This window comes from Ochotona princeps, chromosome 13 (assembly GCF_030435755.1).
Source record: "Ochotona princeps isolate mOchPri1 chromosome 13, mOchPri1.hap1, whole genome shotgun sequence".
NCBI lineage: Eukaryota > Metazoa > Chordata > Mammalia > Lagomorpha > Ochotonidae > Ochotona > Ochotona princeps.
The window spans coordinates 56686625-57154133 of NC_080844.1; the positions used below are offsets into that span (position 1 = coordinate 56686625).

Below are 467509 nucleotides of genomic sequence, written 5' to 3' on the forward strand. Positions count from 1 at the left end.
TGTGTCATACAACAGAGTTTCATTGATTTACATTGACTTACATTGATTATCTATCAAAACATGTTGGATCTTGAGGTTAATAGTGCTAAAATTTAGTTCACCTGATTCTTTTAATGTGACCACTAGACCTTCGAAAAAGAGACTGGCTTTGATTAAATTTCTCTGGGATAACACAATCTCAGAGACCACTATCCTCACTAGCATTGGAACTCACAAGGGCTGGGGCACAGGGGCAGCATGATGGCTCAACTGGTTAATCCTCCACCTTCAAGTGCTGAAACCCATATGGACACTGGTTTGTGACCTGACTGTTCCAATTCTCATCCAGCTCCCTGCTTATGGCCTGGGAAATCAGTGGAGGGGAGGATGGCCCAAAGTTTTAAGACTCTGTACTCCCCCATTACAGACCTGGAAGAGGCTCCTGGCTTTAGATCGGCTCAGCTTTGGCTGTTGTGGCCAGATAATATTAAAAAACAAGGGCTGGAGATTGGTCTCGCACATGAGCAGTAGGGCCCCATGTATCTGGGCTATGTTTCACGGATTCCCCAGGTGTATTAGCAGGGAGCTGGATTGGAAGTGTGGAGCAGCCAAGTCTCCAGCTGGTGCTCATAGGGGATGCCAGTTCCTGTAATCGATCTTGGACAATAGCAATGGGTTAAATACATGAGAAACATCTGTGGTAGCTGAAAGCCAGTTCCAGGAAGCGGAAAGTCTAATGTACAGATATAAAGCATAGAGCATGGATGAAACTGTGTGTGTGTAGAATGCTATTGGAAGAGCCTCCATCAAAGTGGTTTTTTTTCTTTTTCCTTTCCTTTCCCTCTCCCTTTCTTTTTCTTTTTAGGGGAGAGGGACTGGTTCATTCCCCAAAAACAGTTAGGGCTAGGTCAGGCTGAAGCCAAGGGTGAGAACTCCCTTTGGATCTCCCATGTGGGTCGCAGGGCTGGGACTACTGAGCCGGGACCTGCTGCCTTTCCAGGCACATCAGCAGGAAGCCTGACCAGTGGAGCAGTGGGACTGGAATGAGCACTCCAGTGCGAACGGCTGGGTGGCCCTCCTACCATGGTGTTAACAGTGATTGTGCCAAACTTGCTCACTAGCATTTTTTTTTTTTTGCCAGTGAGCATACGTTAATGCAGTTAGCACTTTCTTGATGAAGTGTTACAATTACAGATGATGCAACAGTCGGTGTTTTACAGTGCACAAAAGTATGTCACGCATTACGGGGTGTTGCTTTGTGGAGTGAAGAGTTTTAAAAAACAAGGCACCTTCTAGATTTAAACTGAGGTTCCCTTATTTATCACCCAACTGCAATCACAGGTCGGACAGGTAAACAAAGGCAATCTCCCTGACAAACAGAAATGATGCCAAAGTCAACATTTTCTTCTGGATCGAAGCCATAAACCCTGTGGTGAGGGCGGCCACTGCTCACAGCTGCGCCAATTGAGGGACCAGGGAGCTTCGCACGTGTGAGTACTTTTTGTTAATTCACTCACCTTGGCCCACGCCTCGCTGAAAGCCACGAGGGGCGAGGCGGGCGTGGCCCCGAGGACGCCCTGCGCTCCGGAGAGCGCCGGTGATCGCGCGGGGTCCTGCTTGGGGGTAGAGACAACCGGTGTCCCACGTGGCTGCAGTTCCCCTGCCCAAGCACGCGCCCTCCCGCCCAGCAGCCCGGGAGCTCCTCCCCGGACTCGCAGTCCCGTTCGCCCGCGACCCCGCTTAGCGGCCGCGGCGGAGTCGGCTGCCTGGTGATCGCGCTCCCGGGCCAGGAGCCCGCTCTGTCTTTGGGACGCCAGGCGCTCCGCCCCGCTTGGACGTGGCTGGCTTTGTTCGGCATTGTCTGCGGCCACCTGAGCGCGGCTTTTTCCCGGGAAGTTACCGCCCAGGGAAGGGCGCACCTGACGCGCGCAGCCTGCCTCCCGACTGTCCGGGGTCGGCCACGGGGGAGTGAGCGTGGGCCCGGGGAGAAGCCGGACACGCAGGTAAGGGGGTCAGGGTGCCGAAGGAGCGGAGGAGGGTGTGCATACCCTAGGAGAGCCGGTCGGCCGGGCGTGCCTCCTTGACCTGAGGCTGGGGAAGGGGACTCACCTTGTGAATGGAGGCCTCGTGGAGCTGCCCTCCGCTCCGGTTGCGGGACACACACGTGTATTCCCGGGACTCGGAGCAACTTTTCCAGCAGCTGCGAGCCCACAGCCTAGACTCCTTGTCCTGAGACTCGCCCCTGGCTGTGGGAAGCCTGTAATTTGTCGTTCCTGGGGACCGTGAGAGCTGGGACACAGTCCCCATCCTCACCATCCCCTTGCTGCCCCGCCTCCCAGCCCTCCAGCCCCCCAGTCCCTCAGACTCCCAGTCCACCATTCTTTCAGCACCCCCCTCTCCCGCTCCTGCTTCTCCTGCCTCGGCCAGGGCTCCTGTCCACTTGCTGGGATGGTATTTGGAGGAGAGAACTTTCCAGGGGCTTCGAGTTGGTATTATTAAGAACAGAGTGCACACCTGGCGGTCCGTGGTAAATCCCAGGGCAATGGAAATCCCTTCACCCCTGTGTGTCTACAGCTATGGCCGTCCAAATCCAGAGGCACTTTCCCCCTCACTTCCGCAGGCTGGTCTTCCCCAGAACAAGCCCCAGGCAGAGACGTAGGTTTTCACAGGTAAGGAAAGAGTTTCTCAGGTTTAAAGTAAAACTGAGCAGAAAGTACAGAGTTTTCCTGGCTGAGCTGCCCCTGCACCTGCTTGGCCCTCCCCCACCGCATGACCCATAGCGGCCACTAAAGTGGCACATTTGTAAAAAGTGATGACCAACATTCTGGCCCAAAGCCTATGGTTTGATCTGGGGTCCACTCTTGTTGATGTGTGTTTTGTGGGTCTGGACAAACCTAATGGCACTGTAATGTGGGGGTTCTTTCGCTGCCCGAAACTCCTGCTGTACCTATGCACCCCCTCCTTGGAGATACTTGGCTTTTCATCCCTCATTGTCGTGGTTAAAATCCCGCGGAACGTAGCCCTTCATATTGGCTTGTATTTTTTTTTTTAACTTAAGATTTGTTTATTTTTTAATTGGAAAGGTAGATCTACAGAGAAGGGAAGAGAGAAAGATCTCCTATCCACTGGCTCACTCCCTTAAGTGACTGCAATGGCTGGAGCTGAGCTGATCCAAAGCCAGGAGCCAGGTGCTTCTTCCCTGGTCTCCCACGCAGGTGCAGGGTCTCAAGGTTCTGGGTTGCCCTTGACTGCTTTCATAGGCTATAAGTAGGGAACTGGAAGGGAAGTGGAGCAGCTAGCACACAAACCAGTGCCGATATGGGATCCCGGTGCATGCAAGGCAAGGACTTGAGCAACTAGGCTGTCCTGCCAGGCCCAAATCTTTTGCTTAATATGAATTTGAAGTTCCCACTTCAGAAATTTTTTTTCCATTTTTTATTAGATTTTTGACAATCTTTACATAGTTAATTTGGGTAAAAAGGTTCAAGGGCTACAGGAAAGTGGCTAAGACTATTATTTCCATATTGTTTCCTCCATGTATCTGAGGTAAAAGGGGATTTTAAGGGAAAAGCCCCACCCAGTCTCCCAGCCACCCCAGGTCCTAGATGTGGGGCGTGCTCCCATTGCTCAAGTGGTTTTGATAGTTCACCAGTTACGAATCACTGCCAATCTCATCATTCTAAGCATGATGAGGTCGTTGAAGAATCCACTGGTTGACATAGTCCATCTTAGAGTCTCCGTTTGCCCAGTTTTTCACTGCCAATATATAGCTGAGTTGGTTGATTGACTTGTTCTGTCTTCTGTCTTTTCTTGGTTAGGGTTCTGAGTCCGGCATTTCATTTCAATTGGGGAGATCCCCAAAGAAACTTTGTCTGAAGTGTTCCCAGACCAGATTCTTGTATGTGCTAGCAAGTACTGAGCCTGGCACAGTCCATCGCCCTAATCAGCTGGTGGGTACAATTGCTGGGTTGGTTCTGTTACCAGCGCTGTCTTCCACTGGAGCCAATGGGTGTTGCAGTCCAGCCTGTTTCTGCCTAGCATACACTTGGCCCTCACATAAACCAGTGGGAGCTGCAGCCTAGTTGGAGAGACCCACAATAACCCCCACCAAGCCTGTCCCCTATCCTGGTTTGCCAGTTTGTGAAGCAGACTAGTCCAGTCTGTCCCACATCTCATTCAGTTCTCATACATGTCAATGGACATTGAAACCTAAGTCAACCCAACGAGCCCGACTATCCAGCCCACACACATGCTGTTGGGTGCCTCTCTGTCTAGCCACCTCAGCCCCTGTCCTGGTTTTCGTGCCCTCCAGAGGAAGTGGTAACCCAAGAGGGAGGAGCCCACTATTTCCCTTGTAGGCCACTCCCATTCCTGGATCATGCACTCTCCAGGTGGTTCTGCAGTTTAACTTGACAGAATTAGCCCCCTGTGCTAGCATCTGCCAGTTGATACTGCAGCAAAGCCCAACCAACCCTCACCCACTCCGATTTATGCTTGCACCAGTAGGAACAATCAGCCCAGCCTGACTTTTCCCTGATATAGTCCACATGAGGCACACAGGTGTTGTAGCCCTGCCTAGTCTGGTCTGCACCCATCCCAGCTCACACTCTCAGTGTGAGTAGCCATCTAACAGGGGAACTCCCCCTTACTCCCCCTGCCGGCTCCGCCCCTTCCCTTCCTGGTTCTCAGGTGTGCTGGTTGGGTACTGTGTTCACATCCAGACAGGCAACCTCACCTTGGCATTCCATATTGTGCATTGGTTTTTTTTGTCGCGACCGAACCTGCCTCAACCCACACTCTGTTCTGGTGCTTGGATTCTCCAGTGGATGATGTGAACTGATTCAGCCTGGTCTGCCCCTGACCCATGCCAAATGTATACCAGTGGGAAACTTTCTATGACCTGTTCTGGGCTGTTTCCTTTCATGCTTCTTGCGCTTACCTGCAGGGTCTGTGTCTTGCCAGAGAAGTTGCCCAAGCTCCTCCATCAGAATCCCTCCCAATGCCAGATTTTACACATACCAGGGGATCCATGAGCCAGCCCTACTCAGTTCATCTCCTGTCCTAGCAGGAACAGTGGCTTTTCCTGACTGGCCTTCAACCCAATCTGGTTCTTGCTGTTGAATGTTTCAGCCCAGCCATGGCTCGTCCATACCCACATACAGTTCACACATGGCTCAGTAGGGGCTGGGACCTTGCCTAGTCCATCCCACATCTACCCTGGTCCTCCAGGACACCAGATGGTGTTGGAGTCTAGCCTGGCTTGGTGCGTCCAGTCCCAGTCCACACTTATGCTAAGTAAGACTACAACCATATCCTGATCAGAATGCAGCCCCCATTCCAGCCCTGTGCTCCTTGGTGGGAACCTCCACCCAGCTAGGGTGTCCCCTTAGCTCCCCAACCGGGCCTGTTCCCAGCCATAGATCACACGCATGCTAGTGGTTGCTCTGACTCAGCTTGGCTCAGCCCCTCACCTGTTCCAGCCCTTGCCTTAGACGTTGTGGCTTAGCATCCCTGACTCACGCAGACCAGTAGGAGCAGGAGCCTAGCTTGGCATGACCTGTACTCCATTCTGGTTTCCAATTTTGCTTGTAGGCTAAGGTTTGCTCAGTCCTGCCCAGTCCACCCTGTTCCATTACCAATCTACACATTAGCCAGCCATTGGATCTACTTTGCCCAATTTGTCCAACCCCCAGGTCTGGACCATGTGTTCATCAGTGGGAACTATGACTCGCCAGGGGAATTTTCCAAGTTCCTCCTTGACCCACTCCCAGACCCAGTTCTCATACATGCCATTGGGTTTTAGGCCAGTGTGCAGCATAATCTAGCCTTCCTATTGGCTTTATATGAGCTGGTGAACGTTGCAGCCCGGCCCACCCCACGCCCTATTCAGGATGCACATTTGGGTGCTGCTGCCTTGACCAGTCCAGACTGTTGTGGGTTCCTTTACCTGTGAGTGATGGCAGACTCCTTGGTCACACCTAGTTTAGTCTATCACCCCTTCAACTCTTGAGCTAACCAGTGGGGCTAGTATTTCCATGGGGTTTGGCCCATACGTCCCCCACAGAATCTACCCCCAGATATAGTTCTCTCATGTGCTAGTTAATTTCCTGGCCCTGCCAAATACGACCTGTTTCCTGATCCATCAACATGTCAGATAATAGGATATAATCCTGCTAGACAAGCCCCGAGCCTTAGCTTTTGCATGGACTGGTGTTTGGTGACTACAAGTACTACACAGTATTTAAAGGAGTTTGGTATATCAGTCTTATCCATAAAGATCATCTGATCCCTCTCCTCCAACCTACTAGTTATCATTACCCTCTCTAACCTTCAAAGGAAAAGTTACTCTGTTGTTGGGATTCCTTAGGATTGACTGAAAGGAAGAGTTAGAGAGACATCTTCAATCCACTGGTTCACTACCCAAATAACTGCAACTGCTAGAGCTGAGCCAGTCTGAAGCCAGGAACTTCTTCCAGGTCTCCCATGTGGCTACAGAGGTCCAAGTACTTGGGGGCATTTTCTACTGCTTTCCCAAGGACATTAGCAGGGAGCTGGATGGGAAGTAGAGCAGCCTGGATTTGAACCAGGACCCAGATGTGTTGCCAGCATCACAGGCTGCAGCTTTACCTGCTACACCATAGCACCGCCTCCCCACCCCCACTGCTTCCAATTTTGTAATGAGTTGTATGTAGCAGAATCAGTGATGACATCGCAGTAAGGCTGCCTTGTGCTCCTCGTGGCCTCCCCAGCTCCTGGAAGGCTGCTGCATGTCACGTGCTTCATTCTTACTGGATATGTGAAAAGTCATGTAAATGCTGTCAGAGGAAGAGTCACCCAACGTTCTGTGTCCTAGAATAGCAGCAATATTCAAATCTGTGCCTTTCACTCACCAGGAAGTAGAAAAAAACAACACTTGGAGGGGGCTGCCATAAAATTGCTGATTTTCCATTTTGTCTAGGAATGTTATGTTAAAATTGGACTTCACCCAGCAGGCTGTCGCAGGACTCCGCACGTCTGTTCCCTGCCCTATTCCTGCCTCAGCCACTTCCCAGTCCAGCCCACTGGGACAACCGAAGGCACTTTAAGTGTCCCTGAAGTTGGCTCTTTGATCTTCTAAACGGCTCCAAACTGCTTCCTTGTCTTCTACCCACAAAACCACCTGTGGGCTTCCCCCGAATGTGATCACCACTCCCGGGACCCTTTCTGCTTTGATCCTGATCCTCTTGAACTTTCCTCCTGCTTTCAAATGAGGAAACTTGGCTCTGGCACAGGGGTTTCTTTTCCTGGGTCTTGCCATCCTTTCCAGGTAGGTAAGCTGAATGGTACTGCCCCTCACCATTTACGAGAGGAGGAAATGGCAAGATTGCACTAAAAAGTCTGGTGGAAAGCGTCGTGATGTTGGAGTGGTACGCTCTGGGTTTGTTCGGTCCTGCATCCTGCATGTCATGGCTGAGATGACATGGGGGGCTGGACACCAAGGTTGTGGTTTGGCGGCTCCTTGGCCTTGAGCCCTCCTGTCTGTTGACTGTCCCTCACCTATAAAAGCAGAAATGGTGAAAACCTACCTTAGCTACAGGGTTATGAGTGTTGTTAAACGAAGTTAATATAGTTGGTGTAATGGTGCTCCTTCAGCATGATGCAGTTTTTGTGTTGCTATTCATCAAGGAGTTCTCCACAGTGTCTCTGGGTCTTGGCAACACTAAGTGTGTGAAACCAAGACTCACCCCACTTTATAGATGAATGAACTGAGGTGGTGGAGGCTGCTACTTACAGAATCAACCAGCTGTCGGGCACAGAACTGGCTGGAGTCCTGTCTCTGAACTTCAGGGCTCTGTGTTCTCCCATACAACAGTGCTCCCTTGAACTTGATTCCTGATCAGCTTCAAGAATTGTCAACAAACATGGAAATCTTTCCTGGCTTACAATATTTTCAGGCCTGTGGAGTCTGGGAGACCCTGGGATTTATGCTCAGCTTTTGAGGGATTCCAAAAAATGTTCACGTCATGTTACTGACTTTTGGTCATCAGAGTGTTGAGTTCTGAATCTGGTTGGTTTCTCATTGACTTGAAACATGGAGATCTTCTATTGGCTGGTTCACTCTTCAAATGCCCCAGTCAGCCAAAGCTGGACCAGGCTGAGATCAAGAGCCTGGGACTGCATCTGGGTCTCCCAGGTGGGTGAGAGAGACCCAGGTCCTTGAGCCATCACCTGCTAGCTGCCAGAATGTGCCTTAGCAGGAAGCTGGAACCAGAAGAGCTGGGGTCCAAACCCAGGCCTTCCCAAAGAGGATGTGGGCATTGTAACTACAAGTGCCAAGTGCCCACCCTCAATTTTAAACAGTTTTTTAAAAACTTCTTTCATAGACCTCAGTCTGACACTTCTAGGAGCAATGTGATCCCCCCCCCCCGCCCCCGCCAGCAGCTTTTAAAATGGCCTGTCTGCCACATCAAGCTAGAAACGTGCCATATACTTGCCTCGACTCTCTGGATTTGAGCCAACTATCTTGCCACATAGATAAGGAAGGTGATTGTTAGAGTGGGGAAAAATGGCCAGGCTTTCCTGGCTGGTCGGTGCCTTTGAGCTCTGACGAGTCAAGTCTTCCTGTTCAGGTGCGGATCGTGCTTGTAAGGGACTCAGGTTTCCATCCCACTGGCTCCCAGGAGGCTGCCAGAGGCTAATCTAGTGGTGGGGTGGGAGTGGGGTTTCCTTTTTCACCCTACACTCATTTCATTTCCAGTCGCGTGGAGAAGATGGGCATTGTGCTGCAAAGCTGCTGGCAGCCCTGGCCCCTCCAGCCTACCCTTATCAAAGGCAGCCTTGTTCTGGCCTGTGTCTGCTCCTGCAGCCCACTGTCCCACATGCTGCCTGTGCCAGGTGGGACCAGGGCCTAGAAGTGAGGCTGGCTGCTGAGCCCTGTCAGCATGAGTAATGGAACAGAAAGGGAGAAAGGCAGTGGGCAGGTATTTGGTAATGGAAAAGGCTGGACCTGGTGTGTCTGGCTTGCACCTTGTCTCTGACCGCTTTGTACAGGAATCCCAAGGGTCCTGGCTGTCCTCTCATGTGCTGCAGTGTGGGGTCTGCTGGCCCTCACACTGAAGGGCAGATGCTTAAGCATGTTTTTGTGCTTGTCTGCATGCCCATGGCTTATACTCCTTTTTGTCTCGAGCCCAGACTTCTGCTAGAAGGTCCCACCTCCTGCCCTGTGCCTGCATCTATCCCTTAGCCATCCTGCCGTGGTACCTGGAGTTTTTCCCCACCTTCTGGAAGGTGATGGGTCAAACAGATCCCTGGGAGGACAAAATGGAGCCTGACGTAGGTATTGGTCTTTCAGGCTGGGGTAAAACATTTAACTTCTCTATGCCTCCATTTTCTCTTCTGTCAGGTGGGGATAGTGCATCCTCACTGGCTAGCTGTGAGGACCAGGAGGGAAGGCCTAGGTATATGGTGGCATCCATACAGAAGCTGCTCACTGGCTGGTGGTTGCTACTGATTGTTACTGTGGAACTTCTCCTTGTTTATTTATATATATATATTTATATATATATATATGTATATATATATCTATATATATATATCAAGGTAGTATTTTGAGGGTAGCATCAGTAGTGCAAGAAAGTTATGAGAAGTGAAGAGAAGGATTGAGGAATTGAGATGATTGGTTGGGAGGAGCCAACAGCAGGTCAAAGGATTGAAACAGTATTTACTACTACTTTTTGAGAGGGACACGGGAAGAGTATACATGCTCACTGCCCAAATGGCTGCAGGAGCTGGAGCTAGGCTAGAGCCGGACCAGGGCTGGACACCAGCAAATGAATCCAGGTCTACCATATGGTGGGTGGCAGGAATTCAATTACTTAAACTGACAGTGTTGCCTTTCCGGGTGTTGCCTTCTCCAGGTGAGAACCGGGCATTCTAACTGCTCCTGTTGCTTTTCTTTTGGCAAAAAAGAGAATGCTGATAAAGCATTGAGATGCACCAGAAGGACCCCTGTAGCTCATGGCTGTAGGCATTATTATACTGCTTTGTTTATTCAGCAAGCTGGTGCCTCACCTGGCGTGTCCCTGGGACAGGCAGATCCCTGAGGCTTCCCTGGAGAGGAAGACACAGTCCCTCCCATCATTTGCCTTTGTGGGCTGTGAGCCAGTAGCAGGGCACTGAGGGCCAAAGGAAGGCGCTGAGGCTGAGGTCACCAAGCCGGGCCATCTAACCCCAGCCCTTGGGAAGGAGATGTCTGAAGTCTTGCCTCCATTTGCAGGTCACCAGTATCAATTTTGTTTTAATGAGTGGGAACTTAGAAGATTCTGGAAAAGTATCCAGCTGGGCAAGAAGAGACAAATAACCAAACATGATGAGCGGGACAGGCAGAGCCTTGTGTTCTGGGCGTCTGACTGTGCTCCACCCTCCAAGCAGCCCCAGGGAGGTGACAGCATGAGCCTCATTTTTGGAGTGACAAGCCTGTGTCTCCTGCAATGTCTGGTCTAGGATGACCCCAGAAACTCATCCTAGACCTACGGACTCAGTGGCATGGAGCAGCCCTTTCCCTCTGTCTTGCTCAGCCCCTCATCCTGCTGCCTTGCCCCTGGCCAGATCCCAGGTGGCAGGTGAGGGCTTGCCCTGAAACCTGGTGTGTGACTAAGAGGCAAGAAAACATGTCCTTGGGTGAAAGGAAGGTCTGGAGTCTGCTTAGCTGGCAGGCGCCAGAGCTGGGAGCTGGCAGGAAACACCTGAGCCCCTCAGCAGGTCCATGTCGTTTCCTGCCACCTTCTCTTTGGTCGTGTGCAGTGGAGCTCCTGACTGCCTGGCTCTCACGGTACGGGGTGGCTGCTGTGCACGCAGGTAGGTGGGGCTTGTGATCGTTTGAAGCTGGAAGCCCCTGAGCAACAGTTGAGCTTTGAGGTGTTCTGCCAGGATGCTTTAATATCCAAGGGGCTGTTGTACAGAGGAGTAAGGTCTGTGGGTCTGTGATAGACAGTCTGTGACCGTCATAGGGAGGCAGGAGATTCTGAAAGCAATTTAAACATTTATTGTTTTCCTTGAAAGCTTGAGTTAGAGATGGAGGAGGAGAGTGAGAGAGGTCTTCCCAAATGGCCATGCTGGTCAGGGCTGGACCAAGCCTAAGCTAGGAGCCAGGAACTGCACTCAGGTCTCCCACATGTGCACCAGGGGTTCAAGCACTTGGACATCCTCTGCTGCCCTCCCAGGCACGTTAGCAGGAAGTTGGCTCAGAAGTGCAGCAACCAGGACTCAAACTAACACTCACGTGGGATGCCTGCATCACAGGCAGTGGCTTAACATACTTGGCCACTATACTGGCCTCACAGCAGAATTTTTAAAAACCAGAATGTACTCTTGCAGCATCTGCTGCCCCGTTCACAGTTTGTCATGGAGGGACCCAGGCTCCTCTGAGGCGGGAGGTGACGGGTGAGGAGGAGAGTCACAAGGCAGTAAGGTAAGAACCTGGGCTTGCCAGATTGTTGTTGTGGGCTGTCCGCCACCACAAAGGGCACAGGTGTGGGCTGTGCCTGTCCTTACAGCTGTCAGCGTGGTGGGTGGGCGGCTCTGTGGTTAGAGGGGAGTGTATGGAATTGGCACCTGTGTATGGCCACCTGGGGTTCCTGCCCTGCTGAGCCTCAGCCACCTCTTCTGTTCACTCTTTTCCATGATCCTTTTAATCCCTGTTCTGGCCCCATGAAGGAAGCCCAGGGTGTGTGCCCTGCAGGCAGACTGGCTCTGCTGTGTCTTCCTAGTTCCTGCAGTTCCCAGTGAGCCCGGCCAGCTTCCCAGTCTGAACACGGTCACTTCAGACCTGCTGGCCATGCTTCCTGGTGACGTCATACTCCATCCGTGTCATCCTGGCTCCTGCCTTGCCGTCCATGCTCTGGGTGCAGAGTGGTTCTTTTCTGCTGTTGAGAGGTTTCAGATTGAGATGCGGCAGGTTGCGGTGAGTGGCCCCCCAGGGTTGCATACCATGATAGCTAACCTAGTGATTCACCATTTCTCTCACCCCCTGGTCTTTGGAAACTGGGGGACTCCTGGAATCCTCCAGTATTCTCCATCCCGTAGCTCGGCCCTGGGTTCGTTCACTGAAATCAGCTGCTGAATGGATGTCTGCTCATTGTCCGGTGGAAGGAGAATTTTGTTAGGACCTACTGGTGGCACCAATTGTGACAGCCAAGTCTTTCATTCTTGTGGAAGGGAGTGAATGGAGATGGACAGAAAGTTTGGACAGTTGGCTGGTTCACTCCCCAAGCGTCTGTGACGGGTGGAGCCAGGAACGCGATCCAGATCTCCCATGTGGGTGTCAGGAACCCAGTTACTCATGCCATCACCTGCCTTCGGTGGTCTGAATTAGCAGGAAGCTGCAGCCAGGAAGCATATATGGAACCCAGGCACTGCGATGTGGCATGTGGATATCCCAGCTGGTCTCTTCCCTGCTGGACCAAATACCCCCCACCTTCTGTGTCTTCTCTGTGGGTCAGTTTAGTGTAGTGTCACGCTCTGTTCTGCATCCATGGATTCAACCAACCTCAGATGGACAGATGGACGGTATTCAGAAAAAAAATAAATCTCTGTCACTATTCCCTAAGCAATATGGTAGAACAGCTGTTTACAGGGCATTTATACTGTGTGTTAGATGCTGTCACAAACCTCAAGCTGATTTCTAGCATACAGGAGAGAGCAGGTGTTTGACCCAACAGTTAAGGTGCTGATTGCGATGCCCGCGTCCCACCTAAGTGTCTTGGATCAGTTTCCAGCTTTAGCTCCTGACTTTCCTTTCAATGCAGACTGTTGGCAGGCACCAGGAAATGCTGCACGTGGTTGGCAGACCTGGAGTTCCTGGAGACTGGTACCCAGTCATTTTGCACATTTGGGAAATGAGCCAGCGGATGGGAGCTTCCTTTCTGTCTCTAGCGTTACTTCCCGCATAAGAATTTTGAAAATAAACCCGGGGGGGGGGGTACATGCAGTTGTGTGTGAATGCTTTGCCATTTTATGTATATATGGGATTGAGCAGCCTCCAAGTGTGGCATCCACTGGGAGTTCCAGAAGCAATCCCCTGAGCATACCCAGGGACAGCCATATAGGGAGATGTTGGATCCCCAAGGGCAAAATAGAATTGTAATACTTCCAGATTTTCACCTGCTAAATGATACTGGAGATAAAAATATCCATTTCGTTCGGGCTGACTCCTTTCTGGTCTTCAGACTGCATGTTCACCTGCTCAACCTACGGCTACTTGAATTGTGCATCCTGTCTGTGATAAATGATAGTAGTGGATTTCCTGAGTCTCACAGCTAAAACTAGGAGATCTCAGATAGCCTGTGACTTCGGTCCCATAGGTATCATTTTTCACCAAATGCTCTCACTTCAGCCCCTAATGACCCCCTCAAAACTATCAATTAGGGAGTGGGTGTTTGGTGCAGTTGTTAAAATCTTTGACTTGTCAGTTTCTAGGTGCTCATGAAGAAATGGACAGCCTGGGTTGGGAATCATTTTGCCTGAAGTTCTGTGGCTTACCAGGGCCCAAGCAGCGCTAAAACCTGGAATTCCTGGCTGTGGGCCTGGCACCCCACCCTAGCCTGTGGAGGAGCAGGGCTGGTTTGGGGGCACGGGTGGAATTCTGGGGGAGGCGTTAGGTGGTTGTGTAAAAGTGCAAGTTGTGACAGTGAAGACCTCAAGGATTTTTGGGACTTTGTGTGTTTTGTGTCCTTCTGTAGTTGAGGAGAAGGGGCTGCCAGGGAGCTGTCTGTGGCCTGAAGAAGGGTGAATCCCTGGCCTGCTGTTAGGTGGTGTGGCCAGGGCCATCCACAGAGCTAACTGCTGCTGTTGTCTGTCTTTCCAGATCCTGTAACTGTGCCAGCATGCACTGTATCCTGTTGCTGGGAGCCTTGTACGTTTTCCTGTTTTCCGGAGGTAAGATTTAGGGGAAAAAGGTGGTGAAGTGTTGAGGTTTGGTTTTCCTTCTGATTCCCCTGGTTTTTGTTTTATTTCTTTATTTGAAAATTTGAAAGGCAGAGTTAGAGAGAAGAGAGAGATGTTTCCCAAATGGTTGCCATGGCTAGGCTGGGGCCAAGCTGGAGCCAGTAGCTTCATCTGGGTCTGTCATGTGGGGTGTAGGAGCCCAGGGACTTGGGCTACACTTTGGTGCTTTTCCCAGGTACATTAGCAGGGAGCTGGATCAGAAGTGGAGCAGCAGGGACTTGAATAGGCTCCCATGTGGGATACCAGCATTGCAGGTAGTGACTTAACTCATTACACCGCAATGCTGCCCCAATCCCAGTGATTTCTGAAGGCCTTGGATCCATCTGTCTTGTTGCTCTGCGGCAGTCCTCACTGATTCCAGCCTGTGACTGTCCATCCCTCTGCTGCCCGCTCCCCTACATCTTTTGTCTTGCAGTCCCAAATTCCCTTCCTGTCCTGCCTGTACCCTTGCTCTCTTCTGCTAAGTTCTGAATCATGGAGGCCATCTACCATGGTCACCCCAGCACTGACTTGCTGGTAAAGTACCCATCCTTGACTATCTGGTTCAGTTCCTTTGGACTCCCCCATCCAGCCCCCCACTCCCACCCCGATCAAATCGGGTCAGGTTCCCAGGGCCTCTGCTGTATAGCAGAGCAGATTGAATTTAAAGCAGGTGTTGGCAGTTGACTTTGAGGGAAGTGTTTGAAAAGTACGTGTTTTCCACTGTGTAGGCTGTGTGAGCAGTGAGCCTCTGCAGAGCGTATGTTCACCCTTGTGTAGTCTCGGTGCCTGGCACGGGAGCTAGGTACACCGTCAGTGCTTAATAGGTAGTTTCCTAAAGGAATCTTGGGGAAAACTGACTTCCTTCTTACTTCCCACCTTGTCCCACTTTGAAATCTGAGCCTGTAGGAAGGCGTCGCTGTGTCTGCAAATGGTTGTCCTGCCTGAAAAAGCAAGAACATCACATCAGGTGGCTGGGCTGCGCAGCCTGGCTCGGGAGTCTCCTCTGTACAACCAAGGCCTTGCCCTCTGATCTCCCCTGATTTCTTGCTTGCAATTCCTCCTTGGACTGTGTTTTGGGGAGCGAGGGAACTGCTATTTGCCGAGTTGGCTGCTGTCATCACCTTTTTGTCTTTAGAGCCTGGGAAGATCAGAAAGGCTGCAAGTAGGGTCTTGCTGGTCCAGCCTCACTGCTGTTGCTGAGCCATCTCCAAGTCCCGTAAGTGGGCAGTGTAAAGCAGTAGCTACAAGGCCAAGGGATAGGGCTTGGTGACGTGTGTCAGTGTGACAGGCCCTGAATGAGGTTGCCAGAGCCCCAGGCACAGTCAAGCTTCTACACCAGCATATCATGGAACTTTGCCTTCTGTGGCCCTAATGGAGCCCACCAGGGTATGCTCACATGCACTTGATCCATCAACCCCTGGGTTGGACCAGGGAGGTTGTGTGATTTGTCCATAATTACCCAAGTGTTGGGTGCAGAACTAGGATGGATCCTCAGATCTCCCTTAAGCTAGTCGTATGGCTAGATGCGTGTAGGGGTTCTTTCACAAAATTGGCTATTTCATCTATAAAGTGAAAGCTTTTGCCTAGATACATGGCTCTCAAACCTGCCTGTTCAGCTGCGCATCTGTGGCCTCCAGGGTTAATCGGCAAGGCTCAGCAGGTGGGAGGTAGATCTTTATGGGAGGCTGCTGGCAGCAGTGGTCACATGTTGCCGAGGCCCTGTCCCAGGGGAGCCCTGCAGAATCCCGGGCTGACCTCACTGGGAGCCTTGGGGATGGCTCCCCGAAGCCTTGGCACGGGCAGGAACAGCTGCTCACACGGTGCAGGGAAGGCCAGTAAGCAGGGAGTGTCATGGTGAGTGGCCTCTGGTCGTGGAGATGGCCTCCTGTCTCCAGCTGAAGTGGCTGGGAAGATAGGATGACATGGTTTTGTTCTGTCCCTGAGGGAGCCTCAGCTCTTGAGCCCTTTGCCAGTGGTTCATGGTCTTATTCCAGGAAAACCCTGGTGCTGTGTGTTGCCTGCAGAGAGGGGCTGTGCTTTGCAGAGGACAGAAACGCTCCTGTCCTCCCTGAGCTTCCAAGGACCCCTGGGAGCAGCCTGTGCTCCCAGTTGGGTGGCAGCAGGGTCTCCACACTACCAGAATGCAGCGAGGCAAAAAACACTTCAGTTGTGAATGGCTGTCCTGCTTGCGGGGCATCTGCTGTTGTTCATACAGGGCAACTAAAAGCTCCTTTCATTTGCACTGGCATCTTGTGAATGGAGAACAGCCCTGGGGGTTGTGGGTGATCAAGTTGACCTTGACATCATCTCCCCAAACCTGACTCCCCTGTGCTGTGTGAGTCCTCCTTTTCCTGCCAGCCCCTCTCCTTACCCCCAGCAAGCCGCTCTGGCTCATGACCTCAGTCTACCCCTGCCCTGGGCCCTGGCCACTCTGCTTTGTCTCCCTTGTGCCTTGTCAGTGGACATCGGTTGCTGGAAAGCATCGCCGTGGTCATTCCTACTGATTGTCATCTCTTGTGCACAGTTGCCAAGGGTGCTGGCTTCTCAGAATATGCCTCCCGGGGTGGCTGTTGGGTGTAGAAGTCAAAATGCCATTGGGATGCCCATATCCAGGTCTGAGTACCTGGGTCCAGGTCTGACTCCTGATCCTGCTCATGCCTACCCTGGGAGGCGGCAGGTGATGGTACAGGCAGCTGGGTCCCTGATGCCCATGGGGGAGAGCTGGATTGGGTCTGGGCTCCTGGCTTTGTCCTGGCCCAGCCTGGCTATTATGGGCATTTTGGGGAATGAAACAATAGATGAGAGATCCCTGTCTGCCTCTGCTTTTCAATTTAAAATAATAAAGAAAAAGAATGGAAAATGCATCCACAAATTTCCTATTCTAAAACTTCTTAGCCCTGTGTGTATTAGTCATACTGAACAACTACATCAGTATACAACTTTCTTTGTGTATTCTAAATCTAGCATTCCCCAGCATCCAAAAAAAGTTGGAGAGTCTTAATGTAGACTTTCCCTTCTCTTAAAAAAAATGTTTTTAAGCCCTAGGTGCAGTAATCCAGAGGGTCGAAGGTATAGGCACTTTCATGACTCTTAATTCATTTGGCCAACTTTTTTTTTCACCAGAAGCATTATATTAACTTGTGGTGCCACCACTGGAAAAGTACTTGCCCCAGTTGCCCTTCAGCTTAGAGTTTGACCATTTCAATGTCACATTTAAAGTGTTGTCTCAATATTAAAGCATTTTGTCAGCCATTTGAACATTTTCCCCTATGCTTTGCTGGGGCTCCGTTCTACCAATGTTCTGCCATGTTCACGTGCATGGTGATTGCTTGTAGCAGCGATGCCTTACCTGCAGGATCTGCTGGGTGGGCTGGTGGGGGGGCACTTCCAAAGATGTACCCAGGCATAGTACAAGGAGGCCATCCCCAGGGGACACCCCATAATGACCACTGACGTAGGAAGGACCACTAACGTAGCTGCTCCATGTGTATTTTTACAAAAGAGATTGTAAAGTGAAAGTGATTCATTGATTGACTCACCTCCCATCCTCCAATTGTGTCCCCAAAGGGCTAAAAGAGCCGGGACTGGGAAGGCTGAAGCCAGGAACTCCCATCTAGATCTCCCACATGGGTGGCAGGGGCCCACATACTTGGGCATCCTCTGCTGCCTTCCCAGGTGTGTTGACAGTCAGCGGGGCAGTGGAGCAGCTGGAGCTTGGATTGATGCTCTAGAATGAGATATTAGAGTTGCAGGTGGTAGCTTAACCTACTGCAATTGAGCCACTCACTGCACCATACAGCTGGATTCTGTGACTTTTAAAAATTTTTCTCAAGATACCCAAGGTTAGGTACAAAGAGACCCCATAGTCGTGGGGCACTCAGGTGTTCCTTTATGCCTCCGTGTAATTGTTTTTGAAGTACAGATGTCACTGGACTCCTTATCCGTGTTCACTCCTGTTACCTTTCATTTTGGTCATGTGATGTGGACATGTGGCCACTACCTCACTCTGCCTTGTGATGACCTCTTCTGATGTTCTCTTGCCTAGTGCCTCCAGTCCACCCTCTTCAGGAAGTGCACGTGAGCAGGGAGACCCTTGGGAAGATTTCAGCTGCCAGCAAAAGTAAGCCTTGATGGATACTCCCAACCACCCAAGGGAGGCACTGTCCCTTCCAGGCCTTCTGTCCTACTCCAGTCCTCCTTCCACACCAAGGGCAGGCCTCACCAAGTCCTTCTCCTTGATTTAGAAAGAAATCGTGGAGCTCTTCAGCATGAAGTTTCTAGGCTGCCTCTCAAAGTCTTCCTCACCTGACTGCAGTCTACCCGGCTGCCCTCGTCCCCTGACTTGTTTGTTCTCCCACTCTGAACAGTGTCACCTCCACAGTGTCCCAGCCACAGCATGTGTTCCCCAGGTGCTGCCTGCCCTGTCTTCGCTCTTGGGCTCCAAGGCTGCCTTCTGGACCGTGTTTCTCTGACTCTGCTCCCTCCCACCCTCTGGTGTATATGGAGTGGGGGAGGAGGTTGCTAAATACTTGAGTTTGGTTCCTGGCCCTACTGTTTACAAGGGCGTTGGCCTTGGGAAAGTTAATGGAGTTTCTTCATCTGTGCAATGGGAATAGACAGTAAATCTGGCTTGGTGTAGCAGTGGGTAGGTGCTAGAAGATACCAAATTTCCTTAGAGATAAGGGAGGATGTTCTAAAACTAGTGCAATGACGGAATGTGTTCGTGAACACACAGCTTCAGCATCACTGATCTGAAATCAGGCGTGTTTGAGTGCTGTCATCCATGGAGGAAATGTCACACAGGGTGTCACATAACTGACTGGAGTACTGATGCGCTAAGCATACTGTATAAAATTACGCATCACTTGCATGTCTATGAAACATAAGTTTCATGTTGAGACTTGGGGCCCATCCCCAAGGTATCTCACTATGCATATGCTGATATTCCAAAGGTTTCCAAAGGATGGAAACTTTTAATCCAAAAACATTTATGTTCCCAAACATTTTGGAAAAAGGAAACTCAAGCAGTACTGAAAATTAATTGAAAGATATACTTTACATGGGTGAATTGTGAGGTGTGTAAATGACCTCACCATTAAACTTGTGAAGTCACTAAAAATAAGTAGTGATAGGTTTGGGGGTGGTGGTTAGACTGACAGCAATTTGCACACCCGTGTGTTCACAGCACCTATTGTCCTATAGGAAAGGCACAGTCGGTGCTGGCTGGGATTTGGGACTGGCAAGGGGCTGGCAAGGGGCATCAAGACTGGCATCAAGACTGCTCCATCTCACTCCCTGGCCCAGGAGACTTCACGGAGCTCTGGTCTAGTGGAGGGACTTGTCCCACAATCAGAGCCATGTGAGGGCCGGTCTGCAAGCATTATGCCTGTGGTGGGTGGGAACTTCCTGCTGTGGGGGATGCTGCCTCTGGCAGGGGCCTTCTATGGCGTTGCCTTTGCCGTGTCTCGCTGAGGGCAGCAGCCTGGCCCACTGCAAGGTTCCTGCCCCCACCCTGCTGAATTGCTGCTAAATGGCACAGAGGTTGATTGTCGCTGTCTGTCCTGCTCTCCCCAGTGATGCGCTGCTCGGCGGCAGTGGACGTCCTGTTTCTGTTGGATGGCTCACACAGCATTGGGAAAGCAGGCTTTGAAAGGTCCAAGCACTTTGCCATCACCCTCTGTGATGCCCTGGACATCAGCCCCGACAGGGTGAGTAGAGGTTTTTGTATTCGAGCATGTTTGATTGCAAGTGGCAAAGTGAGTCTTAGGCAATAGCCGGCATTCGCTGGCCTGAGGAACCAGGAAGAGGCAGGGAGTGACTCCTGGTCCCAGGCTTGGTGTGGCTGCTATGCATTCCTCATGGCTACTGCTCAGTTCTGCTTGCCTTGGTTGGCTTCTTTCCCTGTCTGGCTTCACTCACAAGGTGAAAGTGTCCTGCATTGTCTTTCAAGAAAACAGAAGACTTCTTTCCTTGTAGAGCAAAAAACCCCCAAAAATCCCAGAGAAGGTTCTGATTGGACAGGCTAAAGTCACACAATAATGGCTTGACCAATCACAGTAGTCCAAGGGAAGGATCTGGCTGACTTATGCCACAGTGCATCCACATCGTAGGTCAGGAGTGAATACCTGGGTTTGGTTTCTCACTGAAATGATAAGTAGTGTATGCAGAACAGTGAGACAGGGTGAGCCTGCTGAGCAGACCCAAAGTGAAAGCCCATCAGCAGCCTGGAGTCTGCCCATGGAGCTCACCTCCCACCGTGTTCACAGCAGAGGCACCACTCTGGCCCCGGGGCAGGCAGCCAGCATGGGCATTTCCTAGTTTCTAAAAGAGGTGTTTGAACAACCCCACAGAAGAACAGGTGGTCAGGGCCCAGCGCGGAAGCCTAGCAGCTCAAGTCCTCACCTTGTACGTGCCAGGATCCCACATGGGTGCTGGGTCATACCCTGGCAGCCCAGCTTCCCATCCAGCTCCCTGCTTGTGGCCTGGGAAACCATTTGAGGACTTTCCAAAGCCTTGGAACCCTGCACCCATGTGGGAGACCCGAAAGAAGTTCCTGGCTTCAGGAATCATCGGATGGAAGATCTTCCCCTCTGTTTCTCTTCCTCTCTGTAAATCTGCCTTTCCAATAGAAATAAAAATAAATCTTTAAAAAAAAAACAGGTGGTTAGCACAGATGTTGACTGGTCGGGCATGTGAAGATGCCCAGTGCCAGTCCAGGTATTAGTGAACCTCTTCCTTGCCATACCAGTATTTTATTTCCTGGTTAGCAAAAGTCCGAAGTTGGGTGAACACATCTGCAGGAGATGGGAATTCTCGTGTGTCATAGGGAGATGGGCAGGGGGAGGTGAAACCATCACAGTCTATGGGAACAGTACATTGGCCTCCGTGAAAGTGATGAAGGTGCAGACCCCTTGATCTGTTCATTCTGCTTCCAGGAGCTTATTCTATTGATACTCCCACCCATGCAAAGTGACATCCACATAGAGTATCTGTCACAGCAGTATTTATGGTTGTATATGATGTCAAGTTGCCCAGGTGTCCCTTGGTAGGGGAGAGACAAGTCCACGGCAGGTACTCCTATACTGAAATAGGAAACTCCTGCATGGAAAGATACCAGAACTTGTTGAGTGTAAAAAGAAAGTTGTGCGTGGTACGCAGAAGATGTGGCTTTGAGCCTGTATTTGTCTTTCCATGCACACCGAGGGACTTGTCAGTGGTTTCCCATTAATAGGAGGGAACTGAGCAGACAAGGCACACATTCAAGGAGAGATCATCTGTACAGATGTTTCAAACCTGTAGGTTTTCAACCTTGTGAACTTACTCAAAAACAAATAAAAAAAAATTGAAGGAATGCTTTGGTCTGGAAAGCCATAGTTACCTGAATATAAGATGAGGTACTTACAGATCAAGACAGGAAATGCTATTTTTGGAGGGAAACCTCACAAACCTCTAGGTTTTAGAAGCAAATGTGACTTTAAGAGGACCAGGTGGTCTCTTAGAAGGGCATGACACTGGGTAGCAGGTGCACGTTGCCCTGGACCAAGGGCGGTCTTTTGTAGTCATCAATAGTTACTGTGGCCAGTACCATTCAATCTGGTCTGAGAGCTGCTGGATCTCCGTTGCCCTTGCTGCCCAAAGGAGTCCCTGTGAAGTTGCAGGAGCTCTACACAGAGGAAGTGGTGCAAAGGTCAGACACTGTTGACTTGGTGTGTGTTTGGGGGATGAGGAAACACACTCAGGGAGGGTAAGCGACTGCCTGGAATCACATGGCAATCTCAGGAGATGGCTAACTGGAAGAATTGAGGTTCTTGACCCTGAGCCCAAAATTTGCTTTCTTGGGCCTTTTGTCTCCCTTCTAGCAGGTAGCTTTCTGGGCAATAAATGGACAGCCAGCATTGTGGCGGTGTGTGCTGAAGGGAGGTTAAGAAAGCCATCCCAAGAAACTTTCTGGGTGGTGTTGTGGACAGCAGACACCCAGAATTCATGGAGCTTAATCTCAGTGTTGTGATTGGGTGCAGCCAACTCATAGCTAGAACCTGCTTGTCGGGTCCAGTCCGCTCTGGTCCCTCCTGCCTCCTGTGCCATTCAAGTAAATTGACAGCGTGGAAAAGCACCCGGCCCGTCCTACCTCCTGTTGTGCTATTTTAGATAAATAAAACCACAGGGAAACTTGGGGCTTCGGAAGCTCCCTTCCTGCCACTTAATTGAATGCATGGAGACTTCATCCTGTACAGCTCTCAGTCTGGTTGGAGGGTGCATGGCGCGGTAGTTCCTAGAGCTGCTGTCGCTAAGCTTGACCGACAAAGACTCCTAACATCCCACACTTGTTTTGGGTGTGGTCTCTCACACTCCATAACAGTGTTGCTAGACCACATCTAGGCTGCAGCGCTGAGTGCTGGGGCTGATCTTCAGATACTGGTCAAGCAGACACTGCTAATGATAAGGACAGCGAGAGGCCTGGGAACGTCCATAGAGAAGAGAACCTGCTTATCATTTTTATATGAAAGAGGATTCAGAATGGCCATTTATCTTGTAGAGATCTGTTTACTAGAAAGGCAAAGTTCTTCCATCTGCTTGATCCACCCACCAAATGGTTACAAGAGCTGGTAGGCCAGGCTGCAGTCGGGAGCCTGAAGCTCCATCTGTATCTCTCTTGTAGAGGTAGGGGACTTGGGCCATTCCCTGATGCCTTCCAGAAGCATTAGCAAGGGGCTGAATTGGAAGTGTAACAGTCAGGGCTTGAACCAATGTCTATGTGGGGTGCCTGTAATGCCAGCTTATCGTGCTGTGCCACAACATTGGCCTAGAATGGCTTTTCTTAAGAGGGCAGAATGTAGGCATTCAGGAAATCAGAAATGCACTTACCCTGTGGGGGCTGGGGGCGGCTTTTAACAGCTAGATTGGGGGAGCAGAGGGCTTGGGTGTCTATTTGGATGAGTAAGTGAGCACTGGGGCTCCTGACCAAAGTGCTGAGTCCATCGGCATGCTAAGTGAAGGGTTTGCCCTGGGCCATCCCTTTGGTGACTTCAAATTGTATGCTTTTGCAGCTGTGTCTTTTTGTTGCATCCAAGGGATTTGGTGACACCTCTCAGTGCTGTGGTTCTCAAGGAGAAATTGTCATGTAGCTGAAAATTAAGGCTTTCCCTGGATTCCCTGCCATTGAGTTGGATTTTAAGGTGTTTGAAGCTTTCTTTTTGAAAGCTACAGACTCCGCTTCCTGCCTCTGATTTGCGCAGGGGTGATTACAGTGTGTGAAGAACAAGAGGCTGGCTTCTGAGCCCAGGGTAGACTCAAGATAAAAGGCAACTATTTTGCTTGCAAACCATCAATTAAACGAAATGCCTTAACAATTGATTTCAGCTGTTGGACTCTTGTTTTCAAGTTGCACATTTCCTGTTTAACGCCAGTCCATATACCCAGCTGTTGGTCTGTAGGGAGTTGTGTGGGTTTTTTTTTTTTTTTTTTTTTACCCAAGTAACTCACGTGACTTCATAGCAATATGCACAGTGAGGTGTATTCTTCCCACACACACATTCTCGTCTTTCCTCAAACCACCCCTGCCTGTTTCCTAGAGTCTCTTTCCAGAACCACTTCATGCAAATATTAGTAGGATACACATGTTATCCCCTCCCCTTTACACAAAGGGTAGCCCACCACATGCATTGTTCTTCTCTTGCGTTTTCCTCTTTATGGTATCTTAGAAATCTTTCCATATATGTATGTGCTATAGGTAGTTCATTTTTCAGACATAAGGATTTACCAAGTTCTAATTATTGCGAATGTACTCTGACCTGGTAAATGTGTCATCTTGGGGAGTGTATCTGTAGGATAAATTTCCAATGGCTCTGTCTTTTAAGAGTTTTATTTATTTGAAAGACAGAGTGACAGAGATGGATGGAGGGGAGTGAGAGAAACATAATGAGAACATGACTAGTTCATGTCCCAGTATCCTCACAGCCAGGCTCGGCCAGGCTGAAGCAAGGACCCAGTATCTCCATCTGGATCTCCTTCATGATGGCAGGGACCCAAGCACCTGTGTCGTCCCCGATTGTCTACCCAGGCACATTAGCAAGGAGCTGGATCAGATGTAGAGCAGTCAGAACTTGAACCAGTGCTGAAATTGGATACCAGTATCAAGACAAGAACTTGCTAGACCATAACACTGGTCCCAGTTATTGATTTTCAGCAAACACTGACATACTGCCCTGGGTGGATGCTAAGCCAGTTTGCATTCTTGCCAGCTATGGTAGAAGATGCTGGTTGTTACCACATCGTTGTATCTGACATCTGGCTACTCTGAGGTGAAACAAATGGCATCCGTGTGTGAGCAGGTCAAACACCCGCCTGCCCCCACATGAAAGAGCCTTCTGCATGTCCTGCTGTGCTCTCTGCTCGTTTCCTTTGCTTCCTCTTGGATCCCTGGTCTTGCACATATTGATTTCAAGAAAACCTTTCCCCAGTGGAGTTGCAAATAATTTGTCCAGTGCGCCTTCCTTTTTGGTTGTGCTAAGATGTGTTTGGTTCTGTTGAAGTTGCTCCCTCCCTCCACCAATTTAGTCAGATTTACTCACCTTTGCTTTGTAAGGCTTCTGGATTTTAACTCTTTTGCCCTCCCACCCTCCTTTTCACTCTGATGATAAAGTGATTTCCCTACAGTTGACACAGGATTTTCATGACTAGGTTTCTTTAAGATTTATTTATATTTTATTGGAAAGGCAGATATATAAAGAGAAGGAGTGACAGAGAAGAAGATATTCCCTCCAATGGTTCACTCCCCAAGCAGCTACAATGGCTGGAACTGAGCCGATCAGAAGCCAGGAGCTCTTCCAGGTCTCCCACATGGGTGCGAGGTCCCAAGGCTTTGGACCATCCTCAACTGCTTTTCCAGGCCACAAGCAGGGAGCTGGATGGGAAGCAGGACTGCCAGGATTAGAACCAGTGCCTATATGATATCCCTGCGTTTTCAAGGCAAGGAATTTAGCTGCTATGCTATCACGCTGGACCCTAGGTTTCTTTTTAAAAGATTTTTTTAGTTTTTATTTTATGACACAATTCCACAGGCTTTGGGATTTCCCTTACCCCCTCCTAAATTCCCTTCCCCCACCCTAATGTCCCTTGTGTCACCATAGTAGTAGAGTCCTTCATAAGCAGTCGTAAGTCCATCTGCTATTTAAGTGTATCCTGAGATTGCTAGTTTGGACAATGGCAGAGTCCAGCATCCCATTGTCGAGATATGTCTAACAGTCTCATTGGGAGTCCATCTTTGGTTTGGAAGTAGAAATGCATACTGCATTGTATCTTCACATCTCAATATGATAGTCTCTTATTTACACACTTACTATACATTTCCTTAAATTAAAAGCCATAAAACAAAATCAGCAACAGCAATAAAGTTAAAAAAATTACAATGCAAAAAAAAATTACAATGCCATGAAGTTAAATAACATGCTACTGAATGACCAATGTGCTTGACTAGGCTTCTTACATTTAAATCTTGAATATCCTTTCAATTTATTGAGAGCACCAGGGAAGCAGTGTCCCTTCCCTGAGGATGGCGCAGCTCAGCTGAAGAACTGTCCAGGGTAATTGCCTTGGGAGCTGTGGGTCAAAAGATTGAAGTGCAGGCAGCATGATAACAGGCTAATCTTCTGCCTGCAAGAGTCCCAGCCACTCCATTTCCAATCCTCCCTATTTGTGACCTGGGAGAACAGCAGAGAATGACCCAGGTCCTTGGGCCCCTGCACATAATGGGAGACCTGGGTGAGGCGCCTGACTTCTTACTAGCTCAGCTCTGCCTCCATCAGTAGAGGGAAGATCTTTGTCTATGCTTCTCTCTTAAATTCAAGTAGAAATAAATACTTTTTTTTTTTTAATCGAACTGGGGTTGACAGTGCAGGACATAGCAGCTTTGACAGATCCTTCTAGAATCTTCCACTGATCTTGGAATGACTAGCACTGTTTGAGTGGTGGGTGGATGGGTCATTCATCTTATCTTTGTTTTTTTCTTGGGAATATTTTTAACTTGACCTTGTCTTGGGCTCTGGGTCCTCTTTCCTGCTGCAGGTCCGAGTGGGAGCCCTGCAGTTTGGTTCTGTTCCTCATCTGGAATTCCCCTTGGATGCATTTCTCACCAGACGGGAAGTGAAGGCAGAAATCAAGAGGATGGTTTTCAAGTATGTATGGACAGACGCCCCTGTGGTCAGGATGAAACCAACTGCTCTTAGTCTGACCCTGCCCTTGGTGTCACACTGGGGAGAGTTTCTAGGCCCCCAACTATGCAGAGGCAGGGGCAAGAATTCCCTTTTCCAGGCTATGCCTCTTCAAAGTGATAATGTGAGAATTCAGCTGCAAAGAAAAAAAATAGCATTGTTGATGTTCTGTGTGGTTATGAGTTGGCTATGAGAAAGGCCTGATAAAAAGTCCAGACCAGGGTGAAGAGCCTGCAGTGGTTGGGAGACATGTACCTGTAAGTTTTCCTACACACACACACCATCTAAAGACCTGGATGAGGTAGTGTCATGACTCTTAGGTATGTATATGTGCATGTGCTTTTTTTTCTCATGGATAATGCATGTGTGCATGTATTTGTGTTTAAATATATACATGCACATCATGTATGTGTGTTAGTGCATGTCACATGCATTTGTCCATCTATGAGTGTACATATACATGCACCTACTACGTCCACCACATCCTCCACAAGTCCTCACCAGAGAATGACGTTGACACTTTGATCTCCGATCTACTCTGGTTTCTGTTGTCCCACAAACTAGTGTCCCCTGAAGTCCTGCTAGGGTCCATGGTCAAAGTTATTCACGGTCATTGTTTGTTCTTGCCAAGTACCCAAACCCTGAGGTCGTCCTTCCAGCCACAAGCCTGTATGTCTGTCCCTGGTACTCTTCAGGCTACAGCAAGACCTCTCAAAGCCCTTTAGCCTTGAGAGAGACCCTGGAGACCCCTAAAGACGTGATCACAGACTGTTCATCCCCGCCATTTCCTCTGCCAATGAGTGTCTGGAATGGGGTAAGTCATGTGCAGGAAAGCACAAAAGGAAAAAGCACTAATTTTAAACTCCATTTGTGCACACCACTGGCCTTTAGTTCTTCCCTAGGAGTCTTCTGCCACTGGACTCTTTGGGAACTGGTTTCCTGTACAAGATGATTTCAGCCTTGTGCCATTTCTTGAGCCCAGACACTCAAAGCAGCACACATGGAGAGAGCTTTTAAAGCCACATGGGTCAGAATTGTGCAGGGAGTGTGTTCATGCAGTTGCCTGGGCTCTCTGCCAGGTTGACTGAATCCTTCTCTGGCCTGGGCAGAGACACTCAGGGATCTACACCTTTACGAGATATCCCCACCCCTACTCCACCTTGTTCCCTATGCTTGTTGAGCACAACAACTCTAGCAGCTTTGTTGAGATATAATTTATACACCATGAAGTTCACAGATTTAATGACTATAATTCAGTGGTTTTGAGTCACAAGTTTTACAACTATTACCATAATGTAACTTTAAACATTTTCATCATCTCCAAAAGTAACCTTTAAAATAGATGCTTCTCCAAAGATGGTAAACAAATGACCAGTAAGTGTATGAAAACATGCTTAACCTCTTCAGTCATAAAAGAAATACAACTCAGAAGCACAATGCAATGTCAGGCTAAAATGAAAGACAATAGCAGGTATTGATAAAGATGTGGAGAAATTGGAACCCTCATGCGCTATAGAGTAATATAGCCATAACTCCTGCTTCTATCCTTTTTAAAAACAGGACTTGCTTGCCCTTAGTACGTTTATTTTATTGCAAAGGCAAAGCAAGAATAACAGTATGAGAGCAAGAGATATTCTCCATCTGTAGATTCATTCCCTAAATTCCAGCAATTGCCAAGGCTGGGCCAGGTGGAAAGCAAAAGCGCAAGCTCCAATTAGAGTATACCAAGTGTGAGGAGGCATCCAAGAACTTCAACTATTATCTGCTGGTTCTGAGCTTTGCATTATCAGGAAGCTGGAATGCAAGGAGAGGGGCACTTAACCAAGGGCACTCTGTGTGGGATGTGGGTGTCCCAAACAGTGAATAAACCAGCTATACCGCAGTACCTACACCTGCTTCTGACTTCCATCTAAAGAAAAAGCTACACTTGAAAAAGCATAATTCTTTGACAGAGCCTATTTTCAATTATTTATTGTGACATCAATAAAATAACATATAAGGATTTCACAACTCAGTTGGATAGCCAAAAAAACTCAGGTATGGTAGAACTTTCACTAAACCTGGAGGTCATGCAGGGACAGAGGATGGTAAGAGGCCAGCTGGTCATCTTAGAGGCATGTAGCAGCTGAGATTGTTCACAGACCCAATGGTCAGGATGGAAGCCAATGGAGGAGCCTAGGGTTGTAACAGCCCTGCTGGACAACGGGTGGACCTGTGGAGGAACCTAAGTTGTTAAAACAAAAAATACCCCAGTGGTTACCCTACATCCATGTGTAGCAGCCTAAGGTGGTAAAAAAAAAAAAATGTTACCATTGCAGGCCTTTGGAGGGGCCGAGGGTAGTAAGAGGCCTGCTGGTTACCAGGAAAGCCTGTGGAGGAGCCGAGGGTGGTAGAGGCCTGCTGGTCACCTTGCAGGCTGATCCAGGAGCCCAGGGTGGTAAGAGGACTGCTGGACACGGTGCAGGCCGTGGCAGGAGCCTAGGGTGGTAAGAGGCCTGCTGGTCACCTTGTAGGCCTATGCAGGAGCCTAGGATGGTAAGAGGCCTGTTAGAGAACCGGCAGGCCTAGGAGGAGCCTAAGGTGGTAAGAGGCATGTTAGTGAACCAGCAGGCCTATTGAGGAGCCTAGGGTGGTAAGAGGCCTGCTGGTCTCCCTGCAGGCCTATGCATGAGCCTAGGGTGCTAAGAGGACTACTGGTCATGCTGCAGGCCTATGCAGTAGCATAGCAAGGTAAGAGGCCTACTGGTCACACTGCAGGCCTATTCAGGAACCTAGGATGGTAAGGGCTTTTAGTGAACCAGCAGGCCTTTGGAGCCTTGGGTGGTAAGAGGCCTGCTCGTCACCTTGTAGGCCTATGGAGGAGCGTAGAATGGTAAGAGGACTGCTGATTACTAGGGAGGGCTATAGAGGAGCCTAGGATGGTAAGAGGCCCATTAGTGAACCAGTAGGCCTATGTAGGAGCCTCGGATGGTAAGAGGCCTGTTAGTGAACCAGCAGGGCTAAAGAGGAGCCTAGTGTGGTAAGAGGCCTGCTGGTCACCCTGCAACCTATGCAGGAGCCTAGGGTGGTAAGAGTCTTTTTCGTTACCAGGCAGGCCTGTGGAGGAACCTAGAGTCCTAAGAGTCCTTTTAGTGAACCTGGAGAATTATGGATCAGCCTAGGGTGGTAAGAGGCCTACTGGTCACTCTGTAGGCCTATACAGAAGCCTAGGATGGTAAGAGGCCTGTTAGTGAACCAACAGGCCTAGGAGGAGCCTAGTGGGGTAAGAGGCCTCCTTTTCTACTGCAGGCCTATTCAGGAGCCTTGGGTGGTAAGAGGCTTGCTGGTCACACTATAGGCCCTTTCAGGAGCCTAGGATGTTAAGAGGCTTGTTAGTGAATCAGCAGGCCATGGAGGAGCCTAGGGTGGGAAGAGGCCTGCTGGTCACACTGTAGGCCTAGGCATGAGCCTAGGGTGGTAAGAGGCCTACTGGTCATGCTGTAGGCCTGTGCAGGAGCCTAGGATGTTAAGAGGCCTGTTAGTGAACCAGCAGGCCAAGGAGGAGCCGAGTGTGGTCAGAGGCCTGCTGGCCACACTCAGGCCTATGCAGGCCTATGCAGGAGCCTAGGATATTAAGAGGCAGGTTAGTTAACCAGCAGACCTATGGCGCCTAGGGTGGTAAGAGGCCTGCTGGTCACCTTGTAGGCCTATGCAGGAGCCTAGGGTGGGAAGAGGCCTGTTAGTGAAGCTGCAGGCCTATGGAGCCTTGGGTGGGAAGAGGCCTGCTCGTCACCTTGTAGGCCTATTGAGGAGCGTAGGATGGTAAGAAGCCTGCTGGCTACTAGGGAGGCCTGTAGAGGAGCCTCGATGTTAAGAGGCTTATTAGTGAACCAGTAGACCTATGGAGGAGCTTAGTGGGATAAGAGTTCTGTTAGAGAACCAGCAGGCCTATGCATGAGACTGGGTGGTAAGAGGCCTGTTAGTGATCCAGCAGGCCTATACAGGAGCCTAGGGTGGAATGAGGCCTGCTGGTCATGCTTCAGACCTATACAGAAGCCTAGGGTGGTAAGAGGTTTGCTGATGACCTTGCAGGTTAATGGAGGAGCCTAGGATGGTAAGAGTCCTGCTTGTTACTCGGGAGGTCTATTGAGGAGCCTAGGATGGTAAGAGGCCTGTTGGTCTCCCTGCAAGCCTTTGCATGAGCCTATGGTGTTACGAGGCCTACTGGTCATGCCGCAGGCATATGGAGAAGCCTAGGATGGCAAGAGGCCTGTTAGTAAGCCAGCCGGCCTAGGAGGAGCCTAGGGTGGTCAGAGGCCTGTGAGTGAACCAGCAGGCCTTTGCAGGAGCCTCGGGTGGTAAGAGGCCTGCTCATCTCCATGCCGGAGTATGCATGAGGCTAGGGTTATAAGAGTCCTGTTCGTTACCAGGCTGGCCTGTGGAGGAGCCTCGGGTCCTAATAGTCCTTTTAGTGTACCTGGAGCTCTATGGTGCAGCCTAGCATGGTAAGAAGCCTGTTAGTGTACCAACAGGCCTAGGAGGAGCCTTGGTGGTAAGAGGCCTGCTGGTCACGTTGCAGGCCTATGCAGGAGCCTAGGGTGGTAAGAGGCCTACTGGTCATGCTGTATGCCTATTAGGAGCGTAGAATGGTTAGTGAACTAGCAGGCCTAAGAAGGAGCCTAGGGTGGAATGGGGCCTCCTGGTCATGCTGCAGGCCTATGCAGGAGCCTAGGATGGTAAGAGGCCTGTTAGTGAACCAGCAGGCCAATGCAGGAGCCTAGGGTGGTAAGAGGCCCACTGGTCACCCTGTGGGCCTTTGGAGGAGCCCTGGTGGTAAGAGGCTTGCTGGTCACCTTGTAGGTCAGTGCAGGAGCATAGGATGGTAAGAGGCCTTCTGGTTACCAGGGAGGCCTATAGAGGAGCCTAGGATGGTAAGAGGCCTACTGGTCACCCTGCAGGCTTGTGCAGGAGCCTAGGGTGGTAAGAGGCCTGCTGGTCACACTACAGGCCTATGGAGGTGCCTAGGATGGTAAGAGGCCTGCTAGTCATGCTGCAGGCCTATGGAGGGTCCTAGGATGGTAAGAGGCCTGCTGGTCACGCTGCAAGTGTAGGTAGGAGTCTAGGGTAGTAAGAGGTCCGTTTGTTACCATGCATGCCTGTGGAGGACCCTGGGGTCGTAAAAGACCCGCTGGTCACCCTGCAGGGCTTTGGAAGAGCTGAAGACGGTGAAATCCCCTAATTGTATCTTGGAGAAATATTGCAAAATAATGTTAGGAAAGGCCATTCTTGTCAACACTGAGGCCTGTGGAGAATCTTAGCGTAATGTCAGGCCCTCCTGTCAACTATGAAAGCTGTGGCAGTATGAATGGTGTTGCAAGGCTCTGAGGTAAACCTGGAGGTTCATGGAGGCATGGAAGTTGAAAACGGCACATGGGTGAATTAGGAGGGCTGTGGAGGAGTCGATGATAGTTTAAGTCTCTCAGTAACCAGAAAGGCTGTGGAAAATCGAGGGTGCCAAAGGCCAACAGGAAAACCAGCAGGGCTGTGGAGGAGTCCCTGATGGTGTAAGACTCTCCAGATACCTGAGAGGCTTTGGGTAGGTCAAGGGAGGTATAAGTCCCTCCAGTAATTGTTTACCTGTTATATGTTAGCAAAGCCCCATGAATCGTTCGAAACAGCTGGGGAATTGTCGATGGAGGAGTAAATTGTACCGACAACCAGGAAGGGTGTGGAGGAAAGTGATGGTAGTGCAAGTCCTTCCAATAACATGGCGGGCTGTTAAGATGTAGAGGATTAAAAAGGACACACAGGTCAATCAGGAGAGCTGCGGAGGAGTTGATAGTAGTGTAAATTGCTCCAGGAACCTGCGAAGATGTGGAGGAGTTCATGGTGGTGTAAGTCCCTCCAGGAACCTGGAAGGACGAGGAGTTGATGGTCATGTAAGTCTTTCTGAAAACCTGGTAGTTGGAGGAGATGATGTCAGAGTCTGTCCCTATGGGAACCTGGAAGGACGAGGAGGAGTTGATGGTGATGAAAGTTGATCCAGGAACCTGGAACGATGTGGAGTTGATGGTGATGTAAGTTGATCCAGGAACCTGGAAGGACGAGGAGGAGTTGATGGTGGAGTCAGTCCCTCTTTGAACCTGGAAGGACGAAGAGGATTTGATGACATTGTAGGTCTTTCCAGAAACTGGATGTATGTGGAGGAGTTGATGGCAGTGTCAGTCCTTCCGGAAACCTGGAAGGATGTGGAGGTGTTGATGATTGTGAAGAAAGGGCAATGGGTGAACCAACAGGGCTGTGGAGGTGTCCACAATCTGTTTACTATGGTTTAAGGCTGTGGATGTGCCGATAGTGCTGTAAGTCTCTGCAGTGACTTCCAGGGTTGTGACTTGTCAAGGATTAAATAGGCCCACGGGTCAATCATGAGAGCTATGGAAGAACTGATTGCAGGTTTTGACCTTATGGACCTGGAAGGCTGTGCAGGAGTTGATGGCTTATAAGTTTTCTGGGTGCTTGTAAGGCTGTGAAGGGGTAGAGGGTGGTATAAGTTCCTGTGGTAACTTGGAAGGTTGTTTACTTGTCGAGTGTTATGAAAGGCACACAGGCAACCAGGAGGGCTGTGAGGGAGTTGATGGTTGTGTCACAATTCACCTCTGGTAACAATTCAGGCTGTGGAGGAGTCATGGATTAAAAAGGCCCATGGGTCAGCCAGGAGTTTTCTGGTGGAGTTTATGGTTATGTAAATCCCTTCGGTATCTTTGAGGGCTGTGGAGGTGTCGAGAGTGGTATAGTTCTTTCCAGTAACTGGAGGGCTGTGGAGATGTTGAGGGTTGAAAAGGCCCAGAGGTCAAGCAGAAGTTCTGTAGAGGAGTCGATGGTGGTGGTATTGGAAGTCACTGTGGTAACCTGCAGTGCTTTAGGGTGTTCAAATGGTAGATATTTATTATGGCTAACTCTCAAACTGTGGTTCAGCAGCTCAGAATGCTGCATATGATCATAGAAAGTACACAGGAATAAAATTCTTAAGCTTCAAAACAGAGACCCAAGGCCCTATCTGGCAGGCCTGCTGGACACTCAGCCTGTGTGGGTGATTTTGACCCTAGTGTCTAAATGGACTCTGAACTTTGATCTGTACTTTGCCCATGTCCTTTGCTCCACCCTCCAGTAACACTGAAACTTCCGCCCACATTGGATTTTCTAGTCCCCAGTCTGTGTAGTAACAGCCAGGCATTCAGATCGAAGGGACTTTGCTGGTGAAGGTATACTGATACCAGTCTGCCCTCTCACCCAGTCTCCAGTTAACCTTCTACAGGTTCTCCTGTTCTGTTTCTTTTTTTAAAGATCTATTTATTTTTATTGGAAAGGCAGATTTGCGGAAATAAGGAGCTAGAAGGATCCTCTGTCTGCTGGTTCGCTCTCCAAGTGGCCACAACAGCCTGAGCTGATCCAAAGCCAGGAGCCAGAAGCTTCTTCCGGGCCTCCCACATGGGCACAGGGTCCCAAACCTCTGGTCCATTTTCTACTGCTTTCCCAGGCCGCATCAGGGAGCTGAATGGAAAGTGGAGCAGTCAGGGTACAAACTGGTGCCCATATGGGATCCTAGCGCATGCAAGGCGAGGATGTAGCCACCAGGCCACCGTGCCAGGTCCTCCTGCCATGTTTCTTGCTGATGCAGCTATCCAGTGTTAAGGTCCCTCTCAACCTGTTTAGTCACTCACTGTCCTGGACCTCATTCTGTCACATCCCAGATCACTCAAATGGCACCTATCTGCTATGATACCTCACATCATCACACACTCGTCTGAACCACGTTAAGAAATGCTGATAGGTGAAGTGAAAAAAGTTTGTACATATGGAAAAAATTTTTTTGTTTTACCAAGGAAAAAGGATACAAAAGCGTACAACATAATACAAATTTGTATTTGAGAAGACAGAAGAAATAATAATCCTCAATGTACATACACCTAAAAACGGGGCACTAAAATACAGGAAGCAAGACTGATCAAACCACAAGGAGAAACAGAAGAATCCATGATTACAGTTGAAGACTTCATTACCCTTTTCTCAGGAATGTGCAGATTTAGCAGGCAGAACATTGGCAAGTTGCACTCAATATCACAATTTACCACTACAGACCACTTCATCCAACTAGAGGTGCATATACATTCTCTTCAAATACAAGAGAAAAATACGCCAAGATCACTTTCTCAGCCATAAAATATTTCATAAAAAGTGTAAAAGGGGGGCTGGCACTGTGGCGTAGTGGTAAAGCTGTCATCATTTATGCTACTGCCATCCCTGTGTGCTCACTGTATCATGGCAGCTGTTCCACTTTTGATCCAGCTCCCTGATAATGCTGTGGCAAAAGCAGCAGATGATGGTCCAAATGTCTGGGCCCCTGCCACCTGCGTGGGAAACCTGGAATGAGTTCCTGTCTCCTGACTTCAGCTTGGTCCATCCCTGGCCACTGCAGTCATCTGGGGAGTGGATGGAGGATCCCTGTCTCTCACTCTCTGTAACTCTGACTTTCAAATAAATAAATAAATAATATATATATATTTAAATTTAAAGGAATAGAAACCAAATAATGCCCTATCTGCAAGGAAATAGAAATAAAATAGAAATAGAAAATAGAAATCAGTTCCATAAATGTAATTGCAAAACTCCAAAATATTTTGAGACTAAACATCACACTTCTAAATAACACATGAAGCAAAGAATCTCAAAGAAAGTTTAAAATATTTTGAACTAAATTAAAGATGAAAATAAAATTTATCAAAAATTTTGGAACATAGCCAATGTAGTGCTTAGGGTTAAATTTATGGCATTGAGTTAATTTGTTTAAAAAAAAAAAAAAAGGCTGGGGGCCCAGTGTGTAGCCTAGTGGCTAAAGTCCTCACTTTGCATGCGCCAGGATCCCATAAGAGTGTGGGTTTGTATCCCGGCTGCTCCATTTCCCTTCCAGCTCCCTGATTGTGGCCTGTGAAAGCAACAAAGGATGGCCCAAATCCTTGGGAACCTGCACCTGCCTGGGAGACCTGGGAGATCTGGAAGAAACTCCTGGCTCCTGGCTTCAGATCAGCTCAGCTCTGGTCATTGAAGCCACTTGCAGAGTGAATCAATGGATGGAAGATCTTTTTCTTTGCTTCTCCTCCTCTCTGTAAATATGACTTTCCAATTAAAAAAAAATATCTTTAAAAAAAGAGGCCTAAAAACCAACAGTCTAGGGCCGAGCGTGGTGGCCCAGCAGCTAAAGTACTTGCCTTAAAAGCACTGGGATCCCTTATGGGCACCAGTTCTAAGTCAGACAGCCCCACTTCCCATCCAGCTCCCTGCTTGTGGCCTGAGAAAGCAGTTGAGGATGGCCCAAAGCCTTGGGACCCTGCACCCATGTGGGAGACCCTGAAGAAGGTTCTGGCTCTTGGCTTCAGATTGGCTCAGCTCCAGCCTATGTAGCCGCTTGGGGACCGAGTTATCAGACAGAAGATCTTCCTCTCTGTCTCACCTCCTCTCTATATATTTGACTGTGCAATGAAAACAAAAATAAATCCTTTTTTAAAAATCAATAATCTAGGCTTAAATCATACAAAACTAGGAAAATTGTGTTAAAATCACAGTAACCAGGAGAAAATTAATGAAAGAGCAAAAATCAACTAAACATTGGAAACATTGGAAATTGATAGGGAAAAATCAATAAATTAAAAATGTGGTTCCTTAAAAAGTGAAAAAATAAAAATTACTAATCAGAAATGGAAAAGAGAAATCATAAGCTTTAGACATGAAATATTCAGACTTATATTAAAAAGTTTGATGATGGGGCTTGGCAGCGTGGCCTAGTGGCTAAGGTCCTCGCCTTGATCCCATATGGCCGCTGGTTCTAATCCCGGCAGCTCCACTTCCTCTCTGTCTCTCCTCCTCTCAGTATATCTGACTTTGTAATAAAAATGGAGTAAATCTTTAAAAAAAAAAAAAATTTGATGATGTGGGTGAAATGCACAGATTCCTAAAAATACATAATTTAGCAAAATTCACACAGGAATAGATAATTCGAATAGATCTACATATTTTTGAAACTGAATAATTAATGCTCTTCCAAAAGAGAAAGCACTAGGCCAAAATGGACTAACTAGTGAATTATTTTAAACTGTAAGGGAGAGATTATACTACCTGTCTACAATCTTTTCCAGAAGATGCTGCTTAATTCATATGATGCCTACATTACACCAATTCTAAAATTAAAGACATACAAGAAAAGTACAGATCAATATATCTAATAAATACAAGAAATGAACAGCAAATTATTAGCCAATTGAATCCAACAATGTATCAAAGAATTATAGCCCACAGTCAAATGAGACTTATCTCATGTGGGTAAGTTGTATTCAAAATTTGAAATGCAGTCAGCATAATTCATCACATTAATAGGCTAAGAAAAAAATCACATGATCATGTCAACAGAAACAGAAAATGCATTTGATGGGGGTCTAATGCCCATTTACAATAACAATTAATTTAAATTACTCTGTGCAAACTAACAGAGGAGCTTCCTTAGCTTCACACCAGTATTCACTAACAGCTAACAACAAGCTTAATGAGAAACAAGAAGCATTTCTATTAAGATTAAGAATGAGAGGGTCCAGCACAATGATTCAGTGGCTAAATCCTCTCCTTGCATGCGCTGGGATCCCATGTGGGTGCTGATTCATGTCTTGGCTGCTCCACTTCCCATCCAGCTCCCTGCTTGTGGCCTGGGACAGCAGTAGAGGACAGCCCAAAGCCTTAGGACCCTGCATCCACATGGGAAGCCTGGAGAAGATACTGGCTTCGGTTTGTCTCAGTTCTAGCCATTGTGAGCACTTGGGGAATAAAACAGTTGAAGGAGGATCTATCTATTCTCTCTGCAGATCTGGCTTTCCAATAAAAGTGAAAAAACCATGAAACTCAGAGACACATGGAGAAAGGAGAAACAGGGAGACCCTGGGGGCAGAAAAAGCCTCTTCATGTGGCTGGGAAAGTTCTTCCCGGGATGGCTGCAGGGGACCGCAGAGGAGGCAAGGGGACAGAAACTGAATGTTGGCTGCAGTGGTGGGGTCACTCAGGTCACGGGAAATGAGGGCAGGCACCATGAATCAGAGCTGAGGAATGTGGCTGACTGGGAGTGAGGGCTCCTGTCCTCCCGCAGCCCTGGGGCGTTTTTTTTTTTTTTTTTTTTTTTTTTTTTTTTTTCCCTTTGCGCTGAAATTTTCAGTGCTGGTCTGGTTGGCATCACTGCCTACACCTAGGACACTTGCCTTTCCAGATCAAGGCCATCCTCACCCTCCACCCCAGCAGATTATGCTTTGAGATGCTTAAGAAGCTATTTTGACAAAGACCATGTTGAAACTTTGCAAGAAGGTTAGAAAATATTACAGTGAAGCCTCCCGTTGTTGCTTCCCAGGAGGACTTAGGAGCAGATAAGACACAGCTGCTGCTGAGATCCACTAGAAGCTCACGGCCTCTGGCAGCTGTGCCTGGGCGCCCCACACACTCATCTCCCGGTGCCTTGACCCCGGTTTTCTGATGCTGAAGTTTCCGCACTCAGCTCTAGTTTTCTCATGAACGCTACAGGTCTCCGTCACTTGAGCTCAAAGCCTCGTCTATCCTTTGTTAATGTCTTTTAAATTATTTCAACATAGCTTATAGAACAGAACTCTGCTTTTTTTTAACTTATTATTTGATGCAGACTTTTGTGTAAAGATGAATTTTTCATGTTGATTTGTTTAATGGTGGTATCATAATGTGGAGGGATCTATCTGCCACAGCGCTTTTAACCAATCTCCCAAGGGGAAGATGAGGTTGGTTCTAGGGCTTTGGTCTGTTTTCTTTTGAAAGCTTTAATGAGTTCTCTGTACCTACAGTGGTTTTCTGATGCAATAGTGTTCAAAATCCGTTGCGTGGTTTGCCCGAGTCTGAATCATTTGGAAAGAACAGGGCATGTGTCTGGCGTTACTGTAAGTGGAGAGTCTCATGCCCAGTGACACGTCGACCAATCTGAACTCTGGTTTAGTCTCTTGAGGGATTTCTTAAAAAGATTGATTTACTTGAATGACAGAGTGACAGAGAAAGAGAGATTCCTTCTGCTAGTTTGCTCCCCAGGGCTGGGCCGAATTGACACCAGGAGCCGAGTTGCCTCTGGGTCTCCCAAGTGCATAGCAGGGCCCTGGTGCTCGGGTCATCTTCCAGTGTTTTTCTAGGCACATCAGTAGGGAGCTAGATCAGAAGTGGAACAGCTGGGATCCTAATGGGGTGCTAATAGCTTAACCCACTGCACCCACAATGCCTGTCCCATCCTGAGAAACTTTTATGTCCTCAATTTGAAACTCCTTCAAAGTGATAACTTCTGTAGTGGACTGTTGTCAGAGACTGTTGTCAGATACCACAGGTCATTTGTGAGGTCCCAGGAGACACCGAGCAGAGCCTTTGATCCTCAAGCAGTCCTCTTGCAGGTTGAATGGCCTTTGTATTCATGGGACCAGAGATGTTTCAGATTTTTAATGTCTTTGGATTTGGAAATATGTGTATATACATAATAATGAGGTATCTAGGGGAATGAAACTTGTGTTTAAGCATGAAAATTCATTTGTTTCATATGCAACTTGCAACCTGATAATTCCATATGATATTTTGAATAATTTTGTTCATGAAACAGTTTATGTATCTCAGTGGAAGGAGCTGAGAAATCTTTTTTTTTTTCCCTGTGAGGAAGCTGAGTAAACTATATAACCTACATTTAGAGTGCAACCCATCACTAGAGGTCAGGTGTGAAATTTTGTACTTCTCATGTCGACGTTCAAAATTTGATTCTGGAGCAGTCTAGGATTTCAGATTTTTTGATTGGGGTGCTCAACCAGTACTTCAATGTGGAAAAAAGCCAAGGCTGAGGTTAAATAACTCTCCCAAGGTCGCTAGTGAAAGATACCATGTAATGAATATTTGAGTGCCACAGACTCAAGAGGCCACATCTTTAAGTGCCTGGCTTGTGAAGGTTTAGATTCTAGTTCCTTCTCCTGGGTCCAGCACCCAGGGCAGCCATCACCCCCAAGGCCAGAGCTGATCTGAGCATTGCCACTTCCAATTGAGGGTGCTCCTATCAGAGAGAAAGGAAAAGCATCCAGGTATGACTGTGGTGTGAGACCGCCCTACCATCTGGAGCCAGACCCTATGAGCTAGAGCAGACTGAGCTGGAAACACTCTACAGAATACACCCCAAGGTCAGAGCCATTTGGAATCCCCCCTGGCCTTGGCTAGAAGCTGGGAGACTGTGTTTCCCTGGAGGAGGGTGTGTACCATTGAGAGATGGAGTAAGTGGAGTGACGTGGATGGCAAAGAGCGTCAGGCTGATACAATGGACAGTCTGGGTCCTCGTGTTCTTGAAATTTAACTTCTCTCTAACCACAGGCTGCTGGCTGTGAAAAGGGCGGCCCAGATCGCCTGAGACTGGATTGAACCCAAAGCTTCCCCTGCAGGTGGAGTTGCAAGTTGCTTTTTGGCTGCAGGGGCACCTGGCTCCTGGTGCAAGTTTTGCAAGCATTTAGGAACAGCACTGTGGAAGAGGATTGGCACGCATTTTCACTAAGGGGTCATTTAGTAACTTGAAGAATTTGCAAGCCAGTTCCCTGCATAGACCGATGGATGAGATATGGTTGTTTTCTAATAAAATTCCATCTACAGGAAGAGGCTGCAGGCTATAATTTTCCTGTTCCCACAGAGGAAAGAACCTTGGTCTCAAAATCAGCCTGGCTGGCTTTAAACTCTCATATCTGTCCTCTGCTGGCCAGTATGAAACAGGTGGCTTAACTAAGCATGGAGCTATAAGGACTTCAAGGAAGAAGGCGGGGAGGAGGGGGACAATAATTTGGGCTCTGGAGATACAAGGCCCAGCCTTCCGGTCCTGCCTGTGCTCTCGTGAGCTGTGCGACCTTAGGTAAAGCCCTTCTCCAAACTCCCCATCTCAGAGCCGTGCTGAGGACTAGAATGTGCTGGGTGTGTGTGAGTGCCATACCAGCAGACCTCTAAGTCCACGTGCATGGCAGGTGACACTGTTCCGGAAGTATTAGTAGCCGTTGCCAGCCTTCTATCAGCAGGATTTTCCTTATTATTATTTTTTTTTTTTTTACCAGTGTTGGGATTATACCAGTCAAGCTACAGGGACGTGACGTGGATAGCACCAAGTGATAGCTCATTGCTGGTGTAATCCCTTAGACCTGGGAGCCGGCCTGCCCTTGCAGGAGTGGTGGAGGAAGGCTCCTTACTGACCGCTGGTTATCTTGGCATCTAACCTGTGATCGGTACTGTGTGAGCTGCTGGGGACGCTAGAGAGGGCATGATGTGTGTCCATGCCAGGCTCTGCTCACTTGCTACTGCCGCCTCTTCCCCAGCTTGTGTTGCTGCTGTCTTTGCTTATGCCCCTCTATTTGCCAAGTCAGCAGCTCCCCCATGCCCCATCCAGACCCCTCCCCTGCAGTCTGTTCCCTGGCAGCTCCCCATTAGTGAATTACCACCTCAGACCTTCAGTTCTTCTTAGCCTGGCAGTGATTTTAATTTTTGCCTGCCTTGCAGGCTCTGTTTCTTGTTCCTGGAGTGGGAGTTCTTGGAAGGGCAGGCTCATGCTCACCTCCTGGTCTCCATTGCCTTGTCTTTCATCTGGAGGGGGAGCATCCCCAAGATACAGGCGAGGATTGATGCGGATGTTGATGTAAGTCATAGACTAGGAGTCTTCATTCTAGGAGCTGTCAGCTCCTGCTGTCTGTCTCTTAACCTCATGGAGCTCCACAAAGAGCATTGCTGTTTTAGAACTCACTTAGGATAGAGAGTAGCCGAAGTGAAGAATGTGCTAGGTCTGGCCCTGTAGTCCTTTCCTGGCACAGTCCTCTTGCCTGTTTCCCATCTCTTTCCTGGAGGCAGAAGTGTGATCACAGGATGACAGGAGCCCGGATTCCTGTGTAGCCATTCAGAGAGCAGAGGCATCCGGGAGAGATGCCTGGGCAGGAAGGCCTGTGTCTGCTCTGTTTGAGAGATCAATGCCCAGAGCTGAGTAAAAATGAGCCCTTCTCCCCCCATAGCACAGAACACAGTGCCCATGCCTTTCAGCCAGTGCATGTGAGCACATTAAAGGATGTGAGGCTGATTAAAGACACATGCTGTCTTTAGAATTGGAGTATAATTAATCTGTCTAAATGTGCCTCCATCATTTCAGTCTGGGTCGCCTGTCTCAGGATGATGCTCCCACCATCTTTTCCACCTGCGTATGTACAGTGAGCTAGTTCCTGAGACAATTCTTTCACTTTGTATCTTGTCGCTCATGCTGGCATGGACTGCCTGGCACCTGCCGAAAGGTTTGGCTGCAGCGTGGATGGTGTACAGCTTGGTGGCCCCAAATACATTGCCATACATTGTTATGTTCTTTCTCAGCTGATGTTTGAAGCTGGCGTGTCTCTTTCTGGACCTCCTGTTTCAAGAATTAGTAGTGATATTGCTCTGGGATTCTGAAGTCAGGCAGCAGTCCCAGAATTGGGCTGACCCAGGGAAGTAGAGAGTATTAAAACCCAGCAAATAGGGAACCAGCAGCATCCTGGAGGGGAGGGACAGGATTGTGACTGCTGTCACCTGCCCTGATCTGTGGGCACTCACACCACTCAGGCATTGCCAGCCCAGAGTCATCATGGGACTTGGGAGGGGAGGGCAGGTGGAAACAGCCCATGTGCACAGTGGACAGCATTCTCATTTTATATAGCAGAGACAGGCAAGGCGCACCCCCGGTCCACAGAGCATGCTCACGTCTGTCCCTCGTTGCCGGGAGTCAGGTGGTGGAGTTTCACGGCCGGAAGACACTGCTGTTTGACTGATGATGCACTTTCCTGCTGACTCCAAGCTCTCGTCCCAGCCTCAACGACTTTTCTTGTTTCTTTTTCCCTTGTGTGTATCCTCAGAGGTGGGCGCACAGAGACGGCCCTCGCTTTGAAATACCTTCTGCATGGTGGCCTCCCCGGAGGCAGAAATGGATCTGTGCCCCAGCTCCTCATCATTGTCACAGATGGGAAGTCCCAGGGACACGTGACACTGCCGGCCAAGCAGCTGAAGGAGAGGGGCATCACCGTGTTTGCCGTGGGGGTCCGGTTTCCCAGGTAAGACCTTTCGGCCTGGATCAGCCCTCATGCAGCTGTTCCAGGGACTGCATCAAGAGAAGGCAGCCAGAGAAGCCATCTGGGCCCTGCATGCACCTGTCTCAGCCTCACTTTACAGTTTTGCCTGATACCCAGGGCATCCTGTTCCTTGGGAATTGGGGAGTCTGCGGCATCTCTCGCTTCATCTCTAATGTGGGCAATTAGAGTCCTGGCAGACTCCTGGCATCACCTTACTCCCCCGGGCAGGTGGGCAGCTCAGGGCCAGGATGGTTCTTTAGTCCACCCCCATGCTTTTTCTTCCCAGTGGCCTCTTCTCTAAGCCTGGCTCTCCCGGGACATGGGAGCAGGGGACCACAGGAGATGCCCCAGCTTCACCCTGGAGGCAACTGCCCCGTTTTTCTAATTGTAAGCAGAATAATTCAGAAAAAGATTCCGGTCAGCCTGTGTCACAGCCCACACTGGGGAACAGGGGTACAGGATCTATGTCTCTTCCTTCCTCTCTAGCCACATATATCCAGATCCTGGAGGACATAGGTCCTTCCAACTCTTAAACCACCCCCCAATGGACACAATATCCAGTCTGCAGGTCGCTAGTTGCTATGCAATGATTTGAGGCACTGTGCCTGCAAATGCCGCACATAGATGATTCTCTTAATTTTAGTTTATTGTCTCAGTCATACAGGTTGTGTTCCTCATGCCAGGAGCTGTTTTGGGTTCCTGGGTTATGGAGACAACAATTCAAAGGTCCTTCATTTTAAAAAAAAATATTTATTTTTATTGGAAGGGCAGATTAATGGAGAAGAAAAGAGACAGAAAGATCTTTCATTCACTGATTCACTTTCCAAGTGGCTGCAATAGCTGGAATTGAGTCTGTTAGAAGCCAAGAGCTTTTTCCAGGTCCTCCATGTGGGTTCAGTGGCCCAAGAAGCCATCTTTTGCTGCTTTTCCCAGGCCATTAGCAGGGAGCTGGATCAGAAGTGGAGCAGTTGGGACATGAACCAGTGCCTGTATGGATGCTGGTACTTGCAGGCAGAAGATCAATCAGTTGAGCCATTGTGCACGCCCCAGTCCCTGCACTCTCAATGCTTCCATTTAGGAAAGGAATTGGATAACAAGTGAATGAATAAACCTGTACAAGTGTACTCCAGAAAGCTTGTAGGAAGATGCAGTCAAAAGATAAATTTACTTGACTGCCTAAAAAATTTGAAACGCACGCATGGTCTTTTGGTAGTATGCTTTTTGCACTGTTCTCAAGTGCCCTCGTAATTTCAGGTGAAAATAGAACACAAAGCATAAAGGGTTGAAAATGTGATGGGATCTGGAGAGGGCAGCTGTTTTAGCCATGGGGATCTGGCAGGACTTATTTGAGGAGCTGACCTTTGAGCAGAGACTTGGGTGAAGTAAGAAGCAAGCCCTCAAGGTAGCAGGGAGAGGAGCAAGAGCTCCTCTCATCAGGTGAATGGCAGGTGCAAAGGCCGCGAGGCCATCACAGGCTCAGCATGTGTGACAGGAACAGCAAGGTAGCTGGGGAGTGGCTGGTGCCCAGCAAGTGAGGGGGAGAAGGGTAGAGAAATACGATGGGTGAGATGAGGGGGGCTTGGTCGCCGAGACTTGGCTGCAACATATGGCAAGGATGTGTGAGTTCACTGTGGCTTGGATGGGAGGCCTTGGAGCATTCTGAGCAGGGACATGACATCTTCAGATCACACAGGCTGCTGGGAGCAGGGCTGGGGGTTGGGAAAGGTCATAGATGGGGCGGTGAAGGAATGGGTTGAGAGGCCTTTGCTGCACTTTGTGCAAGAGATAAAGGGAAGCAGCATGGGTGGGCTGTTGATGTGCTATGAAGGCAGAGCAGTGGAACAGCTGGTGAACTGGAGGAGGGGCATGAGGGCCCAAGCCCCAGAGGGACTGTTGGGGCCATTTACTGACATGGAAAAGATTAAGTTGGGGGAAGGACGTGGGAGTGGAACTGTGTTCTTGATATTTCAGCAGATACGTGGCCGTAAGAATCTGGAGAAGCGAGGGGCTAGTGCTGTGGTGCAGTGGGTTAAGCTATCACCTGCAATGTTGGCATTCCATATAGGTGCTAGTTTAAATCCTGGCTGCTTCACTTCTGATTCAACTTCCTACCAATGTGCCTAGGAAAGCAGTAGAAGATCACCAGTGTGCTTGAATCCCTGAATCTACATGGGAGACCCAGAAGAGGCTCCTGGCCTCAGCCTGGCCCAGCCCTCGCCACTGGGGGAGTGAACCAGCACATGAAAGACCTTTCTCTCGGAAAGATTTATTCATTCATTTGCAAGGCAGAGTGGTGGGGAGAGATCTTTCATCTGCCCATTTACTCCCAAATAGTGGCAACATTCAAGTTCGTCTTCCACGTGCATGGTGGGAGCCTCAGGACCTGGGCCATCGTCTGCCTGCCCAGGTGCATCAACAGGGAGCTAGATTGGAGTGGAGCAGCTGGGACTAGAACCAGCGCTCAACTTGCAAGTGATCCCCTAGGGAGTGGGTTCGGAAAGGAACAATCCCCAGTGACCAGCGTGTAGCTGGAAGGAAGAAGAAAGTGAGGGAGGCTGAGGAGCTCTGGGGTGTGGCCCGTTGAGCCCTTGGAGCTTCTTGGCAGGTGGGAGGAGCTGCACACCCTGGCCAGCGAGCCGTGGGAGCAGCACGTGCTGTTGGCAGAACAAGCGGATGACGCGACCAACGGCCTGCTCAGCACCCTTGTCCATTCTGCCCTGTGCACCTTCCATGCTCCAGGTAAGGGCCTCCAGCCTGGCAGGCTGACCCGGAAGGAAGTGGGAAGTGGGGTGGGGAAAGGAATGTTGGGTTCTGGTAACCTGTGCCCTGGGCATTGTGTTCTGTCTCCCAGCATCCCACTCCGGGTTTCCCAGCTAGGCACTCTGAGCTTGGCTCTGTGGAGGGTAGTGGGGCAGGGAAAAGGACCCACGGCTTGAGACCCCTAGCTTGAATCCACTCCTGCTGCCTTGATCAGGGAGCATAGGAAGGCACTGGACATGGGCCAAGCGCCTTGTCTGCTGTGGTCCTTGCTCATGTCAATGCAGAGCTGGAGTAGAGCTGTTTCCATAGCCCCTGCAAGTGTGCACATGCCTTATAGCCATGGTGGCTGGGCCTGCTCAGAGACTGCCCCCACTGGAGGGCTGCCTTGAGAGGCAGCCTGGAGACCAGGACTGGAACTCCAAGAAGCTGCTGCTCTGAAAAGCAGGGGTGAGGGGAGGAGGTGTGAGGTCTTGCCCTCCCCACTCTCTCTCCATCTCCATCAGACTGCCAGGTGGAGGCCCACCCCTGTGAGCGCAGGACGCTGCAGACCGTCAGGGAGCTCGCTGGCAGCGCCCCCTGCTGGAGAGGCTCTCGACGGACAGACGCTGTGATGGCCGCACACTGTCCCTTCTACAGGTGCGTCCGCAGGGTCTCAGGCAGCCTGGTGGGAAAGGGGGAACAGAGCCTGGCACTGTGACACCTGACAGATCAGAGGGAGGGGAACAGCGAAGGGTGAGGCACCCACAGGGGCTCTGCAAGTTGGCCAAGGAGCCAGAAGCTGGCCTCGGGCTGTTGTTCTGTCATAATGCCTTCCTTTGAGCACTGCTGAATTTCACTCACAGGGGCAGGTGAGAAGGGTGAGGGGTTCCTGGGGAGTGGAACTCAGGTGCTCCCCTGCACCTGATCCCTTGCCCTCCCTGGTCCACCCCTTGCTGCTGCAGGCCATCTCCACATGGCGCCTCTCTGTGGGGACTGGGGATCTCTCTTGCACCCTTGCTGGAGGGCTGGGGTGAACCCACTGTGTCTTTATCTTGGGGTCTCACAGTGGCAAGGAGTACACAGTGTGTCATGGAGGGGGGGGGGGGAAACAGAGCTAAAGAATCCAGAGATCCAGAGTGACTTGGCTGGAAATGGCTGTGACCTGCACTGGGTCACAGGAAACCAGACCTGTGGTCTTGGGCCATGCCTAGGCTGCCAGAGGCTGGCTCTTTTCAGCACCAAAGCACCCTAGCGAAGGAGTGCCATTTGTGCTTTCCCCAGTGAGCATGTCTAAGGGACTGCTGTGAGCCCAGCCACGAGAAGGCAGGCACAGTCCCTGCCCTCAGGAAGCCCTGGTCTAGAGCAGTTGGACGAGGTGGCCTGTGACTGGCCTGAGCCATCATGGTGTTGGGCTGTTTGATGTTGGGGAGGTGAGAGCCCTACCTGGGCACCCCCAGCAGGTGGCAGGGAACCAATCATTTGAGCAATCCCCACTGCCTCCCAGGGTCTACACTAGCAAGAATGTGGAGTCAGGAACTAGAGCTGGGGATTGAACCCAGGAGCACCCCATAAGATGCTGATTTCTTCATCACCCAGGCCAAACACCCAGGCCAGCCCCTTGAGATCTTAGCTGACTTGATTTTTAGCCTGTTCTACCCTAGGAAGACCCTGACACAGAGGTGAGCTGATTAACCAGCTCCTGCGGTGGGCAGCCCAGCATGGAATCTTGTTGGTAAAAACTCTAGTTTGAGAATTTTAGCAAACCTAAACTGGAGAGTTTCCTTAGTGGGAGGTGGAGCATACCATGGCTCCAAGAAACAAAAGGAGGTGGCTTTCTGCCCTCTTGGGGAGTAGCTATTCCTCCCACAGCTGGGCCCATCACCCCAGAGATGTGGATGGGAGGGGCAAGAGGTGAGGCCTAGAGGGCATGGTGTGTGGGTTCAGAATCCAGGGTGAGGGAAGGATTATGGGTCCCGGCTCTGCCATGGTCCAGTAACTGTGTGACTTTGGGGAGCCCATTTTCCACCTGGAGGAGGACAGCCTCAGCTCTTCTGGTAGCAAGGGGACCCGAGGTAGCAATGCAGACACCTGGCACAGGAAGCCCTGGCCCTGGAAATGGTGGCTATTTGGGTACCTGTGCTCAGACACAGCTGAGCCGCTGTTGAGTGTGCTGACCAGAGAAGCAGCACATCTGGGGAGAAGGGAAGGCTGCTCATTCCCCTTGCCGTGTCATCAGGAGTGCAGCTGAAAACCATGGGAACTGAAGACCAGAGAAGGTGAGGGTCTTGTCTGTTGTCACACAGCTGGTGTCCCAGTATTCCTGCCACTCCCTCCCTGCACTGTGGGCCTCAGAAAGGAATTGGATAACGAACGTTGCTTAACAATGGTGGTAGCCAGCTGCCCTCACCTCTTCCAACTGTGTCTGAGTAGTTGGAAACTGTCCCTAGTCTATGTGCAGACTGAAGGGTAGAAGCAACAAGGGGCCATTAGCAAGTCTGTCCGGCCCCACCTCTGAGTGGGGACAGTGCGTCAGCTTTTAGTGTTTGTCAGGCATCTCTGGGTTTCTGCCCTCCCTTGAAATGCTTTGTCTTCCTACCACTCTGTCTCCTTGGATTTTTGCAGCTGGAAAAGAGTGTTCCTGTCTCACCCTGCCACCTGCTACAGAACCGTCTGCCCAGGTAGGATCTGCCCCTTGGGCTCACCAGCTCTTCTGGGCCCAGGCTGGTGTGCCAAGGGGCATTTATAATCAGGGGCTGGGGCTGGGACTGCTCTCTGGGCAGACGGTGTGCATGCTGTATACATCCCGCACTTCGGGAGTATCCATTCACAAAGGATGGGAGACAGCTTCAGAATTGTACCCCCCTTAGCCAGTGTTCCTTGCATTGGTGAGAGGCTGCGGTGAGGAGCAGCTCTGCAGACGGCCTCAAACACAGCCCAGCTCAATGTTGCCTCCCCTGTACAGTGGGTACTCAAAGCCTGGAATCCACATTTTCCTCCTCCACACGGTGGCAGTTATGAACCAGCAGGGCCGAGTGAAGAGCACTAGGCAGTACCCTTGGAAGTGCTTCATCTGCACCCCCTACTCCAGATGAGCAGGAGGCATGGGCAACAGCGTTAGGTATCACTTAGCACGGTTCTGCCTTGGGCCGTCCCAGCTCCTTCCCAGGGGTCTGGAGGTTCCCACAGTGTGTGGGTGGCCTCACTGTGGCTTCCCCACTGCTTCAGCATATGCAGCAGATGCTCGGTCAGATGCTACTGCCCATCAGTCCGCCCGCTCTTTCCACATCGCCCCTGCAGCCCAGACAGCAGGCCCTGCGTTAGTCTTGGTATTTTTTTTCCACTGACAGTCTACCCTTCAGCGACAATGGTGTGACCTGCCAGTAGCAGCTTGCATTTAGGCAAAAGGACAGAAGTTAGCAGCCACTGGTCACCACCCTGTCCACGTCCTTTGCATGCATGCACGCCTGAAGGCCCTGTTTATTTTCAGTGACCCTGGGAGGGAGTTCATGTTGTATCCACTGGATTTGGAAATAATTGATAAGGAGATTGGTCAGGAGTTCACACATGGACCCTAGGGTATTGCAGATCACACACTTCAGAGTCGGCCTGTTGCTGGCACTGGCTGTGGATTCTGCATCATCTGCACTCGGCATCTGAAAGCAGACACTGACTCGCCTGTCCGGGGAGGACTGCTTCATGCTGAGCTCACAGGGATCAGGTCATTTCATGCACACAGCTGCCGTGTGGAGCAGGCTTGGTCATCGGGGACAGCGAGGACAGACACTTTAGGGATTAATTAAGGTGCCTGTGATCATGAAGCTGGTCAAGTTCATCGCTAAGCCACCTGACTATAATAGGATGTGCAGGCTCATGATTCTGCGCTAGGCCACAGCGGCCATAAGGAACCACCACAGGCACAACTCAGCTCACAGGCGCCCCCTCCCCTGGAACCCTGAGTCCCTGAGACATCTGGGCTGCCACTGTAATGCCCTGAACTCCTCCGGGCCTTCCCAACAGCCGTGGGGAGATGACACTGTGTTCCTAGAATCTGAGCCAGGAACTGGGACCCACTGGGCCGTGCCCTGTGTGTCGTCATGGGCCACAGCCAGCTCTTCCTCTGTGTGTGTTGCTCCTCTGCTGCAGGAGCTGTAGCTGGTTTTCTGATGGACCATGGTGGGAAGGAAGGAACTGGGTCTGGGTGGGTGGCCCTCTTGCCTCCCATGCTGGTGGACAGCGCTTGGCTATTAACTCGCATCTCCCCGCTAGGCCCCTGTGATGTCCACCCCTGCCAAAATGGAGGCACATGTATTCCAGAAGGGCCAGACAGATACCACTGCCTCTGCCCGCCGGCCTTTGCAGGGGAAGCCAACTGTGGTACGTATGTATGGGGCTCCCAAGACTGACCACCGAGGGACGGGTCTGCCACCATTGGCACTCCTGGGTACGAACCTGCCTTGGCCTTTGAGAGCTATTGGCTTCCCAGCGCCCCTCTGACTCATGGCACAGCCTCCATCCAAGTGCCCCGGGAATAAATCCGTTGGGTTTCAGAGCTCCAGGCAGGACAGGAGCTCCTGGCTTATCAGCCCTAGAATGCCCACTGCCTGATGTTTGAGCACAGCTGAGCCCAGCTGGAGGCTGAAGCCAGCCTAAACTGGCCCAGGTTCTGCATAGAATCATTTCTTCTCTCTTCCATGATGGAGCAAGGAGCCCCAACCCCTTTTGCTTTTAAAGGTGTGAAATGATTGTACTGGTTGAACACCCCTTATCTGAAAATCTGAAATGCAAAGTGCTCCAACATACAGAATTTTTGGAGCTCTGTTGATGCTCCAAATTTTTGGATTTGAAACTTGGTGTGTTGGTACATCTGGCAGAGCTGAACTTGACAGCGGTGTCGCTGTGCCTCCCACAGCCCCAAAGCTGAGCCTGGAATGCCGAATTGATGTCCTCTTCCTGCTGGATAGCTCCGCGGGCACCAGCCTGGAGGGCTTCCTGCGTGCAAAGGCCTTCGTGAAGCGGTTCGCCCAGGCGGTGCTGAGCGAGGACTCCCCGGCCCGCGTGGGCGTGGCCTGGTACAGCAGGGAGCTGGTAGTGGCGGTGCCCGTTGGGGAGTACCAGGACGTGCCCGACCTGGTCAGGAGCCTGGACCGCGTTCCCTTCAGTGCCGGCCCCACTCTGACTGGCAGCGCCTTGCGGCAGGTCACCGAGCGTGGCTTTGGAAGTGCCACCAGGACGGGCCAGGACCGGCCACGCAGGGTGGTGGTGCTGCTCACGGAGTCACACTCTCAGGACGAGGTGGCCGGCCCGGCACGTCATGCCCGGGCCCGAGAGCTGCTGCTGCTGGGCGTGGGCAGCGAGGCCGTGCGGGCGGAGCTGGAGGAGATCACGGGCAGCCCAAGGCACACGGTGATCTACTCAGACCCCCGGGACCTCTTCAGCCAAGTCCTCCAGCTGCAGGGGAAGCTGTGCAGCCGGCCGCGGCCAGGTGAGGTCCCCCTTAACAGTTCTTCGTGTTTCCCAGTGCTTGTGCGGTGGCTTTGGCCCCCCTCTTTCTCTGGCCACGTGTTGGGTCACTTTTGTTTATTTGTCAAGGACACGACTCTAACGGCACTTTCTGAGGCTCCTTTTCATAGGGGTTAAGCTATCAACACCTTTAGCACAGAGCAAGCTCTCCACAAATTGGGGTGTTACTGTTTATTCCCTTTTCTTGGTGTCATCACAAAGATGCCTGAATCTCCAAGTCTCCCCCAGAACAACGTCATGACCTCTCTTGGCAAGTTGGCGTCAGAAATACAGTCCCAGTGCACACATGCATGTACACACATGACAAACAAATGTCTCATGAATCAATGCTCTGTTGCACTGGGCTGCTTTCTGACTTCTTCCTCTTGTCTCACAACCTGTAAGGCCAGCTTCCCGACACCTCCTCTGCATCTCAGTCGCTGCCCCAGCTGGTAGCTCTCCATTTCCTGCTTTCTCCCTCCATGCCATTCTCCCCATTTGTGTTTGTATCTCTGCCCCATAACTGTCAGCCCACTGAGGGCAGACATCCACCTGCTTGGTGCACATGGGGCAGCAGGTGTCCTGCATGCAGGGGACAGCAGGTGGCGGGTGCTCTGTCATGCTCTGGCTGAAGGCACAGCTAAAGACACCATCCCAATCCCAAAGCATGGTGACTTGTATCATCATCGTTTATTTCTTCTCCTTAGAGCGCAGAGACTAACTGGCTGGGAGGGTGGCTTGGTGGTCTTGTGGTTCCTACCCTGAAACTAGGCGGGGAGAAGAGATTGAGGAAAAGAACAAGGCAGGCAACATTGACTTGCACAGTTCAAAACTGCAACTTGCAACTCCAAGAATTCCTTTTGGTCATATCACATTGGACAGGACTGGGTTATGTGGGCACTCCTCACTGCCAAGAAGCCTGGGAAACAGTCTGGCTGGACATTCAGATTGTGGGATTCCAGGAATCAGAGGGCTCCTGTGATGAAGAGCAGGCTGAGGGGTTGGAACCTGCAGGCGTTGGAACCTGCAGCAGGCAGGCTGCCCGACCTCGTCCTGCGCCTTCTGGACCCGAGCAGTGCCTGCTGTGCTGGGGGGTCCAGACCAGGCTCCTCTGTTCTTTCCTGCAGGCTGCCCGGCCCAATCGCTGGACCTCATCTTCCTTTTGGATGCCTCAGCCTCCGTGGGCCCCGAGAACTTTGCTCACATGCAGAGTTTCCTTAGAAGCTGCACTCTCCAGTTTGATGTGAACCCTGATGTGACGCAGGTGGGCCTGGTGCTGTATGGCAGCTGGGTTCAGGTTGCCTTTGAGCTGGATACCCACCTGACTCGTGCGGCTGTGCTGCGGGCCATGAGCCAGGCCCCTTACCTGGGTGGGGTGGGTTCAGCTGGCACTGCCTTGCTGCACATCCATGACCACGTGATGACTATCCGGAGGGGTGCCCGGCCCGGTGTCCCCAAGGCCGTGGTGATGCTCACAGGTGGCAGGGGAGTAGAGGATGCCGCGGTCCCTGCCCAGAAACTGAGGGACAACGGAGTCTCTGTCTTGGTTGTGGGCGTGGGCCCTGTCCTGAGAGAGGCACTGCGGAGGCTGGCTGGTCCCCGGGACTCCCTGATCCATGTGGCAGCTTATACAGACCTGCGGTACCACCAGGACATGATCATCGAGTGGATCTGTGCAGGTGAGGGGGAAGAGTTGGCACCTTTCAGAGCCACCTTCAGTGTCCAAGTGCAGGCTGAGCCTCTGTGTGCATGGGGCAAGGGCAGCAGCGTTTCCCAGTGACCGAGTATGCAGGCCAGGTCCTGTGTGTGATTGCACAGCTAGAACTGTCCCCATTTCACAGTTAAGGTGCAGAGAATGGCTCCTGAACTAGAGAATTTCTGCATTTCATTTAACTGGGAGCCAGTTCTAGACCCCGCCTCAAAGCTTTAAAAGAACCCCTGATTGACTCTGATCTAGATAGTGTGATGGAGTGTAATGCCAAGGCTTCCTTTTGCCAGAGATTTCCTGTCCATTTAAACTGTGTGGCACCAGTGACACACTGCCATGTACCCAGCACACACACACACGTGTGTCCGTATAAGCTCTGCATATAATGCATGTGGGAATATCAGGTGGAAACTAGGACTTACTAACTTAGCCAAGTAGCTTGTAACACCAACTGTCCTGGCCTGTGGCCCAGGGGCCTATGGGAGCCACTGCTCTAGTGGCCTTGTATCTGGTTCTGACTCAGCTGGACCTAAGTGGTGGGCGGGTTCTCTGTTGTAGAAGCCAAGCGACCAGTCAACCTCTGCAAACCCAGCCCGTGCATGAATGAGGGCGCCTGCATCCTGCAGAATGCAAGATACCGCTGCGAGTGCCGGGGTGGCTGGGAGGGCCCCCACTGTGAGAATCGTAAGTGGGCTCCTGCAGCAGTTGGAGCGGGGATTCTGAGGCCTGCCAAGGCCCAACAACTTGGCTACAGGTGGTCTTAGGGCTTTTGTTCAATGTGAGAATCAGTCATGTCTTTGCTATGGGTCCATAAAACACTCAGCTAGTACCTGGTACATCCCAGGGATTGCTCTATTGTGGGGATGCAGTAGTATGCTAGGCAATAGAATCTCTGCTCTTGTGGAGGCAGAAGGAGCTGGGTGGGCACGAGTGGTGTATGCAGCGGTGCTGAGCACCTAGAGAATATGACACAGAGGGAAGCCTTCGCTAGAAGCACGGTGCATCTGCGGTGATGACCGGGATGGAGGCAGAAGACGCAGGCTCAGAGGCAGGTTGGTAGATAGATTAGTGGGTGTGGGGACTGGGGCTCTTTGGTGTTTTCTGCTTGCTCTGTGAAATGAGAACAGCCATCTGCTGAGTGAGGATGGGGTTTATGAGATAGGTGACTGTCCAGAAGGGAAAGGAACAGATGGAGGACAGAGAGAACAAGTATGGGGTAGCTTTACTGTCCCCATGACTCACACTCAAGAGTTTAAAATTAGGCCGACATATGGGTGCTGGTTTGTGTCTCCACCATTCCAATCCAGTTCCCTGCTAATTGCCTAGGGAAAGCAGCAGTGGATGGCCCAAATGCTTGGTGTCCTGCCAGGATGAAACTCCTGGATTTGGCATGGTCCACCACTGGCCATCACAGCCAACAAACAGTAGATCGCTCTATAACTTTCCACTAAATACAAATTTAAACAAAGAGTGAACAGCCAGAAACCAGAAAACAAGCTGGAGCCTTGGGAATTCAGCCACCTGCAGGGGTTGGCTTCCTGAGGCCAGGGGTGGATGTGAAAGGCAAGCAGGTGGAGTCTGACCTGGAATCTTCTGCATAGTGGTTTAGGTTGTGGACTCACAGAAAGGTGCCAAGGGGACTCCTGGGTTGCGGGTGGGGTGAGGAGAGGCCTTGGACACTTGTGTTCTCAGAGTTCACGTCTTTTTCCAGGGGTCTTGAGAGGGGACGCCCCCCAGGCACACAGCCCCCACCAAGAGCCTGCAGGAGGACAGCAGCCACATCCTTCCCAGCAAGCCTGGGGAAGGCTGGCACACCCTGGGCGCTAAAAGGGGCCTCCCTGGGCACAGCATAGCTTTGGGGAGCCCCCGGAGTATCTGCTTTCTGCTTTGTCCCAAACCTTCTGCCCACCACCAGCCTTGTCTGGGAGAAGGATGTCCCAGCTGTTGATGGAGCTGCTGTCACCCACTGACATTGACACTGGAACTCTGGCTTATGTTGGTAAATACCTCTGTGCGTGCTTGTGGCATGTTGATGTGACATCACCTGCCAGCTCTATTGCCTGAGGGCCCAGAAGGATATCTGATGTCCAACGTCTACTTTGTCCACGCCAAGTGCTAGACACAGCCTTGCTGAGACGGCCTCACTCTGCGCAAGACGTTTCTTGGAGCGTCCTTCAGACCACAGAAGCAACAGCATTTCCAGGTGGAAAAAAGCATGGGCTTTTTTTCACTTACCCAGAATGCTGGATACTGAGTGAGTGGCATGTGTGACCTCCTCTGGGGGGTGAGGCCTGGGAAGATCCCAGAGTGGAACTTGACCAATCAACTGGTTAGTTTTATCTTGGGGGGAGGGCACCCATGTGGCTCTGGTCAGTGGTTGGTTTGGTATGGGCAGCATCCCCTTGAGGTCTTCTGAGAGTTTACTTAGAGCAGGGCCATTGTGGGGGTGTTTATCGGGCACTTCCTATTCTTATTGGGGGTAGAGAGGAGTGGAATTCTTAGGGTCAGCAGAAGATAAAAGGGGGTTTTGCTTTGTTAAAGCATAGATAAGATGTTTCTTACACTTTACTTTTTATACCTTTTGTTCTACCTGCTCCCATCTGCTGGTTTGCTCCCCAAATGTCTGCATGGTCTGGGACAGGCCTGAGCAGAAATTGGGAGCCCAGAGCTTGTTTTTCCCAGGAATATATTTCCACCTACCCAGCAAAGAGGCTAATTAAGAATATTCCTGTGACAGCATTTGGTAATAAGCAGTTCTTATCTCTCGGTCTCTTGTTTAGGTTGGATTTTCATCAGAAACATTTGTAAGGCTCTGACACACAGACACTTAACCATTGTTCTTCTGTTTAATGTCAATACAGGCATAACGAGGTTTTGGTCTACTGTGGTCTGTGTGTGTGATGGAGGTCTAAGATTCTATCATCCCATGGCCTCATCACCCACTTGGTCTGTGTTGTGTACTCTAGGATGTTTCTCCATCAGAGCATTTCCCCATCACTGACACATGACTGTATTGTGACACAGCGTATGAAAGGTCAAGCTGCATTGACTTGAATGCCACTCAGCTTTTAAAACCTCGATTTCTGGTGTTAGGAGAGGGCCTTGGGTGTCATGTAAACCGTGCAGTGTACCAGGCATGGGGTGTTGGCATTGCCTTGGTTCTAGGGAGTTTTCATTGATGATGACTTTTCTGTTGCTCACAGTTGCATGTCAGGCCAGGATCCCATGCCCAACCAACAGGTGCTGGTCAGTGTCACAGACATTCCAAGAACTCCCTGGCTTTAATTTTATTGCTCATTTTATGACATCAGGGATAATTATTACGAGTCCTTGCACTTACATTACAAACTCTGGGCCTCTGTATTAAAGGCCTTAGTGGGGAGTTTTTAGAAACTGGAGTTCCAGCCCTTGAAACCCATCTTGAACCTTTGTACGTGATGATGGCACTGATGAGTTTGACTTTTCTGTGACCCAGCAGTAACAAGGAGTGCCTGTTTTAGTGCCTGACCAGTCAGGCCTATTTCTTTCACTTACAAGAGATGCGCTTTTGTTCCCAGCTTCGATTATACAGCTAGGGTGTTGCAAATAGGTCAAATACTGCTTTTGGTTTCTTTGAACGGTTCTGCCCTCAGGTCCATAGCTCTGTGCACCGAGCTGTAATAGTTCTGCTTTCCTAGATAAATGTTCTTTCCAAATGGTTTTGTTTCTTCCTTTTGAAGCATTAGGCTACCTTTCCTTGGCGTTTTTGCATCGTTTAGGACTTCCAAAGTAATGCTTTTCAAAGTAGTGGTAACAGCACGTGTTCACATCTGGTTCTCAAAGCGACATTTTTACCAGGATAGTTGGTTTCCAAGGGTGATGTCATCAGGTTAAATGAACGTCCTTCTATACTGAGATGGCCAGTGGGGCTGAGAACTGGGGCATACTTTTCCATTTCCTTTGAGAGGCTTTTCCACATGTATTCTGTTTATGTACTCAGGAATGAAGTACCTTTGATTGCTTGGCTAACTATTTGGTCATGAAACATTATTCTTTCAACACTGCTGAATTTAACTTTGCCAGCATTTTAGGAGGTTTTCATCTCTTTCCAAAAATTAAAGTTTTGTTTTTCTTTTTCGTGTTGAAATGAAATCAGAGCTGTAGTAACTTTCTAATGGAAAACACATTTTCTTGAAACTAAAATGCTGTGGTCCTTTTCAGTTTTGCTATTTCATGTCTTTTTATTAGTAATTTCAATAAGCCATATTCCGGCTCTTTTACTTGAGCATACTTCCTGACTCAGAGCTTAGTGTGTGTAACTTCTAGCAGTTGATTTTTCTGTTTCCTACCTCTGATCAGTTTCTATAGCTGTCTCCTGTGTATTGTCATATTTCAGCTTTATCTACCTTCCAGGGTTTAAGACTTGGGATCATACTTTGTAATTCTACCAGCTTTTGTTACATGTATGAAGTTCAGGATACAAATAACCTAGACATTCCCCCTCCAAGTTCCCCAGGCCCTGTCCCAAGTCATTCCATGAGATATACTGAAGACCCAAGGTACAATGAAATTTTATTTAAAAAAACAAAACAACAAAAATCTAACCCACCACTTGATGAAAGGTCAGCAAGTGTTTATGACAAAGGAAACGAATGCCCTGGAATTAGAATTTTCTAAAAAAGGAGACCTTTGTTCTCAGGAGCCACTATTAGAGAACTGGAATTCAGAACCGAGGCAGAGATGCTAATAGATGAAATGTTCCAACCTGTGTTAAAAACAATCCCATCTGAGGAAAAGACCGAGGCAGCCCTGCGGCTTCCAGGAGGAGAGTAAGCCCACCCCTCACCCTTTCTGGGGACTAACTAAGCATGGCATTAAATAACTGTTCCCGTAAAAATGGCCTGGCTATAGGGCTGAATCTGTAAACAGGGGGCGATTTTTTTTCTTATGGTAATGTAAAAATGTCAGTTAAATTGCAAGAAAGTACATTTCACTATTCTAAATGACAAGATTTTTACACTTCCTATGTTATGCAACATCATTTACACTTGTATTTAAAGGACGTTGCTTCAAGTCTGGGACTAGAAACAGATCCTTAACGTGGTCGGGTCAGTGCCTCAGCTCGGTCCCAGATATTACCCTGTCAGACGGTTTTCCACAGGCCGGACCACGGCTGTTTAAAAAAGTCACTGAAGACTGATGTGGGCCCACGAAACGAGAGAGAGCTTGAAGGCAAGGATGGTTTAACCCCCACAGCTACCAAGTACTGGCTAGGAAATTACAGGAGTTTTGACCTTCTCAGTCAGCAAAGCCATGTGAGCTTGACTTCTTTCTCCAAGCTTTTCCCTCCTTAAAAGCCTCACTAAAGCAAAGGTTGACAATTTTGGACAAAGAAACACAGAACATCCCTAAATAGAAGGCTTGCCAACATCCAGTAGACCGAGGTTCCCAAGGCAGCAGCCCTTCCTCGCGGAATTCTTCTCTCCAGCTGTTTTTGTTTCTGCCTTCTCTCGTCTGAAATGCTCCACAGTCTACATCCTATTTCTTCTAGACACACTCACCCTTTTGGAGTGGCTTTCACACAAAGACTGTCACGAAGGATTGTCACCAAGGTCCGTGTTGCTGTCAGTGTCCTTAGACGAAGCTTGTCTCCTAACTCGCTCCTTTCTTCTCCCATTCCTGGAGGTCACCCACCACCACCCCCCCAAAAGAAAATTAGTTATTCTTCTCAGTAATCCTTTGCATGAGGGTTCTTCAAAGTTCATGAGAAAATGGAACAAAAAACATTTCAGTGCCTCCCCTCCCCCAAATACACATTCCCATGAATGTTTTTCAAGACCTCTTGTATTGTATGGATTTTAGGAATGTGTTGCATCAAAATGTATCTTGTAATTTCATTTTTCATGAACTTTCTGAAGGACCCTCATGCACAGAAGTAGCTGTGCAGGGAATACAGCAACAACAAAAAATCAGCCTGTGTGTTCATTACTGCTTGGAACACCTATTAAGAGATTGAGGCTGTGACACATCAGCGAGTGATTAGTGATGTTGCACGGCAGTAAGAGAGCAGTGGCTCATGTACTTGCCATGAATTTACTAGTCAGTCCCTGGTGTGGAAGCCTTCAGACGTCTGCAGCAGATCAGCAGGAGAGTAACAAAGAACAGAGCTTGCCAAAAACAGAGGCAGCTGGAGCTGTGTTCTTTTGGGAGCAAGCGAATTTAGGACTAGCCTTGAGGGAGAATCGAGGTTGCTAACACCCATTCCTTGCTTACTCCGTGGTGCTGGCCTATTGCCACACTACACTGCCTGCCCAAATGTGTTTTTCCCCCGAGTCTCAGGCTGTCCCTGAAATGTGATTAAGGAGTAGTGGAGAGGAGCCTGAGGCTGTTGAGTAAGAATGCCTGAAGCGAGCAGACACAGGATGCCAGAGCTGAAGGGCACGGGCACGTGGCTTAGAACTCGACCTGAACTTTGCTGGTCCTGAGACTGGCAGGACCCTCTTACCTTGGCTTTCTGAAGGACGGTGCCTTTGCCTGTGACCATGACCGAGAGAGGCCTGTTCTTGAGGGCTGTTGCAGAGTTGACTGGAGTAGAATCAGGCGCAGGGGTGGGAGTGGCGGCAGCTTTGGGCTGTGGTCAGAGGAAGGCAGTAAGGAACGAGACAAGCAGGTGGACATAGGACTTCCTCCCTCCTCCTGGGTTCCCGAGGCCCTGCAGGCAGCTGCAGGCCTGGCACTCACACGGGGGCTCACGCTCTCCAGGTGGGTGGTGTCCACTGTGGTGCCCAGTGTCACGGGCCCCGCCTCGGCCTTCTTCAGGTTGTCCTTCACCTCCATGATGCTGAGCTCCAGGTCCACACGCCTGCTCTCCTCGACCCGGCACTCCTCGTCTATCTCCCTCAGCTTCTGCTCCAGGCTGGCCAGGACGCCCTTGTCTGCAGAGAAAATGCAGCCAACTGCAGAGAACAGCATTCCAGCCAAGGCCAGGGCATGAACCACAAGGCTGGCCTCAGCAACTGGGGCTTCAGGGGACCCGTGTATAAGGAGTAGCCTCAAGGGCCCAGTCCTGCGTAGGCAGCCTGCAAGGTCTGGCAGGTTCCAGAGGAGGCCTCTGCTTTCACAAGAGGGCAAATGTCTGAGACTCAAGTTCCTCCCTGGGTAACCTGGGTTTACTACTGTTACAGCCACCCGAAAGGCTTGGAGAAGCTTTGCTGGTGATCACTGGGGCAGAGCTGGCTGTTTGACCTGCACCTCCCAGTGCCCCCATATGCCTCCTTGTGGAGTTACTGCAGCAGGAAACTGTGACCTCATGGGATTTCCTCCCAGGAGGTGCTGGAGTGCTAGAAAAATAGGCAGGCACCACATGTGTCCCACACAGAGCCTCATGCAGGAGTCAACAACCACCAACACAGTTCCAACTTCTATGTGAGCAGTTGTCAGAGGACAAGCAGGGGCCACTGTATTTAGAAAAGCTCAGAAAATGTTGTCAATAGTTTTGGGAATTTGAGTTCAAAAGAAATACAGCTCAAAAAACCAGTTCTATAGAATCTACAGGGCGCAGTTGCAGCGAGAACAAACTAGAGTGGCAATTCCCCTCTCTCATCTGGAATATGCAGGAGAGGAGAGACAGAGCTAAAGTCCCTGGCACCTCCCTGGAACCCCTGCGTTACTGGACACCACTGATGAGCTCTGCTCTACGTGGCATAGAGTGCAACCATGCCAATAAGGCCAGTAAACACAATCTGTGCCCCCCAAGACCTCCTTTCACCAATCCTATTAGAAGCCTCTTGGAATCAGCTGCATTTGTCCCCAAACCTGCTCTGCCAGTTACGTTTGTTGGTACAGTTGTGCAATTTAAATATTCCAGGAGCTCAAAGTCACTGCGTGGAAAAGGAAGTCCAATGCCTCAAAGGCTCAGAGGCTTCTGTTGTCAGGACACAGCTGTCAAATGACACCAGCAGGAATTTAGAAGACACACAGACACAGGTGGTACAAGAGTCTGAAGTCTCTGTTCACTTTAAAGAAAGCCCCGGGAAGCTCAGGATGGCTCCTGAAGGAGTGGTGTGTCCTCAAAGGACACACCTGGGGACCCAAGTCTCGGCACTCCATCCGATGGGCCCGGGAATATGTATTTGCTTTTAATGATACCAAAAAACACCAGCGATCCAAACAAATCAGTTTTTAAAGATATACAAAGCCGTGTGCTGGTCCTGTGGAGGCCGCTCACCTGTGCACCTGCCCAGCGTCTCCTTCAGCTCCCGCTTCTCCTTCCGCAGCTGAGCCAGGTGCCCCCGGATCTCCTCCTTCTGTTTCTCCAGCCTCTCCTTCTCCTCCGTGTACCGCTTCACCTCAGCCTCTGTGCGATTCTTGCCAAGTTTGATCTCTGCAGACCCCGAGACAGGAAGCCTCAGGTGAGCTGGGCTGGTGGAGGAGGCCTGTGCCTAACCCACTCCCCAGGATCAGCCAGCACCCAGGGCGTTGTTTCAGAGCAGCTTTGAGTGCTAGCCAGCGTAGTAGGTAATAGCAAGGTGGACGGGGCCCACGCTGTCTGCTGGGGGACCTTCACTTTCTCATCTGAGCAGGAGGGAATCAAACTCACTTCTGTAAGCCATGGCCAATGTACTGGGCTCTTAGTACACATACCTGCGCTGTTCACCCGCAATCTGTCCTTGACAGGTGGGCTGCTGCCAGCTGGGGTGGCAGCCACGGGGTCGGGACAGCTTGGGGGGAAGCAGATCTGCTGTTCGCTCTGGATTTTGACTGTGGTGATTCTTGGGGAAGCATCCTCTGGCTCCATACTCCCCAATCGCCTCTGCTTTGGATGAAGCAAAAGTGACTCGGCCTGTTGCAGACTGGCAGGAAGGGGTGGGGGCTTGCTCACCTACTGAGGTTGTACCTGCTCTTCCAGGTTCTCAGCCAGTGTTGTGCAGGGCTCATCCAGGGCACAGCTGGGACTTGGGTCAACACGGAGCTCCTCTGCCTGGCCATCTGGGTGGGGTGGGGTGGGGGAGGCAGCCCGGGCCTGTATCCCGCCGGAGTTGTGCAGGAAGGACTTGATGGGAGTGAGGTCCAGGTATACTCGGTCATGCTCACTCTCATTTGGGATATCTGTGGCGGGAGTGGCTTCCTCGGTAGGTTCCACCTGCAGAAGAGAGGGGCATTTGCAGTTACCCCATGGCCTCAGCCATGGCAGAGGCACCAGCCTGCTCGCCAGGCTTCCAGCCCCACTCCGTTCTGTAGTTGTGGGGAACTTCCCTTCCTCTTGGGAGAACCTCATCTAAGTTCCGGATGTTATCACACAAGTGTGTGTAGGTGGTGATGGTTAAAACCCATGCCATACCATCACTACTTCCCTGACCCTTCCTCCTCACCCGAAAGAAAACAGCAGTTAACATTCTCCAAGGAGGCTGGGAGTGAGTAAGAAACTACACGAAGCCCTTAGCACCACAGGGCTTGATGCCTGGTACATGGGACCTGCCGTCTATACCATCTGTGCAGCTCCGTGATCAGTGCAGACCTCGAAGCCTAAAGGAGTCATGGCTCTCGATTCCCCCCCCAAGGTCCACCCAAGCCTAGTTCAGCTGTTTCACTGAGGTCGTGAGACCCCTGCCACTGAACTGCACAGCCCCGCAATACAACCTCTCTGCCCCAGTGACCTTGGACAAGGCTAACCCCCCACTCAGACAACGCAGAGTGCTCTGTGGCAGGAGGAGGACTTCAGGGCCCCCAGACCACTGCCCAGCGGGCCCTTACCACTGCCGTGAGCTCCGACACCTCGACGTCATCATACAGGTCCTCCTGGCGATTGCGGCTGGGCAAGCCGTCGATGTACGTGTTGGGCTCCGAGAACTTCCTCTGCATGAGTCTGCAACACATGGCCAGCCACAGTGTGAATGAAGCACCCACAACAGGGCAGTGAGTGCCATGACAGCTAGTGCTAGGAACCCGGGACAACCACCAGCTCCGTGTACCTGGGGTATCTCCCCCTCTCCATTTCCCAGCATCCTCTTGCTAGAGCTCTGAGATCCAGCGTCCCCTTCCAGAAGCACAAGCTTCCCTGGCCCCACTATGCTTAGGGTCCTTTTGCCATCTTGGTCCCCTAGTTCCTCACTTTCAGCATCCCCTTCCAACCGGAGTAGCATCATCCCTTCTCATTACTTCATCATGCACCTGCAGCAGCATAGGCCAGAGGCTATTTCTGTTTACAGAAGAAGGAAGGCCTGGGTTTCTCAGCATGGCCAAATCAGAAAGTCACTCTCCCAATATAAAAAAGCTCGGGGTTAAATGGCTTCACTGATGAACTACCAAACTTTGTTTTTTAATATTTTTAACTTCTTTTTAAATTATTACCATTCAATGATACAGTTTCATAGACCCTGGGATTTCCCCTACCCCCCACCGGATTCCCCTATATTATTACTATAGCATAGCTCCTCATAAACAGTCACACGCTCATTGCGGGCATGGACAGTGGCAGAGTCTCCAGCCTCCCATTGTCAAGATACAGCTAATAGTTCCACTAGTAGCCCTTCTTTGATCTGTAAGTAGAGCGCATTGCACTGCATCCTCACATCTGGATATGTCCACCGAACTTAAGAACTAATTATTCTCAGTCTACTTAAAAAAAAAAAAAACAGAAATAAAAGAATCCTTCCAAATTCATTTCTATGAAGCCAGAAGCATTCTTGATTCTAAGGTCAGATGGAGGCAGACAAGCACTGAACTGCCACTCTGGACCCACAAAATGTACAGTACCCCAGGCTCCATGTCAGTGACCTGGCAAGCTCCCACGGCCACCTGACTCAGGCCACTTCTCCCAGAGCCAGTATCACTGTCCCCTGCTGGCCTTATCCCAGGCTCTGCAGAGATGTGATATGGCCCAGTAGGAAAGACTGAGGAGACAGGAAGGTCAAGTGGCAGGTCAGGAGAGGCACTGCCCTTGGTCTTGTTGCTGCAGGGCACCTACCCAGGGCCAAGGAGGCTGCCCTCCTCTCCCTGCCTCCCCGGGGACCCGGCGCCTGGTTGGCTCTCCGCCAGGGCTCCCAGAGGCCGTGTCTTTCTGCTGTGGAGTAGAGCAGGCACAGAGCTGTGTTCACGGTGGCCACGTGCTCAGGTTGCTCGTGCCCAGGTCTGGAAGCATGGCCGAGCAGGGGAGGGTACGGGGCGGAAGGCCCTGCTGTACTCACAAGAGGGAATTCTTGGCTGCGCTCACAATACAGGAAACCCTGTCAGCATCCACATAGTCATAGGTGAACTCTTCCGGGTCGGTCTTGGAGCCTGACTCGGACAGCAGGAGGCCCAGCCAGTGGCCCATCTCCTCGGAAGACTTGGCCTGGAAAGAGGTGGGGGAGACCTGAGTAGGGCCGGATGTGCTACCTGTGGCCAGCCTGTCCCCATCTGCTTTCTGCCTGTGTCCTTCCGAGACAGCCAGGGACCCCAAATCACACTTCCGATCACCGACACCTCGATGTCCCCTTAACAAAGCCATGGAGATTTGTCCCATGAATCAGGTGACTTGCAGGCCTGGTTCAAAGAGGGCTTTGTTACCGGGTATGATGACTATGGAAATCCCATCTGCCCAGAGTTACTGAAAGCTCCCAAGGGACCTGTATGTGCCGGGGCTTAAGGCTGACAGCTCAAGTTCCAAATGATCATGTGCCATGCCTACAGGAGCCCAAAATCCCTGCTGAGAAATGATACCCTGACTTCTGGAAGACCAGGACATCTCAAACACCTTTCTGAGGCGAACAACCTGTGCTACACCATGCGCTAGGTGCTGGGGAGTCGGGAGCTTGGTTCTTCCCCAGGAAGCAATGCATCTCCCCCCATACCCACGCCGGGGACTTCTAAGAACAAGCCAGCGTTTCTTGCTAACAAGAGAAAAAAACCTGGGAATCCTATGAATGCTACCAGTTCTTTTTTTTTTCCCCTTGGAGAAAAACAGCTAACACCTGTTATTGCACACTGCTCTATTCTGTTAGTATACTTAGAGTGGCAGCTAAAAGCTGAATTGGACACTGAGCTGGTTCCCTCTCCTGTTTAACTACATCGGCGGCTCAACACTTTCACTCAGCCCCATGCTATCTCTGCTGCAGACAACTGTGGCAGCACTGGCTCCGTTTGCACCTTCTTGTCCTCCGTGCCCCAGCCAGAAGCTGGAGGCAGTGTCCCAGCACCCCATCTGGACATACGTCCTCCCTTGACACGTACCGGGGCTCCTGGGATCAAGCCCCACCCCATAGCCCCCCATATTCCCTTCCACTCTCCCTTCAATTATAAGCAACAAATGGGATGATGAGCATCACACTCTCCAACTAGGAAATAAGGTTCCATGAACACAGGGAGTGTCCGTCTATGTCTCTTTTTTGTTTATCTCGGTTACCATGTTATTACAATAAGTTGATACAAGTATTTGTCAATGGATACAAGAATAAACACAAGCTTGTCCTGGAGAAGCAACTGCCTTGTGGGTCTTTCGCCACCAGAGGGCGGTGTTAGAGCACTGAATGATAGGACTAAGCGCACAAGAGCTCACTGGCAAGCTTGTGTTTATGTGCTCCGCCTGCCCCAGCTCAATGCAATGCATTATGTCACCTCAGTTTGGGACATGTAACATCACATCACACAGGGTGGGGAGCTGAGAAATGTCATTGTTCCAAAGCTCATTCAGCCCCACAGATAAGCCCTGAATGCACCAGGGATAGACTCCCAGCTGGTGACACACACACAGCAAGGCACCCATTTCCCGTCCCAAGAGGCCTTTCCAGCTGCTGGGGGAGTTATAAATACTCCTGCTCCAGCACGGGAAATGGCTCATTGTCCCACTCCTATGGCACAACTACCCTGGGGTCAGAAAAGGAATGGAAAGTTTGAAAATTGCAAACAATCCTAAGCAAAGGAAGCCAACCAACAGGGGCCCCATCGGTGTCCCCTTGGTGGGACTCCGGAGGCGGGTAGGCAGCTGGCTACAGTGATGGCCAGCCATACCTCAAGCTTGACCAGCTCCTCGCCATTGTGCAGGATGCGGAAGGAGTAGAGGTGGTCAGGGCTGGGGTCTGGGACCACTTCACAGCCCACCAGGTTGAGGGGCTGCTGGGCTGCCTTGCTCCGGTTCCGGTCCTGATAGAAGTACAGGTGATTGCCCCTGACGGAGCACCAGCGTGACTTCCACTGGCTGTTGACCAGCACATTCAGATAACCTGCAGGGACAGAGGTGGATATGGTGGGGATGGGGCTACATGTGTAGACGTGACTGTGTATGTGCGGGGGGGGGGGGGGGGCGGGCAAGGCTGCAGGACTGCAAACACCTGTTGGAGAGCTCTGTGTGTCCAGGGCTGGACCACCTCTGGGCCTCCGGGATCTTTCTCTAGAATCTCAATTCTAGAATTGGCCGTGCTTTCTTATCTCACAGAGGCTGAAGCTCACAGCACATTTCCCCTCCCTCCTTGGCAGCACAGCTGCAGATGGGCAGCACAGCTGTTCTGGTCTCCAGCACAGGCACCTCCAGAGAGCGGTGACTGGCATCTTCAATCAGACCAGGCCCCAGGAGTACTCTGCAAAGGACAGACCCCACCCCTAAAGCACCCCGCCTGGCTCCACGTGCTGTAGGGTCTTGCACATTCTGGTGGACTGGGTCCTCTGCTGCTCGCCTCCCCGGAGGCACCAGCTTAGAGCTCCACACTAAGTGCCTGGAGGCTGCTAGGAACCACAGGCAGGATGTACTAGTAACAGGTGAACATCACAGCCAGCTACAGCCCAGCCCACTGAGGGACACACGGGGCAAACCATGGACATCTCCGAGCCCTGTTATCCTCCTAGCAAGGGGCAGCAGCTATGTTCTTCCTGGACCTCCAGCAGTCAGCAGGTCCCCAGGCCATGTGCTGGGCTTTGGGGGCTGCAGGGGTGGGCACAGCCAGACCACTTCTTCCCCAGCTACCTTACAGCTCCGTTCCACCCCACCCCCACCCTCCAGCCTCAGAAAGGACAACTCAGGGATGGGTCCTGACCCTGAGGAATAGGACAAAGCCCCAAGATGGAGAGTAATGGCCTGTGGGCCCCGGGGGAACTGCAGCCATGATTCCCCGCATGTGGTTCAGCCCAGCGGGCCTCAGTTTACCTCAGCAGGTGTCAGGACAATGGAACTGACCTCTAAACTCACTAGTGCCTCCCCTCCCCCACCCCGTGGTAACAGGCTTCGCATTGTGGCCTTACTGGGTCGCAGCTGTTCCTATCTCAAAGTTCTCCTTCCTGCCACAGGCCTACTCAGCTGCCACTGCCCCCTTGGCACTCAGGCCCCTGCAGCAGCCTCTGACCTCAGAGCATGGAAGCTTCTGCCTGTCCCCACGTCTCTGTGGCTACAGAGAGGACACAGTGTGGACTCGCTACAAGGTCAGCCTTCCTCCCAGGCTGTGCGCTCTGAGAACAGGGCCTTCCACCTGCTGGGGTCTCCTTTCCCTAACACTGTGCCAGCCATACTTCATGTGTGGACCAAAGGAATTTGGCATTTGCAGAAGGGTAAGATGCTCCTATCCCAATTCCAGCTTCCCGCTGTGAAGTCCCGAGGGGGCAGAAAGTGAGGACCAGCATGTCTGCCTCTCAAACCAGAGTAGGAATCACCTGCAGGGAAGACAAACTGCAGCCCGCCCAGAAGGCCCTGAGTTCTTGGTGTTAGAAGCAAGCCCCAAAATCTGCTGCCTTGCTTTCCTGTGTTGAACGAGCCCCTGAAACCCTGGGGGAAAGTTGGGGGCTGCAAGTCTTACTGGATGTCTCCAGGGATCTCTCTGGCGGCTCCAGGGAGCTGGACTTCTTCCGGCCCAGGTTCATGAGGTTGCTCAATTTGAGGCCAGCAGAACATTTCTTCTTGACTGTACAGACACACGGAAGGCGGTCAGGACCACACCTGCCCCACCCCCATGTGCCCTTATCTACTTCGTCCACATCCACACATACACCATATCCACACCTCATCCACGCACCCTTGACACACACCCCACACCTGCACCCATGTACCTGGTCCCCAACTGGGATCCCCACCACAGTCAGCTTGCTGTAGAGGGGACACAGACCTCTTAAGGAGTAGGCAAGCACCTGAGTCTGAACCCCAAGACACTGGGAACAGGTGACCCCCCCCAGTCAGCATGAAAGAATATTCTATCTCCAGCCTTGGGGAGATGCAGCCTCAATCTGGCCATCTTTTCCTTGTACATGCAGCTCTCCACGGCTATATTTCTAAGCAGCTTATAAACTGGAGACCATGTTCTAGTTAGTAACCGTGAGAAACCAGAGCTGATTAGACAGCTCATAGCACTTGCTGGTGTACTGCCCCCCCCCGCAACCATAAGGTCAACAGCCATGGCCTTATTACCATCTTTGGTCTCTGTGATCTCAGGGTGGCCATCCATGGGGCTCCCGCACTCGGGAGCTGACAGGTACTTCTCAGCTAAGTCCGGCTGTGAAGGAGAGAGGGGTGAGTATGGGCGGGCACTGGCTGAGAACAGCTGTGGAGGAGGGGGGGCACTGGCTGAGAATGGCTGTGGGGGGGGGTGCACTGAGAATGGCTCCCTTGGTGACAATTTAAGGGAAAATAATCAATGGCTCTTGAGTGGAGGCCAGAGGTCACCTGCTCAAGCCCCCATCTGGCACCCAAACTGCAAATTCCTGTTCCCTCCCTGGCAGGGCACCAGATCAGCAGCTCCCCAGGGCTCCCGGGAGCACCCTCCTTCCTCTCCCTGATGGAGTGCCCTGCCCCACCCATGGATGCCTTCCCTCCTTAGGTCAACACCTCCTCATCTGTAAGTTCTCTAAAGGCTGCTTCCCCCTCATCAGGGTGGCCCCAAAGCCAGGGGTCAGATCAGTCAGACAGCCTAGCTGCAAGAAAGTTGACTTCAAGTTGAGAGCTATCCCTAGCAGGAAAGTCTTTTGAGAGCTCACTGTGCAGAAACCCAAGCCGACTTTGGTGAGGGGTTGGCTTGGCCACCCGAGCCAGGCTGCAAGTCTAGCCCTGACTCCCACCTGGAATGACCCAGCCAGTGCTCCAAGCCTCACCCTGTGTGCATCCTACAAAACTGCAGCAGCATCCAGAATGTTCCGATCAAGCATCCTGCAACAGGGCCTTTGCAAGAGCAGGATGAGGGCCTCGCTCCCACACAGCAGGCCCTGGCCAGGAAACACTCAGGAGCTCTTATTTCTGACCCTTGCCCCCACCCTGTTAAGGAAACTCAACTTCATCCCAATCTGTGCTTTCTAGTTCGTGGACAAGAAAGGAAGCAAACAGCAACAGCCTCCACTTCAAGTCATTCCAAAGGCCTCTTCGTCCCTGCCCAAGCCCTTGGCATACCCCCTGCTTTCCTCCCTGCCTGGGATAGGGTCCCCAACGGAGACACAGTGGCCTCGTGGCAGCTGAGCATGTACCAGGAGTTTTGGGACCTCCTTGCAGAGACCTGGGGACAAGCCAAGCCCAGTGTGGATGAGCGGCAGGGCACATTCAGTGGTGGTGGTGGTCCTGCGGGGAGGACACACGGTGGGAGATCAGCCTTGCCAGAGCTCCCCTCACTGAGCTGCATACGTTATACCCAGGTTCCCCTGAAGCAAGGAAATATTTTAGGTGTGCATCAACTTCATCTATTTTCCTGCCGAGCTAAACTCACTTGTCTCATCTAGGTAGCGGATGCTGCTTATTAATGGGGCTCAAGTCCAGAAGCACAGTTCCCCAGCCTGCCGCTCTGGACTGCTACAGGGGAGAAATGGAGTCGGTATCCCTCCAGTGGGGGCGGAGACTTACTCTGTGGCCAGGCAGGCGCAGGACATCCGGGGTGTACTGGTTTCCCTCAGTTGTGCCCTCGGAAGGCAGGCCACTCACCTCCTGGATGACCTGCGGCCGGAGGAGACTGTCAGCACAGGCCCAGGTCTCCACTGTCCTCTGGCCTGATCAATGCTGCAGCTCCCATGGCCAGGAGGGTAGGGGGTAGTGAAAGGGAAATCGCACTGTTCCCCTCTTCCAAATACAGCCACGTCCATGTCCACCAAGATCCATCTGTGGCCTGGGAAGGAGCTGGGCAGGTGCAACAAGCAAGCCTTTTGGGCCCGGCGGCATGGCCTAGCGGCTAAAGTCCTCGCCTTGAAAGCCCCGGGATCCCATATGGGCGCCGGTTCTAATCCCGGCAGCTCCACTTCCCATCCAGCTCCCTGCTTGTGGCCTGGGAAAGCAGTGGAGGATGGCCCAATGCATTGGGACACTGCGCCCGTGCGGGAGACCCGGAAGAGGTTCCAGGTTCCCGGCTTCGGATCGGCGCGCATCGGCCCATTGTGGCTCACTTGGACGGAAGATCTTCCTTTCTGTCTCTCCTCCTCTGTGTATATCTGGCTGTAATAAAATGAATAAATCTAAAAAACAAAACAAACAAACAAACAAACAAAAAAAACAAGCAAGCCTTTTTGCTCGGGCCCTATCCTGCAGGCCCCTAGGTATTCTGGGGCAAAGTCAGCCAGCTCCCAGATAACGTGCCTGAGGAAGCAGCAAAGGATGGACCAAGTGCTTAGGCCCCTGCACATGTGGGAAACCAACAAGAAGCTCCTGGCTTTGGCTCAGCCCAGCCCAGGCCCTGGCATGACACACATCTGTGAGGGGCAGGAGTTGGTGGGGGGACAGCACCCAGGAGAAGGGCCTCTCATCACTACTCTCCCCCAGAAGCTGCTGGATTTTGGGAACTGCGTGTCCTTTCCTGATGCAAACCTTACACTCTGGAAGCATCATGCTCATCTGAGACGTGGGGCAGCTGAGCACCTGCCCAGACACTTCTCCATCATCACCCTTTGGCTAAGGGAAGGCAGACAGGACTGTGTGTGTTGGCGGTGGGAAAGCCAGCACTGAGGCCAGGCAGGCCCGGGACTGGCAGCCAACGCTCCCACTCACTTGCCAGTGGCCTCTGCCCTCTGAGCCTTAATCTTCACTCCTGCCAAATGGGGGCAGTGACATCGCCCAGCTAGGCTCAGGGTGGCTTTTGTCTAGAACGCCAGTGGATTGCATCTACTGCCCAGTCAGTGCAGGCTGCTGGGGATCCCAGACGAGTGGACAGCACGGACAGCATCTCCGTGGACCAATGCCACCACTGAGGCCACATGAGGCCCTAGGGACGCTCTGCTGTTGACCACAGAGTGCATTCCTTTGGAAAGGGCTGGAAGCCAGAGCTCCAAGAGCCCCCCACCCCCGCCCTCTGGGTGTGCCTGGCGGGCCGGCGGGCCTCACCCGGAGCCACTGCTCGGCCTGGTCCTTGCTCTGCAGGCCCAGCACGATCACATCGGCGTTCATGGGTGTGATCTTGAGCTTGTGCTCCTTCTTGCGCACTTGCTTCTCCTTGTGCACCACGCTGCTGCCCACCAAGTTCACATCCAGCTGAGGGCTGTGGTCCTTGGAGGACTTGTAGCACTGGAGGGGAAGAGAGGGGATCAAGTCAGGTTCTGCAAAGGGAGCGGAGAGGTTTTCAGGACACTGCAGGAGTCCCTGAAGACCAGCTGGACCCCCACCCAAACTGTGGACACCCCTGTGGACACTCCAAAGAAGGCCTAGATACTTAACTTTGCCTTTCACCAGCAGCTCTTGTCCTGAACATTGGGTTAGTTCTGTCCTTCAAGCCTCCTTCTCACTAGGCCCAGCTGGGACCCCAGGGTGCTCCCAGTAGCTGGAACTTGCCCCAGGCATGGGGTGTGGAAGGGTCCTATACACACACCTGTGCCACCCGAGGACATTCCAGCCAATGTGAGCCACAAGTGGGAGATGCCCCTGCAGGGTTATCGGCTTGGGACTTCGCACCCATCTGAGTGTATTCTGTGGTGCTCACTGGACAGCAAAGTCGCCAACTGACGTAGGTCCCGGGGCACATCCCATCGGGTCCCCTGTGGACAGCTCCCACTGCCATAAAGCAGAGTCTCCCCATCTCCCCACTTCTCTGCACCGGCTCCTGGCTCCCCCACCTGCCGCCGGGCCCCAGCTCATGAGAACCAAGCTGTCTACCCGCCCACTGGGGAAGACACTTAGGCAGCAGAGCAAGAGGGGCTTTCTGGAAGCACCGGGACTCTCGGTCTCCTGGTTGGAAAAACGGGGTCCCTCCATTTTAAGAGGTGCCAAACAGGAGCACCTGAAATAACATTTTCTTAGAGCGGGGAATTGAAAGGCATTTATGCTAATTTCATGGGAATGTCAAGGCAGGACATGAAATTGGATTTTAACTTAAAAAAAAAAAAAAACACCAGGAAACTAGGCAGGTCAGACTGGGGTCCTCTGGTTCTACCCCAAGTTTGGACTTGGAATCAGTGGTGATGAAAGTTGGGGCGGGGACCCTGACAGGGCGTATGTGCTAGGGATGAGGGGACAGAACCAAGTCCCGACAAGGGGTGCATGGAGAACACGGGATGGCAACGGTCATCATGCCCCCTTGGAGAGCCTCATGGAAGCAACTGGGCCTTTCTGTTTCAGAAAAAGCCCCTTTGTTCCCTCTAGGAGTTTCCGGTCAGGGAGAAGTTCCAATCTCGTGCCAAGGAGAAGTCCTAAGCCTGGGGGGTGGGGGTGGAGTGAGTGAGTGTGTCCCGGTCCCGCCCACCGCAGGGAGCAGACTGACCAGGAGCCGGGTGTCCCGGATGACGCACAGCTGCTTGGCCCACTGGCCCAGCCACTTCTTCCGCCACAGGAAGGCACAGATGCGGGCATCGCGCATGAGCTCGATGCTGGCCTCAGGTGAGGGCCACTGGTAGGGGGCCGCCTTGCCCTTGCTGCTTTCCTCTTCATCATAGGACTCGTAGGAGCTGCTCACAGCCTCGCCATCCTCTGCCAGGAAAATGGGCTCCGTCAGGGTCCTGGAGGAGGCGGGCTCTGCATAGATCCCTGAAGACCAGGGTTCTCGCAATCCTCCGACTGCCCTGCTCCCCTGAGAAGGCTGCTGTCCACTCCCTTTGCTCCACTGAAGGGGGAAGCAGTGTGGCGAGGCTCCCATTGGCCCCGGGCAGGAGCAGCAGCAGAGCTCCCCAGGGCCCTGGCTGGGTGCTTAGGCCGCTGTCACTGGGCTGGAGCCAGGGCTGGTGGAAGTGGCTTTCACTCCCCAGGAAGAAAAGGCCAAAGAGCCAGTGAGGAGCAAGAATGAGTTCCCTGAGGACTGTGGCCGCCTCCCCATTCCCTGAGGAATCCCTCAGGGATTGGCACTTCTGAAAACTCCTCCTGAGTCTGTCCCCTTCACCCCTGTCAGCTTCTGGCACCCAACCAATATCTTCTTCCTGCTGTTTTGGGAATCTCCAAGCTCACCAGGCACCTGCTGGGTACCACCTGCCTCAATTTCCCACCTTTGCCCCCTGCGCTGTGTCCAGGTTGTTCCCTTGTGCAGGCCTCACTGCTCTCTCCAAGGCTGATCAAAACCAAGGGAATATCATTGATCAGTCAGTCAGTTCCTTTAAAAGTGGGGTGCAGAGAAAAGGGAAGCCCAGGATTTCTGGTCTCGCCCATGGTTCTGCACGGGTATCCTGTCTGCGTAACCTTGATGCTCTCTCTGGGAATTCACTACCTCTTGGTCCTAACTCCCCGTTCCCTTCCTGAGCAGCCCCAACAGTTAAAAGAGGGCCTGGGACCATCACCCGCTTCCCTGGGACTCACAAAGTGGGTCTTGTGTCCCTTGCTTGACTCCGACCTCCTGTCATCCCCACAACAGCCTTCTCCAGAAGGCTCCAGAAGCCCTTCTATCTGCATTGTTCCTGCATGCTATGACAAACGGCCACATTAGTACGTGACTGCAGGAAACCAGACCAAGGTCACTGCCAACAGTTATTCTAACACCAGCGCCCACAAAAGTGTGGTTTTTGTTTTGATTATGCTCATCTCAGCTTTCCTTCAATGCACCGTGTTGAGTCTCCTCCTCTTGGCATAAGGACAGTTGGCTAGGTTATCATCTTCTGTTAGGAGCAGAGCTGGAACAGAGCAGAACCCTGGCCTTGGCAATGTCGATGCATCTGCACAGGCCAGGTAGGCACCAATAGGGCAACCTCCAATTTCAGGAGTCGTAAAACACCCCCACTCTGGTACAGGAACACCAGGTCTGGGCGTACACCATAAGATGCTGCTTTTCCAAACAGGAGGTGGGATGCTCCATGTGTTAGGATTCTCATGCAAGTGTCAATGAACAGCAAAGCATGGTTTCATTCACCCAGCAGCATCACCAATTAAAACTCAGAGAACTCATCTGCAAACCCTTTCCTCAGACATGACACTATGGACAAAGCACAACTAGAACTGCCTATGCCGACAGGCCAGCACTGGAGGGAACCCAGAACAGCTGATTGGCTAGGTAGCTAGGATCAGCGATATCATCGGATTCATATTTACTGTGCAATAAGTGAAGGGTCTGGTGTTGTGCCTTAGTGGCTTAAGCAGTCACCTGTAAATCCTGCATCCCACATGGTCACCAGTTCAATTCCCAGCCGCTCCATGCTCTACTCTGCTAGTGTATCTGGAAAAGCAGTGGAAGATGGCCAAGTACTTGGGCCCCAGCACCCACAGAGGAGTCCTGGATGAAGTTCCTGGCTCTGATCTGGCCTTGCTCTGACCACCTCATTTGGTTTTTTTTGAGCATCGCTCAATGTAGTAGTTTTATTATCATCTCAATCTCACAGTTAGAATGGTGATTTCACTTACAATGAATTCACTGAACGTTTATATCTACAGTATAGGTTTTCATTGTCAGATTTCAGGAGGTATTTCAACAGTGACAGAACAACAGCGCTACTGAAGCCGGTTCCCAGCTGAGTACGTGCCACGTGCTGCTTTGTCTCAGGGAGAAGCCATGGTACAGGCACTGTCAAAACAGTGACTCATCCGCTCCTTCAAAACACTACTAACATGCGGTTCATCCTTCTTACTGTGTGGGGGAACAAATAACTGTTGCGCTGCGTTTGTTACTTGAACTCTCCCACTCAAGAGATTGATTTCATGCTCATTCATCCCAAAAGGTGCCAGAGACGGAAATGCATGTCTCTTTACAAAGCAAACTACAGGGAAGGCATAGGTGGTAGCCAATCTTGGTCTGTAATTGATCTCCGATAGTATGAAAGCATCAATGCCTTGGAATACAAATTTCTTGATTCCACAGTGAGTGACAGAGTAAGAAAACTCATAACTGAATGACAGTATCTTTGTCACAGACAGTTGTTTCCCAGGTGGATGTCGCCAATTCCAACTTCTGTGTCATTATCAAAGGGTCTCCTTTTGATTCTGGCTACCAACCAGTCATCAGAACATATTGAAAAAAAAAAAAGAACATATTGAAGTCACTGCTGGCTCAACTCCTAAAGAACTCCAAAACAGCAGAGAAAGCAGAAAGAACCCGCCTTAGAGAGGGCTTCATTACGCCAAACTCCAGGACCATCTCTGACCATGCTCTGACCATCTGCCTCTAATTCTGCCTTTCAAATAAATAATTTCTTTTTTTAAACATAAGTGAAATAGAAATGACACTGTCATTGGGAATCTTCAAGGACAAAAATGAACAGAGAAAGAGGTGACAAGAGTATAGCAGGAAGATGGTGGGTGAGTCCCATTGCCTTGAGCCTCTGAGACTGCCTCCCCCTCTCCAAGCACCCGCCACCCTGTTCCAAGGAGAATCCCAACGCCTGCCCATCCTCCTTCAAGGGGCGTCAGGAGGCTCACTGAGCAGCCAGCAAATCCTAGGATCTGGAGTCACTGGGGTAGATGAAGGATAAAGGACTTAACGATTCTTGTCCTTGAAAAGGACCACAGCACGAATGGAAGATGTTCAGACAGACTGTCGGGTCCAAGGCAGCACAGTGCAAGCAGGAATGGGAGGGTGGGCGTCAGGCAACTCCATCTCCATCCGCTGCTCCATCATGCCCTGTGGGATGTCCTGGGAGCCAAGCCAAGAGAGGCATGCACACTCGGGGCCTTCTAGTCACCTGTCCTAGAGCCACAGGCAGGGGAAGGCAATGCAAGTCACACTCGTCTGGGAGAATGACACGTGGGAGTGCACACGCAGGGCCCGAGCACAAGGACGGGAAGCCAGTGCGGCACACGCAGGGCATGCACCCCTCCCTGGGAGTCAGGCAGCAGGCAAGGAGCCCCTGGCATTTCAATGTAGACAAGCAGTACCCAAGGTGATGGTCGCATAAATGACTCCTTCGGGCACCTGCTCCCATCTGAGAACTTCAGGAGGGGGAAAACCGCCAGAATGACCTGCACAATATCCAGAGGCATAGAGAGAGGAAGAGGAGAAAGACAAGATGAAGCTGGAGACCCTCTGAAGCGCAGAGGCAGAGAGAGCGCGATACAGGCATGGCTGCAGGGCACCAGCAGCTAGCGCTGGACCATGGCGTGTGTGCTCATTGGGAGGGGCCCCAGCCTGGCCAAGGTTGTTGTTTTCTAGCCCCTCTTCCCACCCAGAGTTGACCATGTGACTACCTGCCACCAATGGAACATGGGTGGGAGTGATGGTGTCCCTTCTGGCTGGCATTTCCAAGAAGCAGGTGAGGTTCTTGCTCTCTGTGAGCACTCTGTGGCCCTGCAGAGCAGCCAAGCCGAACATGTGGGTCCCTGGGTTCCTAAGGGAGGACCAGTGATCCCCATGCTGAACTCAAGTGCAAAACATCTTTATCACGTGACCATAAGCTGAAACTGGGAGTTCTTCATGATGGCGGCTGGCATCACCCCAGCACGGGATGCTGTTACTGATACATACGCTGTCTCAGGTGCATACAGGCCACCACAGCACTCACTCGACATTTGCTCAGAAAAGCGGCTCAAGCCCAGCGCAGCAGTGAGGGCCAGGGCACACTGGTGGGAAAGCCAGACAGAAGCCCCTCTGGCTGGCTTTTGGCAGGAAGTCACTTGGTTGGCAGCCAACCAGCGCTCTTACTTCCTGCCAGTCTCATGCCCACGGTGTAATCAGCTGGTCACCTGTGTGTAAATCCTCCCTCTGAACCAAGTGCACCCACTTTTCCTCGGGTCACCCCAGATCCTGTGCAGCAGGAGGTGTGGCGGGGCACCTCTGCCACATGTTTTAGATTTCCTCGTTCACAAGCTTCCTGGCCTCGCAGTTCATGGCAGGTTTCAGCTGTCCTGGCAGTGACCCTTAGCCAAGAAGCCTGGTCTCCCTGACCACTTGCTTGTGTCGAGAAGCCATGTCTGCACCACAGACAGGCCTGTGGGTGTGTCTGGGAGGCAGGTCCCAGTGAGCGTGGAGCCACACCCCAGGACAGGCCCCAGACACGCTGAGGAGGTGCTCACCGCTGAGTCACTGTTTCCACCTCTAAGACGCGCCTGGATAACCGCGCCACACCCTGGGCTTTCGTCTGAAGTGAAGGCCCAGCCACGCCGGCCATTCTCATTTGGCTTACAGCTCAGTGACGTCTGCCCCTGGGACCAGCTCCTTAGAGTAGCATCCATGGGGCAGGCTCTTTCCTCCTATGCAGGTAGCATGGTGGCAGGTAGCATGTGCTGGAGGAGAAGCCAGAGTGCTCTAAGCCAGTGCTGGCATCTCATCTCTGTTTTTTATGCAACCATCAATGTTCCCTGGGGCCAAGGTCATTTTCTTCACCAAAGACCCAAACCCTTATGTTGGCAAATTGCTTTATGCTGGCAAAGCCCTTTTATTCCTGAAGGGCAGCAAAAAGGTCAAACTGTAGCCATCATGGATTCTACAGATGTATTGCCAGAACCTTTGGGGTCTTTCTGTGTAAAAGAACCTCCATGCTGATGATGCTTTGGATCCTTTCTCAGGCTGGGAACCACAGGCCAAGCACAGACCACAATAGTGTGGGCCCTGATCACAGAGGCCAGTCACGTGGTGTCCCTGCCCATGGTCAGTCCTCATGGATCCTTTCATCTCATTCACTCTCCATTGTGCCCAGTAGCCCCTGTATGTGCCCCTTTGCTGTCACCTCTCCTCAGCTGCCCTGGTGAGCCTCCTTGTTCCCCAAATAGGCCAAGGGCTCTCATGCGTCAGGGCCTATGCATATCCAGTGCTATTTCTAGAAGGTTCTTCCTGCAGATCTTCCACCGCATTCAGGAATCCATCCAAGACCTCACCACCACGGAGGCCTTGCCCTAGCTAAAGCAACCGTCCGCCTCCTGCTGCAGTCCAGGCCCTGTTCTCTTTTCCACCCTGACACTCATTGCCACCTGAGGCATTCTAGCCTGACTTGGGTCTGTCTCCCATCACTGAGCCCGAGTGCTGGGACGTGTGCACTCACAGCCTGACACAGGATGGAGCTGGATGACCCTGAGTCCCCTGAAGGAACGTGGCCCTCAGCTCAGCCCGACCATCACTTTCACCCCTTACCATGCCCACATGCCCTGTGGCCTACATCTCCTTCACCTGTCCTCACGCTCAACCAAGCAACATCCGGACAGACGCACGGAGAATGCCTGATACCGTGAACCTGTTCCCAGCTCTGCTGTCAGTCCCCTGTGCAGACCAAAGCACAAATGTCCTGTGGCCAGTGCTCCACTCAGGCCATGCTTTGTGGCAATGGCAGCTCAGACCTAGCGCCTTGCTCTCCGCGGTGAGCACGCTGCTCCTGGCCAGATGTGTCAGGGCTGCCAGCTGTCATCCTCCAGGAAGCGGTAACTCCCCCACCCCCGCTCCCAGCCCCAGCTGCGGACGCACCATTGAGGGATGTGTCGTATGGCTCCGCCTCTTCATAGTAACCCTCCGGGGACTCAATCTTTGGGACAGTGAGCTGTTTCCTTTCTGGAATCTGTGGCATGAAAGGACAGAACAGACATGTTAATATACAATGCCCTGGGAACAACGTGGAGTTAACCCTTTGGGTGAGAGGAGGTGGAAGCCCAGAGAGAAAATGCCCAACCAGGAGGGAGCGCATAGCAGACCACGCCCACATCGGCCACCCAGACCATGGGTGGTGCATGCCAGCTGCAGGCTGTTTGTCCTTATCAAAACAAGCTTCAGCGCCTGCGAAACACACACACACACACACACACACACAATTACTATGCACATGACAGATAGTGTGCCTAAGGGTCCAGCTGACGTCAGGCTGCAGTGGTGGCTGTCATGCCATTTCAACAGAACACACTTCCTTAGAAACACGGTGACTGATCAATGGCACACAGAGCAACAGGACAGCTGGCACTCCCACTCAAATCAAATACCTAATGCCATGACACTGCTGAGATTTCTGAAACATGCACAGAAAAGGGTGGTAGGTAAGTCCTGCTCCACACTCTGCCCACTCTTGAATATTCAAAGAAGTCCCACCCAGACACCATTCCCACACCTCCGGAGAGTATACAAGAAGCCCTAGGGAGGGATTTTTTTGTTCATATTCTCTTGCTTGCCTGTACCATTTCCTTGAGCATGTGCTGTTCTTTGCTCCACATACACCCTACTTTCTTGTACACCTTTATGCCTCCACCTTGAACTCTTGAACGTGTGAAGGGAAGAGTCTAGAATTAGCCCAGCCAGGGGCCCTGTTGATCACAGTGGAAGCATACAGCAGGAAATCATTCTCTCTTCCTCCATTATTCTACCTGTGCAATGGGCACATGACTGGGAAGGCACGCCTCAGTAAGTTACCCTGATGAGCATGGCAGGGGTGGAAGGAGGTCGATGGCTGAACGAGTGCCAGGCACAAGGCAGCGCCCAGGGATGTGAATCTCAGGGTTTTCCTGCATCCTGACCGCCTCCCCCACACCAAGAGGGGACCTGAAATACACACATCGAGATTGAGCTGAGAACAGGGAGGGCAGCAGCTGGAATGCATTCCCACTCTTAGCTCAGGAAATCTTGGGACTGAGCGCTCCATGGAACGGAGCTTGGGCCACGCTTGGGTTCCAGCAGGCTGCAGGTAAAGGCACTGGAAGACTGAAGGCAGAGAAGGTGGGAGAAGGTGACACAGACGGCCCAACAGAAGGTCCCCACAGGGCCCTGAGCTGAGCCTTGGGGGGTCCCTGCCTGGCTTTTCCAGCAGGTGAAGGTGAGCCTAGGAATTCAGAAAACCCCTGCCTTGGGAAATGGACTTATACAGGGAGCTGGCCCAGGGCAAGATGAGAATACCATCAGCTTGGCTCAGGCCCCATAGGGCGAGATGCAGGTTGTCCCCAGGAAGGCCACCAGGGCCCCCAAGCCGAGTCCTGTGGCCAGAAATCTATTTGAATAGGCTCTAACTTCAATGCATTTGACCTGCACATGGCTTCAGGGCTTCGATTTAACTTGGGGGGTATATGACCGCCTTTCTGAGCCTTGCTTCTCATATCCCTAGGATGAGTGGCTGCTTTGAGGACTTAGTCCCTCCAGGGTCAATCCCAAGTGCACTCCTCAGCATCACTGTCAGGAAACTGCCATGACACAGAGGGCTGCAGGTGGGATAGTGAGAGCACCCAAGGTAGCAGGAGCCGAAGTCCCAGGCTGCTGTCATGCAAGCTAGAAAAGACCTCCCCGAAGAGTGCTGGCAGAGGCCAGGCCTCAACCTGGATTCAACCAGAGACCTCCTTGCTTGACGTGGCCTCCTAGCACCGGCTTGGAAGTGAGTCACAGGGACACATTATGAGCATCTGGAGCCAGTAACAAACAGGTGACACAAACAGGCACCACTGTCATCCAGTCACTTCCTAAGCAGACAAAGCACTGCAATGGGTTGGGCAGAAGCAGTTGCTGAAGGTTGATGGGCAAGAAGACAAACACAGGGCCTTGCATGAGCCACAGCCACTGTCACTAGCCTGGCAGATGTTTCCACCGAAGCCCTGGGCAGCTTGCAGCCTGTGGCAGTGCTGGCTCTGTCATCCAGCAGAGGTCCCCCTGAGAGCCAGCATCCTGGGGTTTGGGGTCAGGGTGTCTGCACTGAGCTCTCCCTGTGAGGCCAGTCCCAGCTGGACAGCTCCAAGAACTGGGGATCTGGCTGCAGGCCAGGGTCCACAGACTGAGCAGGACACGGGCAAGGAAAACATCCATGGCACCTGTCCATGGTCACTCCCCCACCCCACCCCAGGGCTGAGGTCCTATCCTGAAGAGAGCACTGAGCAGGGCTTCCTGGAATCTTCCAACCCTCTTCCTGCCTTGCCCCTGTAAGCGGCACAGTGCAGCGGATGGCTCAGCGTGGTGGGGGAACCTGAGCGCCAGGCCTAGGTGAGATGCTCAATGCACATGCCTCAGCTGTGTGACTCTAGGCGACTCATGGGATCTCTCTGGGCCTCTGGAAATGGGGAGAGTAGGAATATCTGTCACAGTGTGGTTGTGATCAAGTTCTGTTCAACACTATTAAATCCTGGGGCCAGCACTGTGGCATGGCACACAAAGCTCCCAACTGCAGTACCAGTATCCAATATGGACACTATTTCAATTCTCGACTGCACCAGTTCTGCCCCAGCTCCGTAAGAATGCACCCCGGAAAGCAGCAGAAGACGACGCAAGTCCTTGGGCCCCTGCAGCCACATGGGAGACCTGCACGAAGCTCCAAGCTCTCGACTTCAGCCTGGCCCAGCCCTGGCCATTGGAGCTATTTGTGGAGTGGACCGGTGAAGATCTCTCTCTTCTAACTCTGCCTTTCAAGTAAATAAAATGACTGGCTTAAGCAATTAATAACACTAAATAGCCATTTTTATTAACCTAAAATGTAAAAACATTGTAGGGAGAAGATGTGTTTGGTAGAGGATGAACCAATACACTCTGGGCTACAGAGGAGAAATCTGAGCCTGACCACCAGGGGCCCAGTGCTCAAGGCTTCTGGGCAAAGATATACAAAGATATACACCATGCACAGTAATGTACATAGCCATGCAGAGAATTCCAGCATTCCAGACTCAAGCACCTCTCAGCAGAGGCAGAAGGAGGGAGACCCTAACTTCCAGGCTCTAGAGAAAGCTAGTTGCTTTTTATAAAAGAAAAAAAAAATCTTATTTGGAATGCAGGGTTGCAGAGGAGAGAAGAGTAGGAGAAAGAGCTCTCCCATCTGCTGGTTCACTCCCCACATGGCCACGATGGCCAGGGCTTGGCCAAGCAGAAGCCAGGAACCTCCTCCAGGTTTCCCATGTGGGTGCAGGTACCCCAAGCACCTGGGCCATCTTCCACTGCCTTTCCCAGGGCTTCAGTAAGGAGCTGGATGAGAAGAGGAAGAGCTGGGACACAAACTGGTGCCCTTCTGTGGTGCCGGCATCTTACGCAGCAATACGGGCTGAGCCACGATACCAGCGCCATGGGCTGTTTTGAATTATCATCACTGGGGCTGGCATTATGGTATAGTAAAAAGTCTCTGTCTTTTGGTGTCGGCATCCTATATGGGTGCTGGTTTGAATCCCATCTGTTCCACTTCTGATCCAGTTCCCTGCTTATGCCCTGGGAAAGCAGCAGAGGCCCGCTCACATCCTTGGACCCTATACCCATGTCAGAGATCAAGAGAAGCTCCTGGCTCCTGGCTTCAGGTCAGCTCAGTCCTGTCATTACAGCCACTTGGGGAGTGAACCAGCAGATGAAGATCTGTCTCTGCTGTTCTCTGCAAAATGTATCTTTCCAATAAAAATTTTAAAAGCTGAAAAAAAATTTCTTTAAGTTGTCATTACGAATATGAAATGATGGTGAAGCAGAAAAGCCTTGTTGCCCAAATTTTAGCAACTTTCTGACTGTCCAAGGAAGTGGGGGAACCACAAGGGAAAGGAATTTTGTAGTTTTTTTTTTTTTAATGTCAGGATTTTTGGGGGTAAGGGAGAGGTCAGCCCTGCTGATCATGGCAATGTCCTTTCTGGAAGACGCTGCTTCTTCCACAGAGCAGATCACTTAGGATCAGCACCAAGACATGTTCAGGCTGAGCTAGCTGGCGGCAGCAACAGTGACCTGCACACGTCTGGTTCTCTTGCAGTGACCACAGCACCTTGCTGTGCAGATGGCAGCCTGAGAAGGCCACAGCTGCCTAAGTCACCGTGTACTGCCTGGGCGTGCTCCAGACCCCAGGCTGCCCTTTCTGGGGCTACAATTCTCCACTGAATCTGCAGGTGCTCCATGGAGGACCCCAACCACCCTTTAGAGACCCAGCACTGGCCAGCAAGCACTGTGGCTAGCCAGAGGCACAGGGGACCAGAGGCCAGCATCCACGTCTGCTTTGGCCACCGGGGAGTCCAGGGCCAGCAGTGCTGGTTGGGCAGGGGAGAGCAGCATTCGGGTGGATGAGCAACCCTTGGCACCCAAACCTGGGGTCACAGGGAAGGGTTAGATTTCCTGTGTGTAAGAACAGCAACCACACCTCTGACAGGACCCTGTCCTTAGCACACCAGGACTGCCCAGTCATTCCATGCTGTGGAGGGTCAACAGCCTTTCACTGGAAACAAACCCACAGAACAGGAGACAGGTCACTGGGTGGGGGCTTAGTGACCATAGAGTCAGCTTCCTTCCGGCACTGACCCCAAGACCCATGCTACTGATTTAATTCCTCCACCTAGGGACCCATAAGTTCTCCAGGAAACCCTCAACTATGCCCCAGGGGAGGAAAGAACCTGGACAAAATACTGACTCTGTCACTCAGAGGCTACATGCTATCAGCTTCCTCAGCCATAATGTAGATACACTCCTTCTTGGTGGAATCCTAGCATGGTGTATTGTGCAGTGCTAGCCATGGCACAGACCATTGGTCAAGGCAGGTATGAATGGTCCCTGCACTTAAATACTGTAGGAAACAGGATTAGAGACCTTGAGCAGTTTCGTCAAGTCAGAGAGCTAGTATGTGGCAAGGTTGGGACCAGGACCAGGTCTGTATGACTCAATAGGTATAGTTAATACACTTATAGTAGGGATAATTAATTTATCTACCATGCACTGATCAATCACTGATGTATGTAACCAACCATTCACCCACCCACCCACCCAACAATCCATCCATCCAACCATCATCCATCCGTCTAACCAGCCAACCTATCCATCAATACAACCAGCCATCCAACAATGCAACCGACTAACCACCAATCCAGCCATCCATCCAACTATCCATTCAAATGAACAACTATTTGCAAATGGCCTACTGTGTGCAGACGCTGGACACTAAGTAAACATGAGACATTGTCCCTTTTCTGAGCAGCTTACATCTGTTGGAGGAGACAAATAATAGCCAAGACTGTTCCCACAGTGGTGACTGCAATAGAGGAGTAACTGGACAGATAATACCAGAGGCAGAGACCAGAATGGTATGACACTGAATGACAGGCAGGTGAAAATCTATCAAGAAACTTCTGAGAGATGAGGACACAGCAGGCACAAAAGAGCCAGGGTCCCAAGGAAGTGCAAAGTCCCTGAGGCAGGAGCACCCACAGCAGTACAATGAGAAGCAATGGAAAAACCAGTGAATTGCCAAGGTAACGAGGCTGGACATGCAGCTGTGCAAGGCCTGGAGCTGGGTGAATATACACATATATTTTTTTCCTACAAGACTCACTGGTGGGTTTCAACCAGGAAGTACAGTGTTTTGAGTTACAATTTTGAATGGTCACAGCAGCAAGAGCCAGCAACCACAGCTATATATGGCTCCCGCTCAGGTGACTCCCTGTGCTCCGCCCCCTCGGCAACTGGATGGTAGCTGCCCTGAGCAAACAACAAGTCACATGCAAGCCGACTTCCTTTGCTGTCTGTGCCACACTCAGCAGGTGCTCAGAAAACATCAGCTGCCCGATGAACTGGCAGGTACCCAGGAGAACAACAGGAAAGTTACAGAACATCATCAGGAAACCAAGGGCCCCCGGACCAACACTCACGATCTTGGGCGGTGGGAGGTCTGGAAGGGTCTTCTGCGGGGCCGACGCATGCTGGCTGGGCTCCCCATTGGTCAGTGGGTCCTGTTCCAGGGGTGCTGTGGGCAATAAGAGAGCACTTCAGTGAGAGCTGTCCAGCCTCATGACAAGGTAGGATCATTATCCAGGAATGTCTGGCCACATATTCCAGAAGGTTCTATGTGAGCAGGTGTTAATTACTGAGGCAGGCTGTTCCTGGAGCCAAAGTTGTTTTTCTCCAAGAATAGGATGCAGTAGCATCCTAGCCACAGGCAGAATCCTTGGACGGGACTGGCTTGGGGTTTCTGGCAGGCTCTTCCCTCTTCCCCTCAACAGCCCACATCCAAAACAGTCTGGCCACAGAGCTCTAGGCCGCAGAGGATCTGGCCGCTATATCGAGCCACTCTCAGCACTGACCCTGTAATTATAGCTTTTTCTTCTCACAGCGCCTCCCCACAGGAGGCCAGCAGCCATGGCAGGGGGCCATTCTTGTCTGGAGCAATTCTTCTGAGTTGTGGGCTTGATGTGGGGTAGAGGCTGTTAGGACACCCAATCCCTGCACACTCACGCAAAGGCACCCAGAGCTCTTTGGAGCTAACCAATTCAGCCCCACCTGGGATGGCCCCAGGATAAGCATACCAGGTGTGGCTGGCTGTTGTGGCTGAAGTCCCTAAGGCAAGCCCTTACGAGGACTGAGCGTGGGGGCCTGTGATCCCACCTCCCTCCAGGCCTCTATATTCAGCCTCACAGGTAGGAGTTAGGAATTGGAGCTACTTCTACACCCTCCTCCACAATGAGACAGCTATGGAAACCTCTGGGCCTCCCAAGCCCTTCTGGACCCATTCCGGAGGTGTAGGAGAGAAGACTGAGGCACCACGGAAGGTGACATCACCCTTGCATTGGAAAGAAGGATGCTGAGCCTAGTGACCAACTTTGAGCATCATCTTCGGACATCACCGCGGTTCCCAGCACCACCACATCCCCTCTCCTCCCAGCCTAGTCTGCTGTCAAAAGACGAAAGCTGAAACTCTGAGATCAGCAGCAGCATACACAGCTGCTTTCCTAGAACATGTAAATTATGACTTCCTGCTTCTGGCATGATGCTGGGAAAAGCTCAGAGATTTTAGGGACAGATTTCTTATCCAATGGGCCAGGGGGTGGTGGCTTGCTGAAATATACCAAAATACCTCAGCCCAAAATACCAACACAATTCAAATGTGGCTTCCCAAAATAACTCCATGGGGTCTGTCACGTGCTGGCTGGGAGGGCAGAAGCGGCCAACCTGGTACCTTCACCATCCTGGGAGCCGCCCAGCCCATACCTTGGTCTTGCGAGTCAGCATTCTGTGGCTTGTGGACGGTCACTTTGTTCATGTAAATGTACTCCTCATCAGAACCTGCGGGAGGAGGATGGGACACAGATAACTTCGGGGAAGGAAAGAGTTGTCAGAGAAACTGCATCTGGTTCCAGATGTTGTCACCTGCGTGGGTTCTGCTGAAAAGACACAGCATTCTGAGTGGGCTCCCAGAGCAGACAGATTTCCCAAAACAAGAACGAGTTGGTGACTCATTTCCCAGGTCTGGGTGGAAACAGGGAGAGTACAGAAAGGTAGGGTGCAGACGAGGAGCCTCTGGGATAAGCTGAGAAGCACCTCACGCTTAAAGAGCCATTGCACATTCCCACCAAAAGGAGGTGTTCCTGGGAGTCAGGCCTTTCGTTTCAGTTGTAAAATCATTCTCATCCTAGTCTGAATTACTTGAATGGGCTGATCAGAGTAATGTCTAGATAAGAAAGTCACACTGAGACCGGAAAGTTCTACTCTCAAGCCCCTAGCTAGAGTGTCATTGGGGGTGTTGGGAGAGCAGAGGGTGGTGACAAAACTCCCAAACCAACAGAGCTTGGAGTGTGCAAAGCGGAGTATGGTGGGACCCAGAACAGGGAAGCCAGCAGCCACCTGCTCTACCCCGGAGATTACACCCTGCAATGACACGATCCATCCCCTCTGACAAGACCACGCATGACGTCCCCTGTGTGGGCAGAGGGAAGCTGAGCTCCCAGCACTCATGTGCTTCCCAATTCCCCAAGGAGCCTTCTGTAGCTGCCTTCCAAAAGCAAGCTCATCCAGAGGTCCTTCTCTTCAAATATCCCCTGCACTTCTCTTTTGGCCCTTCATTTACATTTCCTGGAAACTTGTGGCTGGTAAATTCCAGTGGCTGGAGACAGTGGCCCTGAGCCAAGGGACTCCATTCAAGTCCCGGTGAAGGAAGCAGCTCAGTGTGTCTGTTCTGGAATCAAGGGCTGCCAGACTCCAGCAAACAGACCAGCGAGCTGGAAACCAGCAGGGGCGGGGGTGGCTGCATGAGTCCCTAGGCCATGGGACTGTCAACACAGAAATGTCACCCCTAGACCCAGGACAGACTCGGTTTACAGAGAGGACGAGGAAGGGAGGAGAATGTGCCAACCTGCACACTAGCCTCCCTCGGTAACGGAGGGAGCTAGGCAGTCCCTCCTCCCAGGGCTGGTTCAGGATAAAGTGTTCTGTTATTAATGACCTAAATCTGAACACCTAACCCTTGCTCCTCGGTGTTCTTATCTGCACAGTAGAGGAAACAACCACGATGAAACCCTACGACCTGTTTCCGTTTCTTTTGAAGGTTTCAAAAAACACTAAACTCAAATTTATGAAACAGTGAGATACCCTTACGGGTAACAAATGACAGTCCAAAACACGAGATGTCACCCAAAGCCTTCAAGGGCAGGAAACTGTTCAAATAAACCACAGTCCACATAAACACATGAACGGATGTCACCTCATAAGGACTAGCCATGTGTACACGTGACCGGATATCACCTTATAAGGAATAGACTTGGGGTGGGCAGATGGCCTGGTGATTGACTGCCTGCCATCACCCACCTTGCAAGGTAGCAGGTGACGGCTCCAGTATTTGGGTTTCTGCCATCCCTATGGGGGACTTGAATTGGGTTTCTGGCTGCTAGCTAGCCTGGCCTGGTACCAGCTGTTACAGGTATGTTGGGAAAAGGTACTACATGGGGGCAGTTTTTACACTCCTGTCTGAAATAAAGAAATAAATTTTAAAGAAAGAAAGAAGCAGGCTATCAATAGGTATGTTAAGAGTTGGCACAGCCATTTGGGAGATGATTCTGGAAGATAGGAACATATTTTTTGGTTAATTTTTTACTTTGAATTTTTGAATTTTATGTTCACAATTTTTGTCCCAGTACTTCCACAGCCAGAAATATATCCCAGCACAGAAAGGAAATTTTATTTGAGGATGTTTATTGCAATAGTGTATGGGTTTTTCTTTTAAGAATGCAACTGAGGTACACACCAAACATAGGAGCGATTAAACATGAGTTTTCATCCATTGTTAGTGGGCACCACCCATCTGTGAAAAATAAAGAAGTTGTTCAACCAGAGAGCTCAGACTTGGACTTGAATTAAAAGATCAAAATGCAGAATAGAGAAAGAGAGAGAGAGAGAATTGCTAGCTGTCAACAAGTGGAAATGTATGCACATAGAAATTCTTATCTCATTTTCATTTTATTTTAAGGGCAGCGAGAGAGAGAGAGAAGACGTCATGCAGGGTTTAGTCCTGCCAAAGCCAAGAGCCTAGAACTCCATCGGGGGCTCCCACATGGCGGAGGGGACTCATGTACTTTATCCGTGACCCGGTTCCTCCCAGGAGGCGCACTAGCTGGAAGCTGGATTAACAGCAGAGGAGCCAAGCATCCTGCTGTGGGGCGAAGCCACCGTGCCAAAGGCTCACCCCGGCACACAGCAATTCTGAATGTCACAAACACAGAAGCCAACCATTAGGGTAGCACTGGTAAGGATCTGAGAAGGAACCAGAGGAACACGGTGTTCAGTGTTCCTTCTGCTCACACCCCTGCATGAAACAATCAGAGGCGGAAAGAGTGTCAGAGGGGGCACTTTCTCCCCGAAACAGTGATGGCTAAATTACACAGCGATCACTACATTACAGAGAAAACTCATGCTGGTCACCTCACAGGACTACCTCCTCCTGCCTCACCTCCCTGCAGGCCACAGCCAACCCAGCTTTGGATTCACAGCCAGTTGCTCTCCCAGTCCTACTCCCAGAACTACTCTGCTTAGAAGAAACTCCCACCATCTTTTGCAACCATGGCAAAAGCACCGGGAACTTGACCTTGGTGTAGGAGGCTGCTGAGTCAGCAGCCTGGCTCCAGAGCTTTCTTATTTTTCATGCCTTGTCTTTCAGAATTGCATCAAGCACCAGCATGGTGTCCAGTGGCATTGCTGGGGGTGGTGGGCTCTAAGCAGCTGCCTAAACAGGTAAGTGGGCGGTCACGGGCAGTAATGCCAGCATCCTTAGGGACACCCCCTCTCAGCAGGAAGCAGTCTCTCCCAGAGGACTTGCGTGAAGGTGGGGAAGAAGGTATTCCTGCTACAGCTGCAGAGAGAGAAGATGTGAAATGTTTCCCATTAGATAGGCAACCACTGAAATGTCACCAGGCTCCCACAGCAGGGGACAGGCAGGGAGCATGGCCCTGGCTGGAGAAGGTGTGACCAGATCACAGGCAGCGCTGCCCCGATAAACACTCCTCACTTACTGCTCTGACCTTACCAGCCAGGCCAACAGCAAAAGGGGAAAAAAGTCGTGTTATTCTCAGAAAGCAAGAGATCAGAAAACCCAAGTGGTTGCCTCTGCTGAATAAAGTACAAATGCACAGCCCACGTCCGCCCCACCCACTCATTCACACTCTGTCCCAGCAAGTGTGTGAGCCACAGCCCGTCCGATGGGGACCACAGCCTGCAAGTCCCATCAGGCCCACACGTTTGTGGTCGATACCCAGCACGTCAGGCCAAGGAGGCCGAGGGGAAGATGAATTGCTTTCATTTCAGGGGTGCAGGCTGTGCCCAGGACAACTAATAACCTGATAGAGTAGAGCAGTGTGGGGAGGGGAGGAAATGGGTCCACCTGCCCAGGCCCAGGCCTGTGTGCCCTTGGGCAAGTGACTCTCCAAGCCTCGGCTCCTTGGTTGGTAAGTCTGAGAGGTGGGAAAACCACCGACTCCCTCCAAGCCTGGGGAAGAGGAGGAAATTCTATAACCTATGCCCCTGAAGTCATGAATACTAACTAGGACATGGTCAGCACAGGGTCCATATCAGCTGCTATTCTCAGGGGTGGAAAGAGCAGAGACAAGGAGGCTGCGTGTCAGACAGTGGCCACTCGTGGTCAGCATCACTCCTGAACATACGGCTGTCAGATGTAGGCTGCAGTGGGGAGGCTGCAGTTATCAGGGCCCTGGGGTCAGTCTGGAGGTGTCCCTTGGGCAGTGTTGACCATTTCTCACTATCCCCTGACCACTAGCAAGCTGCCAAGGGGCTGACTTGACAAGGGCAGATGGAGGGCAGGAAGCTCTGCATGCTCAACCCTAAAGGGGACGCGGGGCAGAGGCGCTCCCTGCCCGATGGGCACCAAAACCACGGGCCAGACCTATCACTAAGAGGTGTCTCCGACTCCCATCGGAGGTGTTGTTTGTAATTGAAGGCTCTCAAGTCAGAGCCCATCTCAAAGGCAGGAGGAGTGTGCTTTTCAAAGGCTTCCATGGATGACTCCTTCACAGTGAGTCACCCCATGCTGGCCCTCCTCCCCTCTGTAATGTGGACTTCCCCTCTGCCCTGGTTCCCACCGGAGACCGCTTTGATGTGCTGCCGGCAGACGCTCCCTGCAAAGCCAGGAGCCTGGGAACTTCAGGCGTGGCCTGGAGAGCCTGTGGCTGGGCAAGAGGGGCTCTGATGGGAGCCAGGGTAACTCCTCTAGAAGACAAGGTCGTGGGGCCCACAGCAGCCACCTGCAGCTCTGTGACCTGTAACCCAGAGAGCAGACCCTCCCCCTACTGGGAGCACAGCGGGGCACAGGCCTGGGACTGAGGCTTGGCCCACTCAGGCTGGCATGAGCAATGACTGTTCTGGATTGCGATGGCTGCAGCAGGTGGAGATTTCCTTGCCTTGGCACATACCTGGCTGCCCCACAGTGGGGCAGGGGAATTAGATGCCTTCCCGTGGTACCTTTTGCTACCTAAACAGCACTTCCGGTTCTCAGAGATTGGACATGAAGATCAAACTCAGCTATTGGGATACAAGAAGATTTCCCCTTTTTTGAAAACCTGAATTTCTATGTTCCACAGAAGACTCAAACAACAGGACTCATTCACTTGGCCCAAACCCATGAGCTCCCCGTATACACCAAGCAAAGGGAATGGATAAACAGATGGTAGCAAACTCAGAGAATGCAGTGAGCCCCAGCCATCAGAACAAGCTGCTGACAGGCCCAGCAGCACACACCAAGCCCCCAGGCAAAGCAGCTGGACTTGGGGTGCACACTGTAGGCCTGACTCCCCACCCACAATGCTCTATGACAGACAGTCTATGGCAAGAAGAATCAGAACAGGCATGAGAAGGGAATTCAGTGGGAAGCGGCAAGATAGAACTTTCTGGAAGCTAGACATACTCTGTTTCAGGAATGCAGACATGCACGTAGACTATTAGCAAACTCACTGAATTGCGTCTTCAACATCCATGCACTTTATGTTGACTGTGCCACCATAAAGAAGAGAAAAATGGTGAACTCAGGCTTCTGTGATTTGCAGTTGCATAGGATGCTTTATGCTTTCCTATCCCTTGGCTAGATAACCCTAGACCTCCGTTTCCTCCTCTAAACCCACACTACCAAGCTCTTGAGCACAAACTGAAGTGAAACAAGCCAGCATGGGGACAACAGGCCGCCCGGGCCATTATAACAGCAGCTTCCTCTCCTAATTGATGTGACAGCTGCTGCAACACTTGGTTACAACCCCACTCACAGGCTATGTCAAGTCCCAGCTCTCTCCTGCCCCAGACTCAGAACATGACCCTTACTGGGAGCTGGAATCAGAAGAGGCGGCAAGAACACAGGCAGGCACACAGGGGAGAACCTCATGGGGACCCAGGGAGAAAACGGCCACGGGCAAGCCAAGGAGGGAGGCCTCAGGGAGACTGGCTCTGCCAACTCCTCCATCCACGACTTCCACTTTCACAAGTGCAGGAAAGCCATTGCCACCAGCTGGTGGCATTCAGGGACATGGGCCTGAGAGGTGATGGCCACAGCACCTGCCCATGTCGGGGGTGGGGGCGGCACTTACTGCTGCTCTTGGTGTACAGGCGCAGGAGGTCAGCCACACAGCTCTTCCTCACCAGGGCTGTGCTGCTCAAGTTTTCCTGGTCCAGAATCTTCAGGAAGTCATCCAACTCTGTCAGCAGCTGCTCCAGGGCTACAGACAGAAACCAGAAGCTTTTACAGTGGCTGTCTTCCCTCCCAGGGGCCCAGCCCAGTTCCACCTCCACACCCGGCAGCATCCCACCACAGATTCTTTGCTCCCAAGAGCAACGGCTTTTGTCTAAGGCCCCAAAGCAGCCTCCCCAGTGCCGGGGCACAGGCAGGGAGGAACAGGCCATCTCCGATCTGCATCACCCCACTTCACACCAAGGCCTAGCTGTGTGCCCCTCAGGCCTCAGTCTATGCCACTGAACCAGCCAGGCCTCCTCCCACAGATAATCTCATATGCCCAGAATGGTCCCTGGGGTAGACCTAATAGGGCCCCCTGAACCATGTGTGCACCCTAATGCCCCAAACAGGTCAAAATGCTCTCTTCATGGCAAACAGATGGGATTATATGATAAAGGATTGTTCTGGAGGAGCCCAGGAGCGCAGTGTAAAGTGCCCTAGTAGAGGGAGAACCAGAGGGCGAGCTAGAATCAGAAAGGGGATGCTACAAGGTTGACATTGTGCATGGAAGATGGAGTCAGGAGCCAAGAAATTTGTAGATGGTGTCTAGGAGCTGGAAAAGTCGAGGAACATAAACCACTCCCCTACACAAACTGGCTCCTCCAGTCCACCACGTGGACTCTATTGTTTCCCCCCCCACACACACACAGCCTGCCCACCCTCCTGAGTCCTCGAAGGCTCCTGTTTCCTTGTGACTGCTCCTTGTCCACACATGCTGCCCTTGATCGGTGGCCAGAGAGACAGATGTTTGGCTGGACATCTGGGCCTCTTGGCTCAACCTTCTCCCAGTGTCCCAGGCATTGCCGGTCAGACCACCACACAGGGCAAGTCGACAAGTAACTGGAAGGAGAGGGGGGCAGGCACCCCAGAGCAGAGGAAGAAGTCCTACCACGTGTGTGATTCCTGTCCCCAGATGAGGGGCTACAGACGCTGAGCAGAGGGAGGCTTTGGGACACATGGGTGAGGTAACTGAACTAAACAAGGGACAGAGTGAGAGTGATGACAGAATTAGGAGGACTGGCCCTCCAGCTGTGTCACTGTGAACTCCGCCTGTCATGGAGGCAGCAAGCATGTGCTCACATTCAGCAGGATTTAGACAGTCGGGATTGCTGCTGTGCTACCTGGGGCACTGCCATTCCATATGGGCACCAGTTCATGTCCTGGCTGTTCCATTTTTGATCCATTCCGCTGCTAATGTCCCTGGGAAAGCGCAGAAGATGGCCCCAGAACTCAGGTCCCTGCCTCCAGATGAAGCTCTTGGCTTCAGCCTGGCCCAGACCTCGCTGCTGAGGATACCTGGGGAGTAAACCAGAAGATGGAACACCTCTTCCCCCTCTTCCCTCTCTCTGTAACTCTGACTTTCCAATAAAAGCATCCTTTAAGAGAGAGCCAGACGTGGTTCCCCACGCTGAAAGGCCATAGCCTGAGTTTTGTTTGGTCATAACAGTTATTCCCAAGTTTCCTGTCAGTGGCAGGAACTCAACAGGTCTGAAAAGCGGTGGCTTGAAGGAATCAAACGAGGGACAACATCGGAAATGTAAGAAAAACAAACTCTAAGCCTTGAACTAGGCCTTGGTTGGCAAGGAAAGAGAAAGGGCCTTGCAGGCAGGGTGGCAGGGGTCTGTGCTACAGCCTCTTTGACCTCCTGCTTGCCCCCTCCTTCTGCTGCCACCAATGAACTAACAGCAACAACAAAAACAGCAGGAAAACTGAGAGTGTCCCCTACATCCTTAGCTCTTCCCCAAAGCTGCCAGATTCCTGGAAAACAGCCTTGTTTATGCTTCACGTGGGCAAAACTGCACTAAGCCAAAGGGCAGAAGGCACATGCCTGGTTCTGGGGGGAAGAGGGGACAATGGTTACCCAAGCGGTGTCTCCCGCTGTCACCGGGGTTCAGTGAGCCCACTGGGTGAGGGAAACTATTGAGTATCCCCAAGGACCTGCAAAGAGCAGCAAACTTGGGAGGCCCAGGGGGAAGAACTGGGGAGCGGGCCACTGGAGCCCACCAGGAAAGGGGGAATGTTTAGGAGGAAGCAAATAAAATGCCGAGAAGGATGGCGTGGCACCCATGAGAAACTTGGGTGGCTGCGTATCAGGGGACCCAGTGCGTGCAGGTGGCAGAAGTTGTGAGGCCAAAACTGCGGAATCAGAGGGGAACAGGTCTGAGGGTTTTATTCATTTTGCTCAGGAGCTAGTGTGGTGTCCTGCAGGGCCTCTAGGTGATGCAGTGGACAGAGCCATTCAAGGCTGCCCATGGACAGGCTAGAGGGAATGGGGGGAGGCAGGGGCCATTTGGATGCTTGCATTAGCACAGATGAGAACACCAAGGAAGTGATCTAATTGCAGTCACTATTGTCACCCCATTGGCTAGCTGTGTCTCCTGCACCTGCAGTTCTTGGAGCCACCCTGCATGTAAGTGCAGGGCTGTGGGAACAGGTTCCTGCCATTGAACGATACATCTGCAGTGTGCAGAGACATTGGGGGTTTAAACCCTAGCATGTCTAAGTTCATAGGACTTGCCTCCTGCCAATACTGTTTGCAGCCATTCCCAGGGAGCCAGTGACACAGCCTCTAGGTCCTGATCCATAAGGCAGAATGGAGGAAGGTGGAACCTTAGTCACATGGACGGCAGGCCTGGTGATCCCCCAGAAGATGCTGACAGGGAGATGCAGAGAACTGTTAGACATGTAGGTTTGGGGTCACTGTGGTGAGGCGGGTGGTCACAGTCCCTACTGTCTAGGAATTGACATCCCAGGCAGATGGCAGGCAAGGACCGTATCTGGGTGCTCTCTGTTGAGGTTGTAGTTAAAGCCTTCCAATTCCTCCAGCAGGTTTGAAGAAATGCAAGACCAGAGCAAACAAAGAACTCAAGATGGGGGCTGGCATCATCATATTGCATATTGAGCTCCACCTATAGTACAGGTATCTCATATGGGCACCTGTTTGACTTCCGGCTGCTCCACTTTTGACCCGGCTCCTTGTTAACGTGCCTGGGACACAGCAGAAAATGACCTAAGTCCTTGGGGCCCTGCAACCCTGTGGGAGACTTGGAGGAAACTCCTGACTCCTGACCAGCCCAGCACCAGCCACTGCAGACACTTGGGGAGTTAACCAATGAACACAAGATCTCTGTGTGTGTATGTGACTCTATGTAACTCCGCCTTTCAAATGCATAAATCTAAAAAAAAAAAAACCCTCAGGATGTCGCTTTCCTCTCTGCAGGGACCTCCTGGATCCCATCCCTGTACAGACACCCATGACAAGCAGCACTGGCTCCCTCCCTGAATTCCACACTGTCAAAGTCTCAGTGTCAAGTTCAAGGCTGGAGACACACGGAAGGGTCAGGCTTTGCCCAACAAGGCAAAGTGGACTGGAGGCCATCAGTAATTCCTCTGTGCCCTTTCAGGCTCCACCCTCAGGCTCTTGGAAATAACAATGGACAAAGGCAAGGTCCCCTTATGTGCCCAGTGACCCCAGTGACATTTTTCAACCCTGAGGGCTCCCAGGGGTGGATGTGGGGCTCTGGAATGCACTCCTCACAGATCCCCCTCCTCCACCACCCCCCACACTTTTCATTTTGGTCTCTTCCTTATCCTCCAGTGGAGGGACAGTGGAAAATAAGCGTGTTGTTCAGGCTGGAAACTGTAGACCCTTGTGCAGGCTCTGCAGCCCGACTCTGTTAAAGTTCAGAGCTGTCTGCTCAGGGTCTGACAAATGGTCAATAAGAGTGTTGTTCAGGGCTCGCCAGGCCCACGCAGCGCTGCACGGCTCAACTGTGCGATTCACGGATTCACGGCCGGGCCGCAGCGAGGCGAGGCTGAGCGCCTCCCTCGGCCTTTCTCATCTCCTGGCTGACCCTCTTTCTGCTCACTGCATTCCCAACCGTAAACGTCTTCCCAAGTTGCCAAGGAAGCTGCTCTTCACGCTTCCCCTGCCGCTTCAGACACACATTTTTATTTACTCAGCTGCCTGTGCTGAAGACCCACGAGTGAGCAGGATTTTCCTCCCTAACATCCAACCCAGCAGACCTGCTCTTTCTGTATAAAGACATCCATCCTCCCCCCTGCCATTACCAGCTCCCAACGGCTCTCAGGACCAAGTCGCTGAGCATACTGTCCTCACGACCCAAGCGCTGGGACCAACCAAAGGCAGGAAGCAGCAGAGAGATGCGATCCAGCGGCAGGAAAGGCCCACAGGTACGTCCCGATGGGAGGGAGCCCTCAAGTGCCCACATGGAACCGCTGGAACGTATGCTCTCCACTGCACCAAGAAAAGAGGTGCAGACTAAATGCCTCTCTGCGGACGCGCCAAGCCCCGAGTCAGCCCCTAGCACAGAGCTACTGAGTGATGAGAAAGCGGGTTTTTCCCCCTTTAAACACACACAACTGAACATTTAACACTTCAAAGTTTACAATTCAGGGGTGCGAAGGACATGCACAGTCGTGTACAATCAAACACCATTATCCACTCCAGAACTCTTTAAGGCCTTACATGCAAACTCCTTAGGCAGCCTCCCAGTTCCCTCCTCTCCCCAGCCCCAAGCAGCCACTCATTCCTGCCCGTCTCCAGGGCTCGGCCTCCTCTGGATACCTCCTCCAAGTGCAAGCACGCAGATGGTGTTCTGTTCCTTTCACTCAACATCATGTTTTCATGGCACAGCCACGCTATACGGTTATAGCACAGCTATAGTACCAATCAGTACTTCATTCCTTCCGTCACTGAATAAAAGCCCAACAACAAGGCTATGCCACATTCGATTTATCCATTAACTCCTGGTAAGGAAGTGGCATTTTAATGGGAAAAAAAAGACTTCTTTATGCAGCTCTAATTTACAAACAGTAAAATGTCCTGTTTTGACTCAAAGGTTCTAAAGGTTTTGACACACACACTCAGCTCTGGTATTCACCACCAGCATCGAGGAGAACATTTCCTTCACCCAAAGAGTCCCCCCGTGGCCTTTTAGAGATAACTCCCGCCCTACTCCCAGAGCAGGGCAAGGCTCACAGCTTAGAGCCTGACACCATTTCCTAAGCGTACGGCAGGTGAGAGACAGTGTGAGCTGCATGGATGAGAAGCATGTTCCTCTTGCCTGCTCTCCAGGCCTGCGCGGTGAGATGCGGGATGTCCCGCATAACTGTTCCTGGGCACTGCTGTGTGGACACAGCAGGTTCCTGTCTTACCACCAGTCTGCCCTGCTCTGGAAGCTACCTTTCGCTGCCCCGCAAGGTCCTACCCTTCACACAAGGCCACTCAGGGACCTGCAGACATTCTCAACCCTGCTGCCCATTGCAATCACCCGACAGCTTGACCAATCCCGAGGCCTGGGTCTAACCAAAGGGACTCCAGTGTAGTTTCTCCAGGGGAAATGTAGGGCGTCAGGAGTTTAAAGGCTTCTAGGTAGAGTTCAAAGCACCTGTGCATTTCATTTTTTACAGTCATATAAATTTGATTCCATTTCTCATGAATTTTTGAAGCACCTTGTGTATTTACATATCACCGAACTCAGTTCTTTGTCCCGCTTCCACTGTGGAAGCTCTAACCATTGACAATCAAAGGCTAAAAAGAGCCACAGACTATTCTGCTCCTACCTGCTTTGGCCCCTGGAAACTGAGCCAGAAATGTAAACAAGTGTCTCCAGTGTAGATATTCCAGGAGGTTTTCTTTATCTCCATCTCTGAGCAATGGCCTGGAGGGAAAGGGGTTTGGCTTCATTTCTCAGCATCTCTAACTCCCAGCTGAACCTGCCTCTCTGGGGTCATCTTGCCATCATTTTTTTTTGCCAGATCTGCTTTTTCTCACCTATCTTAGAGGCTCATCACTTCAAACACTCTCCCCCTGCATTGCTATCCCACGCTGTGTGAGCGAGGGGATGAGGCGGAGGCTTCGCTGTGGCTTGCACTCCTGGCAAAACAACTCAAGCTGCTCCCTGCTGACCTCTGCAATGGAACAAAACTCCCCAAGAGCAGAATTCCAGGCCCGGTTAAGGAGCCAGCTGGAACCAGAGCTCTTCGGATCCGGCCCTTGGAAAAGGCACAGAGGAAGTGCTGAAGCCTGCCAACAAAGCACAGTGAGGTAGGAACGACCCCTGGCTGCCCAGGGCCACCTTCGCCCCACCTGGCATGGCCCAGAAGCACCCATTACATGGCAGTCTGGCACAAGACACACAGCTACTGATCAGGCAACTCACCTGCATCGTTCCTGCTTTTTTTGCCCCGTGAATGCCAAGCGCTTCCTCCTCAACAAAACTCAAAGTTCTGAGTGCTTCTGATTCAAAGCAATACTTAGAAACTTCTGCTCAACAGAGCTTCCACAATACATGGGAATGCACGTGCGTGTGCACACACACAGACACAAAATGTGTGACCTAACAAAAGTGTCTTCTACTACAAGGGTTTAAAATGGTTGGTCCAGACAGCTTGGGTACATGGCTCACCAGACTCTGGCCACAATTCCAGATCAATTAACTCTGGAACAATTACCTGCAGGTAGCCTCTGGCAGAGGGGTAGGTGAGTAAAGGTGAGGGGGAGAGGGAGAGACAGACAGATCCTTCCTGTCTCAAGAGCAAAAGGAGCAACAGCACAGAAATGTCTGCTCCACCAGGACCTGAGACCCAGGAAACCTGAGGGGAGAGGGGCTCGACCCCCAGGGCACAGCAGCTGCTCAGGGGCCACAGGAGAACAGGCCGGGGATGCGCCAGGTTCCAGCGGCCAAACAAAGAGGCTTTGGGGCTCAGATGGCCTTCGCCTTCGTGCCCCAGCCCAGCCGGGACATTCCTTCAGTGCAGTCTGCCTGAATAGTGGCCTCGTTCAGAAGCTGCTGGGGCCGGGCCTGCGGGAGGGTGGGGAGGCAGGCACACAGCTGGCACTGTCCCCATCACCGCTGGAGCTCACGCAGACTCCCTTTGCAAGTTTAGGAAACACTGTAGTGGAAGGAAAACAAAGACTGGAAAATGATAAGAGGGCTTGATCCGCTGGTAGAGGAATTATGACAGAGTGCAGTCCTTCTTTTCAATATTTCATTTATTTATTTTGCTTGAGAGGCAGAGTGGGAAATAGAACACTTACTCATTAGCTGGTTTACTTCTAAATGCCCACAGCAGCCCAAGCTGGGCAAGGCTGATGCTCAGGACCATGAACTCAATTCTAACGTCCCCTGGGGGTGGCTCCTCTAGCCCTGGTTCTAGATTCCATTTGCATAAATCTCACTGCCAAGTCTCGGCCAACTCTTGACTTCAGCTTAATTAACCCTCCTGTGCCTCAATTCCTTCATTTGGAAAACGGGGTTAACAACGGGGCCTAATTCATGGAATCAATGTGAAAAGCACAAATGAACCCAAGGAAATGTGTATCCTAAGTTCAATGTCAGCTGCTATATAAAATCCTAATTTGTTCTGTAAGATAGATATGGAAAATTCCCCGGATACTTTAAATACATGTACACACACACAAATTACACACACAGACTTTAGTAGGACATCTTTAAAAAAGCAATTGGAGACATTCTTGCATTGTTTCACAGGACTACTCAAGTGTGTCCTGGCCGAGGGCAGCAGGACCAGTGGTGTGGGACTCTGGGAAAGCACCTTCTAAAGCACTCTCCACTGATCAGGAACACAGGCAGGACTTCACAACTTCCTGCTCTCAGCTGGTAGCAACAGGTTAAAACTGACACCAGAAACAGGACAAGGCATAGCCAGGCTGTGACTGGAGATGTGGCTATCAGATCCTTCTGTCCACTCGCCCTCTCTAGCTGCTTGTCCTGACCATCCATCTCAATAGCCACCACTGGTAGGGATCATTGAACAAACAACATAACGTTGGTGTGAGCACTGAGGTACCATGGTAGAACGGCCACTTGAGCAGCCTACATTCCAAATCAGAGTGCCTGATCCAAGTCCTGGTTAATCTACTTCTGACCCAGTTTCCTACTAACGCGTTCTGGAAGGTAGCAGAAACAAATGAGCAGTGGACGTTGGCTTCTCCCCTTTCCACTAACTCATTCACCCTTAAGTAACAGCCAGTTTCCTTCGGGAAAGCCCCTTTCCTGACTACCAGTTTTTGTGGTGTAGACAGACAGATTAGAACCTCTGCCTTGGATTCCTGGGAAGTCTCACAGTCTTGGACCTAACCAACTCAAGCATGTCACCACCCCAGGTCCAGCAACTTGCTTAGGAATGGACCCCAGACCAGGGCCAAGCCAATGGGCATCCACCTTGGGACTCTTTCTGAAGCTGCCAGGAAGGAGGTATCTTCTTTGCCAGGGAGCCTGGGCTGCTAGAAATGTCTGTCTCCTACAACAACCTACCTGAAAAAGACAAGAGCTGAGAAAGTCCTGGAGAACCATCTCAGCACAGGAGCTCAGCCATGACTCAAACTAATTGTTCGATTTGTGTGGTCACCACCACCCATTTTCTGTGTAAGTGCCACTGGGTGGGTTTCCTTTGCTTGCCAACTGAAAACAAAATTACCATAACACATTGTTTCAGCCCTGGAGTCTGAGCCAGGCAGTCCGCATGTATAATTTCAGTTCATGATGATAGCCAGGCAAGATCATCTACAGACTTGAAACCAAGAGAAGTTGCATGGTTGCACCAAGGGTCACCCAGAAGTGTCAGATCTGAAAACCAACAATGTCTTCTGGCCCCGCGCCTAGAGTTTTCTCCCCCCACTGATTAGAATCTGCCTGACACTGACCAAGATTTGCTTATTAGAAACTAGAATTCAAAAATACTCTAAAGAAAGTGAAGTGTGGGGAAAATTCCAGAAAGCGGCACCTTTAGGAGCCTGGGCTGTGATGTCATCAATGCCTGGAGTAGGGGACAGAGCACAAGTGCAGAGGGGACAGTGAAGACAAACTCAAGCTCCCACCAGCTTTAGGAATAAGAAAGGGCAAGGTCTAGTGGGGAGACGCAGCAAAGGGGAGGCTGTGAAGGATGCTTCTCACTTCTCCAGGGAGTCTAAGACAGCCGGCTCTCTAACTGTGGACTTAACTCTGCTTCTGCCAATCACGACCTCTCCGCTGAACAAGTACAGTAACCAAGCAGAGAACTCATAGCCAGTCCCTTGTGGAAACCCCACCCACTTGCACTAGTCCTGTCAGCAGACTTGAAGGAGTTTGGAATCAGTACTGAACTGGAACGGAGCACCGGCTCCCCCTGCTTTTGGGTAAGGAGAGGACCTATTCCACATGGCTCCACTGTGGCTGACCTTGCTTTAGACACAGGAAATGGGGACCTAAGTGAAGCCTGTCCATCCTTCAGCCCTGATGGTGCCTTCAAGCAGACCAGATTTCTCTCTGGGATTTGCCATATGGTACTTGGTAAAAGAGCTCTCTTTCTTCCCCCTTGGATTGCCAGCCATAAGCGTGTGTCTGGAGCTATAGGACAGCCCCCTTCCCATTCTGACTCAGATACAGCCAGTGCTCAGAAGAGAGCAAAGCGGATAGCTGCAGGAAGCGATCTGACAGCACAGTGAGGGTCCCCACACCCCAACACCTAAAGTTTAGTCTGTATTTGACAACTATATGATCCAGCAAGATCCCTTTTAATATAAGCTGGGTTTTAGCACTGATGACCGAAATGTCCATATCAATATCCAAGGGAAAGGTGACCAAATGGTGGACCCAGGCAAACCAATCCCTTTAAAGGCATAGCCCATCTTCCCAAAATGGCCATAAAATGCCCAATAATTTTAATTTCCCACCCCCCCCCCCCAGAAAAGTACAAGCACAGGTCTGGTCTAGAGGTGACTATCTTTAACATACCACATGGCTGCAAACACCAGTAAAACTGATGGTGGCAGCTCCTAGGAGGGCTAGTTCAAGTGCAACAGAGAGCAGCGGCCCTGAGAGCAGGTCCTGGCGGCTCCTCACCAGCACCTCAGGAGCAGGTGTCATGAGTGCCACCTTACCAGCATCTTGGGAGCAGGGCTACTGCCTCACCAGCCTCCCCGTTCCTTCTTCTCCCACTGACATACACGTTTCTGCCACACTGCCTGGTGCCCAGGACTCTTACCGGGACATTGCCAGCTCCGGGGGAAACATTTCAGAGGGTCATGGGAGAAATGTAATTCTACTCAATTCTCTTACTCCTAACGCCCATTTTGAAAATGTGGCAAAGTATCTACAGGCATAGCATCTAGGAAGGACACATGCTCTTTCATAAAGCCTTTGTCTCATGTGTGTGTGTCATGACATACAATGTAAAATACACTTTTGCCAGGTCAAAATTCAAGTTTAAAAAATGGTATTACAGGTTCATGACCCTTTTTCAGAAACCCCCACACCTTCAGTGTTTGAAATTCAATCTAGTTCAGGTTTAGAAAAGTAACATGTTTGGGGGCTGGTGTTGTGGGTTAAGCTCCCACCTGCCACACAGGCAAATGAACTCCTTGTTGAGTCCTGGCTGTACCACTTCCAATCCAGCTCCCTGCTAATGCACCTGGGAAAGTAGCAGAAGATGACCCAAGTCCTTGGGCCCCTGCACCCACATGGAAAACCTGGATGAAGCTACTGGCTTCAGCCTGGCCCAGTCAGTCTTTGTAGCCATTCGCGAAATGAACCAAGGGATGAAAGCGCTCGCGCTCGCGCTCACTCTCTCTCTCTCTCTCTCTCTCTAACTCTACCTTTCAAATATGAAAGCGCTGTTTCTCTCCCCCTCCCTCCAACTCTACATTTCAAATAAAATAAACCTTTTTTTAAAAGGCAATATGTTGCACATTGCCCCAGTAAGTGTCTTGGCAAACACCCAGGAATAAAATATGCTGATATTTCCACAGCAAAATACATAAGTATTCATACTAAGCAGGATAAACAGATTATAAATCACCTTACATCATTACAGGGCAGGCTTTTTTTGCAGACTAATTTCTGCCAACTTCATTTTAAAAATTCTGGTTTTCCAAGGTCAGGAATTCATGAATTGAGGAGATGAGATTATGGGCTTGCCCAGGGATTCCCAGGATCCTTTTTCTTTTTCTGTCTCAAAACTTTCAATTTCCCCATTTTTTAAAAAGATTTATTTTTGTTGGAAAGTCAGACATACATGGAGAAGGAAAGACAGGATGATCTTACAACCATTGATTCACTCCCCAAGTGCCCACAACAGCTGGGACTAAACCGATCTGAACCCAGGAACCAGGAGCCTAGAGCCTCTTCTGGGTCTCCCATGTGGGTGCAAGGTTCCAAGGTTTGGGGTCGTCCTTGACTAGTTTCTCAGGCCACAAGTAGGGAGCTGGATAGGAAGCGGGGCCACCAGGATTAGAATCAACACCCATATGGGTCCCCGGTGCGTTCAAGGCCAAGGACTTTAGCCTCTAGGCTATCATGCAGGGCCCTAACTTCCCCACTTGCAGGGGGCAGTGTCCACGTCTTCAGTCACTCACAGTACATGCAGGATAAACTGAGAGGTAGTGGAGCCACACAGTAAAGACGGGCTTGTGAAGACAGTGCCCCCAAAAATTAAAATGTAAAAATCCCAATTATAGGTTGAGAGGATACTATTTTGGATGCAGTACATATAGCCAAATCTATTTTAAAAGTTATTTTCTCGGGCCCGGCACGATGGCTTAATGGCTAAATAGTCACCTTGCAAGTGCCGGGATCACATATGGGCACCGGTTCGTGTCCTGGCTGCTCCACTTCCTGTCCAACTCCCTGCTTGTGGCCTGGGAAAGCAGTAGAGAATGGCCCAAAACCTTGGATCCTACACCCATGTGGGAGACCTGGGAGAAGCACCTGGCTTAGGATCAGCTTAGCTCTAGCCATTGCAGCCATTAGGGGAGTGACCCAGTGGATTGAAGATCTTTCTGTCTCTCCTTCTCTCTGTAAAATCTGATCTCCCTTTCCAATAAAAATGAATACATGGTTTTAAAAATTTTTTGCTTCCTAAAGTTTAAAGAAACTTTAAAAGTTGGACAGCCCTAGTCTAGAACATCTGTCACAGACTTGGAAAACTTTAAACAGCATTTTAAAAAAGCCGTTTCTCTGACATTAACAAACTAAATCTTGGGCATGCAGTTTTGTAGCAAACCCAGCTTTCCTATCCCTCTCCAAGGCTTCTAAGGCTGATTCCATGTAGGCTTATACCCTAGACAGCAAAGGAAAGAAGAGGGTCATTTTAAACGGGGCAGCAAATGGGGTTCTCAGATGTGTCACCTTCTCTTGTTAAGGTGTAAAGGAGCCCCAAAGGGACAGCTAGCTCTCTCCTCAGGGAAACGTGTGGCCAGGATGGAAATGGTCAGGTTACTTGTGCAGGCTGGACATGGCTGCCATGAACGAGAGCCAGCCATTCATCTCAGAAATAGCCCAACTTAAACCCTGAGGCCCTGTTCTATAAACAACTTAAAGGTAGCCCTGTTGGATCATTGTTTCTGTTTAATGTTGCAGCCAAAAATTGTCAAAAGAAATTGCTGATGCGTAACTTCAGGCACCTCCTGCTTGTTTCCTCCGGGGGAACATCTGAAGCTTGCAGTTGGCTCTGGATTCAGATCTCGCTTTCCCTCTCTGGCCAACCTCAAGGCAACTCCCCAAGCTCCTTATCTCCTGGGGTCACTCCTCTCCCTGCTCCAATTCTCCAAGGGGGTGGCCTCCAACCTCAAATGCCCTCAAACTGTCTGTAGTCACTTTGGCTCTGACATAAGCACAGCTCTCCATGGCGACACCCCCACACACCCATACTCTATCTAAACTGTTATCCCCTTGACCTTCAAACCAGCCTTTTAGCAGCACTCCAAGATGTAGCTGATGTCCCTGCCCTGATCTCATCAAAACCCATAAACATCAACTGCTCAACAGGATTTCTTAACTATGGTTCAACAGGTGTTTCCCATGTGGCAACTGTGCACCCAGTGGTCTCCTAAAGGATGCACTGAGTACCTATCTTCAATGCAAAAAGGTAATTCCCTGTCTTTCTTAATTTTTTTTCAAGATTTATTTATTGTCATTAGAAAGGCAGCTTTCCAGAGAGGAGACAGATCTTCCATCTGCTGGTTCGTTCCCCAAATGGCCGCAACGTTTGGTGCTGAGTCAATCCAAAGCCGGGAGCCACTGCAGGGTCCCGAGGCTTTGGGCCATCCTGCACAGCTTTTCCAGGCCCTACAAACAAGCAGCTGAATGGGAAGTGGGCAGCCGGGACACGAACATGCATCCATATGGGATGCCAGCACTTGAAGGTGGAGGATTAGCCACTTGAGTTACTGCACCGATCTTTCACCCCCAGTCTCCCTAATTCTAAGGTGCATGGACGTATTCATTGCCACCCTAAGAAGAATGATGTGATTTTGTTAGCAGTGAATGTGGCAGTGTTTCCTTTATTTCTTACCTTCAAATCAGGTGCCACTCAACTCGGGATGCCTCTCAGTTAGTGCTATCTTAGAATCAGTGCTCCTTTAGCCAGCTCCTCTCCCTCCGGCCTTGGTTATTTTCCACTCTGTCATGTGAGCTATTTGCACAGTGTTAAGTTTCTCTCAACAACAGCCACTTTCTAAGTGCTTTCATGTCCCTTAAATGCTAACTTTGTGTCTGTCTCTCAAAGCAGATTTCTACAAGACAAGCATGGGGCCTCAGGGTTCAGTGTCCCCAGAAGGCTCCTATCTCTGAATCTCAGCCACTGTTGAGCGGCTGCAAGTTTAGAAACGGCGTTTGAAGCACCTAGTGGTAAAGGCGCCTTCCTGACCTGTTGTTCTGCGTCTACTTTGGCATAAAGGAAAGCAGAAATGCCAAAATCTTTACATTGAGCAACCAGGATTGACAGACTGTGTGAGGAACGACTTTTCTACGTATTATGAAAATAGTTATCGTTAAATAAATAATACAAAATGCTATTAATAGCAAACCAGTAGGAGAAAAACAACCCAAAAAGGAAAATTTTTCTTTATTAGTACTACAACCAGCCAACTACTGATGATTACCCCAGCAAGCTCTTCTTGCAAACCTACATGATTTCTAGAACCCTCCTGAGCGGAGGAAGCGGCCTCAGGGGCAAGGTCAAGTAACTTGTTAAGGTCTCCTCACCAGGAAATTCAGAGCTGAATCCTCAGAATTCTGGAAGGTGTCTACCACCACCCCCACTGCTCCCCTTGTAAGTTCTTTCTTAAAAAGAGTAAAACTTAAAAATCTGTGTAGCCATTTGAAACTAGAGCTTAGAGAAGACAGCTAGGAGAATCGTGTTTGCTGAGATTCGTGTACAAATACAAGAGAGTTTTGCTAGTGCATTTCAACGGTGCTTATTAAGATCAGTTCCAGTGACCAAAGCACATGCCCTGACAAGGGTAAAAGGCAATGGTCAAAGACTCAGGAAACGTAGAACAGTGGCTCCAGGACCACTGTAATGAAGACTGGTGTGTGACCAAGGTTCAAATGATTGACAACTTTTAAAGTAAATCCTGCATAATTATTTTGCTAGTATAATATCTGTTAATCATGGATGGCCAACTTGTAAAACATACTAAGTTATTATTGGGTTTAAGATGAATTTTGGTTTTTAAAAGGACTAAATGATTAGTAATAAGGTTAGCTAACAGAACACCATCATCACTCCAATATAGCTTACAAGCTCCACGTGTGAACATGGCTTGGACGTCTCAATATGGCGACTGGGAAATGAAAGATGACAGGAAAGAGACCCCCATGGGCATCCACAGACCAGCACCACTGCTGGTATTCATTCCAGTCATCTGGAAATGAATCAAACCTTTTAGGCACCATGCACACAGAACAGGGCTACCTGGCAGAGCTGGGTGCAAGGGGAACCCACATCTTTATATAGGGCTGGCCAAAGAAACTCGGACAGTGTTCCCCGTTCCGAACTTAACAGAGTATCCACCTTCTGTTCTCATACATTGAAAAACAGGGCAGATGTGAAAGGGTGAGACGCAAAGGAGGCTAATGGAAACAGAGGACAAAGCAAATACCCAGCGTCTGGAATCTCGGCCTTGCCTCTCCAATCTTATTTCAACTAAGTATAACCTTATTAGAGACACCCAAAGGGCCATGCACAGACACATAAAACGCTACCTTCTGTGTAAGCCCATTTAGAAAGGAACATTTGCCAGAAGAAAGTGTGGTGGTTAATTTTATGCATCACCTGAGCCTTGGCGCACTCTGCATTCTGGTTGGCAACACCCCGGGTGTTTCTGTGAGGGTGTATCCAGATGACGTCAGCATCGGACTCAGTACATCGAGTGAAGCGCCGGGCCCTCCCTAAAGTGACAGGCCTTCATCCAATCAATTGACACCTGAACAAAGACCCATAAGAGGGACCCCTCCCCCTCTTACCTGACAGCTTGTGCTAACAGAGATCTTGTCCTGTCTGCAGACTTGAATTGAAAAGCCCGCTCTTCCTGGGCCCTCAACTCACAGGCTCTGACAGGCCGCAGGATTTTGGACATGCACTGGAACTACACTATCACATTTCCGGGGTCTCTGGCTCACTAACTGCACATACAGGATTCTCTACCTACCACCACATGAGCCAGTTCCTTACAACACATCTTTCCACGGATAGACATCTAATCAGTTCTATTTCTCAGGAGTCTCCAGTACAAACTGCAAATCAGGGAGACTTCAATACAAGATTGCAAACTGGAAAAAAAGCAAGAAACATCCATATAGTTGGCAATTTGAACATTTACTACCATTGTCTTTCAACCTAAATGTCCTGGGTGTTTCTGCATTCCCAGTATACCCCAACAAGCACACTTTTTGTAACATATCTGCACAGTCCATTGGGTGTTGAGGCTCAAATGGCCTCAGAACATTGGATATGCATCTTGTTTCCCCAGATCGAAGCCTGCAGCAATACGATTGCTAGCACTTTGTTGTATTGGCATTACATTGCAATAAAATTGCAAGATCAAGTGTCGAGAAATGAACATGGGCAGAGAACACCGAGGAGGCTTCTGACTCAGAAGGCAGGTAATGGTACAGCATCACTGTGGTGACGCCAACAGGCGTGATACTGAAAATAGCCGAAAGATAATCCAGAGATTGTCCCCTAACTCCTGGCACCTGACCTTTGTCATTGCTTCCTACCCTGGAGGAGATCTATCTATCTCAAACAGAACATCTAAGGACAGCATTCACCCAAGTTCAACACAACCACCTGAGAAAAAAGGCTGGAAAATTCTGGCATCCATTTTACAGACACACATACACACAGACACAGATCACATCCTGTGGTGGGGAATGCCACAAGCCAATTGTCATCAGTTTCATCTATTCAACCATTCAGGGCTTCACATCTCGTGAAATACATGACATGCATTAGCCCCTGAAATTTGGTCATTTAACAGATATGGTATCGGGCTCTTCGGGACCACATCACTACATGTTCTGCTATAAGTTCCCTTGCTGTATGTCAGCTTTTCTGGACCATGTGGAGGAACAGCAATACGAAGATCCTGGTATTCTTAACACCCTAGCAATTTCCAATGAGTCTCTCTGTGTGGACGGGGGGCAGGAAAACCTATACTGGTGTATTTCCTCTCTTAACAGCTATTTTACCAGGATGGTTGTTAAACATTTCCTTTCTTGTGGTGATGGGTGACCCTATGCGTGAGAAAGCACTGAACAAAGTCAGTGGCTACACAATCAAGCCAAGTGAACTACAGCAAGTTTTTTCAACTTCCAGAGTGCAGTGTCCCTTCTTGTCAAATCAAAGTGGGGAGAAACTTACCTATTTCACAGGGCTGGTGGGAAGATCCACTGAGGCAACACACAAAAGACATCACTTAATAAATGCTATTTTTCTCAGACCACTTAGTGAGTTGACTGAAACCACTTCCCCTCCAGATAATATGTCCAAGTTCTGAGCCCTGGTGCTGGTTAAGGTGAGCTTAGTAGGGACGGAATATAGCTGATACAGTAAGAATGAGAACCTCAAAGTGAGATTATCTCAGAAATAGGGCCAGTGTTGTGGCACAGTGGGTCAAGCCACAGCTGGCTGTGCCAGCCCCTCATGGAGGAGCAGTAGATCAATCATGGCTAGTCTGCTTCTGATCCAGCTTCCTGCTCATGTGCCTGGGGAAGGCAGCGGGAGAATGGCCTGAGGGTTTGGACCCCTGCCAGTCATGCAGGAAACTGGAATGGAGTTTCAGGTTCCGGATCCTGGGCTCCAACCTGGCTCAGCCATGGCTGTTGTGGCTGCTTGGGGAGTGAACCAGAGCGTGGGGGGAAGATCTCTCTCTCTTGCAAGATTTCTTTCTTTATTTGAAAAGCAGAGAAAGAGAGGGAGGGAGGGAGGGAGAGAGAGAGAGAGAGAGATTGAGAACATGAACGAACCTCTAAATCCAGTGACTGGGATCTTTATAAGAGAAAGAAGTAGGAGTGTTGAGACGCAAGACACAAGGTCATGTGAAGACACCAAGATCGGAGTGAGGGTGCTACAGTCAAGGAAACTGGCAGGGCAGGGAAGGCCCCTCTGCTGGGTTAGAGGGAGGGGGCCTGGCCCTGCTGACACCTGTACTTCTGACTGCAGGCTTCCAGAACAGTGAGAATGAATGCCTTTGGTCCCACCCCACACCACTGTGAGGACCTGTGATGGCAGCCGGAGTCAAGGCCCAGCCCCTCTCAATGCAGGGGCCCGAAGGAACCAGCTCAGAAGTTTACCCCGGTTGGAAAAGCCCGCTCTCCCCCTGGATTGTACAAGGCAGACGCTGGTCAAGTACCTCTCAATTTGAAAACACTGTGTTGGTGAAATAAGACTCTACATTTCTGCAACAGATAACCATGAACTCATTTCATGAAGAGCTGACCATGCGGTAGGCTCGGGGCTTCCTTGCAGGAGCCCAACAGGTGCACTGGACAGCTGCGTGGAGTCCAGCAGGGAGAACCGTGCCTGCGGCCCACCCCTCTGGCCAAGCTCTGCCTTCACTTGAGCTCTCACATACTGGGAACATGTTCTGGACACAGAAGCAGCACACTGGAGAATAGGAGGCAGGAAGAAGAGGCAGCTCTGGGACATGTGCACATCCGGGGAGTCCAAGTGGGTCCCTTGGAAGGCATGGAGCCCACCAGCTTTGCAGCCCAAGAGCAGCCCACAACATCTGCCTCATGCTCCATGGGCAGCGTCTTGCTGCCTGCCATCACATCAGCAGGCCACAGAGCCACTGGCAGGCTTGGCATACTAGCCCTCCTCTGTCCTATCACGGCTCTGACCAAGATTCACTGGGGGCAGAGAGCCTGGGCTGGGCTCTTGAGTAATCTGGTTCCACTCCATCAGTTCTACCACAGTCTTCAAGAAAAATGTCATAACCCGACTTGGAGCTGAAGGCATCGAACAAAGTGACTTTCCTATGGCTGCAGAGGCAGAAAGTGACAGAGCTAAACTCAAAGTGCCAGGCCTTTCCTGGATCCCACTACTCTGCTATACCCCCTGCAAGGGTCCCTTGGCTTCCGTCCCCAACAGTCAGCCTGTTGTGTTCATACTATGGAAAGGACAGTGCTGTCAGTTGTCTGCTACATCAGGACATTCTATTCTTGTTATTTTCTTTAATCCTGACAGCAACACTCAGTGAAACACAGCATTGTTCCCATTGTACAGATAGGGAAACTGAGGTCTCTTAAAGAGAAATAGCCTTGCCCAAAGCCCACGACGAATGTGGTACAGCAGTCAGACTTGGGCCAGAGTCCCACACAGAACCTTGGTTATGCCACTGACTTGACAATGAAGGAATCTTTGAAAAGCAGCAGCTGAGGCTGTGGGATTTTGTTAAAGGGTAAGGGACGAGAGTCAAGCTGTCACATTTGGTTGAGTCCCCTGTCCCCTGTTGACATACTTCAGCGCTGCCGTTCCACTGCGGCCACAGCTGTGACAGCTGCTGACAGCCTGCCCGACAGCTCCCAGTACTGTCAGGACAGGGCAGGGGCTGGCTATAGCCCCTCACATGGGAGAGACCCTGGGGTCTTTCTGGGTGTCCTCTGACTGCTGTCACAAAGGGCCACAGGCTGGGGGGCTTCAAACAACAGAGATTCAGTCTTTGTTCTGAAGGCAAAATCCCAAAGGGCCTGGCCAACAGACGCACGGCTCTGGAAGACCTGGGGAAAGAGCCTCCTCCCAGCTCCTGGGGTTGCCCATGAACCTTGACGCTGCTGGACGCACAGGTGCATCCCTCCAGCCGCTGCCCCGTCACCACGTGGTGCTTCCTCTGCACATTTCTGCATCCAGATCGCCTGATTTTATAAGGATGGCACTCCTTGGAGAAGCAGATGAAAGTCAACCCACCACAGGGCACGTGGGCTCCAAACAAGAAAGAACACTGCTTTGTGCCCTCTCATTGCGGCCCCAGCACGGAGCGTGACCCTGCTGCTCGGCTACAGGGGGGCTGAGCTGCCTTACCAGGCTGACTACATAGGGGTGGGAAGGGGGACCCTGGGTTGCTCTTGCTCTCCTTTGAGCCACACATTATGTGTTACTATCCAAACCCAGATCAAATAGGTCAGAATCTCAGAGTGGGTCAGGTGGTGGGAAGTCCAAGGACACAGAGACTCCTCAACTGATTCAAATGCCAAGATTAAGAGCCAGACACCTAGGCATGCTTCCGAAGCCCTTGGCCCAAGAAAGACAACAAGTCATTGTTACTCAGTGGCTGATGCCAGGGCCTCCCCAGCTTGGTCACCACAGCACTCCTGAGCAGCTGGGGACTGCTAACAGTCTGCCCTCCTCTCCTGGTCCCCATGAGCTCTCAGCCCCACAGCTACAGTCCTGAGAGCCACTTACACGCAGAGCTGGGTTGGATGGGAGACACCAGCACCTGAAGGAGTAATTATATGGACATAGGTATTATCAGGAGGATGAGTTGAATTCTGCCATGCATCTGAGTTCATAGCAGAAGGCAGGATAAGACCCACCCAGCTACTGTCATGCATCCAAGCAATGATGTGTTCATCTATCTGACTGCATTCCTGTAGAGAGTGGAAGGAAAGTGACAGAGGACACTGATAAACAGAGAAGGCAAAACAAAAACAAACAAAAAAAACAAGGGTGTCTGGGGTTTGGAGGATTTGGGTCAGTAGAGATGGGGCCAAGATGGTCTTTACTGGCAAAAGAAAAGGTCTGGGGGCGTGCTGACATAGCAGGGTGGCTGCAACATCGGCTTCCAGCAGCCACCAGCGAGGATGAGCAGGACTGCAACAGTGGCGAGCCAGATGACCAAGTGTGCACCTTGCTCTCCAGGAGAAGCCAGCTGGCTGTGGGTGATGGGAAGTCAAGGGTGGCTTTGTGCAGAGGAGCACGGATGAGAGTAGAATTGTGTTAGAGCTGGCTGGCTGTGCTTTGGGTGGTGACACAGGAGGGAGCTCAGCGTTCTGCTCCAGCCTAGGCACAAACTCAGGTGCATGGCTCCCTGACAAAAGCTGAGCCTTGCATTCATAGGGAGCCTGCAGCTTGTCCAGAAACCCCAGCCAGCACAGAAGGTTTTCCACAGGAAGGACTCCTCTCATCATCACTCTATGTGCTTACTAAGTCATTGCGAATGCTTTGCCAAAGAAATCTACGCAGTTCTCCAAGCCCCTCCTGACGCTCAGGGACAGGAGCACAGGGGTAGACAAAAGAACAGACACAAGTGTCCAGGGTTGTGATCGCTCTCAGCCATGATGTCTGTGGCTTCACCTGAGTAACACTCTTACCCCATCACCAAGAGAAGCTTGCATTGAACTGATGTCCCTCCTTAGCTACAGGACACCTAAGGTTCATGACTTTCACCAAGACCAGCCCCAATCCATCCAAATCCAGTTTCCATGGTCAGCCTATGCAGCATCCTTTCTTTGAGCATCTTTGGTTTTCCAGATGCTCAGCATGTGTTAGTAATACTGTATATACCTGAGATTGATGACAGTGTGTGTTCCTAGGAGGGCCATTTAGTGCACAGACTCTGCTAACAATGGGAAAGGGCCACGTGCATTCATTCCCAGTAACAAGATGCTGCCTCCCAGCAAAAAGGAAGTCACTTGGATACTTGGGAAATGTGAAAGTGAGGCAAACCTGCTGGGGAATGTGTCAGGATGCTGTCCATCAGACTCGGATTCAGGGAGGGGTGCAGAGGCCTCAAAACCCATGGACCATTATGGTCCATGCAAGGGCAGGGCTGCGGTCAGGTCACTGAATTGCGTCCTGCTCACTGCCTAGAACATTCCTGCAAATCAAAACCCAAGCTCAAAGAGTGAAGACCATACTTACACTTGAGCTAAAGTTGCCATCAATTGGGAACTTGAGCTCCACTTTCCAAGACAATTGAAGAAAGAAGGGATAGAATTGAGAGAAGCAATTCTGCTTTCCTGATAAGAAACCGACTAGTTTTTTGCAAATGGTCAGCTTTCCCTTCTGCTGGAAAATCCGTCCCCTCTGACAGATCGAAGCTCCTGCCTACTTTCTCATAGTCATAGCAGGTGCCACAGTCAAGCTGGTCAGTTGAGGGGGCTGGATCCCACCACATTCATGCACAAAGCCCCACACGTATGAGAGACCAGTGCACACATCACTTGACTGGCTGAACCCAAAGGAAAATCATCTTTGGGTGACTTCCAATCTCCTCTGAAGAGTGAGGGCTCTTTTGGATGAGAAGCGAGCAGACCACTGACGAGCCTTCTGGAAACAGCCGTCTGTGCCAGGGCAGAACAACCTCGGTAGCAGCTGTTCCAGTGGACTCACAGGGCCTCCCACCAGTTCCAGCCCAAGTTCCTGTTCCCTGCACACTTCTCCCAGGGAGCAAGCTTAGGGTCACAGTGTATGCCTAAAACACCAGGGAAAAAATTGCCTGGTGGTCTGGTCCATCCATCTATGGCCACTGCACAGGCTCCCCTCCTTCAAGGTGGAACAGCCCCGTGCTGCAAAATGCTAAAGGGACAGGATGTGGCTGCGGGCGAGAGCTCAATGTCAACAGGAGAGCAACAAGAAACTGACCAATAAGGAGCCTGGGGCCTCAAGCAGCTGATAACAAAGGGGCAGAAGCCAGGTTAGAAAATAGCCCCCAGCAAGTCACCGCTCATCATCAGTGAGAGAGGAATGCAGGTTCTGCTGAGCTACAAGTTTATTTCGGGTTATTCTGAAGGCTTCGCAGCTTCCAAGGCTGGACTGGGCAGAGAGGATGGAATCAGGCTTCTCTCCACTCTTGTCACTGTGAGCTGATGTTCTGGCAACATTAACAGCAGGAGCTGATGGCTAGGGGGAGGCACACAAATGTAACATGATTTACTACTTCTTCCTGCCCCTGTGGCCCGGGCTGCAGAATGGCTAACCTGACTCGGCAACATCTAGCTTGTGCAGACAGGGAGCGGAGATAAGGAATGTGAGTCAAAGCCAGCAGGATTCCACAAACCCACGGGACTGGGCTGGTGCTGTACTGTCCTACTTGGCAGGGGAGAGATGAGGACAACCTAGGGTACATGAAGACAGGGGGAAAATGTGGCACACACACCATAGAATACTACTCAACCTTCAAAAAGAAGGAAATCCTGCTGCTTCCAACAATATGGATGAACTTGGAGGATGACACGCCAATACACCAGTTACCAGATGATCCCAAACCGGATGGTCTCATTGTACGCAGGATCTTGGGAAGCTGAACTACCAGCAGCAGCACAGACTGGCGCTGCCCAAGGCTCAGGATAGGGGACATGATGGTCACACCAACTTTCAACTATAAGATAGGTAATTTCCCAAGGGGTGACATATGGTCTGGTGACTGTGGTTAATAACATTGGATAGCAAGCAGTCCTGACATTTGCAGAAACCCAGATCCTGAGTGTCCACAGCACACACGAATGGCCACTGTGGGAGGTGAAAGCTGTGTCCATTGGCTAAGTTGTGATGAGCATTTCATACTATGTACCTGGACCACCACGTTGACTGCCTTAAATGTACACAGTGTTTATTCACCAATTACTCTTCAGCCAAGATGGGAAGGGGGTGACCACACTCGCCCTCAAGAAGCCACATGAAATGATCCAGTAGAGCAGGAACAAACACTAAGGGCCTTCCGATTCTGCAAGACTATTATTAGGAAAGTTTCCACATGTGCCAAGCAGGAAACAGAAAAATGGTCCCCCACAAACGCATCACACTTCACAAATTCTAAACATTTTGTCTTCTAAGGCTTCATGTCTATAATTATCCTCCCCCTTTTTATAACTAGTGTATTTACAATATTTTACATATTAGTAATATATATATACAATTACACAAGTATATTTCTAACAAAAACCTGTTTATAATCACATGTGCTTTTAAAAAAATTGCTTTTTTTTTTTTTTTGAAAGCGCTTCAGAGAGAGAGGAAGAGAAAGGAAGAGACAGTGAGAGCTCTTCCATTTGCTGGTCCATATCCCAAATGGCCACAATCAGCAGGTGTGGGCCAGGAACTCCTTCCCAGTCTCCCATGTGGATGGCAGTGGCCCAAGTACTTGAGCCGTGGTCTGCTGCCTCCCCAGGAGCATCGGCATGGAGCTAGATAGGAAGTGGAGCATCTGGGACTCCAAACAGCACTCTGAGAGGCACACCATTGCCACAGGCAGCAGGTTCACCTAAGACACCACCCTGCTGGCCCCTCTTCCCCCATGCATTCGAAGCCGATGATGATACACAAGAAAATGCACATGCCTGCACCGAATTCTTGGGATGTGGGGGTCCCTCCATCCAGAGAGGAGAAGTAGGGAGAGGGTCACCCTGTGAGCTGAGTTGCCCTGTCCTGTTCGGACCTGCCATCAGGGCCAGCTGCTGAGCTCTCATTGACTTTTAATGTCCTCACCACTGACATAAAATCAGAGAGGTCCATCTCGGGAATTCCGTCCCAACACTGCAAATACCGCCCGTACGTCAGTTCATACTCCACTCTGGGTATGTATCTGCTAAGTCCACACAGAGGGAACAAAGTAGCTCCATCAGATTACACACATTGGAGGCTGCCAATCCACTGAAAGACACTAATCACTAACCGCCATCCTACAGTTATTCATAGGCTGTGGCTACTTCCATGGACACTAAAAACATCCCCTTGCTGAAATGAGAGGTGTCTAGGGCAAATGAAGTGGCTGGAAATCCTGTCCTAGTACCTCCACCATTACATGAATGGGGCTAAGAACCTGGCTGAGGCCAACCATCCACAGTCACACCCGAAGCCCTGGGCATGTGCGGCGCAAGGGGCATGGATCGTGGAAAGATTGGTGCACCAGCGAGGCCAAGACAACACTGGGACAGCACTGCATCTCCCTTACAAGAGAGGTGTATACAGGGCAGGAGGACATCAGCGCCTGACAATCGTAAGGCCATTCTAGGGCCTGCTTGCCAACAGATATTTGGGACGTAGCAGGACTGGCTGGAGACTTGCTTTCCTTTTAACGTCAACTAAGAGTGAAATTGTGGGGGAGGGACATGTGGCTTCCTAATGGACCTCACCACTGAGGTCGCCTGTGCTTGCTGAAGGCACCTGGGGCACGGCTCAGTTCCACCATCATGTGTGAATGTTCACTCCCATTGTTTCCCTCCACTGGGAATCCCCCTCCTCCACCTCCAGTGCACAAATCCTACCATCTGTTAAAGCTCAGAGCAAGTCCCATTTCCTTCCACAAAGCCTCCTCCAGCATTAGGACTTCAGACAGCTGCAGGGCAATACTGCACTAACTTGGTGTTCCCCATGACCATGAAACACACTGGGGCACTGCAGAAATGCCAGGGTGCCTTGCTGTGATGAGCCAGGGCTTCTTCGCCTCCTGTGGAAGGCATACCTAGGATGGGCATTCCATCAATGCCTGGCCAACGGCTAGGGGAGACCAAGCCAGGATGGCTCCTTCATCTCTCCCACTGACTACTGCAGAGAAAGCAGATAAAAACAACATTGAAAACGCATGTCAGCCTCACAGTCCACATGCTTGGTTCCCAAAGGAGGGAGCCAGCCAGGGCAGCTCGTGCTGAGATGGGAATGAGAAGCAGCAGTGTGGGGACTGGACTACCATCATGGACAGAAAAACCAAGTTCAGTTAGAAACAGATGAGTCACGACAAAAGGACTTCCAGTATGGGCTGTGGCAAAAGTGGATTCTGAAAAAACAAACAGCCTAGAAAAGCAAAACAAATTAAAAAGGTGACTTACCAAGGTCAAGGCTTGGACAGCACAAAGTTCACTATGTTGACCTCACTTTGTTTTTCTTTTCAACAGCACAAGAGCAGAGGGAAGGTTGGAGGGCCCTTTAGAGCTTGTGTGTCTATTGGACTCTTAGAGTCGCAGTACATGGGTACCATGGGTGAAGCCTACTGTCTTATCAAGAAAATACACTCCATTTACACTTGGCAGCAAGGCACATCTGGAGAGCCAGCAACCACTAAGCTTTCCTTCCCTGAACTTGGGAAATTCAAATTCAAGTTCCTCCCCAGGCTTGAGGACGGATGCTGTCAGAGCTGCTTTGGAGACTCCCAGGAAGGCTGCAGTTTAACCCTTGAATGGTCTCTGCTTTGCCCCTTTCATTCCTGCAGTCACGTGGGCAGGCCCCCACAGCTTCTCAGGAGCTCTCCCTGGTAACCCAGGAGCTACGGATGCCACTCATTCCAGTGGGCTCCCAGATTTGCCCTCCATCAACCCCAAGCCCAGCAGGGCCGACTGGCCATTGTTTGTGGCCAGAATTTATGGCTCAGATAAGGGAAGCTGCCCAGGGACGGGTGGAGCACGAGGGGTGGAGGTGACCACAAGTGAAATAAGTCCATTTTTTTTTCTTTATTCTCCATATCTCAATGTCCAGAACAGGCCAAGGGTAACCAGCTCCGGAAGCTTTCAGAATGCCAAATACTTTTTCAGTGAATTCTTTTGTGTATTTATCTTCTGTTTTTATTCACTTTAAGCTTTTTGTGAGAGAAATGCAAGACATGCATGTGGCAAAAACTCTACGCATCAACACCAAGACAAACATAGGCAATGAAAACGTTCCTCCCATCTTAGAAGCCCCCAGCCTCAGCCCCCTTCCCAGCCGCCACAATCAACGGACTGCATATCCTTCCCGGAATTTCCTATGCACAATATTCCCATTAGAAAACATTTGTAGAAACCTGCAGATCAAGTTCTTTTATACAAGTCAGCTCACACCCTCTGCAGCACTGTGTATCTTGAACTTGTTGCCACCCCTGACAGCTTCGTGGTATCTCACTGATGGATACAACACGTTTTAAACTGTATCTTTCTGTTTATAAAATACAGCTCTTTCGCAAAGTTTGAGTTACAGAAAATACATGTGAAGGTAGAAAAACCCTTCGTAGCCCTCTCTTTAAAACTTGTGATACCAGAACTTGCAAGTTCCTTGAGCATTGCTGTTCCTGAATGGTGACATTGGCACATTTCATTGAGTGGCCAGTGCAGAGGTCAAGGGCAGCTCCCCCTCCTCTGCCCCCAAGCTCTGCCTGTACCCCCCTCCCCCATGGAAATTTCAAGGCTCCTGTCAGGGTGCTCATCTGACCACACCACCATCTCTTAATTCCCAGTAGCAAGATATTCTTGTCTCTTCTGGAACATTTCAATCAGTAGCATCCAGGATCACAGGGGATATACAGTCTGACCGGGATTCAAATAAAACTTCAAGGCCGCACCGGCCTAGTACTTGTAGGATCGGTACTTCTGATCTCGTGGAGTTAGGTGGCATGTCAAAGCGTGACGGCGTCCCACAGGAGTGCTCTTCTCCCGTCTCCCTCTCTGGGGTGTCCCCACCCAGGGCCAGGGAGGACATTTGGTTGGTTGTTTCACAGGCCTTCAGAGGCTCACTCCTCCCATCTCCCAGGCAACGCAAACCCAAACATCCCAGCTAATGTTACTGATTTGAAACGCCTGCACATTATCATTGGATTTTTCTGAAACTTGGTCATTTAAACTGGGGAGGGGGAAGTGTTTCTGGAAATTTTCTCTGAGAGACAAACAGCACAGCTGGCTCACCCTCTGGCACAGATCCATGATGCCAGGGGCAACAAGGCTTGCCCAGCAGGACAGAGGTCTCAGGGAGCGAGACATACGGCTTCATCCCCAGCTTGGTGTCTCCAAGGCGCCTCTGAGAGACTCCCTCCTCCCGGCTGTGGGATCCAAACGAACGCAGATGCTCTAACCCTGCTCCATGGAGGCAGCTCTGCTGCTGGCAGCGGCACACGCCCTCCAGATCAGTCCCCCATCTTCAGCAGCTCAGCAATCACACAGGAGCTGCCAGAGTCCTCAAATCACCCCCTCCACCTCCCCACAGCTGGAAGATTCTAGAAAAAAAATGCAGCTGTTGCAGCTTCTCCATCCTTGGAAAGAGCTTCCAAGTAGGAGCTGGAAGGAGCCCAGGGCGGATGCTGCATCCTGAAGAAATGCTTTCCTAGACAGATTTTAGGCGGGGAGGCTCGTAGGATGGGAAGGGATGATGGCGCAGGGAGTACGTGATGGGTCTACATCCGTTAGACAAGAAAGCACAGCTGTTGGCTAGAAGAGTGTCAGCCCCAGCCCACACGGTGCCTGCGTGCCACTCCAGGTTCACCCAAATGTCTAAGCTGACTCAGGCATTGCAGGCAGAACCATCTAAACAGTAGTCATCACACTTGAGTCCACGAGTCACCCAGAGCCCACCCATTCATTGCTTCTGAGCCATCTGAAACGGTCTTCGCATTTTTAGCTGGGCAAAAGAAAATCAAAAGGAAGATCTTTCCTGTTACATGAAAGCAATACCACATTCAGATCTCTGTCCATAAAGTTTGTTGGAACACAGCCATACCCAATTGTTTGTGTAATATCCATGGATGCTTGCACGCTGCAGTGTCAGGGTTGGGTCACTGCTCCACAGACCATGAGACTACAAATCTTAAAATATTTTGTCTGCTTTTCCCAGAGAAGTCTGCTAGCCCCTGTGCGAGAGCAGGCTAACGGGCAAAGTCATGGGTGTTATGCAGGGCTTACTCTCTTAAGAGAGAACGCAATGTCCACAAGCTTCATACTGACAAAACTCACAGCATCATGTGAATAACTGAAAAGGACACTGCAGAATCCAGTTCTAATAATGAGAAAGGGAATTTTTTTCTGGTAAGGAATACGATTTTATATAACTGGTGCTCAAAGTTTGGATTTTCTATCCTCAAATCGATTACAGATGTTTATTTGCAAACATTTTTAGCCTAAAGGCTATTGGCCGACGGGTGCCCGTTTGCTAACTTCTGCTCTAAGACAAAATGGAAAGCGAGTTTGATTTTCTAACTTCAGATTTCAGACCCTAAGTATCTCACTAGGAGTGAACATAAAAAGTCTACATTGGATTGGGAACATCGAAATGTCACATGGCTGGTTCTCTAGTTTCTCGACCTCCTGCAAAAAGTTACCCCCTTAAAGGAGTCACATACAGAATGTTCTGGAGCCATCTTCCAGTGGGAGGGATCATGTTTATTCATTGTTGAGTAAATCAAGAGCTAGTTGTATCAACGATGACCTAGACCCACATTCAAATCTGGCACCCGAATCTGCTGGGGGTGGCAAGGTTATAAGGATAGAAGCAAGTTGGAAAATGATCAGCCCTGAATGACTTTGTTTAGAAGAGAAGAAATAAATACCAAGTACAGAGTGAAAGCAAATCGTGAAACTAACGACGGTCCGAAGGCAACAGCTAAGCAGCATGTAAACCGAAGGATTTCACTGGATCCTAGCTGTGCTAGTCGTGTACATCTTTTTTTTTTTCAACCTGGGTAGAGAGTATTCAGTTCCTTCTACTCATAACTGAAGAACATCTACTCCCATTGCTCCCCTTGGAAAAGCTTCACAGCAATTACCTAACTGGAAACACACAGAGGACAGTCCTTCCGACCATCACAGGGGCTGAGCTGAGACGCCACTACAAATTCAGCCCCCAAAAGCACCATTGTTGAATTTGTTACATCCTGAACTGTCAGCACTCAATTAAAAACACACACAACTTCAGCACTGGGCAAGGGATAGGAATACTGAGAGCTTAAGAACGGGGAAGCTTGGGAAGAAAGACAGACCACCCAAGCAGCAATCAGCCAGAGGCTGGGAAACCACGAGAGCTTTCAGGCCCTCCGGAACACACCACCCACAGAGCCACGATCTAGAAGGGATGCGAGTGCAGTGCCCGGCAGATCCCAAAGGACTGGGCTGGGCACACCCTTCACCCGCCTGCCCAGTATGAGGCAGGCCAAGGACTCAATGTGGCCTTACACCTCACAAGCTTGTGACACACACCTGAAACACTGCCTTTTGTCCACAGTTTACTAACACACACTCACTGCCCTTCAGAATTCCCTAGTGAAAGCAGAAACATCTGATGGGCCACGTGTGAGCTGCTGCAGCTTCATCTTAGTACATGAGCAGTATGGTTCCAGGCTGTCTAAGATGCTCAGACATGTCTCCCCCAAGGCTCTCCAGTGACGCCAGGCCCAAGGCAAGGAGCAGATGTGACACATGACACATGGTATGTGAACGGCATCATGTGGGGACAACGACGTACTTCTTGGGGAGTGGACGTCACTGTCCATCAAGGTGCAGTGGGTAGGAGACGAGGCAGGCACATCTGCTGACCCTTTGCTGTACCAGACGCACTGTGTCATATGCCTTCCATATTGAATCAAGGGAGCAGAACTTCCTTATTAGGACTCAGCACTGCTGGGGTCCTGGTAAATGGCTGTCAACTGAACAGGGTATCTATTGTTTTCTACATTGTGATGAAAATTTTATCACTTATTTCTAAAAATATGTATTTATTTATGCAACAGAGAGGTACCATCTACTGGCTCACTGTGTGAATGACCAAGTGATCAAAACCAGGAGCCAGGAATCCAATCCCAGTCTCCCACAAGGGTCCCAAGCAACTTCAGCCATCACATGCTGCTTCCCAAGGTCAAGAGCCAAGAACAGGCATTTCATATGGTACATGGGCACCCCAATGGCCAAGCCAAACACTTGCCCTGCAACAATTATTTATTCTGCTCCCCTGGTCTAAGCTAAAACACACACACACACACACAGCCAAGAGGCATTTTTGTCTTCAAAAGCCTTCATTTCAAGTCAGCAAGACAGCTGTAAAACAAGTGGTGGCAGAAGAAGAGAGGAAACAAGAGGTGCTCAAGCAGAGAGCATCATACAGGTGGCCCCATTTCAGGGGGCTGGGGTGGGGAGGTAACTGGCTTCCTTCGGACATCTGAGCAGTTTTGCAGAGAGCTCAAATGCATCTTCTGCAGCATTTCTTTGTGCTTCCCAAACAGCTGAGTCACTGCCTTTCTAGTCTTCATTAGGGCCACGCCCACAGGGAGCTATGTCTCTATTTGCTAGGAAGCTTCTGGGACAGGGAAGGCTGCCACAGTCTGAGCCAGTCAAGGGAAAGGACTTTGGGTCACCGGGTGTTCTGGCAGGTGCATGAGGGCCCAGCAGGGCTCTGCTTGGGAAGTCCCCAATGCTGCGTGCTTCTTCAGCTCAGAGATTCACAGCTCTCCTCTGCAGTGCTGAGCAGGTTTCTAAAATCAACATTAGCCTTATATTGACATGCAAGATGGATTGGGACTTCTCACACTATTGATGCTTGCATCTGTTATTCTGTTAACTCCTTCCAGGCAGTGTCCTAGTGGACACAATGGAATCAAACAAACATGCAAAAAGTAGAGCCCTTTCCAGGACAATCTTTTCATGAATCAAGATTTCTGAAGTCTCCATTATCTTCATGATATCCCCACAGGCCAGGAGCCTAGAGATTGAGAATGTGAATAAACATCTTCTACTACAATGGTCTACAATTTTTACACAAGAAACAATCTTTCTTCATGAACCATTGTCAGTTTATTTCTCCTACAAATATACCATCTTCTGTATTGTCAGAGACCTCTCATGGAAGTTGATAGTTAAATGTAAATTACTTGCTCCCTAAAGGATCAAAGCTAAGGGCCTGGAAGGGGAGAAGCAATGGTGGCCAGTTCCAGCTTCCCAGGGTGGTCCAACAGGTCCCCAGAGAAGGCCCATGGAGAAAGAAGCTTGATTCTGGATATGCCAGAAGCTTGGCCGTCACTGAGGGAGCCTGGGCCAGTGTGTCCCAGATCTGTCAATCACCAGGAAGCTCCTATCCCTGGCCACATCCCCATGGAGAGTTCCTCCCCACCAGCTCTTATGTAAAGGTGATGGTTAAGACAAGTTAGCAAAATGGAGCTTTCCCAAACCAAGTCACACTGGCCTGGCCTAAATATCCTAGTTTCCCATGATATATGATATTGCCATTAATATAATAAAGAACAGGGCCCGGCGGCGTGGCCTAGCGGCTGGGGTCCTCACCTTGGACGCGCCGGGATCCCATGTGGGCGCCGGTTCTGGTCCCGGCAGCTCCACTTCCCTTCCAGCTCCCTGCTTGTGGCCTGGCAGGGCGGTCGAGGACAGCCCAGTGCATTGGGACCCTGCACCCGCGTGGGAGATCTGGGGGGGGGGGGGTTCCGGGTTCCCGGCTTCGGATCGGCATAGCACCGGCCGTTGCAGCTCACTTGGGGAGTGAATCATCGGACGGAGGATCTTCCTCTCTGTCTCTCCTCCTGTCTGTATATCTGACTTTGTGGTAGAATAAACAAATCTTTAAAAAAAAAAATATATATATATATATATATATAATAAAGAACAGGGAGTCGGTGCTGTGGTGCAGTGGGCTAAGCCATCACCCGCAGTGCCAGCATCCCACATGGATGCTGGCTCAAATCGAAGCTGTTCCACTTCCAGTTCAGCTCCCTGCTTCATGTACCTGGAAAAGCATCAGAAGATTGTCCAAGTGCTTGCCCCTGAAACTCACATGGGAGGTCTGGAAGGACCTCCTGGTTTCGGCCTGGCCTAGCCTTGGCTATTGTGGCCATTTAGGGAGTGAGCCAGCATCTCTCTCTTTCTCTCACATAAATAAATCGATGTTAAGAAGGGAGGAAGAGGAGAGAGCAGGTTATTCATTATCCAATGGACAAGTAAAACTAGAAAATTCCTAACATTAAGTAGATAGTCTTGGAGAATGCCAGAAACAGGGAGGGAGGGACAGACATTTTTCTTTAGGGAGAAGCCTGAAATATGGCAGCAACACAGATCGTATTTTGGTTATTTTCCGGCAAAACCCTGATTATATTTCTTGTTTCACGTGGGTTCACCTTAACTACACTGCCAGAAGAGAATGCTAGACAGTTACATGACGCTCTCCTAATCCCATCAGCCCCAAATTCTACACGTTCGACGAGTCTGGCAATATGGGTGGTAAGGAGGTCTCCGAGTAGACGAGTTCTCCCTGCCTGACAGCTCCCCGGAGAGCCGGAACCAGCCAAGGTCAAGGACTGGAGCTGCCTGGGAAGAGATGATGATTTCACTGGTTGGGACTTTATGGGGCTTTGTATATTTTCTGTGGCAAATACTTCTGCTATCCCCTTGCAAGGGGAGAAAAAAAAAGAAAACAAACTGCCAGTGATCTTGAGCCATGTGGTCTGGGAAGAAAACGCGGCCAGAATCAATCTGTACTTCTCCATTTTCTAGGGTTCTCGGGGCCACCGAGCGCTGAGTGGTGACCGTGCTCGATGTCCAGGCTTCACTGCAGATGTGGGCGTCCCAGGACTCACCCACCCGGGCCGCTCCAGCACGAGGGGCCGACTGCAGCGCCAGGCAGGACACTCAACGCAATTTCCCGCCATGTTGCCCTGGCATTCCCTCTCTCACAAAGCGTCCAGAGTGGCTCGTCTGGTGCTTTCTAGAAAGCTGTCACGTAAGTTTCTGTGACCAGACTTTCTCCAGGCTTCATTTCCTCACATACACACCGGGGGAGGAACGTCTACCCGCACAGACTTTGTAAGCGTTATTTAGGAAACCCATGTGGTGCACGTGTTATGGGGCACGGAAACCGAAGCGCTTTCTATTTACTTCCAGCTTCTAGCTGACATCAATGTGTTAGATTCGCCCAACCTCCGATCTACCACGACACATAAAGATCTAATAGATGCTTAGGTTGAGCACACTTTTAAAAGTGAAAGAACATGTTACCGTCTACATTAGAGCAGTGCCTCAGTGGCGCTTGGATAAACAGAAGATCAAGGGGAAAGACCACAGAGTGGACTTACGCATAAACCACAATTATGCATGCGGTACAGTACTAGCTGGGTAGATAACCAAAGCCCTTTTGGTACTCTGGGATAGCAATCTAGAAAAAACACAAATTGGGGCTCCTATGGTGTATCTTATTAGACATTTTAGATGGTTCGATTTTACACAGTAGGATGATAAACTGGTACAGTCATTTCGGGGAAAGGGGCTAGCTGAACTTGAAATGACGAAGCACGGTTCCCATATGATCCAGCAACCGCAATCAGAGCTATGTGAGGGCAGAGAGCCAGATATACTCAAGAGAAGTAAAACCATGGGCCCATATTCAAAAGTGCAAATGAGCAATTACTGCAGGATTATTAACAGCCAAGAAGTAGACAGAACCCAAATTTCCATCAATGAACAGAAAAACATTCACGCATTTCCACCGGAAGGAATATTATTCAGCCATAAAATTGGATGAAGTCTTCATACACATTTTGACTTAGACTGAGCCCTGAAAACATTATACCACAGAAGTCAGGTACGTGAATTTCATTCATGTCCAAGCTGAAAACAGGGAATTCTACAGAAACAGAAAGCAGATTTCTGAGGGTGGGGGTTGCTTAGCAATGGAGGGAGGGAGAGGCGACTGTCACAAAGCTTAGGGCTTCGGTTTTACGTTAGAGAGGCTGAAAATGGCCTGGAAGTGGCTGCAGTACTGGTTCTGCTCGTCTGTGAGTACGTCATGAACTGAACTACGCCCTTTACTAGGACATGTGAATGTCATCTTGATAAAGATGTTTTGAGAAATGCAGCAAACAAAACAGGAGACTTAAAAGGTACAATTTAGGGAGAAGACTTTCTAAATATAAGCAAATTCTGGGGTTGTAAAAAAGAGACAGATCTGACTAAAAATAAAGTAGGAAAAAGTTCCCACTTTTAAAAAGTAAACATAAAGGCAAGTCGGAAGACAAGACACTTGAGGAAGTGACCGCCTCTCGGATCCAAGTGCTCAATTTCCTTAACACGTGAAAGTTCCCAAAAAATTGATTTTCAAAGATAAGAATCTGGGGTAAGCAATGTGGCACAGCAAGCTAAGCTTCTGCCTGGGACCAAGGCCTACTTTCACTTTCCCATTCAACTTCCTACTGATGTGCCTCCTGGAGGCAGCAGGTGATGGCTCAAGTCCTTGCTTTCCCTCCACCCTCATGAGAAACCCTCAGAGTTCTCAGCTCCTGAGTGCAGCTATGGGCATCTGCAGAGCGAGCCAGCCAATGGAGATCAATCTATTCTTATCCACTCTGTTGCTTTGCATTCCAAATAAACTTTTCAAAAAGGCCAGTAATCCTACAGAACACTGCCTAATGTCTACAGAGTGCACACCCACTCACACCCACACTCCTACACACGTGACGAGATGTTCAACGTCACTCAAATAAGTGCAAATGAGAAACAGATACCTTTGTCTACTCTGAGGTGTGTAGACCAGAAAGTCTGAAATCTTTTTGTTTCAATGGAGGTTTAATGAAACAGACTGATGAGATTTTAAAAAGGGCCTAACCTCTCAGGGGAGCAAGTTGGCAACATCTACAAAAAAAGCAAACCCAAGCCTGTGTGATCCTGCAACACCGTCCTGAGGGTTCTATGCTAAGACATTCTTCATGTGTCTGCATTGACCTAGACACAAGGAAATTTATGGTGACACAGTTTGCTGTAGTAAAGGATTGGGGAAAATATTAAATGCCCAGGAGATATGAATGGGGTCATCTCCAAGAAAATACAGCCATTCCCTGGAGAACGACCTCCAGCCAGCTCCACGGGGGGGTGTGCCATCGGTCAGAGAGGCAGAGTCCTCAGAGGTGGCTGCTGGCACATGGGTGATTTTAGAAGCACCCACAACAGGCCGGACTGGTGCCCCCATCAGAACCAAGGTCAATGAAGAGGGTCCTGGGGGGGGTTACTTTGTATTGTACTCATTCACTTTGCACAAGTTTGCTTCACGAGGATTGGAAAAGAACAGAAGGAAGGGACAGGACAGGAGGAAGGGACGGGGAAAGATGGGATGGAAGGGGAGGTGGAGAAAGAGGAAGGGAAGAAAGGAGAAGGGAGGGAGGATGGGGGGAAGGAAGGAGGTGAGAAGACCGGAAGAAGCGGTTAGGATCATCAAGGGGTAATCTCCGGAGGTGCAGAGGATTTCCGAGGTTTATACATTCTCTGGTACCAATTTCTGCTACATACACATATTTTACAAGCACGTATGACTTTGTTCTAAATACCCAGATATGAAATCACTCCGCTGAACCCCTTAAAGAGTGAAATAATCATGTAAACATGCAGCTGTTGTTGACTATCCTGGATTACTTAACTCCATCTTGGAAAATATAAAACAGCAAGACGAAAAGCTAGTGATGCCCAGTCTGGCTTGACAGCATGGAAATCTGGCCTTTTATCTTTGCCCTGGAAAGTTGGGGAAGACCCAGCGTGAAAGCGGGCTGGACCTGGTGAAGGTGGGGCTGTGGACCTCTGAGCCAGAGGCTGCAACCAAGCCCCAAGGTCAAAGTTCTCTTAGGTTCCACCAAACCCCCAGATATCCTCTCTGCTCGGTTGTCATCCTACCTCCCACCTGGACACAGGGAGAAAGGAGCAGACAGAGCAGGGCTGGCAGTGGGGCCCTGTTCCCTCTCGTGCTGGCCTGTGCTTCCATGTCTCTCGGCCCTGGTGCCCTGGTTCAGTCAATGTCATCGGACATGGCCACAGGCTCTGCCCTAGAATGAAATATGCTCCAGTAGCCAATGACCTGACAATGACTGCAGGTTTTGAAATCTGTGTGGAGGATGAGCCATCATCCTGCAAGCACACTTCCAGCAGAGCATCTGAGGGTAGGCCCCTTCACACCCACCATTCACTCTGTTCTTGGTGCCACGGACCCCACCCCTTCCTCTGCCTCTGTCTCCAGTCACTCCGTGGCTGTGCAGGCCTTCCTTGCTGAATCAATGACTCTTGTCTTGGTGCTGACGCCGCTCCTACTGATGAACCAACTTCATTGGGAGTGTGTGCTGAGGGCTCTCTGAGAGAGGCCATTGTTCCCCCGCACTTGTCCAAAGCCTCCATTTAGGGCCGGCTGTGAGCGTGCCTGGAGGACATTCATCACCAGGAACAGTTGCCAGCAAGAGAGAGACAGCTGTTGGGCTCCTATGGCATGTGGCTGAACGGAGCCCATGGTGAGACCGAGTTCTCAAGTGACCGCATCCTCCCTCATCTTTCCTTCCAAAGCTCAAGGAATAGGAAAACATTCCCTTTCCCTGCCAAGCCAGAGCTTGCCATCATCCCACCAACCACGTAGCACCTAGGGCACCCTGGGCGCAAGCCAGGACTCCCTAACCCCTTACATCCAGGGCCACAGGGACAGAGGTCCCCCGAGTCATGGCCTACCCCACCAGAAGCTGCAAGCTGTGCCTACATGACCCAGGACCTTGCCTTCTGGTCCATGACTGCCCACGTCTACAGTCCTGCTGGGCCCACAAGCTTACTAGGGCACTGGAAGGCTCCAGGCCTGGTTCAAAGAGGGCAGACAGGAGACGCCAACAGAAAACTCCTGGGTATTTTCAAGAACAAACTGAATGCCTGCCTATGTCCTGAACACTCTGCTGTACATCTAAGGGCTATACAACCAGCCATGGAGACAAGACAGGCACACCTTGGACAGAGACCCCAGCAGCCAGCACACAGTGTAGTGGTATCTGGCTCACACACGCAGTTTGAGGGCTTGGGGGCAAACCTGGTCAAGGAAGACTTCTGGGAGGAAGCTGGTGGCTGCTGATGGTATACTTACCTGTCATAAGGAACAGCGTGAGCCAAGCCCGGCTTGACCAGCTGGGGACATAAGGGAGATGTCTGCAGCTCAGGCATGCCAAGTGGCCCCTAGGAGTAAAACTATATGCAAAGGTGTTTTTAAAAACCATAAAGCACTAAGCCAATCTAAAGGTAACCCTAGGGCTGCAAATTTCAATTCCCGACTAAGGAAGTCCAATATGGCACCACAGCCATTGCAAGCTGCTCCTCACTACTTCTCAGTCCTGGGGTGCTAATGGCTTCTGGTCAAGGAGACCCAGACCATGTGTGAGACCATCTGATGAGCTGAGCAGTTACAGGAAAATCCATTTTATCAGGCTGGGGCTTTCTCTGAGCCACACTGAGAAATTATCCCTCCCCATGAGTGGGGCGTACACTAACACACCTGAACTGCATCTAGGGGACTTGACACCCCATTGAACTTCAGATCCAAAAGGGGGCTGCAGGCCAGGTTTGAGGCCATGTGCGAGTGCAGATCATGTCCAGCTCCATCAAGCTAGCCCGGGCAGCAGCATGTGCTCTAGCGCCCAGTGGAGCTGGGCTTGGCCCCTCCTGGGCTGGCGGCAAGCTTCCGCTTACACCGCTGTCTCCCATCTTCTCCACCCTCAGAGCACAGATAACACTCAACAAGAGCCCCGCCTCCTTGCCCCACGCCCAGTTCTGATTCTGCCGGCCTGGAATAAGATGAAAGTGTCTCATAGAAACGCCTTGGGAAGCCTTCTATTAACATTCTTAGCTCAGCTTAGTTCAGCCTAACAAGTCCCTGCATTCCAGGGGGTTCTCCCTAAGAGAAGTAAGGCCAAGAATGCCAATGGAAGATTCCAAAATGCTTTTCCTATAGGGTCTGCCTAAGGTTCCTACCACCTTGGGGAGGCTACAGGTACCTATGGAGAGTGGAAGTTGAGTAGTTCAGGCTCAGCAGCCCATTGGCATGAACCAAGGCATAGAAAGGGTCCAGTGGAGGGATGCTAATGACACGGTCACTGCTGGACATGGGCTGTGGGCCTGCAAACCCACCCAGCTTCAGGCTCTCTGTCAGGGAGGACTCCTGACTACCTCCTGGGGATTATTTGTGGAGGGAAACAATAAAACACATTTTAAAATAAAAGGTAAGAGGTATTGGTATTTAGTGTTTTTAATCATTGATCTTGATGCTCCAATGACTTAGAAAAAGGAAGCAGCCTCAGTAGAGCAGGAATGATGAAGGGCCTGGGTGAACAAGGCGAGCCCTCCCCTGGCAAAGACGGTGCTAGAAGTGGAAAGGAATGAGAAGTACACACGCCACGTAGCCCTGTACTACGTGGGCAGCAGCCAGCACTGCACTTGCCCCACCTCAGTGCCCTTAAGGCCTAGGAGTTCCTTAGACCCAGTGGCATCCCATGGCCACCCCTAAAGCCATAGCCAAGGAGTGACCAACAACAGTACATCCACAAGGAGAGGTCCTTGAGCAGGTGCAACTAGTGTCCAGGAATCGGGGGCACTGCCCTGGAACTGGAGGGGCTCTCCTCCTCCATGCCTTGCAAAATGAGTGCACTGGCACTGTAGAAGGTCACCCCGGCCCGGAAAGGTCAGTTGGCTTTGGGACTGACATGCACTTAGATGGCCGAGCTGGATCCCTTCTCGAGCCTTCCTTCCCTTTCCCCTGTCATCCTGTACCTATCTGCTCATCAGTCAGACCCGCACCTGGGTCTCCATAACCAGAAACCATAAACACTTCAGGGCTGAGAAGTAGCAAGGAGCAACTTGACAATAACTATGGTGGCCCCATGGCCTTCCCTTAGCCAGGAATTGCAATTTTTGGTCCAACAGTTCCCTTTAGGTTTGTTCAGTGCTTTATGGATTATGAAACACATACATGCAGTTTCACGCTGATCCTCCAACCAGATCAACACAACATGAGGCGAGTAGTTACTAGAGATGCCAATGTGATCATGAGGAACACCACATCCATACTGATGGGTTCACAAACCAGAAGCACCTTTCCTTAACGGGTCAGCTGCCCTAAGCTGGCAGGGGCAGCACCACCAAAAGCAAAGGCTGTGGGCAACAGAAACAAACATGGCGGAGCCATAGAAAAGTCAGCCTTGTATCTTCTTTCACTCCACCCACCACCACCAACTGTGCCATTTGGTGCTGGTTCGTGGGGAGGTGCTCAAGTACAAAGTTGTACTCAGTCCTTACAAACCTCCAAGGAAGAATGTATCAGACACTTTGTCCAGAAAGAATAAGCTATTGCCTAGAGTGGAAAACATCAAGGCTTGACTGAGCCAGGTCCATATAAAGCCAAACTAGGCAACTTGAGAACACTGTTGGGTTCCCTACAAGCAAGCACAGACCTCAGACAAGCTGAAAGGCAGGGAGCAAGGAAAGGCCCAATGCCTCTTTTCTTTTTAACATCTTTCTTTGAGAAGCAGAGAGGAAGTAAGGGAGGGAGAGAGAAAGAGAGAAAAGGCACTCCCATCTCCTGTTTCATCCCCCCCCAGTGCCTGCAACAGCCCCTGGCCAGAAACACAATTTAGGTGTGCCACACGGAGGAACTCAATTCCTCGAGCCATCACTGCAGCCTCCCAAGGACCCCACCACAGGGAACTGGAGTCAGAACATAGTACCCAACCCAGGCATGCCAATACGGGCCACAGGATCAGCATATTAACTGCTAGGCTAAACTCTGGCCTCTCGATGCTGCTTAAACGAAAAAAGCAGATCTGAATCACTGGGTGCTTCAGAGGCCATGTGCCTGCTCAGCTCTCAGCTTTGTCTGGTGGGAAGGATGCAGGGTCCTACTATCTCTGCCATGGAGAGGTTGTATGCTGGAGGATTCCACCACCCCTTTTCATGGCCTCAACCCCGTTCCGTAACAGGACAACTGGCACAAGTTGATAGCACCATGACCTCTAGGGAGAAAGGATTAAAGAAGACATTCTTTTAGGCTGTACCAGGATTTTTTCCCCTATTTAAACTACTGTTTGTTTTTTTTAAAAGATTTTATTATTATTGGAAAGCCGGATATACAGAGAGGAGGAGAGACAGAGAGGAAGATCTTCCATCCGATGATTCACTCCCCAAGTGAGCTGCAACGGGCTGGTACGCACCGATCCGAAGCCAGGAACATGGAACCTCTTCCGGGTCTCCCATGCGGGTGCAGGGTCCCAATGCATTGGGCCGTCCTCAACTGCTTTCCCAGGCCACAAGCAGGGAGCTGGATGGGAAGTGGAGCTGCCGGGATTAGAACCGGCGCCCATATGGGATCCCGGGGTTTTCAAGACAAGGACTTTAGCCGCTAGGCCACGCCGCCGGGTCCTAAACTACTGTTTTAAATTCCAGTAGTCCACACATGGTAGACGGTGACTTACCTACCCATTTGGAAAAGGCAGGGGACACCTGGCTGGGTGGCTGGGCAGCCACATATCATTGCACGTGAAGTGCTCTCTGGATGAGACCCAAATTCCCTACCACAGCCCATCTCTCTCTCCACTGGCCAGCTCTTCCCTACCCCACCAACCACAGCAACTCATGATGATCCATGCACTTGCAGTTCCCCCTGCCTGGAACTCACAGCCCTGTTGCCACACCCACATGGCTGGCTCATCCTCTTCATCAAGGGACCCCTCACAGGGGGGTTTCTTTAAGGCCACCCTAAAACTCAACACCTACCCCTCCCTAACACACCCCACCCACCACTACAAAATTGCTCCCATAACTTCCTGTCTTACGTTTTCATGTTTCTGGTTACTACCTGAAATCACCCTATTTTAGGGCTATTTGCTTATTTAAGGTCTGCCTTCTTCCCCTAAAATACAAGCTTCAATCAGGCAGGCACCAATACTATGCCATACTATACCTCAGGACCTAGATCACGCTGGATACAGAGTAAAGCCAAAAAAAAAAAAGTATTATGTAAAGACTTGGAAATTCTCCCATGAAAGGGGCTATTTGAGGACATCAGCAAGTTTATTACAAAATCACAAATTCTTTGAATTGGAAAGGATCCTGGGGCCAACAGTCCAACTTGAGAAAACAGAAGTGAAGCTCTTTAGTTTTCCATCACTGCAGCTTTCAATACCCTAAGAGGCTCAGGGGATGGGAAGGCAGGCCCAGAGACGTGGGGGCAGAAAGTCAACACGGTGAGCAGCTGAACAGGTGCAAGAAACACAGCTCACAGCAAGATGCCAACGACATGAGTGCCCGAGCAGGAACGGTGGCAAACAAATAAGCAGACGTGATCTCAGGGTTTCTGAAGAACTGAGGCTCTAGTCCTTGGCTATAAGCACAGTGGGATTTGCTGCCCTCCAATAAGCTGGCATAGTTCCTCTGCCCCGTTCCAAGACCCAGACAGTATTAAGTCCTGCCTCCTGGAGCCAGGCAGAGCCACCCACTGAGCTAAAAGCAAAAGGGGGCACTGGTCATCCTAGTTCATCTACACTTCCTAATCTTAAAAAAAGTATTTAAAAATAAGACAGAGGAAAAACATCAAAACAACTACTATTTTAAATAGACACAGAGATGATTGAATACAAAAGCTTAGGGATCAATTCTGTCCAAATCAGATAAACCGGGGACAGGAGAGGGCCATGGAGGGTGGGAGGGAGGCCATTTATCTTACTTGCATACATGAATTTTTAAGTGATCATCCCCATTTCCCACATAGAGTGGAGCAAAAATTGGCCCTAGTATACAATGAGCCCCTAGTTACAGTCTAGCAATCTTGCATCCAGTCAGGTACTGGAAAAATCCAACCCGCATGGCATTCTGCTCCATCTGACAAACAGTGGGAGTCTGGCCCTTGGCCATGACCTATACTTAGCAGTGTGGACCCAAAATGACTAAGAGCCCAGGCATTCAGGGTGGCTGGAGGCAACTGAAAAATACACAGCCATGTAGAGCCAGACCTACCATCCCAAGCTCACTGAGGGTGGGAATAAGCATGCCCCCATCCCCAATCCCCCAGTGACGGCCGATGCTAACTGCTCTGCAGTTCTGCAAGTCAACTGTAAACAGTGGAGTCTACCATGAAGTGATCCGTTATCACACTGCCATGGAGCGAGGATCAAGGGCAATGCAGCAATTAACAAGAAAAAAAGGGCCTCCTCATTGCCTGCTTCCTGGGAAAGGGGAAAGGGCGAGGAGTTTGCTTCCCACCTTTCCAAGCACTCCCAATCCATCCCTGGGGTTGCCCTCCCAGGCAAGTTCTACTTCAGGTCAGAATGAGCTGTGGTCTCAGCCATCAGTCACAGACTGCAAATAAACTCTAAGTTCCCTTTCTCCCCCTCCCTCTCATGAGATGACGGCATCTACAGCATGGACTTCTGCTTGGTGTGTGCCGTTTCATGGCTTTGGGATAGATGTTAACACCTTTGCCAAATGTCCTGTTTCTCCCCCTTTCAACCAGCACTGCGTCCTAGGGATCCACTTCCGCTGCTGACCGGACACCCCACCCGCTGCTTCTCCTGCTGCCCACTTCACTACAACATGCAGTGGAAACTCCCCTCTCCCTCTCCCCCGTCATACCTGGACTGCCTCCACTCTTCCCAACAGATAACACAGCAAAGCTTATTCTTCAGCTTGCCCGTGGGTCTTTGCAAATTTCTCTGGAAGTTTCTAGACTATGAAGTAAGCATGTATTCAACACAAGTGGGAACACTCGACTGCCCTCCAGACTGGCTGCACTGGCCTGCACTCCTGCACCAATGCACCATGCTGCTGATCCAACCAACTCCTGCACCAATGCACCATGCTGCTGACCCAACCACCCTGCAGAGGCTTGGCAGCATGCAGGTTTCTGGTTACTCCCAGCCTACTGGGCTTCAGGTGGCCTGGCTCCAGTGACTGAAGGAATCCAAGCCTTTTTTTAGATGCCTGGAAGTTTTTGGGTGGGTTCTCATCTGTAATATCCTACTCACATCCTTCATGCAAGATCCTTTCTGTTGGGATCGCTGCCTTTTCCTAGTTCATCTGCAGGAATCCCTTGTGCAGCTAAGAGATTATGTCTTACAGGTTTTAAACATTATAAATCTTTCCCTCCTCTCTATCAGCTGTTAACACTGACTCTGTCCAGGGTAAATGGAGTCTTAATTTTAAAATAATCATCTCAAAGAAGACAGCAGCCACTTCTCAATTCCTATTTCTTGTGCACTCATGATACATCACACATTGGGTGAGGCACCGTGGATACCAACAAAACCCTCCTTAGCCCTGAAGGGACTTGCATCCTACTTTCTAGTAGGATCTAGACCTTTTTTTTTTTTTTTTTTTTTTTTTTTCGGAGTGGATGGAGCAAGCTCCTAGTCCAACTCCAGCGTCCAAAAATCCATTTAATATATTGTCCTCGGATAGAGGACGTATCAGATATTAAACTGATAAGAACAGATACTACACTCGATCTTAGCCAAAAGGCCGAGAAGCGATAGGATCTAGACCTTTTACCGGCTATAACACCAACATGGCCAAGAAGGTTTACGTAAGGTGCAGTGAAGTTTAAGACCCTCTGGGCAGCCAAGGTGACAAGGCTGAATGAAAGCTAAGTTTCCTAGGCCATTGGACTACCACATTCAAAAGCCCAAGCTAGGCAACTGTAAGGGGTCCAGAATGGCTGGAGCTAAGTGAAGCAAGGTACGGCCAAGTATCAGTAGGTCATATACCAAAGGGGCTCAGATTTTTCTCCAAGGTAGTACAATGGGACAGCATACCTCCTTCTCTCCACAGCCACTGGCAAGTTGCCCTAGATACTACCTGCACTCCTGGAACTAGTCTGGTTCAGATACTTATAAAATCTGGGCTCATCCTAGCTAATAGCCATGTGTTAAAGTCTCAGTGAAACCCACCAACAGAAAATCCTAGAATGGAAAATGTTCATGTGCATCCAAGTTAAGACTATCAAGGTGGGGAAGAGCCATCCTCTGGACAGATCTGGGTTGGCCCAGAAGTGAAAAAATAATTTTACTTCCTGACCTCGCATCGCAATCACAGAATTCCCCAACTGCCAAGTATGTTTGTGCTGGACATGCATGAATGAAGTAATTAGTAACGTGGCAGAATCTTACCCAAGACCCAGCTAGGAGGCTCACGGCAGCCAAGAATGAAGGCCTGGACAAGGCCTACTGAGGACTGCCCTCAGCAGATCTTGGTCCATGATCACTCTCACTTCCTCTCCCCAAAGCTGCCTCCACTTCCCTTGGCTGGAAAATAAATTTTATTGTAGGGTGATGATCTTATCCTTTAAGATAACTAACTAGGAAGTGCCAAAAAAATGGGGCTGATGGTCATCTGACACTTCTCTCCTCCAATATTCTGTCTCTCATGTGTGCCCAAAGTACATCTGAAACATACATGGTAAATGTTTAAGGGCTGCAAGAAGCAGAGAAGGGAGGCAAGCACTGAAGACATTCCAATCCAATTCCTTGGGTCACTTCTGCTCTGACTCCTATCTCCAATGCAGGGGACAGAGAGGTCATTAAGTGTCCCAAGCCACCCACAGCCTCATGGGGACTCCTGCTTTAGACTCTCACTTGCACGCTGCCATGGCTTGGGACAAGCATCCAGGTGTGAAGAAACAGGCTGAAACTGAGCCACCCTGAGTAGCGAGCCCCAGGGTGTCCCTCAGAGGGCGTGGCTTCTGTCCAGCCTCCCTCTGTCCACCTCCCCCACAACAGGGCATGCCAGTGCCTGCCCGCAGCCTCGACAGCATTGGAGCATTCACTCTCTCAGGGAAGGAAAGACCCCATGGACTGCCAGATCTACCGCAGTCCCCAGCCTCCAGCCATGAGCATGGGACCTGCGCCTCTCCTCTCTAGAGGGAGCCAGCGTGTGACAGGCTGGGAGAGACACCTACGTCCCATCGCTGCCAACCAGGAGCATTCTCAGCTGCACAAACCAAACCCAAAGGAGCACCAGGGAAGAGAGTGCCTGGCCGCCGAGAAGCCAGGGGTAAAGGGAGAAGTCACTTTAGTCACCATGGAGTCTTCATATTTGGAACTTTTATCCAAACACTGGTGCTGTTCTGGTGGACTCCCATGGGGATGGCACTGGGCGGGGCTTCTAGCCCTTGGTGGTCAGCAGGGCATGGCATTGCTTAAGGACTCACACACCAAGGATAAGAGCTCTCTTCTCCACGTCATTGTGACGCTGATGGGCACTGGTCCAGCTGGCATTGCCAAGCTCCCAGGGTTAGCGAAGGTGGCACTCTTCACAGGAGGCCATGTTCAGTGATGCTGTACTGGACCAGCTGAAGCAGCAGGCTCCATGCTTCACAAGGCAGCACTCATGCCCCCTCTTCTCGGAGGGAGCAAAGTACTAAGAATAAGGTCACCAGCCTCTCCCAAGGGGAAGCCCAAGATGCCCAGCCATGACACCCAGCAAGGAGGCCCTGAGGCCCCCTGGGAGCTGGAAGCAGAGGGTGCTGGGCTGCATCTCTGGACCCTTCATGGGCAGCTCCTTTCTGGACTCAAGACTCAATCCTAAGTGAGTGGAATTGGAGGGAAACAAAGAGGAGGGGAAGTCAAGAGGGAGGCAAGGGAGAACAGAAAGAACAGGAGAGAGGAAGCAGAGAGAGGGAGAAGACAGGGAGGGGTAGCAAGGGAAGGGGGAGGGAAAAGTGGGAATAAAGTGGGGGCAGAGACAGGATGCTGCCTATACAGGAACAGGGTGAGCCTGTGCAGACAGAGGTGCCCTGAAACACTCAACACTCACACTGGCACACACAACCTGCCTACCTGCTGGGCCCAAAGCTAACTTAGGCATCTGGATGTTAAGCACTTGGACCAGACATGAGCCCCCATTGACTTCAGTAACACACAGTCCCATACTCAAACACCTGCCCTGGCTCTATCCAGAGATCCCCAAAGGTCCCAGACACCTGCCACTGTCACAGTAAACACATCTCAGCCATCAAGACCATCACACTTGACCATCACAGATGTCATGATCCTGTGCCACAATTCCAACAGCATCCACAATAGGGATTCCATCTCCAAAATGCCAGGAAAGGTATCCAACCCAACTCGGCCAGGGCTGTCGAGGGCCAGCCGGCACTGCATTCAGCATGGGCTGAATGAGAGGTTTTTTGATGCCTTGTAGTTCTGCCCCATAGCTGCTGCTTCTCCAGCCATGGCCAAGAAGAAGCCACAGGGAGGGTTCCTATCAACTGTTGTACCTGAAAGTGATGCAAAGAACATGCTAGATGGGGACACCACAAAAAGTCTGACAATGCAAAGGGCAGTAGGGCGATGACTAACTCTTGGATTGCAGCTGAAGCACCATGAACATGAAGATGAGCTGCCCCAAGCAAACTTGCCACCCAAATAGGTCCCAGTACCAGGGACAGTGAGCACCCCATAGGGCTCCTTCCAACAGGACCATATCTGAATTTCAGTAAATCAGCTCAATATGTTTGAGGACTGTGGGTATGAAATAAAAGAAGTCAGTGAAACCTCCAAACAATAAGCTCATTCAACACAATCTTTTTCTTCTCCCCCATCTGGGGACTTGAACACAGTTAACATGAATAAATCCTGTTGTGTAAAAACTGGGGGAGAGAATGGGGCGGGGGCTGGAAGGAAATGGCAGAATTCCCACTTGTTGGTTGAACAGGAAGGCTGAGATAGTCCCCCAAACCCCAGAGGATGCCAGCGTGCCAAGGGAGCCCAGGATACAGAGGCAGCAGTGTGCAATGCAGGTAAGGAAGATTCTGGAATCCTCTCACCCCTGTCCTCCTAGCTTGTCCTTCCCATAGCAACTCGCCCATACTTGCAAACTAGAAATGGGCCCTGGAGCTGCCCCTAACTTGGTCCTTCTTGGTGGATCAGCCACAAGTCAGGCCTGACTATGCACTAAGCAGTGTCCCTCCTAGTACACATGGGAATTCCTTTCTGCTACCTCCCATCCCAGCAAAGTCAAGGCAATCAGAAGTGAGGTCTATATCAGAGACCACTCTGCGATTCCCGCAGAATACCCCAAAGCAGGTTGAACAGAACCACCTTTCTGGCTCGGATATCTGTGGTTCCCAGGAGCTGCACGAGTGAAGCTCTCCAGTGGCATTCACGGATGGAATTGGTCTTCTTAGAGAGAACATCACAGCCTCTCACTCCCGTGGCCTCAGCCCCCCAGCGCACAGGGCCTGACAAAATTTACCTGAACAGCAGTCTGACCCAGTATAGAATTAAAGGTTTTTTTTTTTTTTTGGAAGCAAAAGCCAGAGCAGGTCTGGAGTTTATGACGTGGGTTAGTACATCCGGGTTCAATAAGGGTACCAGAGTTTAGCCTCCAGCTCCCAATTCTAGCTCCCTAATACAAACTTCAGGAAACAGCAGGTGAGGGCTTGAGTAGCTGGTTTCTACTTCCTGTAGGAGAGCCCTAAACTGAGCTCACAGTTCCTGGCTACAGGTGGATGCGGCCCTGACCACCTGAGGCATCTGGACAGTGGCTCAGCAGATGCGAACTCTGATGGTCTACTTCTCCCTTCCTCCTTTCCTTCCTTCTTTCTTTTTTGCTTGCTTTCATTTTTTTTTCTTATTCTTTGCCACTTAAAAAAAAAAGAAAGAAAAGAAAAAAGAAAAGCATTTGGGTTTTTTTTTAAGACTCCATTTGGGGTTTGGTGCTATAATACAGCAGGTTTAGCGGTCACCTGTGTCACTGGCACCCCATATGAGCACCAGTTCAAGTTCCAGCTGCTCTACTTCAGATCTCACTGCTTACTGATGAGCATGGGGATACGGCTGAGCATGGCCCAAACATGTGGGCCCCTGTCACCCAGGGAGATCCAGATGGAGGCCGAGGCTCCTGGCTTTGGCCTCGCCCTGCCTTGGCCGTTATGACCATTGGAGGAATGAACCAATGGATTAAACATATCTTTGTCTTTCAAAAGAAAAATATTTCTATCAAGAAAAGGCTCCATAAGGGCTGTCAGAATGACGCCTTCATTCTTTTTTTTTTTTTTTTTTAAGATTTATTCATTTTATTACAGCCAGATATACACAGAGGAGGAGAGACAGAGAGGAAGACCCTCCGTCCGATGATTCACCCCCCAAGTGAGCTGCAACGGGCTGGTACACACCAATCCGAAGCCGGGAACCTGGAACCCCCTCCGGGTCTCCCACGCGGGCGCAGTGTCCCAATGCATTGGGCCGTCCTCCACTGCCCTCCCAGGCCACAAGCAGGTAGCTTGATGGGAAGTGGAGCCGCCGGGATTAGAACCGGCGCCCATATGGGATCCCGGGGCTTTCAAGGCGAGGACTTTAGCCGCCAGCCCACGCCGCCGGGCCCGACGCCTTCATTCTTAGAAGATTCTGCACCCCGTCTCCTGGCCTGGTGCAGTGAGGGCTGGTGAGTCTGCCCTTGCATCGCAATGTGGGAACAAGAGGCCTGACCCTGAATGTCAAGTGGCACCAGGTACATGATGTTCACAGCTCATCGTTTTTCTCCTTCCAAACGAATCATGGTTAGCAGAGACAAGCAGGGCTGCCAAAAAGTCAACCTAGAGATAATTATGGTACAGACTTGGGTAGTCGATTCCAAGGCAATAACTTTATTGGCAACTTAAAGACAGAAGACAGCCAAGGTCAAAACATGAAAACCGTGTGTGGACAGTCGTGGTTTCCCAGGGGGGAAACCCAGAGCGCTATACCGTTATCGCATGGCAGCCAGCCTGATCTGCCCTTGGCCTTTCCTTTTCTCTAACAAAGCAAGAGCTTCCCCACTGCACTGACTCAGTGTTAGGAGGAAAAGGCCACAGCATGTAAGATGCCATCAGGCAAGACGTTTCAATCTGTTTTTCACCAGAATTCTTTAGCCCTTTGCTCTACCTCCAGCAGCACCAAGGGCAGGCACGCACACACCAAGACAGTCTCCGTTTACAGCAGTGATGGCCAGCCCTGCACTTGGCGGGTCCTCTGCATCAGTCTGCTGGCATATCTTCAAAAGCTGGCTTGATTGAGGTCTAATTCACACCCAGGGAAATGCTTCCCTGGGAACTACACAGCTCCGGGTTTTGACAAATAGCTGTAGGTGCGTAACCACCACGGCAATAAAGATACCCAACATTTCCGCCATTCCACACATCTCCCTCATACCCCGAGGTGACCCACCCTTTTCCCCAGCCTGGCCCTGGCAAGGACTGAACTATTTTCTTTCCCTACAGATAGCTGTACTTTTTCTAGAAAGCGCCATAAATGGAACTGTCCAGTGTGTAGGCTTCGGAGTCTGGCTTCTCTCACTTAGCATACTGGTGTGTGTCACTGGTGGTGAGTTATGACCTGCTACTTTTCAAAACTTGGATTTTCTCTTCCTTGTCAAAGAGACAAAATGGTTGGCTCTAGCTCATCTTTGCTATGAAAAAAAAAAAATCCTTGATTTAGAGGCATTTCATACAGCTAGGAACAGGGTGATCCAGTGTCAGCTTGCCCAGGATTACAGCGTTTCTTGGGAAACAGGATTTGCAGTGGTAAAACCAGGAGAAGTCCCAGGCAAGCCAGGAAGGTTGACCACTCGGCCCAGGAAAGCTACCTCCAAGTGTCAGATTGTGCATTCCTGGGCACTGATGCTTTCACAGTGCCCAACAGGTGGCTCCCCCTGAGCTGACAGCCGACTCCCCCCTTTCTTGGCTTATCAGAAGCAGAGAGCAAATGGCTGGGCCTAAGCTTCCAAACAAGCTCCCCAGGCCTGTAACTGCCTTCCCCCGCTGGGTAGGGGCCTCAAGGAAGTGGGCAGGGCCAGTTTAGAGAGGAGCAGAGTGGGGCTTCTCCCCAAGTGGGTGCCCTTCTCCGTTCCTCCTGCCAAGCAGGGTGTCCCTCCTCATTCTGTGTTTGCCCGGTCCAGTGCAGGTGCTTCTGGGGCACTGCTGGCTCCTCCTGTGTTTCTATGCATTCTCACCCCCACCCACTCCTGATGGAGCATTTGGTTAGCTTGGACACTAGCTAGCGAAAAAGTGAGAGGTCAAGTAACCAAAAATTAGTAAGTAGCTCTAAACTAATACTAAAATATCAGGGTCTCTCCTTTTGTAAACTTACTGAGCCATGCTGAAGAAGCGAGGCTGGACCAGGATGTGGCTCCAGCCCAGGCTGCACAGTGGGCAGCCCCCAGCCTGGGCCCTTGGATAGGCTACTCAGTGCTGTCGCTGAGAAGCCAGAATGCTGGAACTGCCTGGTTAGCCTCAGCACAGAGCAGTCGCTGGGCATCTCGGGGCCCAAGCTAGCCTGAAATCCCCCACCAAGAGGGCAGACCCACAGCACAGAAGTTCTGGGGTATCTGCTCCCCTCAGTTAGGCACCATCACCATTCTCAACCCAGTAGCTCCTACAAGTTACTCTGCCAATCAGTCTGCAAGGTAGATTAGTAAACATTATCCTCACTTGCAATAAAGAAACAAGGCTCAAGAAGATTCGTCGACTCGCCCAAGGTCACATAGCAAGTTAGTGGCTGAAGCCAGATTAGAAGCTTGAACCTCGAGTGCTGACCCCATGCTGTGCCCAGCCCTCCGCCCCCAGCATGGGCAGAGGCAGGCCCGGACCCTTGGCAGCCGGGGCTAGGCAGGCTGCGGCAGAGCGCCCAGGCAGGCTCATACTCACAGGCAGAGACCTGCAGGATCCTTCTCTGCACCAGCAGACAGCAGCAGCCCTGTGCTGGAACAGACAGAAAGAAGGCTCAAGTTGGCGGCGAAGCACAGGGCATCCACCGCAGGCCTGCGACTCCACTTCCGGAATGTGGCTCTGGGATGGCGCTCCACTGTCCTTCTGAGCCAGGTCTGCCCTCAAAGGCCAGAGCATAGGAAAGTATGTGCTCTCCATGCTCGGGAGGCCCTCCTTCCCTCACCCCTAAGCATGTTCCAGACACCTACTACGTGCCTGGCAGTGTGTATCAGGGAGGACACTTTGACAGGAGAGACAATGTCCCCATGGTGGAGTTCAGCCTAGCAGGTGACTCTGAAGTGCAGAGGGCCACTGTTGCTGCATGTCCCACATCCAACTCAAGCCAACCAACACAGAACCAAAATCCTAAAGCTGCATTTGTAATGAATGTATATCAACTATGTTACAATTTTCCCCTCAATATTACAGCATTTGTATTGCATTAGATAGGATAAAGAATTAAGAGATGATGCCAAGGGTGTGTTTAGATTCTTAGCAAATACTAGGATGTTGTATGGAAGGCACTTGAGCAGCTACAGCATTCAATATCCTTTTAGGAATTTCTCCCCTACTGAGGGTAACAGTAATTATAAGGCAATACAACATTAACGCAACAAATATTTGCTCAGTTCCTGCAGTGTGCCAGGCACTGGGGGGGCTGTTCTCAGAATGCTGAAGGGACACAGGTGGGGTCAGGAAAGACCTCCTGGGAAGAGACTTGTGGGCCAGGTCCTGACGAATGAGAGAATTTAACTGAGCAGCCAGTCCCTTCTTGGCTAAACTCGGGTAAGGAAAGAGTCCCACACAACTTTAAGCACTTCTTGCAAAACAGACCCTCGGTGTCATAAGGCTGGGCATCCCACTCGACGTGCTGTTTCTGACTCCACTGCTGCTGGATCTTGGCAGGCCTCAGCGGGCCCGTGTCCCACTTGGGGGTGGGTAAGTCCTGTGCCGCTGGGGGAGGGCAGCTTCGGGCATTCGCCAGAGGTGCCATCACATGAGAGCCCGGGGCATTCTCTTTCCCAGCGGGTCTGTAGAGCCTCCAGCACTTCACAGGAAATTGGTTTTATTTATAAGAATTGCAATCCTATCGTGACCTTTGCTGGCTGACCCGTCCCTACCCCCTCCTGCACTTCATTTTGCTTCCCAAGACACATCCTCCCTCCCAGGCGTCCTCAGGGAGCGTGCAGCGACCAGCATGGAGAAGTCCTTGGGAAGGCCAGTAACATGGCACAGCAAACCGCCCGGGGAAACACAACAGCTGCTTGCCTCTGATCCTAGCCTGGGCTCCTGGACTCCCACGCAACCAGCCATCCTCCCAGTCCTGCCCTTCTGGGAAGGCCAGAGTGTTCAAAGCCACGTTTCTTGTCAGTACAGGGCCTGGGAAGCAAACTGGCACCGCTCATGAGCTTTGAAACCCCATGGCCTCTCCCAGCCCCTTAATTGTGCTGGAACCCACTCAGTTCCCAGAGTGTCCCTGCTGCCCAAGAAGGGAACTCACCCCACCTTCAGCACAAGGGACCTCTCCATCCTTGGCTTCAGACCAGTTCATGGCCACAGCACCAGGGCTCCCACATTAGGAGCTTCAAAGCCAGGAGGGATCAAGGCCACTACAATGAGCAACCCCCAACCAAGCACCACATGGGAGACTTTCTGAAAGCCGAGTTCGCATAGCTTTGAAAGGCTGCAGCTGCTGAGCTGAGCGCCCCCCCCATTTCTGCAGGTGTGCCCATGTAGTTCTGCGGGCGGGGAGGTAGTCTGGTTCATTCCACACTCAGTTTCCACTTTCTCAGAGGAGGAAGGTGTGGGTACAATCAGAGACACTCCTCAATCATCAGATGCAAATAACCTCAGATCAAAAAGTATCTGGGGAAACAAAGATGATGTCACAGCTGGCATGGCCTGAGTAGAGAGAGCAGCACTGGCTGTAGTTGCATCTGCACTGAACACGCACAGACCTGTTTTCACCTCCTTAAGGCCCTAAGCAATACAGTATATAGTAACTATTCACAGAGCCTTGACCTCAGGAGGGAGCTCAAGTTAGTCTAAGGGTGATTTTTAACCTCTACTGGAGGATGCTACAGGTTTCATGTAAATACCATGCCGTGCTGCATATGGGGATCCAGCTCCAGGGTTGGGATTCAGTAACCCCAGGGACAGGAGACTGAGACCACCATGGTACTTATGTTTCTATTTCCATACTGCATGTACTGTGCGTAGCCCAAGCTGGGCCCTCAGACAATGAAACATCGTGGGTGGGGTCCCTCCTTCCTCCGTTGTTGCAGCTCCCCGATGTTTCCACATGCAGCCAAGGTGAAGCATCCCTGCCTTGGGACTGCCTTGCACGGGACAAAACCCTGAGCGCCCAAACCCGAGAAGACGGCAGGGACTGACGGAGCCTGGTAGGAGCCTGGTCTCATCAGCTTGCTTGTTCAATCAGCTCTGCTGTTGCTCCACCTGCCCCAATCACAGAACTCAACCTTCCCAGACAAACTTTCAAAGACCTGCCTGGCCTGACACCTCATAGTCGGCCTCCAGCTCCTACATGGGGGAATCAGGCGGCCACATTCAGCGGCTCCAGGACCCAGGAGGATGACACTTTGAACTAATTACTGCGGCCCAGAACTCAACGCGGCCTGCCTGGACCCAAGCGTGATGCAATTTCAGAAAGCTCCGGCTCGGATGTTCCAAACTGACTGCAGAGAGTAGGTCAGTTCCATTTGGCCCAGGCCCTACTTAACAGCTGGGAGACCAGGATTCTTCGCCACATGGGGAGAGTTCAGCCAATGGGTGCCTGCGCGGGAACCAACGATGCACTCCCAAGAGTGCAAGAGTCAGAAATATGTAAACACCCAAGAACAGGAATCTTGGCGCCACATCCGGGACTACCACACAGAAAAAAACCAGTCCAGAGCCTAAAGCTGACACTGGGTTTAGAGGATGTTCAGGGAGTAACAAACGGGCTGGGCAAAGCAGAAAAGAAAACTCGTCCATCAAGTGTCTTCTAGAAGTTTTAAGCTAGAGAAAACATCTGGAGAACCCAAAGGCAGAGATGAAGCATACCTGGCTGGGAGAGGGAGATCTCCGAACGGGCGAGTCAGTAAGCCAAGCATGGGACATTGATCGATCCGACACTGAGTATCACACATGGGAGAACTTTGCTTCACCATGTTTACTGCTCTTCTGAGCTTCCAAGCAAACCTCGATTTTTTTTTCCCCGAGCTGACTTAGCCAATTCCGTATATACCTTAAAACAAAACCCTCCTCCTCTGACAAGCAAGCAGGGACAAACGCTGGTCGGGATGCCCCGTGAGGAAAGGAGCCATCACTGGGTCTAGTCAAGTTGCCTGGTAGGTAATCAGATGAGGCCCAGCATGCCACATCTTGCACAGACCAACTGCTCCGCTCAGGAAAGCATCAAAGCCCAATTCATCTCACCAGCTTCTCCAGAGAAGGGAGTATTCTCCATCCTGTCCGGGGGAAGGAGAGGGGGCTCCCTACATGCCTTAGTGAAAGGTGCAGTAAAAAAAAAAAAAAATACTAGCCGTGAGACTGGAAACAACGACTTTTCCAATGAGTCAAACACGAGCAGAGCCAGACCAGCTACTGCCACGCAGCTTTCTCCATTCTCCACCCGGCACCTCTGAGAGGGAAACAACGGGGCAGATCCCTGCAGCACCAAAAACAAACACCTGGAACTGGTCACCTAATTCCCTTCAGCTGTGAAAAGCTGCTACCCAATCTTCAACTCCCAGGGTGGGCGGGGTTTAAGCTCCCCAGAGAAGATAAACTAGAAAGATTTTATCAGCTCAAGGCCAAAGGCCACGAAGACGGAAACCTTACCATAGTCACAGGACGGTGCAAAACACCCCAAATTGTGACCGTGCGCGCTAGGTAGATCTGGGCCCTCCGCCTGCAGCCCACCAGCCCTTAGAAGCCAAAATTTTCGGCCGCGCAGCTGCAACCCAAGGCCCGCACGACCAGACAGGGACCCTCCTGAAGGACCTATGGTCCAGGCGGAGGAGTGAGCGGCGTCTGCCGCCACCTCACAAGGCCAGGGGCTGCGGCATTAGGCGGTGGAGACTGCATTTTAGCGCCTTCGGCCACTGGGGCACACCAAAACGCACACAATCCCAGCCTACAGAGTAAGACAAGCACCCCCACTAAGAAAAAAACACATCCACGCACATCTCTATTATAAATCCGAAAGAGGTCCCGAAGAGGGTCTAGAAACAACGCCAAGTCTGCTTAGGGACTCAGGGCTGGTTGCCCACCACCCGCCCGCAGGCTGCCGCGCCCGGGACTTGAGTCCTCTGCACTCCCGACGACCCGCTGACCCCGATGAGAAAAAGGAGAAAAAGCAATGGGAAAGTCCGAAGATACGACTAGTGTAGGGGACTAAGGCCGGTCCCCAAAGGCCCTTTATAGTCCGTTTCAGAAATAAACCATCGGGAGTGAGATTTCTTGGGAATCAGAGCCTGCGCCCGTATTACTCTCCCAAGGGAAAACAAATATAGACACAGCGCTTCCTCTGGCAGGTTTGGCGAGACCCGCCCAGCACCAGAGAGAATGCAAAAGCCTGCGAAAGGAACGAGGGGCAGGAGGCGCTCCGCCGCGTCCCGCCTAAGGAGCAGTTTCCTTGGTTCCACAGATCCGCAACCCGAGCCCTCCAAACTCCAAACCCCGGGCTCCGAGAACTGGGGCTAGCGGCGCACCCACCACGCCAGGGCCGGCCCGCTCACCAGCTCCGGCCAAACCCCAAAGCTCGCCCAGCTGCGCAACAGGCTAAGCCCCGAGGGCCCAGCCGCCTCCATTCGCTCCACCTGCCGGACACCCCAGCCGGCCGACAGTCGCGGCAACCCAACGTGTAGGTGTGTGTGGGGGGCGGGGGGGGGGGGTGGTTTAGGGAGCAGAGACCCGGTGGGAAAGAGGCAGCTACCCTACCCGCCAGACTTGGGTGGAGACCAACCTAGCCAGGAGCGGAACCCCAGAGGCCCCCACCTCTCTGCCCCAGCGTTTGCCCCAAACGGGAACCCCCACCGCAGCCCAGAGGAACCATGGGCGAGAGATTCCAACAGCGTTGCCCCCGGCGGCGTGACAAGGTTCCAATCTCACTTGGGGACCTTTCCTGGATTGGGGGGCACTGGGGTGAGGTCGGGCGCACCCTCTTTCCTCCCACAGGTGAGACGCACCGCCACGCCCCCTTCTGCGCGTTGTACCTACCCGCAACTCCCTTCAGTGCGCTAAACCTAGGAGGACCAAAGTGTCCCAGCCTCGGTCAACCCCTAGCTAGAGTCCCCCACCTCCCGCCCGGCCGGCAGCGCCGCTGTCGCCCCCTCTTCGGCCCAGGTCCCTGGGCGAGGGCAGCCGGCTCTGCTCACCTGACGCCCGCGGGACAAGCCCCAGCCCTCCTCCGCCGCGTAGCGCTGGGCGGGAGGGGAGTGGGTGCGCGCCGCGGGGACCCCGCTCTCACCTTTGTACCGCTCCATGGGGGCCACCGGTGCGCTCTCGAGCCTCGGCTCCGGCGCAGCGCTCTCCACGCTCGGCTCCCCGCCCGGCCGCCGCGCTGGCCCCTCCCCGTGAGGTCACGGCCGGACCTCCTGGAGCTGCCGTCGCGCCCCGGGCTTTCGGCCGGCTCCGGGCCAGCGCGCGCCGCCCCCGCTCCCGCCCGGGCAGGGGAACTCCGTAGCCGGCAGAGGCCGACCGTGGAAGCTCTGGGGCCCGTCAGTCCCCGGGGTCTGACTCCCCGCTCCTAGGCCCCCAGCAGTTCCTTCAAGTCCAGGCCTCGGAGCCGACGGAGGGAACGGGATTGGGACCTCCCCAACCCCTGAGGAGGCTCCGGAAGAAGGAGCGAGCTCTGGTGGGCGTCCAAGAGCTGTTGTGCAGACCGCAGCAGCTGCAAACCCATTGGCCGGAGAAGGAGACTGAGAGCTGAGCGGGGAGGTGGACGCGGGCTTAGAGCGCCTCCTGCTGGCGTCGGGGCCACTGCTTGTCCCTTTGGCCTTCCTCCAAGGAGCTCCTTGAGGGCAGAGCCAGAGCAGCCAGACCTCTCCCGGTGCCTGTTCTGCCTTCTGGATCGCTGCCACCATCTTGGAACCGTTTGAGCTTCGCCTACATGTTTGTGCGCGCAAGAACGTCAACTTGCTGCCTTTACCTGCTCCTGGGTCTCCCAGGGGCTCCAGGTTCTGCTGAGCAGAGCTACACCTTCCAGGGCCAGCTCCACAGGTGCACCCACTCCCAAGGCAGCCCAGCACCTGTTGTCTAGGGAGCCTGGCCGGGCTCTGCGCCTGCTCCTCACACACAGCTCCCCCTTTGCCTTCAGCTAGTGGCCCTCCAGTCGTTTAGGGCTCCCAAGTCCTCCCCATGCCATCTCTATAAAGATCCCGGTTGTTCTTTCAACTTTCGGTGATTTTTCACTTTATAATCTCACTAGTGGTTTGTGCTGCACAGACTTCCCAGCTGTCTTGAAGGCGTGCTTAAAGAAAGATTTGTTGATTTTTAAAAAAGATTTATTTTATTTTTATTGCAAAGTCAGATATACAGAGAGGAGGAGAGAGAGGAAGATCTTCCATCCCATGGTTCACTCCCCAAGTGACCACAACGGCCGGAGCTGAGCCAATCTGAAGTCAGGAGCCAGGAACTTCTTCCGGGTCTCCCACACAGGTGCAGGGACCCAAGGTTTTGGGCTGTACTCGACTGCTTTCCCAGGCCACAAGCAGGGAGCTGGATGGGAAGTGGGGTTGCCGAGATTAGAACTGGGGCACATATGGGATCCCGGCGCGTTCAAGGTAAGGACTTTTAACCGCTAGGCCATTGCGCCGGGCCCTTTTTTATTTTTTTTTTTAAGATTTATTTATTTTTATTGGAAAGGCAGATATACAGAGAGGAGGAGAGACAGAGAGGAAGATCTTCCATCCGATGATTCACTCCCCAAGTGACCGCAACGGCCGGTGCTGCGCCAATCTGAAGCCAGGAGCCAGGAGCTCTTCTGGGTCTCCCACGCGGGCGCAGGGTCCCAAGGTTTTGGGCTGTCCTCGACTGTTTTCCCAGGCCACAAGCAGGGAGCTGGATGGGAAGTGGAGCTGCCGGGATTAGAACCGGCGCCCATATGGGATCCCGGGGCTTTTAAGGCGAGGACTTTAGCCGCTAGGCCACGCCGCCGGGCCCTTCTTTTTCTTTTAAAAGATTGATTCTTAGGATACAGCAGATTGTCCGCTCAGGCTTCGGGACCTTCTACCCCAGCAGTGGACAGAAATATTTTTCTTAGTTATATTAGCAGTGAACATCAGGGCAGCCCTCCCCGCAAGCCAGGGCTGCTGATGAGGGCTGCATGTGCTGCGCCTTTTAGTTTTCCTAATAACCCTCTGATGGGAATGTTACTATCTCTACTACAGCCTTGAAAAAACTCAAGCTTAAAGAGGTTACACAACTTGCCCATGGCATGCAGTTCAGCAAGAACAGAATGGGTACCATGCCAAGGGCTGGCTGCTTCCAAATGTTTATCCCCAATATTTTCTTGGCATCCGCCTTTAGAGCCAGGCTGCATGTTAGCATCTCAGGTAGCACGTGGGTAAGTGGACAATAACAACACAGCCATGCAGGCGATCTGGGAAGACATGGCACCGGGGCCTTGAGGAACCCAGACCCAGGTAAGTCTTCCTGGAGAGGAGGTAATAACTGGGCTGAAAGCTAACGAAAGGACCACAGAGCTGAAGTGAGTGCAGGGAGGGAAGGAGCCAAGGTCAGATAGTTCTGTTGCTGTAGCCAGAAGAGAGAAGATGAGGGTACAACAGGTGGTGCTGCCGAGGTGGGCATAGGACTACCTCATGAGGTGAAGGTGCTGACAGTACCCACCCAGTGGGGCAGCAACACAGTGTGGATGTCTCCAGGCCCTGTCAGAGACTGTGTGGAGGGTGCCCTTGAATCAGACAGACATGGCAGCCGTCGGGGTGCTGCAGGGAGGACGCGCCAACCAGGGCGTCTCAAAGCAGTGAACCTTGGGTCTTAATTCTCAAGCCATCACCTGCATCCGTGGCTCTTTCAGGGGGCCCAGTTCAGGAGGCATCAGCAAATAGAGGCACTGTGTGTGTGTGGTGGGGGAAAGGGTATGTCAAGAATGCAGGTTCCCAGGGCTGGAAACAGTATCCAGTGGGCCCTGGCATCCAGTCAGGAGAAAGGGGGCCCATGCCTGTGATGCTATCTCTGTCTCTCCCTTCTTTCTCCCATCCTTTGCGCATTGTGCCAATCGCCCAGCGTGATGCCCACCCTCCATGCCTGTCTCTGCAGAGAATTATCAGTGGGCTCCAGACTTCTTGCAGATTCTTGGGACGGGGTGAATCAGATGGTGGCAGCTCATCAATGTGAAACCAGTCCAGGCCCAGCCTACAGTTCTGGCGTTCAGCAGGGGCCAGCAGCGAGCTCACAAGGTCCAGCCCCTCTTTGGTTGAAAAACCTAAAAGGGTTGAGGGCTGTGCCTGCCTGGGGTCTAAGCACAGAAAGGGAGGTCTCTCTCTCCATTCTTCCAAGGAGGAAACAGAAGTGACGGAATTGCTGAGCATGCCAGAGCTAAGCAAAATGTCTTCCAAAAGTAGGGCTCAAAAACCAGGTTTGCTGGCTCCAGATCCTGTGTTTTGCCACACCCTCCAATCAGGCTTTGCCACGGCTCTCCCTGGTTGGGGCTTTCCCCACCAAATCTTCCTGTATCCCATTTCAGTGCTTCCAGCATCTCAGCCTCTCCCTGCAAACCGGGGGCATGACTGTCTGGCCTGCTCCCTCTCTCCTACACTGGCTTACCCTAGCCTCTTTAACTACCTCTTCCCCAAATCCTCTCTGGACTAATGACAACAACAAATCCATTGGCAATGGATGCGGAGTGAATTTAAAATGGAAGTTCGCCTCCCTTCCTAAGAGTAAAAGGGAAATAACATAACTGGAGGTTATCAATAGAACCCCCAGGTCTCTGTGAGCTCAGCACAGCCTCCCTCGTCTCCACACCTGGGTGACTTTAAGCCACCTCCCACCCCATCTTCAGTGGCTTTGCAACATCTGCAGAGGGCTGACTCACATTCAATGAGGTTCAGGCCTCCATGGGGATCTGATGACCTACTTTACAGCTCAAGTCTCTGATTCTACCCCACTCCAAACCCACAGCATCAGGAAGGAGTTCTGCTGGCACAGAAAAGTCCAAAAGCCAAATTAAGTAACTCTTGGTTGTAGGTTGTGGACACTTTGACCAAGCACAGCTGGATCTGGGCATGCTTGAGAGCCACAGCTGTGCTGGTTTTATCAGATGAAGATGTCTTCAGGAGAAGTGAATGCCACTACACCTGCTTGTTGGCACATGCGTCTTGCCTTATCCACACGGGGCTACATTTCAAGACCCCCAGTGGAGACTGAAATCATGGATAGTACTTAAGTCCGTATCCAGGCACCATGACACTGTGACAATTTGATAACCAAGCCAACTACTAAGTGAGTAACGGGCGGGTAGCACCTATAGGATGTGTACGTTGGCCAAAGGGAGAAGTATACTCCTGGCTGGACAGGACAAGGTGGAGCTGGGCAGCAGAAAATCTTACCACATGATTCAGAAGGGTGTGCTGTTGTCAAGTTATGAATTGTTTATTTCTGGAAACATCCATTTAATTTCTCACACCATGGTTAGCCGTGGCTTAACTGAAACAGACCAGGACAGGTGTTCCTGTATTTCCTAAGCTAATTCTTAGCAGCACAAAAGTTTTTTTCTGACACGTGGGGGCTTCTGCAGCTGAGGCCATTTGAAGGGGAGCCTACTAGAAGGCAGCTGCTTTCCAAGCTTCATTCTGTTTCATTCTCATCACAGTGCAGGCAGTAGGTGGAGATCTTAACTCACTTGCCCACAGCCATGGTGGGCAGGACCCGCGGTCGTCCCCTTGCAGCAGCATCCCTGACCAGACTTTGCCTCTGGGCTTTCCTTTGTAATAGAGTTTCCTCCAAAGCCTTTTCTGCACCTGTTCCCCACTTCGCTCTGACTCACTCTCTCACAGCCAGCCAAAAGCTCAGCCCCCCAATCCAAGTCATCCTTAGCCCTTTCTCTCCACCGTGTTGCTCTCAGGTTCCTCTGGGAGGTCTGTTGCACTCACCCAATAGCCTCCTCTCACTGCATTGTTAATCATGTCGCTGTTATTTAATGTAGCACCTGGCAGGTAGCAGGTGTTCAGTCATACCTGTTCAACAGTCACATGCATGACTGTGCCTCCTTTTCCCTCCACAGAATATCTTTGCAGGTTCAGATTGGTGGCACAGATCATTTTGTAGGACATCAGGTTTAGCTGGGCATGGGAGCAGATGATTACAGGAAAGACTTCATGGAGGAGATGGCATTCAAACCCACCCTTGAAGATGGATTCTTTCTCTGATTGTTTTTGAAATATCCGCCACAGAAAATCTGTCGTTTTAGTGACTTTAGGTGCAGAGTTCAGCGGCAGTGATTTCATTCACATTGCTGTGAAACCATTACCACTTTCTGTCTCGGGAAACTTGCATCATCTGAGCTGAAACTCTGTGCCCATCTGTCACTGCACCCTGCTTCCCAGTAACCACAGTTCCCCTTTCTGATCTCTGTGAACCTTGCTGTTGTAGATAGGACACAAGAGGAGCTGTACACCTGTTCTTCATGTCTGGGCTACTGTACTTATCGGCTGCTAGGCTCACCCATGTTGCCTTTTTAGGGATGCATAATACTCCATTGCATACATATTCCAGGTTGGTTTACTGTTCCATCTACCAACGGACACTTCACCACTACTTGCAGCTTTTGGCTGTGATAAATAATGTTGCTGTGAACACTGATGTACAAGCATCTGTTTGAGTTTGTTTTCAGTACTTGGGGTATATACCTAGAACTGGAACTCTCAAGTCAAAGACACTTGTGTAAGTCTTCCAGGAACCACCAAACTTGTTCTGCACAATGGCACAGCATTAGACATCCCTCCCGACAACAGACAAGCGTTCCAGTTGCTCCATACTCTCACCAACGCTTGCTCTTTACAATTTTTAAATTTCCATCCTGGTGGGCTTCATTATGGTACAAAGGTAATGTTTCTTGGAAGAATGGCTGCTGCATGCGCATCTTTGATGTCACACAGTGAGGACCACTAGCTGGGCTCCCAACCTCCCTTAGTTCTAGATTCAAAGGGATGGAGGCCTGAATGCAGAACTGGGAACACTTGCTAACTATCCCAATGACTGAATCTCTTTGGTCAGGATTTTTAAAACAATACATAGGTGATGTAGAGCAAGTCAGTGAGCAAAGGCAGGGAGGAAGATGAGGGCATGGAGGGAAGAAGGCAGACTGGAGGCACAGGCTGCGGGTGCCTTTGCTGGGCTCTGCCCACTGTAGTGGGTGACCGTGGGGTAAAGAAAGCCACGTAAGCACATCCCCTTGACTTCGCAGTGACTTTACCTCCAGTCTTCTTAGCCATGGTGGACACAAGGTGGGGGCGGGGCTCACAGGTCTACCACCTAGGGTGAATAGGGTCATTTCAGTTGCACTTCTAGGAAACTTCCAGAAAACAAAAACAAACAAACAAACAAAATCCCCTCTAGGCTCTTTCAGCCAGTATTCCAGAATGATTTAGCTCATTTCAACATTTATATATTCCTCTATGATAGTCCTTCCTACAACATCAAGAAAAGGTGATGCTTTGGAAAAATACGTTATTGAAGATTAAAGAACTCAAAAGAAAGGCCAGTTTGGGAAGCAGCCAACACGGGGCATTTCTGTGTGCACACAGTCTGTCCCACAAAGGGCCATAATGTTGAGAATAGGTGTGCCCAGGTCATATTGTGGGGCCTCTTGTGTGGGGCCCATGGGTCCAGGGCCTTATTGGCCTGTGCAGCCTGGAACAGCCTGCCCTTCCTTCCAAGCCCACTTGGAAAGGCTCCTGGTTGCCTCTGTAAATTGCTCCTGGCCTCCAGAGGAGAGGGGATTCTCCCTCCACCCCTCTCTCCCTTTCTACACCCATCAGAGGGTAGCTAGCCCACTGGCTGTTTGCATGAGGCTTCTCCCACTTTCCCATGGCTCTCCGCTCCAGTGCCTTGGGGCTGGGAAAGCACACACATCTCCTGTAGCAGCCCACGCAGCTGGGGGATCGGGAACCCAGGGGGAGCGCTTGCTCTGTCTTTTCCTTGCCCGGCCCAACACTTGGCCCCTTGCCTTCCAGTTCCTTCTGTGATTACCCTTGCCCTCACCCCCATGGGGACGGAACAGCCCAGACCTGTTTAGAAACTTGGAGCCCAAGCTGCATCCAGCCGCGTGGCCTGAAATTAAAGATGCAGGAACCCAGAGGAAGCCAGCCCCTGTCCAAGGGTCCCAGAGGCTGGTGGGCGGCAGCGCCACTCCCAGAGCCCATCCCAGGCACGGTATCCAGGAAACATTCTTCCTCCACCCTCTCCTCCTCGGGGGCCCCAGGTGCCCTTTCTCACCGGGGAGTCATCCTGAGGAAGCGATACAACTCCACAGAATTTACCCGCGTTCCTCACTGGACACTTGCCAAGGTCTTGATGCGTGGGATTTGCTTTCTTGGTGTCTTGTTTTTTTCCTGATTTCCTGTGGAGCTCATCTCTTCTTAGAGGTGGCTCTGGAGAAATGCAGCCAGACTGGATCAGGCAGCTTCACTGGGTTTTTACAATGCCCACTTGGAGCCTGGAAGCCTTCCTTCACTCCTTCACGAGGCACCAGCCCACTTCCTGCCCAGAGAGCTCTCTTCTGCTTCTGCAGTGCCCTTTCCCACCTGGGCCCAGGGTGTACCAGGCTCCTCCCACGCCCAGCCCAGAGCCTCTCCTTCAACAGGGTATCCCAGGCTTGCTTTTATTTCCTTCTTCCCCCCCTTCCATTCTTCTTTCATTTTCTCTCCTTCTCCTCCATTCTCCCTCCCTTCCTTTCTATTTTATTTGAAAGGCCGGTTCACTTCCCAAAGGCCCACAGTTGTCAGGGTTGGGCCAGATGAAAGTTGAGCCAGGTCTCTCATGTGGGTGGCAGACACTCGTCTGCTGTCCCCCAGGGTGCATATTAGCTGGCTGGAATGGAGAGTAGAGCCGGCACTCACGCCCAGACATTCCCATGTGGGAGGCAGGTGATCCAAGTGGTTAAGTGCCAGGTTAACCACTGTGCCAAATGTCTACCCCTAGAATATTTGGAAGGATTGAAAAGAGTTTTGAAACCTTTTCATACTTTTGGTTGATTCCTGTCTTATTTAATAACAGAACTTCAAGCCCATCACTTTGGTCTTGTCTCTCCAAATGGATTGTAAGATTATATGAGCAGAACTCAACATGGGCCCCTTGGGAGCCAGGGGAGTCGGCAAACCTCTGTGACTGGATTAATCAGTTTGTTGCTGCCCCACAGGCACCACCATAACCTACAGCCCACACAGTGAGTCACTGGCTTGTTTGCAGTAGGGGGTTCCCAGAGCTGGGCTTGTCCCCCGGAGGCGTCTGGGAGGTGCCTATGGGGCCAAACCAGGCCAGCATAACCCAGTCTCTTGGTCCTTCTTAACTCCATACCATGAAGCTTCTTGCAGCCCACTCTCCGCACCCCACTCCCCTGGTTTAAGAGGCCTATTTTTTGCTTCTTCCAACTCCTGGATGGACTCTTGGACAAGGTTGGATGGAATGAAATTTAAGTCTCCCTAAAATCATTGACTGGTCAGAAGTGGAAATAGGAGAAGCAACTCTTTTGCAGTTGAACTGATTTTGCAACATCAAGATTTTTATCAAAGAAAAAAGAAAGTGGGCCATGCTGGGGCTCTGCCAAGCGGCCCTGTGTCTGAGGGTAATGGACCAGAGGTTGTCTAAAGGGCCTGGTTCTTCCTCTATGACAGGAAATGTTGCTAAGGCCTCTCACCCCATTCTTCTGCTTGCAGATAAGTTTTTCTCGAGCATCCAGCTGCAGGCTGCTCATGCCAAGTGAAGACCTGCACATAGGAAATGCCCACCACTCTCCCACAGAATGAGGGAATGAGTGATGGAGACATGCCCAGGAGGACAAGAAGTGGACCTTGCGGCAGGATGACAAAAGTCCTCCATAGCCTGTGTGTGTCAGTAGAAACATATACAGTGTATGAACAGATGAGCACAACATTAACATCTCATGAGTGAATCACTAGCATAAAGGCTCCTGGAAGAAGCAGTATTTTAAATAAATCAAGAAACACTGGAGTTTGGGCTTTAGAGTCGAGGTTGAAATCTCCCTCAACCTGTCCCTAGCTGCTTCTGCTTGCTATTCAGTCATTATATGACACTCATCTCATAGGATAGTGTGAAGGTCAGTGCTTCCCAAATGCTAATGCACGTAGGCACCACCTGCAGGCTGTGAACATGCAGCTGTGCAGTCGGGAGAGCTGTGGTTGACCCAGAGGTGTGCGCTTCCAATCAGCAACTGTTGATGTTGGGGCCACTGGTTCAGAGCCACAATTTAAGGGCAGTGTTCACACTTGATCTTAGCCAAAAGGCCGAGAAGCGATAAGGGCAATAAAGTGCCCCTTTCCACGGTAGGCCAGACCAATGAGATGGTGTTTTCTCTTCTCTGCTGATGGCTGTATGTTATTCCGACGTCTTGTGGGGCCTGTAATGAAATGACTAGAAACTGTCACATTGGTAAATTCTGAAGCAACATCTTCAAGGAGAGCTTCTCCTGCAATCTGGGGTGTGACAACCACTCTCTGAGCATCATGAGTACTGTGTGACCCTGAACTCGCCTTGGCCATCCTTCCTGGTGGATCACACCGTGACATTTGTTTTTCTTTTAGGATCTGAATACTTAGAGGGAAGAAAGAGGAAAAAGGAGAAAAGGAGAGACCTTGGGAACACCTCCTAACTTCCTGTTGGAAACAGCTGCGGTGTCTTCTGGCAGGAGCAACCGAGAGAATACAAATGGGAATCCTTCCAGAGGAACCCCCAGCAGCACAGCCACTAGCCTCTTCCGGCTGCATATCCATTGTCATTCCTTTAGAGTTTGTTGTGCAAGTCAAGTGGTGTTTTTGGAAGAACTCAGAGCATAAGAATTTAGAGTTTGGGGTTCAAAGTTAAGAACAATCAAGTCCTAGAAGAAACAGGATTTTTAAAAAAGATTTATTTATTCCTTTTTTTTAAAAAAAAAAAGCCAGATATGAGAAAAAGCTCTTTTATCTGCTGGGTTACTCCCCAAATGGCTACAACAGCCAGGTGCTGACTAGGTCAAAACCAGAAGCCAAGAACTCCATCTGGGTTTTCCATGTAGAGGCAGGGGTCCAAGTACTTGAGCCATCTTCTCTGGCTTTTCCAGGGATATCAGCAGGAAGCTGGATTAGAAGTAGAATAGCCAGGTCTCAAATCATTGTTCCAATATAAAATGCTGGAGTTAAAAAGCTTAACCTGCTCCACCACAATGCTGGCCTCAGAAACAACATTTTTTAATAATGCGTTTGAAGAGCAGCTCTCTTAGAATTTATCCAGTCATTGATGGGTATTTGTTTTGCTTCCGCTTTTTCTGTGAATAATGCTGCTATTATTATTATGTACAGGGATTTGTGTGGAACACATTTCTATTGCATTCATTGCTTAGTTTCACCATTAACCAAATGTTGCTCTCTCTGTGGCATAACTCTGGTTTGTATTATTCTGAACTCACGATCTCCCACTCCACCCCAGGTCTGCTCCTTCTCCAGTGTCACACCACAGGTTCTGTCATCTTGCCTCCTGGACAAGCTAGAAACTTAGGAATCAGCCTGTGCACTTCCTTCAAGCTCTTCAATGCTCTCTGCCCCTCTGCAGCCCGTGTCCATCCCATTGGAACCCAAATGCAAGTACTGCCCAGGGAGGCCTTTGGGGACATTTTAGACTCAATTAGGCCATCCATTGTTTATACACCTGGATGCCTCCGCTTATATGTGTAGGATTATTTCATGAACATCTGTCTGTTCACTTTTAGCTCAAGTGCTTGGCACAGCATCTAGCTGACAGCCAGGTTTGTGAGGCAGTCTGGATTGGGTAGGGTTGTGTTTCCTTCCTAATCATTGTGCAGCACACTACCCTGGCACTGCCAATAAACGTGTGTTGCTTCAACTACTTTTTTTTTCCTCACAATTTGTTTTATTACAGTATAACTACCCTATGGTAAAGCTCATCCTCTTTAGTGTACAGTTGTGACACATGTGCAGTCATGTCATCACCAGCACAGTTCAGATGGGAATAGCTCATCACCCTCAGTTTTCCTATGCCCTTGTGGGGTCTACTTCTCCCCTTAGTCCTATCCTGTGGAAGCCTATGGTGAGTAGGTTTCTTGTCCCTAAATCCCTGTCTTTTACAGAATGTCACATAAGTGAAATCATATAGTTCAGAGTCTTTGCTTCTGACTTTTATCTCATTTGAGATTCATCTATATTGTTGTAATAATCCATCCCTTCTTATTGCTGAGTTCACAGCCTATTGTTTGGAGAAATCATAGTTGATCTGGGTGTTTCCAGGCTGGGGTGATGATGAAGAAGTCACCATAAATATTCATGGGCAGATTTTTGTGTTCTGGGTTTACTTGCATAAATGCCAGGAGTGGGCTTGTTGGGTCTCAGGAGAAGTGCCTTCCAACATGGTTGTATCTGTTTGCGTCCCCAAAATAATGTGCAAGTGCCTGTTGCTCTGCTGGAGTTAACATGCTTACCATGGAGTCAGTATGGCTCTAGGTTTGCTGATGTTTTCATAAACTCTGAATCTAGTTCCCGATCTCATGTGTCTGCTCGTATCTTCCAGTCTGGTTCTAGCTTTAGTCTCTTTAGAGAGGCTTCTTCCGACAGCCAAAGTCCTTTCTTCTGGTGAAGAGCATTTTCCTTGTTTTTTTTTGTGGCTCATGCTCTGGCTATCATTGTCTTCCATCCACTTGTTCACTCCCCAAATAGCCGCAATGGCCAGAGCTGAGCTGATCTGAATTTAGGAGTCAGGAGCTTCTTCTGGATCTCCCACATGGGTGCAGGGCCCCAGCTGCTTTCCCAGGCCACAAGCAGAGAGCTGGGTGGAAAGTGGAGAAGCCTGGACATGAATTGGTGCCCAGATGGGATGTTGGTGAGGATTAGCCAGATGAGGCACTGCACTAGCCCCTCTTGGTATCATTTCCAAGAACTTTCTACCTACCTATAATCATGGAAGACTTACTCTATATTTGCTCCTAGGAATTTACAAAATTAGATTCTATTTAGGGCCATTATGTTTTTTTTTTTTTTAATTCTGTCAACATTTTCATCTGGTTTAGATCTCCAAGTTACTTTGCCATTTGCTTGTCTTTGCTCCCCTCCAGACTTGAAGCTCTCCAGGAGCAGGAATGGTGTTTTACCACAGTTTGCCAAAGGCCCACGGTGAGCACTGGCACGGCCGTCTGACAGTGAGTGGTTCCTCACATTTCAAGCCTTAGGCTCCCTGCTTGTTGCTGCTAATCCCCACCTCTGTTTGTTTCTATTTGTATTTTCCACAACATCACACATCACATTTCTTACTTTAATACTGAATGCTACAGAGTTGCTAATGTAATTAAAAATTAGATCTTAGGATTGCATTAGGGATGTTCACCCAGTGAGAATTCAGGAAATTCAACACAACTGAGAAAAATGACCCACATCAAGAGTTGAGGGTTCAAGGTGCCAAAGAGGAAACGCATTCAGTCTGGAGGCTGACCTCCGACCTGTCTTCAGAGTGCTCTGAGAGAGGCATTGCTGTGGCCACGGCAAAGAAGGAGATGTTGGATGTGGGTGGCAGGCTGCTCATCTAGAAGCTTCTGTCTGTCTATAGAGAAGGGAGTTCTCAGATGATGCTGGGTAATTGAATGTTTTCGTAACCTTCGCTGATGTATTGGGTAAAGAAGACACACTGGTGACAGAAGCACAAATCATGTCTTACCTCTGGCAGACCTGTGGCCAACTTCAGAGGTTGGACAGAACAGAGTTTTGTCTAGAATGTAAAGAATCCGTTTCGATACTGTGGCTTTGTTTTGTTTTGAATGCTAGGCTTGAGAAAGAGTGAACACAAAGGTTAGGGTTAAGCTTAGGCATTTTCAGGGAGACTCACAAAAACAGACTTCATGATCTTACTCTTTTGTATTGTTTAAAAATAACCCAATACAAAAAAATGAAAATAAGATATAAGGATATTGATTTAATTTTGAAGCATCCGTGGTACTTTTCCAGTGATTAATAATGAAAATATGCTTACTTCATCCTTCTAAAAAATTAGTCAGCTTAGGACAGTTTTGAATGAATTTTGTAAGCTGACAAATAACAAGTAAACATGACATTGTGAGTATGTACACATTGTAGAAGGGTTAAATAGAGATAATTTCTTAAAAATGCATTTGAAGAGCAGAGTTACAGAAAAAAAGAGAGAAAGAGAGAAAGAGAGAGAAAGAAAGAAAGAAAGAAAGAAAGAAAGAAAGAAAGAAAGAAAGAAAGAAAGAAAACCTTCCATCTGTTTGTTTACTCCCCCAAATGGTTGCAATATTTGAAGCCAGGCACCAGGAAACCCACCCAGGTCTCCCGTGTGTGGCAGGGACCCAAGAACTTGGGCTGTCCCCCATTGTTTTCTCAGGCACATTAGCAAGGAGTTAGATTGGGAGTGCAGCCACCAGGAGGTGGCAAGGGGTGGCGGGGAGAGGGGACTTCAACTGGTGCTCTGTGGGATGCCAGCATTTCAGGCGGCAGATTAATGCACTGAATTACCAAGTTAGCCTTAAAACAAGATCATTAACATCTGTACCATCTCACATACTAATCATTTTTTGTGGCGAGAACACTTAAAATCTACTCTCCTAGCTATTTTCTAGTATACATGTTATAAACCACAGTTACTACTTTGTGTATAGATCTCTTGAATTTGTTCCTACTTGCCCAATGGGAACTTTAAATCTTTTGGCTGATAACTCCCCAGTCTCCTTTTCCTCTTCTTGGCCCCTGATAACTACCAGTCTACTCTGATCATACAAATGCTTAAAATATTGGCTATGTAAACTGTGAGGTATCTGCTAAACTCTCCTCCTCTCTCTGTTTCACACGCATGCACACATACATTCAGAAGTTACCGAAAATCCTATCAGACCTATCACATCAAACACGGATGGAGGCCTGGGAGTCAGCATTTTTGCCAAACTCCCTAGGATGTAGAAGTGTCCATTCCAGTTTCAAAGTCCCACATGTCCAGACCCTGTTCCCCTCATGGTGTTCATACTCCAAAGCAAATACTCTGTTACCATGACGATATTTTGCTGTCTGTGCTGAATGTTCCCACACACCCAGCACTGTTAATACAAGACATGACTAAACTTACAGAATCCTCATGATCAAGACACAAGTCCCTCTCCAGGAGCCAACTTTGATCCCCCAGAGCCTGAAGGTGCCCTTGCTGATGGCCATTGTCAGAAGGGGATCCATTCACATGGTGGGCTGTGCCTGCCTCAAGCCTCACCTGCTGAAAAGGTCCAAGCAGGCATGCCCATTGGAAACCGGGTCAACTGGATATTTCCCAGGAAGAAAGCAAGCAACCCTGACCTACCTGCTCTACGTCTGAGAATTCAACCTTGCTCCTTCACATGATGTGGCGACATCCCAGCAACTGGGGGCCCATAAGATCACTCCATCTGGCTTCCTACTGCTCCTGCTTTACTGGTTAGGACATAATAGCAGTTTCCTATGGTTACTGTAACAACTGCCACTAAACAGAGTGGCTTTAAGAAATGTTAGCATGCTCATTGTGGCATTTAGGGTCCCCTGAACCCAGGATTATCTTATCTCCACCTTTGCATTAATTAGATCTGCAAAGATTTTATTCCAAATCAAGTAACAGTCTGAGATTTCAGATAGAGGCATCTTTTGGGAGTCATCACTGCAACTCATTGCAAATGGTTTGACAGGTACAAAAAAAAATTAAAAACAATACTTTGATGTAGAAGAAGAAAGAGGTCCTAAGTGCAACTCTCAGATGATCTTCTCTAATTCGTCCTCTGGCTGTGCCTCCCTACAGGGACTATGTCCTGAGAAAATTGACATCTGGGGTTTTGCATGCTTACGCTCCCAGCAAGTGGCAGAATGAGGGGAACGGGAGTACACTGGCAAAGAATGAACATGGCACAGCCACAGAATTCCTAGGTTGTTGTTTTCTTTTTCACCCTCAAAGGTTTCTCAAGGTGGTGCGCACAGAGAGGGACACATCTAACACCACTGGGCTTTTCCTGAAAGCCACGGCCCCTAGCGTGGTCTCTCCGCTCAGGTTAGAGGAGCGAAGTGTTCTCCTCTCCAACGAGGTGGTGGCAGAGCAGGTTCCCATGGAGTGGCTGGCATTGGGGGCTGGGACCTTGCTGTGCCGCAGGAAGAGGCAGGTGACTTCCTACAGAGGCCTCTGGGGTCCTGGCCCTCAGCCAGCAGATTCCCCAGGCCTGTCTGAACGTCTAGTCCTGTGAATTAGGGTGACAACACTTGCCAGTGGGTCCTGGGCTAATCCCTGACCAGCTCCACTCCTGTCCTGGGACAATGTGGTACAGTTGTAGTTACCTATCAGATTCATCTGCAGGGTTTTCACTGTCACAGGACACAGCTTCCCAGCACCCACCCCAGACCGACAAACCAAACCTCTGTGCAGCCGGGAGCATGAGCTGGGTAGCAAAACCTGCAGCCAAACCTCAGCCCTTCCCCAACTCCATGTTTGGCCTTCCACAAGTGGGGCAAGGCCTCTCAACCATGTGAGAGCAACAACATGTACCCGGGTTGTATGTGAGGCTCACAGGCCCCATGTGTACTTGTGGGGCATTTAGTGGAAGCCATCTGACTGCAGTAATAATAAACATTAGCCATGGGCTCTCAGCTGCCTGGAGCAGCGTGCTGGGGGAGATGGGCAGGAATGACTGTTTTCCTTCGCTTCAGCCGGGGAGCCAGCTGACTCTTGCCCTATCTGATGGGAATGGAACAACCATCAACGCCTTCTGCCTTTTCATTAAGAAGCATATGTTTTCAGACAATAGCAGGAACGAGAGGACCTATTCTTTCTGTGCCAACATCCGTCCAGTTTAGAACAAAATGTTGTTATTCATGGCCTGGCTCCACCTTGCCGAGAAAGGCTGGCATTAGTCTCTGCAGATTCTGTCTTTCTAACAAATCCTTAGGAAACTACCTACTGTCACATAATGACCCCTCTTCCCAAAGTTGGGGGCCTTCCACCTCCCCCAGCCCTGCTGATGTGCCAGTGTGGACTTGATAAGAGTGGGCTAGAAATGCTATCTAGTCCTGGGGTTACCTTTTCAGATGAACTAAAATAACCTACAGCGAGAACGTAACTCAGCACCCAGCGCTCTGGAAGCCCTTGGAGCATGTTAGCCACCATCGTCATCTAATCTTGTTGTCTGGACTCTGTTCCCTGAGCCCCCATCCCACAGGCTCTGGATCAGGAAGCTGCCCCAGGCCTTGCCTTGTCTGTGAGCCCTGACTGCGACACCTGTGGAGGCTTTGGGAAGGCCACCTGCTAAGCCATGCCAGGCACAGAGCAGAAACAGCTTTTCTTCTGGATGGAAAATTTTCCCAAATCAACTACTTAGAAGAGGCAAGCTGCAGGGGTACAGTACAAATAAACAGAAAAGCCTCTCTAGGGCAACCATTGTGCTTAGGACAATGGCAGGCCCTGGACAGCCCTTTTGTTTTGTGGCTATTGGGAAGCACAATAAATGTGGTCATGTTACACCCTCCTCCGTAGCCCTGGCTGGCTACCCTGCAGTGGATCACAGCAGAGGGATACCTGGTGTTGTGCAGGGAAGAAAATTGAATTTAGGGAAGCAGGTCTTCAGCACTGGGGTCAAGATTCCCCGAAGCTTTGGCCACTGTTCTGCCAACTACCTTAAACTTTCTCAGAAACTGCCAGCTGGGAGTCCCCACCCTTCCTACTGCATTCAGACCCACGGAAGACCACACCCAGCAGGGCAGGACTGCTGGCAGTGCCCAGCGAGAATGTTTGGTTGTACAGCAGTGGGAGGGAGGATCTGGACAGGACTAGTGGCTTTTTCAAGCTAAGGACATGTCTCCCGATTCTCAAGACAGCAGCCCAGTCTTGGCAGGCTTCTAGGTGAGCTGTCTATCTGCAAGGAGTTTTCTAGAACCAATGGCATTGTTCACAGCAGTAAACCTCAGCTCTCCCATAGGGTGGTTCTTAGCATCCCTTGGTAGGGTAAGGAAGTCCTCCTCACCCAGGAACTGGCCCCTGGGTGCACCTACTGCTACCCTGGCTGGCCATTGGACTGTGGGGGACACAGGTTCCCTTTTCTCATGACACTTGCCCAGAGGTGGAGTTTGGGATGGCAGAGCCCTGGGTTGACATCCCAGCCCTTCCTCTTGGATAAACACTTAGTCTCTCTGGGTCTGTCTCCTTTACGCTAAGGCAGAAGAGACAGAAGAACTTGAAGGAAGAAGCCTTTGTGGAAGGCTGAGCTCAGGGCTGGGAAAACAGTGAGCTCACATCACACAGCAGCAACTTCCTTCATAAAAGCTAATGTTTGGGCACTTGTGTGGTGCCATGCTGGGTGTTGTTCTTCCAGAACTCTCCTAAGAACCCTCTGAGGCAGGTATCATTACCATTCTTGTTTTATAGAAGTGGAAATTGAGGTTCTGAGTAGGCAAGCACATCGTCGTTCGTGCTACAGGTAGTTGTTGGAGCTGGCACTCTGCCCTGGCGGTGAGCTCTGAGCTCACCTGCAGTGTTAGTTGGCACATCTTCCGTGGCTTGCACTCTGAAGACTATTATTGGGTGAGGAGAATGCTGTTGTTAATTGTGGGCTTGTTTTAATGCTGGGTCTGGGGGAGGGGGTGATGCCTTAGAAAGCCTGGGGAAGGAGGAACCCAGACTCAAAACTAAAATCCTCAGGTGATTATATAACACAGCCCTAGGCCTCAGGCACCAGCAATGCAGGTGCTCCATTAACTGATGGTGCTGGCTTACACAATACCTTCCTGGGTCTGAGCACCCCACCTTACTTAGTCTGCCCTCCAGCCCCCTAAGACAGCCAGAACAGGTATTCACTAGGGGTTTCTCAACTCTAAGTGAATGAAAAATGCTTTTAGGGGTTTGTGCTGTAGCAGCGGGTTGGGCCACAGCAGGTGAAATAGCATCCCATATGTGCAGCAGTTCTAGTCCTGATGTACCACTTCAGATCCAGCTCCCCGCTAAGGTGCCTGGTGACTGGGCCCCTGCTACCCTTGTAGGAAACCCTGATGGAGTTCCTGGCCCCTGGCTTTGGCCTCGTCAGAGCCCCAGTCATTTTGGCCACTTGGGAAGTGACCAGCAGATGGAAGATCTCTGATGCTGGTTCACTCCTTAAATGCCCAGAATAGCAAGGGCTGGGCCAGCCTGAAGCCTTATTTCAGGTCTTTCACGTGAATGCAGGGTCCCAAGTATTTGGGCCATTTTCTGCTGTTTTCCCTGGTGCATTAACAGAGAGCTAGACTGGAAGTAGAATAGCCAAGACTTGAAGCTGGCACCCTTATAAGGATGCTGTATGCCATAGGTGGTGGCTTTGCCTGTTAAGCCACAGAGTCAGCCCCAGATTTTTAAAAATATATGTAAATTTATTTATTTGAAAGGAAGAGCCAAAGGAGAGAGGGAGAGAAAGGTCTTGCAACTGCTGGTTCACTCCTCAAGTGGCCACAACAGCCAGGTCTGGGCCACGGTGAAGCCAAAAGCCAGGAACCCCAACCTGGTGCCCTGTGTGGATGGCCAGGGTCAAAGTTCTTTGGCCATCTTCTGTTGCTTTTCTAAGCACATTACCAGGAAGCTGAACTGAAAGTATAACAGCTGGGACTCAAACCAGCAGTTCCAACAGGGGAGTTCACAACAGGTGCTTGCCACCACGTTGGGCCAAAAAGTGACCCTGCTTTGTCGAGTTGTCAGGAGGGACACAGTCAACACCAAGGGAGAGTGCTTGAATTCGGCACGGTGATCTTGCTGTGAATCACCTGAGTAGCAGAAATGGACTTAGAGCTAACAGTACTAGGCTACACTTGCAAAATACCAAACACGAGGTTCAGTCCTAAGCATGAGAAGAATGTCCTGGGGCAGGCTGGGCCCGGCCCATCCAGACGGGCTTACAGCAAGGGTGTGAACTTGGGATTGTCTTTGATTTAGGACAAATGGAGCTCATGGGAAATCCACATGGGTAATTCCAAAGAGCTAATGGGAACTGGTTTTTATGGCAGCTGACATTGAACATGACCTCCCCTCCCTGGGGCCAGATCCTGCTGGCCACCTCCTCAAACAGCTGGGCATTGTACAGAAGAAATGTCCCTGGCAGAGGCTGCTTCCACAGGGGAGGGCACGGGGTGTCTAGGGAACTTGCAGATATTTGTAGAGGTAGAGAGTGAGACTGGAAGGTTGAACACCATGGGAGCAGAAACCAAGCAAGAGGCGAGGCAGCGAGCTGATGCAGGACCCTGGGCTCCTGCAGGAGTGAGTGAGCTGCACTGTGAGGGAGGGCATGGGCTAGTGCTGAAAGAGGCAGGAACTGATTCCAATAAAACAGAGGCCACTGCTGCAGAGCAGCAAATGAAGCTGCTGCTCCTGATGCTGGCATTCTACATCCGAGCACTGGTTGGTGTCTTGGCTGCTCTGCTTCCAGGGTAGCATCCCTGATAATGCATCTGAGAAAGCACTGGAAGACGGCTCAAATATCTGGGCCCCTGCTATCCATGTGGGAGACCTAGATGCAGTTGTGGACTTGCAACTTCGGCATGACCCAACCCCAGCCATTGCAGTCATTTGGGAAGGTCCCGGTCTCTCCCTCTCTCTCTGCCTTTCAGACAAGTAAATAATATGAATAAATAAATGTAAAAAAGAAGAGATATCCATCAGAGTCAAATGGCTTAGGAAGCTCAGGACAAGGATTGGGGATGACGCCGGGCATCTCATGGACTGAAGCAGGGATACAGATGCAGGTGGTAGCAGAAGGGAGTAGAGTACAGACCTCCAGCCAGAGGCCACAGATGTTCTCTACACATTCAGCTTAAGTATGCCCACTGCCTGAAGAATCAGCCCCCCAGATGGGATTGAGACACACAGCGGAGAGAAGGTCACTGTCACAGTTGACCAACTTGAGTATTAAGATTTATGCTTTCTGGCAAGCCTAAAGGCAATAAGGAAAGCGAAATCTGGATTTCTCCCCCCACCTCCCCAATAAATTGCAGTCACATAGAGGTAGAGGTCAAGGTTTTGAGTGATGTTTTTCCCCAAATTCAATCAAACTTCTTACTCAAGTGGCCCGTACTGATGGTGCTCAGAGCTCCTGTCCTCAAATCTTCCCACATCACCAGCTCGTCTACATGGCGAGACAACCCCTGCTGTGTTCCAAGCAAAGTCCAACATCAGCCTCTCTACTGAAAACTTTTCTCTGGTCAACTGGCTCAGCATGGTCTAGACTGCTGGAGCAGGCAGTCGTTTGCTGCATTTCCTCCTTCAACCTCCACAATGAGGATGCACTCGTGGTGTCTTGGTTTCACACAGTGTTTTTAGCTTTGCAAGTTGCGCTGGTACTTGTTATAACGGGACAGAGCTTCATAAGGAGCAAGAAATGAACCACACTTCCGGAGGCACAAATAAAGCACACACTTTATTCACGGAGTTCTGAGTACAACGGTGACACACACAGAGTATAAAGGTGAAGGAGCGTGGGGCAGGTTGGGACAGCACAGCACAGCAGGGTAGAGACCAGCAGGCCCCCTCCTCTTCTGCACAGGACACATGCAGGGCGTGGACACACACCCATGCAATCTCATGGGGAACTTGACAAAACTTTTCAAAGGGAGTTCTACATAGTTGCTTTTTCTGCATGGGGAGGGAGGTGAGGAAGAACTGTATGCCTTTCAACATCTGGGGAAAATTCCATAAACCCAACTTAAAATGAAAGGACCCCATCCCTCCCGCCCCACCAAGAGCTTCAATGCAGTCATCAGCAAGTCACAGAAACCACACACATTTCTTACGGGACAGGCCTGTACACACAACCCCCAAAGAACATTAGTTTTGTGGACAAGTGTCTCCTCTTCCTGTACATTCACAACAAGCAAGCGGCTCACCCCCTCCTCAAGGTCAATGCCTGCAGTCTTGGCTCCTTCCACTTTCGGACAATGAGTTCCGGAAATGCCTCATGGGAACCTCGCTTTTGGGAGAGACGCTTTGGGGAAGAATTTAAGTTCATGATAATAACTGTCACTTAAAGAATTATACTAAGCTTCAGAAAAATGTGGGGTTTGTTTAATTTTTGACCGTGTGCACACACATCGTTGAGAAAGTTTCGTTCAGCTTCAAACTGACCACCTCACCCCTCATGTTTTGAATTTGCCACAAATTAAACTTGTCCAGATAAAAACATAACAATCCCAAACAGAAGAGTATCAGTTGTTCTCAGTTGCTTCTTGGGTAGCAAATGGGAAGACAATGAAATTTTATTTTTTAATGTCAAAGTAAAGGTTTCTCTTTCTTTCATTACAACGTAGCTGGATTGTTTTCTGAAGACATCATCCCTAGAAGATGGCATCATGCAGATGTCAAGCCCTAAATGAACCTTCTTGGGGTGTAGACGGTTGTCCAAACAGGAGCAGAAAGAATGGGCTTCGGAGCATAACTATCAAACATTTGGGTTTGGCCAAAGAAAATTATTTTCAAAATCCAAGAAAGTCAAGGCAAGGCAAGCACAGAGCATACAGCTACCAGAAATACAGAAGAGGCAATTTATAAAAACTGGGCTTGTTCCAGAGGGTGCAGTACGGTCGGTGGGGACAGAAATCAGGTCCCTGCCACCATCTTTCATCAGTGACAGTCAAATGCATGGTTTCATGAGCACATGGCCCCCATGACTCTTGCCACTACACACAATGCAGAATGCAACACCACATTGACTGAAAAATGCTTTCCTTTTAGAAAGGCGTAGTCAAAAGTGATTGATTTGAATTTTTCTGACTTTGCAAAAGTGTACCTATTTTATAGAATCATCTAGGAAGCAATTCTTACAAAAAAGATGCCTGCCTCGAAGTGTAAAGAAATGAGGTGAACAGCGTAGAAATATCACCTAGCTGGCGTTCTCCGTGTCGATATGCCAGGTTGAGAAAGGGAAGACGAGACCCAAGTGAGAGCTCCTCTAGGATTCGTCTCTGCTGGCAGAGCACAAAATTAGCAGCAGGGGTCTTCAGAGGACGTGAGGGATAAAAACTACCCTCTTTCCTTTTCCACTTTGTTATCCATTAGCTCTAGTTACTCTCTTTGAGGTTTCTGAAAACGGGCAGTTTATGTTTAGTTCTTGGAGAAGTCATAACAGAACATTTCATAAAACCCTTCACCAAAAATGTAAATGCATAGCTGCGGTACAAGCTTCCAAATGCTTTCCACAACTTGGGAAGAAGATGCGATAGGGTGGAATTTCTTAAGGAAGTTTCAAAGGATGCACTGACTTTCTCATGTCAGAGAAGCCTCTTTTACTTCATGCGATCAGTATGCACTCTGAGTCCCAAGGAAGTCAAATGCTAGAAAATATAGCCCTTGATATATGCACCAGGGAAGCCAGCCACATTTGTAATCCCTTTCCTAACAGAAACAAGTTCTGCCTATGCTTATCAGTGGAATTTTCATCAGCAGTGCAGGGCAGGGGGCAAGCAGAGAGTACACATCCCCTGTGCTGTTGCTTGGGCATGTTGTAGACAAGCACGACCAAACGGATGGGGCGCCACAGGCCATCCATGAAATCTGACAGGGGACCAGGTGGACCTGTGGTTCACTTTCCAGCTGGAGCCTTCCGTTGGGGAGCAAAGTAGAAGAGCCCTTCTGTGCACGATGGTCCCCAGGGACTCCCACACAGTCCTCTGAGTTTGTTGATGGAGGCCACCAACCTCTGACGATATATTTGTGCACCATGCCGTTTAAACAAAGTAGTGTGTTTGACATGGAAAGAAACTTTTTTACCCCAAGTTGGTTGCAGAGCTGTTTTTAAAAGAGACAAGCAAAGCAGGTCTTCACCACCAGGAAAATTTAGGACTCAGTTCTCCAATTACTGTTGCAACCTTAGGCAGACCCCTTAACCCTAGGTCTCTATAATGTAAAAGGGGTGGGGGCTGTGTTCCTTTGTTCCTTCTTCTCAGTCTCAGGTCCTCATTCTATGGCAGAGCCGTATCCTCCCTACACAGACCCAGGAACAGGAATTTAGTAAATCCATTTGACTGTACCCATATCTCCCCACACATCTCAGTATTTCCTCCTCTGGCATTTGAGCCGTCTGGACATGGGTGAGAACTCATTAGCCAATGAAAAATATGGGGTCATGTTCTTATTATCACTGTTACAACAAAAAAAATCTCTCTTGGCCACCACTATTACTGACTGTAATGGGGAACACGGGAAGATGTCACAATCTTCTCACCCACAGTTTGCCAGGACAAGACCAGACCAGGACACTGAGCGTTGTGCTGGGGCTGCTGGAGAGGACAGAGTGAAAAATCTGAAATGCAGTGGCAGGCAACTAAGAGACGAGAAGATGCCAAGCTGTCTTCTAGCTTTAGTTTAGACCAAGCAGGAGCTGGTCTAATCTACTTAGACCCAGCATGTCAGAGCCACTTGTTCAATATGTTGGCAGGTCCTGTGCATGCGCACACACACACGCACACATACATGGGAGACCAGTTCTCAAACATTCAGTGCATAGCAGTGCCAAGGCAGGCAAATTCAGGCTCTTTCAGCAACAGCTCCCGAGGACATTAGAAAGCATCTCCAGGGGTTACGTCAGGGCCCAGAAGCTGAAAGCAGGTCACAGAGGCCTGAGACACGTGTTCAGAAACCACTGCATTTCATTTTTTTTTTTTTACCACTGGTGTCACACAGAGAGCTGGTGATGCTAACATGCAGTGCCAATGGGAAGAAGTGCTGAGCTTGTGTGGACAGTGGCAAAAGCAGGTGCATCCCCAAGATTTCTCCTGTGGGTTTTAAGACAGAGCTCATCCTTCCTTCGCAGAACTGTCCGGCGTGGGAATCAAGGTGATGGAGTTGGGGAGCCTCTTCCTCACTGCTCCCAGGTCGGGCATCAGGACGTGATCCGGCAGAAGCTCACTTTCGAGCTGAGTGCTACAGAGGCCGAGCCATTCTGATCCCCACACCTAGCCTCACCCTGCTCTGCCATCTCCAGCCTGATTCTGCCATGAGTTCCACCAGCATGTGGGGCGTGCTGGCTTCTGAGCACCTCACGCTGGGGTAGCCATCTGCCTTCCCTCTGGACCATTAGGCCATGTACATTTGGGCAAATGACCTCTAGAAAGCTGCAGTGCAGTGGGTTAAACACTCAAGCCGAATTTAGAAAGTACATGCAGACTCCCAAAACTGCCATGGGTAAGCTTTGCACACACCCTCATACTGTCCCACCCTCCCCACCCTCTAGCCCCCAACATACACACCATGAAGTCAACAGTGCCAGCAAGAAGCTGCTAAGGCCAAAACGAAAGCCATCTGAGGCAACTTGTTTGGGAATCGCAGTGATGTCAGGGAGGAAAACACAGCTTCCCTTAGCCTATTCCTGCAAAGACCTTCCAAAGCAAAGTCAGCATGGGCGGGGGCTCGTTGCCAGGGTGTCGGGCGCAGAGCAGACACTGGGTTAAAGAACGTGCGGTGGCGGGAGGGCACGGAGCGGCTTGGTGTTTGGCGGGGAATCTCCGCAGATAGAATCACCTAGGAGCATGCTGCGTGGGCCAATCTGGAGACAGCTTCTGTCTTTCACCTCTCCGCAAAGGTGCAGCCCAGGACAGCTCCTGCCCTGGGTCTGGTGGGAGAACTAAGCATGCCATCTGAGGCAGACCAAGAGTTCAGGGAGGGTTTCCTTCATTCTTTTTCCTTTTCTTTGCTTTTTACATTTTTCATTTATTTATTCATTTTGGGAGTAATGGCTGAGCAGTTGGCTAGCCCGATTCCAGGGCACAGTTGAGAACAAGGGGCTTGTTACCAATCATCTTTGCTGACCTCAAGTCTGCTGGCTGCTGCTTGGTTCCCTGACGGATACCCATGACTGTCAGGCACAGGCAGAGCTCCAGGAGCCTGGGAAAGAGGGTTGTATGCCAAGTAGCTGCTGCCACGTGGCCAGGCACCCCTGGACAGTTCTCTCCTAGCCACAGTGCTATGTGGAAGATGGATTCATACTTTGGAATGATTGCCACTGTTTCCTCTCCATGCGGCATCCTAAGGGCACTTGCTGGCTCTTATCTGTACAGTCAGCACTATTGTTGAACAACAGTTAAAGGAAAATGAAAGAAGAAAGGAAGTAGCTTCTGTATGTACAGAAGGTCATGTAAAAAGGTCACTCCTGTTGAGTTTGGGAACATAGAAATTTCTAACCCGCTGCTTCTTGCCAAGTGTCACTGAGGGTGGGCCCCCTATTTGGCTCATGGGTGGGTTTTAACCAGACTCTCCCTTTGTGCTGCTGCTGAGGGACAGTAGTTTGCACGTCCTCCAATCAAGTGTGGGCCTTCCTGGGACATCCTTTGCATCAACTGGCGATTGCCAGTCCCATTTCTAGTTGCCATTCACGTGGGGGCCTCAGAAGAGCTTTGCTTTTTTCTTCATGTCGTTGCGTCTCCAGAGAGGTAACTTGTCAAACTCCTGTATGGACATGCCAAAGATTTCCCAAAACACCTCGGGGGCTAAGTGGCGCTGGGAAAGAGAGAGCAGAGCAGAGTGAGTGGGGCAGCTGTGATGCTGGCCCTGTACCTCACTCCTCCCTGGACCCAACTTGGGGCTCCCCACGAGTGGGTCCAACTGACTGTAGATCAAACACGTGCGTTACAACATGGGATCTGTCCCACATCCATACAGATTTTCTTTTCTGGGTGTCACTGCCTGAACAACATGGCCCTAGCCGCTATGGACACTGACATTGCTTTCAGATCAGAAGTAATCAAGAGATGATCAAAATATAGAAGGAGCGTATAGGTTCTACACAAATGCTCTGGCACTTTCTGGATGGGACTTGAACACACATGGATTTTGGCATCTGCAGGGGATCCTAAGATAAATGCCCCTTGGGTACCGTGGGATTGACTGTCAGCATTCAGAAGAACAAGGAGAATGACCGGACAACCTTCGAGGCTGGTGACTAGCCAATGCCAATCAGTCCTGCTTACCTGCTTGGGCCACGTGAGGCCCCCTCCCCATCAGACAAAAAAGCTGGTAGAATATTAAGGGCACTGTTATAACTCAGTGTTAGGATAATACTGACTGCTGATGGACCATCAGAAGGTGAATTAGTGAGCCAGAGGTGGCTCCATGTCAGGTCCTTGGGCTGTTGAAGAGACTCAGAGAAAATGAACCAAGGCTGCAGCAAGCTAAAGTCGGGGGCTTCCTCCTGGCTCCATGGGAGGAGGAGCAAGTGGGTGCCTGTCCTCCTGGCTGCCATCACTCCCTTGTAGAAGACCTTCCACGCCAGCCTGGCCTCTTCTACAAAGGCATTGCCTTGTTGTCTGGGCAAGGTAATGATTCTCTCTGAGCCTGGCAGCCAGAGATTTCCTTAATTAAAATCACTCAGACAGAAAATACAAGGATCAGCCTTCCATACCAAAGGAGACCTTGGCTACATGTACCCAGATAACCCTTTGACAAGGAATGCGGAAAGAGCCAGCAAGAAATGGGGCCAGAAAGTTCTGTCCTCCCACTGCAAATGAACTCAACCGAGGCTCAGGGGCAGATAAGGAGTGAGCAGGGTGGAGGGATGGGGGTGGGGTGTGTGTGTGTGTGTGTGTATATGGATGGCCAGTCTCGTTCTGCATCACAGCCCTCATCACATCAATATCAGATTTCCAGAGAAAATGGATGAAATCATACTGTGTCTAAAGCAAATGGTTACCAACACACAGCATCTTTGGGGTCTTTCCTGTGGATCTGATCAGATATTCCGAATGATGCTCTAAGCACCAATTTTGACTTTCCCCCAAAGTCATCTCTTAGCTTCAACTACAATGTGAGGATGATTTTTATTACTTTTGGGGGTGGGGGAAGATCTGAAGGATGTAAAGGGGTCTACAGTTGAGACTGAGTTTTGTTTTGTTTTACCTCCAGCCTGGTTCTGTCCACATCTCTGAGGATTTTGTTGCGCCCTCTGTTGGTCACCATGAGCATTTCATATGGGAATATCTGAGAAGAAAAGACATCTCTTCCAGAACACAGCTAACCACTCTATTAATAAGCAAATCCCCTTAACCCTGGTCTTCCCAAGACACAGCCTCCACGAGACAATCATGAGTGCATCTCAGTGATGCGTGTTCCTTCCTCAAAGCCAGCTCCAGGGTGCCTGGGACATGCTCCATGCATTCCCCATTCATTGTTGTCTCACCTAGCCCTGTGCCTTAAGAAGGCTTTTTGCATGCAGGAATATTAACTTACTAAGTACCTGGAACTGAGGTACAGATTAGAACAGAAATACAGATGCACATGCTATCTTTTGCTTGCCGCTGTTACGTGGCAGGTACCTCTGTGTAGGATTCAATGATCTTGGTACATGGCAGGCTCATGAGTGCACGTAGCCAGGAGGTCCAGGGGCAGCATGCTAGCCACTGGCATATTAAAGTGGCTCTCACCATGAACACTGGGCAGCACAAGCTCTTGGGGTGTTCTGCAGTTAAGGGGATTGGCCATGCCAGTCTGCCTGGGGCAGAGGAGGTTCCTGGCATGGAAACTTTCAGTGCTAATCCTTGGAAAGTCCTGGCAAACTGGGACATGCAGGCCACCTCATCTGTGCCAGTCGCTGGCACTCCACTCAGCATGTGGCAGGAGTCAGGGACCTGGGCTACGGGGAAGGAAGTCTTGGCGCTTCACTGGGGACCAGAGTACCACACTACCACACCCAGGAGGGGCTTAAGGTTGCTGATTGGATACAGCTAAGACAGTGGGCGGAGTGGGGAGGGAAGAAGGAAGGTTGTAGGTGATGGCTTCCTGAAAGTCACAGTTTTGAATGAAGTGGGGCTGAAGACCTTGAGAGTGGTGCAAAGACAGAAAGTCACATGTTTCAGGGCTGTACTCTCCCCTGTGAGAGGCTGTACTTGCCTTTGGTTCCAACATGTTGGGCATTGACACGCCTCGGTCCATTCGCATGGCGGGCATGTGCCCATCTGGAAGGGTCTGCAACAGAAAGGCATAAAATAGCACAGGGAAGCGAGGGTGGGAGGGTGTGGTGGGCTCCCCAGCATCCCCATGGAGTCTCAGATCTCCACCCCCAGATGGGTCATCTCCGTTACCCTGTCTTCTCCAAAATGAGATCCCTGCTGAGCAAGGGCAGGGCCACTGCTCTTTCGTAACTCAGCTGGGGAAGGATCCGACAGCTGTGGACGAGTCCCGGAATTTTGGCTCCATGCATAAAACTATGTAGTAGATGGAAAATCACCAACTCTATTACTGCTCTTCCAACTTTTAGACTTGTGTGTGTGTGTGTGTTTACACTATTTCTCCTTTATCACTCTCCATCATAGTTTCCCAAGACTTAGGTTCAAGTGAAAAAGGAATGGTTCGTAGGCAAAATGCTCTGATTGGCAAAGACATGACTTTCTTTCCATTTGAGAACAGGCAGGAAGAGGGAGAACCAGTGACTGAGGTTGTAGCTAATGGAAACACAAGTGCATGTGAGCAGACCCTTGATGCTGGCACACCTCCTCCCTGGAGAGGACTCTGCAGGGTCTAAGGGGACAGCTAGCCCCAGGCACCGGGCAGGCCTGTTCAGCACACCTCGGGAGTAATGGTTAGGCATCTTCCCACAGAAACTGCTTCCCTGGGGTATGTTGTCTGCATTGGACATGGCTGTTGCGCTGCTGTGGCCAGTCTAGGGAGGCAAAGAATTCCATACCTGGTAGTCTGCAAAGGAAAATCAATAGAAATACCATGAGGGAAAGGCCAGAGAAAAACATAGAGCTGCTAATGGGAAGGTGACATTCCAGCTGCTCCAACTCTACCCTGCTCCCATCTCTGCATCCACTGTATCAGTTGCCTTCCTGAAGCCAGGAAGCACTGCTCCACATCTCTGCATTCAACACAGAGCTTCTCTCACTGCCACCTTCTCTCTCTCCCATCCCCTATCATGTGCATTTTGAAGGGAGGGGCCGTGCCTTGCTCATTGCTCTACCCCCAGGTGTCTGGTAGCACACTTAGGGCACAGTAGGAGCAATGAAGGAGTTCTTAGGAACTTGTCTTTCAGGGTTTTTTTCAGGGTTTTATTTCATTAGAGGTCCTTGGAGATGTTAATAGTTGTTCTGTTAGCTCTGAGAAGTAGCTTATCTTCGGATGTGCTAGAGCATGGAGTTAGCCAGCGCATGGTAACCCCGGAGCCCCCATGGAACTTGGCCGCGAGGGAGGGCATAGCTGTGGTTGGCTTAGTTGTGGAGGACTCACCTCGTACTCCGCCACTGACATCCCCGTAGCTGTTATACTGAGCAAAGTCCGTGGAAACGGGCTGAAACGATCAAAGGCATGTTATGAGAAGACCTCAGGAGCAGTGCTGGATTCAGGTGAAAAGGAAAGGAAGACTTAGAAAATCCCAACAGTCCATCCCAAGCTTAGTTCCTGACCCTCATTCTTTTTCTTTCCTATTTATTCTTGTACTACTACAGCATCTCTTTGTCGTCTGTGGTGCATCTAATGTCACTGCCCTGGAGGCTGTTGGCAAGCAAGTGTCTGCTGTGGACAAAGAAAGTTACATGATCCAACACAGGTGTGTACTTTTGTTCTATATCTTGCTGGGAGGACGGTTATTACAAACCTTCTTCTGTCTTTTTACAGCGGTGGTAATGGCAGAAGTAATTACTGTCTTGCCTCAATGTAAAACTGTTTCCCTCACCACATAAACTAATGTTCTCTTAAGTTTACAATGAGCACTAGTTCTACCTAAAGCCTGTTTCTTCTTCTCTCCTGGATCTATTTCACCTGGCCTGTAGTTCAAAGTGATTTGTTGGGCTCTCAGGGAGGCTGTAAAGTCAGATGGTTTCAGGCAATAAATCCGCACTTTCACCAGGGCTGCAGAGCGAGCAAACCCAGACACAGTCAGCTCCAGAGAACGCCTACCCGGTGAAGTCCGTTTTTCCCATAGCCAGGGAGAGATGAGGTTTTAGATGATGGAGCGTGAGGAACTGAAAGAGAATAAGGTAAAAAAAAAAAAAAGGGCAAAAATTAGGGACCTGGAAAGCCTTTTTGACAGCGTGTCTTCAATCTTGCAAGAACAGAAGATGTAGGATAAAGAATACGAGTCCCAGCCTGCTTGGCTGAGGCAAGAAATGGAGCTCTCTCGGTGACCTGATGGAGGAGGGGTGGACAAGAGGGACATACATAGTCCCATCGAGGGCTGGGTGGCTGTGCTCCCTGCAGCTCAGGCACATATGTGAGGACTCAGCATGCGCAACTCCTTTGAGTCCTCAGTACAACCCTGCAGCTCTTCTGTCATTTCCATTTTTTGGAGAGAGAATCAGGAGCCAAGAGGAATTATGTATCCTGCCAAAGTTCACTCAGTTCAAAGGCAGCTGAGCAAGACCTGGAGCCAAGAGAAGCTGAGTGCACAAGGCTCTGCTCCCACTGGTGTGGCAGCAACCAAGATCTCCTGGCCAAAGCCAGGGGGCTTCTGGGAGGCTGAGTATAGGGAACGTCCACTGTCAAGAACATGACAGCCATGCTTGCTTCGGCAGCGCATATACTAAAATTGGAACGATACAGGTAAGATTAGCATGGCCCCTGTGCAAAGAACATGGCAGCCAAGATCTCCTGGCCAAAGCCAAGGGGCTTCTGGGAGGCTTGGGATGGGGAACGTCCATTGTCAAGGACATGGTAGCTCCATTGGTGGCTGGGCTTGGGCTGTTGTGGAGGAGGTTCAGGGGCAGTACCTGGGCTTGAATTCCAGCCCTGTAATTTAATACCTCTGTAACTGTGGACATGATATTTAGCCTTTTTGAGATCTTCCATTTTTGCTGTATGTGGGGAGGATGTTATCTTCATATAGAACAGAACCTCAGGATGAGAAAGAGCTGTGAAGATCAGCAAAACACCTAATCCTCAATCAGAGCTATTGAGGCATCTGAGGGGCTGGGGTCTTGCAGGGCCTTCTGGTGAAGAGGGCAGGCTCTGGGTTCTCCTTGGACCCCTAAATCCCAGCTTCTTGGATTACTAGCAACATGGCATTGTGCAAGTTCGCTATGTTTTCCATACCTATTCCCTGATTTATAAAGTGGGGACAATAATGACAACAATGATGGTAACAACAGCATCTATTCCATTGAGGGGTTGCAGAAAATACATGAAATGTTTAATAAATGTGCATACAAATAGTAAACACTACATACATTTTTTAATGGGATGCTTAGGAGGCTTGTGCTTTTAGGTTCAGAACATGAGAGAAGACATCTTGCATATTAAAACCACAACTGGCTTACGACACATTAATGAATACACTTAGATATATCAGCTTAGTTTTCAATACTAATAGGGAAATATACTCATAGCCAATGGCAGTCAATTGTTTAAGTAATTTACTTCAAAAGTGTCACAGGATTATTCTGAACGGATATTATATTGAACAGGAGAGTTTTAAAGCAATGCTTTCGAAGTGTCTTGGTCTTACCCCCAGATGCAGGCTTGCTATCTGAAGGAGTTCTGTGTGTCACTTGCCCTTGAGACAAGCACTGTAGAAGACAGAGCTAGCAAGTGGGAATTGGCCCCTCACAGTACTTGACATCCACCCATAACTTCTCCGTTCCCAGAAGGCAGGAAGCATGTATGTCAAGGACTGCCACAGCTGCTTATCATCTAGGTTGACTGGAAGTGGGTGCACCCTCTTCCTTTCCTAGAGGACACTCTATAGACCCCACCACAAGGGGTCTTGTCTCTTCTTCAGTGGTCTGGCCAGGCTCCCGGGTCGTGGCTCTTGGTAAGGTGGGGACTCGCTGCTTACCTGAATGGATGGGAGAGTCATGGCGACTGGCTGACCTTTCCCGGCTTTCCTTCTCCATCTCTTCTTTTAATATCAACTGCCCCAGGCCTGAGTTCAGCTAAGCAAGGGAAAGAGAAAAACACAAATGAAGCCTGCAGTTATTGTCATGAGACATTAGTGTCCTTCCTGAAGGCCTGCAGGGAGTTTCTGACTCTGGATGGCCTGGACGTATGCGGCCCCAGAGCCTAGGACTGCTGCAGAGGAAGGTTCTGGATCCTACACCCTGCTTAACCTTTCCAGTGTAGAGGCTCCACTTCCCTAAGCCGGGCTTAAGGAATGCTCTCTTCCCTCCCCCAAAGTGCCAGCATGTGGTCTCAGAAGTTATGTGTGTGTGCGTCTGAGTGTTTGATGTGGACAGGGAATTGGTGGGACTATCCTTAAAAAATAAATAGCATTCATTTCTTTACAAGAAACAAGTGGAGATGTTTGCTCATTGAACAGGTTTTGGAAAATCTACAAGATGAGTAATCCACAATCCATCATACCCAGAGAACACCAATTACGTTTTGCTATATAATATACAAAACTAGGATGTATCATAAATGTCCCTTGATATCTCCCCCAACACACACATAATTAATGTCATGGCACTCCCCATATCTTTGGAAAACACTTCAAAGGCTTCACCAGCCTGTCTCAAGGATATCCTGGCATGCAGCAGGCAGTCACTGGAGGAGAGGGGCTATGAAGGAAGCCACTTGCTGGCTGTTTCCTTTACCCTCTCTCTCCTGGCTCAGCTTGAAACCTAAGGTCCTAAGAGTCCTGGAGAACTATTTGCAAAAGTGCTTAATGCTAAGGGAAAAGCCTCAGCAGAGAGGGCACAGGGCAGGAAGGTGCCTTGCTTCACCTGGCTTTCAGCATCCTGGCAACTCACACACCTGCACACATGCAGAACCCCAATTGTCCCACCCCGCTTCAAGGTCAGCTCCTCTACAGCCTGGGGCATACGGTGCTACCTCCAGGTACTGAGTACCTGTGTTGTCTACCCTTGAGGGTCAGGACCACTTTTTGTCTCCCTTGCTGGCTTACACAAAGTAGTCATTCAGTTCGAGGACAAACCTTCATCAATTGTTCTTCCTGAAGCTGTCGGCGTCTCAGCAGCTCCTCGTCGTCTTCCTCCCTGCCACCAGATCTGCGTCTCGTGTCGGTTCCTAATGCCACAGCAAAGACAACTTCAACTTGCCAGTCTCCAGAGTGGGATGTTCTAATGGACTAGTCCATTAGTTTTTGTTCGGCAGGTGGGGCCCATAGTGGCTTTTTACATGGGTGTATGAACACCACAAGGGGGGGAAGCACCTGCCACCAAGGGGAAACTACTTCCTGGGTTTTTCACAGAATACAGGGCCCCTCTGACAAGTGGGTTCAGGGTGGGATGTAAGTGCCTCAGGCACTGGGGTCTTTCAAAAACTAGTTCGCTCAATTAGAACTGGGCTTGTCATTGCAATTCAATCTATGTCATTCCTTTAACTACTGGTCAGAGTTCACTACAGGAAGAAGGGAGCGCGTTGCCAGTCACAATTTGGACACTCCTGGGAACCGATTTCAAAAAAAGAGGAATTTAAATCGACCTAATGCCAAGGAACAGGTAAGACAGTCCCACTTGGTGATGATTTTTTTAAATTCACCTTTTCTGAATATTTTTAGGGGTTTTTTTTAGGGTTTTCATAATATGATCATGCTGCTTTCTGTGAACTTATTATGCTCATTACAAAGCATGACTGCCAGCATTTCTTTCAACGGATGGTCTCTAATTTTTTTTTATCCATTGAAAAATGGCCACAAAAGAGTTTTATACTGATAGATAAGTAGTGTTTAAACAACTAAAAAGTTACTCTGAAACAATATGCCAAATTAGGTACAACTTTCTAGCTTCCTGGAAAGGGGGAGACAGGGAATGGAAAGGAGAGTGTTTGGAAGATGGAGATAATTACTGTTTTTTTTTTTTCAAAAACGAATCTGGCTTGGGAGGAAACAGAAACGTTTGCTAATCTAATGAAAATAAACTTTAATGGCCTTAGTTTTCACCATTCCAATGAACAGACCAGATGTCTAAAGGAATTTTAAACCACTTAGTGGCAATAGTTCCAACAATAAAAATGTAATTCTCCCCTACAACATGGCTTTATTAGCGTTCACAATAAGCAACACAACCGAGCCAGGAGCCAGGAGCCTGAAGGGCCCAAGGGACTTCCTGAAGCGAATGAATTGATCTGTAAGAAAAGCTGCCAAGTGACTCTTACTTCTTAAAATGATAAATATCCATGTGAGTTTTCTCTCTTTATATCAACAATATTGAGGACACACAAGTCCACAAAAATTAGATCTCAACATAATGGTTTGAATGCTTGTGAACAATGGGTTGAGGAGGTTGCATTAATTCCAACTATTAGCTGCTTTAAAATCTGCTTGTTTTGGATAAAAGTGATTCCAAAAATAACCTGAAAATGTGACATGATGAGGAGGATGAATTCGGATGTTTTGAAAAAGTGAGGGCATTCTGGGTTGTCAATAGCCACATGGTAGGATGGTCCCATCTTCTGCACAGCTGACAGGGCCTAAAGAGACTGCTCTAACTCGGAGAAGCTGCTCACCACATTTTCCGGGATGAGCCTTGGGGTTTGCTAGGCCCTCTCCTGAGGCTGCGTGACCTCACTAGTGAGAATAGTCAAGACACAGACACGATATGAAAGAATAACGCAAAGAATGGTGCAGCTCTGACGGGACACTGTAGCACAGAAGCCATGGAAATGACAGATGAAAGATCACGGAGCTCCATACAGGTGGCACTGCAGGACACACTGCTACCCTGTCCGAGCATGTGACCACAGGAGGAAAGTGACTGTGCTTCCCTGTTAAGATATGCTGTGACGAGAACTGTTAACTACTACCCAGATTTGGTCTGAAACAGATTTCACAGAAAGAAATCACGCTCCCTGGGACACTAGACAGACTTTAAAGCTGGAGACGATGTTTTTGTCACAAGATTTTGATTTAACTGTGATCGGGGAGTGGCTGATTTTACAGTTGCTACTGCCAGCATTCATATAAATGACCTGTTTTAGACCAATTCCGGATCTCAACGGGTTTGGTTAAAGCAAGGCTCTGGTAGATGCATTTTTGTGACTTGTTAGTATCTCTTACACAAATGGATGCCATGTTCATTCTTTTCATGGTCCCACTTCTTGTGTTGTGCGCACTTTTATTCAACATCTTTATGATAGAGCACACTTTATTTCATGGGTTTCAAAGAAATGTTCCACTTGGAACTCTCCAAGCCATTTGTCCATTTGACTTAGTTGTAAAAGTCGCATACCTATGGCGGCCAGTGAGGGGGGACCAGGCCAGTGGTCCGTCTCAATCTTTGGAATCTCGTTGGGGTCTGGAGCCTGGGCTGCTGGGAACTTGGAAAACTTGATGATGTCTTCTGAAGACTTGTTCTGGGCTGCCAAGGCAGCTGCATCTAGATGGGAATCAGGTTGCTTAGCTCTTGATCTGTAAGGCCAGGGCTACAACCATACTGACCAGGCTATCTTGTTCCTTGGCCAAAGTTCCAATTCCAGAAAAATTCCGGTTATCACCCTTATCAATTGCCCCACCACTCAGCGGTGTCTTCCGACAACTTTTTCCCCTTGTTTGGCAACAGAAGTGTCTGTTGGACAGCTAAGCCTTGTTCAAGAACCGCACTGTCCACTGCCTGCTAAACATGGCTATCCAATCCAAATAAATAAAATCAAACAAAACGAGTAAGACGAAAAATGAGTTCCTCAGTTCTGTGCTAGCCATATTTTGTGGGCTCAGGAGTCACCTGTCATTAGTTGCTATTGAGCTGGGCAGTGCAAATCTAGAACATCACTGTAGAAAGGCCCACTGAGTAACTGAATTAGTAATTTGAAATCAAAGGGCTAAGCTAAAAAACAGGATGCTCTCTTCGGACCACAGCCGCCCATTTTAGAAAGCAGACTGATTCTGCATGTTTTGGGCAGGAAGTCCCAAATAAATTGGTTCGGTTTATTTAAATCCTTACATACTAAATATGCATCCTTGAAGACATAAGAAATACCTACTTTTAATTTGCAGAAATATCATCGTTTAGTTCAAAGCTTTGTACATAGAAGTGAGTCAACCAATTTAAAAACAGAAGTCAAATTAACAGTAACACTAATCCCCAAAGTTACTACTAGCTGGGGTTAGAGGAGATCTACTGGCTTAAAGCCCTAGCTTGAATCAGAGACGGAGCCAAACCAATCAGGTTAAAGGGTTAGTCCATGGCTCAGACTCATTTTACAAAGTGGCCTGGGAGCTCAGCAAATATGGTAAAATATATTTATAAAGACTCAGGTTTTCCCTCCTAGGTCCACATACGCAGTCATTCTGAAAAGTTCATGGAAAATGAAATTAAAAGGTAAATTTATATTGGCGAAAAAAAACCCTTAATGACTAGTTTTTTTCATAATATGCATTTTCCATGGACTTTTTGAAGATACCATTAGTATCATAAGTAACTGTTCAAATCTTCAGCTCTAATTCCTCTAACAATCTCCTCAGCCTCAATTTGCTTAAACTTGACCAAAGTCACCCAACAATCAGATTTAAAATCTTGATCAGGAATAGAACAGTATTTCTCTGAATATCTGATTTCATGAGAAAGTAACTTCTGTTTAGAAAATACTACAGAGTAAACCTTCTTGTTAAAAATAGTCAGACCATGTTAGCAGATGGAAGACTGCTAACATATATAAATATATATAAACATATATAAATATATAAATTTGCATTATATTATATTGTACTACATGATATTATATATTATAGTATAGTATAGTATAGTGTGACTCCATTAAATGCAGCATTTTCTAGGCACAGACACCAAGCGTGGCTATAGCATTTAGTGTTTTGGCATGCAAAGACTGTTTCAGGGATTGTTCTTCGGGAAGTTATTCCCAAGCTGTGTCACCATAGACTAAAGGGAAGACTTTAGTCAAAGAAACATAATGAAAAGAAGCCAACTATTTCTTTCAGACAATCTAATGCTATTCAATATCCTTAAATTTGAATTCTTTCATTATTTTTGTTCAAGGAGAAAGGGCCTCGATATTTCAATATTTTGAAAGTCTTTAATAATAAGTACAACTCTGGAAATCTCACTTGTAACCTGAAAAAAAAAAAGCATGACTTCAAAACAGTACTTACGTATTAGAATTGGTGAAGTCAGAAGTTAAACATTCACATGTTAATGAGTGTGTGAGAGGACATTAAACCATAAAAACAAAAACAAAAACAAAAACAATGTTAACAAACTTAAAAAGCAAGCACATGGTGTAAAACTTAAAAAAAACAAAGATGAGGGGAAAAAAACCACATTCTGTAGCTTTGACCCAATATAATACACATTTTCTCTTGTAATTTCCCTAAGAATTTCGCCTAAATTTGTTCTTTATGCTGCTCCAATTTTCTTTTTCATGTCATCTGAATTGTTAAGAATTCATTAATTCTAAGTGGTTCCTAAAAGCAACCTCCAAGTTTCGGGCACAACTTGTGTCCCATTGTGTGAAAACCCCCGAGGATCATGTGTGGCTCTCTATTCAGAACATTCAATGGCACTTACATCTCTGGGACTTCATGATGGTGGCAGACAATGTGACTGACGTAAAGCAAAGTGATTTCCTGAGCTTAAAAAGAAAATCTGCATTCTTTTTTGGTGGGAGTTCTGGGAACAAAATGAATGAACTCGCTGATGATTGTGTGCAGGGGAGAGTGAACCCTGCACGATGACATCTAGGGCATCACCAAGCCTTTCAGGTAGGAAGTGGGACCATGGCCACCACCCACCCCAGCTCCTGTCCCATCTGCCTGACAGTCACCACAGGCCCTATCAGACAGTTAATCAAACTAAGTTTTCATAGGTGGTTTTCATTAGTCTTAATGAGTCAGAATAACTGGAAACTCATCAACATTATTTTTAGAGGTTGGTTAAATAACTGGTTGACCACCAACAACAAAATCTCCATTAGGATGTTTATAGTTGAGTGGCTAACACTTCCCCTTTTCCAGGAATGGAATAAGAACGTGGCCTCAGAAATGGGCTTTGGTGGTCTCAGAAATGGGCTGGAACCTTCCTAATCAAGGTAAGTGGTCTTTTTTCAGGAAAATACATTTCATAATATTTGCATCTTAGTAGATCACAAAGGCACATTACGCTGGATACCCCAGTCTGGGTCTCCAAGGCAGCAGCGGATAAGCCTTTCGGAGGGCAGCAAAAGCAAAGAGGACATCGCAGACTGTGGCTTATGGGCTGCGCGAAGGAAAGGGGGCTTTACCATGCTGCTTGTAGATGGGTGGTTTTCGGTAAATGTTGATCCCTTGATCTGTGGAAATGAAAAGCAAAGATGTGTGATTATGGGAACCACTTGGGAGATGGGGAGAACAGACCAACCAAAGGGCAAACCAAACTGAAGACTCCTGAACAGAAATAACCCAGAAGGTTAACTCTTGCATTACAAAGTTGACTTTATTTGAAGGAAAGGTCACAGAAATGAGTGAATTTCTACAGACACAAGCGATACGTATGCCTTTGTAATACATCTTAGGATTTACAGACATGTAACTGGTTCATGAGCCATTTATTTCTTGAACACAATTCACTGAACATGGAATTAAAACAGGAAGAAATGCAAGCAGCGGAGGTGCTCTAACAATGTGGAAGACATAACAGGTTTGAGGGATACCCCCAAATTGCTACTGTGTAGAAATTGAGCTCCCAGTAGACACTAGTGGCTCAATTTACTCTGCAACTAATGAATGGAACAGTGGAAAGCAAATGCAGGAAAATTAAGGGTACTTGAAAAAAAAACATAGAAACACTTTAAATGGACAAAGCTGAGTGACAGGATGCTCAACAAAATCCTAATTGTTATAGGTCAAATTAAAAAGAAAGCAGAAAGAAAAAGCAAAGAAATTCTAAATACTACTCAAATACTTATACAGGAACCTGATTGATTATGCCACTACTTCACTTGAGCTATAAATGTTAAGGCAATTCCAAATCTTGGCAGGGGTATTCTTCATATGAAAAGCCCAAATATAGAGTACTGAATATCAAGATTCAATGAAAAATTCTTAAGTCCTAGCTTAATGGTTTAAATCTCATTACACTTTCCTTTGTTTTATTAGTTAAGATTAGAAAGCAAAAAAAAAAAAAAAAGAGAGAGACTCTTGGAGATCTCAAATATACGTAATTCACTAAATCACTTTAGTCTTGAAATGAAGCAAAACAATGTATTTCTGATAGGAAAAATAACAGCGTGGCCTGTGATGGCCAATCCCGCCTATAGATGCTGAACTGACTCTAACACTGAGATCTTGATGGGCTCTAATTTTTTTCAGCTGGTGACAAATTATGATTTGTACTGTGACAGCAAGCGCTTGTGACTTCTAGTGCAAAGCTTGCAGCACTGGGCCTAAATTGCAAGGTATCTGTGTGGGCTGGAAAGGTGGCCAATCCGAGTTACACAGCACAGAAAGTCATGCCACTGGTCCCATTCCATAGCCTTCTCGAGGGTAAAACCCATGGGAAAACATCTCCCCACTGGGAAATATCAAAGTATTCCCAGGTGACACTGTGGTTCACTTCTCAGGATGAAACGATAACCAGATTGCCAGTGTCATCATCAGGCAATGACTTCAAGCCACAGGATGGTATCAGAGAAAGATAAAGGCCGAATTAAAATTTTGGTAAAAGAAGAAACATGACACTAATCCTCTGCTTTCCATTATCTTAAAAATAAATCAGAGGAAATAGAAACCTTTTGTTTCACCTGGCATTTCATTAAAAAAAAAATCTGAAAGGCCATGGTGGTCAGATCCTGCAATTTAGGATTTCTCAACTGCGAGCATGAGAATGGAGACGAGACGAGGTTACAAGGCTACAGTCTACACGGTGACAGGACACCAAGACAGAGACGTGTCAGCTCCTACCTGGAACATGGAAATGCTTAGGGGCCTGAGCGTAAGTTGGAGTTAGAGGGCGGCTGTCTGGCCGGTAAGGGAGAGGGGAGTTCCGGCCGCTGGATGGCTCATTGCCTCCAATGAGAAGAATGGAGAAGACAAAATGAGAGAAGGGACAGCAATCAAGGAAACAAAGCAAGTGCAATAAAAATTCCAAACAAGGAGGTACATCAGGAAGGAGAAATTAAAGAAACAACTCCGTTTACCAACTTGGCTTGCAAAAATGATACCAGGTGGAGTTTCCCAAAGGAAAGATTTGAGGTCAGGTGGAACCAGGTTCCAAGCAGTCAGATGCATCATTCCAATGGCATGCGGTTGGAAGTCGTGAACTTGCAGCCAATGCATTAGATGGCAAATGCATGTGGAAGAATGGAAGGCCCCTGGCTACTGATGCACAATCAGCAGTTACAGGGTTAAACCCCAAGCATGTTGAGGGCTGCGCTTTGCAAACCCAGATACGGTAGTTCCAGGCATGATGGTAAAGTCTGGCAATTCCAATGTATTGCTCTAAACTGAGGGTTAAATCTGGGAAAACCTGTGTGGTCCCCCATTTTTCCCCCATCCTTCCCCTTCAGAATATGTGGTACCTTCATTGCAGCGTATGTTTCTGTTTTCCCCATTTTGAAACATGTAAGATATTGTCAGACCCTACCTGGCAGGTGCTGGGGGACCATTTCTACCTCTGCCTTTCTCATCAAAGACAGGCTCCACTAGGCATTGTGCTTGAGTCACTAGCACACGTACTGAAAGGTTGCTCCAACTGAGAACTGGAACTGCTACTGAGGACAGAGACAGGAGCTATGCTTGTGCCCTCAAGGTCCTCAGTCTAGCCAAGGAAGAAGACTGAAGGTAAATACAAGGGAATTCAAAAAGTTTGTGGAAAGTGATTAAAATATATTTAAAAAAAAAAACTTTGAAATCTATGTAATGTTTCTCCCCCACCCCTTCTGGTATAAACAGCACATGATGGCTTATTCACAGTTGCAAGAAAAATGTCATGAAACACCTATTCAGGTGTCAGGAATTCTTCAGGAAATGTACAGAAATGTTGGCCTTGAGCCGGACATCAAAGGGGACGTCCCCTACCCCTCCCCAGCTGGATGGACGGGTAGAGGAGAAAGGCCCTTATTGCAGAGGATGGCAACACCATGAGAAAGCAGGATGGGACAGGGCTGTGGAGTGTGGGCGCACCAGGACTGGTTACTGTGGCTGGATGGCCCAGTGCGTTTCAGGAAGAGCATGGGGTAGGAGGAAGGGTGGAACAGAGGACTGGGGCATGACTGTACAAGTCATACTGCCACGGTCACCCCTTCAGACCAAGGGAGCTTCCGGGATGAACTGAGGCTTGTGCAAAATTGGGCAGAGACTAGCAACTACTCTCACAGGTCTTCCCGCTCCCCACCTGTACAACCATCTTAGCCCAAGAACATGACAGAAGTCCTGAAGCTACCGACACTTGACGAATTAGTGCCGCTAATGTCTTTACCATTGAATTGTGAGGGTTGTTTATATGTTCTGGATACAAGTTCCTTATTAGATACAGATACAGTAACAGGTGCACGATTAACACTTTCATTCTGTAGGCTGTGTTTTAATTTCTCCAATTGTGCCTTCTGAAGCATAGTTTTAAATTATTACTGACTGATGCTAATACTTAAATAAATCATGGGTCATCAGAAAATAGAACTCTAACCAATTCTTTTCACATCCAATTGTCCTAAATCTGGCCAGCAGAATATGGAGGAAGTTAATTGCAAGAATATCAAAATATGCTGAATGGTTTCCATTTTTTCCATAGGTATATTTTTAGGTAACCAGAGTCTATGGCTGTGCCAACTGCACAGTAAGATATTCCAAATCTGGAAGCTGCATTGCTCACTGGCTCCAATTTAGATTCCACGCTTTTGGTAATGAGCATTTTGAAGCTTCTCTTTTTTTACATTTTACAAAGTCAACTAAAATGATGAATTCTGACCCTAAATGCCTCATGTATTGGAAGAGCTAATTTAAAGGAAAGTGTGATTTCATTTACTGCCACTCTCCTAAGGTAAAATAGTTACTCAGGTATGAAAAAAAATGAGGATAAAAAAACCAGAAAGAGGTGAATTGGGCAAGAAAGTATTTTGAGAGAAATTCTGTCCACCCCACAGCTGAGGTAGAACTCAGTCTAATTCTTCACTCACAGTGCTCGGTTTACTGTCTGATCAGGAGTAGGTGCTTAATAAATGGCTACGAATGAATGAGTGAAACAGGCCCACTAATTAATTCCACAGCTGCTTATTGGATCACTTTAGCAAGCACCAATGTGAATTCAGACGCTAGCTTTCTCTAACCTCTTAAACAAGGCAGACACTCATTTATAGCAAAGGCATCATGTTTCCATAATGATGGGCCCTAGATAGCTTCAGAAAAATTAACCTGATAATGGTAGAATCTTAAAAAACATTAACCTGATAATGTTAGAAAATTCTTAATGAGACAATTGTTTGGTGCCCTAGGTGGCATTTGGTGCTTGGGACATCCCCCACCAGAGCACCTGGGTAGGAGCCCCAGACTGGCTCCTGATTCCAGCTTCCTGCTAATGTGTACCCTGGGAGGTAGCAGGTGATGCTTCAGGGAGCTGGGCCCTGCCACTCATGTAGGAGGCTGGGACTGAGTCCTCAGCTCCGGGCTTCTGCCTGGCCCACTCTTGGCTGCCATGGGCATTGGGGGAATGCACCCTTTGGCAGGAGATCCCTGTTTCTGACTATGTGACTCTGGCTCGCTCACTCTCTCTCTCTCTCTCTCTCTCTCTGCCTTTCACACAAACAAAATAAATGCTTTCTGAACAGAAAGTTACTAACAAGAGTAATCCGTACTTGGAAAACAGACTGATTTTTCTGTGATTTTCTACTTTTTGGCTTCATTTTAGTGTCTCTTGAAGAATCTTCTTGTATACACCGAGTCCTGCCTACTGCTGCTTTGGAACCACACTGCTTCTGGCAATGAGCTTCCACCTTTAACCCAGCTGTCCTTTTAGAACATCAGCTGCTTTGCAGAAATGTCCTTCTTGGCCCCTAACCCATGGTGCCTTGTTGCATCTGCCATATTAGCCAGGGTCAGGCACACACACAAAGGTAATGACAATTAGCCACGTGTCCATACATGAGGACCTTCCTTTTTCCAAGACCCTCTGCCACTAAGCAGCAATGGAAGCCATCACCTGGAACTCCCTCTGGTGCTCCCATGTGGTTGTCAGGAATCCAAGTATTGGAGCAGTCACCTGCCCATTAGCAAGAAGTTGGATCTGAAGCAGAGGCGGATGCAGGCGTCCCAAGTGGCAGTTTAACTACTGCACCATGATTCCCACTTTCAATTGTTCAACACTTCTCACAACCCTGGGAAAGGGGACACAGCATCACATGCCCAGCACACATGGCAATGGCTCCTTGTGGAAGAAGGTCTCTGGGTAGAAAATGATGCCAGGTGCTCAGTTCTCAGATAGACATGAAAACTTTTTGGCATTTTTCACAAAAGAAAGGAAAACTTTCCAAGACAAGGCTTCTTTTTAACTTCTAACACTGCCATCAAATGATATAACTTTTAACCTTTCTCTGCCAGAAAATAATCCTATGTGCGTAATGAAGATCCTACGGGGATTTTGCATTTACTTCATTACTTGGGCAAGGTAATCTTGGCGGGGGGAGTTGGCATCACAGCATAATTGGAAGGTATTATGATTGCCATTATCATCATCATCATCTATTAGCCTGGGCTAGGACACTGTTTCTTATGTCATGTATATACCATATGAAAGCATACGTTACCTTTACAGGCCTGTTTTCCTTTTAACCTGTCTTGGGTTAGGTCACTAAATTGCTGCATGAGAAGCTCTACACTTGCATTTATACTTCTTGGCCTTCATTTTTTGCTCCTTTTCTGTCAGCCTACTAAGCAGGTTTTTAGTTGCTGGGAAATCATTCACCTGCAGAACTCTCATCATTGTTAATAAATTCAAATGCTTTTACTCTTCCTTCTCCTTTGGTTATTTCTTTATTTATTTCCATGATATTTGGAAGACAGAGAAAGGTTGAGTGACTGATTTTCCATCTGCTGTTTCAAACCCCAAATAGCCAAGGGTGGGCCAGAAGCTAAGAACTCCATCTGAGTCTCCCGTACAGGTGGCAGGATCCGTTATTTTCCAGGGTGCATACAAGCTGGAAGCTGGATCACAAAAGAAGGAACTGGAACACAAACCAGGCAACCTATGTGGGTAGCGGTGTCCCAAGAAGTAATTTAACTGTTGTGCCAAACACCTGCCCCTCATCACTCTTTGCTTGGGTTCCATGAGAAGTCGACTGACTTATTCCAAGACAAGTGAACAGGAATGTTGGTGCACAATTCGGCAGAGGGTCCCTCCTGGAGAACTGCTGACTTACAGGACTCTCAGTGCTTACATTTCAAAATGTAAGTAACAAGCTGGAAGGGACCTCAAAGGTGGAGCAGCATCGAGAATTTTCTGACAGTTTCAGGAATACTGGTTCTTGTCTAAAACTTCAAAGACTCATCTTTCCTGCAGCAAGTACTAAATCCATGACTAGCTTGGATACAGCACTTCAGCTCATACATCCATTAAAAATATAACTCCTTCAAGATGGCAAGACAAACTCCAGGAGATTAAGCGATGTGTCTGTGAGGACCACAGAAGGTCCTGGAAGATGCTGCCCCATTTTAAAGCTCTCACCTTCTTCTCGGTACTTCCACGTGAATGTGAAGTGTACCGACCACTTCAAATGAACAAACTATGGACACACGCCCATCAAAACAAGATGGGGACTATCAGGTGTGTTTTAGGTTGTAAGTTCAATGTCATGCTAATTTCTCTTGACCAAATATATTTCATGACCCAAAGTCACAATAGCTGTGTCAAAAACTTTAAATTCATCCAAAATAGAAAACAATGCAGAACTAAATTCTAAATAAGCCATCATTTAGACACACAGATGTGCTCTGATTTGCTCCTGAAAAGTAAAGTTTGTTTATTTTCTATTTTAAATGACTGGAAGTAACTTCTTGTTGTGGCCTCAAGAAGAATGAAACTGTAGGGGGTGGGTATTTGCCTTCCTGGTTAAGAGGTCCGTTGAGAAGGCTATATCCCTCATCAGGATGTCTGTCCCCAATTCCAGCTTCCTACTAATACGTATGCCGGAAGGCAGCAGCTAACAGCTCAGGTTGTTGGGTCACTGTCTCCATAGGGGAGACCCGGAGGGAGTTCCTGGCTTAAAGCTGTGTCTTGGCCCAACCTTAGCCATTATAGCAATTTGGAGGAATAATCAGAAGATTGGAGCTTTCAAATATATATATATATATTTTTTTTAAGAAAAATTAAATTGCTTAAAAAGAGATGGAAAATAAGAGTTTGCTTTAGAAATTATACCTCCTGTAGTTTTTCTGAAGCACAGGTGCCAGGTGGGAACGCACACTCCTAGGGATGGGAGGGCTGTGGGGCTGGCCTAGGTGCTGCAGCTGTCTGTTGGCCCTTGGCCAGGATTTACCAGGGCCTTTGCTTCTTCATCTTCTTCCTGGGTTTCCCTCCAGGAACACCATGGAGAGTGACTGGAACACGGTGACAGCAGGTGTTTTATAAACACCACAGTGAGGGGTCCAAGAACGGAGCATAGGAGCCCACACATCATAACCAGCTGGGTGACAGGTCTCATCCATCTGGATCTATAACACTCAGGAGTACAGGTAAACAGCTCAAGGCCATCCACGCAGTCAGGGACAGGTGGTGTCGAAGCTCAAGACCCCGGCATCTGAGGGTGTCCCCTGGGGTACTCACAGCTGGGAGATGCTGTGAGTCACGGATACTCTGGGATAAGCTACTTGCACCCACTGTGGACGAGCTCTTGGGGTCCAGTGTTTTTCATGCTATAGAAATTCTCTCTCTGAGGAAGGATGCATACAGTTACCAAATGCAGGGGGTTGGCATTTGCATGCATCAGAAATTTTCTCTTAAACATTAGAAACCACCAAAATATTCACTTGGCCAAGGGCTGCCATATTAAAGTTATCTTGTCAATGATTTCTTTATGTTTAGAAACATTTAAAAAAGTATTATCTTGGTATTTAGATAATAAAACTTTCTCCCAAAAATATTAATTAGCAATATTAATATTAATAATATGCCAAGAGTTTTAGAAATCTGAGTCTACTTGAAACTTTATTAGTGGCAAATGGCGTGTGTTTTAAGAAGTTTGCAATGTTATTTTCAAAATGTAGAAAATGCAGAAAGAGTAAATGCATGACATCATGGCATAGTGGTAAGTGCAATATAGCCACACTTTCCCCACTTAATAATCCAAGTGAATAAAAGAAAAAAGCTTGGACATACTGATGGTAAAAATTCAATAAATTAGGGTAACATTCAGGCTAGGCAATAAATGTAATAGTGATAAGAGCACACAGACAACATGGCTAGAATCCTTTACAACTGGATTTTAAATTAGCGTTTGGGGCCAGTGTTATGATACAGTGAGCTAAGCTGCTGCGTGCAGTGATGATGTCCTCTATGGGCACTGGGTTGAGTCCTAGCTACCTCACTTTTGATCCAGTTCCCTCCTAATCCATCTGAGAAAGCAGTGGAGGATGGCCCAAGTTCTTGGAGCTTTGCACCCACGTGAAAGATCTGGCTGAAGCATCTGGCTCCTGGTCATCCTGGAACAGACCTGGCTGTTGCAGCCATGCAGGGACTGAACCAACAGATGGAAGATCTCTTTGTATCTCTCTCTCTCTCTGTCTTTCTTCTTTTCAAATAAACAAATCTTTAAAGATATAATGAACTAATTAGGGTAATCAGCATTTCTATCTTTTCAAACATTTGCTATTTAAAAAAACAATCTGTCCAGTTCTTTAGCAAACATGTCGTGTGCTGCTGTGGACTGCAGCCACCCTCCCAAGGCGTCGGTCAAGTACTAGGCCTTAGTCTTTCTGTTTCGTGACGTGCTTCCCCCTCGCCCCTCCTGGCCGCGGGTGACCTCTAGTGCACTCTGGCATGAGCTTTTCTAGTTTGCAGACGAGTGGAGACATGTGTCATTTGACTTTCTGGGCCTTTGGACTATCTCGCATCCATGATCGCACCTGCGCTGGTCCCTGCCTCCCTCCCTCAGCTCTTTCGGTTGGTTAATCAAAACCAAGGGCACCAGCATCCCTCCGGGGGTTCACACTGACATGACGTTCCTGTCACAGCTTCTTCTTCCGGGGCACCTCCCACTTATGGGGTGAAGCTCCCAGGCTGAGGACCTCCCCAGAAGCACAGGCAACAATGAAGCCAATGAGGCAGATGTTATCCAGGGAGTGAAGACAAGAGTGCAGAGCCTTCCCTCTCCATCATGTGGAAATCAGCAGACCCAAAGGAGACAGGGCGCAGGCTCCAAGAGAGACATTTAGGTGACGCTGCCTGCCACACAGGTGTGTTAATGCAGTTAAATGGCTTACTGCCAACAGGACAACTTCTGCCCAGTCATTGTTAAGTATGTTTCTGGTGTGCTGAGACACACTGCACATGAAACACAGGGAAATACCCCAAGCATATATCATATTTTGCTTTTGATGCATATAAAAACAAAATAGTAATATATATATTTTTTTCTAGGAGGTGGGCAGTAAGTGTTATGTCTTAAAGATGCTTCCTGCTTCTTCATCTAGAGCCCTTAGAAATGATATGGCTCTCTGAGCCAGAGACGCCATGCCAGTTCTAAGACCACCACGGGGTACGGTCGTGGCACACACAGGCATGCGGAGGAGTCAGAAGCTTGGCAGCACTCATTCTTGGAGATACACCTTATTAGCTCTGCCCGGGCGCTAATAAATCTCCACGACGCGGGCTGCCGCCTGCAGAGACCTGCCTCCTTACCTTGGACATGGGGGAGGAAGTGGTGTCGGAAGGGGGGGTTGGGGCGGGAGTCAGTGCGGGCGGAGCTGAGGCTGCTGGTGCGCAGACAGGACAAGCTGTGCACACCAGGAGACAAGAGCTCTGCGCGGCCACGGCCAGAGGGAGACAGAAAAGAAGAACAGAAATTAACACAGGAACAGGGCAGGCATCTCCATCGCAAGGGGGCAAAACCAGAGTGTTAATCAGCGGCCAGGGATGCACCTGTGGAAGTTAGGCAATGAGTGGAGGCCATAGAATCGCTCTCTCGCTCTCTCAGGACAAGCGGCTTTGGCGAGGAGGAACAGCCACCTGGCTGTTCTCAGGGTGATGCCAGCTACTTTCCAGCCCCACTGGATGCAGGACAGACTCAAGAAGAACTAATATTTTTTAAAGCTTCTGACAAAATAGAATCCTTAGATACGGATGTATGTAAAAAAAAATCATTTCAAGAAACTTGGAAAGAAGTACCTAGAGATATGGGTCAGATTCTTTCTGTAAACTGCAAACACAACCTATTTATGTAGGTTTACATATTTATGTTACTTATTTATATTGTTTTGCCTTCACAGGAGGGAAACTCCATCTGTGCTCCTGAGGAATGTGTGGTCATAGCACCGGGAACAGGAAGTCAGGTACCTCACTCGAAGCATGGGCCATTAAACCCAAACCTGATCCTGGGGGACTTAAGCCCACGTCTGGCACCCAGACTTCTGGAGTGGGTACTTTGGGTCTCCAGTACACCATCATCCTGGAGCCTAGCAGAGAGGGAGCAGGTGCCAGAGACGGTTGGCACAAGCACCCTCATCGGAAGGCAGGAAGCTTCCTGGTGCCCAGTGGGGAGGGGAGGTTTCACGGGCACAGGGCTGTTACTTGCCCCTCTCCCACTCTTCAGTGCAATGTGGCAGAATTCCTCAGCACCACATCATGCCACGCTGGGTTCTGCTGACCTGAGCAGATGGGGTGGTGGGTCACCCCAAAATCGTCTCACACAGAAAGATAAGGGCTTAACATGAGACCCATGTGCAAGCCATGAATAAAACAGATGATTGCACATTAAAAAAGGAGAATATGTTTGCTGAAAACTCTCCTAACATAAAACATAACAGCAGGTGGATACTTGTAAGCCTGAAGAAAGGAGGCCTTTCATATTGAGTTAATCTTTCTTAGCTAGCATACGAACAGGTTCATTCTCATCAAGCTGTCCCAAGGAAGCCTTCACAGATGCCTGTCACCACTTGCTCATTTGGGCACTACACTCCTCCTTGTCAGTCTCCTTCCCAGGAATCTCAGACCTGGGCAGACAGCTCCACTCTTCTCCTACCACTCACACAGGACACTCACGGACAGTTGAGGGATCCAGCTCGCTGCAGACAGAGGTCAACCAACGCTGGCTGCTGTGCGGCACTCTCTGTGACACACATCCCTAAGGTCTGCGTGTCTTCCAAGCCTTATCTAAAACATTAGGGCTGAAGGCGATTTGGAAGACTTGTCTAGTGTGCGCCTCAGAACTCTATATAAAAGGGGCTTAACCCCTTGTGTCTGGGCAAGGCAGACATAATAAACCCAATACAACAAATGGCTGATAGAGGATTTTAAATGATGCTGAGATTTAAAAAAAAAGTCAAAATGTCTTCTTTTGGAGATAATCGTTTTAAGTCTCCAAGTGTTGAGGATTTATTTATTTTTCCAAGCCTAAAAACAAAAAGTATCTCTTTTGCCTCCTGGAGTTCAAAGTGAAAATGCAATTATTTGATGAATCGTTAACGAATATAGTCATAATATGACTGATGCCTCCAGAAAAACTAGAACATAAAATACAACTGAAGAGCAGCTTCTAGTGCTGTTCAAGAGAGGGGTAGGGTATTTCACAGTCAGATTTTTCAATATGTTAACAATGGGAAGGGGGAACTCCCAGAGGTACAGCGAATCACAGAGGGTAGACCTCACCCCAGGCCCCCTTACCAGGTCTGTGGAAGTGCTGGGGCGAACGTGACGTGGTTGGAGTGTAGCTGTGGCGGCTGTACACAGGGGAATTGATGGAGCCCTGGCTGGTGGACCGGTGCATCATCCGATCCCGAAGGTCCTGGTAGCCCTGCAGAAAAAAACCGACAATGCGTGAACCCCAAAGCATGCTCAGAGCAGCACTGTGTCCGCATGCAATCATGCACTGGGTACACTGTCGAGGACCTGACACGTCCACCTGTGTGTAGATCTTTAAAGGAATTATTTATTCAGAGTCTTATAACCACTTATGTAAGCAAACATGGCATGTGTTCAGCTGGGGAGAAAAGATCAAAAAGGACGGCTGATCACCTCGCTGGAACGTAATGGCACATCGCCACCCAGCACCTACGTCCAAACCTAAAAAGATACGTTCATATCAAGTATGCAAGATGCACACACAGCATGAAGTTGTCAAAGCCACACAAGAGTGTGAGGATCATTTGAAGAATGTGCAGTCCTGGGCAGTGCTGCTAGCACCACAAACAAAGTTTCAAGGAATTCATGAATATGATCAAGTTACAACCTCAGTACTCATGGGTGTGTGAATCTGGGAGCAAACAGCAAGGAAGTATTGGCTGCTCTTCACTGGCTCCACCAATAAAGTAAAAACGAAACCAGGACAAAATGTCCCCAAATGAAGTGCCTCTTGCCACTGGTGAGTGACAAGATAATTCTCCATAACTTCAGTTGTATGGAAATGATCACAATATTAATAGGAATGACAGTCACCGTAAAATTCTATTGGATTTCCATTATTTCAAATGACAGAGGTTCCCTGAGATCCATTGTGTTAAAATAGATTTTTTTTTTAGAAAGTTAAGAACAGATTATCCAATTTAGATGGAAAGCAGTGACTCCTGGGAAGAATACTCCATGACCACTGCTGGCCGTTTCAGATTATCCACTGTTGCAGGTATAGCATCCTTCACCTGAAAACTTCAAACCCAGGATGTTCTGAAATCTGAGACTTTTTGAACATCATCAGCATTCCAAAATTTTGAACTTTGGAGCTTTTAGTGTTTCAGATTTTCAAAGGACATGCAGCCTGAATACTGGATTATCAAAGGTCTATGCAAATATTACAAACCCCAAACAGTTCTGGCTCCAAGCATCATGGATGAGGGATACTCAATTTATATCAAGATTCAGATCAATTAAACACAGATAGGGGCAGAGCACCCCCTCCAGACAAGTGGTTTCTCCCACCACTTACAGAGCAAAGGCTCCGATCAGGCTGAGAAGGGCTGAGAAGGGCCATTTTCACTCCTTGGTGTCTACTTTCAAAGAAATCCACACCTGTGTCTGTAAGCAACTTCTGCCCCAATCCTCATCTCACACACTTTTCTTGTCCTTCAATGTGTTTCTCAAAAGTTTTTGTCTCAGAAAGACATTCCCAAATCCCATCCACTAAAAATGATCGGAAGTGGTCCTTACCTCTGCGGACGGAGTAGGAGACAAAGTCCTTGGAGACTAGAAGAACAGAAGAGAATCTAAAGTCACAAAATGGTGTTAACTTCCCTACTTTCAGTCAAGGCTGCTTTTCCTAATCAGCTGGACGCATCCCAAGGACACCTGCCAGCAGCCTGGGCCCATCCTTTGTCTTGGAATTCTGATTCTACAGCTGGGCACAGACAATCAGAGGGCACTGGTCTACCAGCCACAGTTGGAATGCTCAGGACATGGCACTTCAGGTGCGCCAGGTAGACACACTGCTGTGGTATCCCTACATATTCAGACCATGCTTATATCACTATTAGTTGCAGGTTTCTGACTAAGCCATAACCACAGAAATCTCAGGAAAACAGTTTGATAAGACTGTGGTGACAGGCAGCGGCATCCATGCTAGCTACCCGACCCACTTCACCACCACTGGCCCTCCAGCTTGCACCCTTCCAGCCCACAGCCTTGGGGCCATCAGCAGACCACTCTAGGGCCTTCAGCGTGCTATTTCTTCCGCAGCCAGTGTTTTTCTGTGGGACTCACATGCAAGCATGAGGTCTCTGCTCATGAGGTCGTTGTCGCACAGCACCTTCTGCGACTCTCCTGTCCCAGGCAGCAACCCAGCTGCCAGCACGCTTTCTCCAGCCCAGGTTTCCTTTTACTTCATAGCTTTCCTATCCTGTGTCTTTACAAGGTGCACCTGTCTGTCTCCCATCTCCCACGTTTCCCTGCACGCTCTGTGTGGGCAAGGACCCTGCCCACCTCCAACTCTGTGCTCCAGCAAGGGTAACAGCAGCTCCTGGCACATATTGGGTGTTCAACACATATTTTTCCAGAGACTGAATGGGTTGTTTACAATTAAATACCAATGAGTTTTCAACCAGGACTGAGATGCAAACGGAGGAGTGGGCCAGTACTTCTGGTTTTATTTCCCCAAAAGCATCCTCTCTGTCTGGAGAAAACCAGAGGAAATGGGTCCAGGTGAGAACCTGTGGCTGCCGGTTGCAGAGCCGCTGGCTTTCCCACTGCAAGCTCACCAGGCACCAAGCACAGCTTACAGAAAGGAGCGGATATTAGTGTAATCCATCTTGATAACAATAGACACTGAAGTATATTAATCCTCTTAAAGCTGGACAGCTGGCAATTATCAAATTTATTTTAAATGCAGAAAATTTCACATCATAGCCCAAAAACCCTGAGTGCTCAATGCTTTGTTGCCCAAAACGGAGCCACTGGGGAAATACCTCACCCATGCATGTTCACACAACCCCAACTCCACAAGTCCACAACACAATTAACAAAGTCAGCTTCCCCTACTTGTGTGACTCAGGTCTTCATCAGCTCACACCCACGTGCCCCAAGACCAGCCCTCAAGTACTCGACCCTCCTCTTAACTGATAGGTATCCCGATTTGAGCTGCCATAGATGCAACTATAGAAAAGTCACCACTAGGTGGCAGTACAAGCTAATGTATTTCACTTCATGACCATAGCTACTCCAGGGCATAGAACCCAGAAAAATAAACCCAAAGAAAATATGTAAGTAAATGTTACAGAGTAAAAAAAGAGAGCCCTCACATTTCTATGCTGTTTCTTCATTTCATCCAAGCTCTCAAAACGGTATGTGATGAGACAGATGGTTAATATTCTGTGAGCAGCTGGAAGATTCCAGTTGAGGAAGTAAATAGGGAAAAACTTAGGGTGAGCTGAATGAGCCAGGGGAAGCCGACCTGCAATGGGAGACAGCTAGAAGCCCCCAGCTCCAGGACGGGAGGACCCCAAGGGGCTGAGGCGCTGGTTCAGCAGAGATTTGGGCCGGCATCACTCTTTTTAAAGATCTATTTATTCATTTGAAAGTGAAAAAGATGCAGGGAGATCTTCCAAATGTCGGTTCACTCCCTAAAGAGCATCAACAACCAGAGCTGGGCTGGGTCAGCCCAACGTCAGGAGCCAGGAACCCTGTTTGGTCTCCCCCACGGGAGGCAGGGGCCGAAGCACTCGGGTGATCTTCCTCTGGTTTCCCAGGCGCATTCGCAGGGAGATGGATTGCAAGTGGAGTATCTGCGACTTGAACCAGGACATCAAGTCTCCTGTGAGACTCTTTTCCAGGTAGGGAGTCCAGGTTTGGAATGGCTGCCTCACGAGCAGAGTGGGGGGTCCTGGGATGAACCCGAACACTTGGATTCCAGAGCCCCACTCCCTCCACACCCCTGGGCTCTCCTGTTGCTCCATTCATCCTACTTTTTGCTTCCTTGTGTGTTGGAACCATCTGAAGATGCCTGGAAAAGTTCAGTGTCTTCTTTGTCACACTCTCACTATGGACTAAAGTTCACACAGAGTACATTTTGTGGAAACCCAATGCACGGGTCTTAAAGATGTTTTTGCATCAAAGTTAATTTAGCTTCTTGTCCTATTTTTTTTTTTCATGAGATCTCTCAAGACCAAGACCCCCCAGGATTCCTCTCCTAACCCCCGCTGTGTGCTTAGAAGCTCCCCTGACAATTGCAGCTTCCATCCCTCCGGGACTCCATCGTTCCCCCCCCCCCCCCCCCCCCCGCCACAGGTGCTCACTCCAGGGTTTTCTGTGCAGCTGGTCAGCTGTCCCACCTCCCTGCACTCTCCCTAAAGGACAGGTCATGCAGTGTTTCTCTCTCTTTTAAAATACATTTGAGCACCTGGTTTGGAGTTCTGCAGAGACCAAGCCCTCAAAAGTCGGCCTGATCTGTTCACTCTAAACAGTAGTTCTGACCCACGGGACAGAAGGGAATTTCTGTACCTCTTGCAACCACCAGGAACGTATTACCTCTCCAAGACTCTGCCTCTCCTGCTTGTCATCGTAGCCAGAGGTGTAGAAAGGTTCGTACGTAATAAGATCTGGACGCTCGATATCATAAATCGCCTTGACCTTGGGGATGGCTGCTAAATCCTTGTAATCCAGGATTTCATTGTCCACTTTTGCCTGATGAGGTTGAACAGAAAGAAAAATTACTTGGCAGTTTCATTTCGTTGGGAAACGACTGTGTTTTAAAATAAGCAAAACCAAAACACCTTGCTTAGTATAGTCACTTTAGAAAATTGCCCACTTAGACCCCGTATCACTCCTGCTGTTTCTTTTAATCCTTGAAGCATTTGTAGAATTCATTAAATAAAGAAACATTGTCAACCTTAAGGAATGAAAATTTCCTGAATTTATTATAGAGCAGGAAAAAGCTTGAACAGATGGTGAAAAAAATCTTCCCAGATGGCTAAAAACAAGAACTGCATTCTTAGGAAGCTAAATATTTAAATGTCTTTGCTACAGAATTTAAGAACACTCCATGTCAGCATCAGAGAATGCATAATTAATCCCTAAATACCTCTACACATGTTGGGGGCAGCCATTTCTTAAGTCTTGCCTCCTATGACTACATTTTACAGATTATGTGTTTCTCACTCTCCCAGGGGTCATATATACATTTAATTGAGAGAAGGAAAACAGGATAGAGAAGGTCGAACTACAAACAATGAACATCTGAGCTTATCAAGGTCCCAGAAGTCACTGCGTGCGCGTCGCCTTCCGTCTGGGGTTAGTTTTCCTAGTCTAAGCCACTCGCTCACCTGTGCCAGGACTGTCGCTCGCAGAGGTACTTACATAGATAGTGTGGCCTGGAGACCCAGGGATGCTGGAGCCTGGTCTAGAATAAATACTTTCGGAGGAAGTCCTGGTGGGCTGCAAGATAAACAGAAAGCTGTCAGACCGCAGATCATGGTGTCAGAACCAAGACTGCCTGGAACTCCTCCCTAAGCCAGCTAAAAAGGGGTGAGTTTTCATTGTTCTATTTTTTTTTTTTTTTTTTTTTTTTTTTTTTTTTTTTTTGTGGATAAGGGACAATGCAGCCTAGAAGGAAAGGTAGATGAAAACCAACTGGTCTGGCTTTGAAAGTCTCATCGGTTTCCTCATTCTTGTCCACTGCAGGAACTTCTGGCACTCACTCTAAGATTGCAATCATTCTGGGCCAGTGTCACTGGTATGTCTGCCATACAAGTGTGGACAGGGTGGGTGCTGTGCCTGATACAGTACGTGTAGGTTTCCTCCTGAGTCCTGTCTCCTATAAGAGCTCACCCTGGGGAGTTACACTTTCTCCATCACAGGCCCTTCTCGTTAAGAGGAAATTCCATCACTGAGCTGATCAAAAGAAAACGACTTGCCTAAGTCCACTAAAAAAATCATCCCATTTCCCAATCAAAATGTAGCTCTTTTTTCCAAAGAGGGGCCACCTCTTAAAAAGATACCAACAATATCCATCATGGTGGGACAAAATCAGTCCTTCAACTTCAAGGGATAAGGATACAGTCCGTCAAATTCAATGTCAAAATCAAATGTCTCAAATAGCAACAGCATACTAAGAGTGCTAATGGTTGCTGTCTACGCTGAGTATACCCCAAAGCCAATCTCATTTCACCTTCTCAATAACCCTGTGCTACAGGTAAGGGCAATGAGTGCTCCAAGCTGCACAGGTAGGACAGGGAGAGCCAGGATTTGAACACAGACATCTGAGGTCCAGGGTCCAAGCACTTACTCCCTGCACTAAAGTTTTGACTACATGGTAAGTTAACTGAAATCATTTATTTTCCATCAATACAGCTATGTGTCAAAAAGGGTAAAAGCAAAACACTCAGATAAAGACGCTGGGAAGAAATAATCTCAAAGTTACTGTTTTAATGCCACCAGCTGTCTCAGTACACAGCAAGAACTCACTGTGTTGGAATGGGGTAGGGGAGAGGGGCCATAACTCAGGGGTCTCCAGGCACTGGGATGTCATGACAATGGCTGATTATCCTGACAGGTATCTGAGACACTGCATGAATAGGCAAAGTGCACAGTGGACCGTTGGTGACTTAGGATCAGGGCTACTCCCGACCACCGTAACAATGCACCTGCAGGTAGGTCTGGGTGTTTCACACATGCGTTTTGCTCAACCTGGTGGGAATGTAGATGCAGACAAGCTTGAGAACATGGAGGGAGAACATGGGGAGCTTCCTAAAAAGAGAAGGTCTCTCAGTGGAGCCAGCCCATTTCAGTTTGATTTCTCTCCACTTCCCTTGACCAGATGAGAGGGCCCTGTACGGTACGGCGGCCTTCTCCAAAGCAGTGTTTTGATCATAGCAGTGCTATTGTGGGGCTAAGAATTCTAAGTCACTTGAATTTTTACCAAGTCCCAGTTGGTTCATTCAAGACTTTCACATTTGAATCATCCCAATTTGCCTACATCTGCCCGTGAGTTCTCTGATTACAAAAGAAAGATTTTAGATATCTGTCATCTGACAGTTTTCAAAATCCAGTCAGCTGGCCACCATATCTGTGGATGCTCTGTTCTTCTCAGTGGGACCACTCTGGCACCTGCATCCTTGAAGTTTCTACGCAGAAGCCTCTAGTCACATCCTTGCTCGCCTGACAAAGACCTTTCTTTATTTTCCCATCAGTATAGAACTAATAGGAGAAAAACACAACTACGCACAGTGTAATACAGTGGAGGTAAAGGCTGGCTTTGGAGTAAAATTATCTCAGTTCAAAACCTCGGCTCTACTGCTTGAGTTACTATACATGAGTTGTTCTTCTGACTTCCTTGGGCTTCACCCTCTCCGTGGGCAACCTGGGGAAGCAGGTGCTGACCACAATTACTTCCCAGGGAGGAACAAGACAACACATGCCAGGATCGAAGTACCTTGCCAGGCACAGAGCAGTCAACGTTTTCCAGACAGTCCACATAACACTGCATTTTGTAGCCAGTTAATCTCAAATAATGAATGAATGATGGCAAGATTTGATTACTCTTTTCCAATAGAATGTGTTACAATGTTGCATAACTATATACTCTAACTCACCCAGCATGAACTGCCATGCTGGTTCCCTTGTTTTTGGTTCACTGACATAAAAAAACATGTTCTGGCAAAAATTGACTGTTCGCATGCTACCTGCCAGATCTCTACAGTCCAGGAGCATCTTTGTTAAAAAATGGGTGCACAATTAGTGGTTGGTACTTGGAAAAAATTTCATTTCAAATGTGAGCTACAACAATGAGGATTCCCAGCCTACGTCTATCACACTCAAGGCCCTTCAGAACTCAGATCTCTAATAGGAGGCAATCCCACCAGGAGCCCACAGAGACCCCTCAACCGTCCCCTCAGTGATAACTCCATAAAGGAATGTGAATCTTGCTGGAGAAGTGACTTCCTGCTTGGTCTCATCCTCAATGAGTGTCCTCCCATGGAGAATGGCCATGGCCTGGCACAGGCTGGTCATCTGTGCCTGGACACTTCCTGGTCTGCTGCCTCCTGACCTGAGCTCAAGGCCCAAATGCCTGTGATGCCACCTGCCTCACCCACTTTTGGCCAAAGATCCTATCGGCTCTCAGTGCATTTGCTCCACCTGCAGAGGGGAGAGGCCTCGCCCTGTGAAGACGATAAAATCACTTCCAAGAACTGAGTCATTCTCTTTGGAGCCTTAATCCTAAATGTTTAGAACTCTATATAGAATTCTGAGCATGTTTTAAGTTTAAATTATCAGCCTCTTATTTTTTTTTATTAGAAGAAACCCTTTCAGTCTGCCAGCTGTTGATTTTTTTTTTCTCTGCAGAATCTCTAACTCGCTGTTAGAACTCGGACACCTTCATGAGCACCAGGTCTTTTCTTTCGATCCGTCTCTGGCAAAGAGAGAACATGGAAGGGAGGGATGGAGAAGGTCAAACAGATGAAGGAAGGATGATATAGCTGTAGTTTCTTGAAGTATTTTTGCCAATAGGACCAGACAAACAATTCTTATTTCTTCAGTAAGATAGACCTTTGAGTTGGAGTTGGCTGTCCTCCCTCGCACTGCCCTGAAGGAGGGCTTCATTTGTCCTACATTTATTTTCTCAGTACACTTTCACTACTCATGTTTGATTCTAGCAAGTATTTTTGATATTTCACTAAAACGAACAAAAATTGACAGACAGGCCTAGCAGTTCACTTGCACTGGTGACAGAGTTTAGACCCTGTCAAAGTGTACCTCGTGTTTCTTTCTGGCTTCCCCTTTAAAGCACTCCAACTACCTGTGGTCTTCTTCCCCTGGGCCTTGACTCCGTCCGTCTGCACCACCACTCGGAATGCACAGTCCCAGAGCACAAGTGGACTGAAGAGGTCGTCTGATGATTCCTCTCCAGCTCTCACCATTCTTCAAAACACGGACCAGTAAAGAGACTTACCAGAGCTCTGCCTGCCGAGGAGGTGGAGAAGTGTCCACGTATGGGCCACCATGCACATGGCATCTTTATAAGGAGAGCCCTGGACAGCTCCCAACCACCCCAGGCCACCCCCCTCATTTCGCAGGAGCAGGGTTGCAATGACTACATTTGTCTAATTTGCATTCATCCAAAGCCATGCTCTAAGAAGGACTAAGAACTACAGGCACCTGGCCACCAGACCGGGATGATCTGATGAGCAGCTATGGGGTGGCTAGGGACACAAGGTGACTGACACCTTCTGCTAATTTCTGTGGGTGTTGACAGCACCTGCCTTGGGTCTGTGTTGAAGTTCACTAGACAAGGTGGTGTTAACCACCTGCAGGAGAAGGAACACTTTTAATACCTGCACACTCTGAATGTCCACCATGAAGTTAAGGGAAGGGTGAAATCAATGCTTTTGGAAAAGAGAATTAATGTATGTGGAGGGGTCACAGCAGGGCTTCCTGCCCTACAGACAGCATCACAAACACTATCAGCCTCACCACAGACGGGGCCTTAGTGTCTCCCCAATACAAATCTGAACTCCTTTACATCTGTGAATCATAAAAGCACCCCTAAGAGAATCCCACAGCCACACCATGTGGAAGCTGTGAATGGGGTAGCATGCATCACTGTGATATTAATATAGTAATAGTCCGCAAAATCACTGCCTTGTTCCAGGCATATAGAAAACCTCTAATTAGTTCCTCAGGAAAAAAAAAAAGATGCACATGGTCTACTTGGTATATTATAGGTTTGCAAGTGCAAGTTCACAATAGGTGGCTGTTAGTTTCAAAAGAAAAAAAGACACTGCCTGTGTTACAGTCCACAATGCACGTTTCCAGTGGTACAGCAGAGCAATGTCTTAGAATTAAAGCCAGGGACCCACTCTGGGTCAACTCAAAATTGGTTCCGGGAATGCCATGTATTTCTTCCGCAAGAAGTTATAACCGCTGAGTCCTGACTTTTGCCTCTAAGTAGAGTCACTGCTATTCATGTAAAATGACATTTTTCTTAGATAATCATACTTGTAAGCTTTTCTTTTAGCTGTAATTCAGGTGAGAAGAAAAGGAGGAGCGACTGATTGCTGAATATAAGCAAACAAGATGACTTTCCTCCTGTAATTTGACCTTCCTCTGCAACAAAACCAGGACTGGTTTCTGGGGCACAGGGTACCGAATGTCGCTGTCTATCTAATAACTGAGGGTGATGAATTTCACGTGGCAAAAATGAGCTGCTGCAAAAATAAATGAGAATACCTAAGAGCTCCAAATGCTGGTGACCAGAGAGCTGCACACTTTGGTTTCCAGGCTCCAAGGCTCCTGGCCAGGGTGTCCACAGGCAAGGGTGCCCACAGGCAAGGGTGTCCATGGGCGAGGGTGCCCACAGGCAAGAGTGCCCACAGGTAAGGGTGCCCACAGGCAAGGGTGTCCATGGGTGAGGGTGCCCACGGGCAAGGGTGCCCACGGGCAAGGGTGTCCATGGGCGAGGGTGCCCACGGGCAAGAGTGCCCACAGGCAAGGGTGCCCACAGGCAAGGGTGTCCATGGGTGAGGGTGCCCACGGGCAAGGGTGCCCACGGGCAAGCGTGTGGGGGCCTTGCCAAAGGACTGACTTTCTCTATCTGCTCCCAAGCTGTTTACAACTTTCCGGGACGGAGCTGGAGTTGACTTCATTGATCTTTACGATTGGATAATGAGAATCAGATGTTCCCTTTGAATAACAGGGTAGGAAGAGAGAAGTTATGAGAAACAGATCTCTCTCCCCCGCCCCCTTTGCTCCAAATCTCTTAAACGTAAGGCTCTGGAGCAAATTTTTAAAAAAGAAGTCTGCTTTGCTGGTGGCACTTTTCTTCACATTTTGAGAATGCATCACTTGGTTGAAGGCTTAGGCTAACAAAACGTAAGACCATTTGGGTTAAGAGTATTCCACTGCGAAAAAATAAGACCTCACAGATTATGGAAAAAAGTGGCTTCTTGCCAAGAGAACCACACACTTCTGCAGTGGGGTGAACTGTTATGTGGCCTCTGGAATCATGAGGATTTAATGTCACCGTATACAGAGACTCTGCTCCCAGAGCTCAGAACCAAAGACTCAACAGCAACTCCAAGTTCAAGTGATACTCGGTGCCAGGAGCCAATGCCAGGCTTCCAGCCTGCACTCAGTGCCCGAGTTTGTGGTCTGGCTGTTCCACTTAGGGCAGGCTGCTCAGTCTGACATCATCCTCTGCTTAGGGGGCCAACCTCTAAAAGCTTTCTTTTCCACTCTAAAACCCCTTACGTCTGCCTTCCAATTTTTCAAATGAGGTGCAGTTTCAATAAAAACAAGCAGAAACCCCAACTGTCTCATCCTGAGCGTCTCACTGGCCGGTGCAGGCAGGAAGCCCAGACAGCACGGCCTGTCGCAATCCTGCACTTCACGCGTCTCTCCTCCAGGCCAGATGGGGTGATCGAAGGCAGCTTGTGGCTTAACACGCCAAGGTCACCACCACTTCTTGGAGACGCCTAGGGCTGGGGAGGTCTGCAACGGAGCACACCCTTTTTCCTGGCTGCTTTTGGGGCTAGCCTGTCCATTCCTTTCCCTGCCCCCCAGCGCTCTGGGCTGGGCGGGTCCTGCACTGGCTCCCTCAGCGGCCCCTGACAATGACTTAAACCCCAGGATTCCCTTGCACTGCCTCTTGTGGTAGAGTGAGAACAGGAGTTACAGGTGCACGGAAGTCTGGTTCAGATCCCAGCTCCTCCACTCACAGGTTGCCTAATTCTGGAGACATTACTTAACTCTGGAGGCTCTCGGTCTCAGTTGTTCCATCTGCAAGATGGGAATAAGGGTGGTCCTGACACAGGAGTTCTTAGGGAGAGCCAAAGAGAATGGAAGGAAGTCCCCAGCCTCCTCAGGGCGGCTGCCTGTCTTCTGTCTCCTTCCTACTCACTACTCTATGAATCAAACCACTTCCTTCCCAGGACTGTTCCACACCAGCTCTAAGCTTTTGCTCTCTTCATCAGACCTGCCCCCCACTGACCCCTATCTCCTTGTGCTCAGATCTCACCCAGACTCCAAAGTCAATTCAAGGACAGCCTCTCCCAGGAAGTGCCCCATGAGAGTTGCCCATCCTGTGACACTGCAGGGAACACACCCTCTGGGATCCACATCCTGGGATGCTGCCCCATCCTCTTGTTATCTACCCTTTATTCCCCTGCAAGGCCAAGTCTATACCATCTAGCCCAGCACTCAGCTGAGTGGTGACACATTTGTTCTGTAAACAAGCTTGGGGACCAAGGACCCAATGGCAGCTTCACACGTGCTCGCTTCACTCAAGGCAACATGTTAGCCACATCTCTGTATGAAAATGTCAACCGTTGGAGGAAAAAGCCAGCATCAGTGTGAGAGGCACTCGTGGGGTGAGAAAAGCAGCCACCTCCTGCAGGTGCCTGAGAAGTTAACAGTGAGCAAAGCAGCCTGGGGAGGAAGCAACAGAAGCCTGGGCTCAGGGCAGCGGCTCACAGCCTTGGCCCAGACACAGTGCCCACCTGCAGCCATGGGGACCGTCCTGTGCGGCGGATCAGACTTTTGGGATAAAAGAAATCAGACGAAGGACGATGAAAGTGTGGTGGCTGCCATGAAACACGAGAAAGGGAAGAATGAACACAGAAACAGCCTCATTCAGGGTGACTGTGAAAACAAAACCTTAGGGAGACTGATGGCAAGCCTCAAGCGCATGACCCAGTGGATGCACGCCTGTGTTTTTCTGCTCAGCGTGGGGGGTCCATGTTGTGGGCCTAACTCGGGTTCGAATCTTTATCGAAGCTCCAGCCCTCCTGGGTCAGTCCCTGTTCCTTTATTTTGGCTTAGGTGAGTTATAGTGTGCAAAGAGCAGGAGGCCAAGGGAGCCAGCTGGGAGGGATCTTTAGCAATCTGTTATTGCAAACGCCCCTGGAGTGCTTAAGTATCAGGAATGTGGATTACTCAGTGGGGTTGTGGAAAGATCCTTAAAACATTTTCATTTTGCTATGGAAACTGCACTAATGTGACACATGGGGAAGAGCCTAGAAATCTTGGCTCAGGATTTATGCTGTGTAGACACACCCTTCGGAGAGTACGTGCTTTCTCCAATTCAAACCGATCTGGTCCTGAACCCCACCAGCATCAGCATGAAGCCCTGATTGTGGGTGACATGAAGACCTCTCCCCTTCGCAGGTGCACTCCCACCATCCCCCTAGAGCTTCCCAAAGACAGCGAGCCAGAGCCTTGTCTGACCGCCCCAAGTGGTGAGTGTTTGGGAGAAAAGCTTTGGAATTCTTCGGAACCTATATTAAAGGAAGAAAACAAAAGTTCTCTGGGCCAGAATGAATAGAAATGGTGCACTAGTTGTTTATACGGGCTTATTCTTGAGAGTTCCATCAAGATGTGAGTCAAAGAAAAAAATCAGCAAACCCAAGACACAGATTTTTTTTTTCATTTTGGCCTCATTAACATTCTTCTCTTCATCCTTTTAAAATATCTCATTATGAAAGAAGCAAAAAACTAATATTTAAAAAAAGTGAAATATAGCAGTGTGTGCAAACTCCTGGCTACCCGGGCTGGGGGGCTCCTGGGCAACAGCCACAAGCTGTGTGGTGAATTTTCCAGTCTTAGGATACAAGTGACAATGAGTCCAATCTTTGATGTTCTCCTATTATATATAGACAACCTGTTTTCAAAGCATCTATGGTTCCTCCAAATCCCCAAGGTGTAGCACCCAGAGCTGGGTGACTGTCCCAGTGTGTGCCTGTTTAGGGTGCTGACCTTCAAGAGCAAAGACAGGTGCTCCTGTGGAATTCATGTCAGCAAGACACAGCAAAACCACTGTGGTATGGGGACAAACTGGTCTCCTGCTTTCTAATCTTTACTTAGTTATGTAAAGTATTTTCCCATAGGCTCAGAATCAAGGGCAAGAGAGGGGCTTATGCAAACAGCACAGTGTGTCCCTTTGATGGGTAGATGCTGGCTGAGGAGAGGCAAAGCAAAGGGAAAAGGCACCTGTGCCTGCAGCTGTTTATAGAGAAGACTAAAGAAAACAAGGGTGGCAGGGGGTGCAAGTTTGCAAGTGGAACATTAGGGACCAGGTCTTGTGGGTGCACAAGTTGCACTGCCCCAAAGAACACATACAGAGCTCCGACTGCAAACCTGGGAGAAGGCATCCGCCACTCTCGATTCTGGCCTCCAGCACAAATCTAGGCCGTGCCCTTTGAGCAACAAACTGTAGCTTTTCCCCAGGTACCTCTAAGTTCACTACACGGAAGGACTAGGGACCGAGAGTCAGTCTAATGACAACTTGGCAAAATACTCTACAGCCCAGGTGGGAAGTGCAAGGCGTGTGAATAGAATGCTGACCCTGAATGTGACCTTATACCTGCATCCAGCTCTTGCTTCTGAAACAGATAAAATTCTGCCATGAGGAGGGATTCTGGGAATTGGCCGGTGGACACGTCTGGGCTCATTATCATTTTCTCAAACGTTTGACCTGATGAGTCATTAGCTTTTGGAGCTGTGGGTTCCCCTGGTGAACTTGGATTTGAGCAGTCAGTAGAATGTGCTAAGGGACAAGTGAAGGATGCAGAATTTGGGTTGGAGTGGTGTGTTCTGCACTAAGCATGAAGGAGTCAGCTAAGGTTGGCAGTGTGGTCCTGTGAACTGGATGAATCAGCCGCCACTTCTCTGTGGTCTGACTCCCAGCCTTTCAGAGAGGACTCGGAAAAAAACCCACAATAATCAAGCACTCGGAACAAAACCCACAATAATCAGTTGAAGCTGGACGGGCATTTCCTTTGTCGGGCCAAGTGGCCTATGAGCTTGGCTTTCTGCTGGGAGGGAAATGTCACTGAAGAGTGCTTCTGCCCAATGCCCCCTCTAAGGATTGTGCCCACGGAGCATCTGGCCCACAGACAGGCTCGGCAACCTGGTTCTGGTTGTTTCCTTACCCGGAGCTTCTCCTCTGTCTTGGTGGACTGCTTACAGTCGGGATGCCAAACAGTGGAACCTGGAAAGACACATCACACTGCTAAGGACTGGATAATGGAAAGCGACTGTTTCTTTGTGATAGAAATGAGACTGGCCCATTCCCCCACAGGACTGGGTCAGTAACCCCAGCCGCAGGTAAATCAGGACATTGACACCAAACAACTCCAGGCTCTAGGTAGAGTGCTCCAGTGCTCAGGCTCTAGGTAGAGTGCTCCAGGCTCTAGTATGAGCTTATTCTTAAAGGTTATCATTCCAGGCCATAGAGACCAGCAACTGGGCACAAAAGTATTTTGGCATTAGAGATACTGAGTTTGTGACTGGGTTTTTTCTTCTTCTTCTTTTTAAAGAGTTTTTTTTTTTTTTTTACTGGAAAGTCAGATATACAGAGAGTAGGAGAGACAGAGAGTAAGATCCATCCATTGATTCACGTCCCAAGTGGCCACAATGGCAGGAGCTGTGCCAATCCCAAGCTAGGAGCCAGGAGCCTCTTCCAGGTCTCCCATGCAGGTGCAGGATCCCAAGGTCTTGGGCCATCCTTTACTGCCTTCCCAGGCCACAAGCAGGGAGATGGATGGGAAGCGAGGCCTCCGGGACTAGAACTGGTGCCCATATGGGATCCCAGTGTATGCAAGGTGAGGACTTTAGCCAGTAGGCTATGGTGCCAGGTCCCTTTCTTCTTTTTTTTTTTTTAAGAAAAAAAACCCATATTGTTATCCTTTGATGGTAATGTCTGTGAGCCTATTATAGACTATTTGATTTCAGTGATGTGCGGTAGGGAGTGGTATTACAGCATCCAGGTTAAGCTGCTGCTTCCAATGCCAACAATCCATGTTAACACCAGGTTGGATACTGGCTGCTTCACTTCCCATCTCCCGGAAAAGTGGCAGAAGATGGCCCCTGCCACCCACATGTCAATGAAATAAACACAGTAGGTTTAGTGATGTTAATATCAACCTTTCTACATTTCATCTGAAGCAGCAACCTGTGTGGACTTGTAAGCTCAATGCATGAAAATGACTCATGAATAGCTCTGTACCACTGAGAGAAAAAAAAGTGACATTAATCACAAGGAACATTTTTAAATCAGAATATTTACTCCCTGTTGAACAATTAGGCCCATCACTTTGTTTCACCTAAGGTTATCACACTCAAAAACCCCACAGAAAAACAAGCAACAAAAAATCACAATCCAGAAAAGAAAACCAAGCGAATGTAAAGCACACAGCCACACAGGTCCCTTGAGCACTGACGCTCCTCAAAGGCTGGTGGTCCTCTTGATGTGGAGAGCTGAGACAGGAAGGCGCAGGCCCAGGAGAAGCTTTTGCCAGAAGTTTCTACCGAGCAGAACAACATTGGCCGGAACACTGGGTCTGAACGCTCAGTATCATCAGTGTCATTTCCTGATGTTCCTGATGTTCCTGATGTTCCCCAGTGTTTCCAGTGTTCCCCAGGGGTCAGACACCCGAGGCCGGTGAGTGGGGAGAACATTAGATGCTGAGGAAGTCAGCAACTGCTCCTTCCGTGAGGATGGGCCGAGAGTACAGGTGGAGGCTGCTGGAACCCAGAGATCTGGGTGCCCTGGGGATGGGAAGGCAGCCCATCTCCTGCAAGTGCTGCCTCCACACAGCGGCTTACAGAATCCTCACAGTTGGCTTTCAGAGCCACACTGAACACACAGAGCTGTGCCCCAGGCCTTTGAGCCTCAGCTGGGAGCAGATCCAGGGCAGGCGTGCCTCCTCGCACCTGCTGATTGAGTGCCCTCGGTGATACCCTAAAACCTAAAACAAAGCTTGGGGGACCGCAAATGCAGAGACACCTGCCTACTGCCACTCTAGATGTGCAACCCACTGTTGGTGGACAATGTGGCCTATAGAGTTCAATACACCCCAGGCACCCCAGGTGAAGCTACCTGTCACTTGGCTTCTGGGTATTCCAAAGCTGCAAGAACATTCAGGCTGTCAGTTACTCATCTAGCTCATGTTTTTAAAGGAGAGAGGCACGAAGGCTTTAACGCTCAAGGATCAGTTCTGTAGACTTGTCTTAGTTGCAGAAAAACAGCATTGAGAAGGCAAAGCAAACCATTCATTAAAAACACACACAGTGTTATGTGCAAAGGGAAATCAGGAAATGACACGCAAAAGCAAGTGAGACCCGTAATTACAAAAACTGAACTCTTAGGGTTCATGCTAATTTTCCTGATAAGCCCCTGTCTGCTTAATGACTTTTTTCCTAGCTAAAAATAGCAAAAAAATGCTTGCACAGATGGTGCAGTTTGAGGAGTAGAGCCTGCAGCCTCTCCGAAAGCCTCAGAATTTGAGAGAAAAATCCATCGTAGTTTTATACTTGGGAAGATTGTTGCAAACGATTTCCCATTAAACAAAACCTGTGAGTCGACACTGGGAGTGAAGATGCAGGTTAAGAGCTGACATATGGTGGTATAGTGCCTGTTTGACTCTCAGCGGCAGCTCTTGACTCCAGCTTCCTGCTAAGCCAGCAGCAATGGCTCAGTCACTGGGTCCCTGTCTATACAAGTGGGTGTCTTGGACTAAGCTCCTGGCCCCAGCAGGTCTAGCCCTGGCTGTTGTGGGTATCTGGGGAATGAACCATAGGTTGGAGGTTCTCTTTCTGCTGTCTCTAGTGGTTTCCTGATAATGAGTATCTCTTCTGTTAGAAACTTCTTGATTTCTGTTTCAGGTTTTCCTCCTTGCTTGCTCTCTGATTCCTACGACAGCCATGTTCTCTTCAAGGATGAACTGTGTGCAATGCAGTTCATCAAATCCCATTTTCTGTTTGAAAGCCCAGATGAGAACATACTCGGAAGCCTTGGAAAATACTTCTTACAGGCCCATGAGTAGAGAGAAGGCAAAGCCATCCACTAAGTAACATTCTAGTAGCTTCTAGAAATGCTTTTCATCTTTCATTCTCCACACACCTTCCTGAGGAGGAGGCAATACTAATTTCCACCCTTCTCTCACGTGGCATCCAACACGGAGACCCACGCAGGCCTGCCAGTAGAGTCTGTGCGTCAACCACCTCTGCGGCTCTCTACCAGGGAGTCAACTGCTTGGCTGAGTAACATGATCTGATGAGCTATCTTTTGGCCCTGTTCGTGTTGGACTTGGGGTGCTTCACAGCTAATTACATGCCTCCTTCTCCAGAAAGAACCCAACCAGCAGAGCAAGATTTTCTTTCCCCAAGTGGAGGAGGCACATCGAGCTCCTAAGCCTACCTTACCTTGCAGGTACATTTCCTCTCCTTCTGTAAACATCTGGTTGCACCTGCTGCATCGTGCACAGCTGGGATGGTAATGTTTGTCACCTGCCTGCAGGAGAAAAGACAGGAAACATTTAGTCCATTCCCATCCAGATTCTTCTGGTCTTGAGAATCAGGAAGAAAAAAAAAAGAGAAGGAAGTAAAGGCAAAAATAATGGTCCAATTGATCAGATTTCCCACACCAATGGCCCTAAAAGCCAAAGTCAGTCTGGGAATTGACAGATGTTTGGAAATCAGCTACTCATGCCTGCCCTGATGGAACTTTCTGGCTTTCACCCCTTGCCTGACCTAGGTCTTCTTTTCTGAATGGTTTCCAGTTACACATCACATGCTAGGATGAGTTCACACCATCTCCAAAAACCCTATCTCCTTCCTCAAAAACTTGCAAATTTATGTCGGAGGCCTGGTTTGTGCAAAATAAAACAAATGATCCTTCTAGTTAGCAGGTTATTGCTTCTTGATCAAACAACCTAACAATCAAAATCCACCCCACTTGAAGAAAACTGTGACAAAAGGTATCCCCTCAATGCTTTACTAAGGAGCTAACATTCTCTTCAATGTCAAGTACAACACTCTTTGGTCAAGAGTTTCCTGAAGGCAGTATTTCACTCAGGTTGTGCTGCGTTATCCACAGGCATTTCATTTTCCTGACTGTGACAGATGCCACCTTGGCAGGTGTCGACTTCCCTGAAGGCCACATGTTCCTTCTCTAGACAGGTGCCAAGTCACATTAGAGCCACGATCGAAACACAAAGCAAAACCCAAATGCTTGCATTCACAGCTTAGCGAGGCATCCTTACCACTGAAAAGTTAGCAAATGTACTTTGAGATTAAATCATTTCTAGTAGTCAACTGTGAAAACCTATCTTTCACCCTCAGCATGTGCAGGGCATGCTGAGAAAGACTTAGCAGTGGCTGCGTCCTGCAGCTGAAGCTGCATGACCCCGCAACAGGAAATCAGAGGTCAGGCAGTGATACCTTGCTCACACCCTCCTGAAGGGCTACAAAGCCACTTAGCAACCAGAGGGTGCTGCTTGGGACAATCATGAGGAACAAAAGAAGTTATTTCATTTAGAGGCTAGAAATAACATCCTTTCCGTGGAGCCTGTCAGAGGCGGTGCTCCTGCTCTTGCCCACATACTATTTCACATTTATTTTTTAATGTTTAATGTGGGGGGGGCAGAGATGAGAGTGAAAGTTGTGAGAAAGGTGTCGGCAGTATCAATAGGAAATAACACCTGTGCTTAGGATATCCAGGGTCAAACGTAAGTAAAGACAAGAACAAAAAAGATACTGTTTAGTAGCACTTATTTATATTTGAAATGTCTACTTCTCATCCACCTGAAAGGCAGCTTGATGGTGGGTAGAAGTGGAGGGAAGGTGAAAGGGAGGAAGACAAAGAGCTTTAGTGATTTCTTGTGTTGGTTTACTCCCTAAATACTTGGCAACAGGCAGGGCTGAGTCAGGCCAGGAACCAGGAACTCAATCCAGGTCTCCTACAGGTGTTGCAGGAGTCCAAGAATTTGAGTCCATGGTCTCCCAGGACTCATGAGTTGGATTGAAAATAGAGTAATTGGGACTTGAATCAGAAATCCTGATGTGAGATGTGGGGTTGCCAGGCAATGGCTTATAACCCAAAACACCACAATACCTGCCCCTATAACTCAGTTTTTAAAAATATTTATTTATTTAAAGTCAAAGTTACAGAGAAAGAGAAGGAGGGAAGGAAGAAAGGAGGAGGAAAGCAGTGAGATCACCCACTGATTCGTTCCCTAGATGCCACAGCACCCAGGGATGAGCCAGGTCAAAGCCAGGAGCTACATCTGGGTATCTCATGTAGGTTGTTGCTGCAGGAACCCAAACACTTGGGACATCTTCCACTGCTTTTCCAAGGCTATCAGTAGGGAGCTGAATCAAAAGTGGTCCCATATGACATGCCAGTATTGCAGGCAGCACTTTACCCACTGTGCCATAACATTAACCCCAGAACTGTTTTAAATACTCAGCTCTAAACAAGGTTGATCCAGTTTGCATGTCAGTCCAGGAAAGTCCAAATCAGTTTGGACAATCTCTGGATTCTCGAGAAAGATTAAATGAAAGAATAAAGGTATTTAATGTGAATCTGTTACAACTTGGAATGAGACGCACACCTCTTAGTAAAGTAGGAACAGAAAGAAATTTCCAGGACTGGCACTGTGGAACAGCTCATTTAAGCCACTGCTTGTGATGCTCGCAACCCGTATAGGTGCTGGTTCAAGCCCCAATAGCTCGACTTCTGATGAGGTCACTGCTAATACACTGGGAATGCAGCAAAGGATAACCCAAGTTTATCCCTACAGGAGACCTGGGTGAAACTCCTAGTTTCTGGTTTTGGACCTGCCCCGCTCCATTGCATCCATTTGGGGAGCGAACTAGCAGATCACTCTGTCTCCCCTCCCGTCTCTGTATAACCCTCCCTGCCTTTCAAATAAAATAACAAACTTAAGAAAAAAGAGAAGAGAGAAAGAAACGAAGGAAGGGAGGAAGAAGGAAGGGAGGGAGGATTGGAAAAGGAAAGAAAGGTGGATTCTTGCAAGCTGATCAAAAATGTTTACCCTACTTAGCTGATAAAGAAACATTGGAAGTTTTCTCATTCCAGAAGGAACAAGACAAAGATGTTCATTTCTATCATCATCAGTCCACAGTGCTTCAGTGCTGGCTAATGTGATAATTCATGGAAAAGAAGCATATTGGTCACTAACAGAAGAGTTCATTCAGGTGGCTAGATAAAACGTTAACGTATTAGAAACCATAATTTCCCACTCACTAGCATAAAACAAAGTCAATGTAAGCGGAAACAAACCCTGCAATGCGAGGTCTATATTAAAAAAAATTATAGGACTTAACTGATAGCACAAAAGAACCTAAATAGAAACATAATGTTTCTGGCTGGGCAAAGTACATATTTTAAAGATGCTGATTCATCTAAACCATTCCCAAGCAAAACACCCACAGGAGTTTTCCTTACAGAGCTTTACAGATTGCTGTGGAGAGCTTCCCTGGGAGGGAAAAAATAGTACAAAACCACACTTTTCCACAATGAGTGTACGATACAAACAAGGGAATTTTGATTATGATGGAAGTGGTTTCAAGTGAGTTGAACGAATGGTCAGACAACTGGGTGTACCCAAAGAATGTCTAGATTCCTATGTAAAAATAACCCCACAGAGTTTACAAAGCTCCAAGTAACAAAAGTAGAGAAGCTACAGAATATATAACAAAGTATTTTAAATAAATGTGGGGGTATTTTAATAAACTCAAAGCCTTTCCAAGCAAGGCAACAGGTAGAAACAAATAAAGAAAAATACTGGCCCACTAGACACAGAACAAAGTAAGAAGAGATGTGACAAACTGGACAAAATGATTTATTTGCCATATATTTCTAATGCAGGCTTACTATTCAGAATACTGAAGGAGTGTCTATAATGAAAAATAAATGAGTGAAAGGCAATTTTCAGAGAAAGTAAGAGATGAATCAAGAAATAATTTGTTCAGCCCTACTAGTAGTCAGTCAGGCAAATACAATTTTTGAAAATAAACTGGTAAAAACCAAAAGTGGACTACTGTGAGAAAAGAGGCATTCGCAAACACTGCTGGTGAGCAGAATCCTTTTGGGGCACAAAAGTTACAATCAAACATGTATCCACCACACCCCAACCCCAGAAACCCCTATGGAACTCCTCCCACATGCACCTCGAAGTTGCATGCAGGCACTCAGCACTGTGTTATCTAGCCCTCCAAAGAACGAAGAAACAGAACACAACCCAAACAAGGAGGGACTTAAAAATACTGAATCACGTGTTTTCATTGAAAGAATAAACTCACATATACTTACATGGAAAATGTGCTACTATCAAATTCAAACTAATATTACTAAGGGAAAAAAATCAAGTAGAAAAAAAATGCCTATTTTGGAATCTATAGCCACATTAGAAGTAGACAGAAGCGCGGGGATGCACAGGGACTTTGACTGGGTTCGAATCCTGACTCAGCAAGGCCCTGTGAAGGCTTGGGGTTCTCTCCTCCTCATCCACAACCACAGACAGTACACTGGGAAGCTGCTGTCCTGCATGGCTCGGCTCCCTCAATCAATGCCACGGCAGGCATTGTTCCTATCACGGGTGTCAGAAAGGACACATCTGTTATGAATGGGCATCGCGTGTGAAGAAAAGACAAGAGGCGTGCACATGGATTAGTTTGCTGTGGGCGCTGCTGTGACGCAAGTAGAACAGGTAAGGAGCCCTCACAGTCTCCTTTGCAGCCTCCTATGTGGTCTCAATCTTCCACAACAGAAACACACGTAGGGTGCTGTGTAATAAGAAAATAAAGATTCAGAGAAAGAAAGTCCTTGTCTCTCAGGATAATGGCACCTGGCCTTGGGTTTTTAATCTCACTTTGTATAGAAACATGTTTATAGACAAACTGCCGGCTCTTGGAACCACTATTGCCAAGTAGAAATGAGGGTGACAATGAGGAGGATAGTGATGATGATAAAACGAAAGTGAACATTTTAATGGTGATTCTTCCATACTTGCTGTTTACAGGCTTCCTAAACATTTAGCCAGTGTATGTAACATTACCTAAGGCTGCTGGACCTCTGACTGCCCTACGTTAGAGAAGAGGCAGCTGATGCCTGATTCACACAGTCAGAAACGCTGGGGCTTGGATGCAGACCCAGGCAGCACATGCTCAGCCAGCACCGTGACTAACACCCACACAGCATTCCACTGCTTTTAGCTCTTCAGAGTGGTGGCAGTGAATTATCAAAGGAGACTTTGGAAATGGTGTGACACACTGCACGCGAAATAAGTAATACTGGTGAGACTCATCATGGAATGCCGGGATGGTTTGGGAAGCAGGTGGAGGCCCCCCCCAACTGCCTGCCCTTTCTCCGGCCCACACTAAGTCTCAACAGTGACACAGGTCACAAGAGTTCCCCTCAGGTCCCACGCAGCAGGGTTTGCATTCAGCACTGCTGAAAAGACAAAACTACCAGAGGCCCAGGCCGCCACCCATGTACCGGCTTCATCCCAAGGTGCTCAACCATGTTAAGGAAGTCTTGTCATATTAGAAAATTCACAGGCAGTCACTTGAATCTTTGTTCCTGTAACAGGGCAGGCCTGACAGGTTACAAGATCAGGCACTCCAGCGCAGGGGTGTCTGTTGTCTGCATGGGTGAGTTGCTCCTCTCTTTCATTTCCTCCTACACAGTCACCTCCGAGGGTTCACAGACAAACCTTGTGCACAGGGGCAGGAAGAAGGATCAGACCTAAACACAGACACGGGGCCATATAGAATTAACCAAGAATCGTACATAGCTGATTCAAAATCATTTCAAATGGAGCCATTTTTAGAGGAAGGAAATAGATTTCAGACCATAAGCAAAATGAGACTAAGTAACTGTCCCTGGCCCCAACTACACAGCCTGCAAGTTGGGTTGTGTCTCCCTCAGTGGCCAGGGTCGCCTCAAGCGCCACTGAAGTTCTCTCCTCACCATCTGTGCACTCAACCTAATTTCTGCATTTTCACATATTTGAAATGCACATCTTGAAACACTATTTTCTGGTTAGCGTTAACCTCCATGAACACAAAACAACTTGCTTGTTTATCTGATTTTTACAAAATATCTGCCTACATTTTTAAATTGCTAAAAATCGTTTCCCTGTAATAGTGCTGATTGTATCAAACATTGAAAGTTGCTATTGCTGCTGTTACCTGGTTAATCTCCATACCTAGAGCTGTGGGACAATATGAACTACTCTAAAGTAAAATTTAGCGTAAGACACCATGGAAGACTTCCAACCCCTTGGTGAGTTCCAGGACTGCCAGGGAGCAAGCCTTGTCCTTTCAGAACCCAACCTTGGACAGTTAACCTGCTTAGCTCCTGGACTGCCAATGGTCCTTTGCAGGCTCTCTCAACCTCCTTTCTCTTAGAGCTTACAGTCCTGATATGGGCTCACAGGATACTGGCTGATGGCCTTTGAAATCAACCTTTAGCCACTCATAACTGTGTGTCTCGCCTACTTGTGAAAATGTCTTACCAATGCTTACCCAAGAAGCTCTGATTTACAAGTAACTAATGCAAAACCTTAAAAATCAAAAGACACCAAACCAAGGCAAATATGTTTACTGGGCTCAGAGCTTCTATTTTGAGGCAGAAAGGGAAAACAATGGTCAATACAATAATATCTCACTGCTTGAAAAAATGGTCATATCCACTTGTCACTCAAGAAGCAAGGCTTTGGCATTCTCAGTTAGTAACAGCTGCTGTGGTCTTCCTTTGTGCCAGGCACCATATCTAGCACTTTAAGTGGCCCCTCTCACAACTGTCCTGTGAGGTGGGTGCTAGTGCTGTACAGCTTTATTCTACAAGCAAGGAAACTGCATTGTTTTACTCAAAGCTCCCAGAAGGCAATGCTCGACTTTGAACCCAGAGAATCTGACGCCAGACCCCCATGTCAAAACACCAAAGGAGCTCTCATACAGGGACCCTCCGTTATAGAACAGAAAAACATCCTCCACAATCATTGTCACTGGTGGTAGGAAATCTTCAGGCTGTTTGTTTCTTATGCAGCCCCTTGAGACACACCAAGGGTGTAGCATGAAGAGATTATTCAGTGAGGTCATTTCCATGGGGGAAGTTGAACCATCAAGGGCTAAGTTTGTCGTTGTTTTCTGTTTTGTTTTGTTTGTTTTTAAGTCTTACCCTGACTTGGAGATGATGTTTTGAGAAAGTCCCTGGGACTCTCCTAAACAGCTCTGGCTGACCATGACTTCTGACTAGGGACGTGCAAAGATTTAAAGGTTAATGTGTCAGCTCCTTCAGGAATTTTCTGACTTTACTATGTGGAAGCAACACTCAAAGAGTCTGTTTAAAAAAATAAAGAGCATTTCATAGGCCCAATGTGAGGCCCAGGCATCAACCTTCAAAAAAATGTTTTATGAGCACTAAAATGAGTCCAGGGCAATCACTATGAAGCAGGAAAACACTGGCGTAGGCAGGACCTAAACCCCAAACTTGATGGTCGACAACAAAGCCAAAGGGAGTGACAGCTATGTGTTACACAGCAGGTGCACTGGTGCATGGGTGGGGAGGGAGAGGGCAAATAGGCCAGTTCCCTTTTTAACTTCTGTGGAAGGCAGTGCTGGGGCTGATTCAGCCTTTTTGTATCCACTGGCTTTTCCCTCCTGAAGTGGGAGGTTTCCAATGCAACTGGAGCAGCTTGCTCTCCAAGCTGAACACTCACTAGGATGCTTTTCCCCTGCTGCAGCTTGAGGAACAGGCAGAATAATGAGGCACGCCTTGTCCTGACGCTCTTGTCTTAGGCAAAGGTGAATAAATCAGTGTGCTCAAACAGCTTTCACCAAGCCCCAAGGGCACCACACAAGTCTGGGCGAAGCCAATCTGCACAGATAACATCTGGCATCCTTCCCAGTCTATGACCATAACCCCTCTGAGTTTACAGACTCGGCTCCAGACACACGAATACACTGGATACTTCAGAGAGAAATAAATCAGTAACCTTTTCTGTTCAGGTTCCCTTTGACCACCTGCTCAAAACATAAAAGAGCAGCCACTGCTTTGTAATGAGAGCAGAGAATGAAGCAAAGGTGCAATACCCTGGGGTAAATGCATGTTGGCATCTCACGGAGGGTTATTGCTTCCTTTTCTCATTTCTGGGAACGAGTTAAGTACAAAAACTTTAAAGCAGTCTTTGGAACTTAATAGCGCTATAAAAATGGTTATCTCTAAACACATGCATCCTTAAGAGATGTCATCAATCTCTTTAAATCAACATACAGACTCCCTGTAATATCTAGAAAAATACCAATAGGATTACACACTTAAATTGAGTGATCTGAAAGTTTACATAGACTAGAAGACCAGAAAGTTTTTGAAAAAGAAGAAAATAACAACACTGGACAGCTTATGAGTGCATGATTTCCAAATGTGCTAAAATGCTAGAAGTAATTAAGAAGTAATTAAGACTACATAGTTTTATCACTGCGTTAGAAAACTCAACAGGACAGAAGCAACAAATCCATATGATAGATAGGAAATTTGATAAATAAAAGATAATTTTCCCCAAACTGACCCAGTTAAACTCCTACTTCACATCATACACAAAAATTAACTCAAACTGCAATATAACAGACCTAAATATAAAAGCTAAAATTTCTGGGCAAACACATAAGCAAAGATGTTTATGACACTGATTCAAACAAAGATGCCTTAGATATTATACCAAAAGCATGAGCCATAAAAGAAAAAATAATAACAAAATGAATGTTATCAAAATTAAAAGGCCTTGGAGAAAATCATGAATAAAATGCTAAGACTGGGGCCAGCACTGTAATGTAGTGCAAAAAACCACTGTATTTCACTCTGGCATCCTAGCTGGTCCTGGTTTGTGTCCCAGCTGCTCCACTTCCAATCTACCTCCCCAACAGGGAGAGTGAACTAGAGATGGAAGACTGCTCTCTCTCTCTCTCTCTCTCTCTTTTTCAAAATAATAAACGCATCTTTTAAAAAATGGAAAGATCTACCAGAGATGGATAGAATTTTTTGCAAACCTGAATGAAAAATAGTTGTGACAGACCAAATGCTCACTCCCTTTGACAGTTTTGGCATTGTTACACACTGGATTAAGCCACAACCTACAATGCTAGCAAATCATATGGGAGCACAGGTTCATGTCCATGCTGTATTTCTTCCCTTACAGCTCCCTGCTGATGTACCTGGGAAGACAGCAGAAGACGGCCCAAGTACTTGGGTCCCTGCCAGCCAGCTGGGAGACCCAGATGAAACTCCTAGCTCCTGGTTTGGTGTGGCCCAGCCCTAGCTATTATGATCATTAGAGGAGTGAATCAGAGGATGGAAGATCTCTCTTTCTGCTTCTCCCCGTCTCTCTGTCACTCTATCTTTTCAATTCCACCCCCATGCATCTGATCATCTGTAATCAGTGCAATTACCTTCTCAGGCTCCCAAACTAGTGATCTACTTTATGTCCTTTTAGCTTGCTTTTTCAAGTAATTTCATATACATAGAACCATTTGCAATTAGCTGCTTCATTTACTATTACGCTGTTGAGAAATTCACCTGTTCTCAGATACGCTGGTGGTCTGCTATTTTCAATTGATTAATAGTATTCCACTAATTGAATTCCATTAATTCACTAAGTGAATGTTTCACATTTCACTTATGTTCCCCAATTGAGAATCACTTGGATATTCCAGTTTTGGCTATAACAAATGAGTAACACTTACAATGGGTCTATTTTACAGTGTGTATACTGTTCCTTAAGAAAAAAAGAGATAGAATAATTAAGAAATAAAACAAACATGGCAGGGAGAGAGGGCAAAGGCCTGACCACTCTAAGCACAGTAGCTCCTCAGAGCAAAGATACTCATTCCTTTTAGAAACATGTAATCCTGTGGGAAGCCATTTAAAAATGCAGATTTTTTTTCCCAGAACAAAATATAACTGCATAGAAAGATGGATAAACTTTATTATTGCCAAATGTATAAAGATTTAAACATTTCAAAAGGATTTTTAAAATGTTTTGCTGGTATCATCATTACCATTTCTCTGTCTTCAGAGGAATTGCTACTCCTTTTGTGCCAGAGTGCAAACTTCACTGCAGAGAAACTAGGTAGTTTGCCTAGGATTACATGAGATGTTGCAAATGGCATCAGGAACATGGCACAAATAATAGCCTATTTACTGACAATGGCTGCTTTTGCTGTGTGCTTCAACACACAACATTTAACTTGATTCAGTGTCAACAGCCTTGTTACATAGTGATCAAACAAGGCTGAGTCCGAATGACTTGTATCAATGTCAAGGTCACACAGCCAAGTGTCTGAACTAGGAAACATCCTGAGCTCAGTACACAAATTTCCCTTTCTTGAACTCACATGAGCACAACAGAGAGATCTTAGGCAGCTAGATAAATGATTCCCTGATGATGAAAAGATGGCCAAATTTCAAGACATGAATGGCAAAACACAAAACTAAAATTAGTGAAGATTGATCTCTCTGCTTGCAATTAACCACTTTTCCCTTAGGTTCACACATTTGCTTAATTTTGCTGTTGCTATCACCCTATCACAGTATGCATCACAGTGGGAAAAGATGGGCCTTGGAACCACGAGAATTCAGAGTCTAAACTCTGGACTTCTAAATGGTGGGCCTTAGACATATTTTTTCTGTAATTATTTATCCATTAGTAAAACAGTCATAAGAAAACCTACCTAGAAAGAAGCCCTAGGTTTGTTATGGAGATTAAATAACCACAAGTAAATTGGTAGCAAAGTATCTGGCAGGTCAAGACAGGCGAACTCTCATTCTCTTGTTCCTGTACAATTACACATTACCTTAAAGGTATGTGTCACACCTGTATCTTCGACAATATAGGATGTCTCTTTACATACAGCAAGTTCACCAGAAAAGTCCAGTCAAATCATATGCCAATACAAACTCTTTTCAGAAAAATCTCTAAATCAGCAACCATTCTTTGAGCCATCACATTAGCCAGAAGAGAAGTAAAAGGTGTACTTCTATGCCCATTACACGTTCAGCATTCTTCTGTTCCCAGACACTGAGTTGAGCACTTCACATACCTTGTCTCAACTGACTCTCCCTGTCACACTTAGAGAGAGGTCAATATGCCCATTTCACAGCTCTTAATGAGGGACGGTCCCACTGGTCCGCCCTGACCATGCACATTTCCTGGCTTTATTCTAGATCTTTCAACTTTAAAAAAAAAAGAACTTATGTTTCTCCTTCCTATTGCCAACTATTAAAAGATTGTAAACATGACTCTTGATAACATCACATTCTTCAAAGTCAACCATCTCAAATCCGTGTGTGTGTGTGTGTGTGTTTAAAGGAGTGGCCTTCATAAGAGTGGTTTTAGATTAAAAGCAAAATTGAGCAGAAAAGGTCCCAAGGGTTACTAATCACCCACTGTGCCCACATAGGCTCAGCTCTTTCCACAACATCCCATCAGACAGGCACATCTCCTGCAGCTGATGATCTGCCCTGACACATCATTATCCCTCCAAGTCTGCAGTTTGCAGTTGGGTTTGCTCTAGGTGGTATGCATTCTCTAGGTCTAGGCAACTTCTAACAGCCTGTATCTACCATGACAGCATCATGCAGAATATTTTCACAACCTGACAAATCCTCTATGTTCTGCTTATTCACCCTTGATGTTATTTCTTGAGATTGAGTGAGCTTCATGGTACAGGATGCTGTGATCCCAACTTTTTTAAAAACTTCTTCATTTTTATTGCAAAGTCAGATACATACAGGAAAGAGGAGAGACAGAGAGGAAGATCCTCCATCCGATGATTCACTCCTTAAATGACCGCAACAGCTAGAGCTGAGCCAATCCGAAGCCAGGAGTGCCTCCGGGTCTCCCACATGGGTGCAGGGTCCCAAGGCCTTTAGCTGTCCTCTACCACTCTCCCAGGCCACAGACAGGGAGCTGGATGGGAAGCGGGGCTGCTGGGGCCAGAACCAGCGACTATAGGGGATCCTGGTGTGTTCAAGGTGAGGACTTTAGTCACTAGGCTACAGCACTGGGCCCATCCCAACTTGTTACAAAGCATCCCTGGTGGTTCCTGTATACCAGTCATTTCCAAATTCAACAACAAAGTCAGGTCTTTTGGGTTACAAATATATTTTTGAAACCAAGAACCACACACACAGTATGAATATCATCTCATTAGTCTGTCCAAGCAAGTTCCTAAAAAATATAATGGAGTCCCGGGGGGTACCCAGGGGCCCAAGCTGATCCATTTCCTGGAGAGCTAGCTGAACTGGGTGCCCCCATCAGGTTTCAAATTTGCAGTCATTGCAGCCTGTCCTACAACTTGCCTTTTCCATTTTTTTCATTAGCAAAAATGCTATGCATGCTATACAGAAGATCATACTGTTCTCTCTTACAAGGCATAGGGTGTCCTGGACACACATTTCCCCTTCTTGCTTTGGAGGGGGAAAGATATATGCTTCTACTCTGTTAAGTTATTTATTGAAATAAATCATACACTGAGAAAAAAGTGCATAAGTCATAAGTACACAGCCCAACAAATGCTCAGAAAGTCCTCCCCCCTCACCAGGTTGGCGCCTTCCCCACCACGCTCATTGTACCTTATTTTGAAGCTTAGGTAAATAATGGAAGCAAATGTAACGCTGAGCGTAGTCACACTTCACTAAATCTCACACAACTGCACAGCCTTTCTTTGCGTACAAGGACTGCACCTCATTTATGCACTCCACTCTTGGGCAGCTCAAAAACATTGGTTGTTTCAAACAGAATCACTGTGAAAACACCTGCCCGTGTATTTTCACATCCACCTACAAGTTGTATGCATGAAGGCACTTCAAAAAGATGGTGGGAAATGGAATTGAAGGCTGATTTTGAACTCCCCACAGTTTCCCCTGCCCCCACAATCCACACTGTCTGTCCGTGAACTCTTCAAGGGCCCTCACACAGTTGGAGGTCGCCGAGAAGGCCAGCAGCAAGGTCACGCCGTACGCTTATGTTTAACTTCAGGAGCTACTGCTAAACAGTTGCCCAAAGCAGGCTTTGCCCTTGTATTACAGTTTTAATCTGAGAGGAATTTGAAGGAATTAAGTGAGAGGAATCACTTAATTGAGTGCCTTGCCAAACAGATCCGCGGGAGTGTTTTCCTAACCTCTGTGAAGTGAATGAGCTTTTATAAAATGGTCTCCACGTGAAAAGCGGGGCAGTTGAATCCCATCAGGTATCCATTATGCCTGACCTCCAGAGCACTGCAGAACAATCTTCAAAGCCCTTTTCATCCTGGTCCTTCTGTCGTCAGCATCTTCCGGTGGGTGGAGAGACGTGGCTGCAAAGTCAACCAGCCCGTCTTCCTAACCTGACTCGCAGCTGGCCAGCAATGGACGGCCTTGCCAGGGAGCCGCACAAGGCTTCTGTCAGTGGGGCCCCAGGCCCATGAGATGTAGTGACAGAGCTCCAGGTCTGGAAGGGCGAGGGCTTCAGTGGCTATTAGCAGATCTTTATTTTTCCTCTCACTATTGAAATGAAAAAAATCTCCCCTTATCTGTTATTTTTATCACTAGCAACACTCTTTATTCTGCAGCTGAATATTTAGAAGGTGTATTTACATTTAATCCATCCAACATCTTCTGGATTATCCTACTGTTCCCATGTCTACTTCTGAGCTAGAGGTGAAAATCTTCAAAATGATGAAATCTAGGGCTTTGATCAAATCTGTTTTCCACAGCAAACTCCACCCCCACCCCCCACCCCCGTCTGCTACATTTCAAGGTTTAGAAAGACTAGAAATGATGCAGGTAGCCTGGACAGCTTCAAAGTAACAAACGCTCCTTCCCACTTCCATAAATTATGGCAGGGAGCATAAAAGCTTCACCCAGGCAAGATCCACTGGATTGCTGTAAGACTGTCTCTTAGCAAGTGGGAGCTCACTGAGACAAGAACTGGAATCCCCACAAAGGGTCAATTGGTTTGTTTCACACCCATTATAAAGTTACCCCAGGGTCTGCATCTACATTATCAGTGATGTCGAAAAAGTGGACGTCTTTTTCTTTCCTTACATATTTATTTGAAAGGGAAAAGGAAAGAGAGAGAAAAAAAATAAAGGGAAAGATCTCCCATTCTCTGGCTCACTCTACCAGTGACTATAACAGATGGGGCTATGTGAGGCCAAAGCCAGAAAGTCAGAACTCAAACCGTGTTTCCAGCATGCATAGTACATCACCTGGTACCACCCAGAATGCATATTAACTAGGAGGAAGCTGGAATCGGGCAGGGAGTTGGGACTTAAAACTAAGCACTGCCAAGGCAGGATGCAGGTATTCCAAAAGATACTCTAACAACTGTGCCAAACACCTACCCTAGGTAGAGGTTTGAAAAAAAATTTTACTAGGTTGGACCATGTACTGAACTTTCAGAATGCCTGCAATTCACTGTTTATATTCCCCAAGCCTATGTTCTTTCTGAAGAGACTTCAGTCTACCTACAGTTATGTGCTGCATAAGGTTAAAGAAGGTATAAAACCAGGATTGGCACTGTGGTGCAGTGGGGTAAGCTGATACTTCTGACACTAGCAACCCATGATGGACCTCGTGCTAGTTCAAGTCCTAGCTGCTACTTCTGACCCAGCTTCCTGCCAATGCACCTGGGAAGGCAGTGGAAGACAGACCAACTATCAGTACCCCTGCCATTCATGAGGGAGACCACGATGGAATTCCTAGCTCCTAACTTCAACCTGGCCCAGATTGGTTGCAGCCATTTGGAGAAGTGAACCAGCAGATGGAGCAGATGGAAGATCTCTTCATTCTACGGCTCTTCCTCTTTTTTTTTTTTTTTGGTTGTTGTTCTACCTTTCAAATAAATGAATAAACAAAAATTTTTAAAAAGAGAAGTATAAAATGATTGGTTCTGCCTAGCCTGCAAGCTTTATTACACAGATAAAGAAATGTTAATTATTTATCAGTGTACTTAAAAAACGTGACAAAGGGAGAGAATGAACCAAGTTGCAAAACACTAGACAACTTTTGGCCATTTTCTCTCCAAATATTTATACATGAGAGGAACTGTCAGAATCTTTTCAGGATATCAGGCCTGACAGGGAGCGAGTCAGCGTCCAGTGGAAAGTCCCCATGAATGTCGCTGGCTGCTGCCCCACGAGTGGAGAGAAAGAGCAGAGAGAAATCTACCAGGCTCAGCCTGCTTCCTGGACACGGGCTCGACCCTTCCACCCAAAGCCAAAGGTTGTACATTTTTTCCTTTCTCAATACGAGAAGATAAATATTTGCCTTCAAACCCAACACTCAGGAAATCTAACTCCAACTGGATAATTCTTGTCTCTTGTGCAAGGGCAAGAACTTGAGGGTTTCTTAATTACCCATGACCTCATCCCTAGTTGCCCTTCCAGCTCAACAGCATGCTGGAGTTGGCGGTGCGCAACAGCGACCCTTGCCTCTCATCCATGCCCGCTCCCCTCTGAGAGGCCATTTCTAACTCTGTGTCCTGGGGCCAGCAGGACAATCACTTGCATTTGGTGGGAGGAACAGGTGCAGAGGGCACAACAGTACCAGATGACAGAAAAAGTCCCTTTTATTTATGATAGGTTTTGAAAAAATGAAGGATAGTGAAACTTAGTACAGAGTGTGTAGTGAGTGGGTTATCCCAGTTCACTCAAATAGTTGGATTAGACTCCAGTTTGTCAACAGCTTTTTTTCATGGAGCTGCTCCCTAAAGTACATTTCAGTGCTGTAATATCTCCCCTTCCCCTTCCCCCAGGAATCATAAATGTTTTCCCATCCCACCCTACTCTTTTCTCTCCCTCAGTATTTCTATTCTAAATATTTTTTTAAAAAGAGAAGGTCTGTATTTAGGAGGCAAAGAGCCAGGAAGGGAAGGGTGGGGAGGACACCATCTCATCTCATGGCTCACTCCCACAAACACCCACAGTGATAGCAGGAGCTGAAGCCAGGAGCCAGGAACTCACTCCAGACAGCCCATGCAGACAGCAGGAACTTGATCATCTGAGCCATCCCTGCTGCATCCCAGGATCTGCATTAGCAGAAAGCTGGGTTGAGGAGCTGTAGTCAAGGGTTCAGCCTGCATACTCCAACACAGAATGCAGGCATCCTAAGCAACACCTTGGCCACCAGGCTAAATGCCTGGCCCTTTGGCAAATCTTGGAAGACTTCCTGGGAAGTGGGCAGGACACAGAGCTTTGGACATAGCTGGGGACTTGGCTTAGGGGTTTGGGTAATCCAGTACAAGCCATCTCCAATAAAGCACTCCTCTGCATTATCAAAAAGATTTTTGCAGCTGGCTCAGTTCTGGGCTGCCTACAGTACACTATCAGACTACAAATATGTTTTCTTCCCCAGGGTTAGAGGAGCCTTCAGGGTGGGAACCAATACTGCAAGAGTCAGAAAAACACAGTGTGCTCTGAAAAACATCCTCCTCTGATTTCCTCTCCTATTGTGGCTGGACCTCATCCCCTTCCACAAACAACTACGCCTCCCAGCTAGGAATCCAGGCAGCACGGATTCCATAGTTTCCTTTAGAGCAATGGAGAGGGGACTCCCAGCAGCCCTGGAATATAGGTTCCAGTGATCCGAAGAAGAAAAAAGCAGAGTGAAAAACCAACTCTACATGATGGGAGGATAGACAGAAGAATTCCAGACCCCGGGGTTTGATGATGCCCCAAATGAGAGTACACTTAAGACAGGGCTCATGTGTTTGGATGACAACCAGAGCATATCTATACCCTTCAAAGAAAGAGACACAGCATTCACATTCCAGACTGCTCCACACTGGGTGAGAGCTACCATATGTGCTCAGGGTTCCTCCAGAGGGGCAGGTCTTGGAGACTGAAGCCAGGGTAAGCAAGCAGTGGTAGGCAGGTGGATGTCCTGCTGGCTGCACCTGCCACACCTGGCCCATTCACAGTCAGGGGACATGGGTCCTCTCACATGGGCACCAGTGACCCTGTCAGGGCTGGACACTGGGACCCTGATGATAGCTCTTGGACCGATGATTTAATGGAGTCTGGATTTTGTGAACTGCATCATCCTGGGCAGTCACACAGGTCTCCTAGTAATATCCCAAATGTTAGGTTGCTCACCAGGGCTGTTGTGAGGTCTGCCTCACATCTCAGGGTAGCAGGCACACCGAGGCTCTGAGGCAGAGATGTTCAAGTCCTGACAGCAAAGTCTGCCAAGCCAGTTTCTCTGTTGACGGCCAGCTGCCCACCTGCCTGGGCAGAGAAGCACCTCTGTGGAGACACACAGGGGGTGGCTCCTGGGTCAGATCTCCTGTCCCACTACTCAGCACCCTGCACTGGGCACCTCTGATCACGCTGCAGGGGCATTTCAACACCAAGCTTTGTTGTGCTTTATGATGGTGAAATTCTCTCCTGGCATGGACCACACCAACCACACAGTTGACCAATTCACAGAGAGCCCACAAGGTTATAGAGACCAAGACTGCAGCCTAGAATTCTGTGTTCCTATAAAGTAATAAAAAAAATGATAAAAAGTCATGAGCTGAGACCCAAGCACTAATCAAACAAATGAGAATACAATGGTAATGGCTAGAACGGTTTTACTGACAATGTGAACTGCAGAGGTTTCTAAAGGAAAATACTGCAGTGACAGCATTGCACACTATCACCACACCATGATTCAACACTGTCCCTGAGCCACAACTCCATTATTTGATCAAAAAGTCCAAAGCAGATGATAATAGCAGTAATCAGTGTTGGTGCCACACTTGCAGTTAAGAAAGCCCTTGCCTGTAACTCTTCTCCTTGGAGATTCGCACCAGCTCAAAGCGAGAGGAACATCAAGTACCTTGAATATGCCCATTTGACAGATGTGTAGGGTAAGGCTCACAGACTTGTCTTCAGTTACTGGGAAATTCAAACAAGAATAAATTCCTATGGGCATGCTCAGAGCAATTCGGAGAAATAAGAGGAAAAAGATAACTAGAAACAGAGCCATGACAGAACAGCCTGGGTCACACAGGCAGGGCAAACATTTCATTGTATTGTAAAGTGCTGGCGAAGGAACAGCATGGCGAGGGCCATGTGGGAACAGAAGCGAGTGTGGGGCGGCTGTATGGTTTGGTGGGTAAGGCGCACATGCCCCATCTCAGGGTGCCTGGGTTCAGCGTGTACCCTCGCTCCTGATTCCAGCCTCATGCTAAAGGAAGCACTACGACAGCGCAGGCCATTGAGTTCTTCCACTCAAGTGGGAGACCTGAATGGAATCATTTAGTCTTCCAGCTTGGACCCCAGGCCACCCCAGCTCTTTCAGTTCTTCAAGGGGTGAATCAGCTCATAAGAACTCCGTCCGCTTGTCTCTCTCAACTCACTTCTAAAAACAAAAAGCAATGGGAGCAAGGCTGACAGGCTCAGAGTCACCAAGTGTCTGGACACTGTTCTCTGTGGACACTCGTGTTCTGAGTAATAAGGACTGAACCTGCACTTGCTGGAGTGACCAAGAAACCCGGCTCTCCTGTTCCACCTGTCAGTTGCCAACAATTTCTTTTGCTCCATCCTCTCCACTTCTGTCCCAGGGTTGCACTTGTCAGTGTGAGCCACAGGACCTCACTCCTGCTTCCTCCTTTCATCCCAAAGGCATACCTCCTGAAAATCGTTTTTGACCAGAGAACCTGTGAATCACAACACTGCATGAATAAAAAAACTTGCACATCTTCCCATTGTCTTCTGGCAAGTCCAGCCTCCAAGTTCTGGCACCCAGCACCCTCCACAATCTGGTCTCAATCTGTCTGTCCTGCTCTACTGCTTATATGATGTCCACATCATCCATGTCCAGGACAGGTGGGCCCTGCCCTGCCCTCCAATTTGCCAACGTGTTTGAGGTTTTTTGTGCCCTGAATCTGCCAAGAGAGGTTACTTTCATACTCAACAAGGCAGCTGTCTCTACATCAGAGAGGGAGGAGTCAGAGGAGGCCCAAGGAAGCGCTCAGGCAGCAGCACCTTTAACAAGCTCTCCAAGGGACAGAGCCCAAACTGCAGCCAAGATTGGAAGCTTCTACATTGGAATGAGCCTTCTCCACTCTTCCATATTTAGTTATTCCCTTTGACTTGCATTTGTTTCCTGTCCTGAATATACATTTTTACACACTTATACCAAGCACACATCATTTACATAATGCAATAAATTATATTGCAATTGCTAGTCATTTGTTTGATGACTTCCATTAAGTTTTAACTATTAAGACAGGAGCTGTATCTTTTTATAATTGTATAACTATAATTATGGAATCAGCTAACACAGTATAAATATGAGGCATTGAATTCTTATTAAAGAAATGAGTTATACATCAAAATAATATACCAACAATATTTACATTTATCGCTGAGAAACGTTCAAATGCCACAAGGGGAACTGGCAGAGCAATTTTTTAAGATCAGGTTATATCGTTGAATCCATTTTGTGATATGATTCTATTTTAAGCTATGTTTTCCTGTTGAAAATTCTTTTCAGATCCCTCTCACCTCTGTCTAGAATAGTCCCATTTCCTGTAATTTTTTCCAGCGCATTTCTTGGCAAAGAGTAATTCAAATTCTTTCTGGATATTGCAAACAGGTCCCCTGTAGAGAAGTGTATAGAAGACCAGCCCCTCTATATTCCCTAGTTTTTTTCTTGCAGCTGCTTGGAACATGACAAAGTTGAAACAACACCTTCTGCCACACCCCGGGGTATCCCTCTGTCAGTTTCTCAAACCTGAACGTACTGGTGTCACTTTCTTATCCACAAGCAAGCTCAGGTGGACAGGTACTCTCTCAGCATCTTCCTGGAGCAGAAAGGACTGCACAATCCCCATCTGAGACGAGTCAATTTCCTTCTGTCCAATTAGCATGGTGCAGCTGCTACTGGTTCCTTGCTGCAGGTCAGCTGGGCTGAGCAGAAGGTGGCTCGGGTGAACCTTCCCCACGGGGAAGAGACTTAGTCCAGAAGTAATGAGTCTATTTGATAGGAGCCTGGTGCACAAACAGGCCAGAGTCAGCGATCTGGGGAAAGAATGTACGCTACAACTCAAAGCACCAGATGCCCACTGAATGTCTCCTGCATTCCCCCAGGACTAGAGGCCTGCTCACACGGAAGCCAGAAGTACTCAGGCAGAAGCCTAATATGTTGGCATCACCAACATGTGCCAACAGTAAGTGTGCAATAAACACATGCTGAATGAATAGCCCTGTCCTTGGACGAAAGGAGGGACTGCGGCTAGCAGTGACCAGGAAGACCGTGTGAAGGCAGAAATCACACACTGGGATTGGGATGAATGTGGATTTTGCTCTCATTACCTTATTCATCCAAACACGACAAGTTTTTTCTTTTACCCTCAAGGCAATAAAAAAAACACCCGCCTGTGTTGCTCCAGCCTTTCCCCCTTTCCCCAGCAAACAAAACAACAAACCCCAGAAAACCTGAACCTTTGAGGAATGGGCCAGCTACTCCTTCATCTAGTTACTTCTCTATGAAAGTTTCAGGTATAGCAGTCAGTGAAAAGTTCTTTTCTTCTAGCTTCTACACTTAACTGATGTTCCTGCAGTCATCTTGGGAGAAAAATGTGCTACAAATATCCCCAACACAGGGCATGAGCTAGCTCACTAGCTGCCAAGATTCTACCACCTCTTAAATCAAGCAAAAATAATCAGAGAAAATAAGAAAGAGAAAGAAAAAGACCCGTGGGGTAAGCAATATCTAGCGGGAATGATTTCATACTCAATTTATCCCGAGTTGGTTTGGTCCACATCACAGCAAGTTCATCAAGGCGCCATGCTCCAGCTCTGCTTCGTAACCTGCAGCAAATGACGACTATGAAAGCCCAGCTTAGCTTGTACGCTGTGTGCTCAGGGTGATGTGAACTCAAAATTCCTTCCCTATTCTGATGACAGTTTGGTTACAGCAGACAGCACCCCACACTGAACAGGAAGGAAAGACATTTCTAGATGAGTTCTTAGTACTTCCTGTCTGGCTCAGGGCTAGCAGATAGAAGCAACTGATTCCTCCGCAACAGGTGATAAGACCAAAAACTACCAAGAAATGAATTCTTTGTCAGAGGGACAGCAAAGGTGCATGCCCTGGCATGTTCTAGTTATCCACTGAAATACGCCAAATTTGGGCCACACTGCAGAGGGCAAAACAGAGAACCCCTGAAAATGCCATCTCAAATCTAGAAAGTTTTATATGAAGCCAAGCGCAAATAACTAAACCCTAGCCTTCACGCTCCAGGAACATCTCTTTTTTTTCTGGATCATTTACAGGTTAATTATTTCAGGTTGAAGGGTAAAATGTTACTCTCCAATACTGCTCAAGGCAAGCGTCACCAAAAAGCAATCATTTTGAATTATGAGCTGCTTGGGTTGTTTCTGTAGCCATTCACCTGAATTGGTGTCTATAGCTAAAAAGAATAGTACCTTTTCTCTGGGTGGATTCTTGAAAACACAGACAGAAAGCATTCAAAGCACAGGAAACAGGCTCCCCACGGGCCATGTCATGGGACTTAGGGCTGAGCATACCATAGTGTTATGTGTGATCCTGGGTGGAAGTGAAATGTTTCCGTTTTTGAAACCTAAAACACACAACCAAGAGTACCTGCTGCTGAGATCTGTCCACTGGGGCATCCTTAGGGATCAATGTTAAATGACCAGTCCTCACGCATTTCTGCTGGAACGCAAATGTTCTGCTTTTTCAGAGAAATGAAAAGAACTAATGAAACTTCTGAGCCCATCTCCCAGCACCTGACATGAACCCGGGTTATTGTAACAGAATGGAAAGCAAGGAGCCCATGCACACAATTACATTAAACGCATGTGAAGACCAAAGCCAATAAAAGCAACACGTGGGCCCGGCGCGATAGTGTAATGGTTAAGGTCCTCGCCTTGAACGTGCCCCGAGATCCCATATGGACTTCCCATCCAGCTCCCTGCTTGTGGCCTGGGAAAGCAATCAAGGACAGCCCAATGCTTTGGGACCCTGCACCCCCGTGGGAAACCCGGAAGGAAGTTCCTGGCTCCTGGCTTCGGATCGGCCGCAGCACCGGCTGTTGCAGCTCACTTAGGGAGTGAATCATCGGATGGAAGATTATCCTCTCTGTCTCTCCTCCTCTCTGTACATCTGCCTTTCCAAAAAAATAAATCTTTAAAAATAAATAAATAAAAGGCCAAATATAAGAGATATTGGAATCCCAGAAAGTTAAAAAAAAAAAAAGAAAGAAGAAAAAAGAAAAAGAAAGAAAAGCAACATGTGACTGCAAGGTGGAATTCAAATTAGGTAGGTTGGTTCTGAAACTCCCACAAATTGGATCAATTCTGCCAAGCTCACAACTCCCCCAGGGGCTGTGACAAGGCTTTTTGCTGCTTTGTGGGAGGCGCCTCGTCCGTCCTGGGAAGCTCTCATTCCCTCTTCTTCCCTCCCTCTGGCCTCTGCCAGGCTGCAGTGAATGGTGCTGGGACAAGGCAGGTGATATGTGGTGAAATCTTTCCAGGACATGCTGCGGGGAGCTGGGGAGTGGAGGAGAGGCTCATGAGAAGCCCTGAGTGACTACAGTCTTGCTCCTTGGATGCACAGACACTGAGTTTGTGAGTTTAAGTGTCACACAGATAAGCAGGTAGAGCTGAGAACACGCAGGTGGCTTCCAGCAGGGGCGTGGCTTTCCTGTTTCAGTCGGAGTTATGGGTTGACTTGTCCCTGAAGCAGATAAGCTGACATCCTGACCCCAACCCCTCAGCCTGTGACCTTATTTGGAGATGTGTTGGTGACAGGTGGATGAGGTAACGATGAGCTCACACTGGAGTAGGTTGGGGCATTAATCCAATGTGTCTGGCATCCTTGTAAGAACTGGAGAGGGAGGGAGATGGACGAAGAGAGGACGCCCAGAATAAAAACAGTGCCAAGGCTGGGCTTGGCTGTCACAAGCCAAGCTACACCTGGGGCTCCCCAGGCTTGGCAGAGGAGAGAGGATCCTCCTCCCCAGGAGCACAGTTCTGCCCACACCCAGACACACCTGTGGGAAAACACTTTGCTCTCGTTTTAAGCCACTCAGTGAGGAACTTTATTATGCCAGCCCCAAGAAACTCACATAGCTGGCTTTGGGAGCTTCATTTGTGACCAAAGACATTGCCTGCTAGTTAACATTCCTCAATCTTAAAAACAAGCAAACAAAGTAAAACAACAATAAAACAAAACAAAAACCTCTTGCAAACTAAGTACCTTGTATAACACAAGCAGCAGTTGTTTCCTATTTTATTTTTATTTTTGAAAGACACACAGAGAGATAGAAGGGGAAAGAGGAAGAAAGAGAAAGGGAGGAATGGGGGGAGGGAGGGAGAGAGAGAGAGAGAAAGAGAGAGAGATTCCATGCATTGTTCTCTCTGAAATGCCTGCAACAGCTGAGGTGGGGTGAGGTAGAAGCCAGAGTGGAGAAGTCACTCCAGGTCTGTCCTGCTGGCAGCAGGGACCTACCCATAGTCTCTTAGGCTGTGCAACAGCACAAGTGTATGATGGAGGCTTCCAAGTAGTGTCTTGACCAACTCTGCCAGCACACTCTCCCTCTCAAACTTAGAAACAAATCACAAACGTACTACAACCCTTCATTATTGCACTAAAAAGCTTCCTCCTGAGAAATTACACAAATAGATGGTGTTGGTTATCTGAGCTCCACGCTGGATTCAGCCAAACTTGGAAACCTTTTCAAACTCCATAATTAATGCTAGTTAATTCTAGGGACAGGCCACCCTTCAGCTGGCAAGAACTGAACCCAAAACTCCCAGGATTACAAAAGAGTTTCTTCCTTCTGTTTCCATAACATTAGAGTATCAGATATGCAAACACCCTCCTCTTAGTGTGCAGAGCTCTGTAGGAAAATTCCTAGAAGCTCACAGTTATAGCTGATCTTAGACTTGCAAATGATGAGCAGCAGATGCCATCCCAAAAGGCTGCTTAGACAAGAACAGGGATTTTTGCCCCTTTCCATATCCCCAAGGAGAAACACCTATGCTGTTTATGGCGAATTAAACCCTGGCCTCCAAAGGTATGCCTCCACTCATTTGCAGATGCAACCAAGGGAAGGATCTTAATGCGTGGTCATTCTGAATTAGGGTAGGCCCAGAATCCAGAGACAAAGCTTAGCAGAGGAAGCTGACCCAGAGCTCCAGAGGGGAGGCCGCACCCCAGGAGAGGACAGAGCAGAGTCACCAGATCAAAGAACAACAGTGGCTGAGAACCTGCGCCGAGGGCCCCCTTAGATAAAGCGGATGGAACTTTCCTGCTGCGATGCTGCTGTGTGTCTTGAACAGGAGTCACCCTGAACATTCAAAGGAAGGCAGAGACACCTCTGTGACTGGCACAGAGACAGCTCCAGGAATCCCCCAACTGCAGCCTCTTCTCCCCTCCTGGCCCATGTGGGGTGAGGGCGTTCAGATTAAACAAGACCATGATTATCAACCCATGCTGCCCAGAGTGCTGCATGTGAACAAGCCATGTCAGGAAGTCCTTTCTGTACTCCCTGCACATGGTAAGTTACATGGCAAGGCATATTCTTTAGTGCACACATCAAAGGCCATCACATCACTGGAAAAGTTACGTTAGAAAGTTCTGTTTGAAGGAAAGTTTCTCCTGTCTTGCTCAAGGGTGCTTAAGGGGTTAAGTGATGAGTAGAGGAGTCAGATGACACATCAGGGTTCACCCACAGATTTCTCATACAAGTCGGGACAGAGGCGCACTTCTCACAGGTCCTATCCACAGTGCTGGAGGGGACTTGAGGTTTTTGACATCCACAAATAGCAGGTGGACCCCACCTTCCTGCTTACCATACTTCCCACCCAGTGAAAAGAGAACCAGTTGGGTTACTCCCCAAACTGGGTGAAACTGGATTACAAGCCAAGAGAGCTTTTTGACATCAGCCCCACCAGTCAGCAGCCTCAGCCCTGGTATAGTTACTGACATCAGGGCTGTAGAGTGCCAGAACATCTAAGCTGTGGGACAGGGAGGGTCCCACATCCTTCAGGCCAGCACAGGGTTCTGAGCTCCCGCCTAAGCAGTCACACCACCACGGCACCCCTGAGATGCAGGTCCCCAGCAAAACAATTCTCACCTCAGCTCTCTAGAAAGACAAGGCGTTGTAACCATCTGGACTCTGTGAGGTCACAGCTCTATGCCAGCTCAGAGAATTACACCTGTGCGTCGGGGGGACTTCTGATCTTGGCAGACTCCAACAGCAAAGACCCATCCCGGGGCCAACCAAATACCAAAACTGGGGCCCAGGAGGGGCAGCCCATGAGTAGCACTTGACCATGTTAAAAATGGAGAACGCTGACATGGTTAAATATTTTAGCCACATTTCAAAAAAAAAATGATTGATTTATTTATGTATTTATTGGAAAGAGATTTATAGAGGAGGAGAAAAAGTTGATCTATTTGCTGGTTTATTCCCCAAATGGCCACAATGGCCGGGAGCTGAGCCGAGTCAAAACCAAAAGCCAAGAGCTTCTTATAGGTCTCATATGTGGGTTCAGAGTCCCAAGACTTTGGGCCGTCCTTAACTGCTTTCCCAGGCCACAAGCAGGGAGTTGGATAGGAAGTGGAACAGCCAGGATATGAACAGGTGCCCACATGCAATTCTGGTGCTTGCAATGGGAGGATTAGCCAACTGAACCATCGTGCCAAACTCATATTTTAGCCACTTAAACTGTTTACACCTGCCATGTTTTTTTTTGTTTTGTTTAGTTTTGTTTTTTCTCAGTTCAAGCTTTATGTTCCCAGGGGAGTCAGGGCAATGTGGGGAACTAACAACAGGAAAACTTATTCCAAGGACTTGCAGCTGGATTGACTTGGAATGACTTTAACAAGCATGTAAATTGCACATAAGCATGTAAATGTGTAAGTACATATGTCTACACTTATGTATTTATATACATATGTGACCTCAATAGCAGCTGAAGGAAATTAATATAAGGTCTTGGGTTTCATTTATTTAGCAAAAAGCTAATGGCAGACAAATGAGGAAGACACTGAGCCCCTGATGAGGAGGAAAAAGGCTACAGAACGAGGGATTTCCAGAAGACAATGTGGGTTCAAATCTTGCCTCTGCCAGAATCATCTGTACAGCTTTGAGCATTTGACCTCCGGTCACCTTGCCAAAGATGTGAATGATCTTGGCCCACCGTATTGCTCAAAGGATTTTAATGAGATAGGTCTAAAATGCACTAAGGCAGTGAAGCAAATTTCTAAAGCCATAACCATCCTTTATTAAACATTCCTGTCCTCAGAAGTTTACCATGCAGAGTGGGAGCTGATGTGAAAACAAGTGACCACAACAGGATAAGATGGCTGGTGTCATATCCAAAGTCAAGTGGGTACAGGGGGAGGAAATCACCCAATGACCACACAATTGTACCTAGAATTAGTGCTTTGTTCTCGCTACCTTAGTACTTCTTAGACTCATTTCATTCAGGTCCTTTCACCAACTCCATAGGCCGAGTGCATTCTCATCATTCTCATCTGGAACACACAGGGAGGTATCAGAGGAGTCCTACCTTGACCTCAAACGAGAGAGGGGCTTTTCTAGGCAGTCAGCTGTTTTCTCCCTCTGCACTCACTCCTTCCCATCTACTCAACCCATCTGTCCATCCACCATGTACCCATTCAATTATCTGTCCCTCATTCATCTATATACACGTATCCCTCTACCCACTTACCCACTGACTTATCTGTCCATCTACCCACCCACCTCTCTATCTACTCACCTATCTACCCACGCCCATCTGTCCATCCTCTTACTTACCCATCCACCCATCTATCCTTGCATTCATTTATGTCTTTCTTTCCACCTGTGGGTTTTAGCTGTTGAAGATAGTGTAGCACCTGCCACAGGCCTACTTTCTTGATGGACAATGGACATATATGCAGATCCTTAAGAATTTCAGCATTGTGGGGAAAAGGTTCCTCGAAGAAAACAAAACAGGGAACAGAAAAGGGTTCCAGGGCTTGGGGGGGTGGGCAGTGTTAGCTAAGTGATGAGGGGAGGCCTTCCCGAGGAGCACAAGGCAGCATGGAATAACAAGAAGGATATTTCAGGGAGAGAGAACAGGGATGGCCACAAGCAGAGACAGAAAAAATGTGAGCTCAAGAGACAGGAGAAAGGGCAGCAGGCCTGTTGTAAGGGGGAGACATGTCAAGGACCAGGAACTCAACCACAGAGGGCTGTGTAAGCTGAGATAAGACATTTCAATAGGTTTTTTTACAACTCCAGGGTTGAAAGGCAAAACAAAAACCTAGTCAAGCACATCCTTTTTCATATGCTTTAAAACACTTTACAAAACACAAAGGAAACCTGCAAATCTACAGCCCTGCCTCCCTTATGCCCTAAACTTTGTTACGTAAAAACCAACATCTTTAATCTGTTGCCAGGTCAGATACATTTGGCATCCTAACCAAGCAGCCAAACAAAGCTGAAAACCGCACTTAACCCCTGTTGGAGGATGTTCTAAACTTTGCGAAAATACATTTCTCTATCTTTTCAAGTGTGTTTATTTGGATAAGGTACACGGATACAAGCATGGATGCAGGGAGCCAGCTGCACAGATCCCAGACAATCTAACAAAATTGTTATTTATCCGTAGGGAAAGATAAAAGCAGTCTGAAATGTGAATATTTCTGTTTCATCTATGGTTTGTGAGCATAAGCGGCCTCCGTGCAAACCAGCAGTGCAGAGGAGAACACAAACACGTATTTGTGAAAAACACCCTGGCTTGGCAAACAAAGCAGCAGGCACTGGGTCCTCCTTTAAGAGGACCCTTCCCTGAGGCCACGACTAACATCTCTGCAGCTTAAGGTATCGTACCAATCAGGTGATTGTGAGCGGGACTCTGCTTAGAAAAGTGAATCTGAGATGATGTTCATTATCTCTCACTGCTGCATCTTTAGAACATGCACATTCCAGGAAAACTCCAGTGTCAAGTTCAGTGTTCCGAAATCAACCTATCTACCGCATCTGCAAGCTCAGTGAAGCAGACACACACTACAGAGATACAGAGAAAAAGCTGTAGATTACTCCGACTTACTGATTCACTACTCGAATGGCCACAATAACTGGGCTAGGATGAAGTGGTTGAGTTCTCAGGGGTGGCAGGGAGCCCAGCAACTTTCTCCCTTACCTACTGCCTCCCCGAGTGTGTACTAGCTGAAATTCTAGAGTTAGGAGTGGAGCTAGGACTCAAACCCAGGTACTCCAATATGGGAAGCCAGTTTCTTAGCCACTAGGCCAGACCTCCCTGCCACCCTCCGAGGTCTAATCCTACTGTTGGTACACTCTGTTTTATTGAAATCACGAGGCAGCAATAAATAATAGCAGAAATTTAACTTAAAGTTCTCATGACAGAAAATTCATAAAGCTTCCTCTTCCCTCACTCCCACCTTTTTCCAACCCCACAGGGTTGTAACCTTAAAAGATTCCCCTGGTAGTTCCTCAAATATTAAAGCCTGCTTATGTGGAGACTAGACTGTCCCCTTGAAAACGATACACAAGGGGCTGGCACTTTGGCAGAACAGGTTAAGCTGCTGCCTGCAGTACCTGCATCTTACTATGGGCACCAGTATCCCATAAGGGTGCTGGTTCAAATCCCAGCTGCTTCACTTCCAGTGTAACTCTCTGCTAATGTGCTGGGAAAGCAGAAGAGGATGGTAGAAATGTTTTGGCACCTACACCAATGTGAGAGACCTGGAAGAAATCCTGGCTCCTGGCTCTGGCTTGGCTCAGCCTTGGCCATTATAACCATTTGGGAAGAGAACCAATAGATATAAGATCTCCCCATCTCTGTCTCTGTTTCTCTACCTCTCTGCAACTCTGCCTTTCAAATAACTAAACTAAAGCTTTTTAAGAAACTGTACACAGAACAGACTATGTGGACAAGCTGTGGGATCCAGGTGTCGGTACTTGGAACAGAACTGCTGTTGCTGATGACCTTGGACCAAAGGAGATGGAAAAGCCTCAGAACAAAGTTCCTGATAATCTTCACCTTCTCTCCTCTTTCTCTCCCAAAGGGAACCACAGGAAGCACAACTCCTCTTCTCCAAATTAAGTCATAAAATCTAAAGTATTACTTTAATTTCCCCCTCCAATTTTTGCTGTAGGAGCTGGACATGAAGAAATTCTCTGACCTACCTTGTCGGACAGTAGGTTGGTCCTAAGACCCACATCCCAGAAGGGTCCTGACCCCAAATTCAGAGGGAAGGACTGCTACACAGAGAGCTGTAAAAGAATCTGAACAAACAGGCCTGGCCAGGTGTCCTCTCCCACATCCTTTGTCCAATCACATTTCTACATGGTTGTCCATTCTCTGTCATACCTAACCATAAAACAGCATTCTCTGGGTCTTCATTTCTGAAGGCTCCTGAACTATGAACAACTTGGACTACATGAATGTGCTGGCTTCCCTCTTGTTGATCTGTCTTTTGTGAGCGGGTGTATCAGCCCTGACCCTCATGACAGGTGATGAAAGATCTCATACCGTTCCACACCTAACCAACACATGAGCTTCTTGCAGACCAAGCTCCTGGGCAGTCTCTCCAGGGAAATAACTGACATTTGGTCTGTGTATTCATCAGCTATTGGGCAAGCAGGAAGTGCGGACTCTGTGCTACATCCAGGGACAAAAGGACCTAAAATACTAACGTCTGTGCACTCATGGAGTTCAGCCTCATCAACGAAGAGGTGAATGTTAATAACGTGGAAATGTTTCTAAGAGGGCACGTGGTGCATGATGCATGGGCACCTTTAGGTGGAGATAAATGGATGCTTTGCAAGCAAAAGCAGAAATCACAACTTGGATAACACTGTGGGCCAACCCAACCCTATCACCAAGATTGGACACACACACGTCAGCCAAAGCCCAGGACAGCCCCTGCCACAGCTGTTTGGGAGCAGATGAGTCTACAGAGAGTGTGTCTCATCATGACTGAGCAACAACTGGAAGACAACAGTGTCAGTGCAACCCTTGCACCGTGTTCTCGCAGAAACATCACGAAACAGACTCACACAACTTCTAACCATGTTATGAGATTATGAAAGTAAACATGGAACTTGCATGTATAACTCCAATAAGGGTACACCAAATAAAGTGTAGTGAGATTCGGAGAGATTGATGTTTCAGATGTTTTTTTTAATGAGTATTTCTTTGCTACATTTCTTTTTACAATCTGTTTTTGAGGACCAACAAGCAGTAGCATATGCTTCAATGTAGGGGAAAATTTCAAATGGAAAAAATCCCAGCCACTGGTTTAACACCTATGAACAAAAGAATATTGTTAATATTCTTGTTCATTGACAGAACAGCAAGGACCAATTCCTAAAAATCAGACGATTTGAGACCCACCAGAGGAGGAGAGGAGGGGGTGAAAGGGTGGTAGGAACGAGGAGGAAAAAGAAATGAAAGCATTTGTTTGCAGATCCCAGAAGAAAAATAACAAACAGGTGTGACCAGATTTACTCAAAGTCCACATAACAAAAAAAAAAAAATCTGTATTTACAGAACAGATAAATTATGGGTAATTATTTGCTTTATAAAGTGGGTCACTAAATGAGCTTCCTATCTATATATACATATATTACATTCCCAAGGTAGACTTAAGATTGATTACAGAAGTTTGACTTCTCTACAAGCATAAAATGAGTTGCAGAAGAACGTGTGTTCGTAACACTTGCCCCTACCCTCCAAGAGGTTATTTCAAACAAGTCAAATTAAAGCCCCAAATGTTAGATCATTAGTCACTGCCCCGAGGACTCAGCCACACATCCACTGAGCTCCTTCCCTCATTTCCCTCTTCCCTGTTCACCTGATCTCGCGTTGGCAATGGTTCCCAACCAGGGTGATTTCCCCGGGAACATTAGTCACATCTGCAGATCCTGGGGAGGAAGGGGACGGGGAGGGGAGACTGTCACCTAGCGGACAGAAGCCAAGGATGCAGTGAGGCTGATTTTGGATGGGGCCATTCTTTCATTGCCGAAGGTTGTTCCATAACATGCTTAGCTGTACTCTTGGTTTCTGCCCTGCTAGGTGAGAAACATTGCCTACAGCAGACAAAATTCACAGCTGCCTCTGCCTGGAAAGCTTGTGTACCAGCACTGAGCGTTTCTGGCTTTTCAGATGAGCCAGCGTTAGCTGGAGGGGAAAATCTGCAGGCCTCTGTGACCCCAAAGGAATATTCCCTGAGCTGTTATCAAGGGTTAAGCTCCCTGACACAGGAACACGCCTCAATAACCCGCTTGAAAGCATTTGGTCCTAACTTTCATTCAAAGCACTAACTGAGAGAGGGGCTTGGCAGGCCTCCCTGGATCTTAGAAAGTCTGCTCAGAAGTAATTCATACCAATGAGCGGTGGCAAATTGTCCGATTCCGTAAGTACCTCGTGACTCAACAAGCCCCTTTGATCCACCACAGAATAGCAATAATTATGTTTTAATTGGTGATTTTTTTAAACTGACTTGTCAGAACCTGTTTGAATAAGTTAAATAACTTCACATCCTCTTAACATTCCTCCTAGCAAACGGGCTGTTTTCTCTGAAGTTTCCAATCTCGGTTAAGTGACAGATGCTGCTCCACTAACCACACTTTCACTGAGTTTTGGCCAAAACACATTTCTTTTACTTTTCCCTTTCCCACATCTATTTCTTCCATGGTTCATTTTCTTGTTCCATTTCATCACTATGGTCAGCACAGTGCACACTAAAACCTTTTTTTTTAAACACCAAAAAAAAAAAAAAGTTTCAGAGTGTGGTTTGTGGAAGAATGGGGTTTTTAGGGCAACTATTTTCATTATAAAGGCCACATGCTCTAGATTTCCTTCACTGCCTGTCCAACAGAGGCCACAATAAGTTCTCTGAACTTTGAGCTGCGGCAAAATACGAGCAAACCCTATAATTTTGGCTTCCTTATTTTCATTCCTAGGAAACTCCTTCAAGGAAAAAAAAATCACCAAAAAACTTCCCACACTTATCATACCAGATCATTTGACTCAGTGTTTCATGCCCCTTGCTCTACCAGATGCCCCAAACAAGAGTCTCAAGCCTTGGACGTAAATTTCACAGAACTCTACAAATCACAGACAAAACAAAACAAAGCTAACGCCTGCAAATCGCACTCTCTTTAAAAAAAAAATACCCTTATACTAACAACCTGTGTTCAAAAGGTTCACACACTACACCTCTCAGATAAAAAAAACTACTTTGCTGCTCTCAAGTACATTGATGGAAACACACACACACACACACACAACTCCCTCGTCACTTTGTACCACCAGGTAAACAAAAAGTTTAAGCAAAATATAATTCAGAGCAAAGTAAGTGGCCTCTGTGGCCAGTATCCAGCCAACCACATCTACAGGACCCAGACAGTCCACATCTGTCTGGCCAGGGAGGGGACAGCCTGTGCAACGCGCACTTTACCTTCCACCAGGACTTCTTTGCTTCTAAGCTCTGTTCCTGCGCTGGGCTAAGCAGAGAACTCTTCTTCCCTTCAAACTCAGAAGAGGCTTTGCAGGTGCCAGACCCCAGTCCCACAGATGGAGGCTCCGGCCTGCCTCGGTTACATTCCAGATTCGTTTCTGAAGCCAGGCTGAAGCAGAGTACGGGTCTCAGGAGACCGCCCCGGAAACAAGAGCGAAGAGCGGCTCCTCTGCTTGCTGCGTGCACTAGTTAAACACACCAGCAGCCTCACGGGCCAGTCCATGTTTCCCAAACAAGAGGGGGGATAGAGTTTTCCCTTTACTTTTTTGTAATGCAGGTAGGGAAAGTACCATTTCTTTGCAGGCACTCACCACTGTTTGCAGCAAGGCACAGGCTGGGACAAACCAAGCTCTGCAGCTTTGTAAGCTTCTCTTCTGGGTTTGAGCTGACAGAACAGGGTCCAACTGAGCTCTGCCCCCTCCCCCTAAGCAGCCAGCAGCCTCCTCTCCCACGCCACTGCTTTGGGAATGTTTACTTAGGCAAAAGCTTGTAAAAACCGAGTCCAGCTTGTTCTGATTTTCATTCATTACTTTAGTGGTATTGTTCAGGGGAAACGTGGTTTAAAAAGGACTTTGCAAGGTAGGCAGCTGGCTTAGCAATTAAGTCACATGAGACACCCAGGTCCCTGGGTGCCAGCACAGGCTCCACTCCTGAATCCAGTCTATTGCTGATGCACACCCCGGGAAGCAGCAGAGTACAAGCCAGCTACCCACCGCCACCACACAGATCTGGACTGAGTGGCTTCTGGCGTTGGTCTGGCCTAGACCCAGCTGCTGGGGGGCTTCGGAGCAGTGAACCAGCAGATGGGAAAATCTCCATCATCTCTTTCTCTTTCAAACAATTAAATAAAGCTTTTTTAAAAAAGGAATAGTATACTGGATGTAAAAACAATGGATTTTGCTTATTAAGCATCCTGGGTTCATATTTTGGGTATATTTTATATTTCTTTTTTTAGCAGAAAAAATGTATTGACTACCTACTATGTTCTGTGCAGTGTACATACATGACCTCATTTTTCCATTCAACCATCCCTACAGAAATCTCAACCTGTGCTTAGGACAGCAGGCAGTGCCCCACTGCTCATTATGGAGGCAGGACCAACAGCCAGAGGCCTTTTGATGTGTCCCCAGTGTGCTCTATTGTCAGGACTCTAGCAAGATTCAATAACCACTGTGGACATTTTTAACAAGACTGAGATGATGTAGGGAGCTTTTCAAGGAGATAATTTGCCATAAAGTTTGGCCAATAAAGAAAAGACCTTTTTATATCTCTGTGGAATTCTTTAAACTGGTTTGGAAGTGATTCCTAGCATTACTGAAGAAACACAGTTATTAAACAACAAAGCTGTGCTTCTAAAATAAATAAGCAGTCACTGGTTGAACATAGCAGGAACGGCAGAGGTGCTAACTGGCTTGCCGTGCATTCTTCTGGCCATCAGAAACTTGCATCAGTGTGCCATCACTACACCCTCCTAAGGCTGGATTCTCAGAGTGGCATCCTTAGGTTCCCGATTTCAGAGTCACCCAGTGCTGGGGTGCTGGGGCAGGGCAACATGCAGATTCCAAGATCTCGGCCTGGGCCCCTAAATCAGAATCTCCGGGGCAATGCCTGGGAATTCAGACTCTAGTTTTTTAATGTTTTTAGAAAAAATGAATAAGTCTTCATTCTTATTAAGGAAAGGACACTTGACTTGAGCTATAGCCAGTATTACTAACAGATGGGTACCATGTTACACAGGTGATCCATCATTATGTAAAATGCTCAGCTGATTCTTGTAAACACTTTTATTGGGCTCAGAGTGGTGGCTCAATTGGCTACTCCTCACCTTGCAAGTGCTGGGATTCCATAAGGGCGCCAGTTCATGTCCCAGCTGCTCCACTTCTCATCTAGCTCCCTCCTTATGGCCTGGGAAAGCAGTGGAGCGTGGCCCAAATCCTTGGTGCCCTGCACTAACATGGGAGACCTGGAAGAAGCACTTTGTTCCTGATTTCAGATTGGTTCAGCTCCAGCCACTGTGGCCATTTGGGGAATGAACCAGCAGATGGAAGATCTTTCTCTGTTTTTCCTCCTTCTTGTAAATCTGCCTTTCCAATAAAAACAAAAGCACATTTTTATTTGCTAGGCTTTTATGTAAAAGGTGCAGAGGCAGAGAGATAGAGGAAGATCTTCTATTTGCTGTTGCATTCTCCAAATACCCGCCAGTGCCAGAGTGGGTCAGGCTGAAAGCAGGAGCGCCCCGTTCCTCCTTATCCAGGTCTCTCACATGTGTAGCAGGGACTCAGGTACTGGAGCCAACAGCTGCTGCTCCCCTGGGTGTTCATTCGTAGTAAATTGGATCGGAAGTGGAGCAGCCAGAACCTCAATGAGGCACTCCTGTTATAGACATCCTAAACAGGATCTTTTATTTAAAGATTATTTTTTTTTTTTGGACAGTCAGATATACGGAGAGGAAGATTTTCCATCCGATGATTCACTCCCCTATTGACCACAATGGCCGGTGCTGCGCCAATTCAAAGCCAGGAGCCAGGAACCTCCTCCAGGTCTTCCATGCGGGTGCAGGAACCCACGGTTTTGGGCCGTCCTCGACTGCTTTCCCAGGCCACAAGCAGGGAGCTGGATGGGAAGCCAAGCTGCCAGGATTAGAACCGGCACCCCTATGTCAATTAATTCCATAATGATGTAAATTTTTGCTGATGGTATGTTGGAGCTTTCAATTGACTGGGATGATACTCTGCTGGCTCTGTCTTCAGACCAGAGAGGGTATACCTAAGAAGCCGTTGAACTTGACTGGACAATAAGATGCTGGACTCTATGTTTGGTATACGCTTGCAATGGGGGAATCTCAACTGAACTTGAGCTGTGGTTATGCAACAAGGTGGAGGAATCCACCATGGTGGGAGGGTTTGGGGAGGGGTGGGAGAACCCAAGTATCTATGTAACTGTGTCACATAATACAATGTAATTAATGAAGTTAAATAATAAATAATTAAAAAAAAAAAAAAAAAGAACCGGCACCCATATGGGATCCTTGCAGGTTCAAGGCGAGGACTTTAGCCACCGTGCCAGGCCCCTAAACAGGATCATAACAGCTGACTGTAAATACACACAACCTGTAAAACTAAGTCATTGGACAAAGTTTCAGATCATGGACATGATGGCTAACTTGTAGGTCTAAACTAATTGCCTATTATGTATGACATCAGATAGTAAATAGTCAGGAGTCTGGCTCCTACATTCAAACAGGAAGTTGTAACCTCATTCAATATATCAAGCTTCTACAGAATCTGTTTTTACATTAGTGCATGAAAGAAATGAAGAAAAAAATAGATTTCGTGACCTCTCAGATGTCAGATGCCATCTTAGATGACTCACTTCTTATCTGATTTCAGCCTGGAAGAGGTAAAGATAGCAACCTTCATTTTATAGCTGAGGGTGGATTGGCCCAAGAATGAACAACAGGCTGAGAATTCTTCAGTGCCAAATGTGGCTACTGTAATCACATTGTATTGTGGTTGTATTGGTTCATTGTCTTCACTTCCCCTTAACTCCGTCCCATCCTACTCTCTGGCCTCCTCTAGACTCACAATTCCAGATCCCATCTCCATCTCCAAGATGCTCACAGCCTGGCCCTCTTTTTTTTTCCCCCCCAGAGTCACTGTGACTTCATTCGCAAGACCGCTCTGATGTTTCCTCCCTGGTAAGGAATTACCAGGCCAGTTCATTTCCTCTGCTTGATGGACCCTAGCCCTGCCCTTCATTCCTCCTGACTCGCTGGCAAACAACATGCAGGTCCATCTGGTGGAGTTGGCACCTATTCCAACACAGGGAGCGAAGCCATGAGGTCGAGGAAGCAAGCACACTCAGGTGTGAAACAAAGTTGGTGGAGGGGGCCTGTTCCCACACTGAGGGGTACCAGGGCAGCACCACTCCCTGGCTTGTGGGACCAAAGCTCCCATGTTCACCTGCAGCACTCATCACCATCTCCCACTCTTAAGAAGGCTGTACCCAGAACAGAAATGGTCCTGGTGACATCTGGATGGAGCCATTTTCCAGCATATTCCTCCAACTAAACTCTCACGCAGTGAGGCACAAGGACAGAACAGAGCTGAGGTCACTTGAGACATCTTTGCATATGAATGGTCATGCACCAACAAACTTGAGAGGACTGCTGGGGGCTAGGAGTAGCACAAAGTTCAACAGGGCCAGTGGCCAGGTTCCAGAAGCAGGTAGGTCTTTCCAGGCATCACGAGCCAGGGAGGTGGATTCAAATGGATAAACAGTAATCCCCTTCCAAGTGGATAATAGCGGGCTAAGGTGAGACCACAAGTGTGAGGCCTAAAATCCAACTAAATTCATGCTCATCTATCATGAAAAATGTTTTCTTAAATAATTTAAAACTATACAAGGTGAGTTTTGATTTGGAATAGAAAACAACGTATTGGTAGAAGCTTAAAATGCAATAAAAACAGTAAAATCAAATCATGTTGAAATATCAAAGGAACAGCCAAGGTAGAGAAAAATAAGTTCAATTGATCCAATTCTCTGAAGTAACAAAGCAAAAACAAAAAAAAAAATTTTAAACTCAAGATAAACACAAATTCTTTTCAAACTGTCATTTCCGGGCAAGGAAGTCCTTCCATTTGTGCTGACAGGAAATGGGATGATTTTTTCCATAAATATCAAATCTTTATTGCTTGTGAACATAGCCTTCTGTTACCCTGGAAACCCATTTCCTTTGTTAATGTAAGAGACAGTGGGTAATGCTGGGTGAGTGAGACAGAATCCCCTCTTGCTTACTGCTTCATGTGCTTGTGTGTGAAAGGGCCGATTTGCAACCAAGGAGACAAAATATTGCCAGCTTATTTCTTCGCAAATAAGATGTCACAGCCAACATGTCACACGCCATACTCAGAATTTAAACTTGAGGTCACTTCCCAGACTGGGAAATGTTACATTCATCAAGTTACACCTTCCACGATGGCTGCTGGTGGTCACACAAGAGAACCTGAATCTCAGTGCCCACAAAGGGGAGAAAAAGATCCAACAGAGAATCTTGCAAAAAGACATTGATTGACTGGACGGCAGGGGGCTGGTGCAGCAATTAAGCCTGCTCCCCATGTGTGAGTGATCTGGGTCCTGGCTCTGTTCCTGATTCTCACTTCCTGCTAACGTACACCATAGGAGGCAGCAAAGACAGGCAAGGAGCTGGATTCCTCACAGTCAAGTTCAGTGGGAGAGACCAGGATGGCGCTTTGGGTTTCTGGCTGACCTCTCCTTGGCTGCTGCAGACACTTGAGGAGTCAACCAGTATGTGGGAGAGCTCTCTGTCTTCCAAATAAATAAAAAACAAACATTCAAAAAAGACAGATACTGACTTGAATCTCTACTCTTACGCATTATCCATTGTTCTAACACCTAATAAGTCAAACTGTTAAAGACAGAAGTGATAAGAGGAGAGAGAAGGTGCTAACTTAACAGCTAACCATACCAGGAATTTGCATGTATTATTTCCTCAAATCCCACAGTCCCATGAAATACTGATTTGTATTAGCATTTTACAGAGAAGGAAACTGAGAATGGCAGGATTCCAATCCTCTATCACTTTCTGCATCATTGCATAGATACACAGATGTATCAAGGTTATTTGAACCAGAGACAATCGAACTCTAGAATCATTTAGGGGCAGAAAAATCAGAAATCCATGCATAGCTTTATCAAATATGAATTTTTCCCATGAGCTTTCTGAAGACTGCTCATATACTATGTCCGCCTGTGAAACTGAGATAAATGTCATACCATAAAATTCACCACTTTGAGATACATACTTCACTGGATTAGTTTCATTATCTATTTCTAGAATGTTTTCATCACCTCGAAAATAAACTCCATGCCCATCAGCACTTCCCTCTCCCACCCCTGACCCTGGAGACTATTTTTTGTCCCTACTGATATGCTCACTGTAGACACTTCATTAAGAATTGTACTGGGGCCCAGCACAGTAGCCTAGTGGCTAAAGCCCTAGCCTTGCATGCAAGGATCCCATATGCGTTCCGGCCAGCTGAGCCAGTAACGTGGACACGGCGAAGGTCTGGGGATGAAGCACCAGCATGCAGACCAGTGATGGTGGAAGTCTCTTTCTAGCCTGCCTTTATTACTCCTTATATACTCTTTCCCCCAAGCCCTTTAACAGAACAATAGGTCTGATTAGACCAGGTGCTTAAGCCTCAAACCCATTTCCTGTAGAGCTCAGCTTAACGGGTGCTAATCGACTCCTTAGCCCACAACACATATGGGCACTGGCTCATGTCCAGGCTCCTCCATTTCCCATCCAGCTCCCTGCTTTTGGCCTGGGAAAGCAGTAGAGGATGGCCTATTCACCCTAGTGTTTCCAAGGTTCATCCTTGCTGTAGCAAGAGCCAGTACTGGATTCCTTTGCATGGCTTAACAGCAGTTCATTGGATGGATATACCACCCTTGCTTAAGATGTTGAAGATGAAACCGCTTCTGGGCCCGGCACCGTGGCCTAGCAGCTAAAGTCCTCGCCTTGAAAGCCCCGGGATCCCATATGGGCGCCAGTTCTAATCCCGGCAGCTCCACTTCCCATCCAGCTCCCGGCTTGTGGCCTAGGAAAGCAGTCAAGGACGGCCCAAAGCTTTGGGACCCTGCACCCATGTGGGAGACCCAGAAGAAGTTCCTGGTTCCTGGCTTTGGATCGGCACAGCACCAGCCGTTGTGGTCACTTGGGGAGTGAATCATCGGACAGAAGATCTTCCTCTGTCTCTCCTCCTCTCTGTATATCTGGCTTTGTAATAAAAATAAATAAATCTTTAAAAGAAAAAGATGAAACCACATCTCTAGTTGATGGTATCTAGTGATACCATGAGATTCTGAGAGTTAACTGGTGCCTCTCTCACTCCTGCCTACTGTGGAGCCCCACACTGAAGATGCCATCCTAACCCGAGTCGGACTCAGCTATCCATGTCGGTCTCCAGGGTCTGATCCAGACACCCTGCTGGGTGACAAGCAAGTACCCTGAGGTCTGACTCCAAAGAAAACCAACAGATCCTACATGCAAGGTCTCAGGCTTTCCATGACACTGTTCACTGCAATTAAGTGAACAATAAGCAAATGCCTACTTGTCCTGAAAATAGACATAGCAGGGCCACTGATGACTCTTCCCATCAGGTTACGGCGGGAGTGAAATTGTTTGCTTTCTGCAATGATTACGCCGGGCAGATGGTAAATCTCATTCTCTGTGTCCTGACCATCTGAAAGTCAAGAGACCTATTTTCTAATTCCGGTTTTGTCATTAATGAGCTTCACTGTGTCCGGCACCCAGGAGCTTCATCCGTAAATGGAAGTCAGTTGTAACTGTCTTAACTATTCATAAACCTGCTGTAAGAAAGAAATCATGAGAGCATTTACAAGTGGCAAAAGCATCAGAATTCACTCTCAGCACTTCAGACCATCTTGCCCAATACAACCACAATGCACTGATTCCCTTTCCTTCACCAATTTCCAAATATATTTGGCTTCACCCTTAAGTGCAGCAAAGTCTGAATTTGTTCCGGCACAGAAAGAATGGGAGGAAGGCAATAAATTCTCTGCATGGATAGGGGTCATTGTTCTTGCTTGGTATGTGTATACACAGAACAGGGAAGCAGGGCATTGGCACTTTAGTCTGTCTTCTGCAAGTTACATCTCCAATGGTAAAAAAAAGGGATTAAAGATCGCGCAGGTATCAAGAGTTAACCTAAATTTCTCAATTAAATAGGTTAGCCCAGAATAAGGACTCCCCCCCCTTATCAGGGCCTGCCACTAAATATACCTACATCAAAATAAAGCACAGGGACAATGTGTAAGGTAAAACCGTTTCCCAGGAACAGCACACACTCTTGTTGCTGGCTCTGTGAGAAAACATTTTTTTTAAATAAAAAAGCCAAACCAAACAAAGTCACTTGTTTATAATCCCCCAGAGAATCGAGAAGGACTGGGCTGAATCCTGTTGTGATTCCATTTCCTGCACTCCAGGAGTGCAGCAGGAGGGGTCCAGGTTAACAGACACAGGCAGGACAGGTTTGTCCTGTAGCTAGGAACGGAAAAGCTCCCTGAACAGTGGGGTGTTGAGCTGTTAGACCTCATCATTCACCCCTCCCCAGACAGCACAAGTGACACCATCAATGGCAAACCCTCAAGACAGGTGCCTCCAGTTCTGGAAAGACCAGGCGCACCCAGGGTTCTGTCTTCCTGGGAGTGGGGACATGAGGAAGACAGGACAGGGGAAGGCTTATGATGTTAAGAAAAGCAGAGGCCACTTCCTCTTTGTGGTAGGAACCCAACCCATCTCCCGTGTCTTGGAGGGAACATCAGAGAGTGCTTCAGCGTGCAGCTGCCCCAGGTCAGGGACACGGGGCACGCCCTTTCCTTTTACCGTCAAGGCTTCTGAATTCTGTTGGGTGTCACCTGCTGCCTCCCAGGTGTGTATTCACAGAAAGCACTTGAACTAGACACTCCAGCACAGGAAGTGGGCACCCTAAGTGGCATCTAAACGGCTACACCAAATGTCTGCACTGATGTTCACGTTTTTCTTTGTATTTTTTGCTTCCATGTAATGTTTTTATTTGTGTTACTGCATTCAGGAAAGCAAGTTTGCAGGAGTAAGGGATATCTGGGAGAAGGATATTAATGCTAAAGGCATGCTCCAATGCCTACAGAGCGTTAATGCCTAACTCTCAAGTGTCTCGTGGCTTCTTGTTGTGACGAAGCTTTGAAAGCGGAAGAGGAGTGGGCAGGGCAGGCAGGGGTGGGCAGGGGTGAGCAGAGGTGGGAGGAGGGAGATGGATTTAGACAAGAGCTCAGTAAAGGGGTGGAGGGAGAGAGAAGGCTGTCCGCAGGCTGGAGGTGCTCATGCGAATTTGTTCATGGACTTTTTAATCAAGAAGCAGGTTGTAAACATCTTTCAGCTCTCTGGAATCCTTGCTAATTAGCAGAAGCATCCAAAGACATGCCGTACAAAGCAAAATCTCTCTAAAAAGAGAATCTTGCTGCCACAAACAAAACTGAAATGATGATAAATGCAGCACACGCTCTAATGTGGGAGTCACGTGCCAGTTAACAGAAAATATCTGTACACACACACACACACACACACCACTACCACCAGCAGCTCTGATCCCTTAGATCCCAGACAAGAGAATTCCACAATGCTCACCATCTAAGTGACTTAGAAATCAAGCAGCATAAATCTTGGGTTTGCAGACAAATTTGTAATGCTTGTGCTTTAAGAAAGGAAATTGGAGGCTCAGAGTAGCTGAATGGTTGACTCAGGGTTATCCAGTTGATAAGACCAAAGCTGAGGCCAGTTCTTGACTCCCCATCACTTGAAGCCCTTCCATTCAGCTTCACAAGGCCCAGGTTGAATCTGCCCAGGCCTGCAGGCTAATATGGTATGCAGGGTTTGAAAGTGTAAGAAAATAAGACAGAGAAACCTTCAGAGCAGGATGGAGACACTTGCAATCCGCCCCCTCCGCCTCAGCCCCAATCCTAAGAGGCCATGCTACCACCAGGGGATATCCAGGAGGGAATGCCAAACAGGGCTGGAGCTTCTTTTCACAAACATTTCAGGGACTTTTCCCTTTGCAGCTCTCCTAGGCCCTGGGCCATCCTGGATGAAACCGCACCCATACAAGCCTTGGGAGGCCTCCAGGACTCAATGAGCGCAAAACTGAAACCACCCCGGAGCTGCAAGGCTCACAGGAATGGTATTGGCATAGTTTTCCACGTTTACTGCATCAATTTCCAGGTTTGAGTGGTGACCCCTCCTCTTCAAAAGATACATACATTTCCAATCTCTGGCACCTGTGAATGTGAACTTACTTGTGAAGACCTGGAAGGGGTGATTAAACCAAGGATCATGAGCTGAGAAGCTCACGCTGCATTATCTGGGTGGGCCGCCCCAAATCCAAGGACACATGTCCTTGTAAGAGGAAGTCAGAGAGAGGCTGGGCACAGAGCAAACAGGACCTAGAGAAGGCACCCATGTTAAGACGGAGGCAGAGAGCAGAAGAGGGTGGCCACCAGCCAGAGAATGCCAGGAGCCACCAGATGCCAGGAGAAAACAGGAGGGCTCCTCCTCCTGAGCTGTCCCAGACAGCACAGCCTGTTGAGATCCCGAGTTTGGATATATAGAATCCAGAACTGAGAGAGAATGGCTTCCTGTTGTTTTCAGTCACTATCACCATAACAGACACACAAAACTACACACTGACAATCTTTGTGGATTGGACAATGGCAATAACAACTAAACACCCAGGGGAAGCAAGGACAATGGCAATGCTGTGGTTAGGACAGGGTTTGAGGGTGGCCCCAAGGGTTTGTGGCCCTTGGTCCCCAGGTGACGGTGTTGGCAGGTGTGGAGTATGTAAGAGGCCAGGCCAACAGGAAATGACGGGGTCACTGGCAATGTTGTCCTCAGAAGGAGTGGATAAAGTTCCTGTGGGTCCCTGACTAGTTTTCTGGACAAGGTTGCGATGAAAGAGCCAGGCCAGGCCCATGCTGGCCCCTTTGGCTTCCTGCTCATCTCCCTTCCCCCCACCATCTGATCTCTCCCTCTCACATGCACTCCCACCATGTGAGGCCATCTGCCATGTTATGATACAGCCATGCGGGACCCCACCGGAAGCCAAATCAATTGGACTGTCTAACTTGGAAGTCCACCCCCAAAGCTGCAAGCTAAGTACACGTCTTTTCTTAACACATTATTCAGCCACGGGTATTTTGTTGGGGCAATGGAAAGGGAACTGACACAAGGATGTTTACAATGAGTCCACAATTATCACGTCTCACAGACAACCAGGTCAAAGAGGCATGGTGGGGGGAGGGGAGGCTGGGAGCGGGTGCAGTCTGACTTTGCTCCCCACTGCCAGCCAAGCTGCACTGACTCACAGGCTGTCCCACGTCAGGGCGATAACCCTGCATGCATGCTGTGTAGCCTCCCCACCCATCTGAGGACAGTGCGCCTGCTGGGCAGACCCTGGATTTAAAGTTCCTTGGTGCAAATTGCTCTCAAACTTTCCAACTCTGAAGGCATCATGTGGAAAGTCTCCAAGCCCTATGCTCCACATGGCAACCGTCATTGAAACCCAAACCAACTGGGGACACTGTGCACAGGAAACGGCTTGGGCCTCTAGGACAAAATCAGGACAGACAGATGCTTCTTCCCAATGGCCTGTTCTTGGATGCAGCTGTATTTTACATGGTCCTTCATACAGCTGCAGAATCAGGCCTGAGGGCCAGCAGTACATGCACGCGCATACACACATGCACGCGCATACACACATGCACACACACACACACGCCTTTCATCACCCCATGATATTTGGGGAATACACTTCCATATATGGATTGTTTGGACCCAAGCATCCTGCAAATACACTTGTCTCAAAAAAGCGCCTTCCCCTATCTCCTCCTGTGGCCAAGCACCTGGACAGCAGTTGTTCTGGGGTTTATCCCGCTGCTGATTTCACTCCTAGGCAGGAGATCCAACGTGCAAACCCCACAGGAAATGTTGCCAGGGCACCTTCTTGGAGGAGCTGTAGTGGGACAAGGGACAGATTCAGGAGATCATCTTCCCCAACAGCTTTCCTGGGCTGTGTTTCTCCCCAGGCCAAACCATCAGGCTTGAAGAGACCTTGGCTGACCATGAAAGCACCAGTGGAAAGACTGTGAAAATGCCTCGCTCTGTGCACAGACGTGTGTACATGCATGCATGGATGCACCCACAAATGTGTGCACTTGAGCACGCACCATGGGGGAAAGTGCACTTCTCAGGGTTCACACCAACCAAAGCCACAACTCCCACCCCTCATTCTGTGCCCAGTTTTTCAGCACCAGCCTATGTGGCCCCCTGCATTTACCCTTACCCCTACTGAAAAAGTAGCCAGTGAGCAACCCATTGATGTTGTTAGTACACTCTCAATGTTGTGCAACCATCGCCTCTACCTAACTCCAAAATGCTTTCATCATCCTAACAGGAAACTATATCCATGGAGCTAACTTTTCATTTCTCCTTCCTCCAAGGCCATGACAGCTACTGACCTGCTTCTGGTCACTACAGATTTATCAGCCCCAGCTATTTTATAGAAATGGAGTCACACAACACTGTGTCTTTAAAGGGTGGCCTTTTCCACTGACTATGGTGGTATCAAGGTCCACCCACGCTACAGTAGGTACCACGGTCTCACTCAGGCTGTGAGGGCACAGACCATTAGCTGGTGGGGCTCCTTTTCTGGCAGTCAGGTTGTGAACACAGGCACACATATGTATGTTTATTTATACTTTTCCATCCATTCTCCACACAGTAACCGAGCCCAATCACATGGTTCCCTAGATGTGGTCTCTTCCACCACCACCCACATTTGTAGGATAAACCCAGGCTCCAGAAGGTGACTCTCAAGTTGTGGTCCTCTTGTCATCATCTGTGCCTGTCCTCTGCCTTGAGCCTTTGTAGGCGCAGCTCTCTCTTTCTAGCACTTTCTTCCTCTGGCTCAGAGGCAGCTGCAAACTTCCTCATTTCCCAGATGCAATCACATGCAATAGGCCTTAGTCCACAGCCCACAGCCCACACTGGGCCAGGCTATGCTGGACCTCTGCTATGACATTCCAACAAAGACAGAACATGATCCCCCAAAACACATGGTGATAAGAGCTTGGTTGTCTTGGGTCTCTGACCTGCAGTCCTGCTGGAAGCTTGCATCAAGATAACATGAATCTAGCGTCTTGGTGCCTGAGCGAGCAGTGTGACAAGGTGCATGGTCATGCTCCCAGCCCTGCTCGGCATACACTCTCCACCCTGGAATGTGGGAGGTGTGGGAAGCAATCTGCACTTTTGTCATCGGGTTTGGTCAACACCCTAGTGGCCTGGGAGAAGCAGGGTGGTGACTCTATGAATGGGACCCCTGGTATTCCTTGTGACAGCATGCACCCAGGAGGAGCCCAGCTCAGCCCACAGGGCAGCTGCTGACAAAGCAGGAAACCCAGCTCCCGACTCAGGGCGGTTACACCTGAACTTGACAGTTTAGTCCTGGCCACAGGGTACTCTGGGTCACACAGGATGTGGTTGCTGAAGGGTGGGGAAGTCTATAACTTCACCTTTCACCCATACTTCCTTTCTGAGTCTCTGCTCCCTGGACCTGAACCCACTGTACACACACATCAGTGCATGTGGGTACACAGGTGCAGCCAAATGCACACACTACAAAAAGACCCTCACATCCTCTTTTCAAGCCTCTACTCATAAAAATGACTGACTGGAACCTTCCTCCTGCATAATTTCTGATGTAACCTTCCTGCTTTCCCCTTTAATTTCTCGGTGTCCCAGCTCCCACACAAGACTTGGGAGAAAGCCAAGCACATTCTAAAACATGTCAATCATTTGTACCACCCACCTTATGGGGAGGGGAAGATGGGAAGAGGCCCCCCTTGCGCATCCCAAAAGATCTGGAGCAAACAACAGTGGTTTCCAGTAGAGCCCATGCCACTTACCTCTAGGACCTTCCCCGTGATGAACTGCTGACATGCCTCACACTTCACCCCAAAGAGCCCCTGGTAGTCCTTCTCGCAGTATGGGGCGCCATCCCTGCAAGATGGAAGCACCTTCAGTGCCTGAGAGGAGGTGGCCAGGGAATGGGAATACAGCTCTGTTCCCAGGGATGGGAGGAGAGTGCATTTCCCAACATGCACCTGCTTGGGGCGTGGGCCAGACGTGGTCAAGAACACAAACCGAGGCTGCAGAGAAAGTGCTGTGTCCCCCAGGCCACACAGTTGTAACAGCAAGTTACTACATGGTTACCACTATGACCTCTCAGCTGTCTCCGGGACTAATAAGAAAACCCAGCATCACTCTTGGTCATTGGCTTTGCGGTGCTTACCCCAGAGGGGGCCCAAATACCACCTTCTCCCCTTAAACCACTTCCATCCCTGAGCACCCAGACCTGACAGAGTCTCCATGGCCTCAAACACTATCTCCTAGGTCCCCAAGAGGCTGAAGTTCGCACAATCCATGCCTACATTTCTATGAGAACACAGCAACATGGCTATATACTGCATCCCAGTGTGTGAAAATGTTCAAAAACTTCACTCTAGGCAGCCTTCTTACTGCACAGTCTTCAATGTTTGCTTAAAAGCTGGGTGGGGTGGGTGTTTGTCTTAACAATGAAGATGCCTGCATCCCATATCAGAGCGTCTGGGTAGGAATTCCAGCTCCCTCTCCTGATTCCAGCTTCCTGCTAATGCAGCTCCTAACAGTGAAACAGAGGATAGGATCACCCCTTCCACATCCTCTCCCTGCCCCAATTATATAACAAAGGCAAAGACCCAGTGGTCCAATGGCTCAATGGCTACAACCTCACCTTGCAAGCACCAGGATCCCACAAGTGCCAGTTTATGTCCCAGCTCCTCTACTTCCCATCCATCCCTTTCTTTAAGGCCTCAGAAAGCAGTGGAGGATGGCCCATAGCCTTGGGATCTGCACCCACTTGGGAGCTCTAGAAGAAGCTCTTGGCTCCTGGCTTCAGATTAGCTCAGCTCTAGCCATTGTGGTCATCTGGGGAGTGAACCAGTGGATGGAACACCTGTCTCTCTGTCTCTCCATACATTTGAACTTTCTTTCCAATAAAACTAAATAGAATTCTTTTTTTTAACAAAAGGGAGGGGGCAGGTCTGGCGCGATAGCGTAGTGGTTAAAGTCCTTGCCTTGCACGCACCGGGATCCCATATGAGTACTGGTTCTAATCCCAGCAGTTCTGCTTCCCATCCAGCTCCCTGTTTGTGGCCTAGGAAAGCAGTCAGGGATGGCCCAAAGCCTTGGGTCCCTGCACCTGCGCGGGAGACCCGGAAGAGCTCCTGGCTCCTGGCTTCGGATTGGCTCAGCTCCAGTCATTGCAGTCACTTGGGGAGTGAACCATGGGATGGAAGATCTTCCTCTCTGTCTCTCCTTCTCTTTGTATATCTGCCTTTCCAATAAAAATAAATACATCTTTAAAAAAAGGGAGGGGGCTAAAGGAACCTAATCATTTCTATCTTCTATTGGGGACATGCATCACTGCTACTCATGAGTCCTTTCTTCTTTTTAAGTTATTTTATTTATTTGAAAAGCAGAGTGAAAGAGAGAGAGAGGGAGAGACAGAGAAAGAAAAAGACCTTCTGCCTGCTGACCTACTCCTCAAATGACTGTGATAGCCAGGGTTGGGCCATGTGAAGGCCAAGAGCCTGAACTTCATTTAGGTCTCCCACAGGAATGGCAGTGGCCCAAGCACTTGGGATCATTTTTCACTTTTTGTTTTCTTCCAGATGCGCAAGTGAGGATCTGAAATAGAAGTGGAGAAGCTGGGACTGGAATGGCACCCCCATGGTTGCCGGTGACATTGTCTGAAGTGATGGCAACTTAACCCTCCAAGCCAGGCTGCTGTCTCCCTGAAACCTCTTCATTCTAATGCAGCTGTTTTGGCTGCTATCCCAGCCCCAGGGAATATCAGGGTCACCGTTTTACTACGTGTTTAACTGGGGGAGGGAGCGGGAAGGTAGGCTATTTTAAATAATTTGGGAAGCCTTTTAAAGCCTGAATGGATGTATAATTTTGTCTGATTGCCCTGGTGCCTTCACTCGCATGCCTCTGGGTCAGCTGGCTCCAGCTGATGTCCATAGCAGCTCTCTGAGCAGAATGAGAGCATGCCAGACAGGCTGCTTGCTGCCCTGGTCTTCACTGGCTCTGCACTCAGCTTTGTGGATTTTTGCATGAAGGGAAGTCAGGACCTATGAGGAAGAGAAAGGCTGACCAGCTCTACACAGGAAGAGGGGTGGACTAGCAAAAGGGAAATAACTAAACACACTACTGGCTACAGCAGGAGTGTTAGTTCAGCTATTCTATCAGGCTACCTTTAAAACATACCATTAAGTTTGCAGGAGCCGAATTACAGCACAAAGAGAAGCATACAATTCTTGCTTAACATTTTATAGCAAAAAAAGTGAACGTGGACTGTGTGGTGCCAATGCAGGTTAGCAACTGCGAAGGGGTGGGGCCTGATTTCCAGAGAGCAGAACCCATCCCAGCCTACAGCCCCACACATCCCAGCTTACTTGCTGATGTATTCCCCAGTGAGGACCTTCCCGCAGGACTTGCATTTAAAGCATCCCAAGTGCCACTGCTGGTCCAGCGCCAGCAGCGCCTGCCCGTTCTTGATGTCTCTTCCACAGCCGGCACAGTCTGCAAAAGAGAGTAAGCAGTCAGCGGCCAGCACCATTTCATTACACTTTGCTAGCTAAGTCTCCCAGGCCTCATCATTACCCAGCATGGAACCTGCATGAACTGAACCCCAGGGGATGGATACAGGGGGTCTGACCAGCCTCCACCCTCCCTAGGGGCTATGTAAATACCCTCTGAGTTGCAGCTTCTTGGCTGTGACTTTACAAAGTGTTTCTGTCAGTCAAGGGCGCCTGTGAGCATCTACACCCCTGCTAATGGGTGCTGGGTACCCGTGCAGCTATGAGCACTGGGGAATACCACTACACACCTCATCTGTAAGTGGGACCCTCCTCCTCCATCAGCCCACACCAGTCTCTTAATTTGTGATGACTAAATGACTCTTAATTTCTTCACTTTAAACTGCCCATGGCAGGCTCCTCTAAGAAGCAGGTGGAGGAGGCAGTGTTTCTTCCTAGTGGAGAGTGAGCCCAGGAAGTGAACCGTGGGGCCTGAACCTTGCTCAGCTGGTGTGGGTTAGCCAATGGGCCATGTCCATCACTCCCTCTTCCTAAGGCTCAGAAGCAGGCAGACACATCAGTAGCATACCTCCTAAAGCCTTGAGGAGGATCCAGTAAAAGCTTTTTTTTTTCCTTAGCATGCTGGCTGGCATAGGAAGTGGCTTTATAAATATTTGCTATTATTATCACTATCATGGTTATTCTGATGATTACATACACCACTGTGTTGGGGAAGCTGAGTATTTCAAAGAACCCAGAATAATGTAAATTAGGCAATCTTTCAGGAAACACCTACAAACATTCAAAAATCAAGGGAATGTGAAAGCAAGCCTTGCTGGCAGATTGGCTGTAATGTGCCCAGTGGATCACACGAACACTTCACAGAACCAACCCCAGTCCAATGCAAGCCCCTCCGGGGCCATGTTAGGAACAAGACAGAAGGCAAAGACCTTGGCACACAAATGATAACTCCCTGCCCCCCCTCCTGTCCTGTGTGTGATTGCTACTGCTTCACAGCTTGAATTCTCTCCCCTTCTAGAAAATCTGAGGTACCTACATACCTACTTGTTCCTTTATCTCAATACCTATCCCCAAATTTCTCCCACCCCCTAAAATAACTGAGTACAAGCCTAAATCCTACACATGCACCTTCTCCAAGCTCCATCCAGAAAACCCAACCCACTTCAGTTCCTGCGGCTGTCTTGCCAAAGCTAGTTCAGCAAACTATAGAGGTGTGCCTGGTAAACTCCACCTGCAGGTGTCAACATACCTTTAAACCCAGAAATGACATGCCTGTGGCCTCATTCTGCCAATGTGCTTTCCGAAGAGTGTGCATGTGTATGTGTGTGTGGCATTTTTACAATGACTGAAAATAGCTGGCAGGAACATCCATGAGGGAGCCAACTCCATCACCATGTCGTCAGTAATAAAGGGCTGTTCAAGGAGGTGGATTCACACGCTCACATGCAAACATAGGCAAAACAGATCAGGAACAAAAGCCAACAGGAGAATGTGTGGAACATAAGCTCATTTACAGAAAAGCAGTCAAGCAAAGGACACGAGTGTATTCTCTTTGCACAACAGAATATTTCTGGATTAAAACATAAGTGAGTCTCAAGAAATTTCCTCTTTGGAGGACTTCCTTTTGTGCTTCGTATCTTCCATGTTGCTCCAGTGACCTCAACCATGCGATTATCCAGAAAGCCTCGGGTTTATGCGTATCCCAATATCTTAACCAGATACCTTTCCCAGGAGGCTCACTTGAAAGATAAAAAATGAAAGGCCATGATGTTGGCTTAAACACTAAGCACTTTTAAAAGTTGATCATTTTGTCTTGTTTTGAAGCAGACTATTTTTAGGGCAGGTTTTGGTCCACAGCAACACTGAGATTTTCTGTATACTCCTTCCACCAACACGGGCATCGCCTGTACGCTTGTCCACACCATCCCCTGAGCAGCACGTGTGTTGGAGCTGATGGCCTGCACTGTCCAGTCCTCCTCACCCAGAGGCTACAGTTCACATCAGGCACAGTCTTGGACACGAGCAGCCCATGAGTTTAGATGCATTTCTAATGACGTTTACTTTTCGTGGTAGGATCACACAGAATCACTTCACTGCCTGAGTCCTCTATGCCGTGCCTGAATCGCAGATTTCTTATTACATAATTCCCACTAGGTGGCAGCAAAGATTTAAATAAGAAAAAAAATACTGGGCAAAGTATTTTTTTGTCCTTAAAGCAGCAAAAAAGACTATAGAAGTGGCTTTTCGATTCTCGTTAGTTCTACACATGAGGACTGTTTGTCTCAAGGAGGTTGACAGAAGAAGCTGAGATCTCCCAATGTACCTGCTCTAGGGTCCACGTATGAGGGTTGACTTTGGTGTCAGGAAAACCCCAGCAGGGCTCTGTTCCTGCAGCCACAGCCTCTCATCTGGAAAATGCTGAAATGAAACCCTCTTCCTAGCTGCTCTAGGGGAAAACGAGACAGTGCACAGTAAGCTGCTGAGAATAACACAGGGGTGGGTACATGTGAGCCGCTTCATCTGGTTCTCCCTTTTCATGTTGGGGCAGAACTGGGACCAAAAAGCAGGTCTCTGGACTCTGCTCTCTTTACAAGCATCTTCATGCCCAGACATTCCAGAGCTGTGAAGGAAACTAAGACACACTGAGAATTACTGGACCACTGTGAACATTCTACACTGTGTGTGCTTGTGCCAGCAAATCAGGAGCCATGCAAGGTGCCATTGAGCCTTGATGAGCATCCTTGTCAAAGCACCTTCAATTCCGAAATCCTGACCTGTCTGTATCACCTGAACCCTCCATGTCCCCGCCTAGTTCTCCTTAGGGCCTAGGTGATCTGTAAGCAACATGGGTATCTTATGGAGAAACATTTACTGGAAGGTGAATGTTTAAAGCCAACCAGCTGGTAAAATTGGGCTGGAAGCAGAGGCTAGGGCCAAGCCTGTTTCGTCTCAAACTGTAAGACACAAATCAAGCAAATCAAAAAGTCTGCCTGCAGGAAGCGGCCCTCAGCCCACATTAGCTGACCCTGATGGTGCCGGTGTATTCCCCAGAGGCTGCTCCTGCTGCCTGGAAAAAGCTAGTGTCTTCAGAGCCGGGGAAAGCCGGAAAGATGCATGCTGGACTGGCTACTGCCTTCCTGCTCTCTCTCCAGCTGAACTCTTTCATAGGAACAAACCGTCCTACTAGCACTCTTCGTGTTTTTCAGCTGTTGAGAAAATTGTTTCCACATCACTGAAGCAGCTGCTGATAAATATAGAAAGCTGGTGATTGGCACTGGAATTACTGTCAAAGTCAGAAATAGGTGTATGTGGTGCAGTACCAAGGAAATAAAAACCCACCAGCAACTTGCTGGTGCTCTAACATGGGAAAAGAATGACCAAACATGAGAAAAGAAACAAATAATCCAGCCTGACTCTTGGCATCAAGGTCAGAGAACAGGGATTTGCCTACCAAGCTCCATGCTAGACCAATGTTCAAATACACACCTGATCCCATAGTTGTATTATTTTATGCAAAGCTAAGAAACATCCTAATGGAGATCCTGCCTGTCTTTCTAATATCTATGCATTTCTATGTTTGCCATAGAGTCACAGGTGCCTGGGCTCTACATGTGTTGAAGTGGAGGACAAGAACAAGGACTTCATACACGCTTTTTGTTCCCAAGCTAAGAGGGATGGCAGCTGCTGGCGGTCCTTAAGTGAGACAGTCAGAAGTCTGCATTCTCCTTGACACTTTCTTCTGCCTTCTTAGAAATTCCCTTTGGGAAAGTGGTGTGCCAAAATGGTGGTTTAGTCTGTGGAGATGTCTGTTCAAGAAGACAAGACGACCGAGGCTAGGGAGGCACGGAAAGGAATACTCAGGGCAGATGTATGGTACAGTTAGGATGCTATTTGCGATACTTCTTATCTCAGAGAGCCAAAGTTCAAGTCTCAGGTCTGCTCCTGACTCCAGTTTCCTGTTAATGCACATGCTGGCAGTCAGTGGTGATGACTCAAGCAGTGAGCTCTCTGCCACCCAGGTGGGAGACCCAGATTGAGTGCCTGGCTCCTTGCTTTGGCCTGGCCCAACCCATGCCACTGCAAGCATCTATTTCTCTGCCTTTCACATTCTCTGTGTACTTCTTAGGTTTTTGGGGTTTTTTTGCTTATAAAATAAATAAGTAAAAATTAAACAAGATTTTAATGATCTCCTTTCAAAAAGAAAAAGACAACTACATGCTGGCTAAATTTCCTTTATCCTCACCTTCCCAAGCCTGTATGCTCCAGCCATGCCCAGTTCATGACGGTAACTGTCCCACCCAAGCTCAAGGGTTACAGAAACTTAGCTAAAGATAGTAGACTTCACCTGATGACTATCAATCCCCGCACCCCCCCCCCCAACTGCCTACCTACTTCTGAAATCAGAAATCCCAAACTAGGCAGACTAGTTAGTAGGAATTGCCTACACTGCACGGGTGTGGTAAGGACTAAGATCCCTCAGTGAAGGTGGGAGGAAACCCCTACCCATATGTTCATGAAATGGGGAAGCTAAGGCTTACTGTGCTGTGGGATCTAATAGAAGCTTTGATATTAGAATTCTTGGGATACATTGACTTGAATGTCCTGGAGTTTGGAAGGACTCATGAACCAGAAATCTGCACCTGCTAAATTAGGAAGGCAGGGGACTAGCTGGAGCCCCCTTGGAGGGCCAGTGAAGAAGGTAGATGTAGAGTGGTGTGGACCCACACTGTGGCTCACTGCAGGTACACCAGTATCCTCTGCATGGGTCTCATGTCCAAGCAACTTGAATGATCCTGCCTGAGAGAGTGTCTGCTTAGGCTCAGGGACTTTGTTAGTAAGAGACCACAATGGGAAGTCAGGGAGCAGGACCTGGAGTTGAGGAACAGTGGATTGCAATAGGTCAGCCTAAAATGGTACACTTTGCCAAAGAACTCAAATACATCCCCTCTCATTGTGCCTCTAGCCAGTGTTGGTGGAAAGGGGAGCTTGACAATGCAGAGCTGTGGCACCTTGGCACTTTGTACCATTGTCCTCTGCCCAGGACCCACAGGAGTCCTGAAGGACAGGAAGAAGGCAGGGATTGCTTTCTGATTTTCTCATGGCAGGCCTTCAATGTGGGAAATGATGTGAGAGCAGTGTTTTCAACTAGACTGGGCTTTGAAGACTCAAGCGTTACCAGAGTTCTGGTACAAGATACTGATCAGGGTTGGAGAGGGAGTTGTGGCAGAGGATAATAAACGGAGCAGAAGGGAAATTGCCTTGCCCAGAATCTCTGTTTACAATAAGGATTGCAAAAGCAGTATTTGTCATAAAAAATATTCCCTAAGTTCATCCACATGAATGAAAACCTGAATTCCTTCATATTTAGGTTTTTTTTAATAGAAAGTGAAATAATATGTTACAGACTCAATAAAATATTCTTCCAAAAGGATGATAACTAGAATTCTTTATCCTTGGCCAGGATTCAAGCTAGAGAGACTCAGGAAAGACACACACACACACAAAGTTCCAGGATTTGGCTAATTTGAGGTCCTGAACTTAACACATCTTATCATTATAATTTTTCTTACAGGATATGTATTTCCCAATATTGCATGATTGAGTGATGAAGGCACAATGTAAGAGGACAATTGTTCAAGCTAAAGGAAGGAGAATAAAGGAACACAGGAGAAAAGGGACTTGAATGTGAAACACATGCTATCATGTAAACAAACTGCTTTCCAACAAGCCTCTAGCACATGCCATTGCAGTCCCTGACCCGAGGATTCTTCTCTGAGAGTCACTTGAAGACAGGCAAGACACTTACATAACATACAAGCTATATATATAAATATATGTTATATAAGTGCAAGATATATACTTAGTAAGACTTAGGTATTTGAAACCCTTCCTTAGCTAAACAGGACTCATCATTAGCAGTGGCAAAAACATTGGTCTAGCAAGTAGATCCTGCTGAGGGTTGACCTTCTCCATCCAGGCTGCTTAGCATTGCCAGCTCCCAAATTAGACACCTAGGAGTTGACAAATATTAACTGGTCACAGTCCATGTTTTTATTTGTACCAAGCCACTGAAACGCATCCACAATTTTCTTTTTTAGCATGCTGTGGCAAATACTTTTGGCACGGTGAAGTCAGTATGAGGAAGGAGAAAGAACGAAACATGGTGTGAAACTAAACATTTGTTAGCCTAACCACTTTTCAAGAGTTAGTTTTACTTTTTAAGATTTTACTTCATTTTTATTTAAAAGAAAAATTTTACACAGGGAGAAGGAGAGATACATAGAGAGATTTTCATACACAGAGAGGTTTTCCATCGGCTGGTTCACTCCCTGAGTGGCTGTAATGGCTAGAGTTGAGCCAATGAAGCCATGAACCAGGAGTTTCATCCAGGTCTCCCATGAAGTGTATGGGCCAAAGGACTTGAGTCATCCTCAGCTGCTTTCCCAGGCCATAAGAATAGAGCAGGATTGGGAAGTGGAGCAGTCGGTATACAGACAGAGGATTAGCCTGCTGACACACGGGTTAAGACTTATTTTTCAAAAATGCATTTGAGCTTCTGAAATTCAGTGCTGCCATTACCGAGAAGAGCAATGTGAGTTCAGAAGCCACATGTTGCATCTGGGAAGTTGGATTCTACGTTGCTTCCACACACTCCCAGTCTGTAGAAAATGGACTTCAGTGAAGTAATTTATACCTCAAAGCTACAACATGATTCTGAAGAGTGTATGTGGTCCCTGAGTTGGGAATTGTGCACTAAGACCCCCGATGCACCCATGACACTGCTGTAGCCAGTTGCTCCCTCTGCCGTCTTGATGGCCAGTGTCCCTGCTGAGCTGCTATTAGAAGTGAAGCCTCCTGTTGTCCTTGAAAACAGCAGCAGAACCATGAACAGCTTCTCAGGGGCCCTAACAGCAGCAGAACGTATTCTTCAATTCATTATGTAAGTTGAAGGCAGGTCGTGCAGGAGTCCGTTCCCTAAGTTGTCTGCGATCTGAGATGCAGTCATTCTTCCCTCTCTAATCTTTCCTCCACATTGTGTACACTTACAGAGGTCCATTGCTTTAGCTAAAATTTTCATCAACAAAGATTATTTGCAGCTTTCCAACTTGTAACTCTCATCTCCAAACCAGTACCCGCAGAGTTCTGTTAGGAGTGCTAGGGTTTTTCAAGATCAAAAGGCCCCCCTGCTCCAAGGAAGAGGACATCTTTTCTTGCCTTCAGCATTAGGAATCCCTATGCAAGCAGGAATCCCATGGCCCACAATGATAGGCATGATAGTCATCACCAAAGAAACAGAAGAAAGTCTGGGGGTCTTGATGACACCCAGACTTGTGTCCCTGAGTCACTAGATCTGCAAGTCTGAGATTCTGGGTGAATTACATTGGGAGGATGACTCCATGTGGCTCACACTGAGACTAGGACTGGACTCTGGAACTGGGCTGAGGTGTCTGTGAAAAGCTGAATTTCCTATGACCTGTTTGTGGAATGGCATGAATGATGTGGATGCCCAAGACCCAGTTAAGTCCATCGGGTATCTGAGATTACGCACTGATCAAGTGGAATATGTGCTTCAGAAAGAATACAGAAAACTGGTTAGGAGATCAGAAATGTAATAGCTGCTTAAAGATAGTGCATTCATAATCTTGCAGAGATTTTTTTTTAAGATTGAGTGGTTTATTTATTTGGAAGGCAGAGTGACAGAAAAAGAGAAAAAGGGAGAGAGGAAGAGAGGGAGATAATAGGTAAGGGAGACGGGGAGACATATCTACCATCCACTGGCTCACTAACTAATTGACCACAGTAGTCAAGTCTGGTCCAGGTTGGAGCCAGGATGTAAGAACTCCATCCTGCTTTTGCACATGGGTGGCAGGGGAACCAAGAACTTTGGCTATTTTTGGCTGTCACCCCAGGCATGTTAGCAGGAAGCTGGGTCAGAGGAAGAGCAGTGAAAACCTGAACTGGCACTTTGACATGAGTGTTTAACCCCCTGGGCCATATCGCTGGCCTCCTATAGGAAAATTTCTTGTACAGCCTTTCTTCCATATATCTGAAGAGTTAACATTCCTGCATTTCTGGGGGAAAGAAATAGAGATTCTCCAATAGGATATTAAAAATATTGTTATAAAACATTGATACTATTTTATTAATCACTTCAACTTTTAGGCTTAAGGTCACGTGCAGAAGACAAAGTGTGTGGTGAGTCTGCACTAACTAAAAGAAAGAATTCCATGTAAGGAATAAACCAACAACTACATGCACACCTTCAAACTCCCCAGCTAACGATTTCTAAGGACCAAATAGTGGGTAAAAGGCCCAGAGGAGCAGTTTCCTGGCCCTTTCTTGATTGGTCACATGTGGTCACTCAGCAAACATTATAGGGATGGCTTACAATCCGAAGCACCTGCATTGCAAGAGAAGGCTGGAGAGCTATGGAAACAAAGCCAAATTTCACCCAACCATAAGATGATTCCAGAAAAAGCCAGTGGCCACATCCAGTACACTGGATGTGTATATAACTAAGAAGTCCAGCCATGGTGTCAGTGGACAAGACACATCTTTACATGATGTTTTTCAGGATGGGTCAAGTGAGTGACAATTCATCTTGCACAGGGCTCTACCAGTAAGCCCTCTGTGGGTGTGGAGTAGGGGGCCTTTCTTTGTAACCCAGAAGTGCAGAGAGAATTAAAAACAAATACTCAAATCGTTATTGGGGTATGTACATCACAGCATGATTCACAATAGCTAAAGGTGGAAACAACCTACACATTCATTAATGATGGGAGGGATAAATAAAATGCACAGTCAGGCAGTGGTATTTATTCAGCCACCAGAAAGAATCAAGAGGTGGGTATTTGACCCAATGGTTAAGATGCTGCTTGGAACACCCACATCCCATACCTGAGTGCCTGAATTCCAGTTCCAGCTTCTTGCTAATGTGTACTCTGTGTAGCAGCAGGTGACGGCTCAAGCACTCAAGTCCTGCTACCTACACTGGAGACTTGAATTGAGTCCTCTGCTCCTGGCTTCGACCTGGCCTAGCTCTGGCTGCTGTGGGCATTTTTGAAGTCAACTAGACAGTGGGATAGCTCTGTCTGCTCTTGGTCTCAAATCAACATAATTAAAAGATGAATGTAGCACCAATAAATGGTGCGACTCGGGTGAACTCTGAAGATACTACACTACGTGAAAGAAGGAAATTTACAGATCTGGCAAATCCAGACAGCAGGCACAATGGAGATCTCCAGGGGCTGAGAAGTGGTGGATGGTGAAAATGGCTATTAATAGGCACAGGGAACCAAATGCTTTGGAACTAGATAGAAGTGGTGGTTGCACAGCATTGCGGAAACACCGAAGGCTACTAGCATTTAAAAAATATTTAACTTTATGTTATGGGGGTTTCAGCTCAATAATAATTAATGACAATCATCATCCTCATCATCTTCAATTATACCCAGAAGGTTTGTTCCTAAGCTGAGTTCCCTAATTTCAGCTGTAAACTTTAACTAGTTGAAGAGTTTTATGATAAATCTTTAACTGGTTATGGCCACTTGGCATTCGTGGGCTCTTGCCAAAGAGGAAATACATTTGTGTAACGCGTCAGCTTCTCAGATTCAGTGTGCATTAGCAAACACCAGCTCATGTATTTCTACTGCAGAGACAGGAAAAAACAAAAGCAGGGCTAGAATGTCAGTTTCAGTGCTCTATCAGGTGACCAGCTGCCCAACACATCCAAGGCAGAGGGTCAGGGCAAGGGCAGACTGCAGTCAGACTCTGGTCTGCAATGGGCCTTTTATTTTATAAAATTAACATTATTTTAATTTAATATGTTTTAATTTCAAGTACACAAAAGCACATGGTAAAAAAAAAAAAAAAGGAAATCATCTTCCTTCCCTTGTTATCTCCCAGCCACCCAGAACCCTCCTCTGTTTTATACTATCGGCAACTTCCCAGATAATGAATATATAACTTTAGGTATAGCATGTTGGTACTTTTTAGAAATAGAAATTTAGATAGTGATTATACTTAGGTATGGCATATGGGTGCTATTTAGAAGTAGGAATGACTGCTGTTCCAATCATTTAAGTTCTAGCCTTACTGACAAGTTATTCAAAAGGTGTGGACTTTATTATGTAATGTATTTATTTACTGAAATGAAAATAGTGAACTGTCCACTCATTGAAAGTGCTTTTTAATTAATTGCTTAGTTGTACCCTTTCCTGATAAAGCAAGATCATTTCCTGACTTCTCGCAATTGAGATAACCCAGGCTCAGGTTAAATGAAACGATGCATCACTCTGAGGGCTCTTTAGGTCTGACTTATAGATTTCAGCCAGAAAGATGTGAATATTAATGCTCCTCTCTGCAATGTATCTCGTCTCTCTACAGTGAGCCTCTGGCTGCTTACTGTGTAAGTCGCAAACCCTTCAACACGTCCCTGACCACCTGTAGAGCAACCCTGAAACCACCACACTGGGATAGACCCTTGTCCCTCCACATCACAGGCCAGCACCCTCACTGCACAGAGGGCTCCAGCTGCCCTTTCCCACCCCTTGGGGTCAGGGAGACATATTCCTGGACGTCGCTATCTTTTCTTAAAAACCTGTGATTCTGTTGTCAACAAGCATATCTGAAGCGATAAGTGAGCACTTTCCTTTTTTGTTAAGTAAGGGAAACAACCTGTGAGATGACACAAGTGAGTTAGGACATGCCCACACACCTTACTGCCCATGCTCCTAAACTGCACCTGTGTACTTTGATAAACGTACAATGATATCTTTAGTCAAGGAGCAACGAGACCTCACCATTTGGACCCAGGAACCGAGATTGATTCCCTCCAAGCTTCTCCTGGGATGGTATCAATTCACTCGCTAAGTGAACATTTGTGCACTTACTGCATGCCTAATGCTATTCATAAGGACCGAAGAAATACAGGTCTTGTCATTGAGTAGTTCCCCTCTGATGAGAGAGGAAAATCTACCAGGGACTATCAAGCTGCAGGGTAACTGCTGCCAGTATAGAAATGCAGAGCTCAGCTCTGGCCAGGACACAGTCCCCACTGTTGTCAACAGCCCAAGCAAGCCAAGGCTTTCAGCTGTTTGTGTGCCTTGCAGGAGAGTCAATGCTTTTTGAAAAGAAGACCCTTGAATAAAAAGTTACTGGAAGAGCTTATGCAAAACCGCACATATGTCTATAACACTGTCAGAACTACCCAGAGGCGTAGTCATCAAAATGTTGAGAGTCAATTCATCTCTTGTTGATGAGATTTCAGGTATGTTCTAACTCCAGTTTGGTATCTTTTGTACTATTTTTAGTGTTTTAAAAGAAACACTTAAACCAGCCATTAAAAAAAGAGAAGCTTGTAATCAGCCTTGTTTAGAGAAGAGAAGGCTTTGATTCAATTCCGGTCTGCTCAGGAAGGACTTCAAGTGCTAGGCCTTCCACAGGAGACAACAAAATCCTTAGGTTGGATTCACGAAGTTCAGTACCTCATCATGGTGGAGAGCATACATGTAAATACTTAAAGTGCAATGAATTTATGTATTACTGACAGATATATCACAGTCATGTGCCAGGTTAACAGTGTACTAAAGAATTCAGCTGGTGCCTGGAACAGTGCCTGGAATGTGGTAGGTGCTCAAAGAGGTGGTTGTTCACAGAATGGCTGGCTTCTTTTCTCGTGCTTTACCATGGTCCTTTCTTTTACTTTCCTCTTTTTACCACTATTACTTGGACACACAATTGATGGCCTTCCCAGACCCGATTCCTAATCCAAAGTTGTTGATTCTATATTATATCCCGGTCTTTCCAGGGTGTTGTTTGTACCCCCTCGTCCTCAGGGCCCAGCATTGCCAGGCTTCCCAAGATGTCTGGCTTTCCTCTATCTGTCCAACTTCACTCTCAGGGCAGAGAACAACAAAACCTGTGCTCTTGGCACAGGGTCAGGAGCGTACCCCTTCACTGCTGTTCTAAGCATTTCACGTTGGACTCCTTCCATGCAGTACCTCTCTGCTCTTCCAAACAAATCTCAGAGTAGCTATTCCCCAATTTACAGATGAAGGCACTGAAGCTGTGCAACATCAGATAACATGCCCAAGGCCACATGGGTAGCAAGAAGCAGGATGTGAATCAAAGCTGGGCATCTGTGAAGAAGAGTTCACATGCTTAACTCTGATGCTGTATGCTTTCCTTTCCTCCTTCCCTCTCACGAATACTTTAAGGACCCAATTCCAGTCTCACAACCTCCCCCAATGGGCAACCCGTGCATGTGCTTTTATTCTAACATTTAGGCACTTCTACTGATTGCTGCAATGACCCAAAGAGAAAAGAAAACTATGACTATTTCCCAACTCATAGGCAAACAAATGGAGGCACAGAGAATTTGGGTTCCCAAGGTTACCAGCTACAAATAGTAGAGCTGGGATTAGAACCAGCTGACAATCTGCCCAGAACTACTATTTTTTTTTTAAATCAGGGTCCTGCCATACCTCTCCTGCCACTGTGTCCTACAGGAAGAGAGTAAGCACAAAAGAAGGATCTGCTCTTAGGTTCCTGGCCAGAAAGCACACTGCCAGGAGTCAGGTTGCAACAACTGAGAGGTGACGTGTGTGGGTGTGTTCTTGGTGTCACTTTTATGTTAGTGGAGAAAATCAAATGAGCAGACACATGCTTCTGTCCTGACAGCCAAAGGAGAAAAAATGAGTTGCAAAAGTAGGGACTGTCTTCCACAAACGCTCAGAAATCAGTGCCTGAAGAGTCAGTTATTTTTAAGCGCTCATCAGTTTAAAATACAAAGGATCTTCACAGCATTCTCTGAAAATGTGCATTATTATGAAACCATGCACGATTTTGAAAAAAAAAAAAAAACGTGTTCTAAAATAAGCATTTGAATTCTATTTCCCCACAAACCACTTGAAGTATCCTTATATTTAGTTAATCCTGCAGGGTAGGTACCTGTTACCATACCATTTTACAGATGATAGGAAGGAAGGTAGCAAGGTAAAGAGAAGGCTATTGAGTAGACGAGCCAGTATCTGACTCTAGCAGTGAGAATCCAGGCTGGGGCTTCACCATTGCATATATTGGCAGGTGCCTCAGTGCCTGCGGGAGTGACAAGTGCAGTGCAAACAGTGATGATGTTCTGCTACACATCGGAAGGAAACAGAAAGATGGGCTCAGATGTATTTGTGTGGGGGTGTTTATCATGTCACCCCACCAAGCCTACATGCAATCAGACACTGTTCAGACACCCTTGGAAAGGCAAAGGGTGATACAGACAGCAGCCTACGCATGCTCAGGAGCCTGGAATAGACAGGAAGTGACAACACAAAGCTGGCTCCAAGACCTTAGGGTGTGGCACACAGTCTTGCCCTCACACCATCCCTCAACCCTTGGGAATTCAGCACCTAAGCTCCTGGCAAATGCACCAAGAAGTTGTGGAACTGAACTGTGGAAGATTGTTCTTTGCCTTCCAGTAGAGCACAATGTCTTCTGCACATGGTTTTATAATGCATGAATCAGCTAGGTAAGCAGTTTAATGAACATTCATCATAACTCTACAAGGTAACTTTTACCGTTTGTTTGTTTGTTATAAGGTTCCATGCATACTGAATTGAACTGGTGTTAGACTGGATACAACAATGGTTTTAACTGATTTGGAGCAATGACCTTTCATTGAAGCAGCTTGTCTCTGAATAGTTTCTTGATGATTTCCACTCACCAAACTGATAAAACCAGGGATGCAACCAGGGTACAGAGAAAGCGCACAGCCCTTAGAGTTGAGGATCCTTGGACAATATGCAGACAGCATAGGGCACTGCTCTAAGGCTCAGCTGCTGTGTCTTTGAAAACGGAGAGTGATATTTCAATTGTAGAATCAATTTCAGGGTATAGAACACAGCTGCTGGAGCCAGACAGCCTGGCTTGCGATCCTAACTCTGCTCTTCACTGTCTGGGTGACTTTGGGCAAATGATTTAACCTTTCTGGCCTTGGTTCCTTTTTTCTGGGACAAGAGTCAGTATTAATACCAACTTAGGGGGGGTTGCTGTGAGGATTTAAAAGCCAGATTTATATTGCCTGACACACATTTAATAGTATGTGAACATTCAGATGAATAAAATAATATGGAGGTCAAAGTTCAAAGGATTATTGTAAGATGAGGGGGAGGATCAAGCACAGGATGCCAATGGGAGCACTTCCTACATGAGTAACACAGACAGGGCAGCCAGGGGGCAGGTGAAATGAAAGCCCTGTGACTTTTCTCAGGAGACTCAAATGAGATTGCATAACATTTTGGTGTACCCTTCTCTCTGGCTCCTCTCTCTCTCTCTCTGCCTCCACCTTCTATTCAGTGCTATGGGAAACCAGGTACAGACTGTGAAGTAAAATTGCTTCAGAAAAGCAAATTCCTCTTGGAACAGAACATTTCAAAGGAAACAGAGGACCCTGGCTCTGAGCTATTTCACTGATTGTGAGCATCATCAAAGAGAAATTTCACAGTAAAATGGGGTCTGTCTTTAATCTCGACTTTAAGGAAGCTTTCCAAGTTGAAGAAAGTCACTTATTTTTTAAAAATAGAAATTAAAGCCCCATCAGAATGGTTTCAAAGTATATAGTTCCTTTCCAATTGAGCCCCAATATATTTCAGCAACTTTCTGAAAAATCCCACTGCCCTAGTTTTGTGCGCTTGCCAAGTCTGTGTATTTTGCACAAGTGTATCTTGTATAGAAAACCTGCTTTTAAAAACCAGATACTTACATGCCTCATAAATACCACTTAAGCACTTATCTAAATAGACGAGCACTTGATAAAAAGTGCTGTGACCCAAGCAGTTGTATAAAATAGGATTTCATCCACCAGAGGCAGAGGAGGAAATACAAAGCAGCTCAAGTATCGGCACACAACACTAGCAGTCTTTAAAATGCAATGGACTTGAGGCTGAATAAATGTCACACAATTTCCATGTCTTTTATAAAAATATCTATAACATGTGTGATCTGTACAAATTGACAAATATAAAGCAAAAATGTTATAAAATAATTATAGTCATTTCAGTAGTGTTATGACTGGAAAACATTTTCCCAAACGTTGGCCCTCAGATGACTAGCAGCCTTACAGAAGATCCCACTTCCAGTGCATGCATGTGGTCTGGTAGGCAAGGTACCCACAGTCCTCATCCCAACCCTGGCTGTAGTTCCGGGCTGCAGTTCCTGCCTAGGCATCGGGGAGGCAGAGGGGATGGTTCCACGGATTGGATTCCTGCTACTCATGTGGCAGACCTGAATTGAGTTCCAGGCTCCCCACTTCATCTTAGCAGCCATTTGGACAATGAACCAGAGGATAAAAGCTGTCTGTATCTGTCTCTTCTCAAACAAATAACATACCAATCATGGTGTCAAAAAGCCTCATTTCTTTTTTTTTTTAACTAATTTCTTAAAACAGAGTGTGAAATGAACAAGAAAACAAACAAAAAATTGTTGAAAGACCTGCACCTGATTTCTGCTCCACCACTGAATAGCCTTCATGATCTTGAGTGTCCTTGTGTGCCTCGGTTTCCCCATCTATCAAAGCAGATTGGTGGAGTAAAGGACTATTACGTTACTATCCAGGCCTTATGGGCATGACCCTCTGCTACCCCTGTCCTCATGCCTGTGATTCATACAGTCCTGCTAACTACACTGAAAAGTCCTCCAAGGCTTTAGGTACTTGACTTTCGAAGCAAGCCCTTCCAAACAGTGGAACATCTCTTTGCCAAGCTTCTTTTGCTCCTCAGTAGATCCTATAGATTCTCGTGCTTAATATCCATCAACTAAACTGCATAAAAGGCATTAAGTACATATATTTTATTCTTTCCTCCCATTGGTCAAAATCCAATTTTTACGCAAACTTTGTGGTCAAAATATTTCCTTACTTTTTTTTTAAAACAAGCATTAGGCTTCTACTTTGATGAGAAGATTTGGAGCCATTGCTGTAAGTTACACAGAACTGCTCTGACGTGCTTTGTCTCATGTCATGTATTAATATTCAAGGAGCTGAGCCTGGTATGGTAGTTAAAGTCCTCGCCTTGCACGCACCAGGATTCCATATGGGTGCTGGTTCGTGTACTGGAGACCCTGCTTCCCATCCAGCTCCCTGCTTGTGGTCTGGGAAAGCAGTCAAGGATGGCCCAAAGCCTTGGGACCTTGCACCTGAGTGGGAGACCTGGAAGAGGCTCCAGGCTCCGGGCTCCAGGCTCCAGGCTCCTGGTTTTGGATTGGCTCAGCTCCAGCTGTCGCAGCAGCAGTGAATCAGCAGATGAAAGATCTTCCTCTCTGTTTCTCCTCTCTGTATATCTGACTTTCCAATATAAATAAACAAATAAATAAACATTTTTTAAAAAAAGACTCACAGAGCTAAAAATGAATTTATTCTAGGTCTCCCAAGGGAGGGTTGGCAAAATTCACAAAAACCAAAACAATCATCTGGTTTGTACCCCAGTACCCCAGACTAGAGACAGAAATAGAGGTCTGTTCCCTGGTGACTACAGTTCAGGACACACTGATTTCAAAAATATTAACTGTGAACTGCTCCCTCTCCTCACCCTCCTGCTCCATCAATTCCCTTACTGCCACGTTATTTATGAGAAGGAACTGAGTGATGGGTCACCACTTTTATTTAGGGGGAAGTTTAACTGGTCTGCTTCTCAAACTAAAAATATATTGATTATAACTTTGATGAAGAAAATCCCACTTCTGTTTCTTAAACCAAAACAATGAGGAGTATTTTTTAGACAAGAAGAGAGAGAAAGACAGGACTGGATCTCATGGGTCAGATGAGAATGAATTCTAAGTCATCACAAAGCCCCCACGCATGGTTTGGTCCCACACTTCCTTCAAAATAGGTGTCACCTATTGACTGAGGGCTTCTCTGTCCTGTGTCAACACAGCTCCCTTGCTCACCTTTGAGTTCTCCCAGCCTTAACTTTTGCATCTTTCTCCTCTATCTGCTCTTACCACGAAGTAAGCTTCCTGAGAATGGAGGGTGGGAGGGTGGGGTGTTGTTTTATTTACAGGAACCTCTCCAGTCTGAAGAACAATACACATCTTGGGGATGCAGCAGCAAATCATTTGTCAAATGAATCAATGTCAGAAGTGTTCTACATGAAGAAGGAAAAGTGACTTGAGAGTAAACAGAAGTTACTGCGTCTGCACCCTAGGTGCAGTGGAGAGAGCCATTTTAGCACATAGAAGTATTAACCACACTGTCACCAAATTCTCCCAGCTCAGCCTCTGTAAACAGAAAAGTTTATTTCCAGTGCAAGGTTGTATATGTCTTTTTTTACTTCACTATCAAAACAGATGGTTTGATGTCTGACTCTGTCTTTATGAAGCCCCGGAGATGATTTCACTGCCTGATTTTTTGTGGTGTCTCCATCAAGCACCATGTTTTACAGCTGAACATGCTGTAACAGGACATTTTTTACTCCAGCTGGCAGGGCTGCCCCTAAAGGAACGCACCTGCCTGAGCTACCTGGAACTCTAGAGGTGTTGTGTGACGGGACCCTGGGGCACTCACTGTTGGAGCAGGTGGCTTCTTTAGAACTGGATGACATTGGCTGTGCACAGAGCTGACAAAGACAGTCTCTCCCATTGAACGTGACTCGATCTCCGGGTGGGAACGGGCGCCTAGGGAAAGAAAGACACAGCCCTCTGGGTTATTCTCATGGTTCCATTCCTTCTACTTGCTACCCTCTATGGCAAATTTATCTCTTGGAGGAACAGCAGTCAAAGTGTCCGAAAAGCTGACATAACTGAGCCAGCCAGTTGAACAGAGTCCAAACAAATAAATGTGTCTCATTTTCAGAAGAAAAAATGAATGTGATGGTTTTTATGGACATCCAGGCAGTACATGAGAACAATCTGCCTCTACTCATTAGCAGAGGATATTCCAACAAGTTACTAGCAGACTGCAAAATACAGTGCATTTCCAAATGGAAAATCTTCATGAAGAAGGAGCTTAAAGACTATGAATTACAACCAAAGCTTAGGGCTCCTCCACACACTTTGTCCTGGCCATGCAAACATCTCACAGTGGTGCAAGTCCAGTCCCTTACAAGCTGTGAGCAACAGCTGTAATTATCTGTTTAAGAATTAGTAAAAGTGTCTTTCCAGAAGACAATTTCCTTCCTGTTACACACTTCTCTATAACAGCATGTTTCACAAAACTATTGCCTTCTGCATGGATGTGGCCCATTTCTCCTCCCAGTTCACCAGGGAGACAGCCTTCAAAAATCAGTCATTAATTAGCAGAGATATGACACATCCCTTCCATGCCTGCTTATCTGCAGCTGGCCCATTTGCCAGTAACTTTCATCAGTGTGAGTTTTCCAAGGCAGGAGCCTGTCAATCGGAAAATGCAAAACTCACAGGCCAAACTGCACAAATCTGAGTCAGAAGTAATTCCTTAGGAACAAGTTCGGGCTTTGTAACATCAGATGTCAAGTTCACAGCTACTTTCTCCCTTTCCGCCATCTTTCTGTAGCCCAACACTTGGCAATGAACTGCAATATGCAAACACGGGTAAATTCAAATGTAAGACAGTCCCACAAACGTACTTGGTGGTATCCATCAAAGAAGAGGCATTCTTATACCCCCAGATTTTAAAGTCTGTGTTACCTTCTGTTGTATAGATAAGGCACAGCTGGGATGACCAGCAAGGGAGGCTAAGGTGAAGATGGCAAATCCATCAGCGTAAACTTGTTCTACCTTTGAAAATCAGAATCACATTGTGGGAGATGCTAGGGGCCTACGGTTTCACATTTAGTAATTAAACCTGAGCAAGCCTCAATTCTGTTCTGTTAGGAGACCGACAGGGAGTTAAGGGTCCATCAACACAAGCGCATGACCCTCTCCTCTGATCAGCAACAGGACTGGAGTTGGCCAGCAAGGTGCTGGGGTACACAGGGGTTCACTCTGCTCTCACCAGGCATGCATGACACAGAGAATAAGTGTTCCTTTACTTTGTGCTCTTCAGGCACCTTGCTTATCTCACCTGGCTATAGGTCTCATTTCTGACGCAAGCTTTTCTTAGGCCTGAATCCCACATGATTCTTTGTGGGACAAACCAGAGCCCAGTCCTGGGGCTGGACTTGACTTATTTGGCGGCCAGGCCTTCTGAAGTCTGAGTTATTCTATGGATGGCCCTTTTCAGTGTTTTCCCCTCTCCTGGAGTCCTCTGGGCCACAAGGTCTACTTTCTCCTGTTATCTGCATGAATGCTGGCTATGGGGAGAAAACTGGAATCACAGCCGGAAAGCCAGAGTTCATATGGTGACCATGTGGTGTGAGCCCGGGAAGGTCCCTTGAACGCTGACTCTGAGCCCCACATAAATGAGTAGGTAATGCTGCAGCATTGTTAAGAGGGTTAATTTAAACTGTTTATCAATATTACTTGCAAACCGCATGAGAAGTCCCTAATCTAGGTTGGGTTACTGTCCCTGATTACAGGTTGAACATCCTTAAACTGAAAATCTGAAATGCTGCCAAGTTTGGAACATTTTAAGCCTTGACATGATGCTACAAAGCGAAATGTTCCATATCTGACCTCATGTGATGGGTTGCAGTTAAAACAGCAGTGCACTAAAAATACTTTACAGGGATTGGTGCAGTGGCAGAGCTAGCCAATCCTTCAACTGCCATGCCAGCATCCCACATGGGTGCCACTAACTGTGTCCTAACTGTGTCCTAACTGTTCCCTTCCGGTTCAGATCTCTATTTACGGCCTGGAAAAGCAGAATTCAAGTGGTTGTGTCCCTGCACCCACATGGGTGACCTGGAAGAAGCTCCTCACTTAGCTCCAGATCTGTTCAAGCTCTGGCTGTGGTGGCCATTTGAGGAGGGCGCCAGTGGACAGATGATTTCTCTCTATCTCTCCTTCTCTCTCTATAAAATCTGCCTTTCAAAATAAACACATCTTAAAAGAAAATACTGCACCAAACTCTCTTTAGGATATCTGCAGAAAGTATGTATGAAACATAAATAAAATTGGTGTCTAGATTTGGGTCTCATTCCTAAGACACCTCATCCTGTAAATAAAAATATTCCAACAATTCAAAAACACTTTTGATCCCAAGCATTTGGATGAGGGTATGAACTGTGTGCCACTGACTGGCACCTTTTTGCTGCCTCTAGTGCTCAGGGACAGGGCTACAGTTAATAAGTGTTCGACCATTGTTACACTAACTCCCAGCTGATCATAGCTTGGAAACCCAGCGGAGGAGGCAGGGCTAGGACATAGGTCTCCTCAGGGCAGTTCGCAGGTGCCCTTTGAGGCCGAGAGCCCTGGCCCCAAAGGGAGACAACAGGATGGAACTTTACCTTTGGTTAAATCAGAGTCAGGTTCAGTAAATGGATCTAAAATGTTTAATTATGATTTTTAGTATAGTAATTAGCAAATGGGCTAATAGCTATAATAAAAAGCTATTTAAATACTTTTATCACAAATATTTCACATGTTATAATTTATTCACCAGTATTATCAATTAATTACACAAAATCAAGTTGAAATTTCTAGAGTTTATATCTCTTGGGCTTTCAAATCTGAAACACTGAAAAGCAAAACACCCCTTCTGAGCTGTACTTTTCCGAAAAGGCACAGTGAGACGCAGCAGGAAGCTGACGTTTACTGGTGAGTCTCCCTGTTAGAAAACGCCAACTCACCCTCAGTCTGATGAAGTGCAGCCCCAACTACCCAACATCAGTGAAATCCTCAGATCCTCCCACCTGTACCTTACACAGTTTCCTTCTCTCTGACTCATCATTTTCATCAACTTAGTTTGTGCAAGATTTAACCATGGCCAGTAACAGGCAGCTCATGAAAAGGAGGTGGCAAAACTTTCCCCTAAAAGATCAGACTGCAAATACCTTTTTTGAGGTTTCAAGAATTATATGTATGGTCCCACTCACAGCTATTCAACTGAGCCAGTGTAGCTCAAAAACAGCCATAGACAATTTGCAAAAGGTGTGGCTATGTTCCAGTAAATCTTTATTTGCAAAGACAGGCGCTTGGGCCTATTGTGGCCCAGGGGCTACAGTTTGCCAAGAACCTCTTAGATAGTAAATAGACTATTTTAAACACACCCATTAACCCACAGACTATTATTTTCAAATAAACTTTGTCATTTTAAGCCATTGTGCCATTTCTCTCCAGCGTTTTGATTGGCCCAAACTTTTCAAGACTCAGCGCTGCTTTTCGAATGGTTTCCAGTCACTTAAAACCAGACATGCTATTTAGTAGGGGAGATCATGGTCTCACATTTCCCAGGGAAATTATTTCTTGAGAAAGTCTAGAAATACAGTTGGGAGAGAAATAAAACTGAGAACACATCAGGCTATTTGAGACAAAAAGGGACAATCTCAAGCTTTAGTGGTCGAAGGAAGCATTTCTTAGTTGTTTTGGAAAGACATTCACTTACTTGCAGATTGTACAAGCAAAGCAGTTAGGATGGTAGGTCTTGCCCAGGGCAGTCACCACCTCACCCTCCACAAACTCTCCACAGCCATGGCAGCGTGTCCCGTACATCCGCTGGTAGTCCAGGGTACAGAGGTACTCCCCGTTCTTTATGAAGAAGCCCCCTTGGGCCAGGTCGCAGCCGCACACTGCAGAGACAAGTTCACAACTGGTCACCATCTGCCAAGTGGCTGGGTGGCAGTTGCCTTCTGCTGAATGCTGTTGCTTACTCGATGATCTCAATGGTTTGGGGAGAGGGGAGGGGACTGGTACAAAGAACCATTTATTGTTGGGCTCTGCTCTTTCCTCTGCCTCCCTCCCTGCAGGAGCTATGCAGTATCTCATACAAGCAAATTCCACTTGCGAGGTCTCCATGGCTTTTGTGGTATGTTTAAGGTTTAGAGGTCATCAAGCAGTCTTTGATGCAAAGATGCCCTTGGTTCAGGTTGTCTCACCGTGAGGAAAGGTGTCCTGGGCAGGGCTGTTTAGGAAAGGTGCCCACTACTTGCCAACACAGCTCCTTGGTCTGGGCCAAGAATGTTACTGAGTTGAGTAATAAATTCCTACTCTACCAAACACAGTAGCTGAAATTTCCAATAGTGCTTCTTTTTATACTCTGAAAGTATTTTCCCATAGCTATGAAAAAATGAAGACATCTAATTTTCTCTATACAGTAAAGAGCATAAGCCCAGCTTTTAAAATATTAGACATTTTTTAAAAAAAATAGGCCAAAGAGGAAGGAAAGAAAAGGGGATGACATGTCTGAGATAAAACATTCATGACCACTGTGCATGCAAAAGAGGATGCTTTGTTCTGCCTGGGGTTCTGGTGTCTCTTTCAACATGACATGGCTGCAGATTACAGAGACGGTGCGAACAAGCAGGACTGGGGATGCCAGGGGCTTGGGACTGGTCTACATGTTCAGACAAACCCAGGCAGGTCACAACAACGGGCCCACAAGTAAAGCCCAGGACAACTCCCTGACATCAAAGGACTGGGCAGGAGCAGTCAAGGCTGCAAATCTGAAGCCTTAGCTTCTCTGTTCCTGAGGCTGAGCAACTCCCCCTCTGTTGGAGGGCCTTGGGCAATGAATCCAGGATTCTTCCTGATTACCTTTGCAACTGGCTAGCACAGACGTTCAGTTGCCAGGAGAGAGAACGGAGGTGGGGAGGTGAGTTCAATCATGAAATTGCTTTCCTATAGAGCTGAACCTACTGGAACATTCCCCATGATTAGCTCCCATGACTCACTAATGCATTTGATGAACTAGTGATGAGCACAGCCAGATAGTGATGGAAGTAACTACGCCCCCGTCCCAGCTAACACTCTCAACTAATCAACAGCTACTAAAGATATTCAAGGTGACACAGAACCTGCTCCAGCTTTCCACTGTGGATTCAACAGTCTTTGTTTAGAACAACATTCCGTGGCAATGACTTCTCTGCAATTTACAACGAAGTAACCCAAGATGATGGCCTGGCTTCATCCTGCCTGAAACTGACCACCCTATAAATATTACTGTGATCATGCAATGTGGAAAACAGTTCGTTCACCACCTGCTGCCTCCTCAAACCTGCCAATGGCTGCTCCTGCCCCCCACAGGTCTGACACCTGCTTTTTCCTTACCAGCTGAGTCCTATGGGTTGAGTGAACCCAAGAATGGCCCACCCTCTGTCAAGCCGTAAATTCCTTTGACAAAAGAAACAAATCTGGGCATGGGGCAGGGGCCCTCATAATACACCTTAGGGAGTCTTCATTATATTTTAGTCTCTTTTCTACTTTCTGCAAGATGACAAAAGAACTTTATGAGTAGGAGTTATCTTTACTTCTTTGGATTCTTTTTCAGGAACTTAATGGTATCTAGCAGAAGACTGAGAGCACAATATTTGAATTAAATAAAATCTTGTCTCAGATTAGGTAGGTTCCTGCTGATTCCACCACTCAGTGGAATCATCCCTTGGGAAAGCTGTTATTCTTTCAGACTGTCCTGACTTTGAGAAAGATTTCAAACAACAAAACTTGCATCTGGACTACTTAATCCTTTCCTACAGACTCCTAGGCTGGAGTTGAAATTCACAAAGTCTTTATAAAAAGAACTCACGGCCATAGGAGATATAATCTTCGTGTTAATACAGCTGGTGAGACAGTTTCAAAGCCAATTCTAAATGTCTCCAAAACTCTCTGTGTGAACTCCTTCCTTTGGGTACCACTGCACGGCCTCTTCCAGTGTACATAGGTTTGTGAAACTGACACATACTATTCTTTATTAAGTCTGGCACTTATCAGCTTACCATAGTCTTAATTATTTTGGGGGTGGGCATTTGGCCTATCAGTTAAGACATCATTTGGGATACCTATATTCCATTTCAGAGTGCCTGGTTCAAGTCCTGCCTGCACTCTACATTTCAGCTTCCTGCTGATCTACATCCTAGAAAGCAGCAGTGATGTCTCAAATAGCTAGGTTTCTGTCACACAGGTGGGAACTAGGAATGAGTTCTGGATGCCTGGTGTCAATCTGGACCGAGCTCCGTTGCTGCAGGCAGTTGGGGAGTGAACCAGAGGACAGAAGATTTTTCTATTTCAAATACATAGAATATAAATTTTAAAAATAAAATTTCATAAAACTGCCAGTTCCCAAGCACAATTAAACTGTGTCTGTTATTTAATTGGTCTTTTTCCTTTTAATTCAAAGCAGTGTTCATTTTGATTAATCAAACTGCATCACTGTCACCAGTGACTTATATGAGAGCCCTTTGGAAAGTTCATGGCAGTTGTGTATTATGAAAAATTATACCTGAATCCAAAGAGGGAGGTTGCACTAAAATAAAATTTAAAACTTGTACTCCCAATTTCCCATGAATTTCTTCAAGGTATTTTCATACAATAAGAACCATTTAAAGAGAGACCCAAAGACAGTCCTTAATGGTTCACATACAATGAGAAGGACCATCTGCTATCAATTCCTAAAAATGCTTCCATTACAATTCCAAGGATGAAATAGCAGCTTGTGGGTCCAGCACAATGGCTCGGTGGCTAAATCCTTGCCTTGCATGCACCAGGATCCCATATGGGCACTGGTTAGTGTCCTGGCTGCTTCACTTCCCTTCCAGCTCAATGCTTGTGGCCCAGCAAAGCAGTAGAGCATGGCTCAAACCTGTAGGACCCTGTACCAGCAAGGGAGACAGGAACAAGCTTGGCTCCTGGCTTCAGATCGGCTCAGCTGTGGCCATGGCGGTCGCTTGGAGAGTATACCAGCTGATGGAAGATCTGTCTCCTTCTCTCTGTAGATCTGCCTTTCCAATAAAAATAAATAAATCTTTTAAAAAAGAAACAGCTATTTATAGTTTCAGACTCTCAATTGACATTCACTTCCTGCCTCAAGTGTGACTCCTGGCTTCCTCTCTTCTGACTGCTCCTATGCAATATCATCGCCAGCTGCCTATACACTCACATCCATGGCATCCCATGGACACCGCTCCCTTCCTTTACTCTGTGAGCCTCACATCTCATTCACTCTCACAGCTTTGATGGACATCTTGTGACAGCCCAAATTCAAAGTGCTGTCAGTTGTATCAGGCCCTCAAAATCTACAGGAGTCTCAGGGCAAAGAGTTAGGGGCAGATATGCACAACCAGGATGTTAAAAAGATATCTACTGTCTATTTAAAAATTTGGCTAACTGTAAAACGGGCTTCTGTAAACTACACTTGCTTGTCTGGGAAGTTTCCCTTGAGGTATGCTTGTTTACCAGCCAGGGTGTGTGGTTTTTGACTGGATGCTTCATGCTGCGCGTCAGTTGCAACGATTGGATAATTTGTCTTGCATGCCAATGCAGCTTTAGTTAATTGAACGATTATTGCTTAAAAACCCCTGACAACTGCCAGCCAGGGCTGCTCCTTTTTCTACCTTTGGTGTTGCAGGACAGTCCGCTGGCTGATGAATAAAGACTCCCGAGCCTCTAAGAGTCTGCCTCCGGACTCAGTTTTTGGAGAGAACTGGTCAGTTTTCAACTTTGTGAAAGGAATCATAAATTAATGATATCTGCGGCAACTTCTGCAAGCTTCGGACTTTGATCTTTGGCTGCCTACTGAGTGTGTCAATCTCAAACCTGGCATGTTCCAAGCATAGCTTGTGCTCTCAGTTTTCCTGCCAGACCCTGAAGCCTTCTGCTTGTCCTCAAATCCTCTCTCAATGAAACAGCAGTGCCAATGTTATACCTTGTTCTGGCCATAGAATCCAATTCCTTGCCCAGCAAAGTGTTTTGTTAATCCCTCCCCTCCCCTATCTTCTTGCTACCACCATTCAGATCCAAGCCTTCAGTACTGCCTCCCTGTAGCAAAATGACCTTTTTTATTAAAAAAATTTTTTTTGGAAAGGCAGATTTACAGAGAGAAGGAGAGACAGAGAGAAAGATAGCCCATCTGTTGGTTCACTTCTGAAATGGTCATAATGGCCAGAGCTGAGTTGATCCAAAGCCAGCAGCCAGGAGCTTCTTCCAGGTCTCCCACATGGGTGCAGGATCCCAAGGCTTTGGGCCATCCTCAACTGTTTTCTTAGAATTTGAGTTCACACAGAGATATTGGTTCTCTTAGGAGCATGAGGAACTAACATTTTTTCTATAGACATATTTTTTCCATTCACTTAAAAGGCAGAATGAAAGAGGATAAGAGAGACCAGAAGAGAAAGAGACCTTCCATTCCTTTTCTGGGTCACTCCCCAAATGGCTACAATATCTGGGGCTGGGCCAGGTCAAAGCCAGGATCCTTGAACTCCATTCAGGTCTCCTCCGTGTGGTAGAGGGGACCCAAGTACTTCAGCCATCTTCTGCTGCCTTCCCAGGTACAGTAGCAGGAAGCTGAGTTGGAAGTAGAACAGCTAGATTCATATCAGTGAGTCTATACAGGAAGTTGCTATTCCAAGTGGTGGATGGACTGACAACTCTATTTCATTATTCAGAGCACTGGATCTATGTTTGATCTCTTTACTATTGGTTAAGTAAAGGACCAGATTTTGAAAGCCAATGTTGACTATTATATTCTCATCCAGTAGAGATGTAGATGGCTTCTGTTTGATCATCCTGTTCAGCTACGAACCACGTTACTCTGAGCCCAGATAGTAAGATGTTATTTCTTGGGTGTCTTTGTGATCTCTTGCTTGAATTATCTTTTGACCCAGCTTGATCACCCTGCTGGTTCCTTCATTCATGATTTGAATCAATCTTTCAAACCTTCTCATTCTACATTTGTGTGAGAGCTCATTCACTTAACATTTTGAAAAATATACTTTAACAAAAATATTACTCTGACAATATCTCAAGATGAACATTAAACAAGAAAAAGCTGTGGTCTGTTTATATTCAGAGCTCAGCAGATATTTTTAATGAATGACCCACAGCAGAACATTCACATCTAAACGATCACAAGAATACCAATTAATGAGGTCAAACTTCAGCAGACTATATTTGGATTTTTAACTTGTGGTTGAAAATTAACATACACCCAGGGAAAAGCATAGATTCCTTTTATTTAAAAAAGGGGCTACCATAGAAAGGCATTTCTTCTTTTTTAAAGAAATATTTGAAAGGCAGACAGATGGGGGAGCTGGTTGGAAGAGGAAAAGGAAGGAGAAAAGGGAGAGAAGGAGGGACTCTTGCCATCTGTTGGTTCACTCATGAAACTCTGTATGGTTGGGGCTGATTAGGGACAAAGTCAGGTGCTAGGAAATGAATCCAGGTATTCTATGTCATGGATTCAACCTGCTGCCTCCCAGGAAGGAAGAGTAATGAGTTAAATACAGGAATCAAATCTAGGCCCATTGAGACGGAGTTAGGCATGCCAACCAGCATCTTTAACTGCTAACTCAGTCACCTGTGAGGCTTTCTTGTTGACAACCAGTTATTGAAACATTCTCCACTTAGGCCCCACTGAATCTTGCCCTGCTGTGCTGTCACAATAACGTGCCACGAAGTGCACTGTGCCTTGTCCCTGTGCTGCTGATTCTTAACAAACCACTAAATGCAATTAACTATCATTGAAGCAGGGATAGGCACATTCAAGAAATTTCATATACAAGTTGTGAAGTTAGTAGCAGACATATAAAAATCTTCAGACAAAATTAACTGAGTTATAAAACCACTGCAGAACAGGAGGGGCATGAAGTTGGAGGCATCAAATAAGGGTTAAGGCAGAACAGTGTTGTACTGGCACTGCCAGGGCTGCAGCAGCAACTATTTCTTCATCCTTCTAAAAACAGCAGTTACATTTGATGTTCCAACAAGCACATTTCACTGACATTCCATCTGCCTGTCAACTGGAAACATTGCAGAGCATGGCTAAGCCTTACCACTCTGGCCAAAGCTGGTTTCAGAGGGAAAAACCAAAGGCATCTTGGTCCTCTTGACTAAACTGAGCATCTATTTGCCATGTTGCTGCTCTTGGCTTTTTAAAAAAATATATTTATTTATTTTTCATTGGAAGTCAGATTTACAGAGAGAAGGAGACAGAGAGAAAGATCTTTCATCTGCTGATTTACTCCCCAAGTGGCTGCAATGGCCAGAAGTGAGCTGATCTGAAGCCAGGAGTAGGAGTTTCTTCTGGGTCTCCTGTGCAGGTACAAGGGTCCCAAGGCTTAGGGCCATCTTCTACTGCTTCCCCAGACCACAAACATGGAGCTGGAAGGGAAGTGAAGCAGCCAGGACAGGAACTGGCGCCTAAATGGGATCCTGGTGCATGCAAGGCGAAGACTTTAGTCACTAAGCTACCATGCCGGGCCCTTGACTAGGTTTTAATCCATTCAACCCAGTGAAAGAGCAAGGGATGGGAAGCAGATATAATCAATGTTTCCAATATGGTCTCTCACGATGCAAATATTTTAACCTCTATGACCCACTTCCAGCAAGCCGGGCACTACTGAGTAGCCCTCTGCCAGCTGGCCAGTCCATCACCAATGTGTAAGTAGCCCTTCTGAATTTGCCCCAAGAAGTGAAGGCTTTGGACCAGGGCTACCCTCATCATATCCAGGGACACAGTTATGCATGCAGAAGTGCTACTTAGTCTCAGTCAGGTCAAAACCTTTTCCTATCCTGCCTGCAACAGCACCACCACCACCTCCCCTGAGGCTTCACTAAGTCCTAGTGTTGACACTGAAAGGACCCATAGTGTAGAACTCCTAGACACTTCTCTCAGGGTTTACACTGTGAATACCAAACACTTCCTGTCCTCATGTTCTAACCTCCACTCCAACTAATGGCAATAGAATTTAGTCTTCACCTAAACTTTATTACATTGATCTACATTTAACTATTTTTAGACAATACAAAGTAGACTTTAACATAATGTCTTTCTAAACCACCAAAAGTCCTGGAGTCTTTATAGTAGGGAGTCTGAATTAATCCATGTTTTGCTCTGAGTTCCAGAGCAGCATGTCTTAAGCTATTGCACACTATAAAAGTTGTATCCCTCTATAACCCAGAGCTCAAAATAGCTGCACCAAGACTCATCAACAATGATGTGAGGGGCGGTGTTCTACCATAAATAACTTTAGTTAATGTGTTATCCTGGAAGCAAAGACTAAATTCTCAGAAAACTCATTTTAGTAGTTTTTCACATTACCTTCTAAATGCGCATCAAAAGCAATGATCATTTCCAGAAAAGAAGATAGTTACAAGCTCAACCAGATGGTAAAATGGCTCCCCAAAGTAAATTACTTGAGGGTCTGCATTTAACTTGCAGTTTGAATTTAGAATCATCAGAGTACTGCTTGGTTGGAGGGAAAACATTTCTGAATTAATGTGAATAAGAACTTTGACTTTACAGTGAGTTTGTTTTCAACACTATGCAAGCAATATTAATTACAAATAGCCCAAGAAGCAAAGGTAGCACTAGAATAGTATCTCTTAATTCACTGCACTTTCGGTTTTGTCTTCTAGAATTTGATCCATAACAACAAAAACAAGCATTAAGGCCTTCCAACGTAGTGCAGATTATTTTAACATCAGACATCAGGGCTGAAGATATATGTAAGAATGAATGGCAGGGTCTTGCTTTTCCCAGGGAGTTACATCCCAAACAAGGCTACATGTTTGAGTTTGGGGCCCTTGGGTAATTCTAAGTTTGAGGTCACTGTAAGCACCTTCCACCTGTCAGTCTCCAGAAGGAGCTGGCTTGGGTATCCTCACTTGACTGAATGCTCAGATTCTGCGTCTAAGGCCCCCGCATCTTCCAAGCATTCTTCAGACTCTTCTGGAACACCAGTGTTTCACTCCAGTCAAGCTGATCCCTCCAAGATCCCTGCCCACCCTCCTGCCAATGCCAAGTTTGCCCAGCCTCCCAACCCCACTCAGGCTCCTTTTCCTGTTGAACCTGGCAGCCCTCTCCACTGCCCTCAGGCTCTGCATGCTTGAAACAAGGAACAACCATTGCCATGTGTTTCTTAGGAGGCCCCTCAATCCTTTGATTGTCCGCGGGTCTAGACTACATGCATACTTCTTAGGCTGTTTCCCACAGTAATTAGAAAGATGGAAAACTACTGCCTCCCTATCCCAATTTCACATTGCTTTAAATCAGGCTTATATCCAGGGTATGTGGTTAGAGCCAAGTTCCTTTGGCACACCACAAGTTAAAGGACATTTTGATATTGACCTTGGGCCAGTAATCCTGTCTTAGTTCCTAATGACCACCAAAAATAGTGCCAGGGTGATCACACCATTCACCCCCTCGATTTCTGTAGTCTCTTAAAACTCTGTTGAACTTCCTGGACAACTGAAATTGATGGTATTTAAACAACTCAAGAGGAGATTTGAATTCACATACCCTACATGTAGGGTCAGACAAAGCTCTGTTGTGTTTGGCAATCGCAAGGCGGCCCTTACAAGTGAGAATAAGATTGTAAGGAATTAACTCTTCCACAATTTAAGGAGGATGAGAATAAACTTGAGTAGGATCACAAAGCAGTCACAGGAATAAAAGACCTGGGAAAAGTACTTTAATAAGAAGTAGATGGAGTTGGATGGGGGCTGAATAAAAATAAGTCAGATCTTAATGATCTTTAAGGACACTTTGAGTTATTTTAAATCAGGGATTCCTTTCTTTTCTACCTAAGGAGGACAAGAAATGGAATGGTTGGTTTTCCATATGTCAAGAGATATACACTGGATGAGCATATAGCTAGAACCACAGGTGATTACAAAGGAGAGTAGGTTCTAGAAGGAGGCTATTCTATGTCGTTGGCTAATAAATATTGATGGAATGAATGATCCCTCCATCCAGAAGAGTAAATGCAATCACCCTGTGGACATGGACAATGTTAGAAGGTCACTTTTTTGACCTGTATATCTATAAGTCACAGATGGTATTGCAATGAAAAAACTATCAAACTCATAATTTTAACTACTTTTTAAAATTCTGTTTGAAACATAAATAATACAATTTTACTTTGAAAATACAAAATAAAAACTAAGCCCAGAATCCCTTTATGCTATGTATTCAGGGTTCAATAGGCTAATCCTTTGGCATTGTGGTTTAATAGGCTAATCCTTTGCCTGCAGCACAAGCACCCCATATGGGTGCCAGTCCATAGCCCTGGTTGCTCCACTTCCATTCCAGCTCTCTGCTTACCGACTGGGAAAACAGTAGAGGATGACTCAAGTCCTTGGGTCCCTACACTCACAGGGAAGACTGGAAGAAGCTTGTATCTCCTGCTTTAGATCAGCTCAGCTCTATCTGTTGCATCCATTTGGGGAGTGAACTAATCAATGGAAGATCTCTCTCTCTGTAAATTTGCCGTTCAAATAAAAATAAATAAATCTTCTTTAAAAATCTGTGTTTTCAAGTTTCAGCACAAAATTTTCATCCATTTTAATCTATAAAAATTATTATACTTTAATATATGTATTTGTTCCACATGGAATGGTGCTGATGTGTAAGCATCTTGGAAGCCCTAACAATACAAACATGGAAAATGCTTTTGGGTGTAGAATATTTTTCTGAAATATTTTCACAGCATTCAATCTTTAAGAAAGAATAATTCCAGAATGTTTTTTGGCCTAAAGATGAAGACAGTGGTAAAGATATCCAGATCCACATCACTGTGCCCAGGTAAGTACTGGCTCCAGCTCCTGATCCCTGCTTTATGCCAATGCAGGCTCAAGGAGGCAGCAGATGGTGACCAATAGCTGTGGGACTGAGTTCCTGTTTCCCAGATTTGGCTTGCCCTGGCCTAGTCCAGCTCTATTGCTTGTACTGAGGGAGTAAAGCAACAGGTATAAACTCTCTCTTCCCATTCCCACTCTGTCAGTCTGATCCATAAGTAAATAATCTTGAGATTTAATCTTTATATATATTAATACACACACACACACACACATATATACTTCAGTTCACTGATGTTAGAAGTTGTATCTGAATTTTTCCAACAAATTTAGATAAATACTTCATGGGCTCTCTCAATAGATCAAGTATTCTAGATAAGAGGAGCAAGGGATTTGTAGATGCTATCAAATACATTCTTTCTCATACCATCTAATAGACTTAAGATGCTAAGTGGCAACACTCCATATTACCACAGTTCTGTATGAAGATTCTTGCCAGTGAAACTCACAGGATCTGGCATTTTATTTTTCACAGACACCCAATCTTCAGAAGTAAATCTAGAATGATGTGTCTATAAATAAACTAATAAATCTAGTTCCAGGTTTGAAAAGGAATTAAATCAATGATAATACATGTTTAAAGGGCTGAATTTTCAGTGACAACAGGCACATCACAATTCCTTTTCTTTAGTGTTTTGTTGCCCATGTGCCAACTGTAGCTACACTTCTGTCTTCAGCAAGATGCGGGTGAAAGCAGGACTCTGAATCATTAACCAGCACCTGAGTTACTCAGGGTAGCTTTCCCTTGAATCACTCTTTATAAACTCTGCCTTACAAGGTTTATAGTTTTAACCTCTCTTCAAGTAGCTTTCAAGCTGTTCACCTTGGCCAGTCACATTATATACTGATCAGATTCACATTACTCTAACAAAAATATAGGAGGAAATTAACCTTATGTATTTAATTATATTTTATTTACTTATTTTCATATTATTGGAAAGGCAGAGAGAGAGAGAGAGAGAGCTCTCATCTGCTAGCTTGATTCTCAGATGTCTGCAACAGCTGAGGCTGAGGTTGAGCCAAGCTAAAGCCAGGAGCCTGCAACGCAATCCAGATCTCCCATGTGAGTGGTAGGGAATCAAGTACTTGAGCCATAACCTACCTTCACCTGGGGTTCACAACAGGAAGCTGGATGAGAAGTCGAGTGGGGACTAACCCAGGCACTCCAACACGGGATGCAAGCATCAGTGACAGTGTCTTAACTGTTGCGCCCAGTGCTTACCCTGGATACTAACTTTATAAAACATGATTTAGGTTCAAGTTCAAAATAGCCCCATTGATGTGATCCTTAGTAAGGGCAGCCCATGGCAATGGTAGAGTATGCCGGGAGGGTCACGTGGCAGCTGGTAGCAGGAACAGAGGGAGAGGCTGGGACTCAGGCAAACTGTATAACAACCCTCTGGTAGGAATTATTTTCCAAACATACCTAAAGATCTCCCACTAGATCCTGCCACAACTGGACTGTTTTAGGTGTCAATGTGTGTAGACAGTTGGGAGCCAAATTATGCCCAACCTGAAGTATAACACCATGGCTTGTGGTCCTCCCTACGTCACTGAAGGCTGTGCTCCTGGTGATGTACATGAGAAATCCAGAGTTGCAGAAGCTTCCAGGTATAGCAGAAAGGTTGTCACCAGGCCTGAGGTTCACTGTAAACACACTGGCTTTCAGGATCAATGGTAGGACACCTGGGGTTCCACTAGTGGAGGCTAAGAGAAGTTCCTTTGTATGACAAAGGATGTCTGCAGGTACCCCAGTGCTGTATCCTCCACAGAAAGGTTGCTCCAGGTCCTGCTGGGTTTATTGTGGACAAAACACTTTAAAATGCTCTTCTCCTGTGGCCTTAGTCAACTGTAATAAGAAATCTTCTCTATGCTGTCTCCTTCTCAGGCCATAACAGAGACACTTAGGAAAGCCTCTCCTGGGGTTAAACTTTAAAGCCCAAATAGCCAACTCTTAGATGATAATTTTGAACAATAAGCAACACCTCACTAGTTTAATCTAGTTATTAGCAAACCAGTCTCATAATATTAGGTAAAAGATGGCATTTTGCTTCCTCTTGTTCAGTATCATGGCTATATTACAGCAAGGCTGATTCCACAGATACAAAAAGGGCTGCTTCACCTCAGATTCGAATCTAAGCGCACTGTTAGGATCTGTGTTTCCCAAACTTGCTTATTTTCATTCATGTACAACTTCTACCACTACTTTCCATAGGATGTATATCCTTAGTATTTTTAAAACTCAGGTTGTGTTTATTAAGTGCAGTTATTTAAAAGAGAAAATGCATTCCACTACCCTAGACCAAAAGCCAGGGTTACTCCTTTCTGTTTTCCACAGAAAACAATTGCTTCTTTGTTAAAACACACAAAGCATAACTGAAATTAAGTCTTCAGTGTCCTGGGCTTAGTAATTTGGAAATAATAATCTATACTTAGTATATTACTCAATGATAACCATTTTATTCACTCATTCAATAAAGGTGAGGTTACTTAAAAGTTTTGTGTGAAAATAGAATTAAAAGTTGTTTAAAATAAACCAGCCCTAAAATAGGGCTGGTACACAGGTTAATCCTCTGTCTTGTGACACCAATATTCTGTATACAATGCAGGTTTCTCTTTTGCCTACTCCACTTCTGATCCAGCTCTCTGCTAATGGCATGGGAAACAATGGAGGTTGGCTCAAGTCCTTGGGCCTCTGTGCCCACATGGGAGATTGGAAGAACTCTAGGCTCCCAGCTTCAGATCAGCTCAGCTCATCTCTAGTCATTGTGGCCATTTGGGGAGTGAACCAGTGGATGGGAAGCCTTCTCTCTCTGTCTCTCCTCCCTTTTATGTAAAATCTGCCTTTCAAATAAAGATATGTAAAGCTTTGAAAAAAAGAGTTTATTTTGGTGCAAAAATTTTGAAATTTATGCATAGGCTTTTCATAATATTCATTTTCTGCCAATCTTTTGAAGATAACAGAATGCGTGGATCTTACACTGTTTTGCAACAAAATAAATTTATCTTTTTAAAGATTTGTTTGCTTGAAAGGCAGAATTACAGAGACAAAAAGAGAGAGGGGGGGTCTACCACCTTCAAAGTCATTTACCAATGACCGCAATGACCTAGGTTGAGCTACCACAAAGCTGGGAGCTTCTTACAGGTCTCACACGTGCTACAGAGGCCAAAGAACTTGGAGTATCTCCCCATAGCTTTCTTCCTGGGAAAACTGGGTCTCAAACTGGTGTCTATATGGGATCGCTAGCATTACAGGTGGCTTAATCTACTACACCACAGCACAGGCCCCTAAATTTCTCTTTTAATTACATTTTTACAAGCTAGAAGGACCTCAGTTCTTTTTAAGACTTATTTATTTGAAGGGTAGAGTGAGAGAGATGAAAAGATCTTCCAGGTACTGGCTTGCTCTCCAAATGACAGCAATGGCCATGATAGGGGCAGACCATAAAGCCAGGAGCCAGGAACTTCAGTTTATACTAGAATTGTGGCTCAGTGGGTTAAGCTACCAACATTGCCTATAACCCATATTAGAGCACTAGTTCAAATTCTATCTAATCCACTTCCAATCCAATTTCCTGCTCATTTGCCTGGGAAAGTAGTAGAAGATGGCCCAAGGGTTTAGGCTCCTTATGTCTATGTGGGAGGCCAGGATGGACCTTTTGGCTCCTGTCTTCAGCCTAGTGGGGAACTTTCAATTAAACAAGTAAGTCTTTAGAAAGAATGATGTAGCAGATCAGTATAGCTCATCAGGGCAAACCAGAGAAAAATGGCAGGAGGTGAGTCCAAGAGTAATAGTGGGGAAGGGGCCCTAAAAGCCAAATGAGATCACCGGGTTTTCACTCTGAATGCTGAGGGAATTCTTTCGAAAGGTGACAGCAATGGTTAAAGGATCATCTTGGCTGTTGACCTGAAGATCAGCTACATGGAACAAAAGGGCAGATGCAGAGAGGTCGTGTAGAGAATTAGTCTCAGCAAGACATTAACCTATTTACTGGTGCAAGGGCCCAGGATGGGGGTCACTGTTGGGGGGATAGGTGGCCACAGTTTGTATTTTCTCTGGAGACAGAGGCAGCAGGCTTTGCTGATGGAGGACACACTGTATTCGGGGAGAAAAACAAAGAATCAAGGGTGACTCTGAGGATTTCAGCCTGAGCAACCAAATGGGAAACTTGGACAGCTGCTGCTCTGTAAAGGCCAGAGAAGCCTCGGGTGGGATGGCACAGGATGCTGACTGGAGATGCTAGAAAGCCACTGAAGGTCCAGTCTGGATTATAGGGAAGAGGTACAGCCTAGGAAATTGTCAGGATGTACTCAGTATTGAACCGTGAGGCTGGCAGAGGCCAGTAGGAGGAGGCTGCGGGGAAGTCTGAGCATGAGGACACTCCATGGCTCAGAAGAGGAAAAGAACAGTAACATGACCAGTTAAATGCCAGCTTTAAAAATGCTTCAGAGTCCCAGCATGGTAACTTCATAGCTACAGTCCTTGACTTGCACGCACTAGGATCTCTGGTTCGTGTCCTGGTTGTCCCATCCCCAGTTCGTGTCCTGGTTGTCCCACTTTCCATCCAGCTCCCTGCTTGTGACCTGGGAAAGCATTTGAGGATGGCCCAAAGCCTTGGGACCCTGCACCTATGTAGGATACCTGGAAGAAACTCCTGACTTTGGACCAGCTCAGCTCTTGCCGTTGTGGTCACATGGGGAGTGAATCAGTGGACAGAAGTTCCTTCTCTTTGTTTCTATTTCTCACCTTCTCTCTGTAAATCTATCTTTCCAATGAACACAAATAAATCTTTAAAAAAAAATGCTTCCGGAAACTCTGAATTTTCCTCCTTCCTGTAACACTCTCCATGGCATTGGCACTACAGGTCATATTCTTGGTAAACTCGGTCTTCCTTCATAATGCTGGGAGGACTTATGCATACCATTTCTTAAGCAGTACACTTTCATGCACATGACTCTAGAGTTGTCAAGAACCTACAATTTTAATCTATTTACAAGGTACCAAGTTTAAATGCCCTTGTTTTTCTGTTTGCTCTCTGGCATGTCTGCATGTATGCATGTATTTGAAAGTCTGAGTGACAGAGAGCTTTAATTTGTTGGTTCATTGTCCAAATGGCCATGATAGCTGGGGCTGGGTCAGGCCAGTCAGAAGCCTGGAACTCCATCGAGGTCTCCCATGTGGGTGGTGGGGACTAAGTACTTGGGCCATCCTTTGCTTTAATTCAAGGCATAGTAGTAGCAAGATGGATCGCAAATCAAGTAGCTGAGACTCAAATCAGTGCTCCAATAGGAGATGCTGGCATCACAGGTGGTTGCTCAATCCCTGCATTACAATGTCTGTGTTCCATGGCTATCAGCAAAAGAGCATCACAGCATTCCAAGGGGCACAAGCTTCATATTTGTCACTGATTTTCCCACACTCCCTACAGGCAGTGGAAGGAAGCCTCATTGGCTGCTGCTGCTGCAGTGGGTCTGTGGCAGAGCTGAGCAACACTCACCTTCGGCAACCCCAATCTTTTTTTTGAATTTTTTTCTATAAATTTTTTATAATGATTATATGGTAGATCAGAGTGGGAAGGATTGAGGTTTAGGGAAAATTGGGTGTACTCATTGCTTCCAAATTTCTTGTTATTTCTAGGGGAAGAGGAAAAACAAAGGGGGAAATCACTCATGACTTTCCACATGTCCCAGTGTCCAGGGATGAGGAACTGAAACCTCATACCAACCCAGAGTCTCAAGGTGTACATATTCCGAGGGTTTTGTCCAAGGGGTTTGGATAGTTCTGAAATGCTGTCAACTTCCGCTATCCGAGGATGATGTCACCCTCCCAATGTCCATTGGCTCATTCACCCAAATTTTTTGCTGTCATTGTTTGTTTGGGGTAGTTGTCCAGTTAGTTCTGTTCTTCTGCTACAGCACCAAATGAGCTGCCATATTCTCCTTTTACAACACGGCCTGTGTCCACTGCTCTGCCCTTTTCCTTAAGTAGGACAACCCCAATCTTTTATCATCAGTTGCAAGAGACCTGTTCATCCTGTGCGTCAGAGGCACACACCATGGCTATTACGTTAGACAACAAATAAAACTTGATCTCTACTCTGCCAGGGAAATACGAGGGTGATTAAAAAAAGCCCAGGAGAAATGCATCGAAAGCCATGTTGATTTTGGTGCAAACATTTTTGAAACACATGCATGGTGCTTTCACAGAATGCATACTCCATGAACTTTAAACACTTTTAGATTAATTATCTGTTTGAGAGAGAGACAAACCTACTGCGAGCACTCCCATCCACTGGTTTACTCTCTAAATTTCTTCAATGGCTAGGTCTGGGCCAGGCTGAAGCCAGAAACCCAGAATTCAATGTGGGTCTCCCATATAGGTGGCAGAAACCCTACTACTTGAGCCATTACCTGTTGCGTGCCATGGTTTCTATCTCCAGGAAGCTGAAACCAGGGTTGGGGCTGGGATTTGAATCCAAGCACTTCTACATGAAACACTGGTGTATTTAGCACTAGATTTAAAAGCCTGTTCCTCTATGAAGTTTCTGACCCCTTCATACTACTTGTTTTTCCCTAGACTGTTTTCTACACAAAGATCTTGACAAGGTCATTCAAAGCAAAAAAGCATTCAGTCCCTTCTTTCATGAGAGACAAGAGATAATTACTCCCAATAACAAGCAAAACTGCTAAAACAGTCTAAGTTGGAGAAAGGATGGGCCATTATACTGTCCCAGTTTGGAATTCAACACCATAAATATTTTAAACTTTAATTATGTTTATTTGATAAGGTAACATTTTAACATGGCATGAAATTCAAAGACACATAACACTTATCATTTTATAAACAAAAGATAGTATGAAAGTTGTTTCTCATTTGCAGTAAGCAGGGAGTTAATACCACATTTACTCTTTCTTACACCCTTACTTCTGCTTTTTATTCTTTTCTGAGTGACTCAGACTCACATAGTTATTATAAGCTAGAGCTCAGCTCTTGAGTAATACAGGAAACAAACATCCATATTTCTGGGGTTTTGCCAATTTTCCATCCAAATCCCAAAGTAACCCATATCCAGTCTGCCCACATAGACCCAGGTGAGAAAGCTAGGGGTCAAACCAGAACAAACCTAAGCAGCAGGGACTGGCGCATTGGCACGTGAAAAGTTATCTCCTACTTTACCGGCATCCCGTAGGGGCATCAATTCAACTCCTGGCTGCTCCACTTCCAATCCAGCTCCCTACTTATGTGCCTGGGCAACGCAACAGAGGATGGAACCTTGTGTCCACGTGGGAGACCTGGAAGAAGCTCCTGGCTCCAGCATTCTGGCTTTAGACTCACTCAGTTCTGGCTGTTGTGGAGAGTGAACCGGGACATGGACAATCTCTCCTCCCTGTGTTTCCCTCTCTCTCAGTCTGCAACTCTGTCTTTCAAATAAATACATCTCAAAAGCAGAAAACAAAACTGAGCACCAGTCAGAGCTTAATGAAGAATCAGCTCAGAGTCATCTCCAGCATGAATCAGCTCTCTTAGCCTAGCACACAACATGGCTCTGTAATTATTGATAATAATCTCAAATATCCTTCGTTCCTTTCAGAAGATAATGATCCTATCTGTGACCAGTGGTGGGCATATATCATGGTGAACATTTGATGCAGCTTGCTGATTAGTTACACCTTTAGGACATTAACTGCTACTTATCTTAAAAACAACAACAACAACAAAAAGAACTACATACATTTAGTTGCTGTTCAATCATTCCTTCACCTTATTGAGTACCTATCACGTCAGGTGTTGTTCTAGGCCATGGGTAGACAACAACGAACAAAAGCCAAAATTTCTGCCTGTGGAATGCATGGTATAGTAGTGATGATATCTGCATGCCACAGCACAGTGCCTGAAGTTGAGGGGCTGCTGTTGTGGCGCAGTGGGTTAAAGGCCCTGTGTGTGACATTGGCATCTCATCTGACATCAGTTTGAGTCCCAGCTCTTCTACTTCTGATCTAGCTCCCTGCTACTGTGCCTGGGAAAGACATAGGAGATGACCCAAGTCCCAGCCACTGCAGTCACTTGGGGGGGAGGTGGGACGCGGCGGTATCTCAGCAGATGGGAGATTGTGCTTGTGTTCTCTCTCTCTCTCTCCATCTTTAAAGCAATTTTTTTCAACAAGTGTCTGGGTTTGATTGGTAGCTCTGGGTTCTGACTCCAGCCTTCTGCTAATGTAGAGGCTGTACTTACAGATCAAGTACTTTGGTCCCTACGACCCATGTGAGAGACCTGGATTTCATTCACAGCTTGTGGTTTTTTGCCTTGGCCCAGCCCTAGTTGTTGTAAGCATTTAGGGAGCAGACCAGTAAAAAAAAATTTTTTAAACTCTCACCTCAACCTCAATGAGGTTGCTTTCTTATAAGAAGTGAAGATAAACTAGTGACACATGTTAAACAATGATAGATGTGAAGGAAGAAGACCCAGCACAGAGCTGTGTTCTAGAGAAGAATTGTAATTTTCTTTGAAGATGTATCTATTTATTTGAAATAAATAAATATGTCTCCATGCCTCCCACATGGGTACAGGGTTCCAGGCAGTTGGGTCATCTTCCGCTGCTTCCTCAGACACATTAGTAGGGAGCTGTATTGGAAGTGGAGCAGTGGCACCCTAGATGGAGTCTTTACCTGCTATGTTCAGTGCCAGCCTCAGTATTTGTAGTTTTCAATAAGTAAGGCTCACTGAAAATAAGACAATTCAGTGTGGTAGTCTCTTTGATCCTCTAAGCAGCCACTCTGTGGCTTGATCTTTTCTAAATGCCCTAGAATTTTTTGGCAAATACAATGGACGTGGAGTATCATCCTGGAAAAGGCTCAAGCTAAACAATTATCGGAAAGAATTATTCATCAGAATAAAACTACCATGCATAATAAAAATAGCCATAATTCAATTTAAAGAAACACTTAGAGGTGCCAAACATTGATCACTTGTTCTCTGTGGGAAGCATTTCCAATAGGATATGCATGGCAACAACCCCAATCCTTTTACAGCTAACTCTGTAAGTCATAGTCTCAAAATTTGTTTAAACTTGTATTGTAATCTCCAATTCCTCCACAGCAACCTTCTCCCACTTTCTTGCTTTTCCAGCGCTCATATCAGATTGTCAGTGCGCTTTCTCTAACTCTTCTTTCAATGTCTGTTTTTTACAAAAACAAAACAAAACAAAACAAAAAAAACTAGTTTATCCCTACTTCTTATTGATACAGGTATTTGTATTTTAGGTATTTGGTTTTTAGTGTGGAAAGCAATCACTAACGCATTCAAGCAATATGGGGTTGTATCAACATGGATAGTAGGTATGAGGGATAAAGGGAGGGAAGGGGACATGAGTGGAGGGACGGAGGGCAGCTCGGGGAAAAAGTCCAGCTGCCCAGAGATCACAGAACCTGCCTGTGCCTCCTGTGCACTCAGCTAGTTCTTGACCAGCAGCTGCACTTGTTGTACTTTGTGCCTCTGTCCAAATTCTGTATTCTGGGACTGGATAGCTCTGAATATCACAACTCTACTTTCAAAGTACTGGGAAGAAAAAATCAAACTATGAGGTTACAACTTAGCTACAGGCTGGGCCATTGGGCTAGGAAGAAAATAGCACTCCTTAGTAACAAGGCAGCTGCTACTTGGGAGAAAATGGGTGTGTAAAAAAAATAGAGAGTCAAGGGAAACTTAAGGGTCTGGTCTTACTGGGATGTAGGGGAGAAGAGTCTGTGCAGAGAGAGGAAGTCCTGCCAAGATGGCACCTGACTTGGAAGCAGGAAAAATGATCCTGGCCTGCCTGTACTTTCTGCTCAATTTTTTCCAAAGCCTATAACTGACCTAAAAATCAAAGTCCAGTCATAGAAACAGAAAGGGAGGGGAAATGGGAAGGAAGGAAATTTAGGAAAGAAAAGTAGGCCTTGTCCAATGAAAAATGTACCATGCTGGAGACAGCCTGAGAACACAGAAGCACTCGATGGCCCATCTGTGCTATAACCTCTCTCCATTCCTCCAGACCTACAGCAAAGTCATCTGAACACAGCTAGCCTGTGCTAGTAGTACTCTGTCAAGTGGAAGAAAAGGAACAAAACTCAGTAGATGAAGCACTGCAAACGTATAGCATTCATCAGAGGAGACCAAGAATGTAGTACTGGCAAGAATTTTGAGAGGGGACCACAGAATGGAAACCTCATGGACTCTAGAACTGCACTGTCCAGCATTGTAATCAGTAAGCTACTGAAAACTAGAATTGTGGCTAGCTCAAATGCAGGAATGTTGCTAAAGTAGCCTAAAAATACTGGAAAGAAATCTTGATTATTTTTATATAAGTCATGTACTGAAATGACAATATTTTGGGTGTGTAGGGTTAAAGAACAGGTATTATTAAAAGTAATAGCACCTGTCTTTTTTTTTTATCCTTTTAATACCCCTATGACATGATTCAGAATTACACACGGCACTCATTATATTTCTATGGACAATGTTGCTACAGAACTTTTGGGAAGTGAAGGTCCTAGAAACCTGGGACATAAAACAGCTGGCAGTGACAGATAAAGTGTGCAAAAATATAATTTTACAATGACAGATGATTCATTTAATTTAGGGACATTTTGTTAAACTGAAAAATAATACCTATGTGTTTTATTAATGTAGGATTCAATTTCTGCAAAGACTTAACTTTTGGGGAACATATTTATTGTATGACAGTAAGGACTAGGCACAACTCTTCAATGTAACTAAGTTACATTTGTTCTTGAGATTAAAACTAGGCAAGAAAAGAAACTTCCAATTTCTGGGGCGATAGGTGAGTCCATGGTCTGATGTGCTGACTAGGGACTTCCCAGTCAGGATCTTTGTCTGGGCATGCAAAATGCAACCAGAGCTGCAGTTATTTATGACTCATATTTATTTCATACCAAATCTACCCTTCAAGCCATACTTAAGAAATGTGTGGGACCCCGTGTGATAGCTTAGTGGCTAAATCCTTGCCTTGCATCCACCAGGATCCCATATGGGTTCTGGTTTGTTCTCCAGCTGCTCCACTTCCCATCCAGCTCTCTGCCTATGACCTGGGAAAACAGTAAAAGATGACCCAAAGCCTTGGAACCCTGCACCTGTCTGGGAGACCCAGAAGAAGCTCCTGGCTCCTGACTTCAGATCAGGTTGACTCTGACCATTGCATCTACTTGAAGAGTGAACCAGCAGATGGAATATCTCTCTCTGTCTCTTCCTTCTCTATTTCTGCCTTTCCAATAAAAACAAATAAAATCTTTTTTAAAATATGGAAAAACAGAGCAAAATATAATGCTGACTCCAGGTTAGCCAAACTGGATGAAACCAGAAAGCACTATTTTTCTCCAACATGCTGTAATTATATGATATATGTAGTTATATATATATACATACAGGTATATGTCTCTAGACTCTACAAATTTAAGACCTGGGATGAGTGAATTTCAGAGCTGCTGGATGACAAGTGCAGGACTTGGGCCATACTGGGACGGCACAGTCAGCATCCCTTCCTGTGTGTGAATCTCATTATTTTCTGATGACCAACTTGGGTTGTCCAACTACTCTGTCTGATGAACTCATAGAGATTTTCAGGAGGATTATCTTTCTATAAGATGTGTATTGTGGCACTTAAAAATTGATTGTGAATATTTAAGGGCTACACCTTGGTGTTACAGGTATATGATAAACTTGTCACAACAGGGGATAAAGAACGTATCCTTTGTCCTACATAGCTACCCATTTCCCTCCCTCTACTCATTATTCAACAAAAATCTTGCTGTTAACTCTAGCCATGCACTAAGCCCGCCCAGCTCACTCATGCTAGCACTTTTTCTTCTGAAAAGCTTATGCCCAGTCAAAAACAAAAACACCTGTAGACTCCAGAAAAGCTAGGTAGCCTGGGTTCCTACCAGAGCATGAGCTTGGCTGTGGATGTACAGCTTAGAATGGCAATGCTGAATTTCTGGTGCTACACATCCTCAAAGATACCTGGTTCACAGCAGGTGCACCTAAATCTTCAGTTACCCAGACATGCCCTCAGCTCAAGTGCAGTTTGTCCTATCAACATGGTGAAAGGGCTCCACTTCTACCCTTTTTTTTAAAAACTAGTCAGCCATACCTAGGCCCCAGAATAGCACGGCATATTTTGTTGCAACACGCCAATCTTTGAAAGCTCCTAGGAGGGGCCAGCATCATGGTGTGGAGCATTTAGCAGTTGCCTGAAGCACCAGCATCCCATATGAGCACTGGTTCAAGTTCCGGTTGCTCTACTTGCATCCCAGCTTTTTGCTAATGGCCTGGAAAAGTAACAGAGGATGGCCTACATGTTTGGGCCCCTACCACTCATATGGGAGACTAGAATGAATCTCCTGGCTTATAGTGTCTGTCTAGCCCAACACTGGCCACTGCAGCCATCTGGGGAATGAATCGGCTAACAGAAAATTTCTGTCTTTCTGTAATTCTGACCTTAAAAAGAGCTTCAAAGGGAGGTATGTATTGAAAATTGATAGCAGATTGGTAGTTTCTTGGATGGTAGACTTTGTTTGGAGGACTCCCAATTATTTTGCTTAATCTTACATCTCACTCTGTCCCCACCACACACATGCATGCACACACACACACACACATACAGAAGTTAAAGATGTGGGACCCCAATATTTCAGATTTTCTAGTCTTCCTATAACAAATGAACATTAGAAAATAGTTAGCTTGGCAGTAAGGCACCATCATTTCAAATTTTAAAAATGACTAGATACAAAATTGCATTTTTCACTCCTCTCACAGGGTTAGTCTCCCCACCCAGGTCAGCGACCTTGACAAGCACCCACAGTCTTGTGGATCTCCATTCTTGCAGGGACTGGCTTTGCCCCTGAAGCCTAATCCAAACTCCACCTCAAGGCAAATGACCCCAGGGCTCCTGAGGGCATTCACATATCAGCTGGGAACCGTGTTGGCACTGAACTGGGTGGTGTGGGTCTGGTACCTTTGCAGGTGAAACATTTGATGTGGAAATGCTTGGTCTGGACGCGGAGCACTTCGCCCTTGCATGGCTCCCCGCATTTATGGCAGTGGATGACGGGCTTCTCCGCTGGGTGGTGAGGGTCCTGAGGGTGGGCCACTGGAATAAACAACAGGCACAGTGAGGAGAAAGCATCCTACAGAAGGAGTCCCAGCAGATGCAGTAATAAATCCATCATTTTTTCTATCAAATAAGCCACATACTAAACTTTTTAATGTATTCTATTTATTTGACAGGTAGAGAGAAAGGCAGTCATTTCCTATCAACTGGTTCACTCCCCAGATGCCTACAATGACAAGGGCTGGGAGCCATAAACTCAACCAGGGTCTCCCACATGGGTGGCAGAGATTCACCTGCTTGAGCCACCATCTGCTGCCTTCCAGGGTGCACATTAACAGGAAGCTAGAATTGGAGCCAGAGGCAGGATTTACACCTAGGCAGTTCCAGTACGAGACTCAGGTCCCCAAATTGGTGCCTTAGCCACTGGCCACAACAAATGAGCTACCTAGTAATTCAACAAGCATGAACTGAGTCTCCTGTGTGGGACTATACAGATGTGGACCCTGTGCACTCTTCCAGACTACACAACGGTTCCATTAACCAAACGATGACATTCATTATCTCATAACACACATTTGCAACATCTCTGTTTCAATTTTTGAAAGCATCTTCTTAGGGTCTGTATCGCAGCATAGCAGGTAAAGTTGTAAGCTTGCAATGCAGGCATCCCAAATAGGAGCCAGTTTATGTCTCAGTGACTCCACTTCTGAACCAATGCCTTGCTAATGGCCTGGGAAAAGCAGTGGAGGATGGATCGAGTGCTTAGGTCCCTGCCATCTATGTGGGAGACTCAGAATACACTCCTGGTTTTAGCCTGGTTCAGTCCTGGTCACTGGAGCCATCTTAGGAATGAGCAAGCAGAAGGAAGATCTCTTTTTCTGTCTTCTCTACCCCAATCTGCGTAACTGTTATCTCAGTAAGAAAAAAAAAACTTAAGAGAAAGAATGAAAGCATCTTCCAGCAGAAAATCAATGTAGATTGTGAGTTCTTTGAGGAAGGAATTTAACGCAAGTTTGTATTTCTTTTTTTTTTTTTCTGCTTGTACTTCTCCTTCCTTCTTCCCTTCCCCATGTCCCAGCGATATGGCAGAATGTTCATGCACCAAAGGAGCTCAATCAATATTTATTTATGCATTAATTAGTAGACACTGGCTGGTTTCTAGTCTGTTCTACCTGAGAGTACCTCCTGATCTCAATTTGGCAACTTGTTCAACCTGTTGGAGGCCTATTACATGGCTCCTGGGCAGCAGTTACTGAGCCACACACTGCAGGAGGTCACTTTAAGAAGATAATCTGGGACCCTGGTGTGGTTCCTTTTGAATGCCAGGTTCCCCATAAAACAAAAGGGATCAGACCAGAGGATTCCAGCGTCCTTTCACAACCTAGAGTCACCTGGCAGGACTGCTGGGGTTACACTGTCAGTTTCCTGGGTGGAGCCTTCAGAGAACAGGAGTTACAGGAATGCCTTGCTGATCCCCAAGCCCATCCAGCCTCCCATCTGCAGTCAACAGCGAAGGCAGAGAAAAGACAGTGGCAGCTCCAGCTCGCCTGTCCTTTCCGCTATTGAAATCCTTGTTGGATTTGGGTGGCCAAAACCAATGCGATCTACAGAAATATCCTTAAGTGAGTGTGATATGGGACATAAAGAGCAGACTTCAAATTTGTCAACCAATCCAAAGAAAAAAGATGAAATGTTTCTTTTTCTCAAATGATGAAACAGGGTTGGGCAGAGGTGGGGGAGGAGATGCGAGCAGAGTTTGCTGAAATTCAATGTAGAAAGCACCTTCCCAGCAAGGGGCTCACTTACACCTGCTGTACAACAGCCCATTGTCTCTTGGAGACCTCTGTAACATTCTCATTTTTCCTGGAAAGAGTTAGAACAAGACAGTCCAAATAACCCATTACTGGCTACCTTTGGAAACAAGGTCCTTCTTGTGGGATGTGGACTTAAAGCAAGTGCGTGTCTCAGGTGGATCATATGATCCACATTCTTGATGCTGCCTGCTGGGAAGGTCCAGCAAAGGCACCATCACACCTCTTCACCTGTGTTTCCTTATTGCTCTGCTGGAATCTCTCTGGAAAACCTGTATTTGCAACAGAACTCAGTATTTTCCAGTGAAACGAGCCAGGGGGTTGTGATCGAGATCTCTAAACAAGCACTGACTTTTAATTGATCTATGCTAAGGCCCAAACCAAACAGTAAGAAATCATTTCCTTTAAGAAATCTGCTTCCAGTGCAAGTGTGTGTATGTGAGTGTGTGAGTGTGTGAGTGTGTGAGTGTGAGTGTGTGTGTGTGCGTGTGTGTGTTTGCTTCCTTGAAGAACACAGGAAGGTAATATTGATTGTGCCTCTACTAAATTCCAGACACTGTGGGAGGTGCTCACTCTTGGTTTCATCTTCATCTTTCCTTTCTCTTAGTGAGGTGGATACCACAGAAGAAATTCAAGATGCTCAAGGTGGGAAAATGGAACTAAAAGCTTATTTTGTTTCAGACATTTTGAAACCTACGTATAACTTTTTCATAACAATACATATTTTCCATGAACTCGTTGAATAGCCCTCATTTATACAGACTTCAAATGTTTTTTCACGAAAATAAACTGTATCTTTTATTCTCATTTTTTTTATAAACTTGGAGTCTCCCAGTATTGTCAACGCTTGACCAGTAAGAAAACAGAGCTTCTGAGCCATTAAGCAACCTACACACCACTATGACTAGGCCTCTCTCACTCCTAAACTCATATTCCTCCCATATTAATTTTATAAAGCAAGAAATTGTTATGAATCAGGCAAGAATTTGTCCGAGTTCAAGCACAGCTCCAATCAACAGTAAGGGCTTGACTTACCAAGGGAACACGCACAGTGCATGCCAACAGGTGTCACTAGCTGGGCACAGCACTGAGGAACTCATATTGAAGGTAACTCTGAAGATCCCTCAAATCAGAATTTTCTGTGCCCTGTAGTACAATGCACATTTTTGGGCCAGCTGTTTGGCATATAAGTTAAGATGCCAGTTGAGCTATTCTACTCCTTATCAAAGTACCTGGTATGTGTCCCAACACTGCTTCCTATTCCATCTTCCTACTAAGGTTGGTCCTCAGAAGCAGCAGGTGTTCACTCAAGCACTGGAGGCCCTATCACCTATGTGCAAGACCCACTAATGCCCTGGCTCCTGGCCATGCCCCAGAGGCTGCAGGTATTTGAGGGTCATTGGATGGGAGCTCCCTCTGCCTGTCAGTCTCCTTCTCCCTCTGCTATCTCTACCTCTTGAAAAAAATATAAAAATAAATTAAAAATCTGAACACTGGGGGCCCAGTTGGATGGTTCAGTGGCTAAATCCTCACTTTGCATCTGTTGGGATCCCATTTGAGCACCAGTTTGTGTCCTGGCTGCTCCACTTTCCATCCAGCTCCCTGCTTGTGGTCTAGGAAAGCAGTAGACGATGGCCCAAAGCCTTGAGACCCTGCACCTGTGTGGGAGACCTGGCGAAAGCTCCTGGCAGCTGGTTTTGGATCAGCTCAGCTCCAGCTGTTGTAAGCCACTTAGAGAGTGAATCAGCATACAGAAAATCTTTCTGTCTCTCCTTCTCTCTGTAAATCTGCCTTTCCAATAAAAACAAATCTTTTTTGAAAGTTTAAAAACTAAAAAGGATTCCTCAGACCCATTTATTTGGGGGTGGAAGCCATGGATCTACTATTTTAGTCAGCTCCTGGGTGATCCTCACACATATTCCAGTTTAAGAACTTTGGAATCTTGGCAGTAAGTATAGACCAGCTACTGAGAAGAGTTCGCATTAAAAAAGAAGTAATGTTCAAAAATATTCAAGCTTGTCCAGTTCTGAAACAATACTAGAAAACAGTAGATTTCTAACACTAAGAGAGAGTGCATTTCTGGATGGGAAGTGCTGTGGTTTCTCTTGACACTGGAATTTCTCCTAACGATGCTGAGTAATGATGGGGGAGGGAACATATCGTTTCACTTCTTGGCTTTTCTATGGGTCTGAATAAGGGAGACAGTGCCAAGTCGGTGCTGGCACTGGCCACAAAGGTCAGCATTGGGATCAACACCTGCAATTCGTAGGCATGTCCCTTTGGAAGCATATATTACATCCTCAAGTCCTTCAGGCCCAAGGATGACGTTCACATTCACCCAGCAAAGAGCACTCTATTATCTTCATCTGTCTTTCCTTCACCCACCAGCTAAGCAGACCAATAGAAGAACAACTACCTGCAAACAAACGGACTTTTCTAATTAGAAATGGGCTTTCTCTAATTTCTCTTCAAAGTCTACTGTTTTGTGATGAAAATGTTCAAAATCCCTTCTTCTAGGTTTTTTGAGAGAAATAAGCCATTCATGGTCATTTCCTATAGTCACCCTATTATACAATATACACCAGAGCTATAACTTGCCACCAATTATTCAATCCTTTTCCAATTCCTCTCTCCTTCCCTATAATACTGTTCCCAGCCTCTGGTAACCACCATTATATTCTTTTTTTTATTAATTATTTTGCATTATGTGACAGTTTCATAGGCTCTGGGAATCCCCCCACCCCTCCCCACGCCCTTCCCCCCTGGTGGATTCCTACACCTTGTTGCAGTCACCATTATATTCTTAACACTCACGAAATACACTTCTTAGGATTCTACACAAGAGCAAAGAACATGCAGTATTTGCGTCCTGTGCCTGGCTTATTTTGCCAGAAAAATGACCTCCAATTCTATTCATGTTGTTGAAAATGACAAGATTTAATCCTTCTTATGACTGAATAGCACTCAGTATGTGCATGTGCCACAGTTTCTTCATGCATTCACTCATCAGTGAATGGCTGCTTAGGTTGCTTCTGCTTCCTGACTGTTGTGAGCAGCACTGCAGCAAACATGTGTGTTGCACAGATGTTTTCAACATGGTGATTTCATTCCCTGGAAAATACAGACCCAGGAGAGGACTTGCTGGATCACAGAGCCATTCTACATTTACTTTTTGAGGAGTCTCCACAACGTTTCCCACAATGGCTGTACCAACTTACATTCTCACCAAGGGTGGGCAAGGGTTTCCTTTTCTCCACATCTTTTTAAAAAACTTATTTTTATTTGAAAGGTGGAGTTATAGACAGAAGGAGACACACACACACATACACACACAGCAGAAAAGAGAGTGAGGTCTTCCATCCATTGGTTCATTCCCCAAATGGCTGCAATAGCTGAAGCTAAGTTAATATGAAGCCAGGTACCAGGAACTTCCTCTAGATCTCCCACATGGGTGCAGTAGCCCAAAGACTTCAGCCATCCTCCATCACCTTTTCAGGCTATAAGCAGGGATCTAGATGGGAAGTAGAACAACCAGTACTTGAACCAGTACCCAAATGGGATGTTAGCACCAATGATGGAAGCCTCAGCCTACAGCTCCATGGCACTAGCCCTTCTCCAGATCCTTGCCAGCATTTGTGATTTTTGTGTTCTTAATAATAGCTCATCTAACTGGACTTAGGGGACATTTCATTGTGATTTTGATTTTCACTTCCTGATGATTAGTGATGCATGGAGACCAGTTTTACATGTACCTGTTACCATTTGTATGTCTTCATTGGAGAAATGTCTTCAATGTGTATTTCTTCTTAAATCAGTGTAAACAAAAACAATAAAACATCTCTCCTTTTCAAAGATGGATAAAGAAACTCATTTGGAGTAACTGTACATTTTCCATTAAAATTTTAATTTTTATTATTTGGTAACTGTTTAATCAGCTTGGTTTTCACCAGATGGATGCTCAATGCTTCAAGTCTAAGATTGTGAAATATGCTGGGTAGGTTAGCATGCGGACATGAAGTGCTGCATGCCTCTTACTTACTTTGGATCTGATGGACCAATCTTTTAGAACTTTAGGAGTCTCCACGCAGTCCACTGATAAAGAACCTGAGGAGCTGAGAGCTGATATTTCTACCCAAAGTTGCTATCAAATTATTAGTAGAGATACACTTAGCACTATGGCTTCCCAACTCCATCTCACCGGACCAAGGAGTCAATGATTTACCCTGGAACTTGGACTGACACAGTTAAAGCCTTCTATGGCTCATCAATTTTGTTGCCCGAGTAAGACAAGCAAAATGAAAAACAGAAAGCATGTTTGCACATTCTCTGAAAATTGAGGAAATACTTGCAAGCAGGAAGAGCTAAGATCTGCTTGCCTGAAAAGGTAAAGCAATCCTTCTACTTTGTTCTGGCCGGCAAGTTCTTGCTTCCTCAGGATACCTCTGCCAGCCTTCTCCAGTGCGTGTGGTTTTGTGCTTGGTTTTTAAAAGTGACTCGGGCTCAGCACGATAGCATAGTGGTTAAAGTCCTCGCCCTGCACACACCAGGATCCCATATGGGCACCAGTTCTAATCCCAGAGGCCCGCTTCCCATCCAGCTCCCTGCTTGTGGCCTGGGAAAGCAGTTGATGATGGCCCAAAGCCTTGGGACCCTGCACCCGTGTGGGAGACCCAGAAGAGCTCCTGGCTCCTGGCTTCGGGGTTGGCTCAGTTCCAGCTGTTGCTGCCGCTTGGGTAGTGAACCATCGGACAGAAGATCTTCCTCTCTGTCTGTCCTCCTCTGTATATCTGCCTTAGCATTCCATTTCGGAGTGCTTGGAATCAAGGAGTGATTCACTCTTGATTCCAGCTTCCTGTTAAAGAGCATCCCGGGAAACAGCCAATGATGGCTCAGCTACTTAGGCCTTGCCTCCTACAAGGACAACCCGGATGGAGTTCCCAGCAAGTGGGCTCCATGTGGGGCACTCCAGCTGCTGCAGCTATCTGGGGAGTGAAACAGTGGGTAGAACATACTCCATTTCCTCTCTTTGTATCTCTGGCTTTCAGATAAATAAGAGAAAGCCATAAATGTCTTTAAAGTGACTTCATAACACTTAGAAGAAATGTAACCTATAATTAAACTATGAGAATACTTCCAAAAGTATATAGAAAATAGAAAAGTATTTTGAAAATAAAAATATATTTTAATAGAAATATATAACATAGACGTATGTTTGAAAATAGAATCAAAAATAAATTCATGTTTGGTATAAACAATCCTGAAGTCCACAGTCTCTGTTCAGAATACATATTTTCTGTGAACTTTCTGAAGTATGTATTATTGTCTTTTATCATTAAGCAAAGCAGGTCAGCCTCATCTGTGAAACTCAGTTACAGAAGAGAAACTGAAGTTTCATAGTAGATGTGTTGCTATGAAAATGCCTTTTAAATTTTCATGTGATGAGATGTGGATTGAGGTCATTCTGTCCCTACTAGGGACAGAACACAGACTGAGACCACCAGAAACAGAAGTTTGACAATGCACACTTGACATGATAATCCCCTACAGTCTGATTTCAAAGACTCAGCGCTTAAATACCCCATTATTTACACGTATATGCCTTGACCCTCCTAATCCAGTGTCATCATTTTCCCCAAGGCCTCCACTCACACTGTGCACCTTGGTCTCTCATTGTTTAAGTCAAACCTGACCCATGAGGTCCAGCCCAGGTCCTGCTTCTCTTTGGAAGCTTTTACTATGACTTAAACTGAGCTGATATTTTGTCTCCTTCCCAACCTTCAGCACTGAACAGCTGTCCCCACTTACTTTTCTCTTATTTTCAGTTTATTTTGCCTTTGTTTCACAACACTGATCCTTCCCTATGAGACCACAAGCTCAGGGAAGGTGGTTGTCCCAGCCATTAAGATGACAGTGGGTGAGATGAATGTATCAAACACCCACCTCTGCTCCTGATTTGCCTCCTGCTAATGCAGACCCTGCAAGGCAGCAGAGGTGGCTCAGGCAACTGGCCTCCTGCCACTCACCTGGGAGAGCTGGACTGAGCTCTGGGCGCCCAGCTTCAGCTCCACCTGTTGTGGGGATTAGCGAAGTGAACTAGCTGATGGGAGTTCTCCCTCTCTCAACTAAGTACATATTAATTTTTAAAAAAATCTACCTGCAAACTCAATGGTCTGTTAATTCCAAGGTGTGAGTCTGAATTAAAATACCAAATAACATTACTTCTGCCTGTGTAATTCTCAGTTCAATTTTTGGATTGAGGTTGCCACGCAATATCATTATTGTAGCATCTTCAAGATGAAACTACAGGGTCTTCAGGTTCTGACAACACAATGCATAACTGACCACACTGTTATTCTATTTATATATCTTACACATAAGATATGTATGTGAAATACATAATTACATATTGTATATTGTAACAGGTAAAATTTATTGAAATCTTACTATATCCCAAGAACTGTGATTGCAACTAATAGTCAAATTCATGGAAAATCCTCACAAGTGCCTTATGGGGTGATGACTGCTCCTGTTTTGTGGAGGAAGAAACCAAAGCTGAGAAGAATAAACACCTTGCTCAAGACAGAATGTCTAAGCAGCAGTATGACTGCCATAGCTATGCTTAAAAGCTGTGCACGGCGGATTTCCTCGGGGAAATCGTGAGCCCCGTAGAAGTTATCAAGCTAATGCCATGTACTCACTAGATTTTGAGGACACAGCTCAGAAGATGGGAACTCTCAGCTGCACCATCACCCCAAAGCTAACTCTTGCAGGTGGGAAATCACACTTCACAAGGCTGCAGCAAGAGACAGGAAAGGAGGCCTTAGAGAGGGGGTGAGATGACAATGAAATGCAAGTCCTGCAGCTCCCGCCAGAGAAGAGGCCTGGAGCAGACTTCAGTCTCTGCTTGGGACTGGCCGTGCTTTGCGAGCCTAGGATGCGTTTCTGCATGCTAAGAATGGCTGCTGCTTTCAGGCATGATTCTCACGCTCTTAGGAGCCTCTGCTTCTGGGAGACTGCTTCACTACCAAGAATATCTTCTAGGCTTCTGTCTCATTAATTTTCTACTGAGTGTGAGCACACATTACAGGGTGTGCCTCGCCCCACTCCCTTTCTCTGTGTTAAAATGGCCTAGAGAACAAGAAACTCAAGAGCTTAAATAAATGTATACAGACACTTAATTTGCAGTTTACCTAAAAGTCCATTTCCTGCTGTGGCAAGTGGTGTTCAAACTGTTACCATGCCATTAGTTGTCCAAAAAGAACCTTCTCTGAATCAGCTTCACGACCTAATTTCCTTATACTAGGTAAATTTAGTAATCAGTATTATGACTCAGTGCAAACAGTCCCAGCAGGCGGTGGCCTGACAAACCCTTTCTCATCTGTCTGATGATACCTGTGGCACTCCACACACAAATGTGTCCCCAAACTGAAGTCGCCTTTTCCGCGATCACACAGCACAAACTTGTTAGTCCTCCAGACACAAACAGTTCCGTCACCAACCCATCAGCTGGGCTCAACTCCAGTTAAGCTGATTCCCCGCAAGGTCAAGAGGTTATATGATGATTGTAATTCAGCCAGGAAGCTTGTAAGTCACTGGATGGGTAAGTTGTTCTGTGCTGCATCTGCCTTCTCTATGGCGAGGGCAATCCTGGAAAGGGATTAATGAAGTCAGCATGGTGCCCCATGCTCGCCCTCTGAAGAGAGGATGACTCTCCAGACACACCCTTCCTCTGGGATGACTCAATGGGGTAGGAGCCTCTTATCTGCCTCTCTTAGTGTCTCTGATGGCAGTTAGTAATTCTACATTGGAACACAGTCTTTTGTATAAGGCCCACCTCTTCTCCCTGATAGTAATGAGAAAAGATCTTGGACTGTAAGTCGGGAGGACCTGACTCCTGGTCCTACTTTCCCTGCCACATGCCTCAACTTCTCTGAGAATGGAGAAAGGAGCTGGGAGCATGTGCTTTGCTTTCTACAATGGGGGTGGAGACACCATGAGGTGGTCTCCTCCTGGGAGCCCCTGTGGCACCAGGCTGGCACACAGACACCTGTGTCAGCTGGACGGCCAGCATGAACAAGGAGTTGGGAAGTATTACAAAAATCCCTTCTGAAACATAATCAGACCTCTTAAGGTCCCCTGAGGATCTCAAATTATACCTGCACCAGCAACTCCACTTAGAAGTGGATCAGATGGAACAATGGGGCAGTGGCTAGGGTTTGAATACTGCCGGCAGGACACTATGTCACTAGGGAATGTGAAAGAGCCACAGTCGGACAGATAGACAGAGACAATAGCAACTGGGCACAGACCCAGCACCGGCACTGCTTTCTACACTGTCATCCCAAAGCCAGATACCTTACAGGGGTGAAAGAAATCAGAAGAACAAAGAGCTAATTTGCTGATTGAAGCGAAGCTGTGCGGTACAAATGTGCGTTCACAGCCCAGAAAGCTGTGCAGCTGCCTTCGCCTCTTCTGTTAGGCTGCTGCCTCATTCCCAGGACACGCTTCACATCATTAACTTGTTAAAAATAGCATTTTAGACAAAACAGTGAAAAGGACTAGTTTGTACGTGGCACCTCACTATTTAAACAAACTGTTGGAAGAGCTTGTTCCCCCCCCACCCCCGCCGCCTTGAACTTGTCAGACCTCTGCCATCCTCATCCTGAAGAGATGCTGAGTAAATTCCCGCAGCCAGGGAAGCTACGGCAAGCCCCAGGCAAAGAAACAGTGCCCTTGGAGCCTCTGCCTTCGCCCAGGAAAGCAGCTCTGCCAGAGGTTTCGACACCACGGGGCTGACTTCACATCTCAGGGCTTCCCATCCACTGCCCACCCTCCTAAGAACCAGCTGCCACTCAGCGAGTAGTGGGGTACTGCGCCAAAGGAGGCATTGCCCAGAACCAGCAAGGCAAGGCCCTTGTTCAGGTGCCTGCACATGACAGAAACAAGAAATGGGATCTTTTCAGAAATGGTCCCCAGTGCTGTAAACCTGGATACAAAATCCCTTCCCCTGGGGCTCACCAGTATCTGCAACACCCATCGAGAGACCAAAGTATAAGTACAGCATCAGGTGATACTACAAGTCCCAGAACCAAGGTCTGGGGCTTGTAGCCTCCTCCCAAACCTCCTCCTATCCAAGCCTTTCATATGACATGGCATGTTCAGGTGGAAGCTTTTCAAGAAAACAAACATAGATCATGCACCCTGTCACATAGGCAGGTGTTCTCCTGTGCATCCCAGCCCTTCTCCTAATTTCAGAGGTTCATCTGCTTGAGGGGGAGGGAGGAGATTATCTTCTAAAGCCTATAAAACTCCTACTGAAGGCTACATCTTGAAGACACCTAAAGTTCAGTGTGGGAATGGGGAAAGAGAGGAGGAAATGCTTTAAAAAAATGCCTTGTGACACACACAGTGTGTTAAGCCACCTCCTGAGACTGGCATCTCTTATGAGCACTGGTTCAAGTCCCAGCTACTCTGCTTCTGATCCAGAGCCCAGCCAATGCTCCCTTGGGAAAGCAGCACAAGATGGCCCCAGTTCTTGGACCACTGTTAGCCACGTGGGAGATCAGAATGGAGTTCCTGGCTTCAAGCTGGCCTAGCTCCAATTGGTGTGGGCATCTGGGGTGTTAACAAGATGATGGAAGATTCCTTATCTATCTATCTATATATCTATCTAGTCTTTCAAACATACAAATGTTGAAAAAAAAAACCACAAATGCCTCCATGAAAACTCCTAAGTGCAACCTTCCACCACTGGGGAAATAGCTTCTTATCGACATAATCCACAAACATGGACTTGGCACATGCCTGCTGGGTGTGCTGTGCTGTGCCAGGATTGGTGGGGGAACTCAGGCAGCCAAGTAGCACTGGAGGTCTTGACTCCACGCCAGCATCTGCTCTGAATACACAGACCCCAAGGGTCAGCATTACTGAAGCCCCCACCTGGAGAAAATGAACATTTGGGAGCTGGTCTGGTTGGGGTGTGGGTAAAGTGCTCAGGAGAGGTGTGGCAGCAGAACTTATGCCAAGAAGGAAATATGCAGGAGTTGGGAAAAGTTCCAGGGAAAAGGGAATGGAATTTGACCCTGGGGTATGTGCACAAGGTGACTTGGTAACAGAGAAGAGAGTTCACAGGAGGGAACGGCATGAGCAGGGGCCTGCAGGTGAGAGCACTTGGGTTTGTCAGGGCAGTGGAAGTCGGGCAGCCTCTGAACAGAGGTCTCTCAGACCCAGACAACTGAGGGAAAGCTGGAGCAATTCCTTCAGGCCTTCTGTACATCCCAAATCCTGCCCTGAAGAAGCTACAGTGTTAAACAGGGGAGACCCAGGAAGAAGAGACCGAGTGAATGGGGCTGTATGAACATGAGCAGAGCTGGGCAGGAAGTCACGTGGCAGATGAGGAGGACAGGGAAACCAGGGAGGAAGACTCTCTCCTGGTGGGCCTCTAAGGAAGGGTAGGGTCTAAATGGGAAGGAGAGGGTGAGAGGGAGCCAGGCCAGAGGATGGGAAGGAGGACAGAGGGCAGGGAGCATCAGGACATAAGGAGTCATCACCATAGTGGGTTTTCAGGGATGGCACACCTGTGGCACCTTGAAGCCAACCTAACGGACGCAAATGTTAAAGGCTCCTTATGGGGCCCTGGGCTGGGGTCCCGAAGTGAGACACATCATCAGAGCATAGTGTAGCCTGCTTCTAAGGACTGTGTGACAGCCTGGCAGGCACGGTGAGAACCCCAGCACTCTATCAAAGTGCTGGGCCTCCAGTCATGAGAGGGCCACAGCACACCAGCTGTGATCACATGGGTTCTGGTGCCAGTCGTAGCTCTGCCCTCTTAGCTCTGTGACCCTGAAGCAAGTTCCTGTTCTTGTCTAAGCCCTAATTTCCTCTTCTATAAAAGGGGGACAAATCTGACCTTGAACCCTAGGAAGATGAGTTCATAGACAGGAAGTGCTCAGTGCTTTCTGGACAGATCAGAGTACTGAAGGAATAAAAACATCATGGCCTCTGGAGTATTTCTGTGCTCATGCAGTTCATTTCAAACTCACAAAGGCTGAATTTTGGGCTCAGCCATCTTCTGTGATTTTTGGCAACAGACACCCAAGCAGGTGTCCGCTATGTAGCACCCAGCCAGTGTCCAGCTTACAGCTTTCCATGGCAGCCATGCCACGAGCAGGTTTGGTTTGAACAGCTTTCACAAGATACACTTCCACAGTCAGACACTTCAGTATTTTAGTGCACCTACTGAGTTGTATAACTATCCCCACACTGTGGTTTTAGAACATTCTTACCTCAGAAAGAAACCCCATTCCCATTAGCACTCTTCACTCCTTGCCCTGCTCAGTCCCAGACACGCATCTACTTCCTGCCGACAGATTTTCAGCAGCAGGTTTGGTAGGTATCTCAACAGTTTCAGGTTCTCAACATTTGCATAGCAATTAACAGGAGCCACTATATTTACACAACTAGATAAGAATCACCCACACCCTCAATACATCTCACACCTTATTAATGCACATTATCCTCTCCACCTCTCCACCGAGGGATGACAGTTCATCTTCAGCAACACCTCTGTACCCCAATAAATGTCCTCATGGATCATTCCATCTCAGCTGCCTCCTTGGGAAGGAGCTCATTAAAAGGCAGATATAAGAACTGTGAATGAAATTCCTGCAGACCCAGTTCATGTCTCCTGCAGGAGTTTCCACAAACACACATCACTTTTGGGGCTGTCAGCACCAAAGATTTGGTTGAATTAGAAACAGCTGGACATGCCTATAAGTCACTGCTTACTCACCAGTGTTAGGTTTTAGGAAAGGTATGGGGGCAGAATTATTAAGAAAACAGAAAGTTTGTATTTTGAAGGAATAGACTTTCAATGCAAGTGTTCAATTCCTTTGCCACATAGCAACCAGAATGATCTTTCCAAGCCAGTATCTGAGTAAACTGCTCTACAACGAAGCCTTCCCAGCCACTGCACTAATCAAAATGTACCCGTCCACCCACTCTCCCCACTTCTCAAGTCCTCTGCTCATGCATGGGGCTCCCCAGCAGCTCCTGCTGCACATGGACTCTCCAGCTATAAGCACTACCCTTTCCAGAACACTCTTTTCCCCAGCTATTTACAAGTCTGGCTTCCTCTGTGCCATCCCAAAGTGTCCTCCATATCCCCTCTCCTGCTTGTTGGACCCTTTAGGGAAAGGCACTCTGCCTGCCACGCCCCTGTTCTCTCTACTCACCACAGTCCAAACACTTCACCCCCCTCCTTCTTCCTTTTCTACTAGGAGGTAGCTGTCATCTTATTTCACAGGGTCTGGCACAGAGGCTGCACAAACTCTGTGCTCTATAAATGGATATTCCATATGTTCATGCCCTTGACATTAGCCTGGTGGCCTCTTTTTGCCATAGCAACAGACTTTGGGTGAAGCTGAAAGTTGATTAAATGCTTTGGGTCCACCAGCAGCATCTACGAGTTAGGCGGTTTTGATGATGTCAACACAACTCAGCTGATGACAAAACATAAAAGATTTGTTTAAGTCTCTGACTCAGAGAAAAACAAGAGCTGAAGGAATGAGCTTACTGTTGGACCAGTCTCAAACCAACTCGAGCTGAGCTCTCTGAATAAGAACCACAGAGCAAAGCACAATTTTCAGCTGAACTGACCTGCTGGGAGTCATTAGGGTGGCATCAGAGCCTTAGAAATGCTGAATGATGTGTCCCTCAGGGCAGGACATGCCTTGGTAGGACGGCCAGCAGGGCCTACTAAGGGATACCTGAACATCCTCCTCCAGGAAGACTTCTGAACCCATAGGCTGTCAGACTCCAACACTTTAAAGCAACTATTCTTGGACAGCCAACATGTCCCTGCCTCAAACTGTTACAGACTTCTTATCTCATTCTACCACTTTGAAGATAAAAAAGACTCACCAGATGGCTTGCCTAAGGAAATGCAAGTGTTAAGAACCTATCCAGCAAAGTTCTGACCTCCAAAGTGGTGCAGTTGTAATCCTTCCCATAGCAGCCCCAGCACCAGCTCTCTGGCTATAACCCATCTTTAGATAAAGAAGGTATGCAGGTTGGGGCTGCCAGCTCTGGAGGGGCTGTCCTTTCACATTTTAAATGTAAAATTTCCACATGAAGTTTTGACAAATAATTCAGTTTCCCCTTTACTAAATCATTGTGTGAGCCAAGCAAAATGTGTGTGGGCATGACTCATCCAAAAGATCTCCAGTTTGTGGTCTGGGGCTTACCCAGTGCTACCCAGGCCTGTCCACAGGCAGAAACATAATCCACAGCAAGGCCCATAACACGGCCCCCTTTCCAGCGGCTCTTGTAGATCAGAATGCTGGGCATATTTTCCTCTCTCCCTCCCTAGGACCTGGGATGCAGCAGTAGGTTGACTCTTTCATTTAGAAAGAGCCCCGTCCTAGTTTTCGTGCCCTCCCGTGGGGGGTGGTAACCCAAGAGGGAGGAGCCCACTATTTCCCTCCCAGTCCACTCCCACTCCCAGATTATGCACTCTCCAGGTGGTTCTGTGGTTTAACTTGACAGAACTAGCCCCCAGTGCCAACTTCTGCCAGCTGATGCTGTGGCTAAGCCCCAACAACCCTCACCCACTCTAACTGTAGATTGCACCAGTAGGAATAATCAGCCTGGTTTTTCCCTGATCTGGTCCACATGAGGCGCACAGGTGTTGTAGCCCTGCCTAGTCTGGTCTACCCCCATCCCAGCTCACGCTTTCCAGTGGGAGTAGCTGTCCAGAAAGGGAACCACCCCTTATTCCCCTGCTGACTCTGCCCCCTCCCTTCCTGATTCTCATGTGTGCTGGTTGGGTGCTGCGGTCACATCTGTCATGGGAGGGCACAAAAACTAGGACAGGGGCTGGGGTGGCTAGACAGACACCCAACAACATCCGTGAAGGCTGGATAGTTGAGCTGGTTAGATGGAACAAGGTTTTAATACCCACTGACATGTATGAGAGCAGAAGGGGATATGGGACAGACTGGACTAGTCGGCCGCACATACTAGCAGACCAGGGTAGGGGGCATGCCTAGTGGGGGTTATTGTGGGTCGCTCTGACTAGGCTTGCAGCTCCCACTGGTTTATGTGAGGGCCGAGTATGTGCTGGACAGAACCAGGCTGGACTGCAACACCCATTGGTTCCAGTGGAAGACAGGGATGGAAACAGAACCAACCCAGCAATTGCAACCACCGGCTGATCGGGCAATGGACTGTGCCGGGCCCTGTACTTGCTAGTACATACAAGAATCTGGTCTGGGAACACCTCAAACAAAGTTTCTTTGGGGATCCCTCCAATTGAGCTTTCGGACTCAGAACCCTAACCATCAAAAGACAGAGGACAGAACAAGTCAATCAACCACCTCAGCTATATGTTGGCAATGAACATACTGGGCAAACGGAGACTCTATGATGGACTATGTCAATCAGTGGATTCTTCAACGACCTCATCGTGCTTGGAGTGGTGAGAGTGGCAGCAATTATTAACTGAACTATCAAAACCACTTGAGCAAGACCCTCGGAGCATGCTCCACATCGGGGACCTGGGGTGGGTGGGAGACTGGGTGGGGCTTCTCCCTTAAAATCCCCTTTTATATCAGATATATTAAGAAAACAATCTGGGGCCCGGCGACGTGGCCTAGCGGCTAAAGTCCTTGCCTTGAAAGCCCCGGCATCCCATATGGGTGCCAGTTCTAATCCCGGCAGCTCCACTTCCCATCCAGCTCCCTGCTTGTGGCCTGGGAAAGCAGTTGAGGACGGCCCAATGTATTGGGACACTGCACCCGCGTGGGAGACCCGGAAGAGGTTCCTGGTTCCTGGCATTGGATCGGTGCGCATCGGCCCGTTGAGGCTCACTTGGGGAGTGAATCATGGGACGGAAGATCTTCCTCTCTGTCTCTCCTCCTCTCTGTATATCTGGCTGTAATAAAATGAATAAATGTTTGAAAAAAAAAAGAAAACAATACAGAACTAATTGTTTTGCCCATCTTCCTGTAGTGCTTGAACCTTTTTACCCTAATATGTCAATATTGTAAAAAAAAATTAATTAATTAAAAAAAATAAAAGAGCCATGCTCTCCATTCCATCCCAGTCTCTAGAACACTAGGTCACCCACCTTGTTCCTGAAGTTATCTACACATGATCTCAGTTATAATCATTCCAAACCAAATGGGTTCCCTGAATTCCTCACATATTCATCCTGAGATGATCATTGGATTATGTGGGCCAACAACAGCCCCTTCAGACTGAACTGCAGCATTGCATGAAACAGCTTCTGTTCCACCAATTGAAACACCTTTCTCTCAAAGTGCCTTTATCCACTAATGCACTCCTGTACATTCCTCAGAAACTAGTCTGCCATTACCACCTGGAGGATTACTCACTCTTTGCTCTGTCCCATATTACTTTAACAGCTCTCTAAGACATTTCATAATGTGTCCTTGCTGATACACAAGTGTAATCAGGTGCAGAGATGCATTTTGTTTATTTCTATATCAACACTGATTATCTCATAGATAAGTAGGACCATTTCCCCCACCCAAACACATCATTCATTCACTTACTAGCTCATTTGACATTCAGTGAGTACCTACTACAGAACAGACATTAAAAATGGATGGAACAAACATCATCCTTAACATAACCATACGGAACTCTTAAAGACCTAAGCTCCCCTTTTCCATAAAGCCTTTTCTGAATCTCTTGACTCAGTATCTGTTCCTTCCTTTGAACCCCACCAATATTTACTAACAACTAACACAAATACTTCCCTCCTGTCACCTGTCTCCTCTATTCACAACCTTCTCAATCTGCACCCCTTTCAGCACTCTCTCTAACTCACTAACTTACCAAAAGTAAGACCTTTTGTATCAGATTATTCCCAAAATGCCTTGCAAAAAATAAATAAGTCTGTGATGTGATGAAGGTGCTGGTGGGAGCCCATTGCTACGGCTCAACTGCTATTTCTGATCTGCAGGCTGAGACCCTGACACACAGCAGAAGTGTTTTCTGGGTGAGTAGAAACAGGAACATATGTTCTTCCCTTGGTTTCCAGCATAACTGAGATCCAGTCCAGCAGATACAGTCCAACTAAAATTCTTCTCCTTGGTGGCTGTTCAGGAAGGGTCCCCAGGTGGCCTACGAGCAACAGTCCGTGAGACCCATCTAGCTTTATGTCACAGAACCCTCCCAGGCCGTGGGCCGCCATGCCCCTTTCATTTTTCTGGGGTGTCCTCAGTCCTCTTTCCCCTTCCCACCAGACATTCTAGTGAGAAATAATTTGTCTGCCTTTTCTTATAATTCACTGCTTTTAATACTTCTTACAACTTCTCCTTTAAGATCTGGCATAATGGCTCAATGGCCAAATCCTCACTTTGCAAATGCCAAGATCCTATATGGGCACTACTTTTTGTCCCAGCTACCCTATTTCCCTTCCAGCTCCCTGCTTAAGACCTAGGAAAGCAGTAGAGGATGGCCCAAAGTCTTGGGATCTGCATCCATGTGAGAGACCAGAAGAAGCTCCTGGCTTCTAGTTTTAGGTTGGCTCGACTCTGGCCATTGAGGCCATTTGGGGAATAGACTAGCGGATAGAAGATCTTTCTTTCTGTCTCTGCTTCTCTCTGTAAATCTGATCTGCCTTCCCAATAAAAATAAGTAAATCTTTTTTTTTTTTTTTTTGGTTTTAAAGATTTATTCATTTTATTACAAACTCAGATATACAGAGGAGGAGAGACAGAGAGGAAGATCTTCCATCCGATGATTCACTCCCCAAGTGAGCTGCAACGGGCCGATGCGCACCGACCCAAAGCCGGGAACCAGGAACCTCTTCCGGGTCTCCCACGTGGGCGCAGGGTCCCAATGCATTGGGCCGTCCTCGACTGCTTTCCCAGGCCACAAGCAGGGAGCTGGATGAGAAGTGGAGCTGCCGGGATTAGAACCGGCGCCCATATGGGATGCCAGGGTTTTCAAGGCAAGGACTTTAGCCGCTAGGCCACGTCGCCGGGCCCAAAATAAGTAAATCTTTAAAAAAAATGATACCACTCTTAAAAAACATTCCTTCCTTACCATGATTCAAACAAAACATATACACTCTACTAGAGTATTAAGAAAATCGAATGATAGTAGATGAAATACTCTGAGCTTTAATAATATATTTTACTCCTCAAAGTTTAAAGAGGGGGTGTTAACCTTTATAAGCTTAGAGAACTAATGAATTTCCCCAAGAATTCAAGCAAAGTCTATGAAAACCCAGAAAACAAGCTCACCCAGGACTTCCCGAGAATGCCACACCTATGCTTGTCTCTGAGTTGGTGCCATCTGCCCCAAAGCCAAGCTGAGCCCCGCCTACTCCCTTGAAAAGGTGCCTTGGGACTCCCACTCTTTGCACACCCCGTCTCCTATTCTGACAGCAGCTTCTGGGCCACTGGAATTGCACAGATCTGCTTGGACAGAAACACAACTTCATTTGAGAACAGAATGGTGCACTTGGTCTGTGCAAGATAAAGCTTCCAAAAGAGAATGGAGAGTCTATTCACATAACAATTCTGATTTCTTATAGGGCTGATAATCTGACTTATGAACATCACGGATTATCTATACAATGTTAAAGTGCAGTTCCCAGGCCAGGCATCACCTGGGGACAGTTAGATGCACCCAGGTCTGCTCAGAGCAGTGCATCAGAGAGCTGCATTTTAGCAAGTCCTCCACCAGATTCTGGTGTAGCTGAAGGCTGAGAATCACTTCCTTAGACAATTATTCCCTTGGACGTACTAAGAAAGCTGGCTTCTTCATAGCTAAGTCCAAGTATTCATACAAGTCTGTTGGACCACAGTGAGACACAGAAACCCACCCCTAGTGCTTCCCATGGCCTGCTGGGCCATACTAGCATTAATCAAGTCCGTCTGAGCACAAATACAACGTTTCAGAGAAAAGAGGTCATGCATAACAAATATTCCCTCTTCCTACTGTTCACAAAATTTGCTCTTGAATACACAGCTCCTGCCAGTTTGGGATAAACATACCTCTCTGTATGAGTCATCCTTAGCCCCAACACACAATGGAATAGGAAGCTGGCCTAGTTTCAACCATGGTGTGCCCAGTTCAGGCTCAACCACAATGGGAAGAGATTCTGCACAACTCACTCATCATGAATCTTCTGAAAAGTCCTCTGGCTCTTTAATGCTAGCTCAGGAAAACACTCAGCATTTTGACTTTGGCATATGAGAAGCAAATAATAATAGGATCCTCCTCCTTGCCCTACTCGGGGCTGTGAATATCTATGATGACACACAGGGGCCACCTTCTCAAAATGAATCAGATGTCAAGACTGTCCTTATTATAGGGTGAGTCTCCCAGAGTAAATTTTTTTTTGCAGGAATTTGGAAAAATCAAGTTCTTGTTTAAAGCAGGTTTTGATGATACAGTACAGGTGGTTGTTCTTTCCTGGCCACTTGACAAGGTACTAGCAAAGGAAAGAAGCAGAGCCACCTTCAAGCGTCTGGGAGCAGCCAAGAACATGCATGCTCTCCAGCTAGATGCTCACTGCCACATATTGTTCACTTCAAGCCTGTCACCAAAAGCTTTGGATGCATTCTGGCTAGTGTTGCCCTTCTAACTTAGGTCTATTTGTAGTAGACTTTTTTTTCTTTATAGATTAACACTTGCTAGATGGTGGCAGAGGGTAGGGGGAATTTGCTCTTTTTTTAAAATGAGAAATTCTTTCCCTTCACTCCTTGCTAGAGTGAAGATACACTGGAAAGAGCGCCATCCTTCTAGGAAAGGATAGCACTTCCATTTATGGGATACTAAGAGCCACTCATGCTCACAGCTTTCCCTCTCACGTGAAATGTGATGACAGAGGTGGAGCTACCCTCTTCCTAAAGATGCAAAATTCACAACTGAGCTACGCAAATACGTTGTCAATCAGGTCAATTGATTCTTAAATTTGTAAAGGGATACTGTTGCTGACTCTGTAACTTCCTTTATAACTTAGGAAATGTCCTTGCCCTTTATGCCCCTTAAAAAGCTAGGGATGGGGGGAGGATGGAGACACAGGAGCTTAGTCTAGCAGTTAAAACATTTGTTGGGCCTGGCGGCGTGGCCTAGCAGCTAAAGTCCTCGCCTTGAATGCCCTGTGCGCCGGTTCTAATCCCGGCAGCTCCACTTCCCATCCAGCTCTCTGCTTGTGGCCTGGGAAAGCAGTTGAGGATGGCCCAATGTATTGGGACACTGCACCCGCGTGGGAGGCCCGGAAGAGGTTCCTGGTTCCCAGCTTCGGACTGGCGCAGCACCGGCCCATTGCGGCTCACTTGGGGAGTGAATCATCGGACGGAAGATCTTCCTCTCTCTATCTCCTCCTCTCTGTATATCTGACTTTGTAATAAAAATACATAAATCTTTTAAAAACATTTGTTAAGATATCTATGTTGCACACCAGATTGGCTAAGTCTAATTCCTGACTCCAGCTCCTAACTTCCACTTTTGGCTAATGTAGACCCTGGGAGACAATGGCAGTGGTGCCAATAACTGGGTTCCTATAATCTATGCACAAGACTTGGATTCAGTTCTTGGTGCTAAGCCAAGTCCTGGCCATTATGGGCATCTGGGAAGAAATCCAGTAGATGGTAGATCTCTGTGTCTCTGTTGGTCTGTCTCTTTTATAAATAAGTAGCAGGGTTTTTTTAAATGAAGTTTATGGAGTTTTTAAACTTAACAAAAAGATGAAGAATCTATGATGTTGTGCTGGGGTTTTCAATTGATCGGGATGATACTCTGCAAGCTCTACCTTTAGACCAGAGATGGTCTCCCCAAGAAACTGTTGAATTTATCTGGACAATAAGATGCTGGACTCTATGCTTGGTATATGTTTTCAAAGAAAGAATCTTGACTTAATTTGATCTGTAATACTACAACAACATAGAGGAATCCACCATGGGAGGAGCGCACGGGGAGGGGTTGGGGGAATCCCAGAGCCTATGAACTGTGTCACATAATGCAATGTAATTAATAAAAAAAAAAAAAGATAAAGAATCTAGACAAGTCCAGGAGCACAGTAGGAGCAGGGCATTTAATACCAATGTGGGAAGCATTCAGTATTCACCCTGAATCTCACAGTGTTTATTGCCCAGGAAAGTAGGGGCCTGAAAGATGACTCTACAACGTCTTCCTACACGGCAGGGAGAAACTTTCTGTTCTCAGACTTCCTGGAGGATGCAGCACAAGTGGGATCCCGTCACACAGGCAGTGTGTGTGCCTGGAAGGGACACATCTGTGTGGGGGAGGGGGTGCTTCAGGAGGAGTGGGGCTGAAGAGGGGAGCAGATAGCAGTCGCACCAATCCCGCACCACTAAACATGTTCCCCAAGTCCGCAGGTGAAGTCGAAAAATCCATGAGCATTCTCTGAAGTTGCACAGATGATGACAGTCTTATTTGTCTGGGATTTATTTAGGTGCACAGAGTAATTCTAGAAGAATTCACACAGGGATGGGTGGGGAGGAGATTCAAGGAAGTGGAGCTTGAGTCTGCTCTTTGATAAATATAGGGAAGATAAGTGTATTTCTCACAAGGGCAGGAAAGATGGAACAGAAACATTCTCCCTTCCTCCTCTTCTTACTCACCAAATATGTAAAGTGGGGGTGGGGGGCAGGGATTTAAATACAAGAAACACAGGTTTGGGCACCAGACAAATAGAAACTAAAAACTTACTCAGCTCTTCCACATTCTAGCTAAGTGATCCTTGGTATGTTTCTTAACTCCCATGAGCCTCCTTTTCGTCACCTCTGGGAGGCAAGAATGCCATTGACCTTGTAGGGCCAAAGGATTAGAGACAGGGTATGCTAAGCCCTCAACACAGAGCCTGCCATGTAGCGCATGTTCAACCACTAACAGGTTTAATGATAGCATTAAAAATTAATACAGGACTGGCTTAGATGGGCTTTATTAAATGGGTGTGGGAGGAGATATTTTAAGGACTTTGGGAGAGCTCTGCATGACAAGCAGGAAGCCTTGAACTTTACCTTGTCATTTATTTAGTTTTTTGAGTTGGGCAATGCTACGATGAATCAGTGTCCTAAGAGGGTTACTTTGCTGCCAGCCCATAGGTCACATTTGAGGCCCAGGACAACACTGTTCTCAGAAGCTGCCAAACAAGATTGTAGTGGCTTTCAGATGTGGCAGGAAGGGGCTACTTCTGAATCCAAAAGACACTGGACATGGCAGTTTATGCCCGGAAGGGTGTGGTGTTAACTTCCTTTATGATGACCAATGTCTGAAGAACCTCCCATTATTTCAGAAGAAAGCACGTTCTTTTCTGTTAGTAGCTTCTTTATAGCACAGAGCATGTTCATACAGACTGGCTAAATCTCAGACTCCTGCCTAACAGGTGGGACCTGGATCACTCACTTGTAATCATGTCCCAGTCCTTTGTTCCTAATACTGGCTCAAGATACATGAAACTGGACTCACTTTTTCTCTCCTACCCAATCTCTGCTCTCCTTTCTGCTCCTCCTCTCTTTCCCAATACCTTCCCAAGACTTATCCATGTTCATAGCACCTGTGTGAAATAGGTTGTATTGCATCTCCCTCACCTTACAAAGTTTTATGTTGAAGACCTGCCAGAAACTGTGACCTCACTGGGAGATGGGAATCTTTAAAAAGGTAATCAAGCAAAACGAGGTCATTAGGGTGAGACCTAATCTACTTCCTGGACATCATTATATGATGGGGCGGTGGGGGAACTGTAGAAGCAGCTGTGTGCAAGTGGAAGTCAAGAGAACACAAGGTCAGAGATAGAGTGATGCTTCTAGAAGCCCTCGGTAGGAGCTAACTCTATCAATACCCTGATCTCAGACTACTGACTTCTAGAGCTGAGAGGCAAGAAGTTTCTGTTGCTTACGCCACAAGTTTGCAGTATTTCCTTACAAAGTTGTAGCAAACCAATGCACTGAGCTACTTGGACTCAAAACCTTTAAATCATTTGATCGCATCCAACCTGCACTGAGACCATCAATCATAATGTTACTGGTTCTCTCAGGTCTGTCATTCTCTTTTCTTTCCAGTTTATCATACATGCAAATATCCTCAATCTTTACAGGTCCAATGTAAGAGACATCTGCCCCAGGCAGCATTTCCTTGTCAACACACCTGCAAGCTAAGGCTCCTGCCTTTGACCTGCCAGAGCACTGTATCTACTCCTTGGCTTCTTTTTGATTTAGTTTTTTTCTTAATGTACATTTTGAGAGCTGGAGAGAGTTTCTTCATCTTTGGGTTCACTCCTCAAATATTTGCAACAACAGGTGTTAAGCTGGCAGAAATTTAGAGCAGGGAATTCAGTTCAGGGCTGCCATGTGAGTGGCAAAAACTGATGCCTCCCGGGGTCTACATGGTCAGGAACTCAGGGTCTAGAACTCGAGTCAAGATTTGAGCCCAGACAGTCTGATGCAGCACATGTCTTAGCCACTAGGTTAACCACTTGTCCCCTATATTTGCTGCTTTTCAACATACTGTTAGTTATTTGTGAGCCTATCTGACTTCTGCAGTAGATGGTAATGACACCAACAGCAGCTACTGTGTCTTCCCAAGTCTGTGCAACCCATTGAGTACCAAGGATCTTCTAAAATACAGAAAGAACATGCCAGGTATGGTGACTACATAGGCAATCTCCCAGTTAGAAAGGAAAATCTAGAAGGGACATAAAGAGGGGACTGAGTTAGGACCTTTCTAGGGATAAGTCTGCCTTAATGATCACAATTTTCTCATTTTCAGCAACTGAAATGAGCTGGGAACAAGACACATGAAGAAGGAGGAGGATCCACATACATGCTTGTCACGGGAGGCTGTCAGAAGGAGCAGTAGGGCTTTGCTGGCTTCCAGTGAAACTTCTCCATACCTCTCACCTTTTGTGCTTGAAGAATCCACATCAGTAAACCCTAAAGAGGATGTTAGCCAAGGACTTTTAGAGGTCCCACTGACCTCTAAATCAGAGGTTCTTAACTCCCAGCCCCAGCCATGGATATATGGCAAAATCTTGAGACATTTCTCACTGTCTTGAGTGGTCAGTACCCCTGCGATCTGGCATGGGAGAGGTCAGAAATGCTGGTCAACACCCTTCAGTGTGTGTGGGGGACTTACAAATATCAAAGTATCAATTGTGCAGAGGTTAACAGACTTCCTCTAGAGAAATGAGTTGCTATGTGCCTGTGTGTGTGTGTGTGTGTGCACTCACTTGTGTCCCTACACGTCTGACACCAATGATAATGACAAGTCCCCACATACCTGATGCCACTGGACAGGGAACCTCCTCCCACCGAGGGATGGAATGAATTCTGCTGGGTTGATTGTATTCCCAAGGCAAGCTGGTCTAGCCAGTGTGGTAGAAAACTTGTGGGAAACAAAATGATCAACTATGACATGCCCAAAGTAAAACTTAATTTGCCTATTAGTCTGTCTCCCTGCTAAAACTTTCTTCCACAGTTTCCAATTCATAAGCGTTTCCCATATAAATTAGAGGAGTATTTATATGACTTAATCTCTAGTGTTTACCTTTTGTTGCTTTCTCAAATAAAAAAAAACAGAGGCCAGTGATATGATGCAGTGGGTTAAGTCCCTGCTTGTGTAGCTGGTACACCATGTTGGCTGCTCTGCTTCTAATCTAGCTCCCTGCTAATGTGCCTGGGAAAGTAGCAGCAGATGGCCCAGTCATTCACATGGGAGATCGCCCAAGCCCAGAGGCTATTGAGTTAAGCCCAAACCAGCTCTGGTCAGTGAGGTCTTTCGAAGAGCAAATCAGCAGATGGAAGGTTTCTCTTTTTCTCTGGCTGTGTTTCTCTTTTTCTCCCTACTTTTCAAACAAACAAATGACTTTTTAAACCTGTAAAAGAATGTCTATTAAGAAACAATAAGTCCCTGTTGTATTCCTAAACTGTGCCCTGGAACACACCTCAGCTCCACAGCAACAACTTTTAAGGAATTCAAGTGGAGGAGCCTGTATTCAAGCAGCCAGATATTGGTGGCTAAACCCACAAAACCCCTCTTTGTTACAGGATATAGCAAGGGTAAGGTGCCCTTGAAGGCATCCGAGAAACAGCCATCAAGATTCCGGGATCAATAAGTGTCTAGGACTGGAAGTAAGTGCATGCCTGGCCAGGAGAGGAAAAGATAACATAGGTCAGAGGATGTCGGCAGATGTCATCCCACACCAGGGTGGGTGAGACAGGCTGGCCAGCTTTCTTTTCAGTCCCTGTCCTACCTGCAAGCAGAGATCTTAACTACTGATTTTTCCAACACTACCACATACAGGAATGCTAAGTGGTGAGTGCCATGGGGGAGTTAGCAAGGAAACCTCAAAAGTTCCAGGAAATAGACATTAGATCCTAAGCTTGTTTTGGTGCCAAAACCTTTTTTTATTCACACATAGGAGAGGTCTTCAAAAAGTTCATAAAAATAAATGTACATTAATCTCTAGTTCATAGAAATATGTCAATATTACTGACCAAAAAAATGCTTTAGTGTCCACTGTGGAAAAAAAAAAAACAAACTAGGCATGGATGTTAGAGCTGTTTTTGCACCAACATAACTTAGCTTTGGATTCTGTTTCTCCATGAACATTCTGAAGGCCCCCATAGGTGACTCCTCCCTCAAAAGTCCTCTCCTGGTTCCAGGGATGGACACCCTCTTTGTTCCAGGAGAAACGAAGGAGCCAGTCCCTTCTGAAAGCAAGAAGAGGCAGAAACAACCAAGGAAGCTTCAGAATCAGAAAGACACAGGTTCCTATCTTAGCTGGACAACAGGCCAAGCACACTATGACCACCGAAGAAGTTGCAACTGAGCAGACATAAAACCGAGAAGTGTCCCTCTGAGAGGTTTCTAGGCTAGGGAGAGAAGGAAGCAGCTGATGTCCACATGCAGTGACAACTGATGATGAGTGCTTGGTCCACTTATCTGCTATGTGACCTTGCATAACTATTCTTTCTGAGCCCTAAGTTTTCTTATCCTTGGGAACCATAATCATACTTTTTGCATTTTAAAGGCCACGAAGATGTTCCCTTTTTTCCAAGGAAGTTGTAACATAGCTGCCAAAACATATAAGACAAAACAACCTTCCTCTGCCATTGGCAATCAGAAAGCTGGGAGGCAGCAGGGCAGACTGACTCAGACCTCAAAATAACAAGGGAATAGCCTTTAATCAGCAAATAAGGTTTAAGATAATGCTAGAATGTGACCTCTCTGTAGCTGTTCAGAGTGTTCCAGTTACAAGGTGACCACTGATGCATAGCAAAGGTGAATTCAGGCAACGAAGCTTTGGAAGTGCCAGCAACTTTAGGGAAGGGGTTGCTACTTGGGGCTCATTGATGGATATAGAATACACACCACATATAACAAGTCTGGGGCTTCCATGAGTCCCATGGGGAAGCAACCAAGAAGTGGCTTTTGTAATCTCTTTCCCGTGGCTTGCCAATTGGAGAAACAAACCACATTAGTGACAGAGATGGAGGCCATCTTATTCTAATTGGGGAGGGATGCAAAGGAGGAGTCACAACCGAATCTACACCAGGCTCTGAGCATCTCTGTTCTCACCCCCCAAAGAGAGGAAACATTAGCAGAAGCAACGTTACACCAAATCATTTATCATTTCAGTCAATTACCACAAGCTCAACACAAGACCAAAGCCACAGTGCGTGATCAGGAAAGGCGCACAAGAAGAGAATGAATGTGGCAGAACCATGCTTCTCTTCGTCGCGATGTGCAGCCTCCATGCTGTTAGGCTGCCATGACCCTATTCCTCCATCCAGCCATCAGTATCTCAAAAGGCAAACTAAATGTCCAGGGACAGGGCTCATCTTGGGTTCAGCATTTTCATCTCAGATTTATTTCTCTGTGATCATTTTAAGAGAAAGTAGATACAGACAAGTCATTGAACTAGTTTAGATACCCCAAAGGAGAAATATTTGAGTGTAGGGGAGAAAAAAGCATGCCCTGTGTGAGAAAACATGACCAAACCCCCAAGATCACCAGAGAGGCAAAATTAAAGGATGGTGATTTGCATTATAAAATCATATGGCGAAGGTCCCTACGACATACCAAGAGAGAAAATTAAGTCTCAGAGAAATGAGCATAGAATGATCCCACTTTGATACTTTTATCCATTATGTCATATGTGTGACAGCTGATACATCTAATTGCAGTTGAGAAAGGTGTGGGAAGATACGCATCAACCATGAACGACGTTAACCTCTAGAAAACAGAAGGGGACTGAGGTCAACAGAACAGGAGCCGGGGCTTCCGCCCTGGCCCTGGCCTCACCATCCTTCTTTCACTGTCTTGACACAGGATGCATTTAGATATCACTTGAATAATTAAAAACTAGCACTATTGTATTCTGCATTTCCCAGATAAATGAACAATCTGAAGTACAGTTTAAAAGATGTACCTGAATTTCCCAGCCACATCTAGAGCATAAATAATGTACACCTGTGTGGAGGTTGCTCCCCTGCCAAAGCTTCCTTGAAGGTGTTTGGAGGCATAGTGAGGATGAGATTGCAATGACAGGGTATAAATGCAGCACACCTGGAACCTTTACAACCACCAGGCTTGTCCAGCACCAGCTAGACATGGGCATGTCCCAAGGTAGCTCCGACCTGGTAGGAAGACCCTTCCATTGAAAATCCTAATCAAATTTCCAGGACAGGAAAGTAAGGGAATAGAGGTTGGGGCGGGCAGGGAAGGCAGGTTTTACAATTGAAAATTCAAAATGCATTAACAGTCAAAGCAGACGTCCCCACCCCGCCCTATCCTACTCCCGCCTCCTGAGCTCAGCTGTGCAAAATCTCCAGAAATAGGACGAGCCCGGGACGCTGCCTTCGCTAAATTAAAGGTTTATAATCAAGAAGTCTGGGTGCAGCGGAGACCAGCCTGACTTAGAAATCCCTAGATCTCGCGCGGAGAACATGTCTGCCTGATTCGCGATTGATCACCGCCCACAAGGTGGCTGAGCTCTGCCCTGGCTGTGCCATCCCGGCTTTTGCAGCCCCTAGCCGGATCGATATTTATAATTACCTTGCTCTTTCACCATGGCAACCCGGTCCTTCACTGTGGGTGACTGTCAGACGTCCGCAGGAACACGCCCTGGAGTAGAAAGCGCAACGCACTAGGGGCTGTGCTGCAGCAGGGGCTACGAGTCCGAGTGCCCCGCTTTCGCCTGTCCAGTCCTGCGGCTGATTCTAAAATCCCGCCCCCGCCCGGGCGGGCGCTCCCACCCGCACCGCCCAATAATCAGCCCTGAGCTCCTGCCTGGCAAGTGCCTGCCGCGCCCTATGCTGCTTGGGGACTCTTGCAGTCCTGGCTGAAGCCACTGGCTACAGCTGCTCTCCAACAAATGCAAAATTCCAACGTGCTCATCTCCGGCCTCCAACACCACCTTGCATTCCTCCTGCCCAGGCCAGGGTGACTGGGCAAGGAAAGGCTCAAAGGCTGGGATCTCTGGACCCTTCCCAGGAGCTGATAAATGATTACCAATGAGGGGGTCCAGGCCCAGCCAGAGCTGGTTTCAGGAGTCAATTGTTAGCTTAGGAGTTTCCTGTGATAGTCGCTTTCAATCTTTCACAGCTTCTTTTAGGCAACCCAAATAGATAAAATTGGCTTTGGTAAAATGGGCAAACAATGCTAGTGGTAATGCCAAATTTATTTTCTTGTAAACAAGGAGCAATGACATTTGCTATGCCCTACTGTCACCTCCCTATACTATACCTAAAGGGAGATAGGGAAGAGAAAGAGACCAGGACAATAAAACAGAATCTGGGAAGATGATCTTTCAGGATTCAATTCAGAAAAAAACAAAACAAAACAAAACAAAACAAAACAAAACAAAACAAAAACCTGACTTCTTCAGTTAAGTAGGAATCTGACTTCTTCCTTCTCCCTGCCCATCAGAGTTTTCTAGACAAGTCCCTCAGACATGGGTGAGGAGGAACCTTGTCACAGTCAGGGCAGACCCCTCAACCTTGGGACCACTGTAGACCTGATTGTGCAGCAGCATCTTCTAAAGAGACCTTTGACTTCTGATGTCTCCGGGGAGCAGCAGACTTCCTGGTTCATGGGCCACACCCACCCCATGCCAGCACCTGTCACCCACATCCAGACGGTGTACCCATCCACCAGGTAGGAGATATGGTGAGTAAGACACAAAATAAGGCAGACTTTGCACGGCTCATGGAAAGCAGCAGATGGCCACGCTCGTTCAGACCCAGAAAACACTGCCAGCATTAGATGGTATTTACTGCAAATGTTGTAACGTGTTGGGTCTAAAGGAGCCAGGGGAATGAAGGGAATGGAGCCGGTCAGCCTGCCTCCTCTTTGACTCTTTGACTCATAGGGTGCTAGAGTTGGGGAGGACTGGGGAGAAGGGAGAAAGTGCCCAATTTTTCCTATTCCTCTGGGCAGGTCCTTCTTGCTGGTTTTCTAATGTGTAACAGTAGCAGAGCTCAAGCAGCTGTGACATTCCTGCATCTGTGACTCACGGCTCTACTATTAATAGCGTGGGTGTCTCAGTCTGTAAGTAAGAGCTAAGCCCCCTCCAACCCCTGGGCCATCTTTCCTATGAAATGCTTCACCCACAGTACTCACCACCCCCACGGGAGCCCTGTTGGGTCATATTTTCCCTAAGTCAGTGGCCAGCTGGAGTCTGAACACTGAAAGCCTTTACAAGGTTTCTCCAACCTCCATTCATAACTATGAGGCAAGCAGGGGTGCACGGGACTGAATTCCTGAAGGAGGGTGTCACTCAAGCACACTGAGGAGGCAAGCCCTTGACAGCCCCCAATGTTCAAGGCTAGAACTGCCCTCATCTACTTCTCCCACATCTAGGCACTCCCAGAACCTGTGAGGAGATGCGAAGAAGCAAAGTTAACCCTAGGGGACAGAGGGCAGTGCGTGCTAAGAGCCTAGCAGGTGAATTTCTTTTTCTATACTTTTGCTGCATAAATACATCAGCATCTCCAGTTTACATATTATTCAGCTGCAAGTTAAGGGAACAGTGCTCGCTAGCTCGCTAGCTCACTCTTCATGCCCTCTCTCGCCCCTTTGCAATATGACAGTAAGCGCCACTGGTCTCTAGTCTGAACCCAATCACATAGGAGTCTTCCTGGTTCCATAAATGCTGTTTGTTCAGGAGGACAGACTTTAATTCCGAAATCTATGTTTGCTAGCCAAAGGGTCTCACTACAGCTCTGATGCTACCTGAATGTCTGGGATTGTGCAGAACCACCACTTAGCACTCAGGAAACTCTGGAGACTGAGCCAGCAGAGGAGCAGCTGGTGCCTGTTCATTTTCGGAGTCAAATTTTCTAAAGGAAAGTACTACAGAGTGCTTTGGAGAGGTTTCCTCTCCTCCTCCTCCTCCCGTGTTTTCCATGGAAAGAAATTTCCTGCTCCACAGTCAAAGCGAATGAGTCACCAGCATTTCGTTGCTAAATAACAGTCCTATGGCCAAAGTCCCTCCCAATAATCAGACACTGGGACTTGAGGATGAAGGCCTCCGCTCTGCACTTTTAAGATAACCAGAGGGTATTACAAAAGTTATTTTTGGAATGTGGGAGAGTAAAATCAAGTTGTTTTTGTCTCCTTGCCTTGGGAGAGTTAAGAGCTTGGAAAACAAAAGCAAAGAGTAGTTATTTTTCTACTTTACAGTCAAAGCTATAAGAAATGCAACAAGATAAACCAAGGTGTGGGGGAAGGGGGGTGAAATTTTCTGCTCATGACAAAGAAGAGCATTTTATTCTCATTTCTAAAAATGATTTCCAAAGAATTTACCCCAGCCTCATTCCAGCTGGATGAGAAAGGCCTCCCCGATTCAGACATCAATCCTAATTTTATTGGTTGTTTTCTTTTCTCCCATAAACTGACTCACTGCTGCGTTTTCATTCACTCACAAGTGGCCGAAGCACAGAAATCATTTTGTTGGGGAGCAAAGCTGGTTAGTAGACAGCCACACTTGGCAAAAAACTCAAGTGCATGTCATTTCAGCAGAAATGCCAACCGAAAAGGAAATATTACGACTGGAAGAGAAGCAACCTGGGAGAGTCCAACTTCCTCATTGCTGAGCTAGTTACAGCTCACCCACGGCAAGTGCACCTGGGAGTTTTAGAACCCCCTCCCGATCCTAGGTGTCCAGGTTTTCAACCCTCAATACTTCCAGAATTATGGGCAAAGAAACACGCAAAATCTTTCCTGGCAGAATTCAGCTGAAAGAAACCTTGAGAAAAAGTTCCTTATTTACTTTCTGCTTAATGTTTACATCTATTGAGTTCGCTTCAGACATTTATACAAGACGTTCTGTGTGCCACGTACTGGCTAGAGACACCACTGCTCTGGTGGTGCTTGTACCTAGTGGGGGTGGGGGGCGCAGTATGCCAACACCTAGATCTTTCCATGAAATTAGGAAGGTACTCAGAGACACAGGGTGCAGGATAGTGCTGAATCCTGGAGTCAGGAGACCTTGATGAATGAGGAAGGGAAAAAGTGCTGGCCAAAGGAAGCCAAGAGGAAAAAGACATTCCAAAAGGAAGTAGTGAGGTGGCAAAGTGGCCAGGAGTTTACCGGGCAGCAGGGAGAGGTTCAAGGTTTGGCTGGGGTAGGGGAGGTAGGACGATCACAAAGCTGACATCTTTCTCTCTTTAAATACTTTCATCATTTTATATTATTTATTTACCTACTTATTTTTATTTATTTGAGAAGGAGAGAGAAGAGGAACAAAAGAGAAAATTCTCTCATCCATTGGCTATATTCCCCCAAAGCCCACAATGTTTGCTCCAGGCTGAAGCCAGAAGTTGGGAATTCAATCCAGATCTCCCACATGGATGGCAGGAATCCAATGACTAGAGTTATCACAGCATCTGCTTTAGTAGGAAGCTGGAATCAGGACTATCGACTGAATACTAAATCCAGGTACTCCAATATGAAGTATCCTAACCAGCATTCTTAAGCACTAAGGCTAAGTGCTCATCCCACAGAAAGATTCCAGCACCACTTTCAGGAGGTGGGAATTCAGAACTGATACAGTTATAGTCTCCAGTCTGAGCTACCTACTTCTTTTCAAATTAAATCCAAAAGACTTTGGCTACATTTCGAAGTGCACCATGATCTGCTTCCAATCACATTACCACCTCTCTCTAAGTTGAGTCATGCTGGCATCTGCATGTCCAGTGTTTAGCAGATTGCTGGACATGTAATCATGTAATAGATGTTCAGAAAATGTCTGTATTTGTCATTTTATTCAAATATTCCCCTGATAATAGAATAAAAACACACTGTACACACAGTAATTTAAACAACACAAATCCTTTGGTTAGTTTATTCTTTTATAGTGATGGCTTCATGCTCACAATTAAGAAGTGAGCTCTTGGGCCCGGCGGCGTGGTCTAGCGGCTAAAATCCTCGCCTTGAAAGCCCCGGGATCCCATATGGGCGCCGGTTCTAATCCCGGCAGCTCCACTTCCCATCCAGCTCCCTGCTTGTGGCCTGGGAAAGCAGTTGAGGACGGCCCAATGCTTTGGGACACTGCACCCGCGTGGGAGACCCGGAAGAGGTTCCTGGTTCCCGGCTTCGGATCGGCGCGCACCGGCCCGTTGCGGCTCACTTGGGGAGTGAATCATCGGACGGAAGATCTTCCTCTCTGTCTCTCCTCCTCTGTGTATATCTGGCTGTAATAAAATGAATAAATCTTTAAAAAAAAAAAAAAAAAAAAAAAAAAGAAGTGAGCTCTTGAAGGCAAGGAGGGACTCATGCTTTCCAGACCTCCGAGAGCATGGTTCACAGACCTCCTGGGGTGGAAAGACCTGGGGCAGGGGCAGGCATTTGGGGCAGTAGTTAAGACACCACCTAGGATGCCCACATTTCATATCAGAGTGCCTAGGTTGGAGACTTGCCTCTGTTCCTGATTGCAGCTTCCTGCTAATGCTCACCCTTGAAGGCAGTATAATGGTGACTCAAGTAGTTGGATTCCTGACTCATGTGAGAGACCTGGATAAAGTCCCCAGACCTGACTTCAGCCTGGCCCAACCCTAGTTATTGCAGGCATTTAGGAACTAAGCCACTACCTTGGTGTGTGTGTGTGTGTGTGTGTGTGTGTGTTTGTACATGTGGCTTTCAAATAAAATGAAGAAAAAATTTAAAACATATTAAGGTTAAGCCACTGCCTGTGACACTGGTTTCCCATAATGGAGCCCTGGTCAAAGCCTCTGGTCCAGTTCCTTGCTAATGAACCTAGAAGGGCAGTGAGGGATGGCCACACATGGGACATCTGGATGGAGTTCCTGACTCCTACCTTGGGACTGGCCCCTGACACTCTACTGCAGGCATGGGTGGCATCTGGAGAGCCTACCAGTGAGTAAAAGGCCTTTCTCTCAGTCTCTGTCTGTCTCCTCTCCCTAATGCTCTTTCAAGTCAATTAGTCAATAAATCCTTAAAACATACAAAGGACACTTTGAATACAGACAGCTGCACCCCTCTACCCCGAGATCTAATGACAGACTCCCAGGGAGTAAGGTTTGAGCTGCAGGCAGCTCTTTCAGGACTGCTGGCCTAGCAGCCAGGCTTGTAAGATGAAAGGATGGACTTACAACTTACAAATAACTCTACCTTGCCATGACACCTAAAAAATGACCCTGATACTATCAGTTGGCCAAACCAGCAATCATTCGTTTAATGAATACCTGGTAGAAAGGGCAGTTTCCTACAGTCAAAAACAAATTCCTTAGTACCAGAACCCCCTTGATGTGGCTGACTTTCACATCCTCTGTGGGCCATTCCTAGATAACAGCCAGCAAAGTTTATGCCCTGAGTTTTTGCAGCAGAATGACTTCAGATTTGTATTCAAAACATCTCTGTGGTCCTTCTCAGGAGCTAGTTCTGAGACCAGGCCTAAGCAGTACATTGCAGTTCAGGAAAATGACAAAAACTAATGTATATTTGACATCACAATAAACAGGCCACCAAGGTCATGAGTGACAATAAATAAAAAATCATTTTTCCACAAGTACAACGGAAACTACTACTGGCATTCCAAGGATCTTTTGAGAGTAAGGATAATTTCATGGATTTTTATCCTAGTGTCAAGCACATGAGAAGTTCACAAGTACATAAAAGAACTGAATTAATTGGGAAAGGCTCATTTAAAAAAGTTTGCCACCAGCTTTCTTTTTTTGTTTGTATTTTCAGCATAGAAATCCATTTTGGGGGGAAATAAATTCAGTCATTTTCTAGCAGGCAAAATTGTGACGCCTTCTCTGGCAATACTTTCTTCTGTCTGGTGCTCTGAACTTGGCGATACTGCCAGGAAGGATTTGCATGTATATTTTTACAGAGCAGTGTGGGCTGTCTGCGACAAGAGGTCACATGGTATTGTTTTTGCATTCACACAGTGACAGGCACCAAGTAAGAATGCAGCATTTGATGGCTACTTAGGGCTAAGCATCACTAGCTTACCTTAGAGGTGATCATAATTCCAAATATGCATTTTTAGAGTAGACCTTTTTGAGAATGTAGTTCAAAGCAATTAAAAGCCAGTTCAGTCTCTAGATAAAGATGAAGCTTTCAAGTATTTGCCAAGATGCAAACCAGTAATTACCTTGCAGACAAAGCCAGCTGAAAAAGAACTTAAACAGGGTGGTCATTTTACAAAGTTTCCAAATTATCAACCCTCATTATTATGATGTCAGCCACCTGTCTAGTCTCTGCACAATGATCATCTCACATAGTCTTCGTAACACCTGTAGGAAATACAGATTATTGCACCTTACAGGGTAAATCCAGGTAAGGAAAGAGCCAGTCCAAAGCTGGGCACTCCTTTTAGGTTTCCAAACCTTCCTGCTACGGAAGCTATTAAAGAACCTCTCCTTCCCTTCTTGATTCCCTTCCCCCAACCCCTGACCACACACCTGTTTTTGAGGCAGGACACACTGAATGTGCATAGACTGGCATTTCCAAAAGAATTGGCACATGAAAACGGGTTTACATTTTGCCTTGTCCATGTAAAATGACCTTTTCTCATATAATCTTATCCTTCATTAACTCTTGAACATCAGCTGATAGGAACTGTCAGGTGAATCACATCATGACCTCATCCTGTTGGACTCCTCCTTGGCTGGACAGGAGAACATGATGCTCCTAGAACCCCTACACTGTATCTTTCAAGGTGTAATTTTATCACCCACCTTGTCCTAGCATTCTCAAAGAATGTCACTTCCATGGTTTATATAGAGACAGTTAAAATAGTTGGCGGCTGCAGGGGTGGGGGTTTACAAAATTTTGGGAAGGTTTTCAAAGCTCAAGTTCCCCACCCCCCACCCTCAGTTGACATTACAATCCTCCTAATGACGCACTCCCAGAGAATAACCTTCCTCCTAGTCTCCTGGGATATTTCTGTCATCATCTGAGGGACAAGCCAGATAAAACATGCCATGAACACAATCTTTGTTGCATTGGCTGCCACAGGGTCACATCTCAGCAGGTCTCCCCAACTCTTATTCAAAGAAAGGAGGGACTGTACCACCAACAATTAAGTTTGTGGAAATCTATACCTTGCATGAATAGTCACTAGAATGAAAACCAAAGTCCTAAAGCAGGCTTGTCCAAGGTTACAGAATTATTTAAAAATGGGTGAAAAACCTTCACTTCTCTCTCCTACCTACTAATAATTCTATTATACCACAGCAGCCAACCAGGCAGGATGATCCCACACTTAGCCTGAAAGTCCAGCTTCTTCCACATGTTGAGTGGCCCTGGGCACACAGCCTTTTCTGGGCTCCAGTGAACTCATCTGTGAATGGGCATGACCCACCCCACTGGTGAGGTACTGAAGATGACAGGGCAGGTTTCCCAGACCTTCAGCTTATGTCACTGCCTAGGGTTCTGTGCTGAAAAGAACTCCCCACTTTGGTTAATGTGCTGCTCTTGTCATATTGAAATGTGTAGTAATCCAGCCTTTGGACTTGCGCTCTGTGAGTGAAGCCTAAAGGGACAAAGGAGCATGCATGTGTGCAGACCAGAGAAGCATGTTGTCAGCTATTCCATATACCCCAACTCTCAAAGGGCAGTAGTCACACCCCAGCAGCACAAACTTCCAGAGGATCTACGATGTACAGCAATTCAGAGGCACTCAAAAGGAGACAAGGTAGGGCCCGGCATGGCAGCCTAGTGACTAAAGGCTTCACCTTGCATGTGCCGGGATTCTATATAGGCACCCGTTCGTGTCCTGGTTGCTCCACTTCCCATCCTGTTCCCTGCTAGTGGTCTGGGAAAGCAGTTGAAGACAGCCCAAAGTCTTGAGATCCTGCACCCATGTGGGAGACCCAGAAAAAGCTACTAGCTCCTGGCTTCTGGCTTCAGATCAGCTCAGTTCTGGCTGTTGTGGCCACTTGGGGAGGGAACTAGTGGTTGGAAGACCTTTCTCTCTGCTTCTCATTCTCTCTGTAGATCTAACTTCCAATAAAAATAAATAAATCTCTAAAAAAAATAAGGAAGACAAGGCAAATGCATTACATCACCAATGCATTAAATCAACCAGCATACTCAGAGGTCATTTTCCATTCAAACCAGAATGCTTGCTCTGAATGCATAAAGAATGTCTCCGTTCCCTAAGCCACCATTGTTACTTTTCTGTGTCTAGCAAACACTGACATTGGATCATAACATGCGGAGAAATATAAAGATAAGACAAGCATTTTCCCCCAGTCTTTTATGATTCATCACTAAACTGAAGACACAGCAATGGCATCTCAACACAAATCCAGATGTGAAATTAAACAAAACAAAAAAAAAACCACTTGAGTTCATTCTGTGTGGCACTTCCACTCTGAGAAAGAATGCAACACATGTGTCTATGATCTATGAGATGCAAATTATATGATTACAGTGATTTTATACATATGATATAAATGCTCTTATATTCACACTTAAAGCTGGTATTGCATGATAGAGAGATGAAAAGTAAAATTCAAATTAATAATTCAGAATGTTCTACTTTTACATTAGGACCCTATTAATGAGCAATAAAAACACTAATAAGTTCCTAAGTTAAAGAAAGCTTCCTATTTTAGTACTTTAGTTGGCACATTTTCCCATGTGTTTTTTTTTTTATCAAGGAATGCCCTCCCTTACAATTTATGATTGGCACTGTATCCTATAAGTTATGTGCCTAGTTCTGAATGAGAATAAGAGATATTCCTGGAGCTGATGCTGTGGTATAATAAGTAAAATAGCCCCCTGTGGTGCCAGCATTCTGTGTGGGTACTAGTTCCAGTCCCAGCTGCTCCATTTCTGATCCAGCCTCCTGCAAATGTACCTGGGAAAGCAGCAGAAGATGGTCCCAGTGCTTGGGTTCCTGCATCCATCTGGGAGACCCAGATGAAGCTCATGGCTCCAGCTGTTGCAGCCATTTGTGGAGTGAACCAATGGGTAGAAGACCTCTCTTTCCCTCTCTCTCTGTAGCTCTGCCTTTCAAACAAATAGATCTTTCAAATAGATGCACTTTGTGAAATAAAAGGGTAAATGCAGACAAGAAACATAACAAAGAGTAAAGACAAGTGTTACTGTTTGGGTTGTCATCGTTCATCAACTGAGATCAGCCTGAAAACTGTAAAATTTAGTTCTTGAGATCATTTCAGGTTATTAGAAGACTTTTGATCATACCAAAGCTGGGGATCAAATCTTTGGCACCTTCAACAATTTATTACCTTCCAGATACCTTCTTAAATGGCCTTTGTTGCCAAAGTGAGAGAAAGCAGTGTGATTCCAGTCACCAGAGGAAGAGCAGACCTGGTGTTAGGAACCTTCTCAGGAAGACAGAGGTATTATCTGTAGCATGCTCATTCACCCAACAACCATTTACTGAGTGCTTAATAAGCATTGGAAATTAGTCGAGGTGTTGCAATATTGCAATGAACGAGACAGAAAACATCCTTGCCATATAAGAGTTTACATTTTATTTGATGTGTGTGTGTGTGTGTGTAAGAGGCACACACAGAGAAGCAATAAAACAGGCATGTAATCTCACACACATTAACATACACAGATACATGGAATGTCAAAAATATGCATTATCCATTCATTATTTATCGGTTCTATTGTTTTTTAAAGGAAAATCAAGAGTGGAAGACAGAGCGTGTTTGAAGAAGAACCTGTGATTTTAAGTAATTCATGGAGAAAGATCTCTTTGAAATGGCCATTTGAGTATATGCCTACCAGGGGCCTGTAAATAAGTCATACAAATATTTTAGAAAAGATCACTGGAGTCAGAAAGGACTCCCAAATGGAAATATCACAAAGTAGGGGTTTACCAGATGTGTACAATGCAGTGGGAAGACAGAGAGAACAAGAGGAGAGAAGTCAAAGAGGTGGAAGCAGTTAGGGCCCCAGAAATCACTGCAAGGAGCTTGGCTTCTCCCCTGAGCCACACAGAAAACCATGGGAGGCTCCAAGCAGAGACTGTCACAAAGCCTGCCTATCTTCTTCAGGGGACCCTTCCAGCTACTTCTGAGACCAGGAGTGCAGAAGTGTAGGCAAAGATGCAAAAAGATGCAGCAGATGAAGAAGGCTGGGTCCAAGTGCAGAACAGCACAGAAAAAGAGCTCAAGAACACAACAGAATGAGGGGAAGGGAAACAGTCACAAAGTTATGAAAAACAGAATTAACAAAGAAATGACCCACTGGGAACAGAACAGACATTAGAAACTGTCTGAGATGATTTCAATGATTGCAGAAAAAGGAGTCAAAAATCATGAGTGCAAAACAATAGATGGGTAAGATAAAGAACGGCTTGAAATTTATGTCCTGGGAGTATAACATTGAAGCAGGAACTGCATTCCAAGATTCAGTCCACATGAAGACCTGTGAGGTGGAGATAGACCTATATTTGTAGATTAAGAGTCTAGGGGAAAGATTTCAGCAAGATGTGATACATAATGCAAGCGCAAAGTCCTAGAATAAGCCTTTGAACTTCAAACGATATCATTCTCCCTATATGTAGGAAGGGGAAGAAAAAGCTGACCACCTCCCAAAAGAATAACTCAGGCCAACCTCAAACTTCTTACAGAAATAGCAGTGCTTGGAAGACCCTGGAGCAATTCCAGGAGGATGCACCTTGCATCCCAAATGCTGTCCACACTGAGACTTCATGAGCAAAGCACCACAAACCAAACCTTCTCGGGCAGCACTACACCATGAACCCTTCTTGGGAAAGCCAATTGACAACACCACCCAGCCCATGCAGAGATGAGTCAAAATAAACCCAAGAATCAAATGTTGTAGTAAAGGTTCTAGCAATGAATAGTGAGCTCGATTAAATGCAACTCTGGTACCACAATTACTGGACGATGGTTAGAGAAAAGAATTGGGATGTTTTGAGCAACAAATCAACATAAACACAATATTATACTGAACAAAAACCAGAGCAGGAAGGAGAGAAGCACACCACTGCCCTTGCGTTCATAGCAGGAAGGTAAGGACTTGAGCCAGCCTGAGCAGATTCTTCATCCAGGCATACCATGAAAGGCACTACAAGTCACATCACCCAATCACTTCATTGACTTCAAAATTTCACAAAATCTCAACTTTTTTTATGCCCTAGTTCCCATTTCTGGAATTTGATAAGGCAACACTATCACAAGGCAGTTAGATCTTTGGGGTTTTCTAATAAAAAGAAGAAAATATACATTTGGCTTCGTATTAAGTCTATTTAGATTTTTCATGTGAGAACCAAAAAGATTGCTTCCAATTTATTCATATCTAATAGGAGCTTATTTTCTCTTTCCATTATGTGTCCTGAATATTCATGAAAATGCCATGGAATTGGGCCCGGCGGCGTGGCCTAGCGGCTAAAGTCCTCGCCTTGAAAGCCCCGGGATCCCATATGGGCGCCGGTTCTAATCCCGGCAGCTCCACTTCCCATCCAGCTCCCTGCTTGTGGCCTGGGAAAGCAGTTGAGGACGGCCCAATGCATTGGGACACTGCACCCGCGTGGGAGACCCGGAAGAGGTTCCTGGTTCCCGGCTTCAGATCGGCGCGCATCGGCCCGTTGCGGCTCACTTGGGGAGTGAATCATCGGACGGAAGATCTTCCTCTCTGTCTCTCCTCTGTATATATCTGGCTGTAATAAAATGAATAAATCTTTAAAAAAAAAAAAAAAAAAAAAAAAAAGAAAATGCCATGGAATTCCCTTGGATAAGCCGATTGCTCATGTATAAATTATATATTTTGGGCCCCCTTTGATTTCCGCCATTGCATACTTCCTTTGAGTAGCCCCTAGGCCATGGATGAATGGGTTTTTAGCAGACCCCTACATCAGGTAGTCAAGGATTTGTAATCTGCATTTTGTTTGGAGAGATGGATAGGGCCAATTACGTTCCCACTGCTGAGAATCTAAAGTAAGAGAGACATAGAAAAGGCCCACTGCATTAAAAGATAAGACCAAAACACAGGCATCTCAGAGCCATGGTCCACCATGCTAAGGGGTTGAGTGTTGGAGTAGGCCAGATGGAACTGCTGGTCCCATAGCAGCCTGGAATACTGTACATCCTGAGATTTCTCTTTTCAATCTTTCCAGGGTTCCCATAAGACCATTCTGAGTTCTTATACCCCTTGCCTTACCTCATTTGATGGGGCTGTTGAGTGGAATGATAGGTTTTTCTTTCTCATAACCAGAAGATCCTTCACTAGAACTCAGGGGAAATTTGCATCAAAATAATAATTCCTTGTAATTGGTAGTGTGCAATGGAATCTGTCAGAGTCCTGCAACAAACACAGTTACTAGAAGCTTCCAAACACCCTAGGTTAATGTACCTGACGGCCCCAGCGATGAAGGGGAAGTGGCAGAGGAGACTACAGTGTCCCAGGCCCTCTGCTGGAGCATCCCACACGTATATATTCTGCAAAGTCTCCCTGAGTTCCCAGTGCACAGAGAAATGATTACTTACACTGGTGACTGGGAAATGTACCTGATTTTACTCTTGCTCTCCAAAAAGTGTTGTCTGGGACCACCTTCTAACTATGTCACTTTCCTTCAAATCCTCCTGCAGAAGAGTTCAATAAATGAGAATCTAAGCTCTCTACACTTTCATGCTAAAAATGAAACTTTTGTCCTGATTCAATGATCCCTTCCCACTAGGCGTCCAGTTTTGATGACAGAGACAAGTTCTGAACCAACAACATCCAGTAGAAACCAAATGTGTTCATCAAGAGAATCAATGATCAATTGGATCATTTTATTGTACAAAACAGTGTAATTTCTATGTATACAGGTCATACCACATACAAAGGAAGAAGTGTTAAAGTACTTCTTCCCACATGGGCACCAGTTCAAGTTCCAGCTGTTCTACTTCTGATCCAGATCTGGGCTAGTCACCTGAGAAGAAAGTAGAGGATGACATAAGTGTTTGGGCTTCTGTGCACATGTGGGAGACCCAGAAGAAACTCCTAGCTCCTGGCTTCAGCCTGGCCCAGTCTCAGCCATTGCAGCTTTTTGGGGAGTAAATCAGCACATGGAAGATCTCTGTCACTCTGCCTTTCAAAAAATAAAATAAATATTTTTTTTAAAGTTTAAAATGCAAACAAACATGCTTGGATTAGCTTTTAGATGCCACTGAAAAATAACTGCTTCATAAACAAATATGCCCCTAAAAGCTTTTCTGCTGGTGGTGAGATTTTTAGGAAGGAAGGATTTGTGACCTGTAGCATTTATCAAGCTTTGTAAAAATAAGCCAAATGATACTATACTTTATATTATACATATATTGATGGGCTCTTCCTTTTTTAAAATTTTGGTTCATATATTTATTCTAAATGAAAGAGTATAAACGTTTTTTCTTTTTCTTTGCAAATTTATTTCACTTATCTGAAAGGAAGAGTAAGAGAGAGGAGGAGAAAGAGAGAAATTTATCTGCTGCTTTAGTGCCCAATTAGCTGCAAAAGCAAGAGCTGGACCAGGCAAAAGCCAGGAGCATGGAACTCCATCCTGGGCTTCCATTATTGGTGGTTGGCACAAAAGTACTTATGCCATCTTTTGCTGCTTCCCTGGGTGCATTAGCAGGGAGCTGGATCAGAAGTTGAGCTGTCAGGGCCTGGCACGGTGGCCTAGCAGCCAACGTCCTCGCCTTGAAAGCTCTGGGATCCCATATGGGCACCGGTTCTAATCCTGGCTGCCCCACTTCCCATTCAGCTCCCTGCTTGTGGCATGAGAAAGCAGTTGATGATGGCCCAAAGCCTTGGGACCCTGCACCCGTGTGGGAGACCCAGAAGAACCGCTGGCTCGAGGCTTCAGATTAGCTCAGCTCCGGCCATTGTGGTCACTTGGGGTATGAATCATCAGACAGAAGATCTCTTTCTTGCCTCCTCTCTCTACATATCTGACTTTGCAATAAAAATAAATAAATCCTATACAAAATGAAGTAGAGCAGTCAGGACTTCAGCAAGTGCTCATATGGGATGTTGGTATAGTAGATACCAGCTGAACCTTTATGCCACAAACCCTGGCCCTCAGGCTCTCTTCATTTAAACAACTGCACATTGCTGAAATTCAACATGAGACTACAGTTGTACTCTGTGCCAGCTACCAAGTTGGCAAGGATTTGGAAAGAGGTAGTGAAGGTAGTGTTCCTTCCTTCCTCACTCTCACCACCCTGCATATGCATTGGATTTTCCAGGGCTGGGTGGGGGATGGAGGGGGTGGAGGTTGGAGATGAGAGGCAGGACAGAAAAGGGAAATATTTAAACTGAAGTTCTTTTCAGTTTTGGATTTGAATTACACCATATTTTTTTCCTTTCCTGAATAAAATGTATTAAGAATTCTGATCACTTACCAATATGCTTCATTGGCTATTAAATTTTGTATAAGAAAAGCACAACTGAGTCACAAAAGTGGCATAAAACCACAGCACCCACATCGCGAGCCATGTGAACAAAAACTTGGAGGAGGGCAAAGAGAAATAACTGTTGGCTTGTCAGTTATGCTAACAGGTATTTCCTGAGCATCCACAATGTACAAAGCGTCTCCTACAACGGGTTGATAGTGGCATGAAGACCTAAGATACCCAAAGTAAATTTTCAAGGAGCTTTTTACTAGTTGCTACTATGTACAGAAAATGAACTGGCCCACTCCTGGTATTCAGATAGACACTAACCTAGAATGTATTGGAAGTACACCTGTGCCCCTTTTAAAAAGACCAATTGAACCAAATCCAGTTAAAGTATACCAAACACAGAGCATTATTTCCATCAAGGATAATATCAGATCAACTGCTGAACTCAAGGCTTAGGCTTATATCTGTTAAGTAGCTACTATCCCTATGGCACCGCAGGCTACCAAGTGATGATAGCATTTGACTGGACCCTTTAAGAACAAATCTGGCCAAGAAAGATAACAGAGGAACACACCCAGCTACACTAGAATCACATGGTAGTTTTCCAAGGAAAAGACTGATATGAAACAGAACTAGGACTTGTCCCACAAGGACAGCAAATATTAAGCACAATTCTTGTGATGCTAAAAATGGCCTTCCAAAGTGACTGGGTTGTGAGAGAACAGAAGAAGGATGGGTGCTGGCAGTGGTCCCAGTGGCTTGGCATTTCTTCCCTAAGCCCATATTTATCTCACAGGGGTCTCACTCTGAGTAATGAAAATTCTCTCTCTGGACTTAGATTGCTTACAAATCTGTGTGAGTTGGGCCCTGTGGGTCAGAATGTCCCTGATGAGTTCTGATGAATTTCAATTGCTATGACTAGCTATAGAACTCAGATGAGAAACAACTTTTAGGCACTGGACAAAGCAGAACTTGGGGGGCTATACCAAGGCAGATACAATATGAAGAAATTAGCTAAACAATGTCTCAGAATAGACTCCACTTTTCATGCTTATACACCTCTAATTTGAAGGAATGTAAGGTGTAGGAAGACATCTTGAACCTTTTGCAAAAAGCCAGTTGAATCTCCTCTGGACGGCTGGGGAGCAGCTGATATAGAGACAGACAGGAAACTTTCTGGTCTGCAGGTTTAGATAAAGGACCTCGTAGATGAACTGATTGTGTATTGGGGAGCTGTCTCTTACTATTGAAATGTAAATGGATCAGAACCCCATCTCCTGATGCCTACAAGACAGCCTTTTTTTTTAAAAAAAAAAAAAAAAAGTCTGATGCTGTTCAACTATTGACCATCAGTCAATATTCCACACATTTTATTACCGGCTCCACACGCCAAATCCATCACTGCAGGATAGCGAATAGTAAGGGATCTTGACGATTTAGATATAGAACATAAATACACTTGTACTTAGGGGATTTTCTTTTTTGTTTTGGTGAAAGCCAATGGTTATACTTTTGGGGAAGAGTTTTAACTTACTTTTAGATTGCATTAATAGATAGGAATGAAAGAAACCACAGCCACTGTGGAAAATAGCTAAGTGATTCTCCAGAAAATTAAACAAAGACCCAGTGATTCCACTCTTAGGTACGTACCCAAGAGAACTGAAAACGTGGCCACACAAAGTTTTACACACAAGTGTTCACTGCATCACTATTCACAGCAGCCAAAACATAGAAACAATGCTGACACCTGCCAGCTGACAGACCATCAAAATGCAGCAGCACATGCACGTGACAGAATAGCAGTCAGTCATACAAAGGAATGAAGAACTCATACACACCACAAGTGGGATGAAACTTGAAAACTATACTAAGTGAAGGAAGGCAGAACACAAAACGCCATCTTTCGTATAATTATGGAAAAAAAAAACCAGCCAATAGCAACAAACCCACAGACACGGAACATGGATCAGAAGCTGGATACAACGGGGTGATTCCTTGTGGATACGGAGCTTATTTGAGGTGTGATAAAAATGCTCAAGAATTAGGTGATGCTGTTTACCCAACTTTATAGATAAACTAACAGACACATAATTGTTCATGCTAAGTGACTAAGTTTGAGGTGCATAAGTTATATCTCAATTTTAAAACAAGGATGAACATTTGTCTTGGCAATTAAAATACTGGTTGGGACACTTGCATCTCATATCTGAGTGCTGGTTTGAGTTCCAGCTCTTCTCCCAATTCCAAATTCCTATAATCTATTTTTAAGTACATATAACAAAGACAAATGTGGAATTTCAGCATATTTAGTTATTCAAAGAAGTAATTTAGATGAGAACATTTCATATAAAAATAAACAGTTACTTGCCCACATTGTTGGACCTAAAAATAAAACGACAAAAGAAAACAAAAAATAATAATCAATATAACAAAGAAAGAACCAAGGCTGAACCAGGCATATTTTAATCAGGGAAGTAAGTGGAAAGTATCCTAGCTCTACCTATCTCTTTGTACTCTGAGAGTGCTGGGATCTCTTCTTTTTAGTCACATTTGGGGTAAGTCTCACCTGTTTTCCAACCCAATCTTTAAATCCTACTTTCCTCTTTCCTAGCTTCTCCAGCAGTCTTTCTTTCCCTTGATAACTAACTGTACTTGCTACCTGGACAGTTATTAAGTTACCCATATTTGGGCAGGGAGAAGAAGAAAGTGGAAAAAAACTTTCTGAGATCCTATCGAATGCTAGAATTTTTTTTTCTGTTGTCTTTTGGGGCTCGTAACATGATGGCAATGTGGTAGTACTATTCATATTTTAAAAACTGGGATAAGACTGGGACTCATTGTGAACCCCAGGGGCAGAGGGTCCTTGAGCCCACCTGCACAACAGGTGCCAAGTTCGTGAGCCTCCGAGGCTGGGGAGGGTGGGATGGGTATGGGGTGGGGCTAGGGGAGGGTGCCAGCAGGGCCCAGGTCACCTGGCCTGGGTCCTTAGGCCTGCCTGCACTGTGGGTGCTAGGTCCTTGGGCCTGCCTACACAATAGATTCTTGGTCTGTGAGCCCTGGGGGTGGGGGTTTGTTGGGGGGGGGCTGGGTTAGGCAGCTCAGGGTGCCAATGGCAATGGCTGTTTGGTGACGCACTGGTGGGGACTTGGTGTGTGGGCTTGCAGGAGGTCATGACCCAAGTAGGACTGTGCGGGGATCTGGAGCCTCATGTCCAGGATTGGTGGTCTGATCATAGAGTACATGTGTCAGAACTAGGCCTTGTCAGTGGAAAAGACAGAGCAGTGGATGGCAGGCCATGATGCAGAAGACATCTGATATCATAGTAGAGGAATGTGTACAGAACAAATTGGATAACTACTCCAGCCAAACGATGACAGGAAAAATCATGGCAAATGGATACTCTAAGGTCAACCATGTTAGCCAATAGACATTGGGAGGCTTTCCTCATCCTTGGACCAGTGAGACTGACAGCATTTCAGAATTACCAAAACCACTTGGGCAGAACCCTCTAGCATGCGCCACATCGGGGCCCTGGCTTGATATCAGGTGGCTGTTTCTCATCCCTGGGTACTGGGGCAGTTGGGAGACTAGATATGGCTTCTTCCCTTGTCTTCCCCCCTCCCTCAGATGCAGGAAGAAGAAATGGAGAATTTGGAGACAATGATCACAACCACTTTTCGATGACCCTTGATCTTCCCCAACCCCCTTGATTATGTGAACATCATGAAAAATAAAAATAGAAATAAAAATAAATTTATATTAAAAAACACACCTGGGACTCAGAGATACTAGGAAACTTGTCTGGTCATACAACTAGACAAAGTAGTGCTGAATTTCAAACTTGGCATAGCAGTCTGACACCATAACCCTGAATCCATAACCACCGAACTATACTGTTTCTCCCAGACTCTGCTACAGGAAGGTAAGGAAACACTTTTATGTTTCCTTGTATGCAAATATCATGATTTGATTTCTGCACTCATACATTTACTCACACACTTACACCTCTTTTTCCCTACCAGATACCATGAGGGAAATAAAAGCATAAATGTGGCACCCTCCATACAGTCCAAGAGGAATTCACAATTGCTAAAGAGAGAGGCTTGTGTGCAAAATCCTCTAATAGAGGTATGCATGGATGCTATGACAGCACGGAGGAGGTTAAGGTAAGAGGGATAAGCAAGGCTCCTCAGGTTAGGAAAAACTTAAACAGTTTCCCGTTGGGTATCAGAACAACTGGGGGCCATGCCAGGTAGCAGACCAGCAGGTCCAAAGGAAGGCCCAATGTGCAAAGCTTCTTTCAGCATCTGTGACAGAGAAGTTTACTGTGGGTATTTAGAGGTTAATGGAAAGATGCAAGAGAAAGACCGGGCTTGACCGTCAAGGGCTGGAGATACAATTCTGGGAAACATGATTAAACTAATGGAATGGGAGCCTTGGGAAGTTAACAGGGTCACTGGTATCTATAAACCAAAGGGGGGAAATGCAAACTAATGCTTTATCATCTGAGTTGCTTTCTGCCCATTGCCCCTTTCAGACTTCATAAACCCTCTTTAGCAGAGTAAATCAAACTAAGACTGCTATTTTAGGGGCAGCAGGTAACATGGATGTGGCCCCAGAGATCTGAGTGGAGGAATAGGAGGCCACAGTATAGTGCACCTCCTTACCTGGAGCAGCTACTTAATAGTCCCTGGACAAAGCCATCAGTCAGGACAGCAGGACCAAGAGGAGGAACCACACACTCCCTGGGACCACATCTCCCCAGACACACTTTCCTATAACCATCTAAACACCTTTCTCAATTTCTACATTTTATGTGAAAAGCAGTGAGAGACAGAGATCATCTATCCCCTGGCTTACTTTCCAAATATCCATGAACACTGGGGCTAGGTCAAGTCAAACCAAGGGGCCCAGAACTCAATCCAGGTTTCCCATGTGGAGGACAGTGATCCAAGTACTTGGACTGTCATCTGCTGCTCTTCCAGGGTAAGGAAGCTGAGAACAGCCGGAACTTAAATCCAGATGCTGCAATATGGATAATACGTATCCCAACTGGGGTCTTAATGACTGCATCAAATATTTACCACTCCCTGTTCCTTCAGCATCCGTTTCTGGGGTTGTACATGGATGACAGTGAACGATGTGAGTAGGGGACATGAAGAGTAAAGCTAAGAATCATGGTACTACCTGTTGTGGTTTGCAAACAGGTTCACATCACTTTGAGAAACAACAGAAGGTCCTTGCAGTTGTATGATTAAGTCTATAAACACTGGAGTCTTGGGGGACCATTCCAAGTGAAGATAATACCTAGGTGTGTGCTGCACTCAACAAGGAGGCCTCAGCAGGTGCCTGAATCAGAACAGAATCACCTTTCTATCTTCAGGATGGGGGACTGCTTTTCCAGAGAAGTGGCTGCCAAGTCTATCTTGGCTGTTCCTGGTCTCCGGCCCAGAACCTTCTGCTTTGGGATTGGGTCTCAGCTGGCATAGCAGTTACTGGACCCTTTCCAGATCTCCTTAAGGATGTTGACTACAGTGCTAGACTCTTCTTGTTTGTTTGCAAGGGGAGGCAATTGCCCTAAATATGCTCTTTCATTTGTGCTAGACCCAAATCTCAGAACAATGAGAAACAAGGTTCAAAGAAAGACTCTAGCTTCCTCCAACAGATGGAAGAAAAAAATCTCCTACAGAGATCTGGTCTGCATGAATGAAGGGAATGAAACCTTTGCTAATTTTTTTTTCTGAAAATGGCAATTTATTTTGTGAGATCTTCACATTTGAGTCAGAACAACATCATGAGGAACACCGTGAACTTGAGTATCAGGAAGACTAGATTCCAAATCTAGCTCTTCCGTTCCCTCTTTGTGACCTTGGGCATGTCTTTTAACAACTGCCTTGGTTTCCTCATTTGTATGAGAATAAAAGTACTTGTTTTTCTGAGCTATTGGGATGAATCAAGGAAAAGCTGTACAATTCTTGGTTCAGTGTTCAAGACACTGTTGTCCCCCAAGGCATGACAATTGCTCTAGGTGCACATGGGGTCTGCATCAGACAGAGCCATATCCACTTGCAGAAACTTTGATATGTTCACTGATTGTTTTATCCACATGTCCCAGCTCCTTGCCAATTCCTTTCCTGTTTTCAAATGGGAAAAACAGCTCCTTCCCTCCTGACTTCCAGTGGTTGTTCTGAGCATGACAAAAGGCAGAGACACATGAGGACATGTTGGAGAGCACGGAGCCCTGCAAGCAGGGGTTGAACGCCAGTCAACAACAACAGGAAGCTGCGGCACCTCAAGGTTCCGCTGGCAACTGTAAGAGGCTTTTGTCAAATATTCCCAAGCCTCTTCAGGAGCTGCTCCTGCGCGTGCTGGGGCTTCCCAAGCAGAGGAGCACACCTGATGCTGAGAGCATGCACTTCCTCCTCAAAGCACCTGTCCTAAACACAACACTCACAGCACACAAAGCAGCTTCCTGGGAATCCCGTCTCCTGTGCTGCTTGTATAGTCCTGGGCCCCAGCAGCACAGAATTGGCCTCCGCTTCCTCAGAGTAGCAGAAGGAGAAAATTAGAAAGCAGGGGTCAATGTGGTAGTATATTATGCCAATTCTCTGGTTGGGGCATGGCATCCCATATGGGAACCAGTTTGAGTCCTGGCTGTTCCACTTCCAATCCAGCTTCCCGCTAATGTGCCTGGGAAAACTATGGCGCAAGTGCTTAAGAGCCTGCACCCATGTGTGGAGACCCAGAAGAGGATGGAAGACTTCTGTCTTCCTATTTGTCTGTTTGTAACTCTTTAAAGGAAAATAAATAAATCTTTTTTAAAAAATTAAAAATCATTTATTATAAAATAATATAAGCTACTACTATGATAATTAAAGCTAAATAAAAGGGATGTTTCTGTGTCACTGAACATGAATGGCCCATTGACTGCTTGAATTGGGGTGACTCAAATTATGTCCATAGACAGGGATACCCTACAAAATATTTGCCTGGGGGCCCAGCACACTAGCATAGTGGCTAAAGTCCTTGCCTTGCACATGCTGGGATCCCATATGGGTGCCAGTTCTAATCCCGGCAGCCCCGGGATCCCATCCAGCTCCCTGCTTGCAGCCTGGGAAAGCAGTCTAGGACGGCCCAAAGCCTTGGACCCTGCACCCACATGGGAGACCCAAAAGTGGCTCCAGGTTCCTGGCTTCGGATCAGCTCAGTTCTGGCCATTGCAGCTGCTTGGGGAGTGAATCATCAGACAGAAGATCTTCCTCTCTGTCTCTCCTCCTCTCTGTATATCTGACTTCCCAACAAAAATAAAATAAATCTTAAAATAAAAGAAAGTATTTGCCTAGGATCAGTCTGTTTATGGTTACTGTTAAGGTGGACATTCTTCCTAACACTAATACCCCCAAATTATGACATTTAATAGGTAAAAGAGCTGAGGCTCAAATTCTGGAATGTCCAACCTCAAAGCCACATCACTCAGCTCCTCTGCCACATTCGTTAGCTGCCTGCACTAACATGGAGACGGCCCAAAAGGACTGCCATTTCCTCTGTCCCGGGCTCCCTTTGAGCTGTTCATTCTCTTGTTCTTTCCTGACTGGAGTTGCAGACAGGCCATTGTTCAGCACACGCTCATTCAGTTGCCATTTACCTGATTTCCTCTTCACTTCCTGCCTTCTTTTACCAACAAGTTTTATCTCTTTCCACAGCAACAACAGCCCATTCCAAAAACATCTGATATAAATCTCTTTCAGTAAAAGGACCAAAGTCATTCACGATCAAGCGTTAGCTCCAGTGGTATTCAGTGAGCTTAGTCTTTAGTCTTATTTGTGAAGTAAAACTTCAACAATGGGACTTTCAGGGTGGGTGTTGTGTGGTGGGTTCAGCCATTGATAGGATGCCTATACCCCACACGGGAGTGCAGGTGTGATTCCTGGTACTCGTATTTCAATCCACTTTCCCACTAATGCATCCTTGGAAGCGGTGGATGCTGTCTCAGGTACTTGGACCCCTGCCAGTCATATGAGAGACCCAGATGGAATTCTGGCTCCTGGTTTCAGCCTGGCACAGTTCTGACTGCTTGGAGAATGAACTAGCAAAAAGAAGACTCACCTCTTTTTCTCCTCTCTTCCTCTCCATCTTTTCCCTCTGGGTTTTTCTCATCTCCTTCTTTTCCTCTCCCTCTCTTTCTGCTACTCTCATTCTATTCATTTGCCTTTCAAGTAGATTAAAATAAATATTTTAAAAAAATATAAATCAGGGATTTTAGATATCCACCAGCATGTGAATGTGATTTTGGAGAGAGGTTCCATAAGCTGCAAAAGGTATGGTCACCTGGTTCTAGACAATCTTTCTGGAGTCGCTTGTGAGGGAGCTGGAAACGGAGGTTGTGAATTTTCCATCTCATTCCCTGCTCCTAGGAAAAGGGTGAACCTGGACTCCTGAAGTGGAGGACCTGACAAAAGGAACTGTCACCATCAGTCAGCATGGGTCAGAGTTTTCAAGGCAAAGCACAGTGCAGGCACCGTAAGATGCTCTCTCACGCATTGGTACGGCTAGGAAAACAAAAAATAAAGCTAGATAACAGTAAATGTTGACAAGGAAATGGAGAAACTGGAATTCTCTTATGCTGATGGTGGAAATTAAAAATTGGGGCAGCCACTTGGCAAATGAGTCTGGGAGCTTTCCAGAAAGTTAAACACAGAGTTATCACATGATCCAGAAATCCCATCGTAGGTATGAGTAGACAAAGGAAGCAAAAACACATGTCTGCATAAAAACTGAAAGTTCACAGAGGCATTATTCAAGCTATCTGGAAAATGGGAGCATTCAAATGTCCATTAACTGATGAATGGATAAACCAAATGTGGCGTATCCATATCATGAGATACTATTCAACCACATAAATGAATCCTAAAAAGCACTATATGAGGTGAAAGAAGTCAAGCACAGAGGCCATGTATTATGTGACTTCCTTCACACGAGTGTCCTTGGCAGAGATGTCTACAGGCACAGAAAGCAGGAGACCAGTCTCTTAAGCCTCAGGGAGGTGGATGGAGAAACTGGGATGGGGAGGTAACAGCTAAAGGGTACTGTTTCCTTTGGAGGTAATGAACATATTTAAAAATTCACTGTAATGACAGTTGCAATTATCAGAGCATATCAGAACAATGATGGACAAATCATACAGAACATAAATTATATTTTAATAGAACTTTTAGAAATTCATTGTGACAGAATGAAACACCTCAGTGCAGATTAACTCCCTTGCCTCACTTGACCCCAGTCCCACTCTGCCCTCCTCTCCAGCTGTCCCAGCAGCATCAGGTGGCTCATCTCTGTCATGTGTAGACATTCTGCCTGCTCATTTTCTGCCTTTTGCACTAACTGCTAATATTGAGAAGATCTGTGCAGTCACATAGGTTCAGTCTTTGTTAAGAAACGCACCATTACAACTTTTCTGTTTGAAAGCTCCCCAGTGCAGTGCCTCCACCCCCTAACCGGGATTTCTCTTCCTCTTCCCTGGGCAAATACAGTCCACATTTTAAGTCGGAAATAAAGCTTTAACAAGTCCTCTCCATATGAGCAGCATTGTCTTTTCCTCCTCATAAAATATTTCACAAGACAAGCCCTTCCTAGGCAGCCACACAATCTGGACCTCAACTTGAGCCAAGTCACCCTTGATAAGTGCCCGCCAACCTGCTGCCTTGCATACTTCTTTTAGGTTCATCCTTTTTCATATCATAGAGGAGCATCTACTAGTAGCCATCTTTCTTCATCTATCACACTCCCTATCACTGACAATTATTCATGCCAAGTTTGGAAAGGGATACATTTATTACTGAGATAATAAAATCATGGAGGAAAATGCCCACCTAATTGAGCTCCTCAGCTATACTTGTATTACATTCTCCATTTCTTCCCCACCCTCACCTGCATTAATTATAAATTAAGGCTAAGGTTTCCTTTAGAGAACACATTATAGAAGAATGGTCAAGGTATTATTTTAATACTTACGCTAATCACAAAACCATGTCCAGAGTGGGCTGTTTTACTTACCAGGAGGATCACAGCTGCTAAACACGAGCTCAGTCGGACCATAGTCCTTGGGGTACATGTACAAAAAATGGGTGACGCTGGTGCGCCTGTGAGCAGGACAGGGCGTTTTAGGAATGCTCAGGTTCTGAACAATCAGTGTCTTCCCGCACGAGGACCTAGCACTGGATCTTTCAGATGACGTGACTTTGTTTTTCTCTGAGTTGCACAATTTCCCCAGACACTTTAAACCAAGGAAGGAAGGCATGTTGACAAGAATCACAAAGAAATGAGGAACGGACCCCAGGAGCCCAAGTGGCCCTGCTTCCCCACCTCTCTCTCTCTTCTGCTGCCTCCTTATTGTCTCTTTCTCACACTGCCCAGCAAAGAAGATTAAGGAAGACAGGCTTAAGAGATTACCCTCCTGAGCTCAGGGCTCCACATTCTCGGTCAGATGATCAGGTATAAAAACAACTACTACAGGAGTTGGAATGATGTTGGTCTCATACTGAAGGCATATTTGACAATCAGATTAATCCTGGATGTAATGCAAGAGAAGAAACACGATTGCAACATCTAAAAGGATTGATATTGTCTGCACAGAATCCCAACAGTGAGCTGAATTATATGTTCACATTTGTGTATGAGCTAAAAACAAATATCAGAATGTGCTCGGAACGGTTTTAACTCTCAGCTCTTCTGTTTTTCAGAATTCACAGACAGGGGCCTCAATTAAAGTTACTCAGTGGCTACCCATGCATTCAAGCTCCAGGCCACAGCAAACAATCATTTCATTTTCATCCTCTAGAGGGGTCTTCAATTAAGTTTGTGAAAAAAAACTGCATGGGTTTTAGGTCTAGTGTGACGATTCAAAGGCTTAATTCTCACCTTGCAAGCATCTAGGCCCCATATGCAGACCAGTTCATGTCCCAGGTGCTCTACTTCCCATACAGCTCCCTGCTTATGGCCTGGGAAGGTAGTAGAGGATGGTTCAGAGCCTTGGGACCCTGCACCCGTGTAGGAGACCTGGAAGAAGCTCCTGGTTCCTGACTTCAGATCTGCTCAGCTCCAGCCATTGCAGTTACTTGGAAAGAGAACCAGTGGATAGAAGATCTCCATTTTTCTCCTTCTCTCCATAAATCTGAACTGCCTTTCCACTAAAAAATAAGTAATTCTTCAAAAGAAAAAAACTGTGTAAGTTTCAAAAACTTTCTGGACCCTAATGGACTTTTAATTCTTTTTCCATGAACCCCTAAAGCATTCTCCTATGATGGAAGATATTCTGTTCATGTTTTCCAAACTACAGTTCCTGCACCAATTGGTTTAAAAGGTAGATCCCTTGGCTTTCCAGGTTCTTCTAGAGTGCTTTTCTAGTAAGCATTGCAGCATGACAACCTCTGGCCTTCACCACCCACTCTTTCTGGCTTTGATTCATTTCCTAAAGCTCAACTCTTTGCAAACTGAGAAAATTAACAGCTACTTAAGCAGAGAGAATGACCATTTTCTTCAAATCCAGTATCTTTCTGAACAAGAAGAATTGGAGTTATTCTACAACAAAGCTATTCTGCCTTCTTGCTCTCAACCTGTGTTGAGTGCTACCCACTAAAGCCCACTCCAGAGAGCGTTTTCTCCACCTCCACGCTGACCTGGTGTCTCAGTGGACACACTCAGGATATACCCCTGGATCTATAGACATGATTACAGAGCCAAATATCTAGTTCAAGCAGCAATGATTTTTCTGACAGTCCTTAAGAGGGGAAAAAAATCAAATTCTTCAAGTAATGGATTACACAGAAGCAAAGTAAATTAAGTGTAAATCATAAAGGTGGATAGTGAGAACAACAGACGTCCACTTACCTATAACAACAACCTTACTACACAGAAGTATGAGGAGGCCATGTTCTTTCTTAGGCAGTACAAACATGTTCAGACACTAGCTGCTCAGGAGGGTGGGAACCTACAGTGACCAGGGCATGTGTGAACTGAGAGCCTCTGTGTAGATATCCACAGTCATTGTATATTTTTTTAAAAGTATATTTTCTTGTATTTGAGAAGCCAAGAGACAATCAGAGGGTTCCCGTTCTCTGGCTCACTCTGTAAATGCCTGACTGCGCCAGAACAAAGCCAAGAGTGGGAACTCAATCCAGGTGTCTCATGTAGGTGGCAGGGACCCAAGTGCTTAGGCCTCCACCTGCTGCTTTATGGGGGCACATTAATAGGAGGCTGGAATTAGGAGCTGGGCAGTGAATCCAGGCACACTGATACAGGATGCCAATATCTTAACTGTTGCCTTAATTGCTGTGCCAAACACCTGCAGAGTAGAACTTTAACGTTAGCCTCCTCCACACAAATACCTGGTAAACGCCCCAGCAGAGATCCTGCCTCCAGTCCCAAAAGCCTGTTTTCAGTGTAACAGCAAACTCAGTCCCCAGGAAACCAGTTTGCGGGACGCACCTTCCAGAAGCACTGGAAAACCCAGTTCTTTCACTGCTTCACCAGCATCAGCCTCCTGCCACAGTCCATGTGAAGTGACAGCCAGAGCAATTTCAAGGGAAGACAGGGTTTATGTGAGAGTTTGCATGGCTATATGACAAGACATCACCATGTACTACATTACAAAGCTAATGACAGCGAGAAAAGTTTAGCCTGTGCCCGAGATTCTACTGGCTTAGATATCTTTGCAGAAAGGAGAGTCTTAATCCTGCTAGAATAATTCCATCGCATGCAAATAAGCTCTTCTTCTATGACGCAGTATGAAAAGAAACCATCAGCAGGTAAGCTTACCAGGGGTACAGAGAGTCCTTGAGTATTCTGCCTTTGCGCACTGTAGATGCTGAATACATGTCCGGTGAGAAGGACTCCAAGCCCTAGACCAGGCATTTGGGGGCTACATAATACATGGGGCATTTCCTCTGCCCAGTCCCAACCCATGCGATAATTCTCTGAAAATATCTCCAGCTTTAATTTTATTCTGTGTAATGATTTAGGCCTTATTTTCTTCAGACAAGCACCCTATCTCACTTTAAATCATCTGCTAAATATCTACCTGCCTTTTGCCAAGAAAAAAAAAAAAAGATCTTTTTTTTTCAAAAAAACGAGTCACCAGCATTCGAAGGAAATTATCTGAGATAAACCTATGGCTTCACTGGTAATAAAAGGGTCACCCGCTTTTCCCTTTTTGCATACTTTTCATTTTAAGTACAAGGAACCAACAAGCCTTCCTCAAATAATCATCAGGGGTTCTGCTAAGCAGAACACAAAAGGCAGAGAAAGAAAAAATTTGCAGGTGATAAAGCTGCAAGGAAGGGTACACCCAGCCTCCAGACAATGACAGACCACTTGGCTCCTCTGAACACGTCTGCCTCGAGAAGCTACACCTGCTCTCGGACACCAGCAAGTCCCAAATTTCAGTTTGTTCATACACTTCATCAACATCTCAATGGCAAAGCCCAAGGTTTAAGGGGTCTTACCCATCCCTCCAAAGCAGGCTGTGATTTTCTGAGCATACTGGCACAGGCTCACATCTGGGCAGGGCTCCCCTGGAAGGCCCGCTTCGTCCATCACTGTGCAAGCAGCTGCTTCTCTTCCCGTAACGCCACTTACCCAAGACCTGCTCAAAACGGAACAAGCAGCCAAGCCCCCACTCCCACATCACCTCCATCAATAATTCAAATACTACATAAAATCTGCTGAGCAGGCGGGATTGAGAGCACCAAGGCACTCTGAGACTGAAGCATAATTAGTGCAACAGACATCAAGTGTCTCAAATTACTCCTGGATGCTACTGTCCACAGGCAAGATTTTCAAACAGAGGTGAAGCAGGCTTGGAACTCCTTCAAGGAAGCAGCCAGAGACAAGATGCACCCAGTAAGGGGCTGCAGGCATCCCCTGAGCTTAAAGCCCATGTGTTAGCCAAGCTCTCCGGTGAACTGTCTGTTGGGGGGGTCAGGGTTCTGAGTTGCTGCCCTCACGTCACCATCACCTGGTCTTGGTCAGTTGCTGTACCTTCTCTCTTCCCTAAACACTTCTTATACCCTGTTATCAATTATCCTCTCCATGCTTTGCATTCTGTTCCTGAAATTCCTCAATCTCCTTCCCTCTGGACTTCTGCAAGCTCACCTCTGCTTAAAAAATGCAGCTCAACCTTTACCTTCTTCCATAAGCCTTTCAAACTCACACTGGCAAGAACTGATTTCTTCCTGTTTTGTCTCATTAGCAGGTCTCCTTAGGCCTTCACCATATCCTGTTGGCAGCAAGATGCCTACCAGCAGACCATCCTATTTCCCCCACCTGCTGCTAAACTAGGAGGCAGGCATCTGGCCTGTGTCACCTTGTTTCCTCCACAGGAGTGCTAAACTTACTAGGCCCTCACGGCCTTATAAATACAAAGAACATGTCAGTTCTGCAGAAATCATTGTGAGCACCCAATATTTGGATCAAAAAAAAAAAACCAACAAACCACTTGCCATTATTAACTGGAAATGTACACAATTTGTGTTTCTTCAGGAATTTTACTGCCACACATGCAGCTGGCAGGATGTGATTACTGTCCCTGTGGTCACGGCTTATTTAAGCACCAGTGAAGTGGTAGGCACTGAAAGGCAGGCACATGCCCAAGAGGCCCCAAGCTGTGGTCACAGGATGCTGTCCCGGTGGTCTTAACAAGGAGACGGTTGTCCTTGCCGGCAGGATAAAGAGCTGAGTGTAGAACCAGAAACCCCAGTGTCAGCGTTCCTCTGCATGTCTGCTGGCAGAGGTGCTGACCCTAGCACAGGTGTACGGGGCCTGACGGCTTTGGCTTCCCCTCCATGGCCCTCCCAGGAGGAAAAGTGCAGAGGGGAGCATTTTCAGCGGCACAGTTTGAGGTATTTATGATTCATCTCTTTTGACTCAGAAAAGCCCCAATTCATTCCAGCAAACCTCCTGCAAACTGTTAACTTACCATGAAATGTCCAATACTTCAGATAATCTATTTCCTGACTCTGCTGTCACCTGGGCTTCTTGCTCAATGTTCACCTTTGGACTGAAATGCTGACTAGACAGAACTCCCAGTACTTTATAGTCACAAGAGGTATGTGAAGTAGATAAGGACTAAAAAGAACTACAGCAGCAATTAAAATCAATGCCAGTCTTTCCTGATCCTTTGAGTCTGTGAGCTGTATTCATTCTACAAAGATGACATGCCAGGTACTAGCAGTCTTAACATGAACAAGACAGGTGCTTACGCAACACACACATCTACACTGGACCAGCATGGACACACCCAGCTGTGTGTGGTTCAACTTGGAAAATAAAACTTCAGGGGTGCAGTTTGGAGTTTGGGTGTGCTTATTTTCTGTTTGGATGAAGAAAAGTTTTAGAATAAAGTAATAATTTGTGCTTCACATTTTTCACCAATAATCTTATGTATTTGTATTAGGATTCCCAGCAATCTCAATCTCAATCTCTCTCTCTCTCTCTCTCTCTCTCTCTCTCTCTCTCTCTCTCTCTCTCTCTCACTCTCACACACACACACACACACACACACACACACACACACAGAGTTTCCCCCCTCTCTGAGGAGTCATCATGGGGTATGCCAAGTATATTTCCTGACATTCACAGGAAAGAAAGATTAAGTTAGTCTGGGACTCCTGGGGTCATGGAGAATGTGATGTTCCCACTCTGAACCTCAAAGATAAATTTATTGAGAAAATAAGAGGGTTGGATTATTGGAAGGCAATAAAGAACATTCTAGAAGGTGTTTCAGAAAAAAAAAATTTATTCCAACCATACAAAGTGCTGGGAAAGGAAGATCTGCCTAACTCTAAGGAAGAAGCCAACCATCCACACACAACCGACTTTAGCTGACACAGAGTACATAAGGCCTGCCTCTGGGTAAGCCCAAAGCATGCAAAAAGGACACCCACCACCATTGTTTCCTTAGCGAGGACCAAAATTCTGGGAAAACTGCTAGCTCTTATCTACAGATACATTTCACATTGATTCATCACTAACAGCCTGTCTCAGCACTTGCTTTTGTACAAATGCTTTAAAACCACACATTGGTTAATCATGTCAGCAGTCCTGGAAAATAAAGAGACCCCTACACACACAAGCGCGCTCTCTCTTTGTCCATAATGCCACCACATCTTAGATCTGGGGGACATTGCTTCTCCCTAAACCAAACTCACAGAATTAGATGTTTGGAAAGAACCTAACATCCTCTCCCTACTCCAATAAGGCAAACCCAAAGCCTTAATATGAATAAAAGATGACTTTGGCTATTTTTTTTTTTTTGCAAGCTCACAGCTGCAGAAGGTTTTAGAACACTGTGTTTTAAATGTGACTACAGATGGACAATACTTTTTCTAACAATGGAGAACTTTCCATGAGCTGATATGGTGACCTTTCTGCTGAACCCTTTATCTGGAAGGGACAATTTATTGGATGCAAAATTGGCAGTCTCTGATATGAAAATGCTTTCAGGCAGAATCATTGTCCAGGCATCATTTAAACCACTGGCTGCCAAAATAGAGCGTATAATACCTACAAGATTATTTATTGCAGCATGGAAAGAAATTTCCAGAATATACATACACAAACACTTTAAAGTACATATTATATTTTCTAATGTGTATGATATTAATATAGTCAGGACTATTGTTTATTAATCATATCCACATATGTGATTTTCTTCTATTTTACTGGCAGGGATGCTAAATGAAGAGTTGAAAGACCAGGGATTATCTTAGAAAAACAAATTACAAGAACAACAAAAAGAACTCAACTAACCAAAGTTAAATGCTAAATTTGAACTAAACAATGGGTGAAACCAAAATGGCAGGTAAAGCTGCCACTTGCAATGCTGGCATCCCATATGTTCATGTCCTGGCTGCTCTGCTTCCAATCCTGCTCCCTGCTAATGGCCTGGAAAAGAACAGAAGATGGCTCAAGCTCTTGATGGCCCTAGTACTTGGGTCCCTGTCATGCACATGGAAGGTCCAGTTAAAGTTCCTGGCTTCAGTCTAGCCCAATCCCTGTTGCTGCAGTCATCTGGGGAGTAAACCAGCAGATGGAAGACCTCTCTGTAACTCTGCCTTTCAATTAAATAAATTTTTAAAAAAGGAAAAGAAAAAGAATATGTTCATCATGTTCCCATGTTCTGGAGTCAGACTATCTACTTCAAATCCTAGTTTTGTCTCTTTTCTACTGGGCAAAATCAAGAGAAATCCCTACTGACTGAGCCTTAAGTAACCTGAAAAATGAGTACAGCAGTAGTATCTGCCTCAGGTATCCACTAAGGCTCTTGTTAGTTCCTGGTCCAAAGGAGGGAGTCCCCAGATGTTAACTCAGAGGATGCATAGATTGACAGCAGAAATGTTTTAAAACTAGAGGCAACAGACTGATCCTGAGATACCTGGGAGTGGTAGAATATGGGAAATTTATATCTTAATCCATTAAAGGAGGAGCTGCTAATCTGATCCAAGCAATTACTGCTGTTTTTGGATGCAAACCAGGTATTACCAGATGTTTAGTATCTTACGTGAAATCTCCAAAGTTTCAAACATTTGCAACTAACTACAGAACAACAACAACAAAGCTCCAAATAATGCCCACATCTCCACCAACCAACAAAGCAAAACAAAGCCTGTGAGTAGGCCGGCAGTGACATTCAGGCCATCCTTATGGGATTTGTACACTGTTATCAAATCTGTACTACAGGGCCCGGCGGCATGGACTAGTGGCTAAAGTCCTCGCCTTGAACGCCCCGGCATCCCATCCAGCTCCCTGCTTGTGGCCTGGGAAAGCAGTCGAGGACGGCCCAATGCATTGGGACCCTGCGCCCGCGTGGGAGACCTGGAGGGGGTTCCTGGTTCCCGGCATCGGATCTGCGTGCACCGGCCCGTTGCGGCTCACTTGGGGAGTGAATCATTGGACGGAAGATCTTCCTCTCTGTCTCTCCTCCTCTCTGTATATCTGACTTTGTAATAAAAATAAATCTTTAAAAAAAAACTGTACTAAAATACTCACACTCATCAAGCTTAAACCAAGCAATTGTGACATATGTTAGGTTTTGGAGGAAGAAATTTGAGTGTGAGATAATTAGAAGCACGGGAAACTTCCATATAAAAGATTCATATCTTATCACTTCTAAAATCAGATTTTAATCTGCTCTAAGAAAACAGCAAAAGTGGCCACATGTTCTCAAGCATCTGAGTTTATGGGTCTGGCAGCTCATCCACACTTCACCACCACTCCCTGGCCACAAATACAAAGACATATCCTTTTCTTTCCTATGCTAGCATTTTGCTTATACATGTATACACCACCTTTTCTTTTAAACCATTTATGGGATACTATTACACAGTTTACTTTGTACTTTGTCCCCATGAATTGATTTTTATTTACTGTATAAAACTAAGGTAGAATTAACATGCAGTGAAAAGCATAGATCTTAAGTATACAATTCAATGAGTTTTAATAAATTGATTCACCCATGTACTCATGCCTGTCAATATACTGATTGCCTGCAGCAGTCCCAAAATGTTCCCTCATATTCTATCCAGCCAATCCCCCACCCTACCTCAGAGACAACCACTGTGCTGATTCCTAGCTCCTTACACAACTCCAGAACTTCATATACATAGAACCATCCTATCTATAGAAGCTTTTCTGTCTCTAGGTTTTTTCACTAAGCATGTTTTTGAGATTTATCCCAATTTTCTCACTAAAATATATCTGTTAACATTAACCCCAATGCAAAGAAATCAAAGCTTCTCTCCAGCATGTCAATAATCACAGTTTAGGTGCTATTACCCAACTGTAAACACACACTCAGTTCAGTGAACTTCTGAAAATGAGAACAAATGCTGTGCTTGCTTCTGGAATCCTAACATTATGTCAGCATTGACACAATGGCATTGATTGGGGCAAGCCAAGACTTGGGGTGTTTGCTGGTGGGCAGTGTCTGGGGATGAACTGACTCAGATTGTGCCAGATTTGAAGGGATGATGCCTACAGCGGGGGATCTCCTGGAAAAGCTGTCCCAGCAGACACCAGATCAAAAAGGGACCTGGAAACTGGTATGCTTCTGGAAAAGTGTGTCAGGAATACTGATGAACTTTGGACCTTCAAAAAATGTCATGTAGGTTACCTTGGTGAGAATATTAAAATTGCCCATCTAACCTCAAATATTCTCCAACTGACCCACTGCCTAGAAATGTTTGAGCCTCTCAAGTCCCTGCATTGACTAAATGGTCCTACTCAGCAGTTCTTCCTAGCATTCTAATTAAAGATGTGTGCATTTTATTGATTAAAATTTCCAGTAGCATAGCATAATGTTATTACTTACCCTGCCAAGAAAGAGAGAGAAGCAGATTTTGAAAAGAAGAAGAATGACACAGAAGGCATCAACTCATGCTTGGATATTACGAATTTGCAAACGCAGTCACTGAATTTACCTACAAGGTTGAAGATGTGCAGAAAACAGATCTGGAAATTATTGGATTCTAAGGACTATTACCACACCCCACGTCACGGCTATAAATGTGCAGCCATCAGTAAAGAATGTGCACAGAAAAATCCCCATGTGGCAGAGACCATGAGCTGCAGAAGGCAAGGCGATCCACATTTATTATGTGCAGCCCCGCAACATGTATAAAGGAACAAAGTGCTTTGCTGTTCATTTTCTGATGGAAACCAAAGGCTGTCTGTAAAAGGCTTCCAATATAGGAGCTCCTAAGACAAAGCAAACAAAAATAGCCCGCACCAGGATGAAGTGGGTGGCGGATATCTTCAATAGAACAGATGGATGATTTGGATGTGTGTGTGTGTGTTTCTCAAGCCCTTATATTTATTTATTTTCAAGAGGAGAGCATGGCATGGCACAATTAATTTTTAAACTCACATTGTCATATGGGGCAGCAGAGAAGAAAACACAGCCTCAAAATCAAACACAGAGCAAACGGTAGTACCTGAAAATAGAAAATACGAGTACAAGTGCTGCTGTTGTGGCAGAGTATGTTAAGCTGGTGCTTGCAATGCCATATCAGAGTGCTGGTTGAATCCTTCCTGTTCTGTTTTCAATCCAGTTCCCCTTAATGAACCTGGGAGAGCTGTGGAAGATGGGCCATGTCTCTGGACCTTGCCACCCATGTGGGAGACCTGGATGGCATCCCTCTTATTTCCTTGGCCTTGCCCAGCCCTGGCCCTTGCGACCATTTGGGGAATGAAGCAGCCAATGAAGGATCTCTCTCTCTCCCTATGCCCACCTTCTCTCTTTTAAATAGGTAAATAAATATATAAATCTCTTTTAAATTATAAGTGGCTTAAACCCTAAACATTGGCCAAGCTTCTGTTAAAGTTTACCCTCTTTATGAAGATCTGCTTCACTCCACTACTTTACTCCTATGAACTCTCCTATTTCCGAATTGCCTCTTCACTCCTAAAACTATAAATCCAGTATATAATTCCCTCAAATTATGTTAGATACCGCTTAAGGTATTATTTCTCCCATTTCAAGGTTTCTGACATAAAAACACTACATTCATTCAATAATGCATTTATTACAGAAAAGTTGGAAATTCTAAAAACTGCAGAGAGTTGGAAATACAACATTCTCACCCAGAAATTGAATTCTTTAGATTTTGTTTTTCATTAATGCTTAATTTAGTTCATATCATGTTACCTATGTCATTTTTATATTTTAGGTGTATCAATACTTTCTATCACAATATTCAAGTATACTGTAATCATTTCAATACTTCATATATATGTATATATATATGTGTGTAACAAATATATATATTATTTCCATAAAATGCAGTAAAGCTCACATCCTCACAGCTCAGTGAGCTCTTACGGAGCGTACAACCAGGTAGCTCCCTCCGAGATGGAGGGTCTCCTTACATCCCTCCCCAGTCAGGCTGCATCCCCATGCCTTGGGGACATGAACATTCTGACTTACATATTAGGGCAGGTCAATTTGGCTAGTTTTGAGTAATTAATTTTAAAAGACAGAGAGGGCCAATTTAAATTTGGGATCCAGGAACTCAATTCAAGCCTCCCACATGGGTGGCAGGGATCTAGCTGCTTCAGCCTTCATCACTGACTCCCAGGGGGCAGGAAGCTGGGATCCAGAGCCACAGCTGGAACTCAAAATCCAGATGCTCTGATGTTGGTGCCCCACCCGGAGTCTCAACCGCTGGGCCAAAGGCCTCTGGCACTCCTCATCTCCTGCAGACTTCTCAGTCACGGCGCTCCAGTCCCAGCAATGACACTGCAGTTGTCACAGTGGGGACCTCACAATACTCTCTCCCATGGGCATTTCTGGGACTCCTTTCTGGGTGCCCTCATCTAAATTAATTTTCTTATTACCTATGTATTTTATCACAGTAGCACATCTAAAAATTACACAATTACTTACTTTTAATCTTCCTTTCCAGAGGTCTATAGGGAGCAGCTTGGAGGCAGGGACCATATCTACCAGAACCCCAATTCCCTAGCCAGGATGACTGACTACAGTAGGTTATCAGCAATTGCTTATTTGAATCTTTTTCTTAAAGATATTTTCATAAAGATGGAATCCATAAGTTGCTCTTTTAGAAAAATATTATTGTAAAAGCTATTAGAGGAAAGTTCAGGCCAACATATTCAGAGGAAAACAATAAGAAGAGGAAGCTAGTTAGCTGATGAGCAAACCAGGCCTTTCAAGGAAACTTCTCTAGCACCTTTGGAATCAATTCTTAAGAATACACTGAAAAAGTCACCTTACTTAAAATACAGGAAAGTAGAAGAGGAAAAAGAGGGAGGAACAGGGGGAGAAGAAGAGAGAGGAGTGAGGGGAATGAAGGAAGAGGAGGAGAGAGGGAGAGAGATCTTCCACTGATTGGTTTGTTCTGCACATGTTCACAAAAGTCATAGCTAGGCCAGACCAAAGCCAGAAGGCAAGAAGTCAATTCAGGTCTCCTACATGGCTGGCAGGGAGCCAAGCATTGGAACCATCACCCGCTGCCTCCCAAAACGTGCATCAGTGGGGAGCTGGATCAGGAATGAGGGTGGGATGTCACCTAATGCTCTCCAAGATAAACAGGCATCCCAAGCAGTGACTTCACCATCGTGCTGAATCCTGTTCCTTATTTCAAATGAACACTATATAACTCCACAAAAATCTTGTCACATTCTTAGGCATTTTACACTCAGGGAGTCCCGAGGGTCTGAGAGTAGGAGCTTTGCAGGTAGAGCTTGGTTCAGAGTCAGGCATGATAGTGTGATAAGTGATAACTCCCTCATCTATTAAGTGGGGATCCTGAGATTGTCTCTTTCTCACAGTTGCTGATACCATTTAATGAGATAATACGCTATGTAAAAATCTGGCACAGTGTCTGTCACAGAGTCAGTGCTCAAAATACTGGAGCCATCTCAATCATTATTTTTCTTGGTGTTACAGTGGAGGTTAAAGATGGAATAAGGCAATGATTGTTCTAACTTCAAAGTCACAAACTGATAAGAATTCTCTGAGCAGTTATTAAAAAAAGCAAGTTCTTCTTCTTTATAAGGAATAGAAAACCTTCAAGTTCATTGGAAGGCTGGATCTCCAACAGCGTCTGCACAGAATACCCTGCCCTGCGTCTCTCCTGGCTCTCCCACAATGGGACACAGTCCTCTTCAACACCTGCCTGAGAGAAACAGACTTCCCCACTGTCACAGGGGTCCTGTGTCCACTCACTGAAGGGTCATCAACCATGAGCATATAGGCCCATGAGTCCTTGGCTGAAATCTACATTGCTGGACTGTCTGCATCCACAGGGATGGCTCCTCTGAGGACTGTGAGGGGGACTCTGCCGTTCCCCTCCTCTCCATCTCTGACCACCTGTAGCATCCCTGTTCTGCCGGTCCTCTCCTCTCCACCTCTGACCACCTTTAGCATCTCTGGCTCTGGAGACAGCTCTTCCTGTGTCTTTGAACCATTTTCCATCCATGCACATCCACCTCTGTACTTAAACATCTCCATCTACAAGGACACCAATCACATGGATTAAAGCCCATCCTAATAATCTCATCTTACTATTCTGTTAAGGTGACTCCAATAAGGCCACAGGTACTGCAGGTTAGGACTTCAACATCTTTTGTGGGGACGGACAGAATTCAATATGGAGTAATGAGAAAAAGAAATTAACCAAGATGGGTGTTGCCATGCAGCCCATTAAGCCTCTACTTGCAACATCCGCACTCCATGTGGGTGCTGGTTGAATCCGGTTGTTCTACTTCCAGTCCAGACCTATGTTAATGTCCCTAGAAGAGCAGCAGAGGATAGTCCAAATGTTCTCCTGCAACTACCTGGGAGACCCAGATGCTGTTCTTGGCCCAGTCCCTGCCGATACAGCCATTTAGCAAGTGGACCCAGAGAATGAAATATCTCTCTTCCTGTCTCTCCCTCTAACTCTGTAACTCTGACTTTCACTTAAATAAGATTTTTTTAAAAAAATGAAATTAACTGAAATAGAAGAAAAGTGATCTGCCTAGGGAAAGAAGAAACCATAATCTGTATAAGTAATTAAGAGTAAGTGGAAGATAACACCACTTGAGCACATATCTCAGAGCATGCCCCACATCCGGGACTTGGGGTGGGTGGGAAACCGGGTGGGGTTTCTCCCTCAATATCCCCCTTTACCTCAGATACATGATGGAAACAATATTGACATAATAGCATTACCTACTTCCCTATCCCCCTGAACCTTTTTTTTCTTTTTTTTCTTCTTTTTCCTTTAACTGTAATTAACTATGTAAAGATTGTCAACAATACAATAAAAAATAAATTTAAAAAAAAAAGAGTAAATGGAAGAGCCCAGCATGATAGTCTAGTGGCTATATCCTTGCCTTGCATCTGCTGGGATCCCATATGGGCATCTGTTCATGTCCCAGCGGCTCCAGTTCCACCCAGCTCCCTGCTTGTGGTCTGGGAAAGCATTGAGGATGGCCCAAAACCTTGGGACCTTGCACCTGCATGGGAGACCCAGAAGAAGCTCCTTGCTCCTAACTTCTGATCAGCTTAGCTCTGGCCATTGCAGCCACCTCGGAAGTGAACCAAAGGACAGAAGATCTTTCTGTCTTTCCTTCTCTCTGTAAATCTGCCTTTCTAATAAAAATAATATTTAAAAAAATAAGAGTAAATGGAAGAGGATAATAAGTCTATGAAAGCAAGTTTAGGACATGATGTTACCTGGAAAAACTCCGGGATTTCAAACTGTTTTGTTTTCAGAACCTCCCAAGAATTCCTTTTAATGTTGTTTTAACCTTAGGTGGAATGAGTAGGGGTGGGGAGTCTTAAGTCCTTTCATGGTACATTCAGTTGTGTGGATTTAAAGTGAGGATGGTGTTTATATACTCCAGGAAAAAACAAAACAAAACAAACAAAAAAAACCCCTGCACTTTCTCAGAAACTAGCTGGCTCCCATGGGGAGGCTGGCCCCTGGCCACAGTCACACTGGTTGACTTGTCTACATCTGTTGCTCATCCATGAGCTCCAGCAGGAAAGAATCACAGCTATTGTCACTGTTGTGCTCCTGGTCCCAGTGCGGTAACTGTCACAGAGCCGGGGCTCGGGAAACAGTGAAACAGGTGACACAGACAATCCCCTGAAGACACTATCTTTCATGTACAGTTTGACATTGACACCAGAAACGAAAAGCCAGGCAGCATTGGAGAAAAATGTGAAGGTTTACAAAGCCTCTAAGAAAACAAAGATTTTTAACCAAGAGTATTCTTCCTCCTATTGCTCCCAAGGGCGCCCTCCAAACTCACTACCTGAGTTCAATCAGCAGAAATCTGTCAAACAATGGACTACTGACTTAAGTTGTTCCTGAGCAAACGGTGTTAAGAATTTCTAGCCAAAACACATTTTCTAAAAGCATTCCAGGCTTCATTCTATCTCCAAATAGGGACAAGCAACATATCTTGTTTAGTAAGATACAACTGAAATGCAATTAAGAAAAGACCCACCTGAACTGCTGTTTTCACGTGGATAAAATACATCATTCTTTTTAAATCTCTTAAATCCCTTCATAGTAACCATTAGTCAAATAAAATTCGTAAAGTGGCGTTAAAGCAAAGTACTTTAGGTATTTCTTTTTTCTTATTGCCACTGAGTTTTTTAAATAAGCCTTACAAATTTATTTGACTTCATTTACGACATATAGGTGAACGTCTGTGATATGACAGCTGGTACACAATACAGACACTGCTGTCTGCACAGTGATCAGGCAAACGCACCTGCTTCCTTCATGGAACCTTCAGTCTAGTGAGCGATTAGATCAGTGAGAAGGCTTACCTGACTAGTAATACTAAGCTTACCTACAGTTTTGTTTGCTTTTTCAGATTTATTTAAAAGCCTAAGTTACAGAGAAAGATGCGGGGCAGGGTGTGAGGGTGTGAGGGTTTACTCCCTGATGGCCACAACAGCCAAGATTGAGCCAGTCTGAATTCAGGAGCTTCTTTTGGATTTCCCATGTGGGTGACAGGGTCTTGGGGCACCTTCTGTTGCTTTTCCCAGGCTGCGGAGCATCTGGAACTTAAACCAGTGCCCACATGGGATGGCAGCATCAGAGCGAGTGGTTTTATCTGATCTGCCACCATGCTGGCCTCATTAACCTTCCGTGTCTGTTGTGTCCTCACTGATTGTCTGATATTCTAAGGCAGAGGTCAACAAGTCACAGCCCATGAGCCAAATCTGGCCTGGGAACTCTTCTGTATGAATGTCAAATTAACAGTGTTGAGTTTTGTTTGTTTTTCCATTTTAAAAGATTGTCTTTAAAAAAAGGCAAAGGAAAAGAAAGAAGGGGAGGAAGGTGATAGATATCCCAGGTGTGTACAATCTCAAATCTTGTTCTCTCCTTTACAGGAAATTGACTCTTGCTGTAGGGGTTGACCAGTTCTCCCTTGAGTGGTATCAAAGCTCTCCCCTGCACAGCTCAAATTAGCAATATTTTAAAACTTTTAAGTGGTTACTAGCTTAATTCAATTACAAATGATAAAAAGATTTTTAAAATCCTTTAGAAGAGCTACAATCTGTAACAGATTCCACATCTATTTGGTCATTTTAGGAACTCTAGAAAGCCTCTGTCCTCCCCTGGTCTCTCATTCCAGTGTCTCCTGGTCATGGGGAAGACACCATTTGATAAAAACAAGGAACACACATTACCTTGACAAATACAAAATGAACCCATAAAACTGATGGAGCCTGGCACAATAGCATAGTGACTAAATCCTTGCCTTGTATGTACTGATATCTCATGTGGGCGCCAGTTTATGTCCTGGCTGCTCCACTTCCATCCAGCTCTCTGCTTGTTGCCTGGGAAAGCAGTATGGGATGGCCCAAAGCCTTGGGATCCCACACTCGTATGGGAGACCTGGAAGAAGCTCTTGGCTTCAGATAATCTCAGCTCCAGCCATTGAAGCTACTTGGGGAGTGAACCAGCAGACAAAAGATCTTTCTGTCTCCCTTCTCTTTGCAAATTGCCTAATGAAAATAATTAAATCTTAAAAAAAATGTAAAAATTGATGATTATGGTCACCTGCTAGGCTTGGATGTGGGTCACGGGGAGCTCTTTCCTGCCATGCAGTATGAAGTTTAAAAAAATTAAAATAAACTACACACATCAAAATGAAATAAACAGGTTCTGACATTGTGGGGTAGTAAACCAAGCCTCCACCTGTGACATGGGCATCTTCGAGACAAGGCTTTGGATTCCAAAGCCTATTCAATAGTACACAAGTATTCTGACATACGTAAGATAAGTGAGGGTAAGTTAGGATAGTTGGTAGGTGCAATGATTGTTTCTGACTTGAGATAATTTCAGTGCTCCATGGGTTTACTGGGTCATAACCTCCTCGTAAAGTGGAGAAGTATCTACATGATTATCACATAACTCATTCATTTTGTGTGATGCCCTGTGTCCTGTTTTATAGATACTCATTTAATCCTTATAATTTTTATAAAATATGATATTGTCACCTCAGTTTTACAAGTGTGGAAACAAAGGCTTAGAGAAATAAAGGAATCCGTGCAAGGTTATACAGCTGGAAGACATCACAGCTGCAATCCAAAGCATGCCTAGCTGCCTCAACTCAAGCTCTGGATCAGAACATGGCATCCACAGAGGCACTGTGGCCTCCCCCTGGCCCATCAGACACATTCATGCAGGAAAGAACAACCTTGAAATTCACTGGAGAGCAGCTATGTTGGCAAAAGGAAAATAGGTCCTCAATCCCTCATGTCTCCGGGCCATGAGGAAGGGAAGAAATGGTTCCTGAAGACAAGACACCCACATCACAGAAGCTTAGGAAGAAGTCACCCAAGGTCACTGCTGTGGTCACCTCCATTCCAGCCCTTCCCTCTCCAGCCTCCTTCAGCAACCACACCTTCCCATGTCTTTTACCCCAGTGCTTACCTAAATGTCTCATACTGGTTAGTTGCCTGACACACCCTTGGTCCATACATGCCAGTGAGCTTTTGTCATTCTAACTTCTGACAGAGATAGATTCTGGCCAGTACCTAGCAAAACACCTGCCACCTGCTCAGAAGAGCTCAGTAATTTAGCTATAGCAAAGAGGATGCTAATGAGCAGTTCTCGTGCCAAGTCCAGGGAGAACTCCATGACACATCAGCAGATCCTCTCTGACAAAGGTACCAATTAGGGATAGACTATTACAATGAGAGTGACTTTAACAGGCCAAGAGAGGGAAACTGGGTGATCAAATTCATACATCAGCATGTGCATGGGTGTTCACATAGCCAGCAAAGATTTGTATGTGTACAAAGTGGGAACAGTAGACCATGTCAATGATCAAAAAATAACCATAGTCAATTGCAAGTGCTTCCCACAAAACCCTGCCCACACATGTGCAGGGAACTTCTGCCAAGGCCTCTGAGTAGTTCACACCACCTTGTGAGTGTCCACTTGGATTCACACAAGAGCAGGTGGTTTGGTTGCAGGCACAGGACTATAAAAAGGAAGCACAGTAGGCCATTGGATCTCCAAGGCCCCTGGCAGTGGTGGTTGGTGGTCACAAGCCTGGGGAGTGTGTAGCCAGAACTGTGGGGAGGACTCCTGCCTCAGGCAGGAGCTGTCGAAGTTCTTTGGGTCCAGGGAAGAATCTGACATTTTCAGTGGAGGCTGATGGTTACGATAATGGTGTGTTTTGGATCTAGATTTGCCACATCTTTCTTCATATCACAACACCAGCTGCTGGAGAAATAAGGATGCTTCAGGTCAAGTCTTTCATGGGTAACAATATTTTGGAGGCACAATTTCTTAGAAACAATGGATTGTCTTCTTGAACTCTACTAGGTATGTTTGTAAATAAACTTACAACATGGAAAAGCAAAACCCTTTTCGCTGCTGAATGTTTTATGCCCTATGCACCCAGGCTGCTACCCACTGTGCTCTCCAGCCATACTTCTGGTCATGTCATGCTCTGATTGACCCACTAGTCACTGACTCTGGCAGAGCTCATTTGCAGTAGCAGCTGTGATCTCCTCTTGAAGCAGAAAAACCTGTCCAATAGTTGCATTCTGTGTGGGCCATAAAAGGAGTGCTAATCAGCTTTTTGGAAATGAATAACATTTAGCAATAAGTCTACTTAAATCTCAGTTTCCTGAATTGCTCTCCTGGCTGTCACCCCAACCTTTAAAGTGTGTTAATGATGGAAACATATATGCCAGCACTCAGGTTTTAATATGAAATAGAAGGCTAGTTATTTCAGATGCCTAAATTACTATTAATTGTATGCCAACACTAGCTCTAGATTTATGCTTTACAAGCAAGTAAAAATTGCTGTATCAAAGCCTTCCATCAACAGTCTTCTAACTAGCTTATACTTTCAAGGTGTGCCAGGAAAGACAGCACAGGGGGATCTGCTCTTATTATCAAGAGATGGATGAGCATGTGGAAGGTCAGTTGTAATTTTAAAACATCAGGGAATCAGCCACTGAAAATAAGAAATAAAATGTAAGCACAACAGACTTCATTTTATATCCTTCCAAATAACCTTCCACGTGATAAAAACTGTTCATGAAAATATATTGCCAATATCCCTTTTGAGAGGCCTTTAGAAACACACACACACACACACACACACACAAGAGGAGTGAAACCCTTTGTAATGTAAATGTAACATGTGCCTGATTTTTAAGTCTCCGAGTAATTTTCCAATTTCCACTGTAGTTATGACTGGCACTCAAGTCAATCGATAATCACAGAGCTTTCTGTAGATTTCAGCCAGAAGCAAGTGAAAGACTCCAGTCACCTTAAAGCTTCCCCAGGGTCAAGGCTACCAATTGGCCTGGCAGGTGAGACACCTGTGTCCCTTATTGGATTATCTGGGTTCAACCCCAGTTCAAGCTCTTGACTCCAGTTTTCTGTTCATGCAGTTCCTGGGAGGTAGTGATGATGGCTCCAATAGTTAAAGTGACCATTACTCACATAGGAGACCTGCGTTGGGTTTCTGGCTGCCGGTAGCTTGGCCTGGTCTGGAAAAATGAACTAGTGGATGGAGCCTACTCTATTTGTTTCTGTGTTTCTGCCTCTCAAACAAATAAATCTAAAAAGTATTTTTATATCTTCTGGAATACAAATAAAGAGAGTATGGAAGATTACAGGAAACAACATATTTGATTTTACTTTCAAAATTATAGCTATGATATGGCTTGCTCTGTTATAATCTGTCACATAAGTTTCAAAATCTGACTTATTTTTTCTAGAAATCAGGTCTAAAATCCATTCTTTGTACAATGTGAGGAAAAGAGAAGACTATGAATTTATACAGCCACAGATGTACAAATGGAGATAGTCTACTCACACTTCTGAGACTGTTTTTAGTTAGGAAAGTCACAGAAAGGCAGTTTTTGAGTTTTATACTCCAAATATTAATAATACATGAACATATTATAATGACATGAATAGTATTACTATTAAAATTCAAATTTTATCTTTAAGGAGGGTTCAGAGAGGGTCATGGGTGATCTTTCATAAATGCTACACTTTAGAAGAACAGAGGAAGAAAACGTTGGGACACAGCACTTGGTTTACTGCCAAGCATGAGGCCATTTTTAGCTATAAATCATCTTATTCTGATAGTTTTCAGCTTTTGACTTCTTGGGAAATCTGTAAGGCCGACCAATAAAGAATTCAAAGCCACATTATTGGACCTTTAAATCAGTATGGCTTTTTAAAAACAATGTTACTTCCAAAAGAAAAAAAAATGTTATGGCATAAGAAACCACCATGGATTACTCCTCAGTTACAGAAGTATGCCAACCTTGAATTCTTCTGCACTTCTTAACACACATTGTGCATGTGAAGCACAGCAAGGCTGGGCCCTGCCATGCACTACAGCAGAGCTGGGCCCTGCCATGCACCATGTCCTAGGCAGGCAGACAGACCTAAGATCACTGCAGGTCCTGGAAAGTGGAGGAGACAGAGCCGGTGATTGGAAGTGAAGGGGGCAGGAGACAAAACCTCTCTGCCTGATGTGGAATCCCATCACTAACTCCCAGAGCCCAGTGCTGAGTCACACTCTGTCATCCGAGGCAGCAGAAGAATCTGCCCTGATGGCCTCAGCCTACTGGTTTCAATGGAGCAGTTGTGCGAGCATCAGGGACCTCTGGAGCTGTCTGTTGGATGTGATGTTGACTGTCAGTCCCCAGGAAGATAGATCAGGAAGAATGGGGTCACTTCTGAAGGCAGCCCCATCAGGAGGGAGCTCTCCCCTCAAACACAGAATCTAGGTATGGCACCCAAGCCCAGCAAAACACCTAGACACAGGATGGTGGCTGTGTATCTATGGCCACAGAGGATGCCTTTTAAACCTGTTTCCCAAGAGCTCATCCTGCCCTCTTGCTATTGGTCACATAGACTGGGCTTCTGCCACAACACTAGCATGTGGACTGTAATATCTCACTGTGCTGATTTCTATAAATATGCTGATATATGAGTATGCTGTACACAGTTTACACAAACATGTATTATACATATAAACTATTGTCATGGTAACATTATACAGTACATGTAAGGCCATTTCATTTAGTGGAAAAGTTCTGCGTCTTTCCTCATCTTTAAAAGTAAGGTGCAGCCCAGACAGGAGACAGGTCAAGATTACAAAATGGACAGTCAAACCTTTGTGGTCTTCGACAAGGTGATGAGGGTCCTTGAGGCTGGTCATTACCAAGTCATCAGCACACACCAGGCTCTATGATTTTAGCGTTTCTTCACTAGATGTCGGCATGCAGAAAACGTGCATCCACTCCTCAAAGCAGAGGCTGTGCTGGGCTCTCCTCCCAGGAGTTTGTGGACTGAGTTGCCAGGAGGGAGGGGTGTGCCCTGTGGGTGTGCCGCAGCCAGCTCAGAAGAATGAGGAGTTTCCTGTGTGAGCAGCTCCTTCCTCACCTACAGAACCCACGGCCCCTTATCGTCCTCTCTCCATCTCGGACCACTTCTAACAACTACTTACAGAAGCATATCACTTCCCCAGCACCACGCCCACACAGGACGGTGGATTCTGGGAAGCTGCTACTAAAATACACCCAGAATGTTCCTAGTATTTCCCTCCGCTTGGTATGATCCAGAACCCAGATGTCGGTGATTGTCATTTCACAATTAAATGCATGAGACATGGAAAGAAAAGCGCCAATTTTCCCAAGCTTTCTGCCTCTTCCTTTTCTTTAATGAATTGTCATTTCAACCAGATGGGCCCTTATTTGTTGTCATTGTTATTTTAATACTAGGATTTAGAAAAATACTATAACTTAGGCTTCTTTTACTATGATATCTGGCTATTTCTTCATCATAGCTTTGGAAGCAATCCTGATAAGTGCCTGGCAACAGACAAGACATGGACCCTGAGCCTGGCTATGCTGGGCACATCCTGCCTGAAAACAATTACTTCATCCGGAAAGTCTCGGGAAGGAGGCATTCCTTCCTTTAGTCAGGAATGTCCTGACATCGGGGCCGCATTACTCGACATCATTATTCCAACTTCTCTCCCAGCTGTTTTTTGAACACCTTACATACAGGAAAAGTTGGAAAGACGGTGTTTCATTGGAAAAGGACACTGATGGGAAAGGATACACTCAGCATCAGATTTGACTAAGAGGAGGAGACTGGCCTGATCACTGAGTATGAGCATAAAACACTGAGTTTCTTTAATAAACACATAATTACCAGGGTTTGACATTGTGGCACAGCCAGTTAAGCCACCATCTGCGATGCTGGCATCCTACATGAGCACTGGTTTGAGTCCTGGCTACCTGGCTTCTGATCCAGCTCCCTACTAATGTGTCCAGGAAAGTAGCAGGAGCTACTTGCCCAGCCCCAGTTGCTGTAGCCATTTGAAAAGGGAACCAGTGTATGGAGGGATCTCGTTCTCCCTTTCCCACTCTCTTTGTAACTCTGTAACTGTCAGATAAATAAATCTAAACAAACAAACAAACAAAAAACAAAAAACACCAGTAAGCAGATTCCACCAGCAGCTCTCATTCTGAGATATTTATTTATTGTAAAGACCATAATCTACCCACTGAAAGAGTATCTGAAATACACTGGTTAAACACAAAGTTTGATCAAGGCAAGATTGCTGGCCTTTCTTCTCTTTCTTTTTCCCTTTAACTGGCAGGTTCCCCCCCTCCCCACTTGCATTCCTCTTCCTGGGAGCCCAGGGCCCTTGTGGTTTTTCTGCGCTGCTGCTTTGAAGTGGCTCTGGGGAGCCAAACTGGACCATGTGTGTATGTTGGGGGGGGTTACCCTGGGCTCCCCTTCCCTAGACCAGGTCAGTGCCTGGAACGTGGTGTCTCTGATAACATCCTCCTGACTTGTTGGCAGCACCAGGCGCCAGGCAAAGAGTCACAGCTGGATTGCTGGATGATAGAATGCTTGGCATTTGCAGAGCTGTCAAGTGGCCAGTCAACAGACCAGTTGCATTGACTGGAATCTTCAGATGGCACCCAATGCCTAGAATTTTCATGGCTGCAACTCCTTCTTTTAGCCCTAGCAGTCCTGTCTGCCTGTTTGATAATGTCCTGGGCTTTTCCACTGTAAGGATGCAAGAGCTGTATATTTTATTCTTCCTGATTTTGTTTAGAATGAAATGAAGGCTAGTTTTGTCCAAAGCCCCTAAATCTGAAATTATATTTAAACTCAAAGGATGGAAGAAGCAAATGAGGTGCTGCACCTGTTTTTCTGGAGGTTAACATTAGGTTCTTATAAGAGGTTTCTTGCCTCTTATAAGAGCTGTGTGGAGGGTATTGGGAGAAAGACAACATAATACTGAATCGGTGATTTTCTGAATAATTGGCGGATAAAGCAATGCCTTCCACATTCCTGCTCTCTAAGCAGAGATAATTTGATTGATTTTTTTTTTTGATCCAGGAATCACTGTTCCAAACCTGCTTTAAACACACAATCATTTCCTAAGGAAATTATGATGGCACCTCTACAATGTCATTGTGGCACCTGAGACTCTGCTGGGTACTTCTCCCTCCATGTAACTTTGTCATCTTCAGCCTTGGGAGCAGACACCTTTCACAGATTGTCCTGACTACCGGTACAGAAAAATGCTTTAAGCTGTGTGTCATCTGCATTTGAGAAATGCTTCAGTCAGCCTTACAAATGGGTTTCTTAACCATGAACTTAATATACATCCATATGCAGGTAAGAAGCATTTCTTAAATTTATTGAATCTGATATGCCATATGCAGCACAACTATCCATTTACTACAAAACAGAAAATGTGCTGGAAAGAAGCAACAGGCTAGAGGGGATAATTTAAATCATTGTTCCAAGACAGCTTAGAGCCCGGCAGCTTAGGGACCTGCCCAGGGTGGCAGATAATGTCTAGGGAGACCAGTACTGCCTGGCAACATGCGAGGATGCCTGGCTCTGTCTACAGCAAGAGTGGCCACAGAGATGCTGCCATTCCCTGCTCCCACAGATACTGCTGGGGTGCAAGACGACAGGCACACCTCACAGCAGACGATGCTGAAAGATCTGGCTTTCATCTGCCTTGTAATTACAGAATAGGAGATGAGGCTTGCTCTAATGTAATTTATGATGGGGCTAAGAGTGAAAAACAGCAGATATGAGTAATAAGGCATTCTCGGAGCCTTTACCTCATCTTTTAAACTAAACAGAAAAGATGGAAACTTGAAACAAATCGGATTTTGTGAGAAAAATTATTCCACTGGGAGAAACGAAAACTCAATCTCTTAAAAGGTCATATTCCATAAAGAAAAAGAGTCTTCTAGATCTTATCTAGGAAGGTGCAGGGAAAAAGTAAGCACTGGCTCGTCATTTCCCTTCACCTCATGTTCCAGTGATTCTCTGCTGCAAACCTGGATAATTGGTTTCAACCCAAGCTAAGCTGTGCAACTTTGTTGGCAAGCTCAAGTTCAGAAGAATTGAAAGGATCATGCAGTTCAACACACAGAAAGGGTCCATGAGAGATGAGCATCATAGCATACAAACTATTCCTGTGCTGCTAGACCTGGTTTCTGCTTATGATTTCCAAGGAGGTCTCATGAAATCATTTTAGTTACTAGAAACAAAATGCTAAGAATGGAGAGTGGTGGTATGGCACAGTCGGGTTAAGCAATGTTGGCGTCCCATATTAGAGTGTCACTTCCAGTCCTGGATGCTCTGCGCCTGTTCCAGGTCCTTGCTAACGTGCCTGAAAAAACAGCACAAGATGGTTCAAATCCTGGACCCCTACAACTACATAGGATCCCTGAGCAGAGTTCTTGGTGCCTAGCTCCAGCCTAGCCCAGTCCTGAGGGTTGTAGCCATTTGTAGAGTAAACCAACAGCTTGAAGAGTGTAATAGAATGCCTTTGTTATTACTCATAGCTCACATTAACCAAAGGCATGGAACAAAGATTTCCTTAATTAATTCTTTAGAACCCTCTGAGGCAGGTACCTCACCACTTCCACTTCAAAGACCAGGCAACTGCAACAGAAGGAAGTGAAAGAAATTGCCTCAGACCACTCCACGCTCACAATGTTGAAACTATATCAATAGTCAAGGAGCTCAGAAAGAGTTATCCAGTCAGAGAGGATGCCAAAATTAATTGCAATTTCTGAAAACATAATTAAGCAGTAAGAAACTTGGCACAGCTTGAGTATATTTGAGGTTTTACTTATTTTTGTTTTTTTTTTTTAATCTCACTGCAAAAATCATGTATGTGTGTGTTTGGGTCAATGGAGCTGATCTTATTATTGACATCAAAAGAATCATTTTCCTGTGTCACATTGTTTCTATGCAATTCTCCCAACTTAACCTCACTTCACCACAGATCTGGTGGATAATGCCTGTCTGCTCTTGTTTGCTTGTGATTTGTCCCTGAAGATCTGTGTGCTATGGTCCCTGGTGTGGAGCTGGCGAAGTAGTACAAGCATCCAGGAGTAGGAACCTAGTGGAAGGTGACTAGGTGTGAAGGTTCCTCCCTTGGGTCAGGTCTCACAGGACTGGACTAGCTCCCTAGAGACGCTCACTCTTGCTCCCTCACTCACCCATGATGTCATCTGCTGCAAGACATAGCCAGAAGGTCCTCACCAAAGGCTGCCCAAATGGGGACTCCCAGCTTCCAGGTTGGTGAGCCAAAGCTCTTTCTATTACCAAGTTCCCAGGCTCAGGTGTTATTGTAACAGCAACACAAAATAGAACAGGACTTAGTCCCTGCAAGTGCTGCAAGTGAAGCTTTGTCACTGCAGGTCACCTGTGTCTCCACATGATGCCAACGTTCAGGTTCAGTGAGGAGCTGCTATCCAACACTTCCCAGAACAGCGAGAGGCAGATCATTTGGCTTCTCCTGACAATACCAGCAATGATCCCAGGTAGATCACCTGATTGTCTTCCAAATCTGAAAAATGGGCCAGTAACACCTGTTCTGCGTCCTTTAAAGTAGATGAAAGATTCTCTCCTCTTTCCTTCCTTTCCTTTCTACTGCCTTTACTTCTTCCTTCTTTTGGGCTAGTATTTAAAAAAAAAACTGAGTGGAAGGCTCTGGCACACATAAACCCAACTCTCCACATAGAAATCCACTAAGCCAGACGGAGAAAGGATGATGAGCCATAGGAGATCCATCACCCGGACACATCTATCCCGATCACTGCTGATATGCCCCCTAACATCTGCCACCACCCCAAACCAGGGCTAATATTTTTCTTTTCTTTCTTTTTCTTTTAAAGATCTATTTATTTTTATTACGAAGTCAGATATATATAGAGGAGGAGAGACAGAGAGGAAACCTTCCGTCCGATGGTTCACTCCCCAAGTGAGCGCAACGGCTGGTGCTGCGCCGATCCAGAGCCAGAAACCAGGAACCTCTTCCGGGTCTCCCATGCGGGTGCAGGGTCCCAAGGCTTTGGGCCGTCCTCAACTGCTTTCCCAGCCAACAAGCAGGGATCTGGATGGGAAGTGGAGCTGCCGGGACTAGAACCAGTGCCCATATGGGATCCCAGCTCATTTCAAGGCCAGGACTTTTAGCCGCTAGGCCATGCTGCCGGACCCAGGGCTAATATTTTTTAAAGAGTTCTCTTCCCAGGGACTACAGTATGCATTTCTCATAAGCAGCTCTCAATTATTCCTTGTAAGGAAACCCTGTCTGCAGAAAAAGGTATTGTTTTTTTCTCAAGTCTCAGGTCTTGGGCAGAAACACACGCCTGGAACTCAGCTTCTTCAGTAGGTTCTGACCACAGTGCTGCAGTGAAATGTGATTGCATGGCCCCACATCAACATGCTCAAAGTCCTCTCCACACAGTCTGCTCCTAGAATCCAGACAGGCCAATCAGCTGATACCCAGGCTGTACCTGTGTGAGCTTTTTAGGTAAAGACCAGCAAAATGAGACGCGGAGTTCACATGCTTTCCCAAGATGCCTTCTTCTTACCTACAAAGGCAAGTTCACAGTGGTGCATGTTGTCTCTTCTTCCTACTATCAATTTAGTTCTGTTTCACCCCTCACTGCAGCCCAGCATGCTGAGATGCAGGGAGTAGGATGTACTTTGTATCCCCTGCGTAAACAGCAGGCACTTCCCTTCAGTGACTCACCCAGTGCATATCCACGGTAGGAACTGCAGGATTCCTATCTTGTGCTGCCTTTGAAAAGTTGTGAGGATAAAGTCTGAAAAGAAACAAATTACTGCAGAAAAAGATTTTATCTTGGTCTCAGCACAAGGGGATCCAATATTGCGTCAAACCTAATGACTTAGATACCATCGTGTGAACTTTTGTAACTTTATAACATTAATTAGCATTTTCATTTGGCTCATGAACGATATAGGATGATAGCAATTACATAGCTTCATTCCCAGATATGAAAGGAAAATATTCATTCACTGTACTATATACAAAGGATTCTGTCTTTCACTGAATTTGCTGCTGCTGAGGGTGGGAAGAGGAATAAGCACCCAAGGAGAGAAATACACCAGCCATAGCAACATCACCATCATCCCAGTTTTCCTCTACCCTCTACTCAGAGTGCATCAACCACCAGGCTGCTGCATTCCAAGCCAATGGAAACAGAAAATGGCATATTTTAATAACAAGGAAAATGCCACTCTGAACCACTGAGCTCAGTTCAAGTCTCCAGTATGATTTGGGAGAGTTAATTAACATTTTGTTTTTCACTGCCCACTTAATAATGAAAGATGTTGATAATGAAACATCCATCCTTCGTCTCCAGTGAAGTGTATGTGTGGTCTCCCATAAACTAATTATTCTGAGGACTGAGGTTTGAAGTTCTCAATGTCTCATCTTTGCCTACATGCAGACTCCATCTCTTCCAAGATCATTTACTTCAGCAAAGGGAGCAGGGTGACTCTGTACCCACACATCACAACTTCATAGAACTAGCGAAAATCAGAAATATTGAACAAAATTCCCTGCAATATGCTTTCACATCCTATCTCAACAAACAAAAGTTCACACACACACACACACACACACACACCCCAAACTGGGAATACCCCAAGGTCCAAATCCAAGGGAAGAAGGTATGTTTAATGATACAGCAAGATACAACATACCCTTAAACCTTTCACAGTGAATAAATCCCAATGAAACCATGTGGAATCTTCTTAGGGTTCTTAATAAGCAAACACTAGGGTCAAGTACAGTGTCTCTATCAGCTCTCAGATACTTCTCCGAAGCAGTAGCCTTGTGATGTCCCATGTCATACTCCCTTGAATAAGTGGTCATCAACAGAATAGAAGCCAGAGAGAACTGTCCCACACCCAAGACCTGCTATCCTCCAGCTAGCAGACAGACCACAGGGGCTTCTCCAGGGACTGTTGAGGGAATGGGAGACGAGGGTTGATACTGTGCTCTGCCCTGACCTCCTCCACAGAAATGTCAGTTCTTACACTTTATCTTCTGGGCTTCTACATAAACTTTCATTTAAAGAAAGGGTTTCATCATTACACAAACACACACACTTCTAAAAATTCCCATTCTGTCCAATCCTTTCAGCTCAAGGAAGGAAAAATGAAGGCCAGTGGGAGTCAATGAGCATTCCCAGGCCCCAGCACCAGCAAACAACCCAGGCAGGGTTATAGAGTGGCTACTGGGTCTGAGCAACATGCTAAGGGCACCTGCTCTCTCCGACCTTCTAATTCTATAGCCTGTAATAGAAAGGTTCTTCAAGAGGTTCATGAAAAAATGGGACCAAAAGATAAGTTCATATTGAGGAAAATATCATTGAAATCCAAGCATAGTTTTTCCATAACAGGTATTTTCTGTACAGTTTTGGAACCCCCCATAGAACCATGCCCTGTCCATGTCCACCCAAGTGCTTGGGTTCCTGCACTGATGCTGTGCCTAACCAGTCCTGTAAGTGCAGATTTCCTGGTAAGGTGGTGATGGCTGTTAGGACTTCAAATGTTTTTAAAGTACTAGACAGAACCTAGAAGGAGAACAGCAGCAAGACTGCTGGCAATTTCAGCTGAGAAATGCACACTGTCTGAAGTTTAATGTTGGTCAATCAAGAATAGTATCTGGGTGGTAAAGGTCGAGTTTACGCTCAAGTTAAGATGGAGGTTGGTGGAAAGGATTTGCACAGCACAGGACCCGTCTGCTGGCTGTGACCTCCACTCCTTAGGCTTCGCTCGTGACATTCTGTTGTTAAGTAAACCAGAGCTGGACAACCTAGGTGGGGTCCAGCCTCCCATGTCATGCTGAGAAAACATCAGCAAGCATTCACTCTCTGGGATTGCATCCCAGGAGAATGTCAGAGTTGCTAACTCCTGGGATGTAGGCTCTTTGTTTTGTAAAATGTGGTGGAAACCAAAAAAGAGGTGGAAAAAAGAAAAAAAAAATCTGTCAATTGATATGCATTATTTCTGTTAATCCTAGGGTCTTGGATTTAAATACAAAGGGCTCTTTTGTATTTTACAGTTCTTATTTCTTTTGTTTTCTTTTTTTAATTTGCAAGACAGACAGATTTTCCATTGGCTGCTTCACTCCCCAAATTCCCCTAACAACCAGATTGGGACCAGGCAAAGCCAAGAACCAGAAATTCAATCCAGGTTTCCCATGTCATTCGTAAGGACTTGAGCCAGCATTGTCTTGCCTTCCTACGATGCATATAACCAAGAAACTTGTTAAGAAGCACAGCAGCTAGGACTCAAACCCAGGCACTCAGATATGGAAAGTGAGTGTCCCAACTGACAAAATAACCTGGGCATCAAATTCTTGCCCTCACAAAACGATCCTTTATATAAACCTTTATGATGAACCTAGTTTGTCATTCATTATTTGAGTGATGCGCACAAGTTCTTTTACCTATACATGCCTTTATTATTATTTTTTAAATTCATAATAGAAGGATGATTATAGCACCTACCAAATGGGTTATTGGGGAGTTTCAGTAACCAGTTCCTGGTATGTGGTGAACTCTACAGAAATCCTAGTCATCATTTCTGTTATTATTCTTTTCTTTAAAAACATGCTATTAAAGTACTTGAAAAAGAAGCCAGTGCAAGCAAAGTGGCAACGACATAGCCAATTCAGATGAAAAGTGAAAATGAAATTTTTCTGAGGTTTATTGCAAATTGGTAGGAAATCATACAGGTTAGTAATAGCGAAATTTACGAATACGTTGGGACAGTAGGTAGCTCTTCCATCTATCTGCTCCAGGGTATTGCTGGTCAAAATCTGACCCTACAGTGGCAGCAGCATCCTCACCTGGGAAGTTGTTAGAATTACAGAATCTCAGCTCCAACCCACCTCTAGGTACTGACTGGGCATCCGCACTTAAATAAAATCATCAGACAACTCATCTGCATTTCAGAGTTGGAGGAATGGGGCCCAGCATGGTGGCATAGCAGGCTAATTCTTTGCCTACAGTGCCAGTATCCCACATGGGTGTAAGTTTGAGTACCAACTGATCCACTTCCTATCCAGCTCCCTATTAATGGCCTGGGAAAGCAGAAGATGGCCCAAGTGCTTTCGCCCTGCACCCACGTGAGAGACCCAGGAGATCCTGGCTCCCAGCTTCAGACCAGCACAACTCTGGCCTTCTGGGGAGTGAACCAGTGGATGGAAGATCTCTCTCTCTCTCTCTCTCTCTCTCTCTCTCTCTCTCTTTCTTTCCCTCTCTGTAATTCTGCCTTTCAAATAATAAATAGCAACTCTTATGTAGAAAATGTTAAAAAAAAAAAAAGCCTGATGGTGGAATACACCACGAGTTCAGCATTTGTAGGTCAACAGAACTAGACCTCATTGCATAGTTGGTTCTCCATACAGTTACCTAAATCTTACCTTTTTGCATTAAAGCTCCACTACTAAATGGTGTCAAATAACATGAGTCTTAAAGCGGATGCTCCCGTTATAAGACAAAATCATAACTGAAAAGGGTTTGCAGAACGCCTAATGACTCTTACTAGTAACATCAAGACTTTAAACATCTCATCACCTTTACCTCACCAATGGATAACCCTGATGGAGCCTTCAAAATCTGTAGGGATTAATATAAAATGTTTCCCAAATGTTCTCATTTAATATTCACACCACTCCTTGAGAAACATTACTGTCTCCACTTTATAGGGAACCAAGGTTCAGTGAGGCTATATTATTTTCTCAAGGTCAAGCAGGAAAGGAGGTTTTTCTGAAGTCCACTCTCTTTCTACATATTCAAACGCAATGCCTACACCGTCAAAAGAGCAACTCTGCAAAGGGGAGCAATAGCCATCAGATTGGCAACATGGAATGAGTGAACTATGTAAGGTCGCCAACTTTAGACTTGGGTAAGAACTAGGTCTATTAGGATTCAACATGTTTTTCCGGCTCAGTCTGGCTGCTATAAACGCCAATGACAATGTAACAACCGTACAACAGGAAGCTTGGCGAAAGCAAAGGGCTTCAAACGTTGATCTCTAGACTCAAGGGCTTATTACGGTGGAAGATTCTTTGGCAAACTAGCTTGCCAGATTTTTACAGCCACTGCACTATCAGTTGTGGAAACTGGTCTTTTTATCAGTGCATCTTGACTAACATCCTACATAGTATCATTCCTGCACACCTGTGCAACTCTCCTAATCATAGTTCCCTGGTTGATTTTACCAGTTCTCACTTCAAACCACAGATCCAAACAGTTCAGAACCTGGCTACATTAGCCAAAATCATTCCTTGATAGTATCTACTGAGGATTAAATAAACAGGCTTTAGAATCAAGCATCAAAGCTACATGCCCAGGCCAATGAATGCCTTCCTCCTCTGAACATAGTGAGGCCAGCTGGGAGAGAATTGGGATTGGTGGGTTAAAATTGCTGAATTTGTTTCCTAGGCAGCCACTACAAAATGTTTCCTGCCTGGGTGCAATCAGCAAGAGTTTATTCTCTCCCAGTTCTGAAAAGCCAGAAGTTCAACCTCAAGGGGTTGGCAGGCATATTGTCTTCTAAAATCTCTCCCCTTGTCTAGCAGACAGCCACCTCCTTGTTTTATCCTCACCACCATCACCCTTCACCACGCACACATGTCTGATGTCCCTCTGTCCCTCCCTGTTTCCAAATGTCCTCTTCTTCCAAGGACAAGAGTCGTATGGGGTTAAGGCCTGTTCCACTGACCCTCTTTTAACTAAGTCACCTCTCAGTAGTCCCCATCTACAAAGACAGTGACATTCTGCAGTGCCTGGAGTTGAGGCTTTGACACAGGAATCCAAAGGAGAGGTCACAATTCAACTGTGACAGATGCTCCACAGCTTCCCTCGGCCAGCAGGCCTGCTGTAATGCTGGGTCCTTCTGGCCTAGTGCGAGTTCAGTGAGAACAAGAATTTGCACTGACCCATCTCCCTCTGACTCATGACACAGGCAGGGAGCTCCAGAGGAGGAAGGAAGAGCAGGCAGTTCCAGATCAGACACAGACTCCACTCTTCTGCTTTCTGTAGTCTATGGGATCCGAGAAAGACAATCTGCTGGACGCCAGCACAGCCCTCTCTCCTCCTATGCCCACTCGTCACAGCTCATGTAAGGCCACTCCACTCGGGGGTGGAATTTTAACAAACGTAAGTGGCACTTAGAAAAATCAGCCTGAGTCAGAGACGTGAACGGTTACCGAAAAGTACAAGCTGGAATGAAGAACTTGTATCTGGCAGCCAGCAAAGGCGCTCCTGTGCTGGAACCAGTGTACCCAGTGAGGCCTGGTGATCAGCTCTGGGGAGCTGGCACTCAGCTTTCCCAACAGCTGCCCTGCCCAGCAGGAGAACTGGGAGATGGAGCCAGCCTCCGGCCGGCCCACTCAACCCCGGGGCAGCAGCAGCAAATGCCAGCGAGTGGGAGGGAGGAAAACGGCACAGCGTGCACCTGTCAGGAGGTGCACACTCTGAGCAGAGTGTTGCCAATGGTTTCTCAAGGCAAACCAAGCATTTTGTGTTTATAGGTATCTAGCCATGACACAACAGAAACAGAGCAAGCTAATGATGTGACAGTGGCATTTACTCTTAAAAAAAATCCACACCCATCATTCAGTTTAATCAACCAATTAATACAAATAGTCCTAATTTCCAATTTTAGTAAACCAGCTATGCTGTATAATCACCTATTGTTAAACTTTGTTCTCAAGACATTTTTTTTTCATTATTATAAAACTCCAAAACCTTACTTGGAGTTTTAAAAGATCATTTTGCAATCTCATTTGGTGTAGGGTAAATAGACGCTTTAAAGCAAACACAATGTTTAGATTCATATATCATTAAATTGAAAGTAGAGATTTCTTGCAAATGCAAACCAATACAGCTCTAGACGACAATCACACCAGCAAGGAAGCAGGAGGAGGAATTAACCCCCCAAACAGAAATCTTGCTCTGAATTTCTCTATTAATTCTTTATGGCGAAACAAATCATCATCTAAGACATTCAAGGAAAAAGAGTAGTCCAACATGAGTCTGAGATGGAAGCATGATTCTATAGCAAACGGGCAGTGTAGACCACAGGAGAGGATTCCAATAAAGACTGACAGCCTCCTGGTAGAATTTCAAAACTTGAAAGACACAGAGAAAATCTTAAAAGCTCTCAGAGGACCAATCAGGTTACAAAGCCTGGGAAAGGACTCAGGCTACCACCAGCTTTGGCAGCCTCTCCGATGTCAGAAGACAGGAGGTCAAAGTCTTTTAAGTGTCAAGGGGAAAAAATAGCTTTAAATATGGACATCTACACCAACTTAATCAAGCCTGAGCAAAGAACCTTTCTGATAGATAAGATCTTTTCATTTTCTCCCTTGCATCCTTACTCAAAATATTTAATGAAGATTGCCTCAAACAGAAGAAAAAATTAATTGCCAAACAGCAACTACAGACAGCACATTTCCACAAAAATGTGGACATTTTCTTAGGACTAAGATGGGGTGGGTGATGTCACTGAAGATCTATAAACCACCTTGTCCAAACTTGAACCCAGGTGGAGAGTTTCAAGGAAAGTCACTAAGTTATGACTAAAGAGAATGCATGATCTAAGTGATGTGATTGATATGCTCACTTGACTTGGCAAGAAAAAAATGGAATTAACAAATTCATGTAAATTAAAAATATGCATAAGCAGATCATGGCCCATATACAAGGCAAATTAAAAAGTAACATAATCTTAAGAAAAAAAGTGTTTTGGGAAAGGGTTTTTTTGATGATAGTTTGATCATGCTTGAACATTCTCTTAGGTTAAGACAGATTGAGTGTACAGAATATTTTTTCTGGGGCTGGCATGTCACAGTGTTTCGATGGCAGAAGGGCGGAAAGAGAGGGCAGGGAAGGAGAAGGAAAGAGAGGGAGCGGGGAGGGAAAGAGGAGGAGAGGATCATGGAACATATGGAAGGGGCAGAGGGGTGGAGGGGAGGGAAAGAAAGAGAAGGAAGGAGAGAGGAGAGGAGGGAAAAAAAGATAGCATAGCTGCCAGCAGACAGAAAGTAGAAACAGTGAAATGTAGGATGAATAAAGCAGAGAGATGATAATTTCTTTCCTTCTATATAACATGGAGCAAGGAGGTATTATCTAAGGTCAGATTAAAAATTTATTTATAGGGCCCGGCGGCGTGGCTTAGCGGCTAAAGTCCTCACCTTGAACACATCGGGATCCCATGTGGGCGCCGGTTCTAATCCCGGCAGCTCCACTTCCCATCCAGCTCCCTGCTTGTGGCCTGGGAAAGCAGTTGAGGATGGCCCAGAGCACTGGGATCCTGCACCCGCGTGGGAGACCTTGAAGAGGTTCCTGGTTCCTGGCATCGGATCGGCGCGCATCGGCCCGTTGTGGCTCACTTGGGGAGTGAATCATCGGACGGAAGATCTTCCTCTCTCTCTCCTCCTCTGTGTATATCTGACTTTGTAATAAAAGTAAATAAATCTTTAAAAAAAATTATTTATAAGAAAATCTGTATAAACAGATTTTAAACTAATAGAACTCTGTCAATGAGTTTTAAATCAATAGATTTAAACACAATTCTTGCATGAATATTAAAGCTCAAAGAAGCACAAGCATAAGCAAACATTATTTAAATTTACAATAGCATCAGTCAGAAATTAGAAATATTTTTTCAAAAATAATTACATCTAGGGTAGTTGTTTGGCATAGCAACTAAGATATCACCCACATTTCATATCAGAGTACTTAGATTTAAGTCCAACTCCACTTTCGATTCCAACTTCCTGTTAATGCATATTCTGAGAGGCGGCAGGTGATGGCTCAACTTCGAGTCTCTGTCAACCACATTGGAAACCTGGGATGAGTCCTGGGCTCCCAGCTTCAGCCTGGATGAGTCCCAGTTGTCCCAGGTATTTAGGAAGTAGACCAATGTATTAGAAGATCTTTTCTCCCAGCTACTAATGGCAATTTATCTAACTTGGGCTGCAACATCCTTGCCCTACAGGATACTGTGTGCCTTCCAAAAGGCCTGTGTTTCATTTATGGTCACAGAAGTGGAAGGTATTACAAGTATACCTCCTTTATGGATGAGAAGCCAGAGTCTCAGAAGGGTACCAGCAAAGGCAAGCACCAGCAGAAACCCAGCCCCAGCTGTCCATGCTCCTAAGGACTGCAAATGGTACAGCCATTAGCAGCCCCTGAGCAGTCTTCCCCATCATCTCCCACACACCTGCTTTGCACTTCACACACGACATGTTTGTTGAAGTTTGTCTTCATTTGTGTTGTGAGAATAAGACACTCTTACAATGATTTATCACTGCGTTCACATGAGCTAAGCCTACCGAGTCCTCAGTGGCTGGGGGCATGGTCCACCATCCCCCCCTACTGGAGAGTCAGTTTCTCACACAAAACTTGCACAGCTTCTCAATAGTAAACTGAGCTCTGGTTTAACATCATCGTACTCACTGAATCTATGGATTTTGTAGGAATAGAATGGACAAGGTACGTTCCCATACTCAGGTGTAGCAGGAAAAAAAAGGAGTGAAGTTACACTGTAATGAAATTCAAACTACTTTTATCAGTGTAGTTAGTTCAGCAGGGATTGACTTGAATTACATTGGAGAATTTATGCCTACGTCAGGCTGCCACCTGCCAATATAATTTATTTGGCAATTCTATAGTTAGGTTTTTTAGTTCTCAATAACTTGACAATTCTCATTCTCTCTTCCTTTCCCTCAGTTCCATGAGTTATCCTGCAATAGCAGGAGCTTAAAGTGCTATTACATAAACTATAAAAAAGTAACTATACAGTGCTTCTCAGTAGAATATTTTCATTAATGGAGATTACCTATAAATCTGCTTTGACTGGCTACTAAGCCAAAATTAAGCATTACATTACATATTGGTAGAGATTTCCTAATGCCCAGTTTCAAGCTTCCCTTACGTTGGTGTTTGCTCATTTATATGTTCCACCATTTTCTCTAACATGCTTCCCAGCCAAGCCCTGCCTTTGGTCACTCTGAGAAGAAGGAGACTAGATTCAACCTGCAAGCAAATCAGCGTCTCCCTCCTGTGTGTCTGTGGGGCCCAGGGTCTTTTCTCTAGCTTGCCTGGGAATGTGAAAGACTGCTTTGTTGGCAGCTTTTTCTACAAAGGAATCCATGCAATGCTTCCAGGGATGAAGATTTAGTGGATCATTGACTCCAATATGGAGCCAAGCCCAACTCCTGTGCATTCTGAACCTCAAAGACAAACTTGTTAATATTTTATAAGCTGAAGTGGAAAAACTGCTTGATTGTTCCTGTCGTGTATACCAGTATTAAGACATTTTCAAAGCACCGAGTAGTTGTGCACAAAATTCCCAAACTGATGGCAATATGGGAAACAATACAGTGATATGAAGGTGGGGAAATTTGAGTTCTGCTTTTCACTGGCATCACATCTAAAGCAGTCTGAGTAGTACCTGATCCATGCCAGGACCTCCCAGGAGGATGTGGACTGAAGCCATCTCATACACACAGATACTTACCCAGTCACAAGACAATTGGGACAAAATTATTTTTAAAATGCTAAGGCACAATCAGCATGAGCCATGCTTTGAAACAGTTGCTAAAACAAAGCTTAGTAATGATGACTAAGATCACGATACAGATCTCTTAACAGTAGTTGGGCATCATCCCATATTCCAAAGTCAAACATGGGTGTCCATGGGGATCCAGACATGGTTCATAAAAGGATGAGACACTGGTGGACAGAATCCGAGTTAGGAAGGTAGGGAAAGATCTCAGATGGTGGAATCTAAAAGGAATGAACTGAAAATTTTTGTTGGCAGAACTTGAGCTTAGTAAGTCTGGATGAAGGGAAATGGAACTGGAGATAGTTTGGCAAAAAGCAAGCCTTGGAGACTGACATGAAATATAAGAAGTTATTCATTCAGCAAACATTTGTTTAGACTTTTGGTGAAAAGGGCTGTGTACAATCATTCATACAAAAACTAAAGTGACCATTGTAACACTTAGTGTACTGCTAAGGCAGAAAAGGTTACAGAAAAGTAGCCATGGTCCTTCCAAAAGTTTTTACAAAACCATTTTAATGTGTTAGAGGTTACTCTAAAAGGTTCATGGAAAAACCCAATTAAAAGAGACGCTCATTTCAAGAAAATTTCGAAACCCATGCAGTGTTTTCATAATAGGCATTTTCCAGAAGTTCTTTGAAGACTCCTGATGTATGTATCCAGAATACTAAAAAATTACAATAAAGAATCGGAGAGTATATGAAACATCATGTCATATGCACTGCAAAGCAAAGGTAGGTTGTGCGTGGCGGAGTGAGAGGTGTGGACCAAATTGTTTCCAAGGCAAAAAGTCAACAAGTTAGACTTACCCTGCAACTTCTAATACAAGGATTAGATTGATTTAAAAATCACCAAATCAAACGCAAACCCTCAAACCTAAGTCTCAAACACAAGAAAAGAGTACAAACCTTGATAACAATCTCAGAATCTGAGAATCAACAAGAATCTGCTGGGTGAAATATCAAAAGTAATTGGATGAGGAGAAAAACAAACCGCACAAAAATCAGCGCAGTGAAAGCCAAAGAATGGGGAAGCCTTTGGGAGCTCAGTAAAATTAGGCTCCAGGCTTTTTCCTAGAGCAGACCTCATAGAGTTTCTTTACAAGGTTCAGCCAGTGCTCCAAGTTATGTAAGCAGCATCACAGCATCCCAAGTACCAGCGTCACAGTCATCAACCAACTGGCAAAGCTTTGTGGGATCCCTACCAATCAGAAAATCCTAACAAGTGCATCATTCTCACGAATATCCCCTGGCAATGATGAGACCCAGATTGACTCTGGGAAGCAAGTTAATGCACATTCTAGATGCTGGAAGCAGAAACAGGCAATTAGAAATCTCAAAACCCATAGGAGGAGAGAGAATTCATTCATATTTGCGCTCTCGCTCGCTCTCTCTTTCTCTCTCTCTCTCTCTCTCGTACATGACACCAGTGTAATGAAGCTCAAGGCCAATGTTTGGGGGTAATATTTTCCTAAAATCAGACACTTGTTCTGCTGTTTGAATTTGTTATGTTTCTCAAGGGAGATTCATTATCTGATTTCATTGCTTCCAAAGGGAATGGTCTGCTATTTTAATTCATTATGTTTCACTTTTGTGCAACCTTAAAGAAAAAAGATGTTTTTTAAACCCTGCCCAGTCCTGTAGAAAAATCAAAACAACCTCTCCTTCAACTTCCAAGAAGCCTCGAAATCATTATTAATATACGTCAAGGGCCCGGCAGCGTGGCCTAGCAGCTAAAGTCCTCACCTTGAACGCCCCGGGATCCCATATGGATGCCGGTTCTAGTCCCAGCAGCTCCACTTCCCATCCAGCTCCCTGCTTGTGGCCTGGGAAAGCAGGCGAGGATGGCCCAAAACTTTGGGACCCTGCACCCGCGTGGGAGACCAGGAAGAAGTTCCTGGTTCCTGGCTTTGGATCGGCGCGGCACCAGCCGTTGCGCTCACTTGGGGAGTGAATCATTGGATGGAAGATCTCCCCCTCTGTCTCTCCTCCTCTCTGTATATCTGACTTTGTAATAAAAAATAAATAAATCTTAAAAAAAAGAGAAAAATATATTTCTAGGCTAATACAATGGCATGTTACAGCTCAGCACCGTCAAAAGAATAATACAAGCCACAAACATAACTTAAATTTTAAGTTATGTTTTTATTAAGTTAAGTTTTATTTTAAAAAGTAAAAGGAAATGAATGAAAAGTATTTTATCAATTATTTTATTCAACCCACAATATAAAAAATATTACCACTTCAAAGGTGCTTACCAGCCACCTGCAGCTGCAGCTCCAAAGTGAAAGGCATGATTAGAGACCAGCACACCCCCAAAGTCCCTCAGTCAGGGCTGGGTTTGGTTTTTAATGACAAATTTACTAAAGCACCAATCCCACCACCCTGGGCTTCCCAAATTCTAGTCATTAAAAGCTAATTACCAACAACTTACAGCATTCTCCTAAGTCTTTTCACTAATGGCTGTTTTCCAAATACTTATTTGTTCGCATGTGGTGAGGCAGACAAAACATGTGCACTCAACAGTCTCAGTGATAAAAAAAACTTCATTAAAATCCTCCTTAGTCAATAAAGAAAGGGGAATTTTTGAAAGGCGCTCCATAAGAACTATGGCAAAAATGAAACACGTGCCCTGCCATCTCCAAACAAAAGGAACCAGCTGAGGCGGCAATAGGACAAAGTGAGTTGAGCCACTGCCTGCAGAACCAAGCTACTGCTGCTCCACTTCTGATCCAGCTCCCTGTTAGTGCACCTGGGAAAGTACTGGAAGGATGGCCCAAGTGTTTGCACCTGCTTTACAGACCTGGCTGGCACTCCTGTTTCCTGTGTACTGCCTGCCTAGCACTGGTTATTGCAGCCATTTGGGTAGTGATTCGGTGGATGGAGGATCAATCTCTTTCTCTCTCTCTCTTTCTCAACTCTGCCTTTCAAATAATTTTTTTAATATCAAGGGGCAAAAAAAAGCAACTTGCTATTGGCACATCCTGAAAAAAACATAGTGGCCCCAGCAGGCTGGATGCCAAGGCTGTCGATGCCAGGAAAAGGCTCCTACCTGCCCCCCAAAGTCCATCACGAGACCTCTTGACCTTAAAAAAAAAGTGCTGTCATTCTATCACCTCATCTCTCTAGGCTCTTTCTGCCACAGAGAAATCCTCCTACCAAGCCTGAGAGAAAAGAGAAAAGCCTTCCTCCCCAAACTACATGAGGAGGGTAACTGAAGCTAATGGTGACACCCATGAAAATATTGTGTGTTTCTCTTGAAAAGGACAAGAGAGTAGACAGGAAAAGGTAGAGAGAATAGGTAGAAGAAAGGGGGGGAAGCCAATGAATTCAGTAGTTTTAAAAAGTGGTGCTTATTCCCCTCCAACATTTGGAAAGAAAAGGAAATTAGGACCAAGGGAGGAAAGGTGGGGAAGGGAGGAGCAGCAATAGCCAGATAAGCACCAGACCTCCATATCAGTGGGCGATCTTGGCAGGAAACAAAACATTCCAGCTGGAGAGTTGGAAAAACATTTAACAGTGGGTATTTACAGTGCTGTAGTTAAGAGTTTAGGTAAAGCCATAAGGAACATATTACCCAGAGACCAACTGAAATGGAAAGCCACTGCTAACCCTAAGCCTCAACGGATAAGCAAGGGGTAGAGAAGATTCTAGAACCTGAAAGTATAGAACCTGAAAGAGCAAAGGGAGTGCCTGTTAGGACCTGGTGACCTTTCATAGACCAATATCAAAGGTAATTTGGTAGAAAAAGAATGAAGAAAATCAATATCCCAGCTGCAGTGGGGATCAGGAGCCCTGGCTGCATTCAGAGAGACTACCACCTAGACCAGGAGACACACAGAGAGATGAGCAGAAAGGCAAAGTGATAGCGCACACTCAGACATGCATGTGAGCATGCTCATAAGGCTGGACTACCCCCACCCATGCTAAAGTTGTCCTTCTTACAGGACAAAGAGTGATGCTCAGAGCAAGGCTTGATTGAAAGTTCAGATGTGATGGGGTTTAGGGTGGAGCTTCAGGGCATACGCTGTTCTCTAGGAAGACCATGATGTCTGGTGTGTGACGTGAAGTGAGGTTTAGCTGCTTGGTGGGGAGTGGGTGTGTTGAGCCTTCAGCCTGCTCGAAGCAACAGGGAAGGCTATGGGATTTGGGTGGTGCAGGGCTTGGGTGTTGTCAGTCCTTGGCTCCTTGCCACGCACTAGCTGCCACTTCCACATAGCACAACCTCATTCTACTGCCTCCCCCAGGTCTACTGCAAGTGCCCTATTACACAGGACTCAACTCAAAGGAGAAATTAGAGACACCACTGTAGGCACTGAGGGCAGTCTCTAGGAGCATGGAGCAGGGTGAAGGGCAGTGAGTGACCTCAGAGCAGCAGGGGGAAGATGCCCAGTGGGTCCTACCTATAGCTCTCCACAGTGAAAAAAAAAGATCTCATTATCAGGTGTACTAACACTATAAATGACAACTATAGTGATATCTTTATAAATGTAGAGATGCAAGATGGTTTTCAACCCAACATAATAAATTTTAAAAATGAAATTTAAGAGCAAGAATCAAGCATGTGATGGACCATGCTCAGATGAGCTATGGTTTACCAAGGCTGCCTTCTATTTACCAGACTCCCCATAGCCATGCTGCCTTTCTTGATTTAATTCCCTGCTACCACCCTATCTCCTCACCATAAGACAAGCAAGCTAAATGAATAAAACAATTAGGAAACAGCTCCCAGTTTATCCTAGCAGTGAAAACTCGGTGGTATATGGGACAACCCTAGTGCAGACTGTTCTACATGATGGAAATACTTTAAGTATCTTGGTAATGCTGAACTTGCTCAGCAAAATTGTCACTGATTTTATGTAACCTGATGGCAATGGATTTTCCTTTTCCTTACAATTCTATCCACATCTTCCTGCCCACTTATTTCCATGAACATTTTGATACCTGTCTCATGATTGCATATGGAAGAGAAAAGCCGCTGTGGGGACCCTATCCTGGCATGAGAAAATTCCTGCCATATTGTGCCCTTCCGTGGGCATGAGTGTTACTTGCCAGGGATGGCTGGAACAGGGATGATATCTGTTACAGGACAGCACAACCTGTGGTCAGGATCCTGCTAAAACTTCTCACATTTTGGTCAGGTGTGGTGAGGGCACACCGCACAGCTATTAGTGCACAATACCCAGATTCAGCCAAAAGCAATGCATCCCAAATAAAACTAAACTAAGGGCAAAATGAAGAGGAAGGGGATCAAAACACAGGATTGCCAAGAAGCCATTTCTCCATGCTTCTCTTACCCAGTGGAGGGAATCGAACTCCCGGGACTATTTATTTATCTAAACTATTTTCACTTGTGTCTTTTTTTTTTCTTTCTCAGTAACACTCAAGGACTATCAGCGAGTTGTGCAGGATTTCCCACTTCAGTTGGCCAACTTTCCAGCTTTGTTCAGCAGGACTGCTTCCTCTCAAAGCGCAGTCCTTAAGAGAACTTCACTCAAATCAGCAAAGCATAATAATAAAAGGCAACCAGTGAGAAATTTGTATACATCTTTCTCTAATTGCCAAGAGCATTAAGAGATATCATTGTAACACCCATAGTGTTCCTCTGCTTACACAATTTACATAGTGGGTTGGGTGAAAACTAGAAGGGGAGCAAATGAGACAGAGATGGGAAGCTGTCACCCACCCAGAAAGTGGTAATTGCATCCTGTACTGGGAAAAAGCTGCCTTGGAAACCACCTCCCAGAATGCCTACAGAGCAACAACAATCAACACAAACAGCCCTCACAAACATTCTACTTTTTTTCTTTTACTCTTAATTTCAAGAGACAGATAAATGTGGGTTGAGATGGGGGGTGAGGGGGGAAGAAAGAATGTACGTTTCTGTCCACTGGTTCTCTCCCCCAAGTGTTTTCAGTAACTAGGAAGACACCAGGCTCAAGTAGAGAGCTGCAAGGTCAATCCAGTTCCACCATGTGGTGGCAGGGTGCCAACCACTTGAGCCACTGATCGGTGCCCCTCTGGGTGTACCTTAGTGGCAAGCTGGGTCAGGATGCAGAGCCAGGACTTAGACCTACACACTCTGATTAGCGGGCATGGACTTGGCTAAACACCTCTCCCCATTCTTCCTGGAACATCCTTCTGTAAAGAGTGCTTACTGAAATGGGCCTTATTTACTGTTTTAGCTGCAACTGAGTGTCTTCTGTTCCTGTTTATTAATCCCAAGGTTGGAACTGAGTTTTAAATTAACTTCATGTAGATGAGGAAATCACCCCTCAGGGATATCACACATAAACATCTCCTTTTACAGATGAGAAAATTAAAGTTCACTAAGATTAAGTGACTTGCTGACTATCAGATAGTTGATCCAATTTAGGCCAGAACACAGGTCTTTGGACCTGGAGTCTGCGACAGATGATAGCGACTTCTGGGTTGCTGGCCAAAACCAGTCACTCAGAAAAGCTGGCGTTGAGAAAGCCAGTGATCCTGGCATCTTAAGTTGAAAGTGTCCCTTGAAAAACATTTGGGAACTCTGGACACGTGACATCTTTGTGCCTGATACACCTCAAAGATTTCCAAAATGGAGCTTGAGGTGCTCTCTCTACCCATATCCTGGGGTGGCAACTCCACAGAAAAATGGCAAATGCCTATCTGTTCATCATGGGATTCCACAAACGCTCAAGAGGAGTTTGGTTTGGTTTGATTGGATGCAGCTTGGACAGGAGTCAATAGTAGTTTATTTCTATAAACCACTTATAGATCGAGAAAACTTAGGGAAAGTCTTTATAACACAGTTACCCCCTTATCATAACAAGAAGAAAATAAACTGATCCTGCATTATGTTTCCTATTATATATGAGGAGTCTTCATGATGTTTAGGAAAAAATGCATATTGTAAAAAACCTATGTGAGAATTTCAAATTTTTTTGCATGGAAAGAAACTTACATTTAGTGCATCTCTCCATGGAAATTCTGAAGTAACTTTAGCTATATAAGAGAGATTGTTGCCTTTTTTTTTAAACCCCATTTCTCCCTTTTTCTCTTCCTTCTTCTCCACATCCCTATTACGCCAGGCAGAAAGAAGTGACTTTCAACATCAACTTTTGAGTAGTTTTAAAGAAGCGGGAAATAAGGAAAAAATAAAAGTACAAAAACCAAAGCAGAAACAGCATCTAAACTATGGATATTTTGAAAAAGCTGCCCCTGTTTAGTATCATATTATTCTGGAGAAACTCACTAAAGCTCATGCAAGCACAGAGCTGCTTATTTGATGCAGGGAGAAAGGCACGATGATTTTGCAGGCAGGCTATAAGCCAAGGGAGTCGTGAGAGAGTCAAGCATGAAACTTCCGGTCATCATGGGTGCTCCACTTGAGCAGCTTTGCCCTTTCCTCCTAATTAACTGGCCAAACACTGTTAATTCTTATAAACACACCTCAGATCAGTATCCAGAGCCCTTCCTTCAATTCTTTCCAAGTAAAATTGGTTGCCACAGAAGGATAAGCCTGGGAATTTGGAAATCTTCTGCTCTTTCCCAAGTAAGAATACCTTTAATAACACCAAACAAAGAAAAATGCATTCCTTAAAAGACACGTATTTCCTAATATCACTTCCCTGATGAAAGATCCCAGCTAACAGTGCTGCTCCAGTTGCCTTCCCTCAACACAGGCAAGACGAACTCCCCGGCCACTCACACACAGCTCACTCAGGAAAGAAAGGGGCAGAGTGGCAAGCAAGCCAGCCAAGGGCATGAAGAAGAACCTAACAGACTTGAGCTTTCACTGTGACTTCTCATTTTCACTGAGGTCAACACAGCGATGTGTTCAAAAGCCTTGGTTATTTAAGCTTATTTTAATTGAATTATGCATATCTGAGCCCAAACATTTCTTCTGCATATTAATGTTTCATTTTCAATTAAACATCCTTTCAATGACAAGAATTCCTTCACTCACATACCAGGAATAATGAAAGTATTCACAGAAGCACAATGTGCAGATAATCAACACGAACATGGTATAACCTGCTCTTGAAATTTGTTCTAATAGAGACATAAGTAAGAGCAATCAAATGCTACCACGTCACAAATATGTGCCCATTTTTATCTCTATTTACCAATCAAAACATCTCAATTTTTTCACAAAAGGATATTCTAAGAATAAGGCACAAAACCCTTCTGGCACTGTTGGGGGTGCTTTTTCATCCATACCAGGAGTTCTCCAAGCCAGAGAAGCCATTGCCCACAAGGAAGTAGCAAAAGAATGCTGACGCATGGAGGCATGTCCCTCCACTTAGGGGAAATGGATCCTCTGATCTTTTAAAAAGTTATTTATTCAGTACACAGACAACAGATACAGAAAGAAACCCCTACGGCCTGCTTTGCTTCCCAAACATCTCCAAGTGATAGGGCAAGGCCAGGACCAAGCCATGAGCCAGAGACTCAATCTGGGTCTCCCCTGGGGATGGTAGGGAGCCAGTCACTGGAGCCATCACTGCTGCTTTCTGAGGCGCGGTGTATTAGAAGAACCTGCAGACACAGGTACAGCTAGAAGATGAATTGTGATAGGAGACATGAGTGTCTTAACCAGGACCTACATCACTGTTAAAATGCCCACCCCAATCTCTTCCTTTTTGACCAGTGTTTCTCCAGCTCTGACGACTACGCCTTGGCTATAGCAGGTTAAGTGAGGAAGCAGACATTGGCAGGGTGCAATGGATGTTCACATCTAGATGCCTTAAATCAGTGAAAGAGCAGGGAAGTAAGAACAGCACATATCTGCCCCCTTCACCTCCAACCAAAATCACATCCGTGTTGAGATAAATCTTTCTCTCTGTGGGGCTCACTACCTCCTAAACTTTCCAGGAATACCTTTTTATCAGTCACTTTTCTTCCCATTGCTACACTTCATCTTAGACAAATAAGGGTACTTTAAAGGTACTCTCAAACATTTATTGAAAAATAAAATTAAAAGATGTCATTTTGCTGCAAAAAAAAAAAAAAAATGAAATCCAGGGCTGACACCATAGCATAGTGGGTTAAGCTCCTGCCTGTGATGCTGGCATCCCATATGGGCACTGGTTCACATCTCAGGTACTTACTTCTGATCCAGTTCCCTGCAAGTGTGCCTGAGACAGCAGCAGCAGATGGTCCAAATGCTTGGGACCCTGCACTCACGTGGAAGACAAAGAAGCAGCTCTCAGTTTCCAGTCTAGCCCAACCCTGACTGTTGCAGCCATTTGGAGAGTGAACCAGCAGATAGAAAGTATGAAAGCATACTCATCCTCACCCTCTCTCTGCAACTCTGCGTTTCAATAAAATAAAAATCCTGTAAACATTAAAATCTATGCATACTTTTTTCATAATATATTTATTAAATATTTCCATGAATATTTTTATGATCCAGTCCATGAATGAATATCAAGTATTTTTGGCACCTAATGTATCTTTTAATTCAATTTTTTCCATGAACATTTTGAAGTCCTCTCATATATGATGTTAAGATTATATTTTAAAAATTAAGTTAGAATCATCTTGTCTAAATGGTACCTAAGATTTGGAAATGTAAGTAGAAAGTGAGTCCTTTAAGACTCAAAGACCACGGCCCGACAGCGTGGCCTAGCAGCTAAAGTCCTCGCCTTGAAAGCCCCGGGATCCCATATGGGCGCCGGTTCTAATCCCGGCAGCTCCACTTCCCATCCAGCTCCCTGCTTGTGGCCTGGGAAAGCAGTCGAGGATGGCCCAAGGCTTTGGGACCCTACGCCCACATGGTTCCCGGCTTCGGATCGGCACAGCACCAACTGTTGCGGGTCACTTGGGGAGCGAATCTTCCTCTCTGTCTCTCCTCTTCTCTGTACATCTGACTTTGTAATAAAAATAAGTAACTCTTTAAAAAAAAAGACTCAAAGAACAAATGGCACTTACCCTACATGAGTGATTTTAATAAAGCATGTCTTCAACACTCAGTTCATTACATGCTGCTGCTTCCGCGGAAGCCAGTTATGTACACGTATGCCTACAACCGCTCACACTGTTTGGAAGTGTTAAGCATTCAAGAACAACAGAACGGCCCAGCACGGTAGCCTAGTGGCTAAAGTCCTCGCATTCTGAGTGCCAGGATCCCATATGGGATCCAGTTCATATCCAGGCTGCTTCACTTCCCTTCCAGTTCCCTGCTTGAGGCCAGAGAAAGCAGTCAAGGGTGACCCAAAGCCTTGGGACCCTGAACCTGTGTTAGAGACTCAACAAGCTCCTGGCTCCTGGCTTCAGATTGGCTCAGCTCCAGCTGTTGCAGCCACTTGGGGAATGAACCAGTGCATAGATCTTTCTCTCTGTATCTCCTTCTCTCTGTAAATCTGCCTTTCTAATTAAAATAAATAAGTCTTCTTTAAAAAGGACAGAAAATTGCAGGAGAAATGTAGATGTTAGCAAAAGCTATGACATGAGTACCAAACTGTCATGCAAGTTAACACCACCATACAGCCAGATGGATACAGAGGCCATATATGTTCTCCCATCACAGCTACAAATCCATTCTGCTGATGTAAGAGCAGCACAGTCTCTTTTTTTTTAAATTTTTTTTTTTTATTTTATTGTATTGTTGTTGACAGTCTTTACATAGTTAATTGCGGTTAAAAAAAAAAGGTTCAGGGGGTATAGGGAAGTGGGTAATACCATTATGTCCATATTGTTTCCATCATGTATCTGAGGTAAAGGGGGATATTGAGGGAGAAGCCCCACCGGGTTTCCCGCCTACCCCAAGTCCCAGATGTGGGACATGCTCTGAGATATTTGCTCAAGTGGTTTTAATAGTTCACCAGTTATGAATCGCTGCCAGTTTCGCTCGATGAGGTCGTCCACTGATTGATATGGTCCATCATAAAGTCTCCATTTGCCCCATATTTCGCTGCCAACATATAGCTGAGATGAATGATTGACCTGTTCTGTCTTCTGTCTTTTCTTGGTTAGAGTTCTGAGTCCAGCAGTTCAATTGGGGAGATCTCCAAAGAAACCTTGAGGTATTCCCAGACCAGATTCTTGTATGTTCTAGCAAGCACAGGGCCTGGCACAGTCCATCACCCCGATCAGCTGGTGGTTGCAATTGCTGGGTTGGTTCTGTTTTCAGTCCCGAGTTGCACTGGAACCAATGGGTGTTGCAGTCCAGTCTGGTTCTGCCCAGCACATACTCAGCCCTTACATCAACCAGTGGGAGCTGCAGCCTAGTTGGGGTGACCCACAATAACCCCCATCAGGCCCACCCCCTACCCTGGTTTGCCAGTATGTGTAGCAGTAGACCAGTCTGTCCCCCATCCCATTTGGCTCTTGTACTTGTCAATGGGTATTAAAGCTTAGTTCCATCTAACCAACTCAACCATCCAGCCCTCACGGGTGTTGTTGAGTGCCTCTCTGTCTAGCCACCCCAGCCCCGTCCTAGTTTTCATGTCCTCCCGTGGGACTAGTGACCCAGGAAGGGGGAACCCACTTTTTCCCTCCCAGGTCTCTCTCAGTCCCGGTTTATGCACTCTTTAGGTGGTTCTGTTATTTGACTTGACAGAATTAGTCCCCAGTGCCAGCTTCTGCCAGCTGATACTGTGGCCAAGCCCAAACATCCCTCACCCGCTCTAATTTATGCTTGCACCCACAGGAATAATAAGCCCAGCCTGGCTTTTCCCTGATCTAGTCCACACGCAGCGCACAGGTGTTGCAGCCTTGCTTAGTCTGGTCTGTCCTCATCCCAGCCCACGCTCTCCAGTGGGAGTAGCTGTCCGGCGAGGGGACCAGCCCCTTAATCCCCCTGCCAGCTCTGTCCCTCCCTTCCTGGATCTCACGTGTGCTGGTTGGGTGCTGCGATCAAATCCAGTACAGGCAACCTTACCCTGGCATTCCATAATGTGTACTGGTTTTGTCGCAACCAAACCCGGCTCAACCTACACTCTGTTCTGGTGTTCGGATTTGCCAGTGGATGACATGAACTGATTGAACCTGGTCTGCCCCTGACCCATGCCGAATGTATGCAGTGCGAAATTTTCCATGGCCTATTCTGGGCTGTTTCCTATCATGCTTCTTGCGCTTACCTGCAGGGACTGTGTCCTGCCAGAGGAGTTGCCCAGGCTCCTCCATCAGAACCACTCCCAATGCCAAATTTTGCACATACCAGGGGGTCCTTGAGCCAACTCTACTCAGTTCACCTCCTGTCCTAGCAGGAACAGTGGCTTTTTCTGGCTGGCTTTCACCCCATTCTGGTTCTTGTTGTTGGATGTTTCAGCCCAGCCATGGCTCATCCATACACACATACAGCTCACACATGGCTCAGTAGGGGGTTGAGACCCAGCCTAGTCAGTCCCACATCTACCCTGGTTCTCCATGACACCAGATGGGTGTTGGGGTCTGAACTGGCCTGGTGCATCCAATCCCAGCCCACACTAGTGCCTAAGGTGACTGCAACTGTTTCCTAGATAGAACACAGCCCCCATTCCAGCACATGCGCCCCTTGGTGGGAACCTCAACCCTGTTAGGGTGTCCAACTAGGGGAGCTTATATTTCCACAGGGTTGGGCCCACACAACCCCATAGAGTCTACCCCCAGACCAAGTTCTCTCGCGTGCTGGATACAGTCTTGACCCTGCCAAATGTAACCACTCTACCACTCCACCAAACAGTTGGGTAATGGTACCCATCACTGCCAAAGAGGTCCCCATCCATAGTATTGGTGTGGGCTGGTGTGTGACGATCAGTGATGTTCTAGGCAAACAGGCCATTTCTGTATTCCGAATTGGGTTGGTGTATCTGACTAACCGTAATTATCTCCTGGGTACTTCCCTCCAAACCACCAGGTCTCAGTCCCCACGCATGCCTAAAACTTCCATGACCCTGTCACTGGGAATCACCCAAGATTCACTACTCACCTACACTAAAATTGGACTTAGTCATGGGTGTCCCCAGGCAGCAAACATACCTTACAAAACCCCAGAGTAGGCCGCCGGGCGGCCAGCAGGCAAAGGCTGGCACCACATGGTGCACTGGCCGCCCTGGGGGAGGCCGAGGACTCGTTCACTGCCTTGCGGCAGTGTCTTTGGCGTGAGCCCCCAGCATTGGGTCCAACCCGGCAGGGGCACCCCCCACAGCCGCCACACTGTGAGGAGCGGCACTCGTCCCCAAACCCAAGGCCCGAACCCCAGCACAGTCTCTTAGTCATCCACCCAATCAGTGTCTGGGAGGCTCTAGTAACCCTTGGGGCTGGAGATACTACAGCAAAAAGGACAGGCTTCCTTCTGCATGATCTATCAGTAAAGTCATTTTTACCAACAATATTTTGTAGGAGCCAGTGAACTACTCAGTGCTGACATCTTCATTTATTTATTTTTTTTGACGTCTTCATTTATTGAAAGACGTGGCATTGAGAATAAAGCATTGCACCTTGGTGACTGTTAGAATCCTGGCTGCTCCACTTCAAGTCCCCAATGCTCTGCTTCTGATCCAGGTCCTTGCTAATGGCCTGAAAAAAAAAAGCAGTAGAAAATGGCCCAGGCATTTGGGTCCCTGCCATCCACTTGGCTCCTGACTTTGGCACAACCCACGCTGGCCATTTGCAACCATCTAGGGAATGAACAAGCAAATAGATAATCTTTCTCTCTTCTCTCTCCCTCTATAATTCTGCCTTTCAAATAATTTTTTAAAGGGAGAGATTCTAAGAATCAAGCAGTTGAAAGGACTATCTGAGATTCTCTGAAATGTTACAGCATTATCATAAATTACTCAGTAGTCATTCCCAGCCATCACCCAAATATAGAAGCAAAAACCAAAAAAACTGAAATCATGAAGAAAGAATCCCGAACTTTTCCAATCAATAAGGATTCCTCAACTACACTGTTGACATTTTGGCAAGATAATGGCTAGTTGTGTGTGTGTGTATGTGTGTGTTGCTCAGCAAATATAACATTTGGCAACAACTCTGGCCTTTTATCTTCTAAATGCCAGTAGCACTCCTTCCCAAGTTGTAACAATCAGAGAAAATGTCTCCTGACACTGTCAAATGTTCTCTGAGGGACAAAATTGCCTCCAGTTGAGTAACACATGAAATCACTCATTGAAACCATAGATGGCCACCAGGATGTGATCCAACTAGGATTCTGGGGTATTAGAAAGGCAACAGCACAGAAAGAAAATGACTAAACAGACGCTATACCCTTCATTAAAATGTGCAGCACCAATGAATTACTATTCCCCACTTCCCTTTTGTCTCAAGTTCATGATAGAAATCCCAGCATGGAGACAGTTTTTAGCATCATCTGCTGCATAATCTAAGGAGACTCACATGGGGTTCCACTCTGCCTGAGAAATTTCCTTCTCCAAAAATTTTTAGTCATTAGGGCAAGGAAGGGAGCATTCTCTCCTGATTCAGGCCGGATGATTAATTACTTCTGTGGAACAGCATTGCAGCACTGGGCCTGCCAAGCATCCCTGGGACCCATAATTAACCCAGAAAGTCTTCCACGGGGAATCAGACTAGAAGCCAAAGGAATAGAATTAAATCCCTTGCAGTTTCAAAGGAGCGCGAGTCCTAGATTCTGAACCAAATTCTCTCTCCACTCTGAGTCACCAGTGCTTCCTTTCTGTCCAAATAACGAACTTTGCACTATTGTCCCTCACTACACAGGTAATAGAAACAACAAAGGCATCACGGGCTATGTTCATTGAGTATAGATACCCACATCCACACAAGCAGGGCAAGTTTCTAAAAGGAAACAGAAGAGACTGTTAGCAGTGGCTACCTCAGGAGGAGTGGGTCCCAGGGTCACAGACAGCGCATGTCACTGGATAGCTTTTCATGCTATCCAATGTTAGCTCACATATGTATGTTATCACATAACAGCCACCAAGCATCACGGGCCAAATTCTGCAGAACAAGGGCCTGTATTATAATGCAAAGTAGGGAAGAGAATGGATAAAGTGAGAAAGCTATTCATCTCTCTGTTTTAAATAATAGAATTGATGTTAGCTACAGTTTCACTGAGTCTTACAATATATGCTTTCTCCATAAGAGGTGAAACAGGCATTTTTTTGAAAACCCGCTAGCAAAATACTACACTGGGCAGTTTGGGTAAGTGATCTCAGTTGAACCTTAAGCAATTCTCTGAATTCCTAAGACACAAAGGGTTCTGCCCAAGGTCACTCAATTGGTGAAGTCACCACACTGAGGCTTCAGCTTGATACCAAGTCCTTCCCCATACTTCATACATCTTCAGAGAGCTGGATGAAAACAGACGTCCTCACAGCCTCTTGGAATACTTGGGGGCAACTGATATTCTTCCCAACTCCTTTTTTTTAAATTATTATTAAAGCCTTTTAATGGCTGCTATGAGGCAGAAGTGTGTCTCCTCACTTCAGTATCCTGGCTGAAGCATGGACAAGTCCATCCTCCAAAGGTAAACTTTTGTAGACTCTGTTCTTTAACCCAGCATATGTGCTTTTCCCTCCAGAATAATTCTCAGTAATTAACTCTAGAAAGTAAGCCATGAAGAAGTATATCTGAACACTTAAATTGCAACGAAATTTACTTAGAAAAATTTTTCCCCAAGATTTCGGGGGTCTCATTGAATGTTCTGGCCAGCTGGGAAGTGTAGAGAAGTATTTGGGGGAAGAAATGGCTTCCAGTAGCCTTTGAAACATGATTTTTTTTTAAATCCATCCTCAAATCTTGCTGAACTCTTTCAACAAAGTTCTTTTTGGAGGTAGCAAGACAGGGGAAAATGCTTCCAAACCAAAAGCCATACTCATGAGAAACTTGAGTCAAAAAGAAACTAGGATAACCAAATTGGTTTTCCGTGCAACGTGAACCATAAAACAGTCCTTGCCATTCCTTGAATGACATATAACCTTGGTCTGTACCACAGCAGCTGTGTAAATAAACAAACAAAAGGGCCTGCACCTGCATGGGAGACCCGGAGGAAACTCCTGGCTCCTGGCTTTTGTCTGCTCAGCTCTGGCCATTGCGGCCACTTTGGAAGTGAACCAGTGGATGAGAGATCTGTGTCTCTTCTTCTGTGTATATCTAACTTTCCAACTAAAATAAATATTTTTAAAAAAAGATAAGGAGAGTTGCCACACTGTTTATTAATAGATCAAGTGGCTTTTCAAAGTCTGGTCTGGTAGTACTGGGGGATTAACTATGTTTCTTAGGTCTGCTTAAGAAGGCATCCAAGTGATGTCTCCTTGGTTTACCCCCACAGGTGAATAGGGTGGGGAATGTTTGGTGAGAAGGAAAGTAGGCCCTGAGAGGAACCACATACCCAAGGAAGTTGATCTTAAAGCCTTACAATTTGAGTTTGGTGTCTAGTCACATTTTCTTTTTAAAAATATTTATTTATTTATATCGGAAAGGCAGATCAGATTTACAGACAGGAGAGATAGGGAGAAAGATCTTCCATCTGTTGGTTCATTTCCCAAAATGGCTGCAATGGCTGAGCTGAGCTGAGCTGAAGCCAGGAGCCAGGAGCCAGGAGCCAGGAGCTTCTTCCAGGTCTCCCAAATGGATGTGGAGTCCCAAGGCCGCAGGCCATTTTCCATTGCCTTCCCAGGCCATAAGCAAAGAACTGGATGGGAAATAAAGCAGCCAGTACACTATGTAGCACCCATATGGGATCCTCGCATGCAAGGCTGGGATTTAAGCATTGGGCCACCATGCCGGGCCCTGATCACATTTTTTTTTTCCAATCATTTCCAGAGGTCTAAGCTTCTAGATCAAGCTAACAGATGAATCCCACTGGGTCACCGGAAATTTCTAGAGAGGATGCTGCACTTTTCCAGGGCAGATGGATGCTGTTATCCAGGCTGGTCTGGACAAGAGAGAAGAATTGGCATCTCGATTGCTGTTTTTCTCCTTTTCTATCTGGCAAAATCGCACTCAGCACTTAAAGACTCAACTCAAGCTGAGCTAATTCCTTGTTGTTTTGTGATCACAGCCTGATGTGTACACACCCAGACTGCAATACTGTGCACATTGTATTGTAATGATTATTTATGTATCAGTCCCACTGGTAGACCAGAAATTCCTTCCCACGCTATTGTACCTCGAGCACCTAGCACAGTGCACAACCTGCATCAGTTCTGCTAGCACTGTGGGACACGCTGGTGTCACCAGCCAAAACAAGCTGCAGGCATTTACCAACAGAGTAGTTTCACCTTAAGAACAAGACCAAATTCGAAGTGACAATTCAAAAGTTCCTGTTTGTGTGAGGTTTTCAAAAGCCTACTATTGAACTTATTTGAAAGGCAGAGTCCAGAGAATAGGAATCATCTCCATCCATAGGTTCACTTTCCAAACAAAAGCCAGGGCTGAGCCAGGTCAGAGCGACTTGGAATTTCAGCTTTTCCTTTCCCATGTAAGCAGAAGGGACCCAATTTTTGGAACCATGTTCTGGATTGGGGGACTGGATCCCAGACACTCTGATATGGTACGTAGGCATCTCAGCTAGCAACTTAACCTGCTGCTTCACAATGCAATTGCTTCACAATGTGTTTTGATACGATATCCAAAAAAGTAGACTGTGGAATTCGAGGATATCTGAAATAAATGAAAAAAATATTTCATTCTGATATCCATGAATTGAGAAATTTTCCATTATTAAATAAGTTGATCTCTAGCAGGTTAAGCCATTGTCTGCAATATCATGTGGTACCAGTTTAAGTCCTGTATGTTCCGCTTATAATCCAGCTCCCTGCTAATGTGTCTAAGGAACAGAAGATGGTCCAAGCGCTTGCACTCCTGCCACCCATGTGGGAGAACCAGACAGAGTTCCAGGCTTCTGGCTTCCAGTTTTGACCTGCGCCAGTCATGGTTAAAATGGCCATTTGGGAGTGAAACAGTGGACAGAAGATTTCTCTATTTCTCTCTGTCTCTCTATATAACTCAATTTCATTCAAATGAATAATCTTTTCAATTAATTACTCATATTGGGGAAAGAAATGCTTATTATATCTATATATGGATATATAGATATGTACACATATATGGATATGTATGTATATATGTATATACACAAATAAATTCAAAATCATTAAAAATCCTTAAAAATGTGAAACTATAAAGCTTTTAGGAAAAGGGGCTGGCATCATGGCATACTAGGTAAAGCTACTACCTGAAATGGCAAAGTTGAATTCCAGCTGCTCCATTTCTGATCCAGCTCCTTGCTAATACAGCTGGAAAAGCAGTGGAAAGTGGCCCAAATCTTGGGCACCTGCACACACATGGGACAACCAGAGGAGGCACCTGGCCCTGACTTTAATCTGCTCCCAGTCCTATTTGCTGCAGCAAGCTGGGGAGTGAACCAGTAGATGGAAGATCTTTCTGAGTCTTTCTCTCTCTGTAACTGTTTTTCAAATAAATAAATCTTTTATTTTAAAAACAAAAGCTTTTAGGAGAAAATATGCAGTAGCTTTAATAAAATGAAGATAAAGTAGAATTTCTTAAGTAGCTGTCAGAGGTCAAATCACAAAGGAAAGGTTAATAAAACTATGCTAAAATTTTATATTTCTGGGTTGTAAACACTGTGGCACAACCATTAAGCCAATGCTTGCAATGCAGGTATCCCATACTAGAGTGTTGGCTTGAACCTCAGCTTCTCTGCTTCCAATCCAGCTCCCTGCTAATGTGCCTGGGAAAGTACCAGAAGATGGGCCAAGTGCTTGGACCCATCACCCACATGCAGGACCTGGATGAACCTGCCCCAGTCACAGCAGACATTTAGGGAGTAAACCTGAAAATAGAATTTTCTCTCTCTGTCATTCTTCATGCCAAATAAATCTTTTTTTAAAAATTAAGCTTTATGTTCAACATTAACATCCACCATAATAAAAAACTAATTGAGAGATTCTTAAATACATAAGTAGCAGTGAATTAATAGCCAGAATTTATGAACAATAGCCACCAATCGATCCCAAAAGGACACAGAAAACCATTAGAAAATGGATAACGCCCAGCCCCAGCTTACTGCAGCCATTTGGGAAGTGAATCAGGAGACAGACGATCTCCGTTTCTCTCTTTGTGTGTGTGTGTGTGTGTGTGTGCATGTGCATGTGTGTGTAATTCTGCCTTTTAAATAAATAAATAAATAGTTTTAAATGTGCATTACATCTTTACTGTAATAGTAGGAAATGAGGGAGAAATCTAAAAAATGAGGGGGAGAAATCTAATTTTTCCAAGAATGGGGAAAAAAACAATTATGATAGTCACAAACATTATAAAATACTTAAAGAAATCAATAGTAACATGTGCCAACATGAATTACTCTCAAAGGCATAATAAGCCAAAAACTAAGCAAAGCTGTAGATGCTTTTACACAAAGAGCAAAAATATGCCAGGCTGCAATGTATACTGTTCATTTACATATACGTGTGGGAATATCCTAAAAGGCATGTTAGTGATATCAAATTCATGATAGGAATCATCTCCAAGCAGAGAGGATGGAAGAGATTTAGAAGCCCATTAAGGAATTTGGTTGGATTTGTAGCATTTTTTTTTCTTAAGGGAAATCTGAAGCAACTGTGGCAAAATTCTAGAATGCCTATAGTAAGATGCATACCCCATTTTTCAATTCTTTCTGTGTTCTCAACAGTTCTTTATGGCAAGGTCTTCATGAAGTAATGCTTTCCACCCTGCAGTTAGGAGTGCATCCTTGACTTGTTCATTCATTTATCTAACGGTATAGACTGAGCATAGGCAGGCACCCTTCTACACATTGCAACGGTACATTTATAGGGGCAGCCTGGGAGCAGGCCCTGAGCTAATCTTCCCATGTGTTTTAGCTCCTTTACACCTCACCTTGCCCTCGTCTTCTGCTGGTCTCATTTTGTAGGAGAGGAAACTGAGGCCTAAGGTGAGCACTTGGCTCCCATCTCACAGTGAGCAAGCAGCAGAACTGAAACAGGATACATCTAAAGCTATTGCTCTCCAGCTCAGCCCTCCCCATCTTCTCCAGAGTTCTACATGAACGCATGTGTCCCTGGCTGCAAAGCATGCTGGTGATCTCCATCCAGGCAGGCACCATCAAACGGGGGATGCCATGGAAATGTGGATTCTCTCAATGAAAGACAAAAGGCTTCTGGTCTTTTACTAGTATAAACGTATCCCTAAAGAACAAGATCTTGAAATAGCTTGCACAGTCTGACCCCCAAATTGAAACAAACTGCAGCATAAGTTTTCAAGTCCTGACTATGAATGTCCAAGACCTGCCATCAGGGCACTGATTATGGGAAACTGGGCGGCCTGGCTAAGCGAGGGAATCTGGATGTAAACCCAGGACATTTTTTTAAATGCAGGCTTGAGCAGTTGTGACTACACCCTGGGTTATGTGATGTTCAGGAAAAGGTATTATTTTGATGGAACTGAAGTTTGCTTGGCAAAACTCCCTTCTCATCATCTTGCTGTCTGGTCTGCTATTCAGTCTGGCCAGCGAATTACTGAATAAACCTTAAGTCAGTTAAAAATAAGTTTTCCTGCTCTTGAAGCCACTCCACTAGCATATAAATATTTTGAGAACAAAGGGTACATCAGTAAGCTTTCATTTCATTTCAGACAGTCTATTTCAGTGACTTTACATTCTTTATTCTGTACAGGAAATAGATATTTCTTAATGGAATAATGTGTACACAAAGAATGAATTCCTTGAATGTGTAATAGAAATAGCGGGGATGCTGTTTCCTACAGAGAAATGCAGGATTCCTCTAGAGAGAGGGCTGAGTAAGCTATGATCAGTGACCATGATAATATCCTTAGCCATTGGACTTTGCACATTACAGATTATGAAACTGACCCATCAGTTACGAAGGTCAGAACTAAACTCACAGCCAATCAAGAGCAAGTATATCATTCATCTTTATAAGATGATATTAGTGTCAATCCCTATATCAATTTTACACCTATATCCCTTTGACAACTTTTCTCCAATGCTTTGCTTTTGAGATATAATACATATACTGTAATTTGTCCTTTCGGAATGAACAACTCAGTTGTTCTTAGTATATTCACAAAGAGATGTTACTGTAACACTAATTTCAGAACATTTTTACCACTCCAAAAAGAAAGCTTCTATCCACGATCAACTTCCCATTCTCCCTCCCACAGGCAACCACTAGTCTACATTTGACCCATTCTCTACAAATTGACCCATTCTAGCTAGCTCACATAAACAGAAACATACAATACATGATTTCTAATACTGGTTTCTTTCAGTTAGCATGTTTTAAAATACCATCCAGGTCCCAACACGATAGCCTAGTGGCTAAATTCTCACCTTGTACATGCTGGGATCCCATATGGGTACTGGTTCATGTCCTGGCTGCTCCACTTTCCATCCAGCTCCCTGCCTGTGGTATGGGAAAGCCGTAGAGGACAGCCCAAATCCTTGGGACCTATACCCACATGGCAGACCTGGAAAAAAGTCCTGGCTCCTGGCTTTGGATCAGCTCATCTCCAGCTGTTGCAACCCATTTTGGGAGTAAACCAGTAGACAGAAGATCTTTCTCTCTGCTTCTTCTTTTCCCTGTAAATCTACCTTTCCAATAAAAATAAATCTTTTAAAAAATACCATCCAAATTTCAGTATGTACCATTATTTCTATTGTTGAATAACATTACATTAAATTGGCATATGTGTTGTTTATGTATTGATTAGCTGATGCATATTAGTTGAGCTTATAGTCTTTATTTATTATAAATTTTGCTACTCTAAAGATTTACACTGACATTTTTCATAGAAAATGTCCAACTCTCTTGACCCTACAGCTTGGAGTAGAATGGCTAGCTTATATGGTCACTCTGTATTTCAGCTTGGGAGGGACTAACAATGGCTTCTCTACAAACAAGCAGAGTCATTGTACTTCCTCATGGCTGAGAACATATTACAATTCCAATTTCTTCATATCCTCATTAACATTTGTTATCATTTGTCTTTTTTAAAAATAACATTCCTATTGGGAGTGAAGTGGTTTCAAAGTGCATTCCTTAATGACTATTTATTTGAACAACTTACAATGTACTTTTTGGCCATTTGCATATATCCTATTTGGAGAAAGTTCTATTATAAGTCCATTGTACATTTTAATAATATATTACCTGTGGATTTTTTTTGGCTTTGGGTTTTTCATATATTCTGAATAATAGACCTTCATCAGATGTATGATTTATCAATATTTCTCCCCTTTCTGTGGATTTTGCAACTATTTCTACTTTCTTGACAACGTAATTTGAAGCACAAAAGCTTTTAATTTGATTAAATCATTTTATTTCTTTCTGTCTTGGTTGCTTGTATTTTCGGTATCATAGCTAACAAATCATTGCCTAATACAAAGTCATGAAGATTTACAACTATATTTTCTTCTACCTTACAATTTTCATCATGCTCTCTTGTATCTTCTATATATCAATGTAAACCACCTTAAATCACCTCTAGAAAAAGAGTTTAACAAGTCAACTTCTTTAAGAAGTCATTCATTGAAAGGAAAATCATGTAAGTTAATACACAAAAATTTCTATGACAAAAAACATTAAAATACAAAATAAGGAGCTGGCATGACAGTGTAGCAGGTTAAAACTGTATTCCATATTGGCACTGGTTCATATCCTGGCTGCTCCACTTCCAATCCAGCTCCTTGCTAATATACTTTATTTTTTTTTTCAAGACAAAAATCGGCATATTAAACATTGTATATATTTGTGATGTACAATATAATGACTTGAAAATACATGAAATTTTTAAATATAATCGACATGTGCAACACCTCCAGTTCCCATTTTTGTTGGGAGGACATTTTAAAACCATGTTCCTAGCACATTTTAAGAATACAAGAAACTATTAACTATAGCTTTTATGTTGCACACCAGATCTTCTGAACTTACCCCTCCCATCTAAGTGAAACTTCTATTCTCCCAAGAATAGAAGTTTCGCTAATATACTTTAGAAAGCAAAAGATGGACCCTTGCTCCCATGGAAAGCCTGGATGAATCTTCTAGCCACTGGCTTTGGCCTGGTCCAGTCCTGGATATTATAGCTATTTGGATTCATTTAGATTCACTGGTTAATTGTAGTGAGCCACTGGATGGGAGATTTCTCTCTGTGTCTCTCCTGTCTTTCTTCTCTTCATAACTGCACCTTTCAAGCAAAAATTTTAAAACCCTTTAAAAAATAAACTCCCACAAAATTAAAAAAAAACACCTAAAACTCAGAATACAAATGCATATCTGACTAATGGAGTAACACAGTTTCAGTGACATTTTAGGAAAATCTGGGAGGATGACAGGTACAGTATGAATATGGTACTAACAGGCAATAGAAGAAAGGGAAGGTAGAGAAAACAGGGAGGCAAGCCCTATCTAAGGAAACAGCAACTATTCTGAAAGCATGCCCTTTGAAGATCTAACATTAAGGCTCTGAAATTAATCAGCCATACTAAACAATTTAAAAGTCAGCTTTCTTGTTGCATGCTGGGCTGAAGTTATTTATTTACATTCTGAACTGGAACCTGCTGGGAGATATCCTTTGAGATGTCACACCCTATTTTCTTCAGTACCCAAGGGATGCAAGTGATGCCTGGGATAATTGATTTGCAATAGCTGAACCTAGTCTTCTTATAATTAGATAAAGGACTCCTTTGCTCTCAGGAACAGACCAAGTATTTCTTACAAACACCACCTATATCAGAAACATGCCCATCCACTGTTGTTCTGTTACAGTAAAAAATCTTTGGTGTTTCATTTATTGTGTGTTTCTCAAAGAGCTCCCCCTCTCAGGACTTTGCAACTTCAATAACTGAATTTAATAACTTCAACTGCTTTTCCTCATTCTTTCTCTTCCTCAGCCCTCTGAAATCTAATTTAATTCACCCTATGTCTGGATGCCCATCACATATTCCAAAATCACCACTTAGACAATAGCATTCTCTACTCAAAAGCATTTCAAATGGCTTTCTGTTTACACAGCAAAGAGCAAACCCCATAAGCTGAGACCCAAAGCCACCACCATCTGTTCTAATGCACTTTTCCAACCTTAACTCCCAAAACTCCTTCTCTCAAGTCTCATTGTCATTAAACCGGTCGGTCTTCTTCAACATCTCTAGCTACTTCCCCAACCTGCATGCTCTGGTCCCCCAATTTCCTAACTCTGGAAAGCCTTTCCTAAACCTCTGTTTCCAATTCCTTCTAATCTACTAAGATACAGTTCAACTCCCCACAGAAGGAAGCTTTCTCAAACCACTGGGGTGTGTGCTTGTCTGCTACATAACAAGGCTTACCAAAGTATTAACTCCCCATGAGACTATTTTAAATGGATTATTGAATTTTGAAAAGGCTGTCTTTAGGATATATATCAGTGTCTGAGATAATAACTTCCATCTAGTAAGAACTCAGTAACTAATAATTAAATCAATACACTCAAAAAGTTAAAATTCTAGGCAGAATTGTGAAGACATTCTCCCTACACTGGTTCCAGTGAAGACTTAAAGAGTCCTGCAAGACCACATAAAATGCAGCAAGTCAGTGAGTACTGGAATTTCCTTATCTCCCCATCCCACCATATACGAAATACAGTTAGATTTAAGTGCTTCAAAGGTTTAGAAAAAGAAGATACATCCTCAAGTCCCTGATTTCAAGAAGGCCCCAATAGAAGGCTAGCACATTTTGCTGATTACCTACTGTAACACGATTCAGAAAGAGGGAACAGCATAAAGGAAGGATAGGCTCACAGCTGGGGTACAGTGGAGGGTCTCTGTCTAAAGACAATGGTTTTCTCATTTAGCTTGGTAACTGGAGAGCAAATAGAAGATTTTGTTCTTCATTTTGTTTGACCATAGATAAGTCAAAAACAAACAAAAAAAAGATTTCTCCACTTTCCATGTGTTGAAGGTAGGGACTGTGGAGCCAAGCAGAAACTCCACGTCTTTTCCCTTTCTAGTAATAAATGTACTAGTCTTACATGAAAAAATGTTTGTGAAACTGCTATTGTGATCAAGTCAAAGCCATGTTGGCATGGCTGGCATAGGAACACCAAACTTAAACAAAAGCTACAACCCACTGTGTGTGCTTCTATCACCAAGTACAGATGAAGAGATGAGGATGAGTGACTCAAATTGCATGTCCTTTACTGGTGAGGGGCCAGCAAATCACCCCGTGATGTCTCAACTTGCTGGTGAGGAAACAGGAGCAGAGGATATGCGGACACATTGTCCGAACTGCATTAAGATAGTATAACTGGTAAAGGAAGAGATCAGTAATGTTATCATGACCTTTGGGGTGGTTGAAGAAAACAATCAGACCAATGAATGAGCCACGTTCACTGCTGCAGAGACTGCAGTGGAGAACTCACAGAATTGTTATCTATTGCCTCTTTTAATCGTGTTAGGTCTTCCACGGCTGCATCCCAATTCTGCATTAAAATTTCAGAAGCCAGTTTGCCCCAGAGTGAACTTCGAGCATTTCTATCTGTTGCAGGAACCAATACTCTAAAAATGTAAAGATATTCTGCTGCTCCAGAGTAATTCCCACACTCATACTGGGATTTTGCATATCTATGCAGTGTGTCTAAATATTCTTGCCTAAAACCATGTTTGTCTGCCAGGTAATCAAACAGCATCTGACCATTCCTGGTTGTCTGCATTTGCCTTGTAGTTTCTAGATCTTCAAACATCTTCACAATTGGTTCTGTTTCTGCCTGAAGCTGTTTCAGTTGTGCAACAATTGTGGTTCTTTTTTCCCTCAAAGCATGAGGGATATCATGTATGTACATCATATATGATGTGCCCACAATGATTGCAGGGATTCTACAGAGGAGATTTTAACAGGCAGCAATGTTTTTCTGGAATCCTGGAGCATCCCCCCAAGGAATGGAAAGGCAAGAGTTTGGAAGGGCACTATTACACCATCTGTCATCTGTGAAGAACAGCCTGATCCTAGGATAGGAGATCAAACACAGACACTGCTTGCATTAAGCAAAGACCTCATAAATAACAATGAAATGAGTGGCCCATACTGACTTAAGCCTCATTGCCATTCATCAGCCAAACCAAACAGAGACAAAAAATGAGACAAGTGTGTTGCCTGACTGGACTGGGATGCATATTAAAAAACAACAACCATAAGACACCACTGTAGTCCCAGCTTAAAAAGTAATAAAAGCCAGTGATTATAGGTATTTGTTAGCTATGGTTTAAAAATAATACTAGAGATATTTAGGCCGGGAAAAATAGAAAGGCTACATCCAGAGGCAGCTACCTAAACACGAATCCAGGGACAACGCTGAGATTTGCAGCGCACATGTCAGAGCTATCTAAAAATATACATGCCCTTAAGTCTAATGACCAGCATGTTGATGGACACATTCATAGCACTGTGCTTCTAAACAGCCAATTTAGTACACAGACGTTCAAATTACATAAAGCATCCTCAAAAAGTTCATGGAATGTGCTCATTATGGAAAAACAATGCATAGATGTCAAAAAAAGGTTTTTGATCCAAAATAAACTTACCTTTCGTATACTCTCAGCTCTGTAAGTTTCAAAGAATTTGCTGCTGAACGTACTAGTAACTCTACCTTGTCCTGGATCCACCTGGAGACTGAGGCAGGTCCCAAATGAGGCTTCTGCCCAACTGGAATTTGGGAGAATCACTCGAGTATCTTCTGATCTGTTGGACTCTAGGCTTTTGAGACTTGCACCATCACCAGAACTTCCTGACTTCCACGCAACATTACTGCTATCTATATCCCTCCTAATCTGAGACTTATATCCCCAGACCCTGTCAACAGTCCTGTTCATATTGCTGATTCTCATCCAACTCAAGGAAGCCTGAGCTTTTTAGGAGAGAGGTACAAACAACTCTCAAGATTTTTTTTTCAAGAGTTTGTATCTCACACTCCACGCTGATGAATTAAAGAAATTAAAAACAGAGTTAAAAGGCACCTGGTGAAATCTCTAAACATGTTGCTATCTCCCACAAGAGAATACTCAGAGAGATCTAAATGATTACAGTCATAGGCACCAAAAAATGATACACTTCTCACTTGCATATTCCCTAAAAAATGTTCTATAAACATGAGTTCAACCTCAGAGATGTTTTTTGTAAAAAAAAAAAAAAATGCACCATTGTAACTATTCATTCTGAGTGACAGATACACAGAGAATCACGCTCTATCTACTTTTATAGATGCATATTCAAATATTTCATTAGAAAGATTTACTGGTATGTAGATTATCTCTCAATAATAAATTGGACGTGGAGAAATTGAGGCATCCCAGAGAAACAAAGTCACTTGCACCAATTTGAATGGAATGCCAAGAACAAAATGTACTTATATGCAAGAAATCTAAAACAGCAGATTTCTCTCTCCAGTTATTTAACAAACAGAAAAAAATAATTGCAAAATCTCTTTACTCCCATGATTTATAAGGGTAAACCCTTATAAAACCAAACTTTATGAGATAGCCAACAACTTTTGATGATAACTACACAAGTATCTAAGAGTCTTGTCTAGCTCATTAATATTGTAATAGTTAGCTTTTAACACCAAAATTGAAAATAATAATATGACAGTTTTACGAGTAAAGTCCTGGTTGGATCTGCAAAAGAAGGAAAGTAAGGCATAGTTTGGCATACACTGGGTGTAAAGGAAAAGAAGAAACATTGACTAGTAATTTTTTTCCATTTGAAAGGCAAAATAATAGGTGGGGTGGGCCCACAATGAGAGACAGATTTTCCATCTTCTGGTTTACTCCCTAAACAACTGCAAAAGCCAGGACTGAGCAAAACTGTAGCCCAGGGACCCAAGTTCCTGGGTCATTATCTGCTGCCTCCCAGGCACATTAGCATGAACCTGAATGGGAAGTACGGACTAACCTCAACTCAAATCATGACCTCCGATATGGCATGTGGGTATCGCAAGTGGGGACTCAATCTGCTACACTACAACACCAGTTCCAATACTTGCTATTTTTATAGGGTTGCCAGGCTGGATAAGGTATACTTTATTTAAGACACATATGGGAAGTGATTCTCTTCCAATGGTAGCATAAATAAGAAGCTAAAATATCTTAGCCCTATGGGACAAAAGTATTATTTCTTCTTTCAACCCATAAAAGAAATCATCTAAAATCTCCAGAACTGGCAGGGAAAGTACAAGGACACCATGGTCTGGACAGAAACAAGTGAAAAGTTTATGGAATGAAAAGAGAATCTACTTGGTTTTAATGCTTTAAACATCCTTCTGAAAGGTTTGGCTGCATTGAATTGCATTTCTTTTCCCAGTGCCCAGTGTTTGGAATAAACCTATAGACAAACAATGCTAAGTTTAATTACAATAGCATTAGAACACAAATGTCAGGCTTTTTTTTTTAAAGCAAAGTAGTTGACTATTTTCATTTGTTGAAATGGCAGAAAGACAGACAGAAATATTCTCCGCTGACTCACTCCCAAATTCCTTCAATAATCAAGGAAAAGCAGTAATAGAGCTGATAGCCTTCAGTGGTTGGCATGAAGAAGAGAATAATTTGGATATTAGTTATTCCACTTATCCCAGTGAGTCCAGTGTTGAAAATGCAACAAGCTGGTTTAAAAGTTAAGAGAAGTACAATGACAGAGCTAAACTCTTATTGTCCATGGTTAAGCCTAACATTAATGGTTGAAGGAAGTACTATGTAGAGTTTTGCTACTCTCCAAAACAACAGCATTGTTTCAAAATATTACTTCTGAAATACACAGTGAATAAGAATTTTTATATAATGCCATTCAGTACTGTTGATTTTTTTTACATTGTGTGTGCATTGCTTTGTCATAATTTCTTGGTTTTTTTTTTTACATCAGAATTAAGAAAACAAAATAATTGCATAACAAATGAGCACAGTAAACACATTTTCCCCCACCAAAGCCACGGATTCATTGGATATGGCAATTTCCACTTCAACCCAGATGGTCAAATGCCAACTCAATTGGCATTCAGGCAATGTCAGGCCCTTGTAACGATGGTAGGAAATAGATGGAATACAGCCTGGCAGGTTTACAGGAAGCTCAACTGAGGTCTTTTCTTGTTAGGGCATATTTCTACTGGTAAAAATAAAAAGAAACAATGGAGTCCAGTGCAGTAGCCTACCAACTAAAGTCCTCACTTTGCATGCACCAGGATCCCATTTGGGCACTGGTTCATGTCCTGGCAGCCCAGCTTCTCATCCAGACACTCTGCTTGTGGCCTGGGAAAGCAGTAGAGGATGACCCAAAGCCTTGGGACCCTGCATCCACATGGGAGGTCTGGAAGAGGCTCCTGGCTTTGGATTAGCTCAGCTGTGGCTGTTGTGGCCACTTGGGGACTGAATCAGCAGATGGAAGATCTTCCTCTCTGTTTCTCCTCCTCTGTGTGTGTGTGTGTGTGTGTGTGTGTGTGTGTGTGTGTATATATATATATATATATATATATATATATATCTGACTTTCCAATAGAAATAAATAAATCTTTTTAAAAAAAGCAGCAATAAATGTCCTAGCCTGGAGTCTAACAGATGGACTCTATTTTCAGCTAGAATAAGGATAGCCACTTCTTAAATAACAACAAACCTGTTAGCCTCGAATTTCTGCCTTAATTTAAATGTACAATTTGCAATTATAAGACACAGAGAAAGAATTCTCACCAAATTTATCTGTGTTTCTAGGCTGTAAATGAGAGGCTCTTACAACACAGTAGATGGGTTAATAAGCAGTTATCTGATTCTTAACCAAGTATGGCAAATGTTAGTACATGCATACAAAATTTAATAATACCTATTCTGCTGGTTATTAGTAAGAACTGCTTTTAAGAACAGACAATTCACACTTTTCCTATTTTCAATGCATATTGCAAAGAAAAATCAGAAACACTAACACAACTGGACAGATTCAAAAGAAACCTTTTACCCCCTTCCCTGACATTCTCTCAGGAAAACATCTTGTTATTTTCTTTTGGACTACATAGAAATAGCAGTCCTATGGGGACTGTTACTCAGGAGGAAATCTAGGCTTTATCAAATCCCTACTCCTCCACATCCTCCTAGGGGACTCGTTAGATGGAAAATTGTGGATAGTAAGGAAGTGACTGAAGCCTAAAATTCAAATTTACAGGAAAACTGTTACTATATCAATTAGGTACAGTGATTTGGATATTTAAATCTAGAGACCTGGAGGTTAATTTTGACCCAATGCAGAATCATTTTTTTAGTGAAAATTCTGCTTTAATGAATGATGTACAGACTGCATGCCAGGGACGATGCTGTCCTAAGTACTTGATAAGACACTTGATGGTAGTGGTGGTGCACCACTCCCATGTGACCCTAAGGAATTTTTTCAGACAACAGCTTGATGAGCTTGTTCCAAATATGAGTCTTTGAAAGTAATAAAAGGGCACTAGATATAAAAATCAAAAGACTTGTCTGTACGTAGAAGAAAAACTGTACAACATGTATCCAAGAAAGTGTTAGTATTTTTAAGAATAAAGAATACATTTCCATGTCCCCTTATCCTTGTTACAAAGTCAGGCAGATCAGAATATGAAACACAGAATCCCCTCCCTGACTAAAGGGCATATATTTCAAGACATATCCCCCAACCCAGTGCATGTCTGAAAGCATTAATGGTAACAAAGTCTGCATACATTATGCTTTTTTTCCCCCGTACACACCACACCTATGACAAAGCTTATTTTATAAACTAGGCACAGAAGGAGATTAGCAACAATAACTAACCATTATAAAAATATATTACAACAAAATTTACACAGATGTGTTCTCTATCAAAATATCTTAATGTATTTTCACCTGTTCATTTAGAGGAGCACTTTGCCACTTGCCATGCCAGTGTCATCACTTCTGTGCTTCGGGCCATTATTAAGTAGAGTCACCTGAACACAAGCAGTGAGATACCATAACAATATGATGATTGATACAGTTACTAAGTGGTTAACGGCCAGGTAACATATACTGGACATACTGGCCAAGGGGATGATCTGTGAATCCAGTAGGACAGATTGGGACAGCGTGAGCATTCGTTATGGTAGTAAGAATGGTATGCATTGTAACCTTTTATTTCTGGAATTTCCCATTTAATATTTTTGAGCCAGAGGAAAGTGCAAATATAGCAAAGTGGAACTGCTGTATATAGGAAACAGCCAACTTTATAACAATCAAAATCTAAGTGAACATTAAGATTTTTTTGTGCCCCACATAAAACTGATGCAGGGATTAACATTAACTTAATCCCAGTTAAGATGTTTGGGATCCAGCATCCTACTTCTGATCCAACTCTCTGCTAACGTGTCCAGGAGACATCAGGTGATGGCTCAAGTGTTTGGGCCCACATGGGAGTCCTGGATGGAACTCCAAGCTCCTGTTTTCAACCTGGTCCAGCCCTGGCTGTTGCAGGCATTTAGGAAGTAAACCAATAGAGAGAAAATAAATCACTCTCTCCTCTCTTTCTCTCTTTCTACTCCCCCACCCTCCCAGCTCCTTCCCTCAAAAAATTTTATGTGTTACTCTGCCTTTATACTAAAGAAACAATTTTTTTAACTAATAGATTGTTTTAAATTAAAATTCAGAAATGGTGAGTATATCAGTTACCAACTACTAGTGGAAAGTCAAAATGGCACACTCTTTCATCAAAACAAAATAGAAATTTATTTTCAAATAGTGGTACATTTGGGTCATTAGAATGCTCCACTGTCATAAATAGAATCCTACAAGTTTTAAGAGACATGGAGGACCATTTTTAGAAGATAATAGCAAAACAGAAATATAGAATCATAACCTTATCTACTATGTCTACTATATGATTTACATACACATAACTTATGAACTATTAAATTACAATTTTTAGATCACTATTAGGGCAAGACAGAATTATCCTCTTTATTTATATAGATTTTTAACTGGCATAAAACTGTCCTTGAATCTTAAGATGATTTCTTTCTAATGAAATACAGATGATCTAACACAAATCAAAAAGTACTCTATTTTTAGAAGCTATTCATAAATGAGAAGCTCCTCTAAGTACTTTTTGAAAGTCTGTTAATATCCTTTCCTTCTTTTTCTTCTATCCATTCTTCCCATATCTGTTTTTTTTCTACTTTAAAACAAGGCATCTCACTATTATATGTATGTATTTTTACTTTATTTATTAAGAAGTACAGATGAGGAGATAGCTCCCATCTCCTACTTCACTCCCACAGATGATGGCCATGGCCAAGGCTGAGCCTAGCTGAGACCAGAACCCAACTACTCGACCCATCACCTGCCAGACAGCAGGTGTGTGTGTCATAATGATGCTGGAACTCACAGCAAACCCAAAACTTATACCCAGGCACTCCAATACGGGATGCTGGCATCCAAACTCATGTATTAATCGCTAGATCAAATACCTGTTTCTGAATATTCTTTAATTGTTGCATTTATTTCATTTTAAATATGGATTGCAAGCAATTACCTGCAAAATGTGCACACTTTGGATACTCCACACACACATACACACACAAAAGGGGAGAATGAATCTCTCTGCCCATCACTGCAATTACTATATTATTTTACTTTATCCTCAATCATGTACAAATAACACACAGAACCACCCTATCTGATTTTCCCATTGCTTACTTCCACATATAGAACATCCAGACCAGCAAGCCAAAACAAAACAAAAAAATCTCTTGGTCCATCACTGTCAAATGGGTTTCCTCATCTGTCAAATGGGCTGATAATGTTATCTTCCTCAAAAATTGGTGTGAAGATTGAATTCGTTAACCTGTTTTAACATCTCAAACTGCTTAGCACATATTTTGTAATGATTACTGCTACAAATACCATGATTAAGAAGTAATGTGCTTTTTTTTTTAAAGATTTTGTTATTGGAAAGCTGGATATACAGAGAGGAGGAGAGACAGAGAGGAAGATCTTCCATCCGATGTTTCACTCCCCAAGTGAGGCGCAACGGGCCGGTGCGCGCCGATCCAATACCGGGAACCTGGAACCTCTTCCGGGTCTCCCACGCGGGTGCAGTGTCCCAATGCATTGGGCCGTCCTTGCCTGCTTTCCCAGGCCACAAGCCGGGAGCTGGATGGGAAGTGGAGCTGCTGGGATTAGAACCGGCGCCCATATGGGATCCTGGGGCTTTCAAGGCGAGGACTTTAACCACTAGGCCACGATGCCGGGCCCGAAGTAATGTATTTTTAAAATAACTTATTATTACATGTGATAGTATAAGTAGTAGGATAATTATGGCTAAAATGGAATTAAAGCAAACAGAAGGGTCAGGTCTTTTGCCTAGCAGATATCATAATTAGGATGACCACATTCCACATCAGCACGCTCAGGTTCCATACCCAGCTCTGGCTCCTGACTGCAGCTTCCATCAATACTCAGAGACAACAAGTGATGGTTCAAAGAACCGAGTCTCTGACATTCAAGAAGGACACGTGTTGAGTTCCCAGATCCTGCCCCTGGTCCTGGCCCAGCTCCACCACAGATATTTGAGCAAGTAAACGACCAGTGGGAGCTGTCTCCATTGCTCCATCTCTCTCCCAATCCCTCTTAGATAAATCAAGAAAAAAAAGTGAAATAAAATAAAAGCATAATCAACTTGAAAAGGCAATGTTGAGGTAATTTTGTTTAAAAACATACATTTAGGATAGCTTCAGGAATTACGGATTTGGATTTCATGGCTGTTCTTTTAGAATAAAGAAATACTCCTACGGTTCTAGGAAATGTACCCCCCAAAATTTGAATGGAAAACCTCCTGGAGTAAGTGTTTAGATTTAGTTATTAAGCATTTATTATATTCTAGAAATGGGGAGATGTAAAGGTCAGTAGTAGAACCACTTGTACTCTTCGAAGTTTCAGTTGCCAGACTCAGACACACTGCCAAGTTTCTTGCATAAATTAGACATCGGCATCTTGGATGTTCCTGTGAAATCACTTGCTTTTTAAATTCAATGTTAAATCCAGCCAAGTGGTAGAAATCAGTTCTTCAATTCTTGGTCTCTCTTTTTTTTTTTTTTCCCTGTCTTCCCTCTCTAAAGCATGAGTTCCTGACCTTTCAAAGCTACATGAGGCCTCTTTTAAAAGTTAACCAGATTAGCCAATAATACATCTAAAAAAATAAAAACCTTAATGCTTGTGTTGGAGGTCAGGCCTGGCTAAGAGAGGCTGCCAGCTGCCTCTGCCTCCTGTCTCCAAGTCACAGCTCCTTGCTCACTCATATGGGTGACATACGGGAGTGGGGGTGCTGGGAAGGGGCAGGAAGGCTCTGTTTCCCTGTCTTGCTGTGCAGACAAGGTCTAAACTCTGTAAAAAAGAGGAACTGATTTCAAAGAAGAAAGACTTCTCAGGAAAAACATAAAGCGTAAGTACAGGCTTTTCTGGGAATCTGAGACAATGAGACAAGAGGCTGGTGAGATGATCTCATTTTTGTGAGCACCAGCAGAAATGTCGCCCCTACTGGCAACCTAAGCTGGCCTCTTGGGAGATGGAGAGACACCATTTGGTCATAGAAGCAGATGTTTCATGAATGGACCATGACTCTTTCGGGCTATAACAAAGGCTTCATTCTCAGGTCAGTCCCATACTGGAAAGAAAGTTATATAAAAAACCACAGGGCAGCTCTTCTGGTATGAAGTTAGACTATGTTCGTGTCTTCTGCCCACTGGCCATTTTGTTACCAGGCTTTTCTGCCTCTTCCATGTCTGCTCAGCTTCTACCCCAGAAAAATGTTCCTCAATCACCTGGGGAGAAATACCAAGTGTGTTTTGAATTTCCAATTTACCACAGATCAATAGCATCATAACACATGACGCAAATGATCTAAACAATCAGATCCAAATGCAAGTGGAGCTGGCAATGCTGGTACAACACATGAAGCCACTGCCTATGGCACCATCATCCCACCTGAGCACTGGTTCAAGTCCCAGATCAATGCACCCAGAAAGGCAGCAGAAGATGGCCCATGTGCCTGTGGCCTTGTGACCCATGTGGGAGACGCATATGGAGCTTCAGGCTCATGGCTTTGGTCTGATCTGGCCCCAGCCATTGCATACATTTGAGGAGTGAACCAGATGAAGATCTCTCCGTGTTCCTCTCTCTGTATAATTCTTTCAAATAAATAAATCTTTAAAAAAATACAATTTGTCACTTGCTATAATTGATTTAAAAATTAGATTTCTGCTGCTTACTCAATTGCTATTTTATCCCATTGCAGATAACAGCAGGGAGGACATGGATCAGCAGCTATGTGAGCCGACTTCCTCTACAGAATATAGTTTCCATCCATGAGTTCTTCCTTCCTAAGTTCCTGATACACAACTCCCACCTTGACCCTCCTCTGTGACAGAGACTCACTGCCCAGCTGACTGCCTGGCCACTTGTCTTGGATGTCTCAGATGGTTATCAAGTTGGCATGTACAAATGGAATGCCACATCACTATTACCCTAAAACCTGCTCTCCAAACCCCACGTCCCCAGCAAGGGAGAAGAAAAATGATGGTCATTCCCCTCCGAGGTCCTCACCACTAATGACCTCTCTCCCTCTCCAATCACTCCAGCAGCATTTCCCACTACCTCTCCTTCTGTGACAAAGTTTATCTCTGTGAAAACGCCATGCCTCTACTTGAATCCCACCATAGGGTTTTCATCGCAATCAGAATGGCATCATGCACACAGACTCAACCAGGCCTGGGCGTCCCCTGCCTCTCATCACTGACTATGCTGCAACCACAGGGGCCTTTGCTTTCCTCCTGAGGCTCACATAGCCCAGTCCTGGTCTGGAATTGATGGATGCTGCTCCCTCTGCAGGTGGTACTCACACTCCAGGTCTTCAGGCAACTCTCTCCATGTTATCATCCTGGACTCATTTAATGCTTCCTTCACTCAATGGTTCCCCCTGGCGTCTCCAAAGATGCCCACCTCAATTTAAAAAAATATTTAAAATTTAAAATTTAAAAAAAATATTGAATTAGTAATTGAGTGAACCCAGGAAATGCTGTTTATCAACTATGTAACTCTGAAATCTCAGTGTCTCCCTTTCTTCACTTATGAAATAGAAATACTGAGTTTGGTATAGTGGTACAGTACGTTAAGCTGCCCCTCGGAATGTGTGCATCCCATAGCAGAGTGCCTGGAATTAGGTACCGCCTCTACTTGCTATCCAGCTTCCTACTAGTACACACCCTGGAAGGTAAATGATGACTCAAATATTTGGGGCCTTGCCATCCATGTAGGGGAATCCAGAATAAGTTCTGCCTGCCCTGCCACAGTTGTTGCAGGCATTTGGGAATGAGCCAGGAAATGGAAGATCTCTATCCTCTGCCTTTCAACAGTTAAATGAATAAACAAATAAAACAAAGTGCTAATGCCTGAGGGAGCTGAGGAGTCTTGCATTTGTAACCCAGGAACTGTACGTAGGCACACAGTCTTGGCGGTCAACATTCTACAACTTTCTCTGAGTCAGTGACTTGTGGGGAGCGCACGGTAATAAGCAGGTCAGGCAAGAACTTAGCAAGTGTATACATAGTACCTGTGAGCTTCTTGGCTCTCCCAGAATAATTTGGGAAAGACTACCAGGAAGGAAACGGAGATAATGGCTGAGCTCTTCAGTTTTTCAAGCCAGGGCCACTGAATCAGCAAAATTTGGTTACTTAGCAAATCAGCCCTCCTATTGCCATTGCCTGGAAGGCCCTGGGGGACCTGAATATGCGTTTGCATTTATGCATCTTTTGCACCAAAACAGCAACTGGGGCTTGCAGGGATCTGAGTGAAACCTGGAATTCCATATTTAGAAGGAATCTTACTTAACAGCCCATCATTTTTCTCACAGATGCCATACAGAATAGGAGTCCAGTTCTGGGATCTTTTCAAAGGAAATAGGCGACAAACAAATTATGCTCTTATGTGTAGCATTCAAATTATGCTCAAACAAGCAGGGAAAACAGAACATGTGTTCTTGCCGATTAGTCTCCCCAGTTCATCTCTTAGTAAAACTCAGAGTGCTCTGGCATCACGTTACCATCTCTAACCCAAGAACACCAAATTCCATTACAATCATTATTGCAATTTTAGCTTTTCCCTTCTCAACTCAACCAATCCTTTGAGTATATGTGATCCCTTGAGTCTAACAGTGACAAACAACTTTTAAAATGTTCTATTTTCTGTTATTTATTTTTTGGTGTATTTTTATCATGCTCTTATAAACCTGTGCTTTTCAGCAGTTTTAGCTGAAAGAACAGGGGATTCACCCAATTGCAAGTCCCTAGCCGATGAGGTTCTGAAGAATCCAGCAAGAATGCCAGGGAAGTTAAAGTGATCACAAGCAGATTCCCTGGAGTACAGAAGCTCCTCCCATCAATCCCTCTGTCTCAGAAACAGGAATTAAAATAGCACTCAGAGAAATAGACATTCATCCATGCAAAGTGGCTATGTTTTTTTCTGGCTTGAAGAAAAGGATAAATTATGCACATTTGTAAAAACTTCAGGGCTTATGATTTCAACAGCCTGCACTACAGTCTTCCACTCCTGACATTTTCACATGATTGGATTAACAGGAGAGTAGAGAACCATGCACAAGCCCTCCCCATCCTTAACCTGCAGGCACATCACACAGGAAACATACAGACTCCACTGGCTCACGCAAGGCTAGCACTGACATGTCCAACAGAAAAAGCTGAAACTGCAGATAGCAATAACAGAGTAGGATCGTTACCAAATGGGCAGATTCCAAGGAAGAGGAGGAAGAAATGATCTAAAGTTTTCCACTATCATCCTTTAGGTTCCTAAAAATAAAACTGAAGTCTAGACTGCAGCATTCATTTATCACTGACTTGAGGCTGTTGACAATTTTTAGAGAGCGGCATATTTTAATCGCTGATACCTGATGGTCCTATCCGAGGAAGGAAGTGTTTCTGTTGCAGGGGCCTCTCCTGTGAGATCAGGGAAGCAAAGAGGCTCAGTGCTGCACTGGAAAGACGTTGAACAGTAATCGTCCAATGTGGGGGACTGCTATGATTCTAAGTCATTCTCAGCTCTGCTGTTTTGTGCCACTGGGTTCTTACTCAAGCCTATCCCTCTGGTTTAAAAATAACCTTTGCCCCTCAAGCTTCTTCCCTCAAGAAAGGAGAAAGCTCCTTTCTCAATTATGGCTGAAGCTAACTCAGAAAAAGTTACATTAAAGTAACTCCTTTAGGAGGACTTCCCATGGCACTGCATTTTGAAACAGGATGTTGATTAACCCACTCCTTGATGGCTGTAAAGTCAGGCCACCATGCAAGGAAAAATGAGGAAGAGATATTTGCAAACTCTAAAATTATGCCCATTAATATACAATAACCTCCATTACATTCCATAGCCATGATTAGAACAACAGTGCCCAGCGTGGCTTTTTATGAAAGGTTGATGTAACTGCTTGTATCTTCTCTCAAAGTACTTTTAAAAAACATTCACTTACTTCAATAGTCAGGGCTGGGCCAAATAAAAAGCAGGAACTAGGAACTCCATCAGGGCCTCCCACATAAGTGGCAGGAATTTTAGCACTCAGACCATCATCACCTACTGCTTCTTAGGCACATTAGCAGGGAGCCGGTTTGGAAGCAGAATAGCCAGGACTTAACAGGTACTCTGAAGTGTGATGTGGGGGTCCCAAAAGTCTGTGCAACCCACTGTGTCCTAACATCAACCCCACCTTCCATAGTATTTTAACATGACCATAACAATGATAGTGATTAAAAATATGAGCAATAAGGGAGGTGTGGGAAAGAGCCAATGCTCTTCAAGCCCTGTCTATACACTGTACTGGTTATCTCACTGAATCTGTGTTTCTTCACCTGCTTCTGTGTAGAAGATTGGTCCTACCATTCTCATGAAGCATCAGGGGTGGAAGTCAGGCAGATCTAAGAATGTTCTGAATTTCACAAAGCTGGTAGAGGCAGAGGCCAAATCTGAACTCCAAATCTCTTTTTGTGTGTCCTACAGTCTTCTAATTTCATCAAATACTTGTTAAGTATCTAGAAGATACCAGGCACCATACTAAAATTTTCAAGATAGGCAAGATGCATGCATTGATCAAACAGACCAAGATCTGGGTCTTGACTCTACTACTTACCAACTGTGTGACCTTGGGCAAGTTACTTAACAACCCTGTTCTCATTTTCCTCATCTTTAAAATGGGGACAATACAAGCCTCATGGAATTTTTGCTAATAAGAAATATTCTGCTCTCTGGGACTAATCATTGCTACTAATATGTGTACGTGTGTGTGTGTGTATGTGTGTATCAAGCACTCTTCTGCCCTCATTTTTCAAACAAATTCCTGTGATTCTCCCAACAACTCTGAGACATCTGCTGTTTATGCAGGAAGGAACAGGTACAGGTACAGGTACAGGTACAGGGTGGTTGAGATGCTTGCCCAGAGCTACCAGCTGTAAGAGGCAGTGCTGGCATCTGACTCCAGGCACCTGTGCTCTTAGCTACCAGGTTCAGTGTCTGTTCTTCATCTTAATGTCATTCTGTGTCCCACAGCCTGACTCATAATGAAGACTCAAGAAATGGTAGCTTAAAAATGTGTCCTGCAGAATTATGAGGAACACAAAGAAAACAAGTAGATAAATCTCCATTATGAAAGAAAGAGTATTGCTTAAGACAACAGACAGCAATAGAGCAGAAGATGTGCCTGGAGAGAAGACAGTCCTCATGGTACAGAAGATGAACCTTAACAACAGACACCAGGGGCAGGCATTTGGCTCAGTGGTTAACATGCCACTTGAGAGCCCACATCCCACGAGCATGCCTAGGTCCAAGTCCAGGCTCTACTCCAATTCCAGCTTCCAGTTTATGCACACTCTGGGAAGCAGTGAGAGCTGGCATAGTACGTGGGTCCCCGCCACCCATGTGGCAGACCAGGACTGTGTTCCTAAATCATTGTTTCAGCCTGGTCCAGTCTCACCTGGTGTGAACATTTGAGGAGTGAATAAGGCGATGGAAAATTTCTGTGTCTATCTCTGTCTGTCTGTCTCTCTCTACTTTTCTAATTAATTAATTAAAAACATAGTTTTGTCAAAACTTGGTGAAGAAAAAGGTATTCTAGGTAGAAACATGGTCAAAGCATGGTTGTGTCCAGGACAGATGAAACCTAAAAACTTGACTCCTTGTTTTCACAGACAGCAAAGTGCAATTGCCCATCTAGATCATCCAGCGTTGCATTTACTCCTCCTCCCTGAATGTCAGGCAAGAGGAACAGGAAGGTAACTTAAAAAGGCCATCAGCAGGGTCACAGACGCCTATGATTTTTATTGTTTTCTTTATATAATCTCAAAATTTGGGGAAAATATTGTATGAAATCAATTACCTAAAACATGGTCTGATCACACTTCAATAGTTGAACTATCCCGAAATGGGAAATATGATAAACAGTGTGAACTCCTTGGCTTGACTAATTCTTTTTTATTTTCATTTTTTAGATTTTATTTTTATGGGAAAGGCAGACTTACAAGAGAAGAGGAGACAGAGAGAGAGAGAGAGAGATCTTTCACATGCTAGTTCACTCCCCAAATGGCTGCAACGGAGTTGAGCCAATCCAAAGCCAGGATCCAGGAGCCACTTCCTGGTTTCCCACATGTGTATAGGGTCCCAAGGACTTGGGCCATCCTCTGCGGCCTTCCTAAGCCATAAACAGTGAGCTGGATGGGAAGTAGAGCAGTCAGGACATGAACTGTCATCCATGTGAGATGCCATTGAGTAAAGGTGGAGCATTAGCCTGATTAGCCATGCCAGCCCCATAAATTCTTATTTTAATAGGAATTTTGAATCAGATTTGGAGAAGTAAGCCGACTATATTTCTTGCTATTGTTTTTCAGCTCTTTAACAAACACACACAGTGGTAAACAGGATTGCAGTAGGCAACCTATACAAAGCAATTCAGGAGAAGCGCGGTCATGCTGCTAGGCACAGATATAGAGACAGAAGCAAAGGCAGCCAGGAAAATGTTATCTGTGCATGTTTTCACACAGCCCTGGGCCTCCGAAATTTTATCTGCCACATGCTCTTCTGAGCTCTTCAGTGTGTGCACATCCAAAAAACTTTCTCTCTTCCTTCCATTTCATCTGCTTTGTAAAAAATTAAAACATCCTGGCACCTGTCTTCAAAGAGGCAAGGTGGATGACAGCTCAGATTTCTGACAGCAGACACACCTGCCCATAACCTCTTTCCTGGAGGATCTGTGTCTAGCTCAAATAACCTGCTCCAGCTCAGACGGCTTCATACCACAGTTGATGCACAAAAGCCACAGGCACACGGGGAGTGTCATGATTTGTTGTCAGGCATCTTGATTTCTAAACTCTGCTACACCCTTCACTGGGTGGTTATCTCATCATACAGCTTTTCCTTTTTTGACACCAGAGAAGGAAAGGGTTTGCCTCCCTCTACAATTTGTTCTCCTGGATCATATCAAATGCTCAAAGCCTGATTCCAGGCAAGAACTGCTTTTATCCATTGGCGACATTTGTTTCTCCCTTGTGACAACAATGTAAGTGACCAGGGGCACAGGACAGACTCCTCATTTGTGAGCTACAAAGTCCAACAGAGTTAAGCATTGTTCAGACAGCTATTGACACACAAAAACAATAAGCATACCACATATACACAAGGCATGAATGAGGACATGGGGTGTCTATGGTAAAAATGTGAAGGATGCCTGACTCCCAAGTCCTACTCCCTCCTACACACACACACACACACACACACACACACACACACCAAAGATGCTCAAACACCGCAAAAAAAAAGCAAGCCCCACTCCTCCAGTTAGATTTTTTTTGTTTCCCCTAGATGTCTTTTCTGTTACAGTCAACCTTTAACTGACTGGATGCATCTGTTCAACAACTGCCAACAGCTCCCTTTTCCCCTGGGGTCAAACTCCCTAAGACAGGTCACAAGCCAGCACGTGACTGGTGTCCTCAGCTGCATCACCCCTCTGAGCTCCCTTCCTCCAGGCCTGTCTATGCTGTAACTGCACATATGTCCCTGACATGGGCCTTGGCAACTTTTCTTCCATCAACCGCAGATCCTCACAGGGCTTGTTCTTTTTTCCTTCTTCTTGCATAAATGTCACCTCCTCAGGGACGCCTTCCTGACCAACCTCCTTCTAGACTTGCCAACCCATCTGTTTCGTTCTTATCAGTATACTTATCATCAGTTGATGGCCCATTACTTACACCTAATTCAGCCATAACTTTTATATAAATAAGAAAAAACACAAAATGTAATCTTTCTAGTGAGAAAGATAATATTTCTCCCCTTAGCAAGAATCCCTTAAAAATTTTTTTTATTGGAAAAGCAAATTTACAGAAAGATTGAGAGACACAGAGAAAGATCTTCCATGTGTTGGTTCACTCCCCAAGTGGTCACACTGCCAAGAGCTGAGGCAATCTGAAGACAGGAGCCAGGAGCTTCTTTCAGGTTTCCCACGCTGGTGCAGGGTCCCAAGGCTTGGGGTCATCCTCTAATTTTCCCAGACTACAAGCAAGGAGCTGGAAGGAAAGTGGAGCATTGAGGACATGAACTAACACCCATAAGGGATCCTGGTGTGCTCAAGGCAAGGATTTAGCCATTGAGCCATTGCACCGGGTCCTAAAAATATGTCTTGTGGGATCGACATCACAGTCTAGCAGGTAAAGATGGTGCCTGTATTGCCAGCATTCCACATGGGTACTGCTGTACTTCCGATCCAGCTCCTTGTTAATGGCCTGGAATAGCACAAGATGGGCCAAATGTCTGGGCCCCGACAGTCACACAGGAGACCTGGGGGAAGCTCCTGACTCCTGGTTTTGGCCTGGCCTATCCCCAAGCTATTGTGGCCATCTCGGCAAGGGACAAGAGGGTAGAGATCTCTGTCTCTTTTTCTCTATATATAACTCAAATAAATCTCTAAAAAGCAATTTGTCTGCAAACTGCTACAACTACTGTACCTAAGGCAGAAAGTACACAATAAATACTTGTGAATTTTCTAGCTATTGGACACACAGAGATGACCTAATACCCTTCTCTCTATTGCTATGGAAATTACAGCCACGAATGTTGTTTCCCAGATGAAGCCAAGCCCATTGCATGGACTCTGTTGAAGTCCCTGTCAGTCAGGTGTACACTTATCAGCCTTTCTTTAGAGAAGCAAAGGTTAACATTGTCCACAAGATTCATGCACATTTGAATCATATCATGTAAGCATAATACAAAACCCAAAGACAAATCAGCAAATAAGCATGAAAAAGTTTAGGACATTAGAAGTGTTGGTAAGAGGTGAGCAGAAGACATCCCTCTTTTATGGTGTCCTCTGTCAATGTTTATAACCTTCACAAATGTTCTACTGAATGTAAACATTATCTCACATGACAGTTTGCTATAAACATCACTCTCCCAGCATTCTGTAAATGAAATGTATTTCCACTGAATGTCATCCTTTCTATGACCTAATCAAGCCATAAAAGAATAAAACCAAAAATTCTTCAGAAAAATTGTCCTGATGGATATTAAAGCCATAATTTAAAACTTTAACATCCCAACATCAATTCTGTAAGAAGTATTTTCTCTCACAAAGAATACACAAGTAGAAACCAGTACATTTACCATGAAAATAGCCAGCACGTGTGTAATAAACATTTCTCCTGACTCCTCTAATAGCGATTCCTTTTAATTCAATAGTTGATTAATTTATTTATTTTATTTGAAAGACAGAGACCTTCCACCCTTTGGTTCACTCCTCAAAACCAGGGACTAGACCACCCATTAGCAAAGAGCCAGAACCTCAATCCATGTCTCCTCAATGGGTGGAAAGGAACCCAAATTCTTGATTGCTCACCTGCTGCCTCTCTCAGATTGCATTAGCAGGAAGCTGAAATCGGAATTGGAGCCTGAACTCATATTAAGCACTCAGCTGTGGGATGTGCGCATCCCAAGCAGCATCTTAACCATGGTGCCAAATACGTGCCCCTAATTCCTTTTATTAATTGAGTGGGATGTTGCATAACTTATCATGATTCTGAAGACTGAAGTGCTTGGTGTAGAATCTGCCTTAATTACAAAATGTGTCAAGAGAAAGGAAGATGCTTTCCTGCAAAGGCAATGAACTCCAAAGTGAACTACTGCTCTTCTGAGCAGTCACCTAGACAATCATCATTTACCAATCTACATCTCCTCTATGCCAAATGTTTGAAGCCTTTTGTTTGCATGGGGTGGGGTGTGGGAAATAAAACAGATTTCTCAGTCCTCTCACTATACAGAAGAAGGGTTTCAAATTGCTAATACACTAGACCTGACAGTCCTACACTAAGTCTTCTTAGTCAATGCTTCCAAATAAATCCAATGAATGGACAATATATTTCACTTCTATTTGTTTATTTTGAAAAAGAGAGAGGGCAAGACAGAGAGAGAAAATCTTTCATCAACCGGTTTATTGCTCCAAGAAGAACTGGGCCAGGCTGAAACCAGGAACTTCAATTGAGTCTCCCATGTGGATGACAGGGACCTAACCACTTAAGACATCTTCCACTTTCCCCAGACCATTAATAGGGAGCTGAATGAAGTAGAGTAGCCAGGACATGAGCCAATACCCATACAGGATACTGGTATCACAGGCAGTAGCCTCACCTGCTATACTACAAGGCCAGCCACAATATACTATACTTTAAGATTTTTTTATTGGAAAGGTAGATTTACAGAGAGAAGGGGAGACAGAGAGAAAGATCTTCCATGCACTGGTTTATGTTCCAAGTAGTCACAACAGTTGGAACTGAGCTGATTCAAAGCCAGAAGTCAGGAGCTTCTTCCAGGTCTCCCACAATGGTGCAGGGTCTCAAGGCTTTGGGCCATTCTCCACTGCTTTCCCCGGCCACAAGTATGGAGCTGGATGGGAAGTGGAGCATCAAGAACATGAACTGGGGGCCCGGCATCGTGGCCTAGCAGCTAAAGTCCTTGCCTTGAAAGCCCCGGGATCCCATATGGGCGCCAGTTCTAATCCCAGCAGCTCCACTTCCCATCCAGCTCCCTGCTTGTGGCCTGGGAAAGCAGGCGAGGACGGCCCAAAGCTTTGGGACCCTGCACCCGCGTGGGAGACCCGGAAGAGGTTCCAGGTTCCCGGCATCGGACTGGCACGCACCGGCCCGTTGCGGCTCACTTAGGGAGTGAAACATCGGATGGAAGATCTTCCTCTCTGTCTCTCCTCCTCTCTGTATATCCGGCTTTCTAATAACAATAAAATCTTTAAAAAAAAAAAAAAAAGAACATGAACTGGCACCCATATGAGATCCCAGAGCATGCAAGGTTAGGATTTTAGTCTTTAGGTTACCATGCTGGGTTCTATACTATACTTTCTAAGAGAAAAATAGCCATCTCAGTTTTATGATTGAGATCCTGGAGCAGAACACACCATAAGTATTATTATAAGTTGTATACAGCAAACAAACATACATGCAGGGAAAATGAAAGGACAATAATTACAAATGCTCTCTTTCACTACAAAACTTCATTCGGCTGACTGGAGAACACCAAACGTACCACCAGTGGCTTGGAAATCAGATCAGCTCTTCTTGTCGACCAGACATACACTTAAGCACATTATGCAAAGGCAACAGTAATAAATAGTCCAAAATGTTAGTGCCATGACTTGGATGGCAGCCAGCACCTCCCTCAGCCCCTTTGCCTGAGTAACGTTACATAAAACGCTGCCAATCTCAGCTCTTGCCTGCTGAAATTGCAGCCATGATTACACTACAGGAATTCAGTCAAAGTTAAATTGGGTTATCCGAGCTGGAAATTCATGTTCAGTTTTAGATTTGGAAGTGGAAAGGTCTTCCAAGATCATCTAAGGACTCAGGAAATAGAGAATAAGTTTCTGCCCATGATCAAACAGTCTAGAGAGAGAAGAGTGTAAGCAGAACTCAAGTTTCCCAGCTCCTTGTCCAGCTCTTTCCACTTGAATACACTGTCTCCTGTGAGGCACCTGCCACTTTAAGTGGGGGACATTTGGATCCTACTTTAAAAATAATTCAAGCTACATATTTTTAATAAGGGTAACAAGTGATAATAAATAAGATGAAATAATCCAGGCTTTGAACAACTAATCATAATCAGATTCTTTTGTGATAGTCTTGACCTACAAGCATCAGACTTCTTGCTGCCAATCACTTTGAAAGATGAGGCAATGAGATTGGATTTTGATGGAGCAGAAAAAAATATGTATTATTTTTCTTGGGGACAAAAATAGTGTATTATTTGACATAGATGAAGAGAATATCTATAATAGTCTTTAGTGTTGAAGAATTAAAACTCCTCTTAGGAAGGTAGAAAATATATGGGGACAAACCACAGAAGGTAGCACTTGAACCAGATTCCAGGCAAGTCAGGAAGAGCATTTTGATTGGCAAAGCCCATGTTGGATTCACACGCTGGCTCTGCACTCCAGCTTCCTGCTAGTACACCCCGGGAGGCAGCAGACGAAGGCTCAAGCTACTGGGTACCTGCTGGGGACTAGGAGACTTGGACTGAATTCCCAGCTGCTGGTGTCAATCCAGCCCTCACTCTGGCTATTACAGAGTTTGGGGAGTGAACCAATAAATAAGAGATCTATCTTTACCTCTTCCTTTTGATTAAACAAAATTCATAAGTGTTCGCTTTAAAAAAAATGAGGACTTCGAAAAATACTCTGGACTGTGTTGTTCTTTCATTATCTCTGGATCATCAGTAAAGCCTTATTAAAAGTTATAATGATATAGCTATGTATATTCTAAAATAAATCTCAATAATGAATATGCACAAAGATGTTTACTGTAGTATTGCCTAGAATACAAACAAGCAAAGTATTTATCAATAAGGGGCAATTAATCTGGTGGTGTAACCATGTGACTGAATATTACACAGTGATAAAAAATGAACTGTATCTGTATTACTATACTGAAAAGATCTTGGCATATATGTGACAGCACTCATTGTAAGCTTCTACTTGGGCAAAGAGTGATTGACATGCAGATTCTAAGGCAAACCAGGGCATTCACTGACAGGGGGAGTTCTGAAAGGTGTTAAACACTTGGGTGGTATTATTTCAATTGCTCTGTTTTGAGCTAATTGTATGCAAATATTACTGTCATGTCAAAAGTGTTTCCTAGGGCACAGTGTGTTAAGGAGGTTAAGCAATGCCAGTATCCCATTGTGGAACACTAGTTCAAGCTCTAGCTATTCTGCTTCCTATCCAGGTTTTTACCAATGAGCTGGAGAAAGAGCTGATGGCAGCCCAAGTGCCTGGGTCCCTGTCACCTATGTGGGATATACAGATCACGCTCCTGGCTTCTGCCTGACCCAGCTCCAGCCTTTGCAGCCAGTTGCAGAGTGAACCTGCAGATGGAAGGTCTTTCTCTTTGTCTCTTCCTCTGTCACTCTGCTTTTCAAGTAAATAAAGCTTACCAAAACAAGTTTTCCCAGACAGTGACATTACAGCTTTCTTTAGTTCAACCTCTAAGCAGATCTTCTGGCCACAGATAACTCAAAGAAGGTTAGAGAGCCTGTTGGACAGACCAAGTGGGAGAGGTAACCAGAGGCCCCAGCCAGCAGAAGTTCTCACAAACATTGCCTACAAAAAAGGCAGGCAGCAGTCCCAGCAAAGTGGAATATCAGAACAGAAGAATCTCTAGAGCTCGCTGCTAGACACAGTGAGCCAGTACCTTAGGAAACACCCAGAAACAGTTGAAAAAAGGGTGGCACAAAGTTGTTAACACACCCCAGGAGTGAGGGATGTGGGACAAAGCAGGGGTGACAAATAGAGAAGTGTAAAAAGGCATACAACCAGTCTTGTACCCAGAAGTACTGCAGGGACATGACAGGTGATAGCACTAAAAGCAAACATATTAAAACATCCAGTTCAATGCTTCCCAAATCCAGCACATCAGCAAACACAATGGATCAAGCTAGAAGTGGCAGGTCAAACCCTCCTTGCCAAAGAAATATGCTTTTCCACACTGTTTTGCAGGTCTATCCGCTCCATCAAACTGTGTCTTAGATAGCAACCTTTCTTCTCCTGGTTCTTTCAGTAACTGAACTACTACTCATTAAATACCTTCCAAGCATCTTCCCAGGTCTCAGGGTAGGCTAGGATCTGTGAATGCACTTGTAACACTTGATCACAGAATTCACAATCTAGAAGACAGAATTGTCTGAACACATGTCTCTGTTATTTGGGTGCCAGACACAAAAATGTCAAAGCTAGGGTACTAGGGTTGGGGTCAGGGTGCAGCTAAGGGACAGTTACATGACCAAAATCAAGATGTGTGGGTTAGCAGGGCAATCAGGTGGATACAATGCCTCCGATGCAGGGCACTGATTTGGTTGAAGGAATTCCAAGAACCAGGGTAGGCCAGTCTCAAAGAAGCATGAAGAGGATGTTTACTGAAATCAAATGTTCTGAATACCAGCACATAGCCACCTTTATTTCAGTGTTTACTGCTGTGGGGAGTTTTGCCGGGGGTGGGGAAGTGGGGAGAAAATGCTAGTACAGTAAATGAATTAGTTGAATTGTTGGGTCCAGCTCGGCCCCAAGCACTTTCTTGTCCTCTTCCCCAGCCATCAGCCTCTGCTAGTTCCCAGGAGAGAGCAAACCTACAGGGATTGCCTAACACGAAGCTTAAAGGAAATGACCAGGCATCCAGAACTCAGCGTTACTACTACGACTAGCAGACCAGACTGTCCAAAAAGCATGAATGTTCTGGAAGGTAATAAAGAGCATGGATAACCAAGGAAGGACTTCAAAATCTGCATCTCACTGCTGAATTCCACGTGGCTTCTTTCAGGCAGGGGCTGTGATCTTAGCCACTTCTATGCCCTTTGCATTTGGCACTGAAAACTCCCCCTACACATTTGCAGAGTGAATGAGTGACCACCACCTGCAGGACTTGAAAACTCCTGTTAGGCCTCTGGGTTCACCACAACACAACACAACACAACACAACACAACACAACACAGAGCCTCCAACAGGAGCCTCGGGAGCAGCCCCAGAGCTCTGCCTGGGGTTAGGCTCTCCCTTGGTGTCTGCTGACTGACCTCTCCTGGTGCAGACAGCCAGGTGAAAGCCTGGGGGTACTGGGGACTTCTGAGAACTACAAGCCAGACGTGGGGTATGCTGTTTTTATGGACACAAAGTCTTTTATTCTTCTGTAGTGAAATGTATCCACTATCTCTTTTATAACTCTCAGACTTTCCTGTTGAGAAGGTGAGTACACTCTCGGGCTATGAAGCCCCTTGCTTTCTTCTAAGACTTCTACTGTTTATTCATTTTGCACTGAATTACTGAATACGTTAGGAATTGCGTAAGTATAAGAGATAAGTATTCAGATTCATTGCTTCTAAAAGTTAGTCTTTGGCCCAATAAATATTTATTAATTTTTTTCTTCCCACTGAGTTTTAAAAGTCGCCTCTACTATAAATTCCACATACATTTCATCACTACACTCTAGTAATATTTTCTATTACTCTAATATCACTTCAATATTAATCTACTTTAATTATTACAGCTTTATGCTAGGTTTTAATATCTGGTAAAGTTAATCTCCCTTAATTACACTTCTTTTTTATTTCATTGTGCAAAATGAATAATGGCATTGTTTTTCTATGTCTTTTTATAAAAGAAACCTCTATTCTAATCCAGCTTCCCGCTAATACACCTGTGAAAGTATGGAAGTTAGCCCAAGTGTTTGGGTCCCTGGAGCCATGTAGGAGACCCAGATGAGTTCCAGGCACCTAACTTATGCCTGACCTGGGTCTGGCATTACAGCCATTTGGGGAAGAGAACCAGTCAATGAACAATTTCTCTCTCTCTCTCTCTCTCTCTCTCTCTCTCTCTCTCTCTCTCTCTCTCTCTCTCCCCTCCGTCCCTCTCTCCCTCCCTCCCTCCCTCCCCTCTCTCTCTCATTCTCTCTCAGTCCTCATCTCTATTTCTCCCTCCCTCTCTCCGTAACTCTGCCTCTAAAAATAAGTAGATCTTTAAAAAATATTTTTAGAAAGAACAAAGTATGTCTTTTCAATTACTTAAATCTTTACATTCCTCAACATGGTTTTCAAATCTCCCTCACATTTTTTACACTTAACTGCAACTGTTCTATCCTTAATGTACTGTTCAAATATCACCAGCTTTGTAAAGTGTACTCATTGTCCCTGAATTAAATCTGGATGGAAGGGTGTCCAGCCTGTTACCTCTTAACTCATCTTCTAGGTGCCACCACTGACCACACTGTACGGCAACTTCTGTCAGCAGATCTTTGGTCTGGGAGACGCTGGGAGCTCAATGTGGAGATGAACTAGCACACCCCAAGCACACCTCACAGCTAGAGCTCAGTGCTTGCACTGAATGAATAAATGACAGCCATAACCATAGATTATGCTTCTACTATCATGGGTGCTTTTATGGAGCAACAATGATAAAGTGATAAATACAGTGATTAAAATTATAGAATTTGGGATAATGTAATGATGAATATTTTCTTTTAAGTCTAAGCCATGTTTTAAAATTTTTATAAAAACCATGCTAAGAAATCATAAATCATTAAGAAGCGAAACCCTGATACATTCCTTTCCTGGCATGTATTTTCAACCTAAGGTAAAGAGGCAGCCCTGGAATCAATAAGGCACACTCTGACATGGACAAGACCTGAATTTCAATTCTGGACCATACATGTATTAGCTATTTCTTTACTTCTCTAGGCCTCATTTTACCTACGAATAAAATATACATAATAGTAGGAAATACCATCATAATAGGATATCTAAGAGATGTTGGAAAGGAATATCCAAAATCCTGTATCCCACTCTTTTCTCAAAAGGAAAAAACAAAACAAAATAAAAAAACCCAACAACAAAAAAACAAAAAAGCACAGTATTGCTCATTTAATATTCTCCATTCCTGGAAATGCATGCTACCTTAATAGTTGCTGAAAAATATAAAGTAGCCTATGGTAAGGCCTATGGTGCATTTTATTCTTGACCGTTTTTTAACAGCCCCCTAATGAGCCACCTTGCTTCTACCCTTGCCCCTACAGCCTACTGTTTCCCCTGCTCAGAACTTCCCAGGGGTCTCCTATTGTATTCAATGTAAGTTCAGCAAAAGTCAAGCCCCTACAGTGACCAGCAAGGATCAATCTGACACTCCCACATCCCTGAACTCTGTCTCCAACTTTCTGCTATCATCTCCAACCTTCCATGCTGGCCTCCCTGCTGGTCCTACAACATAGGAGCAGGACATACCTCAAGGACTTTGCCTATTCATTTCACTGAGTGGAAGATGACTGGATTCCGGTACAACTGCCTCTCCTCCTTCAGGTCTCTGCTGAATGGTCACTGCATCAGATACTCCTTCTGTCATCCCCCCACATAAACAGTCCTGGCCCTGCCCTCTGAGCTCCTACGTTCCTTTCTTCTACTTGCACTTCTTCACATTGATTCTGCTATCGTTTTTATTCAGCAACTACCTATCTAGCCTCAAAGCCTAATGCTTATGGAAAGTCTGAATAAACAAATACTCTTTCTAATTAGAATGCTGTAAAGCATTCAACCACAGAATATCAATTCTCCTAAAATAAAAGGTCTCTAAGGAACTTAATGCTTAAACGACCCAAAATAAAAATACTCTTGTTGTACGCAACACAAGAACAAAGACAGCAACAACAACGAAATCCCCCTGAAATCCAAAGGGGCCGCCTAAGCCCCTTCCCTACATTTCCTTTAACATGTATGAATTGTGTCCCTCTCCTCCCGCCTTCTTTCCGACTCCGGGTCTCCTCTCCTTCTGTTCATTCTTATTTAGAACTGAAAGCCAGAAATAACTGTTTACCTCATTGTCCTCATTTCCCTTCATTGTTACCATTCAGTTCTCTGGTGGTTTCCCCATTGTAGATGTTTTTAAATGAATTCCCAGTAAATGAAGAAAGCAAAGTACCAGTAAAGACTTTGGACCCAGACTAAAGCAAACATCTACGTGTTACATTTTCTTTGGTAAAAACGAGAATGTAAGCATTGGCCCTAGTACAATTACATATACATCAAATATTATTCTAATATGTAATACTGTTGCAGAGCTGAAGAACATGCTGTACAGAATAAAGCACCAATTTTTAAAAATTTGCTATAAAAATGAATAACAATAATTAGGCTTATAGAGTTCTTCCTCCCACAAGTTTGAAAAAAAAAGTACTTAACAAAGGAATGAAATCATTTGATCTCCAATCAATCAGCAAATAATATATTGGTACTTGACTCACAACTCCTGCTTTCATTTTTATTTTAATGCAGGGCTCACAGACACAAAGGGTTTAATGTATTCGCTTACTAAAGAAGGACTTATTCCCAACCCCATCAGTGAGTCTTTTTAAATGAACATTTTATGTCTAGTGATAAATGCAATATTAAATCATTTTACAATGCTCTAATGCAATACACTGTAAAAAAAAAAAAAAAGAAAGAAAGAAAGAAGTATCCAGTGCATTGACAGAGAGCCATTAAGTAGGTTGTGAATCCAAAAATAACCATGGGTAAATCAAACTTGAAATGTTAAAGGTTCTTTGAAAATGCACTCAAAGAAATACAGCCACTTACTTAAAATAACTATAGGGAGACCAAAGGTACCAAGCAGATAATCTACCCCCATAGAGGGGAACAATCATCTAATTGCCAAGAAAATAAATAAAATCCAAATATTCCAAAATCTCATTTAGGCCTGCTTTTACACTAAGATTCATTAATCTATGTAAAATATTTATTTAAATGTGAGCAATAAAGGTTGGCAAGTCCATTTGTTCCAGTCTCAGTGAACCACAAATTATAATGCCCTTTAATATTTCTCCACCTAAAAGCAGCGACAGCCCTCACCACAGAGGGCTCAATAAACATTTGCTAAATTACTTCAGTAATTAGTATATTAGCATTTGCAGCACAGGAATAGAAGGGATTTGGAATTAATCTGGATACTCTAAGAGACAGATTCAATAAATACTAGCTGACTGATTGTCATTGGAGAAGTATGACAGATGTAAAGAGTTTAACATTGTCCATTACACTGTCATTTCATTTAAGGTCAAGCAATTTTCAAAAAAAAAAAAAAGTTTATTTGTTCCTTGAAGGAACAAAAGAAAGTATGTTCTTAATTTAGAATCTCTTTGCTGTCTAACATCAAACTGATTTCTATTCCACTTTCAGTGAGAAGAAGACATGACCATTCAGTGTATACCACCAAATACGTCAATTCTATTCAAACTGAAGATCTCTGTGTTCAATATTAAGGAGCAAAATCAACAACTTCGTTTGATACTTATCAATCCCTCATTTTCTCTTAGACCTTTTACCCTCTTCTTTTCTTAAGCTTGTGAAATGATAAACAATCCCACTACATCAGTGCAACTAAGGCAATCTGTGTCTATTAATTTTTTGTACTTGCTAAATTTTATAATAGCACAACCAGCTGGATTTTAGATAAAGTGTGCCTTCATTATGAATGCTAGAAAGGTTTGATGTCTATTGGATGGATGCATGCATGGGTGAAGCTCCTAGAGACTGCTGCTTTGTCCAGGATGAATGGAATGCTGGCCACTTCCAGTCTTCATCTTTCCTTACTCAAGATCATTGGAAACTAGTGATTAAGCGGAAAATGGCAGCCACACGTGATTTGTAGTGCAAAATTAACAGAAAAAAAATCAATGTTGCTCACAGACACAATGTGGGAACTATCCAACCTTCCAAACATCTTTTCTGAAACAGATGATACTCCCACATGTGAGATACTGATGTCCAAAACTATTTCTCTCATGTAAAAAAATAATCTATTGAATGAGAGTTCATTTATTTTAAATGCAAAAAAGAACTTCCAGGAAATGTAGTATACTGCTGTTTTGATCTTTCTTAAATAACACAACTCACAATAGCTACACTTGGTTTCTAAAGATATCCTCTCCTTTTTGCAGTTTCATAAGCTGCTTGAGAGTGTTCTGTAACTGTCTGTAGCTGATACAGGCCTATTATACCAAATGGGGACTCAGAGTATTAACATGTGAAATACCACCGTGAAATAGACTGACAATGCTAGAATAAGGTACTCAGCAACATAAGAGGTGTGAAGGTACAGCCAGGAGCGAGAGAGGGAAGAGCATGAAACAGAGCAGAAATTGCGTGTTGAATCCTTTTGTAAGGTCAAGAAAGCAGCAAAAGACGACCAAGTAGCTCTGGTTCCAGGAGTTCCTCTGCTGCAAGTCCTAACCTGCACCCCATAAAGGGCTTGTCCCACAGCTCTCTTGGCCCCCAGACTGCTATTGCCCTAGGGCCTCAGCTCCTTGAGCAACCCAACTGCTCATTCTAAAGCTGCCCCTTCCTCCTTTCTGATTTACATCTCTTACTCCCCATAACCTTCCACTGGGTTCTAGAACCACAGTCCCTTATCAAGGAACAGTCCTATGCCTTTAACGTTTTTTTTTTTTTTCCAAATTCCTCCTCCACTAAGATCTGGTTCTCTGGTTCTGGAGGCATCCAGCCCACAGTGCTTGCTAGGTCCAGCACTCACTCTGCTGCTCTACATCATCTCTCCATGGGAGGAGGAAAGGCTCTCCTCTTCACCCTACCCCTTTTCATGGGGCTAAATCAAAGAATACAACTCTGTTTTAAGAAGCCTCACCTGCTCTCAGGGTCCACATTCTGGAAACAGGATTCAGTGCCCCCCTTGGTATCACCACAGTGTCCTCTCCATCCCATATATTCTCTCATATGGAACTCTGCACAGTCTTTAACAAAAATTATGGGTTTGTCTCCTCCATGAAACTGAGCCCCCCCCCCATGGTAAATACTAGGTCCTATTAACTGGTTTCTGGTGCATATCAGGTATTTAGTGAATATTTATTAAGTAACAGAAAGTCTATGTCCCTGACTTGAATGAATGAAATGAAGGAATGAGGATAAAACGCACAGTTTTTCTTTACTGGACTGTCAATCTATCATCATTTTATCTGTTTGTTACCAACACCACCCAGATGTTAACAAAGGAAAGCCAGCTATATTCCCTTCCCACCTAGTCTTTGAGACAGCTACTACTAAATGCTTGATGTCTGTCGATCAAATACATGCACAAATAGGATGTCTTTTTTTCAATTTACAGAACTGGGATATTATTTTACAAATGCTCTATTTTAAAACTCATGATTTACATTTAGCAGTGTTTCATGGCCATCCCACTAGACCAATGCATAGGGATATAATTTACCATTTCTAGTGGTCCTATCATTATCCATAGTAAGTATGAACAAATTTTATAGTTACTCATGCCCCTGTAAACGAACATTCAGATTGTTTCCAATCTGGTAGATGCTCTGAAAACAAAGACAGACAGACCAAGCTAATATTTCTAGAGACAGCATGCTTTATGTTTCTGCCATGCAGTGAAATCTATCCACATGCACCTAGACCTTTTTCCCTAAAATTGAAGCTACTGTAAAGCTAGCAACTTATAAAATAGTCTCTACTACATCCCCTGCTATTTTTGTATGTGTCTTGCATGGGACAGGTATATGTTTCTTGGGCTGGACCAAAAGCAAACAAGATAGGAACTTTCTGGAATGATATATAGCATGTATTGTTTGCCATGCTTAATTTTGAGGATTTAATAGGAAGGGAGTTAAAACAGGACATTTTCATTTTTAACTGCATATACTTCTGTTTGAATTTTAAATATGCTATTTTGTAATGTAAATGTTTAGCATACTCAACTGATATTCCAATATAATTTCAGTATATTAATGTATTAATATTGGATTTTACCAGATTATAACTTACAGGTGCTCTGTTTTCCCCCAAAACTTCTTGACTAATTCAGATCTTGCAGTAGAAGAAATGAGCTTGATTTCAAAGATTGCCAAATGTGCCTGTATATCTCCGGGCCATCCTTAGTGCACTGATTTAGTAGACTGGACACAGAGTTCTGTATCAGTATATTTAATAAATATTCCAGGAGATTCTTACAATCCTGCAAGCTGGAATCCCAATCTAATGGTCCTTGAAATTTTCTGGAAAGTTTTTCACATATATGGATTTGGAGTTTCTTCCTTCAGAGTCAACTATTGATTAGATCTTAAATGATACCTGGGAACTACATTTAAACGTGTGCATGCATGCATGCATGCATTTATGAGGCAGATGGACAGAAAAGGAGAATTTCCTTCTTCTAGTTTGATCCCCAGTTCCTTACAATGGCAGAATCAGGAATTCAATCACCAGAGCAGAGCCATAACCACTGCCTCCCAGGGTCTACGCTGACAGGAAACTGGATTCAGGCTATAGAAGCTGGACTCAAACTGAGGCACTCCAATAAGGTACATAAGTATATTAATGTCTTAACTCATATGCCAAGTCATCTATACCAAAATTTACATCTAAAAATGTTAGTTAGCAAACTCAGTCTGATAATACATTTAAAAGATTATTCAATATGATCAAGTGATATTTATCCCAGGAATGCAAGGATGCCTTATTACATGCAAATTGGTTAACATAATATTCCATACAAACAGAATGGAATACAAAAACCAGGTAATGTTGTAGAAAAGGTATCTGATAAAATCCAATATGCCTTCATGATTTAAAATTTGGTACAGAAGGAACACATCTCAACATAATAAAGGTCACAGATAATAAGCCAACAGCATACATCATACTGAATGGGAGAAAGCTGCAGGCTTTTCCTGCGATCTGCAACAGGGCAAGACCCAGTTTCTTCACTTTTATTTAACACAGTACCAGAAGACCTAACCAGAGCAGTAAGTCAAAGGGCATCTACAGCCTACCAACTCTTGGCAAATGTGTTTAAGAAACAGCGTACAGACAGTCTTTTCAACAAATGGTTCAGGGAAGACTGGATGTCCCCATACAGAATGAAACAAGATCATATATTTCACCATGTATGAAAGTCAATTCTAAATGGACTTAACACTCAAATGTAAGAACTGAAACTTTGAAACTGCTGACAGAAAATTCTTAAATGCTGCAAGACATTGGAAATGAAAGGATTTGGGAGGATCAGAACCCAAAAGCACAGGAAACCAAAGTAAAAAGACAAATGGGACAACATCAAACTAAAAACTTCTGCACAGAAAAGCAAACAATCACCAAAGACTCAACTTACGGAATAGAATAATTTCAAACTGTATCATTGACAAGGGGTTAGTAAGAAGAAAATAAAAGGAATTTAAACTAAAAAACACAACACCAAATAATTCAGCTTTAAAATGGACAGAAACCTTGCACAGACGTTTCTCAAATGGCCACCAAGTATATGGAAAGGTGGCCAACATTATTAATCATCAGGGAAATGTAAACTGAAGTTACAATGTGATATCATCTCACTCCACTTAGAATGGCTGTACCGGAAAAAAATAAGATAACAAGTACTAGCAAGAATGTAAAGAAAAGCAATCCTCACATACTCTTCATGAGTATGTAAATTAGTAAAGCTATTATGCAAGAAAGTATAGCCATCTCAAAAACTTAAAAATAGGATAACAACATTGCCTCAGTTGTAGGCAACTGCCTAGGTTGCCTTGTTTCTAGGCAAGTGTTACACTGCTGGGAGAAAAGCAACTAAGGCTAAGGACATCCGGGGCCTGGTTAATGCCAAAGTTGTATTAACTATTTCAGTGTGCCAGCATAGATGGCCATCCTATTTTTCTTTTTTAAAGTATATGTGGAGAAGGCAGGGAACACGAAGTACGGTCACACCACCCCTGCCCCAGGCAGCGGGGATGAGGTGGGAAATGCTCCAGATTGCCTCGGGAAGGGGGTCTTATTGGAGTGAGAGTAGCTGAGGGCATGTTTAACAGGGGAGGAATGACTTGTGGGATCTTCCACAGACTGGCCACTGCATTTACAGGTAGACCAAGTTGCTGAGAAAGAGTGATTGAGGGTGGGGGGGACTGGAGGGCATGTCGGAGTCAGGCTAAAGTACCCATCCACATGGGAGATGGGGCTGGGCTAAATAGCATCATAGCATCACCCGCCACCCACTGGCACTCCAAAATCTAGGGCTGAGGGGCATGGCTGGGCTAGTACACACAGTACCTGAGTGTCAGAGCAGGGGGTCAGCTAGATCAGGCTGGGCCATAGAACCTACCAGAATATCAGAGAACCAAATTTGGGGGCAGATTCTGTAGGGAACTTGGGGTTCACTTTTGTGGGACTGCATACCAAGTGGTTTATGTGGAGGTCTGGGGGTGGTGACAGGACAAGCCAGGTTGTATCACAGAACTCACCTGACAGGAACCCACTTGACACTTGCATGGCCCACAGGGGCTTGCATTCCTCTCAACTATGTAAACAATGTTAAAAACAATTTAAAAATAATTTTTAAAAAAAGGCTACCAAATAATTGAGCAATCCCACTGCTGGTACACAGCCAAGAGAAATGAGATCAGCAGACATCCACACTCCCATGGTTCACTGCAACACTATTCACAATAGCCAAGAAATGGAAAACTAGATGTGCATCAACTTGCACATGGATAAAGGAAACATAGTAACCATACAGAATGCAAACCATCCAGCCACGAAAAAGGGATGTAATCCTGTCACTGTGATCTGTTTTGGACTGAAGGTCATTATGTTAAGTGAATAAGCCATGCATATAAGGCAACCACATGGTCTCAGTCAAGTGGAATCTAAAAAAAAAAAAACGCTGAACTCACTGAGGTTGAGAGTAGACGGTGGGCAGAGTAGGGAAGGATAGAAAAAGGTTAATGAACAGATACTAAGACACTTCTAGGGTTCTACTGCACATTAGGATGACTGTATAGAATGACAACATGTATTCTCCTTTTAAAACATTTGTAAGGAAGAGTTTTGAATGTTTTCATTATAAAGAAATGATAAATGTCTGAAGAGATGCATACGTTTACCCTGATGTAACATTATACAATGTATCTCATCATTACACTGGACCCCATAAATCTGTATAATTTTTATGTAACAGTGAAAAATTTTTAAATGCTGGGAAAAAAAAGACAAGTAAGCCTTCTTAACTGATTCTCCTGAGTTGTAGAAACTCCATTCTAGGTATTCTAATTTCCTCTAGAAAGCAACTCAAAAATCAAGATATAGTGTATCCATTTGGGCCGCTAGTGGTAAAATATAACACCAAGCTAGAAATCTTTGATTAGAATATTAAAAAAGACAGCATATGGGAATGTCTTAGCTTACATTATCACTGAATTAAGTATTACTGTTAGTTTCAATAGCAAATTAAACTTTAGGATTCTGTATTTATATCTTAAAGAGCAGAATAATAAAATGATCATTTTCTCTAATATGTCTAATAAAGTCACATCTAACACCAGATTCAACTGATCTCAACGTTTTCATTTTTAAAAAAAGCTCTACCCCTATAATGGTTTGCAGGATTAAATAATAGAAATAAATAGACATTATTCTTTTAAGTCAAGGTGATTTATCTTGCCAAGGGTCTGAAGATCTTGCAGTTGGAAAGTTACTTGTTTAAGTCAATACATTAACTTTCTGAATCTTCAGTCTTAGCAGGAGTACAGCAGAGGAACTAAAGCTAAAAATCAGTCACAATATTGATTTTTTTTCATTTTTAATAGCAAAACAGACATTTCCTAGAAAAGCACAATTCACTAGCTACTTTGCCATCTCTTCCATAATCACTCAGAATTATTTTTCCTAAATTCATGGAAATAGCAATACTTTATTTAAAAAAAGAAAAATAGCCCATCACTGATGCTCAATACTGAGAGAGAAAAGAGAAGAGAAACATCAAAGCAGCAATATAAAGAATAAACAGCCTTTCCCCCTCACCTCATCACTCCACCAGCCAGCGAAGATGTTTCAAAATGTATTGGCAGTTCCAAGCACCTTAATGGCCATTCCTCTTACACCTCATGTGGAAGGCAGTCTTCCCTCTCCTTAGCAAAGCATTGTTGGTGGCATCAACTATAATATTCAAAAAACTAGTGACAGAGATAGCAAAACAAAGTAGATGTGATCAGAACCAGAGAAATCTAAGTAGAAATCAGGATCTGCCACTTAACTGTTCAACTCAAGCCAATTGCATACTCTCAAAACTTCAATTTCCTCATCTATAAAGTGAAGAGGTAACAGTAAAAAGAGTAGTCACTTAATTGTGAGGATCAATTAATGCACTACAGATAAAGTGCCTGACACAGGTATGCAATAACCAACACATTATTGTATTATATCTTCTTACCCCTGCAAGATGACCAACATGAAATCTGAAGGAAACATGATAGCTAGCCACATGCAGTGTCTATGTGTGACACTGAATCAATCTGCTCAAAGCTAATTTTAGTGTATACATACATGGGCTCAGCCCCAACCCAGGGCCTGTAGCCCCTCCAAATCGAAGGGCTAGCTCTCATCCCACATGCCCAGATTAACTACAGGAACCTGAAGCCGATGCCATCACCTAGACAACTGGATACCTCACAGAACACAGAGCCCCTGTGGTTGCAGTTTCTTCAGGGTTCGGTACTCGTGGGTTTGGGCGGTATGAAGCTGATGCCAGGGAGTCTGACAACTTCTGCAAGAGCCTGTGCGCCTGCTCCTTGATAAGTCAGATAGTGGCCTGGCTCTGAGAACGCCGTTCAGAGATTACACACCTGCAGTTACTCACTCGGAAGAGCTCATTCACACACGTGCCAACTTCCATCACATCATATCTGATCCATGATCTGCTCACTTTAACACACACACACAGTAGGTGTGAGTCCAGTACCTCGGGGTCCCAGGTCATCTCTGTAGCCTGGCATTTACAAGACAGATCCTGTCATTTCACCCAGCACTTGCGCTCCATTTCCAGCTACAGATTCAACTAACCATATTCAGCCAATCATATTACCATCAACCAAGAACAGATTCCTTAAAAAGGACTTAATGCATTCTGGAAAGAGGTTTCACTCTTCATTGCATGCCCCAAAATGAACCCTGGAAAGCAGCTCTTAACCTAGCACACACTGTCAAATTCTTAAACCCCCATCCACCAAAGGGCAGGGCTAAAGCTGCAGAGTCTCCTCTCGCGAGTTGTTTTCAGGGTATCCAAAGCGTGGTATTGACTGCTTTCCAAATCTGCTTTCCGAAAATAATCAGGATATTCCTTCAATGCTCACGGCGAAGCAACCAAGTCACTTCATTTTAGTTGCTTGCAAGCTGCACGATGACTTGATCTCTTTAATATTTCACTCATAGTAGCAGCCACGGAGCTATGACTAACCTACTCTTCCCAGCATCACTGCTGGCTCCAGATGGCAACAAATACATTCCCTTTACTCTAGGCTGAAAAGCAATTCCAATCCCCCCCCCCCCCCCTTTCACCTGCAGTAATTGTTTTACTCCAGAAAGATCAGAGGGGAGGGAAGGGGCAATCAACGCAAAGCAAAGTGCAGGTATGGAATTTACTTTTTTCACAGGCTGGAAACACTGCGGCTTTAAATATTGCTGCATCAAGCCCGGGATTCCTTCCATAACTGAGCTGCAAAATGGTAACAAGAAAGGAGGGAAAAAAAGAAGACGAAGAAGAAAGAAAAATACCTCTTCCTCCCTCCACTCCAGCCCTCCACGGCTCGCCAGGGGGACAGGCAGCGGTGAGCCCATCCCCCACGCCCTCCCAGCCCAACCGTGCCGCTAACACAGGTGAGCTTGGCACCGTCCTCGGGGGGGCTTTACCCATGCCGGGATTCAAGGTCAAGGGCGAAGGCTTCCTTCGTGCACGCCCTCCCAGGCGCCTTGAATCCAGGAATCCGCTGCCAAAGTTTCAGGCCAGGTTGGGGCCCGAGCAGATCTACCAGCCGCTAGCTTTTCTCCCGCACCTGCTCTGCCCGGCCCACCCAAGACCGGGCCCTGGGCTGAATCCGCGGACCGTGCCCACCTGTCTCCACTCACCTCTGGTGGACATGGTTGAGGCAGTAAGGGCCGAAGCAGGGAATCAGTGGAGAATCCTTCCGGGCGTGGGGAGGAAAATAGCCCCCCGAAACGCAGGGTAGCGCACACGCGCCGGCTCGGCCCCGGGCTGCCTTGGGCTCGCGGGGCCGGCGCCTCCCGGAGGACACCTGGCCGCCCGCTCTGCTCAGCGCGGCTTGGCAGGCGGGGACCCGCGGGAGCTGCCACGCTGACAGCCCGTGGTCCGCTGGGCGGGGCCGCCTCCCGGACTCGGGTCCCCGCGAGTCCCCTCCCGGACTCAGCTGCTGGGGACGCGCCGCCCGCGCCGCTGCGGCGCCAGGCGGAGCTTTGTCCGCGAGCGAGATGGGGCGTGCGGGGAGGGTCGCGCCTTCCCTCTGGAGGACCTGGGGTCTCGATAATAATGATAACGACGTCTTCTTGTCAGATTTTCCCTTCCCAGCTTCCTGCCTGGGTTCCGGAAAAAAAAAATACAACAGCGATCTGTGTGGTTCCTTTCCCTGGGTGGTGCCCTAAGACCCCGACCACGAGGGCCCTTGGCCTTCCGTAAGCGGAAGACTTCTCGGGACCGAGGGCAACAGACACACCCTCAATCCCTTCTTAACCTGCCGGGCCACGGGAATTCTGTAGGTGGAGCTTTTCTGCCCGTCACCCTCCAGGTGAGTCCCGGGAGGGCGGGGACCTTCCACCTGCCGCCAGGTCTAGAATCAACATTCGAGGAACACCTGCAGACACCTCTGATGATAAGTGCATCCCTCCCTTAGGTTGGGAGACCTAACCACATGTGTATGTCAGGGTTTGAGCAAGAAAACACAAGAATCTACCGCCCTGAGATTCTTCAGCCAGAGCCCGAGCTAGTGCAGGCAGCACAACAAAACCCGTGGAATCCCACGCTATCAGATGAAAGGATGAGGGTCCTGAGGGTCTCCACACTCTTCCTTCTGGCTCTCTTTTAACCTCTGTTTCCACTGGTTTTTTATACCTCCCAAATCTAGCCTGAGATGATGGGAATTGTATCAAAGGTCTGGCAACTTAGAAACAATAGGTAGACGTAATGCCTCTAGGAAAGAGCGGTTGATGGATAAATGAGCGACCTTGAAGCAAGCCCCAATGGAGAGACGCTAGGGATAAGGTAATAATGAGGACTGGGCGTCCACCCTTGTGCCCATGCAGGGTTCCCAAAGTCAGCCTTGATTCTAACCTGCTGTGCTCACAATTCCGGCTTCCTGTTCGTGCACACCCTGGGAGGAGTGGTGAAGGCTCCAGTACTTGGGTTCCTGCCACCCATGGGAGCCCTGATTGAGCTTCAGGCTCAGCATTTCCACCTGGCCCAGTGCTGGCTGTTCAGGGCATTACAGAGAGGGAATGGGTGGGCAGGAGGCATCTCTCTGTCTCTCTGTCTCTGTCTCTCTCTCTCTCTTTCTCCTTTCTAATACATAAATAGTTTTTTTTTTTTTTTTTAAGATAAATGGTGAGGGTTGGGGGAGGCAGAGAGGCAGCGCCATGGCTCAACAAGGTAATCCTCCATCTTCAAGCGCCGGCACCACATATGGATACCACTGTTAGTGTCCTGGCTGCACCACTTCCAGTCCAGCTCCTTGCTTATGGCCTAGGGGAGCAGTAGATGGCCTGGGTCCCTAGGACCCAGCACCCACATGGGAGACCTGGAAGAAACTCCTGGCTCCTGGCTGCTGCCTCCTGGCTTCAGATCAGCTCAGCTTTGACCATCACAGCCATTTGGGGAGTGAACCAGCGGGTAAATCTGCCTTCCCAAATAAAAATAAATTTAAAAATTTTAAAGATAAATAATAAAAACAGAAATTCTCAAATCTAAATTCCAATTCCAAAATTCAACTCTCATTATTTATCTACCTTAACAACCCTTTCATTGTCTTTTAAGCAGAAACCTGGAAATAAATTACAGTCCCATCGTCTCAGTCCAAAACCATCTTTCTCCACTATCCTCAGTCCACTACTAACCCTTCTTACGAGTGGCCCCACTAGCCTCCACCTCCACCAGCTTTTTCTGCCCATACTTTTAAGGATGGTTTTCCTGTTGATGACACCTCTATACATCAAAGCCCCTCAGTGGGCTGCCACTGATTCCCAGATAATGCGTCGACATTTCAAAGTGTTTTCACCCAACAAAATTCATTGAACACAAAAATGTTAGGTATATTTCAAAATTTTTTGTTCTAAAGTTAACTTGTTATAGCAGGTCTGAACAGAGGCAAGAAGGAACTCCTATCAGGGATATGAATTCTGCTAAGATTGAAGCAAGAGCATACATCTAACTTGTAATGAACCTTGGGTGGAAGAATGGTGAAATCTTCTATGCTTTATGAAGAGTTTATGGTACAATGCCCCCAAGGAACTCAGCAGTTCATAAACAGATATATCTTCACTTGATCTTAGCCAAAGGCCAAGAAGCGATAACATATATCATTTTTTTTAATTTACTTATTTTAAAGACAGAGTTAAAGAGGTAGGGAGAGATGGAAAGATCTTCCATCATTGGTTTACTCTCCAAATTTGGCTACAATTGCAGGAGCTGGGTCAGACTTAAGCAAGCAGCCAGGAATTTCTTGAGTCTCCCAGCTAGAGGCAGGTGCCTAAGTATAAGGCTGTGTTCCACTGATGGATCTGAAGTAGAGTACATGGGATCTGAACTGACGCCCACATGGGATGACGGTGCTATAGGTGGTGTGTAACATGCCATTGCCAGCCCCACAGAGCACTCCCCAGTGCTGTAGCACATAAATGAGTGTGGAAAATCTTCATCTTGCTCATGCCCTAATTGAGAGGAATGATGATCAACAGAAACAATAGCCAGCACCACAGACATGTCACAGAATTCTGACTGAAAAATTACAGTGGAGCAAAAAGTAAGCAGAATGACTTTCATGCTACTCATAAGACGTGTAGGTTCAGAACAAGAAGTGCTAATGAATCCGCCTCTGAAAAGCTGTAGATTCGTGAATCAATAATCAATCATTAAGAGCAAAGAACAGAAAACACTGATAATGTCCTGTGACTCTCCTTCCATTGCAGATTGAAACGGTGTTTTGGCAAGCCACATATTAACTTACCGTTTTTCAAACAGCCTGGATGTGTTTCTCTCCCTTGCTCTGCCTAGTTTCCGCTTCACTGTTTCGACAGATAGCGCTTTATTTTCTTGCTTTAAGAGGTGGCACTCAGGCTCGGCAGTGTGGCCTAGTGGCTAAGGTCCTCGCCTTGATCCCATATGGCCGCTGGTTCTAATCCCGGCAGCTCCACTTCCTCTCTATCTCTCCTCCTCTCAGTATATCTGACTTTGTAATGGAAATAAAATAAATCTTTAAAAAAAAAAAAAAAAAAGAGGTGGCACTCAGTTTTTCTCTTACCATTCTTTGCCAGCCTGAGGTCCTGAAATAGGAAAAACATACTTATATGCAGATAAGTCAAAGATGTGAGGGAGAGTGTGGACTGGAAATCTGCTTCTGACTCTGATGAAGTGACAAGAATTGGACTTGCTTCCCAGCTGCAGGCAATGGCCTAGGTTGCATTGTACCTAGGTAGGTGTTACACGGCTAGGAGAAAAGCTGGCAGACATCCTGGGCCTGATTAATGCCAAATTTGTGTTAACTATACCAGTGTGCCAGCATAGTCACCTATTATATATTTTTAAGATGTCATCATGCCAACAGACAGGCTTTGCAGACCTGCATGAGTGTGAATGGGCCCTGGATAGACAGGCAGGACCTCAGGCTGGCACAGCACACCACCAGAGGACCAGGCATGGGGGGAGGGTGTGGATTGCTCAGGAAAGTGGGTCTGCAGATGTGTGGGAGGGAGTACTGCAAGGGAGAAGCTGTCAGGTGAGGAGTGGCTTCTGGAGGACTTCCCCTAACACAGCTATTGCACGTGCAGGTAAATGGGGCTGAGACCAGGTGGTTTAGAGGAAAGAAACCAGAGGAATTTTTGAGGCCAAACCAATTCACCTACCCATGTTGGGGACTAGAGCTGGGCTAGTTGGTATCTACCACTGCCTAGCAGCACACATGAAAGCCATAGCTGGGGGCCTGCCTGGCAGGACTCACCAGAGAACCTGCCAGTGAGTGTTGGGGCAGCGGATAGACTATGTCAGGCTAGGGCATGACACTACCCAGTTCACGAGAGAACCAGTTCTGGGAGCAGATTCTGTGGAGGATCATGGGCTCACCCTTGAGCTACTGCCATACCACTTGGTTTGCTTAAGGGCTAGGGTGGTGAGGGGCTGAGCTAGGCATGATCATGGAATTCAAAAACACTCATGGGTACTGGGGTTGGGAATAGGCTGGGCCAGTCCAGGTTGTAGCACCCACAGGCACATCCAAGAATTGGCTGTAGGGCATGCTGAGCTGAAGCGTCCATCAGCACACAAAGGCTGACGCTGGGGGGGCAGACTGCTAGGTAAGAGCCTGGCACCCACTGGCACACGTGAGATCTGGTTCTGGGAGTGGGCCTGGTGGGGGAACTTGGAAAACTCCCCTGGTAGGCTGTAGCTGCCACTGGTGAGCACAGTGAGTTATGGCTAGGAACTGGTCAGGCCAGAAAGGGCAGTTTTATTTGTCAACAGGTGTGTGGGTTGGCTCTGTAGGGGGGGCAGACAGGGCAGGACAAGGCCAACCATAGCAAACTGGCATGTGGGGCAGCCAAGATGGGATGTGAGTCATGCTGAACTAGGCTAGGGTGTCACACTTACTGGTATGCATGAAAGCCAAGGATGGGGACAGGCTGATTAGGCTAGGCTGCAGCAACCACCAGCAAGAGCTGGGACTGGGGGGTGAGGGGGGAACAGGCCAGGCTGCAACATCTGATGGCAAATGCCAAGCTGAGGGATGGGTTATGCCAAGCTGAGTTTGAGCAACCATGGGCATGCACAAGATCTGTGGCTGGGAGTGGGCCTGGCTGGGAAACTAAAGGGATGCCCTTGCTGGACTGTGGTTCCCGCTAGTGAGTGCAAGAGCTGGAATGGGAGTGGCAAACTGGGCTGGACATGGCTGCAGCATCCCTTTGCACAGGTGTGGACTGGTTCTGGTGTGAGCCAGACTGGGGTAGGCTCCAGCACCCACTGGTGCTCACAAGAACTAGGTTAGGTGTAGGACGGGCTGAACTAGGACCAGGCATGGCTGAATTGTAGCATCCAATAGTAAGCGCCAGATTGGGTATGAGCTGGTTGGGCAAGGCTGCTGTTCTTGCCCAGACAGGAGGTGGGCCAAGTAAGGCTGGGCCAAGATGTGCACAAAATCTGCCACTGGAGTTTGGGGAACTTCTCTGTCAGGATGCAGACCTTGCAGGTGAGTGCAAGAACCAAGGCTGGGAGTAGCCAGGCAACATACATGTGGCTCAGGTCTGGGGGTGGGCCAGGCTGGGCCAGTTCATAGCACCCCTGGCTATGAATCAGATGTGAGAATCAGGATGGGATGCAGAATGGGCTGGGTTGAGCCACAATGGCCAAGACTGGGGGCTGACCGGCTGGGCTAGGCTGTAGCACCCGCCAGTATGAGTTACAACTGGGAGCAGACCAGGTCAAGCCCAGCTACAGCACCTACTGGTGGATACTGAGGTGAGGTGAGCCATGCCAGACTGGACCACAGCTCCCACCAGCACAGATAAGATCCAGGATGAGTACAAGGGCTCCCATGCTGGGCCACTACTCCCACTGGTGAACATGAGACCTGGGAACAGGGGCAAACCAGGCTGTTCAGGGCTGCAACACCTGTTGGTCTGCATATGAGCTGGTTTAGGGGGAGTGCCAGGCTGGCCTAAGCGTCCATATCCACTGGTATATGTAGGAAGCAGAGTAAGTGCAGGCTGGTTGGGCTTTGCCAGATCATCAGCTGGCAAGTGCTGGGACTGGAGGCAAGTCCTGTCAGAGTAAACAGTAGAACCACCTGGACAGTATAAGATCCAGGGCTGAGAGTGGACCCAGTAGGGAAACTGTGGGCACCTCTCTGATAGGCTGAAACTCCCACTGGTAAGCATGAGAACCAACGCCGGGTGTCTAGCTAGATGGGCAGTAGCACATACTAGCATAAGTGTGGGCTAGATAATGGGGACGGCTTGGTTGAGCTAGGCTCCAGTGCCTATTGACGTGTATGAGAGCTGAATGCAGTGTGGGACACACTGGCTGGACCAGTGTGCTGCACATACTGGCAAGCACAGTAATGAGGGCTAGGTGTGGGCTTAGTGCAGGGTTACTGGGGGGTTACTCTGACTAGGCTGCAGTTCCTGCTGGTGTACATGAGGGCAGTGTGTGTGGTGAGCAGGGTTAGGCTGGGCTGCAGCATTCATTGGTTTGCATATGAATTATTGGACTCAGAACTCCAACCATGGTGAAAATCAAATCACAGGACCTGTGGGCTGATCGTGCAGTGCATGTGTCAGAACTGGGCCTCCTTGGTTGCTGGGGCCAGTGCAGTGGATGGAATGCCCAGACGCTCCTGGAGGACGTGACAATCAGTTCATTCAGGCATGCAGAGGGCATCTCAGTACCATGGAGGGCAGAACAAATTGGACAGCTCTCCTGGACTAGTATCTGGGCAAATTGAGACTCTAAGGTGGATTATGTCAGCCAATGGATCTTGAAAGGATTTCCTCAACCTTGGAGCAATGAAATCAACAGCATCTCAGAACTATCAAAACCACTTAAGCAGTATCCTCGGAACATGCTCCATATCGGGGACCCAGGGATGACATCAAGTGACCTTGCCCCATTCCTGGGTACTGATGAGGTTGGTTTGAGGGAGCAGCCCTCTGCCCTCCTCTCTCCACTTTCTCTGGATGCCAGAAGAAAAAAGGAGATTGGAGCAGTTGTCTCATCCACTTTCTGCCACTCCTTGACCCTCCCCACCATAATTGGTGGTCCACATGGGCATGAATATCCAAGTAGAGCTCAGCAATCTCTGTCTCTCCTCTCTGTAAATCTCCCTTTGCAACAACAAGAAGTAAATCTTGCTTAAAAAAAACTCACAGATTTCAATGACTTCAGGAGACAGAGATAAGTTCTGAGACTGAGAAAGGTAGAAGCAGAGGGACAGATATCTACAATAAGAAACCACATAAAGCAGCAGCCACAAATTATC

The 467509-nt window shown here is 46.5% G+C and overlaps 3 protein-coding genes and 2 pseudogenes across 10 annotated transcripts; 2 read left to right on the forward strand and 3 right to left on the reverse strand.

Moving 5' to 3' along the window:
- The first annotated feature begins 13825 nt into the window (after positions 1-13825).
- Positions 13826-59200, forward strand: VWA2 (von Willebrand factor A domain containing 2). Its single transcript, XM_004580217.2, has 14 exons — positions 13826-13893; positions 17990-18064; positions 19519-19652; positions 26008-26117; positions 42104-42298; positions 44922-45055; positions 45580-45712; positions 47678-47733; positions 49322-49429; positions 49965-50537; positions 51682-52233; positions 52821-52946; positions 53974-54516; positions 59061-59200. The coding sequence occupies exons 1-13, from the start codon at positions 13842-13844 to the stop codon at positions 54087-54089; spliced, it is 2364 nt and encodes a 787-aa protein (XP_004580274.2). The 5' UTR covers positions 13826-13841; the 3' UTR covers positions 54090-54516; positions 59061-59200.
- On the reverse strand, positions 56823-147671 carry AFAP1L2 (actin filament associated protein 1 like 2). Of its 5 annotated transcripts, none has more exons than XM_004579805.2 (20): positions 147271-147671; positions 141738-141791; positions 91177-91305; positions 85313-85387; positions 83977-84071; positions 77894-77984; positions 71855-72060; positions 70486-70665; positions 69022-69111; positions 67606-67690; positions 67001-67105; positions 65229-65440; positions 63428-63573; positions 61995-62106; positions 61138-61383; positions 60885-61056; positions 60469-60624; positions 58995-59176; positions 58747-58872; positions 56823-57920 (listed from the first exon to the last, which is right to left on the reverse strand). In XM_004579805.2, the coding sequence occupies exons 1-20, from the start codon at positions 147284-147286 to the stop codon at positions 57894-57896; spliced, it is 2505 nt and encodes an 834-aa protein (XP_004579862.2). In that variant the 5' UTR covers positions 147287-147671; the 3' UTR covers positions 56823-57893. The 5 variants fall into 5 exon arrangements, with proteins under 5 accessions (XP_004579862.2, XP_058527323.1, XP_058527324.1 ...); XM_058671340.1 differs by having other exon boundaries at positions 58983-59176; positions 147271-147668; XM_058671341.1 differs by having other exon boundaries at positions 58983-59176; positions 60885-61053; positions 147271-147592.
- Positions 134433-134587, reverse strand: LOC131481806 (U2 spliceosomal RNA; annotated as a pseudogene).
- A 23556-nt stretch (positions 147672-171227) lies between the features above and the next one.
- On the reverse strand, positions 171228-460633 carry ABLIM1 (actin binding LIM protein 1). 4 transcript variants are annotated; one of them, XM_058671144.1, is made up of 25 exons: positions 382628-382812; positions 307685-307819; positions 284497-284680; positions 280600-280709; positions 262905-263031; positions 260313-260406; positions 214625-214712; positions 211351-211409; positions 208921-209004; positions 201785-201862; positions 200957-201112; positions 198149-198184; positions 196673-196802; positions 194693-194812; positions 186769-186873; positions 185112-185159; positions 182108-182248; positions 179854-179945; positions 178756-178852; positions 176883-176947; positions 176214-176274; positions 175672-175679; positions 174879-174953; positions 173889-173969; positions 171228-172493 (listed from the first exon to the last, which is right to left on the reverse strand). In XM_058671144.1, exons 1-25 carry the CDS (start codon positions 382671-382673, stop codon positions 172380-172382), a joined length of 2334 nt encoding a protein of 777 aa, XP_058527127.1. In that variant the 5' UTR covers positions 382674-382812; the 3' UTR covers positions 171228-172379. The 4 variants fall into 4 exon arrangements, with proteins under 4 accessions (XP_058527127.1, XP_058527124.1, XP_058527123.1 ...); XM_058671141.1 differs by lacking the exons at positions 171228-172493; positions 173889-173969; positions 174879-174953; positions 194693-194812; positions 382628-382812 and adding an exon at positions 460389-460633 and having other exon boundaries at positions 175250-175679; positions 182108-182254; XM_058671140.1 differs by lacking the exons at positions 171228-172493; positions 173889-173969; positions 174879-174953; positions 194693-194812; positions 382628-382812 and adding an exon at positions 336655-336848 and having other exon boundaries at positions 175250-175679; positions 182108-182254.
- Positions 177483-177553, forward strand: LOC118759481 (U6 spliceosomal RNA; annotated as a pseudogene).
- Positions 460634-467509: the final 6876 nt, after the last annotated feature.

Bases quoted from the DNA above. Each gene is read 5' to 3' on its own strand.
- ABLIM1 (XM_058671144.1), bottom strand. From the start codon at position 382,673: ATGACCAGCCTCAAGGACCCTCATCACCTTGTCGAAGACCACAAAG. The intron at 214,713-260,312 runs GTAAGTGGCATG...TTTCTCCTGCAG, and splicing joins TCACGGGGAAGGTCCTAGAG to GCAGGTGACAAACATTACCA. The intron at 172,494-173,888 runs GTAAAACAAAAC...TCTCTTTCCCAG, and splicing joins TGGACAGAACCAGGCTGGAG to CGCCACTTAGCCCCCGAGGT.
- AFAP1L2 (XM_058671340.1), bottom strand. The intron at 63,574-65,228 runs GTATGGCTGGCC...ACCTCTTTCCAG, and splicing joins AGGAGCTGGTCAAGCTTGAG to GCCAAGTCTTCCGAGGAGAT. The intron at 57,921-58,746 runs GTAAGAGGGTCC...GGTGACCTCCAG, and splicing joins CCGTCCTTCAGAAAGCCAAG to GAATGGGAGAAGAAAGGAGC.
- VWA2 (XM_004580217.2), top strand. From the start codon at position 13,842: ATGCACTGTATCCTGTTGCTGGGAGCCTTGTACGTTTTCCTGTTTTCC. The intron at 18,065-19,518 runs GTAAGCCTTGAT...TGCTCTCCCCAG, and splicing joins GATTTCAGCTGCCAGCAAAA to TGATGCGCTGCTCGGCGGCA. The intron at 47,734-49,321 runs GTAGGATCTGCC...TCTCCCCGCTAG, and splicing joins CTACAGAACCGTCTGCCCAG to GCCCCTGTGATGTCCACCCC.